Genomic DNA, 576,716 nt, shown 5'->3' on the forward strand with positions numbered 1-576,716 from the left:
ACTTTTTTTTAACGTTTATTTATTTTTGAGACAGAGAGAGACAGAGCATGAATGGGGGAGGGACAGAGAGAGAGGGAGACACAGAATCAGAAGCAGGCTCCAGGCTCTGAGCCATCAGCCCAGAGCCCGACGTGGGGCTTGAACTCACGGACTGCGAGATCGTGACCTGAGCTGAAGTCGGACGCTTAACCAACTGAGCCACCCAGGCGCCCCGAGTTGTAGAAGTTCTTTATATATTCTAGATATTAATCTCTTATCAGATATATGATTTACAAGTATTTTTCCCAGTCTGTAGGTTACCTTTTCACTCTCTTATTAGTGTCACTTGATGTACAGAAGTTCTCAATTTAAGTCTAGTTTACCTATTTTTGTTCTTGTCGCTTATGCTTTTGGTGTCTTATCTAAGAAATTATTGCCAAATCCAATGTAATGGAGATTTTTTCCAATGCTTTTTTTCCTTAGGAGTCTTATGGTTTTTGTCCTTATGGTTCTTGTAATCTTCAATCCATTTTGAATTAATTTTTGTATATGATATTCTATTAGCTTTTACAATAAAATACAAATTGGATCTAGCATACCTTTCCAATTTTATCTCAACACTCCAAATTCCCCATTCCACTCTACTCCACCCACGCTGGCTTCCTTTCTCTATTTTTTTCCACAGCTTTATTGAGACATAATTGACATAACATTGTGTAAATTTAAGGTACAACATGTTGACTTGATACGTTTACATATTGTCAAATAATTACCACCATAGCATTAACTAATATCTCCATCGCATCATGTATTTTTAGCATACTAAGCTCTTGTCCATATCTGAGAGTTCACACTTGTTCCCTCTGTTTAGATGACTCTTTGCATGACTAATTCATGCTTAACTTTCAGGTTTCAGCTCAAATGTTATGTTCCTTCAGAGGCTTTGTCTACTATCTTTTCTACTTCTCCTTTCTATTTCTCTTCCTGCCCTTTCCAGGTTATTCTTTTTATTCCATCCCATTTATTTCCTTTATAATACTTAGAAGTGTAAGTGCCCCATTTGTTTGTTTCTTGTCCATCAACTTTTCTGAGGTGGGGGGGATGTATCTGCCTGGATTACAGCTGTATCTCCTGCATCTAAACACTACCTGGCACACAGTAGGTCCTTAAACATTTTTGATAAATGAATGACTGCATGCAAGAATAGATCATTGAATGAATGAGAAATTAACTAGTCCTTAGCTAAGAATTCTCAATTTGTTTAAATATGCCCTCTGCTTAGCCTTAGAACTATGGAAAAGTATTCCATCTTTTAATGTGGTTAATCAATCTATGTGTTAGTAATGTTGATCTCAAAGATTTATTATTTTCCTTTATGCTTATTTGAGATTATGGGTTAGGAACATTTAAAATCTAATTGTACTATGTTTGGATTTGACTGACTTTGCTTTCTCTCCACCAGTTATGCCATTTTAATCTGAAGACTGAGGCCCAGTAAACTTATGGAGAGGCTGATAAATAGGCATGTCTAGAATGATAAATAGGCCCTTCTAGAATAAGGGGTGGTGGTAAGGGTGATGGTGGTAGTGGGGAGTATTCCAAGGAGGGATTAGAGGGGCTATCTGTCTTCAAGCACTATTCCATGGAAATAGCCCTTTGTTGACTGTTGATGATTGTTATATTGAAAGAGAAAATGTATACAAGGACTTCTATTGGGTGTAGGAGGTGATAGTTCTCTAAGCAGTACACATAAGAACTCATTCATGATTAATATTGAGTTGGACAAGCTGTTTATTACATAATAATTACCTTATCTGGTGTGACCTTATCTTGTCAGAGAACTGCCAGTGCTAAGCAAGGGGAGGAGACGGCACTCATTTCTATCAGGCTGTACAGCAGAATAACAATGGTTCAGGGAAGGCTCCTTGTTCAAAATCTTTGCAAAAACAAAGAGTATTTTCTGAAAGAGTGAACCACGGTTGGTTAGCTGGAAGTGTGTTCTGACTCTGATGTCTTTGTGTGAATCCCTTCAAAATGTGCACAAAGCTATAGTTGCCCTTTGCTGTACATCATCCCAAACGAGCTAGAGTGACTAACCAGGTTGGTGGAGCATTTGTCTAATTTGGCTAAGAGCATCTATCTGAGATCGTTTAAAGGTAAACAAGATAGATCTGGCTGTTTAAACAGCATCAGAGTTTGTCTTTGGTCTGATGTCCTTGACGCACCTTCCTCCCTCCTCTGAATTCTCTTAGTACTCTTGCTTCATCTGTGTTCATCCCACTGTTACTTTCTGTATCTTGTCTCCTTAACTATAAGCTCTTACAGGGCAATAAGTTGCTTGATTTATCATTGCATCCTCCATAGCCTATGGTACCAGGGTTTTTAGATATAAAAATTGATAGTAATGATGGCAATGATTAACATTTATTGATCCTATATACTGTGCCTATGTGCCAAGCTCTGTGATTTGTTTGTAGTAATTTAATTTTCCTTACAACCTCTTGAGATATGTACTATTAAAATTCCTGTTATCTTATGAATAAATTAGGGCTCAGAATTGTTAATTAACTTCCCAATGGTCACATAAGCAGGTATTTGACCAGGCCATTCACCCTAGAAACTGTGATCTTAACCTCTAAACTATATACTAGGTGACGAATAAATGTATGTTGAATATAAGGTTTGTACGCTCTTGGGTGATGAAGGTTATTTGACTCCAGACCATAATCGACCTGGAAGATCCATATTAGTTTTTACCAATTTTTTTTTAATTTTTTTTTTCAACGTTTATTTATTTTTTGGGGGACAGAGAGAGACAGAGCATGAACGGGGGTGGGGCAGAGAGAGAGGGAGACACAGAATCGGAAGCAGGCTCCAGGCTCTGAGCCATCAGCCCAGAGCCTGACGCGGGGCTCGAACTCACGGACCGCGAGATCGTGACCTGGCTGAAGTCGGACGCTTAACCGACTGCGCCACCCAGGCGCCCCGGTTTTTACCAATTTTGAGCATTATTTAATCTGGAAGATTTCTAGGAAATCAAGTTAGGATGAACCTTGATGCTCACTTATTTATATATATTTATTTATATTTAAATACAAATATTCCTTCATTCCACAACTATTTATTGAATACAAAATATGTGTCAGACCCTCACTAGGTATGAAGGTATGATAGAGAACAAAAAGAAATATGGTCTGAGTGCTGGTGCAGCTTATTTCCAAGTGGGAATAATGGGTATTGACAAATAGTTACACTAAATGAACATGTGAATTACTACAGATTGAGGTGTTGCTCTGAAGGAAGAGGAAACTAGTCCCAGACAGCACACAAAAGACGAACCTGACCAGGGCCAGGTGTCAGGGAAGGCTTCTATGAAGAAAGCATCTTTTAGTTGGCTTGGCTGGAATACTGCTGGTTCTTTGCAGTAGTTTGTGTATTTTCTACTCCTGACAGGTTTTCACTCATGTTCAATTTCCAAACACATGCCTAGAGAGTCCCTAGGTGTAATTTCCCTGAGTTGTTCCTTTCCTTAATTTTCACATTTTTCTTAGTTTCCAGGATCATTCATTACTTGTGTCCACCCTACCCCCATCTCTTTCTCCCTTATTCAGTCAATCAGGGCTGTGAGCAATGGCCCACGTCATCCCTGGTCCCTCATGCCATCCCTGGCCTCTGATGCATCATTTTAATGACACTGCTGACACCTACACAGTTCTCCTAAAATTCCTCCATTAGTCATTCCTTTGGTCAGGGCTCTTAAGGTCTTTTTAAAATTCATAAATTCTCTCTGGGAAGGTGGCACATCTAGACACTTTTTAGCTATTAGTTTTTCTCATCAACTAGGTTCGGAGAACAGGTCCATGAGGTGATTTTTAATAAAGCATTTGAGGAAGTATGAGCATTGCTTTGAAAGAGATGCTTCCACAAAAACTAAGTGACCCTGAGGGGGTTCCAAGAGGAAGTAGGTGATAATGACAGAAGGGAAGAGTGGCTCCAAAGCCAACCACCTAATAAGATGGGCAGGAAGAATGGGGCTGGTCATTCTGTTGCTATCTTTCATCTCTTCAGACTGACTTATTTTGGCAAGGTGAGTTCTAGGTGACCACATCATTTATTGCCTAAATGAAGACAGTTTTGAGAATGAAATGGGGGAATTTTAAAAATTATGCAGGACAGGGGCGCCTGGTCAGCTCAGTTGGTGAAGCGTCCAACTCTTGATTTCAACTCAGGTCATGATCTCGTGGTCATGAAATCCAGCTCTGTGTCAGGCTTTATGTTGGGCATGGAGCCTGCTTGGATTCTCTCTCTCCCTCTCTCTCTTCCCCTACTCCTATCTCTCTCTCTCTCTCTCTCTCTCTCAAATACACACACACACACACACACACACACACACACACACACACACACACATACACACACACACAGGATCAACAGCTCTAAATGAGGATTGTTCTGACAAAGAAGACACATGATCCCTCTAGTTATAGGAGGTACTGGGGAGGAATCTCCCTGCAAAGTTTAATAAGGAATTTAGCATTCCCCCTAGGAATCAAACAAACAAACAAACAAACAAAAACATTTCTTCCTCCTAGGTCCACACACAGTCACAAGACACTTATTTGAATTTTTAAAAAATGTACTGACTCATTTATGTATTCTTGATTCAGAGTAAAAGATGCAATATTTTTGTTCCAAATGGAGAGGTAGGTTGGGGGTAGGTTGGGAAGGGTCTTGAATGCCATGATGAGGAACATCAACCTAATCCTATCTGGGCAAAGAAGGATGCTGGGGATGGATGCAAAATGACCCAGGGCTTACGACTACCACCCTGGAGATGGTGTAGAGAATGGGCAGGTGTAGCAAACACATTGGAAAGGGAGATGCTATTGACAGAAAGTGCAACGCGAATGTAGTCCCGGTGAAGGTGCTGAGGATCTGAGTGAGAGCAGTAGTGGAAGTCACAGAGCAAGGGGGCTGTACCTGAAAGATACTGTGCAGCTAGAGTCAATACCACTTGATGAATTACTGGCTGTGGGGAATGAGGAAGAAGAAGGAATAAAAGATGATTCAGGTTCCCAGAAAGACTGACTAGATAAAGGGCAATGCTGTTAGTTAAGATTGGAGACACAGGAAGAGGAACAAGACAGGGGACAAGGGAAGCTTTATTTTTTATATAAAATTTAAAGAACATGTATTGTGTGCCAGGGCTTTGCTGGCACTTTCCACACCATCTCACTTGATCCTCTTAGTAGACTTCAGAAGTGGCTCTTGTTAGTATCCCTATTTTGCAAAGTAGGAGACCGAAGTGCAGAGTTTAAGTGCCTGCTCTGGCCACCCAGCTAATGACTGGTGGAGATGGAATGTGAAAGAAGCAACGGCTCCTGCTCTTTATCACTGTGCCCACTTCTTGGAGAGGAAGTTTGAATATATCAAGATGGTGGCAGTCTGGGGCTAACTAGTTGTTAGTGTAAATGTGGCAGATGAAAATCTAGCTTTTTAAAATTTTGTTTTTGTTTTCCTTCTATTGAAGTGTGAGCATTTACCAAGGCTTGACATGGAGTCTCATTCTCTTCCCTCTCTCGATTGTATCCACTTTCATAGCTGCAACCATACCATCCACGGGATGTCTCTAAAGCATCGATATCAGTGATTGACCAATAGTTGCATATCTTCAGCTGCCTTTTAAACATCCCTAATTTCATGACTGCCGCCATGAAAATATTTAAGCCCTAGTTGAGGATCTATAACCAATGGGCTGTGCTGATAATAGTCACATGTCTTTTCAGAACTTTAGTTTTTCTTTCTATAATAAAAAGTGGTTTGAAACTGACTATGTATAGTACAAGAGTTTAAGGCCTCGGAGGAGCCTTAGATATGTCACTATTGACAGGATCTCTTTACTCTGTTCAAGGTTCCTGTAGTTGTAACTTGTGCTGGCCAATACAGTTTAAATTTAATTGAATGTATATGTAATGAAAAATTCACTTCATCCGTCTCATTAGCCAAATTTAAATGCTCAGTTGCCACTTGTGACTAGTCACTACCATAATGGACAATGGTGATATGGAACATTTTTATCATTACTGAATGTTTTATTGAATGGGGCTGTAGATTAACCAGCCACCCATGCCTAAAACCAAAATTATCTTCTTCTCGATTCACTCAAATTCATACTTTTATGGCTCACAGTAACATATAACATCATTTTATAGACCGCATTGTGTCCCCCATCTACCCAAATTCATATGTTAAAGCCCTAACCCCTCATTGTGACTGTATTTGGAGATGGGGACTTTAGGGATGTAATTAGGGTTAAATGATGTAATAGGGGTGGGATCCTAATCTGAAAAGGCTGTTGTCTTTATCAGAAGAGGAAGAGACACTAAAGATCTCCTTTTTCCTGCATGTGGCAGGGAAAGACCATATGAGAACTCCGTGAGACGGCAGGCACCCATCCCACCCAAACCTAACACATATTCTTCTCTTTTGAATTTGATCTTCTCTTTTGCAAACATATACAGGTAACCCTTAAACAACACATGTCTGAAATGCACAGGTCCACTTATACAAGGACTTTTTTTTTTGATAAATACAGTACCATACTGTAAATGTATTTTCCCTTTCTTAAGATTTTCTTAATAATATTTTTTCTTGAACTTATTTTATTGTAAGAAGGCAGTATTAATAAATATAACATACAAAATACGTGTTAACCTACTATTTATGTTATTGGTAATGCTTGCAGTCAACAGTAGGTTTTTAGTGAAGTTTTGGGGGAATCTAAAGTTATATGTGAAGTTTTGACTGTGTGAAGGGTCAGTACCCCTAACCCTCACACTGTTCAAGGGTCAACTGTACCTTGAGTGTTCTCCTTCCTTTCTATTTTCACTGATAACTTAGCATCATCTCATATTTAAGATACTGAACTACCTGACATCATGTTTCCTGTTACTACTTTAGATTTATAAATTAATGTCACCAAAAGATTGTTTTCATTCATGTCATTTTTGGTCATAAATCCTCCGAGATTCTCGATTAATTCTAGGGAAAAGCCAAAAATTCTTACCCCAAGATTTCAATCTAAGCACTATCAACTCTTCATGCTTCACACAGTCTCAACAAACTGATCTTCTGACTCACCCTCACACTTTAGCAACCACTGAACTTGTCCTTGCTTGGACACCTTGTTTCGGGATGTAGGTGAATCCTGCTCTACAACCTGACCGTTCCAGCTCCTCCTTGTCCATCATCAGCAGTAACAGGATCACAACAAGAATTACAATAAAAATAACAATGTGCTGGGGCACCTGGGTGGCTCAGTCGGTTGTGCGTCCAACTTCGGCTCAGGTCATGATCTTGCGGTCCGTGAGTTCGAGCCCCGCGTCGGGCTCTGTGCTGACAGCTCAGAGCCTGGAGCCTGTTTCAGATTCTGTGTCTCCCTCTCTCTCTGACCCTCCCCCGTTCATGCTCTGTCTCTCTCTGTCTCAAAAATAAATAAACGTTAAAAAAAAAAAAAAAACAATGTGCTGGAGCACCCGGGTGGCTCAGTTGGTTAAACGTCCGACTCTTGGTTTTGGCTCAGGTCATGATCTCATGGTTCATGGGTTCAAGTCCTGCACTGGGATCTGCACTGGCAGTGCAGAGACTGCTTGGATGCTCTGCCTCCCTCTCTGTCTGTCCCTCTCCTGCTCAAGCTCTTTCTCTCTTTCACACACAAAAATAAATAAATAAACATTAAAAAATATAGCAATGTACTTAATGGTTGCTATAAGCCAGCAACTGTACATAGGACTTGAATTATCATACTAAATTTTCATAAAAACCCTATGAAATTAATATCACTCTCATCATTTTTTACTTGTGAAAACTGAGGATTGTGTTGCTCAGGTTAAGGCAAGTCTTACTTTACTTCTCTTTGTTACAGTCTATCCTCAACACTTATTTGGTGCTCAGCAACAGAATATTTATTTTTTCAAGCGTGGGTCCTGTTTCTTCTACTAGCCTGGAAGCTTCTTTAAGGCAAGTCCTGTGTCTTGCACACTTCATTCAGACATCAAAGCAGATCTCAAGCTATACTGGTTCTTTCTACTTACCCATTTCTCAACAACTTGCAAGTTTCTCCTTCCAAATCCCATCTCTTAAATGTTTGTATGCCTTAAATATCAGCCTTAGTCCTTCTGATCTTCTTACTCTATAAATTCTGTCCAGCTATTCTGTGAGCTTTTGTTTCCATTACAAACTTTATGTGTGGTTGAGCATTAGAGGTGGTGTTCAGGCCCACTTGGCATGCAGGCCAAGCAGACTTCTCCGGTAGAGAATATACTTATGCAGGAAGAGGCTGGAATGCATCAGGGATACTGGAAGTCTCAGTTGTGACTTTTGGCTGGGCTGAGACAGGAGAGGCAAGTGAAGTCCCTAGAAAGCAAAATTTAAGGAGGCATTCACTCAGGATTGTGAACTTGTTGCCCCTGCACTTGTGTGCCCCTGAGAGCGAATCTTGGCCTTGACCTCTGGGCTTAACCTAGGGAATATGCTTGGAGCACCTATAATGTCTTATTATATTTATTATAATATAATACATCCTGCTTTATATTATAGTTTCCCCTTATTAGAGTTTCTTGAGAACAGAAACTGTTGTCTTTGTAACCTCTCCCCAGTAGTGCTTTATAACACATCAGCCACTCAAAAAAAAAAAAAAAAACAAAAAACCAGTTTGTGATGTTGAATTGAATTCTCACTATCCTTGGCCTGTGCCTATAGAGGTAGGCTGTATGAGAGTGTCCATTCCCCTTCCCCACTCTCAGTTTCACCCTAGACCAGCAGAGATGATATTTATAAAAGATTTAGGAACTAAAAGGAATCAAGAGGCACAGAAGACAGCAATTCAGAAAACAGAGCTAGAGCAGTGGTTCCCAAAGTGTGGTTCCATGTTCCACAGCATCAGCCTTACCTGAGAATTTGTTAGGAATTCAAATTCCCAGGCCCCACCTCAGACCTACTGAATCAAATACTTGGGGAAGGGGAACAGGCAGATTATGTTTTTATAAGCCCTTGGGAGATTCTGAGTCAGAGAATGATCAGCTAGTGAATCAACCCAATGACCAGAAAGGATTTCTGGGAACTACCAGAGGGAAGGAACTGTACCTTAGGATATAAGTCTTGTTTACTAACAGAGCTGAGGGAGACTGACCTCGGGGAATGCAGTTCTATTAAACAAACAAACAAACAAACAATTGAAATCTGAGATGCTTTAGGTGTTAAAGAGAAGGTTTAGTTTTTAGGGAGTTTCAAACTGTTGAATAAAAACTCAAGGAATGACAAGGATCCTGAAGAAGCTGAAGTATCAGGGGACATTCAAGATGAGACAAGCCCGCTTAGAGGACAACCAGATGTCAGAGCAGACACAAAAGCACAGCAGGGGACCAGGACTGGGCACAAATACACCACTGTTCAAAAAAAATGCCTCTAGTCTTCAGTTTGGTCCCTGTAAAGACACAGAAGAAATGGTGGAGTTTGAGAGACTGGAAGGAGAGGATGTGTTTAAGACTGTGAATTTCAGAAAGAAGAGATGAACTTACTAGGCAGGCATCAGTTACAGCTAGGAATGCAATAAAGCCGGTAATATTTGTGCCAGGCTCACCTGGGTGAGAAAATTAATTTTTCCCAGTATTAGGCCTCACATTAGTCAGGCTTTTTCAGAAGAATAGAACAAAGAGCGAGTATGTGTGTATACAGCATATATGTACATACATATTACATGTATTACATGGAGAGAGAGAGAGAGGCACTGGCTCACATAATTGTAGAGGTTTGGTGAGTCCAAAATCCGATGCAATAGGCCAGCAGGCTGAAGACTCAGGGAGGAGTTGTAGTTTGAGTCCAAAGGTAGTCTGCTGACTGAACTCCTTCTTTCTTGGGAGAGGCCAGTCTTTGTTCTCTTAAGACCTTCAAGTCCCTGGATGTAACCTAACCATCTTACGAAGGGCAATCTGATTTACTCAGAGTGGACCAATTTAAAGTTCAATCTCATTCAAAGAACAGAAATATCCAAAACAATGTTTGACCAAATATCTGGACACAATGCCCCCCCCCCCCCCGCAAGTTACATATAAAATTGACTATCATAGGACTGCACCCAGGAAAGTTCACTACCACTGGTCGTGGTGATATGTAGTATGCTACTACTACATCAGACAACTGAGAGAGGCAGAGATCTGACGGGGAGCTACTCACTAAGGGAATATACTACCTTATCTGTGTTCTGCTCATATTTATTTATAAGCTGTGTGTGTGTGTGTGTGTGTGTGTGTGTGTGTATGTAATACTCTAGTCAGAGGAAAGGAATTGTATGAATTTCTACAAATAAATCAAGTACTAATTATCACTTGACTGTCTGAGACAGTTTCTAAAATTTTAAATTTATTTCCTCCTACCATTCTCTTACTCAAGACTGTCCCAATTTCTCGATGCTCTGCATCAGCATACTCTCATTGCTTTCCAGGCATTTTCTATACTATTCCTCATGTATTGTGACTATATTTTTACTGCTTTCTTTCTTTGGTGTCTATAAAAATTAACAGGCATTTAGATTATTCTAAGTTTTTTTTGTTATCATGAATAATATTGCTATGAACATTTTTGTGCAAGTGTTTTGGTATATATGCACACTCACTTCTGCGGGGATATTAAGAAGTGATATATGTGGGCATGCTCAGTTTTATTAGACTACGTTATGCAAATTTCCTAAAGCTATGTCTGGGAATTCCAGGTGCCCAACATCCTCACCCACACTTGGTACTCTCAGTCTTGCCATTTCAGTGGGTCCGAGGTGTGTATTTTATTATGATTTTAATTTGCATTTACCTTAGTGCTAAAAAGTTTGAATTCCCTGTCATATGTTTGCTGGCCATTTTGATATCTTTTTTGGAGGAAGTACCTATTCATGTCTCTTTCCCTTTTTTCCATCGGGTTGTCTGTCTTCATGTTGATTTTTTGGTCTCTCTTTATGTATTTTGTATATAAGCCCTTTGTAGATTCCTAGGTATTGTGTGTATCTTCCACTCTATGGTTTGCCTTTTCACTCTTAATGGTATGCTTTAATAAACAGAAGATTTTAATTTTAATGTAGTCCAATTTATCAGTCTTTTTCTTTATGGTTAGTGCTTTTGTGTCCTGTTTAAGACAACTTTCTCAACTCCAAAGTAGTGGAGGCTTTGTTATGTCAAAGATTTTCTTAGAAATTATATGTTTTACCACTCACATTTAGTTATACTCTCGCCTGGAATTGATTTCATGTAATGTATGAAGTAGAGTCAAGGTTAACTTTTTCCAGTGTGTTCCAGGTCAAGTTCCCTGGAGCTCAAATCTGGGGAATTGAGATTTGTGTGCAGGAGTTTTATGGGGATAAAACTCTCAGATAGAACATGAGAGAGAGCAGAAGAAGCAAGGTTGGGTGGAGAGAGAGGGTAAGCTGTGATACAGTTACATTGGGACCTAAGCTATTCCCAAGGGGAGCTCTTGAATTGGAATGGTCCCTCAGTGACCAATCTAGGAAAGGGCCAGAACTTTGGATACTTGCATGCACCAGTTACTGGATGTGGGCTACCCTCTGGGAGTATAATCTTGGATAAAGCAGCTTTCTTTGACTAAGGGACATTCTCAGAGAGACAGAGGCAGCTGTGTGCCATCAGCAGCCAACTTTCCCAGCAACCAGGGAATGAGTGCCTCGGTCCTGAAGGTGGATCTGAGTAAACCAGTTGACTCAGCACCATTTATTGAAAAGATTGTCCTATTCCCACAAAGGTTGCCGCAGTGCCACCGTTGTCATAGATCAAGTGACAGTATGCGTGGGTCTCATTTTGAACTGTATTCTGTTCCAGTGGTCTCTTTGTCAGTCCTTGAGCCAATACCACAGCATCTGAATTACTGCAGCTTTATCCTAAGTGTTGACATCAGGGACATCCTGTTTTCCAAGACTATCTTGGCTGATAATTAAATTATTTTACTGTTTTCTGTGCAGAGTCCTTGAAAATATTTTTTCCTCCTTTTTTCTGATGCTGCTGTAAATTTAAAAAAATCATATTCAAATTACTTACATTAGTATAAAATAGAACTGATTTTTGTATCGTGCCCTTGTATCTGCCAGCCGTGTCAAACTTATTTTATTTATTCAAATAATTAAACTATAGATTATTTTGAATTTTATCATACATAACTGCGTTGCATTGAAAAATTACAGTTTTATATCTTCTTTTCCACTCCTGATATCTTTTAACTTCTTTTCCTCACTTTAGGAAACTCTGACATGATGATGGATAAAATATCAGGTTTAATAGCTATAGTAGGTAATTACAGCACAATTTAATCAATATTTGATTGAAGGACACTTAAATTGGTCCTCTCTTTTTCATAACTGATGCTGCAACAAGCATCTTTTTTAGAAACATTTTTGTGCAAGTCGTCTCATTCATTCATTCCTTAGTGTGTATCCAGGATTTCTTGAAATAATCCAATCAGCAGTTAAATGCAGATAAAGTAAATTAAAAATATTTTTAAAATAAGTATATGTAGCTGTCCTGCAACAATGCGTTTTCTTAGCAAGTTCTGTTTTGAGTTACAATGGGATCGTACTTCTACTGGAAAAAAGTCTACGGTCTTGAAATGTAAATTGAGAAAAAAAGATTTTTGGAAGATGTGACCCTATCTACTCCTTTGTATTTGTACTCTGGCCTCCTGGGATTCTAACAGTCTTCCTGTGTTTTTATAAATCTCTTTCACAGTGTAAGAATTTGCCTGAACTCTTGACCTAAATAAAAATACATTTTTTTCAACAATTTCTTTTAATATTGTAAAAAGAAAGCAGAGAGAAAGGGAAGAAGAGAGGCTGAGAGAGAAAACTAAAGGGAAAAAAAGATGTGTGGATAAACAATTTGAGACCTTAATCCCCTCCCCCACTTTCATTTCAAGAGAGCAGCCTTTAATTCGTTGCCTCAGGGGAGGTACAGAACCATCTGCGGAACGTTCTTGTCTTTGTTTCAGAAAATTTAATCCCAATGGCAACAATAATTCCCCAGAAAAAAAGACCAAAAAACAAACAAACAAACAAAAAAACAAAGCAAAACAAAACAAAAAGCAAAAAGACAAGACAAAACAAAAACTTCCTCTGGTCTAGTATTAGTAGAGGTTCATAATCCCAGAGTTACAGTGACCCAGGTCCTGTCTACTGGAAATGTGGTAGGGAGGCAGTAAGATCTCAGAGAAGAATATTGGGGGGGGGGGAGGGGGAAGGGGTCATAGTAGAGTTGTCAGATAAAATATAGGACATCTAGTTATATTTGAAATTCACATAGACAATGAATAATTTTGGGGGTATAAATATTGCATTGAACACACCAAAAAAATTGTGTGTTATTTATCTGAAATTCACATTTCACTGGATTTCCAATTTTCTGTTTGCTTGTTTTTTATTTCATCTTGCTTTGTTTTTGCTAGATTTGGCAGGTGCATGTGGCCCATGTGTGTTCTGGCATGCATCAAAGAGCCACTGGGTCTGGGTTCACTCAGTCAAGGACAGTGGGTACCTTGATGGTAAGTAGAATAAGCAGATGAACGAGGACTAAGCCCCGTCACTGTGTGAAGCCTTGGAACGTGGGTCCAGTCTGGTGTGGTAGATCTTTCCAAAATGTATGAGGCTGAATATCTGATTTGTTCACTGAGATGAAATATTAGGCTAAACCTTACTTTGTTTCTTAGAATATTTAAAAGCCTGATTCCATTTACATCCGAGTTTGTAAACATTTTTCCTAGTGATGATACAAAAACAAAAAACTAAGAAGGTTTGGAGTTTCAAAATCTGGGCGATTAGCAGCTTGATCCCTGTTTCCCAATGGTCACATCTCAGGGGACGGCTCTGTTTGTGTAGGACAGGAGCAGAGCTAAGGATGGAGCATGGTGACAGCTGCCTACTTCTGCATGTTCATACGGCTCCTTTGTTTCCCCTGAGGTGTTCTGAGTTCCAGAGTACACGGTATGTACTGAGAGATCTGCCTAGCTCAGACCCAGAGGGCATGCACCCGGCTTAGTCACAGATGGCATTTTTGTCTGCCACCTCAGAGAAGTCTGATGGCAGTGGGAGATTAATATTAGTCAGTCTTGAAGAATATGGCCATGACTGGGATCTGTAAGTTCAATCCAATTGAATGAGGTTCCCCAGGGAACTATCTGTGTAGGAGGTGAAAACCCCCAAGTGGTACTTACTGTTTTGTTACTGCAGAACTTTGACTCCAACCCGCAGGTGGCTCTTCTGATCCCATGCAAGGACTTCTTTCATCCTCATGACTAAGAAACTAGCCTGAAAGTTGCCAGGTTATTTTCTTGGCCATTTTCCTCTTGGCTCACATCCTAAACTTTAACGTTTTACCACTCTTATAGTAAGAACGGAGGGATCCCACAGATATCAAACACAACCAGAAAAAGAGCTATTGAGAAATAACTTAGCAGTCTTAGAAAGATCTAGAGTGGCCGGGCTGATCCACCTAGTCAATGTTACTTCCCCCCACCCTGCCGATCTCCTCTCTGATTTCTTCTTGACTTTTTTAAAGATATATTTTATATGCTCAGAATTCTTTTTTATGAAATGTTCATTTATTTATTTTTGGGAGAGAGAGAGAGAGAGAGAGAGAGAGAGAGAGAGAGAGAGAGATTGTGTGTGAGCAGGGGAGCAAAGAGAGAGAGGGAGACTCAGAATTGGAAGCAGGCTCCGGGCTCTGAGCTGTCAACACAAAGCCCCATGCACAGGGCTCAAACTCACAAACCATGAGATCATGACCTGAGCCATCCAGGTGACCCACTTGTTGACTTTTGATTGGAGGCTGTTCTAATTGATTTGTTTTGGTTAGGATGTTGTGGGGGAGGAGGTGCTTCTCTTACTAAGAGGGAGATCCTGGGCCCATATTTTTTCTTCAGCTGCTCAAATGACAAGTTTAAATAAGGAAAAAGAATCCAGAAAAGAAATTCAGGTGGGTACATTATGCAGAGACACAAATTGTTTTTAAGCTTCTTGACTCTCATGCTTAAAAAATCTACCTCTGAGATTGGCATTTCAATTCTCTCCTGGTCCTTGTTCCAAATCTGCCCTCATCCTGGCAGGGAGTGGATGTGAGGATGGGGAAACTCAGCTTCCAGAATAGATGCTGTAATAACAAAGCCAGTAAAATGGAGGCAAAAAACGGCTTCATTGCAATTTGCAGAAAGCTCTGTCCTGGTATTTAGGAATTCACCAGTTCAGAAGTCATTTGACAATGCAAAGACCTATTCCTGGGCGTGTATTTCTGAGAACTAATCGACTTCCAGGGCAATTCTAAAGATAAAGTTATTGATGATAACTGTTGTATGAAGCAACTGTTGTATGAAGTCTAAAATCCTCTGCCTGTATTTAAGAGATGTTCTGTGCTCCTTCTCTTTCTTTTTTTTAATTTTTATTAAATTTTTTTTAATGTTTATTTATTTTTGAGAGATAGAGATATTTATTTTTGGGATACAGAGAGATAGAGCATTAGTGGGGGAGGAGCACAGAGAGAGGGAGACACAGAATGTGAAGCAGGCTCCAGGCTCTGAGCTGTCAGCACAGAGCCTGACGCATGGTCCGAACCCATGGACTGTGAGATCATGACCTGGGTGGAAGTCGGATGCCCAGCCAACTGAGCCACCCAGGCATCCCATCCTTCTCACTTTTTAAATAAATGTTTATTTACTCTGAGAGACAGAGAGAGAGAGAGAGAGAGAGAGAGAGAGAGAGAGAGAGAACGACCGGGAAAGAGACAGAGAGAGAGAGAGGGGGAAACAGGATCGGAAGCCGGCTCTATGTTAACAGCAGCGAGCTTGATGCGGGGCTTGAACTCACAGACCATGAGATCATGACCTGAACCGAAGTCAGATGCTCAAGCAACTGAGCCACCAGGAGCAGCCCCCTTCTCACTTCTATTCCTAACTTACTTGAGAATGAGTTAAGTAGTAAAAAGCTTAGTTAAAAAAAAATATCCGGACTCAACGTTATCATTATGTTGTACTGACAATATGGCTATTTTTTTTTATGTATCTAGCTGTCTTCACCATCTCTCACTACACAGCACCTTGCCTCCCACAGTTTCCTGATGTTGAAAAGAAGTCCACCCCACCCTCTCTCCTAGGTAGGGCTTCCCTCTGCTTATCTATTACCAGAGACTTCTAAATGAACACTGAAATTAGCATCTCTGGGGTATCTGACTATCTTCTTCTTCCAGGAGGACTGAAAGAAGGTACTCATAGCCCAGGTACCATGAGGGATCAGCCTTATTTCCTGAGTTTACACTTTAAATCCTCTTTAGGGAAGGAGGACCGGACTGGAGCACCGCCCTGTGCCCTTCTGGCAGGAGAGGAGCTCCCAAACTTTATCTTTTCCCTTCCCCATCTTTCGTCCGAGGGAATCCCTGAAATAGCTATTATTGTCAAATATGTGCATGGCTTGCTATTGCTCTCTAGTCTTCAGGTGCCATAATTATCATACCACACACCATTAAATGCATCCGATTAAATTTGTGGTAAATCTTACCTACTTACAATATTACTGTTTATTTTTGCTTAAAAATCTGGGATAATTTCCTCCGGAGCCAGGTTGTTCCGTCATTGATCAAAACTGGCTTTCTGGAGAATTATGTTGTGTGCCTGTGATCTTGCTGTACACCCCATGCTGGAAGCTCAGCTCCCCTCCCAGTGGGTACACAGCTTCTCATTTCCTCAGCCTTCTGTTCATGATTTATGGATCAGATAGAGGGTGATGTTGGCTCCATCTGGAAAGTGGGTCAGCCAGTCTTTGAGGAGACCTGTTGGAGGCCTGGAAATAGTGCTCAGGGTACAAACTCCGTAAGTTTAGAGACTGACAGGGAAGGAGAGAAAGGACTTGATCCTCAGAAAGTGAAATCAAACTTCAACCTGAAGTGGACTGCTGTCGAAGATGATGGCTCAGCCAAATGTAAATAACACCTATTATTCAGACGAAGGTCTAGTTGAAGGCAGACACTGAGAACCTTTCCTGATTTCAAATCAGGAGGCCTGTCTGAGCACTGAAACTTTTTTGGCATTGGGAAAAAGTGAACTGCGTTAGTCAGGAGGAGTAAAATGTTGGCATCAACAGGAACATTTGCACCATTGCTTTGTCAGATTTGTCAGCCCGGTAAGTTCTAAAGGGTGAAGAGGGTCATATAGCCCATGAGGATCATTCATTTGGGGACAAAGCTATAGAAGCAGACAGTTGATAGTGATTTCTTTCCTTCCTTTCTGTGCCCTTCCCCTTCATTTCTTTTGCTCCTTTAATTGATGTCAGGACCTTGGATTTAACATAATCTTTTGTTCAAGACACTTTCACCATTGGTCAAACATGATCTGATTGATTTATTTAACTATGTTAGATGAGCACTTGTGAGTCTTCCGCCTAGCACCCTGGCCCATCCTCAGACCTCACCCCTACCCAAAGAGCCCAGCCATCCCTCTGGAGTCTGTGTTCAAAATGTCCTTGCTTTCATTTCATATGTGTGAGCATAACACAAGTTTTTCCACCTGTTCTCCTATTGATGACCATTTAGGCCAGAGGTTTTTGCTATTTAAACATAATGTTGGGGCGCCTGGGTGGCTCAGTCGGTTAAGTGTCCGACATTGGTTCAGATCATGATCTCACAGTTCATGGGTTCGAGCCTCATGTCTGCTTCTGTGCTGACAGCTCAGAGCCTGGAGCCTGCTTTGGATTCTGTGTGTGTCACTCTCTCTGCCCTTCCCCTGCTCACACTCTGTCTCTCAAAAATAAATAAACGTTAAAAAATTAAAAAAAAACAGTAATGTTATTAACATTCTTGTACATTTCACAAGGTATACATGTTCCAGAATTTCTTTTGTGTATATATTAAGAATGGAAGTGCTGGATCATAGAATAGGTAAATATTTGACATTATAAGATAATGCTAAATTATTTTCCAAAAACAATCATACTAATTTATATGTCCAACAGCAACGCACAGGAGATTTTGTGAATCTACATCTCTTCCATCTTTTCCACATCTGGGGCTAATAACTTGGCATTATTGGACTTTTTACTGTTTGCCAATTTTATAGATCTAACTTGTATCTCATTGTATTTCAATTTGCATTTCCACAGTCGTTAATGAGATTAATATGTTTACAGGCCACATGTTTCTTTTGTTTTGAAATTTCTGGTCATGTCTTCTTTTTTAACAAATTAAAATAATTTAATTTACATCCAAGTTAGTTAGCATATAGTGCAATAATAATTTCAGGAGTAGAATCCGGTGATTCATCCCATACAGATAACACCCAGTGCTCATCCCAAGTGTCCTCCTTAATGTCCCTTACCCATTTAGCTCATCCCCCACCCCAAACCCCTCCAGCAACCCTCTGTTTGTTCTCTGTATTTAAGAGTCTCTTATATTTTGCCCCCCTCCCTGTTTTTATATTATTTTTGCTTCTCTTCCCTTATGTTCATCTGTTTTGTATCTTACATTTCACATATGAGTGAATTCATCTGATATTTGTCTTCCTCTGGCTAATTTCGCTTAGCATAATACACTCTAGTTTCATCCATGTTGTTGCAAATGGCAAATGGCAAAATTTCATTCTTTTTGATCACCGACTAATATTCCATTGTATATATACACCACATCTTTATCCATTTATCTGTCGATGGACATTTGAGCTCTTTCCATGCTTTGGCTATTGGTGATAGCACTGCTGTAAACATTGGGGTGCATGTGCCCCTTTGAAACAGCATACCTGTATCTTTTGGATAAATACCTAGTAGTGCAATTGCTGGGTCAGGGGGTAGTTCTATTTCTAATTTTTTGAGGAACCTCCATACTGTTTTCCAGAGTGGCTGCACTAGTTTGCATTCCCACCAGCAGTGCAAAAGAGATCCTCTTTCTCCGCATCCTTGCCAACATCTGTTGTTGCTTGAGTTGTTAATTTTAGCCACTCTGACAGGTGTCAGGTGGTATCTCATTGTGGTTTTGATTTGTATTTCCCTGATGATGAGTGAGCGATGTTGAGCATCTTTTTATGTGTCTGTTAGCCATCTGGATGTCTTCTTTGGAAAAAGCATCTCTTCATGTGTTTTTCCTATTTCTTCACTGGATTATTTCTTTTTTTGGGTGTTGAGTTTGATAAGTTCTTTATAGATTTTGGATACTAACCCATTATCTGATGTGTCTTTTGCGAATATCTTCTCCCGTTCCACAGGCTGCCTTTTAGTTTTGCTGATTGTTTCCTTCACGAGGCAGAAGCTTTTATCTTGATGAGGTCCCAATTAGTTCATTTTTACTTTTGTTTCCTTTGCTTCTGGAGACATGTGGAGTAAGAAGTTGCTGCAGCCAGGGTCAAAGAGGTTGTCGCCTGCTTTCTCCTCTAGGATTTTGGTGGCTCCCTATCTCAAATTTAGGTCTTTCATCCATTGTGAGTTTATTTGTGTGTATGGTGTAAGAAAGTGGTCCAGGTTCATTCTTTTGCTGTCCAGTTTTCCCAACACCATTTGCTAAAGAGACCGTCTTTTATTCCATTGGATATTCTCTCCACATTTGTGGGTTCATTGATCTATGTGTCTGTTTTTGTGCCAGTACCATACTGTCTTGATGATTACAGCTTTGTAGTGCAGCTTGAATTCTGGAATTGTGATGCCTCCAGCTTTGGCTTTCTTTTTCAGAATTGCTTTGGCTATTTGGGGTCTTTTCTGCTTCCATACAAATTTTAGGACTGTTTGTTCTTGCTCTGTGAAGAATGCTGGTGTTATTTTGATAGGGATTGTTTAAAAACATTTTTAATGCTTATTTATGTGTGTGTGCAAGAGAGAGCTCAAGCAGGGGAGAAGCAGAAAGAGAGGGAGACAGAGAATCTGAAGCATGCTCCTTGCTGTCAGTGCAAAGCCTGATGTGAGGCTCAAACCCACGAACTGTGTGTGAGATTATGACCTGAGCCAAAGTTGGATGCTCAGCTGACTGAGCCACCCAAGCACCCCTCTGATCATGTCTTCTGCTCATTTTTCAACTGGGATAAAATTACTTTTATATGAATAAGTAGGAACAGTGACTTTTCTAAAAAATAAAAATACTTTTGAATCTGAACTTAGGATTTCTACTACCAAATGGAGTTGGCACAAATTATTTTATATGTTAACATTTCTACATTAAGAAAATCTTTTTTTTAAAGACAATCTTATTCTCATATAACACAGCGTATTCATGGGCAAGTTCTGACCTTCAGAAAATTACATTCCTGAATTCAAGAATGTTTAGCCATTTTGACCATTATCATCCTGCTTTCCCTGTCTACTTCCAGTCCAAAGCACTGTAATCTCTTATTTTGACTACTGCAATAGCTTCCTAACTGGTCTCTATGCTTCTGCTCATGCCCTCCTCCTTCAGACTGTATAGCAGTCTCCATGATTTTGTCACTCTTGTCAAATTCTCCCATGACTTCCCATTGTCCTTGCAATAAAACTGAACCTCATTGCCATAGCCCCCAAAACATTGTATGATTGGATCCTTGCCTTCTCTTCCCCTCCCTCTTTTTTTTGGCCTCTATCTGCACAGTCATTTTTGCTGTTTCTGGGAAGACCAGACTTGATCCCCTTTCATAGCTTCTGTGATCATTATTTTCTTCTGGGAAAGTTGTTCTCCTGGGTCTTCCATGTATCACTCTTCGCATCATTCAATCTTCTACTCAGTGCCACTTAATCAACTGCTTTCCCTGATGAACAATGTCTATCAAACTTCTTATTCTACTTAATTTTTCCTCATAGTACTTATTACATTTGAAGATTATGTGATATTATTTTTCATTTGTTTATTGTTTGTCTCCTCTGTGGAATGTAGGCACCATGCTGGCAGAGACTTAACTTGTTTATTGCAATATCATTTTTATCTAGAATAGTTTCTGGAACATAGTGGCCCCCCTTGTTAGGATTTTTTGTTAAATAAAGTAAAAAAATAATACAGATGAGGAAGCTATCCAAAATTTCTTCAATTGTCCATGTAAATGTTCAGAGATAGTATTATGTCAGCAAATGTAAAGCATATAATGAAAAATGGAATCATAAGAACCAAGATGTTACTAGACAGACCCAAAGGAGGATTCTAGAAAATCAGTTGAATCATGGAGAATACCTACAGTTGATAGTTCTTTTTTTTAAAACAAACTTTACTGAAGTACATTTTACATATCACCCATTTAAGTGTACAATTCAGTGATTTCAAGTAATTTACTGAATAGCACAGCAATTCTCAACAGTTTTAGAGCCTTTTCATCCCCCTAGTAAGAACCCTCTTCTTCCATTTCTAGGCTCAAGTCACCAACAGTCTACTTTATGTCTCTATAAATTTGCCCTTTCTCGACATTTCATATAAACCCAATATATGGACTCTTGTGTCTAGCTTCCATCACTTAGTATATTTTTGAGCTGCATGCAAGGCATAGCATGTGTCAGTGGCTTGGTCATATTTATGGCTGAATAGTATTCTATTACATAGTTGTACCACATTGTGTCTATCCATTCACCAGTTGAGGTACCTTCGGATCATTTCTAGATTTTGGCTGTTATGAATAATGCTGCTGTGAACATTCATGCTCATGTCTTTGTGTGGACATATGCTTTCATGTCTCTTGGATAAACACCTACAAGTAGAATTACTGGGTCATGTGGTAGTTTGTATTGAACTTTTTTAAGAAACTGCTAATCTGTTTTCCAAAGTGGCTGTGCCACTTTTTCATTCCCACCAGCAATGTAGGAAGCCTCCTGTTTTATCACATCTTCACCAACAGTTGTTATTGTGTGTCTTATTTATTGTAGTCCTTCCAGTGGGCATGTAATGGTATCTTGTGGTTTTAATTTTCATCTCCCTCAAGACCAGTGGTGTTGGGCATCTTTTCACGCATCCATTAACCATTTGTGTATCTTTTAGGAGAAACGTCTAGTCAGAGAGTTGGTAGTATTGAAAGATTTTGAGGAGAGGAAACATGTATTTGTAGAAGCTTTCTCTTCTCAAAAAACAAAGTTAGCTTCTACAAAGGCAGGCATAAGACTAGAATGTGCAAAGTACTTATAAAGGAAGAGTGTAAACAGCATAGCTTTGTCAGAATGGAGACACTCGATGGCAAAAATGAACAAATCAGGAGACTATAGATGCTGGAGAGGATGTGGAGAAACGGGAACCCTCTTGCACTGTCGGTGGGAATGCAAATTGGTGCAGCCACTCTGGAAAGCAGTGTGGAGGTTCCTCAGAAAATTAGAAATAGACCTACCCTATGACCCAGCAATAGCACTGCTAGGAATTTACCCAAAGGATACAGGAGTGCTGATGCATAGGGGCACTTGTACCCCAATGTTTAGAGCAGCACTCTCAACAATAGCCAAATTATGGAAAGAGCCTAAATGTCCATCAACTGATGAATGGATAAAGAAATTGTGGTTTATATACACAATGGAATACTACGTGGCGATGAGAAAGAATGAAATATGGCCTTTTGTAGCCACGTGGATGGAACTGGAGAGTGTGATGCTAAGTGAAATAAACCATACAGAGAAAGACAGATACCATATGGTTTCACTCTTATGTGGATCCTGAGAAACTTAACAGAAACCCATGGGGGAGGGGAAGGGGGAAAAAAAAGAGGTTAGAGTGGGAGAGAGCCAAAGCATAAAAGAATCTTAAAAACTGAGAACAAAGTGAGGGTTGATGGGGGGTGGGAGGGAGGGGAGGGTGGGTGATGGGTATTGAGGAGGGCACCTTTTGGGATGAGCACTGGGTGTTGTATGGAAACCAATTTGACAATAAATTTCATATATTGAAAAAAAAAAGAATGGAGACACTCGAAAAGGTAGTGGAGGGCTGGTGGGATGGGGGAGAAAAAATTAGTAAATGGTCTTGAATGCCAGGTTGAGTAATGTGGCACAAGAGGAGTGGTGGCAAAAAGGGACAGGATTTTAATACCTAGGGGAAGGATTATGGGTGAAATGTCTATGCGCTAGTTTTACTGTTTGTGGCAACATAAACAGTCTCAATTATTTGAGTGTATCAGTGATCTCAGTCCATCAAAGAGCTGTAGGAAAGAAATAGATTCCAATGACCATTAGGTTCATCTGTCTATCCAGGAGGAATATAAATATAACTCATTTCTGATACATAGATGTAGTTTCTACCAAAGGTCACAAATTATCCTTCAAGGAAAGATTCCCTCCGGTTCTTGGTTAATCCATCTCAATTAAAAACAACTCTAACATTCAGAAAAACTTTCTTGTTCATTCTTACTGCTTTCCTGAATTTTAATTAAATTTTATTTTTTTTCCTCTAGAATATCTGATTTGAGATATAAAAACAAACAGTTGAAGCAGCTCCTTTTCATCACATTTGGTACTCATGATACAGCAGATTCTTGAAAATTGTTTCTCTTTTTAGCCTTCTGTTCTCTAGTCTGCTTTTTCTTTTTTCTTTTTCTCTAGTCTGCTGTTTCTATGCAATATATAAGAGCTTATTTCTGCAGAATGCTCACGAAGAACGCATTTCTCCCCAGACATTGTGGTACGTGATGGCCATGTATACTTGAAGTCAGCCCCATTACTGAAGAACATTTATTGACACAGTGAACAGAAGAAACTGAAACCTTCTTGTACCAAAATGTCTCTGAAATTCTTCCGTGTCTGAATAAGGAACGGTTGCTAAAGATGAAGCAAAATTTTCCATGAAACTGTTTATGCCAAAGAGTACATCAAAATAACAGATAGAAACAATTTATATATGCCACAAGAGTCAGACTTCTTCAGCACACATCCTACTACATCTGCAAAACTGTTTTGTACCTGGACTCATGAGTAGGTTTGTCATTTTCTTAGCCTGAAAATATTTCCATCAGAATATGTGTAGTTATTTGCTTCTTTCACTACATTTTCCTGGAATATATTTCTGTGTCATGTCTCATTTTTTTCCCCCATAAAACCCCAACAATAAGAAGATATCTGGAAATTCAACAACATCAACATGACTGGATTAATTTCCCCCAACTTTTCAAAACTTCTAAAAGCGACTTAATATTATTATAAACTTGTTTTTTCTCATTAAATTTGTGTTCGAGTATGGTCGACACACGATGTTACATTAGTTTCAGGTGTACAACATAATGATTCACCTTCTTTATACATTATGCTATCTACTTGCCACAAGGGTAGCTACCACCTGTCACCAAACCATGTTATTATAATATTCTTGATTATATTCCTCATGCTGTGCCTTTTATTCTTGTGACTTACTCATTCCATAAATGGAAGCCCGTGTCTTCCACTCACCTTCATCCATTTTGTCCAGTGCCCACTCCCGTTCCCTCTGGCAACCATCAGTTCGTTCTCCGAATTTGCAGGTATGGTTCTGCTTTTTGCTAAACTTGTTCTTTCTAAGTGTGTTTGGGTTTACAAGTTTCTGCTCTTTCATAGTGAAAAATTGCCATTTATTAGTGTCTCCTATGTGTACATAATGTGCACTGACTGCAGACATGGTCCAGGACACTTGAAGTTCCCAACTTTCAAAAACTCCTGTATTAAGATGGAGAGCCAAGTCCTACACTGATCATGAAGTAAACGTCCGTTACGCCCGAGGTAATGTGCTGATGACAAAGATATCATGAACTGTAACAACAAACACATACATACGGTATGAGGAGTTTCCCTCCAAGAAGAGCAGCAGACAAAATTGAGCAAAGACCAAATAATCCATTTCCCATCTCTTCCTATCCAAAATGTTCCTTTTTCAGTAAATTTTATTTCAAAATCTTGGGTTGTGCTTATTTCTTAATGAGAAAGGGAGCCAGTCCTTGTATTAAAGAGGGTTGGGCTTTCAATGATTTGGTGTGCTTTTTTGAAATGCTGCATTAGTCCTTTCCAGCACTGCTGAATGTCAGGTCAGGGACATGGAAAGCCATTTAAGGAAATTCTTTGCCTTAGCACACTCAGGATTTTCCCACATAAATGCCAATTCCTGGTGTTTTCTTCCTTTGTGGTCAGAAAGTTCTTCAGGTGTCTTTAGGTTTACAGAACCATTGTGTATGTGTGTGTGTGTGTGTGTGTGTGGGGAATGGGAGTCAAAGCCCAAGTGACTCCGTAGATGATACTATTTAGCAGTACTTAAAAAAGATGCCCTTTATTGGGAAGGCAAGAACAGCCCAAGTCACAACTTTATAGTGAAAATCAGAGGAGATGGCTCTTGAAAGAGCAGGAGTGTTTTTAGAAATGATGCTGACAAGGAGTAAGAGTTTTAAGGGTAAACTGGAGGCAGACGAGAATAAACTGCTAAGTAAAAAACATAAACATCTTGGGTAAACTTTCTAAGTTGGAAATAGAAAACCAGAGAGTTTTTTTTCCCCAAGCAGATTTCAGGCATTTTTTTTCAGCCATTGATGTTGACTTTCTTCTTTTTCCATGTGAAATATATGGAATGAGTGTAAGCATATAGACGTGACAGATTATAATGATGAAAAGCATGACACAGAGCAGGGGTTCTCAAAGAGTGGTTTCTCACCAGTATCAGCATCACCTGGGAACTTGTTAGCTACCACAGGGAATGCAAATTCTCAGGTCCTCCTTTAGACCTACTGAATTAGCAATTTTAGGGGGTATGGCCATGGATTTGTGCTTTGATAAAAGCTCTCCAGGTGGATCTAATGCATATCAACGTTTGAGAACCACTGGTACAGGGATTAAGAGTATGATATCTGGGGCCAGATGGCTGTATTTCTTAGGGCAATTCATTTTTTTGTTGGTTTGTTTCCCCTCTGTAAAATGGTAACAGTACCAAACTCAGTGCGGCAATGAAGACTAAAGGAGCTAATCTTAGGACAATCTTTAGGACAATACCTGGCTACAGTAGTGAGCTGGATAAATGTTTAGATGACAGTAATGATGATATTGATGTTAACAAAAAGATTACTCTTTATAGGTGTTATTTTCATTGTTATTCATAGGCTACACTTCCTAATTTATAGCAAGGCTTTGTGTTTACCAGGACATCTTCTTTCCTCATGTCTTAGAGTTACTTTTCATGGCTCAGCATGTTCTTTGTGGACCATTTGCAACAAAATCACCTGTGGTGCTTATTAAAATGCAGATTCTCAAGTTCTACCCAGACCCACAGAGATATTCAGAATCCTCTAGTGATACTTCTACATCCAGAAATTTCAAAACTACTGCTCTTGGGTAACAAATACTATGATCTTCATATTGAAAGTGGGCGCATGAGGCACAGGGATAGCATAAGCTTAGGGAAATCCAGAATCTCAGGAAGATTAGGAATAAGAACTGAGTATCTGATTTTGTGTTCTATCAACAAACTGTGCTGTCCCTTTGTTGTTTCATTTGCTCTATCAGGAATTTGACTGGGGTTGTGCCATTTTGTTTACTAAGATTCGTCATTATTTCATCTAAAAATAACATTTACCTTGTAAATCTGGAACTATTAAGAACGATGAGTTCCTGGAAAATATACCTAGACCATTATCTGTTATTCAGCCACAAATGTTCCAGTTGTGGATATATCTAATACATCACTTTTATGGTACAAATGAAGCAAAAGGGTTCAGAGAGGTTGAGGAAATTGTCAAAAGTCATGTGACTGGACAATGGCAGAGCCAAGAGTAGATTTTGGTTTCCCAACTGCCAATTCAGTGTCCATTCACCATATTCCACTGTCCTAATACTGGCTGATTTCAATGATTTAAAGCAGCACTTAAAATTTTAAAATAACTCTACCTATACTGCTCATATAAAATCTGGTCTCAGCAGTTTTTGACCTCCTTTAATTTCTTTCATTTAAAGATATGCAAACATCACATCTTCTTTCTTATAATAGTGATACATCAATCATATTACGACTAATACCTCATAACTCCATTGCACATTGCTTTTTTATCAGAGCAAATTTCACTGTTCTAAAGCAATTAGATTGACTTCTTCGACTGTGATGATAAAGCTTTGGGCCTTTTCATACAAGGCTTACACGTCTTGTCTGCACCATTCTATTATAGTCCAGTTTCTTTGCAGTGTCAATATGTATTTAGACAACTTCATTCTTACTTTTGAGACCTACAGGGGTATTTGTCTATATCTACAAATTATGATCATGTAATTTGTGTGCGTGTGGGGGGAATGCTATTCATGCCATAATCACCTGAATATTTTATAAAATGATTTTTTTGTCTCAATTGTTTATACTTTTCATATCATATATGAACTTTAGGTTATTGTAGTTATTTTCTTCCAGTACTCCTTCCTGTTAAGGATAGAATATTGGTAGTCTTAGTGTACTCATAGATTACAGCCTGTACCTGAGGTAAGATTCTTTCTATCTTATTTTTAGCTAGCTCACTACTACCTACCACCTAGTTAACTATTCCTCATTTTTGAGATCTCAGCTCAAGTATTACCTTCTCCCAGAAGTCTCTTGTTTCTTTATCTCTTTATATAGAAGCTTCCCACCCCCACACCCTGCAGTTTTTATCACTTCAGTGTTTATTTCTTCATGGCAGTTATAACTATATATAATTTTTAAACTTATTTGTTTTTTTAATTTCCTCTCTCTCTACCCACTTGACTGTAAGGTCTATGGGTCCATTGTGCAGAAGATGTGTTTATTTTCCCCAGTAGCGAGCCTAATACCTGATACATAGTAAAGGTTCAATCAACGTTTATAGAGTGAATGATATGTCTTTGTGAGTTGGTGTGGAATTTTGTAATCTGTTTAGAGGCATATGAGTATGTGTTAAATCTTGGTCTTTTATAAAAACTTCTTTTGGATTCTTTCCTTCATCGATGGACAATGACATTGACGAAGGGTTGTCTGCTACTCAGTTACCTTAAATCTAGACCTATGAAACGGACCAGGCCTCCTAGAACTAGGCTTTCTAGAGCATTCAAGATCACAATGCCTATCTTCTTGAGCTTGCACTCTATGGTTGCCTCTGGTCACAGGTGGTTATTGAGCTTTGGAAATATGGTTAGTGTGAAATGCCATGTGTTGTGAGTGTAAAACATACACTGGATCTGGAATATTTAGTATAAAAATGTAGGGGTAACTGGGTGGCTCAGTTAAGCGTCCAACTTCGACTCAGGTCATGATCTCACGATTTGTGAGTTTGAGTCCCATGTCAGGCTCTGTGCTGACAGCTCAGAGCTTGGTACCTGCTTTGGATTCTGTGTCTCCTTTTCTGTCTGCCCTTCCCCTGCTCACGCTCTGTTTCTCTCTGTCTCCCTCAAAAATCAATAAAAACATTGAAAAGCTGTTTTTAAAAAATTTACAATATCTCGCTAATAATTGTTATATTGTTTGCTTATTGAAATAATATTTTGTATATATTGGGCTAAGTAAAATATATTATTAAAATTATTTTTCTTTTTTTTTTCTTTTTACTTTTTAAATGTGCTACTGGAACATTTAAGATTACATATATGAATCACATTTGTGGCTCACATTATATTTCTCTTTTGGCAGTGCTGTTCTAAACCCAACTAGTCCACATCAGTTATTTGGCAATATAGCCTGAAGATGAGCCACTGAAGGGAATGCTAAAATTACAAGGGCTTCTCATAGTTTGCTCTGCTCCTGACAGACATAAGCTAGGGAAGGGCTGTACCTCTGGAGAGTGGCTCAGATACCATTTAGTACTCCTTCAGTGTTAAGTCATGAAGCCTAGATACAATTTGTGTCCTAAGACACAGAACTTTAAAGGTCTTGCCAGTGACCATAAATCTTGTTTAGGTGAATGCTAGTACCAGAACCAAAACCTTTTAGTTACGTTCAGTCATTGAATTACTTATAGAAGGACCTACTAATAAAATTTTAACTTCTTTTTTAAATGCTATGCTGGACAATTTTAATGAACTGTTAACAAATTATGTATGTTTTCTAAAAACATAGGTTAGTGAGGAAATTACATTTCAGTCCTTAGCTGGTTAAATAGATAGAAAATCATGTTGTATATTCTGATAAATTAGACAAACAGAAATTCCTTCTGTTATTATTGCCACATATGCTATAGTAGAGCATTAAACTGAGATGACCTTTATTTAGCAAAGGAGCATATACTGCGAAGAAAAATTTAAACAAAAAGTCGGCTGTGAACATGAAATTTACTTGTAAATAAGTATAGATCCAGTAACAGTTTTTTGCATATGCGTAAAAACTCACTTGGAGACCATGTGCTGTAATTTGGCAAACTCATTGCTAAGTCTTATTCCAAAAGTCTACATCACTGACATATCGGGCAGACTTTACTTCTTAAGTAATTAGCTTCATCATCATGACCCTCTGGTTTATTCATTAATTTAGCAAATATTTAGTGAGAGCCTACTGTGTAGCAGGCATTTCTGTGTATTCTAGATGTTCAAGATACTACAGTGACCAATACAGACAACCTTTTTCTCTTTGGAACTTACATTTCACTGCTTGGATATTTTCTCACTAGGGAGAATGAAATGAAGTGGTAAAGTAAATCTAAGCAGTGCTACCTCAAAATGCCACCAGTGACATTTTGTTGGTTGGGAAGTGAAGTGAATTTGGGATTTTCTATTCGTGTTTGTCTTGGGGAATTTGAAAGCAGAGGTGCCAATGAAAACTGGAGGTGCACACAGCCTTATATATTCAGTACTAATTAGCATTTTCAGACTATCAGAAGACATTTTTATTTATTTATTTTTATTTTTTTAATATATGAAATTTATTGTCAAATTGGTTTCCATACAACACCCAGTGCTCATCCCAAACAGAAGACATTTTTAAAGTTTCAGATAAAATGATTAGACTGTGTTAAGAGATTTCTCAATAACTGGGGGGGGGGGCTTGGCATATTATTCAGCTTATTGTTATTATACATATTTTACTCGGTGGGTCTTCTTTCTTCTGCTGGGATATCCCAATCTATAGTTCACTGGATGTCTTAGTTCTTAGATCCATTAATTCTAGAAACTCCCAGTCAGAACAACTTCCCTTCTCATTCAACACTGACTCCCTCATTCTCATTCTCTCACAATCTGAGTCTCACCCCCTTGTACATACCTCTCCCTTCCACATTTTCACTTGCATACACTTTCACAGGCTCCCCTTCATCCTGGCCCCCTTTCAGGCAGAGGCTCCTTAAATACGGCTTTTTTTTTTTTTCTTAAAGCTCAGCCGGTAGATGTCTCCATTACTCCCTCATTGCTAAGACCTCCGCAAGTAGGTTTTAATAATTTCTTTAGCCGACAATAAGGAGGAGGATTTGATAATTTGCCCAAAATGAGCAGATGCTCAGGAGGACACGTCTCCATCCTACGTCCTTCCCCTTCGATTTAAGTCAAAAATGAAAACTCCTCTCTCCCTCTTTTCCAGGCAAAAGAAAAGGCTGATTTAACTAAGCAGCAAGACGCCAACACCTTCCTCCTCAGTACGTCCAAGTTTCCTTCGCTCTGAGCCACAAACGCTCCGCTTCTCTCTTCATTCCCGCCCACCCCACCCCCACCCCCTCGGGTTTCCGAGTCATCAGGGAACGCGAGTGGGTGAAAGGACTCGGTGCTGCTGCATCCCGAGCCACCGCCTCCTCCTGCGCCTCCTCTGAGCCGCCTCGGGTTCAGCACTGGACAGCTCCCGCCCCAGCCCAACAAATGGCAGTCGGCTGATTGACACAGGAGTCGACCAAACAGAGAACAAGACGGCTTGAAGCCGCCCTTCAAGGGTTTGGTTGAGGCCAAGCTGCCTCTTTAAACCGGCTTTTCTCCAGAGCAGGGGAGACAGGAGTGTGGTTTGTGGCCAAACCTAAGGGCTCCAGTTAACCAGCTTCCTGGTCCTATAAACTCCACAGAGACTAACGTCCTGAAAGAAATCTTTGCTCTTCGGGACTCGGTCCTGCGCTGGCGGTGCGGGTCTGTGTGCGCGCACTCCGCGCCTCGCGGCGAAGCGAACGAGGAGGAGCCAGAGCCGGGAGGCGGGAACGACCTGCCACGGGTGAGATGATGGAGCAGCGTCTTTGGCGGCCGCGGCGCCAGCAGCAGCAGCAGCAGCAGCAGCAGCAGCAGCAGCTCTTGAACACACCTCAATGAGAGCGACAGTGGAAGCTGCTGAGCAGAAAGACGTAAGCAGGCTAACTATAGCCGCCGGGAGAGAGAGGGGATGTAACCTGTTCTGCTCAAGGCTGTGAGGTGCGTAATCCCGAGCCGACCCATTATGGAGCGGGTGCAGCCAGCGTTGCCACAGGTGATTTGATTTCCTGTGACGGTAGCTTAGCCAGCTGGGACAATTCCAAAACATTCTTATTTTAAAGTCCTTTTCGGCCACCTGGAGAAGGGGGACGACTCCTAGGAAAAGTCTTACTGTTGATAAATTGACGACCAAGATTTAAAAAGTGTCTCCTCCCGTCACCTCCTCTCCTCTCTGCGAAGCAGATTGGAACCATGGCTTATCCCTTACTCTTCTGCCTCCTGCTCGCTCATCTGGGATTGGGAACTGCTAGCGCCAGCCGCGACCCTCCGGGACGGCTGGATCCCCCTAGAGAGAGAACCCTGAGGCTGAAGCAGCACGCCCAGCAGCCGGCTCGAGCCTCTGCCTCGGATTCCTCGGCTCCCTGGAGCCGCTCCACCGACGGCACCATCTTGGCGCAGAAACTCGCCGAGGAGGTGCCCATGGACGTGGCCTCTTACCTCTACAGCGGGGACTCCCACGAGCTGAAGCGAGCCAACTGCTCCAGCCGCTACGAGTTGGCGGGCCTGCCGGGGAAGTCGTCAGCCCTAGCCAGCTCCCATCCCTCCTTGCACGGGGCACTGGACACGCTGACACACGCCACTAACTTCCTCAACATGATGCTGCAGAGCAATAAGTCGCGGGAGCAGAACTTGCAGGACGACCTGGAGTGGTACCAGGCACTGGTGCGGAGTCTCCTGGAGGGCGAGCCCAGCATTTCCCGGGCAGCCATCACCTTCAGCACCGAGTCGCTGTCCGCGCCGGCCCCGCAGGTTTTCCTCCAGGCCACCCGCGAAGAGAGTCGCATCCTGCTCCAGGACTTGTCCTCCTCGGCACACCACCTGGCCAACGCCACGCTGGAGACCGAGTGGTTCCACGGCCTGCGGCGCAAGTGGAGGACCCACTTACATCGCCGCGGCTCCAATCAGGGGCCCCGGAGCCTGGGCCATAGCTGGCGGCGCAGGGACGGGCTTGGCGGGGACAAGAGCCATGTCAAGTGGTCTCCACCTTATCTGGAGTGCGAGAACGGGAGTTACAAACCCGGGTGGCTGGTCACTCTCTCCGCTGCTTTCTACGGGTTGCAGCCTAACCTGGTCCCGGAATTCAGGTAGGGAGGGGGGAAAAAGCAAAAGCAAAGTCTTCCTTCCGGTGTCTCATGTGGGGAAGGAACACTTGGCTGTGACTCTTAACGCCTCCCACCCCTCCCAGCGGAGACCCAGACTGAGGGACACCTATCGCGGGCGCCTGTGCTTAGGGACAAGAAGCGCCCTAGGTTTGTCAGTTCAGTGAAAGCTTCTCTCAGATCAGTTTCCCTGCAAGGGGCAGGGGACTGGGGAGCATTTGTCAGAGTTGAGAGAAATCTCGGGGGATGCCCTGTGGTTCATTTCAACCCACGGGAGAGCAGGGAGGGTATTTCCCTTTCTGGGGTGATCGGAGGGAAGCTGGAGGGCTCGGGTGTGCCCGTGAGGCACAGAGTGGCCAGCATTGGATGAGGAAGAAAAGGGAACAGGAGGAAGACAGAGTTCCTCGGTTCTGCCACTTAGGGGTAGCCTCTGCCTGCTTTCTCTGTGCGAGGTTCAGGATACCCGTCTGCTGTTAGTTACCAGAGAGCGTGACTAAAAGAGTATATCCCCTCCGCAGTTTTATCCCTTCAGCAGTGAGTCAGTCTCAGCAGCATAGTTGTCTCCAGGATCCACTCTGCAGTTTGATCAGTGTGCTCCTTCTACCCACCTCTCTCCTCCCCCTAGTCTCCCTTCCTTGGTCCCCTCTTTGTCCTGTTCTCTGTGTCAGGCATACCTGAGGGTTCTCTAGTCCTTCACATACTCATACACTTTATAAATGAACTGGATTGAGTTATCTTAGGGAGGAAGGGATTAGTTCTGACTGAATTCACTCAGGGAGCTTGGAGGAAATTTAATAACAGTTTTTCTGTATTTCCTGTCTAAAGGTATAGCATTTGTGGGGAGATGAGAATTTGCAAAATAGTGGGGGTAACTTCTGCCCTGGGAAGTACCTGACCTTTCTGCTGAGGAACTTCTAAGAACTAGCACTTAAGAATCAATGTGAGGAAGGAACAGAAAGGGAAGAGTAAAAATTCCAAAGAGAGCCTTGGAGAGAGCCACAGATTGACTGGGATCCTCCCCGGTTTCCATGATGGGAGGTTCTGGCAAGAAGGTCTCGGGCATTGAGGTTGCTTCTGTATTTTTTAGGAACTTAGGCAAAAGTGAGAAACCTCTGTGTGCGAGTGCCTTGATGCTCTGTTTGGCACAACAAGGACAGGATGCTGGCCTGGGGAAAGATACCAGGCTGAGTACTGGGTGGGCAAAAGGGGAAATCAGAAAGCTTGTCTTGGCAGTGTCATGTCCTGCTGAATGAACCCCAGTGAGTTGTTTAACCTCTCTGGGCCTCAGCTACTTAACTACCAAATGAGGGAGTTGAAGTAGATGGTCTCCAGGGAGCCATCCAGTTATAAAATTCTGTAGCTTTTGGTGCAGCAATACTTGAGAATATATATACAGATAGCACCCCCCCCCCCCGCCATGTGACTACATTAAATGTGTGTGTGTGTGTCTGTGTGTGTGTGTGTGTGTGTGTGTGTGTGTGTGTGTGTGTGGTGTGTGTGTGTGTGTGTGTGGGTACACGCACATGCATGTGTTTCTGTCTCTCTTAAAGATCTTGTCTTAAGCCAGAGTAACTCTTTCCTACTTTCAGGATAATCTTATTTCCTCCTGATTTCTGCAGGATCCTATTAGTAAGAGCTGAGCACAGCTTTGAGTCTTTGCCATAATGTTTGCTAGAAGAGGAAAGATCAGCAGATGCCATTCACTGCCAGAAAATTGTTTGTGGCCTTCAGATAAGTCTTTTTAGGGAGTCCCAGTTCCCAGGATCGATCTTTCTTTTTTTCTTTCTTTTTTCTTTCTTTCTTTCTTTCTTTCTTTCTTTCTTTCTTTCTTTCTTTCTTTCTTTCTTTCTTTCTTTCTTTCTCTCTTTCATCTATCATCATCATCTATTTACCTATCTGTAATGTTTACTTTCTGTCAGATTTTCTATCTATCTATCATCTATCTATCTATCTATCTATCTATCATCTATCATCATCATCTATTTACCTATCTATAACGTTTACTTTCTGTCAGGTTCTGTGGTAACTGCTTCACATGCATTATCTTGATTAATTTTCATGACCCTATGAGTTAGGTTTTATTATTTTTTTAGTTTTTAGTTCATTTAGTTTTATTTTACAGAAAAAGTAACCTGAAGCGGGAGAGGTTAAGCTTTTTTCCCGAGATCCCACAGCAGGTAAGTAGTACAGCTAGGATCTGAGCCCTTTTCATACTTTTAACCACTATGTTAAACTCTGTTTTATGAAGGTATTCTAAGAATGCTGCATATAATAGAGCTGCTACACAAAAATATATGTATTTTCAAAGGTCAGATGTGGGTCTAGGGGGAGAGCCATTCATTTTCAGAATCATTTCTCTTAAGGCTCAGAAAGCATGAGTCACCTAAATAAACTCAGTGCCTTCTGCCAGCTAAGATGAAAAGCTGAGAACACAAAGGGTCTGAGATTGTGAGGGCTCACACACCCCCTACCTATTTTTTTGGACTACATTCAGAAAATTGTTTCCTCTGGCTAAGTTTCTTTAAGTGCTTTCACAGTCATCAATGGTATTCTTTAGCCAAGGCACAAAGCCAGGCCATTTAGTATTTGGCTCTCTACGAAGCTGGTTCATCCTGGCAGCATGTGTGAAGAGCAGAATAAGTGCACTCCTGAAGTGCCTTTGCTCGGTGTCTTGCACCCCTTAAATGCACAAGATGTTAATTATAGGAACTAGAAGAAATCTTCTAAAGATCAGATGGGTCCTCCTGTTGTTTCATAGATAAATAGCACTAAAAAGGTGAAGTGACTTGTCCAAAAATCACAAATCAATAGAGTAATGATAGAACCAGGATCCAGGTCTTCTGCCTCTGGTTTACACTATACTTGATATTTATGTACCTAAATCATATTTCTGTGGCTCTCTTAACCCCTGCGTACAATGCATGCTGGGGGACATAGTTTACTCTTCATCATCTTTTAGGACAAAAAAATTGGCTCATAGAACACAGCTGTTAATTTAAAAAAATATAGTGTTCATTTCACACATTTGAGATACTATTTAAATGGGCCCTTTCTGTCTCTTTCTAAAAGGCAAAGTGTTTTCTTTTCTTTTCTTCTTTTTTTTTTTTGGTGGTGGTGTTTTATGATATACAATATGCATTCTACATTCTGTAATACAGGTGAATAATATTGTACAGACATGTTTACAGACATGCTTAAATTTTTGGAAAGCCATGATTAAGAGCTCTACACATGATTTAAAATGTATTTTGAATGTCCACAATGTTATTTGCCAAAAGCCTTATCTGTAATGGAAAGTCCATTGATAAAAATTTTCTTATGGAAGAGGAAAGGAAGAAAAATGTGGTTAAAATTTCCATTTAAGATAAGTTAGTATTTTCTCAGATCTTGCATGTAATAGTCAAACATTTAAACATTTTATTTTTAGAGGATTAAATCCCAAACATGAAATTCAAAAGTAATGTGAGAACATGGTTAACCACATTCTTATATTAATGTTTATCATTATAAAATACCTCTCTGAGTAAATTTTATTCCCCTCTGCTTCAGAATGACACAAGTATCTTAAGTTTAAAAGCCTGGCTTAAGACTCACATGGGAAGAGAAATTTATTGCTCATTTCTTTTTTTTTTTCAAAAAATGGCAGTAGTTGCTTTAACCAAATGTCTCTTGGGTCTTTTGTTCTATAGTGTAAACATTTTAGTTCTCATATTCCATCTCAGCAAAAGAGAGAGTAATAATTTAAGATATATCCTCAGTTGTTTATATTTATTACATTAGGTTTGTGATGTCTTTGTAGAGTCTTCCTTAAAGTTAACTCTTTGGTTTTGCATAATAATTTTTCATTGAGGAACTGGAAGTGCTATGGAGTTGGATCCCATTATGCTGAAATCATAGATATCTTCCTAGTGGTACTTTGTACTGTTCAGTGCTTAGGATGCATATAAGGTGTTGAATTTATATTAAGGTAAAGGAACCTTGGGAACTAATTATTTTTTGATGAGCTAAAAGAGACTTAGGAATTCACTTGGTTTCATTCATCTTCTCGATTTGCAATGGAGGCAACAAGACCCAAAGAGCTAAAGGAACTTGCTAGAGTGGCACAGCTCTTTTGTGGTAGGTTAGAATTCGTGGGAACAAATATATATTTAGCACCTACTATATATCAGATGCTTTATATATATCATTGCATGTAAATGTATTTTCAGCTAGTGACAACTTCAGGAAAGTTGAGCAACCTGCCTAAGGGAACACAGCTAGTAAATTAGGGAGCCCAAATCAAGTTTAGGTCTATCTAGCTATGAAGCTCATACTGTCTTTCCGCCATCCTACACTGTTATCTCTTGTTTACCAACTTTATTTTCACCTTGTTACTTAAAAATATAACATAGTAATGACTTGAAATAATATATTTGGCCCAAATAAGTCAAACACACTTATTACTTTTAGGCCAACCACACAACCAAGTATGTCGTATAGTAAGAAGAGTATTAGACTTGACAGAACTTTGCCTCAAGTCCCAGTTTTGTCTCTGACTGGCTGTATTACCTGTCTGGAGATCAGCTTCTTCATAATTAAAATGTGGGAATGGAGTTTATGCTATCCAAATATCTTTATAACTCTGTTTTCTATGTATTCTTAATTGGTCTATCCAAATCGTCAACAAGTAGGCTCTGGAAACAGGAATAATACACATAAGTGCGGTACCTTGTGGAAATGATATTGCTGGGGAAGTAACATGCAGAGGAAGAGGAAACCATGTGAATGTCAGACTTGATGTTGATAAAAAAAAAAAAAGCAATAAGGCAGTGAAGGAAAGATCACAATAGTGTGGAAACCCCTTTTTATAAACTAACGCAGCAAACGTTGATGTCACTGATTTGCTGACTCCTGAGGGATCACTTCACTCTTTCCTTTACATCCTATACGCATATACCTCCATCAGTGATTCTGGTACAGATCTCTGCATTCAACTAGAGAGAGAAATTCACCGTATAAAAGAAATGACCATCTTGCTCCAAGCTAGACATATCTTACATTCCTCTTGTGGGTAATGATAGTGGTGAAAAGAGGTTGCCTGTAGACAGCGGAGATGCCTACCTGGGTTATATATCAAAGAGTTTTTAGATGAACTTCTGCCATTGAGGTTTTTCAGTCTCAATTATTTCATCTGTAAGCTGTGAATAGTAAAGTACATCTCCTTTGGGATTCTGTAGTGACTAAGTGAAGAATTGTGATCATACAGAAAGTTCAGTAAATATTTTGTAATGTAACTTCTGGCTTCCCAAGTACTTCCCTCAGAGATAAACTTTCTTAGTTCAGCTGAATTAAAAGTCATGTGGTTAATAGTTTATAATTTATATGATGGCTTAGTTTCATCCCTCATTATTGTGAACACTTGTAATGACAGTGGATCAGGATAGAAATATGGGCCTTGGAGACAGAAGATACTGGCATCTTCTGGGTGGTGTTTGACTGGGTCGTGTTTGACTCACTGTGTTACCATGGGCAGTAGTTGCCTTTCTAATTTTCAGTTTCTTCGTCTATAAATTGAGGGGGTTGGTTTAGGTGACATGTAGGACTCCTTATAACCCTGAAAGTCTATGATTATGTACATAATTAAACATGTTACTTTAACTTTTGAAGTTTTATTTGATTAGAATGCTGAAAACAGTTAATCCATTTTCATTTAAATGAAGATCATGTTCATATATGTTCAATGTATGTTTTTATCATAGTCATTTATTTATTAGAGAAAGCCCTCTTGATGTATACTGAGTTAAATATATATACTAATGAAAATGAGAGCTTTCTTTCTTTCTTTCTTTCTTTCTTTCTTTCTTTCTTTCTTTCTTTTGAGTACCATTTCAAAATAAGAAGCATGATCTGAGCTTCCAGATCTTTTTTTGAATGTTTATTTACTTTTGAGAAAGAGAGACAGACACAACACAAGCAGTGGAGGGGCCAGGAGAGAGGGAGGCACAGAATTGGAAGCAGGCTCCAGGCTCTGAGCTGTCAGCACAGAGCCTGATGCGGGGCTCAAACTCACAAACCATGAGATCATGACCTGAGCCAAAGTTGGACACTCAACCGACTGAGCCACCCAGGCACCCCCTGAATTTCCAGATCTTGAAAGGCCCCCTGAATATACTTAAAGTCAACATGAAGCTATTTTGCAATTTTTTTAATGTTTATTTATTTTTGAGACAGAAAGAGACAGAGCATGAGCAGGGGAGGGGCGGAGAGAGAGAGACACACACACAGAATCCAAAGCAGGCTCCAGGCTCTGAGCTGTCAGCACAGAGCCTGATGTGGGGCTTGAAATCATGGACCGTGAGATTATGACCTGAGCTGAAGCCAGAAGCTTAACTGACTGAGCCACCCAGGCGCTCCTATTTTGCAAATTTCTAAATCAAGGGCATCAGTACGCCTGTGTAACTTCCCTCAAGATAACTAATGTTTAGGTTGAAGCTCCTTACCTACCCACTCTTAATAACAACTCATTTTCAATTTACTTCTGTAGTTGGCTTTAAAATGTAAAGAAAAGGGCTATTTATTGTGGTGCAGCAGTGACACAGTATTACTTGCCATTTTCTAGAACACGCATTTGGAAGCAGAAATGGGATTTCTGAGACTGCTAAATAAATAACAAGAGTATATGCCTGCCCTCTGGAGAGGGAACTGATGCCCTCCCTAGCTGATTTTATAGCCTCAACTGCGAGATAAGTCAAATTTTACTTTCAATTTAAGAAAGGCAGCAGTTTGGTGTTCATTGTTCAGGGTTTTATGGCTGCCTTTTTCCAACCTGCACTGTGTTCTATGATTATATTGTAACATACTGGGATGCCGAGAAGTATGCTGTTGACGTTAGTTTGCACTTGGTTGGTACAGAAGCATTAGTGCCTTATTTGTTTTCTCCCTTCAGTTCTGGACTGGTATTTACAGGGTTATTTTAGCAGACTTACTAAAATAGTACACTGGGATTTTGATAACTTTGGCAGCTTGATGGCCACTATGCACAAATAGGCAGCACACTGGTACCGGGGCTATGCTCAGAGTGTTTGCAGCCGACAATGTTATTAGGCTCTTGTCCACAGCTTTGGCATATGTACCAGGGAGCGGGGGGTGAGGGCAGCTTGTTCTCCTGGTCTGTCAGCCTTATTTGCTTCTAAGCTGTTAGTAAAAAAAAAATTCTATGGGCAACTTCTACTTTATCTGGGCATTTACTCATCCCACAAGTCTTTCTTACTTCAGGGAAGAAAACATAAAAATATTTGGGTGGATAGGTTGTTTTATGAAATACTTCAGTTAAAAGACCTCTGTTTTCTACAATACCAAACTTAGTATAGGAGCCATGACTTTCTTTTTTGTATCAAAGCATATTATAGTGTCTCAAAGCAATTGCAGGATACATCTAGTTTCATCTAGGTAGAATTTATAGGAAACACAAAATTCGTTTAAGTGATCTGACCCCAAGATCATTTTTCCCAAACAAAAATCTTGTTACCTACCTTTTTGTCAAAGAAGGAAGTCTGTCTCTCTTGCTCTCTCTCTCTCTCGTACATGGTTAACAATTACTTCTAATTAATTTAAATACATATAATATCTGTTCTAACTTTCCCAGTTAAAAACTGTAACTACAACAAGACAATGTAGAATTAAAAAATATCTGTCCAGTTAGCAAAAGTACCCAGTGCATCTATAACTTAAAAGGAAACTTCGAATTACATAAGATTTTGGTTTATTTCTTTAACCTAGCTTTCTATCCACTTATGTGTTTTGTCCCATAGGTATGCCTTTTTACATTACTATGGAAGAACTTTTATAGAGTAATATGATACATAGCTTTTATCTGAGAAAGAGGAAAAGGTAATTCAGTATAGAATAATATGTTTTATCAATTCTAAGATGTATTTCTTCCTGATTTTGATGTCTTTTAACTGAGATATGTCTTATGATTGAGAGCATGTCATTTTCAATTGGCATACATTTCCTTTTAATGGTACACAATGCTGCATATTTCAATTAATGGTATCTTATATTTGATGAATATATGCCTGCCATGGGGCTCGAACTCATGAACTGGGAGATCATGACCTGAGCTGAAGTCATATGATCAACCGACTGAGCCACCCAGGCTCCCCTCTTTTTTCTCTTTTTTAAAGATTTTTTTTTTCTTTTCAAATTTTTATTTAAATTCCAGTTAGTTAACATACAGTGCAATATTGGTTTCAGGAGTAGAATTCAGTGATTTATCACTTCCATACAACATCCAGTGCTCATCACAAGTACCCTCCTTAGTACTCATCACCCATCTAGTCAATCCTCCACCCACATCCTTCCATCAACCCTCAGTTTGTTCTCTATCTTTAAGAGTCTTTTATGGTTTGTTTCCCTCTCTCTTTTTTCTCCCTCCTTTCCCACATGGTCATCTGTTTTGTTTCTTAAATTCTACATATGAGTAAAATCATATGGTATTTGTCTTTCTCTGACTTATTTCATTTAACATAATATATTCCAGCCCCACCCACGTCATTGCAAATGGAAAATTTTTCATTCTTTTTGATGGTTGAGTAATATTCTGTTGTATATATATACCACATCTTCTTTATCCATTCATTAGTTGATGGACATTTGAGCTCTTTCCATAGTTTGGCTATTATTGATACTACTGCTATAAACATCAGGATGCATGTACCCCTTCAAATCTGTATTTTTGTATTCTTTGGGTAAATACCTAGGAGTGCAATTGCTGGATCATAGGGTAGTTCTATTTTTAACCTCCATACTGTTTTCCAGTTTGCATTCCCACCAACGGTGCAAGAGGGTTCCCCTCTCTCTTCATCTTCACCAACCCTGTTGTTCCTTGTGTTATTAATTTTAACCATTCTGACAGGTGTGAGGCGGTGTCTCATCATGGTTTTGATTTATATTTTCCTGAAGATGAGTGATGTTGAGCATCTTTTCATGTGTCTGTTAGGCAACTGTATGTCTTCTTTGGAAAAATGTCTATTCATGTCTTCTGCTCATTTCTTAAATGGATTATTTGTTTTTTAGGTGTTGAGTTTGATGAGTTCTTTATAGATTTTTGGATACTAACCCTTTATCAGATATGCCATTTGCGAATATAAAGATTTTATTTCTAATTAATCCCTACACCCAATATGGGGCTTGAACTCACATATGTGAGATTAAGAGTTACATGCTCTACTGGCTGAGGCAGACAGATACCCCCACAGTCCTTTTAATGTATGTGAAATATACAAAACATTGGGCCAGAAGTGGCAGAAACTTTTGTTTTCAGATTAGATTATCAAAGGATTATCAAAATCTTTCCCACACCATCTGGTGAAGGATTTCACTCACACTGTGGGAAAATGCCTAGGACAGTGAGAATAAAAGACCACTTGTAGGGGTGCGTGGGTGGCTCAATCAGTTAAACAACTGACTCTTGATTTCAGCCCAGGTCATGATCTCACAGTTTGTTTTCACAGTGCGGCGCCTGCTTGGGATCTCAGGCTTTGCTCTGACAGTGGGGGTTCTGCTTGGGATTCTCTTTCTCCCTCTCTCTAAAAATAAATAGGCTTTTTTAAAAAAGACCACTTATGGACCAAAAACAGGAGGAAATAGATCTTTCTTTTTTAAAGGGCTTAGAGATTTTACGGTATAAATAAAAACTTCATGGTGTAGCCACATAACTAGTTTCGGTTGGTGAGATTTAAATGGAATTGTGGAGTTAAGTGTTTTTTCTTTTTCTTCTTTTTCTGTCTAGTCAGCTGCCTGGATGAAGAGTTTGGATTTCCCTTATTTGATGCCTCATACCACTGCACAGAGCAGGGTTTCTCATACTAGGCTTTATTGACATTTGGGGCCAGATCATCTTTTGTTGTGAGGGCTGTCTTGTTTAAGATGTGTAGTAGCACCTCTGGCCTCTACTTACTAGATGCTAGTAGGAACCTCGTGGACCTCCTAGACATCAAAAATGTGTACAAACATTGCCAAATATCTCCTTGGGAGCAAAATGCCCATGTTTGAAAGCTGCTGGTGTAGAGAGAACTCATATAAATATTCTCTTCTGGGGTTATTTATTTCAAGGGTTCTGTATGTATATGTATGTGTATGTGTTCGTGAATGAGTCTGACAGATCACATTTCTATTTATTTATTTATTTTCTTACTTGTTTGGAACATAATATCATTTCATATATAGAACCTGATATGAGTGAGGACTGGAAAATTTTCATCAATCAATGTAATATTAATTTACATTTTTACATCATCAGGGTTCAAAAAGAACAACTTGGCAAATTATTTGTAGAATTTGTTACTAATACGGCTTTATTATTCTCATGGTTAAGTATTTTATATCTAAGGTTTATCCATAAAGGATGCATTTTGAAAAGAAAACGTGTGTGTGGGTGGTGGGGTCATTCTTTAAAGAAGCAATTTTTAGTCGGTGTCCTGACAAAGTTTCTTTTTGAAGAATTAGAATTTTAGAAGTAAAAAGGATTTTAGAGATAATATAACCCAATTTATAGTTACTTTTACGAGTGAGGAAATTGACACCCAGGGAAGTGACCATCACTTGCATTAGCTATGGCTGCAGTGAACTTGTAATTTAACGTAGGCACAAATAAAAACACACAGAGTCATCAAATAAAAGTTAACTTATATTCATTATTCACTGATTTCAAACATGGCTGGGCATCAGGATCATCTGGAAAGCCTAATAATATGTCCTTGGCCCTCCTTAGACCCTGTGAATAAGATAATCTGAGGATAGGTTCAGAAGTCTATATTAAAACAAAGTCTTTGTAATTCAGAGGCAACTGATCCTTAAGCACCAACTTGGAAAAAGGCAAAAAGCATTTAATAAGGTTGTAACATATATAATCCATTTTCCAAGATTTTAAGAATAAAAATTAAAAATTGTAGATGCTTAGTACCTTCAGCTTTAGTTATCCAAAGGATTTGGATACAGGCAATTCTGAATACCTGAAGCAATTCAATATTGTGAATGATCCTATTGGTAGGGGTAGAATGAATAGCAGGTTCTTCATGAAGGCAGAGACATCACAGGTACTGAGCCTTGGAATATGGGCCACAGAGTAGTGTGCTGTATCTCCCTCTCTTTATTTTGGGTTCTTTTTCTCACTGTTAAGATAGGGGCTATCATGAAAACAGCTGTTTCTGGTCTCTTTATATAAAAGTCCTATTTCCCCAACCAGTTCTACATGGCCTTCACATGCAAGAACCACATTTTATGACTTCCCATATTCAGTCCCTCTTGAAATCATCTTGCATATTTCAGGGAGGCAGTATGGAATAGTGTCTAGGAGGAAGGGTTTTAGGATTATAAACGTATACTTGAATCCATGAGCTTTCACTTTTGCTTACCATGTGACACTGGGCAAGTTACTCAACTCTTTCCATGTCTTTATCTTGAAAGGGTATAGAGTACCTCTCATGGTTGTAAAGAGTAAACAGTCATATATATATATGTGTGTGTGTATATATATATGTGTGTATATATATACATGTTTATATATCTATGTGTATATATATGTTTATATATGTATATATATGGTTTATATATACATATAGTATATATATGGTTTATATATATAATATATATGTGGTTTATATATATTTTATATATATTTAGTTTAGCATAATGTGTGGAATGTAGTATTTAAAAAAAACATTATAGAGTATGTAACATGTGTCTGGCTAGGACTATAGATGCTGGAGATATAATAATGAAAATAACATGGATTTTTTTGTGGGGGGGGATAGATGATAAATAAAAATAAATATAATAAATAATTCTTGATAGGAACAAGTGATATAAAGTTATAAATAGGATAATGAGATAAAGAATAGCTGAGAGGCAGGGTGGGCTGCATTAAATAGGATGGTCAGGAAAGACCATTGAGTTAAGAAATGAAGGATGAGAAGGAGACAGGCATGGAACAGGTTGAGGTAATCATGATCTAAATAGGAAATAGCAAGAACAAAGGTCTTGAGACAAGAATGAGCTTCAAATGGTCTAAGAATAGAAAGAAAGTGTTACTAGAATGTACTGAGAGGTGGGTAATGACATAGAAGATGAGTGTAATATATGCAGAAGGTGTTCAATAAATGGCTAAGATACTGTGGTAATATAGAAACATATTAAGTGCTTTAAACATTTCTACCCCTTAGCAATCTGTAAATTGTGGATGAATCTACACTGTTTTCCTTTGGATGGTTTGGTTGTAATGTTATCTTATTTTGGTGCTTTTTTCTCTTTCCTCCTTTTACTCTTGGCCTTCTTGCCATTGCCTCCCTTAGCTCTGGGAGTTTGAGTTTTCCAGGCTCTCTGATGAGATTTCAGTAAAAAAATAAGCTATTTCTTTATATATATATATATATATATATATATATATATATATATAATTTTTTTTAATTTTTTTTTCAACGTTTATTTATTTTTGGGACAGAGGAAGACAGAGCATGAACGGGGGAGGGGCAGAGAGAGAGGGAGACACAGAATCGGAAACAGGCTCCAGGCTCTGAGCCATCATCCCAGAGCCTGACGCGGGGCTCGAACTCACAGACCGCGAGATCGTGACCTGGCGGACGCTTAACCGACTGCGCCACCCAAGCGCCCCTATATATATAATTTTTTAAAGTTTATTTTGAGAGAGAGGGAGAGTGAGTGTGTGTGTGTGTGTGTGTGTGTGTGTGTGTGTGTAAACAGGGGAGGGGCAGAGAGAGAGGGAGAGAGAGAAACCCAAGCAGGCTCTGTCAGCACTGAGCCTGACACGGGGCTCTATCTCATGAACCCATGAGATCATGACCTGAGCCGAAACCAAGAGTCAGATGCTTAACCAACTGAGCCACCCAGGTGCCCCAAGAATAAGCTATTTCTAGTTGCTCCATTCTCAAATGTGAATGAACAAATTGGAATTTGAGAGGCAAAGGAGGTAGAAATAAAAAATCCAAAATTTCTTGCAAAAATAAGCTGGGTGCTTTTCTTGCTCCCTGGCTCAAACCTGTACGTAAAACCTTTTCCAGACACAGACAGCAGAATAAGGGCAGAGACACAGCAGGTTAACTCCTGGGCGAAGCATCTTTTTCTTCACCAGCATGCCTGGAATGACGTCCTGCAGATCCCTGACTTCTCTCAAGCTGGTAGCTGGCAGGTCTTGTCATTTGGCATTTCCTGACATACTTTGTTGTCCTTTATGGTGAGGTCTCAGATGTAGAGGTCAGGGGCTGCCTGTGAGAGGCACAAGGCATAGAAGTGAGATTGGAAGAGTCAGAAGAGAGACCACAAATATTTGGACATGAATTTGGAGGTAGACTTTGCATTATGGGAAGTATAGGTAGGAGTGTATCTCTAATGAGCATTAACAATGAAAATCTGGTTTATGGGTTTTAGGAAATAAAATAATCATCATTACCTTCTCTAACATGACAAATGTGGAATTTAATCTATTGGTTACCTTGCTTTTTGCACCCATAAATTTTAAATAATATCTTACATGGTTTACTTTTCTTTCTCTCTCTTCCTACTTCTCTTGCTATTCCAGTATTTTTAGATAATTAAAGATGGTAGAATTTATAACCTGTCACTGCAGTAAGAAAAAAATAATAATCATAAAAAACCAAAACCCTCTGTGCTTTGTCTATTGATTGCCTCTAAGAAATGAAACTTGAATAACTGAATCCGTGCATTTTCAGAATGTTCCAAATTCCAAGAACTAATGGATTATCTCTCTCTAGATCAGTTGCTAGAAACCCTGCTACCTTTAGTTTGCAAGTGTCTGCAAGGAGACTTCACATACTGCTCCCCACCCTTGGAATTGGCTTCTGCCTTTCTTTTTCTTGTTAAAGAAAGAAAAAGGAACCATATATTTTACTTATCTCTAATATCATCTAACTTTTTAATCAATCATACTATTTCTTTAAAAAGTTTCACATTTTTTTGAAGCCATTCTTGTTGGAGTCTCATGTTTTCTGCAGAATAACTATCATGGAAAATCTTTTCGAATTACTGAAAATTTGAATTCAACTGTGTGTTGGACGCAGGTTCTGTTATTTCTAGAATTTTTATTTTTTCATCTCCTGGAGCACAATTTCAAATACTTTCTAAGTATTTCAGGTACTTTCTAAATAAAATTTCTAAGTCTTCCCATGTCTGAAAACATGTCTTAGCACATGATTGATTGTCAGAATATGGAATTATAGGTGCAAAGTCATTTCAGCCTCAGAATTTTAAAGACATTGTTTTTAGCATTTATTGATGGTGGTAAAACATTTTTGATATTAACCTGATTTATTACACTTTTGTAGGTAATTGTTTCTTGTCTCCCCATGGAAACTTTTAAGGTCTTTTCTTTTTCCTTGGGGTTCTGAATATTCATGATGATGTGCTTAGATGTGATTCTTTTTATTCATCAACCATACCACTTAGTTGGCCCTTTTAGACTTTTCCACTCAGAAATTTTCTTTTGTGATTGCTTAAAATTACTTTCTCCTATCCATTTTCTCTTTCTGGAACTCCTAACAGTTAGGTATTTGACCTTCTGGGTTGATCTCTGTATTTCTTAACTTTTTTCTCATTTTTCCATGTTTTTCTTTTTACTTTCCCTTCTAGGAGATTTTGTTTTTTCTTCCTTTTTAGTAAATTTATTTTCATTTGTCAATCTCTTTTAATTTCTACAAACTCTTTCTTGCTCTGATTGTTCTTCATAATTGTATGATCATTTTCTTAAATTTCTTTGAGAAAATTAAAATATCTATTAAATTGTCTTCTGTTGCCTGAATTACTGTTGTTTGTTCCTGGCTTAGTTGTTTTGCTTTTTCATACCAGTTCTTCTCCTTTATGCTACCAGTTCATCTCAGATGTGATCCTTAGTCATTAGTTTTATGATTGAAGGGCTCAGTTAATTTACATGGCTAGATGACCCGGAGCCTTCTCAGATGTGTAGGTCTAGTTTCTCAGTAGAACTCTCCCTTGATCGTGAGGCTTCATTTTCTTTAGGGTGCCTGAGAAGGAAGTTGGGAGTCTCTGGGCCACCCTAGACCTTTACTGTAGGAGAACTAATAACCAATTTTAGAAACGTTAGCTCTTCCCAGGCATTTTTTTTTCCATCTCTTTACAGAATCATTCTTGGGTTTCAGTTTGGGAATAAATACCATTACAGCACACAAAGGAGAATAACTTGTGTGCCTGTTTAGAAGGAAGTCCTTCAATTCATTATCTTGATGTCTGCCTCATTTTCTACTTCTACTCTTGAAACCAATTGACTTTGAGTTTAAAATCTTTTTGAAAAGTCTGTTGGAAGAGACTCCATATCCAACTGCCATTACAATTGGATATAGAGGGATGAGGTAGAGAAATATATGCTCAACTCACCAACTTGAACAAGAGCTCAAACTTGGGTCTTCTGACCAGTCTTCCTACACTTATACCAAGGATATGGATATCATATATAGCCCTTTTCCTTATTAGGTATGTCTCCTTAGGCAACCCATTTCATCTCTTTTTGTCTCAAATTTCTTAACTATTATTTAGGGGAAATGATGTTGATAATACATAGTTGTAACATAAACTGGGGAAATAATATCAATCACATACAGTTTCAGTGAGAACGTTTTAAGGTTGTCTAGCATAATGTCTGACAGTTAACGAGTACCCAATAAACGATAACTTAAAACATAGGGTTCAAAGCATCCAGGTAAACTCTATATTTAGTTCACATCTTGGGTTCCTAACCAGGGTGGCTTATTTTACTTTCAATGGGAAAATTTTTTATCTACTTTATGGCCTTATTTACTGCTATTATTTCTGGATTAGAAGTAGCCTTTAGAGTAAACACACACACACACACACACACACACACACACACACTGTGCAGATTATCATCTGGGTAATCTGACCTGAACATCTGAATAAGAATCAACAGAAAAAAAAAAGAGAAATTTAGTAACTTAAGAAATGATTTATACAAAGATATTTTCATTTAGATATTTTAGCCAAACACTAACATAAATGGCACTTTTAATTAAGTCAACAGGAAACTGAAGGTATGAGATCATTATTTTATATTTTAAGACATAAATTAAACATTTATTTTCCATGACAGATATACTTTGTCATTTTTTCCTTCCTAGACATTAAAAAAGTATGATTTTCGACATATTATATAACTTGCCTGAACCTTATTTTCCTCATCTATAAAACGAGAGGATACTTCCTCTTTTATAGGATCGTTATTTGGAAAAAATGGGTCAATATAGGGGATCTCTTTGTACTGGGCCCCCTGAAAAGGGATTGTTATGCCCCATTCAGAAATAGTTATATCCAAAGAGTTGATACAAGGAACACTGTGGATGTGTTTGATAAAATAAATTGTCCTCTTGTTATTTAAAATTGAAATAAAATGAAGCTCAAAACAATCCCAGAGAAGGAAAACCACAAAATGAAACATTAGTCAGCGACCTCTATAAAAGTGGCAGACTCAAAATGTATTTTTCAGAAAGAAAAATGCTATTAACAAATTCTGAACCCTAGCAATTTGAAGAGATATGCTACACTTAAGTTTGAAAAAAAATATCTCCTTGCGGAGCCTCAAAATGCAAAGATTGTATATGTAGATGGAAAATAGATGTTTCTCCTGATTGACCTTACTTCATTTTGTATTTATTGGTTCTTTCTCTTTTTTTAAAATCACACTTGAGTTATTTTTTTTTTTCCACACAAAATGTACAGATCTTCCCAAGGAAGGTGTGACCTGATTGCCAAAAAACCTTCCAAGAACAAGAAGCCAGACAGATGGAAGACGTTTGTCACTATGTAAAGTTTTGGCAAGCTTTCTCTGGACGTGTCTGCTGCAAAGTAGCATGGGGGAGGAGAACATTTCCTTGCTTTGAGACAGACTCTTGTCAAATTTTCTAGATGTTTTAGAGGGCATCAGATTATGTTCTTGGTTCTTTTGTATTTCTTGTACTTATATGCTTGAATTAAATGATACAGATGCTGGGTGCTTTTCTGAGGATATTTTCTGAGGAGGAGATGCCTCAAGTGAAGAAACTACACAAAGCTTACTTAAGTCACTGAAACATGAATGTAGACTCTTCTACAGTTAGATGGAAAAAGAAAGAAAATAGCCCTTCTTCCCCTTTAAAATAAGTCTTTTCACTTTTCCTTGATCGCATCCCATTTATGAGATATGCTCTTCTCTTCATATGCTACTTGTGTGCAAATAATTTTAATTAAATACTTGCTATATAGCTCATTGTTTTGCTTACTTTTTATTCACCCAACTCTTTAAAAAAAACAACTTTTTTTAGGGGCACCTGGGTGGCTCAATTGGTTGAGTATCTGACTTCAGCTCAGGCCATGATAGGTTTGAGCCCCACGTCGGGCTCTGTGCTGACAGCTTCAGATTCTGTGTCTCTCTCTCTGCCCCTCCCCCACTCACACTCTGTCTCTCTCTCTCTCCTTAAAAAATAAATAAACATTTAAAAAAGCCCTTTTTTAAACGTTTATTAGAGAGAGAGAGAGAGAGAGAGAGAGAGAGAGAGAGAGAGAGAGGCAGAAAGTGGGGGAGGGGCAGAGAGAGAGAGGGATACATAGAATCTGAAGCAGGCTCCGGACTCTGAGCTGTCAGCACAGCTGTCTTGCACCCACAAAATGCGAGATGGTGACCTGAGCTGAAGTTGAACGTTTAACTGGCTGAACCACCCAGGCACCCTCCACAACTCTGTTTTAAAAATCTCTCCATGTTGCTATATATATAACCAGTCTATTTCTCTATTGCAATATGGTACTCTACTGCTGCATAGCGTGTAGAAATTGTCCAGTCCCAGGGATGGGCACCCAGACTGTCTTCAATTCCCTGAAATTACAATAACACTGTAATAAGTTTATACACCCCTTTATAGATTTAAGTGAGAATTTCTTTGAAAGATAAATCCAAGAGCAGGATTTCTGGGTTACAGAGAGTAGTGAACATATTTTACAAAATATTGTAAGATTGTTCTCTCGACAGGCTGCATCAGTCTACATACTCACTACTAGGGCATAAGGGATCCTACAGCTTTATGTTACTGCCAACACTTGGTGTTGTGCAACTTTCTAATTTTTTGGCCAGTTTAATGAATCCAAAGTGACATCTCACTACTGTTTTAATTTACATTTCTCTGATTACTAATGAGCTTAAGCATCTCTTCATGTGCACATTGTAAGTCTGTCGGGTTTACTTTTCTGTAAAATGCTTGTTTATATCCTTTGCCTTGACTTAAAAAGAACATCTTAAAAAGTTTTACTTTCATATATTTTTGATATATAGGAATCATAATAGGAAAATATTTCCTTGCCAATTTTGTACATTGTAATATCACCCAGTCTGTCACCTTTCAGTTACCTTTTCCCTTGAACACAATTTTCAAAAATTTCTGATGTTATTTTCTTAAAATTTTGCCTTACAGGCTATGCTTTTGGGTTTAAGAAAGCTTTCAATACCTCGTCACAAAAATATTTTTTTATGTTATCAGCCACTAACTTTAAAGGTTTACTTTTCACAGTCAGGTTTTGAACATCTGGAGTTACCTTTGCACATGGTTAGGTAGGTATCCAGGTATTATTTTTGTTCATTCAGTGAGCCAGATTCCCAACATTATCATCTTTATCATACATGTAAATGCCTTATATGCATATGTATGTTTCTGAATTCTCTATTTTGTTACACTGTTTCTCATGTCTGTTTTTCTGTTAATACTAAGTTTTATTGCCATGGTAGGGCAGTACGTCTTAATACTTGCTTGGGCAAGGCCTACCTCTTTTCTTTTCACAACTTACTTTTATTATTCTACTTAAGGTAAGTTACCAAGTTTTTCAAAATTCTATATAGAATTTTAGTGGTTCTGCATTAAATTTATAGCTGCATTTGATGAGAATTTACATTTTTAATATAGTAAATTATTCCTTCTTAGAGCATGGGCTCTCTCTCAATTTATTAAGATCATCTATTTTGTCTTTCATTAGAGCTTCAAAGTTTCTCCATAGAGGTTTTGTGTATTCTTGATTAAGTTACCTACTACAGAATTTTAAATGGCATCTTTTTAGGTATAATTTTTTGGTGCAGATTTTGGTATAGATAAATGCTATTGATTTCTGTATTCTATTGCTATTGCTATTTTCTGTTCTGTTGCTATTTTAAATGGCATCTTTTTAGGTATAATTTTTTGGTGCAGATTTTGGTATAGATAAATGCTATTGATTTTTGTACATTGATCTGGTGTCCATTAATCTTGCTGCACTTTCTTATTATTCTCATATTTGTCTGTTGACTTATTGCCGGATAAATGATCCTCTACAAATAATGATGGTTTAATCTCATCTGAACTTTGCATATCATTTTTTTTCTTTATAGAATTAGTTGTGACTTTCAGTACTATATTAAACAGCATTAGAGATAGTAAGCATTCTTGACTTAAAGGGAACATCTTAAAAAGTTTCTCCTTTAATTATTTTTGATAGAAGCAAGCTTTATCAAGTTAAGAAAGTGTCCTCCTATTTCTAGTTCATCATTAAAGAAAATTGGGTGTTAGAACTTTGGAAAATGCTTTTTTACCTTGATTAAAATAATCATATAATTATTCTTATTTCTTCTATTAATGCTGTGAATTTCATTGATATATTTTCTTTCTTCTTCTTTTTTTGGTCTTTGAAGTTTTTATTTTAATTTGTTAGTTAACACACAGCGTTATATTAGTTTCAGGTGTACAATACAGTGGTTCAACAATTCTATACATCACCCAATGCTCATTACAAGTGTACTCCTTAATCCTCATCACCCATTTAACTTATCCCTCCCACCCACTCCCCTCTGCTAAGCATCAGTTTGTTCTCTATAGTTAAAAGTCTATTTCTTGATTTTTTTCCCCTTCTGCTTATTCGTTTTGTTTCTTAAATTCCACATGAATGAAATCATGTGGTATGTCTTTCTCTGACATGCTTATTATTATTATATTCCTAATTCCATCCATGTTGTTGCAAATGACAAGATTTCATTCTTTTTTATGACTAATATTATATATATAATTGTATTTTATATAATATACATATATGCATATGTATATGTATTATATATATAATTGTATTTTATATAATATACATAATATATTGCACCAACAGTGCAAGAGGGTTCCCTTTTCTTCACATCCTCACCAATACCTGTTGTTTCCTGTGTTGTTGACTTTAGCCATTCTGACAGGTGTGAGGTGATATCTCATTGTAGTTTTGATTTTCACTTCCCTGATACTAAGTAATGATGCACATCTTTTCATGTGTCTTTTGGTCATCAGTATGTCTTTGGAGAAATGTTCATTCATGTCTTCTGCCAATTTTTATTTAGATTATTTGGTTTTTTGGGTGTTGAGTTGTGTAGGTTCTTATATATTTTGAATACTAACCCTTTATCAGATATTTAATTTTCAAATATCTTCTCCTGTTTAGTAGGTTGCCTTTTAGTTTTATTGATTTTTTTTCCTTCACTGTGCAAAAGCTTTTTATTTTCATGTCCGTCCCCATAGTTTATTTTTGCTTTAGTATCCCTTGGCTTAGAAGACATATCTAGAAAAAAGTTGCTATGGCCAATGTTAAAGAGGTTACTGCCTGTGTCCTCTTCTAGGATTTTTATGGTTTCAGGTCTTGCCTTTAGGTCTTTCATCCATTTTGAATTTGTTTTTGTGTATGGTGTAAGAAAGTAGCCCAGTTTTCCCAACACTTTTGTTGAAGAGACTTTCCCCATTCAGTATTTTTTCCTGCTTTGTTGAAGGTTAATTGACCATAAAATTGTGGGTTTATTTCTGGGTTTTCCATTCTGTTCTATTGATCTATGTGTCTATCTTTGTACTAGTACCATATACTTTTTTGATCACTATAGCTCTGTGATATAACCTGAAGTCCAGAATTTGCTTTTCTTTTTCAAGATTGCTTTGGCTATGTGGGGTCTTTGTGGGTCCATATACATTTTAGAATTGTTTGTTCTCATTCTGTGAAAAATGCTGTTAGTATTTTGATAGAGATTGCATTAAACCTATATATTGCTTTGGGTAGTATAGATATTTTAAAAATATTTATCAGTTCTAGCAGGTTTTTGGTGGAGTCTTTAAGGTTTTCTATATATATTATCATGTCTTCTGCAAAGACTAAAAGTTTTATTCTTCCTTACCAAATTGGATGCCTTTTATTTCTTTTTGTTGTCTGATTGATGTGGCTAGGACTTCCAGTACTATGTTGAATTAAAGTGACAAGAGTGGACATCCTTGTCTTGTTCCTGACCTTAGGGGAAATTCTCTGTTTTTTTGCATTGAGGGTAATGTTAGCTGTGGGTTTTTCATATATGGTCTTCATTATGTTGAGGTATGTTCCCTCTAAACCTACTTTGTTGAGAGTTTTTATCATGAATGGATGTTGTACTTTGTCAAATGTTTTTTTCTGCATCTATTGAAATGATCATATGGTTTTTATCCTTTCTCTTATTGATGTAATGTATCATGTTGACTGATTTCTGAATATTGAACCACCATTGATACCCAGAAATAAATCCCATTTGATCGTGGAGAATGGTTTTTTAAATGACTTGTTGAATTCAGTTTGCTAGTATTTTGTTGAGGATTTTTAGAAATCAGAGATATTGGCCTGTAGTTCTTTTTTATTTGTCGTATCTTTACTTGGTTTTGGTATCAGGGTAATGTTAGCCTCATAGAATGAATTTGGAAGTTTTCCTTCCTTTTCTATTTCTGGAATAGTTTGAGAAGAATAGGTGTTAACTTTTTTAAATGTTTAGTAGAATCCATCTATGAAGCATTCTGGTCCTGGACTTTTGTATGTTGAGAGTTTTTTGATTAATGATTCAATTTCTTTGTTGGTTATCAATCTATTCAAATTTTTTATTTCTTCCTGTTTCAGTTTTGGTAGTTTATATGTTGCTAGGAATTTATCCATTTCTTCTAGGTTGTCCAATTTGTTGGCATATATTTTTTCATAATATTCTCTTATATTTCCGTGATGTTGGTTGTTATTTCTCCTCTCTTGTTTGTGATTGTGTTTGAGTTTTTTCTCTTTTTTTCTTGATAAGTCTGGCTAGAGGTGTCAATTTTACTGATTTTTTTCAAAGAACCAGCTCCTGGTTTCATTAATCTGTTCTACTTTATAATTTAATTTTTTAGTTTCTATATCATTTATTTCTTCTCTAATCTTTATCATTTCCTTCCTTCTGATGGTAAAGAGTTCTTTGTTGTTCTTTTTCTAGATCCTTTAGGTGTAAAGTTAGGTTGTTTATTTGAGATTTTTATTGCTTGATTTTTATTGTTTGAGGTAGACCTATATTGCTATGAACTTCCCTTTTAGAACTGCTTTTGCTGCATCCCAAAGGTTTTGGACCATTGTGTTTTCACTTTCATTTGTTTCCATGTACTTTTTAATGTCTTCTTTTATTTCCTGGTTGACCTATTCATTGTGTAGCAGCATATTATTTAACCTCCACGTATTTGTGGTCTTTCCAGATTTTTTCTTGTGGTTGACTTCTAGTTTCATAGCATTGTGGTCAGAAAAGACACATGGTATGACTTCGATTTTTTTGAATTTGTCAGGGCTAATATGTGATCTATTCTGGAGAATGTTCTTCACACATTTGAAGAGAATGTGTATTCTGTTGTCTTAGGATGTAATGTTCTGAACATATCTGTTAAATCTATCTGGTCCAGTGTGTCATTCAAAGCCATTGCTTCCTTATTGATTTTCTGTTTAGATTATCTCTCCATTGATATAAGTGGGGTATTAAAGTCCCCTACTATCATTGTAATATTATCAATTAGTTCCTTTATATTTGTTATTAACTGTTTTATGTATTTGGGTGCTTCTATGTTGGGTGCATGAATATTTACAATTGTTATATCTTCTTGTTGGGTTGTCCCCTTTATTATTATATAGTGTCTTTCTTTGTCTCTTGTTACAATCTTTGTTTTAAAGTCGGTTTTGTCTGATATAAGTATTGTTATTCTAGCTTTTTTTGATATTCATTTGCATGATACTTATTTCTCCATCTACTCACTTTCAACCTGCAGATGGCTTTAGGCCGAAATGTCTCTTATAGGCAACACATAGATGGGCCTTGTTATTTTATCCATTCTCTCACCCTATGTTTTTTGATTGGAGTGTTCAGTCCATTTATATTCAAAGTAATTATTGATAGATATGCATTTATTATAATTTTATTGTTTATTTTGTAGTCGTTTCTGAAGATTTTCTCTGATCCTTTCTTGTCTTTCTCTCTTTCATGGTTTGCTGATTTCCTTTACTGATATATTTGGATTTCTTTATTCTTTGCATATTTTTTAGTGGTTTTTGATATATCAGTACCAGTAGGTTTGTATAAAGCCTCTTCTGCATATAACAATCTTTATTAAGGTGATGTTCACTTAATTTTGAATCAATTATTTTCTTGTCCCCTCCCATGTTTATGTGTATATTTTAATAATTTATATCCTTTTATTTTGTGAGTTCCTTGACTGATTTTTTTACAGAAGTATTCATTTCTACTTTTTTGTTTCCTACCTTTATCCTTCAGTCCAGTTGTCTACAGAGGCTATCTTTGCCTGTTGTGGGCAGTGTTTGGTTCCTGGCCTGAATGTAGCATGTTTTAACTAGGTGTGCTCTGGTATGTTTGTGAAATGAGACTGTTGCCACTGCCACAGTAACTGAGGCTCTGCAAAACTCCCACAATGGGAGTTGCGGTGTTTGCAGGGATCTGGGCTGCTCTGAGGGAGAAGTTCCGCTGCATTGGGATGAAAGCAAGCATGATTGTGAAGGGCAGTATCATTGGAGCATGATGGGAAAGGGCTTGGTATAAGCAATTTAAGTAGTGTCAGAGCTGCACTAGTTCTCACTGGTGGCTGGTCCTGTGCTTATACGGAGGGACAAAGGAGGGAAATTACACCAGCCAATTATTTTGCTCCTGGAGGGGTCTCTCCATGAATACTGTCTCTGTAGGTTTCAGTCTGAGATGAACAAATAACCTCCCAACACTTGTGCCCCAGGCACTCTTCAGGTTACTCTTCCCATGCTGTGTGTCCATGGGTTGTTTGACTTCCTTGTATAGATGTATAGAGCAGTGCCCTCCAAGCTCTATAACCTTTAAAGGTTTTTAAAGCAGCCAAGCCTGCTAACCTTTAAAACTCTAGGCTTTAAACACCTCCTCATTGCCAGAAGTCATGAAATTTAGGCTCTCCCTCTTTCTAAGCCAATTACTATGAGGATTCGTTTTGCCATTCACTCCCCTGTGTGCTAGTCTGTCTCTCACCCTTCTCCAAGACCACTCCATCCCCATTGCAGCAGCCACAATCTGCTTCTCTCCCAAACCCCATCTCCATACTTCCTACCTTCTTCAATGTGGCCTCTTCTACCTTTAGTTGTGGAGTTTGCTCTGCCAGTCTTCAGGTCAATCTCTGGGATATTTAAGGTGATCTGATAGTTATCTAGTTGCATTCACGGGATGAGGCAAGTCTATGGTCCACTTATTCTGCTGTAATCTCACCTCATTGATACGTTTTCTGATGTTAAAACATCCTTTCATTCTTGAGATATACTCCAGTGGATCATGATGTATAATTATTTTAAGATATTTTAACATTTGTTTAGCCAATATTTCCTTTAGGATTCTTGGATCTACATTTAGTTGAAATGGATATATATATACATATATATATACATATATATATGTGTATATATATATGTATATATATATATATATATATACACACACACACACATACATATATATATATATATATATATATGGTATTATTCTCATGTGTTTTGGAATCAAAATCACATAAAATGCATTGTATTTGTTATATTTTAATTTGTTATACTTTCAATTTGTTATATCTTGTAAAGATATAAGAACTGTTCCTTAAAAGTTTGGTAGAACTCATAGACGAAACATAGATGCCTGAAGCTTTTCTGAGAAGTGAAAGATTTCAATTTTTTATGCTTATTGTCCTATTAAGTTTTATACTCCTTCTTGGGGCAAGTTTGCCATTTTATATTTTCTACCAATGTGCCCTTTGTCCATTAACTCTAGTTTTTAAAAGTTTATTAGAGAATCATTAATCATAACAGTTTTTTAAAACATTCCTTTTATTTTTCATTTGCCTACTTTTTATTTGCATATTTTCTTTAAACACTTGAATCTCTTATCTTTTTAAAGAACTTTAGTTTTTTTTAATAACTGAAAAGTTTTAACTATTTTGAGATAATTTTAGACTTTAAGAAGATTAGAAAAGATCATATAGACAGTTCCCACATACCCTTCACTCAACTTCCGATAACGTTAACATCTATGTAACCAGGGCAAAATTATCAAAACTAAGAAAGTAATGTTAGTACAACACTATTAATTAAACTACATATCTTAATCAGATTTCTTCAGTTTTTCCACTAATGTCCCATTTCTCTTCCAGGATCCAAAACAGGATACCATATGTTATAGGCTGAATTGTGTTTCCCAAAAACTCATATCTTGATTGTCCTAATACCCCCATGCCTCATAATGTGACTGTATTTAGAGACAAGATCCTTGTCTGTTACCTCTTTAGGTAATTAAGTTAAAATGAGGTCATTAGGATGGGCCTTAATCCAATATGACTGGTCTCCTTATAAGAAGAAGAAATTAGGACACAGGCATGCAAAAAGGGAAAACCACATGAAGATACAGAGAGAAGATGGTTATCTACAAGACAAAGAGAGAGGCCTCAGAAGAAACCAACCCTGCTGACACCTTGATCTTGGACTTCTAGACTTCAGAATTATGAGAAAATAAATTTCTGTTGTTTAAGCCACTCAATCTGTGGTACTTTGTTATAGTAGCCTTAGCAAACTAACATACCATTTAGTTGTCATGTTTCCCTAGTTTCCTCCAATCTGTGATAATTTCTGGGTCTTTCCTTGTCCTTTAAAGATACTTCTCATGTTATGAACCATTTGTTGACACTTTTGAAGAGTGCTGGCATGGTATGTTGTTCAGTGTCTTTCAGTTTGGATTTGTCTGATGGTTTGTCATGATTGGACTGACATTATGGACTTTGGAGAAGAATACAATAGACAGAAACTGTCTTTCTCATTGTATCATATCACAGAATACATAATACCAATATGTTTTAGTATAGGTGATGTTAGCCTTGATCACTTGGTTAATGTGGAGACCATATGAAGACACATAGTTTGCCAGCTTTCTCTATGCTAAAGTTACTATTTTCCCCTGTTTTTAAGTGAATTACTAAATTAAGCCCACCAAGGAGAGGTGAAGTAGTTTCCTGTTCATGGAGAGAGTAGTATCAAAGAACTTTGGGTACACATTAATACCAAGATAGTAATGAATGTTTGGGGGGAGATGCTCTGAAGTTATTCAAATATACTGTTTCCTTTTAAAGTTTTTCCCACTAATTTTAGGATTTATCAGTAGGTCTTGCCTGCAACAATTGTTTATGTGGTATTCCAATGATGATTTTCTATTTCCCTAATTCTTTCTAAATTTATGGATTGGAATTCTTTTGAAACAGAGTTTTCCCTTTTGCCTCACTTTTTAATTTAATCACTTATTTCAGCATGGACTTACAGATATTGATTTTGGGGGTTGAATCCAATATTGTCATTTTTATTTTTTTGCTGAAATAGCTCCAAATTTGGCTGACTTCCACCTTCTTGAATTAAGTATTTAGATTTTTAAAAAAATCTTGTTTCCTTATAAGTGTATAGTATTTAAAGCAACAAAATTTCCTTCCAGTTTTATTTTTTATTTTTATTTTTTTATGTTTTATTTTTTTAACATTTAAAAAAAATTTTTTTTACATGTATTTATTTTTGAGAGAGAGAGAGAGAGACAGAGCGTGAGCAGGGGAGGGGTAGAGAGGAGAGGAGACACAGAATCCGAAGCAGGCTCCAGGCTCTGAGCAAGAGATCAGCACAGAGCCTGATGTGGGGCTCGAACCCACAAACCGTGAGATCATGACGTGAGCCGAAGTCGGACGCTCAACCGACTGAGCCACCCAGGCGCCCCCCCGTTTTTTTTTAAACTTTTTAAAAAAATGTTTTATTTTTTATATTTGAGAGAGAGACAGAGAGACAGAGAGCGAGTAGGGGAGGGGCAGAGAGACAGAGACAGAATCTGAAGCAGGCTCCCGGCTCTGAGCTGTCAGCACAGAGCCCAACGCGGGGCTTGAATTCACAAACTGTGAGATCATGACCTGAGCCAAAGTTGGACGCTTAACTGACTGAGCCACCCAGGTGCCCCCAGTTTTATTTTTATCTATGTTCCACAGTTTCTTTATCTGTAGTGTTTTCATTGCTACTCAATACTGAGTATTTATTAATTTATCTTTAAAACTAAGGGTTATTTAGTAATTTGCTTTTATTTTTCAAACATATGAGATGTGTTAAAGGTAGCCTTTTAAGACATGTAATTCATAATTTAATGCATTATGATTCAAGGACATAATGTTATAATGTATAAGACACTAGTCTTTTGGAATTTGAGGTTCCCTTTGAAATATAATCTCTGGTTTATTTTCGATAAATATTTGGTAAATATTTTGTGAATGTTAAAACAGAAAGTGAATTATCTGTCATGCAAAGAGTTTTATAGATGCCTAACAGCTTAACTCTACTAATTATAATATTTAGATACTTGCTAACATTGCTGCTTTTTGTTTGACCTATCAGTTTCTCAGAGAGGTATGTGAAAATTTCTGATTACAATTGTTGAACAATTTATTTCTCCCTTAAGTTATATACGTTGTTCATAAAAATACACACATATGTGCATACACACTCAGGTGCACATATGTTCTTGATGGCTATATCTTCTTAATCTACTGTTCCTTTTACCAATATAAGACATCTATATTCGTTAGATCTTCCAGTTACCTATTTCTGGATAACAAATGTATTGTAAAACCTAGGGGCAGAAAACAAATATTTTATTTTTTTCACAGTTCTGTGTGTCACAAATTTGGGAAGGACTTGGCTGGGTGGTCTGTTTCTGATGTATGTGGTATCAGCTGGAGTGGCTGGGGCTGGAGGATCCACTTCTAAGACATATCTGACAACTGGGCTGAAATGTTTCAAGTAGCTGGTGTATGTATGGGAACTTCTTGGTACACCCTCTTTCCATATTCACTTCACCTGGCATCTTGTATTTCCTCATGGCAGGATAATTTCAGGATAGCTAGGCTTCCTATACGCAGAATATACTTACCCCCTTCACACCCCTCACTCCCAAAGTCTCATCTCATTGTGGTATTGTCTTAAAGTCAGGATTAAGCCATTTGAATGAAGTCTAGATGAGCATGAGTCTTCATGTGTATGGTCCCTCAAGTATACTACCTCTGAATCTGAAGACCTATAAAGAAATATTATCTGTCTCCTTTTCCCATTATCCTCCCTTACTATATGATGATGGTAAGGGATAGCACAACTACAATAACACTCCAGTTAAAAAAAAACAGGGGAACAGGTTACACACAGCAGCTACTAGATCATGGCAATTTTGAAATCCACTTCAACGCATATCACCAATTCCTTGATTACGCTGCTCCCTGGGAATAATTCTCTGAAGGTTCAGCCTTTACCTCTGAGCTCTTGATTCTGTCCTCTGAACCATCCTTCCTCTTCCCTAAGAAATTGACTAAGTTTTCAACTGAATGGCTTTCTTGGCTTCCTTCTTGTCCACGGAAGTGTGGGGAGAAGGAAGTATCTTTATTTTGTACTGTTTCTTTTCTTTTTAATTTAGAATGACAGTACTCCTACTTATGCTATTCGTTGAAGAATGTTCTGGGTTTTCTATGAATCTTACTGGGTCTCACTCTATTACACAGAAGCCAGATTTTTAAATCTTTTTAAGATAGGCAATTTTCTATCTTGGGCCCTGTGGCTATTGTGCAATAAAGCCTTAAAAATCTTAGAATCCCTATTGCTTAACAGAGAGTGTCTATGAGGCATACCTGGGAGACCATTTGGAGTCCTTTAGTCTAGCTGAAAGGTTCTATGAAACACCGCCTTACATCTTTCTGACGTCTTAATGAAGGATTTTACAGATCCCCCCCTAAAGTGGTTCTTTGCTCTGAAGCCATTTAATATTCCAAGAATCTTTTGCTAGAAGAGATTTTTGCAATATTTCCCCCCTCCCCCCCCAATTCTGGCTCTCTGATATTTTTTCTAAATTTTACTCAAAAACCAAATAGCTCCATAGAGGCATTATTCACAACCAAAAAAGTGGAAACAATTCAGTGTCTATCAACAAATGAGTGAATAAACAAAACACAGTGTATAAACACACTGTAATACTCTTCCATTAAAAAGGAAGGAGGGGCGCCTGGGTGGCTCAGTCATTTGAGCATCCAACTTCTGCTCAGGTCATGATCTCACAGTTTGTGAGTTCAAGCCCCGCATAGGGCTCTGTGCTGACAGTTCAGAGCCTGGAGCCTGCTTTGGATTCTATGTCTCCTTCTATCTCTGCCCCTCCCCCACTTGTGTTCTTCTCTCTCTGTCTCTCAAAAATAAATAAATGTAAAAAGAAAGGAAATTCTGAAACCTGCTACAACATGGATGAGCCCTGAGTACATTAAACTGAGTGAAATAAGCCAGCCACAAAAAGACAAACACTGTCTGATTCCAACTGTATGGGGTACCCAGAGTAGTCAAATTCTTAGGGATATAAAAAAAGAATAATGGTTTTACTCTAGGGGTTAGGCAGAGCAGGGAATGAAAATTATTGTTTAAAGGGTAGAGAGCTGTAATTTTGCAAGATGAAAAGAGTTCTAGAGATTGGTTGCACAACAATACAAATGGACTTAACACTACTGAACGGCACACTTTTAAGATGTTAAGAGGGTAAATTTTGTGTTATGTATATTTTACCACAATTACAAACTTTTAAAAGCCCAAACCAAAACTAAGCAGTTCCTCCTTTAGTCCATGTTTTTCTTTTTGTATCTATCATAGCCAAAAAAATCCCAGGTAGTACTTTCTGCATTTGGCCTAGAAACTTCCTTAGGTAGATCTACAAGTTCAATTGTTCACAGGTGACAGTGTTGCCAAACTTTCCACATACTATGTACCAACAGTTCCTTTTTCCTCTGCCTCCGATACCATTTTCCTCATTGTCTTAAAACACAATGTCTTCAAAGTCTTAAAAGACTTAGCCACATATTCCCGCTTTTATTAGCCATCTCTTTGAAAGCCTTCCAGCTTCTGCCGCTGCCTGATGCTAAAGCCAGAGCCACATGTTTTAGGTTTTTGTTATGTCAGCAACCCACTTCTAGCCACCAGATTTTGTTCTGGTCGTTAGGATAGACGACTGATGGCAGCTGGTCTACCAGCATCTGTATCATCTTTTTTGGCAGAACTTCTTCCCTGTACTCCCATCAGTATTGACTATATGGGCTGTTGGTGTCAATTGTTTGGTAGTAATGGAGCAGGAAATTATTGTCCAAGGTACTAGAGGAGGAAGCAAAAGCAGAATTTAAAAACTTTCTTTCAACCTATCCAGTCTTTCTTTCCGTCCATTCACCCATAGTAGTTCATTATAGTTTTGAGTTTGCTTGGGTATTCTCTTTGCGGGGAGGGCATCATTGTTACTACTTCTGGCTTCTTTCTAGCATCTGCAGTTTCTTCAAGGTTAATATTTGGGGTGGGCTGATTTAGGAGACAGGGGAAATTTCTTTTTAAGTTTTCATTTACGTTTCAGTTAGTTAATATACAGTGTAATATTGGTTTCAGGTATAGAATTTAGTGCTTCAACACTTACATACAACACCCAATGCTCATCACAACAGGTGCCCTCCTTAATCCCCATCACCTATTTAACCCATCCCCCCACACATGTCCCCTGTGGTAAACATCAATTTGTTGTCTATAGTTAAGAGTCTGTTTCTTGGTTTTCCTCTTTTTTTCCCCTCATGTTTGTTTATTTCATTTCTTAAATTCCACATACGAGTGAAATTGTATTCCACATACGAGTGAAATTGTTTCCTAAATTCCACGTATGAGTGAAGTCTCTGACTGACTTATTTTGCTTAGTCTAATACTCTTTAGCTCCAACCATGTTGTTGTAGCAAATGGCAAGATTTCATTCTTTTTTATGTATTTACCCAAAGAATACAGAAATACTAATGTTTATAGCAGCATTATCAACAATAGCCAAATTATGGAAAGAACCCAAATGTCCACTGACTGATGAATGGATAAAGATGTGGTATGTACACACACACACACACACACACACACGCACACACAGAGGACTTAGGGGAAATATTACAAAGGTATGGACTATGGAAATTTTAGTCTGGTGGGAAAAACAGATCATTAAAATATGAAGAAGGTAACCACAGTGTATTATGGGGAGAAGAGAGAAGTAGTTTCTAAAAAAATTTTTTTTAATGTTTATTTATTTTTGAGAGAGAGAGAGAGACAGAGCATGAGCAGGGGAGGAGCAAAGAGAGAGGGAGACATAGAATCTGAAGCAGGCTCCAGGCTCTGAGCTGTCAGCAGAGTCCGATGTGGGGCTGGAACTCACAAATTGTGAGATTATGACCTGAGCCGAAGTCAGACACTAAAACGAATGAGCCATCCAGGCATCCCTATTTTTTGTTTTTTTCTTAAAAAATTTTTAATGTTCATTTAATTTTGAGAGAGAGTTAAAATTTTTTTTAATTAATTTTTTTTTTTTGAGGGGGGGGGGGAAGTAGCTTCTAAATCAGATTTGGAGTTCACGGAAGGCTTTAGAAAGGAGTCAAGTAGGAGTTATAATAGGTAGAACACAGTTTAGGCAAAGGGACTTCAGGTATAAAGGCATGTATAAAAGAATGGCTTTCTGAGACAACATGAATTTTTAAGGACCCACATGTAGTTGTGAATTGTCTGAAACAAAGAATGTATGCAGAAGAGTGGATGGAAACATTAATAGTACCAGGGGCCTGAATATAATGTTATACCGAAGAGCTTGGATTTTATTCCTTAGGACAGTGGGAAATAATTGATTTTAAGCAGGGAATTGTTAGGACCAGATTGACATATTGCTAATTTTTTTTTTTACTTCTTAAAAATATTTATTTTTGAGAGAGAGAGAGACAGAGAGACAGCGTGAATGGGGGAGGGGCGGAGAGAGAGAGGAAGAGACAGAATCCAAAGCAGGCTCCAGGCTAGGAGCTGTCAGCACAGAGCCCAACACGGGGCTTAAACACGTGAACGGGAAGATCATGACCTGAGCTGAAGTCGTGGCTAAACTACGGAGCCACCCAGGTGCCCCAGATTGACATATTTCAAAGATTGCAAGGACAGCACAGTGTGATGCTTAAGCTCTAGTGCCCTTTGCTTGTGTGGAAACCTTCTAATGTCCTGGAATGAGCACTAGCAATGAGTTTTGTGGTCAACCGTTTTCTGTAAAATTTTTAAAAGGAGGATATTTTAACTGCAAGGGTCTCTTACTACTATAACTTGCTTCTATTACATTTTCCCTAGGCTGTGGGCATTTTGGAAACCAGCTAAGGGGAAGTTCAGGATTATTTATCTATATTAAAGCAGTTTGTAGTTACATTTACGTATAGCTAAGTTATTGCTAGCCATCCTGGTATACAAATAGCTTCTGGTAATGATCTTGCTACCCACCCAGCAGTTAAAACACAAAGATATGGGGCCAAAGGTCATATTGTGATACATGTGTTCATGATTTTCCACGTGTTTCTTAAAGAAGGACCCTAAACAAAATAAACATCAGCACCTACAAACCAGTATCTTTACCTGGAGCAATACGAGGTAGGACCAAATCAGTAAGCTATTGTAAAATGTTTTTAGCCTTGTGAGAGATGAAGACCTGAACCAAGGCAGTGGTAGCAGAAAAGGAGGGGAAGGGTTAAGATGCAAGAAGCATTCAGGCAGTACAATCTAGGGAACTGGGCAATTGTTTTGATTTGGGGGTTTCGCAACAGATTATCGACTCGGATAATTGGAAGGATGGAAGCCATTCATGGAAAAAGAACATGGGGGCAACTGCAAATTTGGGTGGAGGACGAATCCCGTTTTAGGCTTGTGGCATTTCAGGTGTCAGGTAGAGAAAAATGCTGGTCTGCAGCTCAGCTAAACACCCAGGTGTTGGGAGATATAATTTACAATATTTTCTTCTCTGGAGGCCACTCGCCTGGCTTTTTTGGCCCTTGCTTTCCAGACCCCACACCAGGAAACTGCAGCCACTTACACAACCCCAGAGCTTCCCAGAGGCACCCGATCACCGGATGTGGGAGCAGCACTTCCGCCCCCAGGAGGCATGCGCTTAGGGGACGCACCGCTCAGGGGCTGCTGGGCTCTTAGCCCGGCCCACCGTCTGTGGGCTCAGGGTAGCGAGTGGGTGATTTTGCCTCTGCGTGGTTTTCGGCAGGATACCTTTTCCCACCCAGGGAGCGTTCTTTTCCCACCTAGTCCCCCAAACTTCCACTTCCCCTGCAGGAAGTCAACGGCACCTCCCCGAGGGCTTTGTAGGTCTCCAGGCACCAAGGCAGCACAGCGGCGCTAATGAAGATGAGTCAGCACTGAATTCCCAGCTGGTAAACGCACGACTCATTACCTTTGGTGGTTTTGCACAAACCCCAGAAAGCTTCGTGAGCTGTTTACGGTCTGCGGTGACTTTTGGTTCTTGCATATGAACCTAGAATTAAGAGGGAAAACTCTCAGTGATTAAGATCCCTATTTCTTAAGCCAGTTTCCCTTTGAAGGGACCGGAGTAATTGCAGCCTCCCGGAATCTTAAAGTGGCCAATGTTCCTGAGTGGGAAGATGTGCACTATCTCGTAACTAAAATCAGCGTAGCCAGATAGTTGAGGAAAACCTGACCTCGTTATTCCTGACAGATATGGAACAAATAAAAATGTATGGTTTTTATTAGTTTACTACTTACAGATGTATTCCAAATAAGCCATTCGTGGCAGAATACCAAAATATACTAGACAGTAGTAGCTCAGGGGGATATTTTGTGTCATTGACGTTGACTGGTAATGGAGAGTGTGGTATGAACCTGCTGTAATTATACCTTGAGTCACTGGTTGAATTAGAAGTCTCCTGTCCACTCTAAAAAAAACAAAATCAAAAACCTAATCATTCCACTGACTTGCTGGAAGTTTTTCTTTTTCTTTTTTTGGAATGGCACTTTTTACTTTGTAGTATGACCCACACTACAGTGAAGCTCCATGAAGGCAGGGACTTCTTTTCCCCTCCTTTCTGTTGCATTTCAAAAGCCAAGAACAGTTTTGGCCCAAAGTAAGCCTCGACATACTTATTGAATGGTTGAAAAAAATGAATATATAGTTTTTCAAAGAGCATGAAGCGGAGCGTGCAGTGGGCCAGCATGATTGGCATGACCTATGTGGAACATAGTTCTAGTGAAAGTCCTGCAAGTAAGGCAATCATAAAATGAATAAATGTTAATGGAATACCTTCTATACCCCAAATGATAACTTCCCAGATCCCCCAGAATTTACCATCTTTTTTCCATTAAACGTTCTGACATTATTATATTTGGGCCTATGTGGTTCACCTCCGTGGCATCTCTCATAGTGGTGTGCTCATACCAGAAATAAGTATTTGTTGAAAGAGCAAGGGAGGAAACTGGCTAAGGCATTAGGTTGCCTGGGAATTCATTAATTTATCACACGAACAGCCATTTGTTTTATAGAATTATGGTCCACAAGCTTGCAAATTGTGTCTTTTGCAAATTGAAGTTTGTTTCTGTGAAGGATTTGTAAGTTTTCTATGATAGTTTTTGGGTTTTCATTTCAGTGATCCTCTGAAAAATTAATTTACACATGTTCTGGGTTATCTGGATAACCAAATACTAGCAAGAGGGTTTGGTGTCTCTGTTTTCTATCTCTTTTGACCATGTTAGCGCTACTTAGTGTAGTACTTTGTTTCAGGTAAATAAGGAAAGATCAGAGGCAGCCTTACAAAACATAAGTGACTTATTCACCCCAAATTAAGCCCAAATGACATTAAACTGCTTTGTGGGAAGATTTCACAATAGTTTAAAAGGAGAAAAGAGAGAAATGAATCGTAATAGGTGATAGAATAGGTGATAGAATAGAATATTCTATATTCTATATCTATCTATATTGTGTGTGTATATATGTATATTCTATATCTATATCTATTCTATTTAGTTTGGCCAAGTGTAATCATTGGTGTTTTTAAATTAATATTTTAAATTTAAATTTTGTTGAATTTATACTTTTGTTTGCATTTATTTCATAATTTTGTGGGTATTTTTGTAGGTACAAGAACTATGATATGAAGAGTTTGAGCCTAACTTGATATTTGTACATATTTAATAATGTCATAATGAAAATAGTTTAAATTGGGAACAAGAGACCTTGAAAATGTGTTTTTGCTTTGCTCAAGTTTGTGAGAAATGACATTACAAAGCTTTGAGCTTTAAGGCCCAGAACATAGAATATTTATTTTAATGAAGTGCAGGTGGTGACAGTTCACTGTAGGAAAAACGTTTCTGCTGCTAGTAGTGCTCATGGTAGTGAAAAATAGAAGAGAGGGATCTTAGCAAAATGAAAATGTAAGAAGATTGGTTGGAGAAAATGGAAAAATTTTAGATAAAATTGGAGCTTTCTTTGCAGTTTTGCTTTTGGCTCTGAATTTGTGAGCTCTCTTTCTTAGTGATTTTTCTCAAATGGCTAAGTGAAATGCAGTGTTTTTGTTTCCAGAGTTAAGAGAAGAAAATTGCTAATCAGCACTTCTGTAGATGGTGCAAATCTCTGGTTTGGAGCACTGGGAGACCTGAAGAGCTGCTTAAAGTCTTTGTGGTGGAATATCAGAGGAAAGAGATGCTGTCCTCCCCTCCCCATCTCCCTATCCCTGGCCCTGCATTGGGAAATAACAATAGAAAGAAATGAGATGAAGGCCTTGTTTTGGTTTACTTTAATAGAAGGGGTACTGGGGGGGCAGTTGTTATTTTAGAGTCAACTTTGCTACCATGTCCAGAGCAAAACTGTCAGGAATTCAGTCAATCAACTGAATATTTATTGAGCACCTCTATGGGCCAGGCATTATATGGGGAGCTGAAAACAGTGAACAATACAGGGTCCATGCCTTTGGGACTTAAGTAAAACTAATACTTGTTTTTTTCTGTTGTACTGTGTGCCTGTCTTCACTTGGTACACTTTAGTTGGATGTGAGTGGGCGATGTGAAAATTTTTAGTGCACTCTTATATTGATTTGTCTGATTTCTGGGATGGAGCACAGAGGTAGAAATTGTAAAGGCTCAGATTAATTTGTTCTTATCTTTCTCTGTTTTTAAGGGGTGTTATGAAAGTTGACATAAATCTTCAGAAAGTGGACATTGACCAATGTTCAAGTGATGGCTGGTTTTCAGGAACTCACAAATGTCACCTTAACAATTCAGAGGTAAGAACATGAAGATAAAGTCCTCTGAAATCAGAAGCTCGGAAATGTATAACTTTTGAATTATATTGTATTTGTATGGGTAAGTGAACAAGAGACATCTTACTGGGAAAGAAAAATCTCCTATGCAGTTCTGAATGTTGCCAAATGAACTGGAAGAGGGGTAAAAAATGTTGTGCAGAATAACTGTTCATTTGGCTGAAGCTAAAAATATGTCTGAAGTTTTGCTTTAGTTAAAGTCTGACCCTCTTCTTCAGAACGGGGCTCCAATTAAAATAGCCATGAAGTGAGAAATCCCAGGAGGGGTCAACCAGATTATGCACATTTTTATGCAGTGTGATGATTGTTGAAACGTAGAAGCTATACATTCAGACATGCTGCCATCTGGTAGGAAAGCAATAAAGTATGGCAGGGCAATTTTTGAGAACAAGGAGAAAACTATACAGGGACCTGGATATGAAACATGTATACTTGTGTATGTTTTTCCAGTTTGCAGCTCCTATCTGTGCTCGATTTCATGGGACTCTGGTTGGTAAAGAATAGGCCTAAAGATCATACATGTGGAAATAAGACTGTTACTTGTCTTTTGTAGTTTCAGAGAAGAAATGCAATGACATCCTGATTTCATTTTCAGTATCTGTCTCTCAGGTCGCCAAATACTGGAAACAGCTGTACAATAAAATTCCTGATCTTAAACGAATACTTGGGCTGTCCTACCTTTGAGTCCATGAATTTGTGAGGAGAGTCAGCTTAACTTATTTAAAATACAGAGGATATTGCTATAAATGTAGTAATTTAAATTTTCAATTTTGATTTTTGCTCTTGTGAAGATGATTTTATGTAGTACATTTTTTACCTTCTTACATGATCTTTATTTTTTAATTTTAATTTTGTTTTAATTTCAGTAGAGTTAATATGCAGTGTTATATTAGTTTCAGGTTCAATACGTAGTATAATTTTAAGGTAAGAAATTTTAAAGCAGAAAGATACTATCAGTGATTGCTTATTTGTGCCATTATACAGAGAAAAAAGTGCACAGGCAGTACACTGGTGTACATGCATGTACATATGCCCATTGCATGCTTCCCATGTGCAGCCTTCCCATATCCTGCCATATACAACCCATGTACTCCCATACCCTCATACCCCGCCACTCCCCAAATAATCTTCCATGGTTTCACACATCTCCACTACCTATACTATACCTCCTCCGATCCCCATACTCCCTACCACAATATCTCTCAACGCTCCCACCCACTAAAACCCCAAGAAATCCTCATAACTCCTCACCTCCCTCTAAATCCGTCACATATCCCTGCCATATCCCTGTGACTCCTACTTCCTTAGTATCCTCTGTACATTCCTGCATATTCCCATACCCCCTCCCACATTTCTGTACATCTTCACATAGCCAACCCTCCACACAGCCCTCACTTCCTTCTCTCCCCTCACCCCCAAATTGGGACTCAAATTATGTGGGTGAAAGGTGTTGGTCTTACCAATTCATAGAAGTTAGGGTCCTCTTTTTGCTTCCTTTCACTCTTTGTTCTCATGATTTTTTGAACTTTTCTGAGTTTCCACTTCCCTTTGGATTCATTCTGGCGTTTCTAAAGATAGGAATTTCAATCACTGGTCAGTGAACATCTTTAGCTTGATTATTATCTCCATGCCAATAGCATATAGCTATTTACCTTTGTCTTTCAGCCAGCGTGGAATTTTTTTCTGCATGGATGTTGTAGTGTGGCTATGGGCTCATTTCTGTATAGCCTTGTTTCAGTGGTGTTCCTGGATGGTTCAAATAAGTAGTCTGTCTACAAACAAGGAGGTATTTACTTTTCAGTTTGTTACAGTTGCTGCTTGCCTCCAATAATTTTGGTATAGTTTTTTGTTTGTTTGTTTTTTCCTTCTAGCACTTCTGTTTGACTAGATGGTTATATTGGAAGAACTTCTTTCTTCTTTTGGAAGGTTGATTTATTTTCATTGCGCCAAGATTATTAATTTTTTGGGTGTTGTGTCTTTTTAAAGCTTTCAAATAAGTTATTTCAAGATAAAATATTATCCTCTGTACTGGTTAAGAAAGATTAGGTTGCAATGTGTAACTCCCATTATATATGGGAGCACTGTATTTATTAGATTCCTATAGGAAAAACTGGGAAAACATGTCCTATAAAACAGTGGACAGTTCTATGAATTTCATCTGAAAATGTTGTAGAAAGAGGCTTAATGATCAAAAATAATATCAACAAACACTGAATGCATATTTTGACTTAGACTCTGGCTCTCTTCACCCTCTCCCCTGCTCAGGTGCTAGATGGAGAGTGGGAGATGTTGGTGTCCTGGCCCATGAGGTCCTTGGTGGGTAGTCTGAATTGCACCGGCCTCTATGGACCTCTTCACACTGTTGTGTTGGACTTCTCTAAGATTCTTCAGTTGATGCTTGTCACTCTAGGCACCTACAACCATTCCACATCACATCTTCAGTCTAGGGACTACCAGTAGTCTTTCAGTCCCTCCTTGTACTGATGTGAGTTGGAGACTAGGATCTGGCTTCTCTTGACATTTTTATTGCTTGGGAAAACAAAGAAAAATCACTTGTTCAGGGTATTTTTCATCTGCGCTGGCTCTCCTTTGTTCCTTGTCACATGTCTTCTGTTACGGACCCCAAAGATCATTGTGTAAACTGGCTTATTTTGGGAAGTACTTAACATGATTCATATTTCTAGGGTGTAGGGGCCTATCTTCATGAATATGCATATCATTAGAAACAGAGATACTCATCATGTTTATTGTGGGTTTTATCTTGCCAATGTTTCACATTCTTTTCTTGCAAATACTAGTGGAAGTCACACATTTTAGTTATATTGAGGCAAACTTTTCACTTTTGAAATGTTTCTGGTGTGTTGAATTTTTAGCCTGCAGGGTATCTTAAACCAGAATGGTGAGTCGGATGTTGGAAACAGACAAGTGGCATGTGACCAATGACAAAAGCCTCAGGAGCATTTTAGAAAGGCATGGGATGGTTTATGAGGAAATTGATTTCTCAATGAGTTTGGGTCCTTACAGGGACCCAAACGTTCCCTTAGGAGGCTACTATGTATTTTTCAAAGGGCAGAGTAAAACAGGATCTGAACCGACATCCTGAACTGGATTGCAGGATTATTCTGGTTGTTTTGTAAGTGACCAGATCATTGCAATAGGGATTTGATCATGTTGTCAGTGTTCATTTAAATAATCCTTGGCCCATTTTCATATTGTTTGCATTTAGTACACAAAATACTCTCTTACAGAATAGTTTTTAAAAACATTAAAATAATCAATATTCATTTTTGTTTTAAAAGTTTTCTTTTACTTTATTTCCATTATAAAAACTTTTTAATCATTATTTAAAGTAGGACGGTAGCCTTAAAACTTTTTAAGTATCTGCCCATTAGTATATGTGTATTTTTCATCTACAAAGTATATGAGTCTTTTATTATATTTATATATTCTATATATCATAAATTAGAAAACTTAGTTTGAGATAAAGATAAAATAATATTTTGGGGGCGCCTGGGTGGCTCAGTCATTTGAGCATCTGACATCGGCTCAGGTCGTGATCTCACTGAGTTTGAGCTCTGCATTGGGCTCTGTGCTGACAGCTCACAGCCTGGAGCCTGCTTCTGCTTCTGTGTCTCCCTCTCTCTCTGCCCCCAACCCACTCGCATTCTGTCTCTGTCTCTCTCAAAAATAAATGAACATTAAAAAAATATTTTAATGTAGATTATATATTATAAAATTATATCTTTAACGAGAATAGTGAACTGATTCACAATTATGCTTCATCATTTTTTAAAAGTTTAATACCTAGTAATGCAGTGATTCAGAGGTCTCTAAGTTCAGTTTATTTTTTACTTTGTTTTAATGTCTGTCATGGTTGTTGAAAATATTCCTCACAAGAATATGTTATTCCAAATTAAAGAAATAAATTGTTGACTATGTTTTCTAAATTACAATGTTCATTTTTCGGTTCCATCTACCAACTTTACAAAGGTTTTTGCAAAATTCAGCTGGTAGTCTTTCCTCTAACCTGATGTCAGTTGGTCCTTACAAACTATTTGGAAAGTTAGAATTTAAAAATTTTAAGGGAATAGGTTAAAAAGTCCACTCAAACTTATGTGAAGGATATTTTCAAACAGATTAGACACTTTTATTTCCAACTTTATACAGTTAATGAGTATTAATAGTTTCTGGCAACAAAAACACTGAAAATGTTTCCAAATACTGTACCCATTTTCAAAATGCTCATTTGAAAAGGCTTTCTCATGGATTATTAAAATGTTACTTTTCCTTTGAAGGAACAGCTTATATTTTTGAAAGTACCTGCTGCATAGGCACTACTGACAACCACTTGTCATCGTAGAGCAGGTCAGCAAATTTGGGGCATTTTCTTTTGTTTTTAAAGAGTAATGCATAACTAATCTTTGAGTTTAGAAACAGTAGTTCCCTTTGTGATAACCAGAAAATCTTTGTATGGGAAAAGGTTTTCCAGGTCACATACCATCTCATTAGGAAGAATTGTAAATATTTTACAACTTAAAATATACTCTGTAAATACACTTAGATGGTCAATTGTAAATGGTAATACATTGAAATTTGAAAGCTAGTGAAGAAACCAGTTAACCACTGTCAATATTTCTGTCATGGAATTCCTAGCATTCCTTCAGGATCCCTCCAGTGACTTATCAGTATTGTGGTCGATGATATGTGGACTAAGTAAGAGCATTAATGTCAATCCGAGTCTTAAATTAGTAAAGCTTAATTTCTTTTTTTTTAAATACAAAGGTTAAATATAAATAGAAGTTCTATTTTCTTTTTACATGCCAATTAACCTTGTGTCCTCTGCTGTGGGGACTACATCTTGAGGTTATCAGATTTATGGTTCTATCTGGAATCACCAGAATGGTTGTGTTGTTGGCTCAGCCAATGGTTTTGTATAGCTTTAAGATACTTTTTCTGATATCTCTTGTTTCTACTGAATGTTTACATGAGACTCTACTTGTAACTCTTTACTACATTAAATCTAATTAATTTCTAAAGATATATTTTTAGAAAGTTGAAAATGTAAGAAAAGATCTCATTTAGTATGCAAGAAAAGAAATTTAATGCAAAAATCTAAGGAAAGCAGAAGGAGTTAATCATTCTCTTTTTGAAAGCTGTTTCATATACAGAATATAGCTTACTCATTTGGCTACAGCAGGATATAGAGTCCTTTTCCATAGATCTCTTATTTAATTCAATTTGACTGAGGGAAATTGCATAGACACAGCTGTGTGTTAGTTCTCTTCTTGTGGCTGCAATCTCACCAATCTCTTCTCTTTAAAATCTCCTTTTCTCTAGAAAGGTTCTGCTTTACACATGTTACTGTCCTCCTATCTCTAGAACTCTGCTGTTTTATATGATAGTCACTAGCCACATTATGGCTATTGAAATGTAAATCAGTTAAAATTAAACAAAATTAAGAGTTCAGGTCCTTCTTAGCCTGATTTCAAATGTATAATAGCCACATGGCTATTGAGTACCATATACCCAATAGGTACCATATTGAACAGTGTAGTGGACAGCTATCCTCTAGAATATGGTCTAGCTTATAGTGAAGTCAAAACACAAAGATTATTGAAACTTTTCCAATCTGAATTTCCTCTTATAGTAACACTGACTTTAAATCCACTAAGGGACATTTAAGGAGAAACTTGAAATGAATTTTGGCTTATATAGGCATTCTTATGATCTACTGTATTAACTCAGTTGAAAATAAATATTGAGAAACTTGCAAATGATTTTTAATGCCATTATTTTACACTGAAAACTGTAAAAATCTTTTAGTAAATGGTGAAAAGTAAATACTGGCAATCTTTACATATTTAAATTTCTACTGTATTTGTAGTGAAATTTTTCTTTTTCCTTTTTGCTAATACAAAACATGGTTAACGTGAAGTCATACTCTCCCGCTGGAATATAGGGCGATGATCAGGTGTTCATTGGTGCTTAGCAGAACCTGACATATTTGTTGAATTAATGGAGGCAGCCCACTCTGTTGCTAGGTGGACTCCCTGTAACATACAGCCACTGCTTTTGATATTTCCCACTGGAATTACCCAAAAATTGAGTTATTTTTTTTTTTCTTCCTAGTAGTCATTCAGATATTTGAAGATTGCTGTCAGTCTGCTTCTAAGTCTTTCTTCCAAGGCTAAATATCCCCTGGTTCAGGCGAGTATCCTTACTTTACTAGACTTAACAAAAACAGGCCATACTACTACTGTATGGATCCATTTATTTCTGAAGTTGTAAAGTCCTAACGTGTTTGATTTTGTTACATAGTCCTTCTTTCTTAAATTAATAGAAACTGATTACAGTTTTCAGAGTTTTTCCACTATGCTCCTGAGAATTATTTGGACGAAATATCTGGAATTCTTCCCAAAGTAGGGTTAGGAATCACTATTCCAAAATAACAGTACTGGGGTACATAAAAATTCAGTTAAGGGAAAGTTGGCTTTATCCTTTAGAGAAAAGAGGTTTTCAGCAACTGATCTAAGAGTTCAACAGTGGCTATCGCCATCTTGTGGTAGGGGAAAGAGAAAGACAGAGACAGAGACAGAGACAGAGATAGGGAGAGGGAAAAGAAGTGGAAGGGAATCACTGGTAGGAAAATCTAAAATCACTATCAGAATACTGTATGTTTTTCCTTATGCCTAGTTGAAAACTGGTTTGTATTTAGATTCTGGTGAAATTGTGGGCCACTATTTCTAACCTTGTCTCGTGCTACCCAGTTCTGACTTTAGTCTGTTCACCTCTAATTAGATACCTTAGGCTTCTCTGTTTGATGCCCAGTTTAAAAGTTTGCTGAACAATTAGTCTTGTTAATACTTATGATTAACGAGATATATGTTTTATCTTCCATTGGACACGTTTTCTAATAGATTAATTCAAATTCATTGTTTTCGTTCATTCAATGTATATTTATTTAGCAATGCTATATTCTAGGTATTATTTAATACAGTGGTCAACAAGACAGAGGAAATCTATAACTGAAAAGAAATCATTTCATTCTAGAGGGAACCAGAGAGCTTAAAATTGTATCAATTGACTTTAGCTTTTTAAATACTAACTTTGCTAAGGGACTAAAATACATATAGTAATTTTTGAGACATAGGAATGAATAATCCCTATTATTAAAGATAAGTCTTCACACATCTTCCAGAAGTACAAGAATTTACTTATTGAATTGGCAAATGGTAAAAAAATATAATGCTTAGTGTTGGTGAAGTTTTAGCAAAGTGGACATTCTCATGCAATATTGATAAGGATGCAAATTGTTCTCATCCTTTCTGGAAATATGGTAAAATGTATCACCATTGTGAATTGCATTCTTCCTTATCCCATCTGTTCTTTTTCTTTCTGCTTCTACTTTGAATAAGTTTTATAAGGGAATAATAAAAAATTGGCATAAATACATATGTATTGGACTACTTATTATAGTGTATTGTTTATTGTAATAAAAATTTAGAAACAACTTAAATGCATAACAAGAAAGAATTGGTTAAATTAATTATGATGCATGGTAAAAACACAGTACTGTATTTCTATTTAAAATGATGATATTGGGGCCCCTAAGTGGCTCAGTCAGTTCAGCTACTTCAGCTCAGGTCATGATCTCATGGCTGGTGAGTTCAAGCCCTGTGTTGAATTCTGCTGACAACTCTGAGCCTGGAACCTGGTTTGGATTCTGTGTCTCCCTCACTCTCTGCCCCTCCCCTGCTTATGCTCTGTCTTTTCTCTCTCTCAAAAATAAACATTAAAAAATTAAAAAAATAAAATGATGATATCATTCTTCATTCATTGATATGGAATGGTATGTATGATATACAGTAAGGAAAAGAATGAGGTCCTCCAGCATGGTTTAAGAATTAATAAGAATTTTGGGATATAGAGTGAAGTGATATTATGCAAAAAAAAAGTCTTTTTGAGCTGTGTAAGTAGCTGAGTAGAAAACTGGTAAGAAGCAGCCAACTTTTATACCCTGAAAACAAGCCCTTTTAATTTTAGGACGTGAAATTTATAACTATAGGAATTATGTGCAGAGTGATTTCTGTAAGGCAGCTCATTATTTGTATAAAGTGGGTAGACTGAAAGGGATAGGGCACATGCAGTCTCAAAAGACAAATCTATCTTTTAACTGTTCATGGTATCTCTATCTAGAACTGTATGGAGCTGGAGAGAAGAGAATAGAGAAAGCGAGTCAATTTGAAGAATCCCGAGAGTATCTATGAGAAAGTGGCAGACTCCCTGTTATATCCAGAAACTCCTTTTCTTTTTTGGCTCCCAGTGAGGATTGCCAATGCAAACAAACAACCCCCTCCAAATCAAAGGTTACAGTTGGAAGTGGATGAATCCACAGTAAAAACTGTGGGTGGATTTCACTTTTCTGTTGTTTCAACTCCAAGATTTTATCAAAATCTTAAAAATAAAGCTTAACATTAATACTAATGACCACTGCAGTTTCTTAGTAGCACTTGCTTTTGGTCAAAAATTGTTCCACCTGCTTTGTTCCACGTGTTTTGCATACATAAATTTTATCTTTATAGTCTCCATTTTACCAATGAGATAGGCCTAGAGAGGTTCAATAACTTGCCTATAATCACACAGTTAGTAATTGGCAGAGTTGGAATTAGAATTCAGGTTTGCTTGATTCCAGAACACATTTTTTATGCAACTATCTTCTATTATTTTCTAGGAAACATATAATGGGATAAATCTATATTGGACTAAGAGTGAGCATGTACAGGGAGTTTTAGATTACAAAATACATTTAACTTTGGGGTTTGGATAGAAGAGATTAGGGGGTATTGTCCTATGTCGGTGTCACGTTAGACATGGTACATAGGCATTGCATTAAGTAGCCACTTTGAAAATCCCACATCCCTCTCACTGAAGAGAGGAATTAAGCCTAGGCTTTGGGTTTGTGTTTAAGAAGTGATTGAATTGACTGATGCTAACTTGCAGTGAAGGTCATAGCAGTTTGTTGTAGGGTTTTATTTGGGACCTTGTGCTGGTCGAAAAGTTCATCAAGTCTTTGAAAAATGATATAGGAGACAAGTATTTAAGAATAAGTAAATCATCAGGGGCACTTGGGTGGCTCAGTCGGTTAAGCGTCTAACTTCAGCTCAGGTCGTGCATGATCTCACGTTCCATGAGTTTGAGCCCTACGTTGGACTCTGTGCTGACAGCTCAGAGCCTGGAGCCTGCTTCAGATTCTGTGGCTCCTTCTCTCTCTTCCCTTCCCTCCCCCCCTTCTCAAAAATAAAATAAAAACATAAAAAAATTAAAAAAAAAAGAATAACTCTCATCAAAAGTTAAAAATCCGAGACTAAAAAGATTTTGCTGAGTTGGAGAAATGGACCTGTCTATCAAGATGAAAGTTAGTAGGAACAAAGGTAAGATCCTGAATATGAATACAGAAATCTATCTTTTTGAACATAGGAAGAAAGATATGGTTTAGTTGCAGCACATGTGAACAGTAATATTTGGGAGAACAGTTGAAAGTTCTATATGAGTCAGTAGTATGGTATGGCTGCAAAACAGCAATAGCAAAAGTCAGCTTAGTCTTAGTCTAGGTCTTTGGAGGTTCACATCTCATTGTCTTCTAAACTTAACAGAAAATACCTCAAATAGTATGACAAGGAATATAGAAATTTAAAATAAAAGATCACTAAGGACTTTGAAACATTGGTTTTTGAAGACTCAAAGACATTAAAGATGTTTTTCCAGGGAAGAGAAGACCTGTGGATGATCTGACAACTGTTTTCAAACATGAAAGTAGCTATTAAAGGACTATTTATGTGTTTTCTGAAAGGACCCAGATAAGTGACTGACTTATCAGTAAGCCAGTAGGAACTACTGAAGGCTCTGTTTAGCTCAGCATAAGCGGAACTTTTGAATAATCAGAATTGTTCAAAAATTGAGAATATATATTTTTTAAACATGAATTTGTAAATGTGAATGTTGGAGTTATTTAACCACACAGTGCCAGGATGACTACTTCATGAGGATGCTATAAGCTTTAGTATTTTCAACAGTGAAAGGTACCACTTGACAATTTTGCAGGGTTCATAAAAATTTCACGCAACATGGTTATACAGTTGCACTTGGTGCCTCTTAAGCTTTCTGCATCCCTAAGGTTTTTTACTTCTAGCATACTGTAAAGGGAAACACTAAAAGGTGCTTCCACCCAAACACAACACTGATTTTCCTTGCATTGACGATACCTTGAATTCTCACACTGACTGTGAGATTTCTCAAACCTGAGATTTTCTGATTTTTCTCTGTGATAATGGTAAAGCAAACTATTATTTATCTTTGCCACCTTCGTTTGAGTTAGCTTATAGGATTTTATTTCCAATTATTAAGCACTTTGGGCATGGTGACGCAGGACTAATAAATTTTGATGAGTGAGAAGGAAACACCCAGAGATATTCAGCTGACATTAGATTGTTAGTCTGGGACAACCTGAACCAGAAAGGCAGTATAGGGGAGTATCGTTCATTTTTTTTCCATTAAGCTAATTTGGTACTTTTGCTTATGAAGGAATCAGATACCTCAGAGCAGGAGAGAAACCCATTTTTCAACTATGACAAACTCATGATGTTTGGTATCTACTCCTGAATAACACTGCTTTGTATACATCCATATCACTATATTGTATCACCAATCTTGAACCTGTTGATCTATTGTACGAGACATCAGGTGTCAAACTGATCCAGCTTTCAGGTGGTCAAAACAAATTTCCAAGACATGTGGCAAACTCACATACAAGTTTGGATTAAGGTCAGTATACAGAGTGTTCCATCTTGTAGGTGTGTGAGTGGCAGCCTCAGAAGTTTCTTGCCAGTGGTACTCTTGTTTCACTCTATGGCATGACTTGAGATGGTAGGAATGTCCAGTTTGAAACAGAACTCAAGGGATACGATCCATCTCCTTAGACAGAGGTTGGTGAGGGCTGTACATATTGTCCTGACATCAGCTAAGAGGGGAGGTAGGTGTTAAATGAAGGGACCCCCTTCTAGCAGGGAATTAGAATACAAGTCAGAGTGTAGAAATAAAACAGTGGTGAATATGGAGGATTGCAGCTCACTGAATACAGAGATACCAAAGGGAGCCACTGTGTTTATGATAGTATATAAATACATTTTAGACTCTAAACCATTGCTGAAGACAAACACCCTAAATACTCTCAAACTTCTCTGTGACCAAGGGTGAGAGTGGGTCCAATTTTAAGGTGGGAAATTAACAGCATATTCAGCTGGCCACAGTAGGCGGGGCAAGAGGGTTGACTTGCATACACTAATGGATATGAAGTCAAAGTAACAGACTTTCTTGATCTTCTCAATTTGGTGAGAAAAGCTAGTGAACACATTTGGAATTTGTAGCTAAATTTATAATGTAGCCAATCAGGAGAAAAAAAAATCTACCTATTAAACCTTTGCTTTTGTCATATTCAGTAGCAGAAAAATTGCTACTTGTCCAATTCTAGATACGAGGAGCAATCAGAATATACAGTAAGTGCTTGAGGGTGACTCTTTTGGGGTTAAATATAGCTTTGCATCATTAGCTTATGTGGGAAAAAATCCCATTATGACAGCAAATCAGATCTAATCTGGCACTCCCTCTGCTACAATTATATAAAATATGGTGGAAACTTGTCAAAGCTTTCAGTGAGAAATGAGGCTCCTGATGCTTGACAGCCCCCTTTTTGAGCACAGTGAAGAATCATGTTGCTTAGTTACAGCCTTTGGCTGATTTAGAAAGCTTTAACTGACTGTATTATACAAGAGTTAAACTCTAGCTTTGATATCCCTTTTTCCTCTTAAAAGAAAAAGCCTTATTTACCACCCTCCTAATTTTTTTTTTTTTTTTTTTGGTGTCTTTACCAAGTCATTTATGTGTATTCATCCAGGGCAAGTTTCGATTTATCATTATTTTTCCCTCCCCAGGGTTTATAGATTGAGAGAGAACAAGTGGGTGGTTGATGATACAAGCAGAACATAAAGTATTGAAATAACTTAAGTGCTTTTGCCCTCAAAGTAATTTGCAAGTGTCTGTTTCAAAATTGTTTGTCATTTGAAGTCATTATGTTTTTGCCCTTTTTCAGCTTACTCATAGTTTGGGTTGCTATTGTCTTTATAATGCACAAGAATGTGTGACATTTAATTAAATTTTTGTATTTCCAAATGTGAACTCACATATAGGTGTGTGGAACAGTGAATGGAACTGGTGAAACAGGTATAAGGGTAGGGCCTGGAATTGCAGCCCAAACACTGAAAACAGAAGGATTAAGAGGAAAAACAAAGAAAACTTTAAATGGATATTTATAGCAGTTATTGTGCATGAATTAGAAAAGTGTGTAAAGGGGGTATGTCGGATGTATCAGAGCCCAGAGTAAAAATACTCAAGGACTCATAAGTCTGGGGGAGACTTTAAAAGGCTTTTGTTTCATGTATTGTCTCCAGAAAGTAGTATCTTATACTGTTTTAAATGTTCACACATTGGAAGTAGATATCTACTTTATTGTTATAGCTCTTTAGGAAAGAGAGCTGTCCCTCAGCAGTGCTTTCTATTATCTTACCATAATTATTGTATTGAAGAAAAGCCATGATTTAATCTTGATTATGTAATTATTTCAGTAGATTTTACTATTGGCTTTTCAGTACAATCTCTGTTTCATGCATGCAAAAGCAGTTTTTCCTGCTGGTGTGTACAATTCCATGATTACCTGGAGGAAATTCTATAGGGTTGATTCTATATTTACATTTGGAGATAGGATAACAGATAATTGTCTCTGTAGACTTGGCTCCATTGAAATTCTAGTTCTATTGAAGCCCCAAATTCTTGGAACTATAAGGTGAGCCACTGTGCTTGCGGGCTTTGTTTATGTGCTGGTCTGCAAGTCACTTTCATTTGCTACCTTTTAAAATCCGTTTGTCTCAAAAAAAATGTTTGTCACTCTTAAAAACTGAGAACAAACTGAGGGTTGATGGGGGGTGGGAGGGAGGGGAAGGTGGGGGATGGGTATTGAGGAGGGCACCTTTTGGGATGAGCACTGGCTGTTGTATAGAAACCAATTTGACATTAAATTTCATACATTGAAAAAAAAATGTTTGTCAAATGCAGTCATTTTCAAAGTGTGTCCTACGACCCCTAGAATCCTCAAGATCTTATTGAGGGAGTTTATGAAGTTAAAACTATTTTCATAATAATTCAAAGATGTTATTTGCATTTTGAACTGTTCATTCTTTTATGGGTGTACAGAGGCTTTATGATATGATATAGAAACAGATTGAATGCAGAAAGAAATATGAAGCAGAAATGTAAACTAATGATTTTTTTGTTCAGGAAAATATAGTTATTTTTCATAAATATGTTAACATGTTATGGGCTTATTGTTATTTTTAAATGAATTATTAAATATTTTCAAATTTTCTGAGTTTTAATATCCAATATGGTAAATATCAATGGATATAGTCAACATAAATAAAAGCTCTTTGGGATTCTGCATAATTTTCAAGAGTGTAAAGAGGTTCCAAGACCAAAGAGTTTGAGAGGTCTGATCTAGTGTATTTATAAGCTACTGTATAATTCTGATGTTGACTCTACTTCTTGGTTTCTCCTTCTTTCTCTTCCTTACTTTGATGATTCTGCTGGCAGATTTCCATACCCCCTCCATTTTCCCTCTTGATAATTTCAGCCTCAGGTCCCACTGAATTCAGTCTGTGTCCTCAGAAGTGGCAGATGACAGAAACACAACAATAACATTAGTTAAAATAGCAAGTTGTCTAAAATAAAATGTCACATATTGTTTGTGTATTTCTAACTATAGTGACTGCATTCCAGGTAAAAATCTTCATGTTTTATTTCACTTATTAGATAATTTGAATAAAAAAAGAAACTTTTAGACTTTTCACGTTAATTTTTTAACAAATTTGACCAAAATGTCAAAGGATGAAGTATATTGTATTTTACCCTTCCACCTTCCATGTTGGAATTTTAAATATAAATTGAATCATTTACATGCTAAAGCATGCGGAACCTTGTGGAATTCTGCAGCCCAAAAGACCAATATGTCTGCTAGCTAATGCTGTTTATTAAAAAATGACATATTCAAGTAATGTCTGAAAATTTTCTTCTTAAGTTTGCTCTTATCATTGGGTAAGCTATGTAACTTTTGTTTTTAACTAACGGATTGTGAATTCAGTAAACATCATTTTTGGTGTTCATTCAGGACACTCTTAGGACCAAATGAATCCCACGTATATATCTAAAATGAAAAGTCAATTTAATATTTTATTTCTTTGTTGAAATAGAGATTCCAGATTATCTTTTGTTCTTTAGTGAAAGACTTCACAGATTTTTCTTTAAATAGATTAAATTCTCAGTTGGTAGCTGTACAATGATATTTTGTTACCTTTGCAACTGTGAGGAATGTGTGGCAGCTAAGGGCAGGGTAATGAGTGGGGATGAGTGGAAATGAAATCCTGTGCCTTTCCTCCTGGGCCAGGGTTGATTAAATCTTCAGTTATGAAAGTGCTCGGTAGCCAGGTCTCTCTGGTGGCAGTGTGTTGAGCTATTCCTTTTCCTCACTTTCATATCCAGTCACTTGCAAAGTGTTATCAATTCTACCTCAGTAGCTCATCAGTTTGTTTTCTTCTCTCATTCTTACTACAACTGACTTTGTTCTAGTACTAATCATTTCTCGCTTGGATGCTTCTAGTACTGTCCTGTGTTCAGTGTTATTCCTTTCCAATTGATCATCTGCACTGCTGCCAGTGTGATTTTAAAAAATATGATGATTATAACATCATATAAAATGTATGTATAAAATGTACATACAGTATTTATTTTAATGTTTATTTTAGAGAGAAGGAGAGCACGTGAGCAAAGCAGAGAGGGAGAGGGAGAGGGGGAGAGAGGCGGAGAGAGAGAGAGAGAGGAATTTTAAGCAGGCTCCATGCTCAGTGTGGAGCCTGGTGTGGGGCTCAATCCCATGACCCTGGGATCATGACCTGAGATGAAATCAAGAGTTGGATGCTCAACTGACTGAGTTACCCAGGCACCCCTGTACAGTACTGCATAGTATTTTTATTTTTGAGATAGTGTTGCATTGTGGTTAAAAGTGCTGGCTTTGAATTCAGACTGGCCGCGTTTCCTAACCTGTGCTCAAATATCTTTAAATGGGAATGATATTATGATATATGTAAAATGCATTGCACAGTACAGTATCTATAAATATCAGCTATTTTCCATAGCACTTTGTATGCCTGAAGTTATTAGTTATTTATTTATTTATATCTGTCTTCTCTGCTAGACTGTAAGTACCATGAAGGCAGAAACCACATGGCAGTGCAGGTTCTTTCCTATGTGCCACCTATAATGCTGTATTAAAATGATTTGATAGGGGTGCCTGGATGGCTCAGTCAGTTGAGTGTCTGACTCTTAATTTCGGCTCAGGTCATAATCCAAGGGTCTTTGGATTGAGCCTGGCATTGGACTCCATGCTGAGTGTGGAGCCTGCTTAGGATTCTCTCTCTCTCTCTCTCTCTCTCTCTTTCTCTCTCTCTCTCCCTGCTCCTCTCCCCCACTTGCTCGTGTGCACTCTCTCTCTCTCTCTCTAAGAAAATAAAAGTAAATAAAAATATTATAAAAATGATTTGATTACTGTCAATTGCAATTGGGTGCCTGCCCTTTCACTTTGTCATATGTGTATGTGTGTGTATACGTATGCGTATATATAAATACATATAAAGGTATAGTTAATCCTCAGAACAGTCCTAGAAGATACCTATTACTATTCCAGTTTTATAGGTGAGAAAGCTGAGGTTCAGATATTTTTTAAAAATTTATATAGATTACATATCAGTGAAGAATTTGGACCGATCAGTTGCTGATGCAAGAGTATCTTGAGGCAAAGGCTGTGACTTATTCATACATCTTATTGGTAAGGCTGTTCTTGTAGTTTAAGTTCATGTATAATACCATATTCTTGTAATAGAGTATCTCTTAGGGTCGCTGGTGTCATCACTATATCACACCCACAAGAAAGATTTAGATGAATTTCACCAGAGCTTGCCAGGCGCTCAATTTTCCTTCAGGAATGGAAAATTCCAGGCAGAGAGCAGTTGCTCATGCTATTCTTCCTAGTTTCTGAAAACCTTCCCGAATATATAGATTGTAGGTCTAACTTTAATTTGTTTTATATTTCGCTACATTTAAAATTTACTTCATTGATTTAATCATTGTAAGCAGTTCTAATTGAAAATGAATAGAGGTTCAATTAAAATTGATGGCTTTACTTCTTGTTAGAGAACTTCTATTATCACAAATACTATAATCAACTATTATTTTTAGAATAAAATAAAAACTCTGTACATGCCACAATGACTTAGTTATGTGCTTTAGTTTCTATTGTTTTCTATTTGTGATGGATACATTTTGTAAAATGGGTGTAAAGTATTCGGAGTAGGTGGCTCTACAAATTGACTAGTGATTATTCTCACTTTGCCATTGTCGAGTGTTTTTGTCACTTATCTAGATTTGAAAGGATGAACAAACACATGATGCTTTTAAGAATTGCATTTCTTGTTCTTTTTTTGACATAAAAATAGAGAGCTTTACAAATACTACTCAGCTAAATCCTCCTCCACAACCAAACCACCAAATTAAAAATTAGATTATATTCTTGACAACAAATTTTGCAGCATATATAAATGTATAATTGGAGAAGCTTACCTTCATTAGTTTTTAGCCTTCCCATTTCTCATACCCTCTACTGGACATTAGTTATTCTTGGTCAGTTTGATGAGTAAAAAGTTTGTGCTTAACTTTGCTTCAGTTTGTATTTCTTTGATAAGTAGTGAGGTTAAGTGTGTGTGTGTGTGTGTGTGTGTGTGTGTGTGTGTGCGCACAGCAAGTAAATCAGCAAGTCTGTGAATATGAGATGTATATTATTTTATATATGTAATATATCTGGGTAGTTTAGACTAGATAATATTATTTTACTAAGATGTCTCAGTTATGCTATCCATAAGCCTACAAATTAAGTCTTAAGAACAGAGAAATGGAGATGTGACATATTACTAGTAAAATTTGAAGTGAGTTGAGCTTCTGTCCATTAGTTATACTTTCATTATTCTTTTATCTGAAGCTAAAACAGAGCTCTGTTTTTTATTAGTGAACCACCAAGTTGAATCTTCCCTGTCATAGGTGGAAATCTAGAGATTTAAATGTTTTGTATCCTCTTTGTACTAGTTGTCAATTTATGTCTTTGCTCCATATCCATTCTTCTTTGCCTGGCTTTGTGATGTTGGAGCCGAGCCCTGTAAGCATTTCTCTTTTGCCAGCTAGGACAATGTTAAGCTTTTCGGTAGACGGCATTGGAGAGACACTGAATGAAGAAGAGGCTTTTCTTCCTGGTTCTAAGATGCTTTTTTATTACGGCTCCAAAGGTGAGCTACAGCCAGTGGCATGCAGGATGCCCAGTGTCCCACTCTCCAGTGAGTTTTGATGGCACTCACAGTCAGCTGGGACAGCTAGTGGGATTCATCTTCCAGGGTTCCAGAGAGTTTCATTACCACCCTCCCAACACCTGCCCACATGCCCCTCTCAGGAGACATTCTTGTACTTTGTGCACCATCTTCTGTCTTCTGAACATATAAAGTTTTATTTGTGATAGCTTTTTAATAACATTTTCTACAAATTCTACCAACTGTACAATTCCTTGGAATTCCAGCCAGTTTGGCCTTACTAACAACTTTGTCTTTTCCATTCAGGGAAACTACTTAGTTTACCTTTTTCTGTGCTGCAGCCTAAAAGACTCTGTAGGCAGTAAACTAGGGCAGTCATGGGGATTACCTCATTTTTCTCCTCCTCCTAGGGAGTATTTGGCTTTGCCTGTTGTGAAATGATGTTTTATTTATTTTTTTCCAGTTTTTGTATTTGGCTAAGGCAGCAAGGTAAATCTGGTCCTAGTTACCTCAGAAGCCCACTTCTGTTCTTTGAAAATCTAAAAATTAGAAAGTATTATGAAAATTAATATTTTAAGAAGTGTTTGCTTGCCTTAAAATGCAGGTTTATCATTGCCTTTCCTGCGCTTTAGGTTATCCTTCCAGGATCCTTTTTATTCTTCCCGAAGTCCATACTTTTGAGGTTCAATTACTGAGGTCTCTTGGTAGTGAACTCTGTTCTTATATTTAAATATTTTTATTTTATCATCATTCTTTTATCATCATCATCATATCATCATCTAGCGAAGATATTTTTGCTAGACAGTTTTGTTATTTTTCCTCGACATTTTAAAGATACTGTTCTGCTGCCTTCTGACTTCTACTGTTGTTGAGAAGTCTGCTGTTTTTTCTAATTGCCATGACTTTGTGAGTACTCTACCTTGTCTCCTTAGGTACCTTTAATTTTGACTGTTACATTCTCAGGATTTTTAAAAATAATATTTTAAAGCATAGATTTTTTTGTTTTGTTTAATTTATTCCACCTGAGATATATGCTTCCTGGATTGATGGGTTCACCTTTTGTATCAATTCTGGAAATTTTGCATCCATTATCTCTTTGGATATTACTTTTTCTCCATTCACTTTCCCTTTTTGACATTCCAATGAGACGTGTATGTTAGATCTTTTCCTTCTGTTCTCTGTATCTTTTAACATTCCTCTCACATATCAATTTCTTGTTTTTCTGTGCTATATTGAGGGTAGGTAATTTTTGGACATATTTTGCAGTACAGCTAATTGTCTCCACTTTTTTAATCAGTTGATTATTTTCTTCACTTGTTTGGGTAACTTTTTAACAATTTCATAAGTAAGTGTTATGTTTTTCTCCTCCAAATCTGTTTATGTCTAACAGTATTGTATTGGTTGCCTGAGTTTGTAATTATGCCCTTTATTTATTAAAACAGTGTGTGCATAGCTGTCTATAGTTTTCCCCTATAGTTTCTATAGAAACAATTCTTGAGAGTAAAAATATTGTCAGGTGTTTCTTCTGGTTCTCATTCATAAAAACTGTTTTGTTTTGTTTTTTCTTTTTGAGTTGGTATTTTTGTTTGTGAGCTCATTGCTTAATCTTATTCAGTGCTTAATCTTATTTTCAATGAGGAAAATTTAGATTTTGTTTCTGCTTCTTTCTGTATGTAAGAGGTACTATTGATCTGGGACATGGGAAGCCACTTCTGAGTGTCTCTGATCAGCAAAACAGTTAGGATTTTTCTTCTTTACTTGTGGCTGGTCAAAGTCTTAATTTCATTGCTAAAATATTTGCCCCTGGGCAACTTTGCCCCTTTTGGCTGTCCATTCCTTGGCTCGGGCTTGATTCCATAGATACAGTTTTTCTGACCTTTTATTTCCTTTTTTAGTGGATCTTTGGAATGTTTTGTAGACCATTATGTCTCAAACATGTACTTTCTAATGTTTAGTTGTTGTGAAGCAGGAGTAACCTTTAAGCTCTCCTTATTACTTGCTGCATTAGAATTATACTGTTAAGTCAATAAGTAACATAGATTATTATTAACTTTCAGGAGGTGACTACTTGGAAGCATAAAAGATTGCTCATTGTTCCTATATAAGAAATATTTTTTATATAACTTCATAAATACTTAAGATATAATTCACAGCATGGAAGTAACTCTTTTCAGGCACTAGTTATTGGTACTGAGCATATAATCTATTGTAGCATCATATATTATAACATTATATAAATTTACCAAAAACCTGAAAACCAGGTTATTTAGCTGAAATCACCTGAGAAAATAGACTTCCATGTAATAATTATGAGCGTAAAGTCTGCGGGTAGGTATCTGGGTTCAAATCCTGATTTCACCATTTATTAGCTGTGAAACTTTAGGCAAGTTATTTGATCTCTATTCTTCTTTCTTTTCTTACATGTGAAGAAAGATAACAATACCTCCTTTGTATAGTTATTAATAAGATACTTTATTCTTTTACTCATTGACTGATGTCTGTTTCTTTACCACCAACTACATGTAGCTATTTAAGTTTAAAATTAAACTAAGTCTTATTAAATAAAATTAAAATTCAGTTCCTTAGTAACACTAGCCCATTTCACGTGCTTTATGACCATATGTGGCTTGTGACTACCGTATTTTATAGTGCAGAAATGAACATTTCCTTTAGTGCAGAGGTGACTGCTCTCTCAAATGAGTAGATATCAGCACAAAGCTGTCAGAAACAAGAAACAAGGAAACAAGACACAATAATTTTCCAGTAAGTGATCCCAAAGAAATGGAAATCTGCAGGTTACTTGAAAAAGAAAATTAATTATTTTAAAGAAACTCAGTGAGATTCAAGAGAACACAGACAGTTCGATGAACTCAAGAAAACAATGCATGAACAAAATGAGAAGTTCAACAAAAAGGCAGAAATAAGAAAAGAACCAAATAGAAATTCTAGAGCTGAAAAATACAATAAACAAAATAAAAAATGCAATAGAGACCTTCAAGATTAGGTCCAATCTGTTGGGTTGAAGATGGATCTTTTGGCATTATTCAGTTACCGGAGAATAAGAAACAAGAATAAAAAAGAGTTAAAAAAGGCTATATGAGGTATAGGATACCATCAAGTAAAACAACATTCACATTGTGATAGTCCCAGAAAGAGAAGAGGGAGAAAAAAGGACAAAAAACTTAAATAATAACCCCAAATGGCCCAAATCTGGGGAAAGATATGGCTATCCAAGGACACGAAGCTCAAAGATCTCCAAACAAATTCAATCCAAAGGGATCTTCATTGAGACACATTATTATTGTTTACAATTTTTTTTCATGTTTATTTATTTTTGAGAGAAAGAGAGACAGATTGTGAGTGGGGGAGGGGCGAGAGAGAGGGAACCACAGAATCCGAAGCAGGCTCCAGGCTCTGAGCTGTCAGCACAGAGCCTGACGTGGATCTCAAACTCATGAACTACAAGATCATGACCTGAGCCGAAGTCAGATGCTTAACTGATTGATCCACCCAAGTGCTCCTTCAGTGAGACTCATTATAATCAAACTGTCAAAAATCAAAGACAGAAATTTTAAGGCAGCAAGAGAAGAGTCGTTTGGCACATACAAGGGAATCCCAATAAGGGTATCTGCAGATTTCTCAGCAGAACCCTTGTGGACCAGGAGAGAGTGGGATGATCTATTCAAAATGGTCAAAGGAAAAGCTGCCAACCAAGAATAGTTCACCAACAAAGTTGTCCTTTGAAATGAAAGAGAGACATAGACTTTCCCAGAAAAAATTTGTTATCACTAAACCTGCCTTGCAAGAGATGGTAAAGGAAATTTTTCAAGATTTCGGATGAAAGGACATGATTGGTAACATGAAAACATATGAAAGAAGAAAATTCAATGGTAAAGGTAAATATACAGTCAAATTCAAAGTACTCTAATGTTGCAGTGGTGGTGTATAAATCACATTGAATTCTTGTATACAGGTTAAAAGACAAAAGTGTTAAAAATGATTAGTGCTACAATATTTTATTAACTGGTACACAATGTAAAGAGATGTCAGTTGGGACATCGACAATGTAAAATGTGAAGGATGCAAGTAAAGGTTTAGAACTTCTTTTATGTAATTGAAATTAAGTTATTATAAGCTTCAAATATACTGTTTTAACTATAAGATATATTATGAAAGCCTCAAATCACAAAGCAAAAGCCTATAAATAGACACACAAATGGTAAAAAATAAAGAATAAGAGCATATTACTACAAAAATCAATTCATAAGAAAGTCAGTGAGAGGAAAAAAGGAATTACAAAACAATCAGAAAGTAATTAACAGAATGGTGATTGTAAGTCCTTATCTATCATGAATTACTCTTAATATAAATGCTTTAAATTCTCCAATTAGAAGACATAGAGTTGCTGAGTGGATTGAAAGAAAATAAAACAACAACTATATGCTGCCTAGAAGAGACTTATTTAAGCTTTAATGATACTTACAGGCTGAAAGTGAAGAGATGGAGAAAGATATTCCTTGCAATGGAAACTAAAAATGCAGGGGTAGCTATACTTAAATCAGGTAAAATAGCCTTTAATCAAAAGCTGTAACAAGAGACAAAGAATATAATAATAAAGGAGTCAATTAATCAAGAGATGAACCCTGTAAATATATACACACCCAATTTTGGATGCTTAAATATATTAAACAATTATTAAGAGATCTGAAGGCAAAAATAGACAGCTTTGCAATAATAGTGGGGAACTTCAATATACCACTTTAAACATTTCCAGACAGAAAATCAATAAGGAAACACTGGATTTGGATTATACCTTAGACCAAATGGACCTAGCAGACATTACAGAATGTTTCATCCTACAGCAGAAAAACATACATTCTTCTCAAGCACACATGGAACATTCTGCAGGACAGATAATATATTAGGTCACAAAACAAATTTAAGATCAAAATCATGTCAAGTATCTTTTCTGACAAAAGGAAAGCTGGAAAATTCACCAATATGTGGAAATTAAATGACATATTTCTGAACAACAGGTCAAAGAAGAGATCAAAGGAAATCAAAAGGAAAGTCAAAAGTATCTTAAGATAAATGAAAATGGAAATACAACATACCAAAACTTAGGGGTTGCAACAAAAGCAGTTTTAAAAGGAAAGTTTATAGTGATAAACATCTTCATTAAGAAAAAAGAAAGTTCTAAGGGGCGCCTGGGTGGCTCAGTCGGTTGAACATCCGACTTTGGCTCAGGTCATGATCTCATGGTCCGTGGATTCGAGCCCCGCCTTGGGCTCTGTGCTGACAGCTCAGAGCTTGGAGCCTGTTTTGGATTCTGTGTCCCCCTCTTTCTCTGACCCTCCCCTGTTCATGCTCTCTCTCTCTCTGTCTCAAAAATAAATAAATGTTAAAAAAAATTAAAAAAAAAAGAAAAAAAAGTTCTCTTTAAATAAACAACCTAATTTTATACCTCAAGGAGGTATAAAAGAAAGAACAAACTAAACCTAAAGTCAGCAGAAAGAGAAAATAATAAAGATTAGAGCAGAAATAAATGAAGACACTGGAAAAGATCAATGATAGACTTGTTGAATCATACCTGAAACTGATGTAATATTGTATATCAACTATACTTCAATTAAAAAAAAATTCAATAAACTAGGAACTGTTTCTTTGAAAAGACAAATGAAATTGACAAACCTTTAGCCAGACTCACTAAGGAAATAAGAGACAGGATTCAAATAGATAAAATCAGAAATGAAAGAGGGGATATTACAACTGATATAAAAGAAATACAAAGTATTATAAGAGACCACTGTGAACAGTCATATGCCAACAGATTGGACAACCTAAAGGAAATGGATAAATTCCTAGAAACGTATAACCTACCATGACTGAACCATAAAGAAACAGAAAATCTGAACTCATTGATTATTAGTATCGAGATTTAATTGATAATCAAAAACCTTCCAACAAAGAAAGCCTCAGGACCAGATGGCTTCACAGATGAATTCTACCAAACAGTGAAAGAATTAACACCAATACTTCTCTACCTTTTCCAAGAAATTGAAGAGGAAGAAACATTTCCAAGGTTACTTTATGAGGCCAGCCTTACCCTGATACTGAAGCCAGACAAGGACACAACAAGAAAAGAAAGTGATAGGCTAATATCTCTCATGAACATAGGTGTAAAAATCCTCAACATAATAATAGCCAAATTCAAGGATCATACACCATGATCAAGTGGGATTCATCTCTTGGATGCAAGGTAACTCAACACACAAAAATCAATAAATGTGATATGCCACATTAATAGAGTGAAGGATAATCATATTATCACCCAGTAGATGCAGAAAAATCATTTTGTAAAATTTAACATTCTTTCATGATAAAAAAAACTCTCAACAAATTAGGTATAAGAGGAATGTACTTCAACATAGTAAAGGTCATATATGACAACCCCAGAACTAAAATCATACTCAGTGGTGGAAAGTGAAAAACGTTTTCTTTAAGATCAGGAACAATATAAGGATGTAGCCCACTTTTTCTACTTCTGTTCAACATGGTACTGGAAGTCCTAGCCATGCAATTAGGCAAGAAAATAAAGCCCTCTAAATTGGAAAGGGAGAAGTAAAATTGTCTGTGTTTGTAGATGATATGATCTCATATAGAGAAAATCCTAAATATTCCATCAAAAAAAATTGTTAGAACTAATAGATGAATTCAGTAGAATTTCAGGATACATAATCAATGTATAAAAATCAGTTGCATTTCCATACAGTAAGAATGAACTGCCTGGAGAGAAATTAAGAAAGCAACTCATTAACTATAGCATCAAAAACAATAAAATGCCTAAGAATAAACTTAACCAAAGAGGTGAAAGACCTATATACTGAAAACTATAAGACAATGATGAATGAAATTGAAGGAGAGACAAATAATTAGAAAAATATACTTGTTTTTGGCTTGGAAGAAGTAACATTATGAAAATGTCCACCTACCCAACGTGATGTACAGATTCAGTGCAATCCAATGTGTCAATTCCAATGACACATTTCACAGGAATGGAAAAAACTAACTAAAATTTGTATGGAACCACAAAAGACCCTGAATAGACAAAGCAATTTTGAGAAAGAAAACAAAGCTGGAGGCATCACACTTCTGGTTTCAGAATATATCACAAAGTTTTTAAATCAAAACATTATGGTACTGGCATAAAAACAGGTATGCAGGCCAATGGAACAGAATAGAGAGCCCGGAAATAAAACCAGTCATATGTGGTCAACTAATTTTGACAAGAGTGTCAAGAACACACATGGGGAAAGATACCTTCTTCAGTAAATGATATTGGAAAACATGGATATCAAAATGCAAAAGAGTGGAATTGGACTCCTATATAATGCAATTTATAAAAATTAACTCAAAGTATACTAAAGACTTAATTATAAGACCTGAGATCCAAAAACTCCTAAAAGAAAACATAGGGAAAAATCTCCTTGACGTTGGTCTTGGCAATAATTTCTTGGATAAGACACTAAAAGTACAGGCAACAAAAACTAAAATAAACAAGTGGGACTAAATTAAAGAAGAACAAACTAAACCTAAAGTTGGCAGAAGGAAAAAAATAATAAAGATTAGAGCAGAAATGTCTTACTGCACAGCAAAGGAGAGAATAAATTTAAAGGGCAACCTACAGAATGGAAGAAAACATTTGCAAATCCTATATCTGATAAGGGGCTAATATCCAAAATATATAAAGAGCTCCTACAACTTAATAGCAAAAACCAACTAATACAATTAAAAAAAAATTTTTTTTCAACGTTTATTTATTTTTGGGACAGAGAGAGACAGAGCATGAACGGGGGAGGGGCAGAGAGAGAGGGAGACACAGAATCGGAAACAGGCTCCAGGGTCTGAGCCATCAGCCCAGAGCCTAACGCGGGGCTCGAACTCACGGACCGTGAGATCGTGACCTGGCTGAAGTCGGATGCTTAACCGACTGCGCCACCCAGGCACCCCCCAACTAATACAATTTAAAAATGAGCATAAGATATTAGTAGATATTTTTCTAAAGAAGATGTCAAATGGCCAATAGATAAATGGAAGAGTGCTCAGCATCTCAAATCATCAGGGAAATGCAGATCAAAACTACAGTGAGATCTCTCCTCACACATGGCTATTACAAAAAAACAGAAGAGATCACAAGGGAACTCCTATGCACTGTTGGTAGGAATGTGAATTGATACAGCCATTATGGAAAACAATATAGTGTTCTTCAAAAAATTAAAAATACAACTACTGTATGATCCAGCAATCTTACTCCTGGGTAAATAGCCATAGGAAATGAAGTCAGTATCTTGAAGTGATATCTGATCTCTCATCCTCATTGTAACATTTTATCCACAGTAGCAAATTTAGGGAAACAACCTAAATGTTCTTCAATGGATGGATGGATAAAGAAAATGTGGTATGTACAATGGAACATTATTTAGCCATAATAAAGAAGGAAATTCTCTCATTTTGGGACAACTTGGGTGAATCTGGATGGCATTATGTTAAATGAAATAATCCAGAGAGACAAAGACAAATACCATATGGTATCACTTGTATGTGGAATCTAAAAAACAAAACAAAACTAGTTTCATAGAAACAGATAATAGTATGGTGGTTGCCAGCATCTGAGGGGAGGAAGAAATGGGAATGTGTAGGTCAAAGGGTGCCAACTTTTATTTATCAGAAGAATAAGTTCTAATTAATATACAGCAGAGTGACTATAGCTAATAAGTCATTGTATACTGAAAGTTGCTGACAGTAGATCTTAAATGTTCTCATCAGAAAAGAGATGAATAAGTAAATGGTACCCAACTGATTTTGACCAATATTCTCAATTTTTTTTAAACCTTTCATTGGTTGTTGAGAAGTTAAGTAGACTTTTTCCTTTAAATGAGTTCCTCACGTTTTCAATAAGAGAGTTGGAAAAATGATGAATTCTGAAAATATATTTGGGTATGGCTTTTTGTGCTCAGGAAATTTCTGGAGTTTTTGTTTCCCTTATATAACTTTTTAAAAAATATATAATTCATTTTCAAATTGGCTTACGTACAACCCCCAGTGCTCATCCCAACAAGTGCCCTCCTCAGTGCCCATCACCCATTTTCCTCTCTCCCCCACCCCCTCATCCACCCTCAGTTAGTTCTCTCTATGTAACTTTTAACTCAGTTATTATCCAGTGCTGAAATTTGCACTTTCATAAGAATACAATAACAACTCTACTGTTTTCTTATTTTGTTATATGATGTGCTGCACATCAGTAAACTTAGAGTGTTCAATGAATTCTTAAATGTGGTACAGTTGAATTTTTATGTCACTTGGATAGTTGTTGGACAATTCAAACACATTTTTTGTACCCAGCCTCATTAGGTGAGACATCTCAGTGCAGGTATTTTTTTTTAAGTGTTTTAGTAAATTGTTGAGAGCCAATATCTGGTATGTATTTAACAAATATTGGCCGAATGAGTAAATGATTGTCTTGAATGAGTGAAATGTTTATATAAACTAATCACGACAATTTTCCAAGAAAATTACCAATTCAAAGGACCTGTAGTTGCCATATGAATTTGTGGAATTTGCAGGGAAACCCAAAAGAGGAGGCAGTAAGCAGCTGTTGAGAACATATTGCAACCTAGGCCACACTTAAGTGTAGTTAATCCACAGACATAGACAAATATTGGCAATATACCTGGTGAAGTTGTATTTCAGCAAGCAGTCTCAGAAGCTTCATGGAAGGCACCAGATTTTGAAATAAAGTAAAATTCCAAAATGTGGCCGGTAGAAAGGTGACCATTAATTTCATGGCAATAAGAAACCATGAATTAAAATCATATAGTTTAAAAAAATTAAAAAATGTAAATTAAGTTATACAAACATAACATCAGTATTTTCTGAATGATTGAATTCCTTGGGGGAAAACTGGATTGAGATTAATATTGCTCCATATAATTCTTGATCTTCTTTGTCTTTTCCTACAGATAAATGAACAAGGCATATAGGAAGTTATCACTAGGGAAAAACATAACATTGGAACTAAATGTTAATAAAACTTTGAGGTTGAGTTTTGGATTAGGTATCCACTTGTCTCTTCAGATAATGCTTTATTTGATTCGAAATGTTTTAGATATAGATTGATTTTATTTTAATTAAGATTAATACTATACCAATTTTCAGAAGACAAATTATTTATTTCAACTGAATAAGTTTTGTATGTTCTCTCTCTTTCTTTACTATTTTTTGATCAGTGAAACCTGAATTACCAGAGACTTAGTATCATATTGAGGGAATCTCAGAAGTTATGCATCGTAAGAGTAGTTTTAAGACATCCAAATAGAAATAAATTCAGTGGGTCTGTACATTGTCCTTCATTGTAACTCCCAGAATTTAGCCAGTACTTACCTTGATCCACCATGAGATGCCCAGTTCCTGGCCATATCCATTCCTATACCAGATCTGGAATTCATAGCCCTTGTAATGTGAAGGTCTTAGGTATAATTCACAAGATTGAAGTTAAGACAGAAGGCAGTAACAGATTAAAGTGTTCTTACTGATGTTAGATCAAGTGGAATCATGTCATCTTGGCCCTCAAAGCCATCTACATTGATTTTATTCAATTTAGCTAATAACCTCTTTCCCAGTAACTACTTTTCAAGTCATACAGTCTTTCACATGTCATAAAAATTCCTTTTTCTAGTTCTGTACTTATTGTATTTACTGTGCGTTGGATATTATTTTACCCTTGTTAAATCTACTAGTTCTTTAAAGCCCAATTCAAGCCCTATTACTTCATTGATCATCAATAGAAGCAAGCTACGTTTTGCTCTAAAATGGAAGGAATTTTCTCTATTATGCCAGTCAATTTGGTCTTTAATTATGCATTCTGCTTGTAAATTACTATGTATGTTTCGGAGCTCATCTTAAGTGGATCTTTTCTGTAAAGCCTCTCCCAAATTGGGTACCCCTCATGTGAAGTTCTTAGCAAAAAGAATCAATTAAACTTAATTGAATGCATATGATCATATGATCCTGTGTCTACTTTGCCTAACGTCTACTCATATTTTAAAACTAGGTTAAATACACGTGGGAATACATCTTTTGATCCCAAAGGGAGATCCCCTTAATATAAGTTCTCATAGCATTGAATACTTCTCATAGTGCATGAACTTTTATTTAATTGTGTCCATAATCCCTCTTAGATCATGCTCTTCTGCTTGGGTTATGTTACTTGTTCTTTAATGTGTCCCCAGTGCCAGTCAGGGATGTGTTGGTTGACACAAAATGGGTAATCAGTAAATTGCTTGTTTAACGGATCTTTGATATTATGAATACTCCATCTCCAGTAATATTAAGTGACTTGAGGGTTTCCTTTATGGGCCCTTTATGTTTAGCATGGATGTTTATATATAGAAGACAAAATAATTATTTATTCCCTTGTTTCTATGCATCTCTAGCACATAGGAAGAAAAGAGACAGGAAATGATAACTACCATTGGGAGAGAACTGATGGCTATTCGATGTTTCTAGGCATTTGGAGACCTAATCTTCCTGTCCTGAGTCTCAACAGTTTTAACCTTGCCCCAGTTACATAGAACAGTAGTTATCCTTTCTATCCAATATTCATAGACATTTCATTTTTTTAATTATCTGGGTTTAAGCAAATAAATAACTACCCTTGCTTAGCTCATAATCAAAAGGCTCCAGTGGATTAGTCCACCCTGCTATTACCACTCTTTCTGCTTCTGTGTATTTGGTAGCCACAGTATGTCTTTATGTTTGGTCATTTCTTGGGACTCTGTGCCCCATTTCTCAAGTACAACCAGAGATAACCTAGAGCAGGAGCTGCTGCTTTTTCTTTGATCTTTTTCTGCCCACCAGCTTTAAGATAGGAGTACAGTATATATGCTAGAAGTTCAAACTCTCTAAGTGATACCTATGTAGGTATAATTCATATCTGAGAACACAGAAGGTGATATCCAAACAAGATCAGGGAAGGTATGTGGAAATCCAGAGGAATCTGAAAGTATTTGGTTTACTTTTCCAGAGGTAGATTTTTATTCTAGCACCACAAATGATTCTGGGACTGATGTGGTCACTTGATTCATTAATGTAATAGTTCTCAGCAAATTTTGAAATCACATTTTGCATTTACTGGCTCCTAGGGCATGACATCTTGGTCATTGCTTTAGAATTTTTATTTCTAAACTGGACTTTCTTCTAACTACTAGTTCTACAATTGCTCTTCGGAAAGGATATGGAAATGTCTTTAAAAGCTTGTTTGTTCATCAAGATATCCAAAGGCAATGCCAAATCAACTGAAGGGGAGTAAAGAGGAGCCCAAGAGGGTAATTGGTGTAGGTGTTAAACAACCTGTCTCTGGGACACACTGAAGAGGCCCATCCTAGGTCAGATCTTCAAGGGTGGCTCCTGGCTCGGGTTACGGCTCCTGTCAGTGAGTCCTCTGAGTCATAACATGGGATTCAGTGATTCCTTTTTTTATTAGCATTTAAGGTAGAGTGTTAAGAGGCAGAGAGGATGAAAAAAAGGAAACAAAAGAAAACCATAAATAGTAACCTAGAAACTGTTGATCTATTTCTGGAATGTGACCTGTTCTTCAACCGAAATTGAATTCTAGTTACTTTGTGTGTATAGATGTGTGTGGGGGGTGGGTGGGTGTAAGACTGTGATTCTCAACCTTGGTTTGTGACAAAATTGACAATCTCTAAGATTGTGGCAGAATTCTTTTTTTTTTTTTTTAAACCCTATACTTAAAAAATAATTGCTTACTGAAGTCCTGTCATGGAGCTTTTTAAAGAGTAGGTATAGTTCAATCAGTCCCAAATTAGATTGCCCTCTCTTCATTATTTATTATTATAAGACACACCATAGTTAATTTGAACTTTTTTTTAAAAATAGAAATTTTTGTTTTCCCTTCAGTTTTGCCCATTAAAAGCAGACAGGGCTGTCCTTGGTACACAGCTATGTCTCTATGGATGACAAATCTACTCTCAAGTGATATATTTTTTGAGGGTCGGTTCATTAATAAAGATGGTGAATGAGCTTCCTTAACCTCATGTAAAGCCTTTGGCCTGCTCTGTCCTTGGGAAAAGCTCATTTATAGTGATTTTTAAAGTGTCTACAAGGTTTTTTTTCTAAAAATGTGACTTAGCTTTAATTTCAGAAATGACTTTTCAATTCTTTAATCAGAACTTCTGATTGAGGCACTACTGATCAAAAAGTTAAACACTAAGCTTTTAGGGGTGCCTGGGTGGCTCAGTCAGTTAAGCATCTGACTTCGGCTCAGGTCATTATCTCACGGTTCCTGAGTTCGAGCGCCATATCTGCACTGAGAGTGCAGAGCCTGCTTGGGATTCTCTCTCTTTCCCTCTCTCTCTGCCCCTTCCCTACTGGTGCATGCTCTCTCAAAATAATAAAAACATAAATGCCTTCTCTAAAAAAGATAAATGCTAAACCTTTAATATCCTCTGATCAATTCAACAGTGAAAGACTCTGAAGTACAATCATGGGGGATAGAATAGAATGATAAAGACATGGCATCTGTCTTTCAGGAGCTTGAGGTTTCACTGCTCATGGAAATAGCATAAATGGAACAAACAATGCATAAGCAATTAATGATCAATCAAGAAATTTTTGAATGCTAGAAGACGTGGCATTTAATTTCTAGTGACTTTTTCAGAAAAATAAAATTCTTTTTATAAATGTAATAGTTACTGTTTTATGCATCTGCTTAATAAATGAAGGCTTTTGGATGTGGCACTTTAGCAAGCATAGGAGACTTTTTAGAGTGTCTTCATTCTGTGCTGACATGTTCAGAATAGGCGTTCTGGTCAATTAATGAAGAAATTCATATATTTGTTAATAGATATTGAAGAGTGGTCTTCAAATTAACTGACTTTTCTGAAATCATTCCTTTGGAAGCCTGAGATGCTTCAGTGAGGGTCAATGACATGGTTTAGCTAACTTGGAAATTTTGGGGAATGCATAACAAAATGGTGTCAGAAGATCTAATTTGGTTTTCCAACATTCTAGCACTAACTGGAGCCATTCTCTTTCTCTTGGAAAGGTCATTTGCACTGAGACTTTCCATCAAGATGACAATCTGCTATTTATTGATTTTTAAAGTGTCACATCAACTATATTACCAATCTGTTACCTTAATACCTTTGAACCCTGAACTTAGTCTTGTACAAAATAATTTCTTCAACAACCTATAATGACTTTAAAATTTAATTTCTTCCTTAGAATAATGGGAAAGGGGGTTCTTCTTTGAGAAGATTACTTATTGGATATAATATTAAGAGATATTGCTTGCATGCTTAAAAGAGCTATGAAAAATCATCCTCACATTCATGGAAAGCTTAAATAAGAGGAATCCTAAATCTGTGATTCTACCTTCAACTTTACGGAGATTGGGAAGGAGTTGATTGTTATGAGTAATGCACTCAGAATCTTCTTTGATATAGGCAGATATAATTATAGAAAGTGTGTTAATTTTCATAAGCCTACTGTGGAGAAGATATTGGTAAGATGTGATACATTTTTCCAATGGATGATGCTCTCTAAGCATATGAGCCATGATGAAGCCATGATATGTAATTTCTGGGCAATGCTGCAATTAATGATATATAAAATGCCTCTGATTTGTTGATGGGATAACTGTCTGAGAAAGAAAAGTTTTCCTTTTGATGGAAAATTATAAAACTTGGGGTCGCTTGGGTGGCTCTGTTGGTTAAGTGACCAACTCTTGGTTTCAGTTCAGATCATGATCTCACGGTTCATGGATTTGAGCCCCACATCGGGCTCTATGCTGGTGGTGTAGGGCCTGCTTAGGATTCTCTCTCTCTTCCTCTCTCTCTGCACTTCCCTTGCTCATGCTCAATCTCTCTCTCAAAATAAATAAATTAATTAAAAAATATATAAAACTTGCCTTGGGACAAAATAAGCAAACTCGATATTGCCCACTGCTTTTTGCCCATTTAATAATTATGTATAAAGTAATTGGGGAAGAACGAGGAAACCTTTGAGGAAGAGCAGTGGGAGAAAAAGCAGCCTTCTCATCTGGCCCACGTTGCCCCCCACCAAAGTACTGCCTGCAGAAGTGCACCTGTGAAGTGGAAGGGCAAGTCCTGTTACCCAAGGAGATGACTGGCAAGTACAAAAAAACACTGAAAGCCAGCACCCCGGATGAAGGCCTCAGGCCACACCCAGGGATGTCCCTGATTCTGTTGCTGGAAGTACTCTGAAAACCTCTTTGCCATAAAAGGGTCTCTTTCACACACCTGTGTGAAAAGGACATGGGAGGGTCGGGGGAGTATCAGCAGTCAAACTGCTAGATGAATATCCCCTCTCCATCAGATCAATAAAATATTTCCTGATCTCAGAACAACAACAACAACAACAACAACAACAACAACAACAACAACAGCAGCAACAACAAAACCCCCCAATACATCAGAGTGGTAAAACTGTAGAAACCATAAAGTTCCATTCTTGATATTTCCAAGTGATTGTCTCAAGTCTAGCATTTAGCTTGCTTTTTCCAATGGGAGGATCATGTGTGTATGAATCCAAGAGCTTTAACTATTGTATGCCGTTCACTTATGGATTATGAGAGCGAATTTCTGTGGCTAAGTACTAAGGGACAAGGTGTTTTTTAAAGATTTATGCCGCCACCCGTACTTTGGGCTTTGGCTCATTGTTGTATTTATAAAATACTAAGAAAACCAAGTTTGCCTATACAAGTTTGTTGTTTTATTTCTTTTTTATTCTGCTGAAACATCCACAAAAATTCCTTGACAAAAATGTTTCCTTTATGGTAAAACACGACAAATTGATTTACAAAACTGTATGAGCTGATACTGACTCTAAAGTGGTTTTTTTATTTTTATTTTTTCAATATATGAAATTTATTGTCAAATTGGTTTCCATACAACACCCAGTGCTCATCCCAACAGGTGCCCTCCTCAATACCCATCACTCACCCTCCCCTCCCTCCTACCCCCCATCAACCCTCAGTTTGTTCTCAGTTTTTAGGAGTCTCTTATGCTTTGGCTCTCTCTAAAGTGGGTTTTTAAAAATAGTGTGTAATGTAGCAGATCCTGAAGAGCAAAGCTTCTTATCACATGACAAAAACATAGCTGTATTAGCTTAAAATAGTATTGTTCCCCGAAGAATTTTGGTTTGCTTATTTTTTAAAATAGTTGGTAAAAGTTTTTTTTTTTTTTTTTTTTTTTTTTTTAGGTATTTTGACAGTCACTGAATCAGAAAGTTCTGAAAGCCTCATAAGAATAAATTCATAGGAGCTCAGTAAATTATAAAATAACAAATAATTTAGGATTGAAAAAACAAATTCTACTTCTAATACTGTTATTGCACTGATATCATTGCATTATATACAGTAAAACAAGACATTTCAAGAAGGGCAATGGGAAAGGGAGCAAATGTTAAAGATCTACATTCAGAATACCTTGCTATTTTTGTTAGAAAACAGTTGAGTGTGTGATTGTCTGGAGACTAAAAGTGCTTTTGAAAGTATATTGGTGTAGTATATTCGATTATTGATTATTTCCAGAGGTGTTACCAAATTTTCTCCTCTTTTAAAAATATCTACTAGATAAATTTTAAACTCACTTTTTCGAGAGAGTTAGCTAATTTGGAGGCACAACTACTATAATACTCAGTCCTTGAAATCAACATAGAAAGTCTTAGGTATAGTCCTGCTGAGTCTGTTAGTCCCGCCCCGCCCCAGTCTCTCTCTCTGTCTCTCTCTCTGCAAATAGCTCCCAGTACTGCTCCCTATAGATAATTTTAACAATGATAGCTGAATCTTGTTTTTCTCCCAGGTTTCCTTATCAATTTATCTCAGTTTAGCTTTAAGCATTAAATTACTAGGTATATTGTTCGATGGCAGGGCCAAAATGACTGTCTTATTTCTCATATGTGGTATTAATTTTGTTTTGCTGCATAATAAATTACCACAAAGTTAACAGTTTATAACAACAAAAATCTATGATCTCAGTTTCTGTAGGTTAGAAGGTTAGGCAGAACATAACTGGGTCCTTTGCCTGGGTCTCTGCAGGTCTCAGGCATGTCACCTGAGGTTGTGGTCTTAGCGGGAGCTTGGGGTCTTCTTCTTAACTCATCCAAGTCATTAGAATTTACTTTCTTTGGTTTTAGGACAGTGGTCCCTGTTTTCTTTCTGGCTGTCAGCCAGAGGTCACTTTCAGGTCTTAGGGGAGCTGTCTCAGGTTCTAGCCATGTAGTTCTTTTAGAACATAAAGGATTAGTTTTTCAAAACCAGCAGGAGAATGTCTTTTACTTTGAATCCCAGTCTATTTTGAATATCTCTTCCCTAACTAAGTCAGACCCACTCAAAACAATCTCCCCTTTGGGCCTCCTGGGTAGCTCAGTCAGTTAAGTATCCAACTCTTGATTTCAACTCAGGTCATGATCTCACGGTTCATGAGTTTGAGCCCCACATCGGGCTCCACTCACTGACAGCGTGGAGACTGCTTGGGATTCTCTCTCCCTTTCTCTCTCTCTGTCCTACCCCTCTCAAAATAAATAAACTTAAAAAATAATCTTCATTTTGACTCAGAATTAAATCTGCAAAATTCCTTTATCTGTATCATATGACATAATTTAATCTTGGGAGTAAAATCCACCATATTCACAGACCTGTCCATACTCAAGGGGGAGAGGATTCTAAAAAGAATGTGTGTAAAAAGGGGAGGGGATCTTATGGGCCATCTTAGTATTCTGCCTACTGCCTGTGCCATGTCTTTTCACAATGAGTTTCTATTTTCAGCATTGTTTCAGGATCAGAGTGTGGAATTAAAGGTATATTAGTGAGTGCTGTGACAGAGGCCTTGTGGGTCCATAACTACAATAACCTTGTGGCTGCCATCTGCATTTGTTCCCCAGAGCCCTTACTATATAATTACTGAGTACTGTAGGCTTTTTAAAAAATGTATTTTTGGCAACCCAATAAGTATTAAATAGCTTCTTTAATTACTATTGTGACATAAAAATATTACGAAGATATTTAGAAAAAGATATGCATTTATGTAGAGATAGTGTCCAAGAATCTGTTGGAATGTAGCATACCTTATCATGTATTCTATGTGGAAAATCTGATCTTTATTTATTTATTTTTTAAATGTTTATTTATTTTTGAGAGAAAGAAAGAGAGTACCTGGAGGGGAGGGGCAGAGAGAGAGAGGGAGAAAGAGAATCCCAAGCAGATTTCACACTGTCAGTGCAGAGCCTGATGTGGGGCTCGAACTCACGAACCATAAGATCATGGCTTGAACCGAAGTTGGATGCTTAACTGACTGAGCCTCCCAGGTGTCCCTGGAGAATCCAATCTTTAAATGTAGAGTGCTTTAGTTGTCATCCTTGGTTGTTCTATTCCATGTCCTAGTTTAACATGTAGATATGCTCAGCAAATCTACAGGTGAAAGAAAGCTAACAGTATTAGTAAATGTATTACAGTTACAGAATTGAGATCCAAAAAGTATTCTAACAGAATAAAAACAATTGGCTAAAGTTAACACGGTAAAGTTTGATAAGGATAAATACAAAGTTCTGCATAGCATTGCTGTTTTTCCTAAATGAGAAACATTGTCTCAGATAGAGGTTGGTGAGTAGATGGTTTAGCAAACGTTTTAAATATGAAAAAGATGTAGAAATTTTGGTTAACAGTGAATTCCATGCGAGCCAATAGTAATATATGGTTGCCAGAAAACACTGATGGGGTATGTAAGAGTAAGGGAGGTAATAATTCTGCCCTTCTAATCAACACAGTAAGTAAACGGCATCTGCTATCTTTTTTTTCCTTTTCTCACTTATCCAAACTAATTTCTCAAGGTTTGAAAACATCTTTGATGCCTATTTATGTATTAACATTTTGTCTATTCTGCTTACTAAATATAAATCACTTTGTATTCATATTATGTCATTAATTTGTATCAATGTTTATTTTGAATGGCCCTTAATTTTTAGCTACGGTTTGCAAGTGATATAGGTCTGTGTTCATATAGGTATATCTACTTCTAAAATTAGACTTGTTTTGGAAGTTTCTTGTCCTTGAACCAAGCGTTGTCTTTTGTCCAACAGGATTAGGGAAACTGAAGAGTATAAAAAAATCCTCCCCTCTGTTGCTTATCCTTGCTCCTTATATCTACCTCCTAAATTTTAAGACTATGTAAATGACTTTCTTCTACAAAATAGGACTAAAATGTGGTTTTACCAGTTGATTCCAAGGCTATGTGCTTAAGAAATAAAAATAATCTAGTCTCTAGCAAGCTAATTCCATGAAATCCTTTTAGCTACCAGAGAATTTCACTTGGTACCCCGGGCCAAATGGAGAGGTCTAAAACATTTCAGACAAACAACTTCAAGTGGATTCTTAAACTAGTTGTAAGAAACTGTTCTTTCAGGGTACTAGATCATCCCTACATAAAGCATGCAGGCATGCATTTGCTTATTTATTTATTCATTTATATCTGTGTTCAAAATATACTTAATATAAAACTTGGTTACATTATAAGCGCTGTAATAATTCCTATATCTTGGGGTGCCCAGATGGCTCAGTTGGTTGAGTGTCCAACTCTTGATTTCGGCTCAGGTTATGATCTCGGTTCATGAGTTCGAGCCCCATGTCAGGCTTTAAGCTGACAGCACAGAGCTTGCTTGCGATTCTGTCTGTCTTTCTCTCTCTTAAAAATAAATAAATAAACATTAAAAAAATAAAAATAAATAACTCCTATATCTTAATTTTCTAGCTTAAAAAAAAAAGAGAATGCTTCAGTACAAAATTTCTATTCAACCAGAGGCCTCCTTTAGCCTTTATTTTTTTTTTTTAATTTTTTTTAACGTTTATTTATTTTTGAGACAGAGAGACAGGGCATGAATGGGGGGAGGGGCAGAGAGAGAGGGAGACACAGAATCGGAAGCAGGCTCCAGGCTCCAAGCCATCAGCCCAGAGCCCGACGTGGGGCTCAAACTCACGGACCGGACCGCCCGCGAGATCGTGACCTGAGCTGAAGTCGGATGCTCAACCAACTGAGCCACGCAGGCGCCCCTCCTTTGGCCTTTAAACATGGCTGCTAGACTGCTGACTTCCTCACTTTCTCCCTCCCTTCTCACCCTTCCTCTATTTCTTCCTTTTTTATTATGAAATATAGTATGAATGTTAATGATTTATATATTTTAACAGTAATAATAATAGTAATAATAATATCAAGATCCATGTAAATACCATTCAGCTTCTAAAATAAATGTTTGAAGCCTCCCGTGGGTTTCTCCCAAAATGCATCTTCTTGCTACTATCTACCAATAAATGAACACTCTTTTCTAGGAAAGAGTTTTTAAAAAAACTTTCAAATATGTCTTTGCTGTTCTTCATAGTTTATTATATCTCTAAATGATAACATTTTTAGTTTTGTTTCTTGAGATATAAATACAATTTATTCTTATTTTGCTTAATATAAACTTTTTAATATTTATCCTTACAGATGTGTGTAGCTATATATTGATTCATTGAGTTTTGATGTTGAATACTGTTCTACTGTATAAATATACCACAATTTACCAGTTTTGCGGTCAGTGAACATTTGTATTGTTTTCAGTCCTCTCTCCCTTTTCCTTTGTCTACCCAGAACAGTGCTTCAAAAAACATTCTTACACATATATGCTGGTGCATGTGTGTCCGAATTCTTCTCAGGAATGGAATTGCTGGGTCCTACACTAGACGGAGCCTCCACTTTATCTGTGGTGCCTAAGTGTTTCCTGAAGTGACTGTACCAATTTGTATTCTCACCAGTGTTGTATGAGAGTTCTAGTGCTCTGCCACATTCACAGCCTTTGGTATGGTCTAATTCTTTAATTTTGATTTATATGGAAGATGTGAAATGGCATCTCATTGTGGTTTCAGTTTTCATTTCCCTGCCTACTAATGAGATAAACTTTTTATTCTTATGTTAATTGATCATTTATGTTTCTACTACATGGTAAAATGACTATTTTGTTTTCTTTTTTCTATTTGCTTTTCATGTTGCTCATATTCTTGATTTGTAGGATTTAATTATATATTGTATACATAAAGCCTTTGGTGGCTTAGTGTGATTATCTTACATCTGATTGTAGGTTGTATTTTAAAAATTCTCCTGATAGTGTCTTTGAGGAACCGAAGTTAATTTTATTAGATACTTAAAAACTTTTCCTTTATGAATTGTGCTTTTTACATCTTTTAAGCAAATCCTTTGTTATCCCCAAATCATAGAAATATTATTTTTGAATAATTTCTTCTATGAGTTTTAAAATTTTGCCTTTCCTGTTGAAGTTCTTTGTTTATCTGGATGTTTTTTTTATTATGGCAGAAGATAGGAATTCATTCTAATGTTTTTAATGTCAGGGATCTGTAGACTTCTATAAAGGACAAAATAGTAAAAATTCAGGCTTTTCAGGTCATATAGTCCCTGTTGTAATTTTTAGCTCTGCCACTGTAGCAAAAAAAGCAACCAAGGACAAAACTTGAATGAATGGGCATGGCTGTGTTTTAATGAGACATTATTTACAAAAGCAGAAAGCTTACTGGGTTTGGCTTGTGGACTGTATTTTGCCAGCCCCCAATATGGATAACTAATTGTCTCAGATAAATTTTTTGTTTCTTTTCCCATTGATGTCCAATGTCTGCTCTGTTGCATGAAATTTCTGTATACATATGAGTCTGTTTCTGAGCTCTGTATTTTTTTTATTGTTTTATGTGTTCATTCTTGTCCTATCATCCCATGTCCTATTTATTATAGCTTTATTATAAGATTTAATATCTGGCAGAACAAAAACTTGTGCCTGATTCTTTAGATGTGTCTTGGCCTTTTTTGGCTATCCCTCTTCTATGTAAATCTTAAAAATCAACTTGAGTTCTATAAAACCTCATTTAGAATTTGACTGAATTGTATTACATCCAATTGGGGAGAACTAAAATTAGAATATTGTATTCCTATTTATCTCTCCTTTTATTTGGGTCATCTTTAATATCTTAAACTAAAGTTGATAATATTCTCTTCAGTCTTACACATCGGTTTTTAGATTTATTCCTAGTTACCTTACTTTTGTGTTACTACAGTAAATAGTATGTTTCTAAAAATTGCCATTTTCTAACTACTGTTGATGTGTAGAATTTCAATTTACCAGCTAAACTCTCTTAATAATTCTAATGCTTTCCCTTAGGGGGTTTATTGTCTTTGTACAATGCCAATTTTGTTTCTTTCCACTCCTCATATTGTTCATTATTTTATTTGATTCCACTGACTACAGCTTCTGGTACAATGTCAAATAGAACTAATGAGAATGGGGATCCTTGTATTTCCCCTGCTTTTAAAGAATGATTCAACTTTTTCACTACTGTATATGATGTTTGCAGGAGGTTTTCTGTTTGGAAGATGTACTTTATTTAGGTTAAGGAATTTGCTTTATTTTCCATTTTATATCTGGTAATTACAGTTTTCGGTTTGATTCTTTATCTCTTTTCCTTATTATTCTCTCTCACAGAAGCTTATTTTTTCATGTATGTTGAGGCCATTTCTCTCAGAATATCATCAGTAGATATCTTTTGATCCCTGGATCAAAGTGTTTTCTTTCAGGAGAGGAATTGTGTTTGCTCCTGGTAATGTGGTCACCATCATCTCATGACCCTTACAACTAATTTTTGGCCTAAGACTTTTTATGCCACTCAGTTAATATGAATTCCTATGCAGGGTAGACTTTTTTATTTTTTTCTGAAGAATCCAGAGTTAAGGCTAAGAATGATTTGTATTATTCTTTTGGTGGGACAGTTTTTGGGTTTCCCTCTTCCCCCTGCTCCCATCTTCTGAGAATGTCATCCTTTGAAAGCATCAGGTTTAAGGGAGCTTCTCTAATCTGACCTTCTACTCTAAAAGGGCCTTTGGCTTTGTCTTCTGTTCTTTATATGTAGCTGATTAAAAACTCAGGGTCCAGGTTAGCAAGAATTGCCATATTTTTCAAAGCAACTGCCAATTCCCACGCTACTTATTTCTTTTTTTTTTTTAATTTTTTTTTAACGTTTATTTATTTTTGAGACAGGGAGAGACAGCATGAATGGGGGAGGGTCAGAGAGAGAGGAAGACACAGAATCTGAAACAGGCTCCAGGCTCTGAGCTGTCAGCACAGAGCCTGCTGCAGGGCTTGAACTCACGGACCGTGAGATCACGACCTGAGCCAAAGTCGGAGGCCTAACCGACTGAGCCACCCAGGCGCCCCACCACGCTACTTATTTCTGAGGATTTGTGTTTTCTTTCTATTCTGGCCCTTGAGAGTTCTCTTAATTTTTTGTCAACCAGGCAAGCATTAGGAAAAATGTTTTAAAATATTTCATTTAGCATTTTTAGTTGTGCTATACCAGGAGGAGATTCCGTGAACATCAATTCTGCTACATTACTAAAATCAGTATTTATTTCCCCTTTGTCTTTATTTATGGTGACAGCTTCCTGTCCTGAGCTATAGCCTACCTGACCATGGCTAACCTTTAAATCAGTGGTTCTCAAACTTTGCTGCACATTGAAACCACCTGGGAAGCTTTTAAAAATCCTGATGCTCCGGTAACACTCCAGATAAATTAGATTAGAATATCTGAGACATCAGTAATTTTTAAAGCTCCCACAGGATTCCATTGCATAGCCAAGGTTAAGAACAACTCCTTAAAATCTGGCTGCCCATTTTGATTCATGTCTATTCCTGTTCACCTGCCTTTGTACTTTCCTCAGCCAAACCTTTTGCTTTTGAGGCCAGATGACCACATTCACAGAAAACAATTTTCTAATGCTCTTGACCCTCTTCAAACCAATGTGCTTTTTGTGTAACTAAATCTACTCTACCTGTGGTCAACTGAATAAGAAAATGTTCAGCTTGTTTTACTTTTCTTTACTACATTCTGGTTTTTTTCTTTTTTATATCTTTCACAGTATGCTGATGCAATTTTGTTTTCCTTTGCTGAGAAATTTTTAGTGCAAAGTCTCTTAATTCGCTAATTAATTCTGATAGACTAGTTTCAGAGTCTCAGCAAATCAGTGTGTGATATGCTTAGATTATGAATAGTTTAGCACAGAAAATGATGTAATTTCAATGGAATAAATTAGAGCCAATTAACATGGCAGAGTCAGTTATCTTTTTGAATAATGCAGATTTGTTCAGAAAAGCACTCTTTTATCTATAAAATGATCCATGCTTTTAACCGCTATGACTGTCATCACCCTTTTCCCTTTGGAGGTAAGAAAAAAGGAGAAAATAAATAACAAGAGCATTTAGGCCAGATATAGCAAAACAGAGAGGTAGGGTTGTCACAGACTTTGTTCTAGGTCAGGGTTTGTTAATTAACCATAACATGTTATTAAAATGCTGTGTTTTATGTCTTTAATGTAATGCTTAGAGCATCTAAAACTGTGACACAATTTTAAATTTACAATGGTTTCTTCAGGGGAAGTAGTAATGACATTATTTCCTACAAGTAAAACAAGTTGTTTCACTTTTTGGAGCTTTCTTATGTATCTTTTAGGGCTTGGAACCAAGTAGAGTAAACAGAGATCTAACTACAATATTAGCACATGATTAGTTTAACACATTAATTTTAGTGTCTACAAGATAAAAGATATCTCCCCAAGTGAACAGATGGCTTAACTAGGAATGGCAGATTTCTCATGATTTAATGGTAAGAGTTGTGGTCTGGAAAGCTTTGGAGAAAAATCACATTCTTTGGGCAGGTTGGTCTTTAGAAGCCGGCTATTGCTTTCCATAATAATGGATAATTATCATTATTTTCCTCTGGGGAACATTGTGTGGAATAACTAATTAATGATTGCGATGCACTTTGGAAGACATTCTGAGTAACTTTTCAGTATTTTACATTTGAGTTTCAGGAGAAAATGAGTATAGATCAAGGAAACCTGGGAGAAAGAAAGCTCTTATTTCCACATCTCATAAAATGATTTTTCTGAAGTTTTGCTAATAGATTTAGTTCCTTTTCAAAGATGCTATTACAATTTTATTTCATGCTTGAAGATGCTGCTTTTTACTATTTTTCGAAAGCTCTGCTGCTGTGTGTTGATCCTGTGTGCCTATGAAGTGGCTGTACATTCCAGTACATGGTGTGATAAGTTTTCTATAATGTTGTCTGTTGGTTAATGCTATCTTTTGGTATTTGAAGACCTGAATTTTCACCCCATTGGACATATTTCTGGTTTATTTTCAAGAAAGCCATCTCTAATTGTCACACATCAGGCATTGTTGACTGTAGCTCTTATGTCCTAAACCAGTTATGTGGTAACTAGTTTCCAAAGATCCCTCTCTCCCAATGAATCATACCCTCTGGTATTTATACCCTTGTCTAGTCTTTTACACATTGAATCTGGGTTGGCTGTTTGTAACCAGATTGATGATGCATATATATTTTAAAGCCAGGTTTTAAAAAGTCCTGCAGCTTCTGCCCTGATTTCTCGGAATGCTTGCTGTAGCGGAAACCAGCTGCCATGTTAGAAGTCCAGCTAATTTTGAGACTTCCATTCTGTAAGGCTGCTCAAGTGAGGTATTTGAAGGAGTCACTGGGAAAGATATATATGATATATGTTTGACCAGTTCACGGGTGTACAGCCATCCCAGCAGAAGTACCAGACATGTGAGTATAGAAACATCTTCGGTGTGTAGACCAGTCAAGCCTTCACACGACTCCCGGGTCAACTGTTACCTGATTGCAACTACGTAGAAGAACCCAAATAAGAGCAGCCCAGGTGACCCTGATCCACACACAATCTTGAGCGGGAACAAAATATACTTGTTTGAAGCCCCTACGTTTTGTGGTGGTTCTTTAACATGGCAGAGAGAAGCAGAACAAGGGACAATGAAGACTTTGACATGGATTGCTACACTGATATCATAATGTTTTTTCCATTTTGATTACCTTTGCCAATAGTATCAGGCAGATCCTTCATATGTCAAGGTAGTGTTGTTAAAACTTGTCACAGTGATATTTAAAAGAGTACCTTTTCTGGTCTCCAGTTCTATCCATGGGGTTCATGCTTGCTTGAAAGTAGAACTGACCCTGTGACCTCTTTTTAATATTTCAAGAAGTCTAACTAAAATGGTACATTTATTCAAGATAAGGCTGCATAAATGTGTTAAGACAGTATGTTTCTTTATTGTTGTCTGTATTTATCAATCTCTCTGTGTATCTCATTGAAATGAATTCTACTTAAACGCAGTGTTTTTGTTGTTGTTTGTTCTTGTAGGTGAATATCGTAAAATAGGGAATTCTTTTGAGGAGAATAAAAAGAATTTTCTTAGCATATATTAGGCTTTGGTAATGTTTCCCAATATTTAGCTCTTTCCCTCTTCTAAGTCCGTAGAAGACTGTACCTTCCAACCCCCGTACATTCAGGTTGAGCTGTGTTTTGTTCTGGACAATGGAAAATGGGCGGTGAATAGAAATGGTGTGTGTTATTTCTGAGCCTGAGTATTTATTGCTGGCATAAAATGTATCACGCTGTCTCTTCTGCTACAGTCAGCATGCACATGTGTTCCATATAGTGAAGTTTCAATATCCTGAATCCCTAAGTGGCCATGTAGAGCAGTCTTCTATAGACTTGAGTTAGGCATGTAATATGAATGAGAAATAAACTTGTGCTGCATGCATTCGCTATGATTTCAGGATTAATTTTTAATTAATATAAATTAATTAATGTAAATTAATTTTTAATGGGTTAGCACTAGCTAACCTATCTTAATACAGCAAGTTTTGTCTCTTAAAATAATGGCTCACAGCAAGAATTGGGAGAGATGGTATACTTAATGGATCTGTAAGCACCAGCTCTGATTAGTTAATTGTAGAAAGCACATAGGCAAAGCAGTGAGAGAATCAAAGACCAGAAGAGAACAGGTTGGAAAATTGGGATTCTACCAAGAGGCTGATCCTAGTTGGAAATTTTTGGCATAAGAACTAGAATAATGAGGGATGTGAAAATAAAATTTTTCCTTTTTGGTTTTGTTCATAACTGTTCTGATCTTCTTCGCTCAACAATCTAGTCTCTACTTTGATGCCAGAGTGATATTTTCAAAATAACAATCTGATATCACACCGCTGCTTAAAACGTTTCATTGGCTTTATGTTATTTGAATAAACATCAATATTCTTGAATTGGTATGATTTACCACACTCTTCTGATTCTCTGTTTCAGCCATACTGGATTTTTAAGGATGTGTTCTTTATCTGAAACCTTTTTTTCACTGCCCATCCTTTCAACCTCCCACTTTTCTAGTTAATCCTATTTAGCCTTCAGATCTCAGCTCAGTTCTTCCCCTTTAGTAATCTTGCTCTGACCATTTAGGTCTTTTGTTAAAGATATTCATAGAACTGAGTTTCTTTCCTTCAGGGCAATCACCTCAGTTTGTAATTTACATTTTTAAGTGTTAATTATTTGATTAATAGTTGTCTTTCACTGCATGATGGTAGGATCTTGTTTGTATTCCTCAGCGTTTTAAGCCAATACATAGAAGGTAGAATGAATGCCTTTGTAGGCCTTTACTGTGAAGGGCCAAAAAAATCCAAACGGATCTGAAGAGCAGGAGAGAAGAATTGATTTGTAGTGTATTGTTAGCCATACCATAATTGGATCACTGGGTTTTAATGGGGTTAAAACAAATTGGGATCAACTGTTTCATGTGAATACAGTGTGGTTTCAATTGTCTATGTTTTAAGCTTCCTGAGCAACTTGTTTCTTTGTTTTCTTTTTTGTTGTAGAAAGATAAAAGACAGGTTTACTTAGCACATAGGGTAGCAAATAAACTCTATAAATAGTAGCTGCTTTCAATAAATATGTGTTGAATGACTGAATGATAATGTTTTATAAAATGATATGGGCAGTTCATAACCTCGTGGATATCTTTTGATGAGGAAGAGAATGATCCTGGAAAGAATCACAAAGAAAATTCCTTAGTGCCTGAAAATGGATATAAAGATTTTAATCTGGAATCTGCTTGAAAGTGTTTAATTTACATCCAGCAATGGTCTTATCCTAATTGTGACACTAAATTAAATAATTTATTTGGATTAAATTGTAATTGGCAGTACTTTTCATTTGGCCATTTAAGAAAATATGAGAGATGGTGTTACTTCTCTTCTGTTTCATCTTTCTACCCTCTATTTCTCTTTAAATTTCAATCAAATGTGACTTAAACCTCTTTTCTGGAACTGGTTAACTCTATAGTATGGAAGCAAAGATAATTAAATGAAATAACATTCAGGATTTAAAAACCATCATGTATAAAAGATACCCACAGTGTTTATGAAGGTTTCATGTTACCATTTTCATGGAATTATTTTGGAACAGTATGTAAGAAAGAAGTTCATACCTCACTATAATTTCATTGCTACAAATGTGTCTTAATTTGACAATTTTCTTCCTAATGAAACCTCTTCAATTTTGAATTTGTGGTTGAACCCAGTGTTGCTCTAACTAAGAGTAATGTTATTTTTACATATTTAATGATAGAGCCCAAATTTATGGTTACAATTTTTGAAAATAGGTGAGTAGGGAGTTATTCCTTTTGTGTGTGTCCTCCACTCTATCTAACATACTTTGCACACAGGAAGTGCTAAGTAAATGTCATTTGAGTTAACCAAATTGCAGAATTATCCAAAGCGGTGGAGGTTTTATGAAAATTAGATTTCCTTAACTTATTCTCAATTTCATTTATTATCACGTGTCTTCCACTACAAATAGAAATATTTACCAAAATAACTTAAAATTGGTGCAGACTAGAATTGTGGGGAGTATGGACCAGTCCTTGTGCTACTGAAGCATAAATATTTTTTTGTAGGTAGTATCTTCAAGTAGACTGTATGCAAAAAAGCGTCCTTTATATGCAACCTGAATATATATTTCAGTATTGCACATCAGAACTTTCTGAATACTTTGTATGTGAGATCAGGTGAATACTTAATCAAGTGAAATAAAAGCATACTCCTTATCTTATGAATAGGATAAAGAGTACACTGTTCAACCTGAAAAAGAATGTTTACTTGAATGTAATTCCCATAAGGGAATACTTAACTTGGGATCAAAGGCTCTTAACCCAGGGTCTATCAAGGAGGGTACATAGATGAGCTTTAGAATATCTGTGAAGTCTTTGCAGTTTTATATAACATAATTGAGTATGTCTTCATGGATTAAACCAGATTTATAAATGAGTTTCCTGAGAGCTTATATATTTCTATTTGTTAAGACTTATTGAATTGTATACTTAAAGACAATCAATTTTTTGTATGTAAATTGTACTCAGTTAAGCTGACCATCTTCCTGAAAGCTATGGGTCAGTGTTTCCAAGACATTAAAAGTCGACTAGTAGCAGACAGCAAGACACTTAGCAGTTTCTTCTAGATGGAACCTTTTCTTTCAGTTTTGCCCTTTCTTTTAGAACAGCCGCCAGCATACTTTCTATTTTTGTGCACAGACTTCTATAATTCACATATAAATGGAGGCAGGAACTAGGGAGGATATAGAAGAGTAGGTTAGCCATGAGTTAACCATATTGCCTTGACGATGAGGATCAAATAAGGTTAATAAAATGTCATTGGTATTCAGTAAATTATTTTCAAGTAAACTAAGACTTTAAAATATGTGAGCTGTGTTAGGAAATTCCTGAGTAATTTAAGGTGATACATATGTCCTTATGTTATTTAGTTTTTGATGATCTGTAAGGTGGGAGCCAAGAAACCCGGGCTTTAGTCTTTTGCCAATAACTTGCTTAAGACATTACTTGTGACTTTAAACAAATTAAATTTTTTCTTGTCTCCTTTTCTTCACCTATAAAATGGAGATTATGTAACTTTCTCTGTATTCCCTATCATCTCAATACTCTGACGTAGGACCTGGCACAGGGTTGACATTTCACTTTTTTTTTATTTTCAAATCAATGATTTTCTTACAATATTTAACAACATCAATTAATTGAAAGATTCGCTTTATTTTGAATAGAACAGATGGTTCATGTAGGAAAATAGGGAAACTTGAAGTGGATTCTGGATATTTTAGATTTCAAACATATATTCATCAAGATGTAAAATAAGATTTTTTAGGTACACTCCATGTAGCTTCAGAAAGATTCATTAATTTGTGCATTGGTACATACGTAGGGTAAAAAGGCATGATTGCTATTTAAAATCACATGAACAAAGAGAAAAGACAACCTATGGAATGGGAAAAATATTTGCAAACCATATATCTGATAAGGGGTTAATATCTAAAATATATAAAGAAGTCATACAAATCAATAGCAAAAAATAATCCAAATTAAAAAAGGGGAAAGGACCTGTATAGGCATTTTTCTAAAGAAGACATATGAATGGCCAAGAAATTCATGAGAAGATGCTTAATGTGACTAATCATCAGAGAAATGCAATCAAAGCCACAATGAGATATCACCTCATGCCTATTAGAATGGCAATCATGAAAAGACAAGAGATAACAAGTGTAGCAGGGATGTGGAGAAAACGGGACCATTGTGCCTGGTTAGTAGGATTGTAAATTGGTACAGCCACTATGAAAAACAGTGTGGAGAATCGTCAAAAAAATAAAAATATAACTACCATATGATCCAGCAGTTCTACTTCTGGGAATATATCTGGAGGGAATGAAACACTGTCAAAGAAATATCTGCACCCCCAAGTTTATAGCAGTATTATTTATAATAGCCAAGAAATGGAAACAACCTAATTCTCCAGCAACAGGTGAATGACTAAATAAGATATAAATACATGGAATATTATTCAGTCATAAAAAAAAGAGGAAACTCTTTACAATATGGATGGACCTACAAGGCATTGTGCTAAGTGAAATAAGTTAGAGAAAGACAAATACCATATAATTTCATTTATATGTGGAATTTAAATAACGCCCCCCCCTCCCCCCACCAAACTCATAACAAAGAGGTCAGATTTGTGTTAACGGGGTGGGGGGGGGAGGAAGAATTAAAGGAAGATGGTCAAAAGATACAAATTTCTTATTATAAGATAAATAAGTACTAAGCATGTAATGTACAACATAAAGACTATAATTACCACTACTGTATATTATATAAGGAAGTTGTTAGGAGAGTAGACCACAAGGATATCACAAGGAGGAATTATTTTTTCTGTTCTTTTTTTTTTTTTTGTATCTATATGAGGTAATAGGTGTTAACTAAATTTATTGCAGTAATCACTTCATGATATATGTAAGTCATATCATTATGCTGTATACCTTAAAAAGGGATATATGTCAGTGATACTTTTATAAACTGGAAAACCCCTCAAAACCATATGAACCTTCCAAAGAAGGAGGTTCTGCCAGAAGAACTCTGTAGGTTTTTTGTGTTTCTGATGTATAAATGGCCTTCTGTTTTCCCTGAGCACCTGGATTTCTCCCCCCCTATTTGCAGGGGAAGGCTTGGAGCTAAATTTGGAAGTAGGATTGGTACTGTTGAATTTTTCTGCAAAATAGAGCAACATTTGGACTTCCTAGAAGGCATGCTTAAAGTACATGGAGAGGAGACATGAGAAGGACCAGGCAACAAGGCCAGAAGTTTGTGCCAACAAAGCATTTAATTTTGGATGTCCTACAGGCACTTTAGACCCAACATACCCCAAACGGACCTCATAAATGCCACCCTGTTCCAATATAGTCCTTTTTCATGCTTTCTGTCCAAGTGAATGTTTCCACCATATATCAACTTGCACAAGTCAGAAAGCTACGAATCTTCCTTTATATCTGTGTCTTCCTCATTACCTTATCCAAGGCCTGTTGATTTTATCTCATGGATATTTTTGTCTACTTTTCTTACTATCTACCCAGCAACACCTCTGTTCAGATTACCCAGAGCTTGAACTTTCTAATGGATCTCTTTATATGCATTGTTGTCCTCTCTGCTCTGTTCTTTTCCCTGCAGTTAAGAGAGTTAAGAGGCTGATATGCCATTCCTCTGCTTAGTTTTTGATGCCATCCCTGCTTTTAAGGTGAAGTTCAAAATCCTCTTCATGGCCTGGGAAGTTCCTGCATGCGCTAGCCTGGACCACTTCTTTATTTTCATCCCACTGCTCTTATTCTTGCTCCAGTGATATTAGCTGGGCTTTCTTTTAGCTCCTTCAATGTTCCACACTCTTTCACACCCCAGGACACTTACATGCCCAGTTATGTCTTCTTGGATGTCTTTCTCCTGTTTTTATATCTAGTTAGTTCATTTTGTCCTTCAGTAACCTATTCAAGCAGCATTTTCTTAGAGAAGCTTCTAACTTCAGACTAGGTTTGGTTTTCCTGTTATTTGCTGTCATGGCCAATGTTTCTTCATAGTTTCATGATAATTTTAAATTACACATTTATGTGATGATTTTACTTGTGTCTGTTTTTTCCATTAAACTCTAAGCCATATGGGTCTGTTCTGCCCCTAATTTTATCTTCAGTTCTTAGCACAATGCTTAGCATAATAGTCACTCAAATATTGAATGAAAGAAATATCAATGGATGATGTCTCATTTACATACTGTCCAGTTTTCAGGGAGTTGTCTGTTTTCAGTTGCATTCCTTGGAGTGGCGATGAGCACTCTGTTCCATTCACCTTTATCACACCTGTGTCCTATGGCAGGTGAAGTTGGGGTTTATAATGTGACTATATAAACCAAGGACTTTTGAAGGCTGCCTATACGATGTTACATTCCAGAGTATTTAAGTTACACACATGATATCACATTGTCATGATACATTTCTTTTGGGCAAAAATACCCAGTAGTACCCTCAGTTTGTTCGTTGGTGATAACAAATGCCTCCTGGGTCACCTTAAGCCAGTGTGCATACTTCTTGCCAGCACAGAACTTAGAGGGTAGCTGTCTGAACCAGCAGTGGCAAGTGAGGGCACCTAATGACCAGAGGGCAAAGAATCATTTCTGAGCTATAGGATAATGCAGCCACTTAGTTCAGTGGTATTAATGTAATTTAGTCATGTTGCCAAACAGTTAAAGTCATTTAAATTTGAGTCTTGTATATTTTTGCTAAACTTCTGAAGTGTTATTTTTAGTAATATATTGTTGGCTTCTTTGCCTTTTCGATTCCCCTGTCACATTTTGTTAACTAGAGAAATTTTGGATTTGGTGCTTATTCAGACAATAGAGATAGTATAGTGTCTCACTGCTTTGGCAGATGATTTATATCATATTTCCTATATTTTCCATTTCCTCTCCTTTCCTTCTTTGCCCATTTTTCTCTAGCCTTTTTTCGTTATCCTGTCTCAAGACCCCATCTCTTATTTACATGCTTTTATGGTTAAGTCAATCCATAAATGTAGACAGAAAGATGTACAAATGTCAGCTTTCTATTTTCAGCGGAAATTACCTTCCCAGAATGTTTATAAAAATGGATTACTTCTCTCAGGAGATTCATTCATCAAGAAACAAGTTGGTCCTCCTGTACAAAATGGAATGGAAATAGAAACAGTCAAAATATAGTAGGATAAACACAGCAATCAGAGATTGGATGGGGAGGGGAAGCCTAATTTGGAGGAAAAATGTTGGCTGCTTGTGAGGCAAAGAAATAGAACAGCAAATGTTCCTTCAAATTGCAACATTAGAGGAAGGTTATCCAGGGATGTACTAGACTTTTAAAATATTATCCAGAACTGCTTTGAATCAAGGTTGAGCTTCTAGAATTATAGCTAAGATCCATGCATATGTCAACATCATAATTTTATGGGATTCTAGAACGTAAGAGCTGGGAGGATTCCTTAAGATAAGAAAGGCTATGTATTACCCAAGGTCACATCACATGTCATAACTGGGACTAGAATCCAGATATCCTGATTCCCAAATCATTTTTTAATGTCACTGTAATTGTTCTCTGGTTCTTTGGCGTTGCATTTCCTATGTCATCTATGTCCTTCCCTGTGCTGTCTAGTTTGCTGTCTGGGATGTGATCATCAGACCGTTTTAGTCACACCTCCAACACTGGCAACCACATTCTCAGTAGCAGTGTTTCTTAAAGGAGAATGGCATAATATGCAGTGTAACTAGAGTATCCTCGCTTTTACCCAGGGAGAAGTAGTTTACTTGACAAATGGGCTACGGTTGAAAATCTATCCTAACAACATTCAAAGACTTTGTTAAGGGAATTGATATCTTAACTTTTTTGTGCACACAAGATGAAGTAAAGATTTTTGGCTTTCTTTTCCTATTATGTATAGAAAATAACATTTCCCTTACTTTAAACATAGTTTTGGGGGTAAAAAATGAGATAATTCATACCTAACTATAACTAAAGTACTTTAAGAAGTCTAGATAGGCGGGTCTACTCAGGACTTTAACTTACTAGGGAGAAAGCAGTTATTTGCTTTCCAGTTCACTGTACCTCTTCTGTACTTTCTTTGAGCATTGAAGAAAATTGTTTTTGCTCAAGGTGATTTTTGTCTGCTTTATGTGGCTTAGGAGAGTCAAGTCAATAGTTGGTTGTGATTGTCCATTTAAACTTGAGGTATTTTTCTCTCCACCTAGCCCATTAATTTTGCTATTGAAGTCAACATTTGTATTAAAATTATTTACACAACACCTAATATTGTTTTGATTTCGTTATCCAACTCTTTCTAAGCCTTTTTTTTCTTTAGGAGATACTCATTTTCCCTATACATCCAGAAAACATGTACATATTACATGTGATCAACCAAGTCCTTTGTAACATGTGAATGATGAAATAGGCTTGCTTCTAACATAAGCTATTCACTGTGTCTCCAAATAGTAACCATATAAAGAGGGCATGAAAGAGTTTCAGTGAGAAGATCATTTTATGTGAAGATTAATTTATATGCATCCTCTAATTGGTATCCATTAGTTAGCAACATAGGTGACTGTGTCTGTCTTGTAAAACAACTTTCTTCTAAGTGTTCACTATGTAGAGATTATCATGAGGAAATTGGTGACAACTGAAAGCAGATTATCAAATTCCAAGGTAGGTGAATATATGTCTCTGAGGGTAGAATATGACCCACCCTTTTGATACATCTAAAACCCATTAATGTACATGTTTTAAAAATTAATTTTGCTTGATATTAGTAAACCACCAAAACCATATATCTATTTAGATGGGCACTGTAGAGATATTATGAAGTATTTCAGTTCTACCAGGTGTTACAAAATGAACTAAACTACCTTTATTGTGTTCTGTGATGTATTATCATCAATTAAGTAAATCCCCAATTGTAAATATAGAACACACACACACACACACACACACACACACACAAATTGTAAATCCCCAATCTGTATCCTAAACCATGACTTTTGCATGTCCTGAGAAGAGAAGCTTTATGAAAGCTGAGTTATGGTGACAAAGAAAAAGGAATTATATTGTCAGGAAAGTAATACTACTAGAATTACAGAAAGTTATCCTTGTTTGAAAAGGTGGTGGGGCCATTTGTTTAGGAAAAATTATGCTAATTTAATAATATTTTCAGTTCTAGAATCTTGTTTATAGCTTGTTGATATTAAAGGATTGTGTGTTGAGATTTTGTTTAAATCATCTTAAAAGTTTTTCATAACGTCTAGTTTTATAGGCACTGTTCCACAGTTTCACAACAAATTTCATACTTGAGCTTTGTTGAGAGATGTGTTTTTTTTTTATTTTTTTTTTAACGTTTATTTATTTTTGAGACAGGGAGAGACAGCATGAACGGGGGAGGGTCAGAGAGAGAGAGAGGGAAACACAGAATCTGAAACAGGCTCCAGGCTCTGAGCTGTCAGCACAGAGCCTGATGTGGGGCTCGAACTCACAGACCGCGAGATCATGCCCTCAGCTGAAGTCGGATGCTTAACCGACTGGGCCACCCAGGCGCCCTGAGACATGTGTTTTTAAAATAAAGTTTAGGACTTCCTTGGGATGCCTGTCAAAAACAGATTTTGAGGCCCCTCCCAAATTTACTGAATTCCTGACTTATTAAGAATCTCAGGTGATTCTGATACACACTAAACAATTAGAACCATCACTTTATTAAATAATGATCCTTTTCTTTTTATATACTAACTTCTCCCACTGAACTCTTGAAACATCTGTCCTCTGCCTTAGCCCCTCATTAACAACTACAACAATAGCAGAAGAGAGAAAATACTTTCATACAAATAACAATCTTCTCAACACCCTTCCTTCACATGCTGCCAGGAAAAGAGAGATTGGAGAGGTTTTCAGAGGGAGAATTGAGAGGTGGATCCTTGGTACTTATGCTGCCAGACATTTTATTCATCTTTCATTGCCCCAGCTCACATGTGGCATCAAAGAATGCCATGATTAGAGGGCTAATGGTCATATAGCCCTCTGCCATTAAAAAAGCACTTACACATATTTTAAAAATTCATATAACTTGTACCCACAAGGAAACCTAGATCATTTCGCTCACTTCTGTCATTTTATGGGTCAAGAAAAAGATGCCTAGAGAAGTGATGCGATTTGTTCAAGATCACATGCCTAATTGTTGACAGAGCTAAAGTAGGGACCCAGATATCCTGACTTCCAGACTATTGATCCTTTTAGGGCATGTTATTATAGAAATGTATATTGTAGTTATTTGTTTGAAGAGCAAATTGTTTTGTAGCTGGGACATTTGTTCTAAATAGTCTCACTGCTTTTCCACGTCTGTTTCTATTTATTTTATGTTGTGGGAAAACAACCAAAAAGTACATTTGTTACTGAGTGAGCTTTTGTGAAAATTGTAGCTTTCAGAGGAATTGGATCTCTGTCGCTTGAGGTTGAATTTGGTAACACTTTATTTTGGGTGTCAAGGCATAGTACATTTAATTAGCATTTACTGCGATAACAGTGTTCGGTGTGAATTCTGATGATTAAAATGTGGATGGTAGTATCGCTGTACTTTGAGCAGAACCTACCCATGTGCAGTTAATATTCATTGGACTCCTCTCTGTCTTGCTCAGCTTTGATCTAGCGAAAACACACACAAACAAAGCAAGAAAAAAAAGGCTACAACTGTTTTCTGCTTCTTCCTTTGGAATGTTTGCTTAATAGTTGTTGAATATATTCAAAGTATCTATTAGAATGGGTATAATAATGAGGTCTTTTGCCCTTCTTATGTGACAATTCAATTGAATAATTATTTAAATTTGGATGTAAGCCATTTTGTATAACATACAATGGTGATAAAATCACACCACTCTAAAAACCTAGGCAGAGACTAAGGAACACAGAACACTAGTCTAAACAGATCACTAGGAATCTTGGTAGTTGGACTTCATCTGTCAAGAGATAAGGCAAGAGGAATACTTTAACTTGAGTGAGAGAAGTGTCACATTCTGTGCATGAAAAATGATATTCCCAGTGAACAGAATCTGCCAAGCACAGAGGCCATTTTGAATCAAGAAAGATGCTTTCTCTATTACAAACCTGAACAAGAAACTCACCTGAATAAATTCCAAATTTTGAATCAAGTAAAGCAAAGGCAAGTAGAATAATTTCTGAGCAGATTTGTCGCAGAGTCACTAAGAACAGTGAAGCGTATATTCTAAAGAGTTTTCCCCCACACCCAGAGTGTTAATATCATCTATTAAGTTAATTAAAAATTTTTTGTAATGTTTATTTATTTTTGGGAGAGAGAGTGAGACAGAGCATGAGCAGGGGAGGGCCAGAGAGAGGGAGACACAGAATCAGAAGCAGGCTCCAGGCTCTGAGCTGTCAGCACAGAGCCTGACGCAGGGCTTGAACCATGCAAACCATGAGAACATGACCTGAGTGGGAGTCGGATGCCCAACTGACTGAGCCACCCAGGAGCCCCATCTATTAATTTAATTTTAATTGAAGCTTTAGTAAAAAAAAAAAAAAAGTTAACAGGAGTTTTTGAGCAGAGATGTAATGAGTAGGATAGTACTTACCAGCTCCTGCAAGAAAGATAAATATGATAAATCTTTTCAAAAGTTGGGTAATATAAAGTAAACATAATTTTAATTTAATAACTGATTTTGTAAAAACACAAGGGAAATTCCCAAATGTCAGAACAAAAAAAAAACCCAAATCAAAATCCAACTTCAAGAAATTATGGAGCTTAAGCCAGTGAAATAAGCAAGTTTGGGAACTTGGGTCACTGTGGGAACAAATGCTTTAATGAGGAAATTTGTCTTGAGGATTAATAGCTTTCTGGTGGAGATTCTGTGGCAACTAGACCTAAGGCCATCAAAAAGTGGCTAAACTTAGACCTTCAAAGGGATAGCACTCTTAAAAGAAAGTGGCCTAGAAAAAACTCTACTTGGCTGGCAAATTGGGTAAGTAACCTTTCTGACACCTTGGTAACTCTGGTTTTGGGAGGGGAGTAAGCTTTCCTGAGAATTTGCAACTTCAGGCCTTAGGCTTTCCCTCATTTGGATCTGGAGCTTGAATTTAAATTATCTATTTAGTAGGAAAAATCCAAGCCAAGATATTATTTTAAAGTAATTCTTGGAGGCCCATATGATTGATGCCTAGCAGAACCAAGTACAAATCTTTACTGAAGAACCACCTGAGGCCCAAGACCTCAGAATTCCCAGAGGCCATGTTTAACCAAATAGTATATAGTAAAAAGTGACAACCATGTTAGGAAGCTGTGAGCAAGTTAGTGAAAATGATAAACAACAGAATTAGATTTCTAAATAATTCATATCTTGGCATTGCCAATATAATGATACAGTATATTTATATATAAAATATAAAGATAGAAAGGAAAAAACGAGCAATGCATGAGAGATTATCAAATAGGGCACAAAGATTTAAAGATAGACTTCTAGAAATGAAGATATAATTAATAAATTAAGTTATAAACATATTAAACTCAGGTAAGAGAGAATTGGTGAACTAGAAGATTGATTTGAAGTTATCTAGAATGTAAAAACAGAGAAATAGATGGAAAATATTAGAGTTTAAGACATATAGAGAATTAAATTAGAAGTATGAACATATGGCTACCCAGATCAGTAGATTGAAAAAAAAAATAGGAGGAAGAGGTAATATTTGAAGAAATAATGCCTTAGAAATTCCCAAACTGATGAAAGATAAATTCTTTGATCAAGGAAAACCCAGAGAATCTCATTTAAAATAAATAAAAAGAAACTCTGAGACACATCATGGTAAAACTAAAATAATAAAAAAAAGAAAATATAAAAAGTAGTCCAGAGTGAAAAATGACAAATACTAAACAATAATAACTAGAATATTAGTATCTTCAAATGCTGAGAGAAAAAAACTATAATTGAGTACCCAGTAAAACTGTATTTCAAGAATGAGGGGTAACTAAATAACAAGCTGAGAGCATTTACCATTAGCAGACCTTCACTAAAGGAACTTCTAAATGATGTACTTAAGACAGAAAGATAAGAAAAGAAAAAAAAAAAGAAAAGATTATCTGAGATTAAAGAAAAAAAGAATGATGAGCAAAGAAAATAGTACATATGTAGGAAATTATTAAACTTTCTGGGTAAAACATTAATAATACATAATTTGTGATGTTAGAAAAAATACAAGATATAATTAAAATACTGGATGAAAATATGTAAGCTAGGAAGGAATTAATCAGGTCTGAGCTTGTATGCTTTAAGAGGAGGGTAAATGATAACAATGACACTACTACTGTCACTACTATTATTAGCTTATATGAATTTAGTGCTTGTGATATACCAGGAGTGTTCTGATTGGTATATGTATATCAACCTACATTAGTGCCCTTCATAACCCTAGGAGGTAAGTGATTTTATAGATTTTACAGGTGATAAAACTGACAACCTAAAGCCACAGAAGTAGGACAGGATGTGAATCCAGGTGATTGGTCTGGGTCCATGGCTTTAACCATTAGACTGTCCTACTACTGATTAATTTCAGTCTTTTATGCATGGTAAAATGTAAACTCACTGAAAGAAGAGTGGTGTACAACTACCTTTACATTAGAAGATAAAAATGGAATAAGAGAGAAAAATTTGTAGGAATTCCACAGAAGCATAGACAAATTAGGCCAAAAGATTAATAATAAAACACAAAAAGCAAGTAAGATGGTAGAAACAAATCAAAAGATTACAGTCACAAATAAATGCAAATCAAAGTAGCTTGTTAGAATAGATTGACAGATTGAATTAAAAATAGAAAATCCAGGTATATTCTTTTTAGATAAAACACAGTCAAAACACAAGGACACAGATAGTTTGACAGAATAAGGATGAAAAAACATATTCCAGGCAAATTCTAACTAAAAGAAAGCTGACATAGCCATCTTAATGTAATATAAACTAGACTTGAAAGCAAAAACACTATTGGTTACAAAGATAGTCACTACATAATAAGGAAAGTTTTACTACATCAAGGAAGAGATAACTTTAAACTTGTATGCACCTAATAAAATAGTTTTAAACTATATAAAGCAAAACTTTATAGAACTGCTTGGAGAAATTGACTAACCCACCCATAAGGATGGGAGATATCAGAAATTGATGGGGGAGTAGACAATGAATAACAAATAGAAGATTAACCACATAGCTGAGAACTTTGATTCAATGTACATACATACACAAACTCCGGACCTCCAAACTGACAATGTATTTTTCTCAGTCATGTAGAAAATGTTTACAAAACTTGACTGTGAAGCCATAAATCACATTTCAACCAATTTTGAAGAGTTCATTTTATACTGAACATACCACATACACTACTCATGCAGTTAAATAAGTCACCAGTTAAAAAGAACTAATCCCCTCTCTTTCTTTTTGTAGGTTAAATCACTTCTAAATAACTCATAGGTAAAAGAAGAAATTAAAATGGAAACAAAAAATACTTAGAACTAAATAATAGTGAAAATAATACATATCGTCCTTTTGGGATATAGTAAAAGTGGCACTTAGAAATGACTCCATAGCTTTAAATGCTTATAATAGAAAAAAAAAAGGCTGAGAATTAATGAGGTTAAGTGTCCAACATAAGAAATTAGGGGGGCTCCTCCGTGGCTCAATCGGCTAGCTGTCCGACTTGCTCACGTCATGATCTCACAGTTTGTGAGTTTGAGCCCCATATCCGGCTCTGTGCTGACAGCTCGGAGCCTGGAGCCTACTTCAGATTCTGTGTCTCCCCCTCTCTACCCCTCCCCTGCTCATGCTCTGTGTCTCTCTGTCTCTCAATAATAAATAAACATTAAAAAAAAAAAGAAATTAGGAAAAGAGTAGAATAAACTCAAAGAAAGTAAAAGGAAGAAAATGGTAAAGAGCAGAAATTAATCAAATAGAAGACAATATGGAAAATGAATAAAACCTAAAGTTAGCTTAATAAAATCAACAAATATCCAGTGACATTTCTCACCTTAGTATTAAATGTGAAGGTATTTATCACAGAATACCAGTGTAGCTATAGAACTATAATCCAAATAAGAATAATAATTTTACTTGACTATTTTCCTTCTACAAGTTTAAAAATTTTAAACTTATATTAAAATTAACTGCTTTTATATACATATCTATGAGTTGTGCTAAATTCATGGAGTATTCACTATCATAATCAGGTTATAGAATGAATGGACCAATTACTCTCCCAAATTTCACTGTGTTGGCCCCCAGTCAGCTACTCCCCAGCCTCTGAAATTGCTGGCAACCTGTGATTTTGCTCTCTCCCTAAAAAGTTGCCTTTTCCAGAAAGTCATGTAAATGAAACCATATAGTATTTAGCCCTGTGTGTCCAGCTTCTTTTATTTAACATCAGCATTTGATATTCATTCATATTGTATATGTTAATAGTTTCTTTTTGTTGCTAAGTCGTATCCACTGAATGGTTATACCACAGTTTGTATATCCATTTACTAGTTGAAGGACATTTGGGTTTTTCCCAGTTTGTAACAGTTATGTATAAAGTTGCTATAAATATTCATATACAAATTTTGGTGTGAACATAGCTTTTATTTCTCTTGCTGAGTAATAGGAGTGGCACTGGCATATGGTAAATGTATTTCAGCTCTTTATAAAAAGCTGATACTTTGTTTTCCTATGTTGCTCTTTCATTTTGCATTCCCATTAGCAGTATCTGAGAATTGCATTTGTTTTTCATCTTCACCAGCAGTTGCAGAGTTTAGTTTTTTAAAAAATGTTTGCTAGTCTGTGTAGTGGTGTGTACTTTGGTTTTTATCTGCATTTCCCTAATGACTAATGATGTGGAACACGTCGTTATGTGCTTATTTACATCTTACATTAATCATCTTGGTGAAGTTTCTATACAGGGTTTTTGGTGCTCATTTTCTAATTGAACTGTTATTTTCTTATTTTTAATTTTCAGAGCCCTTTGTATATTCTAGATAGTCTTATTTTTAATGTGTTATCCTTATTATATAACACTCAATTTTATTTTCTGGTATTTTGATGAGAACGTTTGAGTTTATGATAACAAGAGTATCAGTCTCTAGTTGCCTTGTAATGTATTTGTCTAGTTTTGGCATCAGAGTAATACTGTCATAACAATGATTTGGGAAGTGTTTTATTCTCTTCTATCTTCTGGCAGAGTTTGTGTATAGTTGGTGTTATTTCTTCCTTAAATGTTTGATATAATTCAACAGTAAAACTATCTGAATCTGGTTTTTTCTTTTTTTTTCTCCAATAGTTGTTTTTTAAAATAATGTTTTTATTAAAATCTATTTGACATATATATTTATAATGTCCCCTTTTTATTCCTGATATTGATAATTCATGTCTTTTTTTTACTAGAAATTCATCAATTTTATGAATCTTTTAAAAAAATTTTTATTTTTTATTATTTTTTTTATTTGAGAGAGAGAGAGAGCACAAGCTAGGGAAAGGGGCAAAGGTTGAGAGAGAGAGAGAGAGAGAGAGAGAGAGAGAGAGAGAGAGAGAGAGATCTGTGCTGTGCATGGAGCCTGATGCAGGGCTAGATCCCACAACCCTGAGATCATGACCAGAGACAAAATCAAGAGTCGGATGCTCACTAGATGGATCCACCCAGGCACCCCTATGAATCTTTTTAAATAATCCATTTTTGATTTCATGGATTTACTGTTTTTGTCTTCTCAATATCATTGATTTCTGCCTATGTTTTTATTCTTCTTGCTTTGATTTCAATTTGATCTTATTTTTCTCATTTTTTGTACCAGAGGCTTAGATCACCAAATTGAGACTGAATCATGTAATGCTATTAATTTCTCCCTAAGCATTGCTTTAGCTGCATCTAATACATTTCTATATGTTGTATTTTTATTTTTGTTCAAAATATTTTCTGATTTTCCTTGAAACTTCTTATTTGGCTGTTTAATTTTAAATATTTGAGGATTTTCTTGGTATTTTCCTGTTACTGATTTTGAGTTTAATTAATTTTTAGTCACAGAATATACTTTTTATGACGTATATGCTTTTACATTTAAGGAAATTCGTGACCCCGAATATCGTCTGTCCTGGTGAATAGTCCATAACCACTTGAAAATAAGGTATATTCTTATGTTGTTGGGTAGAGTGTTCTTTAAATGTCAAGTTGGTCAAGTTGGTTGATAGTGTTGTTCGGGTCTTTGATAGCCCTTACTGCTTTTCTGTGGCTTTTTCTTTTTTCTTTTTTCTTTTTTTTAAATTTTTTCTTTCAACGTTCATTTATCTTTGGGACAGAGAGAGACAGAGCATGAACGGGGGAGGGGCAGAGAGAGAGGGAGACACAGAATCGGAAACAGGCTCCAGGGTCTGAGTCATCAGCCCAGAGCCTGACGCGGGGCTCGAACTCACGGACCGCGAGATCATGACCTGGCTGAAGTCGGACGCTTAACCGACTGCGCCACCCAGGCGCCCCTGTGGCTTTTTCTATCAATTGCTGAGTGAGGAGTCTTGAAGTCTTCAAATATAATTGTGGATTTGTCTGTTTCCCCTTTTAGTTTGATTAGGTTTTGTTTAATATATTTTGAAGCTCTGTTGTTTGTTGCATTCATATTTAGAATTTTTATGGCTCCCTGGAGAATGAATTCTTCTTTACCATTAATTATGTAATGTCTCTATCTGTTATTCTTTGTTGTGAAGTCTACTTTTTCTGATATTAATGTAGCTATCCCAGCTTTCTTTTAATATATGTTTGAATAATATTTCTTTTTCTATGTCCTTATTTTTTAACTTATTTTTGCTTTTTTTGTTTATTGTTTTTTAAATTAAAAATTTTTTTTAGAGAGGGAGAGTGTGTGTTCAAGTAGGGGAGGGGGCAGAAGGAGGGAGGGAGAATCCTAAGCAGACTCCACACTCAGTGCAGAGCCTGATGTGGGGTTCAATCTCACGATCCTGGGATCCTGATCTGAGCCGAAATCAACAGTCGGATGCTCAGCCGACTGAGACACCCAGATGCCCCATTAACCTATCTTTGTTTTTATATTTAATATAGGTTTTCTTATACATAGCATATATTTGGGTCTTGCTATTTCATTCAATCAGTCTCTTCTAACTTGTTTTTAGATCATTTATAGCTGATCTAATTATTTATATGCTTAGATTAAAAGCATGTCATTTTCTAGTTTTATTCTGTTGTTTTATCCCTCTTTTACTGACTTCTTTTTTAAAAACTGGATATTATTTATTATTTAATCTTATCTCCAGTATTGGTTTATTATTTATCTCCTTTTATTCAAAATATCTTAGTGGTTTACAGTGGTTGACAATATACATCTTAATTACCTTCAAATATTATACCGTTTCACATATAGTGCAAGAACTATACGCTATTTTTCCAATTCTTCCCTCTCATCTTTTGTGCTATTGTGGTGCTATTTTACTTTTCTACACACTATAAATGCATAGTATGAAATACTACTATTTTTGCTTTAGACTTTCAATGATCTTATAGAGTATTTAAAAATAAGAAAAACAGATTTCATGTTTTCTTTAATTTATTCCATTTTTAGCTTTTTTCATTTTTGTGTGTGTGCAGATCCAAGTTTCTGGTTGGTGCTATATTTTTTATGTTTACCTTTTACTTTGGGCTATCTAGGCCCTTTGAATCTGTGGTTCAGAATCTTTCATTGAATTTTATGTTCTCCCATAAATCTTGGGTACCCTGTTCTGATATTTTTCTCCACTCTGTTTCTTCTCTTGTATTAGTTTGGTACTTCTCTATTGACCTATCTTCATGTTTACTGATCCTTTCTTTGGCTCTGTTTCAAGTCCAGTGATTTGCCTGTGAAAGGTGTTATTTAATTCTGTAAGTCTGTTTCTCCTTATAATGTTTCCATTAGAGTCTTTCTTATAATTTTCATCTTTGTTGAAAGTACCTACTTATTCTTGTATTTTGTCTGCCCTTTCCTCTAGAGCAGGAAGTAGTAGTCCAGATTCCCTGTTAATAATAGTAGTCCAGATTCCCTAATAGTTTCTGTAGACATTGGGTATAAGATAGTAACAACTGAAGTAAATATATTTTTTGCCTAGAAATGTATGTATTTTTCCTTCTGCTAAGCCTTCAGTGTACTCTTGAGTCAATGTAGACAGAAGTTGATCTGGAGTTGGGATTGCTGTTCATGTAGTTACCCTACCATATGCTTCAAATTCTAGTAGTTTTTACCTTGTTTTAGAGTGATGCAGTTTGCCATGAATTTCTTTTCTCAATCTTCAGCCCTCAGCTTCACATCTTCCCTTTGTGCTGTACTTTAGACAGAGTTTCTTTCTGCTTTCTTGCCCAGTATCCATGCAGTATGTTATTGTTACTTGATGCTTATTATCTTTGTGGTGAGGGTTGGGGGGGGGGTTAACTTGCTGCAGTTTTGAATAAGCTTCTGTTTTAGGCAGGCACTATTTTCATGAGTCTCAGGGCATGGCTTTATCAGTGTTCCTATTCCATCCCCAGTTTTAGGTCTTGGACTGGGTATCCCTCTTCCAGATGTATAGGTTCCCACCTACGTCTTTTTTTCTCTTAGCTTCAGTGGGTTTTCACCAGTGCCCTACAAGTAAATACCTTTGTTGGGCTTCTACTAGTATTGGAAAGTATTTGTTCTATAGGGGAAAAAAGGAAAAATGGAACTGGGTGGACTTTCACGTGGTTTTTGAAATGTCTGTTGGTACCTTCCTCCATGACTACGCCATGAATAATCCCTTTTCAAGACTCTCACCAGTCATTTTTTCTTAAGAGAAGCAGGTCAGGACTTGGAGAAGAACCTTAAAATGCTGTGAACTCCTCTTATATATGTGGCTCCCGAATAGTTTTACTGTCTTGCTAGCCCACATTTAACTTTTGGCAATTTATTAAAATTTTTAGCTGAATTCTTACTGGTGTCTGTACCAGATAAGTACAGATAAGTACAGATAAGTGGGTGCTCACATTTTCTTTTTTGTTTTGTTTATCTTTAGATTTTAGGTTAGAGTTCGTTGCTCTTTCTTTAGATTTTAGGTTGGAGTTTGTTGCCATACCACCTCAGCTTTTTAAAGAGTTCAAGAAAAGTTGGGAGTTTTCAGATTGTCCAGAATTTTCTTGGTTGTTGTTTATTGTGTTAAGAGAGTGACTAGTGTTCTTTCCAACTTTCTGCATCTCCCATAGAAGCTGATAGTACCCATCCATTATGTCTTAATGGGAAATTTTGAAAATGTGGAATTTATATTTATGGAATGTATTTTACAAATTACCAAAGCCTTTGGTTTGGACTAGCTCAAGCAGAATCCCAGTATAACATAATTTTCGCACACCTAGATCCACCTTGTCACCATTGGTGAAAGTTGGAGTGGTAAGATAATAATAGCTAACATATATATAGTGCCTACTATGTGCCAAACACTGTTTTCAGCATGTTCCACATGTTAACTCATTTAATCCTCTCCACAACTTAATGTTTTACTGATAAAGAAAATGAGGCACAGTAAGGGTAAGTCACTTGGTCAAGATGACATGCTTTCTAAGTAGTCAATTGGGGTTTGAACCTGTGTTTTCAATCACTAAGCTTTATTGCTTCTCAAGAAAAGAAAGGTTAAAAGGTGACAAATCCAGGTAATTTGGAATTTTGAAGAGCATTTAATCCTGATTTTTCATTTTACAAACAAGAAATCGTAACAGATGAGTTAAAGGACTTTTCCGGGGCTTATACACAGTTTGTATATGATTCAGTTTGTATATGATTTGTATATGATCAGTTTGTGGCTGATTCAGTATAGAATCAAGATCTTCCACTTACCATCCTATTTTTACTTCGTAACAACATTTGATTACAAATGAGAGTACAGTTCCAGTGACCCTGGCACTCATTTAAGTGCATCTATTTGATTTTTTTCTTTCAATTTATTTTATTGGGAAGAAAAGTGATCACTTGATTTTCTTTAATTTGTATTACTGAGAAGAAATGTACTCAAATATGGAAAATTTTCTAGACTTTCAAGACCTAGAGATTATTTTTTTTAACTATTCTTCACTTGGACTAGAATTTATTTATAGGTTCAACTCAAATGGTGGAGGTGAGAGTAATTTTAAGTGTCTGTTTTATTATATCACATCTATCTATATCTATATCTATATCTATATCTATATCTATATCTATATCTATATCTATATCTATCTGTATCTCCAAGAACAGAACATAGCCAAAGTTAAAATATCTATCTTTGTTTAGACAGAAAAATATAAATACCCACAGATTAGAATTTTCCATCAAAAAGCTCTTTCCCTATAGGTGTTTGTTAATTAGTACATTTATATATGATTATAGAAGCCATTTGTTCCACTTGGAATTTTTCCATTATAACTTATCAACTCTTGTTAGTCCTCTGAGTGAATGAATCTTAAATGTACAGATCATTCATTATTGTGACTCTACCTCTACTTCTTCTCTTCTACTTAACACAGTGTTTATTTCCATATCCCATTCATATACCTTTTAAAGGCAGAGTTTCTATCTTATATTCTTCCTTTTCTCTCTTCTTTAAGTTTCTGTGATGGTTATGTATACACAGGAGAGTGTGTAAATGGGACAGGAGTCAGAAACTTATTCATTGTGTTCTGTGACTTATTAGCAATTTGGCCTCTGGCAAATGTTTTAATGTTTTTGAGCCTCTGTTTTCTCGCCTTCACCTCATGTTACATGAGGATCAGATGAGATCATTTATTCACCCACAAACATTTATTGAACTTCTATTATATGCAAGATACAATAATGGGCACTAGGGGCATAAAATGGATAGGACATAGTTGCTGTTTCCCAATGAGTTCATTTCTAGTGCAGAGATTGATATGTAAACAATTATGACATGCAAGTAAATGTATGAGTTTAATGTAGAAGAGACAGCTCTGAGAGTGTCAAACAAATAACAGGGGGTAGATTTAAAATATGAATGAAGGTCCACCAAGCAGTTAAGGAGAAAGCATTTCAGGCAAAGGAGAGAGTATTTAAATATCTTCTAGATGTGCATCAAGAACTGGTACAGACCCACAAGTGTGAAGGGTTGTTGTTATTTTTAAGAAACTATATTCTGAGGGGCATCTGGGTGGCTCAGTTGGTTAGGTGTCCAACTGTGGCTCATGTCATGATCTCACGGTTTGCGACTTCGTGCCCTGCATCGGGCTCTGTGCTGACTGCTCAGAGCCTGGAGCCTGCTTCAGATTCTGTGTCTCCCCCTCTCTCTGCCCTCCCTCACTTGTACTCTGTCTCTCTCTCTCTCTCAAAAATAAATTAAACATTAAAAAATAAAAAAATAAAAAAGAAACTATATTTTGAAGGATTATGAAAAATGTAATTTAAATTTGAAAAACATCCTGTTATGGTTGTTTATAACCTTAGAGGAAAGCTAGTTTTAAATTCATGAATAAGATATGGAGATGTACTCTGTCTCTCTCTCTCTCTCAAAAATAAATTAAACATTAAAAAATAAAAAAATAAAAAAGAAACTATATTTTGAAGGATTATGAAAAATGTAATTTAAATTTGAAAAACATCCTGTTATGGTTGTTTATAACCTTAGAGGAAAGCTAGTTTTAAATTCATGAATAAGATATGGAGATAGAATGACAAATCAAGACTAATTAATTATAAGAAATTGGACTCTCTAAGTCTTCATTATCATGAGCCATGTTAATTAACATTTCCATTAATTACCTTGACAATAAAATAATCACACAATCAGTGACCCTGTGAAGTCACAAAAATGTAATAAGCACAAGGTAACATTGCTTAGAATGTCAAGGTTGGGGCCCCTGAATGGCTCAGTTAGTTAAGCGGCCGACTTCGGCTCAGGTCATGATCTCATGGTTCGTGAGTTCAAGCCCCGTGTCCGGCTCTGTGCTGACAGGTCGGAGCCTGGAGCCTGCTTCAGACTCTGTGTCTCCCTCTCTTTCTGCCCCTCCCCCACTTGTGTTCTGTTTCTCTCTGTCTGTCAAAAATAAATTTAAAAATGTTAAAAAAAAATGTCAAGGTTAAATAATTGAATGTAGGATTGGCTGTCACTATAGTAACAACCCATACAATCAGAAAGACCAAGAGATAGGAAAACTTACTTAAATTCAATATAACTCTTTTTATCCAGTATGTCAAAGATATTTCATAACACTGACTTTTAGAAACAAATTCCATATACATTCTTCCCAATTTTCTAACACGACTGCATTCCTATTACTACTGTCTTCTTGTATGTCATTTGGAATACTCTGAGCAAATTTTGTCTTCAGACGTTAGAATTTAAGAAGAGAAGTATAAGGCAAGACAGTTAATGACGTATGTAATCCAGTGTTTAGAGATGTACTAACAGCTGCAGAATCCATTGATAAAGCTTAAAAGCAAAAGAGTACAATTCATATGATGATAAAATGTTATGATAACTTATCAATGCAAGAAAAAAGAAATTGTGATTTCAAATGGAAAGGGAACGGCAATAGAAATCATTCAAGGAAAGTATAGATCAGTACTCAGAAAAAAATAATAGAAAAATACCTTTTGTCATTAGCAGTAGAAATATACTAGATAATCAGGTGGTAAATGACTTTACAGCAGGGAAGTTTTCGTATGTATAAAGCAAGGCATTTCACAGAGTATTTTCTTTTTATTTTCTTACCATATATTCTCTCACTTGGAACCTAAGTAGGATAATTTTTGTTTATTTCAGTTCTTCTAGATAACTATATGTTATGTAAATAAAATTACCCTCTGAAATGTGTAATTAAAACACAATCTTAGGTGTGCCTGGGTGGCTCAGTCAGTTAAGCGTCTGACTTTGGCTCAGGTCATGATCTTGCAGTCCAGTCCGTGGGTTCGAGCCCCGTGTCAGGCTCTGTGCTGACAGCTCAGAGCCTGAGGCCTACTTCAGATTCTGTGTCTCCCTCTCTCTCTGCCCCTTCCCTACTCCCACTCTGTCTGTCTCTCTCTCTCAAAAATAAATAAGCATTAAAAAAATTTAAAAACACAATCTTAACTGGACCAAATATAGTATATTTCTTCGGTTGTACAGGTGCACCAAAGTCGTACACATTAAAAATAAAATTCTACTTTAATAAAAATTTAACCAAAATATTAAAAACTTAATAAAAATATGGCATAATTAGAAAAAAGTAAAAGGTTTATAGTACTGACAGTCTCATGCAATTATCTTAGTATTTGCACATCATCTTCTGTATACAGTCATACTTTTAACATAATTACAGCCATAATCTGCATTTTTATATTATAATTTTTGTATTATGTATTGTATCTTGTGTTGTGAATCTCTCCATCTTGTTAAAAATAAAAGATTTAAGTTAGCTTCCAAAGATATGCAGAATAGAGGAAGTGGCATAAAATAAAAACCAATAGGAAAAGAAAGAATTCAAGAGAAAGAGAGAGAAAGGTAGGAAAAGAAGAAATGTGTGAGGTAATATACAAAATCTATCCATTAGATTCTAAATGTAGGCCACAGATTTATCTTTGAGCAGCATCACAAAGAGGGAAATGGGATCATTTCCTGATTTATAGTGTATAATAGATTACAAGACCAGTTGTTTAGGAGAAGCACAAAATATTATTCTTAATCCTGAGACCGTAGAGAAATTTCTTTTGTTTCTCATCATAAAGAGGATACAGTGGCTTCAACATCCCTCTAATATCAAATATACTCATGAGTTTCATGGAGCTGTATGAAACATTTTTATATGTAGCTTTATATATTTGGTATTGACAAATACTATAGAACCAAAATAAAATACCATAATGCATTTTACGGAAACATTTAATAACTCTGTTTACTTTAACATTAAAAAATCTATTTTGGATGAGTTGATTGCTCCTTTGTCTTAACTTTTTTTTCAAGGCTATTTTGAATGGACACTTTTTCCCCCTTTACTTTTGGATAAATTTTCCCATGATGAGCAGACGGTTAAAGCATTTCATTGACCTTAGATCTAGTTATGCTTTTCTTTTTTAATTTTTTTTTCAACGTTTATTTATTTTTGGGACAGAGAGAGACAGAGCATGAACGGGGGAGGGGCAGAGAGAGAGGGAGACACAGAATCGGAAACAGGCTCCAGGCTCTGAGCCATCAGCCCAGAGCCCGACGCGGGGCTCGAATTCACGGACCGCGAGATCGTGACCTGGCTGAAGTCGGACGCTTAACCGACTGTGCCACCCAGGCGCCCCTAGTTATGCTTTTCAATGCAACCTCCCTGAACATCCTTTTCATTCTTAATATATTAGCTCTATATAACAGAAGTATTGAATGAGGGAGTAAAGGATTTGGCAACCAGAAATAGAGCTAAGTTTAGCAGCTTGTGGAAAGAGCACAAAATTTGAGGCCTATTAATAAATGAATGAATGAATTTTAAAGGTATTAATCTAATTCTACAAACACGAGCCAGATTTCATACACAAAGTTGCTTTTCTCTCTACAGAAACATGCACACCCATACACATGGACACATATGTATAGAAAGAGGAAGAAATTTGTTTGCTGGACAAAACACAAACTTAATTTTCTTAAGCTGATTTATTTTCTCTAGGAACTATGTTATAAAAGTCATGTATTTGTCAAGAATTATGTGGTTCATTAAGAAAGTAAGCAATGATAAATGATGATAAAAATACAAGGATTACAAATGACAGAAGGAGAAATCAGTCACAGTGAGTTGGATGTGATTTTTCCCATCAGGAAATGGATGAGAGATATTTATGAGTTACACAGACAGTATACAAAAGGTATCTTTTGCTACTTGTAAAAGATTATATGTATTCTACTGTTCCTGATAAGGGAGATAAGCTCATTGATTTCTAAATGACCCTTTGAAATTTTGAAGTTTTTCCTTTGTGGAATAACTATAAAAGATGCATCCTTCATACGCTTCTGCCTATGAGTATTTCTTTTCTAATAGGGAATAGGGGAATTTACACAAAGTAGTTTACTCTCTACTTTTATCTTTTTTGTTTTATGAAGAAAAACCTACATTTTAACATGCTCTGTGGAGTCAGGAGAGGTATCTGACCATGAAACCAAACCTGGCTCCAGACTCTCCTACTTAGGTAGTAGGTTCATTCTGCCTAGGCTCTGTAGGTTTTAAGTAAATGGGGATAATCCTCATAATGAGGTTAATTATTGTTTACAAGATAAAGTGATATATTATGTACCTAACACAGTGACTAGTAAACATTAGTCTCTCAAAAAATGGTAGCCATATTATTATTACTGATAGTGTATTTTTTGAAGCAAGTTGGCAAGAATAGTGATCAGATTTCTTGCTAGGTTCTTGTAGGTACTATACTTCTCTAGACAAGTGTTTAGGATTGGAGAGAGAGAATTTAGACATTATTTTTTCATAGCAAGTTATATTCTAGTTTCTATGGATCATCTTGTCTTCTTAACCCTGATTTGAGGATTTTAAATAAAGTTCTTTAAATTGATAATTTCTCATATTTTAAATGATGTAAGTTTTTACTTATAAATAAATTAATTTTCTTTTGCCCTGTCATTGTTGCACCAACTATATTATTTTGCTGTTGCATAATCAATCAAGTAATAAAAGATTAATGAGATTCCAGTTATTTGAAACAAGGGAAGGACTGCTGACTAAAAGTAAGAAAACATAAGCATCTTTAGTGGGAGGATAGTGGGAGAAAGTTTGTGAGTCATCATCATTTAACAAAATTTTTAATCAGTATTAAAATCATGTCTTAATACTCTCATAATTAAAAAAGGGAGTAGAAATCCTTCTTTAAATTAACCTAGTTTTCTCAGCAAGATAATTTCAGTTCATAGAAGTATCTTCCTGCTGAATTTTCTGAGTCATTCTTGTGACTCACTGGGCTGGCTTTGATAATGGTGAGTCATTTCATATTTTCTGGGAATAAGGCTACCTGGCTATTATCACTTTATCTTTGGTAATGAGTTGAAAAAGTGTACCATCACAGGTGACAAGATAGGTAACTAGAGGAATATGGAAAGAAAATCCATTGTCTGTGATTTTGGTGTAATCGCATCAGGCAAAAAGCCAGTGATTTAAATAGTAAAAGAGATAGTACTCTAGCAGATGTTCTAATGTTGGCAAGAACTTCCTTCTTTGCCATGTTAAGAACATGGAAGCGTCATTTCCTATAGGCAATGACATTCTCTCTTTGCCTTCTTAAAACATAAATTTACAGGGAAACATATTGGACCTTTCTGTTATTCATATAATGTCAAAATCTTAGTCAGGATGTCTAGCTTGTCCGGTAACCATCTGGATAATCCAAGTTAATCTCTCTTTTAAAGTAAACAACCTTAGCTGAATAGCAACCTTAATTTCCTCTGCAGCCTATTTCTCCTTTGCCATGTAAAGTAGCATTCACAGGTTCTAGGAATTAAGATGTGGGCATTTGGAGGGTGGGGATTATTCTACCTACCACACATCTTAAAATAAAATTTTCTTTGTGCCATTTGAATATAAATAATCTTAAGGAAAATTTTCCTGATAAAGGTTTTTACATAGCATGCTCTACTTCATAGATAGTAATGATTTTATTAGTCTAACAATGTTTATATGCCAATGTACCCTTTGGCATGATTGAGAATAAAAGAAACCAGTTTATTTTCTTAAACTGTTTTAATTTCCAGGTAACCTCTTCTGCTCCAAAGAAGAGAAACATGGAAGTAAAAGAAACTCCAAGGGAGAAAGACAGAGGCAGGGAGAGGGAGATGTAGAGAGAGAAGGAAAGAGACAGATAGTATTAGAGAAGGGTAGATCGTATAGCAGAAATAAAACCAATTTAATTCATTTAGTTTTGTCTAAATGAAGCACTGTCTGATCAGAGTGAAAACATCACTGCTTCATCAATTGGTATTTTTCTGTTGGATGCTAAGACTAATGTGGTGGGTTAGTGGCCTCTGAGCTTAACTTTCTCAGCTATTCTTTGCTCAGTTAAACCACTTGTGTGCTATCAATATAAGCTGTCTATGATGCTTATGGTTAAACTTGAAATTGCTAATCCCTTCAAAATATAATGTGAGAATTTAGAAAAAGGTATATGGATATATGAATTGGAGAGTTGACAAGGGGAGGAATTGTTTTGAAAATAATATTCCTCAAGAAAATGTTTCAACTAATATAAACTGTGTCATACACCTTAGTTTCTCCATCTTTAAAATAAGGTGACCTATAGCATAACAAATAACCCCACTAAGATACAGTATAGAATCAGCAGTTTGAAAAGAACCTGGGGTATACAGGAAGGAAATTTATTTACTAATCTCAGATTGTACATTGGAGCTGGAGGAGCAGAATCTTTAAGAGACTTCTTTAAGAAGTAAAGAACTGGCAGGTGCAGTCTAAATACTGCAGTCTTCCTCCACAGTTTAAATATCTGGACACCAGTAGGAGCGAAAAATACTCTATCCAGCAAGGCTATCATTCAAGATCTTAGAAGGAGAGATCAAGAAAATCCCAGGACTTACAAGAAATGTTAAAGAGAACACTGTGAGTGGAAAGAAAGAAAAGGCCACACTTAAGAGTAAGAAAATTAGGAAAGGAAAAAATTTCACAAGTACATGCAAGCATAATAAAACTAGTAGATTAATCACTCATAAAACAGGTACAGAGGTTAAAGCACAGAAGCAGTAATGTCAATTCTATCTAGAAAAATCAGTCAAGGGATTCACAAAATAAAAGAATATAAAGTATGACACTATATTCATAAAACATGGCAGTGGGGGAGAGGAGTAAAAATTTAGTGCTTTTTACAATGGGTTCAAATTTAAGTGATATTCAACCTAATATTGAATACTATGTGCCTAGAATGATATAAATAAATCTAATGGTAACAACAAATCAAAAACCTGTCATATTAGGCAAAGAGTAAGGAATCCAAGCATAACTCTAAAGAAAGCCATCAAACCACATGGGAAGAGAACAGTAGAAGAAAGGATCAGAGAAGAACTATAAAAACAAGCATAAAAGAAGTAACAAAATGGCAATAAGTACGTATCTATCAGTAATTACTTTGAATTAAATGAACAGATGTTCATTTGGAACATTTGGAACATTGCATTAAATGTTCCAATCAGAAGACATAGGGTGACTGAATGGATAAAAAAGCAAGACTTACCTGTCTGCTGCCTAGAGATACATGCAGGTTGAAAGTGAAGAGATAGAAAAGCATTTATCATACAAATGGAAGCAAAAGGTAAGCTGGGGTAGCAATACTTTAATGAACAAAATAGACTTTAAAGCAAAGACTATAACAGGAGATAAAGAAGGATACTACATAATCATAAAGTAAACACTTCAAGAAGAAGATACAACAATTGTAAATATTTTATGCATCCAACATGGGAGCACACAAGTAAAGCAAGTATTAACAGACATAAAGGAAGAAATTGACAGTAATACAATAATAGTAGGGGACTTTAAACACCCTACTTACATCAATGCATGGATCATGGAGACAGAAATATCAACAAGGAAACAAACAGTAGTTTTGAATGATGCATTGAACCAGATACATCTAACAGATAGATTCAGAACATTACATCTCAAAACAGTGGAATGTACATTCTTTTCAATTGCACATGGAGCATTCTCCCAAAGAGATCACATGTTAGGCCACAAAACAAATCTTTAGAAAAACAAAAAGATCAAAATAATATCATGCATCTTTTTCAACGACAATGGTATGAAGCTAGAAATCAATCACAAGAAAAAATCTGGCAAGAACACAAATACATTGAGGCTAAATAACATGCCATTAAGCAATGAATAGGAAAACTAAGAAATCAAAAGAGAAAATTAAAAAAAAAAATACACAGAGACAAAGGAAAAGGAACACAATGGTCCAAAACCTTTGGAATGCAGCAAAGGCTATTCTGAGAAGGAAGTTCATAGCAATACAGACAAGAAAGAAAGAAAAGCAGAAGAGAGAAGCAAGAAAAATCTCAAACAACCTTACCTCACACCTAAAGGAGCTAGAAAAAGGACAAAGCCTAAAATCAGTATAAGGAAGGAAATAATAAAAGATTAGAGAAGAAATAAATGAAATAGAGACTAAGAAACAATAGATCAGTGAAATTAGGAGGTGATCCTTTGAAAAGATCAATGTAATTGATAAGACTTTAGCCAGACTCATTAAAAAAAAAAGAGAGAGAGAGAGGACTCAAAATCAGAAATAAAGGAGCGATAACAACTGACACCACAGATGTACAAATGGTTATAACAGGATATTATGAAAAATTATATGCCAACAAATTAGACAACATAGAAGACCTGGATAAATTTCTAGAAACATATAACCTCTCAAAACTGAATCAGGAAGAAATAGAGAATTTGATTTCTAGAAACATATAACCTCCCAACACTGAATCAGGAAGAAATAGAGAATTTGATTTCTAGAAACATATAACCTCCCAAAACTGAATCGGGAAGAAACAGAGAATTTGAATACACCAAATACTAGCAATGAAACTGAATCAGTTTTCAAAAAACTCCCAACAGACAAAAGTCCAGGACCAAATGGTTTCACAGGTGAACTCTACCAAATATTTAAAGAATAGTTGGTACCTATTTTTCTCAAACTATTCCCAAAAATAGAAGAAGGAAATCTTCCAAATTCATTCAACAAGGCCAGGAATACCCAGATACCAAAACTGTATAAAGACACTACAGAAATAAAAGAACAATAGGCCAGTATCTCTGATGAACATAGATGCAAAAATCCTCAACAAAGTGTTAGTAAGCTGAATCCAACAGTACATTAAATTATTCAGATGCAAACGTTGTTTAATATTTGAAATCATTCAACAAGATACATCACATTAATAAGAGAAAGGATAAAAACCATATGATCATGTCAATAGATGCAGAAAAAGTATTTGGCCAAGTTCAACATCCATTCATGATAAAAACTCTCAACAAAGTAGATTTAGAGAGAATATACCTCAACATAATAAAGGCCATATGTGAAAAACCCACAGCTAATACCATACTCCTAGGGAAAAACTGAGAGTTATTCCTCTAAGGTTAGGAATAGGACAAGGATGTCCACTCTCACTGCTTTTATTCAACGTAGTACTGGCAGTCCTAGCTATCACAATCAGACAATAAAAAGAAATAAAAGACGTCCAAACTGGTAAGGAAGAAGTAAAACTGTTTGTATTTTCAGAGGACATGATACTATATATAGAAAATCCTAAAGACTCCACCTAAAAGCTACTAGAACTGGTCAATGAATTCAGTAAGGTCACAGGATACAAAATCAACGTTCAGAAATCTGTTGCATTTATAAACACTAATAACGAAGTAGCAGAGGGGTAATTTAAGTTATAGTCATGTTTACAGTAGCACCAAAATAATAAAATACCTAGAAATTAACTTACCCAAGGAGGTAAAAACTGTACACTGAAAATGGTAAACATTGATGTAAGAAACAGAAGTGACGCAAACAAATAGAAACACTTTCCATGCTCGTGGATTGGGAGAACAAATATTACTAAAATATCCATACTGCCCAAAGCAATTCTCATTGCTTGGTATTCATTAGGAACAAAATAGAAAATGTTAATATCTGGGCCCAAACGTTATAAATATTGATTTAATTGGTCAAATTCTTCAAATTTGGTCTTGATTCAGTAATCTTTCCCAAAGTAAAGATCTTCAGGTTAAAAGTAAAAGCGAATATTAGTAAGGAAAATTTATCCAGAGTGAGTGAAGAGTTTATAAGTGAAGACTTACTTGCTTTGAATTATTTCCTACATCAAGAGATTTTGTTAAAGCATTGGAAGATGTTAAAAGACTGATTCTTGATTTTTAGAAAGGGAGGGTAATCAAATATTGTATACTGCATATTGATACCTTTGGCATTGACTTTTAAAATGAGATTCTAGAATAGATGTTTAAAATAAATGTTACTGAGGTATAACTTACATATATATGTAAATACATTGTAAGGTCATCTAGTTTTTTTTTTAATTGACGCATAGTTGACATTCAGCAAAGGTCATCTACTTTGACAAAGCTATTTGCCTGTGTAACCACTACTCAAGTCAAGATGTATAGGATTTTCATCTCTCAAGAAAGTTTTCTAGTGTTTCCTTGCAATCAGTCTCTCCGCATCTCCTGTGCCAGGCAACTGCTCATCTAATTTTATTACTATAGATTTACTTGTTCTAGGATTTCATATAAATGGAATCATACAGTAGGTGTTCTTTTGTGTCCAGACTTTTTGTTAAGTGTAACATCTTCAAGATTGATTTGTTTATTGCATCTATCAGTAGCTTGTTACTTTTTATTCCTGAAAGTATTCCATTGAAAAGTCAAAAATATTCCCTTAGCTACTCTAATTTGGTGGGACTCAACCACAAAACTGTCTTTCCTGTGGATCATGTGGTGGGGGGGGGGCTTGCTTTTAGGCTTCGCTACATGGTATTAGAATACCTCTTACTCTCGGACAGGGGTTAGCAAGCTTCTTCCTGAAATGTTCAAGGGGTAAATATTTTGGAATTTGTTAGCCACATACAGTCTGTGTCTGATATTTTTTAAACAACCCTTTAAATATGTAAATGTAAGTTCTAATTCATTAGCCTTGCAGAAACAGGGTACAGGTAGCATGTGGCCTGCAGGCTGTGGTTTGCCAGTTCCTGCTCCAGAGGAGTGCTGATCAATACAACTTTCTGTGATGGTATCTATAGTTGAGCTGTGCATTATGGTAGCCACTAGCCACATGTTGAGCACAGACATTTAAAGTAGATTTTGAAAACCATTTGTGAACAACTAGAAGAGGAAGCACCAATCAGATACAAAATAAGTTCTGAAAACAATACACAGGCTGCTATAATTTATTCTTTGACTTAGTTCCTAGTTTGGTAGGTGAATAAAATGTAGTAATCACAATACATGAAATTTGACAAAGCCTTTCATAATAGCCACACATCAAAATGGGGGAATTAGCTGTGAGGATGTGAGGACAGTTAAGGATTCGTAATTGGTAATTGGTTGTAGCAATTAGATCAAATCTTTTATCTTGTGAATGCCGGTTCATGGTGTGTTGTTAGCACTCTGCTGTCCAATTAGTGAGCCCTAGCCGCATGTAGCTATATAAAAATACATGTAGATTAATTAAAATTAAATTTAAAAATTATGCTCTTCAGCTGCACTAGCCCCATTTAAATGCTCAATAACTGCTTGTGGCTTGTGGCTGCTGTATTGGACAACAAAGACTTAGAAAATGTCTATCATCACATAGAGTTTCATTAGACAGCACTGCCAGGGAGAGGTCTCTAGGGACCTAGAAACAGATGAAAAAGATCTCTGTCTTTAATTGTGTTGACCCACATTTTTACCATAATTTAGATAAAGATTGCACAAAGAGAATGTGATAATCCATTTTATAAATTTATAGACAGACCTGGGAAGGAAAATAGTATATTAAAATGACTGAAACAGCTTCCTAAAAGGTTTTGACAGCATCTTTGAAATAATAGTACCCCAAACTGTTAATTAGTTAATACATGTCATATGAAAAATCGCTTTCTTGGCTAAAAAATTTTGGTAGCTGATCCTTTCTTAGTGAGTCAAAATGAATCTCAGCTTAGAGCCCTTATTTTGTTTATTAACCTAGAGGGTTGGATTAGATCTAACAAGATAAGTTTTAACAAAGATAAAAGGGAAACCCTGCCTTATAGCTCTCCATATTATTTGTACAAATACAGGAATCAATGAGATCCGGCCTAGAAGCAATGTGTGTGTAAAGGGCTTGGGGGTTTTAGCCAATTACAGGCTCAGTAGAGTTAGTCATATAATTCCCTCCTCTGTCCTCCTCTGGTAAGAAGTTATTGTGATTTAGGCTACACCCACATATGTGTAGTGCTATACATAAAGCAGTGTTTGTTATTTAATTAAGTTGTGACTGCTGTGTTTTTCTAAGCAGCTTCATGTTTATTCCCTATGGTGGATTTTCTTAATAGTTTTCATTAAAAAAAGTGTGTGGCAGACAGAGCTCAGGTTTGGAAATACCTGGCTTAAAATCTCAAATTCACAGTTTTCTAAAGTTATTTACCTTGGCAAGTGTCTTTACTCTTGAAGAGTCTCAGTTTTCTCGACTATGATAATGTTAGATAATAATATTAGATACTATCTTATAGTGTTACCCTCACAGATACCTACAGTCAAGATTGCTGAAGGGATTCTCTGAGACACAAGTATCTCTTCCTATACAAAACTGAGGTAGCCAGCTGGGAAGGTTGAAGAAGGGTGAGATATTTCATTCTTTGTCTAACACAGTGTTTCAGATTGCTGGCTCCAGAAGAAGAAGGCCAAGTTCATCTACCATTCTTACATTCTGTATGACCTTGAGCACACTACTCATCCCTTCTGTGCCTTAGTTTTTGCATTTGTGAGAGAGGGATGATAATAAAACTTGTCTCATAGAGTTGTTTTGAGGGCTAACATAAGAGTTAACTGGCATGTGACTCTTGCATAGGGCTTGGTATGGGGCTAGTGCTCAATGGCCATTATAGCTGTCGCTATTTCAGTTCAGCTGAGGCCTACTCATGCCGTATGTTCATCCTCATGTCCTCCAATTATTGATACTCCTTCTATTCCAATTTCTTTTGGCCAGATATACATACCTTTCCTCTAAAGCTAGAAATAGATTTTTTAAACAGAATTTATTGACTTAAAAGAATCTCCCTCTATATTAACCATGATGCTAATACTATTATCTTAGTTATTTAGAGAAAAAAATGTGTCTGGTCTTTAATTGGGAACTTTGTGGTAATATCTAGAATAAATAAATAATAAGTAAGTGATACAAGCATGAAACCATATTCCAGGTGTCAGAAAAATTTTATTTACCTAAAGCTGAAAATAAGAAAAAAAATTGGTTGAAACCACAAAGCCATTGGAAATTTTCCAAATGACTATAGATTGAGGGTGAAATTAGAAGTTTCTAATGTGATGTTCATTGTGTCATTTTATTTTCTGTTTCAGAATAATCATGCGTTGTACATAAGGAAGCTATGCCATTTGTCATTTATCCCTGTCAGTTTACTTTTGTCTTGAGACTCAATACTCCTGCAGCTATGTGGTTTTTTTTCCTTATATGTTTTTACAGATCTTCAAGACAGCTCTGTGAATGAGGATCAAAGAACTTACGGAGTTTGCCCAAAGTCACACTGGCTAAATAAGTAATAGGTTATAAAGTAGATTTTAGGGTCACTTTTCTTTGACATTGCCTCTCGGAATATGAGAACATCAGAGGACTATAAATAATCTGATAAACCTCAAGCATATAAAGCACAACGCTGATAATATAGTCCAGGTATCTTCTGATTTCTGTATATGCTCTGTAGCAATTTAACAAGTGGTTATCTAGTCTGTGTCAAGAATTTACCCTTTTGGAATGGCACATTCTACCTTTACGTAGTCCCTGACTCTTAGAAAGTTATTCTAAGAACTTCTAGGGCTCTCACTGTTCAAATCATCTTACACCCTTGGTGGGTGGCTTTAAAAAACACTTTGTGAAGCACAATTTGAAAATAATTGTCTTATTCTTGTTTTGTCTTCTTGATTCAATCTCCCTATAGAATTTGGTTAGGTCAACTAAGATGGAGAGAACTGGTTAATAGAAATCAGTCTACTTCAGAAGTACTATGATGGCAAATCTGTCCCAATTGGGTGGGGTGTGTAATCTCTTTCCCTAAAGAATGCCTTCCCAGATACCTAGCATTGCATTGATATAAATGAGTCGACAATCCTATGGAGACACAGAAACAAGGATTCATCTCAGTTTGGTTGGATCAGAAAATGTGTTTAGTAAAGGAGATGCCTGTGTTGTGCTAAGAATAAGTTGCAAGTAATAAAGTAAAGAAGATGACAAGGGTAATGTGGACAGTGGGAAAGTGTGTGGATGTCTGGAGCCTTTCTTGGCCACTTGCTTTTGGCCTTTTACTTTGGCTGGTTGATTTTGTACAGAGCAGGATTAAGGAATAGACAAACCTATAATTTATAAGTTGCCTTGAGACGTAATGGAATTAAATCAGAAATATGGCTTTGGGTAACTCAAGTCTCTATTTGTAAGTGTATCAGAGGTAGAAGTGGAGGCAAATTAATCAGGGAAGAGGAGTCTCTAAAAAAAGTGAATCTAAGTTATCATGAAATGACTTTTCAAATGGCATTATTGTTGAATGTTATTTTCATTTGTTATCTGAAATATTTTTGGTGTTTCTTCTTCCTCTCTATTCCTATTATTATCACACTTAGACTCTTATCACTTGACACTGACTATAGTAATTGCCTCCCAACTTATTTTGTTTCATGTTTTTCTCTCATTTTGCTAATATATCTCTATCATTTCCCTCAAATGAAATTTTCATGAGGTTACTTCCCTCATGTACAATGAATCCTTATCGCCCACTACATATATCACTTTAATTTTGTGTCTTAGTTGGGTTTTAAGACCCTCCGTAATTTGGCTATACGTCTCCAACCTTAGTTTTCACTTAGTACTCCATATCTCTCATTGGGATTCAGTTGTAGTCAAACTGGTCTTTATATTATTATTTATTTTTCCAGAAATACTTGCTGAGACATTGTGGATACAACTGAGAGCAAAACAGACATGGCCTCTGTTGTCATAATGCATAGAATGAAGTTAAGAAAAAGTACAAGGACATAAATTAGTCTTTTTCTACTTTTTCACAGTGTGTGCACATGCACATACATTTTTTTTATATGTTCCTATCTTTCCTATATGCTGTATCTATTACTTAGAGTTGTTTTCTTTCTTTTCTACATCTATAAATATGTGGCAAGTGTTTGGAACTATATTTAATTGTTCATTTTTAGTTAAACTTAGGTGGAGCCTAAATACTGCATTGATGTGTATGTAAAACAACGTTTTGAGAAACTGTTCAATAGGGACTTAGATGTACTTTCCAAAAGGCTGAAATTTAAATGTAAATTGAATCACAAATAGCAATGCTCAACTAAGTCTTGATAATAATGGGAACATTAGAAGTACTTTGTACCACCTTTTATTTATGAAAAAAGCATGTAGACACATGATATAAAATTTTTATCACTGTCTACTTGGGAAAGGTTTCAAATATATATTTTGGGATGATACTAGTTGAAGTTAAACAAAAATGATTTATATTCTTTTTGACAATTTCCTTTTGAAACCACAGGAAAGCTTTTTGTAATTTGAAGATAATGACAATATTTTAAACATATGTATGCGTGTGTGTGTATATATATATACATATATACATATATACATACATATATATACATATATATATAATGTATATATATATGTATATATGTATATATATATACATATATATATATACATATATATACGTATATATATACATGTATATATATGTGTATACATATATATGTATATATATATACATGTATATATGTATATACATATATATACATATATACACATATGTATATGGAGAATTTATGTACAATCCAGGGTGGTTAATGTCAAAGAGGTCACTGTGGAGAGTTAGAAGAATAGTTTCCTTAGGGTGACCTTTAGGTGTCAGCATTTGAGATGGAGGCTAACCATTGTTCTTTTAAAGGAAACCAGCAAGTACTTTATTAGACACATTACAGCCTTCTTGTGCTTAGGAACACTAGACAATATTTCAGTACTATACTTTGAGACCATTTTAAATAGTAAAATTACCAACAAAAAGCTCAACTGTGAAAAATGTGGCACTAAATAGACCATACAAAGGACATTTGTTTATAATATGACAGCTGAAACAACATAAAATGTCACCTTGTTTAACCTCAGCTTGGAATATGTGTGTTGCGTGACTCAAATTTTTTGCTACTCTATGCATGCCCACAAATGACTGTGAAATTGCTGCAGTTGATTTGGAGGTTACAAATAAATTCCAGTGAATAAATTCACAAATATGGAATCTATGAATGATGAGGAGTAAATATATATATATATATATATATATATATATATATATATATATATATCCCAATGCTTTATATTTCACTAATTATGTGAATAATATCTTTCATAGCTTAAAAAAATATGGGTGCCAAGAGCCAAACCAAGATTACACCTTGCATTTAAGTATCATATTTCTTAGTTTCCTCTTTGGAAACAGTTTCTCAGTACGTTTTGTCTTTCATGACTTTGACATTGTTAAAGCACATAGACAAGTTGACTTATAGAATGTTCCTCACTTTGGGTTTATCTGATGTTTCCTCATGTTTAGATATAAATCATACATTTTTGTCAAGAATATCACAGAATTGTTTGCAATCATTATGTTGGGAGGTATAAGATAGCTATTTGTCCCATTATTGTTATCTTAATTTTGTAGCCTTGGTTGAATCTAGTGTATGCTGGTTTTCTCTACTGTGGAGTTACTATTTTTCTTTCTGTTATTTGTGGGGAGATACTTTGAGATTGTATAGATATCCCCTTGGAATTCTGTAATGAATTTTTTCCCATTACTTAAATAATTCGTTTATTTATATAAGTTTGGACTCATGGTTTTTATTTTATCCAATTGGTTTTAATCTGTTATGGACTGAATTTTGTCCCCCACAATTCATATATAGAAGTGCTATTTCTAGTAGTTCAGAATTTTACTGTATTTGGAGATAGTCTTTAAATTGGTAATTAGGTCAAAATAAGGTCATTAGGGTGGGCCTTCATCCAGTATGAATGGTGTCTTCATAACAAGGTGAGATTAGAATACAGACATGCACAAAGGGAAGGCCCCATGTTGAAAACACATGGAAGAGATGGCCATCTACAAGCCAAGGAGAGAGGTCTCAGAAGAAATGAATACAGCTGACATCTTGATCAGACTTTTAGCCCACAGAGTTGAAGAAATAAGTTGCTATTGTTTAAGCCACCAGTCTGTGGTATTTGTGTGGCAGCTCTAAAAAACTAATACCTAATCTGTTGCTATAATTATATATTTTGATACTCAAATTGTCCCATATTTGGCCAGTAGGAGTCCCTTCAGTCTGCCTCCTGTATCCTTTTGACCTGTTCCCATTATTTCATGAGCATTTTCTTATTTTCTGGCACAAGATGTTCCAGGCTCACCTTATACTTTCTCAACCATGGCTCTGGAATCAGTTATTCATCCTTGGAGCCCTGATTCCTTTTAACGGAGAATGGCATTTAGAAAACACAATTTGGATGCTATTGTGCTCATTACTATGAGGAGAGTATTGATTCTGGGATCTTTCAGGGATCTGTGTATACTTCTCTTCCCACCCCCTTTCTCTGTCTCTGTGTCTATGAACATCTATGAGTACATATTTTTACCTCTACTTCCAAATTAACACTATAATATTCTCACTGTCTACGCAAGACCCCTAGCTCTCCTCATCCTCAATCCTAGAATACACCAAAAGCAGTTTCATAATCACTGAGCCATCCACTGTGATAAATGGACTTACTAATTGAAGTTCAACATTTGTTTATAGTTCTTGTCTTTAATCTGAAGACAGGTAGTCTAAATATTGTGAAGTTATATTCATTTGAAAATTTGTTTCTTGGGGCGCCTGGGTGGCTCAGTCAGTTGAGCATCCAACTTTGGCTCAGGTCATGATCTCACAGTTGGTGATTTCGAGCCTCACCTTGGGCTCTGTGCTGACAACTCAGAGTCTGGAGCCTGCTTCAGATTCTGTGTCTCCCTCTCTCTACCCCCCTACCCCCTGCTTATGCTTTCTCTCAAATAAATATTAAAAAAAAGAAAATTTGCTTCTTGTTATTCCATTTTAGTGTTTTTAATCCACATTCTCATTGATATTTTTGTTTTTAAATGTTAAAATGTTAATATGGTTCAAAAGACAAAATTTCAAAAAGAAATTCTCAGGAAAGTGTTAATTCCTACTCCATCTCTTAGAACTCTTTCCTACCCCCTTTTCCCTCTCTATTTCCACTTATCCCTATAGGTAGATCATTTTACTATTTTATTTGGTTTATTTATCATGTGTTTTTCCCCCCACAAATGAGTTAATACTCTCTCTCTCTCTCAGTCCTCCTTTTTCATACCCAAAAGGTACCATACTCTCAATGCTCTTCTGTATTTTGAAATTTCACTTAGCAGTATATTCTGAAAATAGTTCCATATTAGTTCTTAGAATTCATCTTCATACTTTCCCAGACTGTATAGTGCTCCATTGTGTGGATGTTTCACAATGTATTTCACTATACTTGTATGTTTTAGCTTTTATATTATTCCCAGTATTTTGCAATTCTTGCAGTGCTCTCATAATCTTATACACATTATATTGACTCAAACAACACAGGTTTGAACTGCACAGGTCCAATTGTACACGGAGTTTTTTCAATAAATACTGTACTGTAAATGTATTTTCTTTTATGATTTTCTTTTTTTTTTTTAATTTATTTTGAGAGAGAGAGAGAGAGAGAGAGAGAGAGAGAGAGAGAGAGAGAGAATGCAAATATATGGCATGGGGGAAGAGGTAGAGAGAGAATCCCAAGCAGGCCCCACGCTGTCAGCACAGAGCCAGATGCAGGGCTCAGTCCCACGAACCATGACCTGAGCCAAAACCAAGAGTTAGACACTTAACCAACTGAGCCACCCAGGTGCCCCCTTTTATGATGTTCTTAATAACATTTTCTTTTCTCTAGCTTACTTTATTATAAGAATATAGTATATAATACATGTAATGTAAAAAATATGTGTTAGCATACTGTTTATATTATTGATAAGGCTTCTGGTCAACAGTAGTCTATTAGTAGTTAAGTTTTTGGGGAGTCAAAAGTTACATGTGGATTTTTTGACTATGTGGGGGGTTTGATGCCCTAACCTCCCTGCATTGCTCAAGGATCAACCGTGTATATGTGTATATGTGTATTTGTGTGTGTATCTCTATATATCTATGTAGATATATATCCATGTTGTTGGGGATGTATCTTTAGGAAACACTCCCCAAAATGGAATTACTGTATCAAAACATAAACACATATATTGTTTTTTTAGATATTGTTAAATTCCCCTCCAAATGGTTGTGCCATTTTGTGTTCATACTAGCAAGGTTGATTGCCTGTTTTCCCACAACCTCACTAACATCACGTGTTGTCATCTTCTTAATTTTGGCCAATATTATATGTGAGAAATATCTCAGCCTGGTATTTATGTATATTTCCTTTATTTTTAGTGAAGGTGAATATTTTTTAATGTGGCTATGGGCTATATTTGAATTACCTGTTCATGTTTTTCAGGGTTTGGTGGGGTTTTTTGGTTATTCATCCTTTTAATTTTTTTTCATTTTTTTATTATAAAGTATACATACATAAAATTTACTGTCTTAACCATTTTTAAGTATACAGTTGAGTGATATTAAGTACATTCATATTGTTATGGATATGAATTTCTGTGAGTATCAACCCCTTATCAAACAAATGGTTTACACATCTTTCCTTTCATTCTGTAGATTGCCTTTCACATGGTTGATTGTTTCCTTTGAACCCAAAACTTTGAATTGTTATGAAATCTAATTTATTTTTTCTTTTGTTGATTATACCTTTGGTGTCATATCCAAGAAATCATTGCCAAATCTAAGGTTTCAAGTTTTTGCTTTGTTTTTATCTAAGACTTTTATAGTTTGAATTCTTATGTTTAGGTTTTTGACCCATTTTGAGTTAATTTTTGTGTATGATGTTAGATAAAGGTCTAACATTATTCTTTTACATGTGGATATCCAGTTTTCCTAACACTATTTGTTGGAAAAAAAAAACCCTATTTTTTCTCATTGAGTGGTTTTGACACATTATTTCTAGGTTTATTTCTAGGCTCTCTCTTCTATTTCATTGACCTGTATGTTGGCCTTTATGCCAGTGCCACATGGTTTTGATTATTGTAGCTTTGCAGTGAGTTTTGAAATCAGGAAGTGTGACTCCAAAACTATAGTTTTGTTCTTTTCAAGATTTTTGGCTATTCAAGGTCCCTTGAGATTCCATATGAATTTTAGGATGGGTTTTTCTATTTTTGCAAAAAGCATTGCTGGCATTTGATAGGAATTACATTGAATTTGTAGATCTCTTTAGGTAGTATTGACATTTTAGTGATATTCAATCTATGGACATGGAATGTCTTTCCATTTATTCATCTTCTTTAATTTTTTAAGCAAAATTTTGTAGTTTTTATTGTTCCGTAAGTTTTTAAGAGCTCCTTCTTTATCAGAGGTAGGCGTACTTTATCTGTGAGAGATGTTAAAAATCTTTTCTCCCAGTTCAATAGTGTTTGACTTTGCTTATTGTATTTTTATGCCATGCAAAAGTTTTGTTTTTTTGTAGTGAAATTTATCTTCTTTTTATGCCTCTGGATTTTAAGTCATAGTTAGAAATCCTCTGCTACCACCAGTTTATACAAGAATTTACTGATATATTTTTCTAGAGCTTGTATGGTTTTATTTGTTTGGGATCTCTGATATACATGGGTTGTAAATGTTATGAGGTATGGATTTTATTTTGTCTTTCCCCAAAATATCTATCTAGTTGTCCTGGCACCATTTAATAGTACATACATTTTTTTTAACTCCGGCAATCTGAGATGACACCTTTATTTACTAAAATTCTGTATTGGGTTGACTTCTGTTCTAGTCTCCAGTCTGTCTATTCATATATCATTGTTTGAATTATGGAGAATTAAAAATTTTAATATTTAGTTAGGCTAGTTTCACACTAGTAGTATTTATTTTTCAGTTGTCATAATTTAGCTTACATACTTCTTTTTACGCATGAATCTTAGCAACTTCATAAAAAACTTTTTAGGTTTGTTACTGGAATGGTTTTAAATATGTATATTAACTTGAAGACACATGGCATCTTTATAATGTTGAACCATCCTATCTAAGACCAAGGGACATTATCTTATTTGTTTAAGACTATTTTTGTGCCTTTCAGAAGTTTCAGAAGTTTAAAGTTTTTCTCACATAGGCTTTGCCTTTTTTGTCAGGTTTATTCAAGGTATTTTATTTTCTGTTTTGCTATGGCAAATGCTTTTATTTTACTATATCCATTCTATTGGGTTATTTATTGTGTATTTAAAGGATATTGATTTTTGTATGTTAATTCTGTGTTCTGATAATTTATTGGATTCTCGTGTTACTTGAAGTAGTTTTATCACTGATGCTCTGTGGTTTCTAAAACCTCTACATAAATAGAAATAGTTTTGCTTTTCCATTCTAATGCTGGAAGTCAGCAGTTCCCAAGCTTTTTGGTCTCCAAGACCCCTTTACACTCTTAAATATTTTTGAGTTCCCCCAAGACATTTTGGTTATGTGAGTTGCCTATTAATATTTATTAGAATTAAGACTCAGAAAATTATAAGTATTTATTAATTAAAAAATTACAATGGTACATCCTGTGTAGGCTAGCAGATTTTTAGAAATGAGTTACTTTATTCAGTTAGTGGCAATATTGATATTATTGTGCATTTTTATAAATCCCTTTGACATCTGGCTTAGAAGCAGAATATATCTGTTTTTGCATTCCAGTCTGTTACATTATTTTTTCTGGTTGAACTATATGAAAATTATCTGGCCTCATATAGATATGTAGAGGAAAACAAAGGGGTATTTTATTAATATTTTCAGAGAATTGTAGATATTCTGTTTTGTACTCCAAAATTTGACTTGTGGTAACTTCTCCAATATTATTTGTAATATAGAATCTGAAATTTATTAATTTTTTTTAATTTTTTTTCAACGTTTATTTTTTTTGGGGGGGGGGACAGAGAGAGACAGAGCATGAACGGGGGAGGGGCAGAGAGAGAGGGAGACACAGAATCGGAAACAGGCTCCAGGCTCTGAGCCATCAGCCCAGAGCCTGACGCGGGGCTCGAACTCCCAGACCGCGAGATCGTGACCTGGCTGCCTGGCTGAAGTCGGACGCTTAACCGACTGTGCCACCCAGGCGCCCCTGAAATTTATTTTTTTTTTAATTGAAGTATAGTTGACACACAATATTACACTAGTTTCAGGTGTACAACAGTGATTCAACAAGTCTCCGCATTATGCTATGCTCACCACAAGTGTAGCTACTGTTATCATACAATGCTGTTACAGTAACATTTTTTATATGAGTGACTTAGTCATTCTATATATGGAAGCCTGAAACAATTTTAATATATTTTTGTACAATGTTACATTAAAACCCATTAATGTATCTTGCAGTTTGAATGTGTCTTTTACTCATGCATGACTTTGTTACACATGTATTAGAGATCATTGTTTCACTGAGTTAGGCAATTATTCCAATTGTTAACACATTACATTATAAAATAGAAAAAACCATATTTGTTAAAATTGCTACTGATCTCATCAGAAAAGGCTTTAAATTGTTGGAAAACTGTCAGGTTCATGGTGGTAGATATAAGATTTTTAAAACTTGAATTTTGTCATTGGCAGCAAATCTTGCCAGTTGTTTTTCTTAAAGTTTACTTTTTGTGTTTTCTAGAAAATATCTGCCAGATATCTAATCTGAATAACTATAATTTATCTGTCAATTTCTGTCATGGAAAATGGTGTTCCATGAAATAAGTGCTAATTCAGCTCACAACTGAAAGAATTGTACAAGTGATTTTCCTTGAAACAAAAATTATAATTTGGTATGCAACATAAGTCCGATATGCATACTTCCCCTATTATCATACTGAATATTAAAAGAAATGTACTCAAGGCTTGAGATTTAATAATATTAATAATTTTTGCTGTTCGATTAAGGACATTCTTTTTTTTAATGTCTATTTTTTGAGACAGAGAGAGACAGAGCATGAGTGGGGGAGGGTCAGAGAAAGAGGGAGACACAGAATCCTTAGCAGGCTCAAGGCTCTGAGCTGTCAACATAGAGCCAAATGCTGGGCTTGAACCCACGAACTGAGAGATCATGACCTTAGCCAAAGTTGGACGCTTAACCAACTGAGCCAGTTGCCCCAGATTAAGGACATCCTTAAGTGATATTTGATTTATTTTCTAGTTCCTGATAGTAAGTAATATAATAGTTACTAGTGAAGTTTGATGTCATGACCTTGATTTATGCTAGGATGCCAGCAGTTTTAACCTCTATGCTGTTGCTCCATCAGTACAAGTATCAATACAGTAGAAAAAGCAAGTAATATCTTAGTATTATTTAGGGAAAACTTTTGACATTGTGAACCCCTTAAAAGAGTCTTAGAATTACCTGGGTTTGCAGATCACATTTTAAGAACCACTAATCTAGGGGCGCCTGGGTGGCTCAGTTGGTTGACCATCTGACTTTGGCTTAGGTCATGATCCCATGGTTGGTGGGTTCGAGCCCCGCATCAGGCACTGTGATGACACTCTGTCTCTCTCTAAAAATAAACATTATAAAAGAAAGAACCACTATTCTAATAGAGTTTTTTTTCTAATTGCATTTACTATTATCTACAATACAATGCTATATAGTAGTAGAAAGAGTGGATATCTTTATCTTATTTCTAATCTCAAGGATGTATCTCTTGTGATTTCCCATTAAGATACTGGTTTTAAAACTAAGTTTTGTATTTTATTATATAGAAAGAGTATATATCAATTCATGTTTTCTTAAATGCTTTTTAATCAGAAATAGATGTTAAATTTTACCAAAGAGTAAAAGTTTTTATTTTTTATTTTTACTTTTTAAAATTGATAGCCATAATCATATCATTTTTCTTCTTAGATGTTTTATTATGTTGTATTATATTAAAGGACTAATCCATTGATATAATTCTGGAATAAATCTCCTTTGATAGTGATGTATACATATCTTAATGTAGAATTGGATTTTTGATTTAGTTTAATATTTTAATTTTTGAAATGATATTGATAAATGATACTGATTGATAGTTTTCTTTTGTTCTATTGTCTTTACACATTTAGATTAAAAATTTTTTTTAACTTTATTTATTTTGAGAGAGACAGAGACACCATGAGTGGGGGAGGGACAAGAGAGAAGGAGAGAGAGAGAGAGAGAGAGAGAGAGAGAGAGAGAGAACCCTAAGTAGGCTCTGCACTGGCAGCACAGAGTCTGATTTGGGACTTGAACTTACAAAACCATGAGATCAAGACCTGCGCCAAAACTAAAAGTTGGACATTAAACAAACTGAGCCACCTCGGTACCCCTATACATCTAGATTTTAATATTACCTTTGCTTTATACATAGAATTTGGAAGACTTTTTTTTTTTATCCTGTTCTGGAATAATGTATGAAACATTAGGGTAGCTTAATCATTAAAGGTTTGGTAGAATTCTTCAGAGAAACCATCAGAACCTGGAGCTTTTTAGTTGAGATTTTTCAAAATTTTCTCTACTTATGAGTAATAAATCTGTCTTTTGAAGCGTTCTCTCTAATTGAGTAAATTTTGTCAATTGTATTTTATTCAGAAAAAAAATTCATTCTATGTAGGTTTTCAAATTTATTAACATAGAGATTTGCATCATTTTAAATTTTTAAAATTGAGTAATTGGTTTCTCATTATTTCTTGTATTGCATTTTTACTTCTCTGCTTTTCAGAAAAAGTATTTTTGTCATTTTTTCAAGAAATCAAGATTTTGATTTATTAATTGGATCAATGGTTTTCTTTTTTATACCACATTGAATTTTGTGCTTGTCTTTATTATTCCCCTCACTTTATTTCTTCTAGTTTGCGTTGTTGTTTTTTCTCTACCTTATAGCTAGCTTCTCTAACATTTATTTTCATCCTTTTATTTTTATTAACAAAAGTGTTCAACACTAAAAATTTTTCTCTTGATTATTTTAAATGTATGCCATAATAATTTGCAGTGTTTTTTATTATCACTGTCTTTAGAAATTCTGAAATAGCTATTTGTTTTTTTCCTTTCACCCAAATTGTTTAGTAGAGAAGGGACTTCTACCCTTAATATTCAGTAGGAAGGGCCTTTTTGTATTTTATTTTGTTATTAATTTCTAGCTTTACTGAATTTTTGTCAGAAACCATTGTCTCTAATACTTCTATTTTTGTGAAACTTAGGCTTTCAGTATGACTACTATATAGTAAACTTTTGTTAATATTTCATATGCACTTAAGATGAAGGCATATTCTCTGACTAATGAGGATAAAAGTTTGATATATATCTATAAGATGCAGTTTATTGATTATACAGTTTGGTCTGCTATATCTTGGTTTTTGTCCATTAACCTGTCTTATACTATGGGTGGTGTGTTAAAGTTTTTTAAAATTATTTTTCTGTCTCTTTTTCAGGTCTGTTCATTTCTGCTTTGTAAACGTGGTTGGTGTACTAAGTGGTGCATGAATATCCATGAATGTGATATCTTTATTATGAATTGTAGCATTTAGTTTTTTTAAAAAAAGAGTTTTTTGATTAGAATGTACTTTATTTTATAGCAAAATCACAACTCCTGCTTCACTATTGGTTCCCTTTGCCTTATATGTCTCATCTTTTCTGAATCACTTTCTTTTAGATGTTTCTTTAAATATGTAACATGTAGTTGGTTCTTATTTGTGAACCAGCTTGAAGGTTTTATCTTGTAATAGGTTTGTAAAGACAGTCTACATTTATTGATATGACTTCTGTATCTCAACTCACTAATACTGCATTGTTTTATTTCCTGGAAATTTTCCTTTTTGTGATTTGTTTGCTTTGTTCTTTAATTTCTAAAATATTCTTCGTATTTAGGATGGTTGATATTTTTTCTAGTAACTTCTTTTGTACTTAAAATACACTTTGTAATGGTTTTAGAATCTATATTTTTATTTCACCTCTTGTTATATAATTTGTCATTTTTAAATTGTACCCTTTGACCTCTTGCCCATAAAAGTAAGAGTTTATTCTACTTTATTTTTCTCTTTCCTTTTCTGTGTCATGTTTTAGTTGGACTGTTTATGCATTTTTAGAACATATTTTTAAAAATATCCTTGTCTTCATCTGTTTTCTTTTTTTGACTTATATATACAACTGAAGTTTCTCTACAAATAGATGGTACACTTGTAGAATGCATAAGAAGGGCTCGTGTGTACTCTATTTCATGAGTTATTCCATGTTTAAAACTATTTTTCTATACCCTTGATACTCAAAGGACAGCTTGGCTGCATATAAAAATCATGTTTCATATTTGCTCTAATTCTTGAAAACACTATTCTTTTGTTGCCTTGTGTAATTTGCTTTTGAGAAGTCTGATGTCCATTTAATATTCTTGCTCTTGTAAGTTATTTGATTTTTCTCCTGAGACCTCTATTTTTCTTTATTTTTATAGCCTAATAGTTTTTTAAAGATTATATATATAGATAGATAATTTAAATCCAAGTTAGCTAACATACAGTGTAATAATGATTTCATACATAGAATTTAGTGATTCATCACTTACATATAACATCCAGTGCTTATCCCAACAAGTGTCTTCCTTAATGCCTCTCACCCCTTTATCCCTTCCCTTCCCTCCCACCCAACACCCCACCAGAAACACTCAGTTTGTTCTCTGTATTTAAGAGTCTCTTATGCTTTGTCTCCCTCACTGTTTTCATTTTATTTTTTAATATTCACTTGTTTTTGAGAGAGAACATGAGCAGGGGAGGGGCAGACAGAATCTGAAGCAGGCTCCAAGCTCTGAGCTGTTGGCACAGAGCCTGAAGCAGTGTTCAAACCCATGAAACATGAGATCGTGACCTGAGCCAAAGTTGGACACTTAGCTGACTGAACCACCCAGGCTCCCCACTCCTTCACTGTTTTTGTATTGTTTTTGCTTCCCTTCCCTTATGTTCATATGTTTAGTATCTTAAATTCCACATATGAGTGAAATCATATGATATTTGTCTGACTGACTTATCTCGCTTAGCGTAATACACTCTAGTTCCATCCATATTGTTGCAAATGCCAAGATTTCATTCGTTTTGTTTGCCAAGTAATATTCTGCTATGATATGTATGTATGTATGCATATACACACATATATACACATGTATGTACACATGTATATGTACACATGTACATATGTATATATATGTGTGTATATGCATACAAACCACCTCTTCTTTATTCATTCATCAGTCGATGGACATTTGGGCTCTTTACATACTTTGGCTATTGTCAATAGTGCTGCTATAAACATTGGGGTGCGCGTGCCCTTTTGAATCAGCACTTCTATATTCTTTGGATGAATTCCTAGTAGTTCAATTGCTAGATTGTATCGTAGTTCTATTTTTAATTTTTTGAGGAACCTCCATGTTTTCCAGAGTGGCTGCACCAGTTTGCATTCCCACCAGCAGTGCAAAACTGTTCCTCTTTCTCCACATCCTCGCCAACATCTGTTGTTGCTGGAGTTGTTAATTTTAGCCATTCTGATTGGTGTGAGGTGGTATTTCATTGTGGTTTTGATTTGTATTTCCATGATGAGTGATGTTGAGTTTCTTTTCATGTGTCTAGTTAGCCGTCTGGATGTCTTCTTTAGAAAAGTGTCTATTCGTGTCTTCTGCCCATTTCTTCACTGGATTATTATTTTCTTTGGGGGGTGTTGAGTTTGATAAGTTTTTTTATAGATTTTGAATACTAACCAGAATATGGTTAGTATCTGATACATCATTGGCAAATATCTTCTCCCATTCCATCAGTTGCCTTTTAGTTTTGCTGAATATTTCCTTCACCGTGCAAATTTTATCTTGATGAGGTCCCAATAGTTCATTTTTGCTTTTGTGTCCCTTGTCTCTGGAGACATGGCAAGTAAGATGTTGCTGCAGCCAAGGTCAAAGAAGTTGTTGCTTGTTTTCTCCTCTAGGATTTTGATGGCTTTCTCCCTTACTTTTAGGTCTTTTATCCATTTTGAGTTTATTTTTGTGTGTGATAGAAGAAGGTGTTCCAGGTTCATTCTCCAGCATGTCGCTGCCAGTTTTCCTAACACTCATTTGGTGAAGAGACTTTTATCTATTGGATATGCTTTCTTGCTTTGTCAAAGATTAGTTGGCCATATGTTTGTGGGTCCATTTTGGGGTTCTCTATTCTGTTCCATTGATCTATGTATTTGTTCTTGTGCCAGTACTGTACTGTCTGGATGATTACAACTTTGTAATACAGCTTGAAGTCTAGAATTGTGATGGCTCCAGCTTTGGTTTTCTTTTTCAGGATTGCTTTGGCTATTCACGGTCTTTTCTGGTTCTATAGAAATTTTAGGAAAGTTAGTTCTAGCTCTGTGAAGAATACTGGTGTGATTTTGATAGAGATTGCATTGAATATTAGATCGCTTTGGGTAGTATTGACATTTTTACAATATTTGTTCTTCCACTCCATGAGCATAGAATGTTTCCATTGTGTGTGTGTGTGTGTGTCTGTGTGTGTGTGTGTGTGTGTGTGTGTGTGTGTGTGTATGTCTTCTTCAAACTCTTTAATAAGTTTTCTATAGTTTTCAGTGCATAGATTTTTCACTTCTTTGGTTAGGTTTATTCCTAGGTATTTTATGTTTTTTGATGCAATTGTAAATGAGATTGTTTCCTTGAATTCTCTTTCTGCTGCTTCATAATTGGTGTATACAAATGAGACCAAATTCTGTATGTTGATTTTATATCCTGCAACTTTGCTGAATTCATGTATCAGTTCTAGCAGTTATTTTGTGGAATCTTTTGGGTTTTCCACATAGAGTATTATGTCATCTGCAAAGAGTGAAATTTTGACTTCTTTCTGTGGATTTGGATGCCTTTTATTTCTTTGTGTTGTCTGATTGCTTAGGCTAGGACTTCCCATACTATGTTGAGTAACAGTGGCTGAGAGTGGGCATCCCTGTCGTGTTCCTAAACTTAGGGGGAAGCTCTCAGTTATTCCCCATTGAGGATGATATTAGCAGTGGGTCTTTTGTATATGGCCTTTATGATCTTGAGGTGTGATCCTTCTATCCCTACTGTCTTGAGGGTTTTGTCAAGAAAAGAGGCTGTATTTTGTCAAATGCTTTGTCTGCATCTATTGAGAAGATCATGTGGTTCTTATCCTTTCTTTTGTTAATGCGATGTATCACATTGATTGATTTGTAGATATTGGGCCAGCCCTGCAACCCAGAAATAAATCCCACTTGATCGTGGTGAATAATTCTTTTAGTGTATTGTTTGATCTCATTTGCTAGTATCTTGTTGAGAATTTTTGCACCCATGTTCACCAGAGAAATTGGTCTGTAGTAATTCCTTTTTAGTGGGGTCTGGTTTTGGAATCAAGATAATGCTGGCCTTGTAGAATGAATTTGGAAGTTTTCCTTCCATTTATGTTTTTTGGAATATCTTCAAAAGAATAGGTGTTAAGTCTTCTTTAAACGTTTGGTAGAATTCCCCTGGAAAGCCATCCGGTCCTGGACTATTCTTTGTTGGGAGATATTTGTTACTAATTCAATTTCATTACTGGTTATGGGTCTGTTCAAATTTTCTATTTCTTCCTGTTTCAGCTTTGGTAGTTTATATGTTTCTAGGAATTTGTCTATTTCTTCTGGATTGCTCAATTTATTGGCATATAATTGCTCATAATATACTTTTACTATTGTTTGTATTTTTGTGGTATTGGTTGTGACCTATCCTCTTTCATTCGTGATTTTATATATTTGGGTCCTTTCCTTTTTCTTTTTGATCAATACGGCGAGGGGTTTATCAATTTTGTTAATTCTTTCGAAGAACCAGCTCCTTGTTTCATTGATCTGTTCTACTGTTTGTTGTTGTTGTAATGTTTGTTTGTTTGTTTTGTTTTCAATCATTGATTTCTGCTCTGATCTTTATTTTTTTCCCTTCTTCTGCTAGTTTTGGGCTTTATTTGCTGTTCCTTTTCCAGCTTTTTTTGGTGTAATGTTAGGTTGTATATTTGAGATTTTTTTCCATCTTTAGGAAAGCCTGGATTGCTGTATACTTCCCTCTTATGTCCACCTTTGCTGCATCCCAGGGGTTTGGGACTGTCGTGTTTTCATTTTCATTGGCTTACATGTACTTTTTAATTTCCTCTTTAATTTCTTGGTTAACCCATTCATTCTTCAGTAGGATGTGTATTCTTGAGAAGAATGTGTATTCTGCTGCTTTAGGATGAAGGGTTCTGAATATATATGCTAAGTCTATCTGGTCCAGTGTGTCATTCAAAGACATTGTTTTCCTGCTATTTTCTGTTTACATGATCTTTCCATTGTTGTACGTGGGGTGTTGAAGTCCCCCTACTATTATGGTATTATAATCAATGACTTTCTTTATGTTTGTGGTTAATTGATTTATTTATTTGGATATCTCCACATTGGGGAGCATAAATATTTACAATTGTTAGAACTCCTTGGTGGATAGATCCTTAATTATAATATAATCCCTTCTTTATCTCTTGTTACAGTTTTTTTTTTAAAATTTTTTTTTAACGTTTTTATTTATTTTTGGGACAGAGAGAGACAGAGCATGAATGGGGGAGGGGCAGAGAGAGAGGGAGACACAGAATCGGAAACAGGCTCCAGGCTCCGAGCCATCAGCCCAGAGCCTGACGCGGGGCTCGAACTCCCGGACCGCGAGATCGTGACCTGGCTGAAGTCGGACGCTTAACCGACTGCGCCACCCAGGCGCCCCTTGTTACAGTTTTTATTTTAAAATTTATTTTGTCTGATATAAGTATGGCTACTCCAATTTTCTTTTGATGACCATTAGCATAATAGATGGTCCTCCACCCCCTTACTTTCAATCTGCAAGTTTTTAAAGTCTAAAATGAGTCTCTTGTAAGCAGCATGTAGATGGGTCTTGTTTCTTAACCTTTCTGATACCCTGTGTCTTTTGATTGGAGCATTTAGTCCATTGAAATTTAGAGTGAGTACTGAAAGATATGAATTTAGTGCCATTGTGTTGCCTGTAGAGTTGGTGTTTCTGGTGATGTTCTCTTGTCCTTTCTAGTCTTTGTTGCTTTGGTCTTTTTTGTTTTGTCTTTTCTTCACTCAAAGGGTTTCCCTTAAAATTTCTTGCAGGGCTGGTTTAGTGGTCACAAACTCCTTTAGTTTTTGTTTGCCTTGGAAACTCTTTATCTCTCCTTCTATTTTGAATGATGATAGCCTTGCTGGATATAGAATTCTTGGCTGCATATTTTTCAATTCAGCATGTTGAATATATCCTGCCACTCCTTTATGGCCTGCCATGTTTCTGTGGATAGGTCTTCATAAGTCTCCTGTGAACCTGATCTCTCTTTACTAATTGGTTAAGGACTTTTTTTTTCCCTTTCATAATTCTTTCCTTTTGTGTATATTTTGTGAATTTGACTATGACATGCTTTGGTGATAGTTAGTTTTTGTTGAATTTAATGGGAATTCTCTGTGCTTCTTGGATTTTGATGTCTGTGTCTTTCCCCAGATTAGCTAAGTTTTCCAATATAATTTGCTCACATAAACCTTGTGCCCCTTTTTCTCTCTGTGTTCTGGGACTCCTAAGATTCAGAGTTATTCCTTTTTAATAAGTCACTAAGTTCTCTAAGTCTTGTATCAATCTCTTGTCTTTGTTTCCCTCTTTTTTTTCTGCTTCATTATTCTCTGTAATTATATCTTCTATATCACTGATATGCTGCTCTGGTTCATCCATCCTTGCTGTCGTGGCATCTATTCAAAATTACCATCTTGATATCTCAGTTATATTTCATCCTGACTAGATTTTACTTCTTTTCTCTCTGCAGAGAGGGATTCTATGCTTTTTTCAATCCCAGCTAGTATTCTTATTATCGTGGTTCTAAATTCTAGTTCAAACATCTTGCTTATATCTGTGTTGACTAAGCCCCTGGCTGCCATTTTTTCCTATTCTTTCTTTTGGGGTAAATTCCTTCATTTTGTCATTTTGGAGGAAGAAAAAAAAATCAATAAAATAACATATAAAAATTAAAAAAAAAACAAAATAAGTAAAGGAAGCTAGATCCTAGGTGTGTTTTGGTCTGCTTGTTGAAAGAAGCTTGATAGAATAGAGAAGAAAGGGAAAGAAAAGGTAAGAAAAAATGTCAAATTAAAAAAATTATATAATAAAGTAGAACAAAATGAAATTGAATAAAAAATTTAAAAATAAAATAAAGAAAACAAAAATAAAGTTTTCTCTTTCTATATCCAAGAAAAAGAAAAGAAAGAAAAAGGAAACAATTTAAGCAAAAACAGAAGCAGAGAAAACAAATAAACCAGCAAACAGAATGAAACCCGAATGAAGTTACATCTAGTTTCTCCTACAACTGAAACTATGAAGCCCTCTATAGTCTGTACATTAACCAGGTGGAGTGACTCTTGCTGGTCTTCTAGGGAATATGCTTGGAGGGTGTGGTTGGGCAGTGCTTGGTGTAACGGCTCTGTTCTTCAGTAGGTGGCACTGCTTAGCTTACTGGGGTGGATCAGTGTGGTGTGTACGCACACTTTCAGGAGAGGTGGAAATGGCTTCACCCAGCTCCCTAGTCTCTGGCACAGGAACTTCATACTCTCACCAACCTGTGATCAAGCACCCCTCTTTTGTCTCGGGCCTCTGTCTGCTCCCTGCCTCTACCCCATCCTTGTTCACGCTGTTTGCCTGCCTCTCCCCACAGTTTTATCTCAGATGGAGTTGTGTTTCAAAACCCCACACTTCAAAAACCCCTGTGGCTTGGACCCACTCCACTCTCTGGGGTAGGATCTCGCTGAGCAATGGCCAGGTGCAGCTTGCCACAGAAAATGTTCTTGGGATGATGCAGTGGCAGAGGTTCAGAGATTATGGCAAATCACAACACACAGCTGGTGCCAAGTTTCACTGCACTCTGGCGTCTTTGTCCCAGTACCAGCAAACGTGGCTGCTCCAGGGTCCACTGGGACCTTTGCCTGTGGGGAGACCATATGGCCTCTACCAAATATACTCCAAGTAGAGGAACTGCTTCTCCCCATGTGGCAAACCCCTCAAACCCCACTGCCTGCTCCTGGGGATTTGTCCTACTTCCTCACCAGAACACTGCCAGGTCCTGAGCTCTGGAACTTCAGACTCTGGGCTCCACTGTTTATAGAATGTTCGTGGTATTGAAACCCTTTCCTTTCTTCCTGTCAATGGTTTTGGGAAACAAATTGCTTGTTCAGTCACCTTTGAGTGTTTTCACTTTTTCTCTGTCTTTCTTCCAGCTACTTTCAGGGGAGTACTTTTCTTGCACAATCCTGATGCACTGTACTCTACCCCTTTCTCTTTCTCTGTTCTGTCTCCACAAAAACAGCTCCCTACCCTCCATGGCTTTTCTCTCCCTCAGTTCATCTCTCCATACCATGTACCTGCCAAGTTCTGTGGCTCATTATGCAGATTGTTGTGATAATCCTCAGACCAATTTCCTAGGTGTTCCAAATGGTTTGGCACTGATCTAGCTGTGTTTCAGGGATGAGATAAGCTCAGGGTCTCCATGCTGTTCTGCCATCCTTAACTCCTCTCCTATAATCTAATAGTTTTAATAAGCTGTGTCCCAGACTTGATCATTAAGGATCAGTTTTCCAAGATATCTGTTAAGTGCTTTCCAAATATGGATTAAAGCAGAGGTGTCTAACTTTCTTAATACATAGTACCCGTAGAGTCTCAGAAATATTTCCATGAAACCCTGAGGCAAAAAAAAGTATAATAATTCTATTCATGAAGTACTCTGGTCCAAACAACTTAGTAAGTATTATGTCCTGAGAACTTGGTGGCCATTTGAAAGTAGTTTTCAACTAACTTAGATCAGCTACTTTGGATATGTGAGCCTGTTGAACACTGTACAATTTTTCAAACCTTAGAATCAAATTGGATCTTGCCTGCTCCACATTAGTTCTCAGATAGTATTTGGCTTTTACCACAACAACTATTGACAGTTCAATCTCACAAAGATTTGATGCCATGAAAAAAAATGTAGTAGTATCAAATGTTGAATCTGTGAACGATTTTTAAGGAGTCGTTTGTGTGATTTTCAACAGATGGTCAAATATTATTGTGTTTTCCTCACAAACTTAAAATATTCCATGTCATGCCTGTGAATTCTCTCAGCATACTGGTATGCCTAAGTACACCACTTGGGAAACATTGGTCAAGTCTTCTTACTTTTAGAAAGTCCTTTGGTGTATAATTTTAAATATTAGTTTTTTTCCTACTGTATTATTTTCCTATATCAGGGACCTCAACTTTACATTTGTTATACATCTTGGACTATCTTAATGACTTTCTTTTTGACTTTTTTCATGTCTTCCACCCTTGTTTTTTCATGAAATAATTAACATACATCATTGTATAAATATGAGGCATATAGCACAATGGTTTGATTTGCATATATTGTGAAACATTACAATAGGTTTATCTAATATCCATCTTCTCATATAGATACAATAAAAATGAAAGAAAGAAAGGAAAGGTTTTTCTTGTGATGATGAGAAGTCTTAGGATTTACATTCTTCACAACTTTACTTACATATCATATAACAATGTTTGCTGTAGCCATCATGTTGAACATTTATACCCCTAGTACTTACATATTTTATAACTAGAAGTCTGTACCTCCTGACCACCTGCCTGCAGTTTCCCCTCTGCTTACTTTGCACCCCTGATAATCACAAATCTGAACTCTTTCTATGAGATTTTTTTAAAGGTATCACATGTAAATGAGATCACACAGTATTTTTCCTTTCCTGACTTATTTCATTTAGCATAATGCCTTCAAGGTCTAGTTATGTTGTTGCCAATGATAAGATTTTTTTGGTTATTTTATGGCTGAATAATATTCCATTTACCATTCATTCATTGATAGACACTTAGTTTTTTTTTCTCCATGTTTTGGCTATTATAAATAATGCTGCACATATGGGGATGCAGCATGGGGGTATAGTTATCTTTTCAAGTAAGTGTTTTCATTTCCTTTGGATACAATCCTAGAAGTGGAATTACTGGGTCATATGCTGGTTCTGTTTTTAATTAAATGTTTCTCAGGTGCCTGGGTGGCTCAGTCAGTTAAGCATCCGACTTCATCTCACGGTTATGGGTTCTAGCCCCACATGAGGCTCACTTCTTCAGCCTGCAGTGCAGAGCCCGGGGGCCTGCTTAAGATTCTGTGTCTCCCTCTCTCTCTCTGCCCCTCCCCTACTCACACTCTGTCTCTCAAAAATAAATAAACGTTAAAAAAATTTTAAAAAATTCTCCATGGTATTTTGCATAGTGGCTGTATCAATTTATAATACCACCAACAGTATACTAGGGTTCCCATTTTTCCACATCCACATAGCATTTATTATTTCTAATATTTTGGTGATGGCCGTTTTAACAAGCATTAGGTGATATCTGATTGTGGTTTTAATTTGCAAGTCCCTAATAACTAGTTATACTGATCATCTTCTCATGTACTTATTGGTCTTTTGCTTATCTTCTTTTTTTAATTTTAATTTTTCATTTTGTAAATGTTGATTTAGTTTGAGAGAGAGGGAGTGTGACCAGGGGAGGGGCAGAGGGAGAGGGAGAGAGAGAGAATCTTAAGCAGACTCCACGCCCAGTGCAGAGCCCAACATGGGGCTCAATACCACGACCAGGAGATCATGACCTAAGCTGAAATCAGTACTTGGTCGCTTAACTGATTGAGCCACCCAGGTGCCTCTGCATACATTCTTTGGAGAAATGTCTATTCAGGTTTTTTGCCTATTTTTTAATTGGTTTATTTGTTTTTTAGCTGTTGACTAATGTGAGTTCTTTATATATTTTTGATACTAATCCCTTATACTATTCCATAATCAAATATTTTTTTCTATTAAGTAGGTTTTATTTTCAGTTTGTTGATGGTTTCTTTTGCTGGACAGATTTGTGGTTTGATATGCTCCTACTTGGTTATTATTTTTAAAATTTTTTACATGTTTATTTATTTTTGAGAGACAGAGACAGAGTGTGTGCAGGGGAGGGGCAGAGAGAGAAAGAGGCACAGAATCCAAAGCAGGCTCCAGGTTTTGAGCTGTCAGCACAGAGCCCGATGCAGGGCTTGAACCCACAAACTGTGAGATCATGACCTGACCTGAAGTTGCCCCCTACTTTTATATTCTTTATTTTGTTTTATCCTTTGTAGTATCATATCTAAAGAATCGTGACTCAGGCGTGCTGGGTGGCTCAGTTGGTTAAGTGATAAACTCTTGGTTTTGTTTGTATCAAGAAATTTCATTTCCCCTTTAATTTCCTCTTTCATTTAGTGGTTGTTTTTATGTCTTCTAAAGTTCCCTTTCATTAAAAATTTTTTCAATACTCATTTTCATTCAGTTCATTTTGTATGGGGTATTTGTAATTTAATCTTTATGAGTTGGTTTTTGTCTTCATTTTTTCTTTACTTATCTAAAAAAAAAAAAACCCTGAGTTCCATTATTTCTTTCTTCTTTTTGGTAATTTTGCTTCTTCGTTTCTAAATTTCTGGCTCAATATTTGTTTTTATATCCTCCAAATACTTATTTGAAGATATTCAATACTATTGAGAATATTGTGCCATAGTCTTCTTTTGCTTTATATTTAGGTTTTCATCAGCTGAATTATTTTGATTCTCAATTTGTATTTTCTTCACCAGCTTTGTTTGTTCCTATACTTTTTTGAACAGGGCTGGCAGTTTTGATGTGAGTTTTGAGATTTCTGGTTCCAGAACCACTCACTTCTCTTGGTAAGAGTTACACATAGTTTATTTATCGATGGCTTCTTTGGAAAGTAGTGAGGGATAGAGGGATGATGTGTGCCATACAGTTTCGTTTTGTTTTGTTTTGTTTTTCCCACATGTGTCTTGTAGTATCCTGAATTTACCTTCTGGCTTTTCTATCCCTTTATGGTAAAGTTTCCAATGGGTGCCTCTCTCTCCATTTTATTTCTCTCTCCATCAGCATTGCCCTTTCAAGACTGCCTTTTGTAATCCCATGTACTTTAATGTCTTTTATCTATTATTAACAGTTTGATTTATTTGGGCTTCTTTTCCCAATATTTTCACATCTAGGGTGGACTTTCCCTTTCCAAGGGTAATTGAATTTAATCACAAACTTTCCATTCCATTCTTCTCTCTTCTGTATAGTGTTTTCCCTGGACTCTGGCTTATTGTCTTAAAGACTTGAGATAGAACATTAAGAAATAGCTCCACTGGTAAATGGTGTTTGATTTTTCTACATAGAACTAATTTGATTTCTATAGTGTTCCCTGTATTCTAGTCATAATGCACATATATGTTTATTCTTCTTGGTTTTACTTATTTCAGGTTTTGTTTATTCTTATTGTTGATATATGTGGTTTTTGGAAGATGTTTTGCAATATTTTTATTCATTTGATCACAGTGATCATAGCTATATTCACTGTATTTTATTTAAAAAATGAAAACCTAATATGTTTTCATTTGTGCTTTAAATGTGTTAATTGCCTTTAAACCCTAGTGAATTACTATATCCTGTAAAAATGGCTAAAATGTATTTCATGCCTCGAAGTACTCAAAAGTAACAGTTCTAAAGCAGTGTCATGTTGATGAAACAAAACAATTCTGGGTCTTCAGGTGTTGGGTTTTCTACACAATTTACAATCCCTGCACTAAAATTAAACTCTAAATTTTTAAATATGATTTGGAAGACTTTCTTTTAATCCCTCCAGACTTTTAGCTGCAAGGAGACTGAACTGTACATAATTCTCTACATGTACTAGGGTCTGTCAGTCTACCGGCATATACCTCAGAAATATTGCCAGTTTGGTTCTAGACCGCCACAATAAAGCCAATATTGCAATAAAGTGAGTCATATGAATTATTTGTTTTCCTAGTACGTATAAAAGTTATGTTTACACTATGCTTACTAACAGTGAAATAGCATCATGTCTGAAAAAACAATGTACATACCTTAATTAAAAATACTTTATGGCTGAAAAATGCTAGCCATCATTTAAGCTTTCAGCAAGTCATAATTACTGATCACAGATCATCATAATGAATATAGTAGTAATGAAAAAGATCGAAATATTGGGAGGATTACCAGAATGTGACAGAGTCATGAAGTGAGCAAATGTTAGCAAGATGGTGCTGATAGATTTGACACAAGGTTGCCACAAACCTTCAATTTGTAAAAAATGCAATATTTGTGAAATGCAGAAAAGGTCAGCTGCAGTACAATAAGGAATGCCTGCATTCCTGTGTTCCAGTGGCCTTTGCTTTCCTTGTTTTCTTGTTTAACATTGACTCATCTTTCAAGACTCTTCTTGGATGCCACATCCATTAGGGTTCTCTCCTGACTGACTGCTAGTCTAGAATAGGTAGCCCGCAATGTCCATCCTTATGATCCTGTCAATACCTCCATCATCACACTTGTCACAGTATACTGAAATTACTATGTACATAATAGCGTAACCCACTAAATTGAGTATTTTGGGGGCAGGATCCTTGCTTTATTCACTTTTCTTATTCTTAGAATCAAGTACAACACATAGGACATAATTGATTTTCAATAAGGATTTGTCAAACAGAATACTAAACGTAAAGGCTCAGAAGTTCAAAGAGAATCTCTTGAGCTTGGTTTACTGTGGTCTTTAGGATAAAGCCTAATGTGAGTAGATAAAATTCTGAGAATAAGTAAAAGCCATATTATACTTTTTAGTTAATGAGGAATCTTATTTGCTACCAAATTGATCAATTTTATGTAAAACAAAAGAGTATTATAATGATGGTAAATAGTTGCTGATTGAGTTTTTTCCTAGCTAGATTTATCACAGTGATGATACCATCTTTTATGTAAAATATTAACCTTACTTAAGTGTTAACTCCAGGTACTTACAGACTGTGAACATGGAACAGAGAGGGGCTACTTGGACCATCTGTGAGTTTGTTCCTCACAAGACTGTGGCACTTTAGTCCTCTGAGCTATTCACTTGTTAGAAATGGCATCTGAAACCACACGGAGATGATCTTTCTAGTGGTAATAATTGTTTTCACAATTGCTGTGCTCAATATAGAGATAGCTTTTTGTTTATAAATTGGCAACCTGCTATGGGACACTTAGTGTGTGAATATGGCCTTAGCTATTCCAAAAATGTGGATCACAAAATCCTCGCTGCTTGCATATACACATGAATTTTTAATATTGAAATGTCATTTAGGTAGCATTCCTAGGATACATCAGCATTTTGGGGCTGAACTAAAATAACAATTCTGAAAATAATGTCACAGCAGCAGGATTTTTCATTCTGATAAACTATTGTGTAAGAAATGTAAATAAAAAAAAAGAAATGTAAGTAAATAATATTTTCTAAATCTCAGGTAGAAGTAAGTGAATTTTATCCAGTCCTCTCTTAATATATCTAACATAAAAACATTCTGATTATACGTGAATAATTACACACTGGCATTGATCTGTGACTTGTACATACATGGATTACTTAGAAATTTATACAGCATAGAGTAATAGGTAGGCCTTTAGAGAGTATATGTAGAGTTATTTTTAATCCTTGCTAGCCACTAATTAGCTGTGTAAATCTGTTCAGAGCACTTAATCTCTCTAGGTATCAGAGAGAGTTCCTCAACTCTAAAATGAGAAAGTTATAGAAGATGGTTTATAGACAATACTCTCCTGCTCTGTGAGTGAGATACGCAATTTAAAACTAAACATGAGGGCGCCTGGGTGGCGCAGTCGGTTAAGCGTCCGACTTCAGCCAGGTCACGATCTCGCGGTCCGTGAGTTCGAGCCCCGCGTCGGGCTCTGGGCTGGTGGCTCAGAACCTGGAGCCTGTTTCCGATTCTGTGTCTCCCTCTCTCTCTGCCCCTCCCCTGTTCATGCTCTGTCTCTCTCTGTCCCCAAAAAATAAATAGACGTTGAAAAAAAAAATTTAAAACTAAGCATGAATTTTTCTTAGGGTGAAACCGGAGTGTACTGAGTTGAAAGTTTTGTTAGGAAGCTGAACATTACAATTGGAAAGCATCTTCAGATATATTGACACTTCTATTTCTACAGAATTGTAATGCCTAATAAACATTTATACTTGAGGGTTTCAATTTAAGAGTAATGTCTTTATTTTTAATTTTTGTTTAATGTTTAATTTTTTAATGTTTATTCTTGAGAAAGAGAGAGAGACAGAGACAGAGACAGAGACAGAGGGGAGGAGGGGCAGAGAGCAAGGGAGACACAGAGTCTAAAGCAGGCTCCAGGGTCTGAGTTGTCAGCACAGAGCCTGACAAGGGGCTCGAACTCATGAACTGAGAGATCATGACCTGAACTGAAGTTGGACTCTTAAGAGACTGAGCCATCCAGGTGTCTCAAAAGTAATGTCTTTTTTAGTAAACACAAAGACCCATAATAGTTTTAGAACTAACCTATCTACATAGGAGGAATTAAGAAAGGGATGCCTTTGGAATGATATTAAGGATTTGTCTTGCAGCTATGTTTTCACAGAAAGTACACTATTTTTACTTACATTCTTTTGTATTATTTTGGGTAATTTGGAGAGGAGATGGAGACGATTGGTATCTCCATGGACTTTTAACAAAGAACACTTTTAATAGGGAATTTTTATATGCCCTTTGGTAATCATTTTTTTTCCTACTGATCCTGCCTAGAAGTGACTTGTAGATAGGTGTCCTAAAAGCAAGAACAATAATGAGCATTTCCAATCATGTTAAAATAAAAAAAATGTCCAAAGTGTATCAAAGTTGTAATCTACTCTGTGTTGTGTTATCTAAGGAGTCTAATGAAGTTTTCCCTAAAAACTTTAAGTAGCCTTGAACTATCCGGGCAATTTCTGATAATAGCCTCTGTGGTCTGAGACTAAAAACTTTTGTGGGGAAGGAAAACAGAAGGATAAGGAGTTTAATTGATTTTCTCTGCTTTAAATAATTGTTAGATTTAAAAGTAAAATATTAGCTTCCTCATTTTCCAAACCAATTCCTAAAGTATTTTATAACTTAAAATTATGTCCAAATACCTTAACAATTCTGGTCCTGTATTCCTTGTTTATAAATAAGAGAGTTAAGATATTCTCTAGCTCCATGACATTAGATTGCACTATCTCTTAGGGGCCCATGGATAGAACTACTGGAGTCTGGTATGGTTTTTGTCACTGTAAAGACAACTCCTTAGCAACACAACATTTCCCCTGTGGTCTGAAATTCCTAATATCATATCCATTACATGGGATTAATATTTCTTAAAGTGTCCCTTACAGAGTAGTGATTTTTTTTAACGATCTTGTGAAATTTAGCAAATGGTGCTGGAATAACTAGACAGTAACATGCAGAAGAATGAAACTGGGTGACTTTCTTACACTATACACAAAAATAAATTAAAAATGGATGAAAGACCTAAATATAAGACAGGAAACCATCGAAATTCTGCAGGGGAAAACAGGCAGCAGCTTCTTTGGCCTAGGCCACAGAACTTCTTACTTAACATGTCTCTGAAGGCAAGGGAAATAAAAGCAAAAATGGACTATTGGGATCTCATCAAGATAAAAAGCTTCTGCACAGCAAAGGAAACAATCGACAAAACTAAAAAGCAGCCAATGGAATAGAAGATAGTTGCAAATGACCTATCAGATAAAGTGTTAGTATCAAAGACCTATAAAGAATTTACCAAACTCAGCACCCAAAAAACAAATAATCCAGTGATGAAATGGGCAGAAGAAACAAATAGACACTTTTCCAAAGAAGACATCCAGATGGCAAATAGACACATGAAAAGATGCTCAACATCACTCATCATCAGGGGAATACAAATCAAAGCCACATTGAGATACCACCTCACACCGGTCAGAGTGGCTAAAATTGACAACTCAGGCAACAACAGATGTTGGTGGGGATGTGGAGAAAGGGGAAACCTCCTGCAGTGTTGGTGGGAATGCAAATTGGTGCAGCCTCTCTGGAAAACAGGGTAGAGGTTCCTCAAAAAATTAAAAACAGAATTACCCTATGACCCAGCAATAGCAGTACTAGGAATTTATCCAAAGGATACAGGAATGCTGATTCATAGGGGCACATATACCACAATGTTTACATCAGTACTACCAACAATAGCCAAAGTGTAGAAAGAGCCCAAATGTCCATCAATGGATAAAGAAGATGTGGCGTGTGCGTGTATGTATACATATGTGTACATATACATATGTATATGTATATATGTGTATGTGTATGTATATGTATATGTATCAATGGATAAAGAAGATGTGGTATGTGTGTGTATGTATGTGTGTATATATGTACATATGTGTGTGTGTGTATATATATATATATATATATATATATATATGGAACTGGAGGATACATATATATATTATGTATAATGTACATATATATTATATATTATATATACATGTATATAATATATATGGAACTGGAAGGTATTGTCTTAAGCAAAATAAGAAAAGACAGGTATCATATAATTTCACTCATATGTCGAATTTGAGAAAATTAACAGACCATGGGGAAAGTGAAGGAAAAATAAGATACAAGCAGAGAGGGAGGCAAACCATAAAAGACTCTTAAATACAGAGAAAAAAATTGAGGGTTGATGAGGGTGGGGGTGTGAAGGAGTGGAGAAGATAGGTGATGGGCATTGAGGAGGGCTCTTGTTGGGATGAGCACTGGGTATTGTATGTCAATGATGAATCACGGGAATCTACTCCTGAAGCCAAGGCGACACTGTATGTTAGCCAATTTGATAACAAATAAATAAATATACACATACGTACATACACGAATTCATACATACATTCACAGTACTACATTTAAAAATAAATAAACCAATAAATAAGTCATTCATAAAAAACTGATTTATTTACTCAGACTTTCAAAACTGTTAAAATACCAGAATGCTTTGTGTCTCTATAAGAAAAATATACAATTATTATTTCTCATACTTAGTTGCCCAGGTCAACCACTTCAAGGAGCACCTGGGGGAAGTATTGTTTGGTGGAAAATATTTTGGGAAAGCCTAGATTAAAACAAACTGCATCATCAAAATATTAGCTCAGAATTACTATTTTGTATCAGAAAGTAGTCCTGGGGTAATACCCCAGAAGTTGGGAGCCGTTCTGCACTCAAACACTCAGGCCATGGCATATGCCAGTGAGAGAGCAGACTCAACAGTAACACTGGGTCAAAAGCTTGAACAGCCAGCTGGTGTCAGTGTCACATGGTGGAAAAAATTCAGACTGGGAGCCACGCTGATGTGGGTTACAATTCAGGTTCTTTTAATTTCACACTCTATATTGTTGGTCAACTCCGTAACCACTCTGAGTCAGTTTCTTCATCCTTAAAATGAAGATAAAGCAATAATAACAGTAGTTGTAGTAGCAAATACGTAGAGCTTCTGGCTGGGTACTTTTCTACTCGCCTAACATATATTAGCCGATTTGATCCTCACACACACACAAAAAGATCACTTGAGATTTTCTTATTTCTATATAAAATTCTAATTGTACAGGACTGTCATGACAATTCGATAAAATATATGAAATGTCTGCTGCAGTGCCTGGGACAAACGGAGCACTTATTAGGTTCTAACCATCACCATTATCGTACTCAGCATGAGGGTACTGAGTGCCAGGGATGTGTAGTCACGGAAGAGACAGAGCTGAAGAGGGTATGGTGGGCTGTGTAAAGGAGACTGGAGGGATACTGTAGATAAATTTCAAATAGTTTCCACCGTCTTCCCTGTAGCTAATTACGGCCATAACTTACACACTTAAAATCTTAATTTTCCTCCTACACTGCAATGTCACTTTCAGCAAACGGATGTTTATTTATCAGCAGATCTGTTTTCTATTAAATGCTTACTATGTGTGAGTAATAAGTAATATAAATATGTCGGATGATCGTAAGCACAATAAAGAAAAGTAAAGCAGGAGAGGCAGATAAAAAGTATAGGGGTGAGGATGAGGATAATTTTTATATTTTTCTTCCATTCTTCTCTACAATTTCCACAGATAAGTCTACACAACAGAGAAAAAAGCAAAAAGTGAAGAAATGGGGAGAAAGGGAAAGAATTAGGGTATAAAACCTGTGATTGGCATTTAACATTTGTTTTATTCATTCAAAAGAGTGGAATGAAGAAAAACCTCCCTAAGTATCTGCAATGCCATTCTACCTTATGCATCTGGGCACATTTTTTAAAAATATATATAGTTTATTGTCAAATTGGTTTCCATACAACGCCCAGTGTTCATCCCAACAGGTGGGCCCATTTTTAAAACCGGTATTCTCAAACCTTGATTCAGAGTCACTCAGACAACCTGATTCCATTGACTTTTTCAGTTTTTCCATGGTCTTAGGTATTTGCTAACCTAATGCCTCACAAATGGCTAATATATTGCTGTGCTAAGCAGCATTTCTGCTGTCAGCAGTGCACCAGCAAATGAAGTACCTCACAAGGGAATCGTTGAATTAAATGGTGCACACTGGGCTGGTTATGTTCTCTTCCACTTTGGAATGACTTCGCCTTCTCAGTTCCCAAGTGAAATAAAACTCCTTCCATCTGTGCTAGACTTGCATTCTGAAGGGGTTTTGGGATTTATGTTTCTCAGAGATGGAAGGCAGGAGTGATCAAGCACTAACCAAATGTAAATTGCCATGCTGGCTTTTGTAACTGTTACTATTGATGGGGGAGTTAATTGCCTGTGCACTTCATTTTTAACTATTGAGCTTGACTGGAAACTGAGAAGTTGACAAAAAGGTTAGAAGAAAACTATGAAGAGACTGAAATTCAGAATGGCTTGCCTGGAAATACCAAATATTTTTATCATTACTATATTTGGTAGGATGATCAGAATTTTCTTAAAATTTGTATTTTTTTAGAAGTTCATATTATTATAATAACTCTATTAGTGGACATTCATATTGAATATACTGCTCTACCGTAACCAATAGTTTGGTTGCTAGATAAGCCATTTCTGAAACTGAAGACAAAGATCTAAAAAATAGTGATGTTAAAAGTGTGTCTACAGATAATGCTAAAATATGTATAATTTGTCCCTACAATTTGGTTAGCCCATTGGTCTGAGAGTTAATTTCCTTGAGATAGTCTAGAATAGGAAGGCACTAATTTCTGTCTTGATAATGAAGGAAGAGAAATATATGCAGGCAGTACTTAGTGTTAGATACCAAGGAATCCTCACAGTTTTGATCCTAGAACCCATGTTTGGAACTATGATTGAGTGGAAGTCTCAGATTCAGAAAGACTTTATTTACTTTAGTAGGGAATTGTTTGTAAATTTCAATAATTGTACTTTATTAAATATATATTCCACCATGTAAATATTTGGCACCTTATGTGTTAATTTTGTTGGAACATTTCTTCAGTTTCTGGAAACCTTGAAGAACATACTGATAGCATAATGTAGATTTGGGTGCCAATATGTCCGGTAAATAATAAAAACTATTATAAATTTTTCTTTTTTGCCCACGGAAATGAAATAATTAATGTATCATACTAAAGAATAAAATGTGAATGACATTTTCTACATCTTAATTTAATAATAATTCCACATATGATTACTTTATATTTACTATTTCTAGCTCACCGGTAGTGTTCTACAGTTGTTGTGCCTGGTAGTTTGGTTGAAAAGCTTATAAGTTTGTTTTGCTTTGTTGTAGGTGTGTGTAAGAGGTGTTTTATTTCCATTACCTAGCCTGCTGTACAAATATTCAATATTTTTCAGATTTTGTGATTTGGCCATGTGAATCCAGCTCTTGGAACCCACTGTGTCTCTCCCAAGCTACAGCCCCAGAGGATAGTCTGTTACCTTTTACATATATTATCCATTATCCTCTTTTCTAACAGATGTAGCATTGTACAACATCTGTATTTATTCTTTTTAAGTTTTTAAAACCTTTCTCTTCCAGCTAACCTATCCTTTTACTTTTCTTTTCTATTCCACACACTTACCCTACTTTTAATAAATGTCCCCAACAGTAATGACTCACATTTATTAAAACAGAATTTTTATAATTGCTGAAAAAGCACAGAAGGAAAGTCACATGTACTGAAAGTTAGCATAAGAGAACTCAAGTCTGGGGAAGCAGTTCCGTGTTCCTTACTGATCCTTGCCCAGTGTAATAAGTAGCTGTACAGTAGAGACAGACCAAAAGCAAAGAATACCAGGCTACCCTAAGAATACCATATAGGACTTTTAGTCTTGTGAGGTTGATCCTATTATATTTTTTATATGAATTATATTTAGAAATTAGAACCTAGGAATGCTTAGGAAACTACCTATGGTCTTTGTTGGGGTTGAATTTTACTTTCTGACATCTTCATTAAGAAAACCTTTTCTTCAAATATGAAACCAGGTTAACTCAATGATAAGTTGTTGCCATTTGACTGACATCTGAATGGTTAAAGCCTTAACTCAGCTTTTGGAAAAACATCATTCTTTTAACTACCAAGGAGAATCAAGTGGAATTGAATGGAATGCAGCAATCTACCACATTTGGTCCTATACTGAAAGAACAAATTATAGTAAATAGTAATATAACAATAAATGTCTATGTTCACATTTAAAATAGTAGCTTCTCTTTACTGGGTTAATACTAGTTTCAAATCTGTGACAGAAAAGGGAAAGAAAGAAAGGGAACACCATCTTAGGATGTGGCATGACACATTTAGTTATATTTCCAGTAATTGTTTTCTTTGCTGACTTAATTCTAGCACTCAAGTTAGTTAGACAGATGTCACACTTTTCTACCAATTAGTGTTGTTTTGATGTGATCTACTGGTTCAGATCTATGTAAGCTTTATCATTATTAGAGGTAAAGATGAACAAGAGAATTCTATCCGTGAACCCATAGCAGTAAAGCAGACTGACTCAAACATTACCCCAAGAGATGTGGTAGCATATTAAAATTGTGTAGGGAATAAAACGAACCGTAAGAAAGGCTAAAAGCAATGACTTTGAAGAGAAATTGCCACCATCGCCTATGATTTTCATCAGTATATCTGGCTTGTTTCATCCCAGGCTCTGCACTCCAGGGTGGAAACTTGTGTCACGCAGGCTGCGTTTTCCACAGTTTCTTGTGACGTTATTTGGAGAAGAACCCATTCTATCATGGTTCAGAAAAAATCCTTTGTTCTCTATGGGATTTTATTCAAAATCATATGTGAGAGTGGCAGTATAGATTAAGACTAGCAATGAGCCTGTAATTGTTGAAAAGTGCGTGGCAGTTGACTATTTGCTCTATTTTGTGTATGTTTAAAATATTTTCTAATAAAAGGTTAAGACAAAGCAACGTTAAAAAAATGGAATCCAAAACTGTATAAAAAAGGAAAAAGTCCTTTGTTAACATATGGCATCCAAGGAAAAAGTATATACATATATTTCTGTGGCTTTAAACTTAAAAGAGATTCGTAGAATGTGTTTATCAAAATCACATAGGGGACCTTTTGGCAAGTATATTTCTGGGGACCTATCACTGGAGACTCCAACTTAGTAGATCTGGAAGGGAAACATATTTCTAGTGATCCTTATGTACGGAACAGGCTTTGGAACCATTTCCAGCTTAGCTAATATGCATTGAAAAACTGTAAGGAACCAGGCATTGTGTTTGGGTAGGCCCTTGAAACACAGAAATTACTGAAAGTTATAGCTTCTGACCTAAAGAAATTTGGCTGCATTTTCTCACTTTCATGTCATTTTCTATCGTACCATGCTGCCTCTCTTCCCATCTTTCTTCTATGTAAGTCTATTTAACTTTAAAGAGAACATTTAAATGTAAAATTAATTTTCAGTATTTAGAATTTCTCCTTATAACTTAAAAAAATCAATGCTAATCCTAGAAATAACATCTGTTTACCACTAAGGAAGGGTAGTTACGCTCCACATTAAGAATGTTTCCAGGACATTTTAGGGTTCCCCCAGCATCGGCATCTAAAGGTGGCTTGGAGCAGCAGGGACAAGATGGTATGCCTGAGTTATTAACCCTTGCCTGACATTACCTAGGCTCTTGAGGATGAACGGGGCATTTGAGAGCAAGTTTAGAGAAACCAGACAGAAAGGAACTTCACTTTCTTGGGGTCTGTAGGGTCATCGGGCCTTGTAGATGAAAGACACTCAAAGAATATTGAGGTTCGGTTGATTTTATTTTTTAACTTAAAGTTAGCATTAGAACATAACTCTTCCCAGGTGACTTTTTCATTTTCTCTAATTCCGTTAACAACAAAAAACATGCTTTATATTACTTGAGGTTATAGAGGTCTAATATCCAAAGAGAATGGAATAAATACTATAGGCAAACAGGAACACTTTAGAAGTTTCTACCCATTGCCTATTAGCTAGGGAGTCAGTGGTTGTCTTAAATGTGGAATGGTTTGAATGGCCACACTTCTGCAGGAAGTCTTTCTCTTGGCTCTTTTTTAGGTATCCCAGTGGTTCTCAAATTTAGTATGTAAAAGAATTACCATACACTGTTGTATATACATATCCACATATTGTATTTTAAGATTTTCTTAATTTTAATCATGTAACATTTGACTATCGGTCACTTCAGAGCTCATCTCTAAGGTAGATTGTGAGTGCTGTAGTGACATATTTGTCCCACTGGAATGAAGTGATTGGGCATGATACCATAAAGAAGGGAGAATAAATGATTAAAAATTGATTTTCACTCCAAAGGAAAAGAACAATTATTTACTAGTTTCTAAATTCCCTCCAAAATGAGAATTGGCCAAAGACATGTTAACTAAACATATAAGCAGAAGTTATATATCAAAACATTTTACTCTCAAAGCACATGGTGGTTCTTTTTGCTAAGAGAAGATAGCACTTTAATTGTGAGATGATTTCCTGGAGAAAATCCTTCACAGAAAGAAAATGACTGGGTGAGCTGCTTATTCGATGCCATTTGGGTTTAGTTTCAAGTGTCCTGGGCCAAGTACAGACAGCTCAGAGACACCCTGCTCCCTCTGCTCTTGGCAGGGTTCCTCAAGTGCTGCTTTTTTTTTTTAAAACTATACGTTGTAGTTCAAATATAATATGGTTCCTATGAAGGAAATGCATTACTTCCATTTATAAAAAATTTTAAGGAGAGTGGTTTCCTACTAGAAATCAAAAGGGAATATTTTATCTATAAAAAGCTAAAATGGAATTATTGAAAGGAAAATAGGGTGTTTGTAAAAAATGACAACTAGAAGTAGGCTTATTTCACATTTTGACTCATCATCATCATAATAATACTCCCAAAGTTTAGGTATTAAATGAATTATTTTGTGGCTAGCTAAACATTTTTATGAATTTAGATAGGGAGTATATTATGAGTACAATTTGGAAGAAATATTAAAATAAGAGCCCAAAATGGAACTCATTGTCATCATTTTCTCAAAGTCTATAATCATCAATTTTTTCTTACTGGAATCATGTCCTTCCCAACTTGGCTCAGTATCCTGTCATTGTGAAGCTTTGTTGAATCTGACAACAGAGTTGACATCGAGAGTTCTGAGAAGTCCAGAGCTGTTGTGCCAGGTCAGTTTCAGTTTTTAAATAAGCAGTTCAGTTTCTTTCATACTGTGCAAAAAATATGGTATCTGAAAGAAGCAAGGTCTGAATAGGAAGAACTTGAACCTTAGGTCAGACCTGGGTTTCAGATTGTTTCTGAATAGATGGATCACCCTCACACATTCAACTTGTGTGTGACCCAATTCTCCTTATAAAGTGGAGTAAATATTACTTCCTTTACTACTACTTACTACTATGAAAGTCCTGGTGAGAATAAAATGGACACTAGATGTGAAAAGGGCAGTACAAGACAAATATTACAAAATGAGATTTTTTTGACTCACTGCTTTATGCTTTTATGTATTTTATTTTTCCATCTTTTCAAAAAATTTAAAAAGCCAAAATCAAGTGTATCTTCATTACTGATGTGCAAGTCAGGGAATGGGCAGGAATCAATGTCAGGTTTAGGAGAGGTCAGAAGAAATAAGATCTATCTGATGGTGAACACCTGGCTAGATAGAAAAGGTCCATGAAATCTTTAATTTTTTAAAATAATCTTTTTCCACATTATTTTTACAAGGACTATTGCACAAACCTCTAGGATACGGAAAGACCGTAAGTGCTACAAATAGTTCACTTATTCAGGAAATAAGTGCAGTCTACAGATTTTTGCAATATTATGTTTCTACAACAATCCAACACAAACTTTTGAGTTAGTACTGAACAGAGGGAGAGCAAATGAGCGCTATACTTGGATTTTTTGGCATAAATACATGATTTACTAATGGCTAAAACTTGGTTTAATGCCAAAGATACAACTACATTCTTCATTAATATTTAACTACTCACTAATAGCTTTTTGCATAGGAATAGAAATTTCTGGGGTTATGGGGTGATGTAATAGCACCCATTTGTTGATGTTGTAAGTGATGGAATATTGTTTTTATAAATAACTTGTTGACTTTCTAATGTTATTCATGAATCTGACCTAAAATATCTCAATATGGTAACTGGAATATTTCCTGGCTTATCTGTTAGAATGAAATCATCCACTGCTATTGCTCTATGGTCCTATGGAATATTTCTAAACACAAGAGTTTAACCTTGTTGTTGGGGTTTTGTCCAGTAACTAAGACCTTTTCTCTAGACAATTACTTCCTCTCTGTCCAGGGTGTTACAAAGTCTGAAGAAAGGCTATTCTAATAAGGCCTACTGTTATTTTCTTGAAGCTTCTAGAACAATGTTGTCATTTTGTTTATACTTTACTGATAACCCAGTACCTTGGTTGTATCAAGTTTGCTTCTCTAAGATGAAGTCATTATATTGTTTAAAAAAATCTTGGTATGCATCAGGAATTAATTTATTATATTAGGAGCCCTCTTAGTAATCTTTTAAAATTGCCAGTCATCAATATGACTAAATGATTCCACCATTAACTAGTTGTGCAGCCTTGGGAAATTTAAAGAACTTTCTGTGATTCTGTTTTATCTTTGGTAAAATGGGGGATAGCAGTAGTACCTAAAAGATTTGCTCTGACAATTCAATAAGAGTTCCTTACATTTTAAGTGGTGAACACAGTACTCGCACACAGTAAGCAACCGATAAAGTTAGCTGTTTTATTATTATTATTATTGTTGTTGTTGTTGTTATTTGTGAACATGGATAATTGTCATAGTACTGCTATTGTCAAAGATATGGGTGATGGAGCTATGTGTATATTTACTCAAATAGTTAAATAGGCAAATATTTTGAAAAATGAATTCCTTGTGTTTAGCTTATTTACCTATCTTATAAAAATAAAACAAAAAATGTGGGTAAGCCAATCTCTTTACTTGAACTTTTACACTTGAATTCTTACAAGATAAAAAATACGTAGATAATAAAAGCAGAGAGAATATATAAAAACTAATAGCATTACAGATATCTTATTTTTTTTTAATTTATTTTTTTTTCAACGTTTATTTATTTTTCGGACAGAGAGAGACAGAGCATGAACAGGGGAGGGGCAGAGAGAGAGGGAGACACAGAATCGGAAACAGGCTCCAGGCTCTGAGCCATCAGCCCAGAGCCCGACGCGGGGCTCGAACTCGCGGACCGCGAGATCGTGACCTGGCTGAAGTCGGACGCTTAACTGACTGCGCCACCCAGGCGCCCCAGCATTACAGATATTTTAAAGGATACCTAAAAAACATTTATGTTGTGCCTCCTTTATTGTGATTCAGTTAGCTGTTATAGTAGATACTTTTGGTTGCCTTTGCAGCAACCACCCCCTATCCCTCTTCCCCTTTCTTCTTAACAGAATTCTGATTCTATTCAGGTATCTGCTTACCCCTCAGAGACAAAGGATTAGATCCTGATAAATCTTACTCAATTTTGTGCACTCACAAAATTCCCCTTACCAGTTATTGGTTTAAGTAAGGGCATGTTCTAAATCTGTAACTAATGAGACATGAGGGAAAGTCTGCTGAAGGAATTCTGAGAAACGTTTTATCCTAAAATAGAAAAGGTCTCCTTTTTGCTTCTGGACACTATGATGTTTGGAACTGTTGTAGCCATCTTGTGATCATAAAGTCATAAGCTTCAAGACAAAATTGATACATGAAGATGGCAAAGCAGTCAGATGCAGCAGAGATGCTAAGACATCGAATTAGCCAACATTGGAATTGCCAACCTCTTGGCTTCTTTTATAGGATAATAAATTCCTTATTGGTGTCATTCAGTTGAGTCAGGATTTTCTAGTATAGCTAAAAGCATCTTGAATAATAAAAGCATCCTAAATATTAGCTAAAAGCATCCTAAATAATGTTACTCATTGTGTACTTTTTTTATAATAGCATTTAAAAATTATATAATGGAAAATGTAAGTAATTTATAACAATGGGGATCCTATAGATACACAAATTCTTATACAGAGTATTTTCTGAAAATGTAGCAGCATTTGATATCTCCCAAAACCTTATCACGGTGATACTTGACAGTATTTGTTAAATTTTAAAATTTGTTAAAATTTTTAAGTTTTAACTTTTATTTTTTAGCTCTCAACATTCTTTTACTGTAAATGTACTATATGTACAGCAGACTGTACAAATCATAACTGACAAAAGGTTTTTATGAAGTACGTATCAGTTTTTATAAGGTGAACACACCCATGTAAATCACCACCTAGATCAAGATATATAGAACGTGACTAGCTTCCCAAAAGTCTTCTCTGTATTCCCTAATCAACACCATCCCCTCATTCCAAGGGTAACCACTTTTATAACCTTATAGATAAATTTTCCTGTTTTTGCATATTATATATTTGAGTCATGTACTATGCATCCTTTTGTGTCTGACTTCTTTTGCTCAACAGTTTGGAATGTGAGGTGCATCCATGTTATGCATTGCAATAGCAATTTATTTTAATTTTTATTTAGTATCCAATTATATGCATATACCATAGTCTATCCATTCTAATATGAGGGACTTTGGATTTTGGCTACTATAAATAGTGTAGCTATGAACATTCTCATATACATCTTTAATTGTATATATATTCACACATTTCTATTGAGTATATAATTAGATGTGGAATTGCTTGGTCATAAGGTAAGTGAATATCCCTCTGCAGTAGATATTGTCAAAGAGTTTTCTAAAGTGATTGTATCAATATATACTTCTACCATCCATATATGAAAATAAAATTTGCTCTACATGTTTGCCAACATGATATCAATTTTAATTTTAGCCTATCTGATATTGTATGATACTGTCTCATTGTAGTTTTAATTATCAGTTCCCTGATAACTAATGAGATTGAGTGCCTTTTTGTATGTTCACTGGACATTTGAATATACTCTTTTTTAAAGTTCATATTTAAGTCTTTTAATATTTTTCCAAAATATGTGTTCTTTTCATTATTGATTTATAGAAATTTGTTTTATATTCTACATAATGTCCTTTGTCAAATTAGTGTATTGAAATATCTTCTTTGCCTGTAGTGCTTGTCTTTTCACTCTGTTAATGATATTCCTGTAGACAAATAAGGTTTTAGTTTCAATAAAGTCCAATTAATCACTTTTCCTTTATAGTTACTCTTTTTGTGTTGTGATTAAGAAATCTTTGCCTAAGATCTAAAGTCATGAAGAAATTCTTCTCTGTTTTCTTCAGAAGATTTATTATTTCTTTCATATATCTGGAATTGATTTTTATTTTTAAATTTTTTATGTTTATTTATTTATTTTGAGAGAGAGAGTGAGCAGGGGAAAGGAATGGCAGAGAGAATCCCAAGCAGGCTCCACACTATGAGTCCAGAGCACAATATGGGGCTCAAAGTCACAAACCATGATCATGACTTGAGCCGAAGACAAGAGCTGGATTCTTAACCAGCTGAGCCACCTAGATGTGCCTGGAATTGATTTTTATGAAGGTATAAGGTGGTGATAAAAATACATTGATTCCATATGTATATTCAGTTGATCCCAGTGTTTTGTAGAGGCAGCTTTTAGATAAATCAGGTGGATTTATAGATCCAGCTATAAAAGTTGAGAGACAGAAGGTAAACTATGTAGAAAAGAGCTTAAGAAACAGAGAGAGTGCAATAAGAATATACAACATAGGAACAATTAAAGTCCCAGAGGAAGAAGAAGGCGAGAATGGACCAAAAACAGTATTTGAAGAAATAGTGGCTCAGAGTACTGATGAGAAACCTCAAACCACAGATTTTGGAAGTACTGTCAACCTTAAAAAGATAAAAATAAAGAAAACTACAAGTATATATGTAATAGTATAAGGGCGAAAACCAAATGCAAAGACAAAATCTTAAAAGCAGTCAGGGAAATAAACATTGTTATCAAAGGGGCTACAATAAGACTGAAAATAGGCTTTTTATCATAGAGGGTGGAAGACAGACATTGTAATGACATCTTCAAAATGCCAAAAGAAAAAAAATGCTGACTTAGAATGTTCTAGCTTTCATAAATGAAGTTACTTACACATTTTCAGACTAGCAATGACAAAATTCATCATCACAACAACACCAAAGAAATATTAACAAGTGTTCTTCAGGCAAAGGAAAATGATTCCAAGTGGAAGTCTGGAGATAATAGGAAAGATTGAAGTAGAATAGATTGAACACGGGTAGATATAAATTAATATTGACTGTACTAACCAATAGTAATAATGTTCTATAAAAATATGCTAGAGTATAAATTGGAAGGAAAGTTACTTGTCTGTTTTAATGTCCATGCATTGTCTGGGAAGGAAATTTATATTAGATTTTGATAAGTCAAGAGTGGATATTATAACCTCTAGGGAAACCTTCATCTAAAGAAATAGTAAAAGGATGAATAACTATGCAGGTAACATATAGGAACACCAAAATGATGAATAATGAATCCAAAGGAAGGGAATCAGGAAAGAAGAAAGAACATAGGTGTATTTTATTGGGGATTCACTTGAAGTGGGAGTGCCCATCATAATATCTGGGCCACCATATTACCAGCAACGGAAATTCCTTTGTTCTTTTTTGTTCCTGTTTTTGTTTGACATAAGCAAACCAGTATTTTGAATATTTTTCCACCAAGTAATATTTGCTCTAGATTTTGGCCTGACACCTTTTTACAGATCTGTGCTAATCTTTTGTAGCATTTTTCCAAAGTTCAGTCCATCCCTAATACGTTTTCTGACAAAAAAAAAAGAAAGAAAAAGGAAAAAAAAACACAAAAAATGAAAGTTGAGCATATGACCCTCCCCCCGTTTCCCTAAAATGCCTCCACTTTTCTTTCCATAACAAGCTGCGATTTAATTGACAGAGTTCCTGGTACCTAGTGGTCTTGAATTATTTTCTCCTTTAGTATCTTTAGTGATACAAATACACGGTACATCCATATCTGCTTGAAATATGCTAAAATTTAGCATGCGCATCTGTGTGAACAGAATTTATTTTATTCCTTGGGTATTAGTTCTCTATAATAGCATGCTAAATTTGTTATAGGTTCTTATTTCCTCACTTTCATTATTAAGCCCTGAGTTGTGTACTAGCCCTTTAAATACTGAAGGGAGTACTGAAAAGCCTGGATGCCAGCATGCTTGTCATTAGCCTCCACTTCCTTACATCATTCCCTCTCCTGTTCCTTATTGTTGTTTCTTCAGCTCTGTAGTCTGTTGCCTTCTTTGGATCCTGACACTTACCTGATATCACTTTTCTTTAACAACTCTTAGAGATGTGTTTTTCTAAATAACTGACCATCTTTGCAACTCTCACTTTTTACAACTCTATCTTTTATAGGAAAAGTAATTTAGTTTTGTTGTAAACTTTTAGAAGGCACAAAAAATTGCAACACAAACAAAAATGAATAAAAAGCACATGATTGTTGCCATCCTAAGAGAATCACTATTAAAATTTTAGTGTATGTTCTTAGGGAAAAGTTGTAATTTTTTCTTTTGTTTCATACAATTCTTCTCACTGACTTTGGAATGTGTTATTCTTTGCTGGTGATTATATAGGGACAGAGCTTAGTTACTTATTTCCCAAAGCTTTGTTGTATATAAATTGTAGCATAAGAGTGAGGATTAAGTTCTTTTATTTTTCCAAGTAACTCATATTATCTGTTGCAGAGCTCCTGATTTTGCATACTTCTTGGTTTTAATGCATTCACAGAAGCTCAGTGCCTTTTTTTGTAAATTTAAATCCAAGTTAGTTAATATATAGTGTAGTAATGGTTTCAGGAGTAGAATTTAGTGGTTCCTCACATACATGTAACACCCAGCGCTCATCCCAACAAGTGCCCTCCTTAATGCGCACCACCCATTTAACCCATCCCCCCCATCAACCTTCAGTTTGTTCTCTGTATTTAAGAATCTCTTATGATTTGCCTCCCTCTCAGTTTTTATTTTTCCTTTCCTTTCCCTATGTTAATCTCTTTTGTTTCTTAAATTTCAGATATGAGTGAAATCATATATTTGTCTTTCTGTGACTGACTTTGTTTAGCATAATACACTCTAGTTCCATCCATGTTTTGCAAATGGCAAAATTTAATTGTTTTTGGTTGTCAAGTAATATTTGTGTGTGTGTGTGTGCACACACACATATATAAACCACATCTTTCTCCATTTGTCAGTCAATAGACATTTGGATTCTTTCCATAATTTAACTATTGTTGATAGAGCTGCTATAAACATTGGGGTGCATGTGCCCCTTCAAATCAGCATTTTTGTTTGTATCCTTTGGATAAATACCTAGTAGTGCAATTGCTGGGTCATAAGGTAGTTCTATTTTTAATTTTTTTAGGAATCTCCATACTGTTTTCCACAGTGGCTATACCAGTTTGCATTCCCACCAAGCACAAAGTGATCCCCTTTCTCTGCATCTTAGATAATATCTGTTGTTTCCTGGGTTGTTAATTTTAGCCTTTCTGACAGGTGTGAGGTGCTATCGAATTGTGATTTTTGTTAAGCAACAGTTCCTGTTGTCTGCCTCAGCCCTGAGGGGAGTATGCTAGGGATAAGTGGGACTTGAGCTTTGTTCATCTATAGAGAGAACTTCATTTTCGTGGGTTTTCTGATAGAATACTCATCAAGTCATGTAAAGCATCAATGAAAGTCTCTGATTAAGCAAAATGAGGTTGTTTAGATAACTAGCAAACTTTCTGTTTTAAAGGAGAGTAAGATTTAGATATTGGTCATATGGAGATAAGTTTAATATGCCTGGGTCACCTCTTTTAATATGCTCAGGTATTAGAAATCAACATTGTTTTTTTAAGCAAACCATCCAGAACTTCTAAAATTTGATGTTTAGACATTTTAAGAGGTAAAAGAAAGTATGACTCTTGCTTCTAAATTTTGGCTTAATTGGAGAAGGAAGAGAGTAAGCAGATGACTAAAACCTGATATGGTTCCCAATTCATTTAATTTTAGTCAACCCACTTAAAATTGAATATGAAAGACTGTTTTGACTACATCTGTTACTATCTGTATGTTCTTATGAAGATGCTAAATTGCCTAAATCTGTTCGCATAATTCAATTATTCTGCTTACAGAGATAATACTACAAATTTTACAAAAATGACCTTTTTTAGTGTATGGTTCTAGTTTGGTCTTAAAATCGTAGAGTTGGTGACCTTACAAGTCATCCTGATTGATCAAAATCTTGTTCAGTAGTTTCTAAAATTTAGAATGCATAAAGATCATCTATGATGATTTTCAATAGTGCAAACCTTTGGACTTAGTTTCCAAGATATTTTGAATTAAACAGATCTAAATGTGTCCCAGAAAGCTGGACAAGCACCCATGGCAATTCTTAGGCAGGCATTTTGTGGAGCATTTTTTGAAAACCATTATTTAAAATATATTACTCCTGGCAGGTAATTATTTATCTTGCTAGAAGGTACATAAGCTCTATGGACTTAGGACCCTTGATAATTGTCAGCATGTTCCCAAGAAATAGAGAAAAAAAAATCTCATTATCATTTCACAGAAGAGGGAGGTGCTATTAAATTAGGTGTTTTACTTAAGATCATTGTGCATATCTACCAATAGAAGCTGGAATATTACTCAGACCTCCTACACTAATCTGAAGCTACTGGGTCACATTTGCCTTCATTAGTATCTGAATTTTCATTATTTCTCTGTGCTTGGCGTTCTTCTCAAGAGACATTCATCAGGACTCATTGCTTTAAAGGTTCAAGCAGCTGGAAACACTCTTCATATTGTACAGCATTAGATTTAAAATAGATCTCAAAATATGAAAGCACAGAGAATTCACTGACAGTATTTTTTGTGTTATTTTGTTGGGGCTGGAGATCAAATTAAGAACTAATTATCTTGATTTTTTTTAAGGAGGCTGCAGAATCTCATTCTCCACCTGTTTTATGGTTTGTTCCATTCAAGATAAAACACTACAAATGCTTTATATTAAAAAGTAAATGTCTAAACATGAAGCATTTACATCATCATTTACTAGAAATGCTAGTTCTATTCATAGTTACTATATTCAAGTAATGCAGCTGCATTCTCCAAAATGAATGTCATTTGCTATATTTGACCCGGTGTTGAGAGGGAAGCCAGTGTCCATATTTGCTAGGTAAATAAGGACAGACTCCATCTGTCCCATATTGCCATAGCAGACCATCCAACCTATCCCTCAGTGGTTCTGTCAGGCAACATTCTGCAAACAAAGAAAAAAGGACCCTCCTGCTGGCTGACCAGTGGGAACTCTACTAAGTCTCTCTCTGATAGAAACGTTTTTCATGCCCATCCTACTGTGTGGCAAGGCTCTTGACATGATTTCTGACTTCTGTCATAGAACAAAAGTTAAAGACATCTTTGTAGCACTTTGATCTCTTGTGAAATCAGGCAAGAGTACCCTTTGTGAATCCAAAGCCTAAGTCTGGAAAAGATCCATTATTTCTCATAATCCTGTTATGTAGCCATTTGTATTTTTACTAATCATAAATTTAAACACAAGCCAGATTAAAACATTGCAAGGGAAAGACGCAAAAGATTTGCTGTTTAAAACATGAAGCAATATTAGCTCCAGTGTCATAATCCTTATTATTTATGATCATTAATAATTCGGATATACTAATGATGCTATAAATCTGCTTGATTTTTTTTGTTTCTTTTTTTTGAAGTCATTAGTATTAGCTATATTTATCCTGGAAAAATCAAAATCTGGCTTCTATTGGTTTTCACCATAGTTTGTACTTTAGCTATTTAAGATGTCTTAATCGGGGCTTGCTATACTTTACGAATAGGGAAATCAAAGCCGAGATAGCCCAAATAACTGATTCTATTCCAGAAAACCCCCAGAGGGCATCACAATCCATTTTATCATTGGGCAGCAAGGCATTTGTAGGATGGAATATGTTTGTGGGGTATGGGGGAGACAATGATATGGTATCTAGGAAAGTGTTGGATTAAAACCCTTTGAGCAATTTGTATTGCTTCTAGAGCACACTGAGTAGATGGCACCCAAGATATTGAGGAAAGATGAGGAAAGTGGAGTTTAAATGTAGCATATCTAAAGTCACAGGCCTGGAGCTGAGCTGCTGACCCAAGTCACCCCTAAATGGATATAACAAGTCTGTGCTTACATATGCTGTATGTGATGAGAGATACATTTTCATCAAATTACCCCTGAGAGTTTCAGTAGCCATTTTTTAAGTTCTTATAAAGCTCTCATGTTTCTGGGTGCTCTCATAATTATTTTGAACAAAGAAATATTGTTCTGGGATGATAAAACAACTGGATATGATTTATTAAATTTCAGATTTAATGCTCTTAAAGCCACCTGACAAAGTAAAAGTCACCAACCCACACTCTCCCAAAAAGGCAAATCACTTTTACATAGCTTTAGGAATTATTCCTGACACCTCAAAATTACAAGTGTTCATTATAAGAAAACTTTCCTCTTTTGTATGTCTGAAAGACCATTTTAAAAATAATTCTTATAAAGAAAGATGGAGTCAAGCACACAAAATAACACATCTCATTTGGTAAGGGTTCTCAGATGTACATTTAACTTGTCCAACTCTTTCCAGTTATATATATGCTCCTTATAGATTTCTTGGGCCTTTTCGTAAGGCATTCATTCCATTCTTCCTCTGGGGCATTTAGGTAAGAAATCAAAATGCAGTTTGATAAATATACAGTGTGTTGCATTTCTGAAGGCAAGACTGAATTCACCCTTGTTTTGTTGCTCGTGAAGACTTCATGTTGGGGGAAATTCCTGAAAAAAAGAAGAAAATAAGTCAGAATTTTGAGTTACAGAACTTGAACCTGGTCATTTCAAGAGATAACAAAGGACCTAGATTTTGTTTTCTGGTATCCTCCAAACACAGGCAGGAAAAGACTGGAGCATCAGGTTAAGAATGCAGATGTGGAGTCAGATATACCCAAGTTCAAATCCTGGCTTGATTTTTATAATTTGTGTCCCTTTGGAAAAGTTACATAACCTGCAGAAGACTCAGTTGTCTCATCTTTAAATTAATAATAATTATAATTCCTACCTCACAGGATTGTGTTGAGGATTAACTGAGATGCTTGTAAAGTATTTAACATATCTGGTACCTGTATTAGTTTTCTATTGGTGTTATAACAAATTACAGAAATTCAGTGGCTTAAAACAACACAAATTCATAATCTTATGGTTATAAATTCTTTAGATTAGAAGTCTGATACCAGTCTCATTGGAAGAGGTGCATTCATTCTTTTCTGGAGGCTTTAGGAGAGAGTATTTCCTTGTCTTTCCTAGCTCCTAGAGACCTTCCTTCTACATTTCTTGGTTTGTCGTCCCCTTCCTTCATCTTCAAAGCAAGCAGCGTAGCATCCCTGTGACTCTCCTTTCATAGTCGCATCTCCCTCTGTTCACAGCCAGAAAGGTTCTCCACTTTTAAGAATCTGCATTAGGTTAGACTCACTCTGATAATCCAAAACAATCTCTACATCTCAAGGCCCTTAATTTAGTCACCCTGTGTTGAGTTCCTTTTGCCATGTAAGGTAACATTCATAGGTTCCAGGAAGTAAGATGTGGATGTTTTTGGGGGGCCTACCACGGTGCCTAAAGCATTATTGGTAATAATAGATATATATATATAATATACATAATAAATAATAGATCATATCATCATCATTGTGAAAGCCATCATTTCTTTCTTCATCGTTTTGCATTTGGCATTTGTTAGGAGTTCAAAAATACTTGGTTTATTTTTTGTAATAGAGGACTGTTTAGAAAATTGGAAGACACTATGGAGTACAGATAATGGCATAGGCTACATATTTTAATAATTCATTTATGTGTTATGTTTTCCAGTATCTCAATGTATTTCTGCATAGTATTTTGACCTTTTCAGAAGACTTAGAGTATTTTGAAAATGAAAATGATGTTGGTGATTATATGGCCCAATTATAATTTTACAGATAGAAAAGCTGAAGAATAGGCAAGCTGAATCACCTGACTATCGTCATAGTTTGTTATAAGCAGTGCCAGTGTGAGAAGCGTAGCCTTTATTCCACTCTGCCATATTGTCCCTACCACCATCACTATCAACATTCAACACTCATGTGGGCCTTACTGGGCTGATAATAAGCCTTTGATGCAAATGTCTATTAAGGGACCTGTGTGCCTATTGTGGTGTGTGCATGCCTTCTTCTTCTACACTTCTTGGCTACCATTTAGGGCTTTGGGCCTATGCGGCCTGAAAGTTGATGAAGAGTTCATGCAGCTCTCTGAATTATTCTATTCTCTGGATTATTCTATTTTGAAAAATTATTTTCCCTGAATTTTTTTACTCTCGGCTTCTTTATTTTTCAGAATTGTGATGTGTGAGTAGGTTATATCATTTTCATGTTTCACATGAGTGCGAAGATGTCTTAGGCTGACTCCTGAAATGCTAGAGTCCAGCTCCAGCAGGCCCAGGGGTTCCCGAAGGATGAACGGTGTCAGTGAAAAAGTGAAAAAAAAAAAAAAAACAAACAAAAATAAAAATGGACACAGACAACAGCAGTGTGTTGAACTGGCCGCTTTATTGTGGCAAACATGGCATTAGATTTGCTAGCAATTTCCTTATAGCGTGCGTCATCTATGTTTTCTAGCATTACCTAATTCTAAAAATGTTCCTATGTGTAATCACCCTTTAAGGAATAACATGGTTGTTTTCTCATAACGTTCCCTCCTGCCCTTTGCTTGTTGATTAATTTCTTACATTATTTTCATTGTGTATCTACATTTATCTATAATCTGTAAAGCATTTGCTTTGCTGTTTTCATGAAAGGTCGTCTATCTCTCAACACCTCAAGTGGAACAGTTACAGGGACATGGCCTCTTAGTTGTTTCCCTGAACCACTTGTGGCTTGAAGAACAAAAGTGTTCACCTGAGTCTGAGGTGCCAGGAGGGGGCCAAGAGGGCCTTAGGAACCTATGCCTTATACATTCTCAGTGAGACAATGCACCTAGGAACTAACGAACCATTCTGTACCTTAACCGACTAGGTTCAGTCATCATCTGGAATGCCTCCTGGGGGACAGGTGGGCCTAGGTGTTGGAGTAACTTGTGCCCATAGATACACTCCTTTGTTGCCGCAGTGGGGCTTTTAAATCCATTTATTCCTCCTTTGCTGGCAAATGTGTGAGGCTATCCTTCCTTTAGGTAGAGGAGTCTTTATACGGGGTGGCAAGGGCTAAACGTAAGGCCGCACAATTTCCTTGCGGAACCTTATTTTCTTTCCCCAGTGGTTCTTTTCCCAGGGGGCCTGTCGAGGGCAATTCCCCAACAGACAATTCCCCAGGTACTTTTATTAAGGGCAAATTACATAAAAGCGGGAGTACAAGAAGCTTCACTGTCGGAGGGCCACCCTGCAGTCCCAATCCGTCCACCGCCCGGGCCCTGCCGTCAGGCTGGTTGGAGAGCTCGGCTTCCGGCACTGAAAATCTTAGGTAGAAGGCCTATATAGGTAGACCTGTTGACTTCCTGAATATTATTTTATGAATAAGATATGAATGATGCTGACAAGAGAAAACATTTAAGGTTGCTCATACTGTTATTATAAATATTACCTACAAATGATATTTTAGGAAGGATGGAAGGAAGACCACATTATGTCTTGTTCATGTATGAGAAAAAAACAAGTTTATATTCTCTTTAGTAAGTATTACAATAGTTCATAAACAGGTTATAGTATGAATGGCTAAGAATCTACAAACAGTACATTGGTCATAAAGTTAATGGAGGCAATGCTATTGGCCCTACCTAGCACTCCACATTGGCAAGCAAATAGAAACTGAGTGCTTATATCTTTCCTGGTGAAATCAAAGCAAATTGTTACTGGAGTGCACAAATAATGAGTCTGTAATATGCTCCAAAAGTTCTCTCTTTTTAATGCAATATACATGATCTCCTCACCCCCATGAAGAGGAGAGCCCCACACCTCAAGTTATAGATCTGGGGGTGGGGGGCTAGGATGTGTTATGTAAAAGAAGAAGCTTCAATTATAGGGCTTTTCAGGCCACTTGAAACTTGCTTTGAAGATTCACTCTGGTGTTTATAGAATGTTAAATTCTAGGTTGGATCCCAAAGAAAATCAATCAACTGGAATCCTGATGTTTCTCATTATTTCACTGTTGACACTCCAATTCTAAATGTCTGTAAACAGTTGCATTCTTTTCCTATTGCTGCTGAACAAGTTACCACAAACCTAGTTACTTAACACAAATTTATCATCTAACCATTCTGGAGGTCAGAATTATGAAATCAGTCTTACTGGTCTAAAGTCAAGATGTCAGCAGGATTGGTTCCTTCTGGAGATGCTAGGAAAGAATCTTTGCTCTTGCATTTTCCAGCTTTAGCTTCCTGCATTCCTTTGCTTATTGACCCTTTCTAGCTTCACACTAACCACCCCCCCCCCCCGCCCTGCCTCCTCTCACATTTTCTTCTCTCTCACCCTCCTGCCTCTACCTTGGAAGGACCCTGTGATTATACTGGGCCCACCTGCATAGTCTAGGATAATCCCCCATCTCAATGTCCTTAAGCACATCTGCAAAATCTCTTTGCCATATAAAGTAACATGTGCACAGATTTTGGTTGTTAAGATATGGACATCCTTGGAAAGGAGCATTATTAGCCCACAGAAGTTACAGCTACTCCAGGGTCCAGTGAAATCAAACTGGTGCTCTTTTCTGGCAAGACTAGAAGAAAGCTGTACTTGCCAACTTCATCTGGAAATGTTGCTAGTGGAATAATACCATGGAACTCTGTCTTGCCTGCTTTGTGGAAGTGGTTTGACTTGTTGCAAAGATGAACCTGGTGACAATAAAAGTTGAATGAATTGGAACTATAAGATGACAGGGGCTGAATTTCCATGTTTAGCTAATGAACTGTGTCTAGACATAGCTGACAAAAAGATGAATGAAGTAGGCTTTATCTTAATTGGGTTGACCCTAACTTGGAAGAATCAGGGGGCATGGAGGATGATCTCTTTCATTAATAACTATGTATTGTGAATATCCACAAATTAATGCTTTTTAATAAAGTTCAATATTTTTTAGATAAAATGTAGTTATGGCCATAAATTTTGTTGGCAGGGTTATAGTCAGAGAAGACAATTAGAGAAATGGATTAAAATCATTCTTGGACCCCTTTTTTCTAGCTAACAATACATTGACAATATTCCTTATCTGACTTGGTCAAAAGTCCTCTGAATTCCTATCTTTGTTTCACTTCTCTTTAACCCGCCCTTTACTTGTGAGCATAGTATTGAAGGTGATATTTGTGGAGATACAACACCATTTTCTTGACTTAGCCCATTGGCCAATTTTTATACTAATTTTAAAAGGATTAGGGCCAGGATCAGAAGTGGGAATGATAGGGAAGGTGAGGGAATGGAAGCTTTATCAGTTCATACTGCAGGGAGGAGTGTATTGACAGGGAAGTCAATTTCTTATTTCCTAAGGTTTTCTAAGAGTTGGTTGCCTTGGAGACAGGACAGTAGTTTCTGGTTAGATCTGAATGCTGGTGAGTGTCAGGGGTGATGAACTTTCCTCTACCTTTGCTAGGATTTGTCCTCCTTTCTTTCCTGTCCTACTTAAAACAGGACTATATGTTTTAATATACATGTGCTCATCATAGGATTTTTTATTTCCTGGCTTCAGTCTCTTTCATTCATTAATTTATTCATTCACTGATTTGCTCAGCAAATATTTGGTTGGCAGGTACTTATGAGTATTGCAAGATGTATGATGGAAATGTGACCAAAATGCTAAGAACAAATAGTCAACTCTCCCCGGGTGAGAGGGAGAATCTTTCACAGAAAAGGTGACATCTGTGCCCATTCTGGAGACTGAACAAGTGTTTGCTTACAGAGAAAGGCTGACAACCTAACTGTGCGCTCACTCTAAATGTCTCCTAAGTACAGGATATGCCTGTGAAGAGAAGGTATTCTTGGGATTCTGTTTAAAACTTTTTCTTTGTTTCAATTAGGGTATCTAACATTTGAAATAAAATGTGACCCCTTTTTGAGAAGTCTCCAACTAAGACTGAGGGAGGGAGAGTTAAGCCCTCTTTGTGACAGCTTCTGCCTAAGGCAGTGGGCAGCAGTGGTAGCAAGGAAACAACTTTATTTTCATGTTAAATTGTCCTGAGAATCTGGGATGGGGGGCAGGGGAGACATGGTCCTGGGACAAATGGTAAAGCGCAATATAGGACTTAATGAAAGTCTGAGGGGATTGCAAGGCTTCCTGAATTGGACTAAATGGTGTCATTATAAAAAAAGGACAAGAGACAAAGGATTAAAGGTAGCTACTGTCTCCTTGCATTTTTTAATTGATTCAGGCAGGGACTTGGTTCTGTTAAGGGTGATACCCTGGCCTGGTACATTAAAGCCACCAATAAATTTCTTTCTTTTCTAACGATGGGGAAGTAGCCACTGCCCAGAACCACTCAGATACCTGAGTCACCACCCCTCCCAGTCCTGGCCCCTTGGTCAGAAACCCCTAGACCTGTAACTATGTATAATTTAGGGGAAGTAGATTTCTGCTGTTGAGTGCTTGGTTCTCCAAGAAAATCCAATTTTTTACTAAATAGCTAATTTTTGTAGTACTTAAGCTTATTATTTAGCATGTATGTACACTGGTATTTAAAAAGTACTTTACAATGATTATTTCCTACACCTTACTTTGTAAGGTAGATTTAGCCTAATTAGAATGTTGAATATAGCACAAAACAGAGGCCAAGTTTTGTTTTAAATAACAAAAGGTTTCCATTACTGATTTTTTTATAATCAAAATTGGCATCACAGTCTTGAAATATAAAATTTAGAGTTCTGGACAATTGCCACCTTTCTCACCTTTATGCTTACTAGGTCTTATTGTGGGATCGGAAGAACGTCTTCCGTTCACAACTAAATAGAATTTTCCTCTGAGGGAAGGCTCAATGATGTTCAAGTAGTGATCTACCAATGTCCAGTGAATCTTTTCAAGTCTACAAAGTAACAAATTTTAATTCGATAGTAAAGTACTTTCATTTGTGAAAATCCCTGAATATCTTGCTTCAATTCCCACAGTTACTTATGCTCTCTAGAGGAAACTATGTTTTTATGTAAATAACTGAGTATTTTTTTCATTGGTTATTCTCATGTTAAAATATATTGTAAGTGTTTTACAATTTTTCTGCTAAAGCGTTTTCATCATGATCATAATTTGCTTCCTTTTCCTCGAAATAGTAATTTTCTTATATAAGAAAAATTGATGTAATTAACATTTGTGGGTGATTATTTGTTTATTTAATAGGCTCACATTGTTACTTATACTTACCAAATGTAGTTCTTACCAGTTATCACTGGAACCTTAATAACAATTTTGTGTTAACAAATAGTTAGAAACCATTGTATTTTCTTCATGAAGTTTAAGATTATTTACGACAAGTTCAGTAATTGGTGAATCATACTTCATTTCTGTGTTAAAAATCAAGAAATCATTGTCATTTTTCAGATCACATATCTGATTTCCTTTATTTTCCAGTGGGAAAACCAGTTGCTGACTATAGTTAAACTGAATTACTTAGATGTGCTAAGGAAATAACCAATATCAGTTATTGCTGGTGAAATACTTTGGTCATGGATTATTTTCTAGAATTTTAAAATTAGGGAGGGACCTGTACCAACATTCTTCTAGTCTAAACCATTCATCTAGTTTTTGTTTCTTTTTCAGAGCATCTTTGTAAGTGCTTAACCACTAAGCATGAATACTTGGAAGGACAGAGAACTCACCACATGTTTGTATTTGACCATCTTTAACTAATAGACATTCTTTTATATTGAGCCAAAATGTAGGTTCAGTCAGTAGAAGTAACGGCTTTGCAGTGAGTTGAAGCACTTGGGGACAGATCAAAGAAAAAACATAACCATGAGGTGACAAAAACACAGAATGTGCTTTATTTGGGTGTCTCTTGGACAGTTGTATGAAAGAAATCCCTCACAGCAGACTCTCCAGAGCCAGCAGGACAGTGTCACCACTCAAAAGGAGATGTCAAGGGAACTCCTGGGGGAAAAGGGGACTTATGCCTGCGGGTGATGTTGCTCAGTTGCAAGATGGGAAGTCTCTGGGTCAGAGAGTTCCAAAGGGTAGCAGAGGCTTGGGGTCCTTTATAGAGTCAGGGTTTGTCTAAACTGGGACTAGCAGGTGTTGGATGCAGTTTAGCAGGGTATGCAAAGCAGGCAGGCCCTAAGTGGCTAAAAATATGCGTATTTGGGCAATATTTAAAGTGATTGGATGTATAAAAATTTGGATTTGGCTCTGGTGGATTGGAACTAATTGTGCGCCTGCTGTAAAGAAGTCTAACATAGGGCCAGTATAAAGGAGCCGTCTTTAGCTCATTTATGTAACACCCTTAGAGGTGATTAGAGAAATATATTAATATATCTTGCACAATACAGATATTTATAGCTCTATGTGATTTTAAAGTGTTTTAGACAGTGTTCATGTCCCAAAGAGTCTTCACTTTTCTCTGACTTAAATATTTCTAGTTTCTCCAAGTCTAACTTGTATAATGCTCTCCTGATCATTCTATATCCTTAATTTAAAGTTTATTTTTTATTTTCTTAAAATGTACAACCCAACAGTTTTTAGTATATTTAGAGTTGTGAAACCATCATTACTATCTAATTCCAGAATATTTTTGTCACTCCAAAAGGAAAGCTGTACCCACTAGTGGCCACACTTCATTACCCTCTCTGTCCAGCCTTTGGAAATACTAATCTACTTTCTGTCTCTATGAATTTTCTTATTTTGAATATTTCCTATAAATGGAATCATGTGATATGTAGCCCTTTATATCTGCCTTCATTCGCTTAGAAATCATCCATGTTATAGTATGATTTGTATTTAGGTTTTTTTATGGCTGAATTATTCCACTGTACAGGTATATTCCATTTTTATTCATCTGTTAACCAGATGATGGACACTGGGCTTATTTTTACTTTTACACTATTATGAATAATGCTGCTGTGAAAATTGGAGTACAGGTTTATGTGTGAATATATGTTTTCAATTCTCTTGTGTATATACCTAGGAATAGAATTGCTGGATCATATGTTAATTTCATTTTTTTAACTTTTGAGGCTCTCCAAACTGTTCCCTATAATGACTTATACCATCTTACATTCCCACCAGCAAGGTAGGAGAGTTCAAATTTCTTTATATCCTTGCCAACATTTGTTATTGTCTGTTCTGTTGTTGTTGTTGTTGTTGTTGTTGTTGTTGTTATTGTTGCTGTTATAATTATCCTCGTGCACATGAAGTGGTATCTCATTGTGGTTTTAATTTGCATTTCCATAATGACTAATGATGTTGAGCATCTTTTCATTTGCTTATTGGCTTATTATCTTTTTTGGAGAAATATCTGTTCAGATTATTTGTCATATTTTTCATTGGATTCTTTTTAATTGTTGAGTTGTTAGAGTTCTTATATATTCTTGATAAAATTTCCTTATCTGTTATATGATTTGCAAATATTTTGTCCCATTCTGTGAGTTGCCTTTTCACTTTATTGATGATATTTTTTGGATGCACAAAGTTTCTTAATTTCGATGAAGTCCAATCTATTCTTTCTTTTGCTTTTCATCTATTTTGTGTCAATATAAGGATAGATGTCCAAATCCAAGGTCATAAATATTAATCCCTATATTTTATTTTAATATTTTTATAGTTTTAGGTCTTTGATTCACTTTGAGTTAATTTTTGTATATGGTGTGAGACAGGAATGTAACTTTATTCTTTTGCATGTGAATATCCAGTTGTCATGGCACCATTTACTGAAAAGGCCATCCTTTCTCTTCATTGAATTGTATTGGTACCACAATCAAAAGATCAATTGATTATAAATGTAGTTCTTTAATTCTTGACCCTTTAATTGTATTCCATTGATGTATATATTTATATGCCGTACCACACTGTTTTGATTACTGTAGTTTTGTGGTAAGTTTGAAATCAGGAAGTAGAGGGCTTGCTTCTTCAAGGTTTTCTTTCTTTCCTTCTTTCTTTTTCTTTCTTTCTTTCTTTCCTTCTTTCTTTCCTTCCTTCTTTCTTTCTTTCTTTCTTTCTTTCTTTCTTTCTTTCTTTCTTTCTTTCTCTCTCTCTCTCTCTCTCTCTCTCTCTCTCTCTCTCTCTCTTCCTTCTTGATTGTTTTTCTTTCTTCAAGATTATTTGGATTACTCTGGGTCCCTTAAATTTTCCTATGAATTTTAAGATCAACTTGTCAGTTCTGAAAAAAAAAGGTACCTGGGATTTTGGTAGGGATTTTGTTGACTCTGTAGACCAATTTGAGTAGTATTTGTCATCTTAACAATATTAGGTATACCAAACCATGAACGTGGTATGTCTTTCCATTTATTAGGTCTTCTTTAATTTTTTTTTTCAACAATGATTTCTGGTTTCTAGGATACAAGTTTGTACTTATTTTGTTAAATTTATTCTTTTTGATACTATTACAAATGCACTTTTCAAGACTTGTGGAGCCTCACTGAATTTATTAGTTTATTAGTCCTAATATTTTTTGTTGTTGTTTCCTTAGGATTTTCTATATATAAGCTGATGTTAGCTGCAAGTACATAGTTTGACTTCTTCCATTTCAATCTGCATGATTTTGTTTGTTTGTTTGTTTGTTGTATGTGTGTGTTGTTTTTGTTTGTTTGTTTTTTGTAAGTCACCCTGGCTGGAACTTCCACTACAATGTTGGGTGGAAGTGGTGTGTTCCTGATCTAAGCTGAAAATTTTCAGTCTTTCACCATTAACCAGTATGTGGATTTTTCATAGATATCTTCCATTAAGTTGAGGGAGTTTCATTATATTTCTAGTTTGTTTTTTCTTTTTGTGATGACATTTCATTTTGCCAAATGGTTTTTCTATGTTTATTGATATGATCTTTGTTTTTGTGGTCTTTGTCTTTATTCTGTTAATATGGTGTATTATGTTGATTTCGTAAGTTGAACCAATCTTGTATTCCTGTAATGAATGGAACATAATCATGGTATATATTTCTTTTAATATCCACTGGGTTTAATTTGATAGTATTTTCTTAAGGATTGTTGTGTCTACATACTAAGAGATATTGATCTGTGTTTTTCTTGTGTTATCTTTGATTTGGTGTATCAGGATAATATTGGCCTCATAAAATGACTTTGGAAGTGTTCTCTCCTGTTCTGTGGTTAGAAGAGTTTCGGAAGGATTAGTGTTAATTCTTCTGTAAAGGTTTGGTAAAATTTACCAGTAAAGACATCTTGGCCTGTGCTTTTTATTGTGGGTAGTATTTTTGATTATTCAGTCTCATGTTTTTGGTGTATTTAGATTTTCTATTTCTTTTTAAGTTAGTTTTAGTAGTTTGCGTTTTTCTAGGTTTTATTCTATTTCATCTAGGCTTTCCAACTTGCTGGTATATACTTGTACATAATATTCCTTTATAATTCTTTCTATTTCTGTAAGGTTGATAGTAATATTTCCTCTTTTATTCTTGATTTGACCAGTTTCAGTCTTTTCTCCCCCTTTTTTTTTCTTTTCTTGGCCAATCTAGTTAATACTTTGCCAATTTTGATGTTTTCAAAAAACCAACTTTTAGTTTTGTTGATTTTTTTCTATTTTTTAAAAAAATGTCTGTTTAATGTATTTCTACTCTAATCTTTATACTTTTTATTTCTTCTGCTTATTTCATGTTTTAATTTCCTCATCGTTCCAGTTTCTTAAGTCAGATATTTAGGTTATTAATTTGAAACCTTAATTTTTAATATAGGCATTTATAGCTATAAATTTTCCTTTATACACCGTCCTCAGTGTATCCTCAAATTTTGGTATGCTGTGGTTTCATTTTTATTTATCTTAATGTATCTACCTTATGAAATTTTCTTTGATTGGTTAATTAAGGGTATTTTTTAACTTCCACTTATTTGTGAATATCCAAATATTCTTATGTTACTGATTTTTTATTTTATTTCTTTTGGTCAAAAAACATATTTTGTATAATTTAAATCCTTTTGTGTTTATTGAGATTTGTTTTATAATCTAACATATTGCTTATCCTGGAGAAAGTTTCTCATGTACTTCAGAAGAGTGTGTCTTCTATATTAGTTCGATGGACTGTTTTCTAGATGTCTGTTAGCTAGGTTCAGTTTATAATGTTGTTCAAGCCATTTAATTTTCCATTGATCTTCTATCTACCTTTTCTATTTATTATTGAAAGTGGGGCATTGAATTCTCCTACGATTATTAAATTTTCTGTTTCTCCCTTCAGTTGTCAATTTCTGCTTCTTGTATTTTGGGGCTATGTTTTTAGATGCATGCCTGTTAATAACTGTTATATTTTCTTAATGTATTGATTTTTAATCCTTATAAATTATCCTCCTGTGTCTCCAGTGCCAACTTTTATTTTAAATTATATAGTATTTTATACTAGCACAGCTACACCAGTTTTCTTTTGCTTTTTGATTTCATGGTATACATTTTTTTTCTGTCCTTTGTTTTCAACCTATTTATGTTTGAATCTAAACTGTGCCTCTATTTAAAAAATGTTTGAGTATAGTTGACATACAATGTTACATTAGTTTCAGGTACACAACTTAGTGATTTGACAAGTTTATACATTATGCTATGTTCACAAGTGTAGCTACCATCTGTTCCATCACATTGCTATTATAATATCATTGACTGTATTCCTTATGCCTTTTATTCCCATGACTTATTCGTTCCATAACTGGAAGCCTGAAATCCTCCTTCCCCTTCATTCATTTTGCCTAACCCCCCAACCACCCTGGCTCTGGCAACTGTCAGTTTGTTCTCTGTATTTATAGGTCTGATTCTGCTTTTTGTTTATTCATTTTTTAATTTTTTTAATGTTTATTTATTGTGGAGAGAGAGAAGCAGAGTGTGAGTAGGGAAGGGGCAGAGAGAGAGGGAGACACAGAATCCGAAGCAGGCTCCAGGCTCTATGTTGTCAGCACAGAGCCCAACACAGGGCTTGAACTAATGAAACGTGAGATCACAACCTGAGCTGAAGTCAGACATTCATCCAGTTGAACCACCCTGGCACCCCATTTATTCATTTTTTAAATTCCACTTATGAGTGGAACCTTATGGCATTTGTTCTTCTCAGTTTGGACTCATTTTACTTAGCATAATACCCTCCAGGTCCATCCATGTTGTCTCAAAGGGCGTGATCTCACCCTTTTTATGGCTATATAATATTCCATTGCATCTATATACCACATTTTCCTTATCCATTCATCTATTGATGGGCACTTATTTGCTTCCATATCTTGGCTATTGTTAATAATGTTACAATACACATAGAGGTGCCTCTTGTGTACATTATAATTGAATCCTGTTTTTTTGTGGGAGAAGGAGATCATTTCTTTTTGTATCACTTCAATTTGAGTGTAGAGCCTCCCTTTAAACTGAATTTCAAACTATTGAAATCAGTAATCCATATATGAATGAATGATTATTAATTCTAGGTTACTTTATTACCATTAATGCAGCTGAAGGTTGTTTTAGTAGTTTTTGGCAGCCATATCACAATTTGTCAATTTATATAACTGGCTTTTATAAATCCAGTCATAGGACCCTATATTTTTGTGTTAAATTTTGTTTTGTTTTAATTAAACTATTGCCCTATTTCTGCTTTCAGTTAATTTAAACTTACTAGTAAATTCATCTAGTAAATTCAATATCACTCCAGTGATGATGATTATGATGAGTTCTAACATTTAATGAATGTGAATGGACATTCTATATGAATGGACATTGTATATATCTAAACTAAACTGCACTCTGCCATGTGTTAGATATGTGACCTGAACCAAGTTAGTTAATCTCTCTATCCCAGTCTCATCTGTGAAATGAGGATGATGATAATCATATCTAGCTGAGTTACTATGAGGATTAAATAAAATAATATTTATAAAGCATTTAAAAATAATGTTTAATATATAATAAACACCATATGAGTATTTTTAAAATGAAATAATCAATTCTATGAAATAGAGAAGACATTATTATTCCCATTTTTTGGGAAAGGAAAATAAGATTTAAAGAGATTAAGTAATTTACCCAAGGTTCCATTGCTATTAATTAGTGATTCTGGGACTTGAACTAAAGTGCCTCACTCCAGAGTCTATGTTCTTCCCCACTAATTCTCTAATATCATCCTCTTAATGCTTCATCCAAGCAATTGTTAAACATATTAAGGAAAATAGTGTTACAACCAAAGGCCTTAGAATGCACTGCCATAAGTTTCCTTTCATTAATTAGAGCTTCTTTTAATGGTTATTCAATAATATCTTCAAACCTTTTATATTTCTTCATGAATAAAAAAATTAAAGTAATGGAAAATGCTTTGGTGAAGTTAATATGTATGCCTTCTGTGTATTTCCCTGATTGGGCATTGCAGACATTATCGAAAAGGAAATGAGGGTACTTTAAATTTTTAAGCCCTTAATGCTAATGCTTAGTAACTTTTGTGTTCCTTAAAAGGATTTAGTTTTCTGATTCTAGAGCCAAAATGGTACTTTTTAGAACTTCCCAGTGTTCTTGAATATTCTTTTTTCCTGAATTTTACGTATGTTTTCTTGAATAGTTTTTCCTTTTTTTTCATTTTTTACGTTTTTATTAAATTTCCAGTTAGTTAACATACAGTGTTATATTAGTTTCAGGTGAAAGTATAGTGATTCAACACTTCATACAACCGCTGGTGCCTCATCACAAGTGCACTCCTTAATCTCCATCACCTATTTAACCCATCCCCCCCACCGACCACTCTACTTCCCCTCTGGTACCCATCAGTTTGTTCTCTACAGTTAAGAATCTATGCCCTCACATATAAAGGGAGACCTATAAGACTCGTGACTGATCTCTCTTTTGAAACTTGGCAGGCCAGAAAGAATTGGCACGAGATCTTCAGTGTGCTAAACAGAAAAAATATGCAGCCGAGAATCCTTTATCCAGCAAGTCTGTCATTTAGAATAGAAGGAGAGATAAAGGTCTTCCCAAACAAACAAAAACTGAAGGAATTTGTCACCACTAAACCAGCCCTACAAGAGATCCTAAGGGGGACCCTGTGAGACAAAGTACCAGAGACATCACTACAAGCATAAAACATACAGACATCACAATGACTCTAAACCCGTATCTTTCTATAATAACACTGAATGTAAATGGATTAAATGTGCCAACCAAAAGACATAGGGTATCTACAGTTAAGAATCTATTTCTGGGTTTAGTTCTTGCTTTCTCTCAGTCTCTCTTTCTCCATTTGCTCATTTTTTTTTTGTTTCTTAAATTTCACATATGAGTGAAATCATATGGTATTTGTCTTTCTTTGGCTGACTTATTTCACTTACATAATATTTTCTAGCTCTATCCATATTCTTGCAAATGGCAAAATTTCATTCTTTTCTATGGCTGAGTAATACTCCTGTGTTTTTGTGTGTGTGTGTGTGTGTGTGTGTGTGTGTGTGTGTGTGTCTCACATCTTTACCAATTCATCAGTCAGTGGATACCTGGGCTGTTTCTGTAGTTTGGCTATTGCAGATAATGCTGCTATAAACATCAGGGTGCATGCATCCCTTAGAATTAGTATTTTTATATTCTTTGGGTAAGTACCTAGTAGTGCAATTGCTGGATCACAGAGTAGTTCTATTTTTAACTTTTTGAGGAACCTCCATACTGTTTTCCATAGTGGCTGCACTCAGTTTGCATTCCCACCAACAGTGCAGAAGGGTTCCCCTTTCTCTGTATCCTTACTAACACCTGTTGTTTTTTATATTGTTGATTTTAACCATTCTAATAGGTATGAGGTGATATTTCATTGTAGTTTTGATTTGTATTTCCCTGATGATAAATGATGTTGAGCATGTTGACCATGTATATGTCTTCTTTGGAAAACTAACTGTTCATGTCTTCTGCCCATTTTTAGTTGGATTATTTGGTTTTGGGGTCTTGAATTTTATAAGTTCTTCATACATTTTGGATACTAACCTTTTATCAGATATGTCATTTGTATATATCTTCTCCCATTCTGTAGGTTGCCTTTTAGTTCTGTTGTTTCTTCACTGTGCAGAAGATTTTTATTTTGATGAGATCCCAACAGTTTGGTTTTGCTTTTGTTTTCCTTGATTCAAGAGACATATCTAGAAAGAATTTGCTCTGGACAGTGTCAAAGAGGTTACTGCCTATGTTCTTCTCTAGGAATTTTATGGTTTCTGGTCTCACATTTAGTTCTTTAATCCATTTTGAATTTATTTTTTGGATAAGGAAGTGATCCAATTTCATTCCTCTGCATGTAGCTATCCAGTTTTCCCAACACCATTGTTGAAGACACAGTCTATTTTTCCATTGGACATTCTTTCCTGTTTTGTTGAAGGTTAATTGACCATAGAATTGTAGGTTATTTTCTGGGTTTGCTATTCTTTCTATTTATCTGTCTATTTTTGTGCCAGTATCATATTGTTTTGTTCATTAAAGCTTTGTAATATAACTTGGAGTCTGGAATTGTGATGTCTCCAGCTTTGCTTTTCTTTTTTAAGGCCTGTTTTTAAAAGTCTATCTTCTTAAAGTCTAGGGTACATGTCATTTATAGTTGACATTTGACACTTGCAGATACTAGGAATGCTAAAATGGTATAGCTACTTTATATTTCCATCCAAATGTGTTTTGTTGTTGTTGTTGTTATTTTGTTTTGTTTTTGTTTTGTTTTGGTCAGAATTAGGTTTAGAACAGCAGGAAAGGCAAAAGCATACTAGATTTCTATGATTTTAAGGAGTGTATGCAGGACTTTGAATGCTATACAGATTATTTGGAGAGGCTTATTTTAATTATAAAGTTAAAGAAGATTTATCATCAATATTTTAATTGTTAAATATTTACTTAAAAGTTGTCCTATTTAGAAAAATAACTTTTTCGTGTGCAGTTCAATGATGAACTAAGGACATTCATGCATCTTGAAATTTTTTCTAGGATAAGATAAATTGTTTAAAGAATCTTGCATCTTTTTCAGCTGAGAATGATAGCAATTATACCAATTAAAATGATTTTCTTTGTGAGTGATAAATAATATTTTATTTTTTCCCATCATAAAAGAAAAGCTCAATGCCACTTGAGAATATAGCATTTAGTTTGATTTAGCATTTAATAGGCAGTGTGGTTCCTGGCTTTTGGTTTAGCCCTATGCCCTTTATTTTGTAGCTGATTTGCTAATTACTATTGAAAAAGCCTCTAAAATTTCACTGGGGAAATGCAAATGTACATTGAGATTCTAAATACTTGAGAGGCAGCCAAGTACTGAGTGCATGCAAACACATTCTGAATTTTACATAATTTTTTATATAATTGCTTTTAATGTCCAGAGGCTTCCTCCTTCAATATCAGTATATAGATCCTTTCTCTTTTAGCAAAATCATAATGAACAGAATGTTATGATTCTTTCAAATAAATAAAAATAATAAAAATTAGAATTTCTATGACAGGTGAAAGAGTAGGGAACTAAAAGATTTGTGGGAGGAGGCAGAAGTATGGCATAATATTAATTTTATAATTTTTACTGAAATAAAAAGCATTGTGTAAAAGTACAAAATCATGAGTATACAGCACAATGAATTGTCACAAAAGGAACACACTTTTTTAAGTACCCCATATTTCAAGACAAAAAACATTACCAGTACCCAGAAGGCCTTCTTGTGCCCCTGCCCATCACCTTGTCCTCACTATTCCCCAAATTAGCAAATGTCCTGCCTTTTAACACTAAACATTGCATTTCTCTGTTTTTAAACACTATGTAAATAGAATAATGTAGCATACATGACTTATTTTATTCAACATTGTTTGAGAGATTCATCCATGCAGTTACATATAGCATTAGTTTATTTTCATTGTTGTATAGTATTCTATTAGGTAAATAGAGCACAGTTTATTCATTCTACTTTAGAGGAATATTTGGCTTTTTATAAGTTTTAGAGAAACAGTGTAGCCTTTTTTGCATGTCTGTTGGAGACTGCATATCTTTCATTTGGGTATATACCTAGGATTGAAATAGCTGGATAACAGGATTAGTTATTTTCAAATTTAGTAGGTAATGCCAAATTCAATTTCCAAAAGAATTGTATCAATTTATATGTCTGCCAGTATTATATGAGGTTCTACTTATTCTATTTCCTCATTAATACTTGGATTGTCAGTTTTTAAGTTTTATCCATTTTGGTATGTGTTAGTTATTTTAAAATTGCTTTACTCTAAAGACTAATGAGATTGGAGACATTGTGACATGCCATTTAAACTTTTGTTCAATTTTACATTGGAATGTTTTGATGTGTAAATTTTTTCATATTCTAGATATGAACTATTTTTTATCATATATGTTGAAATACTTTCTCTTTGCAACTTGACTTTTTACTTTATAAATTTTATCTATTTGCTGATCAAAAGTATTTTTAAATTTTAATATATTTTTTTACATTTAATACTGCCTCTAAATCATGAAGATGTGCTTTTATGCTCTTTTCTAGAAGCTTGTTTTGTGTTGCACATTTAGATCTTATTTTTATATATGTTGAGAAATAGGAAGATGTTTCATATTTCTCCATATGAATAGCCATGAGACCCAACACAATTTTTTTTTCAATATATGAAGTTTATTGTCAAATTGGTTTCCATACAACACCCAATGCTCATCCCAAAATGTACCCTCCTCAATACCCACTACCCACCCTCCGCTCCCTCCCACCCCCCATCAACCCTCAGTTTGTTCTCAGTTTTTAAGAGTCTCTTATGCTTTGGCTCTCTCCCACTCTAACCTCTTTTTTTTTTTTTTTCCTTCACCTCCCCCATGGGTTTCTGTTAAGTTTCTCAGGATCCACATAAGAGTGAAACCATATGGTATCTGTCTTTCTCTGTATGGCTTATTTCACTTAGCATCACACTCTCCAGTTCCATCCACGTGGCTACAAAGGGCCATATTTCATTCTTTCTCATCACCACGTAGTACTCCATTGTGTATATAAACCACAATTTCTTTATCCATTCATCAGTTGAGGGACATTTAGGCTCTTTCCATAATTTGGCTATTGTTGAGAGTGCTGCTCTAAACATTGGGCTACAAGTGCCCCTATGCATCAGTACTCCTGTATCCCTTGGGTCAATTCCTAGCAGTGCTATTGCTGGGTCATAGGGTAGGTCTGTTTTTAATTTTTTGAGGGACCTCCACACTGTTTTCCAGAGTGGCTGCACCAATTTGCATTCCCACCAATAGTGCGAGAGGGTTTCCGTTTCTCCACATCCTCTCCAGCATCTATAGTCTCCTGATTTGTTCATATTGAGACCCAACACAATTTATTGAAAAGACTGTTCTTTCCTCTACTGCTCTCCAGAACCACCTTTGTCATAAATCACATGTTCCTTGGGTTTGCTTCTAGACTTTCTATTTTGTATCTTCGTATAATTTTTCTTGACTCATGCCAATACCACATTATTACCATTACTGTTGCTTTACAAAGAGTCTTGAAATCCTAGAAAGCCATTCTTTGAGGGGTTGTTGTTAAGTTCCCTTGGTATTTTTGGCCCTTTGCCAAGGGGCCTATTTCCTTATAATTTTCCATATGAAATTTACGATCATATTATTGGAAGCATATTATGCCCATAGATTAAATGTGGAGATTGGACATCTTGACAATCATTAGTCTTTTAATCCATGAAGATGGGTGTATATTTTCATTTATTTATATTTTCTTTAATTTCTCTTAATGAGGTATGTCTTTTGTATATGAAGAGGTTACTCAGACATCTTTAATTTATTACTCTATATATTTTGAAACTATCTTTTTAGATGCAGATAGATTTAGAGTGTAATATATTCCTAAGAATTTGATATCCTTTTTATCTCTAGTAATACTTCTTGACTTAAAAAAATCAACTTTGATACTAGTATACCTACACAGCTTTCTTTGGTATATGTTTACATGCTATATTCTTTGCATATCTGCCAACATGCCACTCATTTTCTTTCGGTCTTCCCACTGATTGTAGAGCACAGGCTGGATTTGCATTTGCCTAGGGACTGTCTGTTGGCAGACTATGGAAAGTTCAAGTGCCAGAGAATTAATATCCTTGAGAATAGCTGTAAACCACACTCAGGTGGGTAGCTCTTAGCTAGTTTAGGTAGCTTAGCTCTTATTCTAAGGTGGTTTCCAGAATTCTCTAGAGGTGTTAAGTTCCAATTATCAGACTGGCAATTCTCTAGATGAAGCATCATTTATTTGATTCTGTCTTTCTTTTCCTGTCTCCTTTACTCCCTTTCTTTGGTTTCATGGAATTACCTATGAAATAAAGTATTTTATTCAAATCCTTATTTCAGGATTTGTGGATATCCAAATAAGATAATATACTTTCCATCCTTTTATTTAAAATACTTATGTCTTTATTAAAAAAATTTTAATGTTTATTTTTGAGAGAGAACAGGGGAAGAGCAGGGAGATACAGGGAGACACAGAATCTAAAGCAGGCTCCAGGCTCTGAGCTGTCAGCACAGGGCCTGATGTGGGGCTGGAACTCATGAACTCTGATCTTGACCTCAGCCGAAGTTGGATGCTTAACTGACTGAGCCACCCAGGCACCCCATGTCTTTATTTAAAATGCATCTCTTGCTAGCAGCCTTTGAGTTTGCTCAATTCAATTTGACAATCTTAATGTTTTATTTGAAGTATGTATTTCATTTTTTCCCTTTCCTCATCTGTTTTGTTTCTTAAATTCCATATATGAGTGAAATCATATGGTATTTGTCTTTCTCTGACTGATTTCACTTAGCATAATAGTCTGTAGCTCCATCTATGTCATTGAAAATGGCAAGATTTCATTCTTTTTTGATGTTTATTTTTGAGAAAGAGAGAGAGGGAGAGAGCAGTGGGGCTGGGAGGTGGGGAAGACAAAGAGAGAGGAAGACAGAGGATCCAAAGCGGGCTCTGCACTGACAGCAGCAAGCCTGATGTGGGGCTCGAATTCATGAACTGTCAGATCATGATCTGAGCTGAAGTTGAACGCTTAACCAACTGACCCACCCAAGCACCCCAAGATTCCATTCTTTTTTTTGGCTGAGTAATATTCCATTATTGTATGTATACCATATTCTCTTTATCCATTCATCAATTGATGGACACTTGAGCTATTAAATTGTGGATAATACTGCTATAAACATTGGGATGCATGTATCCTTTTGAATTAGTATTTTTGTATTCTTTGGGTAAATACCTAGTAGTACAATTGCTGGACCAAAGAACAGTTCTATTTTTAACTTTTTGAGGAACCTCCATACTGTTTTCCAGAGTGGCTGCACCCAGTTCGTATTCCTACTCACAGTGCAAGAGGGTGTTCCTTTATCCACATAAAAAAAAAAAAAAAAAAAAAGAGAGAGAGAGAGAGAGAGAGAGAGAGAGAGAGAGAAAGAAAGAGGCAAACCAAGAAACAGACTTATTTATTATTTATTTAGCGCATGAGCAGGGAAGGGGCAGGGAGAGAATCCCAAACAGGTTCTGTGCTGCCAGCGTTAAGCCCGATTTGGACTCTATGCCACACACCGCGAGATCATGACCTGAGCAGAAGTCAAGTCAGATGCTTAACCGGCTGTGCCCCCTGCCATCAAACAGACTCTCAACTATAGAGAGCAAATTGATGGTTGCCAGAGGGGAGGGGGTAGAGTGATGGGTTAAACAAGGGTTGGGGATCAAGGAGTGTACTTGTGATGAGCACCAGGTATTTTTTTTTTTTATTTTTTTTTTCAACGTTTATTTATTTTTTGGGGGACAGAGAGAGACAGAGCATGAACGGGGGCAGGGCAGAGAGAGAGGGAGACACAGAATCGGAAACAGGCTCCAGGCTCTGAGCCATCAGCCCAGAGCCTGACGCGGGGCTCGAACTCACGGACCGCGAGATCGTGACCTGGCTGAAGTCGGATGCTTAACCGACTGCGCCACCCAGGCGCCCCGAGCACCAGGTATTTTATGAAAGCGTTGAATCACTGTATTGTATACCTGAAACCAATATTACGTTGTGTATGTTAACTAGCTGGAACTTAAATAAAAATTTTTAAATAATGAAGTATGTTAAAGATACCATCTGTTTTTAACATTTCTTTTTTCTTATTTATGTGTCTTCTTTTGGGTTCAGGCTTCCTTTCTGAAGACTTTCGACAACGAACAGGGATAAGGTAGACATTCATCCCTGTTTCAAAAAGGAGAAATCTGGGGCGCCTGGGTGGCTTGGTCACTTAAGCGTCTGACTTCGGCTCAGGTCACAATCTCAGGGTCCCTGAGTTCGAGCCCCGCGTCAGGCTCTGTGCTGACAGCTCAGAGCCTGGAGCCTGTTTTGGATTCTGTGTCTCCCTCTCTCTCTGCTCCTCCTCTGTTCATGCTCTGTCTCTCTCTGTCTCAAAAATAAATAAAAGTTAAAAAAAATTAAAAAAAATAAATAAAAAGGAGAACTCAGAAGGAGGAAAGGAGAGATAAGTCTCAAGCAAGTTCAAAACTTAGCAAGGCAAATTTCATTAGATCTTAAGGTTCAAGAACAATATTTGATGCTGTGCCCTCCAGGCCCACTGGGATGGTAGCATCCTCAGCAGTACCTGTTATTGTTTGCTTTTTATGTTACCCATCCTAAAGTGTGTGAAGTAGTTTCTCATAGTGTACTTGGCTATTCTCTAAAACTTTTATTGATGTCCAATATACATACAGAATAGTTCACAAAATGACCATGCTTGTTTAACAACACTTAGATATAAAAATAGATTGCTAGGAAAAATGTCCACTTTTGTTTCTCTTCTCTCTTTATATGACTCCAAATTCATATATGTCAGATTTACTATAAACCATATATTCTTTGTGTTCTTTTCTATTATTTAATTTATTTTTTAAACTTCAGACTGGATATTTTCTGCTAAACTCTATTTGACTTGGCTTATCCTTTCTTTTCTGGTGGTCAATCTTGGTGTTTTTTTTTTTTAGTTCTAGAATATCTATATTACTCTTTTTCTAAAAAAATAGATTCCAGTTCCCTGGAGAAATTTTATTTTATATTTTATATTTAATTTTATTTTATTTTAATTCCAGTGTAGTTAACATACAGTGTTATATTAATTTCAGGTGTACAATATAGTGATTTAACAATTCCATATATTACTGAGTACTCATCAAAATAAGTGTACTCTTAATTCTCTGGAGAAATTTTATATTATTGTCTTCTCTTCTCTTGGACATAGTGATTATAGTTATTTCAAAATCTCTGTCAGTAACTTGAGTATGTACTCATTTGTGAAACACTTTATATTGTCTGTTTTTCTCTTGGTGTATTGGGTAATTTGAGAGTTAATGCCAGATATTATGTTGTCATAGTGGTTCTGTATGCATTGCCTTCTTCCAGAGAGGCTCTATCCTGTCTATGATGCTTTACTAGATAGGGAGAGATCACCTTAACCCAAGTAGTGCTTGATATATACCAAAATGGACAGAAGTCTGTGAAAAGCTCAGAATATTTATTTACTCTTATTGCCAGGGTATGATATTCCAGGGGCTTACTGAGAACCTTGGATATTTATTAGAGCCCTTTGTCCTTGGAAGGTCCTAAACTCCAGTTCAGGAGTTTAACGTTGTATTGTTGCCAGAAATTCAACCCTGTTTCTCTTCAGTTCCTGCTTTGCTTCTTGGACTTGCAACTTAGGCAACTTAAAAATTTAATAAACATTTTTGAAACTTAGTCTTCTGTCCTCGCATTATGTCTGGGATTTTGTCTTTAGGGTTGAGTATTTTTGCAGCCCCCAAACTGATTATTTTTTTCATCCTCAGGCCTGTGAGATTATCTAATTTTTCTGGCTTCTCTACCTCTCACCAGCTTCCATCTGTCAGATTCTTAGTCTTTCCCCACTGCCTCATATTATCAAATATTATGTTTGACTCAGAAATGGAGAATATGGAATATCTATGCATTTTCCTTCTTTCTATGATCTTGGCTCTTCAATTTTGGCTCCATTTGCAGTTTTCTGATGCCTCCACATGGGTAGGTAGGTTAGTTTGTTTCTTTCTCTCCTCCCCCCCTTCTTTTTTTTTCTTTCACTTATCTAGACATTTTCATTGTTTTTGGTGGGAATGTCATCCTGCTACACGACAATGTATCATAGCTAGAAATTAAAGTCAGTTCCTTCCTTCTCTCATTTTAGTAATATTTTTTGGTACCTACTGTACGTCAAGCACTGTGCTTGGAGTTGGGGATATTGCAGTAAAGATTGTACCAACTATTCAGGTTAAAAAATAGATTGTTACAGGGCACCTGAGTGGCTCAGTCGGTTAAGAGTCTGACTCTTGATTTTTTTCGGCTCAGGTCATGATTTCACAGTTTGCTTCCTGAAATCAAGACCTGCATCTGGCTCTGTGCTCAAGTGCAGAGCCAGTTTGGGATTCTCTCTGCTCCTCCCCTCTTGTGCATGCTCTCTCTCTCTCTCTCTCTCTCTCTCTCTCTCTCTCAAAACAAAGAAGTAAACTTTAAAAAAATAGCTTGTTACCTGTACCTCAGAAACTCCCTGTATACTCCTCCCTCATCCTACACTCATCTGCCCCACCAAAAAGTAATCATTATCTTGAATTTTGTGTTATCACTCTGTTCTTTAGTTTCACATATGTATATATCCTTAAACAGGACTTTATAAAAGAATTTTATAAAATTGAAATCATATTACATATATTCTTTTGTTAATTTTTGTTCTTAGAACAGCAATTTATATTTGAACAAGTGATTCTATAAAAATGTTTGAAGATGGACTCCTCCAAACATACCTTTTAGTGGTTTTAGGAGGCCATTTAGTGGTCAACAGGGCACAGCACCATACAGCAACTCTGATTTGCTTTTGTGCTTGTGGGTTGTGCTCTCTGAGAACTTTGTTCCTCTTTGTTACTGAAGCAAATAGCGTACGATGAAGTTTAGTAAGCAAGAGCTAAATTAAGTCAAGAATGAACAGAAAATTCCCAGTGGTTTGAGCTGTGGCCACAGGAAACACAGGGTATCAAAGGTAGAACATAGGTGCTTCTTAGTTTGGAGTTTAGGGCAGAGCAGTGTGTAGTTTTTTTAAGTGTTGAGCACAGTAAGAACTATGTTTCTTGAGCCTTCGGGGCTATTTCTGTAGTAGGGTCTGGAAAGCTGGGTTTGCTTACTCAATGAGATACAATCCTGACATTTCCCAGAGTCAGTTTCAACTCCCACAAAGCATCTTGCTGTGTGTCAGTGTGAAGTGTGTAGACTTACAATGTGTCTGAGCCAGATGCTGCATCGTCATCATTTAGCCCTGTTTTTTGAGAGCTGGCTCCACTGACAACAAACACATGTCAAAAATTAATAATAGAAAAATTTCTTGTTTTTAATTTTAACCATATCATGAAGTAAAACATCCCCTCATTCCTCTCCCCCTATCCTGCCCCAGTCCATCATACTTTTTAAACTAGATTCTAGCAACTAATGAATAATAGAGACAAAGCATAGTTCTTTCTCTCCCTGGTGAAAAACGGCATGATTTGTTATTCATGAGTTCTTGTTTCCTTGGAGGATTGTTTGATGAAATTTGTGGGTGATATGTATCCTATCATTGCCTGGAGGCCTTTTAGATTTCCTCGCTTAGAGTATTTTCCTTTTGTTTTTAATAAACTTGCAAATAGTTGTGGAGAAGAGTCACCTGTTTTAGTACGATGTCCCCGCAAACCCACTCCCAAATTAACACATTCAACATTTTACAGTATTTCTTCACAAGTTACAAAGACAGAGTAAAAGAAAAAAGCTGCTTTTAAAAATAATCTAGAAGATGAAGTTACTACTTCATCTTGCCAATGTCAAGACTCTTCCTTTGTCCCTCTGGTTGTTGCCATCTGCATTTTGAATAAGGTTCGGTCAGTTCAATACAGCAGGAAATCTTGTCTGAGTTAGGCAAGGCTTCTGTCTAAGCAGAACAGGCATGCTTTTGCCACTAAAGGGGAAGAAATGACAGCCTAGTCTACCATGGAAGGCCTTGGTCTCCATTGCTGTGTTTGCTGAGTTTGGTTTGGGATTAAGCATCTATGAACTGGCCTCATGATTCTCCTTAGACCCAGAGGGGCTTCTGTTTTCAGAAGTTCAGTTACAGAAGACATACTTCACTGGTATGCCCTAAATTGAAGATTATTTTATAAAATCTGAGCTAAGCAACTCTGCATTGGGAAGGCAGAGGCTTATTCTTAAAATTTGTAACAGGTACAAGAATTAACTGCATGTCTTAAATATATATATATGTATATATAATATTTATATCGTATATATTAAATTATTATATATAATCATTAAATTCATATATATATATACATATATATATATTAAAGTTAATAATCTTCACTTACCTGAAGCTAAAGTAACTTCATACAAAATCCAGCAAAATGATCCATTTGGAATATTGCCCCAAACCCAGAAAAATGGAAAAATAAAAGTCTTAGAACAATCAAGATAGATTTCAAGTGGTGACATCCACTCTTGTTTATAGAATGCTACTACGCACCCGTATTTTGTGGAAAGTAGTTATTACTCTGGAGCCCGACCCCTGGGGTTGAATCCAGGCTCTGTCAGTCACTAGCTCTGTGGCTTTGGGCAAGCTACTTTAATGGTCTGTGCCTCACTTTTTTATCTTTAAGATGGAGATAATAAAATTGATATAGAATTAAACGTATTAATACTTGTGCAGGCATTAGAACAGTGTCTGGCATATAGTAAACACTTAGAAAATATTAGCTATTATCTTACTTATTCTTGCTTTGTTATTTATTATTTCAAATACTCTTGGTTTTTATGCTTGGTGATCTAGTTTCCAGGTATACAGGTAATTATAACTATAAATTAGAAGGGAAAAGACAGTTCTAGCATATTTTACATTTAAAATATGACACTTGGTTTTCAAATTAAGGAAAAAGGAAAAAAACATAAAAACTAAGCATAAGAACTCAAAAAGTTCAGCAGTCTTAGTGTTTAGTGTATGAAAAAATAGCCATAAACTTTGAACAGCTCCAGAGGGCATTAGTGTATTTCAGCATAGTTTAGTACCTAGTGTTCAGAGTAATGATTCTGACTCAGGAAGAAAATGTTAAATACTCTTCATGGTGTTCAGTTCAGAGAAGACAAAAAGTGTTTTACATTTTAAGAAGATTCAAAAACAAACTTTAAAAAAAGGTATTGAAAGACCCATTTCTAGAGGATTTTTAATTATATGTTTTAAAAAAATTTTTTTAATGTTTACATTTATTTTTGAGACAGAGAGAGAGACAGAGTGTGAGCAGGGGAGGAGCAGAGAGAGAGGGAGACACAGAATCCGAAGCAGGCTCCAGGCTCTGAGCTGTCAGCACAGAGCCCGACGCGGGCTCGAACCCAAGAACTGCGAGATCATGACCTGAGCTGAAGTCAGACGCTCAACCAACTGAGCCACCCAGACGCCCCAAATTATATCAGTTTTATTGTATTTGCATTTTTTTTGCCTCCTCCTTTGGGTCCAAATTGGTTTTTCTTCAGAATTATATGTAAATATGATCCTTAGGCACAAGCATTGTTCTATTAAATGCCCGACATACCTAACTTTAGCCTTTGTTTTAGCCACTGCACTGCTCAGTAGTACCTTCATACAAAATCTTCATGGCTGTCAGGCCAGCCAGGTTTTGTTTTGTGGTTATGTTCACCAGGAGCTGAGATGAATTCCGTATCATGCCAACTCTGTGTTGCAACATGATCTGTAATGTTTACATACACATTCTTGAGGAAAAAGACCATTTTGCTCTAAATTCTTTTTTTAAATTTTTAATTGTGGCAAAAACACATGATATAAAATTTACCATCTTAACCATTTTTAAGTGTACAGTTCAGTAGGTTAGCTATATTCATATTGTTTTGTAACAGATCTCTAGAACTTTTTCCTCTTGCAAAACTGAAATGCCATGTCCACTAACTCATTTCCCCTCTCAGTCTCTAGCAACCATCATTGTTTTCTTTTTCTATGAATTTAATTACTTTAGATGCCACATATAAGTGACATTATATGGTATTTATCTTTTTGTGAATGGCCTATTTTACTTAGCATAACATCTTCAAGGTCCATCCATGTTGAAGCCTGTGACAGTATTTCCTTCTTTTTTTAAGACTAAGTAGTAATTCCGTTGTATGTATTAGCACATCCATTGGTAAACATTTGAGTTGTTTCTACCTCTTGGCTATTGTGTGTAATGCTGCAGTGAATATGATTATTTAACATTTCTTCAAGATCCTGCTTTCAACTATTTTGGATACATACCTAGAGGTGGGACTGCTGGATCACATGGCAGTTCTGTTTTTAATTTTTTAAGGAAACTCCATGTTGTTTCTTAAAACATGTAAAGTGGCTGCACCATTTTATATTCTCACCAACAGTGCATAAGGATTCTAATTTCTCCACAGCCTTACCGGTATTTGTTGTTTTGTTTGATCAATAGTGTACATCTTAACGGGTATAGACTAATACCTCATTGTGGTTTTGATTTGCATTTCTCTAATGATTAGTGATATCAAGCATCTCTTCATGTGCATCTTGGCCATTTGTATGTCCTTTATGTAGACATGTCTATTCAAATCTTTTGCTCATTTTTATATCAGGTGATTTGTTGTTGAATTGTAGTTTTTATATGTTCTGGATATTAAACCCTTATCAGATACATGGTTTACAAATCTTTTCTCTCATTCTATAGGTTGAATGAAATTTTTAAAAATTTAGTGTAGTCCCATTTGCTTTTTTTTTTTTTTTTTTTGCTTTTGTTGCCTGTGCTTGTGATGCCATAACCAAGGAATCATTCCCAAACCCAGTATCATGAAGGTTTTCCCCTGTTTCTTTCTAGAAATTTCATGGTTTTAGGCCTTATGTTTAGAACTTTAATCCATGTTGAATTTAATTCTTGTGTATGCTATAAAGTAAGAGTTCAGCTTAATTCTTTTGCATGTGGATATTCAGTTTCCCCAGCACCATTTGTTGAAGAGATTGCCCATTTTTCCCCATTGGATGGGGAAACATCATTGCAAACATCATTTGATCATTATATATGATTTATGTATATATGATTTTTTATATATGATTATTTCTGGGCCCTATATTCTGTGCCATTGCTGTATACATCTGCCATTATGCCAATACCACCCTGTTTTGATTATTTAGCTTTGTAAATGTTTTTGAAATTAGAAAATGTGAGACCTCTAAATTTGTTCTCCATTTTCAAGGTTGCTCTATTTGGGGTTCTAGAGATTCCATATGATTTTTAGGATTTTTTTTCCTGTTTCTGTAAAAACTGTCATTGGGATTTTTTTTAGGGACTTTAATAGAGATTGTTTGAGGTAGCATGGGAATTTTAGCAGTGTTATGTCTTCCAATCCACGAACATGGCTATTAGGCCAGGTGTTTGCATGTTTAATTTTTTTCAGCCATGTTTTGTATTTTTCAGTTTGGTTAAGTTTATTCCTCAGTATGTTATTCTTTTTTAATTTTTTTTATTTTTTAAATATGTATTTATTTTTGAGAAAGAGACACATCATGACCTGAACAGAAGTCAGACACTCCATTGACTGAGCCACCCAGGTGCCCCGATTTTTTTTATTTTTTTAATGTTTATTTATTTTTGAGAGAGAGTGATAGAACATGAGTGGGAAAGGGGCAGAGAGAGAGGGAGACACAGAATTCGAAGCAGTCTCCAGTCTCTGAGCTGTCAACACAGAGCCCGACATGGGCCTTGAACTCATGAACCACAAGATCATGACCTGAGCCGAAGGTGGTCACTTAACCAATTGAGCCACCTAGGCACCCCATTAGTTTTGAAGCTATTATAAATGGGATTGTTTTTTTAATGCCCTTTCTGGATTGTGATTGTTTTGTGTATAGAACTTCAGTGAATTTTTTTGTATGTTATATTTGTATCCTAAAACTTACCTTAATATATTTATTAATTCTAATAGGTTTTTTTTTTTGATAGAATCTTTAGGGTTTTCTACACATACAGTCATGTCTTCTGCAAACAGATAATTGTCCTTCTTCCTTTCTTTTTTGGATGCCTTTTATTTTGTTTCCAATTATTCTGCCTAGGACTTCCAGTAATGCTGAAGAAGTGACAGTGGCCTGGGGTGCCTGGGTGACTTGATTGCTTAAAGGTCTGACTCTTGATTTCAGATCAGGTCATGATCTCATGGTTGTGAGATTGAGCAGCATCAGGCTCCACATTGGCAACATGGAGCCTGCTTGGGATTCTCTTTCTCATCCTCTCTCTCTGCCCTCCCCCACTCGTACTCCCTCCTTCTATCTCTGAAAATAAATAAAAATATATTAGAAAAAAAAAAGAAGTGGCTTTGTCTTGTTTCTGATCTTAGAGGAAAATCTTTCAGTCTTTCACCATTGGGTATGATGTTAACCATAGGCTTTTCATATATGGCCTTTATTATGTTGAGATAGTTTCTTTCTATTCCTAGTTTGGTGAGTATTTTTATCATGAAAGTGTGTTCAATTTTGTCAAATGCTGTTTCTAAATGAATGGAAATGATCATGTAGTTTTTGTCTTTCATTTTGTCAATGTGGTGTATCACAGTAGTGTATTACATTGAATGATTTGTAAGTTGAATTATCGTTACATTCCAGGAATAAGTCCCACTTGGTTATGGTGTGTAGTCCTCTTAATGTGCTGAATTTGGTTTGCAATTATTTTGTTGAAGATTTTCACATCAATATTAATCAGGAATATTCGTCTGTAGTTTTCTTTTCCTATAGTATCTTTGTCCGACTTTGATATAAGGGTAATGCTGGCTTCATAAAATGAATTAGGAATTATTTTAGAAAAGTTTGAGGAAAAGTTTAGTGTTAATTTTTCTTTAAAGATTTGGTAGAATTGTCCACTGAGGCCTCCTGGTCCTGGGCTTTTTTCCTCCATTGGGAGGTTTTGATAACTGATTCAGTCTCCTTACTAGTTATAAATCTGTTCAGAATTTTTATTTCTTCATAACTCAGATTTGATAGGCTGTATATTTCTGGGAATCTATTTTGCCCTACACTCTTGACCACCATCTCTTTCCATTTGGATCTGAATAACTCCTAGGAATGTGACTTTAATTGTATGTTGTTGAGACTATCCTTAATATATCTCTGCTCATGGCTTGGTAAGTATGAGCATTTTGGTTTCATCAAAGAGGGCATCCAATCTTGTGAGTAGCTACCTCACTCACAGAGATACTGTAAGTCTTAATATAAGAAGCTTAGTGTTTATCAAAGGCTATCACGGAACTGCTACCTTCATGGAGGAAGAAGTGTTGCTTTTTTCCATTTCTACTTTCTTGGACTTCTATGAAGATAAAGTAGAAAGGTTTAGATTTGAATATCTAACATGAATGTCTTGAATACATAAAATGAATATTTTTAAATGAATGCTAAATTAGAGTAAAATTCTGAAGATTTTTTTTCCTATATTAGGTTGAAGATCTTTTTTAAATTCTAAATCCCTCAGGAGAAAAATTACAGAAAGCAGCTCCTCAGTCCAAATATGGTCAACATTGGTTGAGGAGTCACCATACTTATGTAGATTTTTAAAAACTAGTTTGGAGTCACCATACTTATGTAGAATTTTAAAAACTAGTTTGAATACTAACCTAGTTACCTAATCTTGGAAATGTGTAAGTTTGGTTGGGAGATGGCAAAGTTAGGGAATCTTGATGGTGGATGGAGCAAGAAAGTGTTGCAAGTTGATTGCAAGTTGATAATTATTAATAGAAAAATAAGCCTGGATCACTTTTATATTCTAAGTAAGACAGATGTATATAAGTAATAGCACATTGGGTTCCATGGGGTCCTACAATCTTGGAAGAAGTGCAGCAGGATGATATTCTTATATTGATGTTAACTGACTGAATGCTTTTTACTTTCCTTTGAAAATATAAAGTAATTTAAGAAAAGGACAAAAAAGTTTGAGGTAACTAATAATTCATATTGCTGTGTTTTCCATAGTAAGATTGGAAAACTTTTTTTTAATGTTTAAGAGACTTTATATTTGGTCATATTTATCTGATCAGTTAGGTTTTTTAACCTTTATTTTTATTTCAACCTTAGAGTTAGTTTATTGTAAAGAGATATTCTTGTTCTAATAAACTTTCAGATCTGCCTTAAACATTTAAAGTTTTCAAATGAAAACTTGCAGTGCTGTCACATTATCAGGGAATTTAGTGTTATTTGAAGGAATAGCATTAACCTCCAAACTCCAGTGAGGCAGAATATTTAAACTACACCACTGTATTCTTAGTATGTAAGACTTAGTTTACCTGGATAAATCTATGCTGGATGAATGTTTGCCAAATGTAACTTACAAGAAATTTCACATGTTATGCTCATAGAATCACAATCTAGTTAATGAGATAATGATACCCCCATTGAATTACTCTTCTGAGTTTCCTTTGTTTTTTCCTTTCTGCCTAACGTTTTAGTTCTAGGGTGTCCTCTCACCACTTTGGACCTCTGTCCTTCATAGCCAATAGGCACTCTCTTAGTGATCTAGTCTTACCTGATTCTATAGCTTTATCTCTCATCTTTGTGCAAATCAATCCCAAATTATACAGCCCAGACATCTCTCCTAAGCTCCATACTACTTTATCAGCCTGCCTATTTGATATCTACAATTAAATTTTAAATAGACACTTCATACTTAACATTTGCAAAACTGAACTTCTGCTCTTTCTTCCAAATCTACTCTATCAAGAGCCTTTCCTCACTCAATGATGGCAGCTCCCGTCTTAAGGTTGCTCAGGCCAGAAAACCAGAATAAAGTCCTTTATTCTTCTCTTCCTTTCAAACCCTATATTTAATTTATTAGGACATCTTGGTGTTTCTGCCTTCTTCAAAATGTACATGAATTTGACTGAATGGTTGTTCTTACAAATTAAAAAAAAACTGAGGTTCAGAGAAGTTACGAGAACATCCTAAGTTCACAAAAGTAGTTAGTAATAAAGTCATAATTCAAATCCATATTTTCTAACTGACCACATATATAATATGTTCTTTTTGTAATACTAGTGCTTCTCCAAAATAAATGCTATAATTAATTTTTTTATTTATATAGTTCAGAAATATGATCTGACCTATTGTGTAACTGGGTCTTTTTAAATAGTATATGTTATTTCAGTGAGGTTTTATAGGAATTTTCTAAGCCTGATTTTCTAATTTATAAATACTTGCCAATTCAGTTGAATTGATTGGTACTTATCTCTTCTTGTATCTTCCTCTGGATCAAGAACTATGCTTTCAATTGAAAATTATGTATTGGGTAAAAAGAAAAAGTGTGGGGGTAGAAGTCATGAAATAAAATATTCAAAGAGATCTCTTAGAAAGCTCTTTGTTAATATTTTCTTGTTATGTCTGAATTTAGAACATGTATTAACTCTTGCTACCTTAGATAAAAATACTTTTCTATTTCTTGGAGTTTTCATGGTATGTAATATTGATTTTGATACTAATCATTGAAGCTTAGGTTATATAATTATTATTTAAATTATTTAGAGTTTTAAGGGCTTCTGTATCAGAAGGACATTTTATAACTTTGAAGTCCATTAGAGCGTATATTTTCTAATTGATTATTATGGCTAAAAGTCGAAGGATTGGCATCTTAGTAGAGGGCCGAAAAGAAATGTAGCAGAAATGAAGTATGTCAAGCCAAATTTTATGAGATTTAAGGATCTCTTTGAAAGAAACCAAGATTAAGCTTTTGGGAGATGTCTATTATATCTGTTGATGTGGCATCTTTGGAAAATGATCAATTTTTTAGATTTATGTACATGTAGAACACTTATCTATAAAACAGATTTTAGGTAAAGAGCCCTTGGTGTCATTATTCCATCTTTTTTTCTCTTTTAAATTTGTGTGTTTAAAGTTTACTTGTTTTGTTATTTCACCAATTTGTGTTATTCTGTTCCAACGATGAAAATGTGATGAATATTTAATTCAGAGAAGCAATTTTCACATCTCACATCCTACCTACCTACCTATCTACCTACCTACCTACTTGCCTTTGCTTTGATAGAAGTATTTAGCATGGAATCTCTTTTAAGACATTCTTATAGGCTTTGGAAATACCTCTCAAAGCAAACAGATGATTTTTTGGGGCATCAGACCCAAAAGCTGCGCCTAGAAATTTACTCCCTATGTCAACTGAATGAGTTAAAGTTGTGTGGTGCCTGCAACCATAACGGCACGTATTTAGAAAGGTAACTCAGTTTGCTGCTTCTAAAAAAATGTCTATTGACAAACAAATCTAAAATAATAGTTCAAAAAAGAGATACTTTATTTCTGGAAAACGTGATACTTCTGTTACCATTTGCAGTGGTGGATATCTGTGAGTCTTTATACTGTGAAATAAACTGGTCAACTATACTGCTGTCTTTTCTTTTTCATAGTGTATGCCAATTAAAGGCCTAGGATTCGTGCTTGGAGCCTATCAGTGCATTTGCAAAGCAGGATTCTATCATCCTCAAGACTTCTCACTGAACAACCTCCCGAGTAAGTGCCCTTTGCTTCTGTGCGTATATATGAGGATGCATAATATACACCATTATTAGTTATTCAGATTTTCTTTTAACTTTGTTGGGGTTCTTTATTTCAGTCCCCACTGGTTTGACATTCTTTCAACCCTTAAGGAGTTTTTGCTTTGGTTTGTCATCTGTAGTACCCTGGAGTACCATAAAAAAAAAGTGTAGATTTTGGTTTTCAGTACATTTCCTGAAAATAGTGTAGCTATGCAGTAAGCTCATTTGGGATTTAGTTATTGAGAGCGGTTGCTGCAGGAAGTTCCTAAATCTCATTTTGCTAGTTTATTTATTTATTAATTTGCTTATGTATTAGTTTTCTATGCTGCATAAAGAAATACCACAAAGTTGACACAAATTTATTATCACACAGTTTTCATTGGTTCCCTTTCTAGTCAGAGGTTAGCTTGGTCCCCTGACTCACCAGGCTAAAACTGAGGTGTCATCTGGGACGTGGTCTGATCTGAGGCCCAGGGTCTTCTTGAAAACTCATGTAGGCCAATATCTTGGAACAGTATGCTTGAAGCCACCATGTTTTGGATAGACGTTAGTCAGTTTGGGCTTCCTCTCAGCTTTTAAAAGTTACCTAAAGGCCTATCCAGGTGACCCTTTTACAACATTGCAGCTCACTTCTTCAACACTAGCGAAAGAATTTCCTCACTCTGCTCAGATTGAAGCTTCTATAACACAATGTAATCACTAGAGTGACTATCCCGTCACTTTGCCAGATAATGTAACCTATTCGAAGGAGAGACTATCTCATCATATTTACAGGTCCACTCACATTCCAGGGGAGGTGATCATACAGGGTGTATACTCCAGAATCAAAACTTGACTATCTGGTATTATATTCCTATTCCAAAAAATGTCAGTGCTACAATTAGAATGTTTTTTTTTTTTTTTACTTTATCTCTAGAGAATGCAATGTTGCCATATTGCACTTGTAGCCAGCTATTGGATATGGTAACAAGCACATTGGCTTGTAGCCAGCTATTGGATATGGTAACAAAGAGAGAGCGTAGTGGTAAAAGGGGTGGTTTTATAGGAAGTCAGGGTTTGGGATTACGGAAACTGAGGTGCAGGTATCTTTTAGATAGTCATTCACAAATCTTTGCAGCCCCTATTATTAGTCTATATAGGAGTTTGCATTTCTACTAGGCATCGTTTAAAGGGTACACTGAGATTGAGACCTGAGCTTCTTCCTCTGGGAATTTTGGCAGACATTCGGAGGTTTTTTTGTTCTGTTTTATTTTCTCCTGGAAAAAATTATTCTTGGAATTGAGTCTGTTTACATTTAACTTTAGGCTCTGGAGATGAGTAACATTTTGCGCTCTCCTCAGTTGTATAGTTCAGAGTTAAGCCCTTGTTCTGATTAGTAGTTAAAGGTATAATTCTAGGATGGCCTCCAAGATTCTGTTCCCACATGCCCTGTCCAATACCTTCCTCTTAAGTGTGGGTAGGACCTCGGAATACAGTTAGTTGGTTACTCCCTTGCTTAGGCTATATTATCTAGCAAAGGTGATATGTAGTCACCTATGTGATTACATTGCACTCAGTAAGATTCCTTCCCATAGTAACAGACTGAAGAGAGCTTCTAGTGTTGGCTTTGAAGAAGTAAACTACCTTGTCGTGAGAGGGCCACATGGCTAAAACCTGAGAGTGGCCTCTGGAAGCAGAGAGCAAATCTCATGGGCAGCAACCAAGAAAACATGGACCTCGGTTCTACAGCTGCAAGCGACAAAATTTTCCACAAAGCCCGAAAACATGTGGAAGAGGATCCTGAGCTGCAGAGGAGAATTCAGCCAGGCCAAGACCTTGACTTCAGCATAGTGAGACCCCAAGCAGAGAGCCCAGTTACACTGTGTCCACACTTTTGATCAACAGAAACTGGGAAATAATGAAGAGGTATTTTAAGCCCCCAAATTTCCAGTAATTTGTTATGTAGCAATAGAAAACTCATGCAATAGCAGTGATGATAACATACTTTCAGGATGGATATGCTTTTCCTTGCATCTGTGTATACCAACCCATGGCAATACCAGAGCCACTTTGACATTCTTCACATTTATCGTCCAGACATAACATATGATTCAACACTGAAGAATTAAGAGAATAGGTTTTAGCTTATGTTCGGTGAAGGTATTTTGTATCTGGTTTACCCACATTTGTTCTCAGCTCCCACTATGTGACTGAAATAAAACATCTAAATATTTTAGAACCAGAGAATGACTATGCTATTTGCTTACAACACCACCAGGAGAAACTAGTTAACCTTTAACAACTTATCTTTATTTAATTTGCACACTCCTACTTTCTTCCTTATTTTAAAAGCCAGTGTTTTTCACTGGACCTACTTTCTCTATGAAAAGGCGGCTTCTCTGTGTAAATCAGACTCCTGTGTTGTACATACTGCAGCCACGGAAAAGAGGCCACAGTTTTTAGAAAGATGATCTATATTTAGACCTTAGCTGTGATTCAGCTTTGACCTTAGCACATACTTAACGAGACCTGACCTTCCTCAATGACAGAGCAGAAAGCTAGCTACACATTACAATTTGAAGTCAGTAAAGTGTTCCTTGACCAAAACTATCTTTCCTGATGGTCTTGTCAGGTTGCAGGAAAAACCACTATTATTTACTCCTTGTCCTAAAGAAAGAATACAACAGTCTGACCAGGAATGCAAGTTATAACTTATCAGGGTCATCAACTGAGGACTGCCAAACATTTTTTCTACTTTTTGTTATTATCAAAACATATACTATATATATCTGTGTTTTGCTATATTGCCTTTTCATCATAGCATCCAGGAAGTTCATATTGACAGTTGTTTTCGAATGTTTTTAGGTAGCTACCCATGACTTAAGGAATGACTAGGTATAGCTCTGGAACCAACGGTAAAGAAGGCATTGAAGACCCAAAAATGAGATAACATTTGTGAAACTGATAGCATAGTACATGGCATGTAACAAGTGTTCATAGATATAGTTAAATAAGTGAATAATCACACATGCATGTGAACAAACAGCAGTGATAATCCTTAAACATCATTGATCACTAGCACCTTGTCACATATTTTATCATACTATACTAACCAATTTTTTAAAACTAGAACTTTCGGAGAATGAATTCTACGTGGACAGGACGGCAGAAGTGTAACAACCAGTGACACATTGAGTAGGGCAGTAGGAAGAATACTTGGGGGCTAGAGGCAACAGGAGGAAATTTGTTGCCTGATCAGGAGAATGGGATTCAGAAAACACGATACCTCAAAGATAAAACTCAATTTACAGTTGTAAATCTGAAAGTCAACATCTGAAATTCCCACATCTATTATTGTCTGGTTATCACATTTGGAGACAGGAGCTGAGATATAGTGCTGTTGTCTTATAGAAAATGTAGATGTGACTTAAAAATCCTGTTAAAATATGAAGTGATTTAAAATATTTATTCAGAGTAAGACCCACAGTAAACAAAGGGCTTGTAAAGACCAACACGGATGTGTTTAAATGACATGATTTAAAATTGTGCTGACAGCCCAGAGCTGTGTTTCTGGATCTCTCTTGAGATTGATGGTCATATGTGATCTAATAGGATCTGACATCTGGATAGTAACAGGATTTCAGAATAACCAAGTACTGATGTATAACTGTCTCTTCAAATCCAGGCTGTGCACTTCCAGGTTGATGTAAAAGAAGCTTATGACACGCTCATCTCTCTCAAATGCATCAGTCTTTGTATGAGTTCTGTCTCCAGTGAAACCTCTTTTCTCTTTTCTGTGGATACATTCCCAACCTTTCAGTTTTACTTCTCTTGTCTTTTAATTGACTGATTCAGTTTATGTACCTTTCCAGATGAATCCAACTTACCAATGACCCATACTTAAAGATCACAGTCCCTGATTTGGCAACTCTGGTGCTAATGGTGGTGGGGGGGGAAAAGACAAGAAAGTAGAGATTTTAAAAAGGTATTATCTTGGAGGAAAAGAGAAGCTCTTTGAAAGCAGGTAAGATACAGGAATGCTGAGCAAACTGTTAAGCAAGGCTCACCTTTCTGGAATAAGTTTACCCCTCCTTTTTTCATGATCAGAGAGCTGGAGATATTTGACTTTATGCAGACTAAGTCCTTTATCAATCTCGAATACCGATCCCAAATTTAGAACAGATGAAGAGAGCTTGAACATCATGTTCTCATTATCAGCATCATCACTTTTGCTATTGGTAGGACTTCAACCTTGTGGTCTGATTCACTTCTGGTGTGGTGTAAAATTAGTCCTGATCAGTTTTATTCCAATTGTAGTAGCGTGGTTATCCATCTACTTGTGCTTTTGTTTTTGCCTCATTCATTTGACTAATTTTCACTTGTTAAGTCTTCCTTCATCAATCTTATTCATAGTGAATGGAGTCCAGTCACTCAGTGTGTCTGGAAGTTAGGGTGGGTTGCCAGTGGAAGAATTCCCAATGCCGTTAATGTTCTTGGACTGTCGACTATTGCATTTAATCTGTTTTTCTTTGACTGTATTCTTTTCAACTGTTGGGACATGCTGCATACAGCCTTGGACGTCCCTGGTTGTTAAATTTCTACCAGAGCTGAATTTCTTTCATAGGTTAGCACAGTGATTAAGAGCATGGTCTTTGGAATAAGTCTAACTTGGGTTTGAATGCTGGTGCTGCTAATCACTTGCACTGTGCTATATTATTTAACTTCCCTAACCTTCATGTATATCCTGTGTAAAATTGGAATGACACCACATGCTTTATAAAATTGTTATAAGGATTCCAGAATAAACATAAAGTTCGAATAATAGTAGTTGGCACATACTAAATGCTCAAAAATGTTATTTTTATGATTATTATTTAGAAGATTTTGTCTATTCTGCTTTCCTCTTTCCTCAAGTATCTCTCCATTTTGATTCCTTTCATCTAGTATATGCTATACTTCCCAGCAGAGGATCATATTTTCACGTCCCAGACTTTTTCAGTTCAGTTTGTCTTTTTTTTTTTTTAATTTTTTTTTCAACATTTTTATTTATGTTTTTGGGAGAGAGAGAGACAGAGCATGAACGGGGGAGGGGCAGAAAGAGAGGGAGACACAGAATCGGAAACAGGCTCCAGGCTCTGAGCCATCAGCCCAGAGCCTGACGCGGGGCTCGAACTCACGGACCGTGAGATCGTGACCTGGCTGAAGTCGGACGCTTAACCGACTGCGCCACCCAGGCGCCCCAGTTCAGTTTGTCTTTAAAACGGACCCTGCTAAAATCTATAATATTCAGTCATCCAAGTCTTCCTTTTTCCTACTAGCTGAAAATTACTTCAATAGATTAAAAAATATTTTTTTATTTATTTACATTATTTTACTTTATTGGACTGCTTATTTGAGATTCACTTTTGTAAACAATCGTCTTCCCCAAAATATTAAAAAAAAAGGCCCTCTGGCAGGGAGATGTGACTATCAGTCACATATTAGCTCACTGTAATAGGCGGAATGATGTCCCTTCCCACCCTTCAAAGGTGTGTGTGTTCCACTTTCACAATCTGTGAATATATCAACCTCACAAGGCAAAAAGGGACCTTGCAGATGTGATTAAGTTACAGACCTTGAGATGAGAAGATTATCCTGGATTATCAGGATCATTCTAATCACGAGTCCTGAAAAGCAGAGAAGTTTTGTGGCTGTGGTAAGAGATAGAAGTGAGGACACAAGAGGGGTCAGAGAAATGCTACATTGCTGGCTTTGAAGATGGAGGAATGAACCCAGCCAAGGAATGTAGGTGACGTCAAGAAGCTGGAAAAGGCAAGGGAATGGAATCTTCTCTAGATTCTCTGAAAAAAATATAGCCCTGCTGATACCTTGATTTTAGCCAAGTGAGGCCCATGTCAGACTTCTGACCTTTAGAACTATAAGAATGAATATAACTATATTATATTTCATTTAGGAAGCAATATACACTTGTATTGTTTTAAGACACTGGGTTTGTGGGAATTTCTTATAGCAGCAATATAAAACTAATATACTCAGCTTGCTTCCCACCCAACATTCATTCCACTGTTTACAGCAGCCCATAGTGCTTTCTCTAGAGGAATTGTTCACAATTCTAGATAATTGACTCAGAACAATGTATGAGTGGGCTTTTGAATCAAACATATTTGGGTTTAAATCTTGTCTTGGAGACTTGGGCAAGTCTCTCCTAAATTCTGAGATTCTCTTTCCATATTCATAAAGCAGGAATAGTGGAATCTATTCTTTGCTAGTTTTGAGGAGTAAATGAGATAACATACCATGTCCTCCAAATGATAGTGGTTATTTTAATGTGAATATGGGGAATTTAGTCCTTTTATTTATAGTATTTATATATTGGATGTTGTGGGGATTGAATGAATAAATTGTAGCCAAAAAAAAAACATTTGTTTTTAATAATTTTATAAGTCATATCAGAATCTTTCCAAGATCTAAAATGTAGGAGACAACAGAAAAAAATGAATATATGTATCAGTAAGCACATAGAAATATAGGGAAACACTGGACCTCTGACTCTATTCATAGTGAGGGAATATAAATTTTAAAATGCTTGCACTGGGCTTCAGGTCAAACTTATTTTTACAACTAGCCATTCATGATGTAAGTATATGATGGCATATTAGCTAATCCTGATTTTATGACATGCGAATATACATTCATGTCCTAACAGTAGAAATCTTTTTTGTATAATAGTCTAGGTATAACCATATTCAGCCAACTCTTCTCTTCTTGTGGACATTATAGATCTTGAACCAAATATACACAGAAATCTACTGAATGTGTTGGAGTTACTCATGTACATGTACCTTTTTCCACTTGATTTTTGGATGTGATTTTAACAAGCTGAAAACTGAAGACAGATTACTTTATCATCCTACACCATGAAAAAACAAATAACAATATATCTCCCGGTGGTTAGCTCATTGCTGCATTGTAACTCCAAACCTTGATTGATGAATATGTTCCCTCTAGTTCTAATGAAAAAGCAAAGATGCGTATGGAAAGAAGGGAGATGTTTACCCTAATGGTGATTTCAGATGAGTGTTATTTGTACCTACAGCTAGTGTTGAACTCTCATTGACTTGATTCTCTGTTACTTTCAGCTGAATTATGTTCCTTGTCTGTGATTCATCTTTTTCTCACATGCCTTACAATGGAAGGAGGAAGGGGTCATGACATATGGGCATCTGAGTTAGTCGTGCAAAGGTCCAGGCTGTATCTTCCTCTGCCATAACCAGTTCCTATCATAGAGGGTTACAGTACCTCCAATCTGAGTGATTGGTTTATTGACTGATTTATATGTCTGAAAAACCCGTCTGTCAAAAAATATTACTGAGCATTGACTCTGCATTGTTTTAAGCACTGGAGAAAAAAAAAAGTGAGTATAAAAAGTGGGATTTCTAAGATTACTGGACAGACTCACATCTTCTCAAAACATACTGCAATATCCACAAGCAACAAATGAAGAAAGTCTTGAGTAAAATACAGCCACCGTTCAATCAGTAAATCAGATCAAACGTAAGAGCTTTATGACTTAACTGGCCTTAAAAGGTTGGCATGTTTTCTCTCCATACTCAAATATTCAAATGTTATCTTTTTGTTCTTCTGAAAACACAGCTTTATCCTGCTGGCACTTAAGACTCTTTAACCAGCAAAACACTTAATACTGTAGTGATATTTCTATCTGATGCTTGTACTATAGAGACCTGAAATATATAACTTCTGTTTCAATCCATTCTACCCACTTCAACTCATTCCTTTCTTTTTTTTTTTTTTTTTTTTTTACTTTTTAAAAAATGTTTGTTCATTTTTGAGAAAGAGAGAGAGAGAGAGAGAGAGAGAGAGAGAGAGAGAGAACGCATAGGGGAGGGGCAGAGAGAGAGGGAGACACAGAATCTGAAGCAGGCTCCACGCTACGAGCTGTCAGCACAGAGCCCAACATGGGGCTCGAACCCACGAGCTGTGAGATCATGACCTGAGCTGAAGTCGGATGCTAAACCAACTGAGCCACACAAGTGCCCTACTCATGCCTTTCTAAATCAGAAACTCAATGCTTTTTTTCCCCATAAAACGTAGGAGGAAAACTTTCTGTGGTACATCTTAACAATATGTATCACAAGTCACAAAAATGTGGACACATCTTGATCTATAAATTTGATACTTCTATTCCAGGATACTTGTATTCCAAGAAAATTCCAAGAAAAATAGCAATCTAAGAGATTAAGAGAAATGTATGTTCTTTTTTAATCAAAAAAAGGAGGGGCAGAAGAAAAGTACCCTTTTAATTTGTGCATTAATTGAATCTTTAGAAAACCAAGCCAAAAAGCTGATTTTAAGAAATTTCTGAAAAGTTGTAGTGTTTTCATCAGCAGTGACCATATTTACCACTTGAATTTTCATACTAGATGACAAAATTTCTCATTGTAAATAGAGTGTAATTTTTGTTTTGGTAGTAGGCATTCAAATAGAACTTTGCATATAGGTTTTCTAATGATGTCATTTGCAATTCTCTTGATAACATTACCGTATTGAAGGAAAAAGTTTAAGTTATTAATGCTTAACATTATAAGGGCAACTTTTAATTAGTAAATAATGCAGTTTAATCTTTGCTGAACTTTTTTGTGGGAACAGGTATTGCTAGGAATGACAACGCTATTAACTGAAATTCAAATTTAATAAAGTGATAGTATGTCTAAGAAAATTATTTAAAACTCTATCTCTACATTTTTTGTTATTTTGAATTACGTATATTTCTTCAGTAGAAGATTTTTCTAAATCTCCAAATAGAATGAAATATTTAGAAAAGCATTGTTAATAGTGTTAACTGTTCTACTATTAGAATATAAAAAAGCTGGGGCGCCTGGGTGGCTCAGTGGGTTACATGTGTGACTTTGGCTGAGGTCATGATCTCACAGTTTGCTAGTTCCAGCCCTGCACTGGGCTCTGTGCTGACAGCTCAGAGTCTGAAGCCTGCTTCACATTCTTTGTCTCCCTCTTTCTGTGTGTCTCCCCTGATCGCACTCTGTCTCCCTCTCTCTCAAACACAAATAAACATTAAAACAATTTTTTAAAAAGAATATAAAAAAGTAGTACAGAGTTTAAAAGAACCATAAAATGAAGTACTCACTAAGGAATCATCTCTACTTCCTAGCTTAATGATAGAGAGTAAAGTATTACATTTATTATTCAATGTAAAACAATGTGGCCAAGAGTAGCATACAGGCACATGCTTTAATATTTGTTACATGCATCTAGTATACATTATTTTTCATAGCTGCATGTTTGCTGTGTGATACAATCTTAAAATTTCACTGATTCATACTTTGTGAAACAAAAATGTTATGAAACATCAAAACTTGCAAACTGATCAGAAAAGTTTTTTGGGAGACTAGAAAAATGACTTCATTTTAATAACGTTCCGTATCAGAGACTAGAGACCTGGCACGTAAATGCATTGCCTTGCCCTAGATTTCATCCTGGTTGGATGGCAATAGCCACAAAAGACATAACTGCGAGAACTGACGGAATTTTAATATGGACTATTCATAAAAAATATTGTATCAATACTAAACTTCCCAACTTTTATAATTGGAATATGGTTTTGTATGAGAATTCTCTTTCCTTAGGATGTACAAACAAGAGTATCTATGGGTAAAGGGATGAAGTATCTCTAACTATCGACTGGTTCAGAAAAAAATTGTACACATGTAAAATCTATAAACATCTATCCATCTGTCTAGAGAATATCAATGATTGGGTAAATGCTGTGGAATATAAATAGTGCATCTAAGTAAAGGATATATAGAATTTTTTTATTTGATAAATTGATATATAATTTTCTTGAACATAATAGTTCCATAGAATTCCATTGAGCAAATGTACTATGGTTTACTTACCTGTTCTACAGTTTATATTTTTATGAATTTATATAAATATAAAACTATACTTACATAAAAATGCCCCAGGGTTTTGTGTTATTCTGATGCCAATGTAGTAAAATTAAAGTAAGCAAAAAGGTTAACATACTCTTCACAAATTTCACAATTTATCTCAACGGGCTCATGTTCACAGGTGAATATTTGATCCCTCAGGTATCCTGTGGTGCTACTATAACCTTCTCCTGTCCTTTTTTATATTTTTGCTCAAGGCAGCATACTGATCATCCATATAATGAGCTGAAAAGCTGCTGTCTATTGCCAAAGCTAATAGCTCTTCATATTTGCCATTTGTCTTCAGGAAAGCATTTGTTTTATCTGAATGTTCCAAGTATTATCTGCATTTTTATGCTTTAACAAAACAGATTGAGATTCTGTGCATAGAGGATGATTACATGTTGCTCAGAACTGAGATTCCCAAATCAAATTAGTCTCCAAGATGATTTCTAAACACACTTTCTTATAGGTTCCAAAGACACCTATAATGACTTCTGTTCCTAACATATATTTCTAATTTGTGTCCAGCATCTTGAAACATAACATCTTTAAATAAATTCTCAACCACTAAATGGCTTTAGAACCTGAAGAAGGTTTATTGGATTGTATATTTTCAACTATACATTTGTATTACAGATAAGGTCTTTTATTCTTTTGGAAGAGCACTTTCATCATTAGCAATCATTTGCTGAGTATCCAGTATGTATAAAATACTGTTTCCAGTGCTGAGTGCATAAAGAGGTGTCTACATCATGGCCCTTATCCTCTGGGAACTTAAAGTTTTAAGCCATTATAAATTAAGGTACCACTTAGTAGATTAACAAGAAGCCCATTATTGTTATTCGGTAGTATTATGATTTCTACTAGCTTAATATATTCCTTTGTCCTGGAAAGAGAACTTCAGCATAAACTGATAAAATGTTTTTGAAAACTAGAAAACTGTTTGTGCTTTGAGTCCTCCAGGAAATACTGAATGTAGAAAGTTTCATACTCAATTTTAGCTTTTCTGCGCTTTAGAAATCAGGTCTCTGACTTGTGGTTTTTCTTCCTCTCTATTTTACAACTCTGTTGTACAGAATCTCATGATTTTTCATACTCAAATAAAGTCAAGGCAATTATTAAAGAGGAAGTTGCTCATGATAACACTTTACTATTTGACATTTGTGGGTTGATCTTGTGATACTTTGGAACTTAAAAAATAAAATGTGATCATAATTTTTCTAACAAATTGCTTTTATCCACAAATATTGAAGCATTTGTCTAACCAACATAATGTAGTATTACTTTTATGAAGAAATATAGAATGGTTTGGACTTATGTCACTTTCCAACCTATATCTAGCTGCTACTATTTCAATAGACATAATATCTGTTAACTGTTATTTCAGCCTTACTTGAGGAAGAGAATGCATTGTATGAGTTTTTTCTGTTGTATGTCCCTCACTCATGATTCTTTTCTATGGCCTAGTATTCTGGGTCTTTTGTAATATTGATCTAGGTTGGAAAATAAAGATATAAAACCATTGTCATATTCTTAGAAAGCTCACGGTTTATTTGGGTACAGCATATACACATGTGGAACTTTAGCCGTTAGCCAAGTAGAAGAACACAGGCAGATAAAGATAGTTACAAGGAGTTGGAGCATCAGCAAGCGAAGTGAGACAAACTGGATTAGGCATGAAAACTTTTCTGTGTTGGTATAGATCATGATAGTCAGTTAGTGAAGAGAATAATGGAGGAAAGTAGACAGGTTTAAGTCCAGCTATGGACAGCAGGAACGTGCTATTCAACAGGACAGTCTGAGATTATTGTGTTCCTGAATGCTACCTTGAGTTTTCTATATCAATAGGTTGAATATAGACAACGAACATAGTCTCCCCAGTAAATAAGAGTTGGAGGACATTGCAATCACAATGCAATAATAACAAAATATGCCAATGTAGAGGGGACCATAATTAGGAAATATAAAGAGTGACAAAGTTGGATTACTGAAAGGAATGTATCTTTTTTCTATCATAATGCAGAAATGATATCTAAGTCTCATTTAGGAATAATATTTTCTGGTAAAAGAAAGAAGGAAGGCAGAGAGGCCAATTTTTTTAATTATATAAATGCAATACAATAAATTTCAGAAATAATGTGCTCCTTTTTTTTAAGTTCTTATTTTAATTACAATTAGCTAAAATCCAGTGTTACATTACTTTCAGGTGTATAATATAGTGATTCAGCACTTCCATACATCACCCAGTGTTCTTCATGACAAGTGCACTCCTTAATTCCCATCACCTATTTAACCCATACCCCCATCCTCCTCCCCTCTGGTAACTATCAGTGTGTTCTCTATAATTAAGAGTCTGGGGGCTCCTGGGTGGCTCAGTTGGTTAAGCATCCGACTTTGGCACAGATCATGATCTTGTGGTTCTTTCGTGAGGTTGAGCCCCATATCAGCAGAGAGCCCCCTTTGGATCCTCTGTTTCTCTCTCCCTCTCTCCTACCGCACTCACATTCTCTCTTTCTCTCAAAAATAGATATACATTTTAAAAAATTGAGTCTCTTTCTTGGTTTGTCTTTATGTCTCTCTGTTTTTCCCTTTGTTCATCTGTTTTGTTTCTAAATTCCACAAATGAGTAAAATCAGATGGCATCTGTCTTTCTCTGACTTACTTCACTTAGCATTGTACTCTCTAATTCCATCCATTTCACTGCAAATGTTAAGATTTCTCATCTTTTGGAGGTGCCTGAGTGGCTCAGTCAGTTAAGTGTCTGACTTCGGCTCAGGTCATGATCTCGTGGTTCATGAGTTCGAGCCCCACGTTGGGCTCTGTGCTGACAGCTCAGAACCTGGAGCCTGCTTTGGATTCTGTGTCTCCCTCTCTCTCTCTGCCCCTCCCCTGCTCACACTATGTCTTTCTGTCTCAAAAATGAATAAACTTAAAAAAATCTAAGATTTCACATCTTTTTTATGGCTGAATAATATTCTGTTGTACACACACACACACACACACACACACACACACACACACCATATCTTCCTTACCCATTTATCAACTCATGGACACTTGGGCTGCTTCCATAATTTGACTATTGTAAATAATGCTGGTATAAACATTGGGGTGCATGTATTCCATTTGAATTAGTGTTTTTGTATTCTTTGGGTAAATACCCAGTACTGCAATTGCTGGATGGTAGGGTAGTTGTATTTTTAATTTCTGAGGAACCTTCAGATTGTTTTCCAGAGTAGCTGCATCAGTTTGCATTCCTACCACATTCCTACCAACAGTGCATGAGTGTTCCTTTTTCTTCACATCCTCAACAACACCTGTGTTTTTCTTGTGTGTATGTTGTTGATGTTAGCCATTCTGACAGGTGGAAGTTGATATCTCATTGTAGTTTTGATTTGCTATTCAACATTAGTGATATTGAACATCTTTTCATGTGTCTGTTGGCTGTTTATGTGTCTTCTTGGAGAAATGTCTGTTCATCTCATCTGCCCATTTTTAAATTGGATTATTTGGTTTTTTGGGTTTTCAGTTTTATAAGTTCTTTATATAGTTTGGATATTAACACTTTATTGAATATGTCATTTGCAAATATCTTCTCCCATTCCATAGGTTGCCTTTTAGTTTTGTTTGTTGATTCCTTCACTGTGCTTTTTTGCTTTTGTTTCCCTTGCCTCAGGAGACATACCTAGAAAGAAGTTGCTACTGCCAATGTCAAAAAGATTATTTTTTTTAAATATGAAATTTATTGTCAAATTGATTTCCGTACAACACCCAGTGCTCATCCCAACAGGTGCCCTCCTCAATGCCCATCACCCACTTTCCCCTCCCTCCCACCCCCCATCAACCCTCAGTTTATTCTCAGTTTTTAAGAGTCTCTCATGGTTTGCCTCCTTCCCTCTCTGTAATTTTTCCCCCTTCCCCTCCCCCATGGTCTTCTGTTAAGTTTCTCAGGATCCACATAAGAGTGAAAACATATGGTATCTGTCTTTCTCTGTATGACTTATTTCACTTAGTATAACACTCTCCAGTTCCATCCATATTGCGACAAAAGGCCGTATTTCTTTCTTTCTCATTGCTAAGTAGTATTCCATTGTATATATAAACCACAACTTCTTTATCTGTTCATCAGTTGATGGACATTTAGGCTCTTTATATAATTTGGCTATTGTTGAAAGTGCTGCTATAAACATCGGGGTACAAATGCCCCTATGCATCAGCACTCCTGTATCCCTTGGGTAAATCCCTAGCAGTGCTATTTCTGGGTCATAAGGTAGATCTATTTTTAATTTTTTGATGAACCTCCACACTGTTTTCCAGAGCAGCTGCACCAGTTTGCATTCCCACCAACAGTGCAAGAGGGTTCCCGTTTCTCCATAACCTCTCCAGCATCTATAGTCTCCTGATTTGTTCATTTTAGCCTCAAAAAGATTATTGCCTGTGTTCTCTTCTAGGAGTTTTATGGCTTTCTGTCTCACATTTAGGTCTTTAATCCATATTGAACTTATTTTTGTGAATTGTGTAAGACAGTGGTCCTGTTTTTTTTTTTTTTTATTCTGCATGTTGCTGTTCAGTTTTCCCAACACTATTTCTTGAAGAGACTGTCTTTTTTTCCATTCCATTCTTTCCTGCTTTGTAGAAGATTGGCTGTTTAGTTGAGGATTTATTTATGGGTTTTTTATTCTGTTTAATTAATCTATGTCTTTTTTTGTGCCAGTACCATACAATTTTGATTACTACAGCTTTGTAATATAACTTGAAGTTTAGAATTGTGATGCTTCCAGTTCGGTTTTCTTTTTCAAGATTACTATGGCTATTCATGGTCTTTTGTGATCCTACACAAATTTTAGGATTATTTGTTTTAGCTCTGCGAGAAATGCTATTGGTATTTTGATAGAGATTACATTAAATATATAGATTGTTTTAGGTAGCGTGGACATTTTAACAATATTTGTTCTTCCAATCCATGAGCATGAAATGTTTTTTCATTTCTTTGTGTCATTTTCAGTTTCTTTCATCAGTGTTTTATAGTTTTCAGAGCACAAGTCTTTCAACTCTTTGGTTAGGTTTATTCCTAGGTATCTTAATATTTTTGGTGCAGTTGTAATGGGATTGTTTTCTTAATTTCTTTCTGCTGCTTCATTATTGGTGTATAGGAATGCAACAGATTTCTGTACATTGATTCTGTATACTGTGACTTTACTGAATTTGCTCATCAGTTCTAGCAGTTTTTTGGTGGAGTCTTTCAGGTTTTCTGTATAGAGTGTCAAGTCATCTGCAAATGAAAGTTTTACTTCTTCCTTGCTGATTTGGATGCTTTTATTTCTTTTTGTTGTCTTATTGCAGTGGCTAGAACTTCTAGTACTACGTTGAATAAAAATGGTGAGAATAGACATACTTTTCTTGTTCCTGACCTTACAGGAAAAACTCTCAGTTGTTCTGCATTAAGGATGGTGTTAGCTGTGGGATTTTCATGTTTGGCCTTTATTATATTTAGGTATGTTTCTTCTGTACCTACTTTGTTGAGGGTTTTTATCATGAATGGATGTTGTACTTTGTCAAATGCTTTTTCTGCATCTATTGAAATGATCATATGGTTCTTACCCTTGTTCTTATTGATGTGATATTTCACATTGATTGATTTGTGAATATTGACCCACCCTTGCAACCCAGGAATAAATCCCACTTGATCATGGTGAATTACTTTTTTAATGTATTGTTGAATTAGGTTTGCTAATATTTTATTGATGATTTTTTCATCTTTGCTCATCAGGAATATCGGTCTATAGTTCTCTTCTTTAGTGGTGTCTTTATCCAGTTTCCATATCAGGATAACATTGGCCTCATAGATTGAATTTGGAAGTTTTCCTTCCTGTTATATTTTTTGGAATAGTTTGAGAAGATTAGGTATTAACTCTTCTTTAAATGTTTGGTAGAATTTGTCTGTAAAGCTGTGTGGTCCTGGACTTTTGTTTGTTTGGAGTTTTTTGATTATTGATTCAATTTCTTTCTGGTTATCAGTCTGTTCAAATCTCTATTTTTTCCTGTCTCTAGCTTCATAGTTTTTGTGTTTCTAGGAATTTATCCATTTCTTCTAGGTTGTCCAATTTGTTGGCATATAGTTTTTCATAACATTCTCTCATAATTGTTTATATTTCTGTTGTATTGGTTGTCTCTTCTCTCTCATTTGTGATTTTATTTGAGTCTTTTCTCTTTTTTCCTTGATAAGTCTGGCTAAAGGTTTATCAATTTAATTGATCTTTTCAAAGAACCAACTCCTGGTTTCATTGAGCAGTTTTATTATTTTTTAGTTTCTATATCATTTATTTCTGCTCTGATCTGTTTTATTTCCTTCTTGCTGCTGATTTTAGGTTTTGTTTGTTATTCTTTTTTATAGCTGTATTAGGGGTGAGGTTAGTGTGGTTTATTTGAGATTTTTCTTGCTTCTTGGGGTAGGCCTGTATTCCTATAACTTTCCCTCATAGAACTGCTTTTGCTGCATCCCAGAGGTTTTGGATCACTGTGTTTTCATTTCCATTTTTTTCCATGTACTTTTTAATTTCTTCTTTTATTTCCTTGTTGATCCATTAATTGCTTAGTAGCATGTAACTAATGTCAGTTTTGTGATCTTTTCTGGATAATTTCTTGTGGTTGACTTCTAGTTTCATAGCATGTGGTCAGAAAAAGTGCATGGTATGACTTCAATCTTCTTGAATTTGAGGCTTGTTTTGTGGGTTAATATGTGATCTATTCCAGAGAAAGTTCCATCTGCATTTGAAAAGAATGTGTGTCATTCAAAGCCATTGTTTTCTTGTTAATTTTCTGTTTAGATGATCTATCTATTGTTGTAAATGGGGTGTTAAAGTCCCCTACTATCATTGTAATGTTATCGATTAGTTCCTTTGTGTTTGTTATTAAGAGTTTTATGTATTTGGGCTGCTCCTATGTTGGGTGCATAAATTTACAATTATCCTATCTTCTTGTTGGATTGTCCCCTTTATTGTTATATAGTGTCTTCCTTTGTCTCTTGTTACAGTCTTTGTTTTAAAGTCTATTTTGTCCAATATAAATATTGCTACTCCAACTTTCTTTTGACATCTATTTACATAATAGATGTTTCTCCATCCCCCCACTTTCAATCTGTAGGTGCCTTTATGTCTAGAATGAGTCTTTATATGCAGAATATATATTGTTTTTTGTTTGTTTTTTGTTTGTTTGTTTGTTTTTACCCATTCTGTCACCCTCTGTCTCTGTCACTCTCTGTCTCTTGATTGGAGCATTTAGTCCATTTACATTCAAAATCATTATTGATTGATATGCATTTATTGCCATCTTATTGCTTATTTTGTTGTTTTTGTCTCAAGATTTTCTCTGATCCTTTCTTGTCTTTCTCTGTTTCATGGTTTGCTGATTTTCATTAGTGATGTATTTGGATTTCTTTTTCTTTATTCTTTACGTATTTATTAGTGGATTCTGATATATGGTTACCATTTGGTTTGCATATCACCTCTTCTGCACATTAGCAGTCTATGTTAAGTTGATGGTCATTTAAGTTTGAGCCCATTCTTTTCTCCTTTCTTCCTTACATTTTAGGTATGTGTTGTTATATTTTATAGCCCCTTTTTAATAAGTACTTTGACTGTTTTTTGTACTGCTTTTGTGTTTCCTACCTTCATACTGTCACTTTTGTCCCTCTTTTCCACTCAAAGAGTCCCCTTTAATATTTTTTGCAGGATTGGTTTACTGGTCATGAACTCCTTGAGGTTTTGTTTGTCTGGGAAATTCTATCTCTCCTTCTATTCTGAATAATAGCCTTGCTGGATGGAGTATTCTTGGCTACAGATTTTTCCCATTTAGCACTTTGAATTCATCATGTCACTGCTTTCTGGTTTATAAACTTTCTGTTGAAAAACTACTAGCCTAATGGGTTTTATCTTATAAGTTGCTACTTCTTTTGTTTTTCTGCTTTAAAATTTTTTTATTTATTATTATATTATGCAAATTTAATTACAATATGTCTTGGTGTGGGTCTGCTTTTTTTTTTTTTATTTGTGATAGGAGTTCTCTGTTCCTCCTGGATCTGGATGTTTGCTTCCTTTCCCAGATTAAGGAAATTTTCAGGTATTATTTCTTCAAATAAATTTTATGCCTTTTCTCTTTTTTTTTTAATTTTTTTTCAACGTTTATTTATTTATTTTTGGCACAGAGAGAGACAGAGCATGAACGGGGGAGGGGCAGAGAGAGAGGGAGACACAGAATCGGAAACAGGCTCCAGGCTCCGAGCCATCAGCCCAGAGCCCGACGCGGGGCTCGAACTCACGGACCGCGAGATCGTGACCTGGCTGAAGTCGGACGCTTAACCGACTGCGCCACCCAGGCGCCCCTGCCTTTTCTCTTTTTATTCTGGGACTCCTACAATACAAACGTTATTACATTTCATGGAGACTCTGAGTTCCTTAAGTATAGTCTCATTTTGCACAGTTCTTTTGTCTCTATTTTGTTCAGCTTGAGTACTTTCCATCACTCTGTCTTCTAGGTCACTAATTCATTACCAAGCTTTTTCCACTGTGATGTTAATTCTATCAAGTGTGTTTTTCATTTCATTTATTGAGTCCTTTCTCTCTGCCATGTTATTCCTTATCTCTGTGTTAAGGGTCTCACTCATGCCTTCCACTCTTTTCCAGTGAGTATCCTTATGATCATTGCTTTAAATTCTCTATGATATATCTGTTTCACTTAGATCTCTGGCCATGGCCTTGTCCTCTTCTTTCACTGGGGATAAATTTTTCTGTCTTCTCACTTGTCTGCCTCTCTGCGTTCATATCTGTGTGTTAATAAGGTCAACTATGTCTTCTGCTCTTGAAAGGAGTAAATTTTTGAAAAAGAGGCCCTGAAGTGCCTTGAAGTGCAGTGTCCCTTGTTCACCAGTACCTGAAACTTCAGGAGAGTATCCAATGTATATTGTTTATGCCCTGCTGTTGTCTCAGAGTCACTTTTCCTTTCAGTGCAGTCATCTTCACTGACTATCTGCCTGTCATGGGTTTACTCTTTGTGGTATTAGTGGGACCCAGGCAGGCCAGCTCTGAGGAGATGTGCCTGCCAGGGAACTTGGAAGTGTGACAGGGTGTTAGCAAAACTTGCACGGGGCCACTAGTCCAATGTCAGATCTCCTAAAATGATGCACCAGCTGGTAGCTGGAGCCAGGGTGGCTGGGGGTGTGGCACAGTGGCTAGGCTTGGTATGCTGTGGCAATTCTGTACCCAGTAGCTGGATGGGGCCCATATGCTAACAAAATTTACCCTGAGCCCAGGGCTAAGGCTAGCAGGCTTGCAGCATAGGAGTCCTTAGGAGAACTTGTGAGTGTGGTACACTGCTAGCGGGTTAGATAGCAAGTATCTGCAGAGTTCTGCCTCCTGCAGGTGGCTCTGTGCTGGGAAGCAGGGAAGGAAAATGGCACCTACCAGCTCTATCACTTTTTTGGAGAAGTCTCCCAACATGCTTTGAAATGTTGAGGATGAACAGATCTGCTCCCCTTCTCCCACCCCCACCGCCCCACCCCTGCCTTGTATAAACTTGTGGGTGTGTGGCACAGCCCAACTCTCAGCTTTTGATGGTTGCCTCTCAGCTCAGGCTGCTTTCTTTTTAAGGACAGAGACCACCTACGACTCACCCTCCTGGCTGGCCCACTGCTGAGTCCACTGACTTTTAAAGCTCTAGAATCCAATCCCCCTCCCTGGTCTTACAAACTCCCACAATTCAGCCTCTCTGGTTTTCAAATCCAATCATTATGGGGATTAGTCTTCCCCGTGCGAGCTGCTTGGTTCTAGGACCCATTTCTCTGCACTGTCCTTCATCACAGCTTCTTCCCTCCTGTAGGCAACCTCCCTCCACCTTTCTGACCTTCTTATCCTTTCAGATGCATCTTCTTCTCTATATTTAGTTGTGGAGTTTGTACCACCAGTCTTCAGATCACTCTCCAGTTTATTGACTTGGATGTGGATGATATCTACTCCCCCATATGGGATGAGAAGAGGTCAGGGTCCTCCTACTCTGCCATCTTCCCAAGCTCTGACAACAAATGTACCATATTATTAATTGCAAAAGAGAATTTGTTCTTTTTCCATTTTTAAAAAAATCCTTGGATATGTCTTACAGAGAGGAAACAAATAACTGATCTTAAACCCAAACGTTTAGAATGTTACAGAGTGTCTTATGTGAGCCTGTGACAGTACTCTACAAATCTGAGTTGTTGAATTCGGCAAAATCTGAAACGAGAAACTGTTTTGTTATTTTTTTGCTAATGTGAAAGTAAGGTTGTTCCTCTGATCGTGATTTAAGCTTATTGGGCCTCCAGGTCTTAAAAATCCGCTTTGGGTAGTTTGGTCAATCCATTTTATTAGGGCATCTCACCATATTGCAATTCAGTTAAAATCTACATAACAAAGAGTGAACTGGAGAGGGTTCTACTCTTTAAATAAAATAGTTTTAATTGGGAGTAATTAATTGTATTCTGTACAATCTTCAACAAATTGATAGAGACATAGTATTATAAATTTAAAAAAAGGACCACAGGCAAAGATAAGCTACTTCTGCAGAGTAAATTACTTTGTGAATGTATAGGAAAGTATTTAATAGCATAATTAGAATCATCTGTGTGACCTGCCAGGCTCCAAGCTTGTTCATCTCTCTATGTCCAGCTTCTGGTTAAGCATGTTGTTCAAATCTAGAGGGGTACCATTCAAATTCTTTTCTATATGAGTGACACCAGAAACAGCTGACTTTGGAACCTAGAAGCTATTGTAGTTTGTTTTTGTTTTTGGGTTTTGGGTTTTGTTGTTGTTGGTTGTTGGTTTGTGGGTTTTTTTCCCCACCCTGTATCACATACGCTTGACCCACTTCATATTTTAGCTACTATGCTAGTTACAGGACATGCTGCCAGTATCTTACCTCAAATGCCCACAGAATTTCTTCCCTTTTTTGGCCTCAGGGCTTTCTCTGATGCCCCCTAAGCTTGCTAAGCACTTATCCAGGAGTGCAGAGAAATTGAAGTCCCCTGGGAATAGCTATCAACCAGTGGGATTGGTGGTTGCTGCAAAAATGGGCCAGCCTCTCCCATCCTTTGGAGAGACAAATCTGAGGAGTGCTTTTTGCAGTTTTAATGGTCCTCCCAGGAAGATTCATTCTCCATGGTGTTATCCAATTCAATACTTTTCATTGCCTTTCCTTTCTTTCCTGTTTCTAGCTCATCCTTCACTCCTGTTTTCTGGGTCCCAAATCAGCTACCTATATTCAGGTACTTATCTCAGGTTCTGCCTTTGGGAAACCCAAACCAAAGCAGCTTTAACTTTTTGATGGTGGTAAGTCACATTTAAGCACAGAGAAAATATTTGTCTGCTGGTTGGCTGTTCTTCTTTTAAAGCTTTTTGAATTTACAATTGTAGAAAGAAACAATGCAGTAGCCTTTAAAATTTGAGTCAGAGCCAGGGAAAGTTTTGCCTGACTAAGAATTTTGTTTGACATTAATATTGGAGGACCCCAGGAGTTGTCTCTATCTATACTCATTCCCTTATACTCATTCCCTTATACTCATTCCAAGACCCAGTCTTTTGGCTGTAAATTCTATCTATATGCCCATGACCTTTGTGTCTGTATCTTCAATGCAGACCTTTCTTCCAAACTCCAGACTTCACATCACTACCAGGGTCTCTGGTAGGCATCTGCAAACTGAAATGTCAAGTTTGAACTTATGGCCTTCTCCAAAAACTTCCACATGCATTCTTCTCTTGGTTGTTAGTAACTTCATCCATCCACTTGTTAACACCAAACATATAGGAATCGTCTTTGACTCTTTTCTTTCTCTCTCATTCCATAACCAACTCATCAGAAAAATCTGAATCTAGCCAGTTTTTACTGTTACACTGTGGTCCCAGCCACCGTTAAGTCTCACATGGATTACTTCAAAGCTTCTCACTAATTTCCCTCCTTCTTATCCTTGCCCACTCCACTATATTCTCTATACTACCAAAGTAATCCTATAATTACATTAGGTATATCGTTCTCACTCCCCTACTCAAAATCCTACATGGCTATCTGACTGAAGGTAGAATCCAAGTCCCTACAAGTGACCCACATATGCCCTTTATGATCTGGCCCTGTTACTTCTGTGACTTCATCTTCCACTGTACTGCCCCACACTCAGTCTGCTCTAGCCACACTCGCCTCTTTGCTGTTACATGTGCCTGGTATGGTTCCACCTCAGGTTCTTTATACTGGCTCCTTTCTCTGCCTGGAATTCTCTCTGATCACAAGTCATAATGGATCACTGTCTTACCTCCTTCAAATCTTTGCTTTGATGTCACTTGTAGAATGAGATCTACCCAGGGCCGCTTGGTTGGCTCTGTTGGTTAAGAGTCCAACTTTGGCTCAGGTCATGATCTCACAGTTTGGGAGTTTGAGCCCCACGTTGGGCTCTGTGCTGAAAGCTTGGAGCCTGGAGCCTGCTTCAGATTCTGTGTCTCCCTTTCTATCTGCCCCTCCCCTGTTCATACTCTGTCTCTCTCTCTCTCTCTTGCTCTCAAAAATAAATAAACATTAAAAAAAGTTAAAAAAAAGAATGAGATCTACGCTAACCACTTATTTAAAATTGCATCTCTCACCCCTAGCTCACCTGATGCCCCTGACCTTGCTGTACTTGTTTTTTCCTCTTGGCATTTCTCAGTTTTACATACAATATTATTTACCATTATGTTGATTGGTTGTGTTTGTTTCCCTCAGTAGAACACAAATTCCACAGGCACAGAGATCTTTGTTTTGTTCACTGATTTATTCCAGTAAAACAGTTCCTGACACATCATTTGACACTCAGAAAATAGTTGTTGAATTGAACAATAATTTGTTTCTGTCAAACTCTGTAAAACTTGAGGTACTATTTTATCAGTGCTTTCTATATCATACTCATTCCAAAAATGATTTGGAGTACCTTACAGAATTATACTTTGCAACAGAATAACAATTAAAGATGAGGAAATTGGGCAAGAGTAAAATATTGGTCATGTAAAAAATCAGGGATAAGGTTAGGTTTTCTATGTTTACTAGAAGTGGACCACAGATTTGGTCCTAGGCAAAGAGAAACTCTCAAATTTCGATTGGTTAAAAATGATGGAAAATTTAACAAAGCTGAAGAACTTGTCAAATGTAGTTAAAATGTGACTGTGACTGTGACTGCGACTGCTTGTCATGGTTGTGTTATAAAAACCAACAAGCTCAAGTATACAGAGCACTTAACACTTTGCAGTGCAGTCAACCCTTAAACAACATAGGGATTTGGAGTGCAAACCCCCTGCACAGTCACAAATCCACGTATGACTCCTGACTCCCCCAACTAGAGCTTAACTACTAATAACGTACTGTTGACTGTAAGTCCTACGAAAACTAGAGTTTAACATATATTTTGTATATGTATTATGTGCTATAATTTATTATTACAATAAAGCAAGCTAGAGAAAAAATGTTATTAAGAAAATGATAAGAGAAAATACATTTACAGTAGGGTACTATATTGGTACTATAAGTTTATTTCATTTGTTTTTGAGATGAATCATCTGTTATTACCTACATCAATATTGCCTTTCTTATATAATACGAAACACTGTAGATGTTAAATGTATTACTGACACTAGATATCAAAAATGAAAAGGTAATATGGAAAAGAAATTCATATTTATTTATAGATATTACAGTTCAGGCAGTGATAAAGAAGCAGTAATATTTAGTGTAATCAATACATTTGCTTCATGGTAGCCAACCCTGTATGCTAATGGATGAATCATATAAAATGTTTACGGCATACGGTATTACAATCATATTCATAATATTGTCTTGGAAACATTGTTACATTAAAAAAATACTTAATAGGCTCATACACAGTTTCTCCAATTGAGAGAGAGAGGCAGACTCTACCGTAATGTTAATTCTTTGGAAGCAAAGTTATAAAATGGTAAGAAAACTAACACATTATTAATTTTATATTAAATATCACTTACTGGATGCCTTTGGAAGAATAGGTTATCCACTTCCATACAAGTCTTGCACATGATGTTCTATATAAAGAATACTTAAGTGAGGATGATGATGGTGACACAGAAATGTCTCATATAGTTCTTGCTTGACAGTTACTAGATTTTCACATGAAGACACATACACATACAACAAATAAGTTTAGTAACTGTATGGCATGGTTGTTATTTAGTGTCAATTAAGTGGAACTAGCTCAGCAAAAAGGTCTTCATCCTCATTGTTTATATGTTGAATTGGGTGTGGAGGAAGAAGGGGAGGGGTTGGTCTTGCTGTCTTGGTGGGGGTGGGGGCATAGGTGGGGAAGGGGAGGCAGGAGAAGCAGGCACACTTGCTGCCACTTTACACAAATATATCTGTTTTTCACTTCTCTGTTTCTATGTGGTACCAATCCTTCTACCATGATTTGTGTTACTTTTAGCACCTGTATCAGATAATAGTCCTTGTAGTAAAAGAAGTTAAAAGAAGTCCTTAAGTAATCAGAACGCTCCTGCCAAATTGTGTGATGTCAACTTGTTTTCTGGTACTGCTTCTTCTTCCTCTTTTTCTTCATCATCTGGCACTTCTTGGGCCACACTCATCTCCCTCAAGCGGTCTTCTGTTAATTCCTCTGACATAGTATCCATTCACTCTTAAATTTCTCTTTACCTCCCCCACATTTTTTTTGCCGTGGCTCTGTTGTAAATCCCATGAAGTCATGTATAACATTTGTCACATTCTTTTTCCAGCAGGAATTTATTTTGGGGCTTGATGGCTTTTGTGGCTCTCTCATTGTAACAACGATGGCATCTTCAATGGCATAATCCTTATAGACTTCTATGATATTCTCTCTGTTGTGGTTCTCTTTCATGGCCATGATGATCATTTCCATAGAGTACCATGTAATGAGCTTTAAAGATACATATGACCTCCTGATCTAGAGGCTGAATTATAGACATTGTGTTTGAGGATAAGTAGAACCCTTTGATGCCTTTGGTGTTGAAGTCAATAGGGTTCTGGGTGGCCAGGGGCATTATCCAATATCAAAAGAACTTTAAAAGGCAGTACCTTCCTGGAAAAGAACTTCCTAACTTCAAGAACAAAGCATCGATGGAACCAATCCAGAGAAAAGGGTTCTTGTTGTTTAGGCCTTCCTGTACAACCAAAAGACTGGCAGCTGGTGTTTATCTTTTCCCTACAAGGAGCTGTATAGATAGGGGCAGTCCTGATCATAAACCTGACTGCATTTGCACAGAAGAGCAGAGTTAGCCTATCCTTTTCTGCCTTAAATCCTGGTGCTCACTTCTATTCCTTATTAATAAACATCTCTTGTGGCATTTCCCAAACCACCCTTACCCCCCACCCCAGAACAGGGCATTTTCATCTGCATTAAAAACCTGTTCAGGCAGATATCCTTTCTCCTCGATGGTTTTCTTAAAGGCATCTGAGAATTCATCTACTACTTTTAATTGGCAAAAGCTGTTTCTCCTGTTATCTTGACATTTTTTAAGCCAAACCTCTTTCTAAAATTCTCAAGCCATCCTTTGCTGGCATTAAGTTCTCCAGCTTTAGATCCCTCACCTTCCTTTTGCTTTAATGACTTCACTTTTTTTTCAAAACATATTAGAGTCCATAGGTATACTTTTCTTATAGCAATCCTGCACCCACATAAAAGCTGCATTTTCAATATGAGATTGAAATGTATTTTAGGATGTGCCTGCTGGCATAGCTGCAACAACATCTTCACAAATTCCTTTTTCTCTTTCTTCCTTCCTTCCTTCCTTCCTTCCTTCCTTCCTTCCTTCCTTCCTTCCTTTTTTCTTTCTTTTTTTTGTTTCAATTGTCTTTACTCTGGATTCTTTTATCTTGAAATGGCAGGCAACTGCAGCTGCAGACTTCAATCTACGGTGCATATCAAGCAACTCAACTTTTTCTTGTACCGTCATGACTTTTCTCTGCTTCTTGTGGGCACTTCTTTTTTTTTTTTAAGATTTTATTTTATTTTATTTTTTTATTTTTTTAATATGAAATTTATTGTGGGCACTTCTAGCATCACTAGTGGCACTCTGTATGAGTCTCATGGTGTTATTCAAGGTTTACGGTATTGCCCTAAACACAGGTAAAAAAATATGTGAGAGCCCTGAAAGGTCACTTTTTATGTGCTACACAATTTACTGGAGAGACAAAATGCTCATGCAGAGATGATTAACAACAGTTGGGGTTTTAGGAAGATACTGGCAATGCTTGAGCTCATCACAATAGCATCAGGAGGTGGCTACAAAATTATTACTGCAGTTAATTTTAAGCACTTATGATTTAATACTGCATCTTTACATTTGTTTACATTTCTCTCCACTGTGGGATGGTTTCATGTGTTGTCTGTAAATATATGCACATTTTGATAAATGTTAAAAAAAATTTAAATTTCTTTTAATGTTTATTTTTGAGAGAGAGAGAGACAGAGCGAGAGTGGGGGAGGAGCAGAGAGAGAGGCAGACAGAGAATCCGAAGAAGGCTCCAGGCTCAGAGCTGTCAGCACAGAGCCCAGCACAGGACGCAAACTCATGGACCGTGAGATCATGGCCTGAGCTGAAGTCGGATGCTTAACCGACTGAACCACCCAAGCACCCTAAATGTTAAATTTTATAATATATTTGTGTATATTTTATGATAGTAAATGTTCAAATAGACTGGCATCTACTTATGCATTCATTACATATGCAACTTTTTCTTTAATTTGTCAATATTTCTAGGCTATACAGTTTATCTGCAAGTTTTTTTTATCTGCAAGTTTTTTTCAAATTGTCAACATTCTCCCAAAATTTTCCAATATATTTATTGAAAAAAATCCATGCATAAGTGGACCATGAGGTTCAAACCGATGTTGTTCAGGGTCAATTGTATTTTTCTTATTTGAGTAATTCAGGTGCTATATCTCATACCATCTGGGAGAATTATGCCATTAGATATGGGTGAAGTTTCAAGTTTAATATGTATAGAAAGTAAATAGTATACACTTCTTGGCTGATAGCCGAGAGCTTCTTAAACTTAAATGAGAAAATTTCTGCCTGTTTAGCTAAAGCAATAAGCAAAGACTGGATTAAGAAGGGCTTAATTAAGAAGGGCTTAAAATAAAGACTTTCCATAGATACTTTATTTTTTTACTAATTTAATTTTTGTTGTGATTCTATTTATAGAGTTTGGTTTATTGAAGGGCATTTGCACTTGTTAGGAATTACTGTCCCTTGTTACCAGATGTCCAGTCTATAAAACCATAACTTTAATATTTTGTCTATTCTTTTTATTGTTTCTGATATGAAGGTAAATTCCATCCATATTCTTCCATCTTGGTCAGAAGGGGGAATCCTGACCTCTGTCTTCCAAATTTGTCATTAGCAGTCTTGACATTTTTGTCACCATCATCAGACCATCTGAATCTTTGACAACTTTCTTTATCTTATTCAGTACAATAACCCTTTCTGGCTTCATTCACGTGACTATCCAGTTTGCACTCAGAGTTAATTAAGTTATTGTTTTCTTAGTATCCTACACTTTTGTACTTTGTAGCTTTTGATATGTGTGCCCTATCATTCCTCAAGCTTTTATCTCTATTAGATACCTGTTTTTAATACCTTCAAATGCCACTTGGCCCTACCTCTTACTCCAGTCATTGCTCTGTTTCCTGAAAGCCTTGAAGAGCTTTGCATAAATACAGTTGTATTATATTTTGCCTCAGCTTGGAACTTCATACCACACTTTTAAGTTTCTGTTCTACTCTAGGGTATCACTAGAGTCATGGCACAAGATGCAGGAATCTGCTCCAAAGTTGTGAGTGCACAACCAAAAATGTACAAGAGTTGATGACTCTGAAGGCTACCCTTGATCAATTAAGATCAATGATGAAGAAATGTTTTCCTCTTTCATCCCTTAGATTGACTCAGACTCAGGAGGTCTCTGGAGGATTGAGCACCAGCCACCCTGAAGGAGTGAAGGCTGTAGGTCCATCACACAGCCTTGTATTGGCTTTTCCTCCTTCCCTAAAATGACACTGTCACAATCCTTTTTTTTTTTTAAAAACATTTATTTATTTTTGAGACAGAGAGAGACAAAGCATGAATGGGGGAGGGTCAGAGAGAGGGAGACACAGAATCCGAAACAGGCTCCAGGCTCTGAGCTGTCAGCACAGAGCCCGATGCGGGGCTCGAACCCACGGACCACGAGATCATGACCTGAGCTGAAGTCGGCCGCTTAACCAACTGAGCCACCCAGGTGCCCCTGTCACAGTCCTTTCTTTATTCTCTCTCCTTAACTGCTCTGTCTCCACAGTAGTTTCTATGCTACTGGTAATTGTAGAAAATAAAAAAACTGGTTTGACTAGATCTCCTAGTAAATCATACCATCTTACTCTAAATGGATTCTTTTTCTGCGAAGTGATCCAAGTAGTCATCTCGTATAATAGTGCTGCTTGAATCTTTCATGTGTTCATCCTCAAGACTGGCTTTCTTCTTTCTCAACACCTATTCTACCTGAGTTGTTCACAAGTATAAGACTACACAATTGACTTCCACATTTTCTTTGGTCTGTATTTCACAACAGTTTTCAACTGATTCTCCTTTCTATAAAAAAATAAAAATAAAAAAATCTTTAATCCATCTCTACTTCTTTCCTTTGATGATGAGAAAAGCCATCAGCTATTCTTACAGTTAATTTCTCCAACTGTGCTTTTGATTACATCCAATCCTCCCATCCTATTCTTACCAGTCTTTCCAGTGCCTCCTTTTACAGAACTTACCTGTAATAGAAGAAAACAAAACACAAAACCAACATCCTTTTTTTTTTTACTTCATCATTATTCCTGCTAACTATGAACTTTTCTGGCTTTTTTTCATTCAAAGGAGCATTTATTGACATAATATTCCATTTTATCACATATTTATTCCTTAAGCCCCAACAACCTAGTTCCAGTCTTTATTGTTCCTTGGGAACCACCATCTTAAAGGTCAACGGAGGATTAAACAGTCATTTTGCCTCATAGCCTTTCCTCAGTCATCATCTTTGATCACATTCCAGTATGTTCCAATAAATCTGTTTTCTTTCATGAAATTGTAAAAATTTGCACATATCTATTCTCCCTCTTTACATTACCTAATTATTGTCTTATCCACTCCCAGAGCTCTCTGTAGGTTCTTTCTCTGATTCTGATCCTTCTCCCACACCCCAGTCTTATATTATTGTTCACTTCTTGTTGTGTATTACTCTTGGACAATGAGTTGGACCTCAAAGTTAGCTTCTCTAAAATGGAGATTATCATTCCCATTTACTTCCTCCTTACCTCAGCTCTTCGAAGCTTCTAACTTTCTTGTTTTTAACAATAGTAATTTTCTTTAAGGCACCAACGATTTCTACTTCCTCTTTGCATCTTCAATATTTGAAGAAGTTAAAATAGGCACTCTGATTTATATACATTAACTCATTTAATCCCCATAGCAATTCACATTTTGTACATAAGGAAACCAAGACCCAAAGTGGTCAAGTGAGTTGCCTAATATCTCAGAGCTGCCTAGGAATGGGAACCATATCTTCTGGATACCTAAATTCATATACTTTTCACTGTGTAACAGAATAGTCACTCTTAAACAGCATTGTATACTGAATTATCAAGAAATACTCAATTATGTTTTTTCTATTTTATATATTAAGGAAGGAAAGCAAATACATTTTAGAAAGAATATGAACCTTCTTCAACAAGAGTTGAAAGTTATAAAGACTTTCTATTAAACTTCATATTATTAAAATGCTATTTTAATCAGAACAACCTCTTTCTCAGATTCCTCAATCTATCAAGGTTGTGTTACATACTGAACAGGGTGGTTGTGTTATACACTAAACTGGGTCGCTATATTATATACTAAACCGGGTATATATTCCCTAATGTCTTTCATATTGAGTTCGGAGTTGGAAATAGTTTTTTTTTTAGTTTATGTTATTAACTGGATATTTGTCAATGTTAACTCAACAATTAAAATCTTTACCTTTTGAGCTTCAGAGCTAAATTAAGTTTGATAACTGAGAATAAGAATCTAAAAGTAAAGGGAGGGTCAATAGTGGCAGTTAGTTAATAGTGGAGAAATGTCCTATGAGTAGACAAAGTGGAAAATTACATGATAGCCTGTAAGTATGGATTATACTCTGGGCAAAGGATGCACCATCATTAGGCAATTGCACACTGAACAACTGTCGGTTAAGTGCCATTTTATCCAATTTAGACCTAATGAACTTAGTAGATGAGATCCCTGCTGAATTAAGGAGCAATCAAAGCCTCATTTTGGATTCTGTGCCATCTAGGTCAAGAAGTTCCAAAAGTGTTGGGTGTGACTTGGTACAGGAAAGAGAGAACTCTCTTCTCCTTCCTTCTGGTTAATTCTTTAACAAATACTTATGGAATATGATTTGTGCCATAGGAAGTATCATTTGGTGATTGGTAGATAATGATATAACAGAAAACTCTTCTTTGCCATTGAGGAATTTTAGTTACACTTTTGCTAATTTTTCTCAGTTACTCTGAATGACATTTTTAAATCAAAGTGATAAAAAAATTTTGTTTGAGTCTAAAAGCAAAGTAACTCTCTCCCCTAGCAAGAAGCTTGCTAAAAAGTCTTTAATAAAAGGGATAAGGAATGGAGAGGTGAGGATGTGTTTTGTGTACTCAATCTCACCTATCTCAGAGGTGCAATGACACTGTGGTTTTATTTGGAACTTTCAGGAAGGGATCCGGATCACCCTTTGGCAGGAAGTGCAAAAGATGTGTCAGAAGAAGCCCATGTCTGCCTACCCTGCAGAGAGGGCTGCCCCTACTGTGCTGATGACAGCCCTTGCTTTGTCCAGGAGGATAAGTATTTGCGACTTGCTATCATCTCCTTCCAAGCCCTGTGTATGCTGCTCGACTTCGTTAGCATGCTCGTGGTCTACCACTTTCGCAAAGCAAAGGTAAACCCAGGTACCCTGGTTATGTACTTCCTTTTTATTACGAAGTGACCACTTCTTTTTTCAAACAAATTGAGTTTTTCCAAGCCCCAGTTGCCTCTCTGTTTGGCAGAAGTCTTCCTATTCCCATATAATTAGACCAGAGTATGAACGTTACATTCTTTAACTTCCTAAGAGAAGTAGGGTTTAAAAATATGGGACCTTATTATAACATTTTCTTCTACAGAATGCTTCCCCCAATTTAGTGTGGAGCCTCAGTACTTTATTGCCTTGAAGAACTCTCTTTTCTATCTCTTTGGCTTCTAGAAGAACTTATTTTGCTAGTAGCCAATGTATTGTTAATTTTTTTTTCATATCTAGAAAGCTTTTTGGTATTTGTTATATTTCATTTTTATTTCTCTTAACCGTTGGCAAATGGACGACTATTTTTGAGCACATTATCCTACAAAGGGCTTATATGACTTTTGAGCGAGGCTGCCCTTTGGTTCTGTTCTGAGAAATCAAAGAATAGTATAAACATTTGTATGCTTCTTAGGGGTGGAGGAAATGCTAAAATGTCCAGGGTAAACATTTCTGGGAAATTGTCTTCAGTTGGTCACCCAATGAATTATATGTAGCCAGTGTTGTTGTCAGAATTTGTGGTTCTGTTTCTTTCAAAACTTATTTGTCGTATTGGGGAAAAAAAAACCACAAAGTCTAAAGTTTCCAGCTTTTCCAAATTCAAATGACCCCTTCGTGTTAGCAAAGTTATACAGATTGGTTTAGATAACCAAGCTTACTGGAAGCATAAAGTGTTCCCATTAGAAATTTTAAAAATAAAACAACTCTCTGTGAATGGCATCTATTACAAGGCCTCAAGTTAACATAATAAAAGAAAACCCTCTATTGAGATTCTAGGAGAAGGTGTCCATTGTGTTAATGTTATAGACGTTAATAGTTATTTTAAATAGACAGTTTCATTAACAGAAGCATACAACACAAATTAAAATCAGGCTTTAAGTTAGCCAGAAAGTGCAAATGGGCAAAATGCTCTTCATTTAACCAATACTTGTTTTTCTTTTGCAACAAAATATGTGTTAAAGTGTATATGTAATAAAGAAGCAGGCAAGTGGAGTTGAGAAATATCTAACCACTGTTACCTAGATAACAACCCGTTTTTTAAAAAACCTATACCTGGCACAGCAGGTAGAATTAAAAGGTCTATTTAATAAACTACTCTGAAATCTCTCTATGTAGTATAATTCATTTGCATGGGGGATAACAGTTCTTTACAAATTTTAATTGATTATAATCATTAATGATTGCTGTGCTAAATGGAGTTAATGATATATAATGGGTAGAATATTATATTGGATATTAAGAAGTCTGAGATAGTTCTTTTTTTAATATATGAAATTTATTGTCAAATTGGTTTCCATATAACACCCAGTGCTCATCCCAAAAGATGCCCTCTTCAATGCCTATCACCTACCCTTCCCTCCCTCCCACCCCCCATCAACCCTCAGTTTGTTCTCAGTTTTTAAGAGTCTCTTATGCTTTGGCTCTCTCCCACTCTAACCACATTTTTTTCCTTCCCCTCCCCCATGGGTTTCTGTTAAGTTTCTCGGGATCCACATAAGAGTGAAACCATATGGTATCTGTCTTTCTCTGTATGGCTTATTTCACTTAGCATCACACGCTCCAGTTCCATCCACATTGCTACAAAGGGCCGTATTTCATTCTTTCTCATTGCCACATAGTACTCCATTGTGTATATAAACCACAATTTCTTTATCCATTCATCAGTTGATGGACATTTAGGCTTTTTCCACAGATTTGGCTATTGTTGAGAGTGCTGCTATAAACATTGGAGTACAAGTGCCCCTATGCATCAGTACTCCTGTATCCCTTGGGTAAATTCCTAGCAGTGCTATTGCTGGGTCATAGGGTAGGTCTATTTTTAATTTTTTGAGGAACCTCCACACTGTTTTCCAGAGTGGCTGCACCAGTTTGCATTCCCACCAACAGTGCAAGAGGGTTCCCATCTCTCCACATCCTCTCCAGCATCTATAGTCTCCTGATTTGTTCATTTTGGCCACTCTGACTGGCGTGAGGTGATATCTGAGTGTGGTTTTGATTTGTATTTCCCTGATGAGGAGCGATGTTGAACACTGAGATAGTTCTTGATGGACCAATGTCTTGATCTATGTTAATGTTACTTAACATTTCCAAAGTTACTAACCTTTCAAACGTCTCTGGGTCGTCATATGAAATGCTACTTTATAAGGTTTTCATGAGAATAGATATCTTCGTGTATCATTTAGTGAAATTTCTATAGCTACAAACTAGTTGTAGTAAATAAATTAGATGTTATCTAGTTTTAGGATGGTCACTTTTTGAAGAATCAGTTTTCACAGAATGTGACATAAGGGGGAATATTTTTAGGAAATGATATAGGTTAATATAGTCAGTGAATGCAGATCTAGTATACTGAAGAAAGGAAACATTTGGTGAACTTTTCTCTTCTGATTTCAGTTACCAAAAGGAAGAGAATTGTGAAAGCAGTAAACCATTTCCAGTGGAAAGATGGCATGTTTATAACATGTAGATATTGGCTTTGCTTTTTAAAGTTCTCTTGTGTCTTTACAGCATTTTTTTGCATAAAGCAGAAAACTGATCATTACTTTTGAAGTAATACTGATGCCTCTCTTACAAGTTTCCCATTGCATTGCCTACCCACTGATAGTATAAAGAATAAACAACTTATAATCTCAAATTTATATCTATTTTGACAAAAGAGAAAGACATTGTGTGCAATGTAGAAGTAGCATAATATTGTGGGTGAGTGTGCAGACTCTAGAGTAACATTGCTCGTACTTGAATCCTGTCCAGCCCCTTGAATGCCATTATACTTTGGGAAAATTGCTTAGCCTCACTTCAACTAGTTTCTTCCTCTATAAAATTGGGGTTGGGGCGCCTGGGTGGCTCAGTCAGTTAAGCGTCCAACTCTTGGTTTCGGCTCAGGTTATGATCTCACGGGTTTGTGAATTCAAGCCCCGTATCAGGCTCCACACTGAGAGCATGGAGCTTGCTTGGGATTCTCTCTTTCTCCCTCTGTCTCTGCCCCTCTCCCACTTGTTCTCTCTCTCTCTCTTTCTCTCTCTCTCAAAATAACTAAATAAACTTAAAAATTGGGGGTTAATATACCAAATACAAAAATAATTTAAAATGGGTTATACACCTAAATATAAGGCCCAAAACTAAGAAACATTTTTTAGAAGAAAACATAGGCATACATCTTCATGATTCTGGGTTAGGCAAGGTTTCTTAGATACAGCATCAAAAGTATACATGACAAAAGGAAAAAATAAATAAATTGGACTTCATCAAAATTGAAAACTTTTGTGCATCAAAGGACATCATCAAAAAGGTAAAAAGACAACCCCTAGAATAGCAGAAAATATTTACAGACTATACTAGTACTCAGAACATATAAATAATAAAAGGACAATAGTAATTAAAAATGGACCAAGTGATCTGAATAGAAATTTCTCCAAAGAAGATATGCAAATGGCCAATAAGCATATGAAAATGCTCAATAACATTAGTTATTAGGAAAATTCTAATCAAGCCTATAGCACATGCTAGCATAGATAAAAATAAAAAAGACAATAACAAGTGTTGTTTAGGATGTGGAGAAATTGAAACTCTCATTCATTGCTATTGGGAATATAAACAGTGTAGTGGTCCCTAAAAAAATTAAACATAGAGTTATGATATGCCAATAATTCCACTCCTAGGTGTGTACCCAGGAGAATTGAAAACATATGTCTAAAATGACTAAAATCAAAAACACAACAAATAACAAGCAGTGGCAAGGATGTGGAGAAAAAAGAAGACCTCGTGAACTATTGGTGGGAATGCAAGCTGGTACAGCCTCTGTGGAAAACAGTATTGATGTTCCTCAAAAATATTAAAAATGGAATTATCATTATGACCCAGTAATTTCACTACTGGATATTTACCCCCCAAAAACAAAAACAGTAATTCAAAAAAATACATGCACCTTTATGTTTATTGAAGCATTATTTACAATAGCAAAGATATGGAAGCAACTTAAGTGTCCATCTGGAGATGAATAGATAAAGAAGATGTGGTGTGTGTGTGCGTGTGTGTGTGTGTGTGTGTACACACACAGAACAACCTCGTGGTTTCCAGAAGGGAGGTACCTGAGTGGAATAGATAAAGAGGATTAAGAGTACATTTAACCTTGATGAGCATTGAGAAGAATATAGAACTGTTGAATCGTTATATTGTACAGCTGAAACTAATAACAAAAATAAAACCTTTGTATACACAAAAATGTTCACACAAGTGTTGATAGCAGCATATTCATAATAGCCAAAAAATGGAAACAACCCAACTGTTCATCCGTTGATGGATGAATAAACAAAATGTGGTATATCCATAAAATGGCAAACTTTTTTGTCAATAAAAAGGAGTGAAGTACTGACACACTACAGCATGGATGAATCTTGAAAACATGCTAAGTGAAAGAAAACAGTCATGAAAGATCATATATCGCATGATTACATTCATGTGAAAGGTCCAGAATAGGCAAATTGGTAGAGACAAGAAGTAGGTCAGTGGTTGTCAAGAGATACAAGGAGGGTAGAATGGGGTGTTACTGCTAAGGTGTTCAGGGTTTCTTTTCTTTCTTTTTGGTCCAGTAGATTATGGTGATACTTTCACAAATCTGTCAGTATACTACAACCCACTGGCTTGTACACTGTAAAAGGATTTATATCTCAATAAAGCTATTATAAAATTTTTTAATTAATTTTTTAATATTTATTCATTTTTCAGAAAGAGATAGAGCATGAGTGGGGAAGGGGCAGAGAAAGAGAGAGAGAGAGATACAGAATCTGAAGTAGGCTTCAAGCTCTGAGCTGTCAGAACAGAGCCCAATGTGGGGCTCATACTCACAGACTGCAAGATCATGACCTGATCTGAAGTCGGATGCTCAACTAACTGAGCCACCCAAGCGCCCCTATTATAAAAATTTTTGAAGGAGTTTATTAATTGCCTCACAGGATACTTTTGAAGATTTAATGAGATAATTTATATAGAGTACCTTACTAGACATTTGTCTTTTGTTATTATATTATTTTATTATATTTATTATACATTTATTTATTATATTATTTTAGACCTCTTTGTGAAATTAATAATCTGTTTCCTTCCAATGTTAGGGGCTAAGTATGACATTTAAAATAGCTTAAAAGATAAGGTGTTTAAAAATATAGCCATGCCTATTTGATGTAAGTAGTGGGATTCCAGGCAATAAATTCGTTTAAACTGTCTTTATAATTGTAAATGATCATTTTATACTAATCCTAATAGATTGTCCAGATAGCTGAAATGAACAAAACACAGATTCTCTTATTTTGGCTAACTCTTCACTGTGAAGGAATGGAAGGAATGCTAAACTGTAGGCAGGATAGTTTCACTTAATTAGTCTCAGTTAAAAATGTTTTGAATACCCAAGCTCCGCAAGTGCCAATTCACATATGCACGTGCAATTACACAGGTATTTCTATATAGATAATTATCTTTAAAAAGTGTTTACTATGCATTTATTTATATGTGGCTTTTTGTTATTTTTCAGATGTTAAGTGTACAAGTAAGCTATAGCTATTTACTATTTATATTTATCTATATCATTGACCTTCTAGGAAGGTTCCAACCTCTACCTTAGAAATGAGAAAGTTACAAAAATCTTGAGAGACTATCAATTATGAAGTCATGGAATGTATGCTCCCTGTTGTGTTATTGCAATGGTAACAGTTTAAAAGCTGGTCATGTAAATCAATTTGTTACTAATTTCCTGGTTTTTATTTAGAAAGATGACAAAATATGAGAACTAGAATGAATTAACCCCTCTTTTCATAGAAAAGAAAACCCAGCCTCTAGGAGATTGTCAGTTGCCCAAAGTAACCCATTAGGGTGGGGTAGGTATGTATTTATATTTTGTCTTACAACAGCACCCATAATAAAAATTTCTAGAAGATTAAAAGTATTAATAGATTGAGGCTCAGTGAAAAAAGGGTAGAAAAAAATTAGTTGAAGTCAAGGGTGGGGTTAGGATATGGAATGATTCCATGAGGGCAGGTATACTGTTTTTAGCCTGTTGCTAGAGAAAACTTTCTGGGATTTTCTAGCAACAGTGAAAAGAGGACAAAAAAAGCAAGTTAGGGTTCATAAGATAAAAACTGACCAGTCACTCAGATGAAATTTGAATATGCCTATCATTAAGTCTTCAGAGATATTTTTCCTGTGGATTCTTAAATAGAAAATATTGTTAAATGTATTGAATGATAAACATCCTTACAGAAAATAAATATAATAATTTTCATAGCTTTATTTGTTAATTTTCCTGATATGGTGCTAAAGTTTATTTATTTATTTATTTTTAATTTACATCCAAGTTTAGTTAGCATATAGTGCAACAATGATTTCAGGAATAGATTCCTTAATGCCCCTTACACATTTAGCCCATCCCCCCCACAAAACTCCTTCACAAAACTCCTCTGTTTGTTCTCCATATTTAAAAGTCTCTTATGTTTTATCCCCCTCCCTGTTTTTATATATTTTTACTTCCCTTCCCTTGTGTTCATCTATGCTGTGTCTTAAAGTCCTCATATGAGTGAAATCATATGATATTTGTCCCTCTCTGACTAATTTCGCTTAGCATAATAGTTCCATTCATGTAGTTGCAAATGGCAAGATTTCACTGTTTTTGATTGCTGAGTAAAACTCCATTGTGTGTGTGTGTGTGTGTGTGTGTGTGTGTGTGTGTGTGTATGTATACACACAGGTTCAGGTTCATTTTTCTGCGTGTCGCTGTCCAGTTTTCCCAGCACCACTTGCTCAAGAGATTGTCTTTATTTCATTGGATATTTATTCTTTCCTGCTTTGTCAAAGATTAGTTGTCCATATGTTTGTGGGTCCACTTCTGGGTTCTCTATTCTGTTCCATTGATCTGAGTGTCTGGTTTTGTGCCAGTACCATACTGCCTTGATGATTACAGCTTTGTAATACAGCTTGAAGTCTGGGATTGTGATGCCTCCTGTTTTGGTTTTCTTTTTCAAGGTTGCTTTGGCTATTCGGGGTCTTTTCTGGTTCCATACAAATTTTAGGATTGTTCTAGCTCTGTGAAGAATGCTGGTGTTGTTTGAAATTGAATATGTAGATCGCTTTGGGTAGTATTGACATGTCAACAATATTTGTTCTTCCTATCCAGGAACATGGAATCTTTTTCCAGTTTTTTGTGTCTTCTTCAATTTCTTTCATAACCTTTCTATAGTTTCAGTGTATAGATTTTTCACCTCTTTGGTTAGATTTATTCCTAGGTATTTATGGTTTTTGGTGCAATTGTAAATGGGATCGAGTCCTTGATTTCTATTTCTGCTGCTTCATTGTTGGTGTATGGGAATGCAACCAATTTCTGTGCATTGATTTTATATCCTGCAGCTTTGCTGAATTCATGGGTCAGTTCTAGCAGTTTTTTGGTGGAATCTTTTGGGTTTTCCATATAGAGTATCATGTCATCTGTGAAGAGTGAAAGTTTGACCTCCTCCTGGCCAATATGGATGCCTTGTATTTCTTTGTATTGTCTGATTGCTGAGGCTAAGACTTCCAATACTGTGTTGAATAACAGTGACGACAGTGGACATCCCTGTCTTGTTCCTAACCGTAGGGGGAAAGCTCTCAGTTTTTCCCGATTGAGGATGATATTAGCATTGGGTCTTTCACAGATGGCTTTTATGATCTTGAGGTATGATCCTTCTCTCCCTACTTTCTTGTGGCTTTATATCAAGAAAGGATGCTGTATTTTGTCAAATGTTTTCTCTGCATCTATTGAGAGGATCATGTGGTTCTTGTCCTTTCTTTTATTAATGTGATGAATCACATTGATTGTTTTGTGGATATTGAGCCAGCCCTGAATCCCAGGTATAAATCCCACTTGGTCATGGTGAATAATTTTTTTAATGTATTGTTGGATCCAGTTGGCTAATACCTTGTTGAGGATTTTTGCATCCATGTTCATCAGGGAAATTGGTCTATAGTTCTCCTTTTTAGTGGGGTCTTTGGTTTTGGAATCAAGGTAATGCTGGCTTCATAGAAAGAGTTTGGAAGTTTTCCTTCTGTTTCTAGTTTTTGGGACAGCTTCAAGAGAATAGGTGTTAACTCTTTCTTAATCTTTGGTAGAATTCCCATGGAAAGCCAACTGGTCCTGGACTCTTGTTTCTTGACAGATTTTTGATTACTAATTCGATTTCTTTACTGGTTATGGGTCTGTTCAAATTTTCTATTTCTTCTTGTTTCAGCTTTGGTAGTTTAAATGTTTCTAGTAATTTGTCCATTTCTTCTGGATTGCCCATTATATTGGCATATTATTGCTCATAATATTCTCTTATTATTGTTTTTATTTCAGCTGTGTTGGTTGTGATCTCTCCTCTTTCATTCTTGATTTCTTTATTTGAGTCCTTTCCTTTTTCTTATTCATCAAACCGGCTAGTGATTTATTAGTTTTGTTAATTGTTTCAAAGAACCAACTTCTGGTTTCATTGATCTGTTCTGTTTTGTTTGGTTTCAATAGCATTGATTTCTGCTCTAATCTTCATTATTTCCGGTCTTCTGCTGGTTTGGGGCTTTTTTTGCTGTTATTTTTCCAGCTCTTGAAGGTGTAAGGTTAGGTTGTGGATCTGAGACCTTTCTTCCTTCTTTAGGAAGACCTGGATTGCTATAGACTTTCCTCTTATGACCGCCTTTGCTGTGTCCCAGAGATTTTGGGCTGTGGTGTTATCATTTTCATTGGCTTCCATGTACTTTTTAATTTCCTCTTTAACTTCTTGGTTAGCCCGTTCATTCTTTAGTAGGATGTTCTTTAGTCTCCAAGTATTTGTTACCTTTCCACATTTTTTCTTGTGGTTGATTTTGAGTTTCATAGTGTTGTGATCTGAAAATATGCACGGTATGATCTTGATCTTTTTGTACTTGTTGAGGGCTGGTTTGTGTCCCAGTATGTGATCTATTCTGGAGAATGTTCCATGTGCACTGGAGAAGAATGTATATTCCACTGCTTTAGAAATGTTCTGAATGTATCTGTTAAGTCCGTCTTGTCCAGTGTGTTGTTCAGAGCCATTGTTTTCTTGTTGATTTTCTGATTAGATGATCTGTCCATGCTGTAAGTGGGGTTTTAAAGTCCCCTACTATTATGGTATTATTTTCAATGAGTTTCTTTATCTTTATGATTAATTGATGTATATATTTGTGTGCTATCACATTTGGAGCATAAATGTTTACAATTGTTAGGTCTTCTTGGTGGATATACCTCTTAATTATAATATAAAGCCCTTCTTCATCCCTTGTTACAGTCTTTATTTTAAAGTCTAGATTGTCTGATGTAAGTATGGCTACTCTGGCTTTCTATTGTTGAAAATTAGTATGATAGATGGTTCTCCATCCCCTTACTTTCAATCTGAAAGTGTCTTTAGGTCTAAAGTGGGTCTCTTATAAACAGCATATAGATAGATCTTGTTTTCTTATCCATTCTGTTCCCCTATGTCTTTTGAATGGATGATTTACTCCATTGACATTTAGAGTGAGTAATGAAAGATATTGATTTATTGCCATTGTGATGCTCGTAGAGTTGGAGTTTCTGGTGGTGTTCTCTGGTCCTTTCTAGTCTTTTTTGCTTTGGCATCTATCTATCTATCTATCTATCTATCTATCTATCTATCTACCTACCTTTCCTTCCCTCAGAGAATCTCCTTTAAAATTTCTTGCAGGGCTGGTTTAGCGGTCACAAACTCCTTTAATTTTTGTTTGGGAAACTTTTAATCTCTCCTTCTACTTTGAATGACAGACTTGCTGGATAAAGAATTCTTGGCTGCATATTTTTCTGATTCAGCACATTGAATATATCCTGCCCCCTCTTTTCTTGCCTGTCCAGTTTCTATGGATAGGTCTGCTGCAAATCTTATCTGTCTTCCCTTGTAGGTAAAGGATTTTTTCCCTTGCTGCTCTCATGATTCTTTCCCTGCCTGAGTATTTTGTGAGTTTGACTGTGATATGCCTTGTTGATGGTCAGTTTTGTTGAATCTAATGGGAGTTCTCTGTGCTTCCTGGATTTTGATGTCTGTATCTTGCCCCAGGTTAAGAAAGTTTTCTGCTATGATTTGCTCACATAACTCTTAAATCTTGCTCTTTTGCCTTAGTCTCCCTCTTTCTTTCTGCTTCATTTTTCTCTATAAGTTTATCCTCTATATCGCTGATTCACTGCTCTTCCTCATCCATTCTTGCTGGCATGGCATGCATCCGTGATTGCAGCTCAGTGATAGCATTTTTTTATTTCACCCTGACTAGCTTTTACTTCTTATCGCCACAGAAGGGATTCTAATCTATTTTTGACTCCAGCTAGTATTCTTATTATCGTGAGTGTAAATTCTGGTTCAGACATCTTGCTTGTATCTGTGTTGATTAAGTCCCTGGCTGTCATTTCTTCCTGCTCTTTCTTTTGGGGTGAATTCCTTCCTTTTGTCATTTTGAAGGAAGAAAAGGAATGAATTAGGTAAAAAAATTTTTTTAATTAAAAAAAATTAAAAAATTAAAAACAACACACACACACACACACACACACACACACACACACACACAAATCAAATATATGATGCTAGATCCTAGGTGTGTTTTGGTCTCAGTGTTGAAAGGGGCTTGATAAGTTAGAGAAAAAAATGGGGGGAAAAAAGGAAAACATTTGAAAATTTGAAAAAATGATCACAATGAAATAAAACAAAATGAAATGATGGAAGTAAAATAGAATTTGAAAAATTTACAAAAATGTAAAAAAGAAAAAATTAAAAACATTTTTAAAGAAAAACATTTTTAATAAAAATTGAGAATAAAAATAAATTTTTTCTCTTTCTGTAGTCAAGAAAAAGAAAAGAAAAAGAAAAAAAATTGAATATGTGGACCAGTGAGCAGAGTGAAATACGAGTGAAATTACATCATTGTCCTCTAAGATTCAAACTATGAAGCACTTTATAGTCCGTAAACTAAGCAGGCAGGGAGACTTGTGGTGTTCCTGAGAGCAAGGTTGGCCCAGTTGGGTGGGGCTTAGTGTAATGGCTCTGTTCTCCACTAGATGGCACTGCTTAGCTTACTGGGGTAGATTGTTGCGGTGCTGGTAGGTGTGTATGCGCATTCGCGGGAGGGGTGAAAGTGGTGTCACCCAGCCACCCAGTCTCAAGTATTGGAACTCTGTTCTCCTGGATCAGCAATCACACGCTGGTCCTTTGTCTCTGGCTTCTGTCCACTTCCTGTTTTTACACTGTCGGTGATCAAGCTGTCAGGTTGCCTGGTGGCATCTCCTTCCTGAGTTTTATATCACATGCGGCTGTGTTTCCAACCCCTCACTTCTGAGGGACTGCAGCTTTGTCCCATTCTGCCTCTCTGCATGAGGGTCTCACCAAGCAATGGCTGGGTTCCAGTCGCACCCAGGAATGTTTGTGGCACCATGTTTCTGCCGATGCCCAGAGACTGTGCCTCGGTGCCAGCCCACCCCAGGAAAAGTTCATGTGATCGTGTAGCAGCAGCATTTCAGGGATTATGGTAAATTTCAACACAAATCTAGCACTAGGCTTCACCCTTAATGACCTTGTTCCAGCACCAGCTAATGTGATTATTCTCCAGGGTCCACTGGGGCCTTTGCCTGTGGTGGGGCCACACAACCTCTACCACATATGCTCCCAGCAGAGGAACTGCCTCTCCCCTTGTGGCCCGAGGGACCCCCCAGACTTCACTGTGCTCTTGGGGATTTGCCCTTCTCACCAGAGAACTGCCAGGTATCAAGCTGTGGAGTTTCAGACTCTGCACTTCCCCTGTTTATAGAGTCTTAATGGAATTTAAACCTTCTCCTTTCTCCCTTTTTATTTCAGTCCCTGCAGCTGTTTCCACTTTTCCACTTTCTCTCCCAGCTGCTTTTAGGGAGGGTGCTTTTCCTGTACTCTCCCTACATCTCCGTCCTCTCTCCACAAGCAAAAACAGCTCCCTGCCCTCTGCGGCTTCTCTCTCCCCCACCTCACCTCTCTGCAGTGTGTACCTGCTGAGTTCTGTGGTTCAGGTTGTGAAGATTGTTTTGTTAATCCTCATTTGTTTTCTAGGTATGCAGGATGGTTTAGTGTTGATCTGGCTGTATTTCATAGATGCGAGACACAAAAAACTCCCATGCTGTCCCACCATCTTGGCTCCTCTCTGTGCTAAAGTTTTAATGTTTAAATATAGCTTAGGTAAATCAATTCTGTAGAGGCATCACAAATGTGGTCCTGATACCCTGTTCTTTGCTATTTAATGTAATGCAAGGATACCTTTAGAATATCTAGATTGGAGTTAGCCAGTGTGCATCACACATGCCATCACTACAAGGCAGTGATAGACATATTTGGTCTTCTTTCCCATTTGATCCAGAATTAGCCTCAGATCCCCTCTCATCAAGCAGGACTCTAAGCAGGTTCTCTGCATGAAATTTCTTCACCATCCTGGATCTAGAAAAATGGGAGGACTGTACATTCATCACATGAACATTCTGAAGTGTTGTTGGTTCCTGAGTTTTCAAAAGGTATTCACTGGGCGACCCCAACTTTGAGGTGTGACGATTGGATGGCAGCTTCTTCTTCATATTTCTGTTGAGTGGGAAGCTATGTGCTGTAATATAATAGTGAGACAAGCTGGTGACGGAAGTGATACGCAGTAATGATGGCTAAGGCATCTACTCAGACATGCACCTATAAAGAGGTTAGAATCTGAGACTTATGCTCGTTTTCCTGTTTCTCCAGCATGTGAACCATATTATTTCTTCCAGTTCCACCAGAATTTATAGTATATAGCATCTTAAATGCTTTTAGTATAGAAATTATATTTCATTACGGATCTATTAGAAATGGACCATTTGTGAACTTAGGCATCTTTTTTTAATTAGACTATTTCTGTGAAGTGACAGAAATAACCACATTCACAGATCGAAAATAGAAACAGTGATGGCAGCATCAAATCCAACAGCTGATCCTGTATATCAGACATCATGCAAATGTACTGTAATGGTAACAGAAAACAGTTCTCTGTTCTAAAATGAAATATTAGGAGACATGAGATGATACAGAAATTTGCCTTTAGTTTCACTGCTTCTCCCAGGAAGCCTAATTATAGGTTCATTTAGTTAAATGAGGTTTACCCATGCCAAAAATACCAACTCTGCAGTTACATACCAATAATCATCGATTGAAGATTGGTTTAACGTTTTATCATTTGGAACAGCACAAACTAGATTCCATTATATTTTTAGGTGAGGTTTGTAGTAGGATACCACAAAGAGCAAATTAAATTTTACTCTGCACAAACATTTAGAAAACTAATTATGTACATTTGTCCTTGTGCCCTTGGTTAAAGATTAAATCTGTCAACAAACTGAATGATTTTGACCCTAGTGAGATCTAAAACAGCAATTTTAACACAGTATTTTAAAGATGCTGCATATTGGGGCACCTGGGCGGCTCAGTTTGTTAAGCGTTGGACTGTTGATTTCAGCTCAGGTCATGATCTCATGGTTTGTGAGCTCGTGCCCCGTGTCAGGCTCTGCACTGACTGTGCTGACTGAGCCTGCTTGGGATTCTTTCTCTCTCTGCCTCTTTTTCTCTCTCAAAAATAAATAAATTAAATTAAAAAAAGATACTGCATGTTAAATATTTTTAAATTATTTCTACATGTTTTTAAATGTTTGTTTTTGAAGGAGAGAGAGAGACAGAGCATGAGCGGGGGAGGGACAGAGAGAGAGGGAGACACAGAATCTCAATCAGGCTCCAGGTTCTGAGCTGTCAGTAGAGCCGGATGTGGGGTTCTAACTCACCAGCCATGAGATCATGACCTGAGCTGAAGTCGGTTGCTTGACCGACTGAGTCACCCAGGTGCGCCCTTCTACAGTTTTAAACAAATAATTTGACAAGTAACATATTTTTCTATCAGCTATTCTGAAGACAGAGTATGGTTCCTTAAAGCTTAATAATGTCAAGTGTTAGCACAATTCATTTCCAAGTGAAAAATTTGGAGGAGAAAAGATACACTGGAAGGAACAGCAGCATATTCCACTTCTGAAAAAAAATTGTTTGCTTGATTTATTCTTAGTAAATTTTAGCATGGTTTGTTTGAGCTTAGTAGTTTGGGGGAAAAAAGTGATAGTCATTTTTTGAAAGCGAACAAACTGTGGTTTGTGTTTTCCCTTATATTGCTGTAGTAGTTCTTTTTCTTTAATTAGCAATTAATTGACAAGGGATTTTATAGCTGCACATTTTTGGTTTGGAAAATTAGATGCTTTTAATATAGAGTGTGACTGATTTGTTAATGAAATTCTATTAGGCTAATTATGATGTTCTAATGCCTATGTTGGTGAAATAAAGGAAGATGTATTACTTTTTTATTGTGGTAAATATACATAACATGTAATTTACCATTTTTACGCTTGCAATTCAGTGGCATTAAATACATTCACATCGCTGTGCAACCGTCATCACTATCTGCTCCAGAACTTTTTCATCATTCCAACTGGAACTCTGTCCCTCCTGGTAACCTCTCTTCTACTTTCTGCCCCTCCAAATTTGTCTTTTGAAAGTATCTAATATAAACGGAATCATACACTGTTTGTCCTTTCCTATCTGGCTTATTTCACTTAGCATAATGTCTTAAAGGCTTATCCATATTGGAGCATGTATCAGAGCTTTATTCCTTTTTACTGCGAATAATATTCCATTATATGTATTTGCCACATTTTGTTCTATCAGTTCTTCTGTTGATGTACATTTGGGTTTTTTTTTTTCACCTTTTGGCTAATGTAAATAATACTACCATGATCATTGGTGTACAAGTATTTGTTTGAGTCGCTGATTTCAATTCTTTGGATATAACCTATGAATGGAATTACTGAATCATATGATCATTCTGTGTTTACCTTTTAGAGGAAACACCAAACTCTTTTCCACAGAGGCTATAGCATTTGATATTTCATCAATAATTCATGAGGGTTCTAGTTCTTTCACGTCTTTACCATCACTTGTTATTTTGTTTACTTTTTTAATAATAGCCATCTAATGAATGAGAGTACTATCTCATTGTGGTTTTGATGTGCATTTTCCTAAAGATTAGTGACTATTGAGCATTTTTTCATGTGTTTATTGACTATTTGTATATATTCCTTGCAAAAATGTTTATTCAGGTCTTTTGTTAACTTATGAATCCAGTTGTTTGGTTTTTCATTGTTAAGTTGTAAGAGTTCTTTATATATTCAGAATATTAATCACTTATCAGATGTAGGATTTACAAATATTTTGTCATTCTGTGGGCTGTTATTTCACTCTCTTGAAAGTATCCTTTGATACCCAAAAGTTTTTAATTTTGATAAAATTCAATTTACCTGTGCTTTCTCTTGTTGCCTATGTTTTTGGTCTCATATCTGAGAAATCATTCCCGAAGCCAATGTCATGAAGCTTTTCCTTTATATTTTTTTCTAGAAGTTTTAGAGTTTTAGGACTTACATTTAGATCTTCATTCTATTTTGAGCTAATTTTTGTGTATACTGTAAAGTCAGGATTCAATTTTATTCTTTTGCATGAGATTACCTGGTTTTTCCCAGCACCATTTGTTGAAGATACTATCATTTCCCCATTGCCTGGTCTTGGCACCTTTTTCAAAGATCAGTTGACTATATACACCAAGGTCTATTTTTTGGAGTCTCTCTTCTGTTCCATTGACCTATGCTTTGATACCAGTGCAACACTGTTTTGATTACTGTAACTTTGTAGCAACTTTTAAAATTAGGAAGTGTGAGTCCTCTAACTTTGTTCTTCTTTTCAAGATTATTTTGGCTATTTGGGAGCCCTTGAAATTTCAAATGAATTTCTACGTTTTCCAAAACACCATCAGATTTTGAATAGGAATGCACTGAATCTGTAGATCCCTTGGGTGCTATTGCCATCTTAACAATATTCGGTCTTCTGATCCATGAACACAGAATGTCTTTCTACTTATTTATGTCTTCTTTCATTTCTTTCAGCAGCGTTTTGTCATTTTCAGTGTGCAACTCTTGTCTACGTGGCTAAATTTAAGTATTGTGATATATCACTTTTTACAAATAGATTTTGTGATTTGTACCATCCTTCAGTTAAATGTGTATACTTCCACAGGTTATCTTTCATAGTCCCAGTCAATTGTCTCTAAAATATTCCTTTTATAATTAGTAATATTATAATAGTAATTATAATTAGTAATATTCCACTTTCATGCCTTTCATTTCCTTTGCTTTTTATGGAAGAGAGGTGCAGCATAATACATGAAAAGAGGTAGAATTGTTGGAAGCCAAGAACTGGTACCTTCATTGCAGCTGTAGAGGGACTATAGAAGATGCATACTGATTTACAAAATTGTTTTCTTAAACTTCATTCTGATATTAGTCCATTACTACTACCCAACATAGGATGATGTTATTTATTTCTGTATATTTATGATATATGATATTTTCCTTAATTTCTGTTTTCCTAAGGATGACAAGGTTGATCTTAAACTTATTAGGTATTTTAATTCTATGGAACTAATAAAATATCACCCAATATCATAATTATAGTATTTTCCCTCCCCATTATTGAATATATATAAGAAATTTAGCACTTTTATTTTTCCTCATCTCCTCCTTCCCATTTTATTAACATGGAATCTGTGGTTAATTTCCATCTGTTTTCAATAACAGCCATCATGTGTTTCAAAGGGAAAACAGTTCCTTAACATATTTTGGCTTTTGCTGCAGTTAAATCGATTGTTTAGACTTCTTCCTGTATGTTTATATGGTTTAATTGCTCGCTATATATATTTCCAGTTGTGCTTCCTTGCCTTTGAGTTCTGACTTTTGGCCAATCTTTCTTCATTATGAAATATACGTATCTTAATGTGGTTTGTTTCAAAAAGGGTAGTTCTATACCTCTGTCATATCTGACCTCCCTACCCCCACCAACTGTGGCTTTTTACATGACAACACCTTGGCTAGGGCAGAAATGGGGGGTTACTTTCTTTTTCTTTCAAAGCTCTATTATCGCTGCTTCATTTATGCTTCAAAAAGAAGCATTGTGGGCAATTTCCAGGATGGCCCAGTTTTTGTCCTTTATGGAGCAAAACTTCTCGTCTGAATACGTATTAACTTCTTTACTTACTTTTACCATCATGATATGGCTCTTTTTTCATTGAGGTTGCAAAAAATGAAATCTATACTCTCAAACTTCGGATCAAGTTTTTTGGTTTTTTGATACTAAGAAGTCTCCCATGTGTTAGTTCTTATTTTGTCTCTTCTTCTCTAGTTCCAGGCTTCTCTTTGAAGACCTCTTATTAAGTATAGGTTGGATCTCAAGGCTTTCTTTCTTTCTTTCTTTTTAATATTCTCACTGATGTGTTTGAAGGATTTCCCATACTCAAGATGTCTTCTATTTCATTCTTTCCATTTTTAGCACCTTCCAACCTGCTGTCCCCCATCTACAGGGTATTATAAAATTCAGCAACTGTTTTTAATTTCTGTACTATTGTTCCTTATGTTTTCTATCTTTATTTGAAAAGGTTTTGGGGTCAGATAGCCTGAGTTAGAATCCCAGTCCTTCCATTTTCTAGATGTGTGACCCTAAGTTTACATAGTTCCGTATTTAATTAACAGATCACTTAGTCTCTCTAAATTACATATGATAATATGTAAAATGGGGACAGTTGTGATATATATGTAAGGGTTTTTGTGAAAAATAATGAGATCATACATATGAGTCACTTAGCGTAGGGCCTGGTACATGCTCAGTAATACTACTGCTGCTATTCTAATCTTGCTTACTGTAGTTTCAAACAGTGCAAAGTTCGCCTGAACGTGACGAAAAATTCAAATAAGATGTTGTGGGTTTTTTTTTTTAAGATTTTTTTAATTTTTAAATAATCTTTACACCCAGTTTGGGGCTCAAACTCAGAAGATCCCAAGATCAAGAGTCACATACTCTACTGACAGAGCCAGCCAGGCGCCCCTCAAATCAGATGTTTCTATAATTTCTGTTTCTTTTTTTTGCTATCAATCTATTTCAGAGATATTTCCTCAAAAATGACGAATTTATCCTTTTCAGTTGAACTTATTTGATTGTTTATTCTTATCTTCTACAGTATTAGCCTATAGTCAAAAGGAGGAGCAGAGTAACTTCAAAACCCAGATTTAAGTTAAAGGGAAATAGACAGTTAGTAGTTAGAGATGCAGCAAAGGGCTTGAGGGGTTGGGAAGGAGCCTAAAGCATCCTATTAGTGAAATTCGGAGCACTTACTCTTTGGACTGCTGATAAGGAACAATCACTTTGAAGGGAAACTCATGTATCTCCTGACACCTCTCCCACCTCTCCCCACACTGTTTTCAAGTTTATTTTGTTCTCTGTACACTCATTTATACTGCCACTAATCCACTGAGTGCTGAGGGAATGACAAAGAATTGGATTTTTCAGAATTGGTCACTGGTCGGACTGTAATATTTTTTTTTCAATCAGTATTGTAGTTACCTACTTGCTGTTTACTGTTACGTTGACATCATTCACTGATGGTTCTCACTGCGAAGATAGATTTTTTTTTCATTTGTATAGTCTTAAAATCATATCAGTTTTGGAAAGGGAAAGAGAGGAATTTGCCTGATACATCTTGCCCACCCTGCTATCTTACCAGGAATACCTATATTCTTTGGCATTTTACATCAGTCATAGACTCTTGGAATTTATATGAATTCTTTTTTGTGAGTTTTGCAGATTTTGTATTCAACTTGCATATTTGTTCAACCTCATAATATATTTAATATTAGTACTTTTCTTAAAGTAATCTTTAATATATATGTTTCCATTTAACCTAGCTGCCAGTGCAGGACTGATTGTGTCAGCTCGAGTTCATAGTTGTTGTGAATTTAAGCATGACTGATTATGCTCCTACAACAATTACTTCATCTAGGCTTTCGTATGCAACATAAAACAAATAAGAGTGTTGTTTTATAGACTTGCCTCTTACTAAAACACAGATGGGTTGGAACATATTTCACTTACAGAACAAAATTTAGAATATTTTCAAATTACCTTCATTAATAAATTATGTTGGATTATTTTATTCACTTACTTCACTGATAGGATGTGTTTGAAGAAGAAATAAATTTATAGGCAATATAGCCAAACAACATTAAGTTAATTGTAAAGAGGAAATACGAGTCTTTATAAAATACTTAATTTCCAAATGAAAGGCACTCTAATTGTATTCAAAATCAATGTATTTAATATCTATTTTTGGTGACCTAGGAGTCAAAGGACTGTTCTGCTATTTGTCCTTTTATTTATCCTTTGTCTTTAAAATGGTAAATCTGTTGAGGTAATTTCCAAGCACTAAGATTCTACGATTCTTTGAATCTGGGAGATTCACATTCTTAATTTGATATACTAATTGTATAGAAAGATTATCTGTAACCTGCTGAGGCCATCATTCCTCTAGCTAACAGATTGTGGACATAGGTATCATCGTCCCTGGACTTAGAGAACTCAGTGGGTCCAAGAATTTGGAAAACAGTAACAAAACAACAACAGTATATGAACTCTGGAATCCAACCTGCCTGATGTAGTAAGCAGTGTAGGGGAGTATGGAATCTACAAATAGGAATCATTTCATACCAGCTAATGTGAGATGAATGTTTTTATGACTATGTGTGTATATGGACTCATTCACTGAAGGAATTTCTGGGCCATTCCAAGAGTTACTGAAAAAGAAAGTGTAACAACTTTTAATTCTGTAGTTTTGTCCTTATAGGGGGTAAGAAGATAAGAACTAAGCAAAGCATATATCATTTAAAATAAAATATTTGATTCTGTAACATGATGCCTGATAGCATTTGTGTAATTTTTCCTCCCATGGAATATGTTTAAACATATGTATGAAGAAACTTGAAGTGCTAGACTTGAAAACTGGAGAACTATAAACATGTTTTCTGAATTAACTTTCAAATGATCTTCTTCAAGTTATAAGAAGTCTGAGTAGGGCCAGCCCCAGCATTAAAAGTAGGTGCAGGGCAGAGTGTGATCAAGGAAGTGTGGGCTAAGCATCCCCGTTCCAAACATCAAGGCCAATGTCCCCAAGGTGTTAGGGCTTCACTTATTTTGGTCCTGAAAGCTTTCCAGTCTTTAAGGGCTTCCTATTTAAAATGCAGGTACTGTGTAAGTAGGATTCGTTGTCATGCTAATGAGGAAGGGAACTTGAGCTAAAACCTGATTGCCCCCTCCCTTCAGTTTATTGGAGCACTGTGTTAAAAAAGATTCTGAGGCAGGATTTATTCTGAAAGGTTGTTACTGGCTAGCATTAGCAGCCCTAGATGTTAGCAGGGAAACTGATGACAGGCGCACCACATTATTTGCCACTTCTCTAGGAGTGTCAGGCTCAGAGGAAATAATGAGAAAAGAAAAACTATCAACTTAGGATATGAGAGGACCTTTGCAATAATAATGGCCATGAAACTATTTTGTCTAGGGATAGCCCACCTCTTCAAGAATTATATCAAAATTCAGGGTTTCTGCAGATGATGAACTGCTGTTTATCCAAGGTATAATGGATTTACTAGGAGTTATCCTATTCCATAATTTACTAGCCAGTTCTAAGGCATTTTGAACTTGATGCAGTCTGAAGTGTATTTCGACAGGTGCCTTTCCCTAAGTATTTAAAAGTAAGTGTATTTCAAATAAAATGTAATGCTTTCAATTCTTACTCATTTTTACTTCTCTTCTGACAAATATATGTGGTATATTTTAATAAAAGGACCAGAAATTTGATCTTAAAAAATCACAGTCTCCACCCCAGCACACAGTATTTATCCCCCCAATGTATTTTGTTGACACAAAAATATTTTATGAGCTCTGAGTGGAGCATAGTCCCTAAGCTCAAATTTAGAGTTTCATCTCTTTTCTTCCTCTAGGTACTTAGGAAATTATTTAGTTCACTTGTAGGTTACCTTTCCTTAAAGCTACTTTTATTAGTGATCAGGAATGTCTACTTTTTCTGGCTTTCAAATTGTAAAGAGTGACCTTTAGAAATAAGTATAACATTTAAACAATTAAAAAAAAGTAAAAGGCAAATTAGGAAAAAAGGGTTTTGATATACTATGGTCGTAAAGTATTCACATTCTTAATATAAAAACAAAACCCTCTTAGAAATCAGTAAGAAATAGAAGACTATCCAATTGAAAAATAGGCAAAGAACACACATAAGCAATTTGGAAAAACAACAAGAGTATAAAAATGCATTCTCTATATTCATGAGTGATTACAAAATGAAAATTAAAGCAAAGACATGTACTTTTATAATAATAATAATGCTCTGTGTTGGTGAGATGTTAGGGTCTAGGTGCTCCCATCCATTGCTGAGAGTTGTGTACATTGGTAGAAACTTTTAGATAAAATTTGGGATTGTTTAATAAACTTAAAAACTCATAGTAGTTTTACTTCCAGAAGACTTCACTAAAGGAATCATATGTATGCACATAAGAATTTACAGATCTATTAATATGTGTATGTATGTTTATCAAATCAGTATAATATAAACAACCTGGGAACAATTAAATTTTGAAAATTGGACTGTGGCATCCATGCACTTCAATACGCGGCCCATAAAAGTGATCTTTTAGAATACTAAGTGATAGGAGAAAATGGTTTTAATATAGTTATTTAATCATAACCTTCTCCACCACATTTTCACCATTTATTTAAGTTTTATTTTAGCATTTTCCATTTTATAGGGCACCTGGTAGGCCCAGTTGATTAAGCATCTGACTCTTGATTTTGGCTCAGGTCATAATCTTGGGGTTTGTGAGTTCGAGCCCCACATCAGGCTCTCTACTGTCAGCGTGGAGCCCACTTCAGATCCTCTGTCCCACTCTCTCTTTCCCTCCCCCACTGGTTCTCTCTCTGTCTCTCTCTCTAAAAAATAATAAATAAATAAATAAATAAATAAATAGATAAATAAATACTTCAGCATTTTCCATTTTTTATTTTTCCTCATCTTTTCTTCTTATGCCATCCCTCTCTGCCTCCCTCCCTCCATTCCTTTCTTCCATTTATCATCCATCGGCTGAGCATCTACTGAATGCTTGGAACTATTAACCATCCTGGGAGTATAACGCTAAACAGGACAAATAAGTTCTGCCTTTGAGGAGTTGACATTTGACACTGGAGATAGGTAATACAAGAAATAAAGAATGTATCAGGTGGTAGTAAGTGCTGTGATCAAAATGAAATAGTGTAACATCATAGGTATGAATTTGGAGCTACAGAATTCTTATAGCCACCATGTAAGTAGATATCTTCATTTTATGTTTGAGTAAACCAAATCATAAAGAATTTAAGAAACCAGTCTACTGTTACTTGGAGAAGCTAGGGTTAACATTCAGCTCTGTTTGACTTTATAACTCATGATAGTTCTTAGCTACTGTGCTAAACTATGTGTCCTATGGTTACAACACAATTTTATTTTAAAATCTAATAAGTAGACCCAGCCAACACTGCTGACCGCATTGTAATAATCCAAATTCTAGGCCTGCACGCATTCTTTTTTCCAAATTCCCTTATTCCCCATCAAAACTTATATATCTTATGCTTCATTCTTGCCATGGCTTACTAGTTAACTAAATGAACTTCTTGTGTGGCACCATTTTTATGGCTTTATATGTTCCTTGGCTCTGCTCATTTGAGTTACCAGACAGTTTTACGTTCTAATGGCATCATTTAGTACTTTAACCCAAGGAGAAACTCATACTTAATGATTTAGGGCTGTGTGTGTGTGTGTGTGTGTGTGTGTGTGTGTGTGTGTGTGTGTGAATGCAAATGTGAATGTATGTACGTGCATATTGCGGTGGTTGGTGGTAAGGGTAAACATGGGGAGAGGCAAAAGAGTGGAGAAAAATAGTTTAGCTGAAGGGATCTCTTTTCTTTCTGTGCTTAAGAAATACCATTTAAATAGCCTCCTACTCCATCTGGTGGCAGCAATACTAATTATGAGTTATAAAGAACTAGACTGATTATAACATGTTTGTGTATGCCTTAAGAGACAAAATGCTTAAATGACCAAAGCTCGATTCCTTTTTTGAGGCACTTACATTTACTTATGCATATTTGGATGGTAAGGTCAGTTACATATTAAGTATGCTAAAAATAACTCATTAAAAATAGATGTACTAATAAACTGAATTGCTTGCCATTTGAAAAATATTGTGAGATGAATCTGTTTTTTTTAATAAATTCCTTAGATCTTCATTTTTAAAGCCAATCAAATATATGTAAAGGATTTTACACAATTATAAATTAGTGTTTTCATTAACTGTTTATTCATGAATATTTAGCTAGGTTTACAAAGGTGATTTTGATACTGGCTTGCCCATGAGAGGTTCACAATGTAGTGGGGGATGGATATAAGGAAATACAGGATGTATATAAAGACATATACTGTAGTGTGTTTTGAGTTCTTGGCAAGACAATAGGGAATAACGATTAAGGTCACAGACTAAAATCCATCTATGTCTCTGTCCTGGCCTCTCATATAAGAGCTCTTAAACCTTAGGTAAGTTACCAACCTCTCTTTATCTCAGCTTCCTCCTCTATAATATAGGGATAATAATTAATCTAATCTCATAGGGTTGTGGTGAAGATGAAAATATATGGGATGCTTATAAGCTTCTTATAAATTAATGACCTGTGGAAGTGCCAATAATTGTTAGCTATTAATAGGGCTATGTATAGAATATGATGGTGGCATAAAAATAAGAGTAGTTAGGAGGTGGTCTGGGAGATTTCAGAGAAGTGTCACTTGAGAAGAATCTTGAAAAATGAATTTCACTGATCAGAGGGGAGGTAAGAGGGACAGGCTAAGCAGAGAGACATATGTACAAAGACACTGGAGAGCACATGACACATCCAGAGAAATTCAAATATTTCAGTATGGATCCTGAAAAATCTGGCTAAGCATTTTGGATTTTATCTTATAGGCCATTGAGATGAATTGTTGATCTGGCTAAAGACATTCGTTAGACATATGGTCATGGAACCACAGAAATAAGTTTGTCAGTCATTCACTCATTCATTCAGTCTTTTTTGAGGGTGTACTAAGTTCCCAGGCATTCTTTATGGAATGAACAAAACAGGCAGGGTCTGTGATCCTATGAATGGAGTTGATAATCTTGTGGGGTAAAGGTAAGTGAGTAAATAAGTTAATAAATACCAGAACTGATAAGTGCTATGAAGGAAAGAAACAGAGTGAAGTGAGAAAGGAGAATCAGATTGGAGAGAAGAATGGGGTTGAGGAAAATCTATGCAGATGGGTTGTTTAGGAGGACTACTCTGAGGCAGTGTCATTGTATCTGAGGTCCTAAGGATAAGCAGGAGGAGGAGGCGAAAGAATAGGGACAGGAGAGTTATTCTGGGAAGAGAAAGCCACATCGGGGAAGATGCCAAAGCGTCAAGAAGCTTGCAGTGTTTTAGGAACTGAAGAAAGCCAGAATGGATGGTGAATAGTGGCTGAGAGGGTGAATGGACAGAGATGAGGTCAGAGAGATAGTCAGGTGCCAGCCATGCAGAGTTCTATGGGCCAGAGTGGAGAGTTTTATTTTACTTAAAGTGCAGTCAGCCGCTGAAGGATTTGATGCAAGGGAATAAATGATTCCATTTAAGTATTAAACTAATTTCTCTAGCTGCTCTCTGGAGAACAGATTAGTAAGGGACAAGTGTAAAAGTGGGGAGAAATGATAAGAAGTCTTGAATTAGTCTAGGTAAGAGATAATGATAGCAGTGGGAATGGAGAAGAGTGGCTCAATCTGAGGTACATTTAAAAATAGAACTGACAGGGCTTGCTGATGAATTTGATGTAAGAAGTGAAGAAAAAAGAAAAATCAAGTTTGATTCCTTCAGTTTTATAGCTTGAGGGACTGGGTTAAGAATAGTACTATCCACTAAAATTAAGAAAATGTGAAACACTGGAAAAAGAATGTTTGAAGATCGGAGGAAGCAAAAATCAAGAGTTCCATTTTGAACATAAGTTTAACTAGGGTTGCCAAATTTAGCACATAAAAAAACAGGATTCCCAATTACCTTTGTATTTTAGATAAGCAATGAATAGTGGTTTAATAGAAGTCTGTGGCAAAGATTATAAACTAATACTGAAACATTATATATTGTTTATATGAATTATTTAATATGTATTTTATTTTATCTGGCATCCCTAATGGTTAACCCATCTGTGAGGATCAAAGTGGAGTTGTCAGGTGGGCAGTTAGATGTATGAGTTGGAAGCTGAGTGCAGGGGTTTAGGCTAGAGCTATAAATTAGGACTCATAAGCATTAAGACATAGAAATTTAAAACTGTGAGAATAAATGAGATTCCTCATACAGGAAATGTAAAAAGAAGAGAATGCTTAGCTCTGAGCTCTTCAACAATTCAAAGTAAAGTAAAATGTAAGAACTCTTTTTGAGTAATTGAGGAGTGACCAAAGAGAATAGAGGGAAGCCAGATCAGTGTCAGATTACAAAATCCAAAAGCCAGTAGTATTTAAAAGAAGGAGAGAGTGAACAACTATGAGGACTACTACAGGGAGAAAATAAAATGAGGGGAGAAAAGTACACTGTGGATTTGGTAACACAGAGGTCACCGGCAACCTTAGCAGTATACTTTTATGTCATGACTGAGGAATTAGAGAAAGCACACGTTCCTGAAACTTCTAAGAAATCTTATTTGGAAAGACAGCAGGGAAACAGAGTTGGCTGGATGGTGATAGTTAAAACCATGAAAACTTCTGAGCTTTCCCAGGGGAGTGTAAAGAGTAAGAAAAGAAGGCATTTGAAACAGAATCTTAGCAATTTAAAGAAGAAAGGAAAGGAGGAAGGGGGACAGAGGAGTGAGATGCATGAGCCAACTCCGATGTAGGAATTTTATGGGAACAAAGAGAAAGTGGCTCAAAAGAGATGGAGTTATTAGCAGTAGTAAATAACACAGAGCAATGAAGAAAAATGAGTGCTAAAACAGCTTATTGTCCCCATGTCACACTATTTCACTGGAATGTAGGTGTTTGGTAGCTGGTAGTCTTAATCTTCAAAATATTATGGATATTTTTAGTCTTTTCGCATTTAACATTGAGGAAAAGCTTGTCAAACCCAACACAAAATCCTATTGGAATTTTGATTGGGATTGCACTTAATAGAGTTAGAACATTTGTCTAGTCATACAGAGAAAAAGTGTTAGATCACTCCCTCACATTTGTAAGAAATCCCAGATGAAAATGCCTCTATGGATTTGATGATTATGAAGGCATTGAAAATTTTGCCTGAGCAGTTTCTGAGCAGTGGTAGTCACAGAAGTCAGAGTGTAGTGGAATCATAGGTGGATAAGAGAGAGAAAAACAGAGAATAAATGCACAGCGTTCTTTCCAGGAGCTTGGTTCTAAAGTGAACAGGAAGACGGCATGACCAAATAACCAAAGAGGAAACTCTGGGTTGAGGGCGTTCCATCTTGAAATGTGGGAACATATTTATAAACCATCAGAGAAGGGAGAGAAGAACAGGTTGGAACTTAGGGGAAACATGGGATATTTGTTGAAACAGGGTCGCATGGGCAACAGAAGGGAATAGGATCCTAGGTAGAAGTGGAGATACTCACTTTGGACCAGAGAAAATCTGAATTGTCTCTCAGATGGAGAGACAGTGATGCTGATGAAGCAGATATCAATAATTTGGGGATGAGGCCACAGAGTTGAAGAAATTCTTGCACTTTCTGTCTGAGATGTGGAATAAGGTCATTTACAGAGTGTTCTTGAGTGGAGTGAGCCGGAGACTTGAGGGGACTGTCGAACGTTTGGCATAGCCGCTGGAGGGAAAGTAAGGGACGCCCAGGTGCACATAAAAGGATTGCTGAGAACTCAGAGCAAATTGGAAAGCACAGGTGTTTCTCTGAAGTTTTGCTGAAAGGAAGGAAAGACAGAGCGTTGAAAAGACAGAAAGTACCAGCATAGGAAGTTATGTTAACTGAATGGTTATCATGCAAGGAAGTACAGACATTTTACAAGAGGCATTTTGCTTTGTGTCCATTTGTTTTCTCTTAAAGAAGATTTACAAAATGTTCACTCTCCAAGTTTCTTAGTGCATTTACAGCATTAATATGTGTGAACATTAATTAATTTTACAGAAGTCCCCAGGAGGGAGGGAAATAACAGTAATTAGCATCTTCAGTTACAAATGGAGAAAATGATGCCTAAAGATACTCCTGAGGTCATAATGCAAACCACTGTTTACTCATAATTAAATGAACAACATCCTCTAAATTCAATGAAAACAGCAATTTTATAAGACGTTAGTGGGAGTGTTACAGTTACGTGTCATCTTGAGCCCTTTCTGTTGTAGGAGCTCAGTGTAGAGTTAGGCCTATCACAGTTAAAACTGAAGTGAGGGAGATATATTTTGTGACTTTCACTTCCGGACACAGCAGGGGTCAGCAAACTATGACCTGTCACCTGCTTTAAAGAAAAATCAAAAGAAGAATGTTTCGTGAGGCGTGAAAATTATATGGAATTTAAACTTCAGTATCCACAAATGAAGTTTGGTTGGAATGCAGCCACACTCGCATATCTTCATGTTGTCTCTGGTTGATTTCACACTATAGTAGCAGACGCGAGTAGTTATGATGGAACTAGTAAGGTCTGGAAAGTCTAAAATATTTACTAGTTGGTTCTTCACTGAAAAAAAGTTGGCTGTCACTTCAAATACAACACCTGCCTGGTCTAGTTTCTATTCCCATAGTGCCTTCCTTATTGCTGCTACACATTCCAGAGCTACTTGTCTTTTTATAAGGAATGCTAAAAATCCTAGACCCAAATGAACAAATGTTCAGGGCTGGAAAGTAAGGTTCAGGTCAGGATGCCTGGATACAGTTTGGCCAAAGGTCACCTTGGCGCCCTTTCATTCTACCGTGAGGTCACTTCTGTCAGCCACGGGTGAGTCTGATTCGGAGCATTTGCTAGTTTCTTGACCTGCTGCTCTCTTTGTGACATAATCAGGCCTTTCAGATCCTGAACTTAAAAGTTTCAAAACAGTTTCCATAGGCGGAATAGTTGAGCAAGGAGATAGGACAGCTAGGCCTCAATCTGTATTTCAAATATAGCTTCCAGGGGCCTACTCTGTTTCTTGGTTCTGAGGTCTGCTGGCCTCGACAAGCATGGCTTAGCTGCCTTGGTCATAATTTTAAATTTCATTTACATTTTTACTCTACTGAACAAAATTTCATTTGGAGGTGAGCTCTTGGGCCACTGCTGATTCATATGCAATTTAACTTTGTCAGTACTTGAAAGATTGATCTTGCTCAACTAGAGTGCAGTTTTGAGACTGCATTTTGAGACTCCTAATAACTTTTCTGTGTCAGCATTTCTCTAACTAGAGGCCAGGCACTATCCCTTAAGGAGATTTCAGAGCTCATTTATACCCCCTTCCTTCCTTGTATTTGTATCTATGGTACTTTCTGTCCCTCGGCATTCTCTGTTCACCCAGTTAGAATCACAGGGCTCTCAGGCGACAGGAAGGGTAACCATGACAAGGAGTTATACATTTTTTCCTTCTGCTGGAGATTTTTAGAGATGAGCTGTCATGAAACCAAGGTTCTGTCTTATCTTTGTCTTCCACATCTATAAAAATCATACTCTCCTCCACACACCTATAAATATATAAGTTGGCTTCCTGAGGGCAAAAGGGGACCTGTTCTGGGTGTGTTTTCTTGTCTGCAGCATCTCAGAGTGATAAGTTGCTCTGGGGTTTCACTTCAATATTGGATTTTCCTTCAGATTACTTGTCTTGTCTCTCTCTACCACAGATCAGAGGGGAGAAATGGACTGAATGCTAGCTGAGGACGCGAGCTTCGGCCACTATCTTCAGAGTGGCGCTTAACCCTGACAGGTGGAGTCAGGCTGTTTTAAGAAAAGATATTACTGACTATGCCTACAGCTGGATTCCTGTACAGTAGCCAGTAAGAGAAAAAAGAAGGCCTCTCGAAACACTTCCTTTAATTGACTGTTTGCTAGTTGGTGTTTGTAGAAGCAAAGCATAGATTTCTATTTTCCCCTCTTAACTATTTATAATAACACCCCACCAATAGGGCCTAAGAAATACATCTGACAGAGAGACTTTTATTTCACTTGGAAGAAAGCCCAGTTGAGAAAAAGTTTAAGTTCAAGAGAAGATTCTCACTGACCTTTTTTCTCTTCCTTCTTTTGCTTTGCAAAGTCTGTGAGACTTAAATTATCTTTATAATGCTAATTAGCAAGGCCAGGATTTCTTCATATCCTAGAAGTATGCAGAATTTTTGAGAGGTTAAAAAGTCTTTAAAGTTTATTTACCCATTCTCATGAATTCCCAGTTTATTTTATCATTTCTTTAGAAAATATTACTAAATTTAAGTATAATACTGTTTTATAATACTGCTGAGGGCTTTGAAGGGTATATGTTATTTTCTATTCCAGAATGTAATATTCAGATAGGAGCATTTTTGCCACTTGAGTAATACAGCCAATTTTTAGCTCTAGGACCCAAATTTAAAATAGATTGGAGGTAGGACTCAGTCTCATTTTGAAAACATGTGGCCTCGTTTTTACTATGAAAAATAGAAAAGAAGGGAAGCAAGGTGAATGATAATAGCAGAGAACCTTAAAGGAAATAAAAAAATGCCATAACCTTTATTGCCTTATGGCAGTAAAAATTTAATACATAATTATTATGGAAGCTGCTATCATCCATATTTATTGTTTACTCAACTTCTTTTGGAGCCTCAACACTTTTATCTCTAAAATGTTTTCTTCCTACTCAAGTCTACCTCTTTAACTCAGCATACACACGTTTCACTAACACCATGGTCCTGCTGCTTTGCCCTGGCTCCTCCTATTTACCGTATGTCTCTGCACCAGATTCAGTTAGCAAGCCGAAGAGCATACGCTGATCTCTCTCTGCTTGCCCCCCCCCCGCCCCGAAAATAAACATTTGAGAAAAAAAACCTGGGTGGCTTAGTCAGTTTAAGGGACTGACTTTGGCTCAGGTCATGATCTCACAGTTCGTGAGTTTGAGCCTGGCATCAGGTCTGCACTGACAGCTCGGAGCCTGGAGCCTGCTTTGGATTCTGTGTCTCCCTCTCCCCCGTGCCCCCTTAAAAATACATAAACATTAAAAAAAGAAAAGAGTAGCATATGCTGGCAATGCCAAGATAACCAGTTTACCTTCTTCTGGCTTTTATGATTTGGGGTGCCCTTTTTGCTTTGGAATTTATCCCGCAATTCTCACCCTCCTGACTCCTGGACTCTGGCTGGCCCGTCTAGACACTATTATTAGTGGCTTGCTGCTGGTGGGCGACTACCAGTAAAGTCTCGTGTGCTTGGATCAGGTTGGTGTCACTTAAATCTATCAGGCAATCAATTTCAGGTTCTTCTGTGTGGCCCTTAAAATGTCAAAGAGAAGACAGACCCCCTTCTCAGATCTTATGAAAAAGTTTCTTGGAATGGGGTCTCCCAGCACATATAATTTTTTAAATTGTCCTATGTGTTGCTAATATACCTCTAGGGTTGAGAGCCATTGACCTATAACCTTGAGAATTGCTCTTTATATCCTCTTCCATGGCTGAAGGTAAAGCCTAAAAACTGTTCTTCTCATCCGTTCTTCTCATTAATTTATACTTTTTACAATCACATGAACACTAAACCTTTTAGAAATCATAATTAATCTATTTTTTTGGCTTTCCTTGGTCAGGGAGAAATAAAACCAAAGGAAGTTGTATTCCTTAAGGGCACCAAATTTCAGAGACAATGGAACATGCAAGAGAGATAAAGGGGCCCTTCCCCCCTAATCAGGATTCACTCAGTGAAATTAAATTCACAATCTCTTTATCCCTCTTTTCCTTTTACCATGAAATAGGAAAATTTATTTTTAAATGTCTGTGAAGGTAGAGAGGAGGCACAAATGGAAGCTGATTCTGAAAGAAATCAAATATCGAGGAAGACCCTTGATTAGGCTACTCTGGGTGTTAGCAGCATGGAATGACTGAGAGAGACAATAAAGGCTACACAAACTAGAAAGGAAGTTTAGATTTGTTTCTTGTTTTGTTTTGTTTTGTTTTGTTTTGTCTTTGACACAAATAAGCCAACAGAAATGCTGTGTGAAAGTAAATGAGCAGTTAGGCACAACAACAAATGAACCAGCAAGGCAGAAGGCAAACACCAGTGGCTCACCAGTGAGATAAGTATAGGAAATAAGCTAAAAGACATGACTACATAAGACAGATGTAACAAACACAGACAGCAGATGAGAATCACATATAAATAACAGAGGCAGCTGGAATTCAGCTGAACCCTAGACCCTCTCTCCTATTATCTGTGCCTAAATAATCACAGACATTTCCTCTGTCCTGTGAGCCCATGGTCCCAACTGCCTAATTGATATTTCTGCTTGTGCCTCAATTCATCAGTATGTTAACGACCAACTTCTGGATCTTCCTCTGCCACTCTTTCTTGTCTCAGGGAATGCCACCACCATCCATCAGAGAGTAAGTAAGAACCACAGCATCATCTTTGACACTTCTCTTTTCCTCAGCTTTCATAGCCAGTCTATCATAAATCCCTGTCAAGTTGGCACCCTCAAATAGATTTACTTTTCTCCATCTCCACTGCCACCCCTTTGTTCTAGTGCCCTGCATTCATCGGAATTCTCATTCAGTATCCTCTCTCTACCCTGCAGCCAGGGAGATCTTTTCTAAATTCAGTTTTGTCATTTTAAAACTTGTGCCCTTCCTCAGAAACCCTTTGATGACTTTCCAGTGCTATAGGATAGAGACCAAAATCCAAACCCATACTTAAAGTTCAAGCATGCCTGACGCTGGCTATCTTTACAACTTCAACACTGACTTCTCTCCCCTTCCTTTTGGCACTTAAGCTACACCCTTGTCATTGGATAAACCATGCACACCAGGGACTTAATAATACCTGTGGCTTCTCTGTTTGGAACACTGTCAATTTTCTGTATCCATTACCACTCCACCTATTTAACTCTTTTTTTTTCTCCTTCTAGTCTTTCATATCTCAACTCATCCATCACTCTCAATAAAGCCTCTCTTAAGCTCTCATTCCCATCCGGATTTCTTTTCTGTGTCCTATTGCAGTTCTGAGAAGTTTTCCTGTAGAACAGGGCTCTTCAACATCAGCACTATTCACATTCTGAATTAGATAGTTCTTTGTTGTGGGGGGCTGTCCTGTGTGTTGTAAGTAACATCCCAGACCTCTATCCACTAGATGTTAAGTCATGACAGTTAAAAATGTCTCCAGACATCGTCAAATATCTGCTGCCCCATTAAGAACCATAGCTTTAGAGCAACAATCTCTACCTCAGTCTGTGATGTATGTCTTTCCTAAATAACTGAGTACTCCATGAGAGCCAGAACTGTGTGTGTATGTGTGTGTGCATTTTGAATAGAAGAATGGGGAAAATGAAAAACAAAACACCAGTGGGAAATAATGTCACTATTCGATTCTCAACTCCAAAGTGTATTCTTTCTTTCTTGTCCAGATGGAAATTTGAGAATTCCATACATGACATTATTGAATTTAAAATCAGCATAATCTTGAGGTAGCGTCACTAGAGAACATTAGTCATGGTATATATGCTTCTGGTCCACTATTTGAAGTTTCCAGATTATGCTTCTTGAGGAGGAGGCTCAACTTCTCTACATCTAAATAAGCATACTAAAAACATACATATCCCTCATGCAGTTATGTAGCAATTTGGTATTATTAACTATTTGGGGAAAAACTATTCCTGCAACTTATTTCATGTCTAAGTTTGAAATGGAAATGGAGTATACAGCCTTCCTTACATGTAATAGGACACAGAAGACTCTGTGTCTTCTGTGAGGTGTTTTCTAGTAGCTCCAAGTGGCTGGTGAAAAAGATAGACATAAATACATTAACAACAAGTAAAAATGTAAATAGGAGTGGGTATACAAAAGGAGTAACACTTGACTCTAAATAGAAACATCAGGAACATCTTTCCAGAAAAGGCAGTATTTGAACTGCTTTGAAAGATGAGTAGGAGTTTTTAGGTAAAAGAAAAAAATTTGCAAAGTTCTTGGGATTAAAAAGAACCCAGAAGAACACAGCATGTGGTCTATGGAGTGTTGGAGATGAAGGTGGAAAGGTTGGAAGGAACTAGAACATGAAGAGCTTTAAATGCTGAGATAAGGAATTTGGATTCGTATACAGTAAGTCATCACAAGAGTTTAAGAAAGAAATGACATAGTACATTTATGTTTTACAGAAATCTCCCTGGCTGAATGCAGAAGGTAACCTAGAACATGGGGACTGGAAATACAGAGACCGTTTAGGAATCCATTATAATTGTTTCCAGAGAAATGAAGAAAAGCGTGATTTAAGGCAGTGACAGTAGGGGTGAGAGAGAGGGAGTAATTTTCAAAGATAATTCGTAAGAAGAAACAGCATAGTACTGGCCGTAGTGATGAGAGAAAGGAATCTAGAATGACTCTCATGTTTCTAATTTGATTTTTGTCATACACTGTGAAGCTGTTAACAAAAGAAAGAGGATTTCGAAGGAACAGGTTTGAATGGACTAAGAGAAGTTTGGTTTTGGACATGCTAAGATGAAGACATCCATGAAACTAGTTGGAGGAGACAGGACTGGTGCTCAGAAGAGAGATCAGACCTAGTATTTAGATTTGAGTTACCGTGATGAGGTGGTAACTGATTATGGGAATGAAAGCGGTACCCCAGAGAAAGGGTATGAAGAGAGGCAGATTCCTACTGCGTATCACCCAGGGAGGGTTTAGAAAAGAAAACCCTTATTCTAGGTCTTTATCCAAAATTTGAATCACCTGAAGGATTTGAATTTTAAGATTCAGTAAGAGAAAGTAATCAAATTACTTTTATGTCCGTTTACACTGATTTATTTATTCTGCTGGTATCAGGAGAACTAGTGTTAAAATGCCTTAAAATAGGTTCTATTTACAGCTTTCTGTGAGTCAGGAAGTCACAAAATCTTTGTAAATTTTGCAAGGCTTCAAGAACAGCCTTCCAGATATGTGCTTTCAGACCATAGGCATATGGTGAGAGAGTTGTTGTCTTCCAAAAGCGGTGATTAAAAAATAGGAAAGTTTGGATATGGTTTTAGACAGTTTTTTAACTGATATGGCACCAATGGACCCATTCTGTTTTAATGACGACCTTAATTTTACTCACTTGAGAGCATACTTTGCCCATGGATTTCCATATATATCTGTTTCAGAACTTTTTGTACTTTATCTGGCATGTGGTCCATTCATGTTAATGACTGGACATGTGATTTTGGCCATTTTAATTATGTAAACCAAAATACTCTATTTTATTATTTCATAATTGACATGCTCAAATCAAGCTCTAGCCTATTTTTATTGAAATATATTTGATGAATCACATTATGTAAATTTAAGATGTACAACATGTTAAATTGATGCATTTATATATTGTAAAATGATTGCCATTGTAGTGATAATTAACACCTCTACCACATTACATTATCATTTTTTAAGTGGTTGGAATAATTATGTTCTAGTCCTTTAGCAAGTTTGATGATTGTAATACAATATTGTTGTCTATATTGTAGCCTATTTTCTTGTTACATTGGATAACTATAAAATTGTGTTTGCCAAACCCAGTTGTAAACAACTAGGTACCGTGAACAGACTCTGATATGAATTTTGAGCTAAACGTTCACCAGCAAATGGATATAACGTTTTTTGTTGTTTTATTTTTATGTTCACCAAAAGGCAAATCAGCAACTTTTTTTTTTCTAGTGACATTTTTAATTGGTAGATAAGACAGGGAAGATAATCCAACAAAATCTTCCATCGGTTTTAATAATAGCAAATGAGGGTTTTGTTGCTTTATTTATGGTGCCCTTTTAGAAAAAGGCATTATCTGAGGCCAGATAAACGAGTGACTAATCAGCTGAAAGGTCATAAAAATGTTATTGCAAATTTAAACACAATTGTAATATATTAGCAAAAATTTACTCATATCAGAATTAAATTTAAGAATTCGTTGAAGGGCAAAATTGTTTATACCTAAGGAGAACAGAATCAGAATTTAACAATCGATTTCTAGAGACTATTTTCAAAATAAATGTTATGTGCACTAAGAAATGAGCAGGTATATATGTTTTATATAGTTATGATATATTTTACTGTAGTTTATTCTGAAAAATCATATTTAACTTGAATTTTGATAGCTTTTAAAATAAACTAAAACTAATACTCATAAAATAAACTTTGCTCAAAGACACAGAACCAGTAAGTGGCAGAACCATTATGCAAGGCTCAAGTCCTAAAAACGGCAAAGCTTATGTATTTAATTACCATGCTATGTGTGTGTTTCTCATCTTTGATAGAGTGTAAGTAGAGAATTATGAGCTTCTTTCTATTTCTTGTACCCTTTCTTGTAGGGCTTTCTTCTGTCTTAGCCAGATGATCAGATAGATGTAAATGAGTGAGAAGTTTGGAAATGTTACTAGCTTCAATGTAAGCTAATATAACACACAAAATGAAGGTACAAATGGTAGAAATACCAGAAAATTATAGAGTAAAGGTTTCTCTGCTGCTTTACTCCTTGTATGGTAAGTCTTGCAAATTGGTGGCACCAGCTTCATGAGATTTGAGGGATAAAAGCTCTGTTAATTTTTATCTTTGACCCTTTAGCGTGAGTTTCAGATCCTTTAGTATTACTTATTTTTTAATTAAAATATAATTCACATAGAGTGAAATGATCTTAATTGTACAGTGCAGTGAGTTTGACAAATGCATACACCTTTGTAATTCATACTTCTGTCAAGATGTAGAAATTTCCATTAGCTCCAGAAAGTTCTCTCATGTCCTTTCTTAGTCAATTCCCATGCCTCTCTCCACCCCTACCCAGAGATGACCATAATTCACATTTCTATCACTATAGATTAGCTATACTCATTCTAGAACTTTGTCTCTTTGTCTCTCTCTCAAAAATAAAGATTGAAAAAAAATTTTTTTAATTAAAAAATAAATTCCCATTTTATATTCCCATTATTGATTTATGTAAATTCCATTTGCTCTAAATCTTTTCTACATTTGGTATTGTCAGTCTCTTTAATTTTAACAGTTTTATGTTATGTTTTGTTTGTTATGTTATGTTATGTTATGTTATGTTATGTTATGTTATGTTTTTTAACAGTTTTAACAGTTTACTTTAATTTTTTCCATCCTTGTGTGAAATTAGAGTCCTAAACCGTTCCATCTCATAAATGCAATACAAGGATATTTTACAGAGTTTGAAAAATGCTGAAAATTTTAAGTAATGTAAAAATCACTTAGAAGTCTACAATTCGGTACTTAAAAACATTTAAAATTTAACATAAAATATTTCCATATATAAAAATTATAGTCCTATACTCTATTGTCATTAAGTACACTCCAAAACCTTGAATTTTATGACATATTATTACATCATAGAGTATATCATAATTTATTTTACCATTTGTCTATATCTCAGGATATAGATTGTTCCTAATTTTCTCCCAATATGAATAATGCTGTGCATGGAACATTCTTATAACAACATCTTGTATATGATTCAGATTATTTCTTTAGGACAGCTTTCTTACCAGATCATAATGTTGTCTCATGTCTAGTCCTTATAGCTCTTATTTCTTTTTCTTATCTCATTGTATTTAATAGAAATTCTGGAATCATGTGAAATACCAATGTTAGTATCAGGTATCCTTACCTTGTGCCTGGTTTTAAGAAGAATGTCTGCCTCACCGCCAAGACTTGTAGGTTTATTTATGGTAGATGTTCTTTCTGTTAGGAAGTGATGCTTATGAACGTTGCTTTCAACATGAATTTCAGTTGTGATAAGAGTGCCACTCATGGACATATTGTGCGCAATGAGCATAAAGTGTGGGAAACCTTACCCAGGTTGGGTAGTTCAGAAAAGTCTCTGAAACTTCTGTGTCTGCCACCTTGTCTGATACAGCGAAGGCACTCAAAAAACCTTTATTGTATGAAAAGTCCATGAAATTAAGACCCGAGGAATGAGTTGAAGTGAGCTAGATGAGGGTTGGAGAGGGAGGTGGGAATAGGCCAGGGTGAAGGGACAGGATGAGCTCTGACAGCCCTAAGGTGGGGAGCAGCTGCATTTGCAGAACTGAAGTGGCCAGGTTGGCAGAAGCATCATGAGCAAAGGGCAGTGCAGACGGGGCTGAGGAGGCCCCAGGGGCTACAGTGTGTTCAGGGTTTCTACTGTTAGAGCTTTCAGAAAATGATAAAACTGATTGATACAAGTATTTTCTTTTGGGGGGCCTGGGTGGCTCAGTTGGTTGAGCATCCGGCTCTTGATCTCAGCTCCCATCTTGATCTCAGGGTCATGAGAGCCCATGTTCGGCTCTGCACTTAGGGGTGAACCCTCCTTAAAAAGTATCCTCTTTTTCCTTTTTCATGCTCCCTTACATTTCACTTCAACAGATATTGGCATTATGATTATTACTTTTTTTTTTGCTTTTACATGATAAATTTTTGTTTATTCCTTTTTCCTCTGGACTTTGCTTTTTCCATCATCCCTCCCTTTTTTCCTTCATTTATCTTACTTCCTTTCCCCATAACTATAAATGCTTATTACACGACAGACCTTAGAGATGATGCTTGGATACCTTCCCTCTAATGAAGTCTCTTGTAAACAGACTCCAAAACTTTATTTTGGTTTCTTTGGCTTTTTGATTTTTTTATACCTACCCTGAGTAGGTCTCCTTCTACATCCCTCCCTTTCTTCTTTTTCCCTTCCTTGGCTAACATTTAGGATTTTTAGTTGGTTATTAGCTGAATAATAAATGAATGCATTGTTGTTTTTATACAAAATTAAGAATGAAAAATTATAAAGCAGTAAGAAAGACCCCTGTTTCCTTCCACTTCTGCCTTTTCCCAGAAGATATATGCCATCAAGGGTTAAATATATGCATGCACACTCTTTTGCTAAAAATTTTTTTTTATTTCAATATTACTTCTATTGGAGCTCTTGTCGTGCCTGTACATATCTTTTTCATTTTTAAATAGCTGCATTCATATGGATGAAGCATGGTTTACATTCTCTGCTATTGATGGATATTCCAATTGTTCAATTTTTCACCAGGTATTGTACCAACAGTGCTTTGGTAAACATTCTTGTGCGTATATTTTTGTGAAAACATGCAAATAGTTACTGAGGATAAATTCCCTGGAGGTGGAGTTGCTGGTATAATCAAGTACAGACACTTAAAATTTTGATAGGCACTTCAAAACTGCTTATTCAAAGGCTTCATCAGTTTGGATTTTTATCAGTATGAAAGTGCCCATTTTCTGGCTTTCTAATCAGTGATTTTTGTTATCAATCTTTGTAACTTTTTCAATCTAATGGGTTCAAAATGAAATACAATTTTTATTTACATTTCATGATTACTTGTGAGGATGAGTACTTTTTCACATTTTTATTTCTACTTGTATTTATGCTTTGAATTCCCTGTTCACAACAGGGTTGCAGTTTTCTATTTCACATGCGTCTTTGTATTTTAGTGGGAGGTTGGTAAAGGTTGTTTCAGGGGCCTCTGTCCAGATGCTATTTTAAATGACAGCTTTACAGAGTTGAATTCTGAAAGTGAGAGGGTCAAAGTTGAATGCTACCACTATATAATATTGCCTCTGTCAATTTCCTTGAGCAGGTTTTTTGACCTCTCTAAGCCTCAGGCATCCTAATTTACAAAATGGGGATTTGTGGTGAGGATTAAATGTTTTTGTGAGGGTTAATTAACATAAATTGTGTGGAATACTAGCTGGTACAAAAATTCTGCTGTCATTACTGTTATTGTTGTCATTGCTATCACTTTTATTATCAACATTTTGTTAAAATCAAAAGGTATCTTCAATTGGGGAAAATGCCATTGAATGAGCAAACTAGCAATGCTAGATATACTTCGAGGTCCCTCTTTTATCTAATACAGTGGTTCTGGTTATACCTGCTTTCCCCCAAGTTGTTTTTTTTTCTTTTTATTCCCAGAATGTATGCATTTTCTGTCTTTCATGGGCTTAAAAATGTAGCGAACAAAGAAACAAAGAGAAAGACTATAGTAAATGAAATGCATTCATGGGGGTAGAAGAGAGCTGCTGTTCTGGTCCTTGGAGTCATACCTACCAGCATGTCATGAAACCTATCACATAGTGAAAGATGTATCTTAAAGTCATCTTCCAGGGGCACCTGGGTGGCTCAGTTGGTTGTGTCTGACTTCGGCTCAGGTCATAATCTCACAGTTGATGAGTTCGAGCCCTGCAGCGGGCTCTGTGTGGATGGCTTGAATGGAGCCTGAAGCCTGTTTTGGATTTTCTGTCTCCCTCTCTCTCTCTGTCCCTCCTCTGCTCATGCTTTGACTCTCTCTGTCTCTCAAAAATAAATAAAACATGAAACATAAATAAATAAATAAATAAATAAATAAATAAATAAATAAATAAAGTCCCTTCCCATATTATACAAAATTCTGCTTCAAAGAAAGAAATTAATAAAGGGAAGCAAACCTACTCATTTAGCCTACCCTTAACAGAGGTTTAGGGGATTAACTGAGGCACAGATGTGTGGTAGTTGTGGTTAGATAGACTTATTCTTGATGGATTTTGATGTACAACTGGAAATAAAAGCCTTTTCTGAAATATGAATTGCTTCTTAAAAAAAATTCAACAAAAGATGAGAATGATGGGATCCTTCATTCCTAAAAGGAACCTCTACATCCTCTGAATGGTTTGCTTATATAAAGGAGCAATCTTAGAGGAAAAGGGGCATCTTAGCAGAAAGGGTCATAGGCTCTTTGGGCGCATAAGAATACCTACTGTGTTAATAGCTCTCTTAACTTTCAGAGTTCAAGATCTCTGCCTTTAGGTTTTAAGTATTGGCTATCTGTTTTATCTTCTAAGTCCTATCTGGAGGAGCAAACTTTTAATTATTATTAGTCACTAACACCCTTATTGGCATTTATCATATCCTTTTTGTTTATAACTAGTAAGTAAGATTAAGCATGGAAGAAATTACAAGTTGAAGATTAAGAGGAATAAGGGAATTATTTTGAAATATGTGCCTTAGCTTGAAGAGGGCAGGCCTGCATGAGGTGACAGAAAGGGTGCCCTGAGGGTACTGGTTGTCTGAAGTGGAAGGGTTGAGGGCAGAAGAGCACAGGGGCAGAAGGACCCCAGAAGGCATTTGCAAGGAAGCTCAGAGAACAGTGACTTCATTTATGCTTGAGTCCACTTCTGCCTCCACCTACCCATCTGCTTCCTCCATTTTATCCTTATGAAACCAAGACCCTCTAATATGCTAAACCAAACTTAAACAGATGGTTTCTATTACTTCCCTCCTCTCGTGCTTCTCTTCCTTTCCCTTTTCCTCCACTTACTAAGATTTTGATTATTTAATTTATTCTCTAAATCATACAGCAAACCCGTAAATTAAAGTGAAGAATTTCCTCTCCACTTGAATATGGATCAGCATGCATGTTGCTTTTCATTGTAATCATTTATTTGGTTACTTATTAATTTATTTGGTGAGAAAGTCAGTGAAAGTTTAGGACTTCTGAAAATAGCAAAGGTATTTGAATATGTCATAAAACCTACCTCATTTATTTCTAGCCTATAGATGTATATTCAGAGAGTTTTATTACAAAATATTAGCTGATTACCATTAACCACTGGAAAATTTTAGTTTTTGAAATCTTCAATTTCAGGTGCCTATAGGTCATTCACATAGAATTCTCTTATAGGAAAGTGAAAATATGAGTCTAGAGCTACAGAAAGAGGTCTAGGCTAGAGATAAAGACTTGGAATCATTAGTTTAAAAAAACTTCAAAATTTGATTACTTCTAGAAAACTGCTTTAGTAATAGTTTGGGTTTTTTTAAGGACTTTTTTAAGGCAATTTCCTTTTTTTTAATGTTTATTTATTTATTTTGAGAGAGGGAATGTGTGAACAGGGGAGGGGCAGAGAGAGACGGAGAGAGAGAGAATCCCAAGTGGGCTCTGCCCTGTTAGCACAGAGCCCAATGCGGGGCTTGATCTCATGAACCATGCAATCAAGATAACCTGAGCCAAGATCAAGAGCCACCTACTTAACCTACTGAGCCACCAGATGCCCTAATAGTTCTGTGTTTGATGAGGTTAAACACAATTGCTTTTTAAAAATCTATTACATTGTAAAACTTTTTTCTGCTTTTTAAAATAACATTGTTTTAACTTTTTAGTAATTCTTTTCTGTCAATTGTCTAAATGTACTTAATTATTTCTTGTGTCTTTTTGAGCTGATAGCCTGATCCTAATACATTTTTATAATATATTTTAGAGCTAAGAGTAACTAAGTAGGATGCAAACAGAGAAGAATGCCTAATTAGAATATCCCTCAGTTATTGTGACCTTTCTGAATTCTGTATGGAAGGGTTAGCATTTGTTATCTGATTAAAAATTATGAATTTATTATTTGAAAATCTTTGCAGAACCATATTCATAATGTAATATATACAACTCTAAAATATCAAGATAAGTATCTAATTGCAAACATGTTATGATTTCAAAACCATATGGGAAAGGGGCATTAAGGAATCTACTGAAATCATTGCTTCACTATATACTAAATAATTTGGATGTAAATTTTAAAAAATAAAAAATAAGGTTAAATAAAAAAAAGGATTATTCTGGTAACAAATCAGGCAGATGAAGCTGAAATCATAATAGATACCATAAAGAATGGCAAAATTCTGTAGTCTGTTCAATGTGAAATAAACTCAAATGAATTAACAGAAAAAAATTAATGGATTGTGAAAAAAAATAGAATTGACAATCAAAATGTAAACAGGATTAGTTAATATATCCCTCCTTTTTTTTCCACTTTGTCTTCGGGCAAACAAGTTTAAGAATGATGCACTCCGTGTGGACTGAATCCCATCCATAATGCCCGTTTAACGATTCTTCTTCTTAATTGAGGAAAATCAGAATCCAATTTACTGCATGTCATCTAGAGGTATTTACACAATTTTAGAGGTTGAGTTTTGAGTTCCTGTCTCTATCACCCTTGCACCTAAGTAACAATTGTTTTGTTTTGTTGTTGCCTGTCAGATATAATGCTGCTCTTTTAAATTTCTGAACTGCTAACTTTAGCAAATAAGGAGCGTCTCATACATCATTAAATCATCTATTGGTTTATTCACCGAAATGCTCATCATGTTTCTTTGGACATTTCTAAGTGTCTTGTCAGAATTAAAACTTTTGTGTTAAGGTGGAGTCGAAGGAACAGAAACAAGTCGTAGCCTGTTTAGACTATTTCCAAATATCAGACAATATATGAAATGTTCCTTAGTTTACATGTTGCCTAGTCATTCCAGGTATTCCCAAACATGCCGTAGAAGACAGATGATGTGTTCAAGACAACCTTAACGGTTCTGAGCAATTCTCTTCTTGTTCTCACATTGGTTTTTTTTCCTTAAATAAGGCGATTGAAGAGATGCTGATGTTCTCTGGCTAACATTTGATGGGTTCTGTTGCCTCTGTGTGAGCAGCAGTATTTTAAAGTAGTTACCTTACGGACCACAGTTTTCAACATACCAGACTGAAAAAGAAAAAAAAAATTCTGAAATTGGACAATGTTCAAATGATGAAGATTGCTACTTAGCAATTAGGTGAAACTGAGCAATGATTTATGAAGTTTCTTGAATTTATTCAAGTGTAAAATATATTTATGTTTAAAAAATGATGTCAAACTAGACGATATTTGAGTTCATCTCTATAACAGAGATTATTTGAAAAAGCAAAGTGTTTTATCTTATTAATGTCTTTTAAAATACTTAATATTTTCTATTTTATTATGATTCTGTTTGGATTCTTCATGAGGAGGAATTTGTTCTTTCAATTATCAACTTTTTATTTGAAAATATATCAATCTCAGTAGCCTTTAATCAATAACAGAAGTCTAAGCAGATAACATTTTGTTTCAGTAATTTCATGCCACTTTATTTAAGGGTATACAGTAATCCTTCTCAAGGCAAAATTCTTTAGTTTGTGAAGTTCACTGTGTATGCTTTTTTGACATTTAGAGAATTTATCTCCATTATGTGAAATATGAGTTGCTCTGTTTATTAGTACTAAAAGAAAAAGAGAATTGAAGTTTGCAAATAGATACAAAGACATCAAAGCTATTTTTGTAAATTATGGGAAAAATGAGGACAAATAAGGACCTGATCATGTATATTTCAGGAATGTATCCTAGTGGCATCTTAGCAGAGGAGAGGTGCTAAGAGGTGGGAAGAAGTCTGATAGAAAGAGCTTTGGTACTAAGTTGTTAAGGACATACGCAGGAGAGATGAGCTTGGCTGAGTAAAGGTTATCCAAAATGTTCCCTCTCACGCATCTGTTATTCTGCATCTCTGCACTTGCTGTGAGTGGCAGCAACTTTGAGCCATAATATCAGGCACTGAAGTTCCGTGGGGAGCAGGAGGAGGAAACTCCTCTGTATGCTCACGCTATTTGAAACAAAGCTAAGCAAATGGACAGGTATCTCATGTAAATCCTGCCAAACCTGCATTAAATGGTGAATCATAATTAATAATGAATGACCTGTTATATGTAATATCACATGCATAAAAATACCAGAAATTTTAAAACTCAGTGTGTTGTACTGTTTTAAAGAATAAGAAACTGTATATGTTTCATATATAATGTTTATATGAAAGTACACACATAATGTGTATATACTTTTATATATACATTATGCGTATACTTAATATATATACAGTACTTTAATGTATATGTTAGTCTGGATTTTATTTTTGGATAAATTAATTTTTCTAAAATGTCTTAAACAGCTCCACTACAAATTGTCAAATCATGTGAAAACAGGCTTTCTTGTGAACTTTTAGAAATTAGGAAGAATTCCTAGTTAAGGCAGTGTGACAATTTTTTAATGTTTTGCATTAAACCATCAAGAATTCTAAACTGAATAGTAATTTTTCATAACATTTGAACTGAACTCCTTACTTGTAATTTGTTTATTACTTGTGTCTATTTATTTTAAAATGCTTTAGTAGTGCTACATGTTTTTGTTATTACATTACATGTAATTCTGTTCCTTTGGGTAAGAAAATGACTGAGGGTCAGATTGGATGTACAGAGGAAATCACACTGACTTAAGAATCAGCAGCAGTGGATAATGGGACCTTGTTCTGTCACTCATCAGCTGAGTGATGTTAGATAGACTGTTGATCTCATTTTCTCTATCTGTCCATGAAACATTGATGATGAAGTACCATTGACTGAGTGCCTGCTCCATGCTGGGCAGTGTTATGGCCAGTATTTGCAACAGTGCTGCAAGGAGGGGCATCATTACATCCATTTTATTAAATGAAGAAACTGAAGTTCAGAACGTTCAGCAACTTGCCCAAGATCACACAGCTGATAAGCGGCCAATGATGAGATTCCAAACAGTCTGGATATAAAGCTCATATACATTATTACATGCATTTAAAATTCTCTGTGGTACTGTTCTTGAAGATGGGAGAGTAAGAGGAGCCTAAACTTACCTCATCCCAACAGATACATCAGTGGAACTAACTCAGAAAATGAATGGAACAGTGGCAAAATAGACCATCCACAGTTAATCACAGGGAGGAGGCCATATTGAAAATGGTAGGAAGGACAGAGTCCTAGTCAAGAATAAAACTAACCCAAGAGACTGAGCATAGTGGGGGACACCACAAGAATGGACAAGGAGATGAACAGACCCCACACCAGACACCCTAGACATAAGGGACCTATACTAGAAAAACAAGTCCCCAAAACATTTGGCTTTGAAAACCAGAGGGGCTTAACTTTTTAAGGTTTTACAATCAGTGGGGCTTAACACAGTAACTTTAAAAATCAACTGGAAAAGCTAGAAGGAAATAGGAAACTGAGACTCCACCCTTATAGAGCCAGCATAAAAAACAACCCATCTTGGGGCGCCTGGGTGGCGCAGTCGGTTAAGCGTCCGACTTCAGCCAGGTCACGATCTTGCGGTCCGTGAGTTCGAGCCCCGTGTCAGGCTCTGGGCTGATGGCTCAGAGCCTGCAGCCTGTTTCCGATTCTGTGTCTCCCTCTCTCTCTGCCCCTCCCCTGTTCATGCTCTGTCTCTCTCTGTCCCAAAAATAAATAAACGTTGAAAAAAAAATTAAAAAAAAAACAAAAACAAAAACAAAAAAACAAAAACAACCCATCTCAGATACAGCATAGAGGGAGAAGTTTGAAAGTATACAAGAAGAAGATTTATTTATTAGTCTCAAAACATTCACTGGAGGTGCAGGGATCTTTCGGAGACTTCTCCAAGAACAAAATGCTGGTGAGTGCCATTATTCCTCCTCCCCAGCCCAGATACAAGGACACCTGCAGGAACCAGTATGAACACTTACCACCTTGGTTGCTAATACAGCATGCCCTGCCCCTGCATTCTCCTGTGGATTTGCCCCATCCAACCCGCACCACTGTCTAGGAGTCCTTCCAAGCAGTGACTGACATGTCTCATTCTGCAAGCATACCTGACAGTGATCAGCATCACTTCAAAGGGTCTCTTACCCAGGGAGGGGGGAAGAAAACCACATACACCAGTTCAACTGCAACCCTAGCAATGGGCTGGGGGCAGACAACTGATTTGATTGCTGGCCCTGCCTCCCAATGAAAGCGTCTCGGAGAACACAGGGAAAGCATCCTACAGTTCCCTGTGAACCCAGTAGTGGACTGAGGGCAGACATATTGCCTAACCCAAGTAGGCCAAGATGGCCAAAAACTGGCCACTTAATAGTAAAGGGACCAAACTCTACCCACAACAGGCAAAGAGTGCCATTGTAGCTGACAAGACTGAAGGCAAACATGGTTCAGCATGCAGCACACTTAGGAGACACCCCTGAAGTGCCAGGTTCTGGTGAAGGGGACATTGTGCTACAGGGCACCACACAATCTCTTCTTCATAAGGCCACTAGTCTCAAGTTCAAGAGATGTAGCTGACTTTTCTAATACATAGAAATAAACACAGAGAGTTGGACAAAATGAGGAATCAGAGAAATATGTCCCAAATGACAGAACAGGACAAAATCGCAGCAAAAGAGCTAGATGAAATGGAGATATGCAATATGCCTGATAGAAAATTCACAGTAACAGTGATAAAGAAAGATACTTACCGGACGTGAGAAAAGAATGGCAGATCTCAGTAATACATTCAACAATGAGATAGAAAATATAGAAAAGAACCAATCAGAGATGAAGAACTCAATGACTAAAATTAAAAATTCAGGGAATTTTAGGGGCACCTGGGTGGCGCAGTCGGTTAAGCGTCGACTTCAGCCAGGTCACGATCTCGCGGTCCGTGAGTTCGAGCCCCGCGTCAGGCTCTGGGCTGATGGCTCGGAGCCTGGAGCCTGTTTCCGATTCTGTGTCTCCCTCTCTCTCTGCCCCTCCCCCGTTCATGCTCTGTCTCTCTCTGTCCCAAAAATAAATAAAAACGTTGAAAAAAAATTTAAAAAAAAATTCAGGGAATTTTGTAGTAGGGAATAAATGAATAAGTGTAGGGAATAAGTGTAGTAGACTAGAGGAAGCAGAACAGATCAGCAAACTGGAAGACAGAATAATAGAAAGCATCCAAGCTAAACACCAAAAACAAAACAGAATAATGGCACCCATCAGCATTTTTGTTAAGAGAACTCAGCGACACATCCAGCATAATAATATTCACATTTTAGGGATCCCAGAAGGAGATGACAGAAAAGGGGACAAAAATTTATTTCAAGAAATAATACCTGAAAACTTCCCTAATCTGGGAAAAGAAACAGACATCCAGATCCAGGAGGCATATAGAGCCCCCAACAATACAAAAGCCAAGGAGGTCTACACCAAGACATATAACAATTAAATTGGCAGAAAGTAGTGATACAGAGAAAATTTTAAAAAGAGAAAAGAAAACTGTTACATACAAAGGAAACTTCATAAGGCTATCAGCTGACTTTTCAGCAGACTTTATAGGCCATAAGGGAAGGACATGATATCCTCAAAGTGCTGAAACAAAACAGAACAAAACAAAACACCCTGTGTCCAAGAATACTCTATCCAGCAAGGCTATCATTCAGAATGGAAGGAGAGATAAAGAGTTTTCCAGACAAATATAAGTTAAAGGAGTTCATCACCACTAAACTAGTCTTATAAGAAATGTTAAAGGAAAGAAAAGGACATAATCACGAGTAAGAAAATTAGGAAAGGAAAACATTTCACAAGTGTATGCAAACATAATAAAAGTAGATTAATCATGTATAAAACCATTATGGAGGTTAAAGCACAAAAGCACTAAAATCAATTGTATCTATAAAACTCAGTTCACAAAATGAAAGGATGTAAATTATGACATCATATACATAAAACATGGCAGGGGTAGAAAAAATTTAGTACTTTAAAGTGGATTCAAACTTAAGCAACCATCAACTTAATTGGAATGTGCTATATGCATAAGTTGTTACATATAAACCTAATGGTATGAATGAAAAACCTGTCAGAGATAAAAATTAAAGAGAAAAGAATCTAAGTATATCATTGAAGAAAGCTATCAACCACAAAGGAAGAGAGAAAGAGAAGAAATGAACAGAGAATAACTACAAAAACAATCATAACAAGTAACAAGGTGGCAATGAATGCATACCTATCAATAATTACTTTGTAAATAGACTAAATGCTCCATTCAGAAGACACAGGGTAACTGAATGGGTAAAAAAGGAAGGTCCATCTATATACTGCCTAGAAGAGATTATTTTCAGACCTAAAGTCACATGCAAATTGAAAATGAAAGGATGGAAAAACATTTATCATGCAAATAGAAGCAAAAAGAAAGCTGGGGTAGCACTACTTATATTGAGCAAAATAGACTTTAAAAGAAAAGACTATAACAAGAAACAAAAAAGGAGGCTACACAATCATAAAGGGGACAATCCAACAAGAAGATACAACAATTGTAAATATTTATCCACCCAACAGGAAAGCACCCAAATACATAAAGCAACTATTAACAGACATAAAGGAAGAAATAAATAGTAATACAGAAATAGTAGGGGACTTTTACACCCCACTACATCAATGGATAGACCATCTAGACAGAAAATCAACAAGGAAACAAACAGTGGCTTTGAATGATACATATGGATCTGACAGATTCAGAACATTGCATCCAAAACAACGGAATACATATTATTTTCCAATGTACATGGAACATTCTCCAGAATACATCACTGTTAGGCCACAAAAATAAATCTCAAGAAATTCATAACAATTGAGCTCTATCATGCATCTTTTCCAACCACAATGATATGAAACTAGAAATCAATCACAAGAAAAACTCTAAGAAGAACACAAATATATAGAGATTAAATAACATGCTACTAAATAATGAATGGGTCAACCAGGAAATCAGAAAATACATGGAGACAAATGAAAATGAAAACACAATGGTTCAACATCTTTGGGATGCAGCAAAAGCAATTCTAAGAGGGAGGGTTATAGCAATATAGATCTACCTCAAGAAGCACGAAAAAATTTCAAATAAATGACCTAACTTTACACCTAAAGGAGCTATAAAAAGAAATACAAAGCCCAAAGCAAGTAGAAGGAAGGAAATCATTAATTAGAGGAGAAATAAATGAAATAGAAACTAAAAAAGAAGAAAACAGATCAATGAAACCAGGACCTGGTTCTTTGAAAAGATCAACAAAATTAATAAATCTTTAGCCAGAGGAAGAAGGAGAAGAGGAAGAGTAGGTGGAGGAGGAGGAAGAGGAGGAGATAGAAGATTCAAATAAATAAAATCAGAACTAATAGAGGGGAAATTACAACTGACACCACAATACAAAGAACACCACAAATACAAATATTGTGAAAGTTATATGCCAACAAATTGGACAATCTGAAGGAGATGAATAAATTCCTAGAAACATATAACCTCCCAAAATGAATCAAGAAGAAATAGAAAATTAGAAAACACCAATTACCCGCAATGAAAAAACTCCCAACAAACAAAAGTCCAGGACCAGATGGTTTCACAGGTGAATTCTAGCAAGCATTTAAATTTTTTTAATGTTTATTTATTTTTGAGAGAGAGACAGAGAGAGTCAGAGCATGAGTGGGGGAGGGGCAGAGAGAGAGGAAGGCACAGAATCCAAAGCAGGCTCCAGGCTCTGAGCTGTCAGCACAGAGCCAATGCAGGGCTTGAACCCACAAACCATGAGATCATGACCTGAGCTGAAGTTGGATGCTTAACCAACTGAGCCATCCAAGCACCCTTCTAGAAAACATTTAAAGAAGAGTTAATATCTATTCTTCTCAAACTATTTATAAAACTAGAAGAGGGAGGAAAGCTTCCAGATTCCTTCAACAAGCCAACATTACCCTGATACCAAAACAAGATAAAGACACTACATACATACATACATACATACATACATACATACATAGGAGACAGAGAGAGAGAGAGAGAGAAATACAAAGCAATATCTCTGATGACCATAGGTGCAGAAATCCTCAACAAAATACTAGCAAACTGAATCTAACAATACATCAAAAAATCACTCAGCACAATCAAGTAGTATTTATTCTTGGGGTGCAAGAGTGTTTCAATGTTGGTAAATCAATCAATGTTATGCATCACATTAATAAGAAAGGTGATAAAGACCATATGATCATTTTTAGTAGGTACAGAAAAAGCATTTGACAAAGTACAAAGCATTTGACAAATTTGACAAAGATTCATGTTAAAAAATGTCAACAAAGTAGGTTTAGAGAGAACATACCTCAACATAATAGAGGCCATATATGAAAACCACAGCTAACATTGTACTCAATGCTAAAAAACTGAGAGCTTTTCCTGAGATCAGAAACAAAACAAGGCTGTCTACTCTCACCACTTTTATTCAACTTAGTACTGGAAGTCCTAGCCACAACAAGACAACAAAAAAGAATAAAGCACACCCAAATTGGTAAGGAGGAAGTAAAACTTTCACTTTTTGCAGGTGATATGATACTATATGTCAAAAACTCTAAAGACTCCACCAAAATATACTAGAACTGATAAATAAATTCAGTAAAGTCGCAGGATACATAATGAATATATATAAATCTGTTGCATTCTATACACTAATAATAAAGTAACATAAAGAAAAATTAAGAAAACAATCCCATTTATAATTGCACCAAAAATAATAAAATAATTAGGAATAAACTTAACTAAGGAGGGGAAAGACATGTACTGTAAAAGCTAAAACCATTGATTAAAGAAATTGAAGATGAAACATACAAACAGAAAAATACTCCATGTTTACGGATTGGGAGAACCAATATTATGACAATGCCTATACTAGCCATAGAAATCTACAGATTCAATGCAACCCCTATCAAAGTACCAACAGCAGTTTTCACAGAACTAGAACAAATAATCCGAAAATCCAATAGCCAAAGCAATCTTGAAAAAGAGCAAAACTGGAGGTATCACAATCCTGGATTTCAAGATGTACTACAGAGGTATAGTAATCAAAACAGTATGGTAGTGTCACAAAATAGACACACAGATCAATAGAACAGAATACAGAGCTCAGAAATAAACCTATGCTTTTATGATCAATTAATCTATGACAGAGTGGGAAAGAATATACAATAAGAAAAATACATTCTCTTCAATAAACAATGAGAAACTGAGAATGAAGCTGAACTATTTTCTTGCACCATGCACAAAAATGAACTGAAATGGCTTATAGACCTAAATATGGGACCTGAAAGCATAAAACTAGAAGAAGGCAAAGGCAGTAATCTCTTTGACATGAGCCATAAAAACATTTCTCTAGATATGTCTCCTTTGACAAGGGAAATAAACACAAAATTAAAATGTTGGGACTGCACCAAAAAAAAAAAAAAAAAAAGCTATTGTCGAGGAAGAGCTATTGTACAGCAGAGGAAGCCATCAACAAAACAAAAAGACAGCCTACTGAATAGAGGAAGATATTTGCAAATGATATATCTGATAATGGGCTAATATCCTAAATATATAAGTAACTTATACAACTCAATACTAAAAAATAAAACCATCCAATTAAAAAATGGGCAGGGGCCTGAATAGGCATTTTTCCAAAGAAGACATACAGGTAGCCAACAGACACATGAAAAGATGCTCAGCATCACTCATCATCAGGGAAATGCAAATCAAAACCACAATGAGATATTACTTTACACCTTTCAGAATAGCTAAAATCAAAACCACAAGAAATGACAGGTGTCAGTGAAGATGCAGAGAAAAAGGAACCCTTGCTCACTCTTGGTGTAATGTAAATTGGTGCAACAATTGTGAAAACAGTATGGGAGTTCCTCAAAAAACTAAAAATAGAATTACCACATGATCCAGTAATTCCACTATTGGGTATTTACCAAAATAAAATGAAAACATGAATTTGAAAAGATATATGCACCCCAATGTTTCTTGCAGAATTACTTACCATCACCAAGATATAGAATCAACCCAGATGTCCATCAGTAGAGGAATGGATCAAGACGAAGTGGTGTGTATGTGTGTGTATATATATACAATGTACTACTACTCAGGCATAAAAAAGAATGAAATCTTACCATTTCCAGCAACATTGATGGATGTAGAGGGTATAATGCTAAGTGAAGACAGTCAGAGAAAGTCACATAGCGTATGATTTCACACATATATGGAATTTAGGAAACAAAACAAAAAAGAGAAAGACAGAAAAACAGACTTTTAAATATAGAAGGAGTGGTTGCCTAAAGGGAGGTAGGTAGGAGGGATGGGTGAAATGGGTGAAGGTGATTAAGAGTATATATATCATGATGAGCACTGAGTAATATATAGAAGTGTTGAATCATTATATCACATACCTGAAACTAATATAACACTATATGTTAATTATGCTTGAATGCAGAATTAAAAATAATTAAAATAAAACTCTCTGGATTGCTTTGATTTCACTTTACCAATCTCTGTCCTGAACATATCCTTCTGCTTTTTTTGTAACTTTTTTATTGCTGATAATTTTTTTGGAAAAAATAATACTGATTTGAACCGACCCCATTTTTGGCAATTGTTCCTTGACAAATTTTTCTAAATCTGAATGCTTTTTCAATATTTAATCACAGATTTTTGTTTAAGTTTATTTATTTATTTTGAGAGAGAGAGCGTGCAGCACACACGCACACACACACGAGTGGGGAAGGAGCAGAGAGAGAGAGAGAGAGAGAGAGAGAGAGGGAGAGAGGGAGAATTCCAAGCAGTCTCCATGTTGTCAGCGAAGAGCTCAATGGGGGGCTCAATCTCATGAACTATGAGATCTTGACCTGAACCAAAAGCAAGAGTCAGACACTTAACCAACTGAGACACCCAGGTGCCCCTCATCACAGATTTTCTTAAGAGAAACTAATTGCATATAGTCTGCCAAACTGGCTGTAGTCTGTTCTCATTTATTAATATCACTGTAAATAAAATTATTGAAAAACAGTGTCCTCATATCTCTCAATGTCAGGTTTCTTCTCAGGACCACTTTTACATTTTGCTTCCAGTTTATTATTGTGTAACTATTTCATCAGGTGTTTGTTTGTAATCTCCCAGTCTGTGGATTTCTCTATAGAAATAGAAGAAGTCCGTTCTCCTTGCTATCACAGCTGATTCTTTTTGTAAATAATATAGATTTATAGTCTTGGTTTATAATCCAAACTTATGCCAGTTCTTTCTCTTCAGAATCTAATTCTGTTGCTTTATTGTAGTTTCATTTTTTCTGAGGTACAGCTGTGTAAAAATACCTTCATGCTCAGAGGTTCCTTTTGTAATAGAAAGAAACTTTAATTACTACCAGGCTAAAGAAATCAGCCATAATTCAAAATAGCTGCACTGTTTTAGCAAGATATACATTAATTTCCCCAGTGGCTAAAAATGTTTTAAAAATATAAATGAAGTAGTTAGTCCTTGTAGGATCAAGGAAATAATGAAAAAGCATTTTAATTGTTTTTTAAAAAATTCAGACTTCAGCATTCTTGTCACCTTATTACTTCCAGTGACTTAGCTTCCTTTGGGTGCCTACCTCATGGGCAAATCTTGTGGCGATTGCAATTGTGGTTCATTTTACATCTCTCTACTTTTCATCCAAGGATTATGAAATTTAGAAATTGACTTTGACGTAATTCGATAAGATTGGTATCATACTATGAGCTCTTTTCTTTAGTATATAAGTTTGATATCTGTTACAAACCTTCATAAGTCAGTTCAGAAAGTTTAAGAAATGGGGCAGGTGGGATGAAGTAGAGTGAAGTGGAATCTGTACACCTCTCTTGTAAACTCTGGAATTATATTCATTAGGCATTATAGATCCTAAAGGAGAGACTTAGGCTCAATGATAACTCCCCCAGCTTTATATTCACCTGTAAGTATCATAAAAATACTGTTTGATAATTTTATGCAGGAAGTTGGTACTGAATAAAATCTTTTTAAGTAGATATTAGTTAGGAAGGGCTTCATTTAGGCCCTTTGGTGTATTATGATGCCTAATGGTGGAATTTTCTAATAACTTGAAATGACACATTTTAGATTTCTTTTCTTTAATTTTACTTATTAAATTATTAAAATTCATATTACACAGCAATGCATGACTAAATCTCCAAAGAAATTAAAATGTTTTTGAATAAGTTGATCTATACCCAAATCTATCCACTTCTCCAGAAAAAAAAACAAAAAACATTGTTATCAGCTTGGTATGTATCCTCCAGATCTGTATTTGGTATATTTAAATATATCTGGAAAATATATGGTATTGATTTGTGTGTTAGTGTTTTATATAAATAGTGTATTGTAATTGTTGATCATCTTTCAATAAAGTTTTCTAAGAGTTTTGCAGTTAGCAATTCTGGTGGAAAGGGTTTCATACCACCATTTCTATCTCGGGCACAACTGTGAAGGAGTTGAAATTTTTCTTTGGGCTCTGTTATTCTGCTCATCATCTCTCTTGTCCATCTTCATTTTTCTTTTTTTTCTTCCTTTTAAGTTTTTCTACTAACTCTAGTTAGTTAACATATGGTGTAATATTAGTTTCAGGTATAAGATATAGTGATTCAACACTTCCATGTAACACCCAATGCTCATCACAAGTGCACTCCTTAATCCCCATCACCTATGTAACCCATCCCCCCACCCACCTCCTTTCCATAACCACCAGTTTGTTCTCTATAGCTAAGAGTTTGTTTCTTGGTTTGCCTCTTTCTCTTTTTTTCCCTTTTTTTAATTTTATTTGTTAAATTCTACATACGAGTGAAATCATATGGTGTTTGTCTTTCTCTGACTTATTTTGCTTACAAAACGCTCTCTAGTTCTGTCCATGTCGTTGTAAACGGCAAGACTTCACTCTTTTTAATGGTTGAGTAGTATTCCAGTGTGTGTGTGTGTGTGTGTGTGTGTGTGTGTGTGTGTGTGTGTGTGTGTATTACATCTTCTTTATCCATTCATTAATCAATGGACATTTAGGCTGTTTCCATAATTTGGCTATTGTAAATAATGCTGCTATAAACACTGAGGTGCATGTATCCCTTTGAATTAGTGTGTTTTTGTTTTGTTTTATTTTATTTTTGTATTATTTAGTTAAATACCTAGTACTGAGATTGCTGGATCATAGGGTAGTTCTACTTTTAACTTTTTGAGGAAACTCCACACTGTTTTCCAGAGTAACTGCACTGTCTTCATTTTTCAATCCTCCTCTCTCCTTCCTCATCCTATCACTTAGATTCTAAGAAAATATTTCTGTTCTTTGCTTTGAACTTAAGTCAACATATTACTTACAACACTAGTATATTAATTCTTGGCACCAGGTATAAAATAAAAGGGTTTGTTCTAGATCAAAGAACTTCCAGTACCAAGACAACGGGATAATTTTTTAGGGAGCATGAGGTTTCTTTTTTTGTCTCTGAAGACCCACCTATTAGCTACCTATTCGTTCTGTGAAGCCATGAAGCCAACTCAGCCCAAGAATATTTTGAAGAGAAAAGTACACATTATGGAGTCCCTGGGGGGCTCAGTCAGTTAAGCTGTCCAACTCTAGACTTCAGCCCAGGTCATGATCCCAAGATCCTGAGATCAAGCCCCACATCAGGTTCCAGGATGGGTATGGGGCCTGCTTAGGATTTTGCTCTCCCTTTGCCCCTGCCCTGCACACACATTCTCTCTCTCTCTCTCTCTCTCTCTCTCTCTCTCTCTCTCTCTGAAAAAAAAAAGGAAGGAAAGGGCACATTTTCTTTTTTTTATCTTTATCTTTTTTTTTAATATATGAAATTTATTGTCAAATTGGTTTCCATACAACACCCAGTGCTCATCCCAAAAGATGCCCTCTTCAATACCCATCACCCTCCCTCCCCTCCCTCCCACCCCCCATCAGCCCTCAGTTTGTTCTCAGTTTTTAAGAGTCTCTTATGCTTTGGCTCTCTCCCACTCTAACCTCTCTTTTTTTTTTCCTTCCCCTCCCCCATGGGTTCCTATTAAATTTCTCAGGATCCACATAAGAGTGAAAACATATGGTATTTGTCTTTCTCTGTATGGCTTATTTCACTTAGCATAACACTCCAGTTCCGTCCACGTTGCTACACAGGGCCATATTTCATTCTTTCTCATTGCCACATAGTACTCCATTGTGTATATAAACCACAATTTCTTTATCCATTCATCAGTTGATGGACATTTAGGCTCTTTCCATAATTTGGCTATTATTGAGAGTGCTGAAAGAGCACATTTTCAATAGGCCTTTCATTTGGTTATGGAACCACTTTTTGGAGTTCCAATTAATAATTTGAAATTATAGCCTCCTCTGCTCAGCCAGGAGCTAGGCAGTGAAGGGCTAAGAAGATTGCTCAACATTACCAAATGAAAAAGAAACGGGTTATTTACTGTAAGAATATATGCACCACTACCACTGCTATGTGGTAATAATGGTCGTAACATAGCTAAGAAACTACTGGCCCTAAAAATAAGAAAAAAAACCTCTTGGGTTCTCGACCTCCACTTTTAGCTTTTCTGGGGCCATTTGGATCCCAAGCATGAAAAAGAAAATGACTGCTACTTATATCTCTTTCTGTGGATTTCAAATTAATCATCCTGGTGCTGTTTTTTACTTTGAAGAGTGCATACCTACTTACTAAGTATCAGGCATAATAGTAGCCATTATGTATACTTCATATTTTATTAAACTCAGATTTAATAAGGTTAAGATTAGGATACACATTTTATGGGTGAAGACATTGATGTTCAAGGTTGCCTGACTCACAGGGATTATTTCATAATTCAAACTGAGATGAAGATAACTCCAATGTCTGTCCTCTCCATTAAGCTTTGCAGCTTCTTTTCCTATCCTTTTTTTTAAAAAAAAAATATTGCATTGATTGTTTTATAAGCAGTCTTGTATAATGTTTTGGACTCTCGCTCTTAGTGTCATCTTTTTGTAAAGTTTAAAAAATAGTACTCATAATTAGGTATTTATGTAATTTGCAATCTTAGAAATTCTACCAGCCAAAACCCACTTAAAGTCTTGCTGATAGAAATTTTCTTTTCACTTAAAAGCATCTGGTAGCTAAAATAAAGACCAATAGTGAGAAGCCACTTGAATAATCAAGTCTGTTCACTGTCTAAACTTGTTTCTCCATTGCAAATTCTTAGATTAATGAAAGCCTTGAGTTCTTTGAAGGATTACATAAAGTATTCCTCTGTGTCTAACAATGTCCTAGCAGCAGTGTTTTGAAGAGATATTATAATTTCCTGTTTCTGGCTGTCATTTATCTGACATTGTTTTAATGTAATGGACTCTTGTGGCTTGGGTTTTCAACTTTTTGTTGTTGCAAAATCTGTTGCTACTACTTCAAATTATTTCCCTGTGAAGATACTATGTTTGCACCACGTATAATTTTTTATGTATTTCACGTTGCATTTAGTGATTGATGTTTCAGAAATACAAGCAAGATATTTTGTGTCTGTGTATTTCTTGGATTGAAAGCATTTTCTAGTGTTCTCAGCTGCTCAGTTTGTTCATGGATTAAAATTTTAGGGCACAAAATTCCATAAAGCCACTGGCAATATCATTAAATCCGCCACCACCTTTATAGTCAGTCTTTTCGCATGTTTCAGTTAAGGTCTCTTGTCTGAAATACTAGCCATTTTTCATTCACTGGTTGAGGCATTGTCACAATAGGTAAGCTCTTCCATTGCTAGGAACGTAAATTAACAATGCCTTTTTCTTTTTTTTTCTTTCTTTCTTTCTTTCTTTCTTTCTTTCTTTCTTTCTTTTTTTTTTTTTTAGAGCATCAGGGCATCGGGCCTTATTCTGTTGGAAACAATTCTTTTTGGGTCTCTGCTTCTATATTTTCCGGTAAGTAACATAATTGTATTTTAAAAATAGCCGTTTATTTTATTTTGCTCAGGCAGTAATATAAATATAAATGAGTAATGTATTATATATGTAAACAGTTATATATATCATATATGCATACATATATATCATATATATCATATATATATCACATATATGTATATACATATATGTGATATATATATATGATATATATAACTGTTAACACATATATTACTAGTTTATAATTCTTTATATACACACTTGTTTATATACACACATACATATATATAAATACATATATATGTATATATGATATATATAACTATTCACATATATATAATATATGATATATATAACTGTTCACATATATGATGTTACTTGCTTATATATATATGTACACATATATTTATATTTATATAATAAATAAAGTGTAAAGTGGAGCTAATCATACTTTTGTTCTGAAATTTGTGAGTGTGGGGTTAACTGCTTAAGTGAGCTAACTTGTCAAGGTATGATTGGTATGTATGCTTACCATAAACATATAAATATTGGTTTTCTTCTTCTTCCCCCTCTACTTGAATCAAACCATGAGACATACCAAAAACTTCATGCTGAAAAATTCTAAATGGTTACATAGAAAAATAAACAAAATGAATGTATGTGTGGTATTGGTGGCATAGATGATCCTAGTAGACTCTTCCTATCACACTAGTAACCTGTCTGTAACCAGAAGGTAAGTACCGATTTTACTAATTCAGTTCAACCAACTTGTATTCAGCAGTTACTACATGTCAAGTACTATGCTAATCGGGGAATATTTTGTGAGTGACAAAAATTTGATTTCTTCTCTCAGGAAGCTTACAATGTATAGAATGAGATGAGTAAGTATAGACAATTATAATTGAAAAAAAAACCAAGGTGCTGTGGAGACAGGATGCTGTGGAGACACTTGGAAGAGACAACTAACCAGGTCTAGGGAATAAAATATCACTTGACTGAGATCTGAAAGATCAGTAGAAGTTAGAGAAGGAAAAGGTAGGGCTTCCATGGCGTCATGTTCTTTTTGGTTTTCCTCTTACCTTACTAACTGCTCCATTTCAGCCTAATTTGCTAATTCTTAATCTTCTTTCCTACCTCTTGATACTTGAGTGCCTCAGAGTTCAGTCCTTATAGAGCTTTTCATAGTCTACATGCTCCCTTGGTGATCTCATCTAGCCTCAAAGTATTTAAAAAACTATTTATATACAATGACTCTCAAGTTTATATCTCTAGCTTAAACCTTTCCCCTGAGCTCCAAACTCATATTCAACTGCTTACTCTGCAATACATTTGAGGGTCTACCAGAATTCCCTATCATGCTCTGAACTGAGATACTTGATCTCTCTCACCCCCAAAGTCAGTCTCCCTATCTCCATTGATGACAACTCTCTCCCTCTCATTACTCAGGCTAAAACTTTGGAGTCATTCTTGACAACCTTATTTTTCTTACATCCATCAGAAATCCTTCAAAATATACCAAGAACCCAGCCACTCCCCCGTCTCAGTCACTGCTGCCATCCTGGTGTCTAAACCACTATCAGTCTCTTCCAGATTTTTGTTATAGTCTCTCCCTGGTCTCTGTGAGCCCCCATTTTACTTAAAGTAGAAGCCAAAATCCTTGGAATGGGCGACAAATTATAACATTACCTGCTGCATTATCCCATTTTTTTTTTATCCTCTGCCTTCACTCAGTGTTTATAAGGGTTCTTAATCTATTCAGGTTTTCTACTTCTTGAATTATATTTCCTCTTAAGGTAGAATTTATCTGGGTATAATCATTTTAATTTTTCCATGAAATCATCTCTTTTACTGAAGTTGTCTGATTTACTAGCATGGAGTTATGCACAGTAATTAATAGAAGCAATATAATATAAAGAGTCTTTATCATGCCTGGGACTGTAAATGGCAAGTTGTACATGGTAACATTTTGTCTTCCCTGTAGAACTACCAGAAAGATGTTTAACCAAAGTTATAGAATCACCCAATTAGGACTAAAAGACTGAAATGACTTCACTAATCTGAATAAAAATTATCTGAATATCTGCAGCTGCAGTCACCATCATCTTTTTCCTAAACCTCTGCTATTTTAAAATACATTTTCTATCCAGTAGCCAGAGGAATATTTTAAAATATAACATCTAATTTTTCACTACTTTGATAGCTAGCTTCCCACTGTTCTTACAATAAAGATCAAAACCCTTGATACAGTTTATGATGTGTATAGTGTGGTGCTTGCCCACCTCCTCAGCCTCATCCAATACCATTTATCTTCTCACTTTCTGCACCCAGCTACTCTGACCTTCTTTCAGTTTATAAATGATACATAATCTCTCTCATGGTAGGTGTAATAATAGCTACCCCAAAATGGCCACCATCCTGAACCTATAAATATGTTACTTTATGTGGAAAATGGGAATTTGCAGATGTGGTTAAATAAAGGACTAAATAAAGATAAGGAGATAATCCTGGATTATCTAGATGGGCCCAAGGGTCCTCAAGGATAATGAGAAGCAGAAGAGAGAACCAAGATGGTATCATGAAAAATGATTGGACTGGCTATTGCTGCCTTTGAAGATGGATAAAAGAAGCCACAAGCCAAGGGATGCAGACAGCCTCTAGAAGCTGGAAAAGGCAAGGAAATAGATCCTTCCCTAGAGCCTCTTGAAGAATACCTTGACTTTATCCCTGTAAGATCCATTTTGGACTTCTCGCTTCCAGACCTGTAAGATAATGAATCTGTAGTGCTTTGGCAGGGGGGAGTTTAAATGTTTATTTATTTTTGAGAGAGAGAAAAAGATAGAGGGAGCAGCGAGGGACAGAGAGAGTGGGAGACAGAGGATCTGAAGCAGGATCCATGCTGAGAGAAGAGAGCCGGGTGTGTGATATTGGGCTTCAATTCACAAACTGCAAGATCATGACCGGAGCCAAAGTCAGACACTTAAGCGACGGAGCCACCCAGATGCCCCAAATCTGTATTGTTTTAAGCCACTACGTTTGTGGTAATATGTTATAGCAGCAATAAGAAACTAATATGCCTCTTGTCCTAGGATGTTTTTCCTTCAATTTTGAAGAGTCCTCTCTTCCTTCCCCTACCTCCATCTCACCACTTCTTCTGCCTAATTAACAACTAGTCATTCTTCAGATTTCTGCTTCTTACTTTTTTAGGAAAGCTTTCCTTGACCCCCCAATCAGAGTCAAATTCCTTACAATAATTTCTCATGAAATCCCACTGTCTTTCTTGACCACCCCCGTTTCAGTTTGTAAGTGTACACTCACAAGTGCAATTAATTGATTAATGTCATTGTCCTGTGCAAACTCTAGTTCTTTGAGAACAAGGAGATGCTACATTTATTTTGCTCACAGCCCAGAACCTGTCACCATATCTGAAGCACAGTATATATGCAATGAATGAATGAAAAAGATTGTACTTGGATGAATTTAGAACTGTACCCTAAACTAGTGGCTATTGTCCTACTGAAGTAACTTCCAAATAGAATCTGCTTGATTGTGGAGGACTAAGAATGATAATCCTTATTAATATTACTTTAGTGCTAACAGTTAGTCAGTAAAAAAACTTTTTAGGGATACCTGGGTGGCTCAGTCAATTAAGCATCGAATCCTTGATTTCAGCTGAGGTCATGATCTCAGGGTCATGGGATTGTGCCCCATGTTGGGCTTTGTGCTCAGGAGCCTGCTTAAGACCCTCTCTCTCCTTCTCCCTCTGCCCCTCCTCCCACTCACTCACACATGTGTGCATGCTCGCTCGCTCGCTCTCTCAAAAACAAAAACCAAAAACCAAAAGCATTCTTTAATGTTATTTTGAGAAGTTAGCACAATTTGGCTTTATTTTTATTTATAAGGTTCATATTTATTCAAATGAAGTGGTTGTATTACTGAGCCTGAAATCTATAAAGGAATTTTAAAGCCTCTTCAATGAATGAAGTACTTTATGAAGCAAGGACATTTGAAAGAATAGTAAATTTTAGGCTAATAAATGTTCAAAGGAGTTATTAAAGACCCTTTCATTGACTGGGATACAATTTTGAAAGACATCTGATGGACCCATACCTATTGATGATTATCAGATACAGAGAAAAAGAAGGGAGAAGAATGGACATTTATAAGGAATATAGGGGTGCCTGGGTGGCTCAGTTGGTTGAGCATCATCAGACTTCTGCTCAGGTCATGTCTCACAGTTCCTGAGTTCGAGCCCCACCTCAGGCTCTCTGCTCTCAATGCGGAGCCATTTTGGATCCTCTGTCCCTCTCTCTCACTGTCCCTCCCCTGCTTGCACACATGACCTCTCTCTCTCTCTCTCAAAAATAAATAAACATTTTTAAAAAGGGAATATAATGATAGCACTTCTGCTTGATAATTTTAATATGCCTGGGACAGAATAACGGAAAAGAAGACTTACCAAACAAATAGTGTCCAACAGAAACATTACAATACCTCATCGTATTGACTTCGTGCTTAATTAGCTATCTATTTCATCTTCTATAACATGTATTTTTCTGTAAGTTCCCCAGTTTACATTGGGAGATATTAATGTATAGTTCCCAAGTTTATACTGTGTGCCTTGTGGTTTCAAATAAGTTAGTGTTAATGCTCTGAAGACAGAATGGGTCAGGTTACTTAATGAACGTTTGGATAGAACATAAGACACAGGGAAAAAAAGGAGATTAAAATATACTATTGATTGAGTCTAGAAAGGAAAGTAATTTTGTTTTAGGTGAAAGAATTGGAGAGATGATGTATCGGAAATTGATAGTAAAGGTGTTTTTTTCCTACATGGGGTGTGTATATGTGCATGGATGCACATGCATAAATCATTCTTGACAAGAGAAGTAACTTGCTTATTGGGCCAGGGCTCATTGACTTCTCTGGGTTTTACAGAAATGAAGTTTATAACTTCTGGCTAGACTTTTTGATTCAGTAAATCTAGTATATAGCCCAAAGGTCTAATCATTTGATGATATAAATGTGACCTATACTTTTCCTATTTGTTAAATATCTTACCTACTTTCTCTGTTCCTGGTGTGGTCTCTACCAGAATTGCTCATGAAAGTTTTGAAGGGAGTTATAGTTTATTGTTCTTTTTTTTTAAGTGTGCTTGAATAAAGGAGAGTTGTTTTCAGCAATGGGTAACTCCATGGAAGGAGGCTTTGGGTATTCACTGCTCTGCCGAGTTGTTATGCAATGAGCCTTTTCTTCTTTTTATGCTGCATATTGTTGTTCAGATTTGCAAGAATTAAGGTTATTTTTGCCTTTTCTAAGCAATCTTAGACTACAGACGATTTCATAACAATGCTTATATTGGGAAGTCCAAATTAGAGATTATCATCACTGTGCAGATGAGGACAAACCAAAATCTGACTAAATTTAGCACTGTTATAATTGGATAGCAGAGAGCAAAAGCATCTAAAACATTTTCTTACAGATTCTCAAAAGAGACTCATGATTTGAAGTCCATATATTTGTGAACAAATGATTAGTCTTCATAATCACCTAAAAACTCCAATGCAATTTCTAGAGGAAAGAAATAAAAGAACTTTTAAAAATCAACTAAAGTATATTTAACCTATTAAATTACATAAAAATGACATTTTACCAATTGGTAAAACATAATAAGTGATATGGAGTCTAGAAGTTCATTTTTGACTTGAGTAAACCCAACAGTTTCAGCTAATAAGGTGAATTTCTTCTGGTAACCATGATTAGCTATTTGGTTGGCTGATGTGCCTTTTTATAAAGAACACTCATACTTGTATAAATAAATACTAATTTTCACGTTGTTTCCCTACCCCACCCCAGGCCCTATAATAAAGAGCTAAAAAATATTAGGAAAGGAAGAAATATCAGATACAACTTAGTCTTTATTCAACCTATATTTTGCAAATGAAAGGACAGGCTGAGAGAAACTAGAACTTATCCAACTAAGTAAGAGAGCCCAGAATAGAATCTAGTCTCCTGATTCCTTTCACTCTGTGATGCTACCTGTGGTAGCGGGTGTGAATATGTGGTTGAGATCACATTAGACCAGGTAATCAAGGACACCCATGTTCTACCTTCTGATCAGTCACCTTTCCATATTAGGTCTCCAAGGAAGTAAAAGGCAAGAAGATAAAACAGGGAACCAATTTAAAATAGCTTAAGTTCTGGCTGTAAGAACCCATGTAAAACTCCTGTGAGCTTGGATGGACCATGTTATTGAACCATATGAACTTTCTGATTCTGAGACATTTGACTTACAAAAATGGCTACTTTATATTTAACCTGGCAAATAACCCTATAGACCATGTCAGTTTGGTTTCAGTGGCACAGAACCTAAGAGGGTTCAAAGATTGCTTTTTTAATTGATCACCCCAAAGGCTAAAACTAAAACTCAGATTTTGTTTTCCTTCTAGTATAAAGTATACACAACATTCAAAAGCAGAGGGAAAACAAGACAGTATTGCTCTGAGCATAGAGCTTCAAAGGAGGGAAATAAAGGAGAGACAGTTGAAATCAGGGAGGGAGAGTGAGAATGTGGTTATGAGAATATATAGCTAGAGCAGCTGAGCATATTGTTGTTGTTAGTATTATTATTATTTCCATTATTATTTATTTTAAAGCTCCAATTAACCTAAATAAGGCCAGTGAGAGCCCCTTGAAGCTGGCTCCTGCATTCTTTCCATATTACCCAATTATTCTGAGCCCTTTCCTCCATTATAGAGCAACAGAAAGTACTTTCCCTAGCCCAGCCCTGGAATCAGCCTTTTCACCAAGGAGCCCTGGTTGTTTTTAGGGAGAAATGTTAGCAATTCAGTACTGAGACAGATTCAGTTCCATTGTGACAAACATAGGATACCAAGTTCCCAATTTTACAGCTAGGCCAGTGTTTCTCAAACCTCAGTTATCTAGAGGCTTTTGTAAGGAGATTTCTCCTCAGCTCAAAAATTCCATCTTTAAAACACAGTTTTTTAAGCTTATGTAGACTGCATCTTACTTGCTGTCATTTAGATCCATTTGGATGGATACCAGAGCGAAAGGGGAAAAGTAAATTGGAAAGAAAGTTAAATATTCATGAGCATAGCAGTACTATCAAGAAAACAGTAGTATGGGAATAGTTGTTTCATGCCAAGGTAGCTTGAAGAGTATGGGAATAGAAGAATCTTATTTATTTATTTATTTATTTATTTATTTATTTATTTATTTATTTATTTATTTATCTATCTATCTATCTATCTATCTATCTTGAGAGAGAGAGTGTGTGTGCACAGACCTGAGCTGAAATCAAGAGTCTGACACTTAACCAACTGAGCCACTTCTTCGGGTGAATAGAAGATTCTTAATCCCAAACTACTAGTAAATTCCAGGAATATTGGTTAAAAATGTGGAGATTAGAAGACAAAAACTAGACCACCTCCTTCAAGGGAGCTGGAAGAGTTTGACACTAAGACACTTTGTTCTCTCTTTTTCTTAAGTTTATTTATTTATTTTGAGAGAGAGAGAGGGAGCTGGGGAGGGGCAGAGAGAGGGAGAGAGAGAATCCCAAGCATGCTTTGCACTGTCAGCACAGAGCTCACTGTGGGGCTCGAACTTACGAACCTATGAGATCATGACCTGAGCAGAGATCAAGAGTCCAACACTTAACCCGACTGAGCCACCCAGGCGCCCATTTTGTTTTCTTTTATAGGATAGGTTAGAGGAATCGAAGACATGGTTATAAATGTCTTGGAATTCTCTGTGGTTCCATTTATCCACTTGTTCCTGTACACTTCCCTCAGCCTACCAGAGAGAAGACTGATAGTTGGAAGGTGTGGTCATCTACTTACAAAAGTCGGTAATTAATAATCTTCCTTTAGCTGAAAGAGTTTTAATAAACTGAGAGCCTTAAATCATTGAGAATTGGACCCCTGGCTTTAGTTTGTCAGTGAAAAAGCAACAGTGTTTAAATTTTTGCTAAAATAAATGCCAATTAGACTGTATTCTTCTTAAAAAATACTCTGTTGTTTTCGTGAAATATACTACCATTGTTTGCAAACTAAGCACAAAGAAAAAGTCACAACCAAACACAACCAAAGTTCATTATCATTCAGAAATAATCACAATGTACATTTGATCATTTAAGACATCTGTGTGTACACATTTATACATTGAAATAGAAAATGGGTGAATGGTGGAAATCAGGATACACATATATGACATTTTTCATAGAAACTTAATTGTAATCTTTATTGTTTTAACCCAAAAACTGAAGTGAAACTAAAGATATTACTGAGCTTTAGATAAATGAATCTTCACAGCAAACATTATTAGTCCTAATAGGTTTCTAAAGTTAAAAAAGACTACAAAATGTTTTAAAAGTTGGGTTTATTCTTTTTCACTTATCTTATGTTTCAACTTTAAATAGTATCACTTGACTTAAGCTGGGACAGCTAAGAAATCAAATTTAAATACAGTTCCTTTTGCCTCTTCCTTCCACTTTTTGATTTTTGTTAGTTAATAATCTTTGAATTGTTAGCATTTATAACATGCATATAATATGCAGTTTTAAAACTATTATCCACATATTATTTGGTCTCAGGTCTTTATTAAATAGATTTAATATTTTCCACTAATGTCTGTAACCTGGCTTTTCATTACTCAGTTCTTTATTTTAATTTGTCCCTTGGTTTTCATTAATAGGTTTTTCATGAAGGAAAAGCTCTATAGTTCTTGAATTTTTATATGCTTGAGAATCTCTACCCAGTGTCCTTATACGTGAAGAATAACTTGCTTGAGTATAAAAATTTCAAGACACACTTTGTATTGCTCAGAACTTTACATCCATCATCTGAATATTTACAGCTCTTGAAATAGCCTGATTTCTCCCTCCTGTGGATGACTTAATATTTCTGCCTACGTGCCAATAAGTCATTCTTCAGTTTTGCAATTAAATAAACTAGAAATTGCCTTGAAATTTATCATTCTGTGTTATTTTTTGTTTCTTGGATCATAGTGTTTCTTTTCAATATATAGATGTAAGACCTCTTCTATTCCTGGAATTTAAATATATATACATTTTATTCCTGGAATTTAAATATATATACATTTAACTTGTTCCTTCTTCAGGAACAGGAATTATGTATACATTGGATTTTCTTTTCCTTTGGTATCTATAAATGTTTCTAGTCACCTGTATATCTTTGCTCTTTTCTATTTTGCCCTGTGTGTTTCTTTTTTTTTTTTTTTATGTCCATTTAATTCTGAGAGAGAGAGACAGAGCATGATCAGGGGAGGGGCAGAGAGAGAGAGACAGAGAGACAGAGGCAGAGGCAGAATCTAAAGCAGGTTCTAGGCTTTGAGCTGTCAGCACAGAGACTGACACAGGGCTCGAACCCACGAACCCTGAGAGCATGACCTGAGCTGAAGTCTGACACTTAACCAACTGAGCCACCCTCAGACGCCCCTGCTTTGTGTATTTCCATCAAGCCTTTATTCTGTGACCTTTATGCTATTCTCAGGTGTGTTTATTCTGCTTGAGTGGATTCTAATATTCTTTTAACCTCTCCACTGTTATTTTCATTTTCACTTTCTCAGTTCTTCTCCAGCTTTCTTGGAGCAATTGTATCGCTTTCTCTGTTTTTCTTATCTCTTCTTTGATTCTATTGTCTTTTTCTTTAAGATTCTTTATCAGAAGGAACATATTTTTTGTAATTTCTCTGAATCTGTGAGAATTAATTTGAACTTGTGTCAATATTCTTGGGTAACGTCACTTTTGTTGTCCATTCTTCATATGCCTTTTTCTCCATTATTTAAACAAAGAGTATGTATGTGCTGGTTCCTTTCTGATTTTGTGTGTGTGTGTGTGTGTGTGTGTGTGTGTGTGTGTGTGTGTGGCGCGCGCGCGCGCGCGCGCGGTACTTCTTTTTTATTGTGGTAAAATATACGTAAATATAAACTTACCATTTTAATCATTTTCAATGTACAATTAAGTGGCATTAAGTACATTCACAGTGTTTTGCAGTTGTTACCACTATTTCCAGAACTTTTTCATCATCCCAAGTTAAATTTGTCCTTTTATGCCTGGCTTATTTCACTCAACGAAATATTTTCAGGGTTCATCCATGTTGTAGCATAAGTCAGAATTTCATTCCTTTTTATAGCTCAATAATATTCCATTGTATGTATAATACCACATTTTATTTACCATTTATCTGTTGATAGACATTGGTTGTTGCTACCTTTTGACTATTATAAATAATGCTACTATGAACATTGGCGTGTAAGTATCTGAGGCCCATCTTTCAGTGTTTTGGGTATATACCTAGGAGTGAAATTGCTGGATCATATGGTAATTCAACTCTTAAGAAACTGCCAAGCAAGTTTCTAAAGCAGCTGCAGCAGTTTATATTCCTACCAGCAGCTCATGAGGACCAGTTTCTCTACATACTTACCAACACTTGTTACTTTCTGTTTTTTTTTCTTTTCTTTTTTTTTTTTTCAACGTTTATTTATTTTTGGGACAGAGAGAGACAGAGCATGAACGGGGGAGGGGCAGAGAGAGAGGGAGACACAGAATCGGAAACAGGCTCCAGGCTCTGAGCCATCAGCCCAGAGCCCGACGCGGGGCTCGAACTCACGGACCGCAAGATCGTGACCTGGCTGAAGTCGGACGCTTAACCGGCTGCGCCACCCAGGCGCCCCTTTTTTTTCTTTTTAATAGCCATACGAATGGGTATGAAATGGTATCTCATTGTGGTTTTGACTTGCTACTTTTCATATTTGAAGAAAGCAGTTTTTATAGGTAGCTATTTTATGAAGAATTAAATGGAGAGCAACAGAAGGAATAGATTGAAGCAGGCTACTTTTATTTTGAGATCACATGAAGCCACAAATTTAGGTTATATTATAATCTGAGGCTTCGCGTTCCTCTTTTACCACACTTTTTTAGCTCTGGATAATTTCCTTGGCTAGTGTGCTACTTAGGTACATCAACGAAGATGACATCTCCAAATCTCTCTCTCCAACCTGGGAAGACACTATGTTTCCATAGGAAAATTCACCAGTTCCCTTTTGGCCCTCCTATGCCAAATATTCATTCTTCAGTGAATAGATCTGTTATAATTATACTTTTAAATTGTAAGCCTTTGAAGAGTAGGACCGTGTCTGCTGCGTCTACTTCCTTTATCGCACATTGAAAATTGTTGAGTTTCAACATAATTCTAACTAAAGCAACTGACACACATGCACGTACACCTATATAATTGTGTGCCTGTATATCTCTATCTCTGAGTTCCCTAGAGAGAGGTAAGAAGGAATCTAGACCAATAATAGAGGCTTTAATGCTAGCCTACAAAGTCTCATGTGACCTGGCCCCACTCTCTTTGACGTCATACTCCCCTCCTCTCTGCCTCTCTCACTCTGCTGCAACAGTACTGGTTTTGATGTTCTTCCTTGAGTAGGTCTGGCATGCACCTACCCTCACAGCCTTGACGTTGGCTGTTTCTTCTTCCTGGAGCAGTCTTAACTGCTTAAGTTAACTTAACCCACATATATCCCTGGGTAACTCCCCATCTTCTTTAAATCTTTGCTCAAATGTCAAGCCTTCATTGAAAGGAAGTTAAGGAACTCCTTATTTTATAATAAACAGGGAGAGGTTAACTCAAAAATTAGGACATTAAGGTGAGAATAAACCACCACAATTACAGAGAATCTCTAATGGAACCGAATGGAAACAGATTCAGCGGTGATGTGGAGGCAGAAATGTCACAGTTTGGCAGTAGACTAAGCACATAATAAATTATCCTGAAAATGCCTTAATGGCAACAAATAAGGAGATGCTTGCTCTGGCAATGATAGAGATTTTGACAGTCAGATGGGTTGAGTCAAAAGATAAGAAATTGTACCTCTGCATCAATGTCATAGCTAGCATGTTGTAGCTCTCTAGTAAGAAAAAAATTATAAAAAAAGGGTAAAGTATAAGTTTATTTCTAACTCCCTTGCTAGAATTTTTGGGATAATGTCTTTGCCCATGGGAAAAAGCACAGCAGAAACTCATTTTGTCTCTTTATCAATGGTTATCATTTCTCCTCTGATTATAAAAATGTATCTTAAATTTTCCTGTGCAGGCCCAAGACACATATGTAATTAACTATTTCTGAAATTTGGTAGTTTATTTTAAGTTAATAAAAAAGCCAACAAATGTATACTTTAGGGTTAGATATTAAATGTGAACCTGTGATTTAAGATAGATAACTTTAATAGTCTCTGGAAAACATTCTCATATTAACAAACTACCAATACTGTGATGTCTAAGTTTATCTCTGTAGCCTTATGCATGAATAATTTGACATAAGAAGGTAAAAATACACTTAAAGATGTTTAATAGATAATTCAGAAAATAGTTACAAACAGAAAAATAGTTGCTAGACATGACATTAGCAATGTGTCTTAAAAAATAGTTTCCCCTTCAAAGCTATTATAGGAAACAGTTGTGGAAGACTTAGACATATCATTTAAAAGAGTAGCAAGTATTTTTTTAAAAATGACAAGGAGATGATGCTTTGACATGGCAAATCATACCTTAGATGTCAGGGACTACAAAGTGTCACTGAAGATCACAATTCAATAAAGCAGATTTATTACTTAAAATAGCAAAACAGGAAAAAATATCAAGACATAATACTTACATAGAATCATATTAACAAAAACCTAACCTCAGAGCAGTCTCAGGCTGATATAAGTGTGATTGAAGAAATCATTTGGACCCATAGCTTCAATTAGAAAGGTCAGTGTGAACTTCTGGGATAAAGAACAGATTGCTTTCCTAAAACGTATCAGAAAATATGTCAATTTATATATTTATTTCAGTAATACATTTACCTAAAATGTATTAATTATTAATCATTATTATAATTATATTAATATAAATTATTTAAAGGAAAGGTAATTTATGATTAAATGTGTATAAATTTCCATTATTTGTCTCTCCATGAGTATTCCAAAATGAAATTTATTTTGAATGCCATCTCTAGGCTTCAGCAATAATATAAATATGATTAACTGAAACATAGACATGTTCAGATGACATTTTCATCCAAAACTTACTTTAAACTTAACTTTGACTTTCTTCATTCTTCACACTTTAATTTCTATATGAAAGTGTCCACTTTTCATCATACTTACAGAAATGTGGGAAAAAACACTTGTCCTGATCTTGATTCTTGTCCATTTCACGTCAGTCATGCCACTGAGTCTGCACGTGACCTAACATAGCCTGCATACAAGTGCTGTTGTTTATTGTGAAGAGGGTAGGAGAGGCTTTGCTGATTATATGGATTCTTTCAAAGCAGTTGCACATTTCGCCTTCCAATATAAAGCACAGCATTTCATCAGATGCTCTAACGTAAAAGATGCTCTAAAAAAAGAAGAGGTTAAGCGCATATGGCATATGCCCATACTTACGGCGTCACAGTGAACATCTCATATGAAGGCTTTGAGATCTGCTCTATCTTGCTCAATGTTATTACCTCCTTTTCCACATAATACCTATGAAAATATTTGTAATTAATAATATAAATCCTATAATGTATGCCTTAAAGAATACATGTTAAAAATCTCATAATGTTGTCTAAGTGTGATTCCATTTATACAGAGTGAAATTGTGTGTGTGTGTCTGTGTGTATAATATGAGCATATGAGGTAAACCTTAAGAAAGCAGGAAAATGACAAACACAAAATCCAGGGTGATGGTTGCCGGAGAAGGGGGGGGGGGAAGCATGGGATCAAAGAGGAAGAGGGGCATAAAGGAAGCTTGTAGTGAATAGTAATATCCTCTTTCTTAAATAGAGTGGTGGATAAATGGGTATGGTCATCTATTCTCTCCCTGTATAAAATCACAAGAGATAGATTATAGGTAGGTAGATAGGTAGGTAGGTAGGTGGGTGGGTGGGTGGGTAGAGAGAGAGATAGACAGATGGATATGCTGTGATGGTTGGAGGTGCAGAAGATGAAGAGGATCCAGTAAAGGAGACTGGGAATAACCTAGCAGGGAAGTACGAGTAGGATCAATTGAATATACACATTATGTTTAAAGAAAGAGAAAAGAGTGATTAATTCCTTTGGATGCTGCTGATTAGTCTTCTAAAATGAGGAACAAGAATTGGCTCCTGAATTTGGAATGTTGAGGTGGTACTGACCAGACCTGTTTCAGAACAGAGGTGAGTGATAAATGGAGAAGATTAAATGGAGACAGCAAGTAAAACCCTCTTTCTACAAGTTTTACAGTAAAGAGTAGAGAATTGGAGTACTGAAGGAGGTTGTAGGTCAAGAGACTTTTTTTCTTAAATGAGCTAAATTACATTCTTGCAGAGCTATGGAATGATCCCATAGAGATGGAAGATGATGGTGCAGGAGAGAAGTGAATATTGTCATAAAGGAAGCCCTTAAATAGTCCTTAAATACGGTATCCAATAAGTGGAGAGTTTGAACTTAGATCAGAACACATCTAGTTCACTCATTGTGTTGGTAAAAAAAAAAAAAAAGGAGGTACTAAGACTTCTCTTTATAAATACCAAATGAAAGCCTGGGGTCAGGGCAAAAATTAGAACTTGGGTCCTCTCTGAGAATGTGTAAATTTTGGCTGTTTCTCTCATTTTCCTGTTGTTCAGGACTTCGCACTAGATTCAGACAGTATCTCAGTGCAGTTGGTTGGGAGCCCTTATGAATAAACTGCAACTTTCTAATAATTGACAGTGATTTTTCAGATTTTGGGATAACTATTCCACAGTATACAGTGGTCTGGATCATGTATCGCCTCCAAACAATTGTGCGTTCTATGGCCAAATGACTGTCTCTGATAGAATAGTGACTAAGATGATGATTACTATCCTTCAAGTCGTAGTCAGTCCAGATTCAGGCACGCTTGTGTCCATGTATTCTTCAGACACTGTCACCGTACCAGTCATACAGTCACTTGGGCTATTTCTGCCATCATAAAGCAAATGAAAGATTTGATAATTACCTACTCTGGACAGACAGTACAGATCTTCAGGACTAACACTGAATTGATCTGTGATATAAGCTCAGACAGAATTTTAATTAAAAAATTTAAGCTATAAAAATGGATTACACACCTAATAACCTAGACTTTTGGCAACTGTTGACAATATTGAGTAGTACTGGAATTATTTTTCCTTCACTTGGTCAACATTTTGCCCTTTTATTTCACCTTCTTGTCCTACTCTGTTTAAATAGAATGTTGAAAGTCAAAGTTGAATGCTCAATGTTAGCAAATTGTACAATTTTCAGGTAATGTTTAAATGGCATTTTTTTTTCACCTTGGGAATCTTGGCTTCAAGGAAGTCTCACTTTTCGCTTTCAGTGTCTTCTCAGTTTTTCCTTAGAAAAATATATTTTATTTCTGCCCCTTTGCATTTGAAAGAAATGAAGCCATGATTCCGTCCTGAAAAAAAGTCATATGGTGATGTTCTGAAAACATTGAGAAATGAAGTCCTGCCTTCAGAGTCCTGGACTTCAGGGAGGAGGTGCAAAAAGAGAAAGGGGTGCTTGGGTAGTTCAGTCAGTTGTGCGTCCAACTCTTGATTTCAACTCAGGTCATGATCCCAGGGCCATGGGATCGAGCCCCACATGGGTCTCCATGCTGAGCTTGGGACCTGCTTAAGATTCTCTCTCCATTTGCCCCTCTCTCCTTCTCACTCTCTCTCTCTCTCTCTCTCTCTCTCTAAAATAAAAAAAAGAAATTAAGAGAAAGGGAGAGAAGAAGGAGATTATCTCTCTCATTAACACTGTTAATGAATTTAGGGAAAAAGTACTACAGAATAAGTATTACACCATCATTTCTCTACTGCAGTATCGCTGTATTATGTTTGGTTTTATAGTTGAGTTCCTGTGTTTCCCTCTCCATTATAAACAACAAGATAATGATATGAGAGCTGACATTTATTTTGTGATTCTCCATATCAATGTCTGAAGTACTTTGTATGTGTTATCTTATATCTTATACATCTTTGCCTTCTCTAATGTGTAACATAATGTCTGGCATATAGTAAGAATCCAATGAATATTTTTCTAGTTTCCTGTAAACAAGGCATTAGATATGCCAACAGTGCAGAGCATCTGCATAATAAAAAGGTTGCTACCTGGTATTATGATATAAAAAGCTCTGATAAAACCCTGTTATAGAACCCTGTCTTCATGGTTGACATGCTAACAAAATTAGCATTGTTACTTAACTTTAATTGCTATAACTTAAATTAAGTTATAGCAATTGTTTCCTGATAAATTTAATATACTAGCTGGTAAACACCTTATCTCTTGTATACTTATCTGATCAATATTAGGCTTTATAGTATAGTGGTGAAGAGCATGGACTGTGGAGCCACTGTAACTGACTGACACTTATTAGCTGTGTGACCTTAGTTAGTCATTTAAGCTCTCTGGACCTCCATTGCCCTATCTGTAAAATGGGGATTATAAACTTACCGTTGGATGATTTTATGCATGCAAATGCTTACAATAGTGCCTGATGCAATTATGAGATGTGTAAGTATTAGTTAACAAAGTAGCATATCCTAAAGTAGGAGTTCTCTGACTTTACAAGCATCAGAATCATCAAGGACTTGTTAAACCCCAGATTGCTGAGCCCCACTGATTCAGTAATCTAGGTTACGGTCAGAAAATGTACATTTCAAATAAGTTTCAAAGGGATGCTGGTAACTACTGGTCCATGGTCATTGAACCACACTCTGAAAACCGTTGGCCTGTAGCAATGCATTTCAAACTATGTGTGGTGAATGAGTGAATGTTTTTAACTCATTTGTTAGTTTTGCATTGTGTCAATCTGTCATAGACAAAGTGTTTGGTAAAATACAGTAAATATTAATTACCAGGAAAGTGAAATGAATAGTTATTTTTGGAGTTTTCCAGCTGATCTCATTATCAGATAAATGGGAATTTTCTGTCTACACCCTCAAAAAGGGAGAGAATTCATATAGCAAATAAAGTGAATTGTGTGCACTTATGTTTCATGTTAGGCACTTAGTCCCTTCTGGTATTTTAGCAATCCTTTCTTTTACTCTCTTTAAAAAAATTTTTTTCTATTTTTTATTTTAGAGAAAGGGGGAGAAAGAGGGAGAGAGAGAGGGAGAGAGTGAGCGAGAGCAAGCATGAGTGGAGGAGAGGTGGAGAGGGAGAGAGAGAGAGTCTTAAGCTCCATGCTCAGCATGGAGCCCAACGTGGGTTGGGATCATGAGCTCAACCGAAATCAAGAGTTGGACACTCAACCAACTGAGCCACCCGAGCACCCCTATGCTCTTTTAAATGGAGACCAAAACAACTGGAGAGTGTGATGCTAAGTGAAATAAGCCATACAGAGAAAGACAGATACCATATGTTTTCACTCTTATGTGGATCCTGAGAAACTTAACAGAAACCCATGGAGGAGGGGAAGGAAAAAAAAAAAAAAGAGGTTAGAGTGGGAGAGAGCCAAAGCATAAGAGACTCTTAAAAACTGAGAACAAACTAAGGGTTGATGGGGGGTGGGAGGGAGGAGAGGGTGGGTGATGGGTATTGAGGAGGGCACCTTTTGGGATGAGCACTGGGTGTTGTATGGAAACCAATTTGACAATAAATTCCATATATTGAAAAAATAAATAAATAAATAAATAAATAAATAAATAAATAAGTAAGTAAATGGAGACCAAAACATAATGTACTCTTAGGATCCTGGGATTAAGATATGGATATCTTTGGATGCTGTTATTCTGCCTGTCACACCAATCATCAAAAATTCTCATTTAGCACACCAGTCAGGCAACGCCAATCCAGCTAGAGCTGCTAAAAATCTTTGAGACACTCTAATATCCAAAGCTGGATTTTAAATATCATCAGCCTATAAGACAAAAAAAAAATGTTTTACAGTACCTATGCCATGAATTTGATGAATTTGTCCTTCAGATAACTTTACTCTCCTACATAGGGATTAATCAATTTTTCTATAATTACTTACATACATTAAAAATTAGCCAAGTTTATGTTAAAAGACCATTTTTTTCCTGATTATAAATACAGGTCCCTCATTTCCTCAATGCCAGCCATCTGCTGGACTTGCATAGTAGCTACCCTAGTTAGAGATGTGCCCTATGTATTCTCATTTTTCATAGTCCCACCTGACCTGCTTTATTCATCCAGAGTACGTTTACTGCCCAGCTTTCCATATAGTATTTGATTTTGCTGCCCCTAACGTTGAAAATTCCGACAAAAGGAAAAGCATCCTTGTTTTGACACCTACTTAAAACTCCAATTCAAAAAAATAACACTGTATTTAAATGAAGGAAGTCTCCCATATGCTCCATGAGTTCCCGTGTAAAATAAACAAGTACACTGACTTAACTAAAAATAAAAATTTAAAGGGATAGTGCATAATTGTGACTGTTTAAAAACTCAGAAGGTAGATAACAAACAGTATGGTGGTATTAGGATTAGATACAGGTGTTGGGGTCAGGATTAGCTGAAATTTCCAAGGGACATAAGAACAGAAGCTTTAAAATGCTAAACTGTCTTTCTCCCATAAAAAGAAGTATGGCCGTGAATAGTCCAAAACTATTTCACAGCTACGGGGATCCTGGGTGACCCATTCCCTCTTTCCCTTCTAACCATTTCATCTTCATCTAAGGAAGCGAGGATGTGGGAAGAAAGTGTGAAGGGGGAGGGAATACTATACTTCTCTTTCATTTAGCCCCATTTGTCAGAATTTCATTATGTGGTCACCCTTTGCTTCAAAAGAAATTGTTTGTTTGTTCGTTTGTTTAACATAAGGGGCCATGTGCTTAACTGAAAAAACTGAGAGAAGGAAATTCTTTGTGTTATGAGATCTCATCTCTGCCATGCATGTGATTTTTATTTTCTTCCAAATGCTGGTTTGCATGTTCTGTATTTCTTCAATGCATATATATTATCTTTATAAAAGATATATTTTTTTATCTTTTATAAAGATAATATATATGCATATAAAAGAAATCCTGTCTCTGACTCTAGCAATGACTTTTGAGGAGAGAACTAAGGTTACTGAGGTACTGATTATGCAATTCACAATGCAGACTTCATTTAGTGGAAAACTGCCTATCATTATTAATTGTAATCTTTATATAGCTCTTCTTGTTTCTTTCACTTGCTTGGGAAAAAAGTAATTATGTAACAGATGTGATTCAGACAGGAAAGGAAGCCCCTATTTAATCTACGGGGTTTTTAGATAACTACTAAAGAGGGACCTAAGATGGATTTTCCTATATGGGGTTTTCTGGTGACAGCTCAACTCCTTTTAGGGTGCACTAGTTTTGATGACTTAAAGACCTTTGGAAGTTATTTTAAACTACATAGTGTAGGCACACTGAGTTTAGTGTGCTGAAACTGGGTAGGGAAGCGATGGTTTGTACTCTAAGCTTTATTCCCTTTGCTATGAGGCCTTTTTATTTTAAGGGAGATAATATTGCTACAAATTGCTAATTTTGATGTTTAACAAAATGCTCCACATTTCTTTAAAGTCAGAGATGTGTCAAATGGGAATAGTTGCTAAAGAAGTTTGTTTAAAGAAGCCTCACATTTAAAAGGCTGGAAATTTTATCTGGCCAGGGCTAGGACCAATTATGCACAACTGTTGGTTGTCATCATATATATTTAGCATTTGCCTCTATTTTTGTTTATATTCTATACTCTAAATTTTCCTCAATCACTAGGCAGATGGCAGTGATAAGGTTTATAGTGTTTGGAGTGATGATAGTTTTCAAGTATTAGGAAGACATATTCTGAGAAGCCAATTTTAAATTGAATTCCTAGATATTATAGGGCACTGAATAAGGTACAAAGGTTTTTTTTAATGATCTTTTTCTTCTTTTTATTCAAGTATAATTAACATACAATGTTATATTAGTTTCAGGTGTACAAAATATTGATTAAAGAATTCTATACAGTACTTGGTGCTCATCGTAAGTGTGGTTACCATTAGTCACCGTATAATGTTATCACAATATTATTGACTATGCTGTATTTTTCATCTCTATACAAACAGAAGTTTGTACCTCTTAATAATAACCTTTATCTGTTTTACCCATCCCCCAATCCATCTTTCCTCTGGCAGCCACCAGTTTTTCCTCTATATTTGAGTCTATTCTTTTGTTTGTTTCTTTATTAATTCATTTTTTTAGATTCTGAATGTTAGTGTAATCATAAGGTATTGATCTTTCTCTATCTGACTTATTTCACTTACCATAATGCCCTCTAGGTCTACCCATGTTGTCTCAAATGGCAAGATTTCATTCTTTTTTATAGCTGGGAAATATTACATTGCATTTATATACCACAGCTTTATCCATTCGTCCATCCATGGACATATAGATTGTTTCCATTTCTTGGCTACTGTAAATAATACTGCAATAAACATGGGGAGGTGCATGTATGTTTTTGAATCAATGCTTTCACTATTTTTGATAAATACTCAGAAATGCAATAGCTAAATCATATGGTAATTCTATTCTTAATTTTTTGAGGAACCTCAGTACTATTTTCCATAGTGATTGCACCAATTTTATATTTACATTTCCACCCTTGTTTCCACAACCTCTCCAATTAACGTTATTTCTTGCCTTTTTGATAATAGCCATTCGGATAGGTGTGATTTGATATCTCATTGTGGTTTTGATTTGCCTTTATCTGATGATTCATGATGTTGAGCATCTTTTCAAGTGCCTATTGCCCATCTACATTGGGAAAATGCCTATTCCAATCCTCTTCCCATTTTTAATCAAATTGTTTAACTTTTCATTATTGAGTTGTATGAATTCTTTATATACCTTGGTAATTACCCCCTTCTTAGATGTATGATAAGCAAATATCTTCTCCCATTCAGAAGACTGCCTTTTTATTTATTGTTAATGGTTTCCTTCACTGTGAAAAAGCATTTTAGTTTGCTGTATTTTTAGTATAAAGTAAATGTTATGCAAAAAAAGAAAACCTTTATTAGTATAATGTAAGTCATCCAGTCATTAAGTTTTAGTTTTGTTGCAGTTGCCTTTGGAGTCAGAACCAAAAAAAGTATAGCCAACAGTAATGTCAAGGGGCTTACAACCTATGTTTTCTTCTAGGAGTTTTATGGTTTCTGGTCTTATATTCAACCTTTTAGTCCATTTTGACTAAATTTGACTAATTTTTGTATATGGTGTAAGATAGAGGTTCAGTTTCACTATTTTGCATGTAGCTGTCCAGTTTTTCCCACACCATTTATTGAAGAAACTATTCTTTCCCTATTGTATACTCTTGCCTCCTTTGTCATAATTAATTGACCATATATGTACTGATTTACTTCTGGGCTCTCTGCTTTTCCATTGATCTGTGTGTGTTTTTATTTCAGTTTCGTACTGTTTTGATTCCCATAGCCTTGGAGTATAGTTTGAAATCAGGGAGCATAGTACTTCTACCTTTGTTCTTCTTTCTCAAGATTGCTTTGGCTATTCAGGGTCTTTTGTGATTCCAACAAATTGTAGAATTATTTGCTATAGATATATGAAAAATGCCACTGGAATTTTGATAGAGGTTGCACTGAATCTGTAGATTGCTTTAGGTAACATGGACATTTTAACAGTAGTAATTCTTCCAGTCCGTGACCACAGAATTTATTTGTGTCTTTAATTTATTTAATCAGTGTCATAGTTTTCAGTGTACAAGTCTTTCACCTCCTTAGTTAAATTTATTTTTAGGTATTTTATTCTTTTTGATGTCCCTGTAAATGGTATTGTTTTCTTAGTTTCTCTTTATGAGGGTTTATTATTAGTATAATGTAAATCATGTCATTTGCAAATTATGGCAGTTTTACTTTGTCCTTTCCCATTTGGATGACTTTTGTTTCTTTTTATTGCCTAATTGCTCTGGCTAGGATTTCCAGTATTGTATTGAATAAAAGTGGTGGGAGTGGGCTTCCTTGTCTTGTTCCTAATCTTAGAGGAAAACTTTTCAGTTTTTCACCATTGAGTATATTAGCTATGAGTTTGTTGAGAGTTTTATCATGACTGGATGTCGAATTTTGTCAGATAATTTTTCTGCATTTATTAAGAAGATCTTGTGACTTATTCTTCATTTTCTTAATGTAGTGCATTACATTGATTGAAATGCTGATGTTGAACCATACTTGCATCTGTGGAATAAATCCCACTTGATCATGGTGTGTGATGCTTTTAATGTACTTTTGAATTCCATTTGCTAATATTTTGTTGAGGATTTTTGTATCTATGTTCAAGGATATTGGCTTGTAATTTGTGTGTGTGTGTGTGTGTGTGTGTGTGTGTGTGTGTGTGTGTTGTCCTTGTCTGGTTTTGGTATCAGGGTAATGCTGGCCTCATAAAATGAGTTTAATAGCACTAGCTCCTCTTCGATTTTTTTGGAAGATTTGAGATTAGCTATTAGTCTTTGAATATTTCATAGAGTTTGCCTGTGACGCCATATGGGCCTGAACTTTTGTTTGCTGAAAGGCTTTTGATTACTGATTCAGTCTCCTTACTACTAATGAGTCAATTCAGATTTTTCTATTTCTTCATGATTCAGTCCAGGAAAGATGTGTTTTCTTAGGAATTTATTTATTTATTGCAGATTTTCCAGTTTTTTGGTACACAATTTTTCATAATTAGTCTTTATGATCATTGATTTTTGTGATATCAGTTATAATTTCTCCTTCATTACTGATTTTATTTATTTGAGTCTTCTCTCCTTTTGCTTGGTAAAGTCTAGCTAAATATTTGTCAATTTTGTTTATCCTTTCCAAGAACTAGCTCTTAGTTTCATTGATATTTTTTTTTCTTTTTATTTTTTTTTTTAGCTTCTATTTCATTTATTTCCACTTTGATCTTTATTATGTCCTTCCTTCTAAAAACTTTGGTTTGTGTTTGTTCTTTTTTCTCTGGTTCCTTTAGGTATAAAGTTAAATTGTTTACTTGAGACTTGTTTTGTGTTTCTTGATATAGACCTGTATTGCTATGCATATTCCTCTTAAAACCGCTTTTGCAGCATCTCAGAGATTTTGGGTTTTGTATTCCCATTTTTATTTGTCTCGAGGTATTTTTTTTTATTTTCCCTTTGATTTCTTCATTGGCCTATTGGTTAGTCAGTAACATGTTATTTAATTTTGCGATTCCAGTAGTCTTCTTATAATTAATTTCTAGTTTGATACCACATGGTCAGAAAAGATGTTTCATAATGTTTTCAGTCTTATTAAATTTATTGAAACTTTTCTGGCTTAACATGTGATCTGTCCTGGGGTATGTTTCATGTGCACTTGAGAAGGATGTCTTTTGTGCTTCTTTGTGAGTGGAATGTTTTATATATAAAGTCCACCTGGTCTAATGTGTCATTTAAGGCTAATGTGTCCCTATTGATTTTTTCTCTGGATGATCTATCTACCAGTGTGAGTAGGATATTAAAATATCCTACTACTGTTGTATTACTGTCAATTTCTCCTGTTAGGTCTAATATTTGGTTTATATATTTAGGTCTTCCTACGTTGGGTGCACATATACAGACAAATGTTATATCCTTTTGTTGCATTGATCCCCCTTTATCATTATATAATGTTCTTCTTTGTCTTTTATTACAGCATTTTTGTTTTAAAGTCTGTTTTGTCTGATATAAATATAGCTACATCAGCTTTCTTTTCATTTCCACTTGTTTAGAAAATCTTTTCCCACACCGTCTTTATTTTCAGTCTATATGTGTCCTTACATTTGAAGTGAGTCTCTTATAGGCAACATATAGATGAGCTTGTTTTTTTTCAATCCATTCAGCCCTTCTGTGTCTTTTGATTGAATTTAGTGCATTTAAAGTAATAATTGATACATATGTACTTATTGCCATTCTGTGGTTTTTTGGCAGTTTTTGTAGTTCCTCTTTGTTCCTTTCTTCTTCTCTTGCTCTCTTGGAGTTTGGTGAATTTCTTTTAGTATTGTGTTTAGATTCCTTTCTCATTATCTTTTGTGTGTCTACTGTAGGTTTTTGCTTTGTGGTTACCATGATGTTTACATATAACATAGCAGTCTGTTTTAAGTTCATAGCAACTTAAATTTAAACACATTCTAAAATGTCTATTTTTACCCTCCCACATATTTATGTTTTATTTTTTTATTTAAAAAAAATTTTTAATGTTTATTTATTTTTGAGAGAGACAGAGACAGAATGCAAGTGGGTTAGGGGCAGGGAGGGAGACACAGAATCTGAAGGAGGCTCCAGGCTCCAAGCTGTTAGCACAGAGCCTGACGTGGGGCTCGAACTCACGAGCTGTGAGATCATGACCTGAGCCGAAGTCAGACACTCAACCGACTGAGCCACCCAGGCGCCCCAACACATATTTATATTTTTGATGTCATATTTTACATTTTTAAAATTTTGTGTATCCCTTAACTAATTATTGCCTAATTCATTTTACCACTTTTGTACTTTAACCTTCACACTAGCTTTAAAAGTGGTTAATCCACTACCCATTTATACATATATTCAGTTTTACTAGTGAGACTTTTACTTTCATATGTTTTCTTGTTATTATTGCCTTTTCAGCTTAAAGAGGCCCTTCAACATTTCTTATACTGCTGTTATAGTGGTGATTAACTTTTTTATCTTTTGCTTGCCTAGAAAACTTTCTGTCTCTCCTCCTTTCTGAATCATAGCCTTGCCATGTGGAGTATTCTTGCTTGGCAGGTCTTTCCTTTCAGCACTTTGAATCTGTCATGCCACTCCCTTCTAACCTACAGAATTCCTCACAGGAATTCTGCTGATAGTCTTATGGGGGGTTCCCTTTATATAACATGTTCTTTTTCTCTTGCTACTTTTAAGAATATCTCTTTAACTTTTGACATTTTAATTATAATATGTCTTGGGTTCATCTTATTTGGAAATCTCTGCTTCCTGGACCTGTATATCTGTTTCCTTTCCAGGTTAGGGAAGTTGTCAGCCATTCAGGTAAGTTTTCTACCCCTTTTTCTCTCTCTTCTCATTCTGGAACTCCTATAATGCAAATCTTATTGTGCTCGATGTTGTACATTAGGTCTCTTAAACCATCTTTGCTTTTTTTTCACTCTTGTTTCTTCTTGTTGCTGTATTTGGGTGAGTTCCACTATCCTATCTTACAAGCTGCTGATTCGTTCTTCTATTTCAACTAGTTTGCTGTTGAACCTTTTTAGTATAGTATTAGTGCAGTAATTGTGTTCTTCAGCTCTATGACTTCTCTTTGTTACCTCCATGAAGTTTTTACTGGGTTTGTCCTGAGTTTGATGAGCATCTATAGGACCATTACTTTGAGCTCTTTATCAGGCAGATTATTTATTTCCATTTCATTAAATCTTTTTCTGAGATTTTTGCCTTGTTCTTTCATTTGGAACATATTCCTCTCTCATTTTGCTTGATTCTCTGTGTTTGTTTCTATGTATCAGGTGAAATAGCAATCTTTCCCATTCTCGAAGGTGTATTTTTGTATAGAAGGTGAGCCTTATTGTTCCACCCTGCCCTAGCTCTCACTTGTCTCTTACACCTTTGCGATTATGTCAGTAGCCTGATTTATTCTTGATAGGTCCCAATTGTTGAGGTTATGCCAAGACCTGTTAGTTTTCCAAAGGGAGTGATCTCAGTCAGAAACTAGATTCAGCTTCTCTGAGTAGAAGCCAGATCTTCAGGCAACAGCTACTTTTAAAAAGTATGCAAATATATATATGTGTTCCCATGAGACCACAATTATAGATATCTGAAGGTATCCTTTGGGCAACAGTTGCAAGAACTGGGGCTTCAGGCAAACGTATAAACTCCTTTCAGGGAAGTAACAGCAAGCTGTGACAAGGCCAAGGGAGGGTGCACACATGGTATCCCCCTGCCTATGTTCCCCATGAGCACCTCTGTAGCCTTTGGAGGTGTACTAAACCTGAAGTCTGTCCTTCAGTTGAAGTTCCACGGCAATTAATCGGACCTGTTTCATGTGCAGACTAGAGGTGTGTTTTGGTCTTCTCTTTGTGTTGTGTTCTAGGTATGACACCCTGCCCAGAACTGTCTTTCTGAATGTTAAGATCCTGTGGGGCCCAGGAGTATAAGCCCCTATCGTCACCAGAGCCAGGCAATCAAGATACACCTCCTGTGTGGATTGTGCTTACCCACCAGCTTTAGTAAGGCTGTGGGAGGGTGTTGGGATCAGGGCACACCTGAAACCTTAGCGAGCCCTGAGATGAGCTCTGGGGCAGTGCATTCCCTAGCAAGGTTGTGTCTGGGCATGCCGACGAAAGCTAGCAAGGTGGAGGCAGAACACAAAAAATGATACTTTTAAATGTCTCTGTCCCTGAGGAAAATCCCTGCTAATCCCTGCCCCTCCGGCAGATGCTGTAAGATGAGCGACTGAATCATTTTCACATAATCTAATCATCTCTCAACCTGCCGCTTTTGCACTGGTTCCTGGGATGAGTGAGTCTGCACATGAGTCCCTCAAAAGTAATATCTCAGATCCCCACAACTCCCTGGATACCTGGAAGGAAGCCCCATTGATTTCTAAAACCAGACATTTTGGGAGACTCATCTCTCTGGTGCAGGGCCCCAGAGTGGGGCACAAACTCCTCGCTCCTTAGGGAGAGGCTGTGGCCCACGAGATCCCTCCCTACAGTTGTGTTGCCATGCAAGCAGTAAGGTTTTTGGCAAGACCTTGTCTCTCTCCTACCCATTCCTCTTATCCCTTATGGAGAGTGCTGTTCAGCTAGTTTTCAGTTCTTTTTCATCAGGATTTATTCCATTTGTCATTATAGTTTTGGTGTGCCCATGGGAGGAGATGAGCTCGGCGTCTTCCTGTGACACCATCTTGGACCTCCCCCTTGCTGGGGCAATTTTGGAGGACATGTTTTCTACATGGGGTAGCTGCAAGATAGGGGAGGATTGCCTAAGACACATTGGATTTTGTAAGAGTGACATACAGTCTTGGTTTGTCACTGGGATTTCTGAGTTGATTTGTTTCTGCAGCTTAGCCTCGTTGAACATTGACTAATAACTATCTCAAAAAATGTACATTTCTCAAAATTGTTGAGATAAATTATCATGTATGGATAACTGTAACACACCTGGTTTCTTCGTATATCCCTAAAAGAATTCAGATTTATTCTCAAAATTGTTAATATAATTTTAATGTTTTTATTATAACGGTGTTCATTTTTAGAAAAGTTAGGAATTGAAGTATAAAGATAAGAAAATTACCCATAATTCTACTACAAAGATAACTTGTTGATACCCTCAGTTGTTGGACATTTATGTGGTCAATGTGGTCTCCTGTATTTGTCATCGCGATTAGTGCTATGAAGAACATTCTTGGGTCAAAAACACTATTCACACGGAAAAGAAGAGGGCAAATTCTCTCTATAAAACACTACCCGTTGCTTACAGACTTCCTTCCACCATCTCTTGCTTCTTCAGTGGCACTAATTTTTTTTTTTTTTAATTTTGTCACATGCTGTTTAGGAGATACAAACTGTTAGAGTACACTACTCATTGTCTACTGAGAGTGTGTTATAATGAAAGAGTTAATCTTCCTGGTCTTCTTTTCATCCTTTAGTTTTAGATAAAACACTACCTTTACAAGAAAAATATTTTTATATCTGGACTCTAAGCTCTTTTCTTATACTCTAATCCAAAACTTTATAGACTTCATGAGTCTGTGTTATCTACCTATGGCCAAGTCTCTTTGAACATGCAGTAGGAAGACTGTCCACACAGAGGAAGTTACTAGAGAAAAGCCGACATTTTACATGAAAGGGTGAAAATGAAAATATTCATCATGATGAGCTTACTTTATTGGTCTTGTATCAAACAATAGGCAATCCACTTATCCAGTAAATGAAAAATGAACTCTTCCTACTTTGATGCTAATGATATTTATTATCCAATATAATAAATTTGTGTTTAAAAGACTTGTTTTCTTAAATTACCCTTTATGTTTTATTTTTTAATATTTGAAAATTATTTTTTGGATTTGAGTAAAAATTGGCACTTACAAAGAGTGAAATTACAATGCTTACAAAAATCTTTATGTACAGAATTGCAACTTAGAACACCATATTTTCTGGTTGATTTTAAAAAGTTTATTGACATTTAGTCCTTTCACAAAAAGAGAAGTTTGGGATGTGTTTATTGTTGAATCATAGATGCCTTTGTTCAAGGAGCATTGAGGAGCTAGACTTTGAGAGGTCTCCTAGTATGAGGCCTACTTAAACACAATTGCAGTGAGAGCCCTGTGCTCTGCTTTTGTCTTCCCTCGTCTGACTCAGCATTACTCACTCAATTCCTCTCCCTTTTATATAACCCAGCACCATTCTATTCTAGCCAAGTTTATCTCTGCACCACTCAGATAAGCCCCGTGCTGCTCTTTGTAAATGTCATTCTTAGAGGAGGGTAGTCTTAGGGTATTTTCTAAAAGAATTATTTTTTAAATTATTTCACTGACTGAATTCACTCTGAAGGATAGTTTGAGTCAGGGGCTTTTTTTTTTTTTTTTTTTTAATCTTTCAGGAGAGCATCTGGGACACAGAGCAGGTAGCCCATTATTGACTCAGGAAACTCCCTGGACTTGTTAGGTGGATAAACACAGAGTGAAAGAATGGGTCTGAGTTAGTTAGATGTTCCTGCAGTGTCTGATGTAAGCAGCCAGGTTTCTGAGTGACCTTATCTATCACAGATTTTTAGTGTCTGTATTGGAAAATTATTGTGTTATCCATTTAGACTAGTGAATTAAACATCTATAATATAACTTACAATTGGAATACCAAAGCTGTGAAGGTGTGTATTTTGTGACAGTTTGGTGAGATGACACGGTTTAGTCAGAGTTGATAATATAGATGATCTTTGAGGGCTTTCTTATTTACAAAAAAGTATATACGGTGATTTTGAAGTTATTTGTGTATTGTGCTTTCCTTCAAAGTTCACAAATGGGTGCCTATTATAGCCTAAACCATTCTAAATGTTTCCTTTAAGATTTAAGTCATTTTTGAGGTATCTGGGTAGCTCAGTTGGTTGAGTGTCTGACTCTTGATTTCAGCTCCGGTCATGATCCCAGGGTTATGAGATCAAGCCCTGTGTCAGGCTCCGCACTGAGCATGAAGCCTGCTTAAGATTCTCTCTCCCTCTTCCTCTGCACTTCTCTCTGGCTTGTGCACGCTCTCTCTCTCTCTCTCTCAAATAAAAAAAAAATTTTTTTTAAGATATGAATCATTTTTAAAATGTCACATAAGCGCAAATGTCATTTAATATCTGGAATGTTTTAGAGTTAAAACAAACTTATCTATAATAAAGTCATGAAAATTTTACACACTAGAGAGGAAAGTTAACTTCTGCATTTGGGGCCCTCAATTGCCTAGATACTGATTTGTAGGAAAGAGGAGGGAGAGGGAATCCAAAAATAAAATCCACCAGATATTCTAGGGTAGAGAGAAGAATCTTTGGTATGTGTGGAGATATTGCTAAATAATATTGTTTTGTATAACATAAATCAATATACAGATAAAACTCACTGATCTCTATTATGAATTAATTTTAATTCAAATACTTGTTCACTAATATCTCAATAGATTTTAATTTTTATATTTTTTCTAATCATAAATTATTATGCTTCATTTGGAAATTTATTAAATAGAGGGGCACCTGAATGGCTCAGTCTGTTAAGCATCCAACTTTGGCTCAGGTCATGATCATGCTGTTCGTGGGTTCAAGTCCCACATCGGGGCTCTGTGCTGACAGCTCGGACCCTGAGCCTGCTTTGGATTCTGTGTCTCCCTCTCTCTCTCTACCTCTCCTCCATTTGCGCTCTGTCTCTGTCTCTCTCTCTCTCAAAAATAAAGAAACATTGGGGCGCCTACGTGGCGCAGTCGGTTAAGCGTCCGACTTCAGCCAGGTCACGATCTCACGGTCTGTGAGTTCGAGCCCCACGTCAGGCTCTGGGCTGATGGCTCAGAGCCTGGAGCCTGTTTCCGATTCTGTGTCTCCCTCTCTCTCTGCCCCTCCCCCGTTCATTCTCTGTCTCTCTCTGTCCCAAAAGTAAATAAACGTTGAAAAAAAAAAATTAAAAAAAATAAATAAAAAAATAAAGAAACATTTAAAAAATTTACAAAAAAAAAAGAAATTTATTAAATGGAAAGCTATATGAAAAAAAAAAAAGCAGAGACCACCTGTATCCCCATACTCAGAGAAAATTTTTATAGTATAAGCATGCATTTTGGTTGATACTACTTTTATCTAAGTGGAAAAATTGGAATCCTACTTTATTTTTTTTTTTTCAACGTTTATTTATTTTTGGGACAGAGAGAGACAGAGCATGAACGGGGGAGGGGCAGAGAGAGAGGGAGACACAGAATCGGAAACAGGCTCCAGGCTCCGAGCCATCAGCCCAGAGCCTGACGCGGGGCTCGAACTCCCGGACCGCGAGATCGTGACCTGGCTGAAGTCGGACGCTTAACCGACTGCGCCACCCAGGCGCCCCTGGAATCCTACTTTAAATAGTGTTTTTATCTTTTTTAAATTTCATTTACATATATCATTAAGTATGCACCAACATTATCATTTATAACAGTTGCATAGTAATTTACTGCATGGATGTACTATATTACCAAAATTTATTTAGTTCTTGCTGAACCTTTAGTTTCTCTTTCTTTTTCGTTTTCTTTTTTTTCCCTAATGCTTTAGGCTATTTTAAACCACTCCACAGTGAAGTACTTTGTATGTGACTACTTATATAAATCTCTAATTGTTTCTGTAAAGTGCATCACTCTGAGTGGATTAAAGAATATGAACTCATTTATGTTTAAAAATGTGAATATTTTAGGGGCAGCTGGGTGGTTCAGTCCGTTAGGCATCCAACTTCAGCATAGGTCACGATCTCGCGATTTGTGAGTTTGAGCCCCCCATCAGGCTCTGTGCTGACAGCTCAGAGCCTGGAGCCTGCTTCAGATTCTGTGTCTCCCTCTCTCTCTGATCCTCCCCCACTCACTCTGTCTCTCTTTCTTTCTCAAAAATAAATAAACATTAAAAATGTTTTAATTTTAATATTTTAAAATTAATGTACTATTCTTAAATAAGTTTTATTTATTTTAATAAGTTTTATTTTTTTTTTTACATATTTTATTTATTTTTTAGAGAGGGACAGAGAGTGAGTGGCGGAGGGCAGAGAGAGAGGGAGACAGAATCTGAAGTAGGATCCAGGCTCCGAGCTGTCAGTACAGAGCCCGACGTGGGGCATGAACTCACAAACTGTGAGATCATGACCTGAGCTGAAGTTGGAATCTTAACCGACTGAGCCACCCAGTCTCCCCAAGTTTTATTTATTTTTTATTTATCCTAAGAAGCAAAAGCTGGAAACAACCAGGGTGTTCACCAACAAGAGCATATAGCCATTCCATAAAGTATATACTGTATGATTTCATTTATATGAAACTGTAGGAAAGACCATTCTAATTAATGGTAATGGAAAGCAGTGGTTGCCTGGAGCCAGAGGTGAATGGTGGGAACTGATTCACTGTAGAAAATTTATAAGGTGCAGATAAGCAAAGAGAAGAAAATTATCTCACCATTTAGAGATTTGTGTAGCACACTTTTTTTATATATATATAAGTACATGAAGAACAAATTCAGTTTAATGAGATTTATTTATTGACTTAGTAGGCAGTATTTCATGAGTAACTCTGCTTGTGCTATTCTTTTTTCTTTTCAACGTGTTTTTTTGTTTTTTTTTTTTTTTTTTTGGGACAGAGAGAGACAGAGCATGAACGGGGGAGGGGCAGAGAGAGAGGGAGACACAGAATCGGAAACAGGCTCCAGGCTCTGAGCCATCAGCCCAGAGCCTGACGTGGGGCTCGAACTCATGGACCGCGAGATCGCGACCTGGCTGAAGTCGGACGCTTAACCGACTGCGCCACACTTGTGCTATTCTTGAGATTATTTTAAGATGTCATTCCTTTCATTTTAATGTTTAAAAACTTATTGTGTACTGCTAGGTCATTTAACTATAAGAAGAAACCTCCACGTGATGATGAGTTGTGTGTTAAGTAAGTCTGCTTCCTATGACATTTTTCTGCAGCTTTGATCTCCATTTATTACAGAAAACAGTGGAGATTCCTAAAATTGTTATTAATTTCACTGAAATTAGCCTACGTTATAAAATTACCGATATGCATTTAAATTAAACAATAACCCCATTTCTTCTCTCCTTCAGCTGAGGAATTTTCCATGCTTCATTACCTTCCATTACTTACCTTTTATCAGGGCTTCTTAACCTCGACACCACTGACATATTGCTGTGGGGTCTCTCCTTTGCATTGTGGGATGCTTAGTGGCATCCTGGCCTCAACCTACTAGGTGCCAGTAACATCCCCGCCGGAGCTGTAACAAACAAAAATATCCCCAGACATTGCCAGATGTCCTTTGAGAGGCAAATTCACTCCCAGTTGAGAGTCCTGACTTAAAGAAAATGCAGCACTTTATTCTTAATATTGCTTAATTACACATATCTCCCTGTCAATCACTTAATATTCTTCTGATAATTAGGCTCTGGCCTCTCTGTTCTGCTGTGATTGCAGATTAATGAGGTAAAACTTTGAGAGGTCTTGGCTGTATATGTCCATATATACTCCAGTTACTTCTGAACATCGACTAAATAAAGGCATCCTTTGGAATGCCACTGTCTTGGACCATGAGAAATGGAGAGACACTTTAGAGATATGGCCACAGTTCTCCTTACAACTTTACAGCAGGTGTTTAACTACACATGACTGTCTGCTAGATTTTATTCAAAACAAATTAAGCAGACTTAATTTTACTTCTGCATATAAGCAGGTGTTTAACAAGGTTAAAAGTAAAGTACTCTAGGGAATTTTCAAGTTAGTGGAAACCATTGGTGCTTTTCCAATTAGCTGGGAAAGAATGCTTGGAAAAATTAGAGGCATTTGAGAGAAAGGAGAGAATTTTAACAGCTGAAATAGCTATCCTCATTGTCATTTTGGGCTAGATAAAGATTATCTTCCAGCCTTAGAATAGTTATTAACCCATGTTCAACAGTTACTATCCTAAAGAAACAATCCGAGGGATAAACAAGAAGAGAACACAGTTGTCTTCATGGAGTTCGTAGTGTTGGAGGAAATTGTACATAAACATTTTTACAGTTGGGTAACTTTACCATCAGTGAGAAACAATTTCATTGATTGGCAGTATTTCATCAGTTGCCAAATGAGTTGTGCAGACAGTAACAGCAGACGTTTATAAGACAGAATTCCACAGACTGGAGAAGTCAGAAATGTATGGTTGGAAAAGCTAGTATCTGAGCTGGGAAAGGAGGTAGAGGAGGCAAAGAGGAGAATCTCAGTGGAGGGTGGTTGTGTTAAGATGCTACTATAAGAAAGCTCAAAGCATATTTGGTGTGTAGAACTGAAAAAAAGGGGGGTGGGGGAGAAAGCCAGAAGGAAAGGCTAAAGCCAGATCCTTGAAGTCCTTGAATATAAGGCTAAGGAGTTTTTATTAAATAACGGAAGCTAATGTGTCCCCACACTGGTTCTGTGAAACAGTAATCCAGCAGATGCCTTCTGAATAAAGTGTTCTGTGTGTAAATAAACTTGGAAAGTGTTGCATGCTAAGTGTGTATGCCCTCCTGGTGACTTAAAATGCATATGGGTATTTAAAGACTATGATTAACTTTGTTAAAGCCAGCATTTACAAATGCATTTGATCACAAGGTACCTATAGGGTAAGGTTATGAGGAATAAGAACATAAAGTATCTATCAACAGCAGAACAACTTAGAATTTGCAGTTTGGTAATAGGGAAGCTTTAACCATGATTTCGAAACAGGAGGTGGTATTACCAAAAAGATATTTTAGTCAGTATCGGCTTGTACACAGATTAGAAAAAATGCACATAAAACATTCAAAAGATAGAACCCTTAAGGAGAAAGCTTCTGTTCCAGGTATTCATTGATTTGGTTTTTCATTTTTTCATCCCCCCACTAATACTTATTAAGCAAATACCATATGTTGTGTGATAAGCTTGGTGAATAAGATGTTGAACAAAGGAGAAATGGTCCCTTGCCATCATGGAGTTTAGAATCTAAAGGAAGAAGACAAATGTAGATTTAAATTTTTATGGATATTGTTTAAAAAAAGAGAGAAAGAAAAGAACAAAGACTGCCGTTGATCAATAATGCTGAAAGAGAACACTTCATTTCCTCTTAAATATGGCACTAAACCTTGTTAAAATAGTTTAACATTGCTGATTTCAAGGTTTAAGTGTAGCTTTATTTAATCTTGGACCAGTTTAGCATTTTGGAAATAACATTTTAAAATACCAATTTGGAGAAAAGAAAGGAAGTATAAGGAGAAAAGAGAGGGGGAAGTTTTTATTTGTAATTATAGTTTTTCCTTTCGTTTGACATATATGCAGAAAAGTGCACGTTCCATGAATGTGCAACTTGATTAATTTTCACAAACTGAACACACTTATGTAACCAAAACAAACCAGAATGTTATCACCCCCCTCCCCTCCCCCCGCAATACACCCTCATTTTCCTTCCAGTTATGACCTTCCCTGCCCATCAGAGTAACCACTGCCCCTACTTCTTCCTTCATAGATTGTATTTGCCTCTGTGGATGTGTTTGTGTTGTGTATAAATGCAGTCATTCATTATATAGGGTTTTAAATGAAGACCAGAAGGCATATTTGGTTCTAAATAGAGATCTTTCTATAAATCAGTGGTTCTCAAAATTGGTCACACATCGGAAGCACTTAGGAACTTTAAAAGTTGATCACATCTAAATCCTACCCCCCAAAAAACTTAGTATAGTTGGTATGAAGCGAGGCCTGAGTGATAGCATTTTAAAACCTCTCTGGATGATTCCTCTGTGCACCCAAGGTTGAGACTCACTACTGCAATGTGTTGAAAGTGAATCCATAGATGTTTACATAATATTGGAGCTAGCTTTATGCCCAACTGTCTGACTAATATTTGTAAACCCGGGATTTCTGTATCTAGATTTTAGGTTGCAATTTGGCAGAAAAAGTGGATATTATATGTGACTAATAACCCTCCCACGATCTGTCACCTGGGCAGCAAACCATTTTTCAATTCAGTACTATGTGGGAGGCAAATACAGTTGCCTTGTTTTAGAGCAGCCTCTGCTTATAAGACGTTGGAATGTTATCAGGTACTGGATTGCAGAACTGTCAGATTTGTGTCAAAAGGCATTACATGCTGGGCATTGAGACTCAAGAGCAGTGAATCATGTGCTTGAGAGCTATAAGAACGCCTTAAGCCTGCAAGGCCTGGGGATGGCCCTGGGGACTGGGGATGGTTTTCTTCTCAGGGCCTAAGGAAGCCTTTGGGGTGACTAAGATATTTCAGACTTGGAAGAATGCAGAGTGGAGTTGTCAGGAATCTAGAAAAGTGGGAAGCATAGAAGCATCTGAATGCTATGAAATGATTTTCATTTTAGCTTGAAGACTGCTTAGTAGCAAACTAATAAAAGTAGATATATTTCATTTATTTTTCATCCTTTCTCAGAAGTTGCAAGTTCTGATCTTGGGAAAATTTTATTTTGCAAATGATGAATTGTAGTTTCAAGAGTCTGGACGAGGTTCATTGTGAGTCAGTGAAAGGAATTTACCTGCCCTGAAATACAGTGGAATCTGCAGTTCCGTACCCAGACGCTCCAATTCTGTTTGCAGAGTCTCCTGAAGGACGCTTGTCCCCACCACTCAGAAGAGCTGGTGTCATGCGCTCTGGGATGTCTTTGTGCTGAGGTGATATGTTGACTCAGCCATTCAAGAGCCAGAGATGTTCCTGAAGAGCATGTGTTTGTTCCTTGCCTTTTTGTATTTCCTGTGGTCTAAATTACCTGTTCACTTTTTGAGGATATCATGGTTAATAAGACATAAAGACCCCTGCTCTCAAGGAGCTTAGAGTCTAGCAGAGGAGTCAAAAGATAAAGGTAGCTAACAAACAGATAAGGATTCCAGATAATGATGAACGCTATGGAAAATACAAACAGAAGAGGCAGAGTTAGAAGAGCACTCTGAGCTGGTGGCACGTGAGGTGAAATGCAAATGAAGAGAAGGAGCCATTTTCGTGAACCCCAGGCAAGAAGACTAGCAAGGAAAAAAAGCCTTAAATCAAGAATAGACTGTGACAGGTTTGAGACTCCAAAGCAAGCCCAGAGGGCCTGGAGCACAGTGAGCAAGAGGTGGACAAGGCTGTTACGGAGGGCCTTGGTGGTAGAAGGAGTCGGGATTTTATTCTAAATTCAGTGGGAAGTCTTGGCATCCAACAGGTCAATTGCCTTCACTTTATTTCATTTTAGCATACAGTTAACCAGATTGTTAAAAAGCAGAATGAATCCCATTTTTCTCAGGAGGTCAGACATTTATGAATATTCTCTTCAGCTACATGTTAACCTCAGGAAGATTAGTACCATAATCCCAAAAGAAGATAAGAGAGAGAAAAGTATGTTTTGATTCTTGCCCTTTACCCTGTTAAGGATTGAGCCTGTAGTCTGTGGTAATCATTAATTGAATCTGGTTTGCTGAGGGCTGCAGATTTCTTTTAAAACCCATATTTTATTAAATTACATTGCCTATGTACTGCAGGTAAATATGGAAGGAAGCACCAGTGTGAGACCTTCATTGGATTTTAGAGTGATATTTGCTTTTAATTTGATGGTCTACGGTCTACTTTGACTTTTTCTAAACACCTGGGGATCACTCCATGCCTTTTGGCAGAAAAAAAGGAAGAAATGAAAGCATAGATTAGATTTCTATCACTTTTAAATCCTGAAAGAAAGTGGGACAGGACCCTTATTAAGTTACTCTAGGATGCGGCACATATGACCTTTACACAGTGGTTTATTTAAGATGATCGATCTTAACCAAATGATCAAGTTTTCATTTATTTGTTTGGAATTAAAACATAAAAGCTGGTGGATTTTCTCTGGATGTTTCCCTTGCTGACACATAGAACTGGTTTGGCTTCTATTGAGGCAGATGAACGCATTTAAATCTTGGAGAGGTATACACAGTGTGAAGTGACTGATAAATGAACAGGGCTTACAATTGCAAAGTTATTGCACATGGCAGCTTATTGGCATATAAATTAAACTGCTGCAAGGTAGAAGAATGGAAGAAAAAATTAGGTTGCTGTGTGAGATCAAATTAATTCAGGAATCATTTGGACATTTTATTCCTCTGAAAATAGTTTGCTTGGAGGTCTCCAGCTGTGTTTGGCATCAGGCCATATTCACACTGAAGGAAAACGTGCTTTAAGACTTGCAGTTATGCAGCACAGCAGTGGTTTCAGTCTATCACGCTCGTAAACAGAAGGATGCTTTCTGGAAATAATTCCTGGTAGGAAGTGGAAGCCAGAAAGGGCAGAGGAAAGAGTGGGACACTGACCTGCCTTGGGCAAACCGGGTGGGAGAAATCCCACAGGTTGAGGCTCAGAACCGAGATAGTCAGGGCCACTTTGGGAGGAGAGAGGATGATTGGCCCCAGTGTAGGACGTCCTCACAGGGAAGCCACTCTGTATCCCCACTAGAGGAGCACAGCGCCTCCCTCTCTTCATCTCCCAGATCTCACCGTAAATGCCACTTCTTCAGAGGGGCCTTTCCTAACCGTCTTCCAAAACCCTTCCTTTCTGTTATTTCCTATCACCTAACCTAGCTTTTCCCCTCTTCGTGATCATTTGAAATTATTTATTTATGTTTGTGTATTTACTGTCTCTCTCCCTTACTAAATTACTCACAGTTTGCACTCGGGTAGCATCCCGTTACCTTTGTCAGTGTGTCTGCAGCCGTTAAGTCAACACTTAACTCTCCCTGACAGGAGGCAAGTAAGAAATATTTGTTGAAGGGATATACAGAACCTGGATGAAAACAATCTGGAAAGCGCTATGGACTGGGTTGTAGCCCTTGTACAACAGCCTTGGGAATGCAGCTGTGGTCAGGGTGTGCTCAGAGAGACAGGAAAATGCCTGAGGAGATTGGACTTGAACCTGCAAATCAGATTGGTGAGGGTGCCTGACACTCTCTGCCTCATAAAGAAATACTGCTGACACAGGCTGGGAAAAATCAGTTCCCACTTTAGTATTGAAAACAGGACCAAATGTAAAAGAAGCTGCCCAACTTAAACAGCTAATGAATAGCAGAGCCAGGATTTGAACCTCTAAGACCAGGCCCTGCGTTCCCTTCCATTTCATCTTCTGACTGCTCTCCATACATCTGGCGCCCCCAGCAGCTGCAAACTATTGTCTTTCCCCCAGTCGATCCCAGAGCTTGTCCCTGAGTTCTGTAAACTCCAGCCTCCGAAGCCCATCTGCTAACTCTCCTCCTCCGGGTGCTGCTCTGTCGGGCACCTTTTGCCTGGGAAGATTACCAGCTCTGATTACTGTTTCTTGAAATGAAACAGTGGAGCCCAGGGCTAGTCCCAAAGAAGGAATGCCTGAATCGAAGACTATTTTAAGCTTCCCCTAAGACAGAGATAGGCTTATATAATCTCAGAACAGTCATCCTTTTCAAAGCTAACTGCAGAGCAGATTAAAGTAGATACAGCCAGGGTATTTTCCACAATAAACTACCCTCCCCAGGACCCCTGGCAGGGGAGAACACTACTGTGTACTGAGCACCTACCGTGTGTCAGGCACTTGACATAGATTATTGTATCTGAGGTGAACCAAGGTTAAGTGTGGCATCTAACCAAAGCTCTGAGTGATGCTGTAATTTAGAACCACATTTATAGGATTGCCCTGGTACCAGCACGGTGAGTGAGGGCCAAGGTGGAACCACTCTGCCGTCTGGTAGTCTTCCAAACATTGAAAATACGCTGGCTTGTTTTCCCTGCCCCTGGTGGGCAATGATGCCCTATACAGTTGGCAGTTTTCCAGTATTGGCAGACCATTCTGTAAAAGTGCAGTGTGCAAATGAAGAGGCCAAGAGGAGGTAACTCCCAAGCATATAGTCTACAGGCAGGGCCACCTCTGTTGCCAGGAAAACGGATTGTGAGTAAATCTTAAGCAAGGAAAGTCTTTGAGTTACATTTATACCTTTTTTCAGACACTTTTGCCCCCACCTGCCCTTCACATGTTAAAGGTGCTGTGGTATTTATAACATTCCTTCCTGTAAACACTCTTATATTTAAAACATTCCTTCCTGTAGACACTGGCATGGCAAAAATAATAAACACATGTAGTAAGCTCACTAATACCTTTATGTTATTTGTTATTATAGATTTATTATATTATTATTATTTATCTAACCCATAGAATTACCCAAAACTTCTAGAGAAAATTCCCAAGCCACCTTTCCTATTTTTCAGTTGTAGATAATGCCATCCAAAGGGCAGAAACTTCTCTTCCTTGATAAAAAGTTTCAGGGACAGTATTTTTAAAATACTTGATCTGAAATCATGAGTATAACTTTATAGTGTGGGGAAAATCTAGGAATACATAGGATATCAAAATTTAAGCCAGTCCTGTTTTAATACTAATAAAAGAAAAAACCCAACCTTTATCGTAGATATCTAAGCATGTATGGACATGTGGTTCTCTGTCCTTGTAACAGATTCTACATTATTGAGAGTGAAGAAAACTAGAGTTAAGGTCAGTGCCCTATCAATTAGCCCAGGCAAAGGAATTTAGCTCCCTTACTAAAACAGAATCTCCAGTATTTAGTATTAGGAGGAGACTATGTGGCTCTTCCCATTCCTTGTCAGTTCCTCAGAATACACCAGACTCTATACAAGTAGACATGCTATGATCTCTGCTTAGAATTACTGTGTACTACTTATCACATGACTGAAGAATGACTTCCTGTCATGCCTTAAATATCACTTCTCCAGAGAGGTCTTCTGGCCTACTTTACCCTTAGTGAGCTTCCTCGCTGTTGTTTTCCATCTTTGCATGCTATTTCTTCAGTAACATTTATAATAATTTATAATTAATACTGTTTTGTTTACTTATTTATGGGTCTCTCCTTCATTTAGTTTCAACTCCATGAGTTCAGGCACTGAATTTTTTATTTACTAATATATTGTCCTTTACCTAGCACAATGCCTGTCACATAAACTCAAAATTTGTTGAATAAATGAGTGAATGAATAAATGACAGAATAAAGAAACTAGAGTGATTAGTGGCCAACTAAGTACTTCTGCCTTTTTCTAGAAATGTTGAGTCTCCAACTTTACTTGTTTTGGTTTTCAATTAGCTCCAAGAAATTTAGTGCTTTCATTCTGTGGCCCAGAAATAGATGCCAGGCCCAGCCTTTAGCCTGGTTCCTTACTTCCTAACCCCTGGCCAGCTTCTACATGGTGAGCATCACTGTACAGCCCATCATATGGAAAATACCTTTAAATCCTTACTACCTTCAGAGTCAAGACCAACAGAGATAGATTTCGACTCTATGGCAGTCTAGGATATTCCTATTCCTCCTGAGTCAGCTTTCTGTGGGACAGGTCTTCTTTCCCGAGTGATTGACATTATTGAGGACCTCGCTCTTTATATCATACTTCAACTTCTACATGCAGGAATGTGGCTTTTCTCTACTGATTGAACCTTTTAATCATGGCTGAATATTCTAACTCTAAATTCATATAATAATGTTTTTTATCTCTTAATAGAAATTTTTATTCTGTTGCATGTTGTGATGTGCACTGTATTAGAACCATGAACATTATTTCTAGATAAACCATTACCTACATGTCTTACATGTGATCTTTACAGGAATTCTACCTGGAATTCAATCCCACCTCCACCACTGACTGTACAGTCTTAGGAAAATGATTTAATCTTTATATGCCTCAATTTCTTCATCATTAAAATGTGAATAATAATAGTACCTGCCTCATAGGGTTGTTAAGAAGGTTAGATGAGATAATATATGTAAAGCTTAGAACAGGGTCTTAATTAAACACGAGACGTTATATAAATGTTAGTTCTTATTTTGATGACAGTGGTAACAACTAAAGCCTGTCTGTATATTTTCTCCTTTCTGTTTTTCATTTTTAGAGGTAAAGTTGATGTATAGCATAAGCTCTGTGGTCTTTTCCAGATCTAACCAGATTCAAGAGTTCATGCACTATTTCTAAGCACTGAATTCTAAATTGTATGATAACTTCTTAACATGAACTGAATGCACATTTAGGATAGTTTCTTTCTGGAAAAACAAGCCATTTTTACATGTGCCCCATGCTTTAAATCAAATTCCCTTGAATAGAGGTTCCCTACTCTCCTACCAAGTTTCTAAGCCTCAAAGTACACTCAGTGCATTCATCTTCTGACCTTCCAAATCCCTTTGTTGTCTCTTATCTCTGGATTTCTTTTGCAATTTTTACTTCAATTCCATACATCTTCCAAACAAATGCCAGGATGGATTTTTCAAAAACACAAATTCAACTATGTCACTCTACTGTGTAAAACTCCTCAGTGGTTTCTGGTTACCTTTAGGATGAAATTTCATTTGCTTGGTATGGCATACAAGACCCTCAGTGATTTGCCCTTGTCTTCGGATCTGGCCTCTCTCTTCCCACTACTCCACACTTTGTGCACCAGCAAATAAAAGGGTGCTTGTACTTCCCTACAACCGTAATCCTATCCTACGCCTTCATGCCTTTGTATGTGCCTCATGCAAAAACCCATTTCCTCTTCCTCAACTGGATAATACTTTCTTGTTCTTTAAAACATTTTTTTCTCATCAAGGAAGTTTCCTCACTGAGTTTGGCAATCTTTGTGCATGTTCCTCAATCAAAACACCTTTGGTACATTGAAATGATTTGAGCACGGATTTATTCCCTCCTTTAGATTCTATATTCCTTCATGGCAAATGCAAATCTCAGTTTTCCTTGTGTTCTTAACACAATGTCTGATAAATTTTAAGCAATAAATGTTAAATTGAACTATTTGTATCTCTTGGAAAACTTAATGTCAGGTTCGATATACATACATCACAAAATTGTGATTTGTCTTTAAATTCTGTAGTTCCACCATAGCCAGCCAGTCACAAGACAGTTTTTTTATGTGTTGCGTATGCTTTTAAAAGTAACCATCAAAGAAGAATTACAGAAAATGTTTAAGACAATGATAGCATTAAGAGAATAAGCTATGTCTTCTATAAATATTACTTGGAAAGGTATATTCTTTTAAGCCTTATTAAGTTATAGTCACATAGAGGTCATTTAAAAACTATCCTCCAGAAAGTGGACCCCAACTCATGCTGAAGGAGTAGATATCCACTGGCATATTCCTAACTTAACCCAACAGCAGGGTGGCAAAATTAACTTATGAAAATATAAGTGAGTTAGAAGGCAATCTTTGAAGCATCTTATTTTGATGAAGCAAGAAGTTAATAGTCTCTAAAAGCCTTTTGAAATACTGTTTTCCGCTATGCAGCCTTACAATATAGATCGAATTGTGTCATCAAAGTGTGTGTCAGTTAACAATGAAAGAGCTACACTCCCATCCACGTACTAGCCAAGGTTTAACCCTGCTTCACTTGTGAGATCAGACAAGATGGCCCCATTCAGAGTGATATGGCCGTAGACTGAAGGAGCTACACTGATAACTGATCGACTTAATTTTTATTCTGAGATGTACAAAAAAACCCAAAAATTTGGAAAAGTGGACAGAAATGTCTCCAAAAAAGTAACAAAATAATTCTGAAATTACAAATCACATGCACAAAAAAAAAAGAGATTTTTGAAAACTTTATAGAGCTGTCTACAGAGCATCAAAATAATAAAAATAGCTCAGAAATTAAAACATAGAAAAAAAGAAAAAAGAAATTAAAAGAACAATTTAGTGAAGAAATCAAAAGGAAAGGAGAGTTTGGTACGAAAATGATTATGATTTGTTTTCCTCTCGATATATTCCATATGCTCTGTGGTTTCATAACTTGACAAGAAATGGACCACATATTTGACATGGAACTTGCTAATAGCTAGCACAAAGGGGGAAACATAGTTACATTATACGAGCTTCTCTGAGATTAAAAAAGCAAACCACTTCTAGCATATTGAGTGCCAGAGATTCTCATTAAGAGACAGCTCTGTTTTGCTTTTGTGTTTCTCTGACAAAGCAATAGAGAAATAGGAGTATCTCCTGAAACAGTCTTCAGGGAGGCTGATAGCATGACACTAAAATGCAGTTCAGCAAAATCTGCAAGGACTCACCCAATGTAACATCAGTATGTAGTACTCAGATTGTATGCTTTAATTCATATACTTAAGAATATATGAAAGATTATTATTATTATTATTATTATCATTATCATTATCATTATTCTTTCTTGCAACTTAGCCTTTGCTACATATTGGTTAGCATAGATTTAAGAGTTTGTACTCTGACCATTAAAGTAAATGTTATATTTTATCATTTGAGGATATAATTATCACAAAAAATGGCCAATGTCCATTTTATCAAAGTGTATCACACAGGATAAATTAGGCTATGCTGTGGAAAAATCCCAAACTCTCAGCAGTTTAAAACAAAAACATCTATTTCAGGCTCAGGTTATCCATCTATCATGGATCAGCAAGAGGCTTATTCTGAGATTCAGGCAGTGCTATGCAGCATTGCAGCCACATTACACCTCCTGACCAAAATTCACGTGCCATTCCTAATTTTAAGAGAGAGTAGAAGTGTAATCTTACCATTGTGTGGAAGGGGAGAGAAGAAAATTTGTGATCAACACTAATTACTACACAATGGTGAGGAGCCTGGTTAAAAAGTCACCACTCTTCAGAAGGCACCACACCAGAGCTCTGAAATGGAGTGGGATATAATATTATCAGTAGAATATGGGTAATTGAGTCACAAACCTAATAGAACTGAAAAATGAGTTTAGAAGCTTGCAGGCTACAAAATCAATATACAGAAATCCACTGGATTTCTATACAGTAATAATTAAGTAGCAGAAAGAGAAATTAAGAGGACAGTCTCATTTACAATTACACCAAAAGTAATAAAATACTTTAAACCTAACCAAGGGGGCAAAAGACCTGTGCTATAAAAACTATAAAACATTGATGAAAGAAATTGAAGATGACACAAACAGATGGAAAGATATCCCAATGTTCACGGATTGTGTGAACCAATATTGTTACAATGTCCATACTGCCCAAAGCAATCTACAGATCAATGCAATCTCTATCAAAATACCAACAGCATTTTTCACAAGATTAGAACGAATAATCCTAAAATTTGTAGGGAACCTATAAGACCCCAAATAGCCTTAACAATCCTGAAAAAGAAGAACAAACCCGGAAGTATCACAACCCCAGATTTCAAGATATACTGCATAGCCATACTAATCAAAACAGCACAAAACCAGACACATAGGTCAATGGAACAGAATAGAGAAACTACAAATAAACCCACAACTGTATGTTCAATTAATCTTTGACAAAGGAGTAAAAACTATGCAATGGGAAACAGTCTCTTCAACAAATGGTGTTGGGAAAACTGCACAGCTACATGCAAAAGAATGAAACTGGACCACTTGCTTACAGCATACACAAAAATAAACTCAAAGTAGATTAAAGACCTAAATGTGAGAACTGGAACTATAAAAATCCTTGAAGAGAGCACAGGAAGTAACCTCTTTGACATTGGACATGGCAACATTTTTCTGGATATGTCTCCTGAGGCAAAGGAAAGAAAAGCAAAAATAAACTATTAGGACTACATCAAACTAAAAAGCTTCTTCACAGCAAAGGAAACAACAAAACAAAAAGACAGCCTACAGAATAGAACATATTTGTAAATGACATATCTGATAAAGGGCGAATATCTAAAACTCAACACCCAAAATAACTAATAATCCAATTAAAAATGGGCAGAAGACACAAACACGTATATCTCCAAAGAAGACATAAAGTTGGCCAACAGACACATGAAAAGATGCTCAACATCACTCATCATCAGAGAAATGCAAATCAAAACCGCAATGAGGTATCACCTCACACCTGTTAGAATGGCTAAAATCAAAAACACAAGAAAAACGTGTTGGCAAGAATGTGGGGAATAAAAGAACACTCATGCACTGTTGGTGGTAATGCAAACTGGTGCAGCCACTGTGGAAAACAGTATGAAAGATCCTCAAAAAATTAAAAATAGAATTACCATATGATTCAGTAATTCTACTACTGGGAGTTTACCCAAAGAATATGAAAACACTAATTCAAAAAGATATAAGCACCCCTATGTTTATTGCAGCATTATTTACAATAGCCAAATTATGGAATTGACCAAAAAGTGTCAATTGATCAGTGGATAAAGAAGATGTGGTATATATGTAATGGAATATTATTTGGCCATAAAAAAGAATGAAATCTTGCCATGTCCATGGGTGGATGTAGAGAGTATAAGGCTAAGTGAAATAAATCAGTCAGAGAAAGACAAATACCATATGATTTCACTCGTAGGTGGAATTTAAGAAACAAGGCAAACGAACAAAGGGAAAAAAATATTCTCAAATATAGAAAACAAACTTATGGGTACCAAAGGGGAGGTGGGTTGGTGAACGGGTGAAATAGGTGAAGGGGATTAAGAAAACACTTACCATGATGAGCACTGAGTAATTAGAGAATTGCTGAATCACTATACTGTACACCTGAAAGTAGTATAACACTGTATGTTAATTATACCAGAATTAAAATAAAAAATAAAATAAATTTTAAAAAATAATATGGGTAATTGAGAGCCTAATGTTTATGCTGCAAAGCAGTAATTTTCATGACAAGAAATCCATGCTTTACAGATTCTACCCAAAAAAAAAAAAAAAAAACCAAAAACCAAACAAACAAAAACACGAAACATCAATCTGGCTATAAAAATAGGTTTATGGCATTCTTCAAAGTAAGTTATATATCACAAATCAGGAAAGGATACACTCTATCAGGGAATTATCTTTTAAATTCTCATGATACTGTAACAACTATCTGACATGACAATAACCACTTGAACACATTATTTTAAAACAAAACTACCAGAATCATCCATTAATTTCTCCTTATGCCAAAGGAATAAGAGGGAAATTCCAAAGCTTCTTTGACCAACAAAAATATTCAAATATTTATACCTTCAGAAATCTGGGGTTCCAATCTGAATATTATTACCCAGGGCAATTGACAGACAAAGTATAGTTGGTATTTTTGTAAACATTTTTCTCCAACTTAATCTTAATGTTCAGAACTAGATACTTCAAATATGATCAATCTCTTTTGATAAGATGTCTTAGCACCTTTTTTTCTTCCTCCTGTCAAGAATTTCTTTCACAAATAGCTACCAGTTGCTAAGGTCTATATAGATGAGGCTATTGATTGCCTTAGTCCAGTTTTCTACTTTGGTAATATTGACAGTTTGGGCTAGAAAATCCTTTGTTGGGGATAAGAAGGAGCTTTCCTATATTATAGGATGGTTAGCAGTATTTCTGGCCTCTACTCTCTGGATGCCGGAAGCACAACTGCCTCCGTCATGACAGCCAGTAATGTCTCTAGACATTTCTGAATGTCACATGGCAAATGATTACCATGATTACCGTGCTTAACTGAATTAGAGCCCACCCCTGGGATCAATATAAAATCAGTGTCCCTGAATATTATGGACTTTATTGTGCAGTGTTGCTTCAGTTACCATGACTACATAAGAAATTACATCAAAACTTTGTGGCATAAAACAACCACTTATTATGTTCATGGAATCTGTGGGTCAAGAATTCTGACAGGATACAGCAGGAGTGGCTTTTCTCTATCCCACAATGTCTGGAGCCCCAGCCGGAAGACTTAAAGGCTTAGGGTGAAATGTTCTGAAGGCTTCTCACTCATACATCTAACATTGATGCTCACTGTTGGCTGGAAGACTGTAAGGGTGGCTGGAACGTTTACACTTGGCCTTTCCATGCGGATGCCTGGTTTCCTTACAAAATGGTGTCAGTGTTCCAAGGACAAGCATCCCAAGAAAAAGAGAGCCAGATGTAAGCTGCATTCCTTCTTTTGACCTAACTCCAAAGTCCCGTAACATTACTTCTAGCATACTCTGTTGGACAAGGCAGTTACAAGGCTTAAGGAGGCATATAAACAGTACATTGTAAGAAGAGCATATGGGTTAGGACAGAGATCAGTGTACTCATCTTTGAAAAAAAAACAGTATGCCACAGAGATGGATAACCCTTGATGACATCTGAGTTCTGTTAGTAAGTGAAGACAGAAATTTTGTTTGGATAGACAACAACAGTGTTTACTAATGTGCCATTATTTGATAAAATAGCCCAAAGAAGAATAAAAAATGTATATCCCATACAATTAATAATTTACTTCTAAAGATGATATTATGTAGAAGCTTTACGTTTTAACTAAACGAAAATAGCCACATTGTAAAGCCCTCCATTTTACTTATTTTAGCATGATATACAAATGGATACAAAGGTGATAATAATATTACTTGGCAATTTGGCCCGGTAAAATCTAAGTGTTTAGATGAACTTTTGAGACTCCATCGAATGGATTTTGCAAAAATAATGGCAATTTGCTAATGGTGTGAAAGAAATGGCAGAAAACATCGCACAAATAATAGCTCATATGAGGACTGTTGTCAACATGCATTTAAGGAGTCATCGCACCCTACATGGACAAATGGTAGCTGTGACAAGATGATAACAGACACTGAAAGTTGAAGCACCCTGGGTGAAAGGAGAGAGGCCCAGAGACTAATTTGCTTGATCTTCTACTTTGACACTTACAAATAACCCCTGGGATGCTTCTACGGAGCCCAGTTTAGTAACTAGTAATTAGTGTAAAGAACAGTGAACTAGGAATCAGGAGACCTGAGTTAAAGTCCTGGTTTGGCTAACAGAATGACTTTTCACAGATTGGCTAATCTTTTTGGGTCTCAGTTTCTTACTTAGTAAGTTAAGACAATTGTCATAGATGATCTCAGAAGCCCTTTTTACTTCTACAATTCCTTGCCAGTTTGGTGAAATGTCCAAAAATACTCAAACAAGCAGTTTCAACTAGTTTCTATTAATTCTGTTACTTCCCAAGTAGGAGACCATATCTTGGCATGGTCAGGGTATGTAACAGATCCCCCTGTTTTTAAAGGGCTCTAGAAATCTATTTGGGTTCTGTTTTCAAGGAAATTCTATGCTTACTTTTTCATAAAAAGCGATCTTCCAACAGACGTATAGCTTTCTTATCCCTTGTAATGTCAACTTTCATCAAATTCTCGTTTGCTTTAATGATGAGATATGGGAATTGGGGGAAAATGAATGATTAGAAAAGAGGTATGGCTTTAACTTTGCCTTGATGGAAATTGGATCCACTGAATATAATTCATTATAAAGGGAGACCTGTGCATTGTAAAAGGATAATCTAGGGGTGCCTGAGTGGCTCAGTTGGTTAAGCATCTGTCTTCACCTCAGGTCATGATCTCATAGTTCATGAGTTCAAGCCCCACATTGGGCTCTGTGCTGACAGCTCAGAGCCTGGAGCCTGCTTCAGATTCTGTGTCTCCTTCTCTCTCTCTGCCCTTCCCCTGTTTGTGCTCTCTCTCTCAAAAATAAGTAAACATTAAAAAAAATATTTTAAAAAAGGCTAATCCACAATTTACCACTTACATACAAAATTTAAAGCTCACAAAATAAGGTTATATATTATTTATAAATACATGTAAGTGGAACAAAGGTAGAAAAACATGTTGTGGATGCATTTACATCGAATTCATTTTAATGTTTGCCTCTGGAGAAGGTAGGAGTCAATGAGAGTGAAAGGGAATTAGGAACAATCTAGTTGATATTGATAAAGTTTTGTTTTGTTTAAAAACCCAAAGCAATTAATAACAAAACTATTCACATTTATTCATTTGTGTGGTGCGCAAATGACAAGGTTATATTATTCTCAGCTTATTTGTTTAAAAAAAAAACTCTTCACAAAATAAAAAGATAAAGCGGCATTGAAGAGTCCTGTCAAGAGCTGAGCTGGAGAGAGCTGAGCTGCCAGGTGTCCGAATGAATAGCTGATTAAGGCAACAAGCCAAAATGAAAGTAACAGACAAGCCTTTCATCACTTTTGGCAGTAGTAGAGGCAAGAAACTAAGCAAGAGAAAGTCCTGGCTTCCCCATTGTTTCTTTTTTACCCCATGGAATGGCACCAAGAGAGGGTCAGATGAATCAGCAGACAAGGGGAATCTTCTCACTGCTGAGAGAGCCCTGAGGCTGGGGGCTGGGGGAAAGGCTAAGAATGGAACAGTATGGAGTACTGAATCAGAGTAGAGAAAAGTGTCTTAAAGGTCCTTCAGTCAGGAGATCTCAGGGTTAGGTACCTATGCCAAGAATGCATATATGAGTAGAACATGACTGTCCAGAGGGCCAGAGTCCTAGCCTGTAAATCCCTACAGAGACTGTGGTGCATCAAGACTGTACATCAGGTCTGCTGTGGCGATGGCAACTTTTCCCCATGAGGCCTGTCAGGTAAAGACTTTGTAATCATCCATGGTTGGCCTGAAAAGTGGTATAGAAGTTTTTGATGAGGAGCTTGCCTCAAGACTCAAAACTAGTGAGTTTTTGAGCTGAACTCAAAACTCAAAACTAATGAGTTTTCCCAGTTTGAAAAAAAGTCATGTAGTTGAGAAATAGATAATTTAATAACAATATTTGGAGACTTCAGTACCCTGCTTTCAATAAACTATAGCACACCTAACCAGAAGATCAACAAGGAAATAATATAAATCAGCTGGATCCAGCAGACATCTACAGAATATTCCCCTAAGATCAGGAAGAAGACAGTAATGTCTACTGTTACCACTTCTAATAAACATTGTACCAGAGGCTTTAGCCAGAGCAGTTAGGCAAGAAAATGAAATGAAAAGGCATAGAGGTTATAAAGGAAGAAGTAAAATTATCTCTACTTGCAGATGGCATGATCTTCTATAGAGATAACTCTAAGGAATACACACTAAAACTATTAAATTAACAATTCAGTAGGGTTGTGGGATAAAATAAACTTGACTTCCATATTTTCAATGGACAATCCTAAAATGAAATTAATAAGAAAATTCCATTTAAAATACCACCAATAAGAATAAAATATTTGTGAGTAAATTTAATAGAAAGTGCAAGGCTTGTACAGTGAAAACTACAAAACATCATTTACAGAGATTTAAAAAACCTACATACATGGAATTCAGTGATTAGAAAGCTTATTATTAATATGTCAGTACTCTCCAAATTGACCTACAGATTCAATGCCATGCCTATAAAAATGCCAGCTATCTTGTTGCTGAATTTCCCATACTATCTAAAATTTATATGGCAATACAAGAGGCCTAGAATATTCAAAAAGAAAAACAAAGTTTGAGGAATCATACTTTCTAATTTCCACACTTACTACAAAGTTGCAGTAATCAAGAGATACTGCATAAGTTACTGGCAAAAGGATAGATCAATGGAATATAAATCAGTGGAACAAATTGAGAGTCTAAATATAAATCCTCACATTTAAGGCCAACTGATTTTTCATAAGGGTGAGAAGACAATTGAATGGAGATAAGAAAGACTTTTCAACAAATGATGCTGGAAGAGCTAAGATATCCACATGCAGAATGATGAAGTCAGATCCCTACCTCACACTGTATAGAAAAATTAACTCAAAATAAATCAAAGATATAAATGTAATCATTAAAACTATAAAACTCTTGGAAAGAAACACAGATATAAATCTTCATGACTCTAGGTTAGACAGGGTTCTTAGATATGATACCAAAGCCATAAGATAAAATAGATAAGTTGGATTTCATCAAAATAAAAAACTTTGTGCTGCAAATGATACCATCAAGAAAGTGAAAAGAGTGGTCCTGGGTATCTCAGTTGGTTAAGCATCAGCTCAGGTCATGATCTCGCGGTTTGTGGGTTAGTGGGTTCAAGCCCTTCATCAGGCTCTGTTCTGAGTTAGGCTTAGAGCCCAGGGTCTGCTTTGGATTCTGTGTCTCTGTCTCTCTCTCTGTCTCTGTCTCTCTCTCTCTGTCCGTCCCCTCCTTGCTCTCTCTCTCTCTCTCTCTCTCTCTCTCAAAAATAAATAAATAAACATTTTTAAAAATTTTTTAAAGAAAGTGAAAAGAAAAAAAATAGAATGGGAGAAAATATTTGCAAATCATACATCTAATAAGGGACTTGTATCCAGAATATGTGATGAACTCTTATAACAATAATAAAAAGACAGAAAACCCAATTTAAAAAAGAGGAAAGCATCTGAGTAGATTTTTTCCAGAGAATATATACAAATGGGCAATAAGAACATGAAAAGATGCTCAGCATCATTAATCATTAGGGAAATGCAAATCAAAAATTGTAGGACACCATTTCATATCCACTAGGATAGCTGTAAGACAGGCAATAGTAAGTGTTGGCAAGGATGTGGAGGAATTGGAAAGCTCGCACATTGCTGGTGGGAATCTAAGACAATGCAAGCCATATTCTAAAACAGTTTGGAATTTCCTCAAAATGTTAAACACAGAGTTACCATATAACAACAATTTCACTACTATGTATATAACCAAGAGAAATGAAAACATGGTCTTACTAAAACTTGTTTGTAAATATTCACATTTTTCACAATAGCCAAAAAGTAGGAATAACCCAAATGTTTATCACCTGATGAATGGATAAACAAAATACAGTATATCCATATACTGGAATATTATTCCTCAATAAAAAGGGATGAGTACTGATATATACTACAGCGTGGATCAACCTTGAAAACATTATGCTGAATCCGAGAAAGCAGTTTATAAAGACCACCTATTGCATAATTCCATTATAGGAATTTTTCAGAATGGGCGAATTTACAGAGACAGAAAGTAGATGGCCCCAACAGAGGACAAATGGAGAGTGACTGCTACTTGGTATAGGGTTTCTTTGGGGTGGTGAAAATGTTCAAAAATTGATCGTGATAATGGTTGTACAACTCTGTGAACAGAATGAAAAACATTGAATTGGATGGTTATTTAAATGAATGTATGTGATGAAATGTGAATTATTTTGCACTAAAGTTGTTTACAAAACTCACAGCAACTCTTGTTTGAATAATAACAGTGTGGCTTATATTGAACTAATCTTACCCCACATAATAATTAGAAACTCTGGACAATATATAAAAACATAACTATTTGAAGGTATTGGAAAACTACCCAAGGCAGGCAGAGACAGGAAGGAATTTAACCTGTGGATAACAGAACTGCACTGGATGCGATCCACATCATTTGACTTTCCCCTGAGGACACCCCCCAGTTGATGCAGTGGATCCAGGTTAGAACTCAAGCAAACACCTGAAATCTAGTCATGATGTGTTAAAGCATAGATTTCAGTTCTTCTAGAGAAGTTTGAAATTGAGGGGATACACTGTCAAAATGATGGGGCCATAGGAGTGGGATTTGTCAGTCTAAGTCCAATCTGGAGAGAAACTATACAGGAATTTGAACAGTGGGAATTTAATATGGCTATTAAACTATGACAGGGGAGTTAAGTATAAAGATTTAAAGAGAACTTTAAATGGCATCGTGGGGCTGAGAGAAAGTGCCCAAGAGACGACAACTTGAAAAGGGGCTCCATCTCCAAGGCAAGAGTTTTGTGTTTGTTTGTTTGTTTGTTTGTTTGTTTTTTAAGTTTATTTATTTATTTTTGACAGAGAGAGAGAGAGTGGGGAAGGGGCAGAGAGAGAGAGGCAGAGAGAGAGAATCCCAAGCAGGCTCTGCATGGTCAGCACGGAGCCTGTAGTTCAAACTCAACAAACCATGAGATCATGACCTGAGCTGAAACCAAAAGTTGGATGCTTAATCAAATGAGGTATCCAGGCCTCTCTCCACAACCCCGCCTCCCTGCAAGGCAGGAGTTTAGACCTTGTTGTAGAAGGTGTGGCTACAGCCTACCAGATGAGAGAAAAATGTACTGGATTACCCAGGAAGTGCTGGTCCACAGTTGCCAGAAAAACAAGGAAGTACCTTCTGGGATTCAGGCAAAACAAGACTAAAGGGCAAGCATGCAGAGAGTAGAGGCTTTGGGAGCCCACTCACAGACTGGGCAGCACTTGGGCATAGATTGCCAGACACAGGAAAGCAAGTCCCAACTGTATGCTGTTTACAAAAGATGCACGTTAGACAGACAAGATGAAAAATAAAATGATTGAAAAAGATATACGAAGCATAAGAAAACTGAGTGGCTTTGTTAATAACAGACAAAATAGATTTCAAATGAGATATTAACAGAGGTAAAAAGGTGCATTTCATCATAATGACAAAACTGTCAATTCATCAGGAAGACATGGCAATCCTAAACATAAATTCACATAAATAACAGAACTTTTAAGATACATAAAGTAAAAACAAAACAAAATGAAACAAAACTTAAAAGATGGCTAAATTCACGACCAAGTCATATACTTTTATACTCCTGTCTTGATGAGAAATAATACAACTATACACATACACACAAAAATCAGGTAAGATTGTAAAAGATATAAAAACCTTGGCATAATTGCTATTTATAGAACACTACACTCAACAATGGAAGAATACAAATCCTTTCAAAGTACATGTGAAATATTCATCCAGATAGTCAAATGCTATGCCAAACAGTAAATCTCAATATATTTTTTAAAATGGATATCATAGGGGCGACCGGGTGACTCAGTCAGTTGAGCATCCAACTCTTCATTTCTGCTCAGGTCATGATCACAGGGTCCTATGATCAAGCCCTCATTGAACTCCATGCTGAGCATGAGGCCTGCTTAAGATTCTCTCTCTCTCTCTCTCTCTCTCTCTCTCTCTCTCTCTCTCCCTTTCCCTCCCTCCCTCTCTCCCCCCCTCTTCCCCTCTCCCTGGTTATGTGCTATCTCTTTGTCTCTAAAATATAAATAAATAAATAAATAAATAAATAAATAAATAAATAAATAAATAAATAAATAAGTAAGTAAATAAATAAATAAATAAAATGGAGATCATATGATATACATTCTATGACCTCAACTGAGTGAAATAAGTAATTAATAATATAGTAACTTAGAAAGCCTCAAATTGAGAATTAACTGTCTAAAAATCCAGTTTGTAAAATAAGGAGATCACAATGGAAATGAGAAAATATGTCAAACTGAATGATAAGGAAAATACAAGATATCAAAATTACTTAGATGCAGCCAAAGCCGTGCTTATAGGGACATTATAGGATTATATGTTAATGTAGAAACACTATGTAGAAACAAAATATGTAGATTTACAAATCTACAGAAAGAACAAATTAAAGCTAACATAAGTAGAAAAAAAGGAATAATAATGATAAAAAGCTATTAAATAGAAAACAGACAACAATACAGAAAGCTAACAAAACGAAGAGCTAATATTTTATTTTAAAAATAAAGTTGACAGGGGCACCTGGGTGGCTCAGTCGATTGAGCGTCTGACTTCAGCTCAGGTCATGATCTCACAGTTTGTGAGTTCGAGCCCCACATCGGGACCTGTGCTGACAACTCAGAGCCTGGAGCCTGCTTCAGATTCTGTGTCTCCCTCTCTCTCGGCCCCTCCCCTGCTTGCACTCTGTCTCTCTTTCTCTCTCTCTCTCAAAAATAAATAAACATGAAAATAATTAAAAAAAATAAAAATAAAGTTGACAAATCTCTAGCAAGACTGATTAAGAAAGAAAAGAATACACTAGTTACCAATATTAGAAATTAAAGAGAAAATATCACTCAAGATTCTACAGACATTAAAATGCTAGCAAGACAATATTAGAGTCAAACTGTATGCCAACAAATTTCAAAACTTAGATGAAGTGTATACATTCTTTGAAGAATACAATTTACCAAAATTGACAAAAGATGGAATCAAAAATCTGAATAGGCATGTTCATATTAAATAAAGTAAATTTTTAATAAAAAACTTTTCAAAAAGAAAACTATGGGCCAAGTTGTCTTTATTAGCCTTTTCTATCACAGGTTTTAGAAAGAAAGATTGTCAACCTTACACAACACTTTCAGAAAATAGAAGAGAGAATACTTCCCAATTCATATTATGAGGCTATCATACCCTGATACCAAAACCTGACCAAGATATTATAAGAAAAGCAAATAAACATTAACCCTCATAAATGTAGATTCAAAATTCCTTAACAAAATATTAGCTAACTGGATCTAGAACTAGATAAAATGATAATACCTCATGGCCAAGTGGTGTTTAGCTCAACAGTTCAACGTTAGATTTTTAAAAATCAAATATTATAATTTACCATATTAATAGGATAAAAGAGAAAACTTACATGATCATCTAAATTAATGTAGAACATTGAAAAAAATTCAACACCCATGTATAATAAAAACTCTCAGAAAACAAAATAGAACAGTTCTTCCTCAGTTATGATAAATGCCATCTATCTAGAAACCATACTTAATAGTGAAATATGTACTTTTTCCTTAAGATCAGGAACTAGAAATGGACATTTATTCAAATGAGCACCATTCAACATCATACTGGAGGTCCTGGCTAGTTGAAACAAGGCAAGAAAAAGAAATAAAAGGCTACAAATTGGAAAGGAAGTAGTAATACAGTTTTTATTCTTGAACAACATACTTATTTGCATAAAAAAATCTAAAGACAGCTACAACACTAGAACTACTGAACTAAATTCACTAAGTGATTTGGCAAGGCTTTTGGATACAAAGCTAATATACAAAAATCAGTTGTTTCTATACACAGAAGCAAACAATTAGAAAGTGAAGAATTTTAAATTACATTTACTGTAGCATCTAAAGGCACCGAGTACTTATAAATAAATGTATCAAAAATGTACAAGACAACTACACTGGAAACTACAAAATATTAACAAAAGAAAATAACACCTAATAAGTGGAAGAATGTATAAAGTCCATACATTAAATAAGTGAGTGTTTTCTTCCAATTACTCTGCCGCACCATTGCACTTGTAATCAAACTCCAGTAGGCTTTTCTTGTAGAAATTGGCAAGTTGGTCCTAAAATTTATATAGAAAAGCAAAAGGTCTAGACTAGTCAAATCAATATGTAGAAAGAACAAAGCTTATACTATCAGATTTCAAGAGTTGCTTTAAAACTACAGGACTCAAGACAGTATTAATTGGACTATGGGTAGATGAATAGATCAGTCAGACAAAATAAAGTAGCCAGAAATATATCCATACATATAAGGTCACTGGATTTCTTCCCTTTTTTTTTAATGTTTATTTGTTTTTGAGAGAGAAAGAGCATGAGAGGGGGAGGGACAGAGAGAGAGGGAGACACAGAATCCAAAGTAGGCTCCAGGATCTGCCTGTCAGCACAGAGCCTGACGTGGGGCTCAAACTCATGAACAGTGAGATCATGACCTGAGCCAAAGTCAGATGCTTAACTGACTGAGTCACCCAAGCGCCCCTAAGGCCATTGGATTTCTTTCCAAAGGACTCAAGGCAATTCAACATGGAAAGAAAAGTCTTTTCAACAAATAGTTCTAAAATAACTGGATAAATATATGGGGGGAAATGATGACAATCTTGGGGTAGGTAACAATTTCCATGGGAGAACACACCAATCACTGAACATAAAAAGAAAGGATAACTTGGAATTTATGAAAGTTTAAAACTTCTGGTCCTCAGAACGCATCTTTAGTAGGCCTTCCATTGCTGTGAGGGGAAGGTGGAAGCTGCAGTGGTGGTTACCATGGCTACTCAGGCATTGCCTTCACTTGTAATTTGTTATTTTACTAGTTCACACAAGTAGAAAGTAGAAGCATCATGGAAGGGTGCCTGATACCAAAAAATGCCGAAACATTGTGGTGAAACACATAAACACCATGGTAGCTGTGTTGCGGAGGTTGTGATGGGGTTAAACAGGACATAGGAAGCTGCTTATCGTCCTTGGCCTAGTGAGTGCTCTGATGGGGACAAGCCATCCTTCATTCCTTCATTCCTGGCCCATGGAAGCTGGGCCTGATCTTTTCCTTTCATTGGTGCCCTCTCTGTTTTACATTCTACCTCCCAGATCTGTCTCCCGGATCTACCTCTCATCTTCTCCCCATGTTTGTTTGTTTGTTTGTTTGTTTGTTTGTTTTTCTTGATCCTCTCTTTCTAATAATTGGCAAATGACCAAAAGTAGTTTTCAAACACTTTTGTCTTACTTTCCCACCAATTTGATTTAAACCAAATAATAACAAGCCGAAAACAACAAAAGGAACCCTACTGGCCCTTCTTACCTAACAGCGTCAGTATGACGCCACAAAAAAAGTCTAGTTTTATCGCACTCACACATGATCCGTGCTTTTTGCCCCTCCAACCTAGCCCTTTTAGGGTGCAACAGGAGAGTCAGGAGATTAGGGGGGCAACCAGGATCTCTCTTGGACCTCTGTGATGAGCCAGAGTGGAACTGAGGCTGTGTAGCTTCTAAAATGAGATTATACCTGTGAAAAAATTTCTTAAGATTCTGAAGCCTTTCCCCGTATATGGGAGTATTGTAATGCCACTGTGAAACCACGTACTGCCCCACAAATGTGATAGTTGTTCATCTCCAAAGAATACATGCTTCATGATCCCATTTCTGTAGAGTTCAGAAACAGCCCAAACTGACCTATGGTCATGAAAGATTATTACAGATGCAGAATGCACAGAACCTAGCACCTGACTAGACACTGTGGAAAGGTAGGACCATCTGATAGCCCTTTGAAGCTTTTGTGGCTAAGTGTCCTTGCCCCCACTCTGACCCTCACTGCCCCCCCACCCCCACAGACAGCATGCTGCAAGAGCACGCTATTGCTATTGAGTCAGCAGCAAGCAGGAAAGGTTAAAAATACCTAAAGAGCGCTCCTCAGCTATCCAGATAAATAAGCACATATGCCGAGAAAAATATGCATGCTAAAATTCTGTTTAAGGTCTTGCTTAAACTCAGCAATTTTGATGTGACCGTACCCCTGGAGAGAGAAGACGTCTTCACGTGAAGCAGTTGGAAGCAGGCCAAGCATCTGCTCCTCTTCGTCTCAGTCTCTCTCTGCCTCTCCCTTCAGTATCTCCTCCTGCATCAGTGCCAAACTCTTCCATCTCTGTGCCAGCTCTCTCTGGCATCCGAGAGCCTGCGTCACTGGGATCTTCCCATCCAAGCAGTAGACCGTGTCCTGACCCGTGTCTTCCCTTCTGCTTTCCATCAAAACTTCCCCATCCTGTGCCTATTCCTTTAAGAATTCTTTTGTCCAGGGGCGGCTGGGTGGCTCAGTCGGTTAAGTGTCTGACTCTTGATTCGGGCTCAGGTCATGATCTCACAGGCTGACAGCACAGAGCTTGCTTGGGATTCTCTCTCTCCTCTCTATGCCCCTCCCCAGCTCATGTGTGCTCCAAACCAACCAACCAACCAACCAACCAACAGACAAACAAACTTTAAAATAAAGGAAAAAGAAAACCAGAATTGTTCTGTCCGAAGTGGCTTTCAGTTAGTTATCATCACTCTAATCCTTTCAGATAAATTTTGATAGGGATCTTTTGAAGATACAGAGAATGATTCTAATGGCCGGTATCTTAAGCATTGTGACAACCTGCAAGAAAAATATTTTTAAATAATTTATCTTTTTATTGAAGACTTTAAAATTATGTGATTTATCACACATCCTTATGAGAACACAGTAGCAAATCTAGCAAAAGTTATTCCTCCTCCTTCCTTGTGACTTGGACATATTCTTGGGCCTCCAAATCTATCTTAGTGCATTTAGGTTGTTAAACCTAAAGAGGCAGCTGAATTTAGAGCTGTTGATTCCTAAATGAAAAACCTTCTCATTCATTCACTCGGTAAGCAAAGATGAACATACTTCCAGTGGAGAGAGATCTAAAAATGGTATTTTTATGCAATGTAATATGTTCCATGATATAGATATGAGCCCAGAGAAAGAGGCTACTACCTATGAAATATAAGAAAGGCTACAGAAACAAGTAAATATTTGTTCTCTGGAATAAAGAGTAGGGAAGTAGCTGGGTGAAAAGGGGGAAAGAATGTTCTAGAGTTGACGGCACAAATACAGACACAGAGTTATGAAAGTCTGTGCTCACTTGGGTCTGCAAAATTGCATGTGGCTAGCACATGGATATGTTGTTAGATGGTATTGGAAGAGAAGACTAATAAGGAATTGTGGAGAGGAGCACCTGGGCGGCTCAGTCGGTTAAGTGTCCGACTTCGGCTCAGGTCATGATCTCATGGTTTGTGAGTTCGAGCCCCACATTGGGCTCTGTTCTGACAGCATCGGGCTTCTGTGTCTCCCTCTCTCTCTGCCCCTCCTCTGCTCACACTCTGTCTCTGTCTCTCTCAAAAATAAAATAAACGTTAAAAAATTTTTTAAAAAACGAATTGTGAAGACAAATAAGAAGGGGAATTTGTATACCACTACAAACAGGTACACTTTAATAATAAAACAGGAAGCCAAAAGTGGTTTCTAAGCAAGGATGAGATATTACCAGATTTGTATTTTGGCTAGAAAACTTCTAACAAAATTTGGAGTATAATTTCCATTCACTGAGGTAAAGATGTCCTCAAGGTAGCACGGATGAAAGAGGAAATTAGGATTAAACGCAAGTAGTATTCTTAGACTAAACATCTTTTTTCCATGGCCTGGGGCCTGTGGCATATGGTTCAAAAGACAGCTCTTCCAGGTGATACCATATTCCACGTGATCCAGCACATGGCCGTGTATATCGCCTCCAGTCTGAGAAAGACCAGAGGTGAAAGACAATGAAGTTGAGGAACTTCAAGGTGAAGTTTGGGTGTGCGGAAGTGCAGAGGGTAGAGTGGGAGTTGTGGAAGAAAGTTCTGTGTGTGTGAAACAACGTGGAGTTCAGTTCTTGTGGAGACAAGGGCGGAGGAGGGGGGTTATTGCAAGAATTTCAAAGAGAGAAGGTGTATGTGTAAATATAGAACATTTATCTGAAGAACACTGACTCTGAAATACTTAGGTTGTGGGGCAATTAGTCACTTGATTTTCACCAATAAGGAAATGCAAGTTTGGGAGACCAAACAACTTTTCATTAAAATGGAGAGAGAACTGGGGTGCCTGGCTGGCTCAGTTGATTAACCATCCAACTCTTGATTTCAGCTCAGGTCATGATCTCACGGTTCATGAGATAAAGCCCCGCATTGGACTCTGTGCTGATGGTGTGGAGCCTGCTTGGGATTCTCTCTCTCTCTCTCTCTCTCTCTCTCTCTCTGCCCATGTGTGCTCTGTCTAAAAACAAAAAAACAAACACACAAACAAACAAACTTAAAAAAAAGGAGGGGGAACATTCTTTGAAAATGTTAACAGTTTAGAGTAATCCCACCTTTGACATGTTTAAATCACTGTCATCTTGGGCAGGTCATTTAACCTCCTAAGTATCTCAGTTCGGGAAAGAAATAATCAGGTATTTAATAAACAGTAAAAATCCCATGTACAGATTTATTTTTATTATTGGTAATGACTGTGTGTTAAACAGAGTACTCCAGGACAGGAAAGTGAATACAAGGAGGATTGAAAATATACGGAGAACACCCATTTGTTATTGCTTACTGACAAATGCTGAAGAGCTTTTATGGCATCCTACAGTTAAACTTAGATTTTTATTTTCAGCTCCTTTATTTAGAGCTGAGTTATAAGAATGTGTCCTCTCCAAGAGGGGTGAGGCAATGAATGACTCAGACTGAATCAGGCTGGCTAAGCAGTTCCCTCACCATAGTGATCTGATATTTTTTATGTCACTTTGCCATTGACAGAGAATTTATAAGGATCAGGTAGAATCACTCAATGCTCACTTTAAAGAGAAATGAAAACAGTTTGGAATCAATCTTTAAGGAATCAATCCTATATATATATATATATATATATATATATATATATATATATATATATGAGAAACAATTACACTCCTCTAGTGGACATAGTGCTTTCACATACATTTTTCCCATCCCATGGAGGTGAGAGAAAAGGGATTATTAGCTCAGCTTTCTAGGTGAGAAAGGAGATAGTCAGAATGATGTGCTGAAGGCCATGCAGCTGGTAAGCGGCAGAGCAGTCCCTTGGGTCTTCAAATACTGTAATCTTTCCACTATGTGCCTCTGCTTCTCAAGAAACACATGCACATTTCTGCCTGGGGTTTGAGAGTTGGTCATGGCAATGGTGAAGGCACACTTACGACTGACAGGCCAATTCTGACTCTGGGTTGTGACTGCAGCTTGAATAATTACTTTTTCAGACTTTTAGTGAGGTTGTGGTTCATGGACCCTAATGTTTTATATTCTGCACACTTTATTCAACAAATTTGGAACAATCTTTGAACTATAAACAGAAAGACGGTTTTTCCCATGAATGGTCTATGCAAGACTGTCAATGAAAAGGATGACCCATAAAGCTAAGGTAAACAAATGGGCGTGGCCAAGGGACAGGGGCCACCTGAGGACCAGAAATGGCACATTGATCAAGTTTTTATATATTCTTTTCTTGGCTTTAAAAAAGTTTTGGTTATTAAGCATCTTATTATATATTGTGTCACTTTATCATTTTTTTCTCTCCTCAAAATGCCGTACTTCAGTCCTTTTTGTGTGTGCAAATTCTTTTGCACCTTGTAACTGTATTGAAGTCTGGGGGTTTTAAGATATTCCCATTTCTCTTCTGTCATTTTTCTGTATCTTTCCATCTTCATTTAATGTCATAGATATTACATATTGTACCTTCTCCACTTCGCTCTCTCATCCGGATGTTTAGAAACAGCCTCCCACACCCCGGAGGCGAGGTTTACCTGCAGCCTCCCTGAAACCAGTTTCAAGTAAGGCATCCTCGTGTATGACAAACTCAGGGTTCGACTGCAGGCAGAGTGGCCACTTTGCCCTGACTCCAACAGTGAAAGAGCTGTGCAGTGTCCTCCCAAGAACCTGTGTGTGTGTGTGTGTGTGTGTGTGTGTGTGTGTGTGTGTGTGTGTCACAGACTGGGTGGCAAAGACTGGTAAAGCTGTCAGGACAAACATGAGATTCTTTCCTTAAAATGTTAAAATAAAGATTTATAGTGATTACAGTGAATGTCAGAAATCTTTTTATGCATTTTCTCATTCCTGTATTATAAAAGTAATATATCTTCATTGCAAAAAAAAAAAAAATCAACTAGTACCAAAGGATGTAAATTCAATAGTAAAAATCCCCCTCTCCCTGCCTCTTCCAATCCACCCACCCCAAAGGTAAATAATCTTAATAGTTAATTGTGTGCCTCCATATATTCCTTTTTACCCATATACGAACAGAAGCATATTTTTATCACGGTTCTGCAACTTTCTTTTCATTCAAACGGTTTCTCTTAAAGATGTTTTTGTAGCAACAGAGTCAGCCATTTAATGATTTTAAATTTCTTTGTTTTCCATTTTGTATGTATGTAACATGAATTACAAATTTAAGCCATCCCCTCTGGGTAGACAATATTTTCAATGTTTTTGCTATTGTGAATAATGCTTTAGTGAATATTGGACATAAATATTTGCATATTTTGTATGCATGTATATGTAGGACATTTTTTTAGAAATGGAATTCTTACTGTATTTTACTAATTTTTGGACACTTTCTTCACCCCTCCCTAGTCTTGGTCTGAACCGTGGCTACACCAGCTCCATGTGTGCTTTGCTTCTGGGCTCTAAACGAAATCAGCAGCTCTTAACCCTTGTTAAATTAAAACTACCTAAGAGCATTTTTTAAAATTCAGATTATTCAAACTGTGCCCTGAAACTCCTAACTCAAAGTTTCCACAAGGGAACCCTGGGCTTTCCCATGGTTTTACACGATAGGTGATTCTAATGTTGACTCAGAGTTGAAGACCATTGAATTGGTTCCTGGCTTCCAAATTTTCCCTTGATGATGCCTATCTCTTCTCTCAGACTCAGTAGTTCAGTCTCTGTGATGTCACTCTTTTCTTTCACAATTTTCTTCATGAATCATTCTGCTTTTGGTTTTCAGCACTCATTTTCCCATTTGTTTCTTTGTTTGTTTGCTTTTTGGGTTTTTTTTTAATGTTTATTCATTTCTTGAGAGAGACAGAGAGAGAGAGAGAGAGAGAGAGAGAGACCGTGAGTAGGGCAGAGGCAGAGAGAGAGGGAGACACAGAATCTGAAGCAGGCTCCGGACTCTGAGCTGTCAGAACAGAGCCCGACGCAGGGCTCGAACCCACGAACCATGAAATCATAACCTGAGCTGAAGTCAGATGCTTAACCAACTGAGCCACCCAGGCTCCCCGTTTTCCCATTTGTTAATTGCATTCTGATCTTTAGTTATATTTTCCATTTCTTTTTACTTGAAAATTACTTTTACCGTATAAACATTATTCAGTTTAACCGCTCCATGTTTGCTACACTAAACAAGCTGGTCGAAGTTCTTGGTGACCAGGCATTCTACAATATCCAGCCTCTATCAAAGGCCCCTATCTTTAACTTATTACTCTTTCCTACATGATGGCAGGCAGCGAGACATCATGATAATGAGCTTGTGCTATAGACTCGGGCCAGGTTTAAACCCAGCTCTGTCACTTACTAGCTGTGTGACCTTGTCCAAATTCCTCAACTTTTCTGTCCATCAGCTTCCCCATGCGTAAAGTGGAAATGTTAATAATGCCCACCTTAAAGGATTTGTGTAAGGAACAAGTAAGTTGTTTCATGTAGAGCACCTTAAAAGTAATTGGAACATAGAAAGCACTCATTAGATGCTGTTATTGTTATTATCCATCTCCCATCTCCCTTCGAAAAGGTTATGAGACAGACCTCTGAGAGGCTTCTCTCTCTTTGGATGCATGTTTCTGCTTCTTTGGTTTCTTCATCTGGTTATATGTTGCCATCTGCTTTCCATCTTGCAGAATTTTGTTGATATCTGTCATCTGTTGGCATTTCTACTCATCCTCTCTTTGGTCTTGACTGTTGTAACATCATCAACTAGAGTTTCCAGAAGTAGCAGACATACACATGTTCAATGTGCCAGGTTTTACTTGAAGTTTGCATTCTTTCTTAGTCACAATTTAAACATAGACATAAATACTTGAAAAGATTCAAATTATTTCTCCCAAACCACCCTGACCATATTTTTCTCATTGTTTAAAAATATTCCAAACAAAAAAGTTGTTTCTCCACAGCTTCTAGTCATGAGCTATGTGCAACAATCCCAGAATTACGAACTTAACAATGAATTGGACTCCATGGAGAGGCAGCCTTGGTAGAATCCTTTTCATCTTTTAAAGAGTTCTCCTTTAAAATTATTTTTCTGGGGCGCCTGGGTGGTGCAGTCGGTTAAGCGTCCGACTTCAGCCAGGTCACGATCTCGCGGTCCGTGAGTTCGAGCCCCGCGTCAGGCTCTGGGCTGATGGCTCGGAGCCTGGAGCCTGTTTCGGATTCTGTGTCTCCTTCTCTCTCTGCCCCTCCCCCGTTCATGCTCTGTCTCTCTCTGCCCCAAAAATAAATAAAAAACGTTGAAAAAAAATTTAAAAAAAAATAATAAATAAAATTATTTTTCATATAATCCTTTCTCTAAGTGCATGTTCTAGTTATGTAATGGCTTTTGATTCCCTACTCTTCTTACATCATTCACTTTGAAAATAACAGCATTTCTGATGATTTAAAAGTTGCCTAGGGGGCACCTGGGTGGCTCAGTCAGTTGGGCGTTCGATTTCCGCTCAGGTCATGATCTCAAGGTCTGTGAGTTCGAGCCCTGCGTTGGACTCTGTGCTGGCAGCTGAGAGCCTGGAGCCTGCTTCAGATTCTGTGTCTCCTTCTCTCTCTGCCCCTCCCCCACTCATGCTCTGTCTCTGTGTCCAAAATAAATAAACATTTAAAAATATATATATTAAAAATAAAAGTAGGGTTGCCTTTTGTGGTAGATAGCTTCTAAGATGGCCCCAGTGATTCTTGCTTCCTGATATTCACAGCCTGTGCATTTCCCTCTGTTTAACTAACCTGTTTTTAATCAATAAAACACATCAATGTGAAACGAAGAATGTCGCTTCCATGATGAGGCTACAAAGATTATTACATCTATCTTGCAAACAGACTCTTTCTTGCTGGCTTCAGTGAATCAAATTACTATGTTGGAGAGGTCCATATGGCAAGGAACTGGGAGTGGCTTCCCACCACAAGCCAGCTCAGGGCCCCACTTTCTTCAGCCCTCAAGGAACCAAATTTTGTCAACAACCACATGAGCTTAGAAACGTGAGCCCTCAGATGAGATCCCAGCCCTGATTAATACTTTAATTGTAGTCTTATGAGAGACCCTGAAACCAGCAATGCTTAGATTGCTAACCCACAAATACCGTGAGATAGTAGATATGTGTTGTTTTAAGGTGCTAAGTTTATCGAATTTGTTATATCAATAGGTAACAGATATACCTGGCTTTCCTTGCCTTCACCAATTGTGCTAATAGCTCTGCTACTGCTTTAAGAACATAGTTTGCTTTATGTGTTTCTTTCCCATTCTGCATATACTACATTCTCAACTCCACAGTATTCAGAAGCTTCTTTTCTGTTAGTATTTGAAGCTATATGTACAAGAGGACTAAACACATTTTTGACTGAAATGTGACAAATATCAAAAGTAATTCTTACGTTAATAGTAAAACTGGCATTTGCCATTTATCTGTGGTTTATTAAGTGATTCTATAGATATTATAGGATTTGCTTTATCTTCGTTAAACTGTTGAGGAAACTGAATTCCACAGAACTTAAGGGATTTGTTCTAGGTTATATGTCTAATTAGTGGTAGAGCCCAGACTGGCATTTATGACAGCTAACTCCAAATTCCTTCTTTTTATTCATTGCACTAGGCTGCAGAACTCCTTCCACTTGACTGGTAGGCAACTCATACATTTGCACTATTTTACAGATGAGAATTTTCATATTTAAAGTTTTGTGTCTTATCAGATCTGTTCTCCTGCCTCATATATGTTTTACTCAAGCTAATTAATTCATCTCGTGTGTGTGTGTGTGTGTGTGTCTGTTTATTTTTATTTAGCTCTAAACCAGGTGTATCATTCTGCCAGCAATCATAGCAAAAATTCATAAGATACATGCTGCATATATTTTATATTCTGAATTAAATAAAGTCTCCCAATGTCTAATGGCCTCTCATTACCATCCTGTTTACCAACTCTTGTACTATTCTTTGTCCGTTATAAAAAAAACTGAATATGAAAATCATTGATCATATTTAGAGCTCATTTGTTCCTGAACCTGTTCATTCTCAGGAGATATATATTTTTACCTCTCTGCCAATGTATCAGATAAACTATACCTTTCTTATTGTTAAATTTTAGGAGAGGATCTGGAAAGCTTAACTTTATGCTCCCGTTATCTGCATGGATTCAACTAAAAGATTCAGCTCTCTCGTGTTGTCTTACCATTTATTAAGCTCCTGTAAGAGATACTGGAATAGTTTTTTACTTAAATTAACCTTTTTTTCTAGTTATAGAAAATTTTTAAAATACTGAGAAGTATGTGCATACTTAATACTAAAACGAGAGACTCACTGGCAACACTGTTAAGTTCATGAGATACTTAGATTGACATACATACACACACATAAGTGTATATATTTGTATTTATTCAAAACCAACCCTTAATAAATATCGACAATAAGGTTTTCAACTGGAGCCTGACAAGAGTTTATGACCATTTCAGAGAATATACATTTTTTTTCATAGTGACAAAATGGTTTAACTGTAATACTTTGGTCATAATCTCACCATTCCGCTCATGTGTATGTTTAGTGTATGTGTAGTGTATGTTTTTCTCAGAGGAACATACAGTTCACTCATAAGAGCATCAGGAGAGAAAATAGGAAGCAGAACCATAGCTTTAGATTTTTTGTTTCTTTGTTTTTGCTTTTTTGATAATTGCAGAAAACATAATTTTGGGATGGACTTCTTAATAGGAGCAAACAATACAATTCATTTCCCCCACTGGCTTTTATGGGTACCCCCTTCATGCCCTGCTTTGTGGAACAAATTAAGGGTCTTAAAGGTAATAAGCGGGGAGTAGATATACTATCATTTATGTAGACGTATGTGTGTGTATATATATTCATTTATAAAAATAAATATTAAGCATGATCAGTATCATACCTAAACTCTATATTTTATGTGCTGCTTGTTTTTTCACTTAAATCCCAAGAACTTCACTGTATTCATTAATATTTTTGAGAACTTGATTATTAAGGATGGTATAATCTTCTCTTCATGCACCTTAATTTACTTTCGACCAGAAAATTATTCCTTTTGAACACATAAACTGAGGTTATAAAAGCTTAAGACAAAGATAGTCATTTGTTTCTATGTTTATTGTTGGGATAGAGTATTTCCACAAAGTGCCTCTTCTTGTGGAGAGATAGGAAAACAGACTCGGGAGGCTCTCTGTTCCCTCTCGCAGCATCCTCTCTCAGTGTTCTTCCTTCCACCTTGCCTGTGCTTTCCCTTAGACAGCTAAGTATCACATATCTGAGTGCCGCATCCTGGCAGTTCTAATCGGTGAATGGATGGAGAAGAGGGCAGCCGATGGGGGAGAAGTGGTCATGGACTAGAAGGCTGCAGGACTGGCTGAGGTAGAAATAGTCCTCGCACAGTGAGGACACAACCAAGGACATTTTAATTTGTTTGTATCGTTTAGTAAAAGCCTCCGGGGTCACAGAATTAGACCCTGACAAGGAGTAGGAATGAAAAATCTTTCCCTGTTATTTTTGGGCTTTCAGATCTTATTCTGGTTCAGAGGATGAGGCATGTGATGTTTTATTTAAAAGGTGTGCTTGTTAATTCGATACCATCTACCAGGCAGTGAGTAGAATCACCAGTGAGACTTTGGGATCTTGTCATCTTTGCCTTTAGTTTTTACAGCTGTGACCCTTTTAATTTCTTTTTATATTTTGAAGGGTATTATACTGGAGATTTTAGAGGGGCTGTGTCAGGCATACATATCTCATCTGCTATCACAATAACCCCAAAATGTTACTTCTCTACATTTTAAATATTTAAAAGTTATATATATATACATATATATGTGTATATATATATACATATATATATATGTGTATATATATACACATATATATATATATATTATGTTTTACTCTATTAATTTATTCTTCTTTTGCTGCTTTGGAGTAATAGGAGCCAAGTGCAAAGTAATAAGTTCTAGACCACGGTTGTGTAAAGACGTAATCACAGCCATAGTCCCTTTCATTTGTGTGGTAATTGCAGAAGTGTAAAGTTGTATTAAGTAGTTTTTATTTTTTTGTCATTTGGATCCAACTTTAGATAATTACACATTCACAAGACATACATTTTCATCCTAAATATTTCCTGTGTGTGGAATCATATCTCTTGCCAAATATAGAAAAAATGATTTTAGAACACACTCAAGGAACTTTGAATCTACTTATTTTATAAAGCAAATCCTGTATAAAAGTGCTTCAATATATGTAGTTCCACTCACACGATTCGTTCCCAGCCTCCTACTTCAAAAGATAGCAATTCCAGTTGGATTAAGTACTAGGATTTAATATTAGATATTTCCAAGCGTTACCTTGCGTACTGTCCTCCGTCAAGATATCAGCTTTATCCTTTACTTGTTTGGTAAGGAGTGTTGGGAGACAGTAAACTGGAGAAGGTTGAGTAGCCCTGGAAAATATTTGACTAGCAAGACTTTTCCTTGGACAAAGCAGAAGGAAATTGTAGAAGTGGCAGAGAGAGCCCTTAAAGCTTTAGAAGTCCTTCACATCCTCATCAGAGGACAACTTCATCAACAAAACTCCTGTCATTGGCACCTGTTACTCTCCCATTACCCAGTAATCTTTTTCTTTCTTCTGTAAATAAAACGGTTCACACACACCTACTAACACAGACACCAAAGCATGTTGCGCCTCGTTCACCTATATGACTAGTTTAATTCACAACCAATTTCACTGGACTGAAGCAAATAGCACTGGACGAGTCGATTAGGAAAGTAGAACTACTGTGTCCCAGGCTGTAAGGAAGCTGTTGCCCAGATCCTTAAAATATCAGGCCTAAAACCAGAGCTTCACACATTTTACTCTCAGGGCTCTGGGAAGAGCACTGGGTTGTGCAAGCTTCTGACCATTTTACCTTCTCAGTGGTCCTCTTCCAAAAGCGCTGGGCCTCACACCTACTGAGCTGACACAGCAGAGTTTAATTTTCTGTCTCTGATATTGCGTCTGTATTTGCAAAAGAAAGTTATTCTATTTAAAAATGTTCTTCTATTTTGTGCCTGTTTGGAAAGGCTGATATTTCTTTTCTCTTGTGGTTCTCTTTTCTTCCCCCATTAGCTGTGTTCAGTATCCAAAGAGTATAGGCAATCAAGCTGACTTCAAAACTAGCTAAAAAAAAAAATTCGTATTTGATGATATGGGTGAATAATCTATATAGATTTGTTTGTAATGAGGGGAAGACTTGGAAGGCCATTTCCAAAACAGCGGTGCTTTTTTTTTAAGTTTATTTATTTATTTTGAGGGAGAGAGAGAGAGAGGCAGGGAGTGAGGGAGAGAGAGAATTCCAAGCAGGCTGCACGTTGTCAGCGCAGAGCCTGATGTGGGGTTTGAGCTCACAAACCATGAGATCATGACTTGAGCCAAAACCAAGGGTCGGACGCTTCACCGACTAAGCCACCCGGGGGCCCCAACAGTAGTGCTTTTTAAAAACACAATGCCTAGGGGCGCCTGGGTGGCGCAGTCGGTTAAGCGTCCGACTTCAGCCAGGTCACGATCTCGCGGTCCGGGAGTTCGAGCCCCGCATCAGGCTCTGGGCTGATGGCTCGGAGCCTGGAGCCTGTTTCCGATTCTGTGTCTCCCTCTCTCTCTGCCCCTCCCCCGTTCAAGCTCTGTCTCTCTCTGTCCCAAAAATAAATAAACGTTGAAAAAAAATTAAAAACACAATGCCTAGAGTATCCCACTCTGAAAAATCTTCCAGTGTTGAAGAACCAAGTCCTTAAAATATACAGAGGTCTCTTTTTCTCTCACCCTACCCTTCTAAACCTACTTCACATTTATACCCTGTGCTCATTCATCCAGCAATTATGCATGGTCCTCGGTCCTTAGGTTACTCAAGGACAAAAGTGGTACTCTTATGTCCTGCTTCTCACACACCAAGTATCTTTATATCTACCATTATCCTCTAGTACTGGAAAGAATATGCAGAAAGTTTTCTCTTGAAATATGTACTTTGAAAATATACCTCAGACAGTTCTTCTAGTAGAGGAACTTTGTATGGATTCTGGTTTGAAAACATACTATTTTTGATAACCATGGGAAAATTAGTTAACCCCATCAAACTTCAGTCTCTTTATCGTTACAATGAGAATAGTAAAGTATATCTTGGAAGGAATATATCTATCATACCAACAGTGTGTGGGAGGCATGGGGAGCTATTATTATTGCTACATGAAATGGCAGCTATTTGTATTATCATCATCATTCATAAAGTCTCCAGCTCAGGGGCTTAGATTTTCTCCATTTCTTCTGTTATGAAGGTTTTTATAATATGTGTCAATAACTCAGAATTTGGGAAGGGGTATCTATAATATTTTTTAATCCATACATTTATATACATTGTATTTAACAAGAAAAAGAGAAATACTGGGATTTGAAAGACATTGAAACTTCCTAGTCTTTCTTTTTTCTCTTTTCTTTTCTTTTCTTTTCTTTTCTTTTCTTTTCTTTTCTTTTCTTTTCTTTTCTTTTCTTTTTTCTTTTCTTTTCTTTTCTTTTCTTTTTTCTTCTCTTCTCTTCTCCTTTCTTTTCTCTTCTTTCTTTCTTCCTTTTTTTCTTTTTCTTTCTTTCTTTCTTTCTTTCTTTCTTTCTTTCTTTCTTTCTTTCTTTCTTTCTCATTATAGAATATATTAACTACTAAAAAGCTAGATCTGGGTGGGATGTTGAGAACTGACACTCAGTGCATCAAAAAATAAACTTATCATCTTTTCTCCCTCCTTACTTCCCCTTTCCTTCCCTCCCTTCCTTTCTTAAATCTCATTCATTCCACATACATTTAAGGCTCACATACCATCGCCAGATAGGATACCAAGGAATGAGTATATAATCATGAGTAAGATAGTTACGATCCCTGCCCTCATACAATTTACAAATAGCAAGTAGACACATTTAACAAATGAATTAAGAAATAATTATATTAAAGTAGAGTTGGTGAGTGCAATGAAGAAAAGCTCAGAATTCAGCACAAGTAACTAATATGCAGAAGATGAAAATCCAACTCAGTCTGGGGAGTGCCAATCCAGGAAGGATAAAGTGGGGGTGGGGAGGTTTCTAAGCAGAGTTAGCATAGTTTTACCCAGACTCATGCATCTTCTTTTTTATCTGTTCCTTTCAAACACAATCATCCTCCCAGTCACCCAAGCTTAAAATCTTCACATTATTTTTGATACTTTATTCTCTTTTGCCTCAACAAATAATCAGCTGCCCAATTTCCGTGAATCAGCATGTTCTTTCCTCTATTCTCTTGAATGCCTGAATTCCCATCCTCACGACAGTAGTTATATCCTTCTTTACCATTTTCCTACAGCTGTATGTTTTCTTTCATTCAACACATATTTATGAACACTTTCTCTGTGCCAGCACTGCTAGTGACGTTACGACAGAATTGAACGTGATAAACATGGTTGTCACAAAGCCTACAAATCGAATTCAGTGCTGTGGATCTGGTGCTATAGTCAAGTAGGGGCAGTGTGCTGAACGCACAGGGAAGGTCTCCTCTTTCTAGAAGGAGAGAGATTTAGACTGAAGCCCATAGGGTGAGTAAGAATAAGCCACGCACAGGTGAGGCAGTTGGATTGTCTAAGGAGCATCCAGTCAGAAGGGAGAGCAGATGCAAGAATTGGAGGGCTGGCATAGGTGAAAGTACTGATGTTAAATAGAGGTAACTGGTGTCTATCATCCTAAACAATTTAGACTTTTTCATAAGAGCCCTGGGAGCCACTGAAATGTTCTATGCAGGAGAGTTAAGGCAGCAGAAGCATCTGGGGACTGGAACAAAGGGGGATGCTAAAATAAGATACAAGAACAGGAAAAAGTTTGGTGAGGAAGATGATGAATCCATTTTGTGTTGTTTTGTTTTTCTCCCAACTGGCCCTCTCACCTTCAGTATCTTCCCCTTACATAGCATCCAACCCTCATGCATGCTGCTGCCAGATTAGCTCCCTGGAACCCACTTCTGATCTCAATTTAAAGAAGTTTAATGACATGTCTGCTCAGGGAATAAAATCTGAATTCCTCACTCTTTTATTCAAAGCTGGTTCCATCTCTGTTTTAAAGCTTGATTTTTAGTGTTGCCCTTTATGTCTTCCTGGCTGTAAGCATATACTCTATGGTCTTGAAGCTCTCCCACAACTGTGCCTTTGTCTTGGGCTCCCTCCCCCTTTCCTATTCGCTTACATACTTAAACCCTCTCCCCCTCAGGTTGTTACTCAGGATAACTTCACTTGTTTCCACTGAGAGTAATTTCCCTTTTCTCTGAATCCTCAATATGATTCGATTCACAGTATGCTAGCATTTGTCACCTCCCCCATGTGGTAGAACTACTTAGAGAGGCAAGATGTGAACCCTGGAACTCAACTGCCTAGATTCAGATCCTAGCTCTGACATTTCCTGGCTTGTGACATTGAGCGCATCTCTTAAATTCTCTATGTGTCATTCCTCCTCTGTAAAATAATGTTCCTACTGTGTAAGGTATTGTGGGGATTAAATAAGTAAATACTGTAAAAATGCTTAATTTCATGTCTAGCAATAGTGCTGTGTAAACATTTGGTATTATCATGCCATTATTTTTATCATTTACACGTAGCATCCACTCTTCTAAACTATAACCTGATAACATAATGCACATTGGATTTATCCTTATGACTTCTAAATCACTTACTGCCTCACACAGAGTAAATAAATAGTGAATTGTGAGTTAAAATCACAATGATTAGTGAATTGTAATTGGACTTTTCAAATACTTTATTTTGTATATAATATTTTCTTTGTTAAATTGACTAAAATAATCATTGACCAATCATTTAACATATTTAAATTTTCTGTGTGTGAAACACATGGAATATATGGAAAAGCATGCCTTTTCTGATTTTACGTTGATTCAGGGAGACCTCCCCCCATACAGTTAACTACAGTATAAGATAAAGTAAAGTATACAGTCAAAATGTGATAAGGGGAATTCAGAGAGAGTGGGTGGAATAATCAGAAAAGAATTCACTGCGATAAGATATAATTATACTGCAGTGAGAATGGTCACTTGTAGAACAAAGCATGCATAAATCAACTCTCCTAATGGTATTAGCCAAACTTTATTGAATGCTCAATGTAGCAGGCACTATGTTTATCACATTCAAACTTCAAAACAGTACCACCTAGAAGTATTAGTGTTGTGTTCATTTTAAAGATGGGAAAACTGAGGCATAGCAAGGCAATGTTAAGTAATTTGTCGAAGCCACACGACTAGTAAGGAAGAGAACCAGGATTGGAACCCAGGGAGACTGGATTCAGAACCTGTGTTTCTCTACTACAAAATTAGGAGTTCTACTTCACTATTGCTGAACCATTTCTAACAATATATTTTATTAAGTTCAACAGAATTTCACTTTGTATGATTTTTAAGCTTATACCTCATCTGTAGATATTGAAAAAATTGACTATTATTCTTTCATTTATTTCTGACCGACTCAATCTCTCATTAATTCTTCCTCTAATTCTTCATCTGTGAAATAAAAGTTGGAAGCTAGAACAGTAGTTCCTGAATAATTCAAGAGCAATTTTTTCCTTCAAAATAAAAAGATATGCAAACTTTTATATTACACTGGTCACCTTTGCTTATTCATTCCCTTATCCATTACTTGGTGTGCAAGGGAAAACTTTGCAATAAGTCACAGGATTTTTCAGCTTCCAAGAATCTACTGTGCTAGAATAATCTTTAGAACCATTTCTAGTGGAAACATTTGAGCTTTTGTATATTCTAGACTTTAGGTCTCCCTCTCTGTCTCTCTCTCTCTAGTTTCTAATGTGTCATTTCTCTGTGCCATTAGAAGGAACACATGTGATCCCCCAATCCCTTAATCTTCTATCAAGTTTTCTCTATTTGTTTTGTTTCCTCCTAAATTTTCACTTCTTCCTAAGGCTCAGATTCCTGACTAAACAATACAGCCTCTTTTGCAGAACTTATAATTACTATCAGACCCTTGTATAAAGGAACTATTTCTAAAATATGTGAGCTAAATAAAACTTAGAATATGCATTTACAGAATTTTAACTTGTTTTGTGAAAATAATCCATAAACGAACTGTTTTTATGTATCAATTTTTGGATGACTCCAAATACTTTCCTGGTATATTGAATTTTAAAATAACATCTTTATCTCTATCCTCAGCGTAGACCTAGTAAATTAGAATATTAAAGGCAAATACCACATATACACAAAGCAACATTATCTCAGGGCCACACCTATTTTTACCTTCCTTTGATTTCTTCATAATACCAGCCTTTTTCCCACTCCTTGAGAATATAATTCTAATGGTATTGGAAGTACTTAGTTTAATATCTTCGTATGGTAGAACTACTTGGGAAATACCAGCAGAGAGTTATAGGTAATACCATTCTTGGCCCTGCTGGAGAGTGGGGCTTCATTTGTAAGATGTCCCCCACCCCGTGTCCCCCAGCCATGCTTTATGTTTCCCAATATTTACATCTTTAGGATAGAAAAATGTAAAATAACACTCAGGGTTTTAGGGGTGAGTATTTGAGGAGTTTTTCTGTTATGATGACCTTGTTTTCGGCAAAATCAGTTCAGGCCAGCTGCTCTAACATCAAAGTCTACATTTTTCTCAACAGCATTTATTCTTTGGATTGTTTAAGTGGGGCCAAACCAATTCCTATTCTATGAGGGCTTGTTCAAAACCAAAATACCAGTAGCGTATGAAAGGTAGCACATACAGTGCCTTGCACTTGCCTTTTGACCACCCCCTGGAAGTGGCCACGTGTTCTTTGTATCCCACTGAACCTGCACAGATGCTCAGACAGCACCTGTGCTACGTTAATACAACTCCTCACCTCCAGGTCTCTCTTTTTCTTGTTAGCCTTTGTGTCTACAGCTTCTAGTAGAGTGTCTGGCTCCTGGTAAATGCTTCATTAATATTTACTCGATGAAAACTCTGGAGTGAGAAGAGAGGAGTTAGTGAAGCAATTGAGCCAAGTACTAAGTGGAGAAAGTACTACAGAGTGGGAGATTGATTGGGGAGTACAGTACAGGCTAATCCTCTCAGGGCTAGTTCATACTGGGGAAAGGTACTGCCAGAAGTGTGGAGGTGGGAATCAGCAAGGCTCCAGGGAAGAATCATAATGGAGGCCAGCCTGGCTGGCCCTTTGGGGAAATAAAGAGTGTTAGGTTTGAATGTACCACAAGCTTAGAGACAATTGATAGAAACTCCTGAAAGTTAAAAGTTAAGGAACTTAGGTTTGATTGGAAAACAATAGGGAGACTCTGCAGTCCTTTGATACGGACAATGAATGATCAAAACAATATGAAGTTTTGTTCAAAAAGATGTGTGCTTATGTTAAAATTCATATGTGTTAAACATCAGATTATGAAATACTGATTTTAGTCTATGGGTCATCAGTTGATCCTGAAGGTCTCTTTCTTTCTCTTCTCATCCCACAGGTTGTTATTTTGTACTTTGAGCCAAGCACATTTCGCTGTATTCTCCTAAGATGGGTCCGTCTTCTTGGTTTTGCTACTGTTTATGGAACTGTCACTCTCAAGCTTCACAGGTACATTATATTTCCTAAGTTTTCATTCCCAGGAGAGGATCAAAGTGTCTTGGCATGTCATTGCAAGCTGGGTCAGCCACATAAATGGTTTAATTTCAAGAATTGAGATAGCAAGATGGTACATATTTTTCATTTTCAGGGCAGTATTATTAAGAATCTCTAGGAGAATCTTTAATACAACTGAATTTGAACAACATGCTTTAATAAAATATGCCATTAGGTATGAAAATTTGAATTCTGAATAAAAAATAGGTTAGAATGAATGCAAGACAGTATTTACTAGCTAAGAATAGGAAGGAAGACAAAGACAGTACCGCTGAAATAATAGTCCAGGTCCCGAGCTACCAAAGAATCCTTACATAGTAGAACTCAGCAATATGCTTACTTGACATAAACTACTGTTCTTCATTCATCAATCACATGCCCCAGGGTGATCGGCTGATATTCTGTCAGTGAATTTCAAAAAAAAATGGTGTTCTTGACTTTCCTCCTTAACCAGCGTGCTCTAGTGATTATCAACCTTGTAAATTAGATAATAGTATGAATTCTTTTATACTTAGTTTCAAAACCACTTACTTTTCTTAATGTACATGATAAATAGGAAGAAGAAATAGGCAATATAATATATTATCTGTGCACAAAAGGGTTTCCCAGGCCTCCTCTTTGCAAGCGCTCTCAATGCAGTGGTGCCAAAGACCATCAGAGAGAGATCGTAATTTCTCCTGCACGATAAATCTTCAGCCCTGTAGAGGAAAACCTTTATGCTGATTAGCTTTAAAGTCATTTTTATAACCATAGGAAACCGCTCATATTTCCATGTTAATTTGATGGTGTTTCTCAATAAAAGTATTTTAATATGACTCAGAAAGCAGCTTATCTTAGAGCTATAATATGTGTTCTATTTATCTTTAAATGTTCCCCTTTCAATCTTAAAATGTGATCATTGTATTGTCTATTACACAAGAAGCTCCATTTCTTTTTCTGGTTGTTGCTTTTTGTTCTGTTTTGTTTGTTTGTCTTGTTTCAATTTTACTTATTTACTGGGAATGCTCCAGACTATCTTTTCGGAATAAATGTAAATATCCTTAACTCTCAAGATTCCTTTCTTTTATATATGTCCTATAGTACACAGCACATTGGACTGGGTTTTAGGAAATCCAGCTTAAATCTCAGTTCAGCCTCTAACTCTAGGAAAGCATAGGCTTCTATTTCCTATAAATGGAAAGGATTGGACAAATCTCTACTGTTCTTTCTGACATTAGCTTTATTCTTCCCACACCACAGCACGCTTTGCTATTGTGTTCTCATAGTCTCCAAGTGTCTTCCAGTTTTCATTCCTTATATGATAGCTGTTTTCAGCTGGTGTTCACCAAAGAAAATGAGTAATCATTGTTATTGCTTATAACAGACAATAAGCCTTCTAGAAATCCTGAGAGAAAGGATGATCTCTTGAGATTTAAAAATTATCTTTCTCCCTGTGAGTCTAACACTTGGCATCTCTTGGGTTCTTTATTATGTAATACAGTTTGTTTATTTAATTATCTTCTTCATTTTTACCTAATTTACTTTATTTTTGAAATGAGGGTCTTACCATTGAATCCCCACCTCTTCGCACAATGGCTGATACATTGGAGGTGTTTAATACACATTAGTCGATGATTGAATGAATAAAAATGTCAGATGCAGCCTTGAAAGCTGCTTCCAACAGTTCTCTCCACACATAATGCATTCATTCATAGGCCCCTGACTCACTGTATGTCCCCAAGTATCTAGAACATATAACTCTGGTCTGTAAGAGGCTGTTTGGTGGGATGCAAATATAGTATTAAATAGCACTGAATCATGTAATGAGAAAATTACTTCCATTTAGGTTCTCTTTCCATCCTTCTGATTATATCCAAGAGAAAAATTAGTGTGGAACCAGTAGGTCTCTGACACCGGCCAAACAGTTTCTAATCCTCCTTTGCAACAAAGAATAGATCAAGCTTTGGGCTCAGAGCTGTGCACTGCAGTGCTCTCTGTCTGGATATAACCTATTAACTCTCTCATTGCACTTCTGTACTTACTTTCTGTTTCTGGATTATTGGTTCTTCGTTGAAAGTAGCAATATAAAGTTTCCTTTAAAATATTTTAAAGCAATAAATAGAAAATGATTTAAAGAATGTATAGCTTGTACGCAGACCTAGGCAGAAATCTTGAGTGGGGTCTGCAAATGATTGGAATTTGAGAAACTAGATTAGTTCATCATTCTTTTGTTTAAAGACTGGAATTAAAGCTCTATCTTTCTATGTATTTCTAGAAGTCATTGTAGTGAAGAGTTACCCCCACTGAAGTCTAAATTGAATAGAAACTGTTTCTAACTTAATGAGCTGAGTTATTCTTATCCTGTCTGAAACATATGGCTTCATATTATATTCTGGTTTTTTCCATATTGTTTAAATTGAACTGATTCCAGTATTGTTTAAGTCTATAAAACTGAACAGTTAGTATCCAAGAAGAATGTGAACAACCCAATGAAAGTGACGGCTGAACCAGCTTTGTATTCTCCATCCTTAGTTGTTCATCTTGCCCATATTTATATATTTAGGTATTTGTTAAGTGAATGAATGGGTTATAGTGAATGGAGCAGCTAGGGGTGTCTTTGGTTGGTATCTTTTAGATTCAAGCAACATGTGGCCCTGAAGAAATGACTTCTAAGATTTTGTAGTAACATGATAAAGAGGAAAGACATAAATCCTAACAAATCCAAATTTGAATTTTAATCCTGCCATAACTATTTACAAAACCAAAAATAAATTATTTTAACATCTGAAAATCAGTTATCTCACTTCACTTGTAAAGTTGTTGTAAAGATTAAATATGATTGGAATGTATGTAAATATATCAAGGGGGAGGGGTTACTATGGCTAAATTAAGCAAAAAGGAAATTCATTGGAAGGATACAATGTCACAGAACTAGGCTTTAGAGAACCTCACCCAAGGTAGATTGAGGAATCAAGACAGCATAGTGAATGCCATATATCATTTTCACAGAAACTTCATTTTTCATTTCAAGATTTTTTTAAAGGTAAACCCAACTCTTTAGGCAGAAAAGTCTAAGGAAATTATCAGTACAGACATATAAGATGAGTGTTATAGTCGTTTGAGAATAGGACAGGCAAAAAAGACCTGAGTTTTTGTTTTATTTCAGTCACTTCCCCCAAGGCTTGGTAATAGAACATTTCTTTCTCCATCTCCTGGTTTCTCATTGATTGATTGTAGTGTTTACAGAATTCCAGTATCTCAGAAAACTTGAAGCAAATGTGAAAAAGGAACAAGATCTCTCTCACTCTGTCACAGAGATGATACTGTTAGCCTGGGATGGGTACTTAAAAGTTCCATGTACTTTTACCAAATCTTCTACTTTTTAATTTAGTGGTGTCTCCCCACATTTGAGACTCACGCAGTCAAAGACTACAATGCCAAACCAAAGGATCACTAACACATGATGAAGATAAAAAGCAGACCAACTTTCAGTTGTCGTTATTATTGCCTTAAATTATCTATAGGCAAATCAGTCCCTTTGTTACCTACCCTAGGGCAAACCAGTCCCACTGCCCCACCTTCAGGCAGTGCAATTTATTTGAACCTGAAACTATTTGTTCCTTTTTGGAGAAAGAAAGAAGGAAGAATGATCAGGTTTTAGCTTGCTTAATATGGATCAAAAGGGAAAATAGTGCTGGAGTAGGAAAAAATGAAGGAGTTTCATTGATAAAAAGGAGTTTCCTTCAGGAACCATACATATGTTTGACTTGGGACATGAATGATGTAAGACAGATCTAAAAGAACATCTAGCACCTCCATGGATGTGTGTGTTCACAGATTACTTGCTAAGTTAAGTTGGTTTAAGAAAATTGAGAAGGCAGTATCTCTAGGTGCAGAAAAGCCAAGTATAATTTCAGGAAGCAAAATGAGGTAATGTTTTAAAGGAAAGGAGGTGGAAAGAGATTAAGAAACTTAATGCTAAAGGAACATTTTCCTATTCCCTATAATATGGTTTCTGGAAACAAATTGCTGTGTTCCTTTTTCCAAGGCTAATCAAGGAAAAAACAAAAGACTTTGTTGTACTATATTTAAAATGAATATTTAAGCAAGCTGTGAAAAAGCCTTCTTCTGGGTCTGGATGAGGGATTTTCACTTCATACATTATTCAGTATTCCTTGCTCTAGATACAACACAATACATAGCAGTTTTCTCTACTGTGCTCATTAGCACCAAATATTTACACTTTGTGAGAAGGGTTTTATTTTATTTTATTTTATTTTATTTTATTTTATTTTATTTTATTTTATTTTTGGTTGTTTCCTAGTAAATTTTGAAAAGTGACTGGATGATATTTATATTTATTTATTTTATGTATTCTTTATAAGGATACATAAAATACAGTAAGGTATGTCAAATTTTTGAAATAGCAAAAGAAAGAAAAGCAAGTGTGGGACTATATAAAGAAGCTAAGAGCTTGTAATAAGATGAAGGTTTCCTTCTTTAGCTTAACTTATGATAACCACTGGCTGGCAGGCAATTTGAGATAGGAACTTAGGCAAATTAGACTGTCTATTAGCTGCAGAACCATCTGCCTTAACAGACCATTGAGCAAGGTGTTGGTTAGACCTCATTTATGAAAGCCAAAAAAATAACAACTTTTGTTCTTAGGTGGCTGAGCAAATGCCTCTGGGCATACACAAGATTACTCTAAAACTCTTGCAGTTAACTCCAGCTCACAGATGAATGATGTTGAAGGTCCCAAATCATGGTCCATAGGGGTTTGAATATGAAATGGTTTCAAAATGGTTTTAGCCAGTTGCCCACCTCAACCAAAATAATGTCTCAATTAAACATCCTTTGAGCATGTAACCACGGACATTGCATTTTGACTAGGAAATGGGAAGAGTTTGCCATATGGATCATGATAATGATGACGATTTCAGGTCCTCCTTTCTGCTGATTTCACTGTGATTTATCATCTTTTCCGGCTGCCTACTCTGGATTTAGAATACCTTCACATGGAGAATTACTCATAGTAACATTTCTTGAGAACCATATTGTCTCAGAGAAAAGGGACTCATAAGCTTCTGAGGAAGGTCTCTTTTCCTGTTAGAGTTATATTTGGACATTGTTAAAGAAAAAAATTATTCTGACACTCATTCAAGAATAGTGAGACAGACTTCATTCAGGGGTCAATGACAATGGAGTTTTACAGCAGGAGAGAGAGATTGGGCTCAACTCTGAAGATAACAAGGAAAAGTGGAGATTAACAGTTAAGGAGCAGTGGATGGAAAACTACTAAGAGAAAGCATCAGAGGCAAAGGAGAATTTCTTGCTAAACCAATTTGATAGGAGTCTTGACAAAGGCAAGCCAAGGTGGTCTCAGATATCAAGGGTGGGAGATTCTCCCAAAACTGACTTAGTAAGAATCTTGCTACAATTGGGCAGTGTAAAGACAAGGGAAATCCAAAGAGAATTTACTTCTGCTTTTTTCTCTTTTACTGTGTGGATTAAAACAACAACATACCTTGAGCTACACTTTGAAACCTACTATCTCAGGAATTTGTTGCAAATTGAAATTTAGGCATTTATAAATTATAGAGAATATAGTCATTACACAAAATTTAATTAGTAATCAAAGCAATTATATCCTTTTATTGGAATAATTGAAACTTAATTTTAGGAAAAACAAACAAACAAAAAGACAAGGGAAGTCCAAAGATTGGGCCCAGTCGAGCAGAAGGTTCAGAAGAGCCTGGCTAAAGTTTGATTAAACAGAGACTCTTTGTTAATAGAAAACTAAGTAAGTTCCAAATTCAAAGAAAGTTACTTAGCTTCAGAGGCAGACTACCAAATACCCGAGCCTTTACCTCCTATACCCACACTTTGCATTTACTGGAAAATAACTAGGTGCTCTATAGAAAAATGACATGCTTAGGATGATAATTTAGAAAATAAAAGTTTCAAATTCATGTTTCAGAACTATGTCTAATACTGGCATTTTAAGAGGTTTGGAAAGAAAATTAGATTTGTAAATAATTTGACTTTCTCTTTACCTGTTTCTTAGTTCATTGAGTGCCAACCTAGGCTTTGTGAGATTAAGATTTAAGCAGTTTCCCTAGAGATATTTTTACCATTTTAAGTTATTTGTAATGAAACAGGAAAGATCAAAAGACATTTGGCTCTTAACAATATAAATTTACTTCATAATTTCATTAATTCAAGACATTGGCATGGAATGCACCATAAAGACTCACACTAATGCACAGAACTATTTGCGTGCTTTCCTGATTCTAATTAACTTTCAGAAAGTGTGTGGTTACATACCTTAGCTTTGCAAGCCCTACATTTCTGTCATTCTGATCACTCATATGCTTGGAAAGACCTAGAAAAAGTGAGGCCTTGAAAACCTGAGAAATAAGTAAATTGTGTCCTCTCACTTGTCCTTCCTATACTCATCTCCCCTTTCTTGGCATACTTGTAATCCGTCCAGAGCTGTCTGAGACTGAGTCCTGTGGGACTTTGTATACAGCTAGTCCTTATGAATGGCTCCGCAGAAACCATGAAAATAGAGTCCCCTAAGCTCCAAGGAGTTACTCTTTGATTATAAAATCTCCAGCTGGAGGATAGGACAATTCCCTCTGCTCCTTCCTCCCCATCCTGCCCCTTCTAATGACTTCACGCTGCCCTGTCTGGCTTCCTACAGGACCCAAAGGTTTGGCCCAGCTGAATGGCCCTAAATATTGTTAATTATGTTGGTATATTCTTGTCACTTTCAGAAGCTAATTAAGGGTTGCTGGCTTGAATAGCTTCATTTATGAATTAATATGCTCAATTTAATCTACTTATAGGAAATAAAAGACTTGGGATATGTAAGCATATTGATAAAAGATGTCTTTTATTAACTAGAGGTCTGTATTCATACAGAACCTTTAACATCAGTGAGCACCTTTTCAGTATAATTAGAAATAAAAACAAAATTCATTTTTTAATTTTTCTACTTTTCAGAACATATTAAATATTAGACATGAATAAAATGGGAACATTTCTCAGAAAACTAAAGAGATTTAAAGCGTTACTTATTTTGTCTGACTTCAGATGTCCTACTTGATTTTTTGTGATGCATGATTTTTAAATACCCTTTATTGTATAATATCTACATTCAAAGCTTTTTAATATTAAACTCCTTTTTTTGTTTTTGAGATTATATATATATATGTGTGTGTGTGTGTGTGTGTGTGTGTGTGTGTGTGTATATATATATATATATATATATATATATATATATAGGGGGCTCTAATTTCTAATCACAGCAGGAGCATTTTATGTCAAGATTTCTGGAAATAGGTTTGAATTACAGTATATAGTTTAGGGGCTATGTGCCACATTGGAAACATAGGATGTTTTTTATTGCCTGGATTGTATGGTGTCACCTTGTATATGTGTGTGTGCAATTCTCTGTGTGTGTTCCTTAACATTAAAATGCCAAATAAGAGCCCATCTGGTAATTCAGTATTAGTACTTCTTGGACTATAGTTGATAAATACTTTATCCTAATGTTCTTTGTTAGAGACTGTATGCCCTCAAGTGGAAATATTTCTCTTCCTCATGTGAAGTAGATGTGAGAGAATAAGTAGGAAATGAGATTAATTCATTCATGTAGCAAAAAGAAGGGCAGCCAGGCTTTAAAGGCCACAGTGAGTGCTCACAGCAGCAGCACATGCACTAAAATTGGAAGGATGCAGAGAAGATTAGCACGGCCCCTGTGCAAGGGTGACATGCAAATTCATGAAGCTTCCACACTTTTGACTAACAATGTGCTGTAATAAATATATTAACTAAACATCAAAAATATTTTAAATTTCTTGGGGCGCCTGGGTGGCTCAGTCAGTTAAGCATCCGACTTCGGCTCAGGTCATGATCTCACAGTTCGTGAGTTCAAGCCCTGTGTCCTGCTCTGTGCTGACAGCACAGAGCCTGGAGCCTGCTTCACATTCTGTGTCTCCCTCTCTCTCTGCCCCTTCCCTGCTCATGCTGTGTCTCTCTCTGTCTCAAAAATAAATAAACATTAAAAAAAATTTTTTTTTTTAATTTCTTAAAAAATAAATAAATAATAAAGGCCACAGTGAGACAGTCTGCTTCTGCAAGCTGTTTGCTGCCATCTGCCTGCTGTTGTCTGGGCCCAGAGGCAGGGGCTCGGCTGGCATTATTACGTGGACACACCTATGTCCTTCCTGATGTGCCATCTACTCACCTGGCCTCTGCTTACTCTGCTGCCCCTCCCCCAGCATTTACAAGTGTCCACTCCCAAATATCTGAGTTGTGTTTACGTTTTCATTCAGCTCAAAATAATTTCTACTTTGAATTATTCTTTGACCCACAGGTTATTGGTTATTTAGTTTGCAAATATTTGAGAGATTTTCCATAAATCTTTGTTTTTGATTTCTAATTTAATTCTGTTCTGGTCAGCACACATTCCTTGTATGACCTGAATCCTCTTAAATTTATTGAGACTCATTTTATGGCCCAGAATATAATCTATCTTGGTAAATGTTCCACGGGCACTTGGAAGAATGTGTCTTCTGTGGTTTTGTGGTTGTTTAATAATTTTGTTCATCTTTTATATCCTTATTAATTTTCTCTCTACTTGTTCTATTGAGAGAATAGTTGGAAATTTCATATTTGCCTGTTTTTCCTCACAGTTCTTTTTTACTTCAGATATTTTGAAGTTCTGTTCTTAGATACATAAACATTTGGAGTTGTTCGGTCCTATTCATAGGACATGGATTCATGTCCTATCCATAATGATAAAGGATTGACTCCATTATGAAATGACCTTCATTGTCCCTGGTAATATTCTTTGCTATAAAATTTACTTTGTCTGATATTAATATAACCACTTTTTATTTCTTTTGATCAGTGTTAGCATGTTATATCTTTTTTCCCCATTATTTTAACTTTAAACATTTTGTTTTATATTTATTTTTAAAAATGATTTTTTTAATGTTTATTTATTTCTGAGACAGAGAGAGACAGAGCATAAGCAGGGAAGGGGCAGAGAGAGAGGGAGACACAGAATCAGAAGCAGGCTCCAGGCTTTGAGCGGTCAGCACAGAGCCCAATGCGGGGCTCGAACTCACAAACTGTGAGATCATGACCTGAGCCGAAGTTGGTCTCTCAACCAACTGAGCCACCCAGGCGCCCCAAACCTTTGTTTTACATTTAATGTGCATTTCTTGCAGAAAGCTTACGGTGGAGACTTGCATCTTTAAGTCTAATCTGACAACCTCCGTCTTTTAATTTGTGTATTTAGACTACTTTCCTTTAAACATGACTATTGTTAAGCTTGTGATTTTAGATAGTATTACCTGTATAATACTTTCTAACATGTCATTGGCTTGCTTGGCCTCTGGTTATCCTAATGTCCATCACACAGAATTCACATGTGTCCAGTCCAAAAGACTGGATTTGAGCTAACAAGGAATTTAACACTAGAAGCACAACTATTCTAGAAATTCCTAGATAATGCAAAGTACCAAAACTGACTCAAGAAGAAATAGAAAATCTAAACAAATCTGAAACAAGTAAAGACATTGAAATTACTAATCAAAAATCTTCCCCTCCTGCCCCCCCCCCCCCCCATTCCCCACATACCAGTACTGGAAGGCTTCACTGATGAGTTATATCAATGATATAGAGAATAATTAACACTAATTCTTTTCAAACCATTCTGAAAAATAGATAAGGCAACACTTCCTATTCATTGTAAGAGGCCAATGTTACCCTGATACCAAAAATAAATAAACATATCACAGGAAAACAAAACTACAGACCAATATCTCTTATGAATATAGACATAAAAATCTCAATCCAGACAGAATCCAGCAACCTCTAAAAAGGATCATACATCACGACCCGGTGGGATTTAGACCATACAAAAATCAATCAATGTCATAGAGTACATTAACATAATAAAGGACAAAACCACATGATCATCCCAACAAATGCAGACAAAGCATTTGACAAAACTCCAACACACTCTCATGGTAAAACACTCTACATCCTTGGAATGGAAGGGAACTTCCTCATCCTGATAAAGTTATCTATGAAAAACCCACAGCTGACATCATGCTTAATGATGAAGGACTGCAGTCTTTACCCCTAAAGTCTTTACTAAAGACGTTACCTAAAGTCTTTACAATAGCATAACCATAAAATATGTAGGAATAAGTTTAACAACAGAACTGCTAGAAAGGTGCCCTGAAGACTACAAAACACTGTAGAATTAAGGAAGACCTAAATAAATGAAAAGACATCCCTTGTTCATGGTTTGGCAAGTTCAGTATTTTCAGATTTCTATCTTTCCTAAATTGAATCAGCCTAATTCCTATTAAAATCCCAGCTAACTTTTTTGTGGAAATTGACAAGCTGGTTCTAAAATTCATATGGAAATGCAAAGGAACTAGAATAGCCAAAACAATCTTAAAAAAGAAGAAGAAAGTTGGAAGACTGACACTTCCTGATTTTAAAACTTACTTCAAAGCTACAGCAAGAGGAAGAGGCACACAGATCAATGCCAGGTTTCTCCAGGCCAAAGAATGAGGTTGGACCTCTACTCTACACCATTTACAAAAATTAATTCCAAATGGATAAAAGACCTAAATGTAAGAGCTAAAGCTATAAAACTCTTATAAGGAAACACAAATATTCATAGTCTTGGAGAGAAACCTAAAGCACAAGCAAAAAAAGAAAAAAAGTAGATAAGCTGGACTTTATCAAAATGAAAAACATTCGTGCATCAAAGGATACTATCAAGAAAGTAACAAAATAACGGGTTCAAGGATAAGCAAAATGGGTGAAGGGTAGTGGGAGATACAGGCTTCCAGTTATGCAAAGAATAAGTCACAGGAATAGAAGGTACAGGGAATATATATATCAATGATATTATAATAGCATTATATGGTGACAGATGGTAGCTACACTTGCAGGGATCATAGCATAATGTATGAACTTGTCAAATTACTATATTATACACCTAAAAGTAATGTAACATTGTGTATCAACTATGCTTCAATAAAAAAAGTGAAAGAATGAAGGTAAAAATCATATCAACTCAATAGGTGCAGAGTAGTATTTGACAAATTCAACATCCATTGATGATAAAAACTCTCAACAAAGCAGATACAGAGGGAATGTACCTAAACATACTAAAGGCCATATATGATCACAAAACCACAGTTAACATTGTACTCAGTTGTGAAAAGCTGAAAAATTTTTTTCTAAGATCAGGAACAAGACAAGGATGCCCACTTTTACCACTTTTATTCAACATAGTATTGGAAGTCGTAGCCAGAACAATTAGGCAAGGAAAAGAAATAAAAGGCATCAAAACTGGAAAAGAAGTAAAATTGTCACAGCTTGCAGATGACATGATATATATAGAAAATCCTGAAGACACCACCAAAAATCTATTAGAACTAATAAATGAATTCAGTAAAGTTGTAGGATATAAAATAAATATACAAAAATCTGTTGTGTTTCTATACACTAATAACAAACTATCATAAAGAGAAATTAAGAAATAGTTCCATTTAAAATTGCATCAAGAAGAATAAAATACCTAGGGATAAATTTAACCAAGAGACCTGTACACTGAAAACTATAACACATTGATGAAAGAAATTGCAGACACGAACAATTGGAAAGAATGAAGCTGGAGGCATCATGCTCCCTAATTTCAAAAGATATTACAAAGTTATGGCAATTGAAGCACACAGAGGTGGAACAGAAGACCATTCAGAAATCAACCCATTGACATATGGTGAATTAATTTACAACAAAGGAAGCAAGAATGGGAAAAGGATAGTATCTTCAATAAACGGTGCTGGGAAAACTGGACAGCCACATGCATAAGAATGAAACTAGACCACTATCTTACACTATACACAAAAGTTAACTCAAAATGGATTAAAGATTTGAATGTAACGCCTGAAACCATGAAACTCCTGGAAGAAAACATAGGCAGTAAGATCCCTGATATCAGTCTTAGCGATGAATTTTGAATCTGATTCCAAACACAAAAGCTTTTATAAAGCAAAAATAAACAAGTGGGACTACATCAAAATAAAGAGCTTCTGCTCAGCAAAGGAAACCATCAACAAAATGATGACAAATTCTCACTGAATGTGAGAAAATGTTTGCAATTCATATACCTGATAAAGGGTTTAATAATCCAAAATATATTTAAAAACTCATAGAACTCAATAACAAGTGTGCCTGAGTGGCTCAGTCAGTTGAGCATCTGATTCTTGGTTTTGGCTCAGGTCAGAATCTTACAGTTCATGGTTTTAAGCCCTATGTGGCTCTGCCCTGGCAGTGCAGAGCCTGCTTGGGATTTTTTTTTATAATAGCCCCAAACTTGAACCAACCCAATGTCCAGCAACAGAAAAATGGATAAGCAAGTTGTTCCTGAAGTGATGGAAGTGTGGGTTATATAAGCTGTTGCATTCATCAAAAGTCATTGTTTTGTGCACTTATTTGTGTATTTTGTTCTGTGTAAATAAATTTAACTTTAAGGAAAGAACTGGAAGTTCAGTTGCTTGAGCATCCAACTCTTGATTTCGGCTAATATCGTGATCCCAGGGTCGTGGGATAAAGCCCCGCATCCATCTCTGTGCTGAATGCGCTCTCTCTCTCTGTGTCTCTCACTCTAAAATTAAAAAAAAAAAAAAAAAAAAAAAAAAAAAAACCCTGCACACCAAAAAAAGTGAAAAGAAAACCCACGGAATAGGAGAAAATATTTGCAAGTCTGATAAGGGTCTGATATTCAGTATATGTAAAGAAGTAATACAACTCAATGACTAAGGGACAAACAATACAACTTTAAACATGGGAATTGAATTGAATAGAATAGACAATTTTCCAAAGAAGATATACAAATGGCCTATACCTACATGAAAAGATGCTTAACTTTTCACTAGTCATTTGAGATACGACATTCAAACCACCATGAGATTGCACTTCAAACCCATAAAGATGGCTATAATCAAAAAGTCTTCTTTTTTTTTTTAATTGTCAAAAAGTCTTAAAATAACAGTGTTGGTGAGGATGTGCAGAAATTGAAAACTCCATACATTGCTGGTGGGATTGTAAAATGGTACAGCCATGTTCTGAAACAATTTTGTTCCTCAAAATATTAAACATAAAGTTACCATATCACCCAACAGTTCCATTCTTAGGTGTATATCCATGAGAATTGAAAATACATGTCCAAACAGAAAAAAATATATACAACAAATTTTCATAATAAGATTATTCATGAAAGTCAAAGATTAGAAAGAACCCAAGTGTTTATCAGCTGATGAATGGATAAACAATCCATGGTTTGTCTGTACAATGAGATATTATTCAGTGGAAAAAGTAATGAAGTGTATTCATTAATGCTACATAGTCTATGATGTCATTTACATGAAATATTCAGAATATTTCATAATAGACAAATTTGTACAGACGTAAAGTAGATTAGTGGTTGCCAGGGTCTAGGGGAAAAAGAAGAATGAGGAGTAACAATTGGGTATGAGGTTTCGTTTTGGGGTGATGAAATTGTTCTGAAATTAGATAGGGGTTATGATGCACGTTTTATGAATACACTGAAACAACTGAATTTTATAAATTTCATAAAAGTCAAATTTACCATATTTACCATGTCTCATAAATTTACCATAAGATGAAGAATTTTATGGTATATGAGTTATATCTCTGAAAAGGAATTATTCATATATTCATGAAAGTTCAATCAAGAAAATTTAAGCAAGATGTATAGGTTTGTATAAGAAAGAATAGCTTTCTATTTACCTTTAAATTGGAGAAGATAATTATGGAAATGTCCTCTTCACAATTTTAACTGTAAACCTGAAATACCTAGGAATAATCTTAAGGGTTGATATGAAAGCACTACAAAACTTTTAGAGAAAGCTTTCCAAAACTACAGAATGAGAATGGCCAATTCAACAAATAATTTTGAAAATTAGCTCTTTGTCTAAAAAAAATTACCTCACAGTCTCATCTCAATTTATAAGAATTGCAACAAATTATAAAACTGAATGCAAAAAAATTTGAATAAAACAATGGGAAATTATGGATCAGTATTTCATTTATTTCAGGAGAAAGGGTTTTTTTTAATTATAATTGTTCATAATATTAAATATCCAAGGAGTAAGATACCCTCATACTCTGAAGAAGAGAGCATAAATGGTACAATCCACTGAAAATATTTGGTAATATGTATCAAGAGCTTTTTAAAAAGTGAGTTATTTTTTTGAAATCTAAAGAAAAGTGTATACAAAAATTGATCTGCAAAAATTATTCATAATGTTCTTAAAATATTGGTGTATAGGTAGGACAAACATATGCATAAACATAGATTACACTCTAGGTGTCAGCCAGAAAATACAGTATTCAGTCAGGCAGCCTAGGAAGGTGACCTGAAAGAGAAAGGTTTGTCAGGGGCTGGGGAGGTAGAACACAGTAGAGAGAAACTAACCCAAGAATACAGCAGGTCCTAGTCTATAAGCAAAGAATGTTATGAGGGGCACTTAAAAAAATAGGTCAAGCTCATGAAAAAGGGGGCTTTGAAGGCTATAATCACATATACTTCTTAAGTTGCCAACAATAGTACATTTGCTTGGGGTGCCTGGGTGGCTCAGTCAGTTAAGCATCTGACTTTGGCTCAAGTCATGATATCATGGTTCGTGAGTTCAAGCCCCACATCATGTCAGGCTCCATGATGACAGCTCAGAGCCTGGAGCCTGCTTCAGGTTCTGTGTCTTCTTCTCCCTCTGCCCTTCTCCCACTCACACTTTGTCCCTTTCTCTCTCTCTCTCTCTCTCTCTCTCTCTCTCTCTCTCTCTCAAATAAGTAAACATTAAAAACATTTTAAAAAGAAAATAGTATATATGTGGAAGGCTTATGATTTTTTTTTCATATTATAGCCAGGTTTACATAGATAAAATTTTTCCTATGTTCTCTAGTTACTAGGAAATTTTTCCTAAGTTGGCATCTGTTCCAGTATAAAAATATGAAACTTTATATCTTTAAAAAATCTGTTTGACCTTGTATACCACCTTTCTTGTAAGTTCCCTTTTCAATTAGTTTTCAATCCATTCTAAATGTGATAAAAGAGATGAAACAATGTTCCCCAATATAGATAGTAACAACTGATATGTATAGAAGTTAATGCACTAGATTTCTATTTTCCATTCTTAGACTTTGGGGGCTTTGAAGGAGTGAGAAAAAAAATGTTCATTGGATTGTAGTTTAGAATGAAAAAAAAAATAATGTGCTTAAAAGATTATGTGCCATCATATGTCATGCTATTTACAAATATAGAATGTTGTATGACAAAAAATGCTCAAAAGAACCACATAAATTATATATTGTAATCCTAATATCACAAAACACGTTTACATATAGAAAAAATACTAGAGAATAAAATTCATCAAAATGCTAAGTGTTTCTGTACAGCTAGTGCTACTTTAGTTTAGGCATTCATTTTTCTCTGTTTATAGTTTTCTATTGTTTTACTTGGACCATATATTATAGTTTTAATGAAGGAATCAATTTGCATGTAAAAACAGCTGAGTCTGTGATATTGTATAACACTTATGATCTGTAATAGGCAAGGCAATGTAGTAGGTACTCTGGGACCTGCAAAGAAGTTTAAGTCAGAGTTTAAAATCTAGTGGTGAAACAAAGTGTAAATAGCTAGACAGTATGAGAACCAAAGAGCAATCACAGGAATACTTTATAATTAATTGCCAAAAGTTTCACTGACAATAACTGAAAGTTCTTCTATTTTAAGGGTAATTAATACCATCTAAACAGTTAAAAATACTACCGGTCAGACAAACTGAAGAGTCATTACATACTCACATAGCAAATCCGAATTTCTTTTGTGGTTGCATCTTCTACTTGCTAGCTAATATTTTTTGTGTATTTTACTCTGGGTTAAGGTGAAGGTGAATGCAATGGTAATTTTAGAGTTTTTATATATTTAATTTTTTGTATTTATATTGTTTAGCATCTTTTTTATGAGAAACCTAAAATAGGTTAAATATTTTATTGAGAATTTTATTTTCTTGTTTTTATAAGTAATCACACATACAAAAGAGTAACTTTATATTTGCAAAGAATTTTGTCATCTTTTTGTGGTCCCCTATGGCCTGTACTATTTTTTATCTATAAATGTATGGTAAAGAAACTGAAAGACTAGGGGCGCCTGGGTGGCCTAGTCAGTTAAATGTCGGCCTCTTGATTTCGGCTCAGGTGGTTTCTGATATGTTTGTAATATGTAATATGTGATAAGTTGTAATAAGTATCAGTACTTCATGCCTTCTTATTAACGAGTAATATTCCATTGTATGTATGTGCGACACTTGGTTTATTCATTCATCATTTGATGGATGAGTTGTTTCCACTCCTATTATGAATAATGTTACCATGAACACTTACATACAGGTTTTTTTGTGTGTGAATCTATTTTTCAATTCTCATAGGTATATAAGAACTAGAAGTGGAATTATTGGGTCACGTAGTAAATCTATGTCTAGCATTTTCCACCAGATTGTTCTCCTCGGGGCTGTATCATTTTCTGTTTCCAGCAGAGATGTATGAGGCTTCCAGCCTCTCCACATCTTCAGCAGTTATTATCCACTTAGTTTTATTGTAACTGTCCTAGTCTGTGTGAAGTGATATTTCACTGTGCTGTTGATATACATTTCTTCAGTGATTAACAATGTCGAGATTATTTTCGTGTGTTTATTGGTCATTTATATCTCTTTAGAATATGTCTATTCAAGTCCTTTGCCTATTTTTAATTAGGTTGTTTGCCTTTTTGTTGTTGCATTCTATGAATTCTTTATATATTCTGGATATGAACCCTTATTAGAAAACTTATTTGAAAATATTTTTTTTTCAATTCTGGGGTTTTTCTTTTTCACTTCCGTGATAGTGTGCCTTGATACACATTTTTTTTTTATTTTTGTGAAGTTCAGTTTATTTTTTCTTTTGTTACATGTGCTTTTGATATCATATTTAAGAAACCATTGCCTGATCCCAGATCAAAAATTTTACCTCTGTTTTCTCCTAAGCATTTCATAGTGTTAGCTCTCATATTTGGGTTTTATACCTTTGGAATTAATTTTTGTATAATATGTAAAGTAGAGGTCTAAATTTATTCTTTTACATGTGGATATCCACTGGTCCCAGCACCATTTGTTAAAAAAAAAACCTATTTTTATTGAATGCTCTTGACACCATTGCCAAAAACAGTTGACCATGGATGTAAAGGTTTATTTCTGGATAATCAATTTTATTCTATTGAATAAAATTTACATTTAATTGCTCATACTTTAATTTACTCATATCTATCCGTATGCTAGTGCCATACTGTTTTGCTTGCTGTGGCTTTATAGCAACATTTCCAACCAGAAAGTATGAGTCGTCCAAGACCACTTTGGTTTTTTTCCTAGATCGTTTGGCTATTTGAAGTGCTTTGCAATTTCATATGAATTTTGGTATCGGTTTGTCCATTTCTGAAAATAAATCAATTGGAATCTTAGTAGCGAATGCAATACAATCTCTAGATTGACTTGAATCTATAGATCAATTTAGGAAGTATTGCCATATTCAGTCTTCTGATCCATGAACACTGATTGTCTTTCCATTTCTTTAGGTCTTCTTTAATTTCTTTCAGTAATGTTTTATAGATTTCAGCACACATATCTTTTACCTCCTTGGTTAAATTTACCCCTAAGTATTTTACTCATTTTGATGCTATAGTAAATGGAATTGTTTCCTCAGTTTCATTTTGGGATTGCTAGTATACAGAAATAAAACTTTTTTTTTGTATGTTGAACTTGTATTTTGTAACTTACTAAATTAGGTTTTTAGTTCAAATAGTGTGTGTATGTGTGCATGTGTGTGTATTCTTTAGGGTTTTTTATATATAAGATCATGTCATCTACTTATAGCTGTCCTTCTCCTGTTCCAATATGAACGCCTTTTATTTATTTTTCTCAACTAATTTCCATGGCTAGAACTTTTAGTACAGTAATGTGTAGAAGTGGTGAGAACAACTTTTTTGCCTTGACTGTGATATTAGGGGGAAAGATTTAAGTCTTTCACCATGGAATATATCAGCTGTGAGTTTTTCATAGAAGCCCAATATGGATCAAGTTGAAGAATTTAACTTCTATAGTTAGCTATTGATGTTTATATCATGAAGGAGTGTTAGATTTTTGTCAAATGCTTTTCCCTGCACAAATTAAGATGATCATGTGGGATTTTTCATTCTATTAATTCTATTAATATGGTATATTATATTGATTAATTTTTGTGTGTTAAACCACCTTGCATTCCCAGGATAAATCCTACTTGGTCATGGGGTATAATTCTTTTAACATGCTTTTGAATTTGATTTGCTAGTATTTTGCTTAGGAACTTTGCATGTATATTCAAAAGGGATATTGGTCTGTAATTGTCTTTTTGTGATGTCTTTATCTGGCTTTGGAGTCAAAATAATGCTGGGCTCATAAAATAATACAGAATGTGTTTATCCCTCTTCTACTTTTAGAAGAGTTTGAAGATAATGGGTGTCAATTCTTTAAATGTTTGGTAGAATTCACTGGTGAAGCCATCTGGTCCTGATTGTGTTTTTTTTTTTTTTTTTGGAAAGTTTTTAATAATTGATTCAATATCTTTGCTTATTATGGCTCTTTTGAGATACTCTACTTCTTCTTGAGTCAGTTTAGGTAATTTGTGTGTTTCTGGTAATTAGCCCATTCCATTTAGGTTACCTAGTTTTTTTGGTATACAGTTTTCATAAGTATTCTCTTATAATCCTTTTTATTCCGTGAAGTTGCTAGTAATGTCTCCTCCCCTTGCATTCCTGATTCTAATAATATGAATTTTCTGTTTTCTTTGTCAGAGTAACTAAAAATCTGTCAATTTTGTTTCTTTTCAAAAAAACAGCTGTTGTTTGTTTATTGTCTCTATTGTCTTTCAATTATTTATTTCATCTTACTTGACTCAAATATTTATTATTTCCTTCCTTCAGCTTTTTTCAATGTAGTTTGCTCTTTGTTTTCTAGTTTCTTAAGGTGGAAAGTTTGATTTGATATATTTCTTCTCTTTTGAATATAGGCATTAGCAGTTATAAGTGTCCCTCTAAACACTAAATTTTTCAAAACTCATAAGCTTTGGTATGTTGTGTTTTCATTTTGATTTATTTCAAACTATTTTCTAATTTCTTCTGTGATTTCTTCTCTAACACATTGGTTGTTTAAGAGTGTGCCATTCAATTTCCACATATTTTTGAATTTTTCAGAGTTCCTTCCATTGTTATTTCCAATGTCAATCCATTGTGGTCAGAGAAAACACTTTGTAGGATTTTAATCTTTTTCAATATATTATGACTCATTTTGTGGCCTAATTTGTGTCTATCCTAGACAGTGCTCTCTGTGCACTTGAGAAGAATGTGTAATCTGCTATGTAGTTTTATATACATGTCTGTTAGATCTAGGTGATTCCTAATGTTGTTGAAGCCCTCGATTTTCTTATTGCCTGTCAAGACAGTCTATCCATTATTGAAATCAGGATATTGAAGTCTTCAACTATTAATGTAGAACTCTGTTTCTCTCTTCAGTTCTGTAGTATTTGCTTCATATATTTTGAGGCCCTGATGTTTGGTGCATGTGTATTTACAATTATTAATATTTTGATGGATTGATACTTATAACTTGTAGTGTCTTTGTCTTTTTTAACAAACTTAGTCTTAAACTATTTTTTTAACATAGCCATTCCAGCTCTTCATTGGTCACTATTAGCATGGGGTATCTTTTTCTGTTGTTTAAGTTTCAACCTGTTTTCTCTTTGGAGCCAAAGTGAATCTCTTGTAGACAACATACAGTTGGATCATTTTAAAAAATCTATTCTCCCATCTTTAACTTTTAGTTGGAGAATTCAACCAATTTACATTTAATGTGATTACTCATAAGGAAAGACATACTCCTATCATTTTGGTATTTATTTGTATGTATCTTTTATCATTTTATTCCTCAATATCTTCATTACTACCTGCTCTTATGGTAAGAGCACTTCTGCATATTTATTCCCTTTTCATCTATTTCTATATGTGGTTGTTTTGTTAATAGTTGCCCTGAGGATTACAATTCACATTCTACAATTAATATTCTAAATATATAGGGGCTCCTGGGTGGCTCAGTCAGTTAAACTTTCCACTTCAGCCCAGGTCATGATCTCGCAGTTTGTGGGTCGAATCCCTCGTCAGGCTCTGTGCTGATAGCTCAGAACCTGGATCCTGCTTTGGATTCTGTGTCTCCCTCTCTCTCTGCCTGTCCCCCGCTCATGTTCTGTCTCTATCTCAAAAATAAACATTTAAAAAATTAATATTCTAAATATATAAAAACCTGGTTTCAAATAATACCAATTTAGTTTCAATAGTATACAAAACCTTTGCCATATTTCACTCCGCTTCCCTTTTACTTTGTGTCACAAATTATAATCTTTCAACATTGTGTGACCGTCAACATAGATTTATACTTGTAACTCTATACAGTTGCCCGTTAACTATATAAGAAAAAAAGAATAGTTATAAGCCAAAAATACATTAATACTTACCTTTAGATTTATTTCTATAGTTACCTTTACTAATGTTCTTCATTATTTCATGTGCATTTCAGTTACTGCCTAGTGTCTTTTATTTCAGCCTAGAGGCCTTCCTTTAATATTTCTTTTTTTTTAATGTTTATTTATTTACTTATTGAGAGAGAGAGAGAGAGAGAGAGAGAGAGAGAGAGAGAGAGAGAGAACATGCACAAGTGGGGAAAGGGCAGAGAGAAGGGGAGAAAGAGAATCCTGAGTAGGTTCCTCACTGTCTGCACAGAGTCGATGCAAGGCTGGAACTCATGAACCATGAGATCATGACCTGAGTCAGAATCAAGAGTCAGATGCTTAACTGAGTCACCCAGATGCCCCTTCCTTTAGTATTTCTTATAGAGCAGATCTACTAATGGTAAACTCTTTCCATTTTATTTATTTGGAAATGTCTTAATTTTTCCTGCATTTTTGAAAGACAGTTTTGCCAGATAATAGAATTCTTTGTTGACAGGTTTGTTTTTTCTTTTAGCATTTTTTTTTTTTTTTTGTATATGTGCTGCTGAAGCAAGCATTCTTTTAGCATTTTTAATATGTTATCCCACTGCCCTCTGGCCTCCATAGTTTCTGATAAGAGATTAGATCTTAATCTTATTAAGAATCCCTTGTATGTAATGGGTAACTTTTTTCCGGTTGCTTTCAAGATTTTCTCTTCATTTTAGCTTTCAGCAGTTTGATTATAATGTGTCTTAATGTGAGTCTCTTTGAATTTGTCCTACTTTGATTACTTGAGCTTCTTAAATATGTAGATTTAAGTCTGTTGTCAAATTTGAGAAGTTTAAGTCATTATTTCTTCAAATGTTCTTTCTGTCTTGTTTCTCTTCTCTTTCTGGAACTCCCATTATGTAAATCCTAATATTCTTAATAGTGTACCACAGGTATCTCAGGCTCTATTCATTCTTTGTCATTTTATTTTCATTTCTGCTCCTCATACTGTACAATTTCAATTGACCTATATTCAAATATACCGATTCTTCCTTCTACATTGTCAAATCTTTTTAGAGAATTTAAATCTTTTTAGAGAATTTTTCATTTCAGTTATTGTACTTTTCAACTTTTCAATTTCTTCTTGGTTCCTTTTTATTTCTATTTATTGATATTCTCTATTTGGTGAAACATCATTCTTTCTTTAGTTCTTTGTGCATGGTTTCTTTGGCTTTTTGACCATATTTAGTACAGTTAACATCTTTGTCTAATAAGTACAATGCCTGGGCTTCCTCAGGGGCAGTTTCTATTAATTTCTTTTTTTCATAGGGGCCATATACTCTTGTTTCTTTGCATGTCTTTTTTTTTTTTGAAAACTGGAAATTTTGAATATTATGATGTGGTAAATCTGGAATCAGATTCTTCATCTTCCCCAGCATTTACTGTTGTTTCTTGTTGTAGTTGCTTTTGTTTATTTGTTTACTGGCTTTTCTGAGCTAATTCTGTAATATCTTTATCCTTTGTTATGTATAGCCACTGAAGTCTCTGTTCTGTTGACTTAGTGATGAGCTAGTTATTTAACAGAGATTTCCTTAAAGTCTGAAACAAATAAAAACTTCTTTTAAATTTCTTACTTTTTGCACATGGACTGTGTGTGTATGTGTATATTGGGACATGTCTTCAACACTCAGTCAAGCACTTTACCACTTTACCTTAGACTTCCTGCTTCTACAGAGCCTCGGGTCAACAGGATATGAGAACTTAGGGCCTTCTTGGGTCTTTTCTGAGTATTTTTCAGCTTTTTAGATGCCCGGGAATATTTGGGAACTTTTCAAAGCCCTTTTTGCCCAGCATATCTCTTTCCCAGCCTTCATTCATTTTTGTTTAGTCTATAGTTTGTCCTAACTGTTACCTCTTGCCCCAAGTGACATCAACCAATCCATTTGCCTTTAAATGTTTTAGTCAAGTGACCCTCAGCCTTGGGAGGGTTCCCAGTTGGGTGACTTTAAAATGCAAGTCAAAACTGCAGTGAGATATATCACTTCACACCTGTCAGAATAGCTAAAAATAAAAACATAAGCAACAAATGCTGGTGAGGATGTGGAGAAAAAGAAACCCTTTTGCACTGTTGTTGGAAATACAAACTAGTAGCGGCCACTGTGGAAAACAGTATGGCAGTTCCTCAAAAAGTTAAAAATAGAACTGCCCTATGATCTAGTAACCACACTGCTGGTATTTACCCCAAAAATAAAAAATACAAATTGAAAGGATACATACTCTATATTTATCACAGCATTATTTACATTAGCCAAATTATGGAAGCAACCTAAGTGTTCACTGATAGATGAATGGATAAAGAAGATGTGGTACATATATATATATATATATATACATATGCATATATATATATATACACAATGGAATATTATTCAGCATTAAAAAGAATAAAATCTTGCCAATTACAATGACATGGATACAGCTAAAGAGTATAATGCTAAGCAAAATAAGTCAATTACAGACAAATATCATATGATTTCACATATATGTGGAATTTAAGAAACAAAATAAATGAACAAAGAAATAAAGAGAGAGAGAGAGAGATAAACCAAGAAACAGACTCTTAACTATAGGGAAAAAACTGAAGGTTACCAGAGAGAATGTGGGTGGGAAGATGGGTGAAATAGTAATGGGGATTAAGGAGTGCACTTGTCATGTTGAATGCTGAGTAATGTATAGACTTCTTGAGTCACTATATTGTCCACTTGAAACTAATATAACTGGAATTAAAAAAAAATAAAGGCAGGCCTTTTGAACTAGTCCTCCAGAGAGCCACCAGAAAGGTCAAAATGAACAACCACATTTTTTTAAGAAAAAGGTGTATTTTGTTTGCCTAGTACTAGTTGCCTGTGATGAGAATGGGGGATGTCTTCAAGTCCACCACTGATCTGGGGAGTGGGAGATAGGACACTGGATAGAACAGTATGTTAAAATGTCACAAAACTTTTTACTCAGATTCAGTTGTTTTTCTCTTGGTTAAGCATCCCCCTGGTTGCTATAAGCTTTTGATTCTTTTCCAGGGTTCCAAAAAAGTTGATTCTAATAGTTTTTGCCACTTTATTCATTGTTTTTATGGGTGGATGGACTTGTGGGTTCTTTATTCCATCATTTTTGCTGATACTATTCCCCAAAACCATCGTATTTTAATTGCCTATTGTTGTATGTTTACTAAATTATAATGAACCTGGGAGCAGGTAGATAACTGCATTTGCATTTCTAACAAGTTTCCAGATGATATTGATGATACCGGTTTGGGAACCAGTGGCCTAGAGTAAGCAACATCTAAACTGAACCTTGAAATAATAGGTAGAAATTAGCAAAATTAGGTGTTGGCATGGGGTGGGGGGGGGCAGTGAGGAAACTGAGGGCAAAGGTTCAGATATAGTCCACAGGGACCTGCAGGTCTATAGGAAAGGGAGAGTGGTGAGAGATAAGGCTGCTGAGACAAGGGGGAACCAATATTCAAAGGCATTTAAAGGTCTTTTACCATATTAAGGAGCTAGGATTTGGATGGGAAGCCACTGAAGCACTATAAACAGGGAGTAACATGATCAGAAGTGACCATTGTGGCTTCAGTGTGGAGTGTGGAGTGTGGATTGAAGGTAGGCAAGACCAGTAAGTAGACTAGTTAGGAAGCTACTATAGGAGCAGGTTGATGACCGGGAGCCAGTATAGCAGTGAAGATGGAGAAGAAGAGAAGGATTTGAAAGATATTGAAGAGGTAGAAATTAAATTCTTGATCACTCATTTCATGTCTGGAATGTAAGTGACAGAGACAAATTAAAGTTTATTCCTAGGTTTCTGCCTCGATCAATTAAGTGATACTAGTCATTGAGATAAGTAACACAGGAGAAAAGTAGGCTAGAGGAAGAAGGAGTGGAAAGAGGGATAATTTCATTTGGGGACCTGTTGATGTCTAGTAGGTCACTGAGTAGAAAGATCTTGAGCTCAGGAGAGAGATCTAAACTGAAGATATGGATTTGGGTCTCACCAGCATGTAGATAACTGAAACAGGGGTGTCAATGGAATTCCCTGGGTACAATATTTAAAGTAAGAAATAGATCTAGATGGCTACATTTAGGAGGTCCTTGGAAAACACTACCACTTAAGGGGAAGACTGGAGAAGCAAAATCTGTATCAGAAACTAAAAAGATGCTGACAGAGGAATAGGAAGAAAATCAAGAGGATGTGACATAATGGAAGCCAAGTGCTTTAGCCATGCTGAAAGCTGGAGAGAAATCAAGTAAAAAAAAAAAAAAAGTACAAATATCAATTAGATACTTGGAGAAGTACAAGTCCTGACAGTGGAGTTTTATGAGCCCAAACCAGAAATGTGTGGGAAGTGAAAAAGTAGAGACAGATACTCCAGTGACAGCCAATTCCTGGGTTGCCCTTTTCATTGTTACATCATTTCCATGAATTTATCTACTATTAATAATGAGAACTGAATATATTCTTTAAATATGCCTTTTTAAACTCTGTCAATTTCTTGCAATCTTCTTGTATATGTTACTGCTTTCCTTCAGAAACAGTGAAACCTTCTGAACAGATGGTATCCTAAAGATTTATCTATGAAAAAAATAGTAAAGTAATCTAAGAAATTTAATTATTGTATTTTTTCCTACAGCTGTATTTCATATAAATGCATATCTAAGGATTTCATTTTTAGAAGTTGCTATCTAGGGAGTGAACCCATATAAACTAACAAGAGCTTGTTTTTTAAAGATATGGCAGAATTTTCTCATTTTATTTGAAAACAATGCTAGAAAAATTCATCTTCTTCCATTTTACAAAACCCAATATCCTGAAATGCTCAGACTGAAGTGCACAATTGTGTTAGTGTGTTTCCTAGTATTCAAAAGCCAATAAAACTAATAACAGGAGACCCATGAAGCCTTTGGCTTTGGTTTTTCCTCTCTGGAAATGAGATTATGGGATCTATGATAATCTTGAATTCTCAGACTATACAATAAATACCCAAGACATCACCTGGAAAACATGAAAATTTCTAATAATTTAGAATTCAGATTTATTGATTAAAAGATTATCAAAGTGGGATCATAGAGATTTCCTCTGCAAAATGCAACTTACTTTTCCTGCTTTGTACTTTGTTATGTTATGTTATTCTCAAGCTAGAATATCTCCTTATATCTTCTCCACTTTCCTCCATTTCTGTTGGTATCCATTGAAGTCCAGGCCAAATATAACCTATTCTATTAGGTTATTAGACTTACTAGGTACATACAATGTAGAATATATGCTGTTTTATATGGTAGTTATTTCTACACTTGATTCTAGTTAGATTGTAAGCTTCTAGAACTGTATCTTATTCTTCCCATGTTGCTTAGCATGATACCCAGTATATGATTGTCACTGTATAAATACTTATTATAATTCTATTTCAATTCAAATTGTGTCTAGAATTAGAACAATTCTCTCTTTTTTTCTGCCTAGCCAAAATATAGAAGACCATAAAAATGAGCCAGATTTCCTCTTTTAAGCTCCTAGTCATTCAAAATTTAGAATTCATCCAGGTATGACCAGAAACAATTATGTGTACCTAGTGGCTGCAAGTTTCTCCTGCAGAAAATAAGACTGGAACTGGCAAAACACATTCATTTAAAAAAAATTCTCTTATTTCTAAGAGTTCTCTGAATTTTTTGATCTGCTAATTACAGTAGAAGTCTTTCTTATGGGGATTAGTCACTGGTCAATAAATTGATAAACTTGTTTAAAACTGAAAGGCATTAAAGTAAAGTGTATAAGAGACTACAATTTAAAACACACAAATAATCATTTACCAATTTTTTTAAATAGGCCCCTTATTTGACTATGGGTCTGACGTTTGGAGTGCATTGTTCTCTTTCTAACATAAATTACTGTAGTACATTATCTACTGTTCACAATATTGGTTCTTCAAATAAGAGCACAACTTGGGGGTGCCTGGGTGGCTCAGTCGGTTAAGCATCCAACTTTGGCCCAGGTCATGATGTCATAGTTTGTGAGTTCGAGCCCCGCTTCAGGCTCTGTGCTGACAGCCTGGAGCCTACTTCAGATTCTGTCTCCCTGTCTCTCTCTGCACTTCCCCAGCTCATGCTCGCACTCTGACTCTGTCAAAAATAAATAAATTTTAAAAATAATAATAATAAATAAATAAGTAAGACCACAAATCTGAAGATTTTTTAAAGCATTCTGAGCATAGAATCTTTCTAGATTTTTATGTTTTTTGACCACCCCAGTATATTAAAGTTTCCTCACTTTCCCCTAGGTTAACAGCTTATTTAATGCTTCACCTACATGGAGTCTTTCCAAAGCTTTCAAGACAGATTTTATACAAATAAGTCTCCTTTTGTTTCAGTCATGTGTAATTATTTTATTTATAATTTGGTTAAATTATATAAATTGATAACAATGGGCACGATTTGGGGACACATACAACTGATTCTTAACAAGTAGCAATTCAACTGATTGGAGTCGAAGTGTTTGAGGCATACCAGACAGAGGTAGCAAGTTAAGTGTCACTGCTAGCATTTAGCATGACATGGGCAGTACTCAGTATGTTTTACATAGAGAATGGAGAATAACCCTTAATCTGATAAACTAGTTGAGTGGAGAATAGTTAAAGAGGTCTTCTGCTGTACTCTTTTTTATACATATCTTGCTACATTGTTCCACAGCAAAGTTGAGGGTATTTTACTCAATATTAAATAACTTCATGCTGTGTGTTAGTTGAAGGACATTGAAGGACAATGGAGTTAAAGATATAGGGGAAAGAAGGATAAATAAAAGTCTGCTAAAAAATAAATTTCTTTGCTGGGTGTATTGTGTTGATTCTGGAAGAGCTACTGAAGGTCTATAGAGACAGAAAAAATAGTATAAGACATCTAGGCTATTTTAAGTGTGTATGTTTCATTTCTGGACTTAAAATGATTTTTGTGAAGAATTCATAGGAATACTTCATAAAAATTTTATAAAGAATGAGATGAAGGACAGAATAGAAATTTGGGAAAATAAATTTATTTTTGCCTTTTGGAAATTGATTGTGGATACCCCCATAGTATCATGAACCATTCATGGTAGTTTATTTTAAGTCACAATTTTGTGACATAAAATTTCAGAATGAGAGTGGGGAGTTAAAATCAGCTAAGAATATTCTGGGGATACAGTTAAAGAAATGGGTAAACGGAAGGACCTGTACAGTAACTTTGGATTTTGCCTTCACACAATAACTAGAAATGGAATAGTTCTTAGATATAACTTAACCCAGTAGTTCTCAACTCTAGCTATTCATTTGAATTGCATACATAGAAAAAATAGTATGTATGTATGTATGTATGTATGTATTTATTTATTTATTTATTTATTTTAGTTTTTTTTAATATGAAATTTATTGTCAAATTGGTTTCCACTCAACACCCAGTGCTCATCCCAACAAGTGCGCTCCTCAGTACCCATCACCCACTTTCCCCTCTCCCCCACCCCCCATCAACCCTCAGTTTGTTCTCTGTATTTAAGAGTCTCTTACGGTTTGCCTCCCTCCCTCTCTGTTTTTAAATTCCCCCCCCTTCCCCCATGGTCTTCTGTTAAGTTTCTCCAGATCCATTTCTTATATGTCATCCCAATCCTCTTCTTTAATATGGTGATCTTAATTCAGTTACCCTATTTAAATACCTCTCTCATTGTTTTCATTTTTATTTCATTATTATTTTTGGTAATGTAATGAAATAATTATAGAGAGAGGTCATTTAGAATAATTTTCAGAAAATAACTTTTGTAACATTCTACTGTTAAAAAAACTGGTTTAAGGAAATTTTTGACTTAGTATAATATTGTAAAACCCAACTACTTACTTCCAGGACTATTTTTGAGCCCTTAGAAACCCTGTGTGAGCAATGTTTGCCTATGGATCTTTTTTTTTTTAAGATCTTGAGTATTTTCCTTGAAATATTAATACATACTCAAAGGAATTCCATCCTTTGCAAATCTGTTGACTCACTGGCATCTAATGTAGGATATCTGTTTTGCTATTGAAAGATTAAAAACTAGAATGAAATTAAGTGAAGATATAAGCAATACTGTTTTTGAGGTTTTTTCATGTTAAAACTGCATAAGTAGGGTGTGGGTGGGTTTAAATTTCACCTAGAAAAATAAAATATTGTGGAGTTTTACTTTCTGACTATTAAGCTTGCCTTCACATTTTGATGTTTTGCTTTTCCAGGGTTTTGAAAGTGTTTCTTTCACGAACAGCCCAACGGATTCCGTATATGACTGGTGGACGGGTCATGAGGATGCTGGCAGTAATGCTCCTGGTAGTATTTTGGTTTCTCGTTGGCTGGACTTCGTCTGTTTGCCAGAATTTGGAGAGGCAGATTTCACTTATTGGCCAAGGGCAAACATCTGATCACCTCATCTTCAACATGTGCCTCACTGAGCGCTGGGATTACATGACAGCAGTTGGTATGTGGTCACTTGTTTGTGCGCTTGCCTTGTCCTTTTTCCAGTGGCATTAAAATAGACTTCTGTAGAAGCCTTACCACTCCCCTTTACCAAACTGAAAGTAATTTCACCTGATATGGTTTTGGTAAAGCAATATTATGAAAAGGACAATAATGACATGTGGAATGCAAACTTTTTCTGAGTTCCCATTCTTTTTTTCATAGTTATGTAGCTTTGTAGTTTTGTTGAGAAAATGCAGTTGAGGAAATTAGGAAGGAGAAATGCAGCAAATAAAGGCAACTTCTTTGCACAGAGTTTCTATTTTCCACCTTCTCACTGTATTTCCATTAGATTAACAGTAGCTGTTCCCTTGATTTATTTCTTTAGTTGGGAAAAAAAAAGGAGACATGCTGAAATTTTTTATATAGGTTTGGTCCTGTGATATATCAGACTTAGGATCCAGGGTACTCCCTGTGTAGAGATTTTCCTTGCAAAATGATTAATTAATCTATCTTTCATCTGAAGACAATTTATTAGGAATTCTCTGGAGGTCCAGTATTACACAAAAATGAAGCCATGCTTTTTAGGGATTAGTGAGAGTTTGATGACTTAGAAACTAGAGAACTCGGGAGAATCACATAAAGGCTTAGGCCAGAAACACGGGTTTCTCTGGCATCTTGGTTTTTGAAAAATGAGGAAGAGAAATCAGCAGGAATTTTTCTGCTGTTAACATTAGGCTATTTTAAGCTAGGCCTCTAAAGATACAAAAAATAATGAAAACGAATTTTTATTATTTTGTTGTCATTCCCCTCAGTAAACCACAGGACAAATCTTAATTTTATTTGGCAGATATAAAAAATAAACACATGAGTTTAATTCCTATTTTCTGTCTCCCCAGACTTGGAGATTGTTGGTTGAATATTCACATTTAGTATTTTGCCAGAAGTTAATTAATAAAATGTGTATTTAGTTTATAATTTAAATGTAACAATATTTTTCTGGGCAAGACATTTTAGAAATTTTCTGGGCCTGATATCTGTATGAATAAAGCAATGTGGGTATATAAAAGAATGGTTATATTGATAATATGTAAAGCCAATCATCATTATTTTGATTAATATCAAAGAAGAAATCGGAAATTATAATTAGATCCATATCAGTATATATCAATGTCAGAAGATAAAGCGTAGAAATAATCTGATTCTGAATTTCATATGGATATGAAAATTTAAAAAGTTATATAGATATAAGATTTCTACTCAACATAAATCTCTGACATTATTTTATATTGTTCAATCCAAGTTAACCAAACTAGGAAAAATCATTTCCCCATATTACTGTGAAGAAAAGCCCACTATATTGCTTTTCTGTTTTATAATACTCAAAATACATCATTGGGTAGGGAATAAACAAGCAGAAAGCATGGCCTATTTACCTAGCCTTTTTTTGTATTTTGTACATCTTGGTTTTGAGATGTATTCAAGGCCTTTTAAAAATTTCTTTTACACTCTAAAGAAAATCATATTTATGATATCTGATGTCTATATAGAGTGAATAAGAATATATAGCTGACAGCAATCTGTAATTTATTTTCCACAAACTTTGTTATATATAAGTAAATTTTCATACAATAAATAAGACCCACTGGGTATCTATAATTTCTCTGATACTGTGTTGAACGTTTTGCAGGAGACATAAAATGAATAAAACCCTTATTCCTCTCACCAAATAGCTTACTATTAGTTTGTATAAATAAAAGGAAATTGTTAAAAGTTATTAAAAACAAAATTATGTGGTGAAGACTCTTGTTACAATAGTAGTTCAACAAAGGAGGACAACAGTCTGGACCAGAACCCAGGAATCTTTATAAAAGAGAAGTTCTTTGAGCCATGAGTAATATTTAGGTTATTGTAAAGTGGCGCAGGGAACATTCCCTTTGATAGGAATAGTGGTGAAGGTGGATGGAAATTGTATGAAACATGAAGGAAGTGCCCAACTAGAAAAGAAGATTATGTTGGAATACATTGTGACTAATACTGGATATGTAAGTTTATTGTGAGTCTTGAAAACCTGTTATAGGAATTTGGAGAACCAGGAATGTGATGTGATGATGAATCCATAAAGTCAATCTAGATTGCCTTCAGGAGAGAGATATGTATAACTCTCTCCTAAAGGCATATATAGATGTACATAGATAGATTATAAATAATAGATATAGATATAGATGATATAGATATAGATATAGATGATATAGATATATCTCCTAAAGGTATATATAGATATATATAGATGTACCAAATTCAGGGGTTTTGATTCTACCTAATCATTAGATGGAGAAAGAGCAGTGGCTCTCAAAAGTGTGCTCTCAAAACCAATGGCAGCAACAGCACCTGGGAACCTGTTAGAAATGCACATTCTTGGGCCCATTTACAGACTTGCTTGTCAGACCCTGGAATAGCGGGGCCCAAAAATGAACAAATCAGGAGACTATAGATGCTGGAGAGGATGTGGAGAAACGGGAACCCTCTTGCACTGTTGGTGGGAATGCAAACTGGTGCGGCCACTCTGGAAAACAGTGTGGAGGTTCCTCAAAAAATTAAAAATAGACCTACCCTATGACCCAGCAATAGCACGGCTAGGAATTTACCCAAGGGATACAGGAGTACTGATGCATAGGGGCACTTGTACCCCAATGTTTAGAGCAGCACTCTCAACAATAGCCAAATTATGGAAAGAGCCTAAATGTCCATCAACTGATGAATGGATAAAGAAATTGTGGTTTATATACACAATGGAGTACTATGTGGCAATGAGAAAGAATGAAATATGGCCCTTTGTAGCAACATGGATGGAACTGGAGAGTGTGATGCTAAGTGAAATAAGCCATACAGAGAAAGACAGATACCATATGGTTTCACTCTTATGTGGATCCTGAGAAACTTAACAGGAACCCATGGGGGAGGGGAAGGAAAAAAAAAAAAAGAGGTTAGAGTGGGAGAGAGCCAAAGCATAAGAGACTTAAAAACTGAGAACAAACTGAGGGTTGATGGGGGGTGGGAGGGAGGGGAGGGTGGGTGATGGGTATTGAGGAAGGCACCTTTTGGGATGAGCACTGGGTGTTGTATGGAAACCAATTTGACAATAAACTTCGTATATTGAAAAAAAAAAAAAGAATAGCGGGGCCCAGCAGTCTGTGTTTCACAAGCCTTCTAGGTAATTTGGATGCTATTCTAAAGTGTAGAACTACTGACTCCAAAGAAGTAATCAGATGAACATACTAAAACACATGTCACTTATCTCAGCTGTGTTCTGGGCATTCCATAATACTGTTTCCGTGATCAATCATTAGAACATTGTTTGCAGTGATTATTTCAAGTCTTATATTGTACTCCCTCTTCATACCTTCAAACTTCTTTTCTGTTAGATGCCTCCTCCTTGAAAAAAGTAAGTAGGAGCAATTAGACATCTGTTGTTTCCAAATCTTACCTACATATCTATAGATCTTCCTGTATTTCTATCCATTCTTATTTTTTCTTCTTATCACCTAAAGTAACCCCTCATCCAACATTAACCCCCTTATCTCCAGTGACCTCTCTCACTTTATATAACTTTCCTGTCTTCTGATACTCCCCTACCTCCCAAATCATTCATTAAAAGATTCCCTTCTGGGGCACCTGGGTGGCTCAGTCAGTTAAGCGTCCAACACTTGATTTTGCCTCAGGTCATGATCTAATAGCCCTGCATCAGACTCGGTGCTGAACATGGACCCTGCTTGGTATTCTCTCCCTGTCTCTCTCTCTCTCTGCCCCTCCCCCACTCACGTACAGACACGTACATTCTCTCTTTCTCAAAATAATCTTAAAAAAAAAAAAAGAAGAATTCCATTCTGACCACAACGTTCTCTCAGGCTATTTAACTGCTCCTTCTGCGATAGTTCTTTAGATTCATGGGCTGTTTTTATTGTATTTTCCTGCCACTAGACTCTGCTTTCCTCCAGAGAGACAGCTTACCTGGTGGCAAATTTTTCCGCTAGCAAGGATGAAACTATGGAAAAAGTAGACATTTTTTAAATACAGTAATTCTGGATAACACCAGAGAAGGGGATACACAGAAAGCAAGGAGGACCCTGCGCTCACTTTCCTGAGGACTGCGGGGTAGGAAGTACAAGAAAAAAATACAGATCCATAGCTGCTGCTGGAAATGCATTTCTTTGGATGATAAGCAGGTCTCCGTGAAGGTGAGGAGAGAGACGCTAAGAGGAGAGATTATGATTGGAAGATCTGGGGCATGGCTTTAGCAGTGAGATAAAAGTAGCAAGACTTGAGAGGCAGGCATTAGTGAAACTAATACTCCCACAGATGTTAAATGGTAGCATTAGGGTCTCAGAAAATAAAAGACTAGTGATAGGGTGCAGAGACCATGAGATGAGAGGAAGTCAAATGGTGGTGGTGTTTGTTTTGTTATCTTCAGGCATTGTTTTGTTCCTACAAACTACTGGAACACCATAGTTTCAAAAACTCCAGCAACACGTTTCTCTAAAGAAAAGTCAAGACACATAGTTTCACAACAGGAACAAATATTTGAAATTAGGACTGTCTTAAAAAATCAGCGACATGTGGTTGCTGTGATTTTTTTTCACACTACCCTACAGCAGTTCCATTTATTTATCTTTCATGCATCTTTGATTTTTCTTTCTAGTGCATGTAGCACTAGATATTCTGTATTTAACCTCTTTTAATTTAGTGTTTTCTAATGTGCAGCAGATGCTTCTTTGCAGTTCTCTTTATATATTTCTATAAGTAGCGTGTTTGCCCTTAGATTTTTTTTATACTCAGACTGTTATTCAAGAGTAAATTCTTATATCTTCAGTCAGCCAAGAGGAAACCTGTACTAAAAGCTAAATTATTCCATTTCCTAAATGGAAATGTTTCTATATAAGGGACAGGCTGTGGAGAAGCAATAGATTGGTTTTACCTGGAGGTTGTGAAAATTTTCGTCAAGAAGCTCTGTACACTTACATCAATGTCAGGAGTCAATTTAGACAAAAAAGAGAAAGTAATAGTTAATATATTTATAAACATGCATTCTGGGTTAGCTTTCCCTGTCAAAAAGGATTTAATGTTTAAAAATACAAAATAGGGAACCATTTGAAAGAGTGCAGTACTAGTCTTCCCACTGAAGTAGAACTCTAGGTAGAAATATGGGTCATACATCTAAAGAATTTGCCCACTGCATAGGGCATCTCCAGAACTGCTCAGACAGGTGATTTCCCTGCCACAAGGGTTTCAGACAGAGGAAACAGGTGTAGAGACTGCTTGCGAAATCTCCAAACCTCTATGAGACTCAGTTTCTTCTTTGAGTTTCTTTGTTTGAAAACATAGAAAGGGGAAAATGATGACTTTCAGAATCCCATTGTTATTTATATCTATTTATAATTCTTAATAATCATGTTTGTCCTATACAAAAAAAAAATGTGAGATCAGCTTTCATGAAAAACAAATAAAGGTGTGGGGCACTTGGCTGGCTCAGTCGGTAAAGCATGTGACTCTTAATTTCAGGGTGGGGATTTTGAGCCCCACGTTGGGCAAAGAGATTACTGAAGATAAATTAAATTAAAAAAAAATAAAATAGAAGTGTATACATTGCAACTATAAAAGACAGGTGAACATGGGGCAATGTGAGGGTATTTTCCAGGCCCAGAAGTCTGGGAGCTTTTTAGTGATTTATTTTATGTTTTATTTTTTATTTTTGTTAACTTACATCCAAATTAGTTAGCATATAGTGCAACAATGATTTCAGGAGTAGATTCCTTAGTGCTCCTTACGCATTTAGCCCATCCCCCCTCTCACAACCCCTCCAGTAACCCTAGTGATTTTTTTTTAATCTGGTGGAAAATGAATTTCAAAATGTGAATGTTCCAGAATACTTCTGGATCAGACTAGCTGCCATACCTCTTTGGAGATCATCTATAACGATAATAAAAAATACTATAAAACTTATACTATTTATCATCCTGTGACTCACCCCTTTGAATTTTCTGAGTATGTTTCAATACATTATCTACAGCTCATATGCTTACATCTGCCCATCCCTCCTTTCTCTCCCAGCCTGGTAGCTATAATACTCCCCAGCAACATCAACTGGATTGTTCTCACTATATCCCTGACACCTAACAAAGTATTTGTCAGCTCTTGATAAATATTTGCTGAAAGAATAAAGAATGAGCTCAGCTCCCTTTATCTTGTAATATTTTCTATGGTCAGGATTAGAACAGTGTGAGGAAACGTGATAAAGCTAAAAATCCAGCAGTTACACAATGGTCCCCACATTCTCTTAATGGTATGTTCAAATTTGGGAGGTATTTTTGAGCAAGTTATACAAACTAAATCGACAGCCCTGAGCCCTTTTTATAAAATTCTCCCTCTGACTTGTCCAACAGTCAAAGTAAGAGATGGGTACAAATTTGACATGGCAAAACAAAATTATATATATTTTTAAACATTACATAATTCACTTACAAATATTGAAGTAGAATAAAACTGATATGCTATTGATAAAAAATTTTTATTACTCCACTATTCTATGTAAAGGATAAGGGGGTTGGGGCTGAGAAACATTCTTTTAAATTAATGGAGGCAGCAAATAAATATCCTAAAAATGTTGGTAGTAGGATTCTCAGATTTTTTTTTCTAAATCTATTTGCCCTATTTAGTAAGTTGCTAGTCAGTTGTGCCTCGTCAAGATTTTGCACAATAGCAACTAAATTTTTCATGGCTAAAAAGTTAAAACTCTTTTACCCTATGAGTTTCCTAATTTGTTGGTACAAACTAACACATGAGTAGAATTAACTTCTCATGCCTGAATTATCTTTGTAAGGTCACCTCTAGAGTAAGGAAGACCATACTTTTTCACATGGATTTAGTGCTGGCAGGCAGAGTCCTCCAACATGGGGCTTCCAAGTTTGGAATACATAATTTCTTTAATTTGTTTTATTTTTAAATTTTTTTAATGTTTATTTATTTTTGTGAGAGAGAGACAGAGAGACAGAGTGCGAGCAGGTAAGGGGCAGAGAGAGAGGGAGACACAAAATCTGAAGCAGGTTCTAGGCATTGAGCTCTCAGCACAGAGCCCAGTGCGGGGCTTGAGCTCACAAACCATGAGATGGTGACCTGAGCTGAAGTTGGATACCCAACCAACTGAGCCACCCAGGCACCCCATGGAATACATAAATTTAATAGAGGTGGTGATATAGTGGAGTTCATTCTCTCATTGGTTAGCAGTCAGTATCTCACTACACATTCAGCACATAGACTGAAGATAAACAGTACTAATGACCAAAACAAATTAGAATAAGTGAGCAGACATATACCTTACCTACAAGAAACAAGGCTGCAAAAGGGTGACTGATAGATGGTAATGTCACGGACATGTGGAACTTCTATTCCATGGCTAAATCTCAGCATCAAGCTTTAGTTCAGATCTAGGCAAGCACTGAAATGTTTCCTTGGTTTCTTCTAGAAGTTAGGTGATGATAATCTAATGTGATTTAAAAGAGATGTAATTGAGAATAAAGCTATTTTGCCACCTTCCTTAATCAAGCACAAGAATATACACAAAAAAATTATATCCAGGTTTCTGTTTACCTTCTGTTATTCTCTGTATCTTTCTATATCACCGTTATGGCTTAACTCTTCTCAACCACATTTATATGATTTAATAACTATTCCCTGATAAGGACTCTTTTATAAATTAAGATCTTTGTCCATGTCTTCATAGTTGTGAAAAGTCCACCAGTGCATGAGGTATCTTGTGGTTTTGGAAACTTCTTAGAGCTTGGCATCCCTTGCTGTATCTTTTATTCACCAAGTTTGAAAGAAAGACATAGAGAAAAACCTAAGCAATAATCAAACAGGCATGTTGAGCTTGGGTTCCCATTTCATTTGGGAATTTTTAAATATTTGGTGGTTCTAAAGTAATCCCAATATTCATTATTCCACTGTTCAAAAGTTCTAATTCATTTCCATGAATTCCACGTGGAATGTTTTCACTACAGGAAACACAATCTTTACTCTCTTCTTCACTGACATCCTCTTCTTTTTCTCTTCCTTCCTAGTATGATATCTTAAACACACAAAACAATGTGTCCAGTCATTTAGTTAGTCATATGCCAATGTTTAGAAGGAACCAAGAAGAATACAGTAACTCTTTTACTGAGTTATACAGGGAAATTCTAAAATAGTCATTGTTTCTGAGGATGTAAATACTTAATTACCGTAGAAGATTAGTCTATCTTATGACAGGTGAAATGTGATATAAACACCATTTAATGAGTGTGGGAGAAAATAGATTAGACTTCCTCTTCATCTGACTTAGATTAATGTTCATGATGTAGGTTCATTTACATACATCTTCTTTTAGTCTAATGTACCATATGTCTTCATCCACACTGCATCACTTGTTACCACTTTAAAAATGTATTTTTAATTTTCAATCAAAGGATAAAAGCCTGACCACAGAGACAATTTATTTGCCTTGGCTTGGGCTGCATTGCTAGAAACTCACACATGCTTTTGGAGGGTCTTGCTTGACTGTTTTTAGAAAGAGTGAAGTGGGGGGTATTTTCTTGTTTATCTGTATACCACGTCTTCTGAAAAGTCTGTTACATCTTTGAGGAGTATTTATTTATATGATGCTACAGGGCTAACAGGACAAATTATTTTCTATCTTAATTTTATCCTTACAGTGCTACTTTTCTTTTTGGAAATTTAGGAGATTTGAGGTTAGGGCTGGGGATTCTCTTGGGACAGCTCCTAAAGGCCAGGGAGCAAGAGTATCTAAGATATCCGTGGTGGTCATAATTTCTTCTCAGGGGTTTCAGCTCCCAGGGAGCCCTGGAACTTTCAAGGGAGGAAGCAACATTAAGAAGGAAAAAAAAAGGCTGTCTTTAGTTGCTTGAACAGAATATCCTATAGATTAAACTCAGTTGTCAAGAAGATTTTGACAGATCGTTTCCTTGTATTGAGAGGACTATCACAGTTTAAATAACAAGCTGTTAATCCCTATGGACTGCAAGCTTCCCTGTATTCTTACAGCTCAACCCATTCCGATCTCTGCAGTAATCATGAAGAGCCTGGTACCACCATTTCCTCTGAGATTAGAATATGTAGGAGTAGAAAGGTTTGTGGGTTTTTCAGTTTCAATTCACTGAGACCCATTCCCCAAAGTAGTGGAAACTGTGGGATAAATTAAATAAGAAAAAGACCTTTAGGCCAAGAAAAAGGCAGATTTGTAATGACCATGTGAGTCCCCCACTCAGTGGTCAAGTAATGTCCTGAGCCAAGCCTAACTCAGCAAAATTGTCTTCAAAAGATTTTATAAGCTAGAAATTGAACAAGGAACTTAATTTCTTTAACTTCCAGAAGAGATAATGGCACTGTAAGTATAAAACTAAGGTATAAAATAAATTGTTTTATTCTCTCTTTCCCCTTTAACATCATATAAAAAACTACATCTCAAAGAAGTAAAATAATTTTCACAAAGATAGAATATAAACAGAAATATAGCCCCCCCACACACACACACAATCATCCTAAAACCACTCAAGCTAGCCCTTAAAAAAGTATGTGCGAATATAGGGATGTAGCCCAAACAAAGGTAAATAATTGTCGATGCTGTCAGTCTTTAAAAAAGGTTGACAATTTTAAACATAGTTTTTAAATTGTTTTAATGTTTTATTTATTTTTGAGAGAGAGAGAGAGAGAGAGAGAGAGAGAGAGAGAGAGAGAGAGAGAGCATAAGCAGGGAGGGGCAGAGAGAGAGGGAGGCACAGAATCTGAAGCAGGCTCCAGGCTCTGAGCCTGAAACAGGGGACACAGGGCTCGAACTACCACCCCAACCATGAGATCATGACCTGAGCTGAGGGCAGAAGCCTAACTGACTGAGCCACCCAGGTGCCTCTAAATGTAGTTCTTAAAGGTAACACATAATCCTGACTGCAGCTCCCTCTTCAAACAACACACATGTAAATGACAGGGAGAGGGAAATGGAAGAAATACTACTAGAAGACACAACTTGCTGTCCTGACATTGACCCTGTGTCTTGTGACATTGACCCTGTGCCCTGAAAGTTCCCCAATCTTATCTTATCTTTATGAGCTCTTCCTACGTTCATGATCTTTAATGTGTGTCCATAGACTCTGGAGCTTCTGAATTTCACTAAATTTCTATCACCCCATATCAAACCTTAAGAACTTTAAATGTACGTGCCAGAGACAGAGGGGGTAAAATATATGCCTTCTCTAACTTTCCCACTCAAGATGCAGTGGAGATGGTGAAAAACTTGATCCAAGTTCTAGAGATGTATGAAAGGAAGCAATAAGGAAAAGCCAACCTGCAAATGTGTGACCATTCACAGCAGTGCTTGCCTTGGAGAACTCCTTAGCAGTGAGTGTAAGAGAGGAATAATCAAATCACTACATAGTTCATATGATTAACAATCATATTCCTTAGTATTACAACACGGTATCTGTGATCTGAGCTTGAAACTGGGACATTCAACATTTTGCCCAGCCTGCAATAAAGCCTTCATACATGTAGATAATGTACAAAAGGCATTTAGTACAGTGCCTGGCACGTTCAACAGATGTTAGCTACAAAGTCAGACTCAGGGGACAAAAAGTAATTCCGAATGGAATTACTAGCTTTTCCTAATTAGCATACTAATTATTTAAAGTGCAGACAATTGTTGCTTGGGAAAATATTTGTTTTCTCCAATAGGATGAAAAAAAAATATTTCCCAAGGTTTTGTCTATGCCTCTGTTAATAATAGAGCAAAGAATAGAGTTAGTAAGCGCATCCTCATCTCAACCCAAGGATGTCATTTAGAGAACACTGGTCAGGAACTAAGGAGCCTGTGTTCCAGGCCCTAATTTACTGTGACCACAGGGATGGCAACAGGGATACAACAGGGTTCTCCACAGGCATGTTCTGCAGCCCAGCGCTGCCCATCCCTGTGGCTCACTGTTTCCAGAGAGCTGAGGAGGGAGCAGACATTCCTGCCTCCACTGTCCTCCTTGTGAAACGTACTGCAGCACTCACATTCTACTGCTTCACTCTCTGTCCCAAAGCTCAATAAAGGGACTTCAGGCAAGCAGAATCACAGCAGTTCACCAACCACCCATCTTTGCAGCCACATACACACTCCAAACAGCACCCCCAGACTCCATGGTCTAATAAAGTCACTTCTAGCTTTAAAATTCTATCAAGAGTATCATTCTCATTGTTTTCAGCATTGTAACTCTCGCAACTGTTCTTATTTTAAAAAGAAAAAGCAACTAAGCCTCCCAAATATCAAGGCTCCTGTATGCCAGTTGAGGCCTAGAACACTGGAACTTGAGTTACTCTCAAGCATTATTGAAGTTGTTTTCATACTTCATGATAACTTCTGTGCTGCCTACCATGTTATTGCATGCACAAAACCAGAAAACTTTGAAAGTGAAGGACTTAGAGGAAAACAGAGGAGGACATTAAAAGAAATACTTAGAGGGGCACCTGGGTGGCTCAGTCGATGAAGCATCTGATTCTTGATTTCGGTTCAGGTTACGATCTCACGGTTCGTGAGCCTGCATCAGGCTCTGCAGTGACAGCGCAGAGGGAGCTTGGGATTCTGTCTCTCCCTCTCTCTCTGCCCCTCCCCCACTTGCGTATGCTTCCTTGCTCTCTCTCAGTCTCTCTGTCAAAAATAAATAAGCATTTAAAAAATTCTTTTTTTTTAAATTTTTTTTTTCAACGTTTATTTATTTTTGGGACAGAGAGAGACAGAGCATGAACGGGGGAGGGGCAGAGAGAGAGGGAGACACAGAATCGGAAACAGGCTCCAGGCTCTGAGCCATCAGCCCAGAGCCTGACGCCGGGCTCGAACTCACGGACCGCGAGATCGTGACCTGGCTGAAGTCGGACGCTTAACCGACCGCGCCACCCAGGCGCCCCTAAAAAATTCTTTTAGAAAAACAGAAATTCTTGGAAAATTCAACCTAAATGTGTCATTTATATATTTACTTGTGCCACATAAAAATAATTTTAAAGGGGCTAAGAAGCATAAAATGTTACTAAGACAAAAATGCCTTTGCAGCACAGCAAAGCAGGGAACCACAGCTTGAGAGACATTTGTACTCTGAAGTTGTTTTCCTCTCAGCCATCGTGGGTGTTCTGAGATCACAGAGCCCAGGCATCTTCAGTGTCAAAGAACTGATACTAATTCTCACTTTGCTTGACCCAGCCCTTTGGAAAGATAACTTGAAATCGCTTTCACTATCATATATAAATTTTTTAAAGGCTATGGTAGCTCACTTTCAAACTGGTATCCCTTATAGATTAAAAAGCAAAATACCTCAGTTTTCTGAAAGCTCCACTTGGGTCTTTGAATATAAATGCAATTCCCTCTCTAACTGTACTCATGCCTCCCATCAAAATCATTTAACAGCAGAAATTATTTTCTAAAGCAGAAGCACAACACATATTTCAACTCCCACGTAATAACACTGCAAAATTTGGTAACATCTGCATATTTTCTTTCCTAATTGCAGTGTTAGTTTGAAGTTAATTATATGAAACTGATTTTTTTCCCAAGCACAACTTTTATATATCACATTTAGTTTAATTGGTACTTTGAATAATAAATTGTTTTTCAGCCAGAGCATATTGTTTGATATTGCTAATGAAATGATTTTAATGTTAAGCTTAGCTGTTGGGAGGAATCTTACTTTATCTCTTATTTTTAAATATAATTATACATTACAGCACCCTAATTAACCTGTTTTCCTTTTTTTAATCCTCAAGATAACATTATGTAAAAAGACTGCAACAAGTGCAGGAGGTGGTGTCTTCAGAAGGAGATAGTTTCTGCTACGTGGAAATCCTTCCATGTCAGCATACTTCTGTGCTGCTGGTTGTTTAACAATATTTCTGGATTCATTATTCCTAAGTGGCAAGCACATTATCATACACGTCGTGGCCCGTCAGTAAACAGCAGTTAGCACTATTAATAATAATGCCGGTATGACCTTTACACGTCTGTAATCCCTGCAGTGTTAGAGGGAGTGACAAGGTAACAGAAAGTCTACATCTCTAATAACATGAAAGTGATATCATTTATATTCTTTCAATTCAGCAAATGTTTATTGAATCTTATCTATGTATGCTCCATACTGTTGCTGTCTGTGTGGGCAAAGGCAGAAAAAAATCTTTGAAAGCCTCGATTCCTTGTTGAATCATTAGATTGCGCACCTGAAATTTATATAACCCTGGATGTTAATTATACTTGAATTTAAAAAGTAAGTAAATAAATAAATAAATAAGACTTGCTTCTTTTCCTGAAGGTCATAACTATTTGGGGCTAAAGAAGGGAGTGATTAACATGACTCCACAAATAATTTTCTCTCAATTATATATCCTGTGGCATTATTCTCTGCATTGTGCAATATCGATAGTTAAAACCCATAAGAGATTAGAGGAAGGAAAATTCAGTGCAAGGTAGAATCAATTCAGGCGGCTTTGTGATGGAGGTGGGGCCTGAATTGGACATTGAAAAATTGGATAAGATTGGAAAATGTGGGTGAGAAGAAATTCTTGGTGTGAGCAATAGCATAAACAAAGACTCAGAAGCAAGAAGAATCTTTGAAGTGGTCAGAGGACGATGAGTCTTCCTGGGTCAGCTCAGAGTTCATGCTAGGGAGTACTGGAAGGTCATGTTGGATGTATAGCATGAAGTCACAGGGAGCTAGGAATGTCAGGACCAAGCCTTCGTAAAATAATAGTAAGCCACTAGAGATATCTGAATGACGATGCATGCAGTACCTCACAAAAGCCTGACCTGAGGGGTTAACAACTAGATAAATCAGGGGTGAGAAATATACAAGCACAAAAGAATAAGGCCAAGCAAAGTGGGCAACTAACATGAAGCCTGGGTAGCAAGAAAGGCTTAAATGTGAGGACATGTCTGCCCAGGCATGAATCCCTTGTAGTCTTCCTTTTGGGGCAAGAATTATTTCCAGGGTCCTAAGTGAGTATGAGTGAATCTTATAATGGAAATGTGAATCAGCTAGCCCAAGTGGAGTGCCAGGGATTTGGACAAATCCTGATGTGATCAAAGTGGAGTTTCAGAAAATAAAGAATGAATGAACACAGGATGAAGCCAGGTTTAGATGGGGCAGTTGAAAAATAACTGTAACAAATAAAGAGCAATATGATAGGCACTTAAAGGGTAGTCATTATGGGCACTGGGAGGAACGGTCCCTATGAAAAACAACTCAAAGTAGAAATGTACCAAAGAAAGGCAGCTGAGATTTCCAACCTGGGTAAAGAGGCAATAGCAGTACCATGGACAGAAATACAAGTTAGAGGGCCACTGGGTGGCTCAGTCGGTTAAGTATCTGCCTCTTGATTTCAGCTCAGGTCATTATCTCAGTTTGTGAGATCATGCCCCACGTCAGGCTCTGCGATTACCATGCAGAGCCTGCTAGGGATTCTCTCTCTCTTTTTGGTCCCTCCCCAACCCGGACGTTCTCTTTTTTTTCCTCTCTCTCTCTCTCAAAATAAATGAATAAACTTAAAAAAAAAAAAAGAAAGAAAAGAAATACAAGAGTTAGGAAGGAAAGTTCTACATGAAGACCTCAGCATTTCTTGATTTGCTTTTCCTGATCCAGTAGAACTCGGCTGGAAAGAACATTTATAGCACATGGCCAGTGGCCAACATACTGAATAATTGGGACTGAATAAATCTCATGGAGATCTTGGAGTGTGCCTTATTTTTTATTTGGCTTCTAACCACATCAGGGTTTTAGAGTATCTCTTGACAGATGTGTTTATTTAAGGGATTTTCAATAATTAGGGCACTACCTATTGTTTAAATACTGACAGAAATAGGCTGAAAGGTTGGCAGGTAAAACAGCTTTAGCATATGGGAATGGAAGTCAGTGTCTCAGTACATAAGTAAGTAGGTTACCTCCAGGTAATACATTTGATGAAATATTTTCTCCAAATTAGAGCTTTCTTCTTTATTCTTATTAATTAGATATTATCTTCTTTAGATACTATCTTACAGTGAGGTCATGTCGCTAAGACAGATAAAATGAATGGTAGCAATTATTGGTCAAAAAGGGTTAAAGTAGTGATGTTCAGTTTGGAAAAAAAAGTCAAACGAGATGTTTAACAATAAGATCCATTTAATGTGTGTTTTTATGTATTCCTTTACTTATCTGATATCTACCATGTCCGTAACTATATTATGTGCTTTATATCCATTTTTTAATTTCATTAGCAAATAATCTCATGAAATATGTACTTTTTATTATTCTCATTTTCCAAATAAGAAAACTGTGGCCAGAGACGTTAAATTGCCTCAGATTGTGCAAAGTTAATTAGAGACAGAGCCAGAATTTCCAATCAGGCCTAATGTGATTCTGAAGCCCTTATCCTTAACCGCTTTACTATGCTTGTCTCTTCTGGCTTGATCCCACAAACAAGGTGATTATGAATTTTACGAAGCCTTCAGCACTCCACCCACAAAAGATGGGATTTCTGTCATGTGTGAAGAAATAATGGTTCATTTATAAAATATGCCACTGAATGTTTATCAACCTATTTTCTCACATTTCTAGCAATGGATATTTTTATGTTGTTGAACCAGATTCAATGCGGTAAGACCTTGCATTTCTAGAAGCTACATATGAACACAATACAAGCCTTTGTTGCCTTGATGACTTCATTATGAGCCAGGTGCTCCGTGAATATCTTAAACTCAGGTTGGGGATGTAGAAAATAATTTTACAGTCGTTTCAGGAAAAAAGCCAGGCATTAGCAAAAGAAAAATCTGAGACACCAAGCACTGTTTTTAAAAAAGCAAGAAAACAAAAACCAAAGTGTACCTTTGAAAAGTCTCCACACTGAATAAACTCTTAAATGTGTGTCACATGTATTCATATGTGAATGACATTTTGTATGCATCTACTTCTAGCTAAACTTATGTTTCTGTAATAGACACAAAATGCATGCTAAAGCACTTAAATTTTGCATTTTTATTCACCTATAAAACTAACGGAAAATTGTTCTTTTCTTTGTTGTTGTTCTTCTCACAGCTGAATTTTTATTCCTCTTGTGGGGTGTTTATCTCTGCTATGCAGTGCGGACAGTCCCATCAGCATTTCATGAGCCACGCTATATGGCTGTCGCAGTTCACAATGAGCTCATTATCTCTGCTATATTCCATACAATTAGGCAAGTGCTCTGTAGAGCTAGCAAATAACTGTTTTATTTCTCCGATGTGTTGTGGTTTGATTTACATAGCAAAACTGGGTAAAATGCATCATGGAAAGATTCGGGAAGGATAATGCTTTTAAGCTGACTAATTTCTTTGCCACAGAAATGGCAAATGAATGTAGGGTTTTGTTTTTTTTTAACTGTTCTTAGTTCCTGCTGATGTTCTGTTACTACCTTTATTTTGAAGGTTAATTACTCTGTATTATTGTATTCTATCAAACCACTTACAGGAATGTCATTGAATATTGTTATGATATGTAATACTTTTTGTTCTGAAGATATAAAGCTACACATGCATACATCATAAAGTTGATATAATAAATTATCTGTGTTTCCATTCATGTTTAATGCATGGGGTTACGCTTTTAAAATCAATATTCAGATAGACAATTTATGTGTATTTATTCTGCTGAATTCAAAACTAAAAAACCATTCCAACCCAAGGACTAGATTTTTGTGTGCAATGGGGTTTAGCAGTGACCTTCTATTGTACGCATGTATGCTTGGCCCTCCATTTTTTGATATCCCCTATATTTCGTACTCGGTCAGTACAAAGGAGGAAGAAAGGGGCTAATGATAAGTGAACAAAATGAAATATGTGTGACTTATCTTCTGAGAATTTATGCCTATCTGAAAATGAAATGAAAACCTCAGTGAGAACAAAAAAAGAAATCCTATAATTTCAAAAGTAACAAAAAAGATGTCATTCACTTGCTCTACATATATTAAAAGTTAGGACGTACTTAAGAATACAATGAGAAATTTTAAATATTCAGCCATTTCCCTCAGTGGAAAAACATTAATAATAGTGGGAGTCAGAGTGGGAAGGTGTGGATCTGTGGAAGTTTTGGAAGATATTTATCATTTCTCACTTTAGTCAATAATTATAAAATTATATCTTGCACTTCTAGGAACAGATGATGGCAGAGAGCAGTTGAGCCTTAGACACACCTACACTTTTTATCTTTTAAGTAAGAAAGGGGGTATTTATGATTTGATCATCTTGGAGCCTCCATCAAAGGGCTAGGAATCCAGGGAATTTGCCTCTTTGCTTTGTCTTGACCCCTCTCAAAAGAGAGAGAAAAGAGAAAACGAGAAGAGGAAGGAAAGATGAGAAGCAAAATATGATATTATAACTGGGCAAAAAGAAGTCTCTCTCAATCCTCTTTAGACTAGAGCTGGAGGACACGAGAGGAGGTGTCCTCTGTGCACAGTGTAGTGAGCACCAGAGAGGACTCTGCCATGGGCAGAGCCCCAAAGTCTTCACAGTTCTCCCAAACCATCTCCCAAGAAAAGTTGCATTTTTGTTTTTTGTGTCCAGGATATCAAACACATATGTTTCAAGGTATAACAAACATGCTTCTCTAGAACCATTTATAAGTTAAATGTTATATAAATGAACCAATTGCAGAGTTCTAAGCATACCAAGAGGCTTATTGCAGATGAGTTTAAATGTCTTCTGTTGCCAGAATGTGACCATGTCATGCAAAGGCCTTCCTACTTTTGCCCTACAATCAGCTGCTGTATTTCTTAGAACCAAATTGCCCAAGAAATTAAATCTGTTTAAAGCAGTTGCCTAAATTGATTCTTATCCTTTTCTACTTGAAGATTTATTCTTTTCAATTTTCATTGTTAAATGTTTTTTCAATGGATTTTATTGATTGATTGATTGATTGATTTGATTGATTTATTTTTTCAATGGATTTTAAACTCTCAACTGGTCCAAGTCTTTTCAGCAGTAGGCAAGGTAAAGCACTTTTTAAATGAACTTAAAAAAAATTCTTGAGAAGGCAATAGGTGGTTATTACAGATAAATCATAAAATGATAAAAAAATAAACTCCCTAATCCAACCACCCAAAAGTGATAAGCACTGTTAACATATTAGGAAACACATGCTAAATATTCACTGAAAATAATTTTCTTGGGAGCCTGGCTGGCTCAATCAGGGAACATGCGACTTTTGATCTGAAGGTCATGAGTTCAAGCCCCACATTGGGCATCGAGCTTGCTTTAAAACAAAATTAGTTTTCTTACTTTGCTTAGGTCTTTCCTACAGAGTCCCAAACAACCCATTAGCCTAGCCAGATGAACCATGTAAATGATGAGCTGGGTGCACATAGGCACAAGTGCTGACTGAATTGTTCATGTTGAACCTAGTAGATTTGGTGTTAGTAGACATGCCATACTCACAAGATCAATTTTCTTCCAGATAACTATGTAGTCCCCTATAAGTTTTGAACAGGGAGGACTTCCAATGGCAACAGGGTGACCAGCCTTGGTAGGCCTTGGTATTTTCTTAGGCAAGCCTAAGAACACCTGCGTGGGAAGCCCTACATTTTAAGTTCCAAATTTAACTTACCTTTCAATTAGATTGTAGCATATTGGCTTCAAAGAATCGTAGTATATATTAGCTACTTTCTCAGAAATTTAACTTGTATGGTCATAAACAGCCAAGGATAGAATTATAGTTTGACACACTAAATCTACAGAACACTGACTTTAGGGAGATGAGCAAGAAGCAAGTAATAGGCAGTAATAATTAAAGGAGTCAAGTATATACAATTTCTTATTTACATGTGGACTGAATTTGTACATGCTATGATTCCAATGTTGGTAAAGTCCAAGAATAAGAAACAAGAACATAATAATTTAAATAAACTGGGTTCATCTTTGTAATTTTTTAATAGAATCATATAATATTAAATAAGGCATCCAACATCAGCAAAGGTATTCTCTATCAATAGGACATATCTGTTCTTTCTTATTTGCTTAAAATATAAAATTATACATACATAACTGTATGTATGTATGTATGTATACATACATAAATATGTAAAGCTATAACTGCATATTTATATACAGATTTACTTTTATTCTCATCAAATTGCCAGATTAAACAAATAAACTAAAAGGATTAAGTCCGGCAGTCTCATAATGCAGAAGGCATTTTGCTTAATCTGTTCTATAATCCTTCACTAAGCATAAAGCAGAGCTTTGGGAAAGTGCGAGATTTTAAAAGGTTTGCTTTTCTTCCTAACTTGAATTTTTTAATATTTCTATGATCCTGACTGTTAGATCTATTTTTTTAGAAGCTGAAATAGTCTTTCAAAGAAAACCAATCTTTAAAATGACTGCAAAACCCAATTTCTCTTAAGGTCGTTCTAGTCAGAATTGCAACCTAACAAGCCCAGCAGTATTTAAAAGCTGGTTAATTTAGAGAAAATTGATGTTCGTATACAGTACTTCAAAATTACTTTTTGGGAGACTCACCATTTTAATTTAAAATACATGTAAGCATTGTTCCTTCCAGATACTGTCAGGCTAACATTCACTTGCATTCACTGGCATTCATAATGTTCACTGGCATTTGAATAGAAATCCCCAGTGCGTGAGCCTGTGGACTGTAGACCCATCCCCTTCCCTGTAACTGTCTGCCCCAGAACTGGAAATGGCCCCAGCAGTTTGGGATGAGATCATTTTCCAGGCCACATTTTATATTGCTTCTATGCTTCAGATACTGTAACTTGTTACTGAGGATGATGATCCTGTTTCACTGCTTTAAAAAAGAAAAAAAAATCTCACCTGACCCTACAGAGACTCTGTCAAAAAATATCTCATCCCTGAACAAAGTGGATATTCATTTAGTCATATCCAAGGCAGGTATAAAGCCACTTTTCTGACAAAGGAATTAGAGAAGATGTTAATTCATAAAATCCTGTTTAGTAATGTGTGAGCTATCGTGAGTTTTCTGTACTTCTATGCATGTATTGTAAGTCCATTTTGTCTGTGTCTCCAAACACAGGGGAAACTACCTCTCCATTTTGGACAACTCTTGAGCCTCCATTTTAACTTGATATTTGAGGGAGAAACTTGGTATTTGGGGGAGTGGGGGATAGGATAGAGGTAAAAATGAGGAAGAAATCCACTTAGTGGAAATTCTGAGTATAAATAATACTAATTTACTTAGTAAAAGATATAAAATTAGTTTCTTCTACGTTTAGATTCATATATGTTTATATAACATTATATATGTTAATGTTCATAAGCATTGTCTTAAGATATCAGCTTTTTAAATTTGATGATGTATATCACTGAATCAAAATGCTGATTGTCTAATTCCAAATGCAGTAAAATCTCATATTTAGCTTTTCGTGGATAAACAGTAGATGGGAAAAAATTAAAAGAAAAATATAATTGCAAAGGACCTTGATAAAAGCAACATCTGGTTTCTGCAGAAGAATGAGTCCTTAAAACATGAGTTTGTTTGTACATATACCTAATGATTTATGAAAATATTCCAGCAATTACCAGAGTAGATCTCAGTACTGAAGTTTTCCTATACAAGTTTCCTGCAAACTCTTCTAGAACACAACTTTATAAATTACTCAGCAAGATATGATTTTAAATATTGCATTTTAAATTATCATAAAACAGTTTGATACTTTACAATAACTAAATTTTTTATTTTAGAAGAGGCGTTTTACAAACCATTAGTATATTCATTTTTCCATTACATTGTTCATCCTTGAAGCCTTTGAGGTCATTCACAAAGACAGATAATTACCTACCCTTTTTTTTCTTATTTTTTTCTTGATTAATGTTTTCAAATGTAGAGAATTAGAATCAAGAGTTATTTGGATGTGTCTCATAGCCCAAATTTTCCTGAAGTCACCAGTTTGTAAGCCCATTCTTCTTTTGAATTCATAAGTGTTCGTTGCTTTAATTTTAAGACATTCAATTTACATACAAAATAATAATTCCAGGAAATGATTAGCACATGATATATCTATATGCTGTCTTTCTTACTAATAACTTAAAATAATAAATAATAAAGAGTTCATATCTTTATCCAAATGCAGTCACTTTGAGCCTTATTCTCCTGTGATGACAATATATGCCATAGAAACAGCAATACAACTGTTTCCATGCTTGCTTGTTTTTTTAAAATACACCAAGGAAAAAAGTTTCCAAGTATCCTAGGGTTTTAAATAGAGATCTTGTTGGATTACTAACTTGGTGAATTCTCATTTCAGATTCGTTCTGGCCTCAAGACTTCAGTCTGACTGGATGCTAATGCTGTATTTTGCACATACTCATTTGACTGTGACAGTCACCATTGGGTTGCTTTTGATTCCAAAGGTACTCCTTTAACATTACTTTTCTCTTGCAAGACAATTATTTTAAATAAGCATGGAGTTGTTTCTCCTTTAAAAAATTATCTGGCATATAGGCCAAGAGAGGTGTGGAGATTTGCTTGACGCTCTAAAATAATTTTAAAGCTCTCTCCTCAGGGAACTAGATGTCTCTTTTCTTTTGGAATTTATTAAATATCCTATATAATTATTAAATGCTTCAATTTTTACAAAACCCATCATCTGGTTCAGTTCTTTTTCAAATATTTTGATACACAGTTATGTTTTAATTATGGGCTCAAGATGGCTTTTGACTGTAGCTATAACATCAAAATTATTTTTTGAAAAGAATTAGCCTCTTCTAAGAGTCCTCTTGTTTGGATTGATATTCAAGAAGCATTGTATTGCAAACATTCAGAAAATTTTTATATAAATAGAAATAAATAATTATAATGTTGTGTATAGAAGAATCCTGCTTAATAAAGATAGGCTGACAAAGATTTATCTAGACAGCATACTGAAGTGGGGGGAATTATCAATATGTGCTCCGCCCCCACTAGTTATACAGTAGGGAATCATTAGCTAAGACTTTCATCTCTCTGAGTTTCAGTTTCCTCATCTAGGACATGATAGCCATAAAGCTGCTTACAGTGAAATAATATGATCGCAGAGTGTGGGAGAATAACATACAAGTTAGAGCATTATTATTATTTTCCTCTTTTGCCCATGGAAAAACAAAATATTAGGGCACTATGTATCTGTGTAAGTGGCACACGATATATTATTAGCATGGTTGAGACAAGAATTGTGATTTCCTATCATTCACTCCAGGCTTTACCTCCTCTCACAATTAACCAAAACACTAAATGAAATTCAGCCTGACTGAAAACCCAAACAAATGTAAACAGAGCCAAATGCCTACTTTCTTCCTTACTTGAATTATACCAAATAGCCACAATTTCCATGGGCTAGTCTGTTACTGCAGTTTATCCTATCCATTTTCATAGTTTCCATTATATGATTACATTTTTATTAGATGGATATACTGTATACTCAGGCTATTTATTCAGTTGTAATAATTGAAAACACATGTTCATACAAAAATTTGTACATGAATGTTCCTAGCAGCACTATCCATAACAGCTAAAAAGTGGAAACAACCCACATGTCCATCAATTGATAAATGTATAAACAAAATGTGGTGTATCTATACAATGGAATACTGTTCATCAATAAGAAGGAATAAAGCACTGATACACGCTACAACTTGTACAGGCCTTGAAAACATTATGCCAAGTGCAAGAAGCTAGACACAAAAGGTTGCATGATTCCATTTCTATGAAATGTCCAGGACAGGCAACTCTATGGAGACAGAAAGTAGATTGGTGGTTGCCACTAGCTAGGGAAGAGGGGATATGGAAGTGACTGCCTACTGGGTTCAAGATTCTTTTGGAGGTGATGAGAATATTCTGGAATTAGATAGTGGTGATGGTTGCACAGCCCTGTGAATATACCAAAAATCATTCAATTGTATGATTTGAAATTGAGAATTTCATGGTATATGAATTATATATCAACTTCAGATAACTACAAAAAAATCATTGAGGGGCTTTGCCAAGCACTGGTCTATGTACTAGAATAAGAGTAATGAACAGATAACATATGTGCTCTTGTGGTACTTATGTTCTGGAGAAGGGGGAAACAGAAAAGATAAGATAAATATTTCAAATATTATTTTAGATGGATATAAGGAAATATAATGCAGTAGAAAATGGACAATATCTGACAAGTAACTGTTTCTTAAACTCATGGTCACCTCTAAGACTGTGCTTGACAAAAACAAGTCCATTCTTATCCATAACCTCTCAGTGATTCACTAGTAGCTTGTGAGATTTGGAAGGATAGGGACTGTGTTTTATTAATCTTTATGGCCTTAAGTTCCTGACACATGTGGGAACCACAAACATAAGTAGAAGAGTGAAGGCAAGATTCACCCATTTCTGTGGTTTCTCAACCAGTCCCTATAACAAAACCTTCACGGTTCCTTAAGCAGAGAATTGCCATTTCACATTAGTTATCTTATATTGATGTTCACCGGCCCACATAAATATTTTAACAAGTATTGACATTGAAATTGCTCTGTATCATCAAAGGGTGATCTGTTAATTTTTTAAAGGAGTATTTGAGCTGATGACAAGCTGTGAGAAGAGAACTCATTTCCCTAAGCCTCTCTCTCAATTTTCATAGACTAGTCACTTAGTTTATATATTGTGTGAAGTGGCTGGATTGTTTTGAGTCTCCCTGCTTTCCATCATTTACCCAATTCATTCTTCTTCATGTCTCCATTTGCAAAAGAATAGAGATAGCAAGAGTACATGAAACTGAAAAATATCAAAAGGCCACATGAAAATAATAAAAATACCTCAAAATGTTCGGTGAAGGAGGAACTTGAGAATAATGAGCTTGAGAAAAAATTCTGTAAGTTCAGTGAATCTCTGACTTTTAAAGTTAGATATCATCACTTTAGGCTGAGAGGGCTCTGTGCTCCAGAGAGGTTCCACGATTTGCTCAAGATATCACTGTCAACACAATTGAGGTTGGAATTGAGATCCCTTGTCCCCTGAGTCTTGGAAGCAACTTTTTTGAAGCTAAGTGGAGTAGACAGAAAGTCACTGTCTGTGATCAGAGCCACTTGTGCCCTTAGATGAAATACAGTGTCCCCTATTTGAAACAAAACGACAAACACAAGGTAGACCCTACTGCTCAAAAAATATTTCCATCCAACTGCCGGGGAGTTTAAATTGCTACTCTTGGAAAACATTTGTTTGGGTTTTTCTACCTATTTTCATTTTCAAAATGCAAATATAATGGAAGAGGAGTAGCGTAAGTGAACACCGGGAGCCTGGAGAAAAGACAAGGAAGAAAATAGTAGTCAGAGAAGGAACCACTTATCAATATTGCCTAAGAGCTGTAGCTGTAGCGTGTAACATGGAAAGCAAAACACAAACATAGCAGCAGATCTTTTGTGAAGAGTTCTAAGCCGAAGAGATGATACGAACATTAGAACCTTTAGAAAATTATTATGCTCTGCCTTATAGTGGGCTAATGTCTACAGCTCATATTGAGTATCTATTGCAGTTTTCACATTCAAGCAATAACCCACGAGATGACATTGCTACAGAAGCATATGAAGATGAGCTAGACATGGGCCGGTCTGGATCCTACCTGAACAGCAGTATCAATTCAGCATGGAGTGAGCACAGCTTAGACCCAGAAGACATTCGGGTAATACCAGGATTTCATCTTTCTTATTTCAGATTAACCCCGTTTATACAGGCAAGCCCATGTGGGCTGATGTACGTGTATGCTCATCTGTGTGCATGTGTGAGTCAGAGAGAAAAAGAGAAGGGGACTGTGTGTTTTTGTAAGAACCAAAGACATCAAAGGGAGTTAATTCAGGTGTAAAACATTTATTATGGTAGAAATTCTACAAGCCAATCTTGATAGTCTCAGCTGACTTTTATTAGCAGCCATAATGATGAACTGGTTACACTGGTCCCCTAATACCATTTATGACATTTTGCTGATGGAAAGGCAGATCTGTGAGCAGAGAGAATGGGTTACTGAGAATAATCTGTGACAACATATCAGCATTTGGAGTAAGAAGATGCTTTCAGTAACTGATGGTCTGTTGTCCCCTAGATCTGATCTACCATTAGGGGTAATTTTATCAATGGCTACATGATGCTTCCAATATCGTTTAGGGGTATGGCTTATCGGTAGATAATAAGCTGTGTTTTTATTGTGATCCCAGTTGAGTCTGGCACACACAACTCGTAAGTCCCAAGGGCTTGCTCCATGAAACGAGGGTAAAATGCATGTGTTCAGGTCTTAAAGTTCAAACGCTATGTGAAACAGAATGCAAATTAATAAACCTCAAATTACACTTAGTAATATTATCTTGCTAAATCACTAAGTTCCACATCTCTGTGAATTTGCTCTTGTTCTGGCAGGATGAGCTGAAGAAACTCTATGCCCAGTTGGAAATATATAAGAGGAAGAAGATGATTACAAATAACCCCCACCTCCAGAAAAAGCGGTGCTCCAAGAAGGGCTTAGGCCGTTCAATCATGAGGCGTATCACCGAGATCCCAGAGACGGTCAGCAGGCAGTGTTCCAAAGAGGACAAGGAAGTCACAGACCACAGCACAGCCAAAAGCACTGCCCTGGTCAGGAAGAACCCACAAGAGTCTTCAGGTAACACCGGGAAGCCCAAGGAGGAGTCCCTGAAAAACCGAGTCTTCTCACTGAAGAAATCCCACAGCACTTACGATCATGTGAGGGAGCACACAGAAGAGTCCAACAGTTTACCAGGGGAAAGCCAAGAAGAGGAGTCTACAGAACATTCCACACTGGAGTCTCTGTCAAGTAAAAAATTAACACAGAAACTGAAAGAAAACAGTGAGGCCGAGTCCACAGAGTCTGTGCCTTTGGTGTGTAAGTCAGCAAGTGCTCACAATCTCAGCTCAGAGAAGAAGCAGGGGCACCCACGAACATCCATGTTACAAAAGTCTCTCAGTGTCATAGCAAGTGCCAAGGAGAAGACTCTTGGATTAGCTGGGAAAACCCAAACATCAGGCCTGGAAGAACGTGCTAACTCCCAGAAACCTCTGCCAAAAGATAAAGAAGCAAACAGAAAATACTCAAATTCAGATAATGCAGAGACTAAAGATTCTGCCCCCCCAAACTCCAGTCATTTGGAGGAGCCAAGAAAACCTCAGAAATCTGGGATTATGAAGCAACAAAGGGTCAACCCGTCCACTGCCAATTCTGAGATGAGCCCAGGCACCACCCAGATGAAGAACAACTTTGACATAGGGGAAGTGTGCCCTTGGGAGATTTATGACCTGGCCCCTGGTCCCGTGCCTTCAGAATCAAAAGTTCAAAAACACGTATCTATTGCAGCTTCTGAAATGGAGAAAAACCCAACTTTTTCCTTAAAGGAAAAATCTCATCAGAAGCCTAAGGCAGCTGAACTATGTCAGCAAACCAATCAGAAGAGCGTAGACAAGGCTGAGGTATGCCCTTGGGAGAGCCAAGGTCAGCCCGTTTTGGAAGATGAGAAGAAGTTGATTTCCAAGACTCAGGTTCCCCCAGGGAGGGCTAAAGGTGAGAATGGCGGTCAGCGTTATGCGATAAACGTGTGTGCTGGGCAATATGAAGAGCTGCCCCCCAAAGCTGTAGCATCAAAAGTAGAGAATGGAAATCTCAACCAAACGGGAGACCAGGAACAAAAAACATCTTCCCCTGAGGAAAATGTGCCTGGCTCCTATAACTCAAGTAATAACTTTCAGCAACCTTTAACATCGCGAGCTGAGGTGTGTCCTTGGGAGTTTGAGACCCCAGATCTACCAAATGCTGAAAGAAGTGCTTTACCTGCTGCCTCTTCCACTTTAAGTGCAAATAAGATAGCAGGGCCTCGGAAATAAGAGGTCTGGGATACTTGTGGGCGTAGCATCCCCAGAAAGAAAAGGAGAAGAAGGAAGAAACCCTGAATTCCACAGAAGATAGAAATTCCCAAAGAATATTTGTCAGTCAAGGGAAAGGGGAAAGACAAGGGCAGAAGAAGACCTGGAGGGCAGAGCAACATCACAATGGAGGAATTAGACTGGCCTAGAGAAGTCTTTCCCCTGAGGACATGAGGAGAATCCTGACATTTCGGCATGTAGGGAGAGTAGCCCTCACCGTCTGCCCCTGATCAGTATTTGCCCATGGCCCTTTGAAGATCCTAAGCAAGGCAAGCCAGAAGACACAGTATGAGATTGTGCAAAGAAGAAGAAGGTATAGACATATACGACCGAAATTCTAAGTAGCTAACTGAACTTACTTTACCTATTTAACCTTGATAGCACTGCTAACTTAATGCATCCCAAAAATACCTTTTATATTAATGATTGCTCTCATTTTCTTATAAATGTATGTTTCAGTACATGGTTGTGTCTCATATTCAAGCATTCCAGGTTGTATAACTTTTGCAAATAACTTTGATATTACGTGACACAACACATTTATGCAATCTGCAGCTACTCAATTGTTCTCGCAAGTTACAGAATACCTGCTATCTATCAACTTTAGTTGATTCTTGAAGTACAGTAAGCTTTCTCCGGCTTGGGAAGCCATAACTGTTATGATAAACTCTTCTCGTTCTGGCTGTGGTTTATATATATTGTGAATTTGGATTTGACTCTATTGTTTCACCTCATGGTTTGTTATACTGTCTTAATCAGGGTTTTTTATACAAGTTGAGTTACTTGTTTTGCACTTCTTGTTAGGACTCTGAGACCCAGCGGTCCAAATCTAGTCATGTGTCTCAGTAAAGGACAACTTACCTATTGTTTGTTCAGAGTCAGAGACAGGTAACGCCTTCATTCCAATCTATTGTCCCTTTTAACTCTTTTCAGTATTTCATACTTAGCAGCATTTCGTAAGGAAGAAGCTAAGAGTGAGAAAAATATACTGCACATTAGTATCACCACCGAAAGGGAAGACTCTAGGAATGACATGAGAATTACAACAGTAATTCTCTTCCCTGCAGAGCCAGGGAATTTGCCTTTCAAAACACAGACAGAAAGGGAGCTACTGATAGCACTTTCAAGGGAGTATTTTTTTAAAGAGAAAAATTATGATAGCATCAAGATCATTGTATGGATATATTTTTATTATGCATACCGAATATATATTTTAAATTACCTCCAACTACTTATTCTCATAAACTCTTACTCGTTGCTTCAGCTAGGGGTAGCACTTGCTGGGCTTAAATCCCAAAGAGGTTTATAACCTGATTTATTCAAAGCCTGTAAGGTGGTACAGGCTCTTCATTCTCCCAAGCACTGGAAAACTTACAAGTCCTACATATTGCCACCTCGCTCAAAATTAAAAATGCCAGGTTCATACGCAAAGCAAAACAGCTCCCGGAGCGAAATTTGTAAAACTTACTGCCTTCCACGCTGATCATTTGGCATGGAAATCCTAAGCTGCTGACTTAGCCCTACTGATGTGATCGTGAGAAGAGATTCTGATCTGAAGCTCAGTCTCATCTTAGTTAAAGATGAATTACTTAGAAATAGAATGCAGACTTCCCTTTCTCTCCCCGCTAAACGCTGGAGTATCGACGGCTCATTTGGCCAGGACATTTCCAGCCTAAGTAACTTTTCATTTAATGAGAAGCAAGGAGAACATGCTAGGAGGATGAAAGATAAGAAAAGAGAATCAGAAGGCAGATATGGGCTGTTCTGAGAGAATATCATTCTCAGTGGAGGGTAGAAACTAGGACTTCTCTTTATTCATCATCAGATTTTCTCAACGATTTTTATTCAGGAGTCAATGAGCGTGTCACCATTTTGCAAAGCTGTGCATAAATCTTCCTCACCCATTTGCTCAGTTTGTACATTACTCAGGTTGGTGGGGTAGGTTTGAAGAGATATAGAGATTCTATTTTTCTGCATTTCCTTCATTTATTTCCTTCTTTTCTTCCTTTTCAGTCAAGGCCTATGTATTCAGTAACCTTGGAATACAACTTTAAGGTATATTTGTGAACTTGGATAGGAATTGCCAGGTCTACCTGCTTGTTTCACTTATGTTCAAGGTCTGTGAGCACTTTATTCGCTTTTTGAGACCTAAGCAGTCAAGCATCAGTGACTTTTTATTGCACTTCAGGATGATCCTGCTAGAGATGTGGCTTAAAGAAGACTTGCCAAATTATACCTTAGTGACAGTCTACAGTCCATAGATTTTTCTCCACCAGCATAAATCAGTGAGAGTGCCTAGGGTCTTTCCTAGAGTTTCATCGCCATTGCTTATCACCAAGAGAAGTTTAAATCTACAATTCTTGAGGTTATTTTCTGAGATCGATAACAGTAAGAAAGTGAATAAACACTGTTAAGGTCACAAACATTTGCTAGGTTGTCCTTCTCAATGCATGTGCAGGCTGCATCCTGTCCTTGTTTTTAAGCCAGGGTTTATAAATAAGTAGATTTATACCAATCTTAATAGAACTGTATATTTTATGCAAGAATTAAATGCTTTACGACATGAATTATATAACTCAGCCCATTGTAAACTTTGGTGGCAACTTGGATTTGAAACTCGACAGTTCTCTTGTATTTGCTTCCTAGGTTTCTGCATGCAAGTGGTGACAGGTAGGACTGAAAAACACTGCCTTTTGACTTCTAGCATTTAGCAACCGAGAGTTGTAGAGTCAATAAAGCTGTAAGTCTCTTCACTTAATCTGTGGTTCTTCTGAAACTATTATCTGAAACCTACAGCATCCCACCATGAAATATTTGGTAAATTTATGTTGTGATGTGTTACAGCATGTAAATAATAATAACTTCTCTGCAATAAAACATATTTATATGAAAGTGATTCATGGCGATTTGTGTGTCTATCAAAAGAATCAAATTTATTTCACCTAACCAACTTGAGAAGGAATCCCATGTATCTTTGGCTTTGGTACACATGCACATACATCCTCATACGCTTATGTACAGAAATATGTGGTCAGCCAGATGTGGCCTCAAACAGGTAACCATTTGGAGCCAATAAAACCTGTTAGGACTAGTGGTTTTGATTTAAGACAGCTCTGCCTAAATGGGAAGTAATTCAGTTACCTATTTTAATTATCTGAACACACACGGGCAACTTGCTAAGCAATGGTGATGATCTTTACATGAACAGGAGCTCCAATATCCCGTGTCCAGTATCCAGTCACTGCTGCAGTAATACAGAGGACAGCCTGACTAAGTCATGGAGTCAGGGGAGGCTTAGTAGTGCAAGCTCATAAGGCTGAAATTCTGCAAAGGCATCAGGTATAAACAGGAGGTGTAACCCTGGAAAAGTCATCCCGCGCAGCCTTGCACGCCATGCTTCAGATTAACTACGGCCTTATCCTGCAGTACTGGGACCTATCAAAAAGCATTAAACTGGGTCATAATGAAGTCACGTAGAAGGGTCATTTGGGGAGCAGCCCAAAAATGGACGGAAGTGGGAAGAGACTGCAGGCAGCTACATCAGTTAGAAGAGTCAAAGGAAGGGAAGGTGAGGGCCTAAAGAGGAGAGGAAAAGATTTTATTGGTTATTTTCTGAAACTAGAGTCTTCAAATGGTATTGGTGTTGTTATATGAGGTCAGAAAATCAGAGCAGTAGATAACTATATCAAGTATAAATGTTCCTTCTAAGCTTATTGACACTTTGGATCGTTTCAAAAAATTTAAAAGCCCTCTCTGAAAATCCATAGACCTCCTGTCACCTGCCCACAAGAAAAGCTGTGGAAAAGAATAGCAAATTCATGCTGTGGGGAGACCTTATATTAAACCAGGCTGGGAAAAGAGCTGCAGTAGAGACTTAGCTTCCCATGTGAGAATGGCAGCTCTCTGAAGCAGAGAAGCAGATGAGGCAAGAGGGCAGAAGAGGGAGCAAGATGCTCCTTTCCAGTAACCAAGTCATTGAGAACATCCTTCCCCATCTCTTTAGCCATGTGTGTCCTGTATTCCACATATTCTTTGTGCTTAGACATAGAATCGGTGGTTTGAGCTCTTTGACCTTAAAGGGCTAAGACAAAAGCAGCTGGCAATTAACAAGTCATGAAAGTCAAGTCTACTGTCCCTTCTCATGTGATAAGGAAGGTAGAGTCTTATCCGTTGTTGGAATTGCTTAGTTGACGACTGTATTATTTTTCCATATATTTGCATAATGCTAGTAATTGTTTCTTTGTTCTAAATTTAGAACTTTCTGTTAAAAAATACCTAAGGGAAATATTTCCATTGGAAATGGCCTTTATCATGCAAGTAATAATGTAAATCTGTTGTTCTAAAACACTACAGGTTGGTTAAGATTTGCTTTATTATTTCAGCAAATTCCATCCTTTTTGCCTTGAATAGTTATAAAAACAGAAATAATATCAAAGTTTAGTTATTTTCTCTTCAAATATATGCTTCTTGGAAAGTAGCATATATTGCTTGGAAAGTTCAAGCACAATCGTATGTTCTAATTCAATATTAACTGGTTAGAAGGCAGATGATGAAATGTATGAATTGGTTTTTTACTTCCCTCTCTCTGTGATGTGAAAAGAGTACTTTGTCAGAAATAACACTGATCAAATGAAAATGGAAAATGAGGGATAAATATAGAAAGGGGTCTGTGTTGCATAACAGTAACATTCCTGGAAAGAAAAAGAAGTCAAATAATGCAAATAGAAAAGTTCAGGACATACTCTTCTAGAACATACTCCCATTTCAGTTCAAACAGTAATAGGAAAAAGGGGAAGATGCCCTCTTTTGAGTACATAAAACAAAGGTGCAGAGATTTCCCCCAAACATACCATGGGGTTTTATTCCTCAAGGCCTTTTGACTTGCTGCTTGGTCCATCTAAAATCTTTTCCCTCCTTCTTTTCCCTGTCAACATCAGTACCACTGCGATTATATAATGTATTGTCCAAAGAAAACCTTTGATTGTGCAACTGCAGTATTATAATTGTGACTGGACAAAAACATAAACCAGGACTGACCCAGGAACCCCAAGATGTTGCACTGTTTACCCTGTTCAAGGAGCAGCACAAATGCCCCACTTCCTGTGTGGGGACACTTTCCTAATGCCCCAGATCAGAATGAATTCCTCCCTCTTCCATACTTACCTTAGGAATTTGCTTATGTCTGTAATTGCATTGACTCACAATTTAGTCACATGCTTCTCTGAATAATCTGCCAAATTAAGGGCTCCTTGAGGGTGAGGAATTTTTTGATCCATTTGTAGATCCCCAATTTCAAGCAGTGTGCTTTTCTTGGAGTTCAATAAATATTTGCCAATTCAAATTTTGATTACTAATCATTGTCTAAAATATACTTGGAGAGAAAGAAAAATTCAGGAGTTGGATGACGACTAGCTACAAAAATTCTCAAATGTTGAATACTAATTGGTCTTGCAATTTGTTAGAGCTGTAAAAGACATCTCCATATTTCATAAAAAGTAAATATTTGGCTGTAGAAACTTGCTACTCTTTCTGAACACTTTCTGAAAAATAAAGCATGTCAGGATCTATACAAGATGATCCACATAAAAATAGATCCTGATGTTAAACATTCAGATGTTTCTGAGAAATGAGATAGTTTGAACAAACTATTTGGATATTTGACTGACTTTAGGATTTTTTTCACATTTATTTATTTTTGAGAGAGAAAGAGAGAGAGCACATGAGCAGGGGAGGGGCAGAAAGAGGGGGACAGAGGATCTGAAGCAGACTCTGTGCCGACAGCAGAGAGCCCGATGCAGGGTTTCAGCCATGAGATCATGACCTGAGCTGAAGTCGGACATTTAACTGACTGAGCCACCCAGGTGCCCCATGACTGTAGGATTTCATTTCCATATGTTTCATGTTACATACGAGTCATTGTACACATTCAGTAACCCTAAAGGTGCTATATGTGAAAGAAATGTGTACATACATACAACTTTTTTTGTAACTTGGAATCTTGCAAAAGTTACCTAAATTTGGCAAATAGTGAAAATATCACGAAAGATGTTTCTCCTTTTCTTATATCTTAAAGACGAGTAACTATGAACACAAATGGTGACTAATGTAGCTTAAGAATTTGTCCCTCCACTTCTTACAATACTCTATCCATACAGTAAATGAGAAACTTGGATTTATTACTGTGGTTCTCAGGCCATGCAAATAAATCAGTATTAAACCAGAGTAAAAGGGTGCCTTATACAGGAATTGCTTTCTGGGAAAGCAATGAGGAAACTATAAGAAGAATTGTTCAAGAATACTCATGTACAAACTTGGTTTCATAACCACTTGGATAAAAAAGTCAGCAGAATGACTCTGCTGGAACCACTTGCTGGGAAGCTGGAAAGGCTGTTATTCAAATACACATAGACACTGTCTCTTTTTACATCCTCCAGCAAAGATGTAGAAGAATCATCTATTTGCTCAATTCTGACATTATCTGACCTACTCAGAGAGAGTCACCACACAGAGCAGTGTACCCTCCTCGGTGGTTAAAGACCCAGAGGCCATGAAAAGGCTAAAGCAAAACACACCTTTCCTTCTGCTCTGTGGACCTACTTGCTTTAATTACATTTCTATACCTTTAAGTTTAAAAACATTTTCAAAGTGTAAATTTAAAAATGTGTAAGTAGTGGGAGATATTTTATCTATCTATCTATTTATTTATTTATTTAAACATAATTTATTGTCAATAGTTTCTGTTTGAAACTATGTTTTCCCCTCCCCTTCCCCCATGGTCTTTTATTAAGTTTCTCAAGTTCCACATATGAGTGAAAACATGATATCTGTCTTTCTCTAATTGACTTATTTCACTTACCTGCAGTTCCATCCCTATTGTTGCAAATGGCAGGATTTCATTCTTTCTCATTGCCAAGTAGTATTCCATTGTATATATAAACCACATCTTTTTTATCCACTCATCAGTTGATAGACATTTGGGCTCTTTCCATAACTTGGCTGTTGTTGAAAGTGCTTCTATAAATTAGGGTACATGTGCCCCTATACAGCACTCCTGTATCCTTTGGATAAATTCCTAATAGTGCAATTGCTGGGTCGTAGGGTAGTTCTATTTTTAGTATTTTGAGGAACCTCCACACTGTTTTCCAGAGTGGCTGCACCAGTTTGCATTCCCACCAACACTGCAAGAGGGTTCCTGTTTCTCCACATCCTCACCAACATCTGTTTCCTGACTTGTGCATTTTAGCCACTCTGACCATTGTGAGGTGGTATCTCAATGTGGTTTTGATTTGTATTTCCCTGAGGATAAGTGATGTTGAGCATCTTTTCATGTGTCTGTTGGCCATCTGGATGTCCTCTTTGGAAAGTGTCTATTCATGTCTTCTGCCCATTTCTTCGCTGGATTATTTGTTTTTCAGGTGTTGAATTTGATAACTTCTTTATATATTTTGGATGCTAATGCTTTATCTTATATTTCATTTGCAAATATCTTCTAGTTGGGAGATATTTTATAGATATTTTATAACATATACAAATAGTGGTAAATATTGCTGATATGTAAAAGAATGAATTAAGAAAAAAACTAGGTGTTCAAGACTGTTTCTGAAACCTGGTTCTGCCACAGGTATGTTTGGTTTGGGAAAGTCTTTTCAGCTTTCTGTATTTACATTTCTTAACCTAGACAATGAGAGGTTTTGGGAGATGGTATCTCAGGACCCCTCCAGTTCTATGACTAAGGTGTGTGTGTGTGTGTGTGTGTGTGTGTGTATAATTTCACTTTGGGTTTGAATGTGTTAAGCTGTTTGCTAGAATGTATATAGTTAAACAAACTTCTTAACATCTAGTCAAACATTTGGCAAATTTAAAATTATCTAGAGAAAGAAGACAAACAAATGAAAGGGAACAGCAATGTGACTAATCCCCATCCCCTTAATTTTTCATATATTTTATACTAATGTAAAATTATAGAGTTCTCAGGTTCAGGGGGTGGGGGAGTCATGGAATGTACTTCAAAAAGCAAAATGAGGGACACCTGGGTGGCTCAGTCAGTTAAGCGTCTGACTTCAGCTCAAGTTATGACCTCGCAGGTCACGAGTTTGAGCCCTGCAGCAGGCTCTGTGTTGACAGCTCAGAGCCTGGAGACTGCTTCGGATTCTGTGTCTTCTTCTTCTCTCTGACCCTCCCCTGTTTGTTCTCTCTGTCTGTCTGTCTGTCTCTCTCTCTCTCAAAAATAAATAAAAGCATTAAAAAAATAATAAAAAAAAAAAAGCAAAACGAAGCTAGGGTCATTCCTTGAATCAGATGCTGGAAAGCAATTTGCTTTCTGAATCATGAGACTGGCTCAATTTCTCACTATTAGTCCTTGCTGGGAATAAATAGCTCTGATTCTTTAAGAAGTAGCTACTAATGATCATATATCATTAGAAGCCTGGTCGAAATATTTTTGGGAGACCAAGTTTTAAATAAACTTTATAAGCCTAAAGACTAATGGAATCAAACATAATAAGTATAAAATGCAACTATGTAGTAAGATTTGTGGACGATTAATCCAGAGATCAATTTTGTGTAATAAATGCCTCCCCTTTCAAAATGATCTCCAGAGTACAACACACCATATTCTCCCTTGATGCTCAACTCAATGTCAGCTTGGAGAGTAGACAATTACTACTAGTCAGAGAAGAAATAGCATGAGTAACACAAATTATGTACTATAGATTTCTCCACATTGATGTTTACAACTTTCTCACTGTATTTAAAATAAAAAGGATAACATCAATTTAAAATTGATTCAGTTTTCCTGAAATTTGGCCCATTTTACATATATGCATTACATCCCATTGCTTCTCTATATATTGAAAGAGCAAATCTCCCAAGTCCAAATATTGCACAAATGCATCATGGTCCCTTTGCGTTTTATTTCTCTGGTAATTATCCCCTGTTGTTTCATAAAACTGTGTTTAACTTAAGAAATTTTTATTATCTTTGATCCCAAGGGGTAGGTGAAATACCGGGAATGGAGTAAAGATAGCTCATTGAAAGCCTGTGTTGTGTAAGCAAGGAGTTTGTGTCTCTATAAAGGACAAGAAAATATTTGTAGCAGGCAGTTGATATAAGAAAGTTAAATTTAGAATAAAACTTTTATTTTTTCTTGAAATCCCTTCCTGGTTTCGAGTTGAAATTAATGAAATTCAGGCTTCTGGACCATTTGGCCTGGGACCAGAACACACAAAACAACGGCCATAGCATCATTACGAACGTTACAGAGGTTCTGAGGTATCTGAGGTTGATCCTGAAGAAGCCTTCCAGGGTGCGATTTAAAGGGGCAGGATTTATGCCCAGGTGGCTTGGACATTTTTTAAAGAGATGAACAGACAGTAGAAGTATACCTAATAGCAAGAACAAAAGAAGGGCAAGGCTAACACTAGGCAAAACTCTGATGTTGACAAAAATATGAATGGACCCAGCTTAAACCTCTGTGCTATGGTCTAGGAGGCCAGTATTTAGTTTATCTCAGACAGTGGCTTGAATGTTAGCAAAGGTAATGTAAGCTATGTTGGCTTTCAATGCCTTCTACATGACTAAAGAGAATTTTTGCTTTAAATTTGATAGTGCATGTAAACGTCATAGATTTCCGCACTACTTTCTTTAATAAATCAATGGGAAACTATTGTTTCTTGTTGTATACAAGATGGGAAGGGGCAGTAACTCGTCTTTGTAGTTCACAGAACTCTAGATCAAGGAAAGCTTTATCTGCTGGAGTGACTAAATAGAAATGGACTGTGTTTTCCTTGAAAAAGGGATGAATGAGTATTTTGCTTGATGAAGGAAGAGAACAAGAATATGGACTGTTTTAGAATGTGAGATTGTTCCCACTTATATACAGCTTTCCCTGTGAGACTATTATATATACATCCTTACCCACAGGCACATGACTTGCAAGGCCTTCCTGGGGAGGAGGGGACTCCCTTCCCCCACTGACTTCAGGCTTAGACACATTCAAGCAGAGCTTTAAGAATGTTCATGTGGTTCTTGGTTGTTTTCTCTCTGCTTCAAGAACAGCATGTCCTACATTGGCACTTCTCCTCTGGCCTAGATCTCAGAATAAAAAAGACATGTGGATCAGAGCCACACAGAGCTCAGCAAAATCATAGCAGTTCCGCAGCCAACACATAATATAAGCAAAATATGAAACTTTGTTTTTGTGAGCTGCTGAGAATTTAGGGTTCTTTGTTAGCACAGCTTAACCCAGTGAAAGCTGACTGATATTGAAAGTCTGTTCAATTGATTGACCAAACTGTAGCCTAAATTCCATCATGATAGCCCTTACTTTGGACCTTTCAACAATGGAGGTGAATGAGGAGAAGGCAATGCCACAATTAGAGTAATTATTGAGGAGAGAAATGGCCTTTTATAGAATAGGAAACCATCCTGTTAATGAGGAATCCATTCTTTGAAGGATCTATATAATAATTCATTCCACCTGCTACTTGCGGTGCCAAATGAGTGAAAGTTCCATTTTAAATACAGATCTTAAGTCTACTCTTGGAATGTACCAGCTTTATCAAGTACTGTGGAATCAGTGATACTACAGGTCCGAAGCTCTTTTGGTGTAAAACTCCTCATGGTGGGCTTTGGGTGCACAGAAAGTTTTAATTTTATAGTGGCACTTCAAGAAAAGAGAAATTATAAAGTGAAGTAATCTGCCTGTCATGACGATGAAGTGTATGATATATTATAATATCCACCTGAGGAGTGCACATTGAGGGACAAAGTTGAATTTTCTGACTACCTTCAACCAGTTTACCTGAGCAGTCACCCCTTCTTAAAATTGACATCACAGGGGTGTCTGGGTTGCTCAGTTGGTTGAGGGTTTGACTCTTGACTTTGGCTCAGGTTGTGATCCCAGGATGGTGGGACTGAGCCCTGCATCGGGCTCGACAGTGAGTGTGGAGCCTGCTTAGGATTCTCAATCTCTCTCTCTCTCTCTCTCTCTCTCTCTGTATCTCTCTCCCTCTGGCTCCTTCTCCCCCACTTGTGTACTCTCTCTCTCTGTCTCTATAATAAATTAAAATTTTTTAAAAATTAAAAAAAAACAAACCTGATATTGCAGAAGGTGATGCTTTGAGACATAACAGCATGTAAATCATTTGGTAGCCTCGGTTTCTCTTTCCATATGTTTTATCCCCTTGGTCCAAGATGGTAACTGCATTTTTTAGGCTTTCCTATGATATAACATTAATATAATTTACTTGTTTGATGTTCACAATATACACTTGACCCTGGGCAGCTAGAGAGAGATGATAAAGCAACATTTCTGCTGCCTCGTGGTAGATGGTGGCATTACAGTGGGTGGTTCTAAGTGGTAGTCTAAGTTTTAGCAGAACAATTTGTGAATACCCAGAAAGTTTATCAAGAATATTCCTTTTATAAGGTGTACAATTAACAGTCTAAGATAAAATCCAAAAGAAACTGAGCATAAGATCATCATGAGGATATAATGCTCCTCTTTCCTAGAAATGATCATTTAAAATTAATATTTGAATTAGACAATTCCAGTTTGAGGGAGATTCTTTCCAATATGAAATTTAAGCAAGAAGATAGTGAAATGACAGTCTACTGCACTGAGTTGTTGGTTTGGCCCAGTTCTCCACAATGGGCTAACATTCCTTTCCAACCAAATCAATTCAATGAGTTTTTCTTGAACTCCTTATATGAACTGAGAACTGAACTTTGAAGAATATGTTCCCTATCTTTAAGATATTTGATACTCTTTCTGAATCTGTTAAATCCCCCACATCTACCAAACAAATAGAAAGTTGTTTATGCATTAGGATTCAAATCCTTCTGAGACCAATTTATAAGAATTAAAACCTAGTTAATTTATTAGTATTTTGGTAAAAATATGTAGCCTTGTTTTTCTACCTTGTCTGTGAGACTCCTCTGGTAAACTTCTTCCAGATGAATGGGTCTAGTCCATTAAAAGCTGGAAAACATGTGTGTTCTAAGATTCTGTTCTCTTTGGCTAATGTTTGACCTTTTTGGAGCATCTTAAGTAACAAGGATATAAAAATAACCTGGCATTTACATAGCACCTCTTTCCCCAGCTCAAAGAGCCCATTGTTCTAGGAATTCCCACAGGTGTTCTACTCATCTGTGGGTCCTCCAAAAGGTATATCCCATGCTGTGACCCAATCATATTTGTTCCCATCTTTTTAGTTTATCAAGAAAGTACTTATATACTTGTTTCCACCTTCATTTAAAATAACACAATTCTGGGGAAACTGGGTGTCTCAGTTAAGTGTCCGGCTCTTGATTTCAGCTCAGGTCATGATCCCAGGGTCGATCCCATGATCCACACTAAGCATGGAGCCAGCCTGAGAGTCTCTCTTCTCCCTATGCCTCTCTCCCCTGCTTCCACATGCATGCATGCTCTCTCTCTCAAAAAAATTAAAAATTAAAAATTAAAATAACACAATTCTAGTAATCCATTTGCTTCATTTGCATCTCAAACATAAATTAAATATAAGTAAGTTGTTCAGGATCTATTGACCATTTAGCAGCCATTCTCTCTTGATTTTTAAAATTCTCCTTATAAGCTTCATCTGACAGATATTTTGGTTCCATCATCTTGACTGTTTGTATCTGTTTTTGTTTTATTTGAATTATAATACCTATGTTTTCCCTGTGTGGGAAGTCTAACAGCCTCAGGGTTCAGGAACAGCCCCAAACTTGGATGTGAGTTAGTGGTTGACCATGACTGGTAGCCAAAATAACCGAAAAATGCTCCAAGTACAGAAGACAGAAGGTCCAGTGGGAAAGAAGAGCCTGATGTAAATAGATGAGGTTGTTAAAGCCTAGTGCCAGGAGTATCAAACTGGCAAGTATCCGAAAAGGAGGGGGAAAGGAGAAATAGGAGGCAGTAAGGAAGAAATGAAAACAATAGGGCGAGATGGAACCGTGAATGGCATGAATAATAGATGAACAGTGATGAAGTCAGCCAAGTGCAGACAGACTGACTGTAGCATGCGTGCCCCCAACAAATAGGGCAGTCTGGGGTCCTGAAATGTAGAGACAAAAAACAAAACAGAAACCTGAACAAACTGAAAATCACGATGTTATTGCCCATATGTATAATTAAATACGCAACATAATTGCTTTGCCCTTCTTCATACTTTTCTATAAAACATATATGTGTTGTATCATCCCCAGTGAATAAAAAGGGCCTCCAATCACCACATTTACATTGTGACCACTGTAAAATGTGTCGCGCTCACTGGAAGGAAACTTACTCTCCTCCCTTTAGGAGCCAGGAGATACGAGAGAACTCTAACAGAGATATATCGTTCATAAAGCAATGTGTTTTAAATGTTTTAATTTTTTGTGAATCAAATCCATAACAAGTCATTGTGAAGAAATAATTAAAGCAGTTTTCTAGAAAATTACCTTTTTTAGATGAAAAATCCAGTTATTATCCCTAATATCAACTTAAATTGTTATTATTTTCATTTAGAATGTTTGGTTTGCTTCAGGGGCTTTCAGACCGCCATGTAATCAAGAATGAACTACTATACAAACTGAAGCAGAATAAGCCTATACTTAGATACATAGAGAAAAAGTAGTTACTCTTCCCCAGAAATGCTCTGTTCTTCTTCCAGGCCTCCACCAGCTGGTCTGGGAGGCAGGGACAACTGTGATTTGCAAATGATTATTATTTCAATTCCTTCCAATCTCAGCACTTTCCTTTTTGTTTGTAAGCATTCTTTTCTTTTTTTTGTTGTGGTAAGAACATTTAACACAAGATCTACCCTCTTAACAGATTTTTAAGTGTGTATAACACAGTGTTGTTATCTGTAGGCACCATGTTGTACAGCAAATCTCTGGCATTTATTCATCATGCATGACTGATATTTCAGACCCATTGATTAGTAACTTCTCATTCTTCCTCCCCAAGTCCCTGGAAACCACCATTTTATTCTTTGTATCTATGGGTTTTTCTGTTTTAGATGCCTCATAGAGGTGAAATCATGCAGTATTTGTCCTCCTGAGACTGGCTTATTTCACCTAGCATAATGTCCATCTTTGGTATGATGAACTTCTGTGTAAATAATGTCATACTTTGCCCCTCCCCTTCTCTCCAGTGCATCTGGGTGTGGGAAGGGTCTTACTGGGTTCTCATGGTGAGAGGGAGACGTGGTCATTGGTTCTGATTGGTTTGTTCACTGGACAGGTGATGGAGGAATCACCTCCATCCAGTCTTTTGCAATCTTTACCACTGTCATCCTGGAGCCTGCATGCCTAGAGACTTGGCCCAGGTTTAGAAATCCTTGTTTCTTCATTCATCAGCAAATTTTTACCCGAAGGCACTTCAGCCCACTGGTAGGTACTCTTAGCACCTCCACATCTCATACCTGGGGCACACAGTCATCCAACTTTCTTGCACACCGAGTATGGGCCATGAGTTTCAGAATAGCTGCTGTACTCAACCTTCTGTCATTTGTCACCGCCTTCATGCCATCACCCCCCCCCCCCGTGCCAGAACGACCCATATAGAGTTTCTCCTGAGGGTTTGCAGCCTCCCCTTTGCCCCTGGGACAAGTATGCCATGAACTTGGACTGTCCCATGCTTCTCTGTGTTTCATGAAGCCACTCCTCCACCCGAGATGCTTCAACCAGAAGTTATATTTGGTGGGGGGATGAGAACCTGGTATATGACCTTCTTTCTCTCCCTCTTTCTCCTTTCTCTGCCCTACAATCCCACCAGACTAGAAGGGGTAGGCTTCTAGTTTTTCCTTCATCATATTTTTCCCCACTCCCTCATTAGTGGAAGGACTATGTCCTCTACCTTTAAGGAGTTAACTCTATGATCCATATCATCCAGGCCTAAAGTAGTTTAGAAAATCCTCTTTCCCTACATCAAACCAGGCATGCAAGCATAGTGTTTTGCTGCAAAATCCTGTTTAGAATAGCAGAAGTTTAATATTAACTATTTCTTTTTAGATTCCTTCTGAATAATCCTCATTCAGATCCCCATTTTAGGCAGATAACTCTATCAGATTTGTAAGGGAGATGCTAATTTTCACAGAAATACAAAAGAGAAAAATACATTAATTTGGAAAAAGAGTTACCTAAATATTAAATATTGTAGTAGTATACTACAGAAATGAAAGTTAGAACTAAAGAAGTTTGGAGTTCAGTTTCAAAGTTGGGAATTAGCAATGGTGTTTGAGTAATACCAAAGTGGAAAGGCTTCTTGATTGAGCAGGAGAGCTTGAAAATGCTCTGGAAAATCACTCCACTGCACTTAATTTCAGGCTCCTCCTGTGCCATGTTCTCTGGGTCCTCTAGCTTCCTCTTGTCTCCCTAACACAGAATCCCCGGACTATTTCTTCGGTGGGATGATTCTTGCTTTCTGACACATTCAAGACTTTTCTAATTTTTCCATAAAATATGTGTAAAATCTCACCTTTAATCAAATACTTACAAATGTACTTTCTGGATGGCCATATATTTGATATGTTAGAACATTTTGCCAAATTGACAAGGATAATAAGATTGGCTATTTGTTCCTAACTGCTGTGGACAGCATGGGGACAGAAAAAGATGCATTCAGAGATTCAAATTCCCACTTCCAGCACCACATAATGACCTGAAAGCTTCTACGTCTTCCTTGAAATATTTACCTCTTGTAGCCATAGGATTTGGATTTATGAAAACCTAACCCAGAATCTCATGCAGTGAGTGAGTTGCATTACAACTCACTGAATTACAATGCAAATTGAATTCCCAACTTTACAAGGTATTAAAGTAAAGGCATTGATTAGGAAGGAATGGAGTCTTGAAAACTGAAATGGGGCATATGAGTAGATACTGATAAAGCTGGGGACACTGAGTCTTCTTGATTTGTAGAAACGGCCCTTTCACCCCCAACTGAGATTAATCCAGTTTTGCCTGATGAAATTGTAATGGCCTCCTCTGAAGGAATTTCCTTGAAAGACATAACTGGTTCACCTCAAAACATGCCTATACCACTCCTCTTTGCTTCTAGACCCATAGCTAGACTCAAGTTCTAGCAGGGCTCCCAAAAGGGGTGACTTATGACGTGTTACATTCCAAAACACGACACAATTTTTCTAGTTTATACAGACAAGAATATGGGAAATATGTGTAGTAATTAATATTAAAGTGTGAGATAATGGTGACAGGAATATAAAGTTGGGTCAGGGTGAATTTATTAGGCCTTCTAAACAGCGATTCTGGATTCACTATTGTAACTTGAGGACTTAGAAAGGGCTCTGTCTTTTTGATTAACTGAAACATGGACCCAAATGTGGCCTACACTAAATGAAGTTGAATACTGGAACTTCCTTGATGTACTAGAGAAAAATATATCTAAAGGCTTAGGGAGATTGGAATGTTGAAGTTGATTTATCAGCTAACCCCCCCCCCAACCCGGCCAAGGGGCCAGAGGACATAACTTTCATTATGACTATGAAAAATCCATTTGTGAGGGGAGCCTCAGCATCCTACAAGAACTCTGTGGTCACTTTTTTCTGTAGTTCAAAACTATAAGGTGAACTGCTATCACTGACCTAGGATCCTTAAATGTCAGAGAGATAACTGGATTCCAGGTGGCAAGAGCCACTGGTGGAAATTAATCACCAAAACAACTTGCCAGTGGTTATCATAGTGAACATCAGCGACAAAGCAGCAATCATAACATCCTGATTCACAGGCTACTTGATCATAGTTTCCCTAAGAGAAATAGGTGGGCAGTCTACTAAATTCTTCCTTGATTTGCATATGTGGGGAAGTTTTAGGTCAAGTGATAGAAGTCTAACATGAATCATCAAAACAGAGAGTCATGGCCCCTGAGTCAGTTCCCAGACTTGAGCCAGCTCACATACCCGGAAGCCCTGGTATGAAGAGGACACCAGGTCCTTGGAGAAGGGCCCCCCTATACAGCCAAAAATTGATACTATTAATCTTTCTCCTGGCCTTCTGCAAAGAGGGGAAAGAGCCTTTCACAAGGGTGACTATGCATTGGGGTAAAGGAAATAATCAGAATTTCAGAGATGACTGGACACTAGACACAAATTCCAGGAAATACAAAATGTCGTTGTGGTTTAAAAGAGTAGTGGCCTATGGAAATCAAGTGATCAATGGAGTCTTAGTTCAGGTATATCTCAGGGTTAGTCTCTGAGCTTATCCTGTAGATATTTCTGCTATTCCAAAATGCATTATTAGAAATATTATTAGAAATATTCAGCAATTGGCAGAATCTCCATATTGTTTCTATGACCCATAGACTATGGTGGCAAAGGCCAAGGCCAAGTGGAAGCCACTAGAATTGTGTTTACTTTGGAATATAGTAACCCAAAATCAATACTGCATTTCTGGCAATGTTGCAGGGATTAGCAGCAGCATCACAAACGTGAAGAAAGCAGAATCAATGATTTCCACCACATCCCAGTCAATTCACTTATTTAGTCTGTGAAGAAAACAGATAGTTCTTAGAGAATATCAGTGGATTATCATAAACTTTACCAGGTGGTGACTTCAATGGCAGCTGCTATTCCAAACGTGGTTTCCTCATTTGAGCAAATTAACACATCCCCTGGTACCTGGTGTGTAGCCATTGATCTGGAAAAAGCTTTTCTCCCTACCAATTAGTAAAGACCATTGGAAGCAGTTTGCTATTTGCTGGCAAAACCAGAAACACACCTTCACTGTCTTACTTCAGGGGTTTATCAATCCTCCAGCCGTATGTCATAATTTAGTCCACAAGGACCTTGATTGCCTCTCTTTTCCACCAGATTTCACAATGGTCCATTACAATGATGATATAATGCTAATTGGAACTACTGAGCAAGAATTCTAGACTTATTGGTAAGACATTTGCATGTCACAGGGTGAGAGATCAATCTGACAAAAATTCAGAAGATTTCCAGCTCGGTGAAATTTCTGGGGGTTCAGGAATGAGGGGCTTTTCGAGATACCACTTTTAAGGTGAAGGATAAATTGTTACATCGAATCCCTGCTATAACCGGAAGAGAAGCAGAATGCCTAGTGGGTCTCTGGAGTTTCAAGGCAACATATTCCTCATCTGGGTGTCTGCTCTCGCCCATTCACCAAATAACTAGAAAAGCTTCCAGTTCTGAGTGGAGCCCAGAACAAGAGAAGGTTCTGCAACAAGCCTACGCTGTTTGCAGGCTGCTCCGCCACTTTCGGGAATGGGTCCAGCAGACCCACCGGTGCTTAAGTTGTCAGTGGCAGATAAAGATACTGCTCGGAGCCTTTGGCAGCCTCTATGGGCCAATCATACTCCAGACCCCAAGGATCTTAGAGCAACCATCCTCTGCAGATAATTACTTTCCACTTGAGAATCAGCTTTTGGCTTGTTGTTGGGTCTTAGCAAAGACTGAATGCTTAACCATGAGCTGCCAAGTTGCCATGTGACCTGAGTAGCCCATCATGAACTGAGTGTTATCTGACCTGCCAAGCCAGAGTGAGTGTGATTAGCAGACTCCATCATCAAATGGAAGTGGTTTATATGAGATCAGGCTCGAGCAGGTCCTGAAGGCACAAGAAAGTTACATAAAGAACTAGTCCAGATGCCCATGGTTCCCATTCCTGCTACATGACCTTCATGAAGAGTTTTCTGTGTCAGTCCCAGGGAGCAAAGTCCATACCAATCCATAACCAGGGCCAAAACAGAGGAGAGAATTAACAGTTGAAGCCAAATGGATCAGAGACCGAGGATGATCTATTCTTGAAAGGGTTCTATATCTGTCCGGGTCCAGTCAAAAAACAGAAGCCACACTAGTGATTTTGACTGGGAAAATTATCAACTAGTAACAAGGGATCAACTTCAAAGAAGGCCCAAAGAACTACGAATAATACAGAAATAGCAGGCGCCGAGTGCAGCCACTACCCCTAGGGCTGAGAGAAGTGCCCAAGTGCTAACAAACTTGGAAAAGACTCCACTCCGCAGCTGAGACTCATGTCTTTGGAGAGGATGTTTCTGTGCATGTGTAGCCCACTGCCTGGTGAAGTTTGCTGAGATGTCACAAGCCACGACTGGTGGGACGAAATGGCCCTTAAGATGGGAGATAGGCTGATGGAATGAATGTCTTGCTGGGTGGTGATGGAAATCACCAGAGGGTGTGCACCCCTGGGTCTCACATACCCGCCATTGTCATGCCCTAGAAGCAAGAAGAGAACAGCACCAGAAAGAGGAAGAAAAGCGCCTTCCTCTTTCAGTGTCTCTCCTGTGCTCTCTAACGTCAAGCCCTAACACTGCACCTGCTGATAAAGGAGAAGTGTTCTAGGGTCTGTCTCCAGTAGCACAAGGCAGAGCAAAGAAGAGTGGATTCGGAACTGAAACGTTAATAACTGGCATAGTTTCAAAGTACACAAAATGGAAATACAGGTTTAGAGAATGTCCTCGTTCCACCAACGTGATTTTCAATGCCATGTTCTTGATCTCCAACAAGAAAATATTGGGACTAACTAATGGACATAATGGCTTTTGCAATTAATCTGCTCCTAACTGTGTAATTGCAAGTTCGCTAAGTCTGCCCTCCCTAAGCCAGTTCTTGAAAAAGATGTAATAGGCCAGTTCCCCTTTACTCTCAGCAGGTTGGTCTAAAACCTAATGAGATAGACATCTGCAGCAGCTCTGTGTTAGGGCTTCATGCCCATTACTAGTAACTTCCCACAGCATCAGCTGGAACTGAACAAGGGAGATTTGCAAAAAACATTTGCTACAGAAGCATATAAACCCAATTTGAATATCTTAAGATTTAATTGCTTCTATGAATTATATGACTGAATTCACCAACTAATTCAGTCAAAAGAGTCAAACTGGTTGCTTCTGCAAGTCAAATTAATTTCCTAACCATAGAATCGTGTACTAGATTCATCGTGAGACACTAGAAAGTTTTTTCCAGGGAAACTTTTAAGAATAGGATTTTATCAACCAGGGTCTCAGAGGACTTAATTTAGGTTTAATCGCTCTTTTTTTATCTTTCTACTGGCGGAATGTGGCGAGTCTATGACTAATTGGGTTGCACGCAGAAATCCAGACACGTGACGAGAACAAGCCTTGAAGTAGGCCGAGTACGGGAGAGTTCCCATGTGTTCCCTCCAGGGATGGCATAGTTTTCTTCTCTGGCCTGTAAGCTCATGTTTCTGGAACTGACCTAGTCAACCTACTGTGGACTCAGCTTGGTACTCAGTGTTGAGGGAGGTTTCTACAGAAGAAATAGTCTAGCCAGGACATAAACCTATGAGAAGGCTACAGAGAACTAAGAAGGGGTTTCAGCTGTGTGGCACAAACATGAACTCCAAGAGGTACTCAGAGACGGAGACGATCTGTGTGTGCACGAATGCCCTGGGCAGGGTTCGCGAAGGAGATCGCACTGGCTTTAGCTGACACTTTGTTGTGGCGGAGTGGCACTTGTGGGGTGCTAAGAGTGGAAAGATGGAAGTGGCTAATGATATAAATCCTAGGTCCCAGTTCTAGCTCATCTACTCACTGGATCTGTGACTTGAGGCGAAATACTCAACCTTGTTCTGCCTATGCCTGAAGGGCTAACAGATGATTTGCCCACCCACAATGAGACTATGTAAACGGTGAAATTCCATCAGCATTTATTATTCTTGAGAAGGCACATTTAACAAGACTCTGTGATTAATCAGAATATCTTTTCCTGGCCATACCTACTTAGAGTCACCTTTGAAAAAAAATTGCATTTAAATAAATTTGAAAGGAAAATCGCCTTCAGCTGCATAACTCACTGAGAATAAAGACAATAGGAAATGAAACAACATCCCAGAGTCACACACTTATATTTGTTTGTTCTTTATTTTAACCTAAAGAATACAGTCATTTTTTTTAAGCTGCAATAAACCATGCCAAGTGCCCAGGTTCTACGGCATATGACAGCTGAGAGTCCAGGATGGGTTGAAGGCTCTATTTTTAGTTTTTAGTCAAAGGATGAAAATCAGACTTTCCTGTGGGAATCATCTACACTGAGTCATGCAACACCATCAGGCCAGAATAAAATAGCTCTATAACCCAAAGCGTTCATTACCTATGAAAGAAAAAAACAGAAGCAGCTTTAGAGATGCCTCTCACTGTTACCTTAGAGCTTTTGTAACATTCTCTGAGATAAACATGTTGCCCTCAGTCAGTGCAAATGGGCCAAGCAGCAGACCTTCATGTTCAATTGGAAAAAGGAAAATTAAATTAAAAATTTAGTGTGAATTAGAAATTCAAGATTATTTCAATCTAAGGCAAGGAAGAAAGCAACTGGTCACTCTAAATAGTATTCAGTAAATTGTTTGACTGATAATGCTTAAGCTTAGCCCAGCTGCCCAACCTGGGAGTCTGTTTCTCTTTTCCAGGGTCAAACACACAATATTTGGTTACTTCAGGAATGTGCTGGGTGTGGGGCTCCTGGGTGGCTCAGTCAGTTAAGCGTCTGACTTCAGCATGGGTCATGATCTCAGGGTTGGTGGGCTTGAGCCCCGCATCAGGCTCTGTGAGGACAGCTCAGAGCCTTAGCCTGCTTCAGATTCTGTATCTCCCTCTCTCTCTGCCTTCCCTGCCTTGCACTCTTTCTCTGTCTCTCAAAAATAAATAAACATTAAAAAAAAAAGAATGTGCAGGATGTGGACACAAAAATAATGTTCAATATTCTCTAGGCATTATGGGCTCATGCTCTGAAATGCAGATGTCATCTGGGTTTTTTTTTAATGTTTATTTATTTTTGAGAGGGGGAGGGGCAGAGAGAGAGGGAGACAAAGGATGAGAAGCAAGCTCTGTGCTAACAGCAGCGAACCCAATGTGGGGCTCAAACTCACAAACCATGAGGCTATGACCTAAGCCGAAGTCAGGTGCTCAACTGACTGAGCTACCGAGGTGCTATGGTTTAAACACCTTCATTTTTGAAGTACCTGACACCTATAGAATTTTAACAACTTTCCTAGTTTACTAACAAGTTAGTGAAAGAGCAGAATCTAGAACCCACAGAACAGAAAGGCTTAATGACTATAATTGCTTAAAGTCCTGGTTTTCAACAGGGGAAAGAGCAGATTCCAAGAACTACAGACTAATGTAGTGGAGGAATCATAAATTCATAACCAGAGGGAACCATATAAATCATTTACTCTGACCCACTCATTTTAGAGAAGAAATGGGATAAGACAAAGTAAGGTGCTGGCCTAGCAACATTCAACTGGTTAGTGACAGAGCCTGGCCCTAGAACCTGTGTCTCTTGATCTTTGCCTGGGGAATCTTTCCACCTCACTAGCATTGAGATTCTTCTCAGACAAAATTCTAGAATTGATTATTAAACAGATGGCTTGGGAGCATTTAAAAAAAAAAGCGATCGTTAGCAGCCAGCATGGGTTCAGTTAGAACAAGTTAAGTCATACCAGGCTAACCTCATCTCCTTTTTGATGCAGTTGCAAACAAGTGTATACATTATCAAAGTAAGCTAAATTGGAGGGGAGGGGTGTGCTCCAGCAGAATTGAGGTGAGCTATATTTACCCAACTTCAGGCTATAGCCAACCTAGCTTGGTCTGTATTTTTCCTTTCCTTGTTTTCCTGGCCTATGCTTTTTTCAGAACTCAATAATCTTCCATTTCCCCTCACTGGAGTCAACCAGCAAGAATCCACATTCCTTCTTTTATTACCTTTGTACAGCTGGGATCCTTTACCTTTTCCACATTGGAGATACAAGATTCATATAAATTGTGGAATTTGGGTTCTTGTGAATGCTAACTATTGTGGAGAAGACACATAAACATAATATCCTTAGTGCAGGAAGACATGGGGAGCTTTAGATTCACCTGGTGATTTTTCTAGTGTGGTTCGGCCTGTACTATGCATCTCCAAATGTCAAGAGCCCCAGAAGGAAGGGAGATACCATTATCAGGAGACACACGAAGAAATGAACATCTCTCAGTTTGTGATAAAATCGAATTATCAGGCTCTCCTATGGATCATCATGGCATGTGTTGTTATGGAGATAAAGAGGTAAGGAACTTTGAGGGGATTTTGGAAAATCTGCAATGAGAGAAGAGGTGTTAATCTATATAAATCTTTGTCAAATCCTTACCTTGGGCTTAGCTTACTCAATAACATTGCCCACTACCCCATGTCAGAGGACAACATGAGGTCACCAAAGTTTCCTAGACTGGGGAGGTTCACCCAGGAATGTTAATAGGATGGGATATATAGTATACCTTAATTGCCAAAGACTTCGGTGGTGTCCCCATCAAACATTGCAGCCAGATTATAGGACACAGCCCACATTAATTGATGGTTCTAGAAGTCAACCACTGTCCTCTGTTCTTAGCTCTTTAGTGTTTACTCAAGGACCTGGATGAAAGAATATGTTACTTGTTGACCAAGGTAATAGCCAGAAGTTGAGGGTTACCTTAACTTTCTAACAATTCTGTGCAAAGATGGTGTCCCCCCAGGAGAGTAAGTTCCCACTACTGAGGTGGTAAGGCTGGAAGAAGCATGGTGGCAATACAGCCAAGATGTAATGCATCTGTGAGGCTAGGGGCCTAAATATCTTTAAGAATTCTTTCCATTCTGTGATTCAGGTATTCTAAAATGAAGGTCCATGAAAACATCTGAGATGCAAATGCATACCACTTATTAACGGTTAGAGAAAGTAGTGTTTGCTTCTTTTTTTATCACCCTTTTTCAGTTTTGTCCAAGGTGACACATGCCATATGTACACAATCTGCTCAAGACCTGGATGAATAACTCAGAGGAGACCAGCCGACAATGGGGAGCCTCTAGGTTAAGAGAGTGAGAATGAGTCACAAATGGATGTAAAAATTATATTTGCAACACAATGTTTGGATGAAAAAATATATATCCCAGAGGAAAAATGACCTGTTTACTCTGTAATATCCTAGTGCAGAGGAAATATTACTTAATAGTAAATGGACCTAAAATATGTTTCCATTTTAAATCAAAGAACTCATGATGAGTTGTTTTATGATCATTTTTAAATACAAATACAGACAAATACATAGCAAGGTGAGCCCTCACCTCTCTCCAAAGAACCCAAGGGTGCATGGTTCCTTGGAAGCTGATAAGCATGCATCTTTATCAGTTGTCAAGTAGTCAAAACCCATCCCGCCAGAATCAATCTCAGCCATTAGGAAACTACTCAACATCAGCAACATCCTCCCTCTTTTCCTAACCATTGTAGCTAAAATAATGCAAGCAAACAAAAATAGAAGAAATGTCCCTATAATTTAGGATCTCCCGAGTTAGTGACAGAGGAATGTCTATAAAACACAGATTGGCTTAAGTTATGGCAGGAGTGGTGGACAAAGAGTGGTAAAACTAGGCTCATTCCAGGTTCCATGCTTCCATAGCTATAGAACCTAATCCGGCCTTCACATTCTCCATAAATCCTCATTTTTAGAGGCCAGGATTCTTGGAGATGAACTACTCCACGAACTATCCTTTGGGATTTAGCTAGATAAGAAGAATTCAGCCACCTGAAGAGGTTTTCAGACAGATTCATCAGGTGCAAGGGTCCTCAGGAGGGCAGTTTGGGTTGTGCTTGAGGAACTTACAAAGGCTGCTGTGGTCATGGGATAGGAGGGAGCTGTATAAGTTGGAAGTGTTGGGAGAGGCCAGATCACATAGGGCCTTTGTGCATTTAGGTTTTTTTATAAGCACCGTGGAAAACAATAAAGGATGTTAAGCAGGGCAGAGACATGTCATGAGTTATGACATTTAAAGCTTACTCAAGCTCTTCTATGAAGAATAGGTCACAACAGAATCAAGAGTGTAATAAGTAGGAAGACCAGCCTGGTGGCAACTATAGTTGTATAAGCAAGAATAACAAAAGTTTCAAATAGAAGTGTAGTGGGGAGAAGCGGAAATTGAGAGACCGTTAGGAGGTAGCAGCTAATGACTGAGATGTTATTGTATAGATAATACAAAAGTAGGTTTTCAAAAGTCTGAATGAACAAATGCAAAGCATTGCTATTAATATGGCAACACAGACCAAAATGTGTGGTTCAGGCTATAAAAGGGTACTCTTGGTAAACATGGTTACTAAATTTATTCCTGAGCATAAGGAAGAAAGTGTTGCATATATACATTTACCCACCAGGCAACTGAAGAGCTCCGATGGGTACTTTCAGCAGGCAGGGCAAAAAATTATCAGCAATAATTACTACTTCAATTATTTCCCACTATAATTCCCCCACTGTGGTCAAGTTACAGCTGCTCCTTTTGAGGTAGGTCTGTCCTTACATACTTGGGCAACATTTTGGAGTTACCAGTTCTGTGCAGATCCCATGACTGTTTCCATGATTGTTTTCCAAGAAGGGTATTCCCACTCCCTACCCATAGATTCATCTGGGACATCCTTGATAGCCTACTACTTTTACAGGACATTGAGACTTGCAAAAGATGCACCCGCAAAGGCAAAAATAGCCGTGCAATTGTGGAAGCCCCAAATAAAACCATTTACATGATGTCATGTAGAAAAATGAAGTGGTTTATTATCTGAACTTTTTATCTTTGACTATAAGGATGAGCCATATTTAGACATAGCCCAAATGACTGCTCCATAAAGAGCTTAGGGCTACCCTGATTCTGGAAGATGCTATATAAAAAGCTCAGTTCTATTTCCAAGGCTGCTATAGAACAAAAATAAATCATAAGAAGCCTGTACATTCACTTATACATACATACTGTACCTTCTCTAACTGAAAATATTCACACAACAGATTGAATTCAATATGCTTTCCCTGAAGATGTTATTCTGAAAAACAGAAGTGCCATTACCTAAAATAAAAAAAAGATAAGAACATTAATTGCACAGTGTTTCCATTGCCTCCACACTCTCTCCGCTGATGATGCTCTTAACCTCTCCAAACACAAGAAGATCCAAATCAGGATCTGAGTTTAATTAGAAAGTACATGATCGAATCCCAATATTTTGAGCAGCTTGCATTCACAAGTCAGAAATTAACAACTGTGGTCCAGGGAATGTGTCTTTAGGAAATGTTCCCAGTCCACTTGGGATCAGTATTGGTTTTCTAGATATTGCAAAGCAGAAAATAGATACCAGTATACAGAGGGCAATGTGGGATTCCTTTGAAATTGCACAGGTACTTTTTTTTTCCTGTTAAAGAAAGGCTATTTTAAATGATATCACTCATAGTAAGGATATCTTCAATTGCAGCATTAGCAATTGTTCTAGTCCCTTTTGAAAGTAATTAAGCAATATGAATCAAAAGCAATAAAAAAGATGTACACCTTTTATATAGGCTTATCCTCAACTTATGAAATAGTAGCCTAATAAAACATTACAAAATATTGGAAAAAATCACATGCACAAAGTATTTCTGATCTTTAATAGTAAAAAATTAGGGGCAAAACTATATAATAGTTTGAGGAAACTATATAATAGTATGAGGAAAAAAACCTATATATCTAACAATAGTAATTCAGTTATGGTACATCCACTTAATCTAACATAAGATCTTTTCAAAACTAGGGTTATAAAGGCTATATATGAATAGTGCTTCTAATATTAAATAATGAGTTAAGCTCTAAAGTTATTTGACTTCAGTAATATAAGAAGGAAATATCCATATTGGTAAGGCCAACTACCTAAAACTGGATTAGGGTTTTGCTTGGGAATCAGCTGAATCGAGTTGTTAAAAGATAAACCGAGTCGCATTAAAAGTTTTAAGAGTTTATGTGAACATTTATCAATTTTAATCCGGCAAGCTGAACAGGAAGTGGTAAGAGGCACTGCACCCACCCCACCGGCAAGAGCCAGACTTGGAGAAAGTGCAGAAGCCAAGAGAGGAAACGATTTTACTGGCTACGGTTAAGTCTAGTTGGTTGCTGTGATCGGTCATCCTTAGTGTTTTCATCTTGTCACCCTGAGACATTTGCAGGCTTAGATGTGGGTTTTCCCCACATCTACGGTCACCACGGCATGAGAGCCACATGAACCTAACGGTGTTCTTGTTCAGTATGACAGAGTAGACACCAGGCTCCAATCCTCACCTTCTATGCATTCTGCGTGGGTTATAAAGTAGCACGGAAGCTTGGCCCTAGCTGAAAGGCTGTTCTGTGTGTTCCTCCGGACCCCATCTCCGTTGTGGGCTCTCTAAGAAAGGCGTCGTACTAGATGCAGCGACTCCTCGTGAAGACAACCAAAGCGAAGGGCTATTAGGGCTGACACCTGCTGCAGTGTCATATCTGCACTGTAATACATACAATACATATTGTATACATACATATACAATACCTCTATTGTATGAAAATCCCCAGAAATAGAAACCACCACCACAACAACAAAAACACTAAGAATGCATTAATATCCAGGTGGAAAATGTTACTCATCAGTCCTTTGTGGTTATCACACATGATCTCTTATGACTGATTTATTTTCTTCTCCAGGTTCATCAGTTAATAGTCATGACCTATTGCTATGCTTGGACAGTGACGTTGCAATGATTTCCCTCTGAAATAGACTTCCTTCCATGCCACTGCTCTCCCCAGTGTATCCTTGTTCTGCGGCGAGCATGTCATTGTTAGGCAGAGACAAGCATTGGTCTCAGAGCTCTCTGTCTCTGAATCCCTGGCTTATGTCTGTCCAACCCTCTGAGAAGTATGATTTGTAAGTAAAAGCCACCCTGGGGCTCACGTAGATTCACAATTTATCTCTACAGTTTTCATGTTATCTTGTTATCCTGGTGTTGCCTTGAGGCTCTTGAAAATAACACTTGAAAAGATTCACATTTCTCACATCTAAAGGACGTTTGTGATTCCTTTTTTTTATACCCCACCTTATTTGAAAAAGGAGTGGTGGAAGCTTGGAATAATACAACAGATTTAAAGAAAGACACGAAGATAAAGAGAAAACAATGGTAGAAAAATAAGTTGCTGCCAGGGTAACGATAGCACCCAGGATACATTCTTAACATCCCCCAAAACAGAGCTTTACATTTGATTTATAGCTCTCCAGCTTCCACAGTAAGCATGGAGAAATAATTATCATTAACATATATTTTTTTTTTAATTTTTTTTAACGTTTATTTATTTTTGAGACAGAGAGAGACAGAGCATGAACGGGGGAGGGACAGAGAGAGAGGGAGGCACAGAATCGGAAGCAGGCTCCAGGCTCTGAGCCATCAGCTCAGAGCCCGACGCGGGGCTCGAACTCACGGACCGCGAGATCGTGACCTGAGCTGAAGTCGGATGCTTAACCGACTGAGCCACCCAGGCGCCCCAACATATATTCTTTATAGTTACTCTGGGGAAGTTTTTCTTTTTTTTTTTTTTTTTTTTTTTTAATTTTTTTTTTCAACGTTTATTTATTTTTGGGACAGAGAGAGACAGAGCATGAACGGGGGAGGGGCAGAGAGAGAGGGAGACACAGAACTGGAAACAGGCTCCAGGCTCTGAGCCATCAGCCCAGAGCCTGACGCGGGGCTCGAACTCACGGACCGCGAGATCGTGACCTGGCTGAAGTCGGACGCTTAACCGACTGCTCCACCCAGGCGCCCCTGGGGAAGTTTTTCAAAAGTGTCCATCGATGGATGAATAGGTAAAGAAAATAAGGTACACACACACACACACACACTATAAATATTACTCGGCCTTATAAAGAAAGGAAATTCTGCCATTTGCAACCACATAGATGAACCTGGAAGATGTTCTGCTGAGTGAAATGAGCCAGTCACAGAAGGACAAATACTGCATGATGCCATTTATATGAGGTATCTAAAATAGTCCAATTCATAGAAGCAGAAAAGACAATAGTGCTTGCCAGGGGCTGAGGGAGTAGGAAACACACAGTTGTTTCAGTTACACGAGATGAATGAGTTCTAGAGATCTGCTGTACAATATAGTACCTGTAGTCAACAATACAGTATTGTGCGCTTCAAAATTTCTTAAAACGGTAGACCTCAGATTATATTCCTACCACCAAAACGGGAGAGACCCAGGAAACTTTGGGAGATGTTGGATCTGTTATCTTCATTGTGTTGAAGGAATCACAGGCATCTGCATATGTCCAAACTCATCATATTGTATCTATTAGATATGTGCCGTTCTTTGTATACAGATTATACCTCAATAAAGCTATTGAAAGCAAGTACACATAACCACATTTAACCATTTTTTCCAATATTATCAAACAATAAGTCTGCTGCACAGAAATCCATAATCAGAACAAAACATAATCATGGATTGTTAATAGGGTAATGAGTCTAACACAGAGAATATAGATGACCCACATAATCTATGTTCATTTCTGTCAAAATGTTCTGCTTTTAAGCATAATACGTTGTTAAAAGAAAAAATAAATAAAGGGGCTTTGAGGAATAAGGTTATCTTTCCATCATTCATATTTGACTACTCATAGTGTTGTCTATTTGAAAGTGGATAAAGGAAAATTTTCCTCGCAAACCAATGTGGTCAATAGCATTGATCAATGTGCAATAAGCCCTCCTTAGGTGACCTCAGGACATTAGCTCCGGTAGTATGTATGACAACGTTGGACGATAAAGTTACTGGGTTTCAGGGTGGATAACATCTCTGCTTCTTATGTTTCCACAGTACCCTTCAAAATATGGGAACAGTGAGTTAAAACAATCTTATTTGGGAAGTGGGTGTGATCAGGAGGCATTATGCAGCTTTTATGCTGACTCATCAGCTCACAATGAGATAAGCTTGCATGAGAGCACCCAAGAAGCAGTCAACATTCATTAGATACATCTTCACACTATAAATTTTTAAGGTAAAATGAGACTTTCATATAGTAAGGTTGCAACTGGTAAATAACACGCCCAAGTTCCACGTACACTTGTCTGCAGGTGATGATAGCCTGGCTGGTTATTTTTAAGTCATAGATGTTTTTCGACTATTTGCTTGCTCTACAACTTTGCTGAGGTGCAATTGATGTAAATAAACTGTCCATACTGAAATTGTACTATCTGATGAGTTTTGACATAATAAACTCCCATGAAACCATCACTATCGTCAAGTTAATGAACCTGTTAATCACCCTTAAAAGTTTTGCTCATGTCTTTCACACTCTTTTAGTATAAATTGTTTTATGTCTGCCTGTTTCCACTACATGGCAAAGAATATACTTTTTAAAAAATCAATTCCATTGTGATGTGATGGATATTTATCATCTTCTCTTTTACCCACAATTGATGATTGTCACTTTTTATAGGGCCAGTCTACCATCATTCCGTATGATGGCTTGGGCCAGTCTACCATCATTCCATATGGGGGTCATAGAGTTGAACATATGCCAGGGACTGGCGAAGTCCTCAATAAAAGAAAAGAAAGGAAGAACAAAGGGATAGAAAGGAAGAGAGAATGGAAGGGAAAGAGAGCAATATTAAGAGTGAGAGAAAAAAGACACCCAGTCAACACTGCAGTGGGGCCTTTGGCTAACAACATATGGAGAGTGACTTTGGTGGTAAAGAAACGAGAAGGTCTTGAAATGGGTACCCTTGAAGTGTGCGACGCCATGGCCTGGTGAAGAGCATGAGATGGGGAGATAGATGGCTGAGCTGGAAGAAAATTCCTCTACCACCTCTACCCATAAACCAGGGCTAGAGGCAGAGAAAAACTCCCTACTCAGGAAAAAGGAGCTTCTTTTGTCAAATTAAATGAGCCTGAACCTGCAGAGCTGAAGTGGCCGATGAATATTGTTAATTGGTGCTGTTTCTTCAGTGCGGGAAAGACTTCCCAATCAACCTAGCAATCCCTCTGCCACACAAACAACAATGTATTAATAAAAATGAAGTTTCAGAATCCTTGTCAATGATGAGCTCATAATCCTGTGCCCTTCACTTCCCCGGGAAAGGTAACCCTACCTGAAAGTTGCCAAGACATCCTCTCTCCAGGCCATTCCTTATACACAACAGTAATTCAAACAGTGATTTTTTTTCCCCGTAGGAATTTCTGCATTTAGATGTCAAACAAGCTGTTCTAATGGCCTAATTGTGATTCTCCCTTCATCAACAGACTTTTCAAGGAGTTTCTGATTGAAAGTAACCAGGCAACTCTGCTCGATGCTTCTTATTCTGAAAAGCAAGGGGGGGAAAGAAAACAGAGAACCATTCCCCCTTTTAAGAAATATCACTTTTATTTATTTTACAGTTTAAGGAACTTGATGTATATTTCCACATAACCACAACCACATTAAATTTTTGTGTGTGTGGTTTACTTTTTATATTTGAGACAGAGACAGACAGAGAGAGTAGGGGAGGGGCAGAGAGAGACAGAATCTGAAGTAGGCTCCAGGCCCCAGGCTCCGAGCTGTCAGCACAGAGCCCAATGCGGGGCTCGAACTCACATACTGTGAGATCATGACCTGAGACGAAGTCGATGCTTAACTGACTGAGCCACCCAGACGCCCCCCCACAACCACATTAAGATATGGAACATCTATGTCATTATAAAAACTCCATTGTTTCCTTTGCAGTAACCCCTCCCCCAAATCCTGGTCTTAGACAACCACTGATTTGTCTTCTATCACTATAGATTAGTGTTGCCTTTTCTAGAATTTCATATAAATGAAGTAACACCGTGACTTTTTTAAAACTCAGCCGAATGTTTTTGAAATTCAATCCATACCTGATGTCATCAGCAATCCATTCCTTTTCATTGCTTCATGGTGTTCTATCATATGCATATACTCAATGTGTTTACTTATGGACATTTGGGTTATTTTCTGTCTTAGGCTTTAATGAATAAAGCTACCATGAATATTAGCATCCAAAGATATTTGTGGACATATGTTCTCATTTTTCTTGGGTAAGTGCTTAAGAATGGAATTGCTGTCTCATATAGGGAGTGTATTTTCAACTGAAAAGAAACTGCCAACTGTTTCCAAGCTAGCTGTTTTGTGCTTACTCCATAATTGCAAAGATTTTCTCCTGTTTGTCACTAGATGTTTTATAGTTTCAGGTTTTAAACTTAGGTCTAACTGCAATCTTGAGTAAATTTTTGCATATGACATGAGAAACAGAGTTTGAGATTCTTTTTATTTAATATATGTTTATTCAGGTATCCAACACCTATTTGTTGGAAAGACTATCCTAATGGATTATGTTGCCACCTTTATAAGCAATCAATTGCCTATACATTTGTGCTATATATCTAGACTCTTTATGCTAGTCCATTGATCTATATATCTATCTGCATGCAAATAATACATTATGCTGATTTGTTATTTGTTAGAAAGTCTTGAAATCAGATAGTTCTAAGTCTTGCAACTTGATTCTTTTTTCCCCCTTAAAACTATTTTGACTATTCTCTGCCCTTAGCATTGGATTCCACATAAATTTTAGAATCAACTTGCCAATTTCCACAAAAAAATCCCGTTGAGATTTTGATTAACATAGCATTCAATTTATAGAACAATTTGGGTACAACTGACATTATTTTATATTTTACTTTATTTATTTTATTTTATTGTGGTAAGAATTCTTAACATGAGATCTACCCTTTTAACAAAATGTGAAGCATACAATGCAGTACTGTTAACTATAGACACAATAATTGATTCATTGCCACAAGAATTGATATCTTAACATATTGACTTTCCAATCCTTAAGCGTGCTCGATCTCTGTGTTTATTTATATAATCTTTACTGTCTTTCATTTTTTTTATGTTTTAGAGTACAACTCTTGCACATATTTTGTTAAATTTATTCCTAAGTAGCTCATGTTTTTAGAGGACCTATTAAATGTTGTAATTTTATAAGGTTTTATTTCCCAGTTGTTATTTTAGTATATAGAAGTACATTTGGTTTTTTAGGCACCTGGCTCAGTCAGTTAAGCATCCAACTCTTGAATTTGGCTCCCGTCATGATCCCAGGGTTGTGGAATTGAGCCCTGTGTTGGGCCTCATGCTGAATGTGGAGCCTGCTTGGGATTCTCTCTCTCTCTCTCTCTCTCTCTTTCTCTCTCCCTCTCTCTCTGCCTCTCCCCTCCCTGCTTGTGCTCAATAAATAAATATGTAAATACATACATACATACATACATACTACATACATAAGATTCGGGGCGCCTGGGTGGCTTAGTTGATTAAGCATCCTACTTGGCTCAGTTGATTAAGCGTCCTACTCTTGATTTTGGCTCAGGTCATGATCTCACAGTTTCATGAGATCAAGCTCCACACCAGGCTCTGTGCTGACAGCACGGGATTCTGCTTAGGATTCTCCCTCTCTCTCTGCCCTTCTCCCACTCACACTCTCTCTCTGTCTCAATGAATAAATATACTTTTTTAAAAAGTATAGGGGAGCCTGGGTGGCTCGGTCAGTTGAGTGCCCGAATTCGGCTCAGGTCATGGTCTCATGGGTATCAGCCCTGTGTCTGGCTCTGTGCTGACAAACAGCTCAGACACTGCAGCCTGCTTTGGATTCTGTGTCTCTCTCTCTCTCTTCCCCTCCCCTGCTCATGCACTGCCTCTCTGTCTCTCAAGAATAAATAAATGTTAAAAAAAAATTTTAATAAAAATAAAAAAGTATAATTGATCTTGAACCCTATGACTTTGCCAAAATATGCAAATTTATGTATTTTTGAGCTATAGTTTTAAAAATATTTTTTCTAACCTTCATATTATGAAGGAATGAAATGGCACATGTTTGCTTGATATCATTTCACAGGTCATTGAGAGTCTTAATTTTTTCTTTTTGGTTTCTCTATACTCCATTTGGAGAGTATGAACTCGAGTTCATTGCTATTTTCTTTTGTATCTCTTAATATCTACTGTTTATTGCCTTCACCAAAAATATCATTTAAACATTGCATTTTTCAACTCTATAAGTTTCATTAAAATAGATTTTCCATATCTTACCTGGTGATGTTTGTATTTTCTCTTAAATCCTTTAGTGCATGTATAGCAAATATTTAAGAGTCTTTGCTACTTTTATCATCTCTATCTTTTCTGGATCTTTGATATATTTTTCTCCAAATTACGAATGACATTTTATTATTTTTTCATATGCCTCGTACGTTTTTTATTGGAAGTTAGATTTTGTGATTAGTACGATGTCGAATACTAGATTTTGTTGTCTTTAAAGAGTATTGGACTTCGCTCTCGAACGTACAACCACTTCAGAGTAGTTTAATTTAGTTTGGATCCATTTAATTTTTTTAAAACCCGTGACCTTCCAAGGAAGTCTACTGATCCTCCAGGTGTTTAGTCCACTGTGGTTGACGGAAAGCTGCACACCGCCCAGCCCCTGTGAACTGTGGGAATTGCTAGCACACACATCCCGTGCCATTCTTTCTCTTCGCCTCATCGAATTTTACCCTTTGCATGTGCAATTTAGTATGCCACAGCACTAAGGCGACCTCCATGCGTGGATCTGGACCTCTTTGCTGGTATATCCTTCTCTCGGCTACTCCACACTCAAAGCTCAGTCACCTCAACCCCTGCAGACTCTGATCTCTGTTTCTTCTGTGTCTCCACTCAGTGAGACCATGACCTGTTCAAGTTTCTCCTGTCCAGAAGGCGCCTCCAGGCAGAAAGCCGAGCTCACAATAAGCTCACATGCATTTAATCCTGCATTGCTTTTGGTCTAATGTCTCAAAACAGTTTTCACGTTGTTTATGGCAAGACAGTGAGTCTGGTTCCAATGACTCCATCATGGCTTGAGTGAAAACTTCCTTTCAAAAAGATAAAGTATAACGAGTTACATAAGTAAGGGTACAGCAGAACACAGATACAGTAAAATTGTAATTGCTTTTACTTTTTTCAGTTGCACCATTGAGCTTCAGTTGCCTTTATCCTACTGTTTCATGTAATCGCAAATAGAACCACAGTGACCCCTTTCTTTTCTACTAAAACTTCCTCCAAACGTGGATAGAGAAACAAGGTCTAGACACTATAATGAAAGTTAAAGTAAAGTTCCTTACTTCTATTGAAAATTTGCATTTAGAGGATGCTTTTTACTTTTAATAAATTCTGCTCTGTCTTAAAGTGAGACTTTCACCACAGATAGATTTTATTGTCTTATTTAATAATGGGCAGGGGAGTGTCTAATCACTGAAAGACAATTAAAAGAACAGTCTTTTTCTCTGTCTTTGCCTTTTTTCTGTTCATGTGATTAATCTTTAATGAGTATTCTGAGGTCCAACTCAAGCCTAATTCTCCAGGGAATCTTACCCAATTATTTCGTCCCTGTTTACATTATGACAACTGCCAGAAAAGAGACTATAACATACAGTGCCTTACAGTCCATAGGAATTTCTGTCTATGCTGACAGTTCCGAGGTAAGCAGATCCGAGTGAGCAAGGCAGCTCCTTCCAAAGTATCTTTCAAGTCACTGTAGCATCATCCTTCACACGCATTCCCCTGCACGATCAAAGTTGGATTTCTGCCACTTTCTGTTCCAGAACAGCCAGTTGTAGGGAAAGAATATAATGGAGGAGAGCCCATCCGTATGGCCTAAGTCCAAAAACTCACACGTTCGTGGTGAAAACTTGGTTCTATGGCCATACCTAACCACAAGGGAGGCTAGAACATGGAATGTAGCCAGGTAGCCATGGTATAGCTACCTCAACACGTAAGAAGAGGAGAATGGATTTTGGTGGACAGAAGTAGTATCCTAATTTCATTCTACCCTCTCAGAACTCAACTTCGTGTTCAGATCTGGCATAGCAGTCAGCTCTATTGATCAGATGAGTGAGAAGGGACGCTCAAAGTGGAGGGTCCACTTCACAGACAAAATTTTGGCCAGATAAAGACTGGTAAATCTGACTCTTGCTTGGTGATTTTCATTACTCCTTTATGTGAAGTCACATGTTTATTGGGTCTACTAATGAGATTTCTCCAGTTCAATTTCCATTTAGCGCTCACTTAGGATAGACAATAGAGAAATGCAATATTACGCATCCGTCATGACTGGTCTGTGAGACAGACAGACTAGTTCAATCTTGGTTTTGTCAAGTTCAGGTGAGTGCCTTAACTTCTCTGAGCCTCCGTTTGTTGATAAGTGTAACAATATCTACCTTACAGGTTATGATAAAGATTAAACAAGGTAACGTTTATAAACATCTAATAGAGTGCCTGAGCACACAGTTGGAGCCCAGTAAAATAGGGATATAACATGTATATGTATGTGTGTACATATATATATTAATTTTGTTCTCTCTTGTTCCTCACTCACTGTTCTTTCTTTGGAATGTTCAGCAATGACAAATGTATATTTAAGAGATACTGATCTACATTTTGTTCTTATCCCCCACATGGCAACCCAATGTGTTTCTCGTCTACTTACATTATCTAACCAATAAAAAAATACACGTTTCCTTTCTGGAGAAGCAGCTCATTCCTTGAAGTACATGTCCAGCATTCCATAAATAACGATCATCAACTGAACGTTGAAAGAACATTTCAGGCAGCAATGCAATCAGAAGAAAGGTGACCTTTTTTGAGAAACAGAAGATTGTTGGCTGGGGGCGGGGGAGGGCAGAAGACACAAGCTAATTTTAAGTAATGGTAAGAATACCTGCCTGCGAATCTCTTTGCTAACCTGAATTCTTCCACAATGAGCTGTGTGGCCTTGAATGAGTCGCTTAGTCTGCCTGGGCCTACAAATAATAATAACCACAACTATCACTTGTGAGAAATTATCGTACGAAGCACTGTGCCTTCATTTTTATATTTAGTTTTATAATCAAGGCTAAAAGGACTTAAGTACATTCTCCAAAGTTTCCGAGCTCTGGAGCAGCGGTTTTAATCCAAATCTGCTTTACACAAAAATCATTGCTCTTAACCAAATGGAGAGGTCAGACGAGCTTATCTTTCAGGTTATATAAAACTCTAAAATTCAATGAGTTTATGAATTTGGGTCAAGGAAAGATCAAAACAAAGACAGTTGCCTGGAAGACACCGCAATGAAAGCTATTTCTTTGAATAAGGCAAAATTCATTTCTTTGAATTTGCAGCTCAACTGTGCCATTTAGCACAGGTTAAGATATACGCGGTCTAAAATGCATATTCATAAAGCTGTTCTCTTTCTCTTATACTCACGAGTCAGGACACTTGAAGCCAAGGAAGAATTCCAGGGAGGCTCCACGAGTTTGGAATTGGCTCTAACAGAACTCATGTGTGAATGACCTCCTCAGCTTTCTAACATGGAACCCCTTATATTTATTCTTTATTGCATCCCGTTGTTTACGTGTCCATCATTTGTCTCCTTTATTAGACTGTTTTCTCCCTCGAGAAATTGTTCGTGTTTTCTCCAGTCTTAGACAAGCCCAGGGTTCCCACTTCCTTTGCATGTTTCTGTTTTTTTAGCACTTTTTTGCACTGTGGTCCACTTCAGAAATCCTTGCAGCCCACTGACTCTCTTGGCATTGTCAGCGATTTCCAACTTAGAGCCCTTGGTTTGATTTTAAACTTAAAAAAAATTTTTTTTTAATGTTTGTTTATTTTTGAGAGACACAAGAGAGGTAGAGCACAAGCAGGGAAGGGGCAGAGAGAGAGGGAGACGCAGAATCCGAAGCGCGCTCCAGGCTCCGAGCTGTCGTCACAGAGCCCGAGGCGGGGCTAGAACTCACAAGCCGTGAGATCATGACCTGAGCCGAAGTGGGATGCTTAACTGACTGAGCCACCCAGGCGCCCCTGATTTTATTTTAATATGCAACTTGGTAAATATTCCACCATAGAAATCTGCGGTAGGTCCTTACAATGGTATCTGTGCTCAGAATCCACTGGTTTCCCAAATAGCAAACTGAATCTCAGTTTGTGCTCAGCTGAGACAGCCTTTCATGCTATCATTTATTTCACTCTCACATGTACCCTGTGCTGTGTGCTTTACATCCGCTCTCCTATGTAATCCTCCTAAGAACTGTAGACTTTATCTAACTATCTGATCTTTGCATATTTTGCATCCTTTATCTCCATTATGTATGGATTTGCTTGCTTTCTTCAAACACCTATTCCTAAGCTACCAAGGTTTTGGTGTTCAACTGGCTTATAAAACATTTTATTTATTAAATTGTTATAAACCCAACTGGTGTAAACCCAGATCGGTGTAAACCCCATAGCGGCAGCATTAAAGAAAACAACATAAAGCAGACAACAAGCTAAAGTTGTTCATACAGTCAAAATCCAAAAAAGTAAAAAATAAAATAAAGACATATCTCACATGGGGCCCTGGCTCTAAAGTAATTCATTCTTCTATTTAATCGTCGATATTTCTAAATTTTTTTAAGTTTATTTTTACTTATTTTGAGAGAAAAATAGAGAGCAAGCAGAGGAGGGGCAGAAAGAGAGGGAGACAGAATCCCCATCAGGATCTGAGCTGTCAGAGCAGAGCCCGATGCGGGGCTCAAACCCATGAACTATGAGATCATGACCCGAGCCGAAGTCAAGAGTCAGACGCCTAACCGAATGAGCCACCCGGGAGCCCCTGATTGTCGATATTTCTGATCTAGCCCCACGGACACGATGACAGATGAAGTGTGTGTTTGGATGAATGCCTGAGTATGTTCTACTTGAAAATTATCATGCAGGAATCAGTATGGAAGATTTTTTTTTTAAATCTCAGAATAAATATCTATCTCTCTTCATACATCCCAAACTATATATGTGTGACCCCAAGGAGAAAGGAAAGCTGTTGCACCAAGTGTTCTAATTAAAGTATATTTGGAGGGGCTCCTGCTCAGAAAACCTTCAACTCAAAGTTGAGAGTTGGAAGGGTACGTGCCATGGTGATGAGACATCATACATCAACAAGGGGAAACTCTGCTATTCCCTTGTGACACCAAGGCTCGTAATTTGAGTTTAGGTATGACTGTAGAACACTACTGCAAATTGCCATGGTGAAGAAATTTGCACAGTGCTTTCTTGTTTAGGAAATATTTTCATTTCCATGACCCAAGGATGAGGTCTTGCTCACGGTCACCACTGAACCAAAGATGAAAATAATGGCGCAGTCACTTAAACTGAGCAGTAAAAACAGTATGCATGTAAATGAAGTCTAGAGACAGAAACACTGCAAATAAGAACAGTGTAGCACTATAGGTAATTAAATGTGCCTGGTCTGGAGTTACTTTCACAGGGAAGGTTTCAGGAAAGAAGCAAATGATAAGGGAAAGAAACTCACCTTCCTTAATTTTAAAAAATGAGCTGCTATCTTTCTTATCTATCTATCTAATCTATCTATTCCTATCTATCATCTATCTGTCATCTATCTATTATCTATCTATCATCTATTATCTATCTATCTATCTATCATCTATCTGTCATCTATTATCTATCTATCTATCTATCTATCATCTATCTGTCATCTATTATCTATCTATCATCCATATATCTATCATCTGTCTATTTATCATCTATCTATCTATCTGTTTATCATCTGTCATCTATTATCTATCTATCGATTATCTATCTGTCACCTATCTATCATCTATTATCTATCTATCATCTATCTATCATCTATCTACCTATCTATATCTATCCTCTATCTACATACCTACTTAATTTCACAAAAGATTTGAAGCAACATAAAATAATATAAATAATAGTTTAGTTAAAGAGAATAGAAATACTTCTAGAAATTAAATACACATAGGTTTAAATTCAATAGGATAATACAAGCCAGTAGAGTTAGAGGAATGATGGATACAAGAGAAAGCATCAGATAAAGACTGGAACAGACACCCAGATATTTAGAGCATTTGGAAAAGTTATGCCAGCTTATCAGCAAAAGGAAATCTTCTCCTTACACTTAAGCTTGAAATAAATTTCTTACATGAAACTGAAAATAGAGAACACTGAGTGAAGAAGTGTATGACATTCTCAATCACTTCCTTCCATAAATGCAGCAGAATCATGTGCAGGTCTCTTTCTTCTACTATCCCTGAAAGTCAGCTAGAGACTCATTGCCAAAATAAAGTTTGAAGGATGTTAAAACAAGGTAGATTCAGTCTGCACTCTTAATTCCAGCTTTATCTAGGGGGAAATTCTAGGAGTTCTATCATAGATTTTCAATCTTTTAAAAAAAATTTAATGTTTATTTTTGAGAGAGACAGACAGACAGACAGACAGAGTACTAGCCAGGGAGGGGCAGAGAGAGAGGGAGATGCAGACTCTGAAACAGGCTGCAGGCTCTGAGCTGTCAGCACAGAGCCAGATGCGGGGCTCAAGCCCATGAACTGTGAGATCATGACCTGAGCTCAAGCTGGACGCTTAACCAACTGAGCCACCCAAGGGCCCCATGTTTTTCAATCTTAAATACATATAAGATCCCTCCTTGGAGAGGTTTGATGAAAAGCTGAGCTGCTGACAAGACAAGGTTACTTTCCTCCCGAGCACTGGTATTTGAGAGCACAGCCTTTAAAGGGGACGTCATCTGATAAGAGGAAATTTTGTAAAACTGGAAATATCTAATCGGGACTCTCAACTGAATGGACAGGCATCCATCCCATCTCTCCACTGCGTCTTGTTTTTAGAACATAAGCAAATAGACAACCGGCCTGTGGTGAAGCCTAAGATGAATATTATGATTCAGACACCCGTTCCCATGAGTGTGCCCCCCACCCCCAAAGTAAATTCTCCGACACCAGCTGGGAGTCCTACAATCCACTTCAACTATGACAGTATCTTCCTGGACGAATTCCACAGATTGAAGGCTCTGTTCCCCAAGACTGTCCCTCCCCTTCATATGCCACTCAAAAGTCCTGGCTGTTACCTGTTCTTGTGACCCAGTGGCTATAGATCAAAGGTTCCCACAACACTCCCCATCATTCTTGGGTTTGCTTAATTTGCTGGAGAGGCTCACACAACTAAGGGAAACATTTTACTTACTAGATTACCAGTTTTTTATAACAGGATATAACTCAGGGACAGCCAGACGGAAGAAATGCATAGGGCAAGGTGTGGGGAAAACACGTGGAACTTCCATGCTCTCTCTGAGAGCACCGATCCCCCCGAATCTCCATGTGTTCACCAACCTGGGAGCTCGCTGAACCCAGCCCATTAGGGTTTTTAGGGAGGCTCCATTACATAAGCACAATTGATTAAATCATTGGCAGTTGGTGATTAAAATCAATCATCAGCCCCTCTCTCCTCCCCAGGAGTCAGGGAGGTGGGACGCAAAGTTCCAACCCTCTAATTACCTGGAGGGTTCCCCTGGCAACCAGCCTCTATCCTTCTGTGATTTAGGGGCTTTCTAAGAATTGTCTTATTAACATCACAAAAGACACCATTTTATTGCTCTCAACACTTCGGAAATTCCAAGGATTCTAGGAGCTCCGTGCCAGGAACAGGATGAAGACTAAATATGTATTTTTCTTATTATAAATAACAATATCACAAATATTATGTGCTGCCTTGACATCAGAAACTGGGAGAGCCTTAAATGGCTTAACTGCAAGTTCCTCTCGATGTTCTCTGCTCCTGTGGATAAGGCTCACTAGCCAAACAAACCTCCTTGTCAAGAGGACCAGACAAGGTTCCTGCTAATCCCTGCGTAGCAGGTTTTAGTCCCCTGTCACCCCATGATATTATTCAAACAACCCAATCACATCCTCCTGCAGGAACCAGAGGGCACCCACCCTCTCGGTGCTACAATCCAGTGTCCCTCAGTCCCCATTTCTTCACTCTGATTCCCAAGAGCAGCCTCCTCCTGGCCCTGCATGGCAATCAAAACATGGCCTCCGAGTTACACCCTCAAGTATATTGAAACAGCCTCATCACCTTCTTTGGCCGTCAAAGTCATCCAGACCAGGGTGACATCCAGTGGCTCTTTTGTCCTTATTCTCTCTTCCTGTCATTCTCAACTGAAGAAAGAGGCAGTGGAGGAAGGACCTTTGGGAGTTAGCCTCACCCTCTCCCTGACTTTCACATTCACCATTTTCCTCAGCCTTTGTTTTCTCCTCCCCCACCCTCCAGCTTTTGAGACCCACCTCTGTGTTGCTCTATGTGATCGAAAAGTGTTATCTTCCCTTCGAATTATAGCCCTTCTAGTGATAAACGACATTTTTCTCCAACTTTGTTTCTCAAAGCGTGGTGATCAGATCACCTGCTCTGGAATCGCCTGGACTCCATGAACTGCTGAATTTTGGACCCCATTGAACAGAATCTCTGACAGTGGGTCCAAAAAGGCTGTATTTTTTTAAAGTTTATTTATTTTTGAGAGAGAATGAGAGAGAGAGCAGGGGAGAGGCAGAAAGAAAGGGGGACGGAGGATCTGAAGCCTGTTCTGCATGACAGCAGTGAGCCCAATGTAGGGCTCAAACTCATGAACAGAAGCATGAGATCATGACCTGAGCCAAAGTCAGATGCTCAACCGACTGAACCAACCAGGTGCCCGTTGGGGTTTGTATTTTTAACACACTCCCTTAGCGATGCTGTGGCACCTTTGGGCTACTGACCTAGACTTTTTACATCAAAGCAGTGACATCAAAGACCATGAGACCATGTATCACTCATACATCCACCTCCAGTTGCCTTAAGGTGAGACTCAACCAGAGAGCCTGGCTGCACTGGGAACCTGAGACAACAGCTCTGTGCCTTTATTGCTGCCCCTGCATTAATGGGGCACTTTGTGCACCAGTAGGAGATTCTAATGTCCTGTGTACTCCCACCTCACAGGTATAGCAGGAGAGACTAAAAATAGACCCCACCTGCACAAAACATTTCAAATGGAGCTGCTTCCTTTTTTTTCCTGATGCTGTGATCCAGGGACACTGCTCTAGAAACATGTATTCTCAAGTACTCTTGCTAGGAAGTGACATATGGGTATGTGTGTGACCTCTTTTTTGTTAAAAACCCGTGTGAGGGGGAAAAAAACAAAACTGCAATTTTAAGTACACCTATTGACATTACATGTAAACTAATTGAGGAAATTGGCAAATACTGTGTATATCTTGGCATATTTGGTTTTCTATTTTCTGGGGACATATAGTTTACTAATCTACATTCAGATTTTAATTATTAATAACAATTCCTTGTTGATCTTACAAGTCATCTGACCCAGAAAGAGCAAGCCAAGTATGGTCTTCATATATATCCAGTTTCAAGATGTTCCGAAAATCATGTAAATCAATGATTCTGAACCTAATGTGTACGTAAGAATCATCCAGAGAACTAGTATTCATAGTGTCTAAGAGCATTTTGAATACCAATTCTGGTTTTGAACCTCAATTGTGCCAGTTATCAGCGCATAGCCTTGGGCAGGTTATTTAACCTTTCTGTGCCTCAATTTTTCCATTTGTAAAATGGGCATAATAATCTGTACCTCATAGCATTGGTCCAAGAATTAAATTAAATTAAATTAAATTAAATTAAATTAAATTAAATTAAATTATAAATTAAATACCTTAAGAAAGTATCTGTCAAACAACACACACTCAATATGAATTATTATTCAATAAAGGCTACTGGACTGTACTTTCAAACACTTGAAAAGTTTCATCCAAAGCAGATTCTTGGAAAATATACATTTTAAATAAGTATTTCTAATAATTCTGGTGCTGGTGGCTCATGGACCAGTTTAAGAGACAGTAATCTACACCAGTGCTCTTAAGAGGGGTGGGCCAGCAAATAAAAAAAGATAATTCCTTGGGCTTTAGTAGGAAATGTTGGCATTCTATTTCCATTTGTCTTCTTTATCTAAAAATAAGAAATCCTTTTAATGTTATTTAAAATACTGATTGAGGGGCACCTGGGTGGCTCAGTCGGTTGAGTGTCCGACTCTTGATTTTGGCTCAGGTCATGATCTCATAGTTCATGGGTTAGAGTCCCATTTGAGCACAGCACTGACAGCTTGGAGCCTGCTTAGGATTCTCTCTCTCTCTCTCTCTCTCTCTGCCACTCTCCAGACTCTCTTTCTCTCTCTCTCTCAAAATAAATAAATAAAATTAAAAGAATAAAAATAAAATGAAATCCTAGTTGATCTACCACCCGTGTGTGGGATTATGACACAAGACCTCCACATCAGGATCCACCCAGGCACAACAGGGCAGTGCCATGGTGCTTCAGTTGACTTAGGATGGCCAGTCCCCACCTCAGCACCAGCCACTGTCAGGACCAGGGTCTAGAGTGGAAAGCCCCTCCACCAGGGAAATGGAGCTGGCCGGAAGGGGGACTCATCCCCACTCACCCCTCACCAAGGGCAATGAACATCTGTGGGGAAGCTGTACTAAACCATTCCTGGAAGATCTGCTTCTGGGTGCAGTTTCGTCCATAGTCCAGGACCTCCCTCACTGTGACCTATTGAAAGTTAGCCCTCCCACACAAGGCGTTCTAAAAAATAATAATAAATAATAATAAATTTTATTTAAAAGAAGAAAAAATTATGTTTAAAAAAGAAAAATTATTAAAAAAGAAAAGTAACATACTGGTGGATATTGGTCTTATATGGTTTGGATGCCACAAGAAAGGCTCAAGGAACCCCTTATCAAAGGAATTGGGAGTCCCACAAGGTTAAGCTGATGGTGGACCCACCCGATGGCTTGATTTCAATGCATTGTGATCCATTGCAATTTAATACCACGCTGAATGAGATGACTTTGTAATTTACATTTTTTCATTTTAAAATAGATGTGGCTCAGTCGGTTAAGGGTCTGACTTCGGCTCAGGTCATGATCTCACAGTCTGTGAGTTCGAGCCCCCCTGCATCGGGGTCTGTGCTGACAGCTCAGAGCCTGGAGCCTGCTTCGGATTCTGTGTCTCCCTCTCTCTCTCTTGCCCCTCCCCTGCTTCTGCTCTGTCTCTCTCTCTCTCTCTCTCTCTCTCTCTCTCTCAAAATAAATTTAAAAAAATTTAAAAATATATATATGCATCCTTTTAAAAGGAACAGCTGACTTAAAAAGATTTGTGCTGAGGGGCACTTGGGTGGCTCAGTCTACTTTGACTCAGGTCATATCTCAGGGTTCGTGGTTTCGAGCCCTGCATTGGGCTCTGTGCTGACAGCTCAGAGCCTGGAACCTGCTTCAGATGTTGTGTCTCCCTCTCTCTCTGCCCCTCCCCTGCTTACACTCTGTCTCTCTGTCTCTCAAAACTAAATAAACATTATGAAAATTTTGAAAAATAGATTCGTGCTAAAAAATCATATATCAATGATAATGCTAACAACTTCAGCAAAAGTGAAGAGGGGGCGCCTGGGTGGCACAGTCGGTTAAGCGTCCGACTTCAGCCAGGTCACGATCTCGCGGTCCGTGAGTTCGAGCCCCGCTTCAGGCTCTGGGCTGATGGTTCAGAGCCTGGAGCCTGTTTCCGATTCTGTGTCTCCCTCTCTCTCTGCCCCTCCCCCATTCATGCTCTGTCTCTCTCTGCCCCCAAAATAAATAAACGTTGAAAAAAAATTTTTTTAAATAAAAAAGTGAAGAATAAGAAAAAGGCGAAGCCGCCATTTGCCTTGGTTTTTATACAATTTCTCTGCCTACCACATCACCAATGAAAGTAATCTTCATGCAGTCTACCCAAAAAGAGGCCCCCAAAAGTGCATTTATCAAGAAGCTACTTGAAATACGAACTCCTTCTGCTCTCATTACTGATTATTTCACCCCACATACATATTATGTCTTATATATTAAAAAATGTTACCAGTGAAGTTTAAAACTTTGGAGATCATGAGAATAAGTTTTAGGATTTGAGATTCCTTCTGTCAACCACTAAATTGCCATGTATGGAGATCAACAACAAAAGTAAGCAACTGTCTTAACTTGGGGAAAAAATGACCATCTTACTAAGAGTCTAGAAGGGCGGTATGCGATCAAAAAGATGCCAGATTTTTAGATTCAGTTCCTTCCTTGGAGCATACAATAAAATGAAAGCCAGTTACTCAACCTGAGCCCAATTGCAAATTGGCTTTCCCTTTTGGCTTGTCCTTAAGATGCTTGTATAATAAAGCTGCTTAATGAGAGTTCTGAATATATTTTCTGTGGGCAGAAGTTGGTTTCTTCTTCGCTTTGGGAAATGACTCAAGAAAAGAAAATGTGTGCGGTACAGAAGAGTCAGATAAACATTGATGCGATTGGTGCCTACTGCAGGCCGAATAAAATTTTTGCAGGCCAAGCGGCTTTGAAAGGCATTTACTGTGCTGTGTGTAACTGTCTGTAATTATGTCAGTCACCCATTCACTTTGTACCTAATAGATGCTCATTGTCAAATAAACATCAGCCTTCAGCTGAATAGTGTGTTGGGAAAGGAGTCAAAGAGAATAATTCTTTTGTTACGGTAGAGAAAGTATCATGGACCCACAATGCTCAGACCTCTAGGGAGGACGCAAGCTACTCTGGATCTGACCTTTGATGTTTGTATTTTCTGACATTTACTGAGAAGGCAAAAGCACGTGCTGTACTCCTGAACTTCTAAATGGTTATGTATCTTCTGCTCTCTGGTACCACACTAACTACAGCAACCTGCCTATGAAAGTTAAATACTGGCTTGTGGCTCAAATTACAGCCACAAGCCTAAGGCAGCAGAGCTTAAAATCGAGTTGAATCGAAGGAAATTGCCAATTTTGGAAACCAGATATGGTCAAAATTTGGCTCTGGAGCCAACTAACCCTGAATTCAGCTTGGGCCTGCCAGTGCTGGTGAGTGGTTCTACTCCAGACCAGCGCTGCCTGGACCCAAAGCCGGCTCCTAAACTCTTTGAATGTTATACCTTCATTTACCACCCTCATAAATGTAGTATCTCTAAAACCCTGGGTTAAAAACATTGTCACGTGCTAAGCTAGTTACTTGAGAAACTTCTGCAAAGAGAAGTTGAATGCTAACTTTTAAGTTCTCTCAAATGGAAGATGTTCATTTTCCAGAAGTGATCTGTGAGAAGCAAGGTCCAGAAGTTTGTGAATTAAAAAAAAATGAAATTGATATACGAATGCACAGACCACAACTGAACCAAACATGTGAGTGTATTTTCCCCTTCAAAATAGTCTCTGTGGGAACCTATACACTTATTCCCAAGATGAGGTTATTGTTTTGAAATATACTTGGTGCCACTGTTGGCATCATCCTTGTTATCTCATATCCATGCCTCGCAGATCTATTTATCTTGAGGTAGGTGAATGAGCAGCCAGCACTTTATAAACCACATGCTCAATACATTTTAATAGCGGTGACAACACCAAGAGGTACGACCACTTTGTCACAGTTTAAAGCAAGGTTTTCTGGAGCTAAACAATTCTGGGATGAATCCCAGGAGTGTTTACAGATTAGTTACGCAGGATGACGGGGGTTGCAAATATTCACTAGTAAATGGAAAGCCAAGGGGGGGATGAGCATGAAAAAAAATATTATGAATGGGATTGGATGTGGGATGAATGGGATGTGGGTAGGTGGTATCTATTCCACACTATTTTCTGAGAAATTTTTAAATTCTGCTCTATGATTTTATGGAAATTCTCTAAAACTTGAACATGTAAGAGCGAAAGCACTTTGATCTGTCAGATCGGTCCTATGTGAGCTTCTGTGTTTGTGGACTTTTTCCTGCCAGGTGGTGTTCACGAGTCGCCCTTCCACAGGAACCTATCCGGCGGCATATCGGCACGCTCTCTCCGGCTTTCTTGCTGATAGGAGATAATCTTGAGAGAGAGAAGATTGACCCTTCTTCATTTCCTATCCCTTCAGGAAGTTACAGCACCCAGTTTGGCCTGTGTTTCAAGGTTCTACTCTCAGTGAGTTGCTGAAAATACGGTTCACAGCCTCCCAACAACAACGTCTCTCGTCATGGTGTCTTGGGTGCTCCCCGCCGAGTTAGTAGTTGACTCGGGGCACAGTGTCATAGCTTTTTAGAGTGTTCCTTAACCACAACCACCTATTTTAGTTGATCAGCCATGCAAATGCCTGTAAATGTCATGATTCCATCTTCCAGATACCCTCAAATTAAGCCTAATCCAATGAGACTTTATATGGCTGGAGTTTTTTTGATCTGGAGTAGAGAGGCTGATACATGTTCCTGACAAAATTGTGCTCCTGTAGATTCTCCTGCATTCCTGATCTTACAGACCAGCAGTCCCTCAATGTCCTGTCCACCCAACAGAGTCATCTGATTATTGGAAACAAGAAAGGCAGGAATAAGATAGTGAGCCAGGAAATGTGCCAAGACTATCACCTCATTCGTTGTAAAACAACCAGCACTGTGGCCACACTTATTAATGGGGTGTCTTCCGTAGAGCTGTTATCTGGTGAGCATGTTTTAAAAGAAGAAGAAGAATAGAAGTTAAGGATAACGCACGCCACAACCCACAAAGTCTGGGGGAAGGACAGTGACGCGAAGAGGCTGGGGAGGGGTGACAGGTGCGAGCACAATATTTGAGTCAGGAGCTGGCACAGCCTGAGTTGGAGCAGGGCTGCTCCCCATTGCTGGCAGGCCCCCTTGGATTCAAGACTGTTTGGATCCAGATTTTCCACGGATTCTGGCCAACAAAAATGCCCATCTCACGTGGTCCAACTTAAGGCTAAGCTCCGTTGCCTGCAGTTTGTCTTTGGCGCCCCTCGGTGATCCAGCTATTTCCCCCTTACACCCAACCCTCTTCAGGGCCCCAGCCAGTTGCGTGGCTTCTCGCTGGAGCCCCCATCTTGCACCGTCTTGAGCTCCGTTTCCTCTCCCTGCCTCAAAATCCAAGGTTCTCCAGTTAGAGGTCACACCTGCCTGTGGCTGAGGCTTCACGCATCACACAGCTTCTCCCCGCCCCCATCACAATTTGACCCAATGAGATTCACAGTAAGAGAATTTTAATTGGAGTAGAATTTTAATTACAGCAAAGAGGACACCTTTGGGTAGATCTGGGGTGACGGGGGCATCTTTCTCGGACCCCAATACTAATCACGGCCCGGTGGCCATCGCCCTCATCTAGACATACCACAGCATTTTCCTCAGCACTTCTTTTGGTGATAATGAAGCTGGAGAATACATTGCACTGTTTTCCAGGCCACACTCTAGATGGGTCTATTTCTGTGGCTCATTTGGCAATGGCTTTAAATAGTGTACCTTAAATGGCATTTTGACATCAGGGAGTTTACCTTTGAGATAATTTCCCCAGCTTTGGGGCCGTTCTTTGGCTCCAGATATATGCTGTTATGATATTGCAATCTACTGGGATAAAAATAACTCATGATGTCAAACCCTCAGCCCAGGAGTACTGCCCTCACGAGATAATCTGCCAGGAGGAGAAGCAGGGTGGGCCAGGCCCAGAGCCTCCGCGGAGACAAAAATAGAGTGCTAATGGCCTTCAGTGGCAAGGAAGAGAGTGGGAAGTGGACAGAGAGATTTATAAAGAAAAACGGTTCTGAGCATCTGCTAAGTCCCCATTCTCTTACTTCCCTCCGGTCTATTCCTGTCTTCTCTTGCCACCGCGCAGGCAGCTCCTCAAAATAAAGAGCCTTGCTCCTGCCTGCCCTGGCCTCCAACCGAGCTCGGAAGGAGGCAGGCCATGAATGATGATTGTCTGTGTCTGGAGTTTTAATTGAAAAACATTCCCTGAAATGGAAAGACACACAGAGGAAGTGATCTCATCGTCAGTGATTTGGGCAACTTTCAGTTTGGTTTCTCCGCCGTGGAACTCAATGCAGCAGCGCCCCTCAGTGGCCGCACCCCAGAACTGCAGGGAGGCTGACTGCCCTGTGAATGAGCTCTGAGACCAGGACGCGGGTCTGGGAGGCAAAATTCCCAGCGGGAATCAGAAAGGCTAACGCTTCTCTCCTTGGGCCAGCTGGGAGTAGCTTCTCCACATATTATAGTTTTTAACCCGGGAGGAGCGGCCACCCGCTGTGATGGGTATATAGGAGAAAGGTGAGAAAATTAAATGCTGCACATGAATTTGGAACTTCTGTCCAGAATCGGAGAAACAAGATGATAATTGTATTACCCTCCACTCAAATAAGATTCTTGTGAAGCGAAGCTTATTTGGAAAAATACATTAATATGCTTATGTGTGCTCCCAGTGTGTGATTGTACCTACAAATGCATACTAATCATTGTAATCAATCACTCAAGTCCTTAAAGCAAACTCATTCATCAAAATCCAAGCTTTCTTCTTCATTTTGGGAAAAGAAAAAAAAAACCACTCCTATCTATAAATCCGAACTCACAGAAGCAAAAGAATAGATTGTGAGTCTGTCTGTTGTGGAGGAGACAGAGATAAAAGTTCTCAAGGCTCTCTGTGCTCGTATTTTCACTCCATATCTGTGATGCACCCACAAGAATAATATTTTATTTCTCTCCTTAATATCCAAACGATAAACCTCTCAGAATTCAAGCAAAGGATTTTATGCATTGCACGAGTCAAGAGATTTGATTCCAAATCTGGATCTATCTAACCAAAGAATTTGTCTGCTTCTCAGAGGACTAAGAGGAAGGGATTCCTGTCAAGGAGATGAAGGAAACATTTAACAGCTATGTCTTCAACCCAGTCACAAGACCAAAGTGTTGAAGCTTCTGGAGGTTAAAGAGGAGCCTGCTAGAGAAAATGCTAAGATAGGCCAAGTGGCTTCCAAAACAAGGCCTCTCAAGGTGGCGCCCGATGTGGTTCCCAATGTCCCAGCCTTGTAGGTTTTGAAACACGGTTTGTCAGTTTCCCAGGCGTGGTCTCACTCCTGGGGACAGATTTACCTTAGTGACATGGGAGAGACTGATCTATAACCTAAAACTCCAAATATACAGTGAGAAATAAAACTTCCCAATGGACAACACATTCTTTCTTGCTAATAAACATCTCTTCTTATAGAAAAGGCACATGGGAAGGTGAATTATGATTGGAAGGTGGTTTGGTAATCATGGAATCAAAGCATGCGGGCAGGAGAGGAAATGGTATCATCTGAATGGCTAATATCCTTTCTCTGTAATAACCTGGCTCACCTATGGTGACCGGGATCAGGTTGGTTCTATGATGCCTGCTGTCTTGGGCTGGGCTCCCCAGATGCAGGCGGACTCTGAGACAAAAAATGTATATAAAAGTGATAGTTAGAATGTGCTTCCAGAAAAAACTGGTAGGTGAGTGGGGAAATGGGACAAGAATGCAAGTGGGGGTGCCTGGCTGGCTCAGGGAGCAGACCATGTGACTCTTGATCCCTAGTTGTGAGTTCAAGCCCCATGTTAGGTGGAGAGATTAGTTAAAAATAAAATCTTAAAAAAAAAAAAAAAAGCTAGGCAAACGTGAGTTATTAGGCAAAATCCCCAGGCAGTTAAGTTGGGTCAGTACCACAGGAGAGCTCTGGACACAGCGTAGTTCCCACGTCAAAATGTCCCATTCAGGGGTAAGGGAGTTGGAATACTTTTATTTTTAACAGTTTATTTATTTTTGAGAGAGAGACAGAATGCGAGCAGGAAAGGGGCAGAGAGAGAGGGAAACACAGAATCTGAAGAACGTTCCAGGCTCCCAGCTATCAGCACCGAGCCTGACATGGGGCTCAAACCCACGATCGGTGAGACCACGACCTGAGCCGATGTCGGCTGCTTAACCAACTGAGCCACCCAGGCGCCCCCTTTTTTAAAAATATATATTTATTTTTGAGAGAGAGAGTGCACGAGCAGGGAGGTGCAGAGAATGAGGGGGACAGAGGTTCCAAAACGGGTTCACTAACAGCAGAGAGCCCCAAGCTCTCACCCGTGGGCTCGAACGAATGAATGTCATGACTTAAGTCATGAATGATCATGACTTAAGCTGAAGTCAACCAACTGAGCCACCCAGGCACCCCCGGGAGTTGGAGTACTTCTACTTCTGCTCCCACAGTCATCGGGTTAGAGCTGCCCACAGGGGCAGGTGAAGCAGGTTCTGGCAACCTGAACACAGGTCAGCACTGGCCTCAGGTCAGCACTTGAGACAAAAAGGTGCAGGCACCGGCTGTTGGAAGCAAAAGCACACAGGCAGACCAACTGCACTAAAATGGAAAGGAATCCCTGGGGGTGTCTGCGGGGCACTGGCATGGTCAGCCAGAAGATCGGCGCACCTTCCCCGGGAATGTTCTGGGCTGTGTCCCAGGCTTACTGTCTACCACCTTTCAGTTCTGAGCACCTCCTAAGGGGTAGTCTTTTCACCAGCTGTGTCCCGATCTCTGAACTTGGGTGTTCATAATCCACTCTTTTAATCAAATAGAACTTAGAGTGACTTTGTTTACATACAGTTGTGCTTGACTTCCGCATGTCCACACTTCCTTATTTTGTTCTCAGAGGAAAACCAGACTTTTCACCCACATACATATGGCCTACATTGCATAGGTGGGGATGGGAAGGATTAGGAGCCATACACCGTGTAGTTGGTCAAGCACCGTGTGGGGCCAGAATTGTGGCACTGGAGGGTGAAAGCCATTTAAATGAAGCTACACTGTTACTGTATCCAAGTTTTCTCTACAGACTGTAAATAGTTTATCTTCGACTTTGATAGACTGCAGAGGAAATCACCCCCAGGAGAATGGCCATGCATGAACAGGGTTAACGAGGTGGAAAATACCCCACAAAGACCCTGTGTGTCCAAGGTCTTGGAACCCTACACAAATAGACTCAGACTTGCCAAACTCCTTCTTCCCTCAGCCTTGGAAAGGGAGCCCAGCCTTATACGTAACATTTTATTCAGCCCTTTTCCTTTCCCCAGGCACACATTTTCCACCCCCACTCCAGCCCCACCCCCACTGTATCGTTGCCTCACTCCTTACCCCTTTCAGTGTAGAATTCTATTATTTTAGGTCCAGGGGAAAGTTCTCCTCACATAGTTAAAGAAGCTGTTCTTTATATAAAAGGGCAAAATTCCTTCTCAGCCGAGATATTTCTAATACTCTTTGGTGAGGGTCTAATGTGGAAGATTATCTAAATCAACCATGGGTGAATTTCCACCCAGCTTGCAGGATACAAAGGACAACACCGCCATCTGAGCTGGTTATCCTAAGATCCGATGTTGCTTTGATTCCGATGGAAGGTGAAATAAGGAGGGAAAAGCAGCAATTAGAAAGGGTTCCACATCTTGAAGGTGGATGAAAATACTGCCGGAGAGGACAACATTCCCATACACAGCCCTGCTGAGCTGTAGCAAGGTCTCAGTACTCTGTTCCCCTTCACCAGGTAACAGGAAACTCAGAGGCATCGCCTAGAATGTGCAGCTTCCAGACTCGCTCTAGCACCCGGGAGCTCTAGCACCCCAGGGGTCAAGCGGGGGGGGGGGGGGCTTCCCAGCTTGCACACTTCATTGCGATGGCTCTGGGCCCAAGAGAAGTAACCGGAGAAGTTCCAGCTTTCCCCGGTGTTATCCAGGGTGCCTGTGGGAGGGGGCAGCGACCAGCAAGGGCCACTCACGCACCAGTCAATGAAAATGCTCCTTAATCAAGATTTGTAAGTCATGATGGGGTTCAGCCTGAGACTTGGTTTCCATAATTGCTAGACTGCTTTAAAAAACACTTTTACTGGGATGCCTGGGTGGCTCAGTCAGTTAAGTGTCTGACTTCAGCTCAGGTCATGATCTCCCAGTTCGTGGGTTCAAGCCCTGCCTCAGGCTCCGTGCTGACAGCTCAGAGCCTGGAGCCTGCGTCGCATTCTGTGTCTCCCTCTCTCTCTGCCCCTCCCCGGTTTGGGCTCTGTCTCTCTCTCAAAAACAAAATAAACATTTTACAAAATAAATAAATACATAATAAAAATAAAATAAATTAAAAAACCCTTTTACTAACATCGTATGTCTGTGTGTTGTGGTCAGTGCCCTGGCAATCTGGCAAATAGAGCAGCCAGTTGGGCTGACTGGTGATGACATGAATTCAGAGTTCAGGGTGAGGCCTCTAGTCCAGCAAAGAGTGACACCCCCCAAAACCCTGAGCTGTAGTGGGCATAGGCGCCTCCAACCCATGGGCTCACACGCCATTTTCTGCATGGCTACAGTGTTGGGGAGTTTTCTACCTGGAATGCCTTCACCCCCTCTCCCTCACCCATTCTTTTCCATACGCCATCTTGGAGTCTAGAATTCCTTTAAGATATTTAACATTCAACACAAACGCTCATCCCCGCCACAGTCCCCCTGCTGCACACCTTTTCATCCCTGTGCCCGTCATAACTTGGCGTTATCTTCTGTGGAATTTGTTTGTTTGTTTTTTCTATTATGTAGGTGCCTTCAGTTAATCTCATTTATTACCTCAGCATCTATGTAAGTACCTTTCTGTGCTTTGTTTTCTTCATCTATAAGTTGGGGACCATAATAACAGCCCTTGTCTCAGTGGGCTGCCATCATGATTACCTGAGTTAATACATGTGAGGTACCAGAACAATCCAGACACACCGTAAGTGCTCAAAAGGTTAGCAACGGTGATGAGAATGTTTATTGTTGTCATCATAACCTGATATAGTCTCAGTAAATATTTTGGAGTGAATGAATAGGGCAAAAATAATTAGTAATTACCCAGGAACATCAATGACTTGAAAACCCGACCAGTCCTATGTCTCAGACTCCTCTAAGGCGTGTTTGTCACACCGGTTCATCCAGAGAGTCTGGGTTGTGTTTTGTTAGGCCTGTGTAATGACTTCCAAAGGCTTCCATGTCTGTAAGATAAAATCCCACATCAAGTTAAATAGGAGAGACCTGAAGATATTGAATTCTTCTCAGAAGGAAAGGAAGTTGCCATTAGTTTTATCGCTATTGGCTCAGAATAATAGCGGTTTCTGCTGCCATGGATGAATCTTAAATTGCCCAAATTTGAGAGTCTGGAAAATGATAAAGAGGCTTATTCCTCAATTATAACACTGGCTGTGTAAGCCCCGGAGACCTGGAACTTCCTGAAATATTTTTAAAGAGCTGATTGGTAGCCACCACTGATGCATTCAGCTTGCATGATATTGCGTGTTTCTAGTGATTTTTTTTTTTACATTATTCTATGTGATATGTTTTCTCTCCCTCTAAAAACGGTAGTCAGTTCTTAAAAGGAGCTCAACCATTTGCATTGTATCCATTCTCTCTTGTACCCATTCTTTCATAAAACGTGACAAAGCAATGGATTTCGAGTTCTACTAAGAGGATCACTTGAGGACTTTGCTGCAAATGCACATGTCACAGCCCATCCCCAGGCTTTGAGGCTCAGTGACTCTGCCCAGAAGTATGCATTTTGAAGAAGACCCTTAAGTTATTTTAAAGCAGGCATCCTCTGGTCCCTGTGTTTGGAAACACTATTTTCTATAGACACATAAGAATATATAGGTCTCTAGATAGACAGATGATAGATAATGACAGTTGGAACCAAGTTCTTTAGAGAAAAATAGGGGCACCTTGGTGGCTCAGTCCGTTGAACATCCGACTCCGGCTCAGGTCATGATCTCGAAGGTCGTGGGTTCAAGCCCCGCGTCGGGCTCTGTGCTGACAGCTCACAGCCTGGAGGCCGCTTCGGATTCAGTGTCTCCTCCTCTCTCTGCCCCTCCCCCATACATGCCCTTGTGCTCCCCCCACCCTCTCTCTCTCTCTCAAAAATAAACATTAAAAAAAAATTTAAGGAAAAAGAAAGTTATAGGAGAGAACGCATGACAGTTGGGAGGGTTATGCAGAGTGATAGGAAGTCTCTCTGAAAATGGGCATTTGTGGAGAGACCTGAAGGTGTGAGGGGCAGCCCCACCTCCACGCCCAGCTGTGTGGGGAAAGAGAGGCAGCGAGGAAACCCGGGCGATGAGGGCCTGACGTGGGCGTGTTCTTCCAGGGATGAAGAGGCCTGTGTGGCTGGGGTGGTAGGCAGGCAGGCAGGACGGTAACAGACGTAGAATCAGAGAGGCCTCAGGGACCAGCTCGAGACGGGCTTTGTAGGCAACAGGTGGGACTTTGGTTCTTATTCTGAGCAGGATGGAAAGCCACACAGGAGGATCTGAGCCACGGAGAGACGCGACAAGAGATGTTCAAGGGAATGCAGATGTGGAGGGAATGCGGATGAATGCCAAGATGCCGGGGGCGGGATCCCACTGCCTAGGAGAAGTCGCGCAAAAGCCACAAAGCATTTTGGTCTTCTTATCGGAAATCAAAAGATACAAACTTCCAGTTGTAAGAGAAAAAAGGGTGCGACATGATGCCTGTAGCTAACACTGCTGTATGACATGCAGGGAAGTTGTTGGGAGAGTAAATCCTAAGAGTTCTCCTCCCAAGAGTACTTTTTCTTTCTTCTTTACTTTTCGGAGTGTCTGTAGGAGATGACAGGGGTTGGCTGAACCTGTGGTAACCATGTCACAACATACGTTAATCAGACTGTCATGTTGTATGTTTTAAACGTATACAGTGATGTGTGCCAATTGTTTCTCAACCAAACTGGGGGAGGGGAGCACAGAAGAAGGAAGTCAAGGAAGGAAAATGTAATACAGTAAAACCTCGGATTGCGAGGAACTTGCTCTGCGAGTTTTCCACAAGACGAGCAAACATTTCTGATCAATTTTAACTTGATAGATGGGCAGTGTCTTCCAATAGGAGCACTATGTGACACGGAACATCACGTGATCACAACTGAGCCAGTGGTTCTTGTATTCGCTTTGACATAACGAGCGCTTTGGATTACAAGCGTGTTTCCAGAACAAATCATGCTCACAAACTAAGGTTTTGCTGTACAAGGAAAATGAAAAGTTCCAGAAGACACACATCAGAGGATATTGAGTGAGGATTCACAGCACCACAAGCAACTTTTTTTTTAATTCACTGTGGACTTTTTTAAGCCAAAAAACACCCTGAAACTCCCCCATGCCAAGCTTCTTCTTGAATGGGGCAGATTCTGGGTTAATTATGTAGCAGCTACAAACAAGGCAGTGACTGGACAGCAGAAGAGTCACCAGCCAACTCTGCCCCACATTCAGCCTCCTCTAACCGAGGCTGGGTTTGTTCGGCCATCAGGGCCCAATGGGCTACAAAATCTGCATAGAAATGTGCCCCCAGAATCTTCTATTTTCTTCTTCTCTTCTTTTGCCTCACATGTTTCTTACTCCTTTCTTCCTCTTCCTGCTCACAAGTCTGAGAAATAGTCTGAAATAACTGTGCACGCTCCTCTTAAAAATTCTAAGCAATGCTTAAAAGTACAAAAAAAAAGTTTGAAATAAAAGGCATCACATAGAAACAATCACTATGAACAAAAAGTAAACTGATAGACATTTGCACAAATTCGGTGGCTTCAAACGACAGAAATGTGTTATCTTACGGTCCCGTAGGCCGTCTGAGACCGGGCTCACTAGGTTAAAATCAAGGTGTCGGCAGGGTTATATTCCTTTCTGGAGGCTCCAGGAAGGAATCTGTTTCCTTGTCTTTTCCAGCTTCCAGCCCCTTCTTCCACCTTCAAAATCAACACTGTAGCATCTCTCTGATCCTGCTTCTGTGACCATGTATTTTTCTCTGATTGTAGCTGATAAACGTTCTCCACTTCTGAGGATTCATTAACCACTGTGCCCATCCAAATTAATCCAGAACAAACTCCACATTCCAAGTTCCTTTAACCTTAATCATATCTGCACAGTCCATTTTGCCACATAAGGAACAAATTCACAAGTCCTGGGGATCCTAATCCCCATGAACACTTTGGGGGGAAGGGAAGTCATTATTCTGTCTACTAGATAGATAAAATGCTTTTACAAAAATACAATATATGTTATTTTTTCAAACATGTTTAGTTTAACCTAAATTAACAAATTTCATAATGAATTCTTGCAGTGAGAAACCTCTAGTCATATTGCGGTAAGTTAAAATGACAGATGTAATTATAGAAAGATAGATTGGAAACTTAGATCAAGGTCCAAAACGCTGCACCTCAACAAAACAAGGTATTGTTCAAAGTCCATGTAGTGTTAAAGTAAGCATACGTAGGGTTTCCTTATTTTGAAATATTGACTAATTGGCATTCTCTGTAATCTCTGGGTCCTACCATCCCCTCCATCACCACCCCCCAAAATTTGTAAGCTCATCTAGTTATAGTTTTTGAGTTTCCAAACATTAGGCCTGATGGGAATGGATGAAGGACATCCCTTTCATCTTCTCAATCCCTGCCACCATGATGGGAGGAAGCTCTATCAGTCATGTGACATGGCCCACTGGAAGAAGAATTGAAAGCCCTGGCTGCCAGCCCAGTGTGAGCTCCCAACCAGAGCCAGCATCAACTGGCAGCCAGTTGAGTGTAGACATGTGGGACCTTCCAGCTACTCCAGGGCTCCAGTCAACATCATGTGAAACAGAAGAGCTACCTAGTCAACCCGCAAAATTGTGAGGAACTACGTGTTACTGTTGATTTATGCCACTGTTTAGATGTGGTCTGTCAGCAATTAAATCAATCAAATGGTGTGAAGATGCTGGTAGAAATGAAGCCTTAGATGAACGTGGAGGAATGAGCTGTGTGCCGTGGCCCAGCTTGTTATGTGACAGAGACTATCTCATGTCTGCTCACACCACAGTTGTTCCTATCATCCAGGGGGATCACTATAACGCCAACATGAACTTTGCTGGGGACAGAAAACTGTAACTGTTGTGAAATTCACCCTACAAATCTTCAAAGGAAGCAGTAGAATGGGGGCGGCCCAAAACACCTTTGCCCCTCCAGCCAAGTGCAGTTGGCAGCAAGGATAACTCCCGCTTTTGCTGGATCACACTTTAGGGTGATCTCTGGTTGTCATACAAGAGCTTAAAATAAAATAAAAAAAATTTAAAAAAAAATAAAACTTAAAATGCCATTATGGGGGCGCCTGGGTGGCTCAGTCGCTGAACCATCTGGCTCTTGATTTTGCTCAGGTCATGATCTCACCATTTGTGAGTTTAAGCCCCATGTCAGTCTCTGTGCTTACAGCTTACAGCCTGGAGCCTGCTTTGGATTCTGTGTTTCCCTCTCTCTCAGCCCCTGCTTTGCTCAAACACTCTCTCTCTTTCTCTCTCTCTCTCTCAAAAATAAAATAAACATTAAAAAAATAAAATGCCATTATGGACATTCCCTGCAGTGACATTTTCACCAGCTCTCTTGGTGGCCCTGTGCTCTTTCCTAGATTTCTCCTGAGTGAGGAGAAGAGTCACATCCAAAGGTTCACTTATAATAACAGTTTAGCCACAGTGACTGAAGCCCACGTTTCCATGACCGCTTTGGAGAAAAACAAGATTTGTGAGAATAAGCGGGGGCAACACGAAACATATCTGAAGAGTATGATAGAGAGAAAGGTCAATACCTCTATCACGGTCGCAAGGATGTCCAGCAGGAAAATTATGCGGGACCTCCTGAAGAATCCTTTGAAATAAGAGGCCACCACACAAATGACAAAAAGTCAGGGAAGAATGATACCTGTCTGCATGCCTAGATGGTCCGCGAGTTCTCCACAACCATGGTCAGTTCCAATCGTCAACCGTCAGATGGCGCTCACTCCCTCAGCCCACCTCGCCTCTCCCCAGCTGCCCAGCCCTGCGCGTCCCCATGAGGTCCCAGGACTTAGTATCTCACTGCAGAATGTGATCTTTCAGCCCCTGAGATCGGCTCTCACAGGGGCAGAGCCTGAGGAGGCTTTGGATTACTCCTAACTCAGAAATTGAATCCTTTTATGAGTTTAATCTTGGACACGGTCATTTACCATAAAACACAGGAGACCCAGTATAGGAGCGCTCATTGGTAGAACAAGATGCAGGGGGAATATCAGGGTGGGCAGGGCAGCCCTCTTGGCATTAACCTAAAACTGAGCCCCATTCCGGATGGTGTAGGTCTGCCTTATAAAGAGACAGCCCAAAGGGCCTCCATTCCCAGCGACCTATTGTGTATTTCGGGGGAGAAAGCTATGGGATTTGTGACCCCCAGGACCAGTGGGCAGAACCTGCCTTCCCAGGACAACTTCTGCATCCAGTCTGTGTTGTATTTCCACTATGACCCTAGACTAGATCCCTGGAATGCTGCCAGGAGGCTGTGGCTCCCTCCTGGGTTTCTGCAAGCTTCCAGACAGTGTCTAGGGTGAGGGGTGTGGGAGGAGGGAGGCCAGAACTCTCAGCCTGTTGCTTAGCAGCACAGGGGAAGCCATGGCCCTGCCTCCAAACAAGGCTGTGCCCTTTAGGTGCCTGAGCCACATGTGGAAGAAAATATGCAAAACTATTCAGGTTTTAATGCATCTAAATGTCTGACCTGTGACCTGTGTAAAAAGCAAAGGCTGTTCTAACACTGTCTATTTTTCTATTAAAGCCTGCTACCTTGTTAAAGTGGAATTTTCCCTAGATTACAGTTAAATTTTAGTCACCTGTAGGAAATTTAAATTCTAATTGGGGTAAATAGGTTATGCAATAATTGTAGTAAAATAATATGTCCATTATAATTTTTTTTTTGAACGGTCACCAAAAGAGACTTTTTCTCGTGGGGAGAGGAGCAAAGGTGGTGGGCAATTCTTTGTGAAACTTTGAAACACATGTGTGCTGTGTGGACACCAGTGAAAATAAAATGAAATGGAGTGGAGGAGTGGGTAGGTGAGGGAGTCCAGGGCCCTGTGGCCGCTCAGGAAGAGTGGACGCCGTGCTGGCTGGAAGACAGAGGAGCCGCCCCTGACCCACCTGACCTGTGGTCTCGGGAACTCTGTCACCAGGTCCCCCCGGCAATACCAGGAGACTTGTGCAAACCTCCAGCCTGGAACAAAGGCCGGCACCAGGCACAGGGATGGTTAAGAGGGGAGAGAGAAAGGAGGAAAGCCAGCCACGGCCACGGCCATGATTGTGGAGCAGGCGCCTCCTGCCAGACCCTGGTTCTTCGGTGTCAACCACTCTCAGCCCTGGTGACACATCCCCAGGGCGGTGAGACTTCCCCACTCCGGCATCTGTCTGTCTAGCCATTGGCAGCAATGATCAGAGGCCCCCAAAACTCTTCAGGTGCTTGGGAAGAACTCCGTTCCCGGGCCCCCCCCTCGAGCTTCATTAACGACCACCCTCTCTCTCTGGAGATGGTCTAGCGAGTGGCCAGAAGAGAACTGTTTAGAGCCTGAGCTGCTGCCCCAGCATTTTCCAGTAGGACCACCCTGCTCACAGCGAGTCTGGAGTTTAGAGAAGGACCCGAGTTTAAGATTCCTGCCCCAAGACCCCGCTTTGCTTCTCCAGGGGCACCTTTCACAATAGCCACTTAGAGTCGAGCCCTCAAAAAGTGACCTCCATCCCAGCCACCTTGTGAGTTTTGGCCACCCCGCCCGCTGTCTCCTGCTCAGGACCTGGGACGGAGGACTGCCCTTCACCGGCCCCCTGAGCCCTTCTGTTGCTGGGATCTGTAAGTAACAAATCTTATGACTCTCCTTCCTCCGTGTGGATGTATTGAAACTGCACCTTCAGTCCAATGACCCCCCGGGGATTTTACTTCCCCAGAGTGGGAGTTCGGATGCCGAGGGAGCTTCCTGCCGACCCCATGTCATGTGGGTGGCTTGTGTGTTCTCACTCTGCAGGGCATAATCTGCAATATTCTTAACTTAACACATCAGCTACAGGACCCCAACCCTTGAAGGCATCTCCCGGTGCACCCTCCCCCTGTAGAGTCGGTCTCCACAAAGGCCTGGATTCCCTGCCGACCCCCACAACCAGGGCCTTTGCAAAGCTGCTCTCCTGACCTCACCTTCCTTCAGTTTCAGCTTTTGATCCGCTTCTGCCACACCCTTTGGGATCAGGGTCAGTCTGAGGCCAAATCCCTGTATCCTCCACTGACTGTCTGAAACGTCCCTTTACTATCTGCCCCTAGGCCACCGCCTCCTGCAAACCCGCTCAAGGGGCTCCTTGCATCTGCCTTGCAGGGGGAGCAAGCACCCTCCTTGCCCCAAGAACAACTCCAGACCCTTAGCCCTGTCCCCTCTGAAATTCTCCCATCCTCTGCCCACCACCACTGCCCTTCTTTGCTGCAGCCCTTTCCAGAACTCTGAGCTGCCCTCCCTGTCGCTTCCTCAGGAGGCAGCTCCTTCCCTGGTGGCTCCTCAGTGCCATGCTCATCAGCATTCAGGGTGAGTTTGTGTCCACAGTTGGCCTGGTCCCTTCCTCCCTCCTGTCCTCTCCCCCAGTGACCTGTGGCCCACCTCCTGGCCTCTCTTTCCATCAAGCCCACAGGGTCTCACCTCAGCCGCCATCCCTCCAGTCTCAACGCCAACTCCACTTTCCAACCACCTCCTTCTTCCCTCTGACTCACTTGGTCTCCTATCCTGGCTTCAAGACCTCTTTGACCTTTTGTTGGCATTTCCTCTTTCGCTTGGTCTCCAGAGCTCTTGGATCGAAGTGGGATAGACCTGGACACCCAGAAAAGTTCCGAAGTCGTGGATGTGGACTTGTTGGTGTGGGGGATGGAAAGTGGTGGGCGATGAAGGAGAGAGCTGAGGAAGGGGTCAGAGAAGGTGTGCTCAGGTTGTGATGGGATTAAGACCAGCTTGTCTGGATTATAGGTTGAAGTGACGGGAGAAAAATCAGTTACAATCTTGAAAAAGCGTGACGCCATCAGACTAACTGCTGAGCTCAAGCTCCAGTTCACGCCTGAAGCATTCTCTGACTAGTCCAGTCTCCCGGGCATTCTTGGTGTGCTCAGAGTCCTGCATTTATTATCTGACGTAGGTCAAGTACTGCGCTGAGCACTGGTCTAAGCCAAAGGAGACGTGGTTCCTGCTATCAAGGTAACTAACCATCTATCGGAAATAATAGCTCAAAGTCATTAATATTATCAGAGAGGTATGTGTTGGAGCCATGAGAGCAAAAAAGCTCATCTACATCTACATCAGGAAGTTTTCGTGGAGGAAGACACACGTTAGCTGAGTTTTGAGGGGAAAGAGGAGTATGCTGGACAGGCCAAACCTCAGAGTGCTTGCAACACTCACCCCTCATCCTGATGGAAGCTGCCTCCTCCCCATGGCCCTGCTATTGCAAAGATCAGTATCACAGTGCCTCACCCCCACCCCCTCGCCAGTGCCCGGCAGCCACGGGGAGTTCGCACCCTGCCACACGGCCTGGTTCAGGAAGACCAACCAGATGACGGTTCTAAAGTACTGGACATGATAAGTGCACAGAGACTCAGCAGAGGTGTCAGAAGCTTTGAAGGTGCCATGAGATGGAGGCTAGGCAATGATGGGCTATAACCCCTAGAGAACCGCAGGTATGAAGAAGCAGAAATCTACACGCCGAAGGAGCCAGCAGGCAGAGAAGGGAATGGACAGAGAAGAGCAGCGATGCCACAAGGGAGACCCGAGCCCCTGGGGGACATAGGACCAGGCGGGGACCTGGTATTGTCATCCCTGCCTTTCTGTTCCAGCTTCGGTCCCCATATATTCTTCCAAAAAAAATCCATTTTTCTTAAGCCTTAATATGACCCCCAAAATATAGTTTCAAGTATACCCCAATGAAAAATTTTGTGTGTGTGCACAAGGAAACATGTCAAATGATGCTCACTGGAAAAAATGTAGATAACAGTTAACAGAGGAATAAATAATTAATTGTGATGTATTTATGTGTTGGACCAGGATTCTGAAGTCAGAAGAGCGAACAAGTTGTCTAGATAGATAAATGACAGGTAGACATAAATATGTATATACACATACGGATACATCATACACATGACACATATATGGACAGGGATAGGTTCTACATTATAATGACAAAATAAGAAATCTCACTTAAAGGGTGCCTGGGTGGCTCAGTTGGTTAAGCGTCTGACTTCAGCTCAGGCCGTGAACTCGTGGTTGGTGAGTTTGAGCCCCGTGTCGGGCTCTGTGCGGACAGCTCAGAGCCTGGAGCCTGCTTCAGATTCTGTGTCTCCCTCTCTCATTCTGCCCTTCCCCCATTCGCACTCTGTCTCTCTCTTTCTCTCTCCCTTTCAAAAATAAATAAACTTAAAAAAAACTTAATATAATAAAATAAAAATAAATTAAAAATCTCATTTAAGAGGGGTGCCTGGTTGGCTCAACAGGTTGAGTGTCTGATTCTTGAATTCAGCTTAGGTCATGATCCCAGCATCAGGGGCTTGAGCCCCACATGATGCTCTTCGTTGGGCATGGAGCCTGCTGAAGATTCTCTCTCTCTCCCTCTGCCCCTCACCCCACTTGTGCACTCTCTCTCTCTCTTTTAAATAAAATAAAAAATAAATAAATAAAAATCCCATTTAAAATACACATAATACCATTTCTATAAATTTAAAACAACAGAATACATGCTGCCTGCTCTGGATACATGTACGTACATACAACTGTAATAAAAATTCATTTGAAGGTTATAATCTAAATTCAACATAGTAGTTGCCTCAAAAGATAATGGACTCATTTGAGAAAAAGAAATATTTGTTAACTCTATAAGGTTTAACTCATTCAATGACTTACTAAGAATTGAATCAAATGTGACCAATAGTCAAAATGATTAATTCGTTTATTTTTAATGTTTTTTTAAAGCTAAGAAAATGACCAGGGTGCAAGTGAACAGAAGGGAAACGAAGAAAGTATAATCATCTGGACGATGAGGTCAGAAGCAAGAGCACAGACGTGAGAGGAAGGGTGGATGGGATTAATAGATACATCAAACAGAAAGAAAACAGTCTGTGGGACTCAGTGAGGGGGAGAAATCTGATTTGGCTCCAAGCTTTCTGGCTGTACTGATTACAGAAGATACGACACGGAGCAGATTCAGGGAGGAAGCTGATTAATCTGGCTTTGGACACGCTAAGTGTGAAGGCTCCTGTTTCATCTATGTGGGACACATCCAGCCTAGAAACAGAGACTGGAAATCATTTGCATCAAAATTGCAGCTGAAGCCGTGGAACATGGGTGGCCCAGGGAGAGTACATAGAGTGACAAGAACAGGTGCCAAAGGATGGAACCTTGCACTAAAGATGGACCAGAGGTGGCCAAAAAAAAAGGAGTCGGTGAGGTTCGTGATGAGAGATAGTACACAACCTGTCAGAATGGTTTTCCCGAGGCCCAGGAAGGCAGGCCCCTTAAAGGGAGTGCTCAACCGTGAGGAATGCCACAAAGAAACATGAATACATTTATGCCGTTTGGAGGTGCCAGGAGATGAGCCACAGTGTCTCTTTCTTTGGCCAATCTTAGCCAATGACCTTTAGAGCTCCCTTCTTTGTGTGGCTACACAAACATACGTAGTGTAAGGACCTAGGACCTAAGAATGAAGGGGTTGAGGTGAAGCTGTTCCTTGTACACGTCCAGTCCTTCTTTTCTTCAGTTCAGGACATTCTCATGACATTTTATGACTTTACCTTCATTGCTGATGCTATTCTAAACCTCTTCTTTGAGTACCGGGGTGTTATGGGGTGAATTGTTTTCCCCCCCAATTCACGTTGAAGCCCTAACTCCCACTAACACAGAATGTAACTGTATTTGGACCTGGGGTCTTTGAAGAGGTAATTACATTAAAATGAGGTCATTAGGGGGGACCCTAATCCAGTCTTGCTGGTATCTTTATAAAAAAAAAGGTGATTAGGACCCAGAGAGACACCAAGAAGAGAAAAGACCACCTGAGGACACAGGGAGAAGGTGGCCATCTGCAAACCAAGAAGAGAGGCGTCAGGAGAAACCAACCCATTGATATCTTGATCTTGGACTTCCAGCTTCTAGAACTGAGAGAAAATGAATTTCTGTTGTGTAAGCCACGTAATCTGTGGTATTTTGTTATGTCAGCCCTGGCACGCTCTTTCAGAAACAAAACAGCCCTGCCTGCCTCCCTGTGTCTGTTATAGTGTGTGTACTAGAGGGAGGTCTCTTTGCACACAATGAGGCTAGAGCACCATTGCATTCTCTGAAACCAAAGGGAACAGGGTTGGGAATAAGGTCAGAAAGACAACACAGAAGTAGACTATGTAGATCATTTGAAGAACATCTCTGTTGTGGGGCGCCTGGATGACTCAGTCCATTATGTTAAGCATCCGTCTTTGGCTCTGGTCATGATCTTGTGGTTTGTGAGTTCGAGCCCCGTGTCAGGCTCTGTGCTGACAGCTCGGAGCCCAGAGCCTGCTCCAGATTCTGTGTCTCCCTCTCTCTCTCTTCCCCTCCCTTACTCATGCTCTGTCTCTCTCTCTCTCTCAAAAAAATAAATAAGCATTAAAAAAAAGGAAGAACATCTCTGTTGAAAATTTTTTTTAAGTTACAAAGTGTTAGATAGCCAATGGGCACATTACTAGATGTTCAACATCACTAATTATTAGGAAAATGAAAATCAAAACCACAATGGGATACCACCTCACAAAGGTTAGCTTTTGCTGTCAAAAAGACAAAAATAACAGTGTTGATGAAGGTGTGGAGAAAAAGTAACCCTCGTTTATTGTTGGTGGGAATGTAAATTGGTACATCTACAGTGGAAAACAGTATGGAGTTCCCTCAAAAAATGAAGAGTAAAGTTACCATATGACCCAGCTATTCCACTTCTGGATATTTATCCAAAGAATACAAAAACACTAATTTGAAAATATTTATGCATGCTTATGTTCATTGCAGCATTATTTACATTAGATAAGATATGTATGGAAACAATCTAAGTGTCCATTGATATATGGATGGGTAAAGAGGATATAATAGATAAATAGATAGATAGATAGAGAGCGTTATATAATGGAATATTATTCAGCCATAAAGAATAAAATCTTTCCACTTACATCAACATCGATGGACCGTGAGGATATTGTGCCCTGTGAAATAAGTCAGACAGAAAAAGATAAACATTGTATGATTTCATTCACATATGGAACCTAAAAACACAAAACAAACAAAAACCAAACAATACAATGCCAAAACAAACTCATAGATACATAGAACATACTGATGGTTATGAGAAGGGAACCATCTGGTGATGGTTACCAGAAGGGAAGGTGGTGGGGGGGGGGGCACAATGGGTGAAGGGAGTCAACTGAATGGTGACGAATGGTAACTAGATTTTGGGTCATGATCACTTTGTAGTACATCCAGTCGAATTACAATGCTGTATACCTACAACGTATATAATGTTATATACCAATTTTACCTCAATAAAAATGAAACCTGGAACAAGAACCATTCAGATCTGAAAAAATAAATAAATAAAAAATGAAATTACAACATCTTGGCTTGATAAAAACTCCTGGAAAAAAAAAAACCCAGCAAGCACAAACACCCAATTGATTCTGTTGATTTTAAATGACACGCATCCTTGGTGCCTCTTCAGAAAAGTGAACAAGGGGAAATGACGCAAACCTGGAAAGCCAGGCAGCAGGGTTTTAATGATATCCTGCCGGGAGACTGTAAAGGTGTGTTGGGGGCACGCATAACTTTGTTTTATTTATTTATGTTGAGAGAGAAAGAGAGAGAGAGAGCACAAGTGGGGGAGAGGCAGAGAGGGAGGGCTGGCTCTGCACTGTCAGCACAGAGCCCGATGCAGGGCTTGAACTCACAAACCACGAGATTATGACCCGAGCTGAAGTTGGATGCTTAACTGACTGAGCCACCCAGGTGCCCCAGGCATGAATAACTTTGAATAATGTGTGATTTGAGCAGGGCCAAGAAAGGGAGGGATAGAGAGCAGGTGTGGGGAGAACAGCAGAGGACATTCCCACTCTCTGCTCCCAGCCATGCCTTCCTGCCTCTTACCTCCTGTCACGTCAGTGCTCCCGGGGAATGTGGGCAAGAGGAGCCCCTGCCCCCAGCTCCATACTTTACTACAGTTCTGCCTCTCCTCAGCCCACCTTTTCACCATCGGACAAGGAACCCAGGGCCATGAACCCTGGAACCTATGCACCGCCTCCTAGACCACACATTCTGTGTATGTGGGACCCTGGAATTATCTACTCCAACAGTCTCAAGTCAACAGCCACATCTCTACCTCCTTCTTAACAGGGTCCATGCTCTGGAGGGCCTTGGTGGCGTCCAGTGTGCATGTGCCCTCTCCTGGGAGAGGGGGCATCAGCTACAACTGGGATGTGAGACTGCAATACCCACACATTGTAGCCGCCTCACCACCTGGGAGGGAGCCAGGCATGAGAAAAGAAGGGGCTGGGTCCAAAGCCAGGGGCACAGAGGCTGGTTCTCCTTGTAGGTTGACATTCTGGCACTCAGCATCGAGGAATCTGAGTTCTGAATTCAAACCTGACCTTCCGTGTCATTGTGAAGCCAATTTGTCAAGGAAGGAGGATAGGACATTTTATATAACAGATTGTACCTTCATCTCTCCTTCAACATTGAACATATGGTATGCGGACCTCCATTTGTACAGGTGGGGGTCCGCCTGCCCTCCTCTGACCTCTCTCCCCTGTAACCCCACAGCCCAAACTCTGCTTGGAAAGGGCCTAAAGATACACAGGTTTATCCCCTTTATTTTAGTTTATATTTTTTTTTATATTTTTAATGTTTATTTATGAGAGAGACAGCAAGCAAGGAAGGGGCAGAGAGAGACAGAGGGAGACCCAGAATCTGAAGCAGGCTCCGGCCTCTGAGCCGTCCGCACAGACGTGGAGCTTGAACCCACCAACCATGAGATCGTGACCTGAGCCAAAGTCGGACACTTACCTGACGGAGCCACCCCGGGCGCCCCATCCCCTTTATTTTATATCGTTATGTCTACATTCGTCATTCCTTCCTTAAAGCATTAAATGATGACATTCTCAACTCATTTTTATAAATGAATACTGGGATTTGTGATATTTGCCCTTTGTTTATGCATGTCAAAGGGCAAAAGGATGGATGTCCTTTTGTAATTCACTCAAAGATTTGGCATTTGTGTCCTCCTTTTCCACTGTTACAACCGCCTATCAGGCCACACTGCAACGACCCTTCCGGTCCATCACCACAGCGATCACAAACAGAGACGTCTCTTGGTCTGAGCTATCTCGGGAGCATTAGCACACCGCCCCACGCAGCCGTCCCTTCTCCAGGCGCTCAGGTTTTGCAGTGTTATTTGCAGTGATGGCGTTTGGTCAGCAGATGGCAACGAGCATCTTGTAAGAAAAGAAAAATTATTTAGGTTGAGTTAAAAATACAGAGAAAGAAAGGGAGAGACAGCGCAAGCCCTGTGGAGGAGCGGCCTGCTGCACAGTCCTGTCTCCCCTGTGCGGCAGGGGGCACACTTCCTATAGGCCGTCGGGGGGGGGGTCCCTGGCGCCCCCAGGCCCCGGCTCCTGCAGCCCAGCCAGCCCAGCCAGTCCTTCCTTCGTGTTCGGAAGTTGTTGGCATGAGACGTTCAGTGAATGGCACGCGCAGATTGGGGGGTTCTGGAAAGGGAGACGGATGTTGGGGTGGCTTGGACAGAAGGTCGCCCCCAGCACCCACCCACCAGAAAGGGCTGCCTCGGGGGCGCTGGGCCCTGCAAGCGGCCTACTCTGACCTGCCTCCCGGGCTGCTGCTCTGTATGCATCCAGCATCCCCGTCTGGCTCCGGACTGCAGAGGCGTTCCTCCCCCCGGGCAGCCCCGTGTGACAGAAGACAGCTAATTTAACCTGCTTGTGTCCTCAGCTCCCTTCTTATCTGGCGGTTGCCATGGCAACCCCCAAGGTTCCTCAGGCTCTTCTCACTGACTGACCAGGCCCCGAAAAACCACTCTGGAATTGACGGTGCTATATTTGGGTAAAACTTAATGAAAGAACAGGTTGACCTAGTTTTCATTGCTACACAATGAAAATGGCAGGGACGCGAGGTGGTGCCCAATAGAAAGTTGCTCCCTTCAAGATGGGGAGATTACAGAGGCGGCTGTGGGTCCGGCAGAGATCTCGCCCTGGGTGACTTCCTCATCGTCCAACAAGAAAAACTCAACACGAAAGTTAGGGGCCGATTCTTCCATACTGTGGGCGCATTTCAGAAAGGGCAGAAATGTAGACTTCCTTTTCGGTGTTTTAAGAAACACATAACTTTAAGAAGGTTTTACTTCTGTAAATGAAGAGAGAGAAAAAACCCTGCATTGTCCATTGAAAAATGCAGAAGAAACCTCCCTGACGATTTGGGCCTGAAGTGTGCCTGTGTTGCTGGATTTGTCCAGTTTCCAAAGGCTCTTGTGGCTGAGGGTCCTGCTGCCCGGTCCTCCTGCCCCTGGTCATCCCCTCCCCTTCTGAGTGGACTGCCCTTATTGATTTAATTCTAATGATTAAAGAACTGGTGGCATGTCAGTTCTGAAATGAGGATTAAAGACTGGGTTCTGCCTCCAGGGGCTTTTTGCGGCTGGGAGCACTGAGGACCATGCGGTGAGGACACAGGACAGCTGATGGAGAGGCCCAGGTGGCAAGGGACTGAGGCCTGTCAGCAGCCAAGAGGGAGCTCACAACCTAGGCTGAGTGGAGCCCCAGCAGACAGCTTCACCGCAAGCTCATGGGAGGGCCGAGCTGGAGGACCCAGCTCAGCCACACCTGGAGTCCTGTCCCATAAAAACTGGGGGACGATGAACGTCTGTTGTTTCAAGCCACTAAGTCTTGGAGGATTTTGTGAGCCAGCAATCAGGAACTAATACAGCCATTTGTTCTCTCGTTCCCTTGGTTTGGATTGTGGTTACAAGCAAATCCTTTCAGAATCCACCCGGCCATATTTGATGCTGGCCTTCATCTCATATGGCTGTGTAATGGTAGGCCAGTTACCTGGTCTCTCCAGTACTCAGTTTCCTTGTCAATAAAATAGGCTAATACTTATAAAGAGCTCATAGAAAATGCTTAGTAAACTAGCTATTGTAATTATTGAATGCAAATTACTTACCTTTGTATATAACTGATTTCCTCTAAATCTATCATTTAGCTCCTGTACTGATTTCCCATGAAATGTGATTAAAACTCGATGGAATAAAAAACTGACCATTTGGGGGCACCTGAGTGGCTCAGTCAGTTAAGTTTCCGACTTTGGCTCAGGTCATGAATTTGCAGTCAGTGAGTTCGAGCCCCACGTCCAGCTCTGTTCTGATAGCTTAGAGCCTAGAGCCTGCTTCAGATTCTCTGTTTCCCTCCTCTCTCTGCCTCTCCCCCATCTGTGCTCTGTGTTTCTCTCTCTCTCAAAAATAAATAAACATTTAAAAAAATAAATACAAACCCACCATTTCAGAGCTGTGTAGATCTTCTATGAAACAGTACAGATGTTACCTAACTGTGGTTACAAGGTGTCATGACCCCCCATATCTCCGTAATTCTGTGAACTCTGTCCTAAGAACTTTGCCTACATCCACAAAAGGGCAGAAGCTATATGCCCTGAAGGACATAAAACTCTCAGGTAGAGATTTTATGGACAGTTGATAATCTTAAAGAAAAGGCTAGGCAAATGTGTCTTGGGCAGATTAGGCATGAAAAGGAGTGAAGGCAGAAGTCCTGACCAAGCTAGTGTTTCTTTGAAATGTGAACTCATGCACTGGGTATAGCAGCACCCTGTGCTGGGCATTGTGCAGGATCCAAAGGGAATGGCAAACACAGCCGTCGGACTCCTGGGTCTCCAGTCAAATTGGGAGATAACCAGGTAATCCCTGGGAGGGACGAACCGTGCACACACGTGAAGCAAATCCAAGGAAGGGTGGGCATTCATTTTCAGAAGTTGGGTGAGACCTCTTCCAGATGACAGTTCTACACTTTCCGGATTGGCATAGAAAGATAAAATCAGCGGCCGTGTCTGCTCACCCTTGGTATCACCTACAGTGTGCATCCATGACAGATAAAATCCAGGGAGTTAATGAAGTTTGTTCCCTCAGAAGCTAGTAAATCCCAAGAGAGCATGTATTAAGTGCACACCTCAAATTCAGGTGTTTTGCTGCTGATAATGATTTGTTGCTAATATTTCTTGAACATTTAAAGTGTATTGACTGAACAAACCTATCAGGCAGGTACTGTTAGGTCCATTTTCCAGACGAGAAAATTAAGGCCAAGTAGGTCTAGTCTTGTCCAACCACACACAGGTAGTAAAGGCATAGCTGGAATACAAAATTCAGCAGTCTGTCAACAGAGCTTGTGTTCCTACCCAGTAGGGGATACAGGCTCTGGCATATGACTCTAGGATTCAACCTCCTTTTAACCTCCAGTCCATATTCTGCTCTGTTGCAGAATCTCAGCCAAAAAAACCAAAAATCTCTGTTGGGGCACCTGGGTAGTTCAGTGGTTAAGCGTTCAACTTCATCTCAGGTCATGATCTCACAGTTTGTGGGTTCTAGCCCCATGTCAGGCTCTGTGCTGACAGCTCAGAGCCGGGAGCCTGCTTGGGATTCTGGGTCTCCTTCTCTCTCTGTCCCTTTCCCATTCGTGCTCTGTCTTTCTCTCTCAAAAATAAATAAACATTAAAATTTTTTTTAAATAACCAACCAAGGTGTCACCCATTTTCCCAAGGGTCGTGTTTTAGTTTGTTGGGAGATTCCAATCGCGTTTCGGGATCCAGGTGGCAGCAGGGAATCTGGTCCTTGGTGGTCAAACCACACAAGATGTTGCTGCTTTGTTCCTACACAGGCACTACTCGGGTTTATTCCAGATAAGCCACTTCTATTGGAAGCGAGCCAAGGGGAAACAAGACGTCCAAGCCCAGATCTTACTCTCGCCTGAATGGGTGTGCAGTGGTTGGTTGGGGTCAAGGAGGCAGTGCATTGCAGCCAGGGGCACATGTATGTTTGCATCGACCTGCCCGCCCACACCCACGCCCGATATGCTGAGGAAGGACCCGCCCTTTCCTGAATTTTCATTCACATACAAACACAAGAGGCCCCTCACCAAGGTCTTACTTTATTTTTTTAATTTTTTTTAACGTTTATTTATTTTTGAGACAGAAGGAGACAGAGCATGAACGGGGGAGGGTCAGAGAGAGAGGGACACACAGAATCTGAAACAGGCTCCAGGCTCTGAGCGGTCAGCACAGAGCCGGATGCGGGGCTCAAACTCACGGACCGTGAGATCATGACCTGAGCCGAAATCGGACGCTTCACCGACTGAGCCACCCAGGCACTCCACCAAGGTCTTACTTTAGACGATCCAGACTCCTGACTGGCTCAAAGGCTTTAGCGACAAGACTTTTCAGTTTAGATTTTCCCCTGAAGGTTGTGGGTGTTCTACAGATTCTTAAACCTGACGTACTTTGAAAGGCAATGCTTTGCTTGAAAGAGAGACAAGAAAGTGTTGAAATGTCGGGCAAAAGAAGTGGGAACAGAAAAGAAAAACTAAGAGAGGTAAGCACTTCACATCATCACCTACTTAGTATGGTCACTATCAACTTCATCACCGCCACCTTCACCACTATGTCTCCTTGGTTGCAGGGCACTGTGTCATGGGATCTGCATGTGTCATCTCTAAGCACATGCTCAGAGGTCACATTCTTGTGGCCTGAAGGTGGGAGAAACTTCCCAGGGCACACAGTGACCAGCTCTGGGTCATCTGCCCTCGCTAGCTCAGTGCACTTGTTTGGGTACTGAAAGGTATACACCCCGAAATCCACTGTGTGTCCCTGCTGGGATTGGGCACCAGCAGTAGTCGAAGCCAGCCTTCCTCTCCCCCCCATCACACACACAGGCACGCACTCATGCACACACGCATGCACACACACACACACACACACAGTCCTGCTCCTATGCTGGGGCACCCCAGGGTAGAGATTGCACCTGATGCCCACTGTACATCTACCATATGCACGGAGTTCAGATGCATCTCTGCCCAAGAGTGGTCTCCAAACAGAAGTTTGAAAACTTCACTGAAGCAGAGGAAAAACCAGATCCTCGGGCTCATCACCTTGATGCCCCTTTCCACACTGTCTCTTCTATGAATGAGTTGTCTCATGAATGAGTTGGGGCTAGTCTTTGCTCCCCCTTGTCCCTCTCCAGCAGAGGCTGGTGTGGTTTATGGATGACTCTGCCCCACTCCTCACCTTCCCCAACAAAAAAGAACCAGACAACCACAAAGTCCCTTGCTGGTCTCGTGCATGACCCTTTATAAACCTGAAGTTTTTCCTGGGGGGGGGGGGGGAAGCATTTTCTAAATGAAGTAATTTGTTTAGACATTGACAAACATTAATGTGTCGTTACGAATTAATTTACCAAATTAATCGATCGGTTTAGTTAAATAATCAGATCAAGTAGATAACAGGCCAGTGTGATCTGGTCTGATTAAATTAGATGAGCAGAAATACCAGATGATTAGACCAGATTACTCAAATGCTCTTTAGAAGCATTCACAGGCAGAAAGTGCGAAGTCTTCCCAGGGCCTTATGTCCTCACACGGGGAGAATCTGAGGGTTGGGCTGGTGGTGAACCGCTGTCTGGGATCCTGGGCTCTGTCCTGCTCAGGTTTTAGAAGTCCTGCAATTTCAGACACACAGCTGGACAGACCACATCACTGGATAGTCTTATCAGTTTCCTATACCTGCTGTGACAATTTACCACAACTGTAGTAGCTAAACCAACACAAGTTTATTATCTTACAGTACCGGAGGTCAGAAGTACAAAATGCAGATGAAATCAAGATGTAGGCAGGATGGCATTCCATCCAGAGGCTGGAGGGGAGAATCCATCCATGTCTTGCCTTTCCAGCTTACAGAGGCAGCCTGCACTCACTGACTCATGATGTGATCATCGCTTGGACGTCTGCTTCTGCCCTCACTCACACTCTGATGCTCGCCACTTCCCTCTTTTACTTATGAGGCCTTTGTGATCACGCTGGTCCACTGGGACCATCCAGGATAATCTCCCCATTGCAAGATCCCTAACCTCTGCAAACTTTCTTTTGCCAGGTAAGGGAACATATTCCCAGGTTCCCGGATTAGGTTGTGGATTATCTTTGTTGTTGTTTGTTTGTTTACTTATTTTGAGAGAGAGACAGAGAGAGGCAGAGAACAGAGAGAGAGAATCCCAAGCAGGCTCCGCACTATGAGAGCAGAGCCCCAGGCGGAGCTTGAACCCAGGAACCACGAGATCATGACCTGAGCCTCAGCCAAAGTCAAAAGAATAGAACGCTTAACCGCCTGAGCCATCCAGGTGCCCCCTTTGTTTTTTATAACATGTTTTTTTTTTTTTTTTTTTGAGTGAGAGAGAGAAAGAGAAGGGGGGAGGGTCAGAGAGAGACGGGGACAGAGGATCCAAAGCAGGTTCTGCAACGACAACAGAGAGCCTGACGTGGGGCTTGAACTCACAAACTGACAGTTAACCAGCTGAGTCACCCAGGTGCCCCAGCAGGTGGCTTAACTTTGGAGGGCCATTATTGTGCCTCCCACAACAACCTAAGGTCATTGCCAAATTTTCGGAAGTCATGATGGCAAGTCTGGTCTCTTGCAGACACCTCCATGCTTAGGGACTCTGAAAGGCTTTATGGGATAAAACTGTACACCCCTGATTCTGCCACAGCAACTAAACTAATCCCTCTGCATTAGGGCTCAGGTGCCAGAAAACTCCTGTGACCACAGAAATATGCAACCTTGGAGGATAAATAGCATGCTTCCATTAACATCCATCATCTATGACTAGAAGATGATGGGTTGGTTTACAAACTCCCTATGATTAAGAGTAGCTATAATTAATTACATGTTGGAAGGAAATTGACTGATAATGCTCAGAACATGGGACTCCAGCCCCCTTACTCCAGACTCTAGAAAAGACAAAATCATTGAATTTACAAGTACTTCTGCCATAAAATATGTTAACTGGAGATAGGGTCCAATAATAGACTCAGCTATACTGAAATACTTATGTGTGTACTTAAATATAATCTCATATTGGGGCACCTGGGTGGCTCATTTGGTTAAGCATTCAACTTCAACTCAAGTCATGATCTCATGGGTCATGAGTTTGACCCCTGCATCAGGCTCTGTGCTGACAGTGTGGAGCCTGCTCAGATCTGTCCCCTCTCTGTCTGCTCTTCCCCTGCTCTCTCTCTCAAAAATTAATTTTTTTTTAATTTTAAAAAATCATAATATAATCTCATATTTTTCTCCTGGTTTAATTCTACTGACAACAGTGCATTTAGTAGCCCCCATGCTTGGAACTGAGGATAAAGTCTTTAAGGGTAAGAATGAAAACAGTTTAAAATATGCCATATCCTGAGTAGTGACAGTTAAAAGTTGACTTGGTCCTCAAGAAGTTGCATTCATCTGGAAGGGCTGCCATAACAAAGTACCGTAGGCCAGGTGGCTTAGGCAACAGGCATTTATTTTCTTGCAGCTCTGGAGGCTAGAAATTCAAGATCAAGGTGTTGGCAGAGTTATTTCCCTCCGAGGCCTCTCTCCACAGCTTGTCGATGGCATCTTCTCCCTGTGTCTTCATATGGTCTTCCTGTGTATATCTGTGTTCTATCTATATATATCTATATATCTATATGACACCAGTCCTATTGCATCAGGACCAAACCTAGTGACCTCATTTCAACCTACTTGACATATTCTAGACCCTGGCTCCAAGACTGCCTCCTGGGGGTTTAGGACTTCAACATTTGAATTTGAGAGGAATGCAATTCAGCCCATTACAGGAATGTAGTACCTAGTGGGGCAAAGAGCAGGTGGCAACAGAAGTGGACTCAGAAGAAATGCATGTACATATGTGGTACAGTCATGAGATGAGCTGTGACTTGACCCAAAGAGAGTTTAATTTGCCCTTAATTAGAGGGAAGACACCAGTTACAGGGACGATAGATAGTACGGAGCTCCCACCTGCTTCTGGATAATTCGCTAATAAAAGTGTAGTTTCAAGATTTTTGGCCTTCCTTCATCTATATTCTGCTTGTCATGGAAGTTCAAGAGTACCCAGAATATGTCTCTTTCCCCTGTGGCTAGAAAACTCTATCTTTAACCTTGTATTACGAGGCAATCAATCAAAATAGAAGACATACGAAAGTTTCCCACTTTACCTCCTGGGGACGGAAAACTCTGTCTTCGTGTTAGCTTTGCCCCTAAACCTCTCTACCTTAATTCTCTGATCTATAATAAAATAAGATATCCTGGATGATGCCACAATTCTATTATTTAGTGGGGTTGGACTCAAATCTACTTATGGCTCTAGAGAAAATTATTTCATGTTGGTTTCCCAGGGAAAGATTAAATTAAAATCATGACCACTTAACGGCTAAATACCAAATAAGGATGAATACCAATAAAAAGAAAAAGAATTAGAAAAATAAGCAATGGATACACAGTGTATAGTTTTTATTAACATTAATCACATCCTTATGGCAATTACTGCCTGTATGAGCCAGCCAGGGCTGACATAACATAGTGCTGCCAATTGATGGCTTAAACAACAACAGAAATTTATTGTCTCCCAGTTCTGGAGGCCGGAAGTCTGAGATCAAAGCGCCAGCAGGATGGCTTCCTTCTGAGGACCCTAGAAAGAACCTGCTCCAGGCTCCTCTCTGCTCCCAGGCTTCTGGGTCCAGTCTTCACACGGCATTCTCCCTGTGTGCACGTCTGTGTCCAAATGACCTCTTTTTATAAGAACACCAGTCACATTGGAACAGGGGCCCACCCTCCCCTACTATGACTTCAACTTAACTAATTACATGTGCAACCACTCTGCTTCCAAATACCTCATCTCCTGGGATATTGAGGGTCAGGACTTGGCCATATCAATTTTGGAAGAACACATTCAATCCATAACCCTATCTGTCCATGGATTTAAAAAATAGTGAGAATATTTCATTTTCCCACCTCTTTCATTTCAAAAGAAAGACTCAGTCTTAGTCAACATGTACCTGAATTTTCTGTAATGAGAGAATTTAATGAATAATTAAATCAAAAGCAATTTGAAAAAAAATCTTCTAAGCCAACTAAAATAAAAATCCCAATTATAAAATGGATCCCACTTTATAAGTGCATAAAATCTGTTTGCCTCTAGAAGTTTCCTGACCCTTTTAGCATATCTGTTTTTCTCCTCCTACTCATGCATGTGTTAGGTTTAGAAGTTATTTTCAGAACACCTTCCACTTAAGAAATCCTTCAGGCAACAAAGTATCTGTTTCACACCACCTGTCATTATTCAGGTGTCCATGAGGCACCTGTAAGGAAGAGAACTGCCATGAATGACTGGCACCCCGGGGCCAGAGATGGGAGATCGGGGGATCGGGTGAATGGCACTGTTCGTTTATTTCTCTTTTAGTCTATGTACCCACAAATAAATATGTGATGGCTCAGAGCAACCACAACTGAGACGTGTTTGATACGACTAAGAAAGCCTCCCTAATTCCAATGTAGACTCACTCAGCATTCTCCAGAGCACATATTTACAAATAATATATATTTGCATCCCTCTTATATCTCACAGTAAACAAGGCTAGCACCTAATTTCTTTAATTCTTCTTCACTTTTAATTAGATTTTACAGAGAATAATATTGCAGGTAAATGCCATGTCACAGTAGTAACATTTTCTGATAACTTAGGAATTCAAAGTGACCACAAAGGATTCCCACAATTTGAGAAAACCATAGTTTAATATGGACCTTTCAAAGACATATATACAATTGGCATTTGTTGATATTCCTTTAACTCTGGTTTGAAGAGGTCTACTATTCTGAACACTTAATGCCTGATTTCTCAGGGGCATAACGTTTTAAAAGCAGGTTGAGAACAAAAATCTCATTAGACATCACCTGGTTAATGTCCTCAAAGTAAATCAATGGAAATGATAAAAGCCTGTCTGTGGACATAGAGAAAGCATCTTCTAGAGCTGAGGGGACATCTTGTGGCCAATTTTAGTAAGGATTTTTAAAAATGAGGTATTTTGACTCTCTAAATACAGTGACCAGTTACAGTGTGTTAGAAATTGCACCTTACTCAGGGAGCATAAAGATGAAGAAGACATAAGCTGCACTTTGAAAAAGCTCCCAGAATAGAGAGGGACTGAGCATTTTAGTATCGCTAGCCCTCATTTGCTTTATATATACACAAGAAATATAGGGATCTTATAAAAAATTTTATAAAATACAGATGTAATGAACATTTGTGTGTTTTCACCTGTCCTCCATATATCCACGTCCCTCACCACCTCAGTGCAGTTGGATTTTGGAGTTCATTCCTCTCTCAGCCACCGTCCACATGTTGGGGAGGATTGCTGGTCAACCCCTCCGGCTTCAGGCCTCTCTAGTCCTCATGTTCTATCGGGAGCACAGGATCCAGACTAGGTAAATTTGTTCACTTCCAGAAGTGAACTTTTGTTTGACATACAGGGACAAAGATGACCCCTTTCTGCTTGGGGTCTGTCAGCCTGGAGCTGCTGCTGACCAGCTGTTATCATGTGGGAAATGAAGGAGCCCAGGGGAAGGCAAAGGCAAGCAGAGAACAGCACTCAGGGTCTGACCACAGGATTGGAGCGCCTGGAGCCAGTCATACCACCGTGGACTGTTGCATACAAAGGGCTGACCCTGTAACAAAACCAAATGAATCAATGCAAAAGATAAGCATAAAAAGAGAGAAAGAATGAAAAACAACCAACTAATGGAAAACTATTAACAACCTTCAGGTAGGTAGGTAGGTAAGTAGGTAGGCAAATATATTAACGTAAACACAATAAATAAATAAATTTATATATTGATGTATTATTTGTTATTATTAAATACTTCGAAAACTTAGCTTTCCTGGCTAAATACAATGTGAAAAACTTTCCACATACATAGATGTCACACTGCTTTTACTTAAAGTTTGCATAGTTATGATGCTGTAAAGGCATCATAATTTGTATAATTGATTGTCATTTGTTGGACATTTTGAACATTTAGTCTGTTTGCAATCTTTGTGGCTGTCAACAATGTTGTGATCTTAGATGCTTTCCCGAAAAATTGTCAGACTATTTCCTTAGAGAGAATTTTTGAAGTTCCAGCAGTAATTATCTAACTGTATTTGAGATACAATAATGATAAATTGGTTTTATTCAGATGGCTTTACTGCCCTTGGAAAACATAGATGCCAGCCAGGGTCATGCTAATGTTTAAGATTCAGACAGTGACACTATTAGCCTCAGGAATTAAAACACCCATGGGGACATGGGGGACTGGGTCAATGGCACTATTTGTTTATTTTTCTTTTTGTCTATGTACCCACAAATAAATATATGAAAAGTGGCTCAATGTCATTACTGATTTGGGCGGGGGGATATAAATCACAATGAGATGTCTTCCATGATCATGAGATAGCCGATTAGAAGGGCTAAACTTAAAAAGATTTACCACATCAAGTGTTGGTGATTAAACATAAACCCATTCCAGGACCCAGCCCTTCCACATCTAAGGATTAACCCCAAGTCGATTAAAACATAGTTTACAAATCTTTACAAGTATTTACACAGGGATGTTCACAGCAGTTTTTTTTTTCCCTTTATAGCCCCAGATGGAAACAACCTAGTCATCTATATAAATTAACAATTTGTGGGGGTGCCTGGCTGGCCCAGTCAGCAGAGCATGCCCCTCTTGATCTCAGGGCTGTAAGTTTGAGCCCCACCTTGGGGGTAGAGATTACTTAAATGTAAAATCTTAAAACAAAACAACAAAACCAAAAAAACAATTTGTGGTGCATCCTCATAACGGAGTGCTATTCAGCAATAAAAGAAGAAACTACTGATTCACACACACATGACAGGAATGAATTTCAAAATCATTTGCTCTGAGAGAAATAGCTCATCATAAAAGAGCACATACTATATGATTTCCTTTATACAAAATTCTGATACATGCAAGCTAATCTGGAGTGACAAAAAGCAGATCTGTAGTTGCCTGACCAAGAATGCAAAGAGATAGCCTATAATGTGGCACAAGAAAGTGTGTATTTGGTGCAGGGGGTGGAGGGGGGGGGGGGAAGGGAATGGAAATCTGTATCTTGAATTGTGGTCATATTTTCATGGGTGTATATACGTCAAAACCCATGAACTGTACACTTGAAATGGAGGCAGTTTATTGTACATAAATTATACCCAGATGCAACTGATAAAACAATTTAAAAGCAAACACCATACATGGCTTACAAGAGTTTCTTTAAAAGTGCATATACAAACTGAGGGTTGATGGGGGGTGGGAGGGAGGGGAAGATGGTGATGGGTATTGAGGAGGGCACCTTTTGGGATGAGCACTGGGTGTTGTACGGAAACCAATTTGACAATAAATTTCATATTAAAAAAATAAATAAATAAAATAAATAAATACATAAATAAATAAATGTGAATATAAAGCTTGAAGGTACAAGCATGGAAAGTAACATTCTATGAAAACACCAAAGGAAAACAAAATCACGAAATATGGACTCCAAGGCAAGAAACACTATTAAGAGGAAAAGAAACATTTCATAAAGATAGAAGAGTCAGGGGGCACCTGGGTGGCTCAGTGGGTTAAGCATCTGACTCTTGTTTCGGCTCAGGTCATGATCTGGCAGTTCATGAGTTTGAGCCCCACATGGGGCTCTTCATTGACAGTGAAGATCCTGCTTGGAATTCTCTCTCTCTCTCTCTCTCTCTCTCTGCCCCTCCTCCCTTGCTCAGGTGCTCTCTCATGTGCTCTCTCTCTATCAAAATAAATAAACCGAGTTAAAAATTTTTTAAAAAGATAGAAGAAGCAGTACTTCAGGAAGACACAAGTGTAAATCAATATGCACCCAATATCATATTTTCAAAATATTTAAATGATATAAAAAGTAACGATAAATTACACAAATATATAATCATATTTGAGGATATTTATCACTCTCCTTTTCAGTACTGATACAAGAAGACCAACAGAAAAAAAAAGTAAAGCTATAAAATATTAGAACAAAATGACTAAGCAACTTGAGTGATTTGACATTTATAAAATATCGCACTAGGAAATTGCATTCTTTTCAAGAGCACCTGGAATAGTTAATTAAATTGGCCATTTGCTGGGCCATAAGGCAAGTCTCAGTATATTTAATGAATTAAAATCATAGAGTGTGCTCTCTGACCACAGTGGAATTAAGCTAGAAATTTATTACAAAAAGATAATTAGAAAAACCCAAAATGGTTAAAATTAGATAATACATTTATAAATAAGCACAGATCAAGGAAGAAATAATGCTGGAATTTAGGAAATAATTGGAATGAAGAATAATAAAACACAGCATTCCAAAATGTGCAGTAGAGATAAGAATCTGCTTAAAGGGACTTACCTACAAATATTAAAAAGAAGAAAGGCTGAGGATAAATTAATTGGGGGTTCTGGTCTTAAGATAGAAAAAGAACAAGCAAATTAAGACCAAATAATATGGAAGGCAGAAAAACATAAAGGAGAGAGTAAAACTTAATGCTAACAAAGTACAATAGATAATTAATAAGACAAAAATTTAAATTTTTGAGAAGACTAAAAAAGCTTGATAAGTTCTTGGCAAGTGTGATGTTTTTTAAAGCAAAAAGTAACATGAAAACATGGAAACATGGAAAGAGACGTGAATCTAGACCCTAAATATATAAAGAGGTTAATAATGGGGAACCCTTAAAAGATACAGCAAAGGATTGCAATCAAAATGTAAAAATTAGGATATTTATGAGACAATTGGAAATTTGAGCACCAAACATTGGATAACCAAGGAATTGTCACCATCTTGTAGGTGTGGCGATGATAATACAGTTAATTAAAAAATGTACATCTCACATTGAGATGCATACCACAGTGCCACTGTACGGAATGATCCAATGATTTGCTCCGATATATTAAGAGAGCAGAGTTGGTGGTAGGGGCATGAAAGGAAAGCAGTGTTTTTGCTCTGCTGGTTGTTGAGAGGGTGGGGGTGAGAGGTACATGGGATTCATCAAACCACACCGTTTACATATGTGATATTCAAATTTTTCCGTAATAAGCAAATTCCTAAAAAAAAAAAAATACTATGAAGCAAACTGACACAAGAAACACAAAAAATATATTCTTATATGTATTAGAAAGATAAAATCCATAATAAAAATCTTTGGGCCCCAAAACAAACAAAATTGTTGATGTAGATGACCAGACTTGCAAATCCTAAGGAGTTACAATTAACCAATCTTACATAGATTCACCAGTGACTAGAAAGAGTGAGAAAAATTCTCAGTTAATTTTATGAGACTAGCATAACAAACCTGGCAAGAACACTATAAGAAATGTAAATCAAACACAAATATACTTCATAGATGCAGATGCAAAAATTTTTAAAGAAAACATTAGAAAACCTAATCTAGCAATGTTTAAAAAAAACAAAAAAAACAAAACAAGAAGGCAAGTTGAATTCATTCCTGGAATGTAAGTTTGCTCTATCACTCAAAAATCTATTACCAAAAATAAATAAATAAATAAATAAATAAATAAATAATTCATTATCACTTTGGGAGAATAAAGAACAAATATTACATGATCATCTCGATAGACGTGGAAAAAGTAGATAATAAAAATTTAACATTTATGATAAAATTCTTATTTAACTACTAATAGAAGTAAAAAAAATAAAGCTAATCAAGGGTGTATATGTATAATATCTGTAGATACCATACAGAATGGTAAAGTATTGAAAGCTTTCCCCTGAGACCAGAACGGAGACAAGGATACCCATTATTATCAGTTTGAGTCAAGATTGTACCATATCTCAGTGCCATATGGCAAGAAAAAGAAACAAAGGATATAAGAATTGAAGGCATAGTAATAAAAGTGCCATTATTTTTATTTGCATTATTAATACATAAAACAGTCAAAAACTGTACACAGTCCATTTGCATTAATAAGTAAACTTAGTAAGGTCACTGCTTAAAAGTCAACATACATTTTTTTATTTGAGTACTTAATAAAAAATCATTTTTTAAGTGACATTATAACATCTGAAAAAAAGTAATTACAAAAGAATAAATGCAGTAAAATACTTATAAATCATATAGGCAAAGTGTTATTGAACATTATTATGTACGATTAAAGAAAATACAACTAAATGTAGGAATAAAGTAAGTTCATGAATATACTCATCAACATACTCAAATGTTGAAAAGAAGTCAGTTCTCTTAAACTGACCAATAGATTTAATAAAGTCTCACTCATAATCCCAGCAGGATTTTTTTCCAGGAAATTGACAAGATGATTCTAAAATTCATATAGAAATGCTAAAGAGTCAGAATGTCCAAGAAAACTTTTTTTTAAAAGAACAAAGTAGGAGGACTTACACTACAACACAAAACACCTTTAAAGAAAGAAGACATAATGTAAACTTACTACAATCCATAAACTAAAATTCCCATCATACAATTTATAGCATTAATAGCTGTTCACAAAAGCAGAAAAATATGATCCATAATAAAGAAAAAATAATAATAGAAGTTCACTGTGAGATGACAAAAATTTTGGAATAGTAGTCAAGGATGTTAAGGCAGCTATTATAAATATAGTCAAGAACTTAAAGGACATTAATGAACAGATGGGGAATCTTAGCAAAGAAACAAACTATGAAAAGAATCAAATGGAGATGGTAGGACTACAACTCACAACAACTGAAGTAAAAAAAATTCACGACATTGGCTTAACAGAAGATTGATTGCACACGGCGGAATAAAAAGTCAGTGGTTTGAAGATAAATCAATAGAAATGATCCAATATGAAGAACAGACAGAAAAAAGATAAAAAATGAACAGAGCCTCAGTGGCCTTTGAAAGACCCTCTGAACATATATGTAATTGGACTGTCAGAAAGAGAGAAGATGATGGAACAGAAAAAAAAAATATTTGAAGAAATAGTGGCTGAAGTTTTCCAAAAAGTGATGAAAAACCAATTTACAGAACCAAAAAACACAGAAAATCCCAAGCAGGAAAAACACAAACAAAATCACACCTAACCTGAAAAGCAGCCAGAGAGGAACACATTATTAAGGGGGAAACATATGCAAATGACCACTGACTTCCCACCAGCCACAGCAGGTGTGGGGGGGGGGGGAGGGGGATATGCAATGAAATGACCCTAACAAACCTGTCACCTCAGCATCCTATGCCCCCAAAAAGAGGCTTTAAAAATGAGATTGAAGCGAAGATATTTTCAAATAAATGAAAGTTGAAAGAATATGAGGCGAGGAGACGTGAACCACGAGAAATGCTAGAATAAGCTATTCAGACTGAGGAGAAAGGTTACTGAATGGAAATTTGCATCCACGGAAAAATAGGAAGAGTATGGGAAATGGTAGCATGTGGATGAAGATATATAGGACTCTCTTTCTTTTTCATCTCTTGACTTATGTAAAAGACAAGTGACTAAAGTAATCATAAAAACATTATAGGTTTTATAGAAAATATAAAAATAGAATATATGATAAATGGACAGGTGGAGGCAAATAAAATTATACTGTTGTAAGCTTCTTATATTTTATGTAGCATCATACAATTTCAAAAATTTTTTTTTAATGTTTATTTATTTTTGAAGGAGAGAGAGACAGAGTGAGCAAGGGAGGAGCAGAGAGAGAGGGAGACACAGAATCCAAAGCAGGCTCCAGGCTCTGATCCGCAGAGCCCGATGTGGCACTCGAACTCACAAGCTGTGAGATCATGACCTGATCAGAAGTCAGACACTCAACCAACTGAGCCACTAGGCACCCTGCCATACAATTTTTTTAAGTTTATTTATTAATTTTGAGAGAGAGAGAGAGCAGAAGGGGCAGAGAGTGAGGGAAAGAGAGAATTCCAAGCAGGCTCCACACTGTCAGCGCAGAGCCCGATGCTGGGCTCAAACTCACAAATCATAAGATCATGACCTGAACCCAAATCAGGAATTGGATGCTTACCTGACTGAGTCACCCAGGAACCCCTAATGTCATACAATATTAATTACGGATCGACTGAGATAAGTTAAGAATGTATATGTTAATCCCTAGTGCAACATTAACAATAATTTTTAAAAGAATAAAAAATCCTGGGCACCTGGGTTGTTCAGTTGGTTAAGCTCAGGTCATGATCTCATGACTCCTGAGTTCGAGCCTCACGTTGAGCTCTGTCCTGACAGCTCAGAGCCTGGAGCCTGCTTCAGATTCTATGTCTCCCTCTCTCTCTGCCCTTACCCAACTCCCCCACTTGTGCTCTGTCTCTCAAAAAAAAAAAAAAAAAAAGAATAAAAAATCCAATAAAATACATTAATTGGAATATTGTATTAATTTTTGAGGCCCATCATAACACAGTACCACAAACTGGGTGGCTTTAACAACAGAAATTTATTATTACTGTTCTAGAGGCCAGAAGTCCAAAATCAAGGTGTCAGCAGGGCCATGTTCCCTCTGAAGAAGTCTGGAAGGAAGAATGTGTCCCAGGCCTCTTTCTCAGCTTCTGCAGGTCCTTGGCTTGTGATAGATAATTCCAGTCTTCCCATGGTGCCCTCTGTGTGTGTGTCCCTTCATATGGTGTTCTTTTTGCAAGGAAAACCAGTCATATTCAGTAAGGGGCCCACCCTACTCCAGTGTGACCTAATCTTAACCAATTACATCTCTAACAAAAGTATTTCCAAGTAAGTTCACATTATGAAATTCTGTGGGGTTAAGACTTTAACATATGAATGGAGGGGGACACAATTCAACCCATAACGGATGCTAAAACGTATTTGATTAATCCCAAAGAAATCAGTAAGAAAAAAGAAGAAGAAGAACAGAGGAAACAAAACAAAATTCAAACCAATGGCAAAATGGTAGATTAAATACATCCATAACAATATATAGAATAAACATAAATAAATATTCCAATTAAAAGTAAAGGACCATTAGACTAACTAAAAAATCAGGAATCAACTATCTATTGTCTACAGAGATGCATTTTAAATATAAAGACACAACTATGTTGAATATAAACACTAAGCATAAGAAACCTGGTGTATCTCTACTATATCAGATAAAATAGACTTAAAGATGAGGACTATTAGAAGAGATAAAGAGGGGTGGTGCCTGGGTGGTTCAGTCAGTTAAGCCTCCAACTTTGGCTCAGGTCATGATCTCCTGGTTGGTGAGTTTGAGCCCCACATCAGGTTCGGTGCTGATAAATTGGAGCCTGGAGCCTGCTTCAGATTATTCTGCCCCTCCCCCACTCATGCTCTGTCTCTGTCTCTGTCTCTCTCCCCCTTTCTCTCCCTCTCTCAAAAATGAGTAAACATTAAAAAAAATTTTTTTAGAAGAGGTAAAGAAGAATAGTCCATAATGATACATTCATTAAGTCATCAAGGAGACGGTATCTTAAACAAAAATGCATTTAAAAGCAGAGCATCAAGAACTGTGAGGCAAAAATTGACAGAATTAAGAGGAAAGATAAGCAATCCACAGTCACAGTTAAAGAGTTGTCACTAATCTCCCAGTAATTGATATGGCAAGTGGACAATGAGCAGTCAGGATAAAAAATATTTGGGTTTTGTTGCTGGTGTTGTGATTTTTTACCATTTTTTTTAAGTAGGCTTCACACCCAATGTGGGGCTTGAACTCATGACCCTGAGGTCAAGAGTTGCATGCTCCAGCAACTGAGCCAGCCAGGTACCCTAAAGATAAAAAATATTTGAAATGACACTATCAGAAATTGATCAGACTGGCATTTATAGAGTACTATTCATAACAAGGTGTTGTGGACTGAATGTTTCTGTTCCCCAACATTCACATGTCAGTAGTTTATATTTGTCTTTTCTTGGAACTTTTACTTTATTTTTTTTTTCATCTTTTTAAATTTTTATTCATTTTTGAGAGAGACAGAGCATGAGCAGGGGGAGGGGTGGAGAGAGAGGGAGACACAGAATCCAAAGCAGGCCCTAGGCTCTGAGCTGTCAGCACAGAGCACAACATGGGGCTCAAATTCTCCAACTGCAAGATCACGACCTCAGCTGAAGTCAGACACTGAACCGACTGAGCCACCCAGGCGCCCCTGGAATTTTTAGTTTAAATATAGGGGGGCAGAAAACAAAAAAAATGATCATTTAAGTATAGTCATATGCTTATTCTACACAAGTAAAAGTCAATTGAAGCAATCCAGAGTGAAACTGAATTATGCACATCTTTGCTGAAGTCAACAAATGGTCATGTAATACAATGATCAATTGATTTTTGACAAAAGCATTAAAAAATAGTGCCTGAATGACTGAGTAAACACATGGGGGGAATAAATCTCACTCAAAGCTTACAGTACACACAAAATTAATTCAAGAACAATCATAAAGCTAAACATAAAAGTTAAAACAGTTTTAGAAGACAAGAAAGCATTTCCATGAACTTGGAATAAGCATAGATTTCCTGGACAATTCAGCAGAAAATTACTAAACGTAGACATAACATTGAGAAACTGGACTGCAATATGGTTAAGCATTACTTATCAGAGGCACCTGAGTGGCTCATCAGTTGAGAATCAGACTCGTGATTTCAGCTCATGTCGTGATCCCAGAGTCATGGGATCGAGCCATGTGTCTGCCTGCATACTGAGCATGGAGTCTGCTTAAGATTCTCTCTCCCTCTGTGCCCCTCTCCTCCATTTATGCTCTCTCTCTCTCTCTCTCTCTCTCAAAATAAATAAATAAATGGGTGATGGGTATTGAGGAGGGCACCTGTTGGGATGAGCACTGGGTGTTGTATGGAAACCAACTTGACAATAAATTTCATATTATAAATAAATAAATAAATAAATAAATAAATAAATAATTGCTTATCAGAAGACATTGTTAAGCAGATGAAAAAGTCAGCCATAAGTTGGGAGAAGAAGATTCTCAATATATAAATCTGACACAGGACTTATGGGCAGAATCAATTAAAGATAACTGTATATAGTGATCAAATGGTAATCAGGCCAGTAAAAGAATGGTCAGAAGGTTTGAAAGATACTTCATAAAAGCAGATATATAAATAAGCACATTAAAAAATGCTCACATTATGAATCATGAGAAAATAAAACCACAATGAGATTCTCCTTCACATCCACTAAAGTTAAAAAGAAAGAGGACACTAAATGTTGCTGCAGATGTGGAGAAACTGGAACAGTACACTTCGTGTGTGGAAATGGGACATCACCCTCCCGTTTTAGATAGCTGGTAACTATAAACCTACCCCCTGACCCAGCCTTCCACTCCTAGGTAATTATCCAAGAGAAATGGCAACATCTGCCACAAAAATATTTGCACATGAATGTTTATAGAAGCTCTCTTGTAATAGCCAGAAAACTGGACACAACCCAAATGTCCATGAAGCAGGGAACAGGTACATTGTGCTATATTTACACTACGGAATACTATTCAATTAAAACAAAACAAAACAAAACAAAACAAAACAGAGGTTCCTTGGTGGCTCAGTCAGTTAAGCATCTGACTCTTGATTTCAGCTCAGGTCACAATCTCACGGATCACTAGATCAAGTCCTACATTGGGCTCTGCACTGACAGCATGGAGCCTGCTTAGGATTCTCTCTCTACCTCTCTCTCTGCCCCTCTCCTGCTAGTTCCCTCTCTCTCTCTTTCTGTCTCTCAAAATAAATAAATAAACTTTAAAAAAAAAAACACCAAAAACTCCTGCCATGAATGAAACACAAAAGCATTACATTAAGTGAAAGGAGCCAGACATGGAAGATCGTGTACTCTGTGATTCCATCTATGTGACTTTCTGAACCAGGTAAAACTAACTGATAATTAAGTGGGTTCAGTTTCCTCTAAGTGAAGGGAGGGAAAGCACTGACTGAGCGAGTTCATGAAGGAATGTCCTGGGCTTATGGAAATGTTTCATATTTTGATAGAGGTATCAGCTACATGGTATATATATTTGCCAAAATTCATCGAACATCACACTTAAGATCTGTGCATTTCAATATACATAAAATTTACTTCAATGTAAAACGAAGAGAAAAGAGAACAAAACACATGTATTCAAAACAACAAAACATATTTTGCACTAACATGTACATAAAAATGAGGGATAACTTAATATTCAGACACAACGGACTGTTTTAGCTACAGTGTTGAATGGTTTCTTCAAATGTAACATTTAGGTTACTTGTTCATTTTCCAGGGTTAAAGCTTTAAGTCTTTGTGAGGAAAGAAGGAAGAGGGTAGGGAACGGGGATACAAGGAAACAAATAAGAAAAGCAAGAGACGTTATGTGGGCATGACAACAAAGTGCCATGGATCAAGGGGTAGGATGGCTCATATTGAGTTACACTGTCACTTGTTCCCCATCTCACACAAATCTGTGGACCTCTGGCCTACGGAAGACTCCTTTCCCAGTTTCACCATTGATAGGGTGATGAGTATGATAGGGCGATTACATGTGTTGAGTTTTCACCCTATCTCTATATTTTTAAATTATTTGTTACTTCCTTCACTAATGTAAATGTGATCTGAGATTGAAGATAATATCATTTAAGTTACCTTTAATAGTTTCTAAATTTGACACATTTGAAAAACTATTTTGCAGGGCACCTGGGTGGCTCAGTCGGTTGAGTGTCTGACTCTTGATTTTGGTTCAGGTCATGAACCCCGGGTCGTGGGATGGAGGCCTGCATCAGGCTCCACACTGAAAGTGCAGTCTGCTTAAGATTCTCTCTCATGCTCCCTCTGCCCCTCTCTCTCACTCGATCTCTCTCTCTTTCTCTCAAATAATAAAAAGTATTTTGCATGATAGATTGTACAACTACAGTTGTAAAAATATGTCCCAGAAAACAGACCAAGAGGGAACTGAGATGGAAACTGCCAAGGCCCCTCTCTTCATTGCTTCTTATCTCACTGGTTTTTACTTTGAGTTCCTTGGTGATTGCTTTTTAACATGTAAGTGTATCCATTCATGGCCACTAGATGGGTCTCTACTCAAAAACACTGGTTTTGTTCCTATTTTTTTTTCCCTTCCACAGTGGTGGTTAATTACATTAGTATTTGCCTGTTCTCTCCCTTCCAAATTACGTGTGTTGAGTTTTCGTCTTTATGGATTTGCTAAAAACAAAAGTAATAATCCTAAGCACCTTAACATTTGAACAAAACATTTGTTATTCCAAACAAAGGGAGTATTTGTTACAGCAAGAATACTCTACTGGGTCAGGCAGAGGAAGGTACCACCTGCCCTGAATTCAGTGAATGCTGCAATTCTCCCTCCCTCCCTCATGCCCGCCCTTCCTTCCTTCCTTCCTTCCTTCCTTCCTTCCTTCCTTCCCTACTTCCCTCATTCCCTTCTTTCCTTCCCTCCTTCCTTTATTTCCTTCCTTCCTTCCTTCCTTCCTTCCCTCCTTCCTTCTGTCTTTCTATCTTCCTTTGTACCTTCCTTCCTGTCTGTCTCTCCCTTTCTTCATATTTTCTTTCTTTGCTTCTCTGGCACTGTGGGATTCTGCCTCCAGAGTGCAGACAAGTAAAAGAAATTAGAAACTGGAGCTCTGGGCAGAAACGACACTGATATGCAGTTCCTGCTCCAGCAACTCTACCCATCTTCTCCTGGCTGATTTTTACAGAGCCTGCAGAACTGAAGGCTGCCCCTTTGTTGCTCCCTGACCTCATGCTCCTTGATGTTGTCCAGCAGGTGAAACAATTGCTCCTCAGTGACTTACACCAAAGGAAGTCACGGACTGGGCACAATTCCAGCAAAGGGAAATCTAGGCTCGCTTGCTCCAGTCCCACCTTGGCTGGGGTCCCCTGGGACTCTGTGCCCTCATGCAAATTACCTAACCGTACTGGGTCTCGGTTTCTTTATTTATGAAAAGAAGATAGTAATTTTACCTACTACATCTGGTTTTTGAGTAATAAGTGAGTAAAGTACTTGGAACCATACCTGAGACATAGTATGTGATCAATAAATACTAATAATACTAATGATAAGGAGGGAGGCAAGATGGCGGAAGAGCATGGAAGTTTTTTGTGTGTCTTGCGTCCATGAAATACAGCCAGACCAACACTAAACCATCCTGCACACCTAGAAAATTGATTGGAGAATTAACACAACAATCTTCACAACCTGAACCACAGAATTCAGCAAATACGCAGCACAGAGCGGTGAACTTGGGGAGAGAGAAGCCATGGAGGGCAGGGAGGTGCTTTTGAGTGCGGAGAGAGGATGGAGACCGTGGGGGAGAATACGGGAAAAGCACTCCTCCCCAAAAGCACTTGGGGAGAGAAAGTGGAAAATTGGAAACAGCCACAGGGACTGAACTAAAAAGGAAGAAAGGAGAAAGGAGAGGGTTTAGATTCCATTAAGACTGTAAACAAGGAGCACAAAGTCTGCAACTCCGCAGTTCGATACCTGGCAGTGCTCTGGTGGGAAGGGCAAATCCCCAGGAGCAGAGTGGGGTCTGGGAGGTTCTTGGGCCACATGGGGAGAAGTGGTTCCATTGTTGGAAGGACATTTGGTAGAGGCTGGAAGGCAACCTGGGCCCAGCAGACCCCAGAGAATGGCCACATTCACTGGTGCTGAAACAAGGTCCTTGAGGGTGAAGCCTGGTGCCAGATGTGTGTTGTGATTTTCCATAATCCCTGAAATGCTGCTGCTCCACTTTCTCCTAAACTTTTTCAGGGCAGTCTGGCACCTGGCTGCAGTCTCTGAGCTTCAGCAGCAGCACAATAACACGAACTTTCCTGGGTGTGACCAGCATTTGGTCATTTCTCAGAGAGACCCTCCACTGAGGGGTGGAACGGGTCAAGGCCACAGTCCCTCAGAAGTAAGGGACTGGGGAAAACAGCCACATCTGAGACAAAACTCAGGAGACAGGTACTACCTGGGGCTTGGTCATGGACAGTGGAAAAGTGGGGAGTGGAGGAAAGCTGAAGACAGAGGACAGGCGCGCGATTGCTGATTGGGGAGAACAGAGTGCCGATACTAGAGACTGGGTAGCTGGGTGCTGCCATTTTCACCACTCATGTGCATGCACATACACACCTATGGGCGCCACAACAATCCACCCCAGTAGGCTGGCAGCGTCATCTAGTGGAGAACGGAGCTGTTACACTAAGCACTGCCCAACTGGGCCAACCTTGCTCATCAAGAACATAAATCTCACCGCCTGCTTAGTTTATAGACTACCTTCATAGTCCATAGTCTATGGACTTCATAGTCTGACTCCTCAGGGAAAACGAAATAATTTCAGTCATATTTCAGTCTGTTAGCAGGTCCATATATTCACTTTTCTTTTTTTTCTTTTATCTTTTTTCTTTATCATTTCTTTTCTTTTTCTTGAATACAGAAAGAGAAAAAATTCATTTTTATTTTCAATTTTTATTAAAAACACTTTTCTTTAATTTTTTCTATATTTTTTACTTTTGTGTAAATTTTTTCAAATTCTATTTAACTTCTATCATTTTCTTTCAGACTACTTCAGTGTACTCTTTTTTTCAAATTTTCAAATGATTTCCTATTTTTCTTTTTTCTCTTTTTCATTTCTTTTTTTTCTCTTTTCTTTCTTCTTTCTTGAATACAGAAAGAAAAATTCATCTGTATTTTTAATTTTTATTAAAGATTTGTTTCGTTAATTTTTTTACTATATATTTTTGTTTTAACTTTGTGTAAGTTTTTTCAAATTCTAGTTTACTTCCATCATTTCATTTTAGTCTACTTCAGTGTATTCATTTTTTCAAATTTTCAAATGATTTCCTTGTTATTTTCTTATTTCCCCTTTTTTCTCTAATCTATCAAGCCACTTTCAATGCCCAGACCAAAACACACCTAGGATCTAGCATCATGTATTTGATTTTGTGTGTTTTTAATTTTTTAATTTTAATTTTTTCTACCTCCTTAATTCCTTTTCTCCTTTCAAAATGATGAAAAAAAGAATTCACCCCAAAAGAAAGAGCAAGAAGATGGGGCACCTATGTGGCTCAGTTTGTTGAGCGTCTGACTTTGGCTCAAGTCATGATCTCATGGTTCGTGGGTTCAAGCCCTGTGTTGGGCTCTGTGCTGACAGCTCAGAGCCTGGAGCCTGCTTCAGAGCCTGTCTTCCTCTCTCTCTCTCTGCCCCTCCCCTGCTCACACTCTGTCAATCTCTCTCTCAAAATAAATAAATAAATACACATTTAAAAAAAAAAAGAAAGAAAGAAAGAGCAGGACGAAACGACAGCCAGGGACTTAACCAATTCAGATATAAGCAAAATTTCTGAACCACAATTTAGAATCACGATAATAAGAATGCTAGCTGGAGTCGAAAATAGATTAGAATCCCTATCTGTGGAGATAAAAGAAATAAAAACTAGTCAGGATGAAATAAAAAATGCTGTAACTGAGCTACAATCACGAATGGATGCTGCGGCGGCAAGGATGGATGAGGCAGAACAGAGAACCTGCGATATAGAGGACAATAATGAAGCAGAAAAAAAGAGGGAGATTAAGGCAAAAGAGCACAACTTAAGAATTAGAGAAATCAGTGACTCATTAAAGAGTAACAACATCAGAATCATAGGGGTCCCAGAAGAGGAAGAGAGAGAAATAGGGGTAAAAAGGCTATGTGAGCAAATCATAAAGGAAAATTTCCTAACCTGGGGAAAGACACAGACATCAAAATCCAGGAAGCACAGAGGACTCCCATTAGATTCAACAAAAACCAACCATCAACAAGGCATATCATAGTCAAATTCACAAAATACTCAGGCAAGGAGAGATCATGAAAGCAGCAAGGGAATAAAGTCTTTAACCTACAAGGGAAGACAGATCAGGTTTGCAGCAGACCTATCCACAGAAACCTGGCAGGCCAGAAAGGAGTGGCAGGATATATTATTGAATGTGCTGAATCAGAAAACTATGCAGCCAAGAATTCTTTATCCAGCAAGGCGTCATTCAAAATAGAAGGAGAGATAAAAAGTTTCCCAGACAAACAAAAATTAAAGGAGTTTGTGAGCACTAAACTAGCCCTACAAAAAATTTTAAGGGGAACTCTCTGAGGGGAGAAAAGAAAAAAAAAAAAAAAAAAAAAAAAAAAAATATATATATATATATATATATATATATATATATATATATAAACACCAAAAGCAACAAAGATTAGAAAGGACCAGAGAACACCACCAGAAACTCCAACTCTACAAGCATCATAATGGCAATAAATTCATATCTTTCAGTACTCACTCTAAACATCAATGGACTCAATGCTCCAATCAAAAGGCATAGAGTAACAGAATGGATAAGAAAACAAGATCTATCTATATGCTGTTTACAAGAGACCCCCTTAAGACCTAAAGGCACCTTCAGATTGAAAATAAGGGGATGGAGAACCATCTGTCATGCTAATGGTCAACAAAAGAAAGCCAGAGTAGCCATACTTATATCAGACAATCTAGACTTTAAAATAAGGACTGTATCAAGAGAATGCAGAAGGGCATTATAGCATAATCAAGGGATCTATCCACCAAGAACCTAACAATTGTAAACATTTAGGCTCCAAATGTGGAGCACTCAAATGTATAAATCAATTAACCACAAACATAAAGAAACTCATTGATAGTAATACCATAATAGTAGGAGACTTCAACACCCCACTCACAACAATGGACAGATCATCTAATCAAAAACTCAACAAGGAAACAATGGCTTTGAATGACACACTGGACAAGATGGACTTAACAGATAGTTCAGAACATTTCATCCTAAAGCAGCAGAATATACATTCTTCTCCAGTGCACATGGAACATTCTCCAGAATAGACCATATATTGGGACACAAATCAGTCTTAAGTAAGTACAAAAAGATCGAGATCATACCATGCATATTTTCAGACCACAACGCTGTGAAACTCGAAATCAACCACAAGAAAAAATTGGGAAAGGTAACAAATACTTGGAGACTGAAGAACATCTTACTAAATAATGAATGGGCTAACCAAGCAGTTAAAGAGGAAATTAAACAGTATATGGAAGTCAATGAAAGTGATAACACCACAACCCCAAACCTCTGGGATGCAACAAAGGCAGTTTTAAGAGGAAAATATATAGCAATCCAGGCCTTCCTAAAGAAGGAAGAAAGATCTCAGATACACAACCTAACCTTATGCCTTAAGGAGCTGGAAAAAGAACAGCAAATAAAACCCAAAAACAGCAGAATACACGAGATAATAAAGATTAGAGCAGAAGTTAATGCTATTGAAACCAAAAACACAGTAGAACAGATGAATGAAACCAGAAGCTGGTTCTTTGAAAGAATTAACAAAATTGATAAACCACTAGCCAGTTTGATCAAAAAGAAAAATTCCCAAATAAATAAAATCAAGAATGAAAGAGGAGAGATCACAACCAACACAGCCGAAATAAACACAATAAGAGAATATTATGAGCAATTATATGCCAATAAAATAGGTAATCTGGAAGAAATGGACAAATTCCTAGAAACATATACACTACCAAAACTGAAACAGGAAGATAAAGAAAATTTGAACAGACCCATAACCAGGTCAGGAACAAGACAGGGATGTCCACTTTCGCCACTGTTACGCAACATAGTATTGGAAGTTTTAGCCTCTGCAGTCAGACAACACAAAGAAATAAATGGCATCCAAATTGGCCAGGAGGAGGTCAAACACTCACTCTTCAAAAATGACACGATACTCTATATGGAAAACCCAAAAGATTCAACCAAAAAACTTCTAGAATTGATTTATGAAGTCAGCAAAGTTGCAGGATATAAAATCAACACACAGAAATTGGTTGCATTCCTATACACCAACAATGAAGTGGCAGAAAGAGAAATCACAGAATCGAGCCCATTTACAGTTGCACAAAAATCCATAAAATACCTAGGAATAAATCTAACCAAAGAGGTGAAAAATCTATACACTGAAAACTATAGAAAGCTTATGAAAGAAATTGAAGAAGACACAAATGGAAAAAGATTCCATGCTCCTGGATAAGAAAAACAAATATTGTTAAAATGTCGATACTACCCAAAACAATCTACATATTCAATGCAATCCCTATCCAAATAACAGCAGCATTCTCCACAGAGCTAGAACAAATAATCTGAAAATTTGTATGGAACCAGAAAAGGCCCCAAATAGCCAAAGCAATCTTGAAAAAGAAAACCAAAGCAGGAGGCATCACAATCCCGGACTTCAAGCTATACTTCAAAGCTGTAATCATCAAGACAGTATGGTACTGGCACAAGAACAGACACTCAGATCAATGGAACAGAATAGAGAACCTAGACATGGACCCACAAACATATGGCCAACTAATCTTTGACAAAGCAGGAAAGAGTATCCAATGGAATAAAGACAGTCTCTTGAGCAAGTGCTGCTGGGAAAACTGGACAGCAACATGCAGAAGAATGAACCTGGACCACTTTCTTACACCATACACAAAAACAAACTCAAAAGGGATGAAAGACCTCAATGTAAGACAGGAAGCCATCAAAATCCTTGAGGAGAAAGCAGGCAAAAACCTCTTTGATCTTGCCCACAGCAATTTCTTACTCAACACGTTGCCAGAAGCAAGGGAAACAAAAGCAAAAATGAACTACTGGGACCTCATCAAACTAAAAACCTTCTTCACAGCAAAGGAAACAATCAGCACAACTAAAAGGCAACCAACAGAATGGGAGAAGATATTTGCAAATGACATATCAGATAAAGGGTTAGTATCCAAAATCTACAAAGAACTTACCAACTCAACACCCAAAAAGCAAAGTAATCCAGTGAAGAAATGGGCAAAAGACATGAATAGACACTTCTCCAAGGACAACATACAGATGCAACCGACACATAAAAAAATGCTCCACATCACTCATCATCAGGGAAATACAAATCAAAACCACACTGAGATACCACCTTATACCTGTCAGAATGGCTAACAGTAACAACTCAGGCAACAACAGATGTTGGCGAGGATGCGGAGAAAGAGGATCTCTTTTGCATTGTTGGTGGCAATGTAAGCTGGTGCAGCCACTCTGGAAAACAGTATGGAGTTTCCTCAAAAAATTAAAAATTGAACTACCCTACAACCCAGCAACTGCTCTACTAGGTATTTACTGAAGGGATACAGGTGTGCTGTTTTGAAGGGACACATGCACCCCCATGTTTATAGCAGCACTATCAACAATAGCCAACTGTAAAGAGCCCAACTGTCCATCAATGGATGAATGGATAAAGAAGATGTGGTATGTATATACAATGGAGTATTACTCTGCAATCAAAAAGAATGAAATCTTGCCATTTGCAACTATGTGGATGGAACTGGAGAGTATTATGCTAAGTGAAATTAGTCAGAGAAAGACAAATATATATCACTTTACTCATATGAGGACTTTAAGAGACAATACAGTTGAACATAAGGGAAGGGAAACAAAAATAATATAAAAACAGGCAGGGGACAAAGCATAAGAGACTCATAAATATGGAGAACAAACAGAGGGTTACTGGAGGGGGTGTAGGAGGGGGGATGGGCTAAGTGGGTAAGGGCCACTAAGGAATCTACTCCTGAAATCATTGTTGCACTATATGCTAACTAATTTGGATGTAAATTTAAAAAATATACAAAATTAATTTTAAAAATACTAATGATTACTACTATTAACATAAGCAGACATCAAGTTAAAAGAGAATCAGGATTAGCAAGTAGCAGATGAGATGACATATAGTTGCCTTTTTATCTTAAGGCCTTTGTCTTAAAATCTCTTTGGACTGAGGACCAAGGTCTTTTCCTATGTTAAAAAAAAGTCTGGGACACCTGGGTGACTCAGTCTGTTAAGCGTCTGACTTCGGCTCAGGTCATGACCTCCTGATTCATGAGTTTGAGTCCCCCGTCGGGCTCTGTGCTGACAGCTAGGAACCTGGAGCCTGCTTGGGATTCTGGGTCTCCCTCTCTCTCTCTGCCCCTCCCCCAGCCCTCTCTCTCTCTCAAAACTAAATACACATTAAAAGAAGAAAAAAAGCCTCCTTTCCAGGGCGAAGTACAGAGTGAGAGCAGGTATGCAGGCATTTCAAATGACTCATAGCAAGTTTCCTTGGGCTGTGGGGGTGAAAGGTGGAGATATCAGTAAGCATTTGCAAAGTTCTTGGAGGCTGGTACATAAACTCAGGATTCTCACCTAGAGAGAGATGCATTTGGGGTTGTGGGCTTTGATATTATAAAAATATAAGGTTTCCTAAAATTAAACCACTGCTGTAGAGAAACAGTACTTGCCTTAGAGGATGTTGGGAAAAGCAGGAGCAGAGAGAACATCACTGCCCTGCTCCACTTTGTCTGAGGCTGTCCCAGTTGAAACTAATAAGGACCAAGGGGCTTCTGGGTGGCTCAGTCGGTTAATCGTCTGGCTTTGGCTCAGGTCACGATCTCACAGTTCGCGAGTTTGAGCTCAGCATAGGGCTCTGGGCTGACAGCTCAGAGCCTGGAGTCTGCTTTGGGTTCTGTGTCTCCCTCTCTCTCTCTGCTCCTCCTCCACTCAAGTTCTGTTTCTGTCTCTCTCTCAAAAATAAATAAACATTTTTAAAAAAGAATAAAGAAAACAGTAAGGACCTTGGTATTCTGCTTCCAGATGGTACGCAATTGTTTTAAAATTCAAAGGGCCTTTCAACCTAGAATACCATTCTTTACGTGGCGGGGAGGAATGAGTATTATTTCCCACAGAGGGACTTTTAGCAAATGAAGAAACCATAGCCTGGTCCTGGAATTGGCCTTATGTTGACACTTCCAGAATAAGGAAAAAGGTAAACTTAAAATATTTTAAGGGTGCGACACCATACTTTGTCCTAAACTGTGATTATACATAAGGTTTCTTAATTAACATTCTCTATTATGACGAGAGATTTCTTGTAAGATGTAGAAATATTTGAATAGAAAAGGGGGGCAAGCTTCGGTTATTTTTATCACATAAGGGACCAGTTCAGAAATCAAAAATAATATTCTAGGCCGTCACACTGTATTATTTCCGATAATTACTTTCATTGCTTAAGGCCTTCTTGTCAGATTTTCAGAAATCATAGGTTTAAATTTGCATAAGACATCCTGTTTTGTTCCCAAATCCTGAGGACACTGAACTGTTCTCACAAGGCTTCTAACAATTTTCCTATTGTGCAATCTAATGGAGAGAGCTCAGTCTCGAACTTGCTCAACATATGGGAAGCTTTTGACATGATGAGGCACCTCCTTTTAAGACAGTTTCTTGTTTTGACTTTTATGAAACCACACACTTCTAGTTTTCATGCTATTTTTCTCAGTGTTGCTTCCGTTGTCTCTATGGCTTCTCTTTCTCAGTCAGGTCCTAGAATTTGGGGCAATGAAGGATGCTGGTGTAGACTTTTAACTTCTACTACACAGTCTCCAGCCAATCCCTGCCCTTACCATCAAAGGCAATCACTGTTGTGCTCTTTTTTCTACCATACACTGGTTTGACCTAGTGTAGAACTTCATGAAAATAGAATCATGCAGTATGTACTTTTCATTTGCAGGGTGGTTACGGACCTGCAGGTTGCAAAATGTTTTTATTTCTGTCATCTTCTCGGCACAAAATGGAATTTAGGACTAAAAAGAATGTGGAGCATGATACTGAGGAAGAACAAAATTAAAATACTCACACTTCCTGATTTCAAGATTTACTTTAAAGCTACAGTAGTCAAGACAATGTGATTTTTAGGAAGGAATAGATACATAGATCAATAGAACAGCATAGGTATTCCAGAAATAAACACATGCAAATATACTCAATAGATTTTTTTTATTGTGATGAAGTATACATAACAGACATTTTAATCACATTGAAGCACACAATTCAGTGGTGTTTGGTATATTCACAGTGTCGTATAACTGTTACCACTATCCATTTCCGGAATGTTTTCATCACCCTAAACTGAAACTCTGTACCCATAAAGCAACAATTACTCTCCCCCTACCAGCCATGGGAACCTCTAGTCTACTCTCCAGTCTCTATGAATTGCCTATTCTAGGTACCTTGTATAAGTAGAGTCATATATTATGTGTCATTTTGTGTCTGGCTTATTTCAATTAGCATAACGTTTTCAAGGTTCATCCACATTGTAGCGTGCGTCAGAACTTCATTTCTTTTTAAGGCTGAATAATATTCCATTGTATGTTTATACACCATTTTGTTTATCCGTTCACCAGTTGATGAATATTTAGGGTGTTTCTATCTTTTGGCCATTGTAAAGGATATTACCATAAACATCGGTGTACAAAATCTATTTGATTTCCTGCTTGCACATCTTTGGGGTATATACCTAGGAGTGAATAGAGCATATGATCCACTTACATGTTTCACTTCTTGAGAAATGGTCAAACTGTCTTCCACAGTGGTTGCACCATTTTACATTCCCACCAGCAACATACAAGGGTTCCAATTTATCCACATTTTCATGAACACATTATTTTTATATCTTTTCTCATATATATATATATATATATATATATATATATATATATATATATCAGCCATCCTAGTAAGTGTGAAGTGGTATGTCATTGTTTTTCATTTGGTTTTGATTTGCATTTCCCTAATGGTTGGTGGTGTTGCCCATCTTTTCATGTGCACATTGGCCATTTGTATACCTTCTTTGAGGGAATGTTTAAGTCCTTCGCCCATTTTTGAATTGGGCCATTTGTTTTTTGTTGTTATTAAGTTGTTGGGAGTTTTTTCTATATTCTTGATATTAATTCTTTCTCAGATATGTGATTTGCAAATATCTTCTCTTATTCTATTGCTTCTTGTTACCCTTTTAATTGTGTCCTCTGATGCACAAAAGGTTTTAATTTTGATGAAGCCCTATTTACCTATTTTTTCTTTTGTTGCCTTGTGCTTTTGACGTCATTATCAAGAAATCATTGCCAAATCTAATTCATGAAACTTTTCTCTTACGTTTTCTTCTAAGAGTTTTATAGCTTCAGCTCTTATATTTAGTTCTTTGATCCTAGTAAATTTCTGCACATAATGTAAGATAAAGTTCTTTTGCATGTGGATATCCATTTTCCCAGCAACAATTATGAAAATACAGCCAAGTGATTGTTGACAAAGATGCAGGGGTAATTTACTGTAGAGAGGGTAATCTATTCAAAATATGAACCTGGAAGAATCGGGCACCCATATGCAATTCAATGGCAAAATGATGGTCTTTTCTACAAAGGGATGATTTTTTTTTTTTTTTGCAGTGGACATCTGTATGAAAAAAAATGAACCTAGACACAGAACTTACAAAAAAATTAACTAAAAACAGATCACACACTTCTGTGTAAAATAGAAACCTATAAAACTTCTAGAAGAAAATAGAAGAAAGTCTATGTGACCTTGGGTTTGGTAATGGGTTTTAGAGACATCACCAAAAGGACAATCCATGAAAGAAAAATTGATAAGTTGAACTTTTTAAAGTTAAGAAAACAGTTCTGTTCACAATAGCATCAAAGAATAAAATATGTAGAGTAAATTTAAGTGATTCATACACTGAAAACTACAAACATTGCTGAAAAAAATTAAAGAAGACCTAAATACATGGAATGACATTACATATTCAGAGATTGAAAGAATGTTAAGATTGCTATCTTAATATTGATTTTGATACAGTCCCTATCAAAATCCCAACAGCTTTATTTTTTTCCAGAAATAGAAAAGCCAGTCCTCAAATCATATAGAATTACAAGGGGCTCCAAATAGTCACAACAATATTGAGAAAGCAAAACAAAGCTGGATGACTCAGACTTCCAATTTCAAAAATTGAAAACCTACCACAAAGCTACAGTAGTCAAAAAAGTTTGATACTGGCCCAAGGATAAACATATACATTGGAACAGAATTGAGACTCTAAAAATAAATCTAAATATTCACAGTCACTTGAGTTGCAACAGTTTAACAGGGAAAGAGTATTGTCTTCAACAATTGCTAGAACAACTAGACATCCACATGCAAAAGAATGAAGTTGGACACCGAAGGTCACAACTCTGGGAAGAAAAGATGGGGGTAAATCTTCACGACCTCAGAATTAACAATACATTCTTAGATCTGACACCAAAAGCCTGGGTAGCATTATTCATAACTAAATAGCCAGAATAGCCAAAACGTCCAAAAATTGATGAGTGGATAAATCAAATATTACATATCTATAAAGTAGCATATTAAAAATATTACTTGGCCATAAAAAGGAAGGAGGTACTCATACATGCTACAACATTTGTAAAACTTAAAAACATCATTCTAAGTGAAAGAAAGCAAACTTGAAAAACCCCACATTATAAAATTCCGTTTATATGGAATGTTCAGACTTGGCAAATCTTTAGACACATGAAGTATACTGGTAGTTGCCAGGTGCTGGGACCAGGGGGGAATGGGGATGACTGCTAATGGGTATAGGGTTTCTTTGGAGCACAGTGAGAATGTTTTGGGATTACAGAATGGTGATAGTTGCACCACTCTGTGCATACATTAAAAACTACTGACTTATATGCTTTAAAAGCATGAATTTTGTGATATGTGAATTAGATACCAATAAAGCTTTATTTTCAAAAATGGCCAAGACATATAAACAGACACCTGGCCAAAAACGTATCAGATGACAAATAAGCGTGTGAAGATATGCTTCACATAATTTTGCATAAAAAATGCAAATTAAAAGAATAGTGAGATACCACCGTACACTATTACAAAGGCTACAATCCAAAAATGAACAATACCAACTGTTGGTAATGACACAAAGTAACAGAAACTCTCACTTACTACTTTTAGGAATGCAAAACAGTACAGCCATTTTGGAATACAGTTTGGCAGTTTCTTATAAAGTTGAACATCATCTTGCCATAGGATCCAGCAATCAGACTACTAGCTTTTTACCCAAGTCTATAAAAACTTATGACTATGTAAAATCTTGTACACGAATGTTTATAACAGTTGTATTCATAATTTCCCCAACCACGCAACTAAGATACCTTCAATCATCAAACGCGTAAGCAAATTGTAATTCATCTATATAGGGAAATCTTATTCAACTGTAAAAAAAAAAAAATGAACTAGCAAGCCACACAGGACACAGATGAATCTTTTAAGTGTATATTTACAGGTGAAAAAAAAGCCAGTCCGAAAGGCTATATACTATATTATTCCATTTGTGATATTCTGGAAAAGGCAAAACTATAGAAGCAGTGAGATCAGTGGTTGCCAGGGGCTCAGGGGAGGGAAGGAAGGTTCAATAAGTAAAGCACAGGGATATATTAAGGGTGGTGAAAACATTCTGCATGATACTGTAATGGTACACAAATCACATTATGCATTTTTAAAAGCCTGTACAACTTTATTGCAACAAGAAGGAATCTTAATGTTTGCGAATTAAAATGAAAATCATTTAGAATTCAAAGGTGTCCTAGGATGGAATGCAGAATGTGACCAAAATTCCAACTCTATTAAAAATGTATGAAAGTGCAGGTAGTAGGGCAAAAGAAACTGACCTAAGAAACTTTGGAAATGATTGGAGTCTGCAACTCTAAAGGCAAACAAAGAAAACAAAACAAACAACAAAAAGTGTAGATAAGCATTGTACTCTAGTTAACAAAGTGGCTTCCCATTGGCATACAAGTCAACAATTCTGAAGCCACCATATCTGTATACTGGAATTGAGCAATTAAGAAAATAGAGAGTGGGTGGGAGGTTAGAGTGCCCAATAATTAGAGTTGGTGAAATTTTATATGAACTCATGTTCAGCTTCGTATAGCTACAGATAGTTACATATAGAAATATTTTAAAGACATGTCAACACATTAGTATATGCACAGATATATCTTTGCATCAGCTGAGAGGACTTAGAAGCAACCTAATAACAACAAGCAAACTAGCACCCAGATTTTGGTGTCTAATACCATTCTCCAATAAAAAGGTACAAAGACACCTGATTCTAGAGCTGGGGGAGGAAATGTGACAGATGAGTGAGGAGCAACAGGTGAAGTTGTGTTTAAAAAAAGGGAAGGGATTGGGGTGCCTGAGGGGCTCAGTCAGTGAAGCGTCTGACTTCGACTCATGTCATGGTCTCACAGTTTGTGGGTTCGAGCCCCACGTCAGGCTCTGTGCTGACAGCTCAGAGCCTGGAGCCTGTTTGGGATTCTGTGTTTCCCTCTCTCTCTGCCCTTCCCCTGTTCACATTCTGTCTCTCTATCTTAAAAATAAATAAACATTAAAAACAGTTTTTTAAAGGGGAGGGAATACAATAATGGCGGTTGTATAAAAGGGACACGGGAATCAACCTAAAGAGCTCCCAATGGGCAAAACCTAAACAATTTGAACAAAATACATAATGTAGTATTGAGTTATAACCCAGAGTAGAAACAAATATCCTTGAGTCCATACTGATGTAAATAATTGAATGAATAAATAAATGGGGGAGAATAGATAAATTTCTCATATAGGAGAAGTCTGAATAATTTATGTCGACACTCCTTTCTCAAGGGGGCGGAGGATAGCTACCCCTTACATGTGGCTGCACACAATGACTCTCTTATAAATGGTAACAAGGGACAAGAGCATCTTTGAAGTAAAGAATCCTGACAAATTCTACAAGTGATCAAGGTTAGCATCAGAGACAAGTCACATTGATAGAATGGCACTTTATCTCATAGCCTTCCTCCTGAAAACCCACAACCCATTTAATCATGAGAATAGCATCAGACAAACTTGAACTGAAGGACAGTCTACAAACACCCAACCATTAAGTACTCAAAACTGTCAAAATCGTCAAGAGCAAGGAGAGTCTGAAACACCATCATGTTCCAGAAGAATCTAAGGAAACAAGATGACTAAATGTAACATGTTCTCCTGGATGGGATCCTAGAACAGGAAAAGGACACCAGGTAGACAATACGGAAATCTGAATTAATTATGGAATTTAGGTAATAATAATGCACTAATATTGGTTCAATAATTCTGACGTCTTAAAATAGGGGAAGGTGAATGTGAGGTACATGGGAACTCTGTAATATCTTTATAGTTTTCCTGTAAATCTAAAGCTGTCCTAAAATGATATTTTTAAGCTTACTTATTTATTTTGAGAGAGTGAGTAAGGGGGGTGGGGCGGAACGGGCAAAATGAGGGGGAGAATCCAAGCAAGCTTCGTACTGTTATCACAGAGCCTAACATGGAACTCGACCTCACCATCTGTGAGATCATGACTTGAGCCAAAACCAAGAGTTGGATTGGCCCCCCAGGCACCCTTAAAACGAAAATTTTATTGTAAAAAAATTTGTTTGGAGAGTTATAAGAGGGAATCATCTCAAAAGTTTCTGGAAAATAAAAAAACACTTGGACAATGATGATGGATCACAAACCTCATTTTTTTAAACCACCTTATTGACAAATGATTGACATACAAAAAGCTATACATATTAAATGTGCACAACTTGGTGAGTTTAAGATGTGGCTGCGTTTTTTGTTGTTTTGTTTTGTTTTGTTTTTTAATTTACATCCAAGTTAGTTAGCATATAGTGCAACAATGATTTCAGGAGTAGATTCCTTAAGCCCCTTACCCATTTAGCCCATCCCCCCCTCCCACAACCCCTCCAGCAACCCTGTTTGTTCTCCATATTTAAGAGTCTCTTATGTTTTGTCCCCCTCCCCGTTTTTATATTATTTTTGCTTCCCTTCCCTTATACGAACCTCATTTTCAGGAAAAACAAATCTGTAAAAATGAGGTCCTATGCAATATTCCCTTTATTGTCTCCCAGGGTGATTTCCATAAATTTCTAGAGTGGGAACTTCATATTCATATAGATGCTTAAATTAAGTACACACAGTAGGGATTTCATTGTTCTGCTGAGAGGATGTCAAAGGCAAGAGGAAAATTTTCAAAGGTGAGGTCTTTTGACCACATGTCTATGTGTCTACACAAAGCCACCAGTTTGTTTAGTTTGAGTGTCCCTGTGACTTCCACTAATTTTTTGAGTTATTTACCAGTGTTTAATCTTCAAGCTAAATACCAGGTGATATTTTCTTTCCCACATTTCTCCTTAGCAACAACTTAAATTTTCTCTTCTCTATTTAAATTTTAATACCTTTCGCACTGTTGAAAATAGTATATAACTGATTTAATTTTTTATCATCACAATAATTATCCAAAGTTTGTCCAATAGGCCAGGCATCATCTTAGGCACGAATGTCTATTTCTTTCCTCCTCACCCCTCAATGCACAATGAAATGATATTTCAGTGTTTTGCAGAATTGCATTCAGCAAAGTTTTTCTGTTTTTCAGATGATCCCAGCACAGAATTAAGATAATGATGTTGAAGTCGGATTGACAGAGAAGTAATGAAAATTCAAACGTTCTTATTTATATGGATGAGCATGATATTGAATTATGAGGAGTGATTTAATTTCAAATCATTTCTGCTACTTCAGATCATACTGGATTTATATTTTATGAACATTAGCATTTGGATTTTTCGAAAAGATATTATGGTGCTGTAACCCTGTTTCAAAACTACAAATACATTCTTCCCATCTAAATTTGATTTGAACTGTCTGAATGTATAAATGCTATTTCTATTTCTCTAATAACTCTCAGAGGTTGATGATTTGCCTTCCTGTCAATATTTAAGCAAATACAACTTCTTTTTAACTGGGTAACCTTATTCACAGATGAAGAGTTTAAGGCAGATCTTCATGATAAAAATGCGATTAGGGAGACGCTGAAGATCATGGATAAGTATGATGTGTTCTTCTAGTGACAATTGGTAGCAGAGTCACTGAAAATATATGATTTGAGGGAGGCCACCGGAATTATTACCTTTTGCCCACATATCTATTTCCAGGAAGAGTATTAAATGTCAAGCACATCTTTCTATAGTAATACCCAAAGTGATTTGTGTACTTTTAGGCCCCGAGTATATTTATGGAAATTCACACGTCAAGGTACTGGGGAATTATCCCAAAGAAGTTAAAGTGGAATTGTCTGGCTCATTATTATTATCAGTGACTGAGGTCCAGGGAAACCAATTTGCTTCCTGACACATTGTTTGATTTAGCCACTGAATGACTCACACCAAATTGAAGACCTGAGGCTAACGCTGCCTGCTTTAATTCTAAAGATAAGCTAGGCTCTTAGTTCAAAGATAGCCTGTAGAAGTGGCTGACAAATCATGAAGACTGTTAGTGACGCTCAAATTATACAGCCTGAGTTTGAGAGCTGTGATTAAATATGGACCAGTCCCAATTAATCACCAAGTAAGCTACTTCTTCCCTGTGTTCCCTTCACTCATTCTGACAGTTGTTATCTAACGAAGCTATAGAAAGAATTTGAAAAGGAGCCTAAACACTTAGCATTTTGGGTTGGAAAGTTGTGTCAGTCCATGGAGATTTTCAGAGTCTGAGGGATTTAGGCAGCATCTGACTTAGAAACAACTCATTCCAGGGACACCTGGGTGACTCAGTCGGTTGAGCATCTGACCTCGGTTCAGGTCGTGATCTTGCCGTTTATGAGTTCAAGCTCCACACAGGGCTTGCTGCTGTCAGTGCAGAGCCCAGTTTGGATCCTCTGTCCCCCTCTCCCCTCTGCCCCTCCCCCACTTGCTTGCACTCTCTCTCTCTCAAAAATGGACAATTTTTTAAGAAAGAAACAACTCATTCCTTCAGAGAAGGGGACAAAAAGCTATGTCCCCCCTCCCACCTCGTATCCCTCTGCCACCACCTAATATTGCTGCCACGTTGGGAAGATGATGGAGAGCTTCACAGATTTCAGAAGTGAAGGTGAGAATGAAGCCCAAAGAGGCAAAAGTTGCGTATGCAAAGTAAATCTACAAAACTTTGCGTCTCATTTTACTTTGAGAAACTCTGATATTCCACCAATTTAGAAACACATTCGGGGAAAAAAATGGGACTCTTTATGGGTTGTTGAAGAGCTATTACTGTAAAGTTAATTAGTTGAATCAATATGCACGACTCCTAATGTCCAATTCCCAAATGTGCTCAGGGAAAGATCATTTTGATAAGAGGGAGTGTAGAAAATAATTTTGGAGTCTAAGGCCCTGTGGCAGAAAAAGTAAGAGCTACAATAAGGTGCTGGAGACAGCATGGAGAAGAGCTCAGAAATGGACACAGGAAAAATTGATGTCAAGTGCCAATTTTTTTTTTTAATTTAGGTTGGTCCCGTGCTCAAAAATACATGAGGTTCTCCTTCCCACCCCACTCCCTCTCTCTCATTCTCTCTTTTCACTTCCATCTTTGTTCTTTGACATAAGCTCAACCACTATCCTTATGGATGAAGGAAGCGCTACTTCTCTCACCTGGACTATAAATAAAAATACATTTGTAGAATGAAGTATCTGAATTCCAGCCAATCAGTCAATTTATATATGAGCTCAGGTGCACATTTCACGGGTAAGGTGAGAGGTGGGTTGCCTGAACATATCTCTCACAGGGGCCTCCTTTGCAAATAATTGTTTCTCCCTCTTTTATGTTCATTTTCCCCCCAGGGACTAAATCCCAGAGCAGGTCGGCTCTTCTGCACTATCACAACTTCCTGACCTGGCATTCTGTGATTGGGAAAAAATACATGACTCAAAGAAGGGGTCCCATTTCTGTCATTCTTTGAACTTGAGTCTGAAGAAGGAAAAAGAGAAGGCCAGGGGAATGAGATGCCCTTTTCAGGTTTCAGTCAATTCTTCCTTGGTCGCCACAAGTTATTCATCAGTAAAGATTCATGGAGCCCTTGGCATGGGTGTTGGAGGGTCATCATAACAATGATACACTTGCTGAATGCTTTGCAGGTGCCTGACACCGCCCTAAGCGCATTGCATCTATCACCTCATTGAACCCTCACAAAATTATTTTAGGTGGATCCTATTAATATCCCCATTTTACAGATGAGGACACTGGAGCACAAAAACAAATCCACAGTTTGCCGAAGATCATGCAGCTAGTGAGTGACAAAAGCCAGGATTTGGCTGGCTCACATTGGTTCCAGTGGCCGGGCCACAATCTCCTCCACTATGCTCCAGAGCTTCTAGTGATGACTCACTCTTTCAATTTTTTTGAGAACTGTGTCAGGCACTGGGGATACACATGGCAAATCAAAACATACATTGGTGGAATATCAGAGTTTCTCGAAGATGATTAGTATTAACTGACTGCCCATGTGGTAGGTAGTCCCCAACGGTGGCCCCAGCAAGGCAGCCCTTTTGGATCCCCCTCCCACACTGAACATGGGATGGCCCTGTGATGCTCCACCTGTCCCAGGCCTAATGCCTGACAAGGCCTAACAGTTTTTATTTTTGCATTTTGGGTAGCCCTCACCCTCCATGTAAGAGATGCCTGCTCTCCTGGGAACACCATATGGAAAAGAAGAGGCCCAGAGACCATGGAAAGAGAGGGGCCCAGCCGATCCAGAGAGCCAGCTGAGCCACATTGCCAGTCACCCCTGCACAAGCACCAGGTATGCGAGGGAATCATCCTGGAGGTTTGGGCCCCACCTGCCATTGCAGCGGCATGAAACACCTCAAGGAAGACGGGCAGAAGAACTGCCCAGCTGAGCCCCGCCAACCACAGAATCGGGAAAGATGAGGAAATGTCTGTGTTTCTCTAAGCTCAAGTATGATTAACATGCAATATTACATTGGTTACAAGCGTACAACATATTGATTCAACAATTCTGTGCGTTTCTCAGTGCCCACCACCAGCTATCATCATACAACGCTATCACAATATTATTGACTGTATTTCCTATGCCGTGCTTTTCATCTCTGTGACTTATTTTCTAAATGCAAGTCTGCACTCCATAATTCCCTTTTTATCTTTCACCCTCTGGCCTACCGACCTCCCCTCTGGCAACCACCCGTTTATTCTCCATATTTAAGAGTCTGTTTGCTGTTGTTTGTTCATCAGTTTGGTTTATTTAGATACCACATATAAGTGAAATCATATGGTGTTTGTCTTTCTCTCTCTGACTTATTTCACTTCTCATAATACCCTCCAGGTCCACCCAGAAATGCCTGTTGTTTTAAGCCATTAGGTTCTGGGATAGTTTGTAATACAGCAATAGTCTGCTTCGAGCTGAAGGTCATACATATACCAGCACTAATTCTCATAATAACCTTGCAAGCTCGATTCACATAGGAGGCAATTAAGACTCTGGAAGATTAGGTGAGGTGCCAAGTAATGCCAGGATTTGAACCTGGCCTGTTAGCCCCAAATGCCTGTCCTGTTTCCTCTTGCCTTTGAGGGGCTCACAGTCCAGCTGAATAAGTAATGTCTCTGCCTCCAGCTATCCTAAGGGCCCTTCTGTGGCCCCGGGAGCACCAGGGAGCAAGAGCAGAGCGCTGTGTGGGCTATTACCTTTGCCCCACATTTTTTTCTCCATCCTTCTCAGCCATGCTCCATGTCTTGGGAGGTTTCACACTGTAGACCATCTCATCTGGGCTCACTTGTCCTCTGGCAGTCTTTTGGGTTTGGCCACTGTGAGGAATCCATAGATGAGAGGAGAGAGAAGGAAGGGTTTTTTTTCTCTGTTTCTGTCAAGCTTCTCCCTAACTCCTGGGAAGTCGCTGTGTCCCTCTTGGCTTCTGTGTGTTGACCCCTTTGGCCCTCTGGCTCTCACTGGGCTTCAGTAACATTGCTTTCTCTCCCTGTCCCTTCTGCCCTACCAGTGGTGTGGCCTCACATTGTTGTTAGTCTCTGTGTCCCTAACATCCCCGGTGTGTTCCTTTAACCCTGCACACACCGCTGTAGGTCTTCCTTTCCTGGGAACAACCTGAGGTACCTCGAGTTTGTTGCCAGGACTTCAACTGATGCGAATATTTTCAAAAGGTAAATAGTAGGCATGTTTACTGTTGTTAGTTAAAGGATAAGTGATACTGATTCAATCCGCCACACCTTTCTCTTCCCGCAGGAATACGGTTGTCCTCTGCCTTAATTCCTAGAACTAATCCTGAGCTCAGGTTAGTAGGATTTAAGAAGCCTCAGAAAAAAATGGCACGACATACCAGACTCATTCTTGCTGTGAGGTCAGCTCTCATCCCTTGACTCCCAACTGAGCCTTGACCACAGTGCCTTAGTCACCGCCTTGGTTACCCACTAAGTACCCACCACCTCCCACCGCACGAGCTAGGAGCCCTGACTCTTCCCTGCCAGGCACTTGCTCCACTTCAGGACTGGAGTAGGGCCGTGAAACACCACTGGCCAATAAATAAGTGGGGGCTCCTTGCTAGAATGCTTACTTGCCTTCTTGCTAAAATGTCTAAGTAATTCCCGATCATCAATTGTCAGGAGCCCTAGTTCATGTTGAATCTCCATGAGATCAAATTATTACCAAGATCTCGGGGCACCTGGGTGGCTCAGTACGTTAAGCATATTACTTCGGCTCAGGTCATGATCTCACAGCTCATGAGTTTGAACCCTGCATCAGGCTCTGTGCTGACAGCTCAGAGACTGGAGCCTGCTTGGGATCTGTGTCTCTCTCTCTGCCCCTCCCTGCCTCGTGCATGCTCTCTGTCTCTCTGTCTCTCTGTCTCTATCAAAAATAAACATTAAAAAAATTATTACCAAGATTTCTTCCTGCTTCTGTTGCTATATGCCATTCATATTCTATGTGTCAGACCAGGACCCCCTCTCTGTCTGTGGCACACCTACCTCTGAATTCTGGTTCTTAACGCTTAGAGTCTACTCTGTCCCACTCCTGGTCATCCAAGCTCCCACAGCACTTCCTGTGAGCTAACAGGTTTGCTCAACCACATTGAAAAGAGTCTTCCTGTAACTGTTCAAACCAAAAACATTGGTAGATGCTATTTGCAGCAGCATGGCAGTTCTGAATTAAGTGAAAATGGATCCAAAAAGCAACCATGTGATTTTATTCACAACAGTGGTTAGAAGCCACAAAGTCACCATCTACTAACTTAGGTATTTAAGGAAGGTATGATGTCTTGGTAAGAAGGGGGTGAAAACGATCGGAATGTATCTGAGAGAGCATGGGAAGTGGGGAAGTATGAAAAGCCAGAAAAGACAAATCTTCTAGGGAATTTCTGTATAAAGAGAAACCAAGACATGGAGCAGTAGCTTGAAGGGAGGTGAAAAGAAGCGAGTCTTTAAAAGATTTTGTCAGAGAAGCATTGTCCTTAGGAAATGACACTTAGACATGGGATTTAGTGCACAAGTGGCTGCCCAGAGCTATGGGCAGTTCATTCATTGTCACCAAAGGGAAGGCAGGATTACGGGCAGAGACAACAGATTGAGAAATTTAAAGATAATAAATGGAAGTTCTTTTTTGATCACTTCTGTCATCTCAGGAAAGCAGTAAGCAGGAACCAACTAGAGTGAGAAAGAAGAGTTTTGGAAGAGAGAGGCAGTGAAGAGTCGTCTGGGAATGTCGGTGACATGGCCAGGGTTGGCGGAGGACCCAGAGTTCCTTGAGAAGTTTGGCTCCCTAAGTTCACCACCTTACATCCAGTATGGTTGTGTTTTTCTCCAACTACATTCAGTTCCTTGGATACAAGAGTGGAATAAGCAGAGAAGTGGGTTGAATCCACATGGAGGTTCTGTCAGGTGAGTAGGACGAAGGAAAGGGGGCAAGAGACCGTGTAACACACACAGAGAGATCTGAGGAAGAAGAGAAGTGAGCACCAAGGGACATAAAATGGGAGAAAATGGGAGAAAAAGGGTAAGATGACTAGAGTAGAAATCTCATATTGGAGTTTCACAGACTACACAACGAATTCTAAATGTAATAGGAAGGACTAAGATTGCATTCCTCTTTGGGAAGAGAGGATAGCATTAGAGAAATTTCTCCTCCTCTCCCTCCCCCTCCTTCTCATCCTTCTCTTCTTTCTTCTCCTTCTCCTTCTCCTTCCCCTCTTCTACCTCTTCCTTCTTCTTCTTTTAGAAATTTCATATAAGCTAAAAAGTGCTCTTGAATGGACTATTTACTGATGAAAAAGCATGAATCCCATGAATTGAAATCCTCTGATAAAGAGACATAAATACCAACCCTCTTAGCTAGAGCGTGAAAAACTCTTAATTGGGTTATTTCCAAAATTAAAAATATATATATTTTAAAAGGGGAGGAATAAATTCAAACAAGTAACACTAGAATGATATTGGGCCTATTGGTTTCTGCAATTTTCAGCAAAAGGGAAGTTTCACTCAGGCAGAAAGAGCCCCATGAAGCCAAGAGCAGATGACCAAATTGCTTACGTTCATTTCCATCTCCCCATGCAGGCGACAGCCCGAGTCACAGCTCAGTCCTAAGCTGGGTCCTTAGAAAAGCAAATTAACTGCTTCAGGTCAGCAGGGAAATTACACTTACAGCAATAGTAATTGTAAAAGTGCTGAAATTGTGTGGCACTGACAGTATGTTTTTCAAGAGAAGGACTTCGCCATGAGGCAGAATAGAGCCCAGTCACCCACAGGGACCTGTTAAATCAACAGCACCTTAAAAAATATTGGGGAAAAGCAGAACAAAGTGATAATCTGGGTTTCCCCAGATATGACCTAATTTTATATATGGCAATGAATGGCTTAGAATGCTCATAAATAAGCTATAAATCTGACCTAGGAAGACCTTGGTAAATTTTCTTTTTATCCTTTTCTAACCATCTTCTGTGTTTTCTTCAGCTATGTTCCCAGGAGTGTAGGAATCCGATCAAAGACATTTGTGGAAGGAAACTAATACATTCTAGTTGGTGTTTGAAAGTATACATCGCATAATCTATAAAACTGTGGCATCCCCAGGAGCCTGGATATGTTATAAAAATTCCTCTTAGAGAGATTCCATGTTCTGTAGTCTCTTCTTTGTCTGGACTTGATGGTCTTGCACCACTGGGTTCGAGACTTCTACTCATCTTCCATGAGGAAAAAGAGAACTGACATGTAAGCCCACCATGGACCACGGACTTCTCACACATGTCTGATCCGTGGTCGGGATGGGCATTATTATATCCTCCCTCCACAGAAGAAACTGGGTTTAAGGAATTCTCCAAGTCACAGATTAAATGAGTGACTGAGCTGGGATTCAAATCCAAGCTTATAAATCCAGATCTTACAAATTGAAAGCTTCTTTCTCCTTTGACCAAACCAACCAGTGCTGCTGACTTCATGTTAAAAGCCAATACCTCCCTGACTCCTCACTTCTTTCGTTTTAAAGCTTTCTGAGTTTTACGAGAGCTCAGATGAGCCATTGAAATCCCAGTCTTCAGAAAACCCCACGGGGCCACCTCTAACTTGCATAAAAACTGCCTTCCCTTGCATCGGTGGCCCTGAAGCAGCTCAGGTGAGAACAAAGGCTTCCAGGTCAGGACACCAAAAGCAGCTTCCAGCTCCTGCCACATCACTGCTGGGTGACCCTGCTTTCAAGTCAAAGCTTCAGTTTCATTCAGGAGAAAAGATTAAAAGGTACACTATTACCTTTTTCACAGGGGTATTGTACAGACTGAATGAAATACCAAATGTAAAGGATCTAGCACAGTGCTCCCTAAAATGATATTGTATATATTACAGTTTTAAAAATCAGCTACACAGATTAGACTCTTTAAGGTTATCTCTGGTGACAGCTATCAGTCATTTTTATTTAACCTTTAACCCACTCAGGTCCCTCTAGCTTGTTTAAAAGCCTTTAAAGTCTCAGATCATGTCCCTATTTCTTTGTATCCTCTACACAGAACACAGGGCTTTGCACAGAGAAGGTTCTCCAAAGATATTGGTTGAGGTGATTTCATTTCATAAGGTATTCTCTTTCAATAGCAACAGAAAGGACAATTCAAGATGGACCGTGGATTCTGATCATGTGTTTCGTTTTTATGCTGAGTGGCTCTTTGGTTTGCTTTTTACTTTCATTATTATCATTATTACTATTATTATTGTTTTAATGTTTATTTATTTTTGAGAGAGAGAGAGAGAGAGAGAGAGAGAGCACAAGCCAGGGAGGGGCAGAGAGAGAGGGAGACACAGAATCCGAAGCAGGCTCCAGGCTCCGAGCTGTCAGCCCAGAACCCAATGGGGGGCTCGAACTCACGGGAGATGACCCGAGCTGAAGTCGCACACTTAACCGACTGAGGCACCCAGGCGTCCCTGTGCCCATGTCTTCAAATGACACTTGGGGGCAGCAGTGAGTCAGCTTGCCCTTCCCTGTTATGAACCAGAAGAAAATACAAACTCCAAAGGTAGGAGCTGACAGATAGGAAATGAATAATTCTCAAAATACGTCACTGGCTTTCAAATGACTATGCACTTTGCTACAGAAATCTATTTAAAAGCAGCACACCCTTCTTCATGCCGCATGGGAGCTTCTGAGGATAAATGATTTGTTTTCTTTCTCACCCTGGGTGGCAAAGCAAACCTGCAAGACATTTAACCGTTTACTCACACAGCAAAATGGAGCATATGTTTTTGCTACCTCATAAAGGAAGATACATTTAAGTACACATTTATGAAGGTAAAAGCTGCATCTACTGCTCTGGTTAAATACTACCTTAGTAATTGGAATCAATTAAATCAGTTCAGTGAAACATTGGAATAAAATGCTCCATTAGTCAGGTTTTTGCCCTGCAACACTAAAAAGAGATAAGTTAAGGGTAGTAGCAGGAGTTAATAGTAGAGGTTTATTTAGCCAAGCAGCTTCCTAAAATGCTCTATGCCCAGTAAAGAGCTTACCTAATCTCCTACAGTTATATTTACATCACTGCAAAATACATGTTTAGACGCTCAGTCGATGCCCAGAACATTTGCCCCTGGGTAGTTCAAGAGCTTACCAGTCAAAACCAATGTGTTAACTGTTTGATAAAACAAAGTAGACTTAAGCATTTCTTTTTTTCTTTCTTTTTTTTTTTCAGATTTGAAAAAAGGTACAAAAGAAAGCTCACGGAGGAACACCTCTGCCCCAAAACTCGGCCCCATCTGTACCCCTCACCAGAACCTGAGGAAATAACATACATTTTCATGCCAGTAGGGTTTCCATGAAAACCAAATGGAAAAGTGCAATAGAATACACCACAGGCTCTCAACCTAATTTCTGTTATATTTATTCCCTGAATTATTATATAAGCATTTATTCTTCATTTATTCACTCAACAAACATTCACAGAACACCTAATATGTATCCAGCACTAGGAATATAAGGATGAAAGGCAAATCTGTGTTTTAAAGACGTTCACAGTCTAGGGTACAGTGAACACATATGCATGCACACACACACACACACACACACACACACACACCTGTAAGTAACTGCAATCACACTGATTTCTTTTAGGCTTAGAATCTGTGATTTTTCTCACAGCTAAACAAAATTGCACCTCAGAGCATAGTCTCGGCACAGATTTCATTTCACAGATGAGGAAAGCGAGTCCAGGGCTGTTAAAGTTTATCAATGAGTGTTTGTGTCCTCTTAAAATACATATGCCAAAATCCTAACTCCAGATGTGATGGTATTAGGAGATGGGGCCTGTCCACTGAAAGAAAGCCAACCTGAAGGTACATTAGTAACCACTCTATTGGTTGTCTTATGCAGACTCTAGCCTGGGAGACAGTCTTTAAGATTGCTCTGGAGAACTGCTCCAAAGCTTGTTAGCTACGATTATATACACGAAAGGGTCAAAGGGTACACCTGCTTGTGACCAGCTCTCCAAACACCTGCATGTCCCAAGGTATAGTTTGTTACAGTTGTAAAAGTTAAGGTTTAATTTCCACATAGACACAAGAAAGACCCTTAGGTCTTTCTCAATACATTATGTTCCTATCATGTCTGATTGTTCAAAAGTATTGCTTGCCTACCTCAGCTTAACGGGTTTTCCATTTCTTCTTGTTGTTTTTTTTTTTTTATTTCTCCCTGAGGTCACTTGAGACTGTCACAGAAGGCTGACATCCATTGCCTATTTTGTGCATTGCAGGTTTAGCACAAAGGTGTTTGCGAAATGAGTAGGTCACGAGGGTGGCACCCTCATGAAGGAGGTGAGTGCCCTTCTAAGAAGACACAGGACAGCCTGTTCTCTCTCTCTGCCAGGTGAGCACATGGCAAGAAGGCAGCCATCTGCAAATCAGAAGGCCATTGTCATCAGAACCAAATCTACCAGCACCTTGACCTGGTACTTCCCAGTCTCCAGGACAGCTAGAAATAAATGTTCGTTTTGTAAGCCACCCAGGCTATGGTAATTCGTTATAGCAGCACAAACTGAGTAAGACAATGGGTATTATTGAAAATCCATTTTTGTGTTTCTGGGACTTTAGATATTTGGAAAAAGAGGGATGTCTGGGTGGCTCAGTCGGTTGAGCATCCGGCTTTGGCTCAGGTCATGATCTCACGGTTCATGAGTTCGAGCCCCACTTTGGGCTCACAGCTGTCAGCCTGGAGTCAGCTTTGGATCCTGTCACCCTGTCTCTGCTCCTCCCCTGCTTGCACTCTCTCTCTCTCTCTCGAAAATAAATAAACTTCTAGATCTTTGGAAAAGGATTTCAGGTAATGTAGAAAAGGGAAATAATTTACATGAAGATATTCATTCATTCTGTCAAAAATTATGCAAATGCTATGCCTATTCTCCTCTACCTCATCAGTGTGGGAAGAGCACAGGAGAGCTCTAACCCTCAGTCTGATCTGGTGGCTCCAATCCAGTGTTGGGTCACTCGGTGCCCAAGAGAAGGAGCCCCTGCCTCTTTCCAGGGGAAATTGTTCATTGCTATCAGCAGCCCAACCTCTCAGTGGGGAAACCATAGTCCCCAGAAGTTTTCAAACACCAAGTTGGGTTTAGGTATTTATTCAAAACCAGAAAATAACCTTTATTTATATCCTTTCCTGACTTCTCCCAGATTCCCATCTGCTTTGGGGCGTTTTTTCCATACAGTACCATGTACCCAGGGAACACACCAGGCTTGAACTCACAAACCACGAGATCATGACCGGAGATGAAGTCAGATGCTTAACTGACTGAGCCACCCAGGCGCCCCCACACGCTTCAGCTTTCTAAGGAGACACTTGAGGCATGAGACAAGAAAGCTTGAAAGGGGGGAAGGAGATGGAGAAGAAAATTTCTCTCCTGCCAAAACCCCTCAAATTGTTGGGACAGGAGACAGGAGGGAAAGTGATGTATACCAGTTGAAGAAACTAGTGAGAGAATTAGTGTCTCTTGAGTTCCTACTCTGGGAGTTGGCATCTCACAGAGATGTTGGTGAGGGGATCATGGGGCAGTGTTATGCCCACGGATGACCTTGAGTTTCCCACAGGCTCAGAGGGGAGGTTAGGGCAGAGCCTCAGCCAAGACGATCACCGTCTATAATGTGACGACATGTGACCACGGACGGTCTCTCTGCACTGACAGAAAAAGCTCTCCTGGACCCAGATACCTCCCTCCCTCCACCCGCTAGGAACAGGTGTGACAGGAGCAGAACTCTCGCCAGACCACGTCTGAGAATTGCAGGATCAAACCATGGACTGGAATGTAGAATAGAGAACGAAATAACATGTAGAGATGGATTGACAGAAAAATCTCTGGATTCGATAGAAGAAACATCTCAGAAATGACTAGATTATATTTTCTGCCAAGAACACAACTGGACACTGGGAATGAAAAATCAAAATGAGGGGCGCCTGGGTGGCGCAGTCGGTTAAGCGTCCGACTTCAGCCAGGTCACGATCTCGCGGTCGGGGAGTTCGAGCCCCGCGTCAGGCTCTGGGCTGATGGCTCAGAGCCTGGAGCCTGTTTCGATTCTGTGTCTCCCTCTCTAGACTCTGCCCCTCCCCCCGTTCATGCTCTGTCTCTCTCTGTCCCAAAAATAAATAAATGTTGAAAAAAATTAAAAAAAAAATCAAAATGAGTCATAGAGATTTTTTCTGAAGTCGTATTTCCAGATACCTGGAGTCGTGTCAATTATTATGGACCATAAAAATGAATGTCTATCATGCAAATAATCCATTGGAAATATAAACAACTTATTTAGCATCGTGTCAACCAAAACGCTTGCCCCACTATCCTATTCTCTGGATGAATGTGACCTATTGAATCTTGAATCTGTTTTTATCACTTAAAGTCCAGAGGTGTTGGTGCTATTTAGACACAAGACTTGATTATTCTGCTTGTATCACCTCTGAATCTTTCCAGTAGGTGGATGTTAGTCCTGAGTCTAAAAGTAGAAAAGAAACACTTATGGAAATATATTCATCTAGCCATTAGCCATGATAGAGGTTAACAAGGCATTTTATGTTATTACTAGCAAATAGGCGTTTAAATTCCTCACCCATTAGGAATTCTCAAATCTCCATGTAGATTGTTTTCCGAAGTAGATAAAAGCACCCAGGGAAGAGGTTAGATGCAAGTCGATGAGCCTAAGTGACGCTAGTGAGTCTGAGGTGTCCCCTGGAACCAAGTGTTACCAAAAGCATGGTTTCAAGGGTCCTGGATGTGCACGTCTTCCTTAAGAGGTCTTGTATTTACTGAGTTCCAAAGAGAAAGGAGAAGAGGGAAAGATGGCAGGATAGGGGTGGCGGTAAGGATGAAATTAAAGGGGAAAAATTCCACTTGCTATCTCAATGATGGCTTTTTCTTTTTTAAGTTTATTTATTTAATTTGAGGGAGAGAGGGAGGAAGGAGCAGAGAGAGACACAGACTCCCAGGCAGGCTCTCACAGGGCTCAAACTCACCACTGGTCATGACCTGAGCCAAGATCAAGAGTTGGAAGCTTAATGGACCGAGCCACCCAGGTGCCCCATCAATGATGGCTTTTTAAAAAACCCAACTCGAAACATCAAAGTAGACCTGACTGCTTCAATATCCTTGCTTCCTTCGGCAAGGGTGGGGAGGGGCGTACACTCAGATGAAGCTAAATCATCCCTAAATGGTGTCTGAGGGAACAAAGTCATGAGACAAGAAAGGCACAGAACTTTCATGTTTTTTTAAGGCTTCAGCTATCCCCCCCCCACCCCCCCGGCAAATTGGCCACTTCAACCATTTGCCTAAATCTGAAATATTTGCTAATTACAAATAATTTAAGAAAATGTTAAAAAATATTTCTGATTTGGAAATCTTTGCCCTGCTTGTCTGTAGCCTATGTAGAATATCTGTTCTAGGGTTAAAGCATTGAAAGTCATATCCCCATTCCACCCACCCTAAATGCATGCCTAACTTGCCTTTCTGTTTAAGTGGAGGGTCACCTGCACTTTGGTGCCCTTAATACAATACCCATGCTGTCCTTTACATCCAAGAAGAATCCAGGAGTTCAACCAAATCTTTCCAGAAGCTCTGAAGCCAGCCCTACCATTTCAGTATTCACTTATTTACATCACAACTAAATTATAATGATTATAAACTACCTCCTTTACCCATCTTTCTTTTATAAAGTAGGAAGCCGAGGATAGACAAGAATTACTCCTAGAAATATCACAAAATTCCCATCTCTCCAGTGTCATCCTTTTGTTTTGTTTGAAATTTTTTTTAATGTTTATTTTTATTTTTGAGAGACAGAGAGAGACAGCGTGAGCGGGAGAGGAGCCGAGAGGGAGAGAGACCTAGAATACCAAGCAGGCTCCGGGCTCTGAGCTGTCAGGACACAGCCCGACGCGGGGCGGTGAGATCAGGACCTGAGCCGAGGTCGACGCTCAACCTACCGAGCCACCCAGGTGCCCCATTGTTTTGCGGTTTTGTTTTGCTTTGTTTTGTTTTGTTGTTTTCTTTTTCCCAAAGAGGAGAGTCACTGCGGGCTCTAAAGGAACATCACTCACCGTGGGAACACTGCCCCCCTTCCCGGACCTCCCCACTGTGCCTCTAAAAGTGCTGTCGGTAACCAATTGTTCCTGTCGAATAACAATGCGCGCTGCAGGGCTTTTTCCGCCTGCCTGCGAATAGATTAGGCTGCCTGCTTTTTCCGTGTGTGAAGCCGGCACCCGCGAGCCCCCAGGAGGCCATTATCAGCCGCCAACAGATGGAGCCTATCAGCGCGCTGTCAGTCATCCGCACCTGTGGATCGCGCGCCCGGGCCAAAAAATTAATTGCTTAGAAATATAAAATCGGTAGGCTCAGATCTGAAAGGATTAAGCAAAACTGGTTACGCAAAGGAAAGAGGAAAAACCATGCTCTGCTAGGGAACTTTATCGACGTCCGCATATCTGAGCGCATGACACGTTTAGCATTTGAGGAGGTTTTCCAGCACAAGAGAGACTGCAGGATTACAATTGAAACGTTCGGAAAGAAAAAAAAAAAGGCAACTTAAAAAAAAAAAAAAGGCATAATGGCCATTGCTTCAAACTGGGTCATCCACATGCATCCTAAAGAAAACATACCCCCCCCCCCCGCCCAAATTTTTCAGTTCCTATTTTTATATTTCGCTAGTGAATTTCACATTTAGTCTGCTGGTTTCTTCATTCTCCTTATTTTTCATTTGTCATGTTTTTCAGTTTTTCATATTTTACTGCTCCTTCATATTTTTCCTATTTTTCATATTTATTTCATAGTTTTCATATTTACTGCCTCTTCATACTGCTTCTTCATATGCTTTTTCATATTTTACTGCTTCTACGGTTTCGGTACCAGCAGGGAGAGGTTTTCAGTTTTCTTTCGTTTTCCATAATGGTTTCATGGGCCTATTTTTATAACTCATATTTTCTTTTTTTTTAACGTTTATTTATTTTTGAGACAGAGAGAGACAGAGCATGAACGGGAGAGGGGCAGAAAGAGAGAGGGAGACACAGAATCGGAAGCAGGCTTCAGGCTCTGAGCCATCAGCCCAGAGCCCGACACGGGGCTCGAACTCACGGACTGCCAGATCGTGACCTGAGTTGAAGTCCGACGCTTAACCGACTGAGCCACCCAGGCGCCCCTATAACTCATATTTTCTAGTTTCCCTTAAAGAGTATCCTCTGGATTCCGTTGCAAACATCTTCCTCACTTGTGACCTTTGGTTATCTCTTTTTTTATCTCAATTACCTGCAAAATAAAGCTTGATTGCTAAGATCCCTTGCAGCTCTGAAATTGTATGACTATAAAATCAGTTTCCTCCACTATTTAGAAATGGCTTTGACAAAATATCTGGAATATGGAAATAAGAATTATGTGGGGTGGGGGGGAGGGAGAGATACCCTAGGAGGAATGTATGTTACATTGCTGAACACAGCACTCTACCTCTGAAAATTTATCCAATGAAACAACAGATTATTATTATCAGGGTCATAATGAGGAAGTATCATTCAGTAGTTATGATTTAGTAGTTGGGTTATCTTAAGTAGAAAATTAAATACAGTTTTTACCTATCAACATTTTGCCTTGTTTTAGTTTTAAAACAAATGGTATCTTTGATCCTGACACAGGAAAACAGTGTATAGTCTACATTTGAATTGAAATAATTTTTTTTCTCTGCCAATAGACATTTAGGGACAATTTAATTCAATTAAGAATAAATTAATTCGGGGCGTCTGGGTGGTTCAATCCGTTGAGCGTCCAACTTTGGCTCAGATCATGATCTCAGGGTTCATGAGTTCAAAGCCCTGCATTGGGCTCTATGCTGACAGCTCAGAGCCAGGAGCCTGCTTTGGATTCTGTGTCTCCCTCTCTCTGCCCCTCCCCTGCTCGTGCTCTGTCTCTCTTGCTCTCTCTAAAAAATGAATAAACATTTAAAAATTTGTTTTAAAAAGAATAAATTAATTCAATGAAATTTTCATTTATCACGTGTCAACTTCTAGCATATGCTGGAAATAAAATATAGTGCCTTTCCTCCAGGAATTTGAAATCTGAAAGATTGAATGAAAACAAGTGCACAGGGGCTCTGCGGATGATTCAATCGGTTAAGTGGCTGACTGTTGATTTTGACTCAGGTCATGATCTCTGGGTTCGTGAATTTGAGCCCTGCACACTCAGGCTCCACACTGACAGTGCAGAGACTGCTTGGGATTCTCTCTCTCTCTCCCTTTCTCTCTCCCTCTCTTTCTGCCTCTCTCTCTCTCTGCCCCACCCCCTCTTGCACACATGATTTCTCTCTCAAAATATAAATAAACTTTAAAAACAGTGCACAAATAAAAATAAGATAAAAATAATACCAGCCACCACTTAGTGAGCACTTATAATGTGTAGTCATTTGATATATGTCTGCTGCACCTAATCCTCAGAACAATGCTGCAAAATATCATCATTATCCTGTGGGTTTTTTAAGACTTCAGTTTTTAGGGCAGTTTTAGAGTCACGGCAAAATTAAGAGAAGGTACAGAGATTTCCCATATGTCCCCTACACCTACACATACATAGCCTCCCCCATTATCAACGCCCCTAACAGAGTGGTACATTTGTTACAATTGATCGACCTAAGCACACATCATCATTACCCAAAGTCCACGGTTTACATAAGGGTTCCCTATTGGTGTTGTACATTCTATAGGTTTGGACAAATCTATAATGACATTTATCCATCATTAGAGGATCATATAGACTAGTTTTATTGCTCTATATATTCTCCACGCTCCACCTACTCATCCCTTCCCCTACACCATCCCAGCAACCACCGATCTTTAAAGATATCTCTATAGTTTTGCCTTGTCTAAATGGCATATATTAGGACTCATACAGTATGTAACCTTTTCAGAGTACACATTTAATAACATGTACTTAAGGCTCTTCCATGTCTTTTCAAGGCTTGATAGCTCATTTCTTTATAGCACTGAGAAAGATTTCATTTCCTGAATTCCACTGTTCACACTTTATTAAACCATTCACCTACTGAGGGACATCTTGGTTGCTTCCAAATTTTGGCTATTATGAATAAGGCTGCTATAAATATCCACGTGCAGGTGTCTGTATAGGCGTAAGTTTTCAACTCCTCAGGGTGAAAACCAAGGAGAGTGATTAGTGAATCATTGGTAAGAGTAAGTTTCGTTTTGTAAGAAACTGCCAAACGGTCGTCCAAAGTAGCTGTGCAATTTTGCACCAATGAGTGAGATTTCCTAGTGCTCCACATCCTCACCAGCATTGGATGTCTCAGTGTTCTGGAATTTTGCTCTTTGTAAAAGGTCTGTAGTAGTTTCTCATTGTTGTTTTAATTGGCAATTCCCTGATGACATGATACAGAGAAGCTTTTCATATGCTCATTTGCATTCTGTATATCTTCTTTGGTGAGGTGTCCATAAAGTCTTTGGCCCATTTTTAAATCAGGTTGTTTGTTTTCTTATCATTTAGTTTTAAGCATTTCTTGTATATTTTGGATAACAGTCCTTTATCAGATGTATCTTTTGCCAATTTTTTAATTTTTTCCCAGTCCATGACTTGTCTTCTAATTTTCTCAACATTGTCTTTTGCAAAGCAGAAAATTTTCAATTGTAATGAAGCCCAGCTTATCAATGATTTCTTCATGGATCATGCTTTTTGAGTTATATCTAAATAGTCATCACCATACCCAGGGTCATTTAGGTTTTTTCCCATGTTACCTTCTGTGAATTGTATAGGTTTGCAATTTATATTTAGGTCGGTGATCCATTCTGAGTTCATTTTTGTGAAGGATATAAAGTCTGTGTCTAGATTCATTTTCTCACATGTGGATGGATATCCAGTTGTTCTGCAGCATTTGTTGAAGAGACTTTGTTCCGTTGTATTGTCTTTCTTCCTTAGTCAAAGATCAGTTGACCTTATTTATGTGGGTCTATTTCTGGGCTCTCTATTCTGTTCCATTGATCTATTTATGTGTTCTTTCATCAATACCACATGGTCTTGATTACAGTAGCTTTATAGTAATTCTAGAAGTTTGGTAGTATCAATCCTCCAACTTTGCTCCTTTCCTTCAATATCGTGTTGGCTATACTAGGTCTTTTGACTTTCCATATAAACTCTAGATTTTGTCGATACCCACAAAATAACTTGCCGGGATTTTTAGTGGGATTGCGTTGAATATAATAGACCAAGTTGGGAAGAACTGACATTTTGACAATATTGACTTTTCTTATCCATGAGCATGGAACATATCTGCATTTATTTAGTCCTTTTTATTTTACTCAACAGAGTTTTATAGTTTTCCTCATAGAGATCTTGTACATACATTGTTAGATTTATGCCTAAGTATTTTATTTTGGGGGTGCTAATGTAAATGGTAGTGTGCTTCTTAATTACAAATTCTACTTGCTAATTGCTGATATATAGGTAAGCAGTTGACTTTTGTACACTAACCTTATATCCTGCAACTTTGCTATAATTGCCTATTAGTTCCCAAAGATATTTTTTGTCTACTATAAAAATTTGGATTTTTTGGATTTTCTACATGGAAAATCATGTTATCTGTGGACAAAGACAGTTTTATTTATTCCTTCCCAATGATTGATTTCCCTTCTTATCTTATTGCATTAGCTAGGACTTCCAGTAGGATATTGAAAAGGAGTGGTGAGAGGGGACATCCTTGCCTTGTTCCTGACCTTAGTGGGAAAGCTTCTCATTTCTCACTCTTATGTATGATGCAAGCTGTAGGGTTTTTGTAGGTATTCTTTTTTTTTTTTTAAGTAGGCTTCACACTAAGCGTGGAGCCTGATGCAGGGCTTGAATTCACAGCCCTGAGATCAAGACGTGAGCCAAGATCAAGAGTCAGATGCTTAACTGACTAAGCCACCCAGACACCCCAGATATTCTTTATCACACTGAGAAAAATTTCCTCTATTCCTAGTTCACTGAAAGTTTTTATCATGAATGGCTTCGAGATTTTGCCAGTTGCTTTTTCTGTATCTATTGATATGATCATGTGATTTTTCTTTTTCAGCCTGTTGATGTGATGGATTACACAAATTGATTTTTAAATGTTGAACCAGTCTTGTATAACAGGGACAAATCCTACCCAGTCGTAGTGTATAATTTTTTTATACATTGTTGGATTTGATTTTCTAACATTTTGTTGAGGAGTTTTGCACCTATGTTAATGAAATTTGTCTTTGCATTTCTATTTCTTGTAATGTCTGTCTCATGTTGGTGTGTATTCCTTCTGAGAGAGAGTGTAGACAACTGGTATGATTTCTCCCTTAAATGTTTGGTAGAATTCACCAGTGAACCCATCTGGACCCGATGCTTTCTGTTTTGGAAGATTATTCGTTATTGACTTAATTTCTTCACTAGACACAGCTCTATTTAGATGTCTAATTATACTTGTGTGAGTTTTGGCAAATTATATCTTTCAAGAAATTGGTCCATGTCATCTAGATTATTAAATTTGTGGTCATAGAATTTAGAGTTGTTCACAGTGTTCTTCGATATCCATAGAATCTGTAGTGATGTCCCCCCTCTCGTTTCTGAAATCAACAATCAGTATCCTGGTTTTACAGATGAAAACACTGAGTTCAGTAAAATTAGGTGATTTGTGCAGACACAAACCACCGGGCAAGTATAGGAGGTACACTTTGAGTTCAAATGTCTTTGTAGACTGTGCCCTGCCTGTAGCACCAGGTAGTACATTATTGCACAAGAGAGATTTAAAATGGGTTTCAAAGTGGTATCAAGACCAGTGCTGAGAGCATATTAAGAAGGAATATAACTGATTTTAAGAAGGAATGTAGCTGATTTTTACTTCTAAGCACCCCTGAGATGAGCCAGACTCCCTTGTCA

General features: G+C 37.3%; 1 protein-coding gene, 1 long non-coding RNA gene and 1 other non-coding gene across 4 annotated transcripts; 2 read left to right on the forward strand and 1 right to left on the reverse strand.

The window, feature by feature from the left end:
* Positions 1-31,407: 31,407 nt before the first annotated feature.
* GPR158 (G protein-coupled receptor 158) lies at positions 31,408-452,500 on the forward strand. Of its 2 annotated transcripts, XM_011283685.3 has the most exons (11): positions 31,408-32,364; positions 68,789-68,894; positions 228,774-228,876; positions 259,662-259,885; positions 317,493-317,561; positions 393,346-393,455; positions 422,413-422,651; positions 438,763-438,901; positions 443,978-444,083; positions 447,215-447,361; positions 448,090-452,500. In XM_011283685.3, exons 1-11 carry the CDS (start codon positions 31,472-31,474, stop codon positions 449,563-449,565), a joined length of 3,612 nt encoding a protein of 1,203 aa, XP_011281987.3. In that variant the 5' UTR covers positions 31,408-31,471; the 3' UTR covers positions 449,566-452,500. The 2 variants fall into 2 exon arrangements, with proteins under 2 accessions (XP_011281987.3, XP_044916958.1); XM_045061023.1 differs by lacking the exon at positions 317,493-317,561.
* On the reverse strand, positions 329,916-350,241 carry LOC123386473. Its single transcript, XR_006600362.1, has 3 exons — positions 349,859-350,241; positions 330,735-330,966; positions 329,916-330,375 (listed from the first exon to the last, which is right to left on the reverse strand). It is a non-coding gene; the product is annotated as an uncharacterized LOC123386473 (long non-coding RNA).
* Positions 401,181-401,287, forward strand: LOC111561518. Its single transcript, XR_002744169.1, has one exon. It is a non-coding gene; the product is annotated as a U6 spliceosomal RNA (small nuclear RNA).
* Positions 452,501-576,716: the final 124,216 nt, after the last annotated feature.

This window comes from Felis catus, chromosome B4, assembly GCF_018350175.1.
Source record: "Felis catus isolate Fca126 chromosome B4, F.catus_Fca126_mat1.0, whole genome shotgun sequence".
Classification (NCBI taxonomy): Eukaryota; Metazoa; Chordata; class Mammalia; order Carnivora; family Felidae; genus Felis; species Felis catus.

Excerpts from the sequence above, each read along its gene's own strand:
- GPR158 (XM_011283685.3), top strand. The coding sequence starts at position 31,472 with ATGGCTTATCCCTTACTCTTCTGCCTCCTGCTCGCTCATCTGGGATTG. Across the intron at positions 228,877-259,661 it reads CTCACTGAACAACCTCCCGA|GAAGGGATCCGGATCACCCT; the intron begins GTAAGTGCCCTT and ends TGGAACTTTCAG. Across the intron at positions 422,652-438,762 it reads GGATTACATGACAGCAGTTG|CTGAATTTTTATTCCTCTTG; the intron begins GTATGTGGTCAC and ends TTCTTCTCACAG.